Raw genomic sequence first — 487,587 nt, forward strand, 5'->3', positions numbered from 1 at the left:
AAAATCATAGCGATCATCTCCTATTATCCCTACGTGGAATTGGATGTCCAAAGCATTATCACCTGATAAACAGTGCTATAAGACTTCTGCGACAACCAGCACTGCTAGGAATCGCTTTAGATGGAATGATAAATTAGTGCAGCTGAACAATTTGATCCTAGAGAATCAGCTGTCATGCTATAGTACACCTCATACAGCAGCAGCTTTAACATGCTTTGGAGTTGTTGCAGCCCCAGCAGTTCTAAAATCAGGCCCTAACAGGCACTATTTTGATTTAGAAAGAAAAAAGAAAAAAACTGTTCTCAGGCACCTCCAAAAACATATAAGCACACTTCCCAGACACGTAACATCAATTGCCATTAAGCATGCTAAATGCGTATATCGCAATTGGGTGAGCAGTCGTAAGGCCAGATTACACAGCGAGATGGAGAAATCATGCTAACCACACTCTGCCCAGATATGGCATCTCTTGAATAATACAACTCAACCTTCACAATTTAAGACCCAAATCAACGGTCTCAGCGAACTGCAGTGGTGCGCACACTTCACTAAATTGTACAATGATCACTCTTTTGTTCAAACAATGCATTATGTTGATAATCTTCCATCATGGCACTTAAACACCACTGAAGCAGATATAGAAAATCTTATACAGAAAGCAAGTCGATCGAGAGCCCCTGGCCCTGACGGCCTGTGGGTCAAGATATTAAATAACATTTTCAATCAAGTTATTAACACACACACAATCCCTGTATTATGGAATCAGTCAGTGATCGTTCCAATCTTTAAAAAGGGCGATTGTGCCACTCCCCCAATGCCCCTTAGTTGATTCTAGCTCCATCACTATACTCGATGGCTCTCACATATTCAAGACATTTGGTTATGTGACTTCTCAAGATGGATCAGAAAATATGAGTAAGACAAACACTTTTTGTGTCACATCTCATGTGAAGTCATTTCCTTTGCTGCCATCATTCTACTCATTCCTATTTTTGAATCTTGACAAACCCGACCTCTTTTTGGTCACAGGATGTGGGTTTCATATCGCTTCATCTACCTTACAGCCCCAGGCTGCATCCCAGATTTCAACCACCCCACTACCTTGTGTTGTACTTCCCCATATACTTGACCCTCTGTCTTCAAGCCGCCTTTTAACCTCCATTCTGTTTGCCCCGCTGCCCGTGAATCCTTTTTCCCCGCTGCCCCTGAATCCTTTTGCCCAGTGCCCCTGAATCCTTTTGCCCCGCTGCCCCTGAATCCTTCTGCCCCACTGCCCTTGAATCCTTTTGCCCCGCTGCCACTAAATCCTTTTGCCCTGCTATCCCCGAATCCTTTTGCCCCGCTGCCCCTGAATCCTTTTGCCCCGCTGCCCCTGAACCCTTTTGCCCCGCTGCCCCTGAATCCTTTTACCCCATGCCCCTGAAACCCTTTGACCCGCTGCCCCTCAATCCTTATGCCCCACTGCCCCTCAATCCTTTTGCCCCGCTGCCCCTGAATCCTTTTGACCCGCTGCCCCTGAATCCTTTTGCCCCGCTGCCCCTGAATCCTTTTGCCCCGCTGCCCCTGAATCCTTTTTCCCCGCTGCCCCTGAATCTTTTTGACCCCATGCCCCTGAATCCTTTTGCCCCACTGCCCCTGAATCCTTTTGCCCCATGCCCCTGAATCTTTTTGCCCCCAACCCCCTGAATCCTTTTGCCCCACTGCCCCTGAATCCTTTTGCCCCGCTGCCCCCGAATCCTTTTGCCCCGCTGCCCCTGAATCCTTTTGCCACGCTGCCCCTGAATCCTTTTGCCCCACTGCCCCAGAATCTTTTCCCCACTGCCCCTGAATCTTTTTGCCCTCATGCCCCTGAATCCTTTTGCCCCACTGCCCCTGAATCCTTTTGCCCCACTGCCCCTAAATCCTTTTTCCCCGCTGCACCTGAATCTTTCCTTTTGCCCCCATGCCCCTGAATCCTTTTGCCCCGCTGCCCCTGAATCCTTTTGCCCCGCTGCCCCTGAATCCATTTTCCCCGCTGCCCCTGAATCTTTTTGCCCCCATGCCCCTGGATCCTTTTGCCCCACTGTTCCTGAAACCTTTTGCCCCACTGCCCCTGAATCCTTTTTCCCCGCTGCCCCTGAATCATTTTGCCCCGCTGCCCCCGAATCCTTTTGCCCCTGAATCCTTTTGCCCCACTGCCCCTGAATCCTTTTGCCCTGCTGCCCCTGAATCCTTTTGCCCCCATGCCCCTGAATCCTTTTGCCCCAGTGCCCCTGAATCTTTTTGGCCCCATGCCCCTGAATCCTTTTGCCCCACTGCCCCTGAATCCTTTTTCCCCGCTGCCCCTGAATCTTTTTGCCCCCATGCCCCTGAATCTTTTTGCCCCCGTGCCCCTGAATCCCTTTTCTCTGCTGCCCCTGAATCTTTTTGCCCCATGCCCCTGAATCCTTTGCCCCACTGCCCCTGAATCCTTTTGCCCCGCTGCCCCTGAATCCTTTTGCCCCGCTGCCCCTGAATCCTTTTTCCCCGCTGCCCCTGAATCTTTTTGCCTCCATACCCCAGAATCCTTTTGCCCCATGCCCCAGAATCCTTTTGCCACACTGCCCCTGAATCCTTTTGCCCCGCTGCCCCTGAATCCTTTTACCCCGCTGCCCCTGAATCTTTTTGCCTCCATGCCCCTGAATCCTTTTGCCCCACTGCCCCTGAATCCTTTTGCCCCGCTGCCCCTGAATCCTTTTGCCCCGCTGCCCCTGAATCCTTTTGCCCCGCTGCCCCTGAATCCTTTTTCCCTGCTGCGCCTGAATCTTTTTGCCCCCATGCCCCTGAATCCTTTTGCCCCGCTGCCCCTGAATCCTTTTTCCCCGCTGCCCCTGAATCCTTTTGCCCCGCTGCCCCTGAATCCTTTTGCCCCGCTGCCCCTGAATCCCTTTGCCCCATGCCCCTGAATCCCTTTGCCCCGCTGCCCCTGAATCCTTTTGCCCCCATGCCCCTGAATCCTTTTGCCCCACTGCCCCTGAATCCTTTTGCCCCACTGCCCCTGAATCCTTTTGCCCCCAAGCTCCTGAATCCTTTTGCCCCAATGCCCCTGAATCCTTTTGCCCCCATGCCCCTGAATCTTTTTGCCCCCATGCCCCTGAATCCTTTTGACCCCACTGCCCCTGAATCATTTTGCCCCCATGCCCCTGAATCTTTTTGCCCCCATGCCCCTGAATCCTTTTGACCCACTGCCCCTGAATCCTTTTGCTCCCATGCCCCTGAATCCTTTTGCCCCACTGCCCCTGAATCCTTTTGCCCCACTGCCCCTGAATCATTTTGCTCCCATGCCCCTGAATCTTTTTGCCCCATGCCCCTGAATCCTTTTGCCCCACTGCCCCCGAATCCTTCTGCCCAGGTGCCCCTGAATCCTTTTGCCCCCATGCCCCTGAATCTTTTTGCCCCATGCCCCTGAATCCTTTTGCCCCACTGCCCCTGAATCCTTTTGCCCCACTGCCCCTGAATCCTTTTGCCCCCATGCCCCTGAATCCTTTTGCCCCGCTGCCCCTGAATCCTTTTGCCCCCATGCCCCTGAATCCTTTAGCCCTGCTGTCCTGAATCATTTTGCCCCGCTGCCCCTGAATCCTTTTGCCCCCATACCCCTAAATCCTTTTGCCCCAGTGCCCCTGAATCCTTTTGCTTCCATGCCCCTGAATCCTTTTGCCCCCATGCCCCGAATCTTTTTGCCCCATGCCCCTGAATCCTTTTGCCCCACTGCTCCTGAATCCTTTTGCCCCACTCCCCCTGAATCCTTTTGCCCCCATGCCCCTGAATCCTTTTGCCCCCATGCCCCTGAATCTTTTTGCCCCATGCCCCTGAATCCTTTTGCCCCATGCCCCTGAATCCTTTTGCCCCCATGCCCCTGAATCCTTTTGCCCCGCTGCCCCTGAATCCTTTTGCCCCACTGCCCCTGAATCCTTTTGCCCCGCTGCCTTGAATCCTTTTGCCCCCATTCCCCTGAATCCTTTTGCCCCAGTGCCCCTGAATCCTTTTGCCCCGCTGCCCCTGTATCCTTTTGCTCCCATGCCCCTGAATCCTTTTGCCCCACTGCCCCTGAATCCTTTTGCCCCCATGCCCCTGAATCTTTTTGCCCCATGCCCCTGAATTCTTTTGCCCCACTGCCCCTGAATCCTTTTGCCCCCATGCCCCTGAATCCTTTTGCTCCTATGCCCCTGAATCCTTTTGCCCCACTGCCCTTGAATCCCTTTGCCCCACTGCCCCTGAATCCTTTTTCCCCCATGCCCCTGAATCTTTTTGCCCCATGCCCCTGAATCCTTTTGCCCTACTTCCCCTGAATCCTTTTGCCCTGCTGCCCCTGAATCCCTTTGCCCTGCTGCCCCTGAATCCTTTCCCCACTGCCCCTCAATCCTTTTGCCCTGCTGCCCCTCAATCCTTTTGTCCCGCTGCCCCTGAATCCTTTTGCCCCGCTGCCCCTGAATCCCTTTGCCCCGCTGCACCTGAATCCTTTGGCCCCACTGCCCCTGAATCCTTTTGCTCGCTGCCCCTCAATCCTTTTGCCCCACTGCCCCTGAATCCTTTTGCCCCGCTGCCCCTAAATCCTTAAACCCCGCTGTCCTGAATCCTTTTGCCCCCATGCCCCTGAATCCTTTAGCCCTGCTGTACTGAATCATTTTGCCCCGCTGCCCCTGAATCCTTTTGCCCCGCTGCCCCTGAATCCTTTTGCCCCACTGCCCCTGCCCCTGAATCCTTTTGCCCTGCTGCCCCTGAATCCTTTTGCCCCGCTGCCCCTGCCCCCTGAATCATTTTGCCCCAATGCCCCTGAATCCTTCTGCCACGCTGCCCCTGAATCCTTTTGCCCCACTGCCCCTGAATCCTTTTGCCCCCATGCCCCTGAATCTTTTTGCTCCCATGCCCCTGAATCCGTTTGCCCCACTGCCCCTGAATCCTTTTGCCCCACTGCCCCTGAATCGTTTTGCCCCATGCCCCTGAATCCTTTTGCCCCACTGCCCATGAATCCTTTTGCCCCATGCCCCTGAATCCTTTTGCCCCGCTGCCCCTGAATCCTTTTGCCCCCGTGCCCCTGAATCATTTTGCCCCGGTGCCCCTGAATCCTTTTGCCCCCATGCCCCTGAATCCTTTTGCCCCCATGCCCCTGAATCTTTTTGCCCCCATGCCCCTGAATCCTTTTGCCCCACTGCCCCTGAATCCTTTTGCCCCATGCTCCTGAATCCTTTTGCCCCGCTGCCCCTGAATCCTTTTGCCCCCATGCCCCTGAATCCTTTTGCCCCAGTGCCCCTGAATCCTTTTGCTCCCATGCCCCTGAATCCTTTTGCCCCCATGCCCCTGAATCCTTTTGCCCCACTGCCCCTGAATCCTTTTGCCCCACTGCCCCTGAATCCTTTTGCCCCCATGCCCTTGAATCCTTTTGCCACGCTGCCCCTAAATCCTTTTGCCCCCATGCCCCTGAATCCTTTTGCCCCGGTGCCCCTGAATCCTTTTGCCCCATGCCCCTGAATCCTTTTGCGCCACTGCCCCTGAATCCTTTTGCCCCATGCCCCTGAATCCTTTTGCCCCCCTGCCCCTGAATCCTTTTGCCCCGCTGCCCCTGAATCCTTTTGCCCCACTGCCCCTGCCCCCTGAATCCTTTTGCCCCACTGCCCCTGAATCCTTCTGCCACGCTGCCCCTGAATCCTTTTGCCCCACTGCCCCTGAATCCTTTTGCCCCCATGCCCCTGAATCCTTTTGCCCCATGCTCCTGAATCCTTTTGCCCCGCTGCCCCTGAATCCTTTTGCCCCCATGCCCCTGAATCCTTTTGCCCCAGTGCCCCTGAATCCTTTTGCCCCCATGCCCCTGAATCCTTTTGCCCCACTGCCCCTGAATCCTTTTGCCCCACTGCCCCTGAATCCTTTTGCCCCCATGCCCTTGAATCCTTTTGCCACGCTGCCCCTAAATCCTTTTGCCCCCATGCCCCTGAATCCTTTTGCCCCGGTGCCCCTGAATCCTTTTGCCCCATGCCCCTGAATCCTTTTGCGCCACTGCCCCTGAATCCTTTTGCCCCATGCCCCTGAATCCTTTTGCCCCCCTGCCCCTGAATCCTTTTGCCCCGCTGCCCCTGAATCCTTTTGCCCCACTGCCCCTGCCCCCTGAATCCTTTTGCCCCACTGCCCCTGAATCCTTCTGCCACGCTGCCCCTGAATCCTTTTGCCCCACTGCCCCTGAATCCTTTTGCCCCCATGCCCCTGAATCTTTTTGCTCCCATACCCCTGAATCCTTTTGCCCCACTGCCCCTGAATCCTTTTGCCCCCATGCCCCTGAATCCTTTTGCCCCGCTGCCCCTGAATCCTTTTGCCCCGGTGCCCCTGAATCCTTTTGCCCCGGTGCCCCTGAATCCTTTTGCCCCACTGCCCCTGAATCCTTTTGCCCCCATGCTCCTGAATCCTTTTGCCCCGCTGCCCCTGAATCCTTTTGCCCCATGCCCCTAAATCCTTTTGCCCCAGTGCCCCTGAATCCTTTTGCTCCCATGCCCCTGAATCCTTTTGCCCCACTGCCCCTGAATCCTTTTGCCCCGCTGCCCCCGAATCCTTTTGCCCCGGTGCCCCTGAATCCTTTTGCCCCCATGCCCCTGAATCCTTTTGCCCCACTGTCCCGGAATCCTTTTTCCCCATTGCCCCTGAATCTTTTTGCCCCCATGCCCCTGAATCCTTTTGCCCCACTGCCCCTGAATCCTTTTGCCCCACTGCCCATAAATCCTTTTGCCCATATTCCCCTGAATCCTTTAGCCCTGCTGTCCTGAATCATTTTGCCCCGCTGCCCCTGAATCCTTTTGCCCCGCTGCCCCTGAATCCTTTTGCCCCCATGCCCCTAAATCCTTTTGCCCCAGTGCCCCTGAATCCTTTTGCTCCCATGCCCCTGAATCCTTTTGCCCCCATGCCCCTGAATCTTTTTGCCCGATGCCCCTGAATCCTTTTGCCCCACTGCCCCTGAATCCTTTTGCCCCACTCCCCCTGAATCCTTTTGCCCCCATGCCCCTGAATCCTTTTGCCCCCATGCCCCTGAATCTTTTTGCCCCATGCCCCTGAATCCTTTTGCCCCATGCCCCTGAATCCTTTTGCCCCCATGCCCCTGAATCCTTTTGCCCCGCTGCCCCTGAATCCTTTTGCCCCCATGCCCCTGAATCCTTTTGCCCCGGTGCCCCTGAATCCTTTTGCTCCCATGCCCCTAAATCCTTTTGCCCCACTGCCCCTGAATCCTTTTGCCCCGCTGCCCCTGAATCATTTTGCCCCCATTCCCCTGAATCCTTTTGCCCCAGTGCCCCTGAATCCTTTTGCCCCGCTGCCCCTGTATCCTTTTGCTCCCATGCCCCTGAATCCTTTTGCCCCACTGCCCCTGAATCCTTTTGCCCCCATGCCCCTGAATCTTTTTGCCCCATGCCCCTGAATTCTTTTGCCCCACTGCCCCTGAATCCTTTTGCCCCATGCCCCTGAATCCTTTTGCTCCCATGCCCCTGAATCCTTTTGCCCCACTGCCCCTGAATCCCTTTGCCCCACTGCCCCTGAATCCTTTTTCCCCCATGCCCCTGAATCTTTTTGCCCTGCTTCCCCTGAATCCTTTTGCCCCACTGCCCCTGAATCCTTTTGCCCCCATGCTCCTGAATCCTTTTGCTCCGCTGCCCCTGAATCCTTTTGCCCCCATGCCCCTAAATCCTTTTGCCCCAGTGCCCCTGAATCCTTTTGCCCCGCTGCCCCTGAATCCCTTTGCCCCACTGCCCCTGAATCCTTTGGCCCCACTGCCCCTGAATCCTTTTGCTCGCTGCCCCTGAATCCTTTTGCCCCACTGCCCCTGAATCCTTTTGCGCCGCTGCCCCTCAATCCTTAAGCCCCGCTGTCCTGAATCCTTTTGCCCCCATGCCCCTGAATCCTTTAGCGCTGCTGTACTGAATCCTTTTGCCCCGCTGCCCCTGAATCCTTTTGCCCCGCTGCCCCTGAATCCTTTTGCCCCACTGCCCCTGCCCCTGAATCCTTTTGCCCCGCTGCCCCTGAATCCTTTTGCCCCGCTGCCCCTTGAATCCTTTTGCCCCACTGCCCCTGAATCCTTCTGCCACGCTGCCCCTGAATCCTTTTGCCCCACTGCCCCTGAATCCTTTTGCCCCCATGCCCCTGAATCTTTTTGCTCCCATGCCCCTGAATCCTTTTGCCCCACTGCCCCTGAATCCTTTTGCCCCCATGCCCCTGAATCTTTTTGCCCCATGCCCCTGAATCCTTTTGCCCCACTGCCCCTGAATCCTTTTGCCCCCATTCTCCTGAATCCTTTTGCTCTGCTGCCCCTGAATCCTTTTGCCCCCATGCCCCTAAAATCTTTTGCCCCACTGCCCCTGAATCCTTTTGCCCCCATGCTCCTGAATCCTTTTGCTCTGCTGCCCCTGAATCCTTTTGCCCCCATGCCCCTAAAATCTTTTGCCCCAGTGCCCCTGAATCCTTTTGCTCCCATGCCCCTGAATCCTTTTGCCCCCATGCCCCTGAATCCTTTTGCCCCACTGCCCCTGAATCCTTTTGCCCCACTGCCCCTGAATCCTTTTGCCCCCATGCCCCTGAATCCTTTTGCCACGCTGCCCCTGAATCCTTTTGCCACGCTGCCCCTGAATCCTTTTGCCCCGGTGCCCCTGAATCCTTTTGCCCCCATGCCCCTGAATCCTTTTGCTCCACTGCCCCTGAATCCTTTTGCCCCATGCCCCTGAATCCTTTTGCCCCCCTGCCCCTGAATCCTTTTGCCCCGCTGCCCCTGAATCCTTTTGCCCCACTGCCCCTGCCCCCTGAATCCTTTTGCCCCACTGCCCCTGAATCCTTCTGCCACGCTGCCCCTGAATCATTTTGCCCCACTGCCCCTGAATCCTTTTGCCCCCATGCCCCTGAATCTTTTTGCTCCCATGCCCCTGAATCCTTTTGCCCCACTGCCCCTGAATCCTTTTGCCCCATGCCCCTGAATCTTTTTGCCCCATGCCCCTGAATCCTTTTGCCCCACTGCCCCTGAATCCTTTTGCCCCCATGCCCCTGAATCCTTTTGCCCCGCTGCCCCTGAATCCTTTTGCCCCCGTGCCCCTGAATCATTTTGCCCCGGTGCCCCTGAATCCTTTTGCCCCCATGCCCCAGAATCCTTTTGCCCCACTGCCCCTGAATCCTTCTGCCACGCTGCCCCTGAATCCTTTTGCCCCACTGCCCCTGAATCCTTTTGCCCCCATGCCCCTGAATCTTTTTGCTCCCATGCCCCTGAATCCTTTTGCCCCACTGCCACTGAATCCTTTTGCCCCCATGCCCCTGAATCTTTTTGCCCCATGCCCCTGAATCCTTTTGCCCCACTGCCCCTGAATCCTTTTGCCCCCATTCTCCTGAATCCTTTTGCTCTGCTGCCCCTGAATCCTTTTGCCCCCATGCCCCTAAAATCTTTTGCCCCACTGCCCCTGAATCCTTTTGCCCCCATGCTCCTGAATCCTTTTGCTCTGCTGCCCCTGAATCCTTTTGCCCCCATGCCCCTAAAATCTTTTGCCCCAGTGCCCCTGAATCCTTTTGCTCCCATGCCCCTGAATCCTTTTGCCCCCATGCCCCTGAATCCTTTTGCCCCACTGCCCCTGAATCCTTTTGCCCCACTGCCCCTGAATCCTTTTGCCCCCATGCCCCTGAATCCTTTTGCCACGCTGCCCCTGAATCCTTTTGCCACGCTGCCCCTGAATCCTTTTGCCCCGGTGCCCCTGAATCCTTTTGCCCCCATGCCCCTGAATCCTTTTGCTCCACTGCCCCTGAATCCTTTTGCCCCATGCCCCTGAATCCTTTTGCCCCCCTGCCCCTGAATCCTTTTGCCCCGCTGCCCCTGAATCCTTTTGCCCCACTGCCCCTGCCCCCTGAATCCTTTTGCCCCACTGCCCCTGAATCCTTCTGCCACGCTGCCCCTGAATCATTTTGCCCCACTGCCCCTGAATCCTTTTGCCCCCATGCCCCTGAATCTTTTTGCTCCCATGCCCCTGAATCCTTTTGCCCCACTGCCCCTGAATCCTTTTGCCCCATGCCCCTGAATCTTTTTGCCCCATGCCCCTGAATCCTTTTGCCCCACTGCCCCTGAATCCTTTTGCCCCCATGCCCCTGAATCCTTTTGCCCCGCTGCCCCTGAATCCTTTTGCCCCCGTGCCCCTGAATCATTTTGCCCCGGTGCCCCTGAATCCTTTTGCCCCCATGCCCCAGAATCCTTTTGCTCCACTGCCCCTGAATCCTTTTGCCCCCATGCCCCTGAATCCTTTTGCCCCCATGCCCCTGAATCTTTTTGCCCCATGCCCCTGAATCCTTTCGCCCCACTGCCCCTGAATCCTTTTGCCCCACTGCCCCTGAATCCTTTTGCCCCCATGCTCCTGAATCCTTTTGCCCCGCTGCCCCTGAATCCTTTTGCCCCCATGCCCCTAAATCCTTTTGCCCCAGTGCCCCTGAATCCTTTTGCTCCCATGCCCCTGAATCATTTTGCCCCACTGCCCCTGAATCCTTTTGCCCCGCTGCCCCCGAATCCTTTTGCCCCGCTGCCCCTGAATCCTTTTGCCCCCATGCCCCTGAATCCTTTTGCCCCACTGCCCCGGAATCCTTTTTCCCCATTGCCCCTGAATCTTTTTGCCCCCATGCCCCTGAATCCTTTTGCCCCACTGCCCCTGAATCCTTTGCCCCGTGCCCCTAAATCCTTTTTCCCCGCTGCACCTGAATCTTTTTGCCCCATGCCCCTGAATCCTTTTGCCCCCATTCCCCTGAATCCTTTTGCCCCGCTGCCCCTGAATCCTTTTGCCCCGCTGCCTCTGAATCCATTTTCCCCGCTGCCCCTGAATCTTTTTGCCCCCATGCCCCTGGATCCTTTTGCCCCACTGTCCCTGAATCCTTTTGCCCCACTGCCCCTCAATCCTTTTTCCCCGCTGCCCCTGAATCTTTTTGCCCCGCTGCCCCTGAATCCTTTTGCCCCGCTACCCCTGAATCCTTTTGCCCCACTGCCCCTGAATCCTTTTGCCCTGCTGCCCCTGAATCCTTTTGCCCCCATTCCCCTGAATCCTTTTGCCCCAGTGCCCCTGAATCTTTTTGGCCCCATGCCCCTGAATCCTTTTGCCCCACTGCCCCTGAATTATTTTTCCCCGCTGCCCTTGAATCTTTTTGCCCTCATGCCCCTGAATCCTTTTGCCCCACTGCTCCTGAATCCCTTTTCCCTGCTGCCCCTGAATCTTTTTGCCCCCATGCCCCTGAATCCTTTTGCCCCACTGCCCCTGAATCCTTTTGCCCCGCTGCCCCTGAATCATTTTGCCCCGCTGCCCCTGAATCCTTTTTCCCCGCTGCCCCTGAATCTTTTTGCCTCCATACACCAGAATCCTTTTGCCCCCATGCCCCAGAATCCTTTTGCCCCACTGCCCCTGAATCATTTTTCCCCGCTGCCCCTGAATCCTTTTGCCCCGCTGCCCCTGAATCTTTTTGCCTCCATGCCCCTGAATCCTTTTGCCCCATGCCCCTGAATCTTTTTGCCCCATGCCCCTGAATCCTTTTGCCCCACTGCCCCTGAATCCTTTTGCCCCCATGCCCCTGAATCCTTTTGCCCCCGTGCCCCTGAATCATTTTTCCCCGGTGCCCCTGATTCCTTTTGCCCCCATGCCCCTGAATCCTTTTGCTCCACTGCCCCTGAATCCTTTTGCCCCCATACCCCTGAATCCTTTTGCCCCATGCCCCTGAATCTTTTTGCCCCACTGCCCCTGAATCCTTTTGCCCCACTGCCCCTGAATCCTTTGGCCCCCATGCTCCTGAATCCTTTTGCCCTGCTGCCCCTGAATCCTTTTGCCCCGCTGCCCCTGAATCCTTTTGCCCCCATGCCCCTGAATCCTTTTGCTCCCATGCCCCTGAATCCTTTTGCCCCACTGCCCCTGAATCCTTTTGCCCCGCTGCCCCCGAATCCTTTTGCCCCGCTGCCCCTGAATCCTTTTGCCCCATGCCCCTGAATCCTTTTGCCCCACTGCCCCGGAATCCTTTTTCCCCATTGCCCCTGAATCTTTTTGCCCCCATGCCCCTGAATCCTTTCGCCCCACTGCCCCTGAATCCTTCTGCCCCACTACCCCTAAATCCTTTTTCCCCGCAGCACCTGAATCTTTTTGCCCCCATGCCCCTGAATCCTTTTGCCCCCATGCCCCTGAATCCTTTTGCCCCGCTGCCCCTGAATTCTTTTGCCCCGCTGCCCCTGAATCCATTTTCCCCGCTGCCCCTGAATCCTTTTGCCCCGCTGCCCCTGGATCCTTTTGTCCCACTGTCCCTGAATCCCTTTGCCCCATGCCCCTGAATCCCTTTGCCCCGCTGCCCCTGAATCCTTTTGCCCCCATGCCCCTGAATGCTTTTGCCCCGGTGCCCCTGAATGCTTTTGCCCCACTGCCCCTGAATCCTTTTGCCCCCAAGCCCCTGAATCCTTTTGCCCCACTGCTCCTGAATCCTTTTGCCCCCATGCCCCTGAATCCTTTTGCAACACTGACCCTGAATCATTTTGCCCCCATGCCCCTGAATCTTTTTGCCCCCATGCCCCTGAATCCTTTTGCACCACTGCCCCTGAATCCTTTTGCCCCCATGCCCCTGAATCCTTTTGCCCCGGTGCCCCTGAATCCTTTTGCCCCCGTGCCCCTGAATCCTTTTGCTCCCATGCCCCTGAATCCTTTTGCCCCACTGCCCCTGAATCCTTTTGCCCCCATGCCCCTGAATCTTTTTGCCCCATGCCCCTGAATCCTTTTGCCCCACTGCCCCTGAATCCTTTTGCCCTACTTCCCCTGAATCCTTTTGCCCCCATGCCCCTGAATCCTTTTGCCCCACTGCCCCTGAATCCTTTTGCCCCCATGCCCCTGAATCCTTTAGCCCTGCTGTCCTGAATCATTTTGCCCCCATGCCCCTAAATCCTTTTGCCCCAGTGCCCCTGAATCCTTTTGCTCCCATGCCCCTGAATCCTTTTGCCCCCATGCCCCTGAATCTTTTTGCCCCCATGCCCCTGAATCCTTTTGCCCCACTGCCCCTTAATCCTTTTGCCCCACTCCCCCTGAATCCTTTTGCCCCCATGCCCCTGAATCCTTTTGCCCCCATGCCCCTGAATCTTTTTGCCCCATGCCCCTGAATCCTTTTGCCACATGCCCCTGAATCCTTTTGCCCCCATGCCCCTGAATCCTTTTGCCCCCATGCCCCTGAATCCTTTTGCCCCGGTGCCCCTGAATCCTTTTGCCCCGGTGCCCCTGAATCCTTTTGCTCCCATGCCCCTGAATCCTTTTGCCCCACTGCCCCTGAATCCTTTTGCCCCGCTGCCCCTGAATCCTTTTGCCCCCATTCCCCGGAATCCTTTTGCCCCAGTGCCCCTGAATCCTTTTGCCCCGCTGCCCCTGTATCCTTTTGCTCCCATGCCCCTGAATCCTTTTGCCCCACTGCCCCTGAATCCTTTTGCCCCATGCCCCTGAATCTTTTTGCCCCATGCCCCGGAATTCTGTTGCCCCATTGTCCCTGAATCCTTTTGCCCCCATGCCCCTGAATCCTTTTGCTCCCATGCCCCTGAATCCTTTTGCCCCACTGCCCCTGAATCCCTTTGCCCCACTGCCCCTGAATCCTTTTTCCCCCATGCCCCTGAATCTTTTTGCCCCCATGCCCCTGAATCCTTTTGCCCCACTGCCCCTGAATCCCTTTGCCCCACTGCCCCTGAATCATTTTTCCCCCATGCCCCTGAATCTTTTTGCCCCCATGCCCCTGAATCCTTTTGCCCCGCTTCCCCTGAATCCTTTTGCCCTGCTGCCCCTGAATCCTTTGCCCTGCTGCCCCTGAATCCTTTGCCCCACTGCCCCTCAATCCTTTTGCCCTGCTGCCCCTCAATCCTTTTGTCCCGCTGCCCCAGAATCCTTTTGCCCCGCTGCCCCTGAATCCCTTTGCCCCGCTGCCCCTGAATCCTTTGGCCCCACTGCCCCTGAATCCTTTTGCTCGCTGCCCCTGAATCCTTTTGCCCCACTGCCCCTGAATCCTTTTGCCCCACTGCCCCTGAATCCTTTTGCCCCCCTGCCCCTCAATCCTTTAGCCCCGCTGTCCTGAATCCTTTTGCCCCCATGCCCCTGAATCCTTTTGCCCCGCTGCCCCTGCCCCCTGAATCCTTTTGCCCCACTGCCCCTGAATCCTTCTGCCACGCTGCCCCTGAATCCTTTTGCCCCACTGCCCCTGAATCCTTTTGCCCCCATGCCCCTGAATCTTTTTGCTCCCATGCCCCTGAATCCTTTTGCCCCACTGCCCCTGAATCCTTTTGCCCCCATGCCCCTGAATCTTTTTGCCCCATGCCCCTGAATCCTTTTGCCCCACTGCCCCTGAATCCTTTTGCCCCACTGCCCCTAAATCCTTTTGCCCCCATGCCCCTGAATCCTTTTGCCCCGCTGCCCCTGAATCCTTTTGCCCCCGTGCCCCTGAATCATTTTGCCCCGGTGCCCCTGAATCCTTTTGCCCCCATGCCCCTGAATCCTTTTGCTCCACTGCCCCTGAATCCTTTTGCCCCCATGCCCCTGAATCCGTTTGCCCCCATGCCCATGAATCTTTTTGCCCCATGCCCCTGAATCCTTTTTCCCCACTGCCCCTGAATCCTTTTGCCCCACTGCCCCTGAATCCCTTTGCCCCATGCTCGAATCCTTTTGCCCCGCTGCCCCTGAATCCTTTTGCCCCCATGCCCCTAAATCCTATTGCCCCAGTGCCCCTGAATCCTTTTGCTCCACTGCCCCTGAATCCTTTTGCCCCCATGCCCCTGAATCTTTTTGCCCCCATGCCCCTGAATCCTTTTGCCCCACTGCCCCTGAATCCTTTTGCCCCACTGCCCCTGAATCCTTTTGCCCCATGCCCCTGAATCCTTTTGCCACGCTGCCCCTGAATCCTTTTGCCCCCATGCCCCTGAATCCTTTTGCCCCGGTGCCCCTGAATCCTTTCGCCCCCATGCCCCTGAATCCTTTTGCTCCACTGCCCCTGAATCCTTTTGCCCCATGCCCCTGAATCCTTTTGCCCCCCTGCCCCTGAATCCTTTTGCCCCGCTGCCCCTGAATCCTTTTGCCCCGCTGCCCCTGCCCCCTGAATCCTTTTGCCCCACTGCCCCTGAATCCTTCTGCCACGCTGCCCCTGAATCCTTTTGCCCCACTGCCCCTGAATCCTTTTGCCCCCATGCCCCTGAATCTTTTTGCTCCCATGCCCCTGAATCCTTTTGCCCCACTGCCCCTGAATCCTTTTGCCCCCATGCCCCTGAATCTTTTTGCCCCATGCCCCTGAATCCTTTTGCCCCACTGCCCCTGAATCCTTTTGCCCCGCTGCCCCTGAATCCTTTTGCCCTGCTGCCCCTGAATCCTTTTGCCCCCGTGCCCCTGAATCATTTTGCCCCGGTGCCCCTGAATCCTTTTGCCCCATGCCCCTGAATCCTTTTGCCCCATGCCCCTGAATCCTTTTGCCCCCATGCCCCTGAATCCTTTTGCCCTGCTGCCCCTGAATCCTTTTGCCCCCATGCCCCTGAATCCTTTTGCCCCGGTGCCCCTGAATCCTTTTGCTCCCATGCCCCTGAATCCTTTTGCCCCACTGCCCCTGAATCCTTTTGCCCCGCTGCCCCTGAATCCTTTTGCCCCCATTACCCGGAATCCTTTTGCCCCAGTGCCCCTGAATCCTTTTGCCCCGCTCCCCCTGTATCCTTTTGCTCCCATGCCCCTGAATCCTTTTGCCCCACTGCCCCTGAATCCTTTTGCCCCCATGCCCCTGAATCTTTTTGCCCCATGCCCCTGAATTATTTTGCCCCATTGCCCCTGAATCCTTTTGCCCCCATGCCCCTGAATCCTTTTGCTCCCATGCCCCTGAATCCTTTTGCCCCACTGCCCCTGAATCCCTTTGCCCCACTGCCCCTGAATCCTTTTTCCCCCATGCCCCTGAATCTTTTTGCCCCCATGCCCCTGAATCCTTTTGCCCTGCTTCCACTGAATCCTTTTGCCCTGCTGCCCCTCAATCCTTTGCCCTGCTGCCCCTCAATCCTTTTGCCCTGCTGCCCCTCAATCCTTTTGTCCCGCTGCCCCTGAATCCTTTTGCCCCGCTGCCCCTGAATCCCTTTGCCCCGCTGCCCCTGAATCCTTTGGCCCCACTGCCCCTGAATCCTTTTGCTCGCTGCCCCTGAATCCTTTTGCCCCACTGCCCCTGAATCCTTTTGCCCCGCTGCCCCTCAATCCTTTAGCCCCGCTGTCCTGAATCCTTTTGCCCCCATGCCCCTGAATCCTTTAGCCCTGCTGTACTGAATCATTTTGCCCCGCTGCCCCTGAATCCTTTTGCCCCGCTGCCCCTGAATCCTTTTGCCCCATGCCCCTGAATCCTTTTGCCCCCATGCCCCTGAATCTTTTTGCCACATGCCCCTGAATCCTTTTGCCCCATGCCCCTGAATCCTTTTGCCCCATTCCCCTGAATCCTTTTGCCCCGCTGCCACTGAATCCTTTTGCCCCCATGCCCCTGAATCCTTTTGCCCCGGTGCCCCTGAATCCTTTTGCTCCCATGCCCCTGAATCCTTTTGCCCCACTGCCCCTGAATCCTTTTGCCCCGCTGCCCCTGAATCCTTTTGCCCCCATGCCCCTGAATCCTTTTGCCCCAGTGCCCCTGAATCCTTTTGCCCCGCTGCCCCTGTATCCTTTTGCTCCCATGCCCCTGAATCCTTTTGCCCCACTGCCCCTGAATCCTTTTGCCCCATGCCCCTGAATCTTTTTGCCCCATGCCCCTGAATCCTTTGCCCCACTGCCCCTGAATCCTTTTGCCCCCATGCCCCTGAATCCTTTAGCCCTGCTGTCCTGAATCATTTTGCCCCGCTGCCCCTGAATCCTTTTGCCCCGCTGCCCCTGAATCCTTTTGCCCCACTGCCCCTGCCCCTGAATCCTTGTGCCCCGCTGCCCCTGCCCCCTGAATCCTTTTGCCCCACTGCCCCTGAATCCTTTTGCCCCGCTGCCCCTGAATCCTTTTGCTCCCATGCCCCTGAATCCCCACTGCCCATGAATCCTTTTGCCCCACTGCCCCTGAATCCTTTTGCCCCCATGCCCCTCAATCTTTTTGCCCCATGCCCCTGAATCCTTTTGCCCCACTGCCCCTGAATCCTTTTGCCCCACTGCCCCTGAATCATTTTGCCCCCATGCCCCTGAATCTTTTTGCCCCATGCCCCTGAATCCTTTTGCCCCATGCCCCTGAATCCTTTTGCCCCCATGCCCCTGAATCCTTTTGCCCCGCTGCCCCTGAATCCTTTTGCCCCCATGCCCCTGAATCCTTTTGCCCCGGTGCCCCTGAATCCTTTTGCTCCCATGCCCCTAAATCCTTTTGCCCCACTGCCCCTGAATCCTTTTGCCCCGCTGCCCCTGAATCATTTTGCCCCCATTCCCCTGAATCCTTTTGCCCCAGTGCCCCTGAATCCTTTTGCCCCGCTGCCCCTGTATCCTTTTGCTCCCATGCCCCTGAATCCTTTTGCCCCACTGCCCCTGAATCCTTTTGCCCCCATGCCCCTGAATCTTTTTGCCCCATGCCCCTGAATTCTTTTGCCCCACTGCCCCTGAATCCTTTTGCCCCATGCCCCTGAATCCTTTTGCTCCCATGCCCCTGAATCCTTTTGCCCCACTGCCCCTGAATCCCTTTGCCCCACTGCCCCTGAATCCTTTTTCCCCCATGCCCCTGAATCTTTTTGCCCTGCTTCCCCTGAATCCTTTTGCCCCACTGCCCCTGAATCCTTTTGCCCCCATGCTCCTGAATCCTTTTGCTCCGCTGCCCCTGAATCCTTTTGCCCCCATGCCCCTAAATCCTTTTGCCCCAGTGCCCCTGAATCCTTTTGCCCCGCTGCCCCTGAATCCCTTTGCCCCACTGCCCCTGAATCCTTTGGCCCCACTGCCCCTGAATCCTTTTGCTCGCTGCCCCTGAATCCTTTTGCCCCACTGCCCCTGAATCCTTTTGCGCCGCTGCCCCTCAATCCTTAAGCCCCGCTGTCCTGAATCCTTTTGCCCCCATGCCCCTGAATCCTTTAGCGCTGCTGTACTGAATCCTTTTGCCCCGCTGCCCCTGAATCCTTTTGCCCCGCTGCCCCTGAATCCTTTTGCCCCACTGCCCCTGCCCCTGAATCCTTTTGCCCCGCTGCCCCTGAATCCTTTTGCCCCGCTGCCCCTTGAATCCTTTTGCCCCACTGCCCCTGAATCCTTCTGCCACGCTGCCCCTGAATCCTTTTGCCCCACTGCCCCTGAATCCTTTTGCCCCCATGCCCCTGAATCTTTTTGCTCCCATGCCCCTGAATCCTTTTGCCCCACTGCCCCTGAATCCTTTTGCCCCCATGCCCCTGAATCTTTTTGCCCCATGCCCCTGAATCCTTTTGCCCCACTGCCCCTGAATCCTTTTGCCCCCATTCTCCTGAATCCTTTTGCTCTGCTGCCCCTGAATCCTTTTGCCCCCATGCCCCTAAAATCTTTTGCCCCACTGCCCCTGAATCCTTTTGCCCCCATGCTCCTGAATCCTTTTGCTCTGCTGCCCCTGAATCCTTTTGCCCCCATGCCCCTAAAATCTTTTGCCCCAGTGCCCCTGAATCCTTTTGCTCCCATGCCCCTGAATCCTTTTGCCCCCATGCCCCTGAATCCTTTTGCCCCACTGCCCCTGAATCCTTTTGCCCCACTGCCCCTGAATCCTTTTGCCCCCATTCCCCTGAATCCTTTTGCCACGCTGCCCCTGAATCCTTTTGCCACGCTGCCCCTGAATCCTTTTGCCCCGGTGCCCCTGAATCCTTTTGCCCCCATGCCCCTGAATCCTTTTGCTCCACTGCCCCTGAATCCTTTTGCCCCATGCCCCTGAATCCTTTTGCCCCCCTGCCCCTGAATCCTTTTGCCCCGCTGCCCCTGAATCCTTTTGCCCCACTGCCCCTGCCCCCTGAATCCTTTTGCCCCACTGCCCCTGAATCCTTCTGCCACGCTGCCCCTGAATCATTTTGCCCCACTGCCCCTGAATCCTTTTGCCCCCATGCCCCTGAATCTTTTTGCTCCCATGCCCCTGAATCCTTTTGCCCCACTGCCCCTGAATCCTTTTGCCCCATGCCCCTGAATCTTTTTGCCCCATGCCCCTGAATCCTTTTGCCCCACTGCCCCTGAATCCTTTTGCCCCCATGCCCCTGAATCCTTTTGCCCCGCTGCCCCTGAATCCTTTTGCCCCCGTGCCCCTGAATCATTTTGCCCCGGTGCCCCTGAATCCTTTTGCCCCCATGCCCCAGAATCCTTTTGCTCCACTGCCCCTGAATCCTTTTGCCCCCATGCCCCTGAATCCTTTTGCCCCCATGCCCCTGAATCTTTTTGCCCCATGCCCCTGAATCCTTTCGCCCCACTGCCCCTGAATCCTTTTGCCCCACTGCCCCTGAATCCTTTTGCCCCCATGCTCCTGAATCCTTTTGCCCCGCTGCCCCTGAATCCTTTTGCCCCCATGCCCCTAAATCCTTTTGCCCCAGTGCCCCTGAATCCTTTTGCTCCCATGCCCCTGAATCATTTTGCCCCACTGCCCCTGAATCCTTTTGCCCCGCTGCCCCCGAATCCTTTTGCCCCGCTGCCCCTGAATCCTTTTGCCCCCATGCCCCTGAATCCTTTTGCCCCACTGCCCCGGAATCCTTTTTCCCCATTGCCCCTGAATCTTTTTGCCCCCATGCCCCTGAATCCTTTTGCCCCACTGCCCCTGAATCCTTTGCCCCGTGCCCCTAAATCCTTTTTCCCCGCTGCACCTGAATCTTTTTGCCCCATGCCCCTGAATCCTTTTGCCCCCATTCCCCTGAATCCTTTTGCCCCGCTGCCCCTGAATCCTTTTGCCCCGCTGCCTCTGAATCCATTTTCCCCGCTGCCCCTGAATCTTTTTGCCCCCATGCCCCTGGATCCTTTTGCCCCACTGTCCCTGAATCCTTTTGCCCCACTGCCCCTCAATCCTTTTTCCCCGCTGCCCCTGAATCTTTTTGCCCCGCTGCCCCTGAATCCTTTTGCCCCGCTACCCCTGAATCCTTTTGCCCCACTGCCCCTGAATCCTTTTGCCCTGCTGCCCCTGAATCCTTTTGCCCTCATGCCCCTGAATCCTTTTGCCCCACTGCTCCTGAATCCCTTTTCCCTGCTGCCCCTGAATCTTTTTGCCCCCATGCCCCTGAATCCTTTTGCCCCACTGCCCCTGAATCCTTTTGCCCCGCTGCCCCTGAATCATTTTGCCCCGCTGCCCCTGAATCCTTTTTCCCCGCTGCCCCTGAATCTTTTTGCCTCCATACACCAGAATCCTTTTGCCCCCATGCCCCAGAATCCTTTTGCCCCACTGCCCCTGAATCATTTTTCCCCGCTGCCCCTGAATCCTTTTGCCCCGCTGCCCCTGAATCTTTTTGCCTCCATGCCCCTGAATCCTTTTGCCCCATGCCCCTGAATCTTTTTGCCCCATGCCCCTGAATCCTTTTGCCCCACTGCCCCTGAATCCTTTTGCCCCCATGCCCCTGAATCCTTTTGCCCCCGTGCCCCTGAATCATTTTTCCCCGGTGCCCCTGAATCCTTTTGCCCCCATGCCTCTGAATCCTTTTGCTCCACTGCCCCTGAATCCTTTTGCCCCCATACCCCTGAATCCTTTTGCCCCATGCCCCTGAATCTTTTTGCCCCACTGCCCCTGAATCCTTTTGCCCCACTGCCCCTGAATCCTTTGGCCCCCATGCTCCTGAATCCTTTTGCCCTGCTGCCCCTGAATCCTTTTGCCCCGCTGCCCCTGAATCCTTTTGCCCCCATGCCCCTGAATCCTTTTGCTCCCATGCCCCTGAATCCTTTTGCCCCACTGCCCCTGAATCCTTTTGCCCCGCTGCCCCCGAATCCTTTTGCCCCGCTGCCCCTGAATCCTTTTGCCCCATGCCCCTGAATCCTTTTGCCCCACTGCCCCGGAATCCTTTTTCCCCATTGCCCCTGAATCTTTTTGCCCCCATGCCCCTGAATCCTTTCGCCCCACTGCCCCTGAATCCTTCTGCCCCACTACCCCTAAATCCTTTTTCCCCTCAGCACCTGAATCTTTTTGCCCCCATGCCCCTGAATCCTTTTGCCCCCATGCCCCTGAATCCTTTTGCCCCGCTGCCCCTGAATTCTTTTGCCCCGCTGCCCCTGAATCCATTTTCCCCGCTGCCCCTGAATCCTTTTGCCCCGCTGCCCCTGAATCCTTTTGCCCCGCTGCCCCTGAATCCTTTTGCCCCACTGCCCCTGCCCCTGAATCCTTTTGCCCCGCTGCCCCTGAATCCTTTTGCCCCGCTGCCCCTTGAATCCTTTTGCCCCACTGCCCCTGAATCCTTCTGCCACGCTGCCCCTGAATCCTTTTGCCCCACTGCCCCTGAATCCTTTTGCCCCCATGCCCCTGAATCCTTTTGCCCCACTGCCCCTGAATCCTTTTGCCCCGCTGCCCCTGAATCCTTTTGCCCCGCTGCCCCTTGAATCCTTTTGCCCCACTGCCCCTGAATCCTTCTGCCACGCTGCCCCTGAATCCTTTTGCCCCACTGCCCCTGAATCTTTTTGCCCCCATGCCCCTGAATCCTTTTGCCCCACTGCCCCTGAATCCTTTTGCCCCGCTGCCCCTGAATCATTTTGCCCCGCTGCCCCTGAATCCTTTTTCCCCGCTGCCCCTGAATCTTTTTGCCTCCATACACCAGAATCCTTTTGCCCCCATGCCCCAGAATCCTTTTGCCCCACTGCCCCTGAATCATTTTTCCCCGCTGCCCCTGAATCCTTTTGCCCCGCTGCCCCTGAATCTTTTTGCCTCCATGCCCCTGAATCCTTTTGCCCCATGCCCCTGAATCTTTTTGCCCCATGCCCCTGAATCCTTTTGCCCCACTGCCCCTGAATCCTTTTGCCCCCATGCCCCTGAATCCTTTTGCCCCCGTGCCCCTGAATCATTTTTCCCCGGTGCCCCTGAATCCTTTTGCCCCCATGCCCCTGAATCCTTTTGCTCCACTGCCCCTGAATCCTTTTGCCCCCATACCCCTGAATCCTTTTGCCCCATGCCCCTGAATCTTTTTGCCCCACTGCCCCTGAATCCTTTTGCCCCACTGCCCCTGAATCCTTTGGCCCCCATGCTCCTGAATCCTTTTGCCCTGCTGCCCCTGAATCCTTTTGCCCCGCTGCCCCTGAATCCTTTTGCCCCCATGCCCCTGAATCCTTTTGCTCCCATGCCCCTGAATCCTTTTGCCCCACTGCCCCTGAATCCTTTTGCCCCGCTGCCCCCGAATCCTTTTGCCCCGCTGCCCCTGAATCCTTTTGCCCCATGCCCCTGAATCCTTTTGCCCCACTGCCCCGGAATCCTTTTTCCCCATTGCCCCTGAATCTTTTTGCCCCCATGCCCCTGAATCCTTTCGCCCCACTGCCCCTGAATCCTTCTGCCCCACTACCCCTAAATCCTTTTTCCCCTCAGCACCTGAATCTTTTTGCCCCCATGCCCCTGAATCCTTTTGCCCCACTGCCCCTGAATCCTTTTGCCCCGCTGCCCCTGAATCATTTTGCCCCGCTGCCCCTGAATCCTTTTTCCCCGCTGCCCCTGAATCTTTTTGCCTCCATACACCAGAATCCTTTTGCCCCCATGCCCCAGAATCCTTTTGCCCCACTGCCCCTGAATCATTTTTCCCCGCTGCCCCTGAATCCCTTTTCCCTGCTGCCCCTGAATCTTTTTGCCCCCATGCCCCTGAATCCTTTTGCCCCACTGCCCCTGAATCCTTTTGCCCCGCTGCCCCTGAATCATTTTGCCCCGCTGCCCCTGAATCCTTTTTCCCCGCTGCCCCTGAATCTTTTTGCCTCCATACACCAGAATCCTTTTGCCCCCATGCCCCAGAATCCTTTTGCCCCACTGCCCCTGAATCATTTTTCCCCGCTGCCCCTGAATCCTTTTGCCCCGCTGCCCCTGAATCTTTTTGCCTCCATGCCCCTGAATCCTTTTGCCCCATGCCCCTGAATCTTTTTGCCCCATGCCCCTGAATCCTTTTGCCCCACTGCCCCTGAATCCTTTTGCCCCCATGCCCCTGAATCCTTTTGCCCCCGTGCCCCTGAATCATTTTTCCCCGGTGCCCCTGAATCCTTTTGCCCCCATGCCCCTGAATCCTTTTGCTCCACTGCCCCTGAATCCTTTTGCCCCCATACCCCTGAATCCTTTTGCCCCATGCCCCTGAATCTTTTTGCCCCACTGCCCCTGAATCCTTTTGCCCCACTGCCCCTGAATCCTTTGGCCCCCATGCTCCTGAATCCTTTTGCCCTGCTGCCCCTGAATCCTTTTGCCCCGCTGCCCCTGAATCCTTTTGCCCCCATGCCCCTGAATCCTTTTGCTCCCATGCCCCTGAATCCTTTTGCCCCACTGCCCCTGAATCCTTTTGCCCCGCTGCCCCCGAATCCTTTTGCCCCGCTGCCCCTGAATCCTTTTGCCCCATGCCCCTGAATCCTTTTGCCCCACTGCCCCGGAATCCTTTTTCCCCATTGCCCCTGAATCTTTTTGCCCCCATGCCCCTGAATCCTTTCGCCCCACTGCCCCTGAATCCTTCTGCCCCACTACCCCTAAATCCTTTTTCCCCGCAGCACCTGAATCTTTTTGCCCCCATGCCCCTGAATCCTTTTGCCCCCATGCCCCTGAATCCTTTTGCCCCGCTGCCCCTGAATTCTTTTGCCCCGCTGCCCCTGAATCCATTTTCCCCGCTGCCCCTGAATCCTTTTGCCCCGCTGCCCCTGGATCCTTTTGTCCCACTGTCCCTGAATCCCTTTGCCCCATGCCCCTGAATCCCTTTGCCCCGCTGCCCCTGAATCCTTTTGCCCCCATGCCCCTGAATGCTTTTGCCCCGGTGCCCCTGAATGCTTTTGCCCCACTGCCCCTGAATCCTTTTGCCCCCAAGCCCCTGAATCCTTTTGCCCCACTGCTCCTGAATCCTTTTGCCCCCATGCCCCTGAATCCTTTTGCAACACTGACCCTGAATCATTTTGCCCCCATGCCCCTGAATCTTTTTGCCCCCATGCCCCTGAATCCTTTTGCACCACTGCCCCTGAATCCTTTTGCCCCCATGCCCCTGAATCCTTTTGCCCCGGTGCCCCTGAATCCTTTTGCCCCCGTGCCCCTGAATCCTTTTGCTCCCATGCCCCTGAATCCTTTTGCCCCACTGCCCCTGAATCCTTTTGCCCCCATGCCCCTGAATCTTTTTGCCCCATGCCCCTGAATCCTTTTGCCCCACTGCCCCTGAATCCTTTTGCCCTACTTCCCCTGAATCCTTTTGCCCCCATGCCCCTGAATCCTTTTGCCCCACTGCCCCTGAATCCTTTTGCCCCCATGCCCCTGAATCCTTTAGCCCTGCTGTCCTGAATCATTTTGCCCCCATGCCCCTAAATCCTTTTGCCCCAGTGCCCCTGAATCCTTTTGCTCCCATGCCCCTGAATCCTTTTGCCCCCATGCCCCTGAATCTTTTTGCCCCCATGCCCCTGAATCCTTTTGCCCCACTGCCCCTTAATCCTTTTGCCCCACTCCCCCTGAATCCTTTTGCCCCCATGCCCCTGAATCCTTTTGCCCCCATGCCCCTGAATCTTTTTGCCCCATGCCCCTGAATCCTTTTGCCACATGCCCCTGAATCCTTTTGCCCCCATGCCCCTGAATCCTTTTGCCCCCATGCCCCTGAATCCTTTTGCCCCGGTGCCCCTGAATCCTTTTGCCCCGGTGCCCCTGAATCCTTTTGCTCCCATGCCCCTGAATCCTTTTGCCCCACTGCCCCTGAATCCTTTTGCCCCGCTGCCCCTGAATCCTTTTGCCCCCATTCCCCGGAATCCTTTTGCCCCAGTGCCCCTGAATCCTTTTGCCCCGCTGCCCCTGTATCCTTTTGCTCCCATGCCCCTGAATCCTTTTGCCCCACTGCCCCTGAATCCTTTTGCCCCATGCCCCTGAATCTTTTTGCCCCATGCCCCGGAATTCTGTTGCCCCATTGCCCCTGAATCCTTTTGCCCCCATGCCCCTGAATCCTTTTGCTCCCATGCCCCTGAATCCTTTTGCCCCACTGCCCCTGAATCCCTTTGCCCCACTGCCCCTGAATCCTTTTTCCCCCATGCCCCTGAATCTTTTTGCCCCCATGCCCCTGAATCCTTTTGCCCCACTGCCCCTGAATCCCTTTGCCCCACTGCCCCTGAATCATTTTTCCCCCATGCCCCTGAATCTTTTTGCCCCCATGCCCCTGAATCCTTTTGCCCCGCTTCCCCTGAATCCTTTTGCCCTGCTGCCCCTGAATCCTTTGCCCTGCTGCCCCTGAATCCTTTGCCCCACTGCCCCTCAATCCTTTTGCCCTGCTGCCCCTCAATCCTTTTGTCCCGCTGCCCCAGAATCCTTTTGCCCCGCTGCCCCTGAATCCCTTTGCCCCGCTGCCCCTGAATCCTTTGGCCCCACTGCCCCTGAATCCTTTTGCTCGCTGCCCCTGAATCCTTTTGCCCCACTGCCCCTGAATCCTTTTGCCCCACTGCCCCTGAATCCTTTTGCCCCCCTGCCCCTCAATCCTTTAGCCCCGCTGTCCTGAATCCTTTTGCCCCCATGCCCCTGAATCCTTTTGCCCCGCTGCCCCTGCCCCCTGAATCCTTTTGCCCCACTGCCCCTGAATCCTTCTGCCACGCTGCCCCTGAATCCTTTTGCCCCACTGCCCCTGAATCCTTTTGCCCCCATGCCCCTGAATCTTTTTGCTCCCATGCCCCTGAATCCTTTTGCCCCACTGCCCCTGAATCCTTTTGCCCCCATGCCCCTGAATCTTTTTGCCCCATGCCCCTGAATCCTTTTGCCCCACTGCCCCTGAATCCTTTTGCCCCACTGCCCCTAAATCCTTTTGCCCCCATGCCCCTGAATCCTTTTGCCCCGCTGCCCCTGAATCCTTTTGCCCCCGTGCCCCTGAATCATTTTGCCCCGGTGCCCCTGAATCCTTTTGCCCCCATGCCCCTGAATCCTTTTGCTCCACTGCCCCTGAATCCTTTTGCCCCCATGCCCCTGAATCCGTTTGCCCCCATGCCCCTGAATCTTTTTGCCCCATGCCCCTGAATCCTTTTTCCCCACTGCCCCTGAATCCTTTTGCCCCACTGCCCCTGAATCCCTTTGCCCCATGCTCGAATCCTTTTGCCCCGCTGCCCCTGAATCCTTTTGCCCCCATGCCCCTAAATCCTATTGCCCCAGTGCCCCTGAATCCTTTTGCTCCACTGCCCCTGAATCCTTTTGCCCCCATGCCCCTGAATCTTTTTGCCCCCATGCCCCTGAATCCTTTTGCCCCACTGCCCCTGAATCCTTTTGCCCCACTGCCCCTGAATCCTTTTGCCCCATGCCCCTGAATCCTTTTGCCACGCTGCCCCTGAATCCTTTTGCCCCCATGCCCCTGAATCCTTTTGCCCCGGTGCCCCTGAATCCTTTCGCCCCCATGCCCCTGAATCCTTTTGCTCCACTGCCCCTGAATCCTTTTGCCCCATGCCCCTGAATCCTTTTGCCCCCCTGCCCCTGAATCCTTTTGCCCCGCTGCCCCTGAATCCTTTTGCCCCGCTGCCCCTGCCCCCTGAATCCTTTTGCCCCACTGCCCCTGAATCCTTCTGCCACGCTGCCCCTGAATCCTTTTGCCCCACTGCCCCTGAATCCTTTTGCCCCCATGCCCCTGAATCTTTTTGCTCCCATGCCCCTGAATCCTTTTGCCCCACTGCCCCTGAATCCTTTTGCCCCCATGCCCCTGAATCTTTTTGCCCCATGCCCCTGAATCCTTTTGCCCCACTGCCCCTGAATCCTTTTGCCCCGCTGCCCCTGAATCCTTTTGCCCTGCTGCCCCTGAATCCTTTTGCCCCCGTGCCCCTGAATCATTTTGCCCCGGTGCCCCTGAATCCTTTTGCCCCATGCCCCTGAATCCTTTTGCCCCATGCCCCTGAATCCTTTTGCCCCCATGCCCCTGAATCCTTTTGCCCTGCTGCCCCTGAATCCTTTTGCCCCCATGCCCCTGAATCCTTTTGCCCCGGTGCCCCTGAATCCTTTTGCTCCCATGCCCCTGAATCCTTTTGCCCCACTGCCCCTGAATCCTTTTGCCCCGCTGCCCCTGAATCCTTTTGCCCCCATTACCCGGAATCCTTTTGCCCCAGTGCCCCTGAATCCTTTTGCCCCGCTCCCCCTGTATCCTTTTGCTCCCATGCCCCTGAATCCTTTTGCCCCACTGCCCCTGAATCCTTTTGCCCCCATGCCCCTGAATCTTTTTGCCCCATGCCCCTGAATTATTTTGCCCCATTGCCCCTGAATCCTTTTGCCCCCATGCCCCTGAATCCTTTTGCTCCCATGCCCCTGAATCCTTTTGCCCCACTGCCCCTGAATCCCTTTGCCCCACTGCCCCTGAATCCTTTTTCCCCCATGCCCCTGAATCTTTTTGCCCCCATGCCCCTGAATCCTTTTGCCCTGCTTCCACTGAATCCTTTTGCCCTGCTGCCCCTCAATCCTTTGCCCTGCTGCCCCTCAATCCTTTTGCCCTGCTGCCCCTCAATCCTTTTGTCCCGCTGCCCCTGAATCCTTTTGCCCCGCTGCCCCTGAATCCCTTTGCCCCGCTGCCCCTGAATCCTTTGGCCCCACTGCCCCTGAATCCTTTTGCTCGCTGCCCCTGAATCCTTTTGCCCCACTGCCCCTGAATCCTTTTGCCCCGCTGCCCCTCAATCCTTTAGCCCCGCTGTCCTGAATCCTTTTGCCCCCATGCCCCTGAATCCTTTAGCCCTGCTGTACTGAATCATTTTGCCCCGCTGCCCCTGAATCCTTTTGCCCCGCTGCCCCTGAATCCTTTTGCCCCATGCCCCTGAATCCTTTTGCCCCCATGCCCCTGAATCTTTTTGCCACATGCCCCTGAATCCTTTTGCCCCATGCCCCTGAATCCTTTTGCCCCATTCCCCTGAATCCTTTTGCCCCGCTGCCACTGAATCCTTTTGCCCCCATGCCCCTGAATCCTTTTGCCCCGGTGCCCCTGAATCCTTTTGCTCCCATGCCCCTGAATCCTTTTGCCCCACTGCCCCTGAATCCTTTTGCCCCGCTGCCCCTGAATCCTTTTGCCCCCATGCCCCTGAATCCTTTTGCCCCAGTGCCCCTGAATCCTTTTGCCCCGCTGCCCCTGTATCCTTTTGCTCCCATGCCCCTGAATCCTTTTGCCCCACTGCCCCTGAATCCTTTTGCCCCATGCCCCTGAATCTTTTTGCCCCATGCCCCTGAATCCTTTGCCCCACTGCCCCTGAATCCTTTTGCCCCCATGCCCCTGAATCCTTTAGCCCTGCTGTCCTGAATCATTTTGCCCCGCTGCCCCTGAATCCTTTTGCCCCGCTGCCCCTGAATCCTTTTGCCCCACTGCCCCTGCCCCTGAATCCTTGTGCCCCGCTGCCCCTGCCCCCTGAATCCTTTTGCCCCACTGCCCCTGAATCCTTTTGCCCCGCTGCCCCTGAATCCTTTTGCTCCCATGCCCCTGAATCCCCACTGCCCATGAATCCTTTTGCCCCACTGCCCCTGAATCCTTTTGCCCCCATGCCCCTCAATCTTTTTGCCCCATGCCCCTGAATCCTTTTGCCCCACTGCCCCTGAATCCTTTTGCCCCACTGCCCCTGAATCATTTTGCCCCCATGCCCCTGAATCTTTTTGCCCCATGCCCCTGAATCCTTTTGCCCCATGCCCCTGAATCCTTTTGCCCCCATGCCCCTGAATCCTTTTGCCCCGCTGCCCCTGAATCCTTTTGCCCCCATGCCCCTGAATCCTTTTGCCCCGGTGCCCCTGAATCCTTTTGCTCCCATGCCCCTAAATCCTTTTGCCCCACTGCCCCTGAATCCTTTTGCCCCGCTGCCCCTGAATCATTTTGCCCCCATTCCCCTGAATCCTTTTGCCCCAGTGCCCCTGAATCCTTTTGCCCCGCTGCCCCTGTATCCTTTTGCTCCCATGCCCCTGAATCCTTTTGCCCCACTGCCCCTGAATCCTTTTGCCCCCATGCCCCTGAATCTTTTTGCCCCATGCCCCTGAATTCTTTTGCCCCACTGCCCCTGAATCCTTTTGCCCCATGCCCCTGAATCCTTTTGCTCCCATGCCCCTGAATCCTTTTGCCCCACTGCCCCTGAATCCCTTTGCCCCACTGCCCCTGAATCCTTTTTCCCCCATGCCCCTGAATCTTTTTGCCCTGCTTCCCCTGAATCCTTTTGCCCCACTGCCCCTGAATCCTTTTGCCCCCATGCTCCTGAATCCTTTTGCTCCGCTGCCCCTGAATCCTTTTGCCCCCATGCCCCTAAATCCTTTTGCCCCAGTGCCCCTGAATCCTTTTGCCCCGCTGCCCCTGAATCCCTTTGCCCCACTGCCCCTGAATCCTTTGGCCCCACTGCCCCTGAATCCTTTTGCTCGCTGCCCCTGAATCCTTTTGCCCCACTGCCCCTGAATCCTTTTGCGCCGCTGCCCCTCAATCCTTAAGCCCCGCTGTCCTGAATCCTTTTGCCCCCATGCCCCTGAATCCTTTAGCGCTGCTGTACTGAATCCTTTTGCCCCGCTGCCCCTGAATCCTTTTGCCCCGCTGCCCCTGAATCCTTTTGCCCCACTGCCCCTGCCCCTGAATCCTTTTGCCCCGCTGCCCCTGAATCCTTTTGCCCCGCTGCCCCTTGAATCCTTTTGCCCCACTGCCCCTGAATCCTTCTGCCACGCTGCCCCTGAATCCTTTTGCCCCACTGCCCCTGAATCCTTTTGCCCCCATGCCCCTGAATCTTTTTGCTCCCATGCCCCTGAATCCTTTTGCCCCACTGCCCCTGAATCCTTTTGCCCCCATGCCCCTGAATCTTTTTGCCCCATGCCCCTGAATCCTTTTGCCCCACTGCCCCTGAATCCTTTTGCCCCCATTCTCCTGAATCCTTTTGCTCTGCTGCCCCTGAATCCTTTTGCCCCCATGCCCCTAAAATCTTTTGCCCCACTGCCCCTGAATCCTTTTGCCCCCATGCTCCTGAATCCTTTTGCTCTGCTGCCCCTGAATCCTTTTGCCCCCATGCCCCTAAAATCTTTTGCCCCAGTGCCCCTGAATCCTTTTGCTCCCATGCCCCTGAATCCTTTTGCCCCCATGCCCCTGAATCCTTTTGCCCCACTGCCCCTGAATCCTTTTGCCCCACTGCCCCTGAATCCTTTTGCCCCCATGCCCCTGAATCCTTTTGCCACGCTGCCCCTGAATCCTTTTGCCACGCTGCCCCTGAATCCTTTTGCCCCGGTGCCCCTGAATCCTTTTGCCCCCATGCCCCTGAATCCTTTTGCTCCACTGCCCCTGAATCCTTTTGCCCCATGCCCCTGAATCCTTTTGCCCCCCTGCCCCTGAATCCTTTTGCCCCGCTGCCCCTGAATCCTTTTGCCCCACTGCCCCTGCCCCCTGAATCCTTTTGCCCCACTGCCCCTGAATCCTTCTGCCACGCTGCCCCTGAATCATTTTGCCCCACTGCCCCTGAATCCTTTTGCCCCCATGCCCCTGAATCTTTTTGCTCCCATGCCCCTGAATCCTTTTGCCCCACTGCCCCTGAATCCTTTTGCCCCATGCCCCTGAATCTTTTTGCCCCATGCCCCTGAATCCTTTTGCCCCACTGCCCCTGAATCCTTTTGCCCCCATGCCCCTGAATCCTTTTGCCCCGCTGCCCCTGAATCCTTTTGCCCCCGTGCCCCTGAATCATTTTGCCCCGGTGCCCCTGAATCCTTTTGCCCCCATGCCCCAGAATCCTTTTGCTCCACTGCCCCTGAATCCTTTTGCCCCCATGCCCCTGAATCCTTTTGCCCCCATGCCCCTGAATCTTTTTGCCCCATGCCCCTGAATCCTTTCGCCCCACTGCCCCTGAATCCTTTTGCCCCACTGCCCCTGAATCCTTTTGCCCCCATGCTCCTGAATCCTTTTGCCCCGCTGCCCCTGAATCCTTTTGCCCCCATGCCCCTAAATCCTTTTGCCCCAGTGCCCCTGAATCCTTTTGCTCCCATGCCCCTGAATCATTTTGCCCCACTGCCCCTGAATCCTTTTGCCCCGCTGCCCCCGAATCCTTTTGCCCCGCTGCCCCTGAATCCTTTTGCCCCCATGCCCCTGAATCCTTTTGCCCCACTGCCCCGGAATCCTTTTTCCCCATTGCCCCTGAATCTTTTTGCCCCCATGCCCCTGAATCCTTTTGCCCCACTGCCCCTGAATCCTTTGCCCCGTGCCCCTAAATCCTTTTTCCCCGCTGCACCTGAATCTTTTTGCCCCATGCCCCTGAATCCTTTTGCCCCCATTCCCCTGAATCCTTTTGCCCCGCTGCCCCTGAATCCTTTTGCCCCGCTGCCTCTGAATCCATTTTCCCCGCTGCCCCTGAATCTTTTTGCCCCCATGCCCCTGGATCCTTTTGCCCCACTGTCCCTGAATCCTTTTGCCCCACTGCCCCTCAATCCTTTTTCCCCGCTGCCCCTGAATCTTTTTGCCCCGCTGCCCCTGAATCCTTTTGCCCCGCTACCCCTGAATCCTTTTGCCCCACTGCCCCTGAATCCTTTTGCCCTGCTGCCCCTGAATCCTTTTGCCCTCATGCCCCTGAATCCTTTTGCCCCACTGCTCCTGAATCCCTTTTCCCTGCTGCCCCTGAATCTTTTTGCCCCCATGCCCCTGAATCCTTTTGCCCCACTGCCCCTGAATCCTTTTGCCCCGCTGCCCCTGAATCATTTTGCCCCGCTGCCCCTGAATCCTTTTTCCCCGCTGCCCCTGAATCTTTTTGCCTCCATACACCAGAATCCTTTTGCCCCCATGCCCCAGAATCCTTTTGCCCCACTGCCCCTGAATCATTTTTCCCCGCTGCCCCTGAATCCTTTTGCCCCGCTGCCCCTGAATCTTTTTGCCTCCATGCCCCTGAATCCTTTTGCCCCATGCCCCTGAATCTTTTTGCCCCATGCCCCTGAATCCTTTTGCCCCACTGCCCCTGAATCCTTTTGCCCCCATGCCCCTGAATCCTTTTGCCCCCGTGCCCCTGAATCATTTTTCCCCGGTGCCCCTGAATCCTTTTGCCCCCATGCCTCTGAATCCTTTTGCTCCACTGCCCCTGAATCCTTTTGCCCCCATACCCCTGAATCCTTTTGCCCCATGCCCCTGAATCTTTTTGCCCCACTGCCCCTGAATCCTTTTGCCCCACTGCCCCTGAATCCTTTGGCCCCCATGCTCCTGAATCCTTTTGCCCTGCTGCCCCTGAATCCTTTTGCCCCGCTGCCCCTGAATCCTTTTGCCCCCATGCCCCTGAATCCTTTTGCTCCCATGCCCCTGAATCCTTTTGCCCCACTGCCCCTGAATCCTTTTGCCCCGCTGCCCCCGAATCCTTTTGCCCCGCTGCCCCTGAATCCTTTTGCCCCATGCCCCTGAATCCTTTTGCCCCACTGCCCCGGAATCCTTTTTCCCCATTGCCCCTGAATCTTTTTGCCCCCATGCCCCTGAATCCTTTCGCCCCACTGCCCCTGAATCCTTCTGCCCCACTACCCCTAAATCCTTTTTCCCCTCAGCACCTGAATCTTTTTGCCCCCATGCCCCTGAATCCTTTTGCCCCCATGCCCCTGAATCCTTTTGCCCCGCTGCCCCTGAATTCTTTTGCCCCGCTGCCCCTGAATCCATTTTCCCCGCTGCCCCTGAATCCTTTTGCCCCGCTGCCCCTGAATCCTTTTGCCCCGCTGCCCCTGAATCCTTTTGCCCCACTGCCCCTGCCCCTGAATCCTTTTGCCCCGCTGCCCCTGAATCCTTTTGCCCCGCTGCCCCTTGAATCCTTTTGCCCCACTGCCCCTGAATCCTTCTGCCACGCTGCCCCTGAATCCTTTTGCCCCACTGCCCCTGAATCCTTTTGCCCCCATGCCCCTGAATCCTTTTGCCCCACTGCCCCTGAATCCTTTTGCCCCGCTGCCCCTGAATCCTTTTGCCCCGCTGCCCCTTGAATCCTTTTGCCCCACTGCCCCTGAATCCTTCTGCCACGCTGCCCCTGAATCCTTTTGCCCCACTGCCCCTGAATCTTTTTGCCCCCATGCCCCTGAATCCTTTTGCCCCACTGCCCCTGAATCCTTTTGCCCCGCTGCCCCTGAATCATTTTGCCCCGCTGCCCCTGAATCCTTTTTCCCCGCTGCCCCTGAATCTTTTTGCCTCCATACACCAGAATCCTTTTGCCCCCATGCCCCAGAATCCTTTTGCCCCACTGCCCCTGAATCATTTTTCCCCGCTGCCCCTGAATCCTTTTGCCCCGCTGCCCCTGAATCTTTTTGCCTCCATGCCCCTGAATCCTTTTGCCCCATGCCCCTGAATCTTTTTGCCCCATGCCCCTGAATCCTTTTGCCCCACTGCCCCTGAATCCTTTTGCCCCCATGCCCCTGAATCCTTTTGCCCCCGTGCCCCTGAATCATTTTTCCCCGGTGCCCCTGAATCCTTTTGCCCCCATGCCCCTGAATCCTTTTGCTCCACTGCCCCTGAATCCTTTTGCCCCCATACCCCTGAATCCTTTTGCCCCATGCCCCTGAATCTTTTTGCCCCACTGCCCCTGAATCCTTTTGCCCCACTGCCCCTGAATCCTTTGGCCCCCATGCTCCTGAATCCTTTTGCCCTGCTGCCCCTGAATCCTTTTGCCCCGCTGCCCCTGAATCCTTTTGCCCCCATGCCCCTGAATCCTTTTGCTCCCATGCCCCTGAATCCTTTTGCCCCACTGCCCCTGAATCCTTTTGCCCCGCTGCCCCCGAATCCTTTTGCCCCGCTGCCCCTGAATCCTTTTGCCCCATGCCCCTGAATCCTTTTGCCCCACTGCCCCGGAATCCTTTTTCCCCATTGCCCCTGAATCTTTTTGCCCCCATGCCCCTGAATCCTTTCGCCCCACTGCCCCTGAATCCTTCTGCCCCACTACCCCTAAATCCTTTTTCCCCTCAGCACCTGAATCTTTTTGCCCCCATGCCCCTGAATCCTTTTGCCCCCATGCCCCTGAATCCTTTTGCCCCGCTGCCCCTGAATTCTTTTGCCCCGCTGCCCCTGAATCCATTTTCCCCGCTGCCCCTGAATCCTTTTGCCCCGCTGCCCCTGGATCCTTTTGTCCCACTGTCCCTGAATCCCTTTGCCCCATGCCCCTGAATCCCTTTGCCCCGCTGCCCCTGAATCCTTTTGCCCCCATGCCCCTGAATGCTTTTGCCCCGGTGCCCCTGAATGCTTTTGCCCCACTGCCCCTGAATCCTTTTGCCCCCAAGCCCCTGAATCCTTTTGCCCCACTGCTCCTGAATCCTTTTGCCCCCATGCCCCTGAATCCTTTTGCAACACTGACCCTGAATCATTTTGCCCCCATGCCCCTGAATCTTTTTGCCCCCATGCCCCTGAATCCTTTTGCACCACTGCCCCTGAATCCTTTTGCCCCCATGCCCCTGAATCCTTTTGCCCCGGTGCCCCTGAATCCTTTTGCCCCCGTGCCCCTGAATCCTTTTGCTCCCATGCCCCTGAATCCTTTTGCCCCACTGCCCCTGAATCCTTTTGCCCCCATGCCCCTGAATCTTTTTGCCCCATGCCCCTGAATCCTTTTGCCCCACTGCCCCTGAATCCTTTTGCCCTACTTCCCCTGAATCCTTTTGCCCCCATGCCCCTGAATCCTTTTGCCCCACTGCCCCTGAATCCTTTTGCCCCCATGCCCCTGAATCCTTTAGCCCTGCTGTCCTGAATCATTTTGCCCCCATGCCCCTAAATCCTTTTGCCCCAGTGCCCCTGAATCCTTTTGCTCCTATGCCCCTGAATCCTTTTGCCCCCATGCCCCTGAATCTTTTTGCCCCCATGCCCCTGAATCCTTTTGCCCCACTGCCCCTTAATCCTTTTGCCCCACTCCCCCTGAATCCTTTTGCCCCCATGCCCCTGAATCCTTTTGCCCCCATGCCCCTGAATCTTTTTGCCCCATGCCCCTGAATCCTTTTGCCACATGCCCCTGAATCCTTTTGCCCCCATGCCCCTGAATCCTTTTGCCCCCATGCCCCTGAATCCTTTTGCCCCGGTGCCCCTGAATCCTTTTGCCCCGGTGCCCCTGAATCCTTTTGCTCCCATGCCCCTGAATCCTTTTGCCCCACTGCCCCTGAATCCTTTTGCCCCGCTGCCCCTGAATCCTTTTGCCCCCATTCCCCGGAATCCTTTTGCCCCAGTGCCCCTGAATCCTTTTGCCCCGCTGCCCCTGTATCCTTTTGCTCCCATGCCCCTGAATCCTTTTGCCCCACTGCCCCTGAATCCTTTTGCCCCATGCCCCTGAATCTTTTTGCCCCATGCCCCGGAATTCTGTTGCCCCATTGCCCCTGAATCCTTTTGCCCCCATGCCCCTGAATCCTTTTGCTCCCATGCCCCTGAATCCTTTTGCCCCACTGCCCCTGAATCCCTTTGCCCCACTGCCCCTGAATCCTTTTTCCCCCATGCCCCTGAATCTTTTTGCCCCCATGCCCCTGAATCCTTTTGCCCCACTGCCCCTGAATCCCTTTGCCCCACTGCCCCTGAATCATTTTTCCCCCATGCCCCTGAATCTTTTTGCCCCCATGCCCCTGAATCCTTTTGCCCCGCTTCCCCTGAATCCTTTTGCCCTGCTGCCCCTGAATCCTTTGCCCTGCTGCCCCTGAATCCTTTGCCCCACTGCCCCTCAATCCTTTTGCCCTGCTGCCCCTCAATCCTTTTGTCCCGCTGCCCCAGAATCCTTTTGCCCCGCTGCCCCTGAATCCCTTTGCCCCGCTGCCCCTGAATCCTTTGGCCCCACTGCCCCTGAATCCTTTTGCTCGCTGCCCCTGAATCCTTTTGCCCCACTGCCCCTGAATCCTTTTGCCCCACTGCCCCTGAATCCTTTTGCCCCCCTGCCCCTCAATCCTTTAGCCCCGCTGTCCTGAATCCTTTTGCCCCCATGCCCCTGAATCCTTTTGCCCCGCTGCCCCTGCCCCCTGAATCCTTTTGCCCCACTGCCCCTGAATCCTTCTGCCACGCTGCCCCTGAATCCTTTTGCCCCACTGCCCCTGAATCCTTTTGCCCCCATGCCCCTGAATCTTTTTGCTCCCATGCCCCTGAATCCTTTTGCCCCACTGCCCCTGAATCCTTTTGCCCCCATGCCCCTGAATCTTTTTGCCCCATGCCCCTGAATCCTTTTGCCCCACTGCCCCTGAATCCTTTTGCCCCACTGCCCCTAAATCCTTTTGCCCCCATGCCCCTGAATCCTTTTGCCCCGCTGCCCCTGAATCCTTTTGCCCCCGTGCCCCTGAATCATTTTGCCCCGGTGCCCCTGAATCCTTTTGCCCCCATGCCCCTGAATCCTTTTGCTCCACTGCCCCTGAATCCTTTTGCCCCCATGCCCCTGAATCCGTTTGCCCCCATGCCCCTGAATCTTTTTGCCCCATGCCCCTGAATCCTTTTTCCCCACTGCCCCTGAATCCTTTTGCCCCACTGCCCCTGAATCCCTTTGCCCCATGCTCGAATCCTTTTGCCCCGCTGCCCCTGAATCCTTTTGCCCCCATGCCCCTAAATCCTATTGCCCCAGTGCCCCTGAATCCTTTTGCTCCACTGCCCCTGAATCCTTTTGCCCCCATTCCCCTGAATCTTTTTGCCCCCATGCCCCTGAATCCTTTTGCCCCACTGCCCCTGAATCCTTTTGCCCCACTGCCCCTGAATCCTTTTGCCCCATGCCCCTGAATCCTTTTGCCACGCTGCCCCTGAATCCTTTTGCCCCCATGCCCCTGAATCCTTTTGCCCCGGTGCCCCTGAATCCTTTCGCCCCCATGCCCCTGAATCCTTTTGCTCCACTGCCCCTGAATCCTTTTGCCCCATGCCCCTGAATCCTTTTGCCCCCCTGCCCCTGAATCCTTTTGCCCCGCTGCCCCTGAATCCTTTTGCCCCGCTGCCCCTGCCCCCTGAATCCTTTTGCCCCACTGCCCCTGAATCCTTCTGCCACGCTGCCCCTGAATCCTTTTGCCCCACTGCCCCTGAATCCTTTTGCCCCCATGCCCCTGAATCTTTTTGCTCCCATGCCCCTGAATCCTTTTGCCCCACTGCCCCTGAATCCTTTTGCCCCCATGCCCCTGAATCTTTTTGCCCCATGCCCCTGAATCCTTTTGCCCCACTGCCCCTGAATCCTTTTGCCCCGCTGCCCCTGAATCCTTTTGCCCTGCTGCCCCTGAATCCTTTTGCCCCCGTGCCCCTGAATCATTTTGCCCCGGTGCCCCTGAATCCTTTTGCCCCATGCCCCTGAATCCTTTTGCCCCATGCCCCTGAATCCTTTTGCCCCCATGCCCCTGAATCCTTTTGCCCTGCTGCCCCTGAATCCTTTTGCCCCCATGCCCCTGAATCCTTTTGCCCCGGTGCCCCTGAATCCTTTTGCTCCCATGCCCCTGAATCCTTTTGCCCCACTGCCCCTGAATCCTTTTGCCCCGCTGCCCCTGAATCCTTTTGCCCCCATTACCCGGAATCCTTTTGCCCCAGTGCCCCTGAATCCTTTTGCCCCGCTCCCCCTGTATCCTTTTGCTCCCATGCCCCTGAATCCTTTTGCCCCACTGCCCCTGAATCCTTTTGCCCCCATGCCCCTGAATCTTTTTGCCCCATGCCCCTGAATTATTTTGCCCCATTGCCCCTGAATCCTTTTGCCCCCATGCCCCTGAATCCTTTTGCTCCCATGCCCCTGAATCCTTTTGCCCCACTGCCCCTGAATCCCTTTGCCCCACTGCCCCTGAATCCTTTTTCCCCCATGCCCCTGAATCTTTTTGCCCCCATGCCCCTGAATCCTTTTGCCCTGCTTCCACTGAATCCTTTTGCCCTGCTGCCCCTCAATCCTTTGCCCTGCTGCCCCTCAATCCTTTTGCCCTGCTGCCCCTCAATCCTTTTGTCCCGCTGCCCCTGAATCCTTTTGCCCCGCTGCCCCTGAATCCCTTTGCCCCGCTGCCCCTGAATCCTTTGGCCCCACTGCCCCTGAATCCTTTTGCTCGCTGCCCCTGAATCCTTTTGCCCCACTGCCCCTGAATCCTTTTGCCCCGCTGCCCCTCAATCCTTTAGCCCCGCTGTCCTGAATCCTTTTGCCCCCATGCCCCTGAATCCTTTAGCCCTGCTGTACTGAATCATTTTGCCCCGCTGCCCCTGAATCCTTTTGCCCCGCTGCCCCTGAATCCTTTTGCCCCATGCCCCTGAATCCTTTTGCCCCCATGCCCCTGAATCTTTTTGCCACATGCCCCTGAATCCTTTTGCCCCATGCCCCTGAATCCTTTTGCCCCATTCCCCTGAATCCTTTTGCCCCGCTGCCACTGAATCCTTTTGCCCCCATGCCCCTGAATCCTTTTGCCCCGGTGCCCCTGAATCCTTTTGCTCCCATGCCCCTGAATCCTTTTGCCCCACTGCCCCTGAATCCTTTTGCCCCGCTGCCCCTGAATCCTTTTGCCCCCATGCCCCTGAATCCTTTTGCCCCAGTGCCCCTGAATCCTTTTGCCCCGCTGCCCCTGTATCCTTTTGCTCCCATGCCCCTGAATCCTTTTGCCCCACTGCCCCTGAATCCTTTTGCCCCATGCCCCTGAATCTTTTTGCCCCATGCCCCTGAATCCTTTGCCCCACTGCCCCTGAATCCTTTTGCCCCCATGCCCCTGAATCCTTTAGCCCTGCTGTCCTGAATCATTTTGCCCCGCTGCCCCTGAATCCTTTTGCCCCGCTGCCCCTGAATCCTTTTGCCCCACTGCCCCTGCCCCTGAATCCTTGTGCCCCGCTGCCCCTGCCCCCTGAATCCTTTTGCCCCACTGCCCCTGAATCCTTTTGCCCCGCTGCCCCTGAATCCTTTTGCTCCCATGCCCCTGAATCCCCACTGCCCATGAATCCTTTTGCCCCACTGCCCCTGAATCCTTTTGCCCCCATGCCCCTCAATCTTTTTGCCCCATGCCCCTGAATCCTTTTGCCCCACTGCCCCTGAATCCTTTTGCCCCACTGCCCCTGAATCATTTTGCCCCCATGCCCCTGAATCTTTTTGCCCCATGCCCCTGAATCCTTTTGCCCCATGCCCCTGAATCCTTTTGCCCCCATGCCCCTGAATCCTTTTGCCCCGCTGCCCCTGAATCCTTTTGCCCCCATGCCCCTGAATCCTTTTGCCCCGGTGCCCCTGAATCCTTTTGCTCCCATGCCCCTAAATCCTTTTGCCCCACTGCCCCTGAATCCTTTTGCCCCGCTGCCCCTGAATCATTTTGCCCCCATTCCCCTGAATCCTTTTGCCCCAGTGCCCCTGAATCCTTTTGCCCCGCTGCCCCTGTATCCTTTTGCTCCCATGCCCCTGAATCCTTTTGCCCCACTGCCCCTGAATCCTTTTGCCCCCATGCCCCTGAATCTTTTTGCCCCATGCCCCTGAATTCTTTTGCCCCACTGCCCCTGAATCCTTTTGCCCCATGCCCCTGAATCCTTTTGCTCCCATGCCCCTGAATCCTTTTGCCCCACTGCCCCTGAATCCCTTTGCCCCACTGCCCCTGAATCCTTTTTCCCCCATGCCCCTGAATCTTTTTGCCCTGCTTCCCCTGAATCCTTTTGCCCCACTGCCCCTGAATCCTTTTGCCCCCATGCTCCTGAATCCTTTTGCTCCGCTGCCCCTGAATCCTTTTGCCCCCATGCCCCTAAATCCTTTTGCCCCAGTGCCCCTGAATCCTTTTGCCCCGCTGCCCCTGAATCCCTTTGCCCCACTGCCCCTGAATCCTTTGGCCCCACTGCCCCTGAATCCTTTTGCTCGCTGCCCCTGAATCCTTTTGCCCCACTGCCCCTGAATCCTTTTGCGCCGCTGCCCCTCAATCCTTAAGCCCCGCTGTCCTGAATCCTTTTGCCCCCATGCCCCTGAATCCTTTAGCGCTGCTGTACTGAATCCTTTTGCCCCGCTGCCCCTGAATCCTTTTGCCCCGCTGCCCCTGAATCCTTTTGCCCCACTGCCCCTGCCCCTGAATCCTTTTGCCCCGCTGCCCCTGAATCCTTTTGCCCCGCTGCCCCTTGAATCCTTTTGCCCCACTGCCCCTGAATCCTTCTGCCACGCTGCCCCTGAATCCTTTTGCCCCACTGCCCCTGAATCCTTTTGCCCCCATGCCCCTGAATCTTTTTGCTCCCATGCCCCTGAATCCTTTTGCCCCACTGCCCCTGAATCCTTTTGCCCCCATGCCCCTGAATCTTTTTGCCCCATGCCCCTGAATCCTTTTGCCCCACTGCCCCTGAATCCTTTTGCCCCCATTCTCCTGAATCCTTTTGCTCTGCTGCCCCTGAATCCTTTTGCCCCCATGCCCCTAAAATCTTTTGCCCCACTGCCCCTGAATCCTTTTGCCCCCATGCTCCTGAATCCTTTTGCTCTGCTGCCCCTGAATCCTTTTGCCCCCATGCCCCTAAAATCTTTTGCCCCAGTGCCCCTGAATCCTTTTGCTCCCATGCCCCTGAATCCTTTTGCCCCCATGCCCCTGAATCCTTTTGCCCCACTGCCCCTGAATCCTTTTGCCCCACTGCCCCTGAATCCTTTTGCCCCCATGCCCCTGAATCCTTTTGCCACGCTGCCCCTGAATCCTTTTGCCACGCTGCCCCTGAATCCTTTTGCCCCGGTGCCCCTGAATCCTTTTGCCCCCATGCCCCTGAATCCTTTTGCTCCACTGCCCCTGAATCCTTTTGCCCCATGCCCCTGAATCCTTTTGCCCCCCTGCCCCTGAATCCTTTTGCCCCGCTGCCCCTGAATCCTTTTGCCCCACTGCCCCTGCCCCCTGAATCCTTTTGCCCCACTGCCCCTGAATCCTTCTGCCACGCTGCCCCTGAATCATTTTGCCCCACTGCCCCTGAATCCTTTTGCCCCCATGCCCCTGAATCTTTTTGCTCCCATGCCCCTGAATCCTTTTGCCCCACTGCCCCTGAATCCTTTTGCCCCATGCCCCTGAATCTTTTTGCCCCATGCCCCTGAATCCTTTTGCCCCACTGCCCCTGAATCCTTTTGCCCCCATGCCCCTGAATCCTTTTGCCCCGCTGCCCCTGAATCCTTTTGCCCCCGTGCCCCTGAATCATTTTGCCCCGGTGCCCCTGAATCCTTTTGCCCCCATGCCCCAGAATCCTTTTGCTCCACTGCCCCTGAATCCTTTTGCCCCCATGCCCCTGAATCCTTTTGCCCCCATGCCCCTGAATCTTTTTGCCCCATGCCCCTGAATCCTTTCGCCCCACTGCCCCTGAATCCTTTTGCCCCACTGCCCCTGAATCCTTTTGCCCCCATGCTCCTGAATCCTTTTGCCCCGCTGCCCCTGAATCCTTTTGCCCCCATGCCCCTAAATCCTTTTGCCCCAGTGCCCCTGAATCCTTTTGCTCCCATGCCCCTGAATCATTTTGCCCCACTGCCCCTGAATCCTTTTGCCCCGCTGCCCCCGAATCCTTTTGCCCCGCTGCCCCTGAATCCTTTTGCCCCCATGCCCCTGAATCCTTTTGCCCCACTGCCCCGGAATCCTTTTTCCCCATTGCCCCTGAATCTTTTTGCCCCCATGCCCCTGAATCCTTTTGCCCCACTGCCCCTGAATCCTTTGCCCCGTGCCCCTAAATCCTTTTTCCCCGCTGCACCTGAATCTTTTTGCCCCATGCCCCTGAATCCTTTTGCCCCCATTCCCCTGAATCCTTTTGCCCCGCTGCCCCTGAATCCTTTTGCCCCGCTGCCTCTGAATCCATTTTCCCCGCTGCCCCTGAATCTTTTTGCCCCCATGCCCCTGGATCCTTTTGCCCCACTGTCCCTGAATCCTTTTGCCCCACTGCCCCTCAATCCTTTTTCCCCGCTGCCCCTGAATCTTTTTGCCCCGCTGCCCCTGAATCCTTTTGCCCCGCTACCCCTGAATCCTTTTGCCCCACTGCCCCTGAATCCTTTTGCCCTGCTGCCCCTGAATCCTTTTGCCCTCATGCCCCTGAATCCTTTTGCCCCACTGCTCCTGAATCCCTTTTCCCTGCTGCCCCTGAATCTTTTTGCCCCCATGCCCCTGAATCCTTTTGCCCCACTGCCCCTGAATCCTTTTGCCCCGCTGCCCCTGAATCATTTTGCCCCGCTGCCCCTGAATCCTTTTTCCCCGCTGCCCCTGAATCTTTTTGCCTCCATACACCAGAATCCTTTTGCCCCCATGCCCCAGAATCCTTTTGCCCCACTGCCCCTGAATCATTTTTCCCCGCTGCCCCTGAATCCTTTTGCCCCGCTGCCCCTGAATCTTTTTGCCTCCATGCCCCTGAATCCTTTTGCCCCATGCCCCTGAATCTTTTTGCCCCATGCCCCTGAATCCTTTTGCCCCACTGCCCCTGAATCCTTTTGCCCCCATGCCCCTGAATCCTTTTGCCCCCGTGCCCCTGAATCATTTTTCCCCGGTGCCCCTGAATCCTTTTGCCCCCATGCCTCTGAATCCTTTTGCTCCACTGCCCCTGAATCCTTTTGCCCCCATACCCCTGAATCCTTTTGCCCCATGCCCCTGAATCTTTTTGCCCCACTGCCCCTGAATCCTTTTGCCCCACTGCCCCTGAATCCTTTGGCCCCCATGCTCCTGAATCCTTTTGCCCTGCTGCCCCTGAATCCTTTTGCCCCGCTGCCCCTGAATCCTTTTGCCCCCATGCCCCTGAATCCTTTTGCTCCCATGCCCCTGAATCCTTTTGCCCCACTGCCCCTGAATCCTTTTGCCCCGCTGCCCCCGAATCCTTTTGCCCCGCTGCCCCTGAATCCTTTTGCCCCATGCCCCTGAATCCTTTTGCCCCACTGCCCCGGAATCCTTTTTCCCCATTGCCCCTGAATCTTTTTGCCCCCATGCCCCTGAATCCTTTCGCCCCACTGCCCCTGAATCCTTCTGCCCCACTACCCCTAAATCCTTTTTCCCCTCAGCACCTGAATCTTTTTGCCCCCATGCCCCTGAATCCTTTTGCCCCCATGCCCCTGAATCCTTTTGCCCCGCTGCCCCTGAATTCTTTTGCCCCGCTGCCCCTGAATCCATTTTCCCCGCTGCCCCTGAATCCTTTTGCCCCGCTGCCCCTGAATCCTTTTGCCCCGCTGCCCCTGAATCCTTTTGCCCCACTGCCCCTGCCCCTGAATCCTTTTGCCCCGCTGCCCCTGAATCCTTTTGCCCCGCTGCCCCTTGAATCCTTTTGCCCCACTGCCCCTGAATCCTTCTGCCACGCTGCCCCTGAATCCTTTTGCCCCACTGCCCCTGAATCCTTTTGCCCCCATGCCCCTGAATCCTTTTGCCCCACTGCCCCTGAATCCTTTTGCCCCGCTGCCCCTGAATCCTTTTGCCCCGCTGCCCCTTGAATCCTTTTGCCCCACTGCCCCTGAATCCTTCTGCCACGCTGCCCCTGAATCCTTTTGCCCCACTGCCCCTGAATCTTTTTGCCCCCATGCCCCTGAATCCTTTTGCCCCACTGCCCCTGAATCCTTTTGCCCCGCTGCCCCTGAATCATTTTGCCCCGCTGCCCCTGAATCCTTTTTCCCCGCTGCCCCTGAATCTTTTTGCCTCCATACACCAGAATCCTTTTGCCCCCATGCCCCAGAATCCTTTTGCCCCACTGCCCCTGAATCATTTTTCCCCGCTGCCCCTGAATCCTTTTGCCCCGCTGCCCCTGAATCTTTTTGCCTCCATGCCCCTGAATCCTTTTGCCCCATGCCCCTGAATCTTTTTGCCCCATGCCCCTGAATCCTTTTGCCCCACTGCCCCTGAATCCTTTTGCCCCCATGCCCCTGAATCCTTTTGCCCCCGTGCCCCTGAATCATTTTTCCCCGGTGCCCCTGAATCCTTTTGCCCCCATGCCCCTGAATCCTTTTGCTCCACTGCCCCTGAATCCTTTTGCCCCCATACCCCTGAATCCTTTTGCCCCATGCCCCTGAATCTTTTTGCCCCACTGCCCCTGAATCCTTTTGCCCCACTGCCCCTGAATCCTTTGGCCCCCATGCTCCTGAATCCTTTTGCCCTGCTGCCCCTGAATCCTTTTGCCCCGCTGCCCCTGAATCCTTTTGCCCCCATGCCCCTGAATCCTTTTGCTCCCATGCCCCTGAATCCTTTTGCCCCACTGCCCCTGAATCCTTTTGCCCCGCTGCCCCCGAATCCTTTTGCCCCGCTGCCCCTGAATCCTTTTGCCCCATGCCCCTGAATCCTTTTGCCCCACTGCCCCGGAATCCTTTTTCCCCATTGCCCCTGAATCTTTTTGCCCCCATGCCCCTGAATCCTTTCGCCCCACTGCCCCTGAATCCTTCTGCCCCACTACCCCTAAATCCTTTTTCCCCTCAGCACCTGAATCTTTTTGCCCCCATGCCCCTGAATCCTTTTGCCCCCATGCCCCTGAATCCTTTTGCCCCGCTGCCCCTGAATTCTTTTGCCCCGCTGCCCCTGAATCCATTTTCCCCGCTGCCCCTGAATCCTTTTGCCCCGCTGCCCCTGGATCCTTTTGTCCCACTGTCCCTGAATCCCTTTGCCCCATGCCCCTGAATCCCTTTGCCCCGCTGCCCCTGAATCCTTTTGCCCCCATGCCCCTGAATGCTTTTGCCCCGGTGCCCCTGAATGCTTTTGCCCCACTGCCCCTGAATCCTTTTGCCCCCAAGCCCCTGAATCCTTTTGCCCCACTGCTCCTGAATCCTTTTGCCCCCATGCCCCTGAATCCTTTTGCAACACTGACCCTGAATCATTTTGCCCCCATGCCCCTGAATCTTTTTGCCCCCATGCCCCTGAATCCTTTTGCACCACTGCCCCTGAATCCTTTTGCCCCCATGCCCCTGAATCCTTTTGCCCCGGTGCCCCTGAATCCTTTTGCCCCCGTGCCCCTGAATCCTTTTGCTCCCATGCCCCTGAATCCTTTTGCCCCACTGCCCCTGAATCCTTTTGCCCCCATGCCCCTGAATCTTTTTGCCCCATGCCCCTGAATCCTTTTGCCCCACTGCCCCTGAATCCTTTTGCCCTACTTCCCCTGAATCCTTTTGCCCCCATGCCCCTGAATCCTTTTGCCCCACTGCCCCTGAATCCTTTTGCCCCCATGCCCCTGAATCCTTTAGCCCTGCTGTCCTGAATCATTTTGCCCCCATGCCCCTAAATCCTTTTGCCCCAGTGCCCCTGAATCCTTTTGCTCCCATGCCCCTGAATCCTTTTGCCCCCATGCCCCTGAATCTTTTTGCCCCCATGCCCCTGAATCCTTTTGCCCCACTGCCCCTTAATCCTTTTGCCCCACTCCCCCTGAATCCTTTTGCCCCCATGCCCCTGAATCCTTTTGCCCCCATGCCCCTGAATCTTTTTGCCCCATGCCCCTGAATCCTTTTGCCCCATGCCCCTGAATCCTTTTGCCCCCATGCCCCTGAATCCTTTTGCCCCCATGCCCCTGAATCCTTTTGCCCCGGTGCCCCTGAATCCTTTTGCCCCGGTGCCCCTGAATCCTTTTGCTCCCATGCCCCTGAATCCTTTTGCCCCACTGCCCCTGAATCCTTTTGCCCCGCTGCCCCTGAATCCTTTTGCCCCCATTCCCCGGAATCCTTTTGCCCCAGTGCCCCTGAATCCTTTTGCCCCGCTGCCCCTGTATCCTTTTGCTCCCATGCCCCTGAATCCTTTTGCCCCACTGCCCCTGAATCCTTTTGCCCCATGCCCCTGAATCTTTTTGCCCCATGCCCCGGAATTCTGTTGCCCCATTGCCCCTGAATCCTTTTGCCCCCATGCCCCTGAATCCTTTTGCTCCCATGCCCCTGAATCCTTTTGCCCCACTGCCCCTGAATCCCTTTGCCCCACTGCCCCTGAATCCTTTTTCCCCCATGCCCCTGAATCTTTTTGCCCCATGCCCCTGAATCCTTTTGCCCCACTGCCCCTGAATCCCTTTGCCCCACTGCCCCTGAATCATTTTTCCCCCATGCCCCTGAATCTTTTTGCCCCCATGCCCCTGAATCCTTTTGCCCCGCTTCCCCTGAATCCTTTTGCCCTGCTGCCCCTGAATCCTTTGCCCTGCTGCCCCTGAATCCTTTGCCCCACTGCCCCTCAATCCTTTTGCCCTGCTGCCCCTCAATCCTTTTGTCCCGCTGCCCCTGAATCCTTTTGCCCCGCTGCCCCTGAATCCCTTTGCCCCGCTGCCCCTGAATCCTTTGGCCCCACTGCCCCTGAATCCTTTTGCTCGCTGCCCCTGAATCCTTTTGCCCCACTGCCCCTGAATCCTTTTGCCCCACTGCCCCTGAATCCTTTTGCCCCCCTGCCCCTCAATCCTTTAGCCCCGCTGTCCTGAATCCTTTTGCCCCCATGCCCCTGAATCCTTTTGCCCCGCTGCCCCTGCCCCCTGAATCCTTTTGCCCCACTGCCCCTGAATCCTTCTGCCACGCTGCCCCTGAATCCTTTTGCCCCACTGCCCCTGAATCCTTTTGCCCCCATGCCCCTGAATCTTTTTGCTCCCATGCCCCTGAATCCTTTTGCCCCACTGCCCCTGAATCCTTTTGCCCCCATGCCCCTGAATCTTTTTGCCCCATGCCCCTGAATCCTTTTGCCCCACTGCCCCTGAATCCTTTTGCCCCACTGCCCCTAAATCCTTTTGCCACCATGCCCCTGAATCCTTTTGCCCCGCTGCCCCTGAATCCTTTTGCCCCCGTGCCCCTGAATCATTTTGCCCCGGTGCCCCTGAATCCTTTTGCCCCCATGCCCCTGAATCCTTTTGCTCCACTGCCCCTGAATCCTTTTGCCCCCATGCCCCTGAATCCGTTTGCCCCCATGCCCCTGAATCTTTTTGCCCCATGCCCCTGAATCCTTTTTCCCCACTGCCCCTGAATCCTTTTGCCCCACTGCCCCTGAATCCCTTTGCCCCATGCTCGAATCCTTTTGCCCCGCTGCCCCTGAATCCTTTTGCCCCCATGCCCCTAAATCCTATTGCCCCAGTGCCCCTGAATCCTTTTGCTCCACTGCCCCTGAATCCTTTTGCCCCCATGCCCCTGAATCTTTTTGCCCCCATGCCCCTGAATCCTTTTGCCCCACTGCCCCTGAATCCTTTTTCCCCACTGCCCCTGAATCCTTTTGCCCCATGCCCCTGAATCCTTTTGCCACGCTGCCCCTGAATCCTTTTGCCCCCATGCCCCTGAATCCTTTTGCCCCGGTGCCCCTGAATCCTTTCGCCCCCATGCCCCTGAATCCTTTTGCTCCACTGCCCCTGAATCCTTTTGCCCCATGCCCCTGAATCCTTTTGCCCCCCTGCCCCTGAATCCTTTTGCCCCGCTGCCCCTGAATCCTTTTGCCCCGCTGCCCCTGCCCCCTGAATCCTTTTGCCCCACTGCCCCTGAATCCTTCTGCCACGCTGCCCCTGAATCCTTTTGCCCCACTGCCCCTGAATCCTTTTGCCCCCATGCCCCTGAATCTTTTTGCTCCCATGCCCCTGAATCCTTTTGCCCCACTGCCCCTGAATCCTTTTGCCCCCATGCCCCTGAATCTTTTTGCCCCATGCCCCTGAATCCTTTTGCCCCACTGCCCCTGAATCCTTTTGCCCCGCTGCCCCTGAATCCTTTTGCCCTGCTGCCCCTGAATCCTTTTGCCCCCGTGCCCCTGAATCATTTTGCCCCGGTGCCCCTGAATCCTTTTGCCCCATGCCCCTGAATCCTTTTGCCCCATGCCCCTGAATCCTTTTGCCCCCATGCCCCTGAATCCTTTTGCCCTGCTGCCCCTGAATCCTTTTGCCCCCATGCCCCTGAATCCTTTTGCCCCGGTGCCCCTGAATCCTTTTGCTCCCATGCCCCTGAATCCTTTTGCCCCACTGCCCCTGAATCCTTTTGCCCCGCTGCCCCTGAATCCTTTTGCCCCCATTCCCCAGAATCCTTTTGCCCCAGTGCCCCTGAATCCTTTTGCCCCGCTCCCCCTGTATCCTTTTGCTCCCATGCCCCTGAATCCTTTTGCCCCACTGCCCCTGAATCCTTTTGCCCCCATGCCCCTGAATCTTTTTGCCCCATGCCCCTGAATTATTTTGCCCCATTGCCCCTGAATCCTTTTGCCCCCATGCCCCTGAATCCTTTTGCTCCCATGCCCCTGAATCCTTTTGCCCCACTGCCCCTGAATCCCTTTGCCCCACTGCCCCTGAATCCTTTTTCCCCCATGCCCCTGAATCTTTTTGCCCCCATGCCCCTGAATCCTTTTGCCCTGCTTCCACTGAATCCTTTTGCCCTGCTGCCCCTCAATCCTTTGCCCTGCTGCCCCTCAATCCTTTTGCCCTGCTGCCCCTCAATCCTTTTGTCCCGCTGCCCCTGAATCCTTTTGCCCCGCTGCCCCTGAATCCCTTTGCCCCGCTGCCCCTGAATCCTTTGGCCCCACTGCCCCTGAATCCTTTTGCTCGCTGCCCCTGAATCCTTTTGCCCCACTGCCCCTGAATCCTTTTGCCCCGCTGCCCCTCAATCCTTTAGCCCCGCTGTCCTGAATCCTTTTGCCCCCATGCCCCTGAATCCTTTAGCCCTGCTGTACTGAATCATTTTGCCCCGCTGCCCCTGAATCCTTTTGCCCCGCTGCCCCTGAATCCTTTTGCCCCATGCCCCTGAATCCTTTTGCCCCCATGCCCCTGAATCTTTTTGCCACATGCCCCTGAATCCTTTTGCCCCATGCCCCTGAATCCTTTTGCCCCATTCCCCTGAATCCTTTTGCCCCGCTGCCACTGAATCCTTTTGCCCCCATGCCCCTGAATCCTTTTGCCCCGGTGCCCCTGAATCCTTTTGCTCCCATGCCCCTGAATCCTTTTGCCCCACTGCCCCTGAATCCTTTTGCCCCGCTGCCCCTGAATCCTTTTGCCCCCATGCCCCTGAATCCTTTTGCCCCAGTGCCCCTGAATCCTTTTGCCCCGCTGCCCCTGTATCCTTTTGCTCCCATGCCCCTGAATCCTTTTGCCCCACTGCCCCTGAATCCTTTTGCCCCATGCCCCTGAATCTTTTTGCCCCATGCCCCTGAATCCTTTGCCCCACTGCCCCTGAATCCTTTTGCCCCCATGCCCCTGAATCCTTTAGCCCTGCTGTCCTGAATCATTTTGCCCCGCTGCCCCTGAATCCTTTTGCCCCGCTGCCCCTGAATCCTTTTGCCCCACTGCCCCTGCCCCTGAATCCTTGTGCCCCGCTGCCCCTGCCCCCTGAATCCTTTTGCCCCACTGCCCCTGAATCCTTTTGCCCCGCTGCCCCTGAATCCTTTTGCTCCCATGCCCCTGAATCCCCACTGCCCATGAATCCTTTTGCCCCACTGCCCCTGAATCCTTTTGCCCCCATGCCCCTCAATCTTTTTGCCCCATGCCCCTGAATCCTTTTGCCCCACTGCCCCTGAATCCTTTTGCCCCACTGCCCCTGAATCATTTTGCCCCCATGCCCCTGAATCTTTTTGCCCCATGCCCCTGAATCCTTTTGCCCCACTGCCCCTCAATCCTTTTGCCCCACTGCCCCTGAATCTTTTTGCCCCATGCCCCTGAATCCTTTTGCCCCACTGTCCCTGAATCTTTTTGCCCCATGCCCCTGAATCCTTTTTCCCCACTGCCCCTGAATCCTTTTGCCCCCATGCCCCTGAATCTTTTTGCCCCCATGCCCCTGAATCCTTTTGCCCCACTGCCCCTGAATCCTTTTGCCCCCATGCCCCTGAATCTTTTTGCCCCATGCCCCTGAATCCTTTTGCCCCACTGCCCCTGAATCCTTTTGCCCCGCTGCCCCTGAATCCTTTAGCCCTGCTGTCCTGAATCATTTTGCCCCGCTGCCCCTGAATCCTTCTGCCCCGCTGCCCCTGAATCCTTTTGCCCCATGCCCTTGAATCTTTTTGCCCCCATTCCCCTGAATCTTTTTGCCCCCATGCCCCTGAATCCTTTTGCCCCATGCCCCTGAATCCTTTTGCCCCATGCCCCTGAATCTTTTTGCCCCCATGCCCCTGAATCCTTTTGCCCAACTGGCCCTGAATCCTTTTGCCCCGCTGCCCCTGAATCTTTTTGCCCCATGCCCCTGAATCCTTTTGCCCCACTGCCCCTGAATCCTTTTGGCCCATGCCCCTGAATCTTTTTGCCCCATGCCCCTGAATCCTTTTGCCCCATGCCCCTGAATCCTTTTGCCCCACTGCCCCTGAATCCTTTTGCCCCATGTACCTGAATCTTTTTGCCCCACTGCCCCTGAATCCTTTTGCCCCACTGCCCCTGAATCTTTTTGCCCCATGCCCCTGAATCCTTTTTCCCCGCTGCCCCTGAATCCTTTTGCCCCCATGCCCCTAATCCTTTTGCCCCGCTGCCCCTGAATCCTTTTGCCCCGCTGCCCCCGAATCCTTTTGCCCCGCTGCCCCTGAATCTTTTTGCCCCATGCCCCTGAATCCTTTTGCCCCCATGCCCCTGAATCCTTTTGCCCCGCTGCCCCTGAATCCTTTTGCCCCGCTGCCCCCGAATCCTTTTGCCCCGCTGCCCCTGAATCTTTTTGCCCCATGCCCCTGAATCCTTTTGCCCCACTGCCCCTGAATCCTTTTGGCCCATGCCCTTGAATCCTTTTGCCCCGCTGCCCCTGAATCCTTTTGCCCCGCTGCCCCCGAATCCTTTTGCCCCGCTGCCCCTGAATCTTTTTGACCCCATGCCCCTGAATCCTTTTGCCCCACTGCCCCTGAATCCTTTTGCCCCACTGCCCCTGTATCCTTTTGCTCCGATGCCCCTGAATCCTTTTGCCCCACTGCCCCTGAATCCTTTTTCCCTGCTGCCCCTGAATCCATTTTCCCCGCTGCCCCTGAATCTTTTTGCCCCCATGCCCCTGGATCCTTTTGCCCCACTGTCCCTGAATCCCTTTGCCCCACTGCCCCTGAATCCTTTTTCCCCCATGCCCCTGAATCTTTTTGCCCCCATGCCCCTGAATCCTTTTGCCCTGCTTCCACTGAATCCTTTTGCCCTGCTGCCCCTCAATCCTTTGCCCTGCTGCCCCTGAATCCTTTGCCCCACTGCCCCTCAATCCTTTTGCCCTGCTGCCCCTCAATCCTTTTGTCCCGCTGCCCCTGAATCCTTTTGCCCTGCTGCCCCTGAATCCCTTTGCCCCGCTGCCCCTGAATCCTTTGGCCCCACTGCCCCTGAATCCTTTTGCTCGCTGCCCCTGAATCCTTTTGCCCCACTGCCCCTGAATCCTTTTGCCCCGCTGCCCCTCAATCCTTTAGCCCCGCTGTCCTGAATCCTTTTGCCCCCATGCCCCTGAATCCTTTTGCCCCGGTGCCCCTGAATCCTTTTGCCCCGGTGCCCCTGAATCCTTTTGCTCCCATGCCCCTGAATCCTTTTGCCCCACTGCCCCTGAATCCTTTTGCCCCGCTGCCCCTGAATCCTTTTGCCCCCATTCCCCGGAATCCTTTTGCCCCAGTGCCCCTGAATCCTTTTGCCCCGCTGCCCCTGTATCCTTTTGCTCCCATGCCCCTGAATCCTTTTGCCCCACTGCCCCTGAATCCTTTTGCCCCATGCCCCTGAATCTTTTTGCCCCATGCCCCGGAATTCTTTTGCCCCATTGCCCCTGAATCCTTTTGCCCCCATGCCCCTGAATCCTTTTGCTCCCATGCCCCTGAATCCTTTTGCCCCACTGCCCCTGAATCCCTTTGCCCCACTGCCCCTGAATCCTTTTTCCCCCATGCCCCTGAATCTTTTTGCCCCCATGCCCCTGAATCCTTTTGCCCCACTGCCCCTGAATCCCTTTGCCCCACTGCCCCTGAATCATTTTCCCCCATGCCCCTGAATCTTTTTGCCCCCATGCCCCTGAATCCTTTTGCCCCGCTTCCCCTGAATCCTTTTGCCCTGCTGCCCCTGAATCCTTTGCCCTGCTGCCCCTGAATCCTTTGCCCCACTGCCCCTCAATCCTTTTGCCCTGCTGCCCCTCAATCCTTTTGTCCCGCTGCCCCTGAATCCTTTTGCCCCGCTGCCCCTGAATCCCTTTGCCCCGCTGCCCCTGAATCCTTTGGCCCCACTGCCCCTGAATCCTTTTGCTCGCTGCCCCTGAATCCTTTTGCCCCACTGCCCCTGAATCCTTTTGCCCCACTGCCCCTGAATCCTTTTGCCCCGCTGCCCCTCAATCCTTTAGCCCCGCTGTCCTGAATCCTTTTGCCCCCATGCCCCTGAATCCTTTTGCCCCGCTGCCCCTGCCCCCTGAATCCTTTTGCCCCACTGCCCCTGAATCCTTCTGCCACGCTGCCCCTGAATCCTTTTGCCCCACTGCCCCTGAATCCTTTTGCCCCCATGCCCCTGAATCTTTTTGCTCCCATGCCCCTGAATCCTTTTGCCCCACTGCCCCTGAATCCTTTTGCCCCCATGCCCCTGAATCTTTTTGCCCCATGCCCCTGAATCCTTTTGCCCCACTGCCCCTGAATCCTTTTGCCCCACTGCCCCTAAATCCTTTTGCCCCCATGCCCCTGAATCCTTTTGCCCCGCTGCCCCTGAATCCTTTTGCCCCCGTGCCCCTGAATCATTTTGCCCCGGTGCCCCTGAATCCTTTTGCCCCCATGCCCCTGAATCCTTTTGCTCCACTGCCCCTGAATCCTTTTGCCCCCATGCCCCTGAATCCGTTTGCCCCCATGCCCCTGAATCTTTTTGCCCCATGCCCCTGAATCCTTTTTCCCCACTGCCCCTGAATCCTTTTGCCCCACTGCCCCTGAATCCTTTTGCCCCATGCTCGAATCCTTTTGCCCCGCTGCCCCTGAATCCTTTTGCCCCCATGCCCCTAAATCCTATTGCCCCAGTGCCCCTGAATCCTTTTGCTCCACTGCCCCTGAATCCTTTTGCCCCCATGCCCCTGAATCTTTTTGCCCCCATGCCCCTGAATCCTTTTGCCCCACTGCCCCTGAATCCTTTTGCCCCACTGCCCCTGAATCCTTTTGCCCCATGCCCCTGAATCCTTTTGCCACGCTGCCCCTGAATCCTTTTGCCCCCATGCCCCTGAATCCTTTTGCCCCGGTGCCCCTGAATCCTTTCGCCCCCATGCCCCTGAATCCTTTTGCTCCACTGCCCCTGAATCCTTTTGCCCCATGCCCCTGAATCCTTTTGCCCCCCTGCCCCTGAATCCTTTTGCCCCGCTGCCCCTGAATCCTTTTGCCCCGCTGCCCCTGCCCCCTGAATCCTTTTGCCCCACTGCCCCTGAATCCTTCTGCCACGCTGCCCCTGAATCCTTTTGCCCCACTGCCCCTGAATCCTTTTGCCCCCATGCCCCTGAATCTTTTTGCTCCCATGCCCCTGAATCCTTTTGCCCCACTGCCCCTGAATCCTTTTGCCCCCATGCCCCTGAATCTTTTTGCCCCATGCCCCTGAATCCTTTTGCCCCACTGCCCCTGAATCCTTTTGCCCCGCTGCCCCTGAATCCTTTTGCCCTGCTGCCCCTGAATCCTTTTGCCCCCGTGCCCCTGAATCATTTTGCCCCGGTGCCCCTGAATCCTTTTGCCCCATGCCCCTGAATCCTTTTGCCCCATGCCCCTGAATCCTTTTGCCCCCATGCCCCTGAATCCTTTTGCCCTGCTGCCCCTGAATCCTTTTGCCCCCATGCCCCTGAATCCTTTTGCCCCGGTGCCCCTGAATCCTTTTGCTCCCATGCCCCTGAATCCTTTTGCCCCACTGCCCCTGAATCCTTTTGCCCCGCTGCCCCTGAATCCTTTTGCCCCCATTCCCCGGAATCCTTTTGCCCCAGTGCCCCTGAATCCTTTTGCCCCGCTCCCCCTGTATCCTTTTGCTCCCATGCCCCTGAATCCTTTTGCCCCACTGCCCCTGAATCCTTTTGCCCCCATGCCCCTGAATCTTTTTGCCCCATGCCCCTGAATTATTTTGCCCCATTGCCCCTGAATCCTTTTGCCCCCATGCCCCTGAATCCTTTTGCTCCCATGCCCCTGAATCCTTTTGCCCCACTGCCCCTGAATCCCTTTGCCCCACTGCCCCTGAATCCTTTTTCCCCCATGCCCCTGAATCTTTTTGCCCCCATGCCCCTGAATCCTTTTGCCCTGCTTCCACTGAATCCTTTTGCCCTGCTGCCCCTCAATCCTTTGCCCTGCTGCCCCTGAATCCTTTGCCCCACTGCCCCTCAATCCTTTTGCCCTGCTGCCCCTCAATCCTTTTGTCCCGCTGCCCCTGAATCCTTTTGCCCCGCTGCCCCTGAATCCCTTTGCCCCGCTGCCCCTGAATCCTTTGGCCCCACTGCCCCTGAATCCTTTTGCTCGCTGCCCCTGAATCCTTTTGCCCCACTGCCCCTGAATCCTTTTGCCCCGCTGCCCCTCAATCCTTTAGCCCCGCTGTCCTGAATCCTTTTGCCCCCATGCCCCTGAATCCTTTAGCCCTGCTGTACTGAATCATTTTGCCCCGCTGCCCCTGAATCCTTTTGCCCCGCTGCCCCTGAATCCTTTTGCCCCATGCCCCTGAATCCTTTTGCCCCCATGCCCCTGAATCTTTTTACCACATGCCCCTGAATCCTTTTGCCCCATGCCCCTGAATCCTTTTGCCCCATTCCCCTGAATCCTTTTGCCCCGCTGCCACTGAATCCTTTTGCCCCCATGCCCCTGAATCCTTTTGCCCCGGTGCCCCTGAATCCTTTTGCTCCCATGCCCCTGAATCCTTTTGCCCCACTGCCCCTGAATCCTTTTGCCCCGCTGCCCCTGAATCCTTTTGCCCCCATGCCCCTGAATCCTTTTGCCCCACTGCCCCTGAATCCTTTTGCCCCCATGCCCCTGAATCTTTTTGCTCCCATGCCCCTGAATCCTTTTGCCCCACTGCCCCTGAATCCTTTTGCCCCCATGCCCCTGAATCTTTTTGCCCCATGCCCCTGAATCCTTTTGCCCCACTGCCCCTGAATCCTTTTGCCCCACTGCCCCTAAATCCTTTTGCCACCATGCCCCTGAATCCTTTTGCCCCGCTGCCCCTGAATCCTTTTGCCCCCGTGCCCCTGAATCATTTTGCCCCGGTGCCCCTGAATCCTTTTGCCCCCATGCCCCTGAATCCTTTTGCTCCACTGCCCCTGAATCCTTTTGCCCCCATGCCCCTGAATCCGTTTGCCCCCATGCCCCTGAATCTTTTTGCCCCATGCCCCTGAATCCTTTTTCCCCACTGCCCCTGAATCCTTTTGCCCCACTGCCCCTGAATCCCTTTGCCCCATGCTCGAATCCTTTTGCCCCGCTGCCCCTGAATCCTTTTGCCCCCATGCCCCTAAATCCTATTGCCCCAGTGCCCCTGAATCCTTTTGCTCCACTGCCCCTGAATCCTTTTGCCCCCATGCCCCTGAATCTTTTTGCCCCCATGCCCCTGAATCCTTTTGCCCCACTGCCCCTGAATCCTTTTTCCCCACTGCCCCTGAATCCTTTTGCCCCATGCCCCTGAATCCTTTTGCCACGCTGCCCCTGAATCCTTTTGCCCCCATGCCCCTGAATCCTTTTGCCCCGGTGCCCCTGAATCCTTTCGCCCCCATGCCCCTGAATCCTTTTGCTCCACTGCCCCTGAATCCTTTTGCCCCATGCCCCTGAATCCTTTTGCCCCCCTGCCCCTGAATCCTTTTGCCCCGCTGCCCCTGAATCCTTTTGCCCCGCTGCCCCTGCCCCCTGAATCCTTTTGCCCCACTGCCCCTGAATCCTTCTGCCACGCTGCCCCTGAATCCTTTTGCCCCACTGCCCCTGAATCCTTTTGCCCCCATGCCCCTGAATCTTTTTGCTCCCATGCCCCTGAATCCTTTTGCCCCACTGCCCCTGAATCCTTTTGCCCCCATGCCCCTGAATCTTTTTGCCCCATGCCCCTGAATCCTTTTGCCCCACTGCCCCTGAATCCTTTTGCCCCGCTGCCCCTGAATCCTTTTGCCCTGCTGCCCCTGAATCCTTTTGCCCCCGTGCCCCTGAATCATTTTGCCCCGGTGCCCCTGAATCCTTTTGCCCCATGCCCCTGAATCCTTTTGCCCCATGCCCCTGAATCCTTTTGCCCCCATGCCCCTGAATCCTTTTGCCCTGCTGCCCCTGAATCCTTTTGCCCCCATGCCCCTGAATCCTTTTGCCCCGGTGCCCCTGAATCCTTTTGCTCCCATGCCCCTGAATCCTTTTGCCCCACTGCCCCTGAATCCTTTTGCCCCGCTGCCCCTGAATCCTTTTGCCCCCATTCCCCAGAATCCTTTTGCCCCAGTGCCCCTGAATCCTTTTGCCCCGCTCCCCCTGTATCCTTTTGCTCCCATGCCCCTGAATCCTTTTGCCCCACTGCCCCTGAATCCTTTTGCCCCCATGCCCCTGAATCTTTTTGCCCCATGCCCCTGAATTATTTTGCCCCATTGCCCCTGAATCCTTTTGCCCCCATGCCCCTGAATCCTTTTGCTCCCATGCCCCTGAATCCTTTTGCCCCACTGCCCCTGAATCCCTTTGCCCCACTGCCCCTGAATCCTTTTTCCCCCATGCCCCTGAATCTTTTTGCCCCCATGCCCCTGAATCCTTTTGCCCTGCTTCCACTGAATCCTTTTGCCCTGCTGCCCCTCAATCCTTTGCCCTGCTGCCCCTCAATCCTTTTGCCCTGCTGCCCCTCAATCCTTTTGTCCCGCTGCCCCTGAATCCTTTTGCCCCGCTGCCCCTGAATCCCTTTGCCCCGCTGCCCCTGAATCCTTTGGCCCCACTGCCCCTGAATCCTTTTGCTCGCTGCCCCTGAATCCTTTTGCCCCACTGCCCCTGAATCCTTTTGCCCCGCTGCCCCTCAATCCTTTAGCCCCGCTGTCCTGAATCCTTTTGCCCCCATGCCCCTGAATCCTTTAGCCCTGCTGTACTGAATCATTTTGCCCCGCTGCCCCTGAATCCTTTTGCCCCGCTGCCCCTGAATCCTTTTGCCCCATGCCCCTGAATCCTTTTGCCCCCATGCCCCTGAATCTTTTTGCCACATGCCCCTGAATCCTTTTGCCCCATGCCCCTGAATCCTTTTGCCCCATTCCCCTGAATCCTTTTGCCCCGCTGCCACTGAATCCTTTTGCCCCCATGCCCCTGAATCCTTTTGCCCCGGTGCCCCTGAATCCTTTTGCTCCCATGCCCCTGAATCCTTTTGCCCCACTGCCCCTGAATCCTTTTGCCCCGCTGCCCCTGAATCCTTTTGCCCCCATGCCCCTGAATCCTTTTGCCCCAGTGCCCCTGAATCCTTTTGCCCCGCTGCCCCTGTATCCTTTTGCTCCCATGCCCCTGAATCCTTTTGCCCCACTGCCCCTGAATCCTTTTGCCCCATGCCCCTGAATCTTTTTGCCCCATGCCCCTGAATCCTTTGCCCCACTGCCCCTGAATCCTTTTGCCCCCATGCCCCTGAATCCTTTAGCCCTGCTGTCCTGAATCATTTTGCCCCGCTGCCCCTGAATCCTTTTGCCCCGCTGCCCCTGAATCCTTTTGCCCCACTGCCCCTGCCCCTGAATCCTTGTGCCCCGCTGCCCCTGCCCCCTGAATCCTTTTGCCCCACTGCCCCTGAATCCTTTTGCCCCGCTGCCCCTGAATCCTTTTGCTCCCATGCCCCTGAATCCCCACTGCCCATGAATCCTTTTGCCCCACTGCCCCTGAATCCTTTTGCCCCCATGCCCCTCAATCTTTTTGCCCCATGCCCCTGAATCCTTTTGCCCCACTGCCCCTGAATCCTTTTGCCCCACTGCCCCTGAATCATTTTGCCCCCATGCCCCTGAATCTTTTTGCCCCATGCCCCTGAATCCTTTTGCCCCACTGCCCCTCAATCCTTTTGCCCCACTGCCCCTGAATCTTTTTGCCCCATGCCCCTGAATCCTTTTGCCCCACTGTCCCTGAATCTTTTTGCCCCATGCCCCTGAATCCTTTTTCCCCACTGCCCCTGAATCCTTTTGCCCCCATGCCCCTGAATCTTTTTGCCCCCATGCCCCTGAATCCTTTTGCCCCACTGCCCCTGAATCCTTTTGCCCCCATGCCCCTGAATCTTTTTGCCCCATGCCCCTGAATCCTTTTGCCCCACTGCCCCTGAATCCTTTTGCCCCGCTGCCCCTGAATCCTTTAGCCCTGCTGTCCTGAATCATTTTGCCCCGCTGCCCCTGAATCCTTCTGCCCCGCTGCCCCTGAATCCTTTTGCCCCATGCCCTTGAATCTTTTTGCCCCCATTCCCCTGAATCTTTTTGCCCCCATGCCCCTGAATCCTTTTGCCCCATGCCCCTGAATCCTTTTGCCCCATGCCCCTGAATCTTTTTGCCCCCATGCCCCTGAATCCTTTTGCCCAACTGGCCCTGAATCCTTTTGCCCCGCTGCCCCTGAATCTTTTTGCCCCATGCCCCTGAATCCTTTTGCCCCACTGCCCCTGAATCCTTTTGGCCCATGCCCCTGAATCTTTTTGCCCCATGCCCCTGAATCCTTTTGCCCCATGCCCCTGAATCCTTTTGCCCCACTGCCCCTGAATCCTTTTGCCCCATGTACCTGAATCTTTTTGCCCCACTGCCCCTGAATCCTTTTGCCCCACTGCCCCTGAATCTTTTTGCCCCATGCCCCTGAATCCTTTTTCCCCGCTGCCCCTGAATCCTTTTGCCCCCATGCCCCTAATCCTTTTGCCCCGCTGCCCCTGAATCCTTTTGCCCCGCTGCCCCCGAATCCTTTTGCCCCGCTGCCCCTGAATCTTTTTGCCCCATGCCCCTGAATCCTTTTGCCCCCATGCCCCTGAATCCTTTTGCCCCGCTGCCCCTGAATCCTTTTGCCCCGCTGCCCCCGAATCCTTTTGCCCCGCTGCCCCTGAATCTTTTTGCCCCATGCCCCTGAATCCTTTTGCCCCACTGCCCCTGAATCCTTTTGGCCCATGCCCTTGAATCCTTTTGCCCCGCTGCCCCTGAATCCTTTTGCCCCGCTGCCCCCGAATCCTTTTGCCCCGCTGCCCCTGAATCTTTTTGACCCCATGCCCCTGAATCCTTTTGCCCCACTGCCCCTGAATCCTTTTGCCCCACTGCCCCTGTATCCTTTTGCTCCGATGCCCCTGAATCCTTTTGCCCCACTGCCCCTGAATCCTTTTTCCCTGCTGCCCCTGAATCCATTTTCCCCGCTGCCCCTGAATCTTTTTGCCCCCATGCCCCTGGATCCTTTTGCCCCACTGTCCCTGAATCCCTTTGCCCCACTGCCCCTGAATCCTTTTTCCCCCATGCCCCTGAATCTTTTTGCCCCCATGCCCCTGAATCCTTTTGCCCTGCTTCCACTGAATCCTTTTGCCCTGCTGCCCCTCAATCCTTTGCCCTGCTGCCCCTGAATCCTTTGCCCCACTGCCCCTCAATCCTTTTGCCCTGCTGCCCCTCAATCCTTTTGTCCCGCTGCCCCTGAATCCTTTTGCCCTGCTGCCCCTGAATCCCTTTGCCCCGCTGCCCCTGAATCCTTTGGCCCCACTGCCCCTGAATCCTTTTGCTCGCTGCCCCTGAATCCTTTTGCCCCACTGCCCCTGAATCCTTTTGCCCCGCTGCCCCTCAATCCTTTAGCCCCGCTGTCCTGAATCCTTTTGCCCCCATGCCCCTGAATCCTTTTGCCCCGGTGCCCCTGAATCCTTTTGCCCCGGTGCCCCTGAATCCTTTTGCTCCCATGCCCCTGAATCCTTTTGCCCCACTGCCCCTGAATCCTTTTGCCCCGCTGCCCCTGAATCCTTTTGCCCCCATTCCCCGGAATCCTTTTGCCCCAGTGCCCCTGAATCCTTTTGCCCCGCTGCCCCTGTATCCTTTTGCTCCCATGCCCCTGAATCCTTTTGCCCCACTGCCCCTGAATCCTTTTGCCCCATGCCCCTGAATCTTTTTGCCCCATGCCCCGGAATTCTTTTGCCCCATTGCCCCTGAATCCTTTTGCCCCCATGCCCCTGAATCCTTTTGCTCCCATGCCCCTGAATCCTTTTGCCCCACTGCCCCTGAATCCCTTTGCCCCACTGCCCCTGAATCCTTTTTCCCCCATGCCCCTGAATCTTTTTGCCCCCATGCCCCTGAATCCTTTTGCCCCACTGCCCCTGAATCCCTTTGCCCCACTGCCCCTGAATCATTTTCCCCCATGCCCCTGAATCTTTTTGCCCCCATGCCCCTGAATCCTTTTGCCCCGCTTCCCCTGAATCCTTTTGCCCTGCTGCCCCTGAATCCTTTGCCCTGCTGCCCCTGAATCCTTTGCCCCACTGCCCCTCAATCCTTTTGCCCTGCTGCCCCTCAATCCTTTTGTCCCGCTGCCCCTGAATCCTTTTGCCCCGCTGCCCCTGAATCCCTTTGCCCCGCTGCCCCTGAATCCTTTGGCCCCACTGCCCCTGAATCCTTTTGCTCGCTGCCCCTGAATCCTTTTGCCCCACTGCCCCTGAATCCTTTTGCCCCACTGCCCCTGAATCCTTTTGCCCCGCTGCCCCTCAATCCTTTAGCCCCGCTGTCCTGAATCCTTTTGCCCCCATGCCCCTGAATCCTTTTGCCCCGCTGCCCCTGCCCCCTGAATCCTTTTGCCCCACTGCCCCTGAATCCTTCTGCCACGCTGCCCCTGAATCCTTTTGCCCCACTGCCCCTGAATCCTTTTGCCCCCATGCCCCTGAATCTTTTTGCTCCCATGCCCCTGAATCCTTTTGCCCCACTGCCCCTGAATCCTTTTGCCCCCATGCCCCTGAATCTTTTTGCCCCATGCCCCTGAATCCTTTTGCCCCACTGCCCCTGAATCCTTTTGCCCCACTGCCCCTAAATCCTTTTGCCCCCATGCCCCTGAATCCTTTTGCCCCGCTGCCCCTGAATCCTTTTGCCCCCGTGCCCCTGAATCATTTTGCCCCGGTGCCCCTGAATCCTTTTGCCCCCATGCCCCTGAATCCTTTTGCTCCACTGCCCCTGAATCCTTTTGCCCCCATGCCCCTGAATCCGTTTGCCCCCATGCCCCTGAATCTTTTTGCCCCATGCCCCTGAATCCTTTTTCCCCACTGCCCCTGAATCCTTTTGCCCCACTGCCCCTGAATCCTTTTGCCCCATGCTCGAATCCTTTTGCCCCGCTGCCCCTGAATCCTTTTGCCCCCATGCCCCTAAATCCTATTGCCCCAGTGCCCCTGAATCCTTTTGCTCCACTGCCCCTGAATCCTTTTGCCCCCATGCCCCTGAATCTTTTTGCCCCCATGCCCCTGAATCCTTTTGCCCCACTGCCCCTGAATCCTTTTGCCCCACTGCCCCTGAATCCTTTTGCCCCATGCCCCTGAATCCTTTTGCCACGCTGCCCCTGAATCCTTTTGCCCCCATGCCCCTGAATCCTTTTGCCCCGGTGCCCCTGAATCCTTTCGCCCCCATGCCCCTGAATCCTTTTGCTCCACTGCCCCTGAATCCTTTTGCCCCATGCCCCTGAATCCTTTTGCCCCCCTGCCCCTGAATCCTTTTGCCCCGCTGCCCCTGAATCCTTTTGCCCCGCTGCCCCTGCCCCCTGAATCCTTTTGCCCCACTGCCCCTGAATCCTTCTGCCACGCTGCCCCTGAATCCTTTTGCCCCACTGCCCCTGAATCCTTTTGCCCCCATGCCCCTGAATCTTTTTGCTCCCATGCCCCTGAATCCTTTTGCCCCACTGCCCCTGAATCCTTTTGCCCCCATGCCCCTGAATCTTTTTGCCCCATGCCCCTGAATCCTTTTGCCCCACTGCCCCTGAATCCTTTTGCCCCGCTGCCCCTGAATCCTTTTGCCCTGCTGCCCCTGAATCCTTTTGCCCCCGTGCCCCTGAATCATTTTGCCCCGGTGCCCCTGAATCCTTTTGCCCCATGCCCCTGAATCCTTTTGCCCCATGCCCCTGAATCCTTTTGCCCCCATGCCCCTGAATCCTTTTGCCCTGCTGCCCCTGAATCCTTTTGCCCCCATGCCCCTGAATCCTTTTGCCCCGGTGCCCCTGAATCCTTTTGCTCCCATGCCCCTGAATCCTTTTGCCCCACTGCCCCTGAATCCTTTTGCCCCGCTGCCCCTGAATCCTTTTGCCCCCATTCCCCGGAATCCTTTTGCCCCAGTGCCCCTGAATCCTTTTGCCCCGCTCCCCCTGTATCCTTTTGCTCCCATGCCCCTGAATCCTTTTGCCCCACTGCCCCTGAATCCTTTTGCCCCCATGCCCCTGAATCTTTTTGCCCCATGCCCCTGAATTATTTTGCCCCATTGCCCCTGAATCCTTTTGCCCCCATGCCCCTGAATCCTTTTGCTCCCATGCCCCTGAATCCTTTTGCCCCACTGCCCCTGAATCCCTTTGCCCCACTGCCCCTGAATCCTTTTTCCCCCATGCCCCTGAATCTTTTTGCCCCCATGCCCCTGAATCCTTTTGCCCTGCTTCCACTGAATCCTTTTGCCCTGCTGCCCCTCAATCCTTTGCCCTGCTGCCCCTGAATCCTTTGCCCCACTGCCCCTCAATCCTTTTGCCCTGCTGCCCCTCAATCCTTTTGTCCCGCTGCCCCTGAATCCTTTTGCCCCGCTGCCCCTGAATCCCTTTGCCCCGCTGCCCCTGAATCCTTTGGCCCCACTGCCCCTGAATCCTTTTGCTCGCTGCCCCTGAATCCTTTTGCCCCACTGCCCCTGAATCCTTTTGCCCCGCTGCCCCTCAATCCTTTAGCCCCGCTGTCCTGAATCCTTTTGCCCCCATGCCCCTGAATCCTTTAGCCCTGCTGTACTGAATCATTTTGCCCCGCTGCCCCTGAATCCTTTTGCCCCGCTGCCCCTGAATCCTTTTGCCCCATGCCCCTGAATCCTTTTGCCCCCATGCCCCTGAATCTTTTTACCACATGCCCCTGAATCCTTTTGCCCCATGCCCCTGAATCCTTTTGCCCCATTCCCCTGAATCCTTTTGCCCCGCTGCCACTGAATCCTTTTGCCCCCATGCCCCTGAATCCTTTTGCCCCGGTGCCCCTGAATCCTTTTGCTCCCATGCCCCTGAATCCTTTTGCCCCACTGCCCCTGAATCCTTTTGCCCCGCTGCCCCTGAATCCTTTTGCCCCCATGCCCCTGAATCCTTTTGCCCCAGTGCCCCTGAATCCTTTTGCCCCGCTGCCCCTGTATCCTTTTGCTCCCATGCCCCTGAATCCTTTTGCCCCACTGCCCCTGAATCCTTTTGCCCCATGCCCCTGAATCTTTTTGCCCCATGCCCCTGAATCCTTTGCCCCACTGCCCCTGAATCCTTTTGCCCCCATGCCCCTGAATCCTTTAGCCCTGCTGTCCTGAATCATTTTGCCCCGCTGCCCCTGAATCCTTTTGCCCCGCTGCCCCTGAATCCTTTTGCCCCACTGCCCCTGCCCCTGAATCCTTGTGCCCCGCTGCCCCTGCCCCCTGAATCCTTTTGCCCCACTGCCCCTGAATCCTTTTGCCCCGCTGCCCCTGAATCCTTTTGCTCCCATGCCCCTGAATCCCCACTGCCCATGAATCCTTTTGCCCCACTGCCCCTGAATCCTTTTGCCCCCATGCCCCTCAATCTTTTTGCCCCATGCCCCTGAATCCTTTTGCCCCACTGCCCCTGAATCCTTTTGCCCCACTGCCCCTGAATCATTTTGCCCCCATGCCCCTGAATCTTTTTGCCCCATGCCCCTGAATCCTTTTGCCCCACTGCCCCTCAATCCTTTTGCCCCACTGCCCCTGAATCTTTTTGCCCCATGCCCCTGAATCCTTTTGCCCCACTGTCCCTGAATCTTTTTGCCCCATGCCCCTGAATCCTTTTTCCCCACTGCCCCTGAATCCTTTTGCCCCCATGCCCCTGAATCTTTTTGCCCCCATGCCCCTGAATCCTTTTGCCCCACTGCCCCTGAATCCTTTTGCCCCCATGCCCCTGAATCTTTTTGCCCCATGCCCCTGAATCCTTTTGCCCCACTGCCCCTGAATCCTTTTGCCCCGCTGCCCCTGAATCCTTTAGCCCTGCTGTCCTGAATCATTTTGCCCCGCTGCCCCTGAATCCTTCTGCCCCGCTGCCCCTGAATCCTTTTGCCCCATGCCCCTGAATCTTTTTGCCCCCATTCCCCTGAATCTTTTTGCCCCCATGCCCCTGAATCCTTTTGCCCCATGCCCCTGAATTCTTTTGCCCCATGCCCCTGAATCTTTTTGCCCCCATGCCCCTGAATCCTTTTGCCCAACTGGCCCTGAATCCTTTTGCCCCACTGCCCCTGAATCTTTTTGCCCCATGCCCCTGAATCCTTTTGCCCCACTGCCCCTGAATCCTTTTGGCCCATGCCCCTGAATCTTTTTGCCCCATGCCCCTGAATCCTTTTGCCCCATGCCCCTGAATCCTTTTGCCCCACTGCCCCTGAATCCTTTTGCCCCATGTACCTGAATCTTTTTGCCCCACTGCCCCTGAATCCTTTTGCCCCACTGCCCCTGAATCTTTTTGCCCCCATGCCCCTGAATCCTTTTTCCCCGCTGCCCCTGAATCCTTTTGCCCCCATGCCCCTAATCCTTTTGCCCCGCTGCCCCTGAATCCTTTTGCCCCGCTGCCCCCGAATCCTTTTGCCCCGCTGCCCCTGAATCTTTTTGCCCCATGCCCCTGAATCCTTTTGCCCCCATGCCCCTGAATCCTTTTGCCCCGCTGCCCCTGAATCCTTTTGCCCCGCTGCCCCCGAATCCTTTTGCCCCGCTGCCCCTGAATCTTTTTGCCCCATGCCCCTGAATCCTTTTGCCCCACTGCCCCTGAATCCTTTTGGCCCATGCCCTTGAATCCTTTTGCCCCGCTGCCCCTGAATCCTTTTGCCCCGCTGCCCCCGAATCCTTTTGCCCCGCTGCCCCTGAATCTTTTTGACCCCATGCCCCTGAATCCTTTTGCCCCACTGCCCCTGAATCATTTTGCCCCACTGCCCCTGTATCCTTTTGCTCCCATGCCCCTGAATCCTTTTGCCCCACTGCCCCTGAATCCTTTTTTCCCTGCTGCCCCTGAATCCATTTTCCCCGCTGCCCCTGAATCTTTTTGCCCCCATGCCCCTGGATCCTTTTGCCCCACTGTCCCTGAATCCCTTTGCCCCACTGCCCCTGAATCCTTTTTCCCCCATGCCCCTGAATCTTTTTGCCCCCATGCCCCTGAATCCTTTTGCCCTGCTTCCACTGAATCCTTTTGCCCTGCTGCCCCTCAATCCTTTGCCCTGCTGCCCCTGAATCCTTTGCCCCACTGCCCCTCAATCCTTTTGCCCTGCTGCCCCTCAATCCTTTTGTCCCGCTGCCCCTGAATCCTTTTGCCCCGCTGCCCCTGAATCCCTTTGCCCCGCTGCCCCTGAATCCTTTGGCCCCACTGCCCCTGAATCCTTTTGCTCGCTGCCCCTGAATCCTTTTGCCCCACTGCCCCTGAATCCTTTTGCCCCGCTGCCCCTCAATCCTTTAGCCCCGCTGTCCTGAATCCTTTTGCCCCCATGCCCCTGAATCCTTTAGCCCTGCTGTACTGAATCATTTTGCCCCGCTGCCCCTGAATCCTTTTGCCCTGCTGCCCCTGAATCCTTTTGCCCCATGCCCCTGAATCCTTTTGCCCCCATGCCCCTGAATCTTTTTGCCACATGCCCCTGAATCCTTTTGCCCCATGCCCCTGAATCCTTTTGCCCCATTCCCCTGAATCCTTTTGCCCCGCTGCCACTGAATCCTTTTGCCCCCATGCCCCTGAATCCTTTTGCCCCGGTGCCCCTGAATCCTTTTGCTCCCATGCCCCTGAATCCTTTTGCCCCACTGCCCCTGAATCCTTTTGCCCCGCTGCCCCTGAATCCTTTTGCCCCCATGCCCCTGAATCCTTTTGCCCCAGTGCCCCTGAATCCTTTTGCCCCGCTGCCCCTGTATCCTTTTGCTCCCATGCCCCTGAATCCTTTTGCCCCACTGCCCCTGAATCCTTTTGCCCCATGCCCCTGAATCTTTTTGCCCCATGCCCCTGAATCCTTTGCCCCACTGCCCCTGAATCCTTTTGCCCCATACCCCTGAATCCTTTAGCCCTGCTGTCCTGAATCATTTTGCCCCGCTGCCCCTGAATTCTTTTGCCCCGCTGCCCCTGAATCCTTTTGCCCCACTGCCCCTGCCCCTGAATCCTTGTGCCCCGCTGCCCCTGCCCCCTGAATCCTTTTGCCCCACTGCCCCTGAATCCTTTTGCCCCGCTGCCCCTGAATCCTTTTGCTCCCATGCCCCTGAATCCCCACTGCCCATGAATCCTTTTGCCCCACTGCCCCTGAATCCTTTTGCCCCCATGCCCCTGAATCCTTTTGCCCCACTGCCCCTGAATCCTTTTGCCCCACTGCCCCTGAATCATTTTGCCCCCATGCCCCTGAATCTTTTTGCCCCATGCCCCTGAATCCTTTTGCCCCACTGCCCCTCAATCCTTTTGCCCCACTGCCCCTGAATCTTTTTGCCCCATGCCCCTGAATCCTTTTGCCCCTGTCCCTGAATCTTTTTGCCCCATGCCCCTGAATCCTTTTTCCCCACTGCCCCTGAATCCTTTTGCCCCATGCCCCTGAATCTTTTTGCCCCCATGCCCCTGAATCCTTTTGCCCCACTGCCCCTGAATCCTTTTGCCCCCATGCCCCTGAATCTTTTTGCCCCATGCCCCTGAATCCTTTTGCCCCACTGCCCCTGAATCCTTTTGCCCCGCTGCCCCTGAATCCTTTAGCCCTGCTGTCCTGAATCATTTTGCCCCGCTGCCCCTGAATCCTTCTGCCCCGCTGCCCCTGAATCCTTTTGCCCCATGCCCCTGAATCTTTTTGCCCCCATTCCCCTGAATCTTTTTGCCCCCATGCCCCTGAATCCTTTTGCCCCATGCCCCTGAATCCTTTTGCCCCATGCCCCTGAATCTTTTTGCCCCCATGTGTCACGACCATTGGCGCTTGGAGGATTTGGCGAAGGTGGAAGTTCCATCGCCATTAGACGGTTCCGTTACGTTTTCGCTTCAACGTACAGTGCAGTCTAGTGTTTTCCAACATGGCCGCCCGCCGTGTATTTCTCCATCCGAATCTCAGCGGGCTGGCGCGTTGCAACTTGCTTTCCCGTTCGTTGCGTGCGCTCTGTAGCTTTGTCCCCTCTTAGCGATCTTCCAACCCCAATTCCTGCTACGCTCTCTCCCGCTTGCTCTCTCCCCTTTTCCTCGCTTCCTACTCTATCGGAAGTACTCCCTGCTGGTCGTTTCCTCCTGTCAATGTTTTCAGGAGCTCTCTCCTCTGTGAAGCCCATTCACGCTGCTTCGTTTACCTTCTTGTGATTCCACCGCTTCTGCCTGGAGCCGATTTCTCTGGATACTGCGTTTAGTGCTCCACGCTTCAACGGACCTGCTTCAGGAGTCTTCTATCAACTTGTGGGGGTTTTTTGGGCCTCGGAGGCTTTTTCCCCCGATAACAACTGGCTGTCACGGGAGGGGGTCATCGTGAGGTTTCCTCTGTTGAGATTCACGGTGGCTTCTTTTCGAGGCAGACCGTATCTGCTCTCCAAGAAGAAGTCTCAAAGGGAGAAACCACGTCGAAGGAGAACCCACTACTCTTCTACATCAGGTGAGGAGGAGAACGGTATTTCGGGGGAACCTTTCCTATCAAGTGAGGAGGAGGACATTACAGACCTAGTGGGCAAATCTGCAGGCCAGTCACCAATCCTTGATAGCTTGCAACGCCAAAAAGAAGAAGACATGGCCACGCCACAGCAGTTACAGGAGCTGGTGGCCGCAGTTCAGAACCTTAATGTCGAGGTCCAAACACTCAAGGCCGACAACGCAGCACTCCAACAGAGAGTAGCAACTAGAGAACAACAGGCTACTGATCTACCCCCTTTGCCTTTAGTGTCAGGAAAGTTTGATGGCACTGAGAGAAGGGTAAAAGAATTCCTTGATGCCTGCAATATACATTTCACCTTTAGACCCTATGCGTTTTCCACGGATCATGCTAAGGTGGGTTTCATGATCACACACCTAACTGGGAACGCCTTGGCATGGGCAACACCATTGGTATCCCAGTCAGATCCTGTGTTACAGGATTATACTGCCTTTAAGGATCTCCTTAAACAGACCTTTTTGCGGACGGAATGTGCCCACATTGCTAGTGAGGATTTACTGGATGTGCGGCAAGGGACCTCAGATTTACTATCTTACATAGCAACATTCAAGACCTTGGCTGCGGAAGCTGGGTGGCAAGAACAGGCTCAGTACACGATTTTCCGCAGAGGTTTACGGGAAGAACTTAAGGACGAACTTGCCAGGATTTCTCGTCCTGACTCTTTCTCGGATCTATTAGCAGCAGTACTAAGAATAGACTTCCGCCTAACCGAACGGAAAAACGAAAGAAAGAAGAGTCGTGGCCCAAACTTGTTCTCAGACTCTCACACCTCCGCCTCCTCACCTGCTACTCGAAAGACCCGAGACGAACCCATGCAAGTCGGAACCACTAGACCTCCCTTGACCGCCGAAGAGAAGAGGAAGAGACGTGACGAAAATCTTTGTCTGTATTGCGGTTCTGCTGCCCACCTGTTGAGGGACTGCCCTTCTGTGCCCCCCCGAAGGTCGGGAAACGAGCGCCCTCGGTAGTTGGTAGGACGGACTACCGAGGGGTGCTTCCCTGTTCTTACACCACACTTTCCGTGACCTCTGCCAGAACGCCAGAGGACCTCCGCCTGATGGTGATAGGCATCACGCTCCGTTTCAGAGACAAGGAAATCGACACGCAAGCGTTGTTGGATTGCGGAGCCGCAGGAAACTTTTTGGACACCTTGTGGGCGGATAAGGTGGGTCTATTTAGAATTGCAAAAAAGGAGGATCAAAAGGTGGAAGGAGTGGATGGAACACCCCTATGTTCCGGACTCATAACTCATACCACCGAAGTTATACAAGTATCTATTCAGCAACATAAGGAGCGGTTATCATTTGACATAATCCGAGCAGCTCATTTCCCTGTCATCTTGGGTATCGGTTGGCTCCGGAAGCACAACCCAACTGTGGATTGGACAAACAACCTGTTAAGCTTTCATTCCAAGTACTGTTTGAAGGAGTGTTTACCTGAACCCCAACATGAATTGGTCAAGACGGTATGTGCTACGGAACAGAATACCGTAAATTGTATACCCAGTTGCTATTCCAAATTTACTGAAGTATTTGAAGAACAGGTACCCATTGAACTACCTCCGCATAGACCCGAAGACTGTGGTATTGATCTGGTTCCTCAGGCATTGGTTCCTTTCGGCAGGATGTATCCCCTCTCATTGTCAGAAAAGGCAGTTCTCAGGCGCTACCTTGACGACAATCTCGCCAATGGACTGATTCGTTCTTCTAAATCTCCCGCAGGCGCCTCTTTGTTTTTCATTCCTAAACGCGAGAGCAAGGAGTTGAGACCGTGTATAGACTACAGGGGTCTCAACAAAGTGACCATCAAAGACCGTTACCCGATGCCTATCATCCATGAGATCCTGGAAGCCGTTCAGGGCTCTGTAGTATTCACCAAGCTCGACCTACGAAACGCCTACCATCTACTCCGGATAAGAGCGGGTGATGAATGGAAGACGGCTTTTCGCACTCCCTACGGCCTTTACGAATACCAAGTAATGCCGTTTGGCCTAGTAAATGCACCCTCCATATTTCAGAGGTTCATGGACCGCCTATTTTCAGATCTTTTGGGTCAAAACACTGTGATCTACTTGGATGACATTCTGGTGTACTCTCGCAATTTAAAAGACCACATTCTTCATGTTGAAGAGGTCCTAAGTAGGCTTAAACAACATCACCTTCTAGTAAAGCCGGAGAAATGTACCTTTGCCCAGTCTTCTGTATCCTATTTAGGATTCATTCTATCCGAGCAAGGGATTACTATGGACCCCAAAAAGGTTGAATCCATTCTTGGTTGGCCGTCTCCCACCTCTGTCAAAGAGATACAACGGTTTTTGGGACTAGCCAATTTTTACAGAAAGTTTATACCCAACTTCTCACAACTCACTCTACCCATAACCTCGCTGCTAAAGAAATCTTCTGAACCTTTTATCTGGTCAACAGCCGCTGAGGATAGTTTTCTCCACCTGAAACGAAGTTTCTGTTCTGCACCTATACTTAGACAGCCCGATCAGCTGAGTCCTTTCATTCTGGAGACCGACGCTTCAGCGGCAGCCGTAGGAGCTGTTCTTCTGCAATTGGACCAGGGCCAGGAACACCCTGTGGCCTACTTCTCAAAGACACTAACTGCGAGCCAACGGAACTATTCAGTCATCGAGCGGGAGCTCTTGGCCATGAAGCTGGCTTGCCTCGAGTGGAGACATCTACTCCAAGGAAGCTTTCATCCTTTCCAAATACGCACCGATCATAAAAATTTACAGGTCCTCAGACAACAAGAATGTTACAACACTAGACAGGCCAGGTGGGCTCATTTCTTTGCTCAATTTCATTTTACTATTTCCTACATCCCGGGTACTCAAAATCAGATTGCTGATGCTTTGTCCCGCAAAGACGACCTGAACCCTACCTACAGAAAGGAGTTAATGTTCCCACATACCCGAATTGTCTCAACGGTGTCCTCTTTTATGCAGGAGGTAAGGGAAACCTCTTCAGATGTTCCTGCTCTAGACGTCAATAAGCTGCCTGTCTGTAGGAAAGATGGTCTATACTTCATCCAGGGAAGACTGTTCTTGCCCGCGCAGAAACATCGCCAACAGGCTCTTCAGTGGTGTCACGACGCCAGGACCGCCGGACATCGAGGAATTAGAGGAACATTGGAACTGTTAAAACGTTCTTTTCATTGGCCCAACATGAGGACAGATACCAAGACCTATGTACAATCTTGTTTAGTGTGCCAACAGAACAAGTATTCCACTCAAAAACCACTGGGATTGTTACAACAAGAACCTGTTCCGTCGGGTCCTTGGAATTCTATCTCTACTGACTTCATCGTAGAACTACCTAGTTCCCAGGGTTGTACTTGTATCATGGTTACTGTCGACACCTACTCCAAACTCGCTCATTTCTCTCCCTTATCCCAGCTGCCTACAGCCTCATTTATGGCTGAAGTATTCCTCAGGGATATCTTTAGATTACACGGCTTACCCCAGAAGATCGTATCCGATCGTGGTACTCAATACACCTCCAAGTTCTGGACGGCCCTATGTAAGCTCTTGGGCATGGAGAGGGCTCTCTCTTCTGGGTATCACCCTCAAACTAATGGCCAGACTGAAAGACTCAATGGTTCACTGGAACAGTATTTACGGTGTTTCACAAATCAACAACAAGACAACTGGGTCTCTCTACTTCCAACAGCTGAGTTTGCATATAATAATGCTGTGCATTCCGCAACGGGCATCAGCCCTTTTTTTTGCACTTATGGGTTCCATCCTAAATCCATCATACCAACAGCCTGGAATGAGACCAACATCCCGTCTTTAGAGACCACTCTCAATCGCCTGAATGAAGCTCATGACACAGCGGAACGTAGTCTAAGTGAGACTAGCCGACGGTATAAGGAACAATCCGATAGACATCGACGACAAGTGCCTTCTTGGGACAAGGGTACAGAGGTCATGTTGTCCACCAAGTTCCTACCCCGTTGGGTCCGTCCTTCTAAGTTGTCCCCTCGTTTCATTGGACCTTTCAAGATAGAGACAAAGATCAACCCTGTTGCCTACCGTTTAGAGTTGCCAAAGACTCTCCGACGGATACATCCGGTGTTCCATTCCTCCCTCCTTCGACCCTTTGTCCCTGATGCCAGGAAACAAGCTGCTCCCAAGTTAGTGATTCGACCTACTTCTACCTCGGAGGAATATGAGGTCTCCCAGATTCGAGACTCTCGGTACCATCAAGGACGCCTGGAGTACCTCATACATTGGAAAGGCTACCCCTCTTCCGAGGATACTTGGGAACCGGCTGCACAGGTTTTTGCCCCCCGATTGATTCTACGATTCCACCGTCTCCTCCCGGGTAAGCCTGGAGGAAGGGGCCTTCGAAGGGGGCATACTGTCACGACCATTGGCGCTTGGAGGATTTGGCGAAGGTGGAAGTTCCATCGCCATTAGACGGTTCCGTTACGTTTTCGCTTCAACGTACAGTGCAGTCTAGTGTTTTCCAACATGGCCGCCCGCCGTGTATTTCTCCATCCGAATCTCAGCGGGCTGGCGCGTTGCAACTTGCTTTCCCGTTCGTTGCGTGCGCTCTGTAGCTTTGTCCCCTCTTAGCGATCTTCCAACCCCAATTCCTGCTACGCTCTCTCCCGCTTGCTCTCTCCCCTTTTCCTCGCTTCCTACTCTATCGGAAGTACTCCCTGCTGGTCGTTTCCTCCTGTCAATGTTTTCAGGAGCTCTCTCCTCTGTGAAGCCCATTCACGCTGCTTCGTTTACCTTCTTGTGATTCCACCGCTTCTGCCTGGAGCCGATTTCTCTGGATACTGCGTTTAGTGCTCCACGCTTCAACGGACCTGCTTCAGGAGTCTTCTATCAACTTGTGGGGGTTTTTTGGGCCTCGGAGGCTTTTTCCCCCGATAACAACTGGCTGTCACGGGAGGGGGTCATCGTGAGGTTTCCTCTGTTGAGATTCACGGTGGCTTCTTTTCGAGGCAGACCGTATCTGCTCTCCAAGAAGAAGTCTCAAAGGGAGAAACCACGTCGAAGGAGAACCCACTACTCTTCTACATCAGGTGAGGAGGAGAACGGTATTTCGGGGGAACCTTTCCTATCAAGTGAGGAGGAGGACATTACAGACCTAGTGGGCAAATCTGCAGGCCAGTCACCAATCCTTGATACCATGCCCCTGAATCCTTTTGCCCAACTGGCCCTGAATCCTTTTGCCCCGCTGCCCCTGAATCTTTTTGCCCCATGCCCCTGAATCCTTTTGCCCCACTGCCCCTGAATCCTTTTGGCCCATGCCCCTGAATCTTTTTGCCCCATGCCCCTGAATCCTTTTGCCCCATGCCCCTGAATCCTTTTGCCCCACTGCCCCTGAATCCTTTTGCCCCATGTACCTGAATCTTTTTGCCCCACTGCCCCTGAATCCTTTTGCCCCACTGCCCCTGAATCTTTTTGCCCCCATGCCCCTGAATCCTTTTTCCCCGCTGCCCCTGAATCCTTTTGCCCCCATGCCCCTGAATCCTTTTGCCCCGCTGCCCCTGAATCCTTCTGCCCCGCTGCCCTTGAATCCTTTTGCCCCGCTGCCCCTGAATCCTTTTGCCCCGCTGCCCCGAATCCTTTTGCCCCGCTGCCCCTGAATCTTTTTGCCCCCATGCCCCTGAATCCTTTTGCCCCGCTGCCCCTGAATCCTTTTGCCCCACTGCCCCTGAATCCTTTTGCCCCATGCCCCTGAATCCTTTTGCCCCACTGCCCCTGAATCCTTTTGCCCCACTGCCCCTGAATCCTTTTGCCCCACTGCCCCTCTTGAGCCCCGGCTTCTTACCTCCTTTCCCCTCCCACTCGGGACTGCCCTTCACGCCGCGTCACGTGGTCTCTCCCGCGTCCTGTGAATGAACGGGACTGTCACGTGTAAAGAGAGCGCGCGCAGAGCGCGAGAGACTTCCGCGAGGCACGAGGCTACGTGTGCGACGCAGATCCGCCGTTAGCCCACGCGGCGCATGCGCAGTGCAGCACCTGGATAGTGCAGCGCGAGGGTGCGATTCTGTGCAGCGCGGCTGCAATTGGACGAGCGAGCGAGCGAGCCGTGCTATTGGCCCAGGCTAGAGAAGCTTAAAGTTAAACGGACTCGCGGGGGCGGGTCAAGGTGGCGGAAGTGAGGGGCTGGCAGGCGGGAATGTCTGTCCCATGTGAGCCAATGGGTGTTGGAAGAGAAAATGCATTAAAAGCGACGTGTGTGGTTAAGGGGTACCCCTTTCAAACATGTCTTCCCGTCTTGGTGCGTTAATTTCTCTGGTGCAGCACAAATTTGATGCACTAGTGAAATAAACAGGTGGACTCAAACCCAGATTGCGTGCTTCTAAGGGCAAACCCTTCAATTGCAGAATGCTGCCCTGGAGTGGGCTTTATGTCCCAAGAAGGCTACTGAAATAAACAAGAGCATGCTAGCGGCTGCAGGATAGCTCAGTAGCTTAGTGGGCTGTGACACGAGAGGCCAAGGTTCAAATTTCCAGTATGCATACATGCCAACTCTCCTGATTTAGGTGGGAGACTCCCGATTTTTCAGTGAAAAATATTGCTATTTTTCAAGTTCACCCGCCTAAAATAATTCTTTCCCCAATGCGTTCCTATGGGAACATTGATGTCGACTGATTTTTTTGATGAAATCTCCCTGCCAGGCAGTGGCGTCGCTAGGGGAGTGGCTGGGGGGGCCGTGCCCCCCCCTCTGAAACCTGGTGCCCCCCCTTGTGCTACCCTGCCTAAGGCAAACAGTGACCATGTTCTCTGTACGTGATGTTATTTGTGACACTAAGGCAAATGTCTGCATATCACACGGCAGATACTCTCCTTTTGTCTCAAAGCTAGCAGTGATCTTGGTATGCATTATGACATTGGTACGAACATGAGCACGAGCCACTTCTCAGGTGCTCCTGCCCGGCTTCTGCACATAGACCTCCATAGTGTGCAGAGCAGCTTGCAGCCCCCTCCAATCAGAATGTAGTGCACAAAAGTGTTAATGATGGGCCATTAATCACTGAATGGTTTTGTGCCTGCATTTTGATAGAGGGGAGCTACAGTGGGGTGTGGGTAGCTGGTGTGCACAAAAGGCTCACTGCAGGAGTGCTTGTGACGTCACACATTACCTTTGATAGGCGCCCCCCACTTTGTTCTGTGGCCCCCCTACTTTTGTCTTTGGGCCCCTCTGTACCCCTCCTAAATTGGATTCCTGGTGACACCACTGCTCCCAGGTGCATAGGAATGTCGGCATGTATGGTAATGGGGAAGCAAAATACAAACGTTATTCGCTTGCCAGTCCAGGAACGATACGTAGCCATACAAATAGTAAGGGAAGGATGGCTGATTTACCAAAAAGTTGAGTAACGCTGTTCCATTGAGTTTCCGGTCACTTTGACCTCTGCTCGAAAATGAGAATTTCCTTGATAATGTGTGTTTATCACTACTAGTAGCTACTACTAGTAGCAGGTTAGAATCCTATAGTCACTGTACTATTTTTAGAGGATGCCATCAGCTGTCCACAGTAGGCCACCAAAGAGAGACAGTGAGGTGATAGTATCCTAGTTAAGTTTGAGATTGTACATTCTATCACTCTTTGTTTTAAGTCATATCAGCATCACAAAGCTCCAACCCTATTCAGCCCGCAGTTGGTTCCATAATGTTTACCAACATTCAGGACAAACGTGAATACAAACATATGCATTTCAAAGTGTTAGGGAGAATTCTCTGTTAAGGCTAATTTCCCAAACCTAGTGAGTCCCCCAGCAACTTTGCTGGATTTTTGGGGTTTATTTTTTTCTCCTGCTAAGAGTGAGACTCTTTTTCTCCCACTCTTAGACATGATTTGAGGTGTTCCTTTGACTTTGTATGTATTTTATGGGCTATGGGGTCCTTTACCCCATAGGGCTTCATGTGTTTTTGGTATGTGGGTTACACAGCACCCTCCGTGCAGTAACCCAGGGGCGTCGTAGCGACCCCCAAACATAGACTCCATACCCTGGGACTGACTACTGTCTCCCAGGGCATGTAAAGTCACCATTGGCTTTACTAGCCTTAAATTGTGAACAGAACCAGTGCAAACCATCATATTCTGGACGTACTGGTCGGGGCAATTCGATTGCCCCGGGGTCTGTTGTTCGAGGGGGCACTGTCCAGTCCCCCCCGACCGAGTTTTGGCTGGTGGCAGTGGATACTACTTTTTATATTCTACCGCAAATATATTCCTATGGGATTTAACCATTGTTCGAGGCTACCACTTTTTAATATAGCCTGGAACATACCGCCGGTTTATTAAATTAATATAAATTCACCGGTTGGTATTTTTTGCTGAAACTCGGTTCCAAAATGGCGTTTGTGTTCGCTTCTGTGACTCCAACCCAAGTCGAGCCCTTTGTTCCACTTTTTGGCAGGCTTCTCCACAGAAGCCTCCAAAAGTGGTGCCACTCTGTCTGGGTACCACAGAGGGTGCGGGAGGGGGTTTAGGCACCCTGGACTGAGTTGCCTCGGCAACTCAAGTCACACTCTTGTGTGATTGGCCCAGTGGTGAGCCGCCCGGCTCACCACTTAGCATGTTTGAGTGACAGCTAGGACTGATGAATGGGGGTTTTCTGCATAAAAGCAGGGCTTTGGGGACTGGAACTTCAGAAGTCGCCACAGGACCAAAGAATCCGAAGAGGGAGAAGCTGAGCCGACCTGCAACGACGACACCACCGGTGGAGCCCTGCTGAACTGTCTCACCACTTTTCCCGACGACAGAGGAGATCTTCAATCCGAAGAGTCTTCTTCCTTTGACTGGTGGGGATAACCAGTTTGCCCGCCTTTTCGCCTTCCCGGATCATCTCGTGGCCGACTTGCCTGTGCCAAGCACCCCGGCAACCGGGATACCACGTTTTCTCCACTACCGCAAATAAAAGGGTAGTACCTTTTAACCGGAGAACTCCGCGGCTGGTTTCTTCCCTGGCAGTGCAACGACCTTCAGCTTTCCTCCACGTCGAGATCTTCTCTTCCTCTGGACGACGCCTTGACTTGCACCCGCTGCCAGGAACAACTGCCCCAGCTGGAGGATCCTCTCCACTTTAAAGGTACTGTGTCCGCCTGGCCTCCCTCGCAACGGTCTGTGTGGGGTGACTCTTAAAGCCTCAATTTACCACTTGGGTTGGCCCTAGGCTGGCTAACTGAACTTTTCTAAACTGAACTGATTCCTTTCTGAACTCTCTGCAAGACTTTTAAACGTTGTGACCTTGGGCACAGTGGTGTTCTACTCTCTCCAAGAGGGAGCCTGGCCTCAGAACTTTTTGCTCACAAGTAGACTTTGACTTTCCTGCCTTGCTAAGTGCCTCTGAAGGATTGTGTTGTGTGCTGTTCCTAATTTCTGCCTTTTCCCTCCCTTTTTCTTAAACTTATTGGAGTGCCATCTTTAGTTAAGCGCTCACCTCTGTCTGGAAATAAGTGGTGTTAACTAAGACTTGTCTAATAAGGAAATAGGGATGTATATATACTAATAGTGACTGTGTTTTTGAACTTGCTTATAATAATAGTGCTGGAGTGTTTCTAAGTGTGTCTCTAAATAAATAATTATATACTTTGTTACCAAAGCTCTGGTCAGTGTTTGCTTGTGCTACTGAATTTTGGGTACCTGTCTTGTATACTCTATATACTGTGTAACTCTTCTTGAGAGAAGTCTGGCTGCTCAGCCACAGCTACCAGGTAAATCTGGGTGGTACAGACTGCTACCAATTGGGTTTACTGCCAACACCTGTAGTCTTAAGCCTTTTGCAGTGGTCCCTAAGGGAACTGCACAGGTTTCTGCCTAACACTGGTGGCAGCGTTGGGATTTGTATTGAGTATACATTTTAGTGTGCTTATAGATACCTTAGTGCAACTAACCACAAAGCTTAGCACTAAAAAAGTTATTTTCTAGACCTGTCAACTATGGAAAGTTATAGTCAAGAGTCCCTTGCTACAAAAACTGCTGATTTTTTAAGAGTTCTCTGTAAGCATAAGAATCTCCTGACTAAAGGCAAGAAAATTGAGCTAATAGAAAGGTTGTTAGCAAACCAAAGCCTGGATGGTGGTTCAGAGGAACCTACCACTCCAGCAAATGTAGATAACAGTAATGATATTGATATGAATGTTAGTATTGATAACTTTGAGTCAGAAGCAGAAGAGGAGGGTGAAGATGATAGAGTTTTCTCCCCTGGGCCTCTACCTGCCCTGCCAGCTGTACCTACTGGGCCTTTACCAGGTCCCACACTTAATCCCCAATATATGGAACTAGAAAAATGAAGCTTGAATTAGAATTCAAAAGAATTAGTGCTCAAACAGAACAACGGCACCAAGAACTAAGGCTCAGAGAAATGGAGCTCAACCATGAGCTAGAAATGAAAAAAGTGTCTGTGGAAAGTGCTTCTCTCTCCGAATCCTCTAGGAGTTCCAGTCCCAAAAGACCCTGGATGCCTAAGGAGTTGGTGGGTATGTATGAGCCTAAGTTGGATGTGTTGGATTGGTTGAGTTTGTTTGAGTATAATCATGGGCTCCAGAACATTACAGGAAATGAGTTACTTTCCTGGTTGTTCTCTAGGCTGCCCCCTGTTGCAACTGATGTGGTAATGGAGTTGGGGGAAGTGGATAAGAAGGATTATGAATGTGTGAAGCTAGCTTTGATAGCTAGATTTGGGAAGACCCCTTCCCAGTACCTTAAGAGGTTTAGGACCCTCAAAAAGAATGATGGTACCCCTTGGGCTACCTGGGTGAGTGAGTGTTTGAAAAACTTAGAGGGATGGATTAAGAGTTACAAGGTGAACACTTATGAAGGAATGAGAAATCTTGTAATTTTGGAGTCAATTTATGATGCCTGCTCTCCTGAGCTCAGACAGCACTTGGCTGATTCAAAGGAATTAGATCCTAGAAAACTAGCTAAGGCTGCTGATGTGTGGGTTGCCAACAGGGCTACTCACAAGGATTCAGGTGTCACTCAGAAAAAGGATGAGGGAAAGCAGCCACCAAAAGGGAACCAAGAGATTTCTAATACCTCCCAACCCAAAGAGGGCCCCAAACAACAAAATAACCCGGGTAAGTCCCAAAGTAAACCACAGCAGGCTAGTGTACCTTCTGGTCACAAACCAGAAGGAGGGCAGGCCAAGCCACCCTTCCAGAGAGCATTTGGAACATGCTACCTCTGTGGGGAAACTGACCACATCAAAGGAGATCCCAGATGTAAGGGTAAACCTACAGGGATCAGCACAGTCTCCTTAGACTTCACTCCCGAGGAGGAAGTCCAAATGGCTAGTGCTCACTTTGAAGTCTTTGCTGAAGAACCTTTGGGTTTCCAAGCAAGTGTAACAGTAGAGTCCATGGGTCTGGTTAGTGATCAGAATAGGAGTGTGTACAACTCCCTACCAGAAAACTCTAAAGTTTATTATATGGACAGTGTTATTGTCAATGGCCAGGATACTTCTGCCAGGCGAGACTCTGGGGCCAGCAGAACTGTAGTGGATGAAAGCTTTTTCAGTCCTGAGGATGTTGCTAAGGCACCCAAAGGTCCCACTAAGATGTCTGGAGGCCCTGTCCAAATGGTTCCAATTCTACCAGCCCTCATTCAGTGTAATGACATGACAGTGTTGATTCCTGTCAGTGTTCAGACTGAAGTGCCTGGGAGAGTCCTGTTGGGGAATGATCTAAGAACTCTAAGAGTATTATCCAGTACTCCCAGGCCTCCCAGTATGGAGACCCAGAACCAAACCCAATTGGCTAGAGAGGCCACCTTAAGGAACCCCTCTAAGCCTGTGGGAACCTCTACTGAGAACCCCACTACAAGCCCTGGTGTTGGTAAATTGACCTCTGACCCAGGCACATTTCAGGCTAAAATGTTAGGGAAATGGGAGCCCCAACCAAGCTCCATCATTGTTCCCCCAGTTTTAGAGTCTGTGACTCCCCCTGCTTCTGAGGAAGAGGTGGATAGGCCTACTGGAACCCTAACTAGGCCTAAGTGAACTGGTAATTGTCAGTGCTGGTGGAAAACCAGAAAAGAAAAGTCTAAGGCCAAAAACCTTCAGACTGTTGGACCTTCCACAGAAGACTCCAACCCAATTCCTAGTCTTAAGGGGGAAACTCCTAAAGTAGGTAAAGGTAGATCTAAGAGGAAGGAGAAGCATGTACCTTGCTTATCTCCATCCCCTCCAACCAAGAGGCCTAAAACCCAACCTTCTCCCAACAGAGAGGTGGTGAGGACCTCTGGAGGCCCCTCTAGATCTAAGGGAATCCTTTATAAGGAGCCCTTAAAAAAGCCTAACACAGGTTCAGAAGTTGTACCAACTTCTGAGGGACTGGTCAACCAGATCCCCTATAGTTTAAAAAAGAATGACGTTCCTCAAAGGGTTTGTAGGTCCTATAGCTTACAAAGGAAATCCTTTGATTTGACCATAGAACACAGGTCATGGTGTCACCACCAAAATGCTGATGGTCTCTCTAGGGTGTTTATAACCGACTAGAGGTATGAGATTCATCCAGGAGTGGATTAAATCCTCCTGTCCCTTAGTCTGGGGGGGGGGGGGGGTGGAGCAAGTGTTAGGGAGAATTCTCTGTTAAGGCTCATTTCCCAAACCTAGTAAGTCCCCCAGCAGCTTTGCTGGATTTTTGAGGTTTATTTATTTCTCCTGCTAAGAGTGAGACTCTTTTTCTCCCACTCTTAGACATGATTTGAGGTGTTCCTTTGACTTTGTATGTGTTTTATGGGCTATGGGGTCCTTTACCCCATAGGGCTTCATGTGTTTTTGATTTGTGGGTTACACAGCACCCTCTGTGCAGTAACCCAGGGGTGTCGTAGCGACCCCCAAACATAGACTCCATACCCTGGGACTGACTACTGTCTCCCAGGGCATGTAAAGTCACCATTGGCTTTACTAGTCTTAAATTGTGAACAGAACCAGTGCAAACCATCATATTGTGGACGTACTGGTCGGGGCAATTCGATTGCCCCGGGGTCTGTTGTTCGAGGGTGCACTGTCTAGTCCCCCTCGACTGAGTTTTGGCTGGTGGCAGTGGATACTACTTTTTATATTCGACCGCGAATATATTCCTATGGGATTTTCCCATTGTTCGAGGCTACCACTTTTGAATATAGTCTCGAACATACCGCCGGTTTATTAAATTAATATAAATTCACCAGTTGGTATTTTTTGCCGAAACACGGTTCCAAAATGGCGTTTGTGTTCGCTTCTGTGACTCCAACCCAAGTCAAGCCCTTTGTTCCACTTTTTGGTGGGCTTCTCCACAGAAGCCTCCAAAAGTGGTGCCACTCTGTCTGGGTACCACAGGGGATGTGGGAGGGGTTTTAGGCACCCTGGACTGAGTTGCCTCGGCAACTCAAGTCGCACTCTTGTGTGATTGGGCCAGTGGTGAGCCGCCCGGCTCACCACTTAGCATGTTCGAGTGACAGCTAGGTCTGATGAATGGGGGTTTTCTGCATAAAAGCAGGGCTTTGGGGACTGGAACTTCAGAAGTCGCCACAGGACCAAAGAATCTGAAGAGGGAGAAGCTGAGCCAACCTGCAACGACGACACCACCGGTGGAGCCCTGCTGAACCGTCTCACCACTTTTCCCGACGACAGTGGAGATCTTCAATCCGAAGAGTCTTCTTCCTTTGACTGGTGGGGATAACCAGTTTGCCCGCCTTTTCGCCTTCCCGGATCATCTCGTGGCCGCCTTGCCTGTGCCAAGCACCCCGGCAACCGGGATACCACGTTTCCTCCACTACTGCGAATAAAAGGGTAGTACCTTTTAACCGGAGAACTCCGCGGCTGGTTTCTTCCCTGGCAGTGCAACGACCTTCACGTCGAGATCTTCTCTTCCTCTGGACGATGCCGTGACTTGCACCCGCTGCCAGGAACAACTGCCCCCGCTGGAGGATCCTCTCCACTTTAAAGGTACTGTGTCCGCCTGGCCTCCCTCGCAATGGTCTGTGTGGGGTGACTCTTAAAGCCTGAACTTACCACTTGGGTTGGCCCTTGGCTGGCTAATTGAACTTTTCTAAACTGAACTGATTCCTTTCTGAACTCTCTGCAAGACTCTCCAAGCCTTTTAAACTGTGTGACCTTGGGCACAGTGGTGTTCTACTCTCTCCAAGAGGGAGCCTGGCCTCTGAACTTTTTGCTCACAAGTAGACTTTGACTTTCCTGCCTTGCTAAGTGCTTCTGAAGGATTGTGTTGTGTGCTGTTCCTAATTTCTGCATTTTCCCTCCCTTTTTCTTAAACTTATTGGAGTGCCATCTTTAGTTAAGCGCTCACCTCTGTCTGGAAATAAGTGGTGTTAACTAAGACTTGTCTAATAAGGAAATAGGGATATATATACTAATAGTGACTGTGTTTTTGAACTTGCTTATAATAATAGTGCTGGAGTGTTTCTAAGTGTGTCTTTAAATAAATAATTATATACTTTGTTACCAAAGCTCTGATCAGTGTTTGCTTGTGCTACTGAATTTTGGGTACCTATCTTGTATACTTTATATAATGTCTAACTCTTCTTGAGAGAAGTCTGGCTGCTCAGCCACAGCTACCAGGTAAATCTGGGTGGTACAGACTGCTATCAAGTGGGTTTACTGCCAAAACCTGTAGTCTTAAACTTTTTGCAGTGGTCCCTAAGGGAACTGCACAGGTTTCTGCCTAACACAAAGCTTCCTATTTCATTGCTAGGATGACTGTTGTTCAACAGGTACAACAGGGATTTCTTACGTTGAACTACAGATTTGCTCTGATCAAGCATAACAACAACCTACGTGCCAGTGAGTATGCATGACTAAAGCAGGCATGCCTGGCATCCTTTTTGAAAAGTTCATTTCGTAGTGGAGTTTACAGAGGAATTATGCTGCCTCTTGCCAAGGCTTTCAAGCGGAAATCACTTTGATTCCTGGTACTCGTAGTCCATCATGTATGAATGAGCAATAACACTACAAATACATTACATGAATTCTAAATGATACGTGCTAAAATCCTGGCAGTGCCAGATGCTCTTTTGGCATGGTTTTGGATTTCCGCTTTCAAATGGCTCATGTTCCCTAGCTGTTCTTTTCAAAAGAGTTCATTTTGGCTCTTCTTGAGGCCCAGGGTTCCAGCTAATTGCCTCCCTGTAGTGTGAGTATGGTTCTTTTTTTCTTGTTTCTGGGGTTCTTTGACCATTCCTCTCCCTTGGTTGGTGGTTCAGGTTCTTGTTACTGTAGTATCCCTCCATAGATCTCCCTCTCTCTGTGGTCCCCTTAGCTCTTCTCTTTGTTTTATTTTTTTCTCGTCCCTTTTTGGGTCCTTGTTTTCTCAGATTTTCAAACTGTTGCCACTCCTGGATTCTTAACCATGTCTTCCCTTTTGGGGGTTCTCTATATCTGGCCCTTCATATGTGTTCACCTTGGTTTCCCCGACTTTGTAGTTCTTTTCTTCTTGGCCCTATCTTTCTCACTCTCGGAATCTCTACCTTTCTTCTCTCTTTCCATCCCATTCTGGGGCCCATCTCCTCTTTCTGGGGTTTTCTTCTGTAGCCAGCACTAGCCAGTGCACAAAAAAATGTTCTAGCATTGAACCCACGCTCAGAGACAAAGTGCTCACCTGCAAGGGGCAGCATAGTGGTACCCGCACCTAGCTAGCATCTTTACCAGTCAAAAGGCCCTCACGCAAACTGGGACATTAGGTGCTGCAGGCTGCTATTGACTGGTATTGGCGGAACCGTGTATTAGAAAGGAGTGCATCTTAAGACCCCTTTTGAATGTTTCCTTGCTTGTAACACCTCATGGAGGAAAAGGACAGTCAGCGATTGGCCCGGGGATCCAGCTGATGGGGAGAGTCAATGGAGGAGGATAAAATGGAGTATAGAAGGCAGGAAGGTATGGGTTATTTGGGTGAGGTGAAGGGAGAAGGACCAGGTGGAGGAGAGGAGTATGGAGAAGTGGTGAAGGAGTGTGCAAAGTGAGGTGTTGGTTGGTGAAAGAAAGTGGTAAATGGGTTTGAGTGTGCATGTAAGGTTAGAGAGATCAATAGAGAGAGAGTAAGGAGTGAATGAAAAGGTGACTTGGAAAGTGAAAGTAGAGTAACTGGAGGAAGGCGTGGGTGGAGTGAGGGTAGTAGTGAGTGTGGAGAAGGAGTATTGAAGAGAAGGGAGAGCAGTACTTGTGTGGAGAGGGGAGTGTATTAGGGAGTAAGATCAGAGGGTGGGGCGGGTAGTGGAGAGAGGAGCTTCGACTCGATAGAGAAGTGCACTGGAATATTAAAAAGGCACGTGCTTCAAAGGAAGTTCCCTTTTATTGCATTTCGGCCGGGAGGATTTGCTTAACCATGTGGTTAAAACAAATGACTCAATAAACATAGGTTTTAGCATTTAATTTATACACAAAGTGGTAGGCTGGTTAGCAGATCTTTTACACATAGTCACATGTAAGCAGAACTTGGTTTACAATAGTTCTCAACCAGCTCAGGATTAACAGAACAATCATCAGTCAACTTCTCAGTTTGCTTGGCCTCCTCAGGAAGGACCCTCCATGAATTAGTTACTATCTATATGGACAGAAGACATCCATGAGAACTACGGTGCCTAGCTGCAAGTCTGCAATGTCCAGGATTGTTGCACATCCCAGGTTTGTTCGTATGGCAATGTTCTGTTACCCCGGTAACACAACTGGGGCATGAGAAGTTTCTGAGAGAGTGCAGCAGGTGCAGTAGGAGCCATCCACGTAAGTGAAGAAGTGTATTAAGTCTAGTAGCTCAGGTTTCAAAAACAGTACCAGCGATATCATCCACATACGCATTCCTCTGCCAAATATGGGGAACGTTACCTTCACCCAAACTCCTGGTCCTAACCATAAACTTTCATTGGCAACTAAAAAAAGCTCAGAATTGACAGTCTGGAAGGGATGCATTATAATATTTCATCTTTGGACCTCTCATGCGATGAATGAGAACAGTGTTTTTTTTATTCCTTCTGAATTCCATCCAGTGAGATTAACTGAAAGACAAAATACCTGGAAACCCGAAAGCTGCACATGCCAACCCAAAGGACATTGTGCTAAATGTATAAGACATTTGGAATCATCATATGGCATTTCATTTGGGATTAAATGTGGAGATACTGCTGACCTTACAATAAGAACAACATTGCTTCCATTCAAAGGGACACCAACATAGAAACACAACAGAAACAGAATCAAACAGAATACAAAAAATAAGAACAAATAAAGTGAAACATTGCTTATTGGGGAATAATGTCTTTCTCTTCGAGGGCTAAAGCAGCCAGTGTCTTTCTTGGACTTCGCTATCCTGGATCTGACAAGTGGTATTAGGGCTTCCTCTCTTTTATTTTCACTGCAGTAGACATTCTTGGAAGGATCTCAAACAGTCCCTCGTATCTGGGTTGCTTCCATGTCCTCACACATTTTCTTACTATTTATGAAATCCCTTCAAATCATTTGCAGAATTTCTTGTTGGTCGCAAATTTCCCTGGAGACGTAGGGAAGAACTTGTTTGGAGATAAAAATTCACTGCACTGATTAACTCTCTGAAATGTCCACTCATCTCATCTCCCAATACTTTCACTCCTGCTTTTGTATTATAAATATGTCACTGCATGACAAGGGCCTTCCAGTCACTATTTCATGGGGGTGAGATGGAGGTCGGATCCTATGCTTTTTGTCTCTGAATCAAAATGATACAATGGGCAAACAATATCATCTCTGACATGTCTGGGACAACCTAATTATTTTACAATACAGACATCATACTTACTTCATGTTCATAAATTGGAAAATGTAATTATGTAGAAGCAACCAGAAGCAAACTTTATAGCAATCCTACTTCACCTGTTACTTTATGTCTTCATGTTTCATCATGTAACTCCATGCCGCACCCTCGCCGTAGCTACAAGTCCTTTTCCTGTTGTGGAGCCTGGCTTTGTATCTCCATTAAACCTGCTGAAGAGAGCTATGCATACCGAATATCAACATCACAAACAGTACTTACCAGTAACGCCTGCTCGAATAGTGGCCACCTGATCTGCTAATGCATTACCAAATAAAAACAATGTCCTTTCCCTGTGTGTGAGCTGCACATTCAATACCACTACCTAAACAGGTAACTTCTGCGTTTAAATAAGAAGATTAAGCAATGTAACATACATGAGCAGAGAATCATCAGATCATTTTAAAACCTCTCCTTTCACATCTTTGAATACCTGGATATACTGTGAACACAACACAGGCAGAATCTAAACAGCTAGTAACCCGCTGCCCAAATGCATTACATTGCCCTTGACTGCTGCCACAAGTAATCTTGGAGGACTGCCAGGGTTCCATTGTATGCCTCGTCGGATAATCAGAGGAGTTCACGTAATAACAAACAGTCTAGTAAACCCAGGGAAACTAACATTGTAGGGTCCAAAGTGAGAGGGTCTGCAGTGACTCAGAACCGTTCTCCCTTGTTTCTTGCACGTCCTTTTGCAGAACGCTATGGGTTACCGTGGAAACGCTGGCTGCCATGGTATACGCGTAGACGCTCAGGTCTACGGCGCCGTCCCGTGCGCAAGGTCAGGTGACCTGTACTTAAGCTGCGCCTCCGCGCACGGTGACGCTTCTGAATTTGTCTAAATCCAAAGCTCCTTACCTCGTATCTTGCTTTCTTGGCTTCTTGTATCCCCGGCCCTTCTTGTTACCTGTATTACTCCCTCCTTGTCATTGCTACCAAGTCTTATCTGCTGATACTTGACCTGGAACGACAACGCACTGCACTTGTCTGAATCCTCAAGTCTTACCTGCTCTTACCTGACCCGGAACGGCCACGGACAGCACTCGTCTAAATCCTCAAGCCTTACCTGCTCACACCAGACCCGGAACGGCCACGGACTGCACTTGTCTAAATCCTCAAGTCTTACCTGCTCATACCAGACCCGGAACGACCACGGACTGCACTCGTCTAAATCCTCAAGTCTTACTTGCTCATACTAGACCCGGAACGGCCACGGACTGCACTCGTCTAAATCCTCAAGTCTTACCTGCTCATACCTGACCCGGAACGGCCACGAACTGCATTTGTCTAATAAATCCAAGTCTTACCTGCTCTTACCAAAATCGGAACATCCACGGATTACAACCTCTTCATCCCACAAGTCTTACCTGTGTCAAATTTTCTTTCTGGAACTGTCAAAAGACTTTTTTGGACAATCAGGAATACCGCGCATCGGCGCAAGGACCAAGGACATTGGCGCATCAGCGCAGGATTTCAAGAACAGCAGCGCAACAGCGCCAGGATCAATTAACTTTTAGGCGTCCTCGTGCCGGCGGGTATAGGAAAACCAAAGACATTGGTTTCCCGGACTGCCAACTCATTTTACACATTTCTGCAGCAACTATCCAGGACACTCATTTGGTAAGCACAAGACTATTAGTTATTTCTTCCTTGTTATTCCTGCACTCTTGGTAATAGTTCCTTTTTGCTTTCAGGGTACTCATTGATCTTACTTGGAACATTCGGTCCCAGTCTGATCTTCTTGTTTGTGAGTATCAGTTCCGTATCTTGCTTTAGAGTTCCCATTGCATTTAGCCTTATGTTAATGCCTGATTAATCTTCTTGCAGCCAGCTGTTGGAGTACCAGGGTGTACTTTATTTCGGGCAGTACTAACCTCCAACTGTCCTTATGTACGCTTGAGGGTTATATTTTCAGAAAGCCTAAATTGTGTCACGACGTGTCAAGCCACCACTAATATTTGGTGTTTCTGGTTCCTGACAGAGGATACTCTGTAGACCATGTGAGTATTTTTATTTAAAGTCTACTATACTTTGCCCCAACAAATGTTTTCAGAATTGCCGGCATTAATTCAACGACATGTAGGTAGGGATATAGAATATAATGAATATTTTCTGGTACATCTGAAAGAGAGCAGACGTGCATTTGTAAGATGTGTATTCAGTGATGTATCTGCAAATGTAATGAACTCTTCAGCAACGCCACCACATGGCACGTTAGAGGAGCTAATGCACACATTGAAACCATTTTGGAAAGGACCTGCAGAGGAGTGAATAAGACAGACCTTTTCTGGGACTCCAGTGTCGCCCCCTGCAGGCTGGGTAAGCACTGAACAGAATGTGAGGGCTGAATAGAATTCTAAGAGAAGAATTGTCCTTATGTTGTAGTGTCTCCTATTGGCTTTGTCGTTGCAATATTCCATTCTTTCAGTCCGGCCATATAACTAGCACAATTCAATTGGTTTAAAAAAAGAAGCATCCAGATCGAAAATGATGATAGCTATTTGGCTCCTGCAATAGCCCCAAGTCTGTTTAGCTCCAAATCAGGAGTAACCCTTGACGCCTCAATTTGACTGACACCATTATATCAACATACCTATTTGTTATTTACTCTGTTTTGGAAATGTGCAGAGAGGGGCACCAAGACATATCCAAAAGATGTTTTAAGCATATAGAGTCATAGAAAATGGCCAAGAAACCACAGCTTGCCTCCCACCTGAAAGCTAGACTTTGTTGTGTGTGGTTCAGATACATGAAGCTATACATATAGCTATGTGGCCCAGGTAGCAAGCTGTATTTATCAGACATGTTGTCTGTTCATTTAGGCACCTCCGCAAAGAGGTGGACTGAGCTATTCTCGTCGGACGTTGTCATACCTGCATTGCCAGATTTGAAACACAGAACTCCTGCTCCATGCTGAGACCACTGGGTGAGTGTATATACATTACATCGAAAGTATCTAACTACCATAGAGTCTTTCTGTGGCGTTTTGGGGTAGACTTAGACATTACCTTTTTGGTTTTCCCTAGATGTCGGACACACTGTGATCTCTTGGAAGGTGGGTTTTGGTCTACGGTTGAATTGGAAACAGGACCAACATTATTGAGGTCGAATCTGGTGAGTGAATTTACTGAGTGACGGTTGGAATTTGTTTACAGGTCGTGAATGGGGCACATAGTGATGTTTTCTTATGGCAATTTGTTGTGTACCCACATATGGTGTGTATTACGTGATTTCTGAAGTAGCACTAGAGGTTATGTGTGCGAAGGGAATCCTGCCCTGTAAACCCAGAGAGATAATGTGTTATACCACTCTTTGGGGTGACTAAGGGTAGTGAACCCCTTAAGGTAACTTTGTATTGTATTATATTGTAGGAATATTTATAGAGCTTAAACAAATCCCAGAAGAGGCATCAGGGTGCTAGGTTGGGAGGTAGAAGAGAGGGCCATCAGAACTAGAACAGATAGGTTTTTAAAGCCTTTCGAAAAGGGAAGATATTCAGAAATGGTACAAAGATCAGGAGGCAGTGCATTCCAGAGCGTAGGGGCAAGCACTATAAAGGATCTTCCTCCCGCTCTAGCGAGGTGAAACCTAGGAATGCACAACAGAGATTGAATGGCCGAGTGAGAAGTCTGCTGGGGATGTAGGGCACACGTTTAGATCCTAGGAATTCTGCCTCAACGTTGTGAGTAGCCCGATGAATGAGACAGAGAATTCTAACCTTGACTCGGCTCCTGATTGGGAACCAGTTTAGTTGACGAAGTAGGTCCTGAGAATGAGTTAGTCTAGGGGCTCTCAGAGCAAGGCAAGCGGCTGCATTTTGGAGAATTTGCAGGCACTGCAGTAGCACCTCAGGTTTGCCCAAATACATGCCATTACAGTAGTCAAAGGCACTCATAAAAGATGCAGTCGACATTTTGGACCTAGATTCAAACGGCAGAAAGGGCAGGACTTTTTTCAGTACTTTCAGTTTTGCATAGCCTCGTTGGCAAACTGCAGAAATCTGGGCTTCTCTAGAGCCTGTGGCCATTAGTTTAATCCCTAAGCTCTTCACTGCCGGAGTGGGTTCAGGACATAGGCCCAGAGAGAGTGGCCAATAATCACAGGTCCTTGACTGTCTTATGGAACCTGCGCCAACTAGTAGGACCTCGGTTTTTTCTCCATTATGTTTGAGCCAGTTATTTGCCCTCCAGTCCCCGAACACAGACAAGCAGTCTTTCAGTTTTTGAGGGTGATCGGATAATGGTACATTAAGGCGAAAAAGAAATTGAATGTCATCAGCATACGAATAAAAATGCACCCCATGACTAGTGATCAAATTGGTCAAAGCCAGCACGTATAAGTTAAACCGGAGTTGGGATAAAGCGGACCACGGGGGTAAACCACAATTCAAAGCCATGGTGTTCTAACTTGATGGGTCCGACTTGATGGTCGTGCAGTTATAAAATGCCTCCGTCCCCAAGTACCGCTCGAGCAGAATATAAACACTGCCCGAGCAATCTTTGAGGCCACAGGAAGGAGTGTTGTCGTCAGCCTGGTATTGAGAACGCCGGAAGGACCCCTTAGTGCTGTAAGGCAAAAGGTTATAATCAGGAATATACTCTATAATGGCAATGGGCAAGTGATAGAAAGAGTTAAACAAGATGCAGTGACACCAGCTTACCTAATAGAGATGGAATGTAGGTAGAAAACCTACGCAGGGAAATCCACGGCAAGCTGGAATGATGTAATAGGCACTCCTTCCCAGTACCTCGTGGAGTGTGGCAAGATCTGTAGCAAGGCTTGAAGCAATCCGAAGGTTGCAAAACAGAAGGGCAATCCAAGAGCAAGTCCAGAGTATAACAGGGGTCGGATGTCCAGAAAATCAGAGAGCACGCCAAAATCCAATCGTAAACCAATAGCAAATCCGAAAAGAGTTCCAAGGTCGAAGCAAACAAGAGCAAGGGTAATGCGTGACAGTCCTCCGTAGAAGTTGAAGTAGCTGTGAAGCAAAGAGTCTTGTTTGCCGGCTTCTTTTGAAGGGGCGAGTGGTATCACGTGACGTATCACGTGACTGCTCGCGTACGTTGCATGGAGCGCAACGTGGCCAGCGATTGGAGCTGCCGGCACTTCCTGGTATTCTGACGTTGCCGGCTGTGCAAGAGGCGCCATGGCAGACGCCAACGTGGAAAAGGGCGAAACGAGGCAGATCCGCCCAACATGGTATTCCGCCTGCCGTGTTTTCCCTGCTGGTGGTGTGAATGGGAAATACTACGGCGAGAGGCGCCTGAGGAGGAGAGGTGTGAAGAGGGAAAGGTCGTATGAGAGGGCGTGACACATGGGCAGAGAAGTAAAAGGAGGAGGGATACTGTATGAACCTGGTCAGACAAGAAAGAGGCAAACCACGTCAGTGGGATACCTGAAATTCCAATCTTCCGAAGACATTGAAGCAGATTCCCATGGTCGACAGTGTCAAAGGCCGCAGAGAGGTCGAGGAGACTCAAAGCTACAGCCTCTCTTCAGTCCTGGAGCAAAGCAATGTCATCCATGAGAGCAACCATCACGGATTCCGTACCCATGCCGGGGCAGAAGCCGGACTGAAAAGGATGAAGCAAGTCATTAGATTCCAGGAAGTCGGAGACCTGATGGGTCACAATATATTCCATCAATTTCATGAGGACTGGAAGCAGTGAGATTGGTCGATAATTCTCCACTATTACAGGGTCAAGGTGTGCCTTTTTTAATAAAGGAGAGACCACAGCATGTTTAAGGGGCTCAGGGATGTGTCCTGTTGAAAAAAGAATATTGAAGTGTAACAGTAAACACAGAAATAGACCCGCTAAAGTCAGCTTGAGGAATGCAAAGGGGGATCGGGTTAGAGGGGGAGGCAGACATAAGCTTCAGCAGTATGGACGAGACCATACTATCTGTCACTGTGCTAAACTGAAAGGCACTAGATTGTGTTTCTTCGGTATTAGGAATCAAAGCAGGCGCATCCGCAAGCGCTGGTCTATCATGGCACTAATGGATATTTCAATTGGTGTTTTACAGTGTCGATGGGAGGAACGGTTTGAAAGAGAGAAAAATGAACCACAGGGTTTTAAAAAGTGTATCATAATTTAAAAGTGACTACCCATAAAGCTCCTGAGGAATGTTCTCCAAATTAATGGATTAAAGAACAGAAACATGTTTATCAGATTGTAGGCTACTGATTGTACACAGTGGCTTTTTAAATCATTTTTATTTTGCATGTGATTTGTCTCAATTTTTGCACTTAGTATTTAGTCTCTAGGTGTGTACTGCTTTGTCTGTGTATACATAGCTGTTGATATTTGACAATATATCTTTGGATCAGCACTTTATCTAGGTTGCTTCATCTTTTGCACTTTATTTGTGGTATTCACGATGGATGAAATAGTTGCTATTAACTGTGTTTTTTTTTAGAGTATTTTTGAATAAAGGTGTAATTTGATCATTCTGTTATTGCATATTATTTATTTCTGGTAGTTCAGGCTGCTTTGCCCTCCACATTGCAACACTTTTCTTTATTCCTGACCCTATATTTATAGTTTTCAGCCTCTAGGTTCTGGGTCGGGGCTGCAGGTCCTAACGTACTGGTGCCTCCCAGAGTTCCCTTCGTTTGTATTGATAAAGCTAGACTTACGGCATGTTGTTTACTAGCTCTATGTTGCCCAGATGTATTATAGCCTATAAGTGATTACATCTTCATTGCAGCAGCTGACAATTCAAATTGTAGTGCACAATTTACTAATGTTCACAACCCCTAAAATTATTAATAATGAGGATAGGTACACATCAAAATCATGGTGTGACCTCCCATTGGATGGTTGCAGGAATTTGAAGCGTGGCTCCTTTTCACCAAACGCGAGTGAGCTGCTGCTGCTGTCTCCAAAGGAGGCAGTGTGCAAGCAAAAGCCAACGGTAACATTGATATATTAATAGCTGTAAAACCAGGGGAGTTGCTAGGTCTGGAAAAGACCCGGGGCTAAGCCGATGTCGGTACTGTTGAGACTGGGGGCTAGCTAGTCTTTTGGCTGTAGCTCCTGAGATTCTATCCGGGACTACAACCAAAAGATCAGGGGCTATAGCCCCCTTAGCCCCCCCCCCTAGCAATGCCCCTGTGTAAAACCCACTTTAAACTATTGCACTGCTTGCTATAGGGCAGCACTCCTGCAGGCGTTCTGCTGTCTCTGCTCTCATGCACCGTCTAACTTCTAGGAAACGTCACAAATACGCAGCAAGCAGAAAAAACGGCTGTTGTTATGTTTCTAACAGGCAGAAGGCCCTTTCAAAAGTAAACACTGTATATGGCCTTTTAATTAAAACACAGTTTACCTATTGTAGCTCATAGCTTCTATACTTTCTCATTTTTCTTAAAACATTCTTATCCCTCAGCAAGGAGTCATTGATTCTACAGACCGCCACTCTCTAGCCTTTATTGATAGTTTTCTTAAAATAAAAATACTACAAATACAATGGACTTTACAATAAGTATGTATCATTCATATAAATATGAACCCAGCTATTTGGGGCAGTAAATAGTCACGCACACCGCTGCTGCCTTCACAGAAAGAAAGAGGTTACACAAAAAGGTTTAAAAGTTGAAATATAGGGAATTGTGTCACACCCTAAATATTGACAGTTGTGAGTTATGAATAAGGCTTGCAGTTTTCTGTTTTTACTGATTTTTGCACATAAATACAGACAGAAATCAATCTGGTTTCTGTCTGTATTTATGTATAAAAATTGGAAAAAACAGAAACACTTTTTTTCTGTCTGGTTTTCTATGATGTCACTTATACATCACAGGCCAATTACATTGCATTTGGCAGCGTGGAGAGTGTAAAAGTTGTATAAAAATAGCATTACAGTTCTTTAAATTGCTGGCGGCACATGTCCTAATGCAGCAGCAGTCAAACAAGTACCCGATTGTTGTTATGGAAAAATTGGAGCTAGCATTTCTTTCCTATATGGCTGCATGTGTGCTTTAAAAAATGCACTTTTTATTAGACTAAATGCAGAAAAATACTGGTTGAGAATTATCTTTTCATATGACAAAAATAAACATGGCTAAATACAGAAAAAGGAAATAAAATATGGATAAATACAGACGGAAATGGCAGAAAAATGAATACCATAAAACCGGACGCCTTAGTTATGAAATTTCCACACAATATTAGCTAGCTAAGATCTATGGCTGGTCACTGCCACACGTGACCAGAACGTACTCAATCAGGATCTTACATCTTATCCCCATACTCATAACAAACAAAGTAAAACTACAGTTCCAGGATGCAACCCAAACACACAGGCCACACAGAATGGGGAGGAGAAAACACGCAAGAGATGTCCACATGCATCTGTAAAATAACAGCAGGGCTCCTAGAAACACTATGAAGACCAGGACAAATACACTATGAATCCCACAACCGTCTCCATAGAGACACACATTGTTTATATCAATTGAAATGTAAGTGTGACATGACTCCTAAATCGGGGAAACATCCCTCTATTAAATAAGCAACCAGAAAATGGGAATCCATTGCTATACAAATATATAAACTCTCTCCTAACATTTCCTATAGCTGCGTTTCAGTGGCATCGTACATAGAGTCTAAAGATCCACCTTCCCCGATGTCATATGGCGGCAGAGCAGGAGGCTCCACAATAATATGCATTTCAGATTCTTGCGCATGACGTTGTCTCTCAACGCCATGTTTTTTCCATAAATGTAAAATGTGCTACCGTTTTCCCCTTTTCTTTCCTTTCATGGTTGCCTGCAATATAGTGTCCATATGCTCCAAACCCTGGGACAGAGAGGCCCCCCTTCTGTCCAAGACACAGTGTAGTTTCAGTCTCTTGCACCCATTCTGCACAATGTATTCCAATTTTACTTTTATTTGTCACATGAATTCCGCACATCGTTTCTAACGGTACCGTTTTGAATTCCTAGGCCTGTACTTTGCAGGAGAAAAAGTTCCTGCAACTCTCTTAATCTTTGCCTAAAAAAAGGTGCTCGGCGGCTCCCTTATCTGCTCCCTTATCTTCACAGGAGCACAGGGGTGCTCGGCGGCTCCCTTGTCTTCACAGGAGCAGAGGGGTGCTCGGCGGCTCCCTTGTCTTCACATGAGCACAGGGGTGCTCGGCGGCTCCCTTGTCTTCACAGGAGCACAGGGGTGCTGGGCGGCTCCCTTGTCTTCACATAAGCGGAGGGGTGCTGGGTGGGTCCCATATTTCACAATGTCATCACCCACCCAATACTTGCAGAGTGGATCCCTTTCATTTCCTTTGAAACACGTTCTCTGTCCCTCTGACTATATCAAACGGCAGGTTCCAACCTCCTCCTGTGCTCCACATCCCTCTTTTCCCATCCAGGGTCTCTTACCACTCGGAGTTCCTATACTTCTAGAAAAAGCTTGGTGTCTGGTTTACCTTTAGTTTCATACGCACCAGAACTCTGAGTTGCAATACACCCGTGTAGGGTATCCAGGAAGTGAAGGTTGCCACGGGAAGATGCAGGACTCCTGGCCTCCTGCCTGGCTCACCAAATATGTACTGGAATAGCAAAGAAAAACACAATAATATGAGACAGAGGCCAGTACTTCAAAGGAAGTTCCCTTTTATTGCATTTCCGCCAGGAGGATTTACTTAACCGTGTGGTTAACACAGATGACTCAATGAACGTAGGTTTTAGCAGTTAATATATTCACAAAGTTGGCGGCTATTCAGCAGATCTTATACACGTAGGCACACGTAAACAGAACTTGGTTTACAATAGTTAACAGCCAGCTCAAGTTTAACAGAACAATCATTGGTCACCTTCTCAGTTTGCTTGCCTCATCAGGAAGGACCCTCCATGAATTAGCTACTTTACAAAAATACAGCTGTGTTGACGAGGCCTAGATCTTGTGTGGCTGTCAGCCAGTCCACAAACATTACATCACCTGACTCTTCACATAAAATGGATGCCAACACAGAGCAGATGCTAGGCAAATGAAAATGGCACCCAACTACATCACAATATTTAAAAGGTAGTCATCTTTATTGTGAATTTCTCCCTTCAGGAGGAAGTGTCAGAGAGATAGAGGAGAGAAGGAGAGACAGTGGGTAGAGGGAGAGAGAGGAGAGTAGGAGAGAAAAGGGAGAGTGACAGAGAGACACAGGGAAAGGAACATCAGAGTGTGGAACGATAAGACCAAGTGAGGCCTGAGTGTCTGGAATGCACAAACCGTTATGTTACAGTGTATTGGGGAACTTGGAGCAGGGACCACATAGATTGATTCCAAAGGGAGTTTTAGATAGATAAGGTGTTTTCCTCTAGGTCATCAAATCCAGTTTGTAAATAGTAGGGGGGCTACCGATCGATCATTAGTGACAAACCTGGGGTTGAGGGGCACCTGGGTTAGGAAAAGAACGGCCAACACAAGGATAGAGAGGGACGGCCCTTAGCAAGCGCCTTGACTATTCTAAAAATAAAAACCATTGAACTGTCCTTGAGAGTTAGTGTGTTCTTGAGGCCATCAGTGACAATAGATCCTCTTGATTTCTTTTAGACCATGACGTTCCCTCCTTTCTGTATGTTCTGCGCAGAGGCGTTGCTAGGGGGAGCTGACGGGGTTACAACCAAAAAGGTTTTTTGGTTGTAGCCCCGGATAGAAGCTCAGGGGTTACAACCTAAGAGGCTAGCTAGCCCCCAGTCCCGACAGTCCCAAAATTAGCATAGCCCCAGATCTTTTCCAGACCTAGCAACACCCCTGGTTCTGGGGCAAACACCACCAAACCTCACACTAATCCACTGGCATAATGCCCCTTTCCACAAAATCTTTCAGAAGTCTCAGAATTATGATGGGCAGCAATCACAGACTGGATTGAAGAGATGCAAAAAGCAATCAAGGGCAAAAGCGCGGAGTATCCAGTGCCCCATACTTACAGCCATTTGATGCAAAAATTATGTGTACGTGTCGCTATACCGGACGGCAGAAAACCCCTAAACACATAAGAACTGGGGAATAACACAAATAAAACAACGAGGTTGTTCCCGTTGGATTCACACAACACAATAAATGTGTAAAGTATGTGGCAACCAGGAAACGTATCTGATTCAGGAAGATTTTATCATAAATGTTTTCAAACATTTAAATTTATTTTACAAAGTAATTTAAACACATTTAAAGACAAGAGATAAGATAAGGGAGAGCAAACAGCATCTCATGTATGTGCACATTTCATTGGTACATAGAATCCGAAAAGCATGTAAAAAGTAACATCATAAAAGGGACCAGAATAAGGACACTAGCTGAAAGAGAGAAGAAAGACAAAGGCTAAAAATGTAGTTTTACAAGTAGCACCAGCGGTTATGCGAAGAGAAACCTGCCGCGGAAACGCAGAGAGGTAATTTTGTATACCACACTACGAATGTGGAAAATAAATATTATGCACATATCGTACTTAGCCAGACTGAGTGCAAACAGAAAATAGTAGACACACTCTGTCAAAGGCAGCAACGTTAAAATTAGACTTTGTAAAGATTATTAACTTGTAGTTTTAACCTTGACAAAGCCAATTCTTTGGCGAAACATTAATGCATGTGCGCCAAAGGTGATTGCTGGCTACACACAGCGAATGCATGTAACTTATATGTCACAGAAGTCACACAATTGAATGTCTGTTTCCTTGGAATATGATGCAATATTCCAAGTTTAATACAAAATAATACCAGACAGGAAATACACAATTTAAGATGCAAGTAATTTACTAAGACATAACAAGACAACAAGCGCACAGTTGTGGGGGGATTAACTTCCTTGTACAATGTTTCAAACCGACTGGTAAGGTGTCACAGTCATCTCCCCACCTGTTGAAGACATTATGTCCAGACACCAACACACTCAGAAACCACTACCATGGGGCTGGCACAATCACACCTGGCAACACTGATAGACACAACCCAAGCCATTCCACTGTTGGCCATCAGAAAGGAGCCTGCTTGCATAGATGCAACTGTAGTGGAAAGTAGCGGATCAACTCACACTAGAGGGATGTTTAATATTCACTCTACCTGTGAGGTTAAGAAATGACTTGAGAGAAAGAATGCACCAGGGACATCACACTATCCTAAAATAAGACTAAGAGAAATCTATTGGTGTCCGGGCACAGATCCAGAGCGACAAACAACAGCACATCAGAGAAGCTCCTGTTACAAAAATAGACACTTAATCAACTGTGCGACTTAGCTACATCGGCCATCTTGACTGGATGAATAACAATGAGAACTATTGGATAGAACTGGTGCATTACCTCTCCAGACCGATTGAACTAAACCTTGTGGGCCGCATAACCACGTCGACTCTCCCTGAAGCACTGGAGAGTATTCTTCAAAGGCAAGGATGTCCCCAAAACTCATTACTACTTAAAAAGCAAAGGTATATGGCACTTTGGCACTGCTCTCTAGCGTCCAGAAGCCAATGGCCAGGTAGAGAAAGGCAGCAGGTTAATCAAGGAATGTCTACATTTATTTGCAGATTCAGGATTGGAAGCCAATGAAATGCAGCTCAGGGGCTTAGTTGCAAATCGTACGACCCCCCTCTCACCCCAGTCCAATCACAGAACTGGGGTGAGGTGGGCCTTGTTCTTTGGGTCCTCTTCCGGTACCTTCTACGAAGGTAAAAAATCTTGGAGTGATTGTGTCGGCTGATCTCTCCATGACAGCCCAAGAGTCTTCGGTATGTCAGCAGGGGCACTCTCAGCTTAAGATCTTAAGGAAAGTGCTCCATTTGATCCCAGCAATAGTGCGTCCACCTGTAGTAGCAGCTATGATTCTGAGCAGGCTGGATTACTGCAATTCCCTGTACCTGGCACACCCCAAGGGTTTGGTCGGCAGGCTGCAGTGCCTCCCAGATCTTGCAGCTAGGGTGGCAATGGGCACCCCTTATGCATCCCATATATCCCCTGTATTACGCTCCCTCCACTGGCTTCCTGCGTATTCAGTTTAAGGCACTCCGTATGGTGCACCGGGCTCTGCATGGTCAAGGTGCAGAGTACTTGTGTGTAAAATTTGAGCCCTATGTTCCTAACCGCCTACTGCAGTCCGCGTCTGCTGGCTTGCTGTGTGTGCCCTCCTTTTGCCGTTCTCGGCTAGGGGGTTGTGCTTTTTCTATCACTGCGGCACAGCTATGGAACAGTCTTCCATCTGCTATGAAACTATTGTCCATTATGGGTCTGCTGTGCCTTCGTGTTTCAGTGGCTCTTTACCTCCTCAGCGCAAAGATGTCTTCGGGTGACTGTGCGTTATATAAATAGCCATACCATAACATAACATAACACAGAAATGGCTCCTGTAATGAGAGGGATATGATATGATATGATATGGCATTTGTAACGCGCCTATACACAAGTGTTTCAAGGCGCGACGAGGCAGGGGGGGGAACAAGGGGAGACAGACAACGATCTTACTAGGCCAGGTATCATTCAGATCGCGCAAGTGCAAGGGTAGAGGGGAAGGGAAAGTGCAAGGGGGAAGTGGAGAGGGGAGAGTGCAGTACATGGTTAATAGCATACAGGATAGATAACAAGGGCCAGCTAGTGGCAAGTGCGAGATAAGTGCAGACAAGTGCTGGGAAGGGGGGCTGTAGGGATACAGACACAGTCCCGCAGTGCAGGGGGTAGCCAGGGAGGCAGTGCAGGGGGAGTGGCTGGGCCAAGGACCGAGAACGGTGAGTGGCCCAGTTACAGATTCAGTGCAGTTTCAGAAGCTTAGCAGGGGAGAGGGGGAGAGAAAGCGGAGGCAAAGAGGAAGGTTTTGAGGTGCTTCCGGAACCGGAGATGGTTCTCCTCAAGTTTCAGGGAGGCAGGAAGGCTGTTCCAGAGGGAGGCCCCTGCAGCGGAGAGAGATCTGCCCCCAACTCGTTGTTTGGAGAAGCGGCTGACCCTGAGGGAGTTGGAGGCGGATGAGCGAAGAGCTCGAGAAGGAAGATATTTAGGAAGAGAGAGTTGAAGGTATTTTGGCCTAAGGCCCCAGAAGGCCTTGTGGACAATGCAGAGGGTTTTAAACTTGATCCTCGCAGTCACTGGGAGCCAGTGTAGTGATTTCAGTCCTGGAGAGATACGGTCCCTGGGCTTGAGGCCAAGGACAAGTCTCGCAGTCCTGTTCTGGATGAGTTGCAAAGGGCGGAGAGTAGAGGCAGGCAGATTTAGATAGAGGCTGTTACAGTAGTCCAGCTTCGAGAGAACCAGGGCTCTAGAGACAGCGAGCTTCTGGGGGAAGGAGAGGAAAGGAAGGATACCTCGGAGGAGGTGGAGCTGGTAGTGTGACTTCTTAGGGACGTCGGATATGTGAGGAGAGAAGGAGAGTGTGGTGTTGAAGATGACCCCGAGGTTTTTTGCCTTGCAGGTAGGAGCAGGAAGAGGGCCAAGAGAGGCCAGCCAGAGAGCTGCAGGGAAGGAGGGAGTGGGTGTGCCGATGAGTAGAATCTCAGTCTTACTGGCATTAAGGCAGAGGTCGTTGGCGGCACACCATTCCTGGATAGCAGAAAGACAGTCAGAGATGAGGGAAGGAGAAGAGGAGGCCGAGGGTAGCCTGAAAATGAGCTGGGTATCATCCGCATAGCACTGAAAGTTGGGGCAGAGAGCGGCGATGCGGTGAGCAAGAAGCGCCAGATACTGATTGAAAAGCCAGGGGGAGAGGTTAGATCCCTGGGGGGACACCACAGGTAGAGAAAAAGATGTCAGAGAGGAAGGAACCCAGTTGGACCTGGGAGGGTCGATTGGAGAGGAAGGAGGACAGCCACGCCAGAGCTTGACCAGTGATACCCAGGTTATCACGGAGAGGGTTGAGCAGGATGGTGTGGTTAACAGTGTCAAAGGCAGAAGAGAGGTCGAGCAAGATGAGAACACAAGGAGTGTTAGAGTCAAGGTTTGAGAGCAGGTCCTCACGGATGTTCAGGAGAGCAGTTTCCGTGCTTCTGGCAGCTCTGAAGCCAGACTGATGGTCATGAAGACTACCAACAGATTCAGCGTGGAGATTAAGCTGGGAGATGGCCAGTTTCTCCAGGAGCTTGCCCAGGAAGGGAGTGATGGAGATTGGGCGATAGTTAGCAGGGCAGGAGGGGTCGGAAGAGGGTTTCTTAAGAAGGGGGTGCACAAGGGAGTGCTTGAGGGGGGATGGGAAGACTCCAGAGGTGAAGGCGTGATTGCAGAAGTCAGCCAGGGCAGGAGCCAAGGAGTCGATGTGGTCCTTGATAGTTTTGGAGGAACAGGGGTGGACCTGTTTTGACGAGACTTTCATAGATCGGACTTGTCTCGAAACCTCGTCAGCAGAAAACAGGGGAAAGGCAGAGAAGGAGAGAGGAGGGGTGGCTGCAGAAGGGCCAGAGGTAGAGCAGGGAATAGAGGGGGGGGGGGGGGTGATGGGAGGAGAGTGAGGACAGGATGTTCTGAGTTTTTAAGATGAAGTGAGAGGCCAGTGCCGTGCAGAGGGTCTGGGAGGGGACAGGAGAGGTAGAGACTGCAGCAGGGTTGGCCAGCTCCTTGCAGATTTTAAAGAGTTTGGCCGAATTAGTAGATGCCGCAGAGATGCGGGATTGGATAAGGGCTCTCTTCTTGGTGAGAACGGAGAGCCGGTATTGCCTTTGGAGCAGGCGACAGGCCAGTTTGTCAGAGGATGAACATGAAGCACGCCATTTCCTCTCTGCCACCTTGCACTTGCATTTAAGGGTGACGAGATCCGAGTCATACCAGGAGTTCCATTTGGCTTTGGGCTTCAAGCGGATTCTCATGACAGGGGCAAGGATATCACGAGTATCAGATATAGCAGAGTGGAGAGTAGAGAGGGCTGTGTCAGGGTGGGAGTCAGCCGAAGGGGGAGGAGGGGGTGAGAAGGTGGCAGCGAAAGCCTCAACTGACACGCGCTTCATGGGTCGGATGACCAAGAAGGAAGGTGGCAGTGATGAGGGTGGCTTTGCCTGTGGGGTAGGGAGGGTGAGGTGGGAGGAGAGGAGAAAGTGATCACTCCAGGAGAGAGGAGTGGAGAGAGGGACAGAGAAAGGGAAGATCAGAACTGTTCCATCCAGATTTCAAATGTCCATCGACCCCATTGACAATGAGATACAAAAGCTAAGATTGAAAATAAAAGCACAACATCACAGGAAAATAAATTATGATAGAGATAGCACCTGCAATCCTTTTTGGTGATAAAGTCAAAATAAGGATGCCTGCCAAGGAAACACAAGTTATGGTCAAAACAGATGAGAAGATGTCAGATGATGGAACAGGAACATGGTGGCACTGTGTGGAAAGGATAACTACAGCAATACTCCTGTGGAGAGGTAACATACCAACGAAAATGATTCCAGACCTTTCGAAGAATCCATGGACATGTCTTACTGGATTGCTCCAAAGCCAAAGTCATCAAGTCGCACGCACCTTGTGTGAGTTTCATACAAACTGAAGTCGGCTTCAGAGGTTACACTAAGTCTGTTGAAGTTCATACAGCCTGCTGACAGCGGATCCGTCCTCCACAGCTCAGGTTGTATGGAATGCTGAGTTCGACTGGTGAGGATTCTGCAAGAAGGTCTCCATCCACAGGCAGAGGCCTCTGTTGCCTCCTCAGCCTTAGAGCTGCTCTGCATGGAAGCAAGCTTGTGCTGTCACCAGTCATGGAGGGAGTGAAAACAAGCAAGATTGCTTCAGTCAGTCCCAGACAGCTGAGGAAATATCTGTCTGAAGAGTGTAGCATCGCCGGCAGTCACCTGATGTGGGACACAGTGATGCGCACAAAGGGTCAGCTGACCCGTGCTAACGTAAGCGCGCTCATCGTGCTAATAAAGCAGGGGTATCCACGTACTGGACCTTAAGGGTGGTCTAGGACCCAAACCTTCCCTTGGTTGTCATGTTCTCACATTGGGATTTGGGCAATTTTATTTGTAATGGTTTCTTGAAAAACAAAGACTTTATCGTACTTTTGTTGTCTGTCATAAAAGGCTGTCCTCAAGGTGAAGCAATATTAACTTTAATGGGTTTCCCTTGAGGGCAGGTTTTTCTTAAAAGACCCCCACTAATCCCTAGTTGAAATCTTCACTGGGGAGTGGGTATGTTTACTAGGTCTGGGACCATAGGTCCTCGCGTCAGTTTCTTTTTGTTCTTCTTTTATATTTTTCTTTTTCCTCCTTTTTCTTGATGTTAATAATATAGAGAATTTTTCTCCATATCTCTGTGTATTAGGTACACGATAGTGATCCTTGATCAGTCCTTGTCTTCATTAATGTTGACCAGACTGTATTCTAGCATATTGCGTTCAGTTGTGCAGATACAGTATTGCGATGAGCCAACCGGCTTCAGTGGTAAAAGACCACTTTCATCAGGGCTAGGACAGCTGACCAGGAATGACGCTGTGAAAATTGGGAGTGGCTAGATTTAGCTTCTTCAATTGCGGGTGGACCAGTCTGTTGGAATACAGAACAGGAACGGAAGGGGGGGGGAAGGGGAGGGACGAGAGATACAGCTTGGTGGTGAGTGTTACAGTGGCAACACAATGTGTGCTTTTGTCGCCTAATGTGATGATTGGCTTACCCTCAGCTTGTGTATCTTCTCTCCTTGAGAAAGGTCCCAGGTATGAGACTGTAAGACTTCAGTCCCACTGCAGTTGCCAGGCAAAATTCAGACTTCTGCACCAAGTACCTAGGTATAAACCAGAGTATGGTTTGTAACAATCAAGCTACCTGCTTTTAGACATAACTTTCATAGCCTATTAAATTACTTATAATTAGCAATGTTCACAGGGAACATAGATGTACCGACACGTCGCTAGTTGGGTGTTTTTATGGGGTACATGGGTACCAGACCCGGTGAGTCGCAGACACAGGGGTGTGGTACCCAAATGCAAATGTCTACAGGAACCACATGGACATAATGTTATTAGGAATATCCACTCTATGGTTAAGGATATTGTCACTCAAAGTCGTAAATAAAAAGATCACTGATTAACAACACAGCTGGACATACCTGTTGTCCCCTTCGCTGTGTTAGCGGGTGGTTTCAAGACGAGTAAATAATTCGGGCGGAGCGTTACATCAGACACCACACTAAATGAAACAGAATGGGAACACATTTTTTTTACAGTGAAGGGACGCGGGTAACCATCCGTTTTGTTTTTAAAGTGACTGTTTTGGGAGTGAGTAGGGGCATCCAGAAAGTGGAAGGAGATCCCTTGTTTTACCCGAGTCTTGCAGTGTAGTGAGAGCCTGGTGTGCATCCAGAAGTTCGAGCCAATCGTTTCTTTTGGGATGGCGGCTCTGGGAAACAAACGGACTTGCAGAGAGAGAGGAATCGAGTGAGGCTCGCGGTTAGCATCACGTGATATAGTCTAAACACGTTTCACCCTTTGCGTAGATCGCTCTGTGCGTCACGGAGTGGGAGTGACTATGTATATTAGAAGCTGTGTGGGAGTTGTAGTTAGTAATGCCCAGAGATCGGCAGGCGCGCTCGAGGCTACTTGGTGGTTGCCGTCGATGTGAAGAGACCCAAGTATATATCTGAGTCTATAACTGGAAGACAACCAGACATCTGAATGTCGTACCATGGATGTAGGTAGTTTCATGTACTTAAATGAGGCACAACGGGCCTCATTACAACTCAGGCGGTAAGGGGTTTACGGCAGCGTTAACAGCGCCGACCCTTACCGCCTGATTACGAGGTCCCCTAGCGCCATGGTGCTTTTAACACCTGCTTTTAGCAGGTGTTAAAATCCATGGCGCTAAGGGACCATGGAGTTAATTACGCCACCGTAATTTACGGTGACGTAATTAACGCCTTCCCCACTCCCATTATGCCCTATGGGGCAAAAATGGGAATGGGGAAGGGTAAATGGGGATTGGGGACTTACCGCCCCGCCAAACTCGGAATGGGGCGGTAAGTCCGCCAACCACCATGGCGTAAACGTAGTTTACGCCATGGTGGTAAAGTCACGGCCCAGGCGGTAACTTACCGCCTGGGTCGTAATGAGGCCCAACATACATCTGGATGAAATGATCAGTGTCAAACTGTACGCGCGGACCTGACAGTATCTGTGTCAGTCCGCGCGTACGGACCTGACGGTATCTGTGAAGCCAGCAGTATTTATAATACACTGTCAGAGTGGCTTCAAGACTAGAGATGGAATTCAGGACTAGAGATGGAATGAGGCCCTGCCTCTCTGTTCGGCCAGATTGACAAACAGGTGATGAAAATACATTTTAATATAAACAAATAAATAATCAAATAAACAAATTGCTCAATCAACAAAACGACAGCAAAGAACATTTGGAATTGTCAAAAGTGACTGAATGAACCAGATTCCGTCGCGACAATTTGAATGACCAACATCCATGGCAATATACTCTAATAACTAATAGTGAGGGTAAGCAAAATAATGCCCTCTTTTTCAGGTGTTTTTTAGGTCCCGATATTGGGGTACCAACTGATTCACATATTGGTTACAGTATGACACACTGGATCACATTACCCATTGCTCTTCATGATGTTGCAAGAGTTTGCCAGGATGTTGGTCCATTCAAACCCCTGGCATTTGTTTTTAATCTGAATATCCATTGCTGCTCACGGCGGTACAGTAGATCATGGAGATTCCCTCCTCTCGATGGGGTGTTTACTCTCTCGATGATAGACCAGGTAAAATTATCTGGAGCATGATTTTTGCTGGCAAAATGTTCCACCATTGGTGCTGTTAGTTTCTTTGTCCGGATGCATGAACGGTGTTCAGCCAGTATTGAGAAAAGCAGTATTGTGCGTTTCTCAATACTTTTTCTACAACTTGTAAGGTAGCCATTTGAGGGATATTGGTGTACAAAGCCTCAATGTCCAATGTCACCAGAATCGGTTGCCCAGGGTTGAAAGGAAGGTCTTTGAGTACTTTCAGAACGGCTATTGTATCTTTTAGATGTGATTTCATTTTGTTAATCATAGGTCTAAGGAAGAAATCAACGAATTCTGATAGAGGCTCTAAGATCGATTCTATGCCAGAGACTATGGGTCTTCCTGGTATCGGGGTCGTGCTTTTATGCACTTTTGGGAGTACATAAAATGCTGGTTTCCTTGGTGTTTTTGGATTAAGATACTCATATTCTTTCAGGCTGATGTGGCCTTCAACCATGGCTTCCTCTATGATAGGTAGAATGAGTTTGCGTATGTCTTCTGTTGGGTCTTTACCGAGTTGCCTGTAACTAGTGTGATCATTTAAAAGCGTCTGCACCATTTTGTTATAGTCTCAATTTAAATCCCAAGATTTGCAATCAAGAGAGGAAAAAATCTAAAAGAATACCTTATGCACACCTACAAGGAACCTGCAACTCCGATGCAAACAACACTATGGAACCGAGAGAAACCAAGAGGTCACAGTCCCTGTGGGGCATGCAGCTCCTGCACCAGCACCACTAGAACAAAGGAAATTGATATCGGTCTGAGATACCCTTGGACACAAAGGGACTTAACGAACTGAAACACAAATAAAGTTATTTATATTATAACCTGCCCTTGTGACCTCCGCTACATAGGGATGACAACACGCCCTATTAGGCTGGCTGAACACCGTTCATGCATCCGGACAAAGAAACTAACAGCACCAATGGTGGAACATTTTGCCAGCAAAAATCATGCTCCAGATAATTTTACCTGGTCTATCATCGAGAGAGTAAACACCCCATCGAGAGGAGGGAATCTCCATGATCTACTGTACCGCCGCGAGCAGCAATGGATATTCAGATTAAAAACAGATGCCAGGGGTTTGAATGGACCAACATCCTGGCAAACTCTTGCAACATTATGAAGAGCAATGGGTAATCTGATCCAGTGTGTCATACTGTAACCAATATGTGAATCAGTTGGTACCCCAATATCGGGACCTAAAAAACACCTGAAAAAGAGGGCATTATTTTGCTTACCCTCACTATTAGTTATTAGAGTATATTGCCATGGATGTTGGTCATTCAAATTGTCGCGACGGAATCTGGTTCATTCAGTCACTTTTGACAATTCCAAATGTTCTTTGCTGTCGTTTTGTTGATTGAGCAATTTGTTTATTTGATTATTTATTTGTTTATATTAAAATGTATTTTCATCACCTGTTTGTCAATCTGGCCGAACAGAGAGGCAGGGCCTCATTCCATCTCTAGTCCTGAATTCCATCTCTAGTCTTGAAGCCACTCTGACAGTGTATTATAAATACTGCTGGCTTCACAGATACCGTCAGGTCCGTACGCGTGGACTGACACAGATACTGTCAGGTCCGCGCGTACAGTTTGACACTGATCATTTCATCCAGATGTATGTTGTGGCTCATTTAAGTAGATAAAACTACCTACATCCATGGTACGACATTCAGATGTCTGGTTGTCTTCCAGTTATAGACTCAGATATATACTTGGGTCTCTTCACATCGACGGCAACCACCAAGTAGCCTCGAGCGCGCCTGCCGATCTCTGGGCATTACTAACTACAACTCCCACACAGCTTCTAATATACATAGTCACTCCCACTCCGTGACGCACGGAGCGATCTACGCAAAGGGTGAAACGTGTTTAGACTATATCACGTGATGCTAACCGCGAGCCTCACTCGATTCCTCTCTCTCTGGAAGTCCGTTTGTTTCCCAGAGCCGCCATCCCAAAAGAAACGATTTGCTCGAACCTCTGGATGCACACCAGGCTCTCACTACACTGCAAGACTCGGGTAAAACAAGGGATCTCCTTCCACTTTCTGGATGCCCCTACTCACTCCCAAAACAGTCACTTTAAAAACAAAACGGATGGTTACCTGCGTCCCTTCACTGTAAAAAAAATGTCTTCCCATTCTGTTTCATTCAGTGTGGTGTCTGATGTAACGCTCCGCCCAAATTATTTACTCGTCTTGAAACCACCCGCTAACACAGCGAAGGGGACAACAGGTATGTCCAGCTGTGTTGTTAATCAGTGATCTTTTTATTTACGACTTTGAGTGACAATATCCTTAACCATAGAGTGGATATTCCTAATAACATTATGTCCATGGGGTTCCTGTAGACATTTGCATTTTGGTACAACACCCCTGTGTCTGCCACTCACCGGGTCTGGTACCCATGTACCCCATAAACACACCCAACTAGCGACGTGTCGGTACATCTATGTTCCCTGTGAACATTGCTAATTATAAGTAATTTAATAGGCTATGAAAGTTATGTCTAGAAGCAGGTAGCTTGATTGTTACAAACCATACTCTGGTTTATATCTAGGTACTTGGTGCAGAAGTCTGAATTTTGCCTGGCAACTGCAGTGGGACTGAAGTCTTACAGTCTCATACCTAGGACCTTTCTCAAGGAGAGAAGATACACAAGCTGAGGGTAAGCCAATCATCACATTAGGCGACAAAAGCACACATTGTGTTGCCACTGTAACACTCACCACCAAGCTGTATCTCTCGTCCCTCCCCTTTCTTCCCTCCCCTTCCCTTCCCGTTCTGTATTCCAACAGACTGGTCCACCCGCAATTGAAGAAGCTAAATCTAGCCACTCCCAATTTTCACAGCATCATTCCTGGTCAGCTGTCCTACCCCTGATGAAAGTGGTCTTTTACCACTGAAACCAGTAGGCTCATCGCAATACTGGATCTGCACAACTGAACGCAATATGCTAGAATACAGTCTGGTCAACCTTAATGAAGACAAGGACTGATCAAGGATCACTATCGTGTACCTAATACACAGAGATATGGAGAAAAATTCTCTGTATTATTAACATCAAGAAAAAGGAGGAAAAAGAAAAATATAAAAGAAGAACAAAAAGAAACTGACACGAGGACCCATGGTCCCAGACGTAGTAAACATACCCACTCCCCAGTGAAGATTTCAACTAGGGATTAGTGGGGGTCTTTTAAGAAAAACCTGACCTCAAGGGAAACCCATTAAAGTCAATATTGCTTCAACTTGAGGACATCCTTTTATGACAGACAACAAAAGTACGATAAAATCTTTGTTTTTCAAGAAACCATTACAAATAAAATTGCCCAAATCCCAATGTGAGAACATGCTAATAAAGCAGTCATACTATAAACTTGGTTGTGTGTGTATGTGTCTTCTTTGGCGGCTTGCGTCCTACCCCGATTGCCCCCTCCCGAAGTCGGGACACCACAATGGCGACGAGGGAGTGAACCTGAGGGTATCAGGTAATATTATCACCATATATATGGTCACCGTAAATAATATCGCCGGGAAAAGGTTGCAGCGATATTATATGGGTGACCATATATATGGGGACAGGGGCAAAAAAAGAAAATGAAAAAAAAAAATAATAATTTTAAAAAAAAGTTTGGGGATTGCGGGGGTGTCCCCCGCATGTTCCATGCAATAATGTCGCCACAACAAACGGCCATTTTTTGGCGATATTTTTGCATGGCGAGATTTTTGTGCCGACATTATTACATGGAACCAACCTGAGGCGCATGTGCACTGACACACACAGGTTCCCAGATCGGTCAGCCTTGGTCCTCATGCGCACAGAAAGGCGAGGAGATGCTGATGCATGCCCCTGCTGGCCTAGCAGTATCCAGCAGCAAGAGGGGCACGTGGAGCCCACCAAAGCCTGAGGGCACGGGGGAAGTGCAGGAAGCAACACAGGGCAGTCAGATTAGAGTGGCAACAAGAGCACACTGTGAGGAAACCTACCAGCGTCAAACGCCTTGACCTGCCCCAGCACCATGTCGAACCGAGGCCAGGGTCAAGACCAGGTCACAGTAGCTCCCAGGCCCGTCCAGGAGGGGAGAGATGCATTCTCAGTACCGTTAATCTTGCCTTTTGACACCATGGACACCACCAGTCTAGGTCCGAGGTGGACCACGTGTATGAAAGAGTTTGTAGATGCAGTCGGTTTGCAAGAGGACTAGCGCATTATTGGTCTGCTCACTGTCACGGCTGGCCCTGAGGTACATGATATCATTTTCGAATTACCAGAGGATGTGGAATACAAGTACGAAGATCTTAAGTAGATAATGAAAGAACATTTCATGACACACAGGAACGTCGATTACGAAAGGCACGTGTTCCACACCACGACACAGCTTCTGGGCGAAAGCATGGATACATTCGTGAGACGCCTCAGGTCCAGAGTCAAGCACTGTGAATTCAACCTATATAATAATGAAGAGGCCATGAAATCACACGTAATCGCTGATTGCAAGTCCATAATACTGAAGAAGAAATGGGCACAAGTACCACACATGCTAGCTGAGATCCTTGTTTTGGCACGAACATCGTTGCCATTGGACCTCCAAATATCAACACTAAGCAAGACGCACATATCAACGCTAACCATTAAAGAAGAAGGTATCAACACATTCATGAGTCAGCTACACACCCCACAAGAATCCCAACAAGAAAAACAGCAGTGTTTCAGATGTGGGTATGATCTCCCTGAAGATGGGCCGTGCCCGGCCATCAGCCAAATATGCTCCGCATGTGGGGGCGAGGACCATTTTCGCGCTATGTGTCGAAACCCAAAGGTGGCGAGAGCCAGCTCATCGGAACAAGGACTTTGCAGACACGGATCACCACCCGGTACCAGCCGGAAGAGCGAACAAGGATCCCCGAAAGACGAAATTACAAGGAGAGACGCCACACAAGAGAAAAACATTCACCATCACCGGACAAACGACGGAAAAGCAGGAGACGAATTGACCGGCTCCAAATAAACACACCATCTACAAGTGAGTCTGAGTTGCATTCCAGCATGAACAGGAAGCAAAGAGGATAATTATATGCATTGGGAAACCCCACCACATCGGAACACAGTCCCACTCTGCCACTCGCCATTCAGGTTCACGAGTTCGAGCTCCTTGTTGACTCTGGCACCACCATAAACACTATGCCAGAAGCAGAATATCAGAAACTCAAGTGCAAACCCAGGCTGAAGGAAGCATGTGTGCCTACAGGGACAAGCCTCCGCTCCCGTGTTTGGGCGCATTAAAAATTCACTGCCGACACAAGGACAAACAAGATTGAATACTACTACAGTTCCTGGCCACAGAAGCTGCAAGTGGATGCGTGCTAAGTTTCAAGTCAGCAGTCCAGATGGGACTAATCCACATACTCTATCAAATCATGGCAAGTGAATACATCTCACCTGCTGCCAGAGTAGCGTGAAACTTTCCTTGACTATTCAAAGGAATTGGAAAGCTCAAGGGACGACAAATCCGTTTGCACTTTAACCGGAAAGTGAAACCCATTGCACAGCACTTCAGAGGTATCCCCTTCAATATTCCACACCAGGTAGAGAATGAACTGATAGCACTCGTAGAGGCGGACATATTCGAACCAGCTTCAGGACCAACACCATGGGTTTCCCAGTGGTCCCAGTGCCAAAAAGAGGCTTGGAAGGTCAAATAAGATTGTGCGTGGACATGCGGGTGCTCAATCAAGCCATCCTCGGAACATCATCAGTCACCGCGCATCACTGACATGATGCATCTACTCAATGGGGCCACAGTATTCTCCCGCCTAAATCTTAACAAAGGATAGCATCAAATTGAACTCAGCGAAGAGGTGTGATACATCATGACCTTCACCACGCATTTAGGGTTACTCTGCTACAAGCATCTGAGTTTCGGGATTTCAGCAGCAGCGGAAATCTTCCAGGAGGAAATTCGCAGGATCATCTGTCACATTCCACACTGCATAAATTATAGCTACGATATCCTGATATTTGGTCGCTCCCAGGAAGCTCACAATGCCACCCTACTGAAGGTCTGTGAAGCACTCGACAATGCCAATCTGACTCTCAACAAAGATAAATGCAACTTCAACAAAAGCACTCTAAAATTCTTCGGACACATATTTTCTGAGAGCTGGATCCAGCCTGATCTGGAGAAAATTAGGGCGTTAACAGAGGCTCCCCGCCCAACAAATGTGGCACAAGTGAGGTTGTTCTTGGGGTTGGCGAGCTACTGCACCCGATACCTGCGAGACTTTGCCACCGCAAGCGCGCCTCTTCGCTCTCTCATGAAACAGGACAGACTTTTTTGAATGGGGTCTGGCACAGCAAGAGGCATTCGACAGAATCCAGAGGGACATCGCCACAGCTGTGTGCATATCGTACTTTGATCCGAATGTGCAAACTGAAGTAACTGTGGGTGCAAGCCCGGTTGGCCTCAGGGCTGTCCTGGCACAGCACTCGGGGAGTGAACAAGTGCAGCGAAAGGTGGTGTCCTACGCTAGCAAGAGTCTCACTGATGCTGAACAAAGATACTCACAGGTGGAGAAGGAGGCCCTGGTCGTCGTGTGGGCGTGCAAACATTTCCACCTGTTCCTCTATGGAACGCCTTTCACAATAATTACTGACCGTCAGGCTCTTGTTACCATTTGTGGAAAACCGACGGCACAGAAGCCACCCTGGATAGCGAGATGGGGGTTGCGGTTACAGGAATAGAAATACATCATCAGGAACAAACCAGCAAAAGACGAGAATCCAGCAGATATTCTCTCTCATCACCCACTGGCAGGCCCCCAGTGACGCAAAGGGCAATAATCACGTTGAGCTTGCGTGAGGCACATATAACCACAAAGAGCGTTGCAACCATGTGCAACAGAGCTGCACCACCGCAACCCGCGGCCAACAAATCGGGCCCCCAGACCTGAGGATATCCCAAGTAAACAACTGGGCGCCGTGGGCCCTCACCAACACGGCGCCTCTGACGCAGCGACAACCCAGAACAATAGGAAGCACATGCAACGCAAAGAAGGTGAGCAGTGGCACAGCGAAACAATGACAGAGACCCTGAAGCCCGAGATTAGAACCCCCAAAACACAAAGCGCAAGAACACACAATCAACATATTTCATAAACAGGCACCAGATAGATTTAAGTAAACCCGCAACAGTGGGATAGCAGCACGATATGGAAGCGAGCGCAACACCAATACTACAATCCTAATACTACCAGTCAACAGCGAAGTTATGCCCACAACTAAGCACAAGAAAGAAGCCACGATCATGGACTCCTTTCATGCCGCCAAACAGAAAGGCTAACCGCACAGCAACCAAGAAGCACCAACAACGCAGCTGAACAAGGAAACCACCACTAACGATGGCCAAGTGCTGGAAGCAATTGCGGCACTAAGAGCTTTCATAGACACCAAGATAGAGGAGGTTAAATCTGATGTACAGCTGATGCGGCAAGATGTTGGCAACCTCATGGAAAGGGTCACAAATGCTGAAACGGAACTGAAGGAAACAACAGAAACTACCAGAGACCTAGAAAAGCGGCTGACAGAGTCAGAAAGGAAGAACGCGGCATTAGAGGCCCAGGCGGAAGAAGCAGAAGGGCGCGCCCGGCGCAACAACATATGCCTACTGGGGATCCCGGAAGTAATGGAGGGGTCCAACCCGACGGACTTCGTGGAAAACTTGATCCTGCAAGAGGTTGGGGCAGAATCACTGTCACAAGGGTTCGTGGTAGAAATGGCGCCCAGATCCCTGAAGGAGAGACCACCACCGGGATCACATCCACGCCCTATGATAGAAAAGATACTGAACTTTCGCGACAGAGAGACTATACTAAAGTTCTCCAGAGAAAGATGGGAGTACCGTTGAGACAATGCCAGCGTTGCTATATATCCGGACTACACACTGGCAGTGCAAAGGGCAAGGAACTAATTTGTTCCTATTAAGTCTAAACTCAGGAAACTGAATCTCAAATACATGCTTATGTACCCGGCCAGGCTCAAAGTGCTCTACAAAGGACGAGCCGTTTTTCTGGAAACACTGGCGACGGCCACAATGTGGCTAGAACACAACAACCTGGATGATGGTCAAGGGGCAAACACATGAATATTAGCTGGCCCATGAGAAGAACGGGTGCAGGTCGGACTCGCCAACAGCAAATCCGGGGGTGAGCGACACGGAACAATGAGACATTTTTGTATCACCAAACGGCGGGAGCAAGACTCGACTCTCGAACGGAGCGAACAGACACACCCCACGAATTGGTAGGCGTCGGCCAGTTGCTGACGTGCCAAAGCCTGCACGTCGAATCCCGGATAGGCCGAGCAGATGCGGGGGCGCTCAAGCGCCACGGTTGGAAAGTGGCAGCTGAGTGCAGTTTGTTAGTTTTAGTTTGTTTTTTTAAGTTGTGACGGTTGGAATCCTACATGGAGCGAGGTATGTGTCAAAAATTGCATGAATGTGGCTTTACACGGTGGGGCAGAGGCTGGGATCATCTGGGGAATTAAATAACTGGTAGAATCGGGGAGAGCGGCTAGAGACCATGGGGGTGGGAGGGCAGAGGGGGGAACCCACACATTACAATGGCCAACAAACTCAGAGTGATAACGTGGAATGTCCGAGGTTTGGGGACATACATGCGTAGAAATAGGGTGAAATCCTTCCTCAACAGAAAGAGGGTGGCTATCGCACTGCTACAGGAAACCCACCTGACTGAAAAAAACATGGCCGCAATAGCTGAACACTGGGACGGGCTGTGCAATGGTGCCCACTACTCCAAATACGCCAGAGGGGTGCTCATCTGGATAAACCCAGCAATTCTGTTTAAACTAGTGGGCTGGGAGGCAGATCCGAAAGGCAGGTACATAATAGTGAGAGGATGCATTGAGCTGGTGGAGGTCTGCATAATAAACTCATATTTCCCCAACCATGGGATCCCACAGCACCTAGACACGCTGGGGGCCAAATTAGCCCAATGCCGAGAGAGTTTCTTCATATGGGGAGGGGAACTCAACTGTGTCAGGGACTGGGAACTAGACAGGTCGAAACCAGCGGCAACTAAAAATGACGCCGCAACTGGGGCACTAAACACACTAGTAGACGCCCTAGATCTAGTAGATGTGTGGAGAGAGCTGCACCCCACAGACAAAGGTTATTCTTACTACTCATCACCACACTCACTCCACACGAGAATAGATTACATATTTGTGGCCAAGGGGCACCAAACGCAAATTGAATCAGCACAATACTTAGGCAGGTCAATATCAGACCACTCGCCACTGCTGATCAACTAGAGAACACGGGGACCACCCATACCACTAAGGCGCATGGCACCAGACGCCCTAACAGACCCGGCCTTTACGGAAGGGCTGCGCGACAAAATAGAGGAACATGCGGAAAAGAACGTAGGTAGCTTTGAAAGATGGGGCACACTCTGGGAAGCAATGAAGGTAGTGGTGATGGGCAAGGCAATCGCGGGAGCGGGGGAGCATACAGAGAACACTGAGAACTGAACTGGAGAAACTGGAGGAGGAGATAAAACACAGAGTCAGACACAAGGGGGACAAGAGAAGAGGAGGTGGAACTAGCAAAGATACAAGGGGACTGCCATGGCGCATGGGGGAGGCTCGCCAAATTTGACTACGCAGGGAAAACTGCGAAAACACACACTGAGGGAGACAAACCAGGCAGGTTGCTGGCATGGCTGTGTAGGAGAGAACACCCATGATCTCAGACTACGGAGATCAAAGATGCAACACGCAAAACACGCAAAACGCAGCAGAAGATTAATGACACTTTCCGGGAATTCTACTTCCGCCTATACAGTCACGACCACCAGGTGCCGCAAACTGATATATTAGACACACTGGACGAAATTGGCCTTCCCAAAATAGACCCGGCACAAAAGGAATCTCTAGAGGCTGAAATAACAAGGGAAGATATCACGGAGGCAACACGATCACTCGCCTCCAGTTAAACACCGGGAAGCGACAGACTCCCCCCAGAGTTGTATAAAACATACGAGACAGCCCTCACACCGGTGCTGCTTGAGGTTTTCCGGGAAGCATACACCAACGGGGAACTGCCAGAATCCATGAGGGAGACCCTAATCATACCAATACCTAAACCCGGGAAACCAATGAACGAATGCGACTCATATCGCCCACTAGCAATGCTAAATTATGATGTCAAATTCCTAACCACCATATTAGCCAAGCACCTGAATAAAATAATGGGGGGCTTGATACACAGTGATCAAAATGGCTTCATACCAGGGCGTAGCACAGCGCTGAACTTGCGCCGGCTACAACATATACTCGAGCAAACAGCGGCATCCCAAGAACAGTATGCTATACTCTCCCTGGATGCCAAAAAGGCATTCGACTCGATATTTTGGGAATGCCTGGTGGCAACACTGAGGGAATTCGGTTTTGGAAAGGGATTCATCCGATGGGTGAAAATACTATACACGAACCCAAAGGCCAGGGTCAAAATGGGAGGTTGGTGTCAGCTATCTGGGACATCAGGAGAGGGACAAGACGGGTGCCCACTATCCCCGATGCTGTATGTACTGGGTCTTAAGCCCATAGCAGTGTACCTTAGGAAGCAACATCTGGATGCTGGCACGGTCGCTTTATGCAGACGACATGCTGCTGTACGCGAGAGACCCGCACCTGAACATACCAGTGATCCTCAACATACTCGATAACTACGCGAAAGTGTCTGGGATCCACTTCAGCAGGACCAAATCCTGCATATTTCCGCTGGCGGTGCTGAAAGGGAAGAATGTTGAGGAGCTACCTGTGGTGGGACTCAACTGGGAGGTGGACACGTTTAAGTACCTGGGGTTGAACATCTGACACACACCGGAACAAATGCATGAACACAATATGGCGAAGGTAGTGCCGGGTTTGAGGAAGTCCATGAAATTCTGGTCGAAACTGTCACTGTTAGGCAGGGTAGCCTTCATCAAAATGATTATCCTCCCGAGGTTCCTGTACTTCTTCAACAACATGCACTGCTACATACGGGCATCCTTCTTTCGTTCCCTAGAGAGACTGCTCCAAGACTTCTTGTGGGGCACTGCTCGCCACAGACTTTCATTAGCAATTTTGTATTTACCATTCGATAAGGGCGGGGTGAAACTCTCTAAGCTGGAAAGGTACTACCTGGCGGCTCAACTTAGCCATGTAGTTAAATTGCTAGCAGACGAACCCACCTTGGAAACGGACCTACTACAACACCTAGTGGCTCCCAACCAACTGAAAGAAATACTATGGGTTAATCTTGAGGGCCCACAACACACACTGCTACTGATAACACTTGGCAGGAAGATTTGGAAGAGAGCACACGATCTACTAAAACTAGTAAACCCCTACTCACCAGAGGTGCCGATAGCGGCTGACACATGCAGGGACAGCTCAGACATGGCATTAGTGAGAAAATGGGAAGAGATGGGGATATACACATGGGGCGACATATATGAAGACGGGGTCTTTCGGGAATTTGATTCATTACAAGAAAAAGAGGGGCTACCGAGCGGGCAATTCCACTGGTATCGCAGAGTCCGGGAAACAGCCAAATAAAAATGGGAGGGTTGGCCAGATGTAACGCTCACCTGATTCCCGTAGAGGCGCCGGTCTTGACTGGGCGTATACCGTATCTTCAAAGGTGATGTGTAACACACGGCTGGCTCTTTGGGCTGGACCTCTGTGCACTGTATGTCTGGCTCGAAGGGTAAGATGTCTGCAGATAGAAAATGTGGGATTAATGAACTGGGTTATTGAATGTCTCTCTCTTCTTCCCTTTCTCTTCTCCTGTAGAACCCCAAAGGTTAACGCTCTCACCTTAGGTAAGTGAACGCCGTGCTCTCCATCTGCCTCGAGGCAGGGTGCTGTAACCAGTTTCTTCACTGGATAAGGGGAGCAGGCCTCTTGACTTCAGAGGACTGCTGTCCGTCGTTTACTGCACGAACGGTAAGTATTGAGTAATTCTAATGTCTTTAAAGTCTTTAGTAATGATGTCTCTTGTTTTGCAGGGTTCCGGCGATGGCGGATGGCGGGCTGAAGTGAGTTGAAGATGGAGCCCGTGTGATGAATAGAAGCGCCTGGAAGCACGTAAGTAAGCGCTTGTTGCCTGCTTCACGATGCGCTCTAACTGTCTTTTTATTTTGCAGGTACAAGTTCGGGGCGGCTGCAGGGTGCCGGAATACCCACTGGGTTAGATGTGGAAAGGAGTAATGGCACGTGAGTATTAAAGTTCCCCAATGTCTTTAAACGCACCTTGTTTTGTCTTTCAGATGCGGGATGCAGCGCCGAAGGTCTCCGGAGCGTGCGAAGAGTTGGTAAGCTTTTGTCTTTCAGATGCCGGAATGCAGTGTGAAGACTTCCGGAGCGCACGAAGAGTAGGTAAGCCTTTGTCTTTCAGATGCCGGAATGCAGCGCGAGGCGTTGGTGACAGCCGATGGACCAGGTAAGTGAAGAGCTGTCACTGAAGACCGTAATGCTAACCTGTTCTTTCTTGTCTTTATAGGTGTTGCTGAAGACTGGATTCAGAATGGTAAGCCTTTTTCCTTAGGCCCAGGATCAGATGCAGAAGACACGATGAGCGTTCTGCTGCTGAGGATGCAGAATAACGCAAAGCAAGATTCATCCATCGGGTGTGGTTTAAATAGCCTCCTGTAGTGCTTAGGTGTCTCCTTCCACAGCCACGCCTAGGTAAGAAAAGAGTTCCTGCTTTCCAGAAGAGTTCCAGTGTTCTGAATCTAGGGAGTGGCTCCTGCCCCACCAAACAGGAAAGGTAGTTCCAAACAGAAGAGGATCAGAGACTCAACTGGCAGGCAAGTAAGCAGCGTGGTCTGCTGCAGGTAAGTCCACCCAAGCATTATGAGCCCGGCGCTTCCAGCGCTGGGACTGGGCATATTTATGAGCCTGGTGCCACTGGCGCCAGGACTGGGTCCAAAAGGTCCCAATTGGGACTGTTTGGCACTCGGAACCTGGGTTATGGATCTGCTTCCAAGGGAGTTGGGAAAACCCTGACCTTTTGGAAGCAGAGATCATGACACCAGAGGAACCACAAGAGAGCCTGTTACTGACCCTAATGTATAATTTGAATGATGTCTGGAGAACGACATCTAGGCTGTACTGTATACTGATAGACACACCCAACCCTAAAGGCACAGAGGGTCATTCCGAGAGTGGAGGTAGCCATGGTGCTATTAGCACCATGGCTGCCTCCAATACCGGGTCCGGTCTGGCTGAATGGGTAATTACCGGGTCTTTCCGACCCTGGAGGACCCAGTAACTCCCCATTCAGTAAACCATTCCCCATTCCCATTTGAGCCCCCACAGGGCTCAATGGGAATGGGGAAGGTGCTAATAACGGTACCGCAAATTGCGGTACCGTTATTAGCTCCAAGGTCACTGAACGGGACCCGCTAAGGACGTGTGGTCTGACCACACGTCCTTTGCGGTTCCCGCAAAGGGACCTCGGAATTCAGCGGAAAGGGTTTACCGCACCGGCATCCTTACCGGTGCCTGTTAACCCTTACCGCCCAACTCAGAATGACCTCCAGTGCTGAAAAAGCAATGGGAAAAGGACTTAGGTGCAACCATAACAGAGAAAGAATGGGAGAGAATATTGGGCTTTCCCAAGGCTGTATCCAGGAACCAACGCTTCAAACTAATACAATTAAATGTGCTGTACCGCACATACATGACACCACACAGAATAGCCATGTTTAAAAAGGAAGCGGTTTTCCAATGCCCGTGGTGTAAGGGTGAGAATGCTGACATGCTACATATGTTCTGGGAGTGTGTGCGGGTGCGGAATTTCTGGGCACGAATAGAGCGAGCTTGCAGAGAAGCAAGAATACAGAGGTATGAGTGGTCACTCTAGGAATGTCTGCTTGGCGCCTATCCCTGGATCAGCAAACACAAGCATGTGGCATGGACGTGGCATGTATACTAGCCAAAAGAACTATTGCCATGTCCTGGAAAACACCTGCCGGGCCACAATATGGAAAGTGACGCAAAGAATTTGAAAGGTGGGCAGAGGCAGAGACCAAGGTGTGGGTGGAGGGAGCGACCAGATCAGAACCAGATGGCATCGACAAATGTGTGGCATGGAAAGCACTGCTCTGGGACATGTTTCACCCGTCTGACTATAAGCCCCCATGAACACTCCCATTGAAGCAAATAACACCTGAGAAGCATCCACTTAATCATACCCCAGCGATAAGCGGCACCCCCCAATTGTGATAAGGGTTAGGAAGGTGTCGCCCCGAACACTGAAGCGCTTGCCCCAATGACAGTCAAACGGAACACAAGCACGTGTTTGAAGTTGTTGTTAAAGGTTATTTGTTGTTGTTGACAAATGAAGGCATGTGATATGGAAACTGAAATGCATGACTGTAACTATGCAAATGCCAATAAAAACATTTTTTAAAACTTTTTAAAAAACCATACAGAACCTTTCTTAATAGCTACCAAGTATCCTGCAACCCACAGAAGTCTCCAGCAAAACGAGAGAGACTCCTGCTCTGCCGCATTTTTTGCAGAAGTATCTTCCGGGATGTGCAAGGCAGCCTTTGTCCCAGCTACTCCAATCCTGGTGGAGTCAGGTATAACAGCAGAACGTCTGACAGTACCTGCATTTCTGCTTGGTTGCACTGAAGAAAAGGAGCCTTCTGCTCTACAGAGAGCATACGTTGCAGTGTGGGAAACGCAAGGCAATGGTACAATGTTGACACAAAAGCTAGTTCTTACAGTCTCTTTATATAGGTCAAAATATACAGAGGTGAGGGTTGGGGCTTGACAAACGTTGAAAGGTACTCAGGGAAACTCTTCACCTAAAGAAGGTCTTCTAAATAAGACAGTTCTAGGATTGGGTAAACTAATTGCTGTTCACTGCATGGTGATGTCAGTCCCAGAGTGCTTTGTCTGCAAGAAGTGGGGAGTGGGCATAGGATGTTTGAGTGAGCTAAGAGATTGCAAGATGGATGAAATCTGTTTCTGAACTGCGACTCCTCCTCGAGCTCCACTAACTCCGCCCCCTCTCCTGGCTGCTCTGCATCAGAGAGTATCAGAGAGTATCTAGTAAGTCCCAAGACCTTAGTGTCCAAGCAGGGCATTCCTTTGAACTACGGGCCCCCTTCGCACCTCCTGGAGTATTTCCTGTCCTCTGGGGAAGGTGAAATCAGAAAGAACAAATGGGACTTTTATGCTGAGCCAAAAGGGTTTGTTTTGTGTAAAACTTGGTCCCAGACAATGGCTAATAGTCAAAGGCCCTATCAGTGAAATAGGTCACTAGAAACCAAGCTGAGAATAAAATGACATCAGAAGGTTTGGCTAGTTTAATTGTATAATCCCAGGGCCCACCATGTTAAACCACATATGATGGACTTATGTTTATTTACTAATCAAGTTGCCATCAGGCTCTGGGGCGTACACAATTGCATCACATTTTGTTTAAAGGATGTCCTTAATTGTTGAAAATGTTGGGTTCCAACAGGCAATTTGAAGGAATGTTATTCACCTGTTCCTCTGTAACGGAAATGTTGCCAAATGAAAGGGCAGCTGCTATAGGTGTCCGTGTACAGTCCTAATAGAGTTACATGTTTGTGCTACACTTTTAGATATCTAGAATTATGAACTCTCCTGCCAGCTTTTCATTCCTCTTTTCTTAATCCATAATACAGCTGGTGCACAAAACAACTTGGCTGTGAGTTTGTGTCTTGGTAGAACATTGTGATGAATCCTGAGGAGTCATCACTGATCCCCCAGCATGGAGTCTCCTCCCAGGGGGCCAGGGGACGGCAGCCACTATCCGATCCTGACCCTGGGGCTGGTATTCTGAGGGTGGATCACATAGGAGGAGATGGCTGTTCAGGGGAGAGTGGTGACTCCAGCAGGAGGGAAGTGCTATTCTTCCCTTTCTTGCAAGGACGATCCCTTAAGTCCAGAGTTGTTAATGGCCTGCTGTCATTATTCAGAACCATCTAACTTTAAAACTCCAAAAGACACTTTGTTTAAACAAAAACCGTATTCAGTCTTCATGTGCGCATGGTGAACCTAGAACATATCAAACATCTGATGTTTAAGGTGATTGCATTTTAAATGCAACTGTTCAACAATGTGACTTAAAATCAGTTGAAACTTCCTGGGACTCCAAGTCCCAGAAAGCCTCAGGTACTGCGACCAGCAAGAGGAACAAGGAGTTCATGTGGAGGAGATGTGACGCTAAGAGGAATGTGCAGTCTAGTCATGTACCTAATCAGCTGCACAGGTCATCTGAACCCACGCAGCAAGAGGAACGAATATAGAATGAGCAGAAAGGCTGCAGAGTGCACGGTGCGGGAAGTGAGAAGCGGGAAGCGAGACGGGTGGCAGAGGAAATACTACGGAGAAGAGCCATGGGGAGAAGAGGAGGCATCTGCCAGCAGCAGATTGGTGGCATTCGGGACAAGAGAGGAGGATCTCCAGTGATGCTGAGATGAATGTGTGCAGCGGGGCCCAAGGAGACGGGTCCTGCTAAGCTGCATTGGATCTGGCAGCTGTGAGACAAGCCTGGTATCAGGAGATGACATAGACAACAGATTTAGATTCAACAGAGTCTTTATTAAATCTCAAGATGGTGTAATGCCTAACTTTCCCTTAACTATGGTGGGAATGTCCCTACCTAAAGAAAACTAAAGGACGTCTTGGTCCGTAAATCCCATCAAAAAGTATGTCTGTGTCAAAACCTATGCTTGCCTTCACATCTAGAACTAAACATGGTGTGGGGTTTCTCTTAGACAACAACAGAATAGTGTTCTAAAGGAAAGTGTCAGCTATTCTTATTTCCAGGTTCTCCTTGGATTCCCTATCCAAGTTCAACACAGTTCCAATAGCTTCTTGTTTCAACAATGTCCCGACAGGCCTTGAGCTTCCCTTCCCGAAGTGTGATATAGTACCGTTCACACAAAAAGGAGGCCTTGAGGTTCTCTTTACCAGGTTCAATATGACACAGTTCACACCGAAGAAAAGGGTGTCTTGAGGTTCCCTTCCCTTAGACAGAAGCCCTCATTAGAACTCTGGCGGTAGCCATGCTGTTAAAAACGGCACGGCTGCCACCGGAGTTGCTTTTTTTCCGGCACCCGTAAATGGGCAAGAACCGGGTCATGCCGAGTTAGGCGGACCCGGTAATTGCCCATTTTCGGGTGCCGGAATCAAGTGCCTCCTCATCCCCATTCTGCCCCATAAGGCTGAATGGGGATGGTGACATCAGATGCACCGGCACAACTCAGCATGTGCCGGTGCATCCGACGTGCTCTGCTCGTGGGTGCCGTTACACCCGCCAGGAAAAACCTGGCAGGTGAAACGGTTCCTGCGAGCAGAGCCCATAGTATGGCGGTCCGGGAAGTACGGTACCGGCATGCTTACCGGTACCATACTTCCCAGACCGCCATGCTCATAATGAGGGCCAGTGTTTCTCAATTCTTGCAACTCTCAGGGTTCCCTTCCCCAAGATTTCACTGAAGCACTTTTGCTAATTTTATTCATTCAATGTTCAATATCTTGCAATAGGTCCACTTGACCCACCCTCAAGCTTGCTTTATCAATGTTTTCAAAGTTCTTCCTGGTTCAATTTCAATGTCCTTTGCTTGTCAGCATTTAGCACTCTCTGGTCTAGGTGCAGTTGTCAGACCAAACGGTCCACCCATTACAGGTCACGCAAACAGGAAACCTAAGCTTCTCCTTAGCTTCATTTGTGATGTCCCTGATCTTCTGGTCTAGGCGCAGTCGGTTGACCTCACGGGCCACCCATTGGTATACCGTTGTTGACTGCTTTTTTTACGAGTACACAATTAGGAAAAAGGTCATCAAAATGTTGGAGGGGTGGGAAAGGGCAGTTAAGGGGTTGGGGGGTCGGAAATAGTTAAAAATGGCTGGGGGCGGGAGGCTTTGGGGGGAAACCCCCCTAAAAAAATGTACCTTTTTTGGAATTGTGTACTCGTAAAAAAAGCAGTCGTAAAAATGACTGTCAATGAAAGAACATAGAACCCACTCATTAAAGGTCACGCAACCATAAATTCCCTTAGTTTTATTTGGCCCCTTCACAGCCTCTTCTGCCTTGGGCTTTTGACTTTGCACACTTGTATTCTCCTTGGTTAATGTGATACTCTTTTGCATCAGCCTTTGCCGTGCCACAGAATTATGACTCTCTCTCACGTTGATAGTTAGAATGCTCAATTGTTTGCTACATTTTCCATAAGTTTTAACTCTGCTCACAGTGCTGATATTCAATGTGTTCGTTTTACTTTAAATGTTGATTTACTATTCAATAAGTCATGATCTTATTCAGATATCACTTTTCATTCAGTTTGGTATTCAATATAGTACACATTCACTTGGGGCGTCACCTGCCTGCGGCCCCCTTCTCCCAGCTGGCTCTCAAGCTCCAGTTGCCTCTGGATCTCCTCGGCACGGACAGCATCTCTCTCTCTCTCTCTCTCTCTCTCTCTCTCTCATCAGTTTGGCAGCCCCAGCGGCCCACCTTCCAGTTTGAAGGTGCCCGATCCTGCACCCACCAGTTGTAGGTCCTCCGGGATCGATGCGGGTATTCAGACATCTCAGTCTCTTCACAACACATCGGTTCTCCTCTCACGTTATGTTTGGGCCTCCTCCTTTTATACACCTGAGCCCTATTAAGGGGCCGCCTCGGGTGTGAGTCGTGGGCTTCTCTTACCTGGCCATAATTAATCCAATGAATGGCTCATGCCTGACCTTCAGTATTGGATGGCTCTATACTGCTCTTCTTCGTCCCAGTACAAGAGCGGTGTCTGTAGTAGGTAGTGTGCATTACTCCTAGTTGCTACTTCCTCTTCTCAGTACTTGGTGAGTACTCGCTGTGAAAATGAAGGCATGAATGAAAGTAACCCATGAAGACTGGGGGAAGGGAGGGTAAGTGTGTTAGGGAAGGGGAATAGCATGTCTCGCCATCTGGCCCTCTCTCTCCAATCCCCAATGATCCTCCACTCAGGTGATCCTCCCTCGCTTGTCTGCCCACAGGGTCGGGATACAAAAGAGATGGCCCTTCCCTGGCCACCTAAGCAGAGGATCTCTGCTCAGGGAGGAAGGATAGGACAGGGGCAACACGTTACTCTTGGAAGCAGGACAATGCAGCCCAACACAGGTTCAAATCCTGATCCCGCACTTAGAAACCACTTTGTGGTATTAAGCATGTTATGAATGAACAATACATAAATAAATCCAATCCCTGAGGAGTGGTTGTGAAAGTGCCTTTAGGGTTCTCACATAGCAAAGGACTTCTAAACTGACATGTGAACCAAACGAGACTCTGCCAAGAAGGAAAAGCTGGCCCCACGCAAGTGCCTCACAGCAGACGCACAGTGAACCGGTGAGTCCGCCTAAAAGCGCAGGGGGCCATGGGACGTGTGAACACGCTAAAAAGTGTTTTGTAAGCATTTTTTAATACTGACCAAATAGAACTGAAAATAGAAGGCGAGCATGGTACAATTCCCCTGACATGAGAGGTCAATTGGGGGAAACCTGGAACCAAAATTGCCATAAGACAGAAGACACTGTGAGAGAAACAAAGAGACAAGAGTTGTACAATTTTCCTGACATGAGATGTCAGTTGGGGGAAACCTGGAACAAGCTTTGCCAAGAGCCAACATAGATTGTGAGAGAAACAAGGAGGCAAGAGTTATACAATTCAGATGTCAGTTGGGGGAAACTTTGAACAACCATTGCCAAGAGCCAAGAGAGATTGAAAGAAAGGTTGACAGACAGCGCTTGAACAAACCTTCATATATGGGATGTCAGTATGGGGGAAATTGGCACAAGTAACAAATGAAGTCAACAAAGTTGTGCTATTAAAGAAGTACAATTGTGTGATACCTAAGGAGAATGTGAATGTTGCAGAGAGGCCTGATAAGAGTATCCGGTAGAGATCCTTTTTGGAAAGAAACACCTGGCAGGAGAGTAAACCAGGATATCAAGTGTTTTTCAGTTGAGAAGTTTACTGGCATGAGAGTTTTCCTGGGAAACTCACTTTGAACTGGTGTGTTGAAGAGAGACTTGCTCATATTACGTTCTTGGTTCAATCGAACATTTCATGAAGCAGAGACTTTGAAAAGACTGGCCTTTTGACATACTTGAATCACTAATGGAGAAAAGACATTTGCTAAGCCATCCTGAAAAGTAGGTAATACTTTCCTTGGCCACATTCTAACCACTGTTGTGGAAAAGACATTTTGCTTGCCATTCTGAAAGACTACGGGAGACTCTTTGTTATATTCCATCCAGTTTTGTGGATGGAACATGTGTTTTGCCATCCTGAGGAGAGTATTAGGAAAAGAGACATTTGTGTTTCCTTTAAGAGACTGGTCTTGACACAGAACATTGTGAATAGTTTTCCTGAAACAATCCAGGGGAAGGGAATCAACCCTGTACACAAGGAATTATTATGTGTGAGTTTTTGCACATTTCTGTTGTGTTAAACTTTGAAACATTGACTGTGCACCTTCTGCTTGTGTATGTTAGTGGGAGGGTCAGATTTAGTTTGGACACAAGGGCAGGATGCCTTAGTTTTAGTTTCACAGGAAGAGGCATTCACATTAGGGTAAGGAAATATAGGCCTTTATCCAAACCCCTTTCTGTTAATAAAATTGCTAATGTTGAGAATATGGCCACTTTGTATCTGCCTCATTTCTGACCCCTCACAATACCTGGTTGTGATGCTTATGAGCCAAAACAACAAAGCGTCGGTCCGTGGCCATTTTGGACACTCACTTTTAATCTGACTAATAACGCATAGGCCTTTTTGCAGGCTTTGCGACCTCAGCAGAACACGCAGATAACATGGTAGCGAAGACAGAGCAAGGTCACACAAATATTATTATCGAAGGAGCTCACTGTGGGGAATAGTTATGGTATTGTCCACTAAAGGACGAACTGGAAGGGAGTTGGAGCGCATTGCAGGTGCAGTGATAAGGAGCCCTGGAAATTAATGCAAAGAGAAGAGACTGGCTTTTTCCACTCTTTGCATCCTTCACTTAGGATCTGCTCTTCGGCCGAGGGCAGCCATAACGGAGGGAGGAGGGGAAAAGACCCCATAAGAATAAAGAGGCTGGTAAGCAGGAGAGCAGTCAGAACTTGGATACCCAGGTAAAGTAGTCTCGCTGGAAGGGAGGACGCTCCGCTCCAGACCCCGTTATTGTGCATGATCTCTTTCCCTACCTGCTGTGGGTCTAAGCCGTGTTGTAGTGGCCAAGATGAAGGTGTCTTCAGTAACAGCACTGACGGTGACGTACATTCCTATCTATATCCCAATATAACTAACTACATGTTGACTTCTTATTCATGAGTATCTAGGCATACTGAAGTATAGAGATATCTAAACTTGTGTCCAGTATAATAAATGGTCTATAACGAGCCTTTCATAATTATCTTCATTGGTCGTTATGAGTCTTATTTTTTGCCTATCTCAGTCCAACTGTTTATTGTGTGGTAATGGCCGGGAACTGGTAAGTCTGAGGTGTTCCCCAACAAGGGCCATGTAAGAGCACAACATTTTGGCGCTGTGAGTAGGGTTCTTGTTCTGGTTTTGATGCCAAGAAACTCTATTATTATAATTTTCTTTAAAAAATACATTTTTTAAAAAGAGAGTGTTTGGACCTGGAACTACAAAAAATAAAAAATAAATTCTGTTGGTTGTGGTTCATTTAAATGTACTAAAGTACGAATCTGTGTTAAAGGTACTCAGGGGGGACGTGAAATATCCATTTGAGATTATGAGTTCCCTGTTTAGGAAAAAGGGGAGTTCCGCAGGTGGAAATTGCCCCGAGGTAACTATCTCAGAAGTGACTAAAAGCCCATATGATGAGGTTGCTAAAATGTGGGAATGTGGTGCAGGACTGAGTGAAACCTGTGATATTAGCATAGGAGAGGCCAGCCCTGAAGAGGTGGTGAAGTGCCTATTGCAAGTGCCAGTGCAGAGAGAGAAATAGTGCTCAGCCCTAGGAAGAAGGGGTTGGATTTTGCTGCATGCCTTCCGTAAAATGCATCAGCAAAATGTACAGTTGCAAGCGAAAGTGGAGAGATTAGAAAAGGAGGTTGCAGCTGAAAAGCAGATTGCTTTAATGCAACAACTTCAAATGAAATTGTATAATGATAAAGCAGATAAATATCAAGCAGTGGCTGAGCGAGCGGAAGTTAGAGTGGCTCGCTATAAATATAGGAAAAGACGGGGTAGAGTGAATTCAAAGAGGTCGGCAACCGTGCTTGCCTCTGCAGAAATGGATTGGGACCCAGACAAATAGGGCGGAGATGTATTTGATACGACCATTACCGACGATAGTTTGGAACCTTAAGGTAGTCCTATACCAAGTCCTGCTCAGAAGAAGATAACGGTCAAACCTATAGTGCACAGAAAGATGGGTCGTCACCCATTGCTTCCAAGGGGGGGTCGTGGTAAATATGACCGCATTGGAAGATTATTCACAGCAAGAAGTTGGGGAGATTATTACATGGTTAAAACATAAAGCGGGTGAATCTCTATTGACATGGATGGTTCGATTTTTTGACGTTGGGGAGTGTAATGAGGAACCAATAGCGGCCAATACGGAACAATACAAGAGGGAGGGGGATGAGTCTATGATCACACCAGACCATATAATGACAAGTTTAAGGGACACGCGGGAACAAGTAAAAGCCCAGACTACATGTCCCAGAATGCCCCACCAATCAACTATCACACCGGACAATACAAATATAAGAGACACAAGAGAAAAGACACAAACTACATATCCCAGAATGCCCCAAGGCATACATAATCAAAACAAAAGCCAGAAAGTGGGAATAGAAATCAGACAAGGAAGACAAGGAAGACGGAAAACCACCTTTCCATATAGTGGGAGCTCCGGGCAGGCGGGGGTTAAATGCAAAGCTAACTACGTGAAGTTGAAGCTGGGAAGAGGTGAATTAGCCTCAGGTGTAAGGAGCCCAGGGCTGGGAACGCCTAACGCTAATTACTGGGGAGCATCAGAAAACAGCTCAACTTGTCTCTCGTTTTGCAGAAGTGGAAGGAGGCTGACTGAGTGGACTCGGAATGGTACAAGGACAATACCCCATATCGGTGGGCGTATTAGAGAAAAAAGGAAAACTCACCGGAGTGTACCGTACCGGACCTTTAGTCAAATCCGACTGCACAGCAGATGAAGACGCCTGAGTCCCAACGGCGGGAAAAGGAAAGTTTGGTTATTTACTGAAGTCCAGCCAAGGCCAGTGTGGAACGGCTGGCTCCGAGCACCGGCCGCAGAGCTTGAACCGAAAGGCTCAGAACCATTCGGAAGTGTTGAGTAAACGCTCAGGACTGAATATTGCTGCTTTGAACAAAGAAAGACTGCCATTCCTGTGTTATCCGTATTTTGAACTGCATTAATTTGTGAACAAGCAATACTGCAATCCTTGAGTTGTGTCTTTTGAGCACCCTAGAAGACGCTTTAGTTTGGTTTTTTTGATATGAACGTTAAAGTGAAGTTAATTGGATAAAGAGAAATCCGGGTGCACAACCATTTAACCTCTGGTGAGCTGTAAGAAATAAATATTATTGGGTAACTTACCTCCTTGTCTCTGGCTCACTACTTTACAGGGAGGCAGGTATTCTAGTTGATGCGACAGATTCCCCTACATTTTTACCCTTAACTCAGGAAGTACAAATACATGAAGTCCTGCATGAAGGTCCGCCCCGTGATGATAATGGAGATGAGGGACAAACGTTGGCGCCTCATGGGTGCAATCGTAAATACCCAATTACGAAATATTGTCCGACTGAAGAGAGAAACATGATATACATTGAAAGAGACCATTCAGAGGGTAAGGGAACATGCAATGAAAGAGGCCATTCATGTGGGAACTCCCGAATTTATGTGAATGGTGAACCTATCGGTTTCAGCCAGGAACACTCTTATTTGAACTGCCCCTCCAGCATATAAAAACATTATGATGACTTTGATGTTGGTGGGAATGACTGGCAAAGTCACGGATAAAGTGGTGGATGTGATTAGGCAATTATCAGATTTAGGGGAGTGGGAAAGGTTGGAAGAACAGCCAAAGGAGGGTGAGAGGGAGGGGCGGCGCGAAAGGCACACTCCAGGTAAATGATTTGATAGTCGTGACTCTCGCGTATCCAGGAAAGATATGTTTTTTGCCATTTTGAAAGATGGGGTTCCGCAAAGTGAAATTGATGGAATTGAAACGCATGAAATGTATCAATTGTTTAAAAAAAGGTGCTTGGACAGAAGGGAGCGTTTCAAACAGGTAAAGTGGCAGGAAGTAGTGAAACCAAAGAAGGAGGAGGATCCGTTTGGACCCCCTTCTGGAAGGGAAAGTGAGGGGAGTACACTTGAATCCGCAACCTCTCTACCAGCTTATGCATATTTGGGGAAGATGGTCAGTGCGATGGTGAAGAGAGTGTCCAAGTGTATGCACTCCAAGTACGAATAGGATGAGGGCAAAACCCCAGTAATAACAGCCCATATTAAGGTGGATAGACGGCTTCATGTGAAAGTGAAACTATTTTGGCAATCAGGGAATATGCAAGAGGTCCGAGCCTTAATTGATACCGGGGCGGAAGCCTCCTTGATACATGGGAATCCCACTAAATTCAAGGGAAGACACTTTATGAATACAGGACTAGGTGGCAAAGAGACTCCTGCCGTCCAGACTAAAGTTGATATGAAAATAGGTCATTTGAAAAGAGACACTTATCAAGTATTGATTGTTCCCCTTCCCGAATACATTATTAGATTTGATATTTTGGAAGGCTTGACCCTAGGATTAGAAGGTAAATTATACCAGTATGGGGTAAGTGCGTTTACTTGTACACCGGTGATGGTTGAACAGCTACGTATGCCCCCGGTACAGGTGCCAGTTGCGACAAAAACAGTATCTATGATATCAGGTGATGGTCTGTCCAGGCACATGGTGAGTTAGAAAGGATGTTGATGTTGCAATTGAAGTCCGCTAGCCAGTATAAGGTCCTACCTTTGTTGTGAGTGAGTACTTAGATTCGGTGTGGGAAGCCTAGTCCAGAGATTGAACTGGCAAGGGTTAAAGCCTTTGAGTCTTTGGCACCTTGGAACCCAAGGTTGAGGTCTCCAAGTAAAATTATTTGAGAACCAGGCTTTGTATTGTTTGAGAGGGGAAGAGTAATAAGAAGAGTAATATCTTCACATTTGGATACAGGCCCAGGTGGTCTGTAAATGCGGTGTATACTTTTAACCGCCTGCCAATGGGCTATATGCATAGCCCCACGATCTGTCGCCGTCCGGTGGCAGAACATTTAAATACAATTCCTTTTAAAACAGAAAGCGACGGGCATGAGGGCTGGGGAGCCTGGGATTTTTTTGCCCCTGAAATGATGGTGGCCCTCCCACACCAAGTGGAAAGGGGGGCCATCCCTTGTAGCTCTCCCTGGGGGCAGATGTATGCCCCCAGGCAGGAGTACATGAGGTGGCCCCCCATCCAATTGTGAGTGGGGGGGGCACCAGGAATAAGTGTGCAGGCCCCCGAAAAGATGGGGCCTGTCCCACACATTTCCAGTGGCCCTCTCCCCAAATGGAGCGGGTCGTACCTCACGCAGCCGTTTGTAGGAGGCCCAGGGAGGCCTGCATGAGGTGCCTCCGCCACCCATTTGGGGTGAGGGGGGAGAGGGCCCCCAAAAATTGTGGGACAGGCCTCCCAGTTGGTGGGGCGGTAAGTTTTGGGCACACCGGTGCCAGATTGGCACACCAATGTGCCCCTCTGCACCAAGGGGAGTTGGGTTACCAAAGGAAAAAAGGGAAAATGGTGGAACGCATTTTAGGGGGGGCTGTGGGGCACCCCAAAGGGACAGAGAATTTTCTAATGGGATAGGGCGTTGACCTCCCCACCCCCACCCACAATGGAGTGGGTGCCATGTCATGCAGCCCTTCCTGGGACCAGATATCTGCTCCTGGGAAGGGACGCCTGAGCCCAGGGAGGAGTGCAGGACAGCCCCCCCTTATCTGCCCCCGGGGAGGGCTACATTTTGCTGGTGTGACCATAGGTAACACATGTTTTTTGTTTTGTTTACAGCTTTTTCTACGCAAGCAGCTGCAACGTTATGTGGGTACTGTTTTTTATTATTCTATGGTTAGGGCCCACTGTCAGTGGGGTGGGTGAGACTGGGGCTGGATTGTTGGTGGTGTGGATGGGAATGGGCCGTCTGGGCAGATATGTTGGTGGGCTGGGACACAATTGCAGGGGCAGGCCACAAATTGCCCCCCATGCCAACATAACATTGGTGTTTCCCTGGGAGCAAATCTCTCCCATGTGAGTTGTCCGTCTGTAAGCCCAGGCTCCACCTCTGGCTGTGCTATGTTACAGATGTCACCTCCGAGGAGGAATGGGGATCCTGCCGGGGCTCCCTGGAGCTGCTGCTGTGCTTAGGGGGACGGTACACCCACATGGTACATGGATGTCCAAGGCCAGTGACATCACCTCCAACCGTCCTGGAGTTGCGGCTGGGCTGCATTACAGCTTTTCCCTTCAGGGAGGTATTGGCACACCGCCGGGACTCCCTGGTGGGGAGAAGCTGTAACGCAGGGCAGCCAGGGCTCCAGCAAAGTCAGCGGGAATATCCCTGGACTTGGGCACCCTTCCCCCATGTGGGTCTTTGCCGGGGGTTCTGGGTAATACATTCTGGGCCGATTTGTGTAAGTCAGACCTCTGTCGATTCCCACGGGTGTCCTCTTTTGGGAAATGCTTTCCCTGTTCCTTGCTGGCTTCGACACTCTAGGCCCAAATCTGTAGGTTGCCCACATGAACAAATGGGCTGTGCCGAAAGGCTTGGGGTTACCAGTGGGTTACCCTTTCCCTTTTGCGCCCCCGGTAGGTGCACCCACACATGCACTAAGGAACCTCCCGCCCAACCAAAGGCTGTTCTTCAGGCCTGCCAGGATTCTTCATGTTTTTTTGTTTGGGCTGTTAGTTTGCACATGCGCCACCTATAAGATGAAACTATTGCATTAAAATACGGATAGGTAGAAATGGCGTATGAGGAGGGACACACAGCTTGTAGGTGTTGTTTGGTTATGTGCCTGCCCAGTGACTGCCGATGGCCATGCTAATCCCTATGGCCATTCCCACCCACTTCCGGTACCTCCCCGCCCAAAACACCTCCTCACGGGAACTCTCTGAGCTCGCTTTAACCAAGCCTTACCATCAAACTTTGCACTCGAAGTGCCTGCCAGTATTTTTCAAAGCAGTCTTCTGCGAATTAATGACTTAATTAGAGCTGTAAACCTTTACCAAGTCTGTCTTCATTCACTGAATAAGCACTATGTGTGTCCTTCACAGACGTGCTGTTAAAAACAAGCAATGGCAAAGCCAACAGTTTTTGCTTGTGTATACGTATTAGGCATTTGCCAGGCACTGTCAGATGCCCGGGCACACACATCATTTTGCTCTTGTTACCATCAATGACCAGTTAATACACTATTTTAGTCATTTTGGCTTTTTCACTCTAAGTCTGTATGGTGAATTTATTGTGACATTAATTAAAACCCCCCCTGTTTTGGGTTTTTACGAAATTAATGAGTGTTCAGTCTTACTACTAACCTAATTAGAATACCATTGGTTAACTATAACAAATGCATTTAAAAATTGTTGAACCATCATTTGATGGACTTATGATAGAGTGCAGGGGATGGGGGGGTTCCTAGCTTTGGATCCTCGTTTTTTGTTTCTTCTTATACGGTTGTTGTGACCCTGTGCCAGGTTCACGTTTCCTCCCACGCACCTCAAAAGAATATTTACATTTTTACACATCATTGAGCAAATCAATTTCTAACTATATAATATTAGGGAGTGCTTCTACTGATCTACCCCTTTGCATAGTTTGTTATTTCACTGGTCTCTACCAGTGTGGCACATTTTGTAGACAGCACCCAACCTTGTGAAACTATTCATTTATAACATGTCCTTTTCACGAATTAATGAACTTTCTGTCAGATACCGAGGCTTCCTCCCCCAACTGCTCACCTGTTTCTTCCGGAATGGGTTCTGTAAGAATAGCCTCTGAATTCTTCTGATCCCTCCTCCTTGTGGGAGTCTTGTCCTTTGGTGCTCGGGCCTTTTTATCGTACAGATAGGGTCTGTCCCCTCCGGAGGCCACCTTGGCAGAGATATTCCCTGACCGCGGGGATCCCCAGGGGGCCAGTCCTAGATTCAGGGAAAAAGCACTAAGGCAGAAAAAACCCTGTTCCCAATTGGGTTCTGTTGGGCGGCAAATAGATCTCCTCTCTTCCAGTTATGAAAGTTCCATTTGCAGCAGGCAAGGAAGTCCATTAGACTTGAGAACAAACTCCACCGCTGATGAATATGATACAAACTGCTCAGTGTATCCAGGAGATGTGGAATATATAGAACAGGAGATATCTAAGAAAGATACTAGAGCCAGACAGTTCAGACTAAACAGAATAACAGAGAGAAAGTACTAGAAAAGAATGGTAAGTAGGTAAAGAATAAAAGAACCCAATCAGAACAGACCGCAAAGGCGGACAGTTAGGAAGAAAGGAAGAAGTACCGTGAAAGAAACCCACTCACCAGTTAAGAAAAGGCTCCTTAAGGTCGTAGCGCGAGCAAAGGCTCCGCTCGCTAAAACAGAGTGACGGCGCCGGTTGCAATTATACCCCCGGTACCTAAAAGTAAAAGGAATGAAAAGACCAGTAGTGCTCAAAAGAAATACCAACAGAAATAAGCATTAAGAAGGCAAAGAAAAAAGTAAGCACGGCACGGCACAGAGCAAGCCGAGTTCCGCGTGCAGTGCAGTAGAATTCAGGCAAAGGAGAAAGCGAAAAAAAAAACGGGAGTGCAAGGCAAACACAAGAAGGGCTGAAGAGCACAGTAAGGAATCAAAATAGGCGAAAGTAGGCAGCCGGAACGGATGAATTTCACGAGAGAATCTCCACACGAACCGAGCGTTGGTAAACAGATACAACGCGTCGGCTTGTGGGAGGAGCCTGCCTATAAAGGGCCGGCGGCCATCTTGGGTGAGGACTGGAGCGTGATCAAAGCTTCCAGCGCTTCCACAGCCTCCAATTCCTGACAGTATACCCCCTCTTTCTCGGGGCACCCCCGGGTTTGCCCGGATGGAGTTGATGGAACTTCTGCACCAAACGCGGGGCGTGTATATGACCCACAGGTTCCCACGTCCTCTCTGCTACTGGATAGTTCTTCCAATGAACCAGATAGTACAACCGCCCTTTGCGGTAACTAGAATCCACCAGATGAGACACCTCGTATTCTTCAGGTGTTGGTTTCACTCGGGCTCGTGTACGGTTCACAGGTCTCTTGAAAGGATCCTCCTTATGTTCTTTGAGAAGGGAGACATGAAAGACAGGATGTACCCTTCTGAGGTATTCTGGCATCCTGAGTTTATAAGCAACTGGATTGATTTGTTGTATGATGGAAAATGGCCCAAGGAAACGAGAGGAGAACTTCCCCTTATGAACCCACTTGGGTAGGAATCTGGTGGATAACCAGACTAATTGTCCCACCTTCCAGCTGGGATGGGCTCTCCGACCCTTGTCGGCCCATCTCTTTTGTGAAAGCTGACTTGCTTGGTGTGCCTCCTTAGCGAGTTTGTGAGCTTCTTGCAAGTCCTGTAGAATCGTATCCAGAGTCGGAATTTTGGTTGAAGGCGGACTGAGCCCGGGCAGGTGTTGAGGATGGTAGCCATAGGTACAATAGAAAGGACTCATCTGGATCGAGGTGTGAAGAGAGTTGTTGTAGGCGAATTCCGCTTGTGGGAGGAAGCGATACCACTCTTCCTGCTGTGGACTGCAAAAACACCTGAGATATTGCTCCAGATTGGCATTGAGTCTCTCCGTTTGGCCGTTGCTTTGAGGATGATATCCTGAGGAAAGAGCCTTATGAATTCCGAGAACCTGGCAGAGGGAAGACCAAAACTTCGAGGTAAATTGTGGTCCTCTGTCCGAAACTATGGTCTTAGGTAGGCCATGTAGACGGACTATGTCTTGGAGAAAAGTTGCAGCCATTTCTGAGGCCGAAGGCACTTGCTTGAAGGCGGAGAAATGTGCCAGTTTGCTAAAGGAATCGACCGTCACCATGATCGTGGTCATTCCGTATGACGGAGGCAGATCCACAATAAAGTCAGTGGATAAGTGTTCCCATGGGCGATCCGGTAAGGAGTGTTGGTGTAATAACCCCAGAGGTTTTGCTGTTTGGTGTTTGTTGGAAGCACATATTGAACAAGTAGAGACATACTGACCTACGTCCCTTCGTAGGGTAGGCCACCAAAATCCTCTCCGGACCAAATCAAAGGTCTTCCTAATACCAGAATGTCCTGTCAGGGGGGTGTCATGACACCAAGAAAGTATCTGTTCTTGCAGCTTCTTTGTGGGGATATGGAGGGCTCCTTCATGATAAAACAACCCGTCCTTTTCCTGTTTAGTAGATAGCGGAAATTCAGAACACATCTGATATTGAGGGATTAAATCCTGAAGAAACGAAACCGTAGAAGCCAACACAGTGAGATGTGGCAATACCAGTTCATGTCCTATATAGGATCCGGATGGATATCCTAGGCTTCTAGATAAGGTGTCTGCCTTCTTGTTTTCTGTGCCAGGTATGTAAGTTATCATGAAGTCGTATTGTAGGAAAAAATACGCCCATCTGGCGTGTCTGGCGTTGGAACATTCCAATTGTTGTAAGACCCGTAGGTTGCGGTGGTCAGTTCTAATAGTGAAAGGATGTGTGGCTCCCTGCAAGAGGTGTCTCCACTCTTGGCAGGCCAACTTTATGGCCAAAAGTTCCTTTTCGATAACAGAGTAGTTTCGCTCACTACTAGTTAAAGTCTTGGAGTAGTATGCGATCGGATGTTCATAGCTGTCTTCTGTCTCTTGAAGTAATACTGCCCCTACTGCCCCCGTAGAAGCATCTGTTTCCAGAATAAAGGGCTTAGCCTGATCTGGTTGGACCAGGATGGGTGCTGTGGAAAAACATTCCTTTAAAAAGTCGAAAGCTTTTCGAGGTTCTCCGTCAAAAGTGAATCTAACGCCCTTCTTCAACAAGGAGGTCAGAGGGAGTACCTTTTTGGAAAAATTGGGAATAAACCTCCTATAAAAATTTGCCAATCCTAGAAACCCTTGCAGTTCCTTGATGTTGGTAGGATCTTTCCAGTTTCTTATGGCCTTTACCTTATTTGCATCCATTTCAATACCTTCCTTAGACAATACGAAACCCAAGTAGGACACCCTCGTGGATTCGAATGAACACTTCTCTGGCTTTACTAGCAGATAATGGGACTGCAAACGTTGTAAAACCAGTCGGACCAATGATCTGTGCTCAGACAAGGACTTGGAGTAGATCAGGATGTCGTCCAGGTACACCACTACCGACACAAACAGCATGTCAGCGAAAACCTTGTCCATGTACCTCTGGAAGACGGCTGGTGCGTTTACTAGGCCAAAGGGCATCACACGATATTCATAGAGCCCGAATGGGGTGCGGAAAGCCGTCTTCCACTCGTCTCCTTGTCTGATTCTCAAGAGGTGATAGGCGCCTCTCAGGTCAAGCTTTGTGAAGTACTCCGCCCCTTGTACAGCCTCCAAGACGTCCCGGATCAAGGGCATGGGATATCTATCCCGGACAGTGACCTTGTTGAGACCCCTGTAGTCTATACAAGGGCGAAGCTCTGTCGAGTCCTTTTTTGGGATGAAGAATAGGGAGGCACCACATGAAGATTTGGACTCTTGAATGAGTCCGTTCTGCAAATTTGCATCTAGATACTCTCTTAATGCCTTCCTTTCCGGTAGTGACAAAGGGTACATTCTTCCGAACGGTACCACTGCTTCCGGTATCAGATCGATACAGCAATCCTCGGTTCTATGGGGTGGTAGTTGTTTTGGAATTATGTCCATGAATACCTCTGAGAAGTCCTGGTAATGTAAGGGAACCGAGGCCACTGTGACTGGCTTCTGGATACTTCTCCTGCGGTCTATGGTGTGGGGAGCGTTACACAAGGTCATACAGTGATAATCACAGAACTTAGAATTGAAAGAGACCCGATTTGCAGTCCAATCAATGTGAGGGTTGTGTCTTCTTAACCAAGGAATCCCTAATACCAATGGGAAATGAGCAGCTCGGATCTGATCAAACACCAGAAACTCTTCATGTTGACCTAACCTCACCCTTAATGGAACAGTTTCCAAAGTTATGAGTCCGGATGACAAGGGCCTACCATCAACCCCTTCTACCGGAATCGGGGTGACCTTGGGTTTGGCGGGTACCAAGTGCTCTGTAGCCCACTTGGAGTCGATGAAATTTCCCGCTGCTCCACAATCCAACATGGCGAACACCTCTGTGGGAGCTTCTTCGGTTAACCATAGGTCCACTCTGAACACCATTAAACTGTTGTCTTCCGGGGTGTTCACTGCTCTTGTGTAGCTGCAAGGGTGCTTGTTACCTCCCCCGAGACTTCCCTTGCTATAGATCGGGGGCAGAAGTTTCCCTGTCGACGAGGAGGGACTTCAGTGCATTCTCTCAACAAATGTGTCGAGGAGCCACAGTACATGCATAGTCCTGCCTCTCTCCTTCTCCTTCTTTCTTCTAGCATCAGAGGACCACGGGCAGCTCCAATCTGCATAGGCTCATCTGTAGCAGGGTTGGCTCTAGGTGGAGGAGTAGGGGTTGGTTGTGAGAAGCTTCGGTTTCTTCTTCTCTCTGATCTTCTTTCTTGAAGACGGAATTCAATCTGAAGGGACAATGTCACTAGCTCCTGAAAAGATGCAGGACGGGCTACTCTGGCTAGTTCATCTTTGATTTCATCCTGGAGACCTCTTCTGTAGATGGTTTGCTGGGCGGAATCAGGCCAATCTGCCTTGGCTGCTAGCCTCTGGAAGCGAGTTAGATAAGTTTGAACGTCTGTATTTCCTTGTTTGACGTCTAGGATTGCTTCCAAGGATGAATAGAATACTTCTGGCCTATCAAACCTTTCACTGAAAACTTCCGTAAAACGGTCATAATCACTCAGAAGGGGATCGTTTCGGGTAACAAAGGGTGTAGCCCATGAGAGAGCGTTTCCGGTAAGATTGGCTATAATGAACCCAACCTTTGATCTGGCTGTCTCATAAGCGTGAGGTCGGAAGGCGAAATACACCCTGCAAGCGTCAAGGAATTCCTTCAGGCCTCCTGGATGTCCATTGTATTTGCCAAAGGAAAGGGGCATAGTAGGCAGGTCCCCGCGATCATCCCGATGTAACACCACTTGCTGTCGGAGGGCTACGTTCTCTGTTCGCAGGGCCTGCACCTCCATAGCAAGGTTCTGCAGAGCAGCCACCAACTCCTGATACTGCTCGAGTGACGCCATGAAGGATTTCGGGCGTTGTATTCTGTCAGATACCGAGGCTTCCTCCCCCAACTGCTCACCTGTTTCTTCCGGAATGGGTTCTGTAAGAATAGCCTCTGATCTCTTCTGATCCCTCCTCCTTGTGGGAGTCTTGTCCTTTGGTGCTCGGCCCTTTTTATCGTACAGATAGGGTCTGTCCCCTCCGGAGGCCACCTTGGCAGAGATATTCCCTGACCGCGGGGATCTCCAGGGGGCCAGTCCTAGATTCAGGGAAAAAGCACTAAGGCAGAAAAAACCCTGTTCCCAATTGGGTTCTGTTGGGCGGCAAATAGATCTCCTCTCTTCCAGTTATGAAAGTTCCATTTGCAGCAGGCAAGGAAGTCCGTTAGACTTGAGAACAAACTCCACCGCTGATGAATATGATACAAACTGCTCAGTGTATCCAGGAGATGTGGAATATATAGAACAGGAGATATCTAAGAAAGATACTAGAGCCAGACAGTTCAGACTAAACAGAATAACAGAGAGAAAGTACTAGAAAAGAATGGTAAGTAGGTAAAGAATAAAAGAACCCAATCAGAACAGACCGCGAAGGCGGACAGTTAGGAAGAAAGGAAGAAGTACCGTGAAAGAAACCCACTCACCAGTTAAGAAAAGGCTCCTTAAGGTCGTAGCGCGAGCAAAGGCTCCGCTCGCTAAAACAGAGTGACGGCGCCGGTTGCAATTATACCCCCGGTACCTAAAAGTAAAAGGAATGAAAAGACCAGTAGTGCTCAAAAGAAATACCAACAGAAATAAGCATTAAGAAGGCAAAGAAAAAAGTAAGCACGGCACGGCACAGAGCAAGCCGAGTTCCGCGTGCAGTGCAGTAGAATTCAGGCAAAGGAGAAAGCGAAAAAAAAAAACGGGAGTGCCAGGCAAACACAAGAAGGGCTGAAGAGCACAGTAAGGAATCAAAATAGGCGAAAGTAGGCAGCCGGAACGGATGAATTTCACGAGAGAATCTCCACACGAACCGAGCGTTGGTAAACAGATACAACGCGTCGGCTTGTGGGAGGAGCCTGCCTATAAAGGGCCGGCGGCCATCTTGGGTGAGGACTGGAGCGTGATCAAAGCTTCCAGCGCTTCCACAGCCTCCAATTCCTGACACTTATCGACAAACATGCCTCCACTTTAGCCTTTGATGCTGAAGAAGCCAAACGCATTCTGTCACTCATTAAGGACACTGAAAAATCACTACAGAACAAGGTCAGTCCAGACCGCCTTGTATTCCAGCTGGAAAAACTCATTAGGAAGGAGATCTCGCAGAAACTACACGCAAGCACATTAGTAGAATATTTCAAATCCAAAAGGATCCCTAGGGGATTGAGGGTCTACCTCCGACCCACACTGTGCAGTGAAAATAAAGCATTCATTGAAAAGTGGGACCGTATCCTGAATAAATGCTCTCTGGACCTCATTCTACTAACAATAGAGGAAGTATCTAAATCACTAACATCTATAGACACGGATATAGTCAATTTAAAAACACAACTAAGTGAATTTAAATCCTCTGAAGAACTAGCACAATTGTTGGTAGACATTAATGACAAACTATCTTCCTATAAATCAGACATCGAACAAAGGAAACTAAGGAAATTCAAAAGGGATACCTTTGACTATATGAACGACATTGTATACAACTGGCAGGAATACTACCACCATAGGAACCTCAACAGAACAAGACCTAGGAATCCTGATTCATCAAACTCTGGAAATGATAGCAGCTCGGGCAGCATAGGTGAACCAACACAACCACGCACTAAGAGCTCAACAATTGACACAACAAGTAGACCAACACCATCATTTATCGAAGGGTCACAACCTGTGGAATCAGCCACAATAACGCCGGCCATTGTCTCACCAAGATCAGATAACACTGGGGCTTTTTTAGGCCTCCGCGACAAATCAAGAGAAAAACGAGGAGAGGGCAAAGCAAAACAAAAAAAGCAAAACAGATGAGTGAAAATTTGGTAGTTAACATCTCTAAGAAAGTTCTCAATAGTGGTCAACTTGAGATGCTAAACCGAGGACTATCATTTATTCCGACGAACAACACCACCCTATTTGAGGAGAGAATCTGCTTCCATAGGCTACTAAGAAAACTTAGACTCAAAAATGTTTTTGAGTCTGAGGAAAACCTGGAAAACCACCAATCTGAGGGTGAAACATTGGAAATACGTCTGAAAAGCAACTTTGATCCTCAGGTTCAGAATTCCATCCTCAACCTTTTTGAGAAAAAAGTGATCGCGGATTTGAAACGGATTAATTATCAAATATCTACCCCCATCAATGTGAAGAAGTGCCAATTAGATCATGTGGAAGCATTGGCAAAGGATGAATCCCTAACAATAAAACCAGCTGACAAAGGCGGAGCCATTGTTGTCATGGACACTGAGGATTACACAAGAAAGTGTTTGTTATTACTTAATGAAGCTGATACCTACACCAAACTTAGTGGAGACCCAATCATGAGAATAAAATCGCTGATTGAAGACATCATTGAGGAAGCTTTGGAGAATAAATGGATTAGTTGTAAAACAAGTGAATTTTTAATTAACCATCATCCTATCACACCGGTATTCTACGGGTTGCCTAAAATCCATAAAAACCAAAATGACCCTCCACTAAGACCCATTGTGGCTGGTACAGACAGTATCTTTCACCCACTATCCATCTATATTGACCAGTTACTTCAACCACTCATACAGAATATCCCTACATATCTTAAGGATACTACGGATTTCCTGAACTGCATACAAGAAGTCAGAGCACTTAGTCCTGACTGCATACTATTCAGTATGGATGTATGTAGTTTGTACACCTCCATCCCACACGAGGAGGGCATTCAAGCAGTAGAATGGCTGCTATTAAACTCACAGGCTACGAGGGGTGACCCACAGCTGATTGTTAAACTCCTAACCTTAATACTGAACAACAATTATTTCAGATTCCAAGGGAACTTCTACCTTCAAGTCACGGGAACATCGATGGGGTCAGCAATGGCCCCGGTGTATGCAAATACCTTCATGTACAGGTTTGAGCACAGACATGTCCTGGAAAATGACGATTGGTCAAGCAGAATATTAATATGGAAGCGCTATATCGATGATGTATTTGGAATTTGGTGCGGCACCCAGGAGGAATTGACTGCTTTCTTCAACTTCTTAAACTCAGTGCATCAGAACATTAAATTCACGATGGAGGTAGGCACTCCATCCCTGCATTTCTTAGATGTCAGCCTGGAGATCAAGAACAATGCAATCGCCACCAACGTCTACCACAAACCGACGGACGTTAACAACTTATTGCACTTCTCGAGTTTTCACCCGAAGTCAATGCTAAGCAGTTTACCATACAGCCAAATCCTTCGATTGAAGAGAATTGTCTCTGACCCAGCAGGACTGGACGTTGAATGCACCAAGCTATTGGACAAGTTTGAAAAGAGGGGATATCCACAACCTATTTTGGAAGAAGCAAAGGAGAGATCCTCTAACATAAGTAAGGAACAACTTCTCACGCCCAAAATCAAAAACAAGGATACTCCACTACTTTACATGTCTAAACATTCCCGTCAAAGCTTTCAAGTCGGTAGAGCAATTAAAAAACATTGGAGTATTCTCCATAATGATCCACTACTGGAAAGGCTGTTTCCCAAATACCCAATGATGGCCTTTAAAAGAGGCCAGAACCTGAGGGACAAACTTGTGAGAGCTGAAAAACCCCCTAAAGACAGACAAATGCTTCTACAAACAAGAAAGAAAGGCACATTCCCATGCCTGGGGTGTTCCAGTTGTAACAACGTGATTAAAGGTGAAAGCATATCACATCCTCTTACGGGTAAGAAATTCAAACTTAGAGACTTTGCAACCTGCATGTCGATAGGAGTTATCTACACAATCAAATGCCCTTGTGACAAACTGTACGTGGGCCAGACCACAAGAGCGGTTAAGGAAAGAATAACCGAGCATAAATCCAACATCAGGGTTAAGAATACAAAATCCCCATTGGCAAGACATTTTATGGAACATCATCACACGGTGGCCCAGATTAAGTTTCAAGTCCTGGAGGTCGTCAAGAAGCCACATAGAGGGGGAGACTCCCAATCTATCCTCTCTCGCAGGGAGAAGTTTTGGATACACCAACTAGACACACTTAACCCACAAGGGCTCAATGAGGAGTTTTCCTTGAGGTGCTTTATCTGAACTTGACCAGACTCCATGTTCCCTTATAGAACAATGGAGCCAATACACTGTAGCATACTAAAATATCTTTTTTCACTGTCCCCTCAGGTTTATACTGTTTGTGTATGAGGACATTCCATTTAAATTTTATTTTGTCTCTTTAACTGTTTTAACTGTACTTTATGACAATGGAATCCACTCCTTAGACATATTGTGTGTCATTATTGGCTATCCACAGTGGAGCAATTGTTAAAACCTTATCAGTCCGGGACATGTTGACCGGCCCACTGTTCATTGACTCTTGCCCTACAATGTGTTATCACTTTTTTCTTTAATGCAGAGACAGGTAGTGGGAATTCGTGTTGCTCCATTGGGGGTGTTCCCACTGTTACACCAGTGCACTTTACACCTAAGCACATGCATAACATTTCATGTATTTAGGTACAGGTATCATATAATTGAGTTTCAATTTGTGAGGTTCCTCACTGTGGCCACAGTTTCCAGCCCATATACTCATTTAACTTGTATTATTCAGGATTGTTGATCTGGGGTTCGTTTTCAAGTAACATAAATATAAGTGTTTCTGATTTTTCTGAGACTTGTTTTTAGTACATTGTTGAGCCTTTTAATGTGGTATCAATCTTTGTTGACATACTACAGCAGGCACCTTTCTATGGTGCAATGCACTTTCCATAATGGCGCCCGTATAGGCACCAGCGTTACTGCTGTAGTGCACATGTAAGACCCACGTAGTCCTTTGTTTACCTTTCCCACACACATACTGGGTCCTTGATGGGCTGGTTTGTGTATAGTGTTGCCAGGGAGACGCCAAGACCCGTCTGCATGAGCATCACATCTCTTGGATCGGGAGGCGTTCGCACTCGAGCTACATTTAGCAGCAGAAGCGGCTTTCTCTCTACACGCGATCGTGCAGTTGCAATTGAAACCACGTTGTAGAGGTAAACATTAGACGATACCGATAGCTCTCCACCGTTTATATACAAAGATTCATTAGGTCCCCCCTCTCCATTGGGGAACTTTCTGAACTCTTTGTTTCCTCTATTTTTTCCAACATAGCAAACTCGACTCAGGCTCTCGAGGACGCTATGGGACATATGAATATCTCCGGGCTATCAGTGCATCCGCACGTGTAATTCCCGATCGAGTTTACAGCTTTTAAGGTAAGCGAGAGCTTGACATATGACCTTTATTTTTTGCGCCCATTTTACATTTAGGCCCTAATTCATTTCTATTCATATGGGACTGTTGTCCATTTAGCTCTCTGTTTTTAGTGGACACTTTTTAGGAACTGATAATATTATCTTGACCAACTATATTTGTAGCCAATATCAAAACTCTCAGAACCGCTTCATTTATGTTTCATGTATGGGCATCTTGTACGCCTGAGACAAGCATTTCCTCAACCAATTGGTGGGAAGAATTGATAGCCACGAGTTCATCAAACCTTAGGGTTTACTCACTCTCCACCTTGATTACACCTAAGGTATGCCGCCACTCTAGTTTTTGGCACACACTTCATAGAGATGTTTCTCACAGATAGACAATTACTATTTTTCCATTAATTATCTTTTGATGTAAACTATGGATTTTGTTTGGTGCACTGGCCACAGTTGGGACCCCTTACTGTGGAGTAACGTTTATAAATATCTCAGTCAGTTATACTTGAACTGTACCAGTTAAGATATACCTCTACATGGAAATCCGATGTGGGATTAATAAGGACCACTGTGTTTAGCATTTAACGTGTGTATACTATGTTTATTGAAACAATTTTTCTTTGTTTATTTATGTTTTACAGTCCAAATTCAACAGGCTCAAGTGTCATGATCTCTGCTTCCAAAAGGTCAGGGTTTTCCCAACTCCCTTGGAAGCAGATCCATAACCCAGGTTCCGAGTGCCAACCAGTCCCAATTGGGACCTTTTGGACCCAGTCCTGGCGCCAGTGGCACCAGGCTCATAAATATGCCCAGTCCCAGCGCTGGAAGCGCCGGGTTCATAATGCTTGGGTGGACTTACCTTCAGCAGACCATGCTGCTTACTTGCCTGCCAGTTGAGCCTCTGATCCTCTTCTGTTTGGAACTACTTTTCCTGTTGGGTGGGGCTGGAGCCACTCCCTAGATTCAGAACACTGGAACTCTTCTGGAAGGCAGGAACTCTTTTCTTACCAGGAACTCTTTTCTTACTTAGGCGTGGCTGTGGAAGGAGACACCTAAGCACTACAGGAGGCTATTTAAACCACACCCGGTGGATGAATCTTGCTTTGCGTTATTCTGCAACCTCTGCAGCAGAACGCTCATCGTGTCTTCTGCATCCGGTCCTGGGCCTAAGGAAAAAGGCTTACCATCCTGAATCCAGTCTTCAGCAACACCTATAAAGACAAGAAAGAACAGGTTAGCATTCCGGCATCTGAAAGGCAAAGGCTTACCATCCTGAATCCAGTCTTCAGCAACACCTATAAAGACAAGAAAGAACAGGTTAGCATTCCGGCATCTGAAAGGCAAAGGCTTACCTACTCTTCATGCGCTCCGGAGGTCTTCACACTGCATTCCGGCATCTGAAAGACAAAAGTTTACCAACTCTTCGCACGCTCCGGAGGCCTTCGGCGCTGCATCCCGCATCTGAAAGACAAAACAAGGTGCGTTTAAAGACATTGGGGAACTTTAATACTCACGTGCCATTACTCCTTTCCACATCTAATCCAGTGGGTATTCCGGCACCCTGCAGCCGCTCCGAACTCGTACCTGCAAAATAAAAAGACAGTTAGAGCGCATAGTGAAGCAGGCAACAAGCGCTTACTTACGTGCTTCCAGGCGCTTCTATTCATCACACGGGCTCCATCTTCAACTCACTTCAGCCCGTCATCCGCCATCGCCGGAACCCTGCAAAACAAGAGACATCATTACTAAAGACTTTAAAGACATTTGAATGACTCGAAACTTACCGTTCGTGCAGTAAACGACGGACAGCAGTCCTCTGAAGTCAAGAGGCCTGCGCTACCTATTCAGTGAAGAAACTGGTTACAGCACCCTGCCCCGAGGCAGATGGAGAGCTCGGCATTCACTTACCTAAGGTGAGAGCGTTAACCTTTGGGGGTCTACAGGAGAGGAGAAGAGGAAAGAGATAGGGACACCCCAATAACCCCAGTTCATTAACCCCATATTTTCTATCTGCAGACATCTTACTCTACACGTCAGGCATACAGTGCACAGAGGTCCAGCCCAAAGAGCCAACCGGTTGCTACACATCACCTTTGAAGATACGGTAGTCGCCCAGTCAAGACCGGCGCCTCTGTGAGAATCAGGTGAGCGTAACAGAACGCAAAAGCAACCGCAAAACTCTCGCCCAGGCGCTATGGAAACCTCGGATACTGACCCCCTAGCCCGGTTACTTGGGGAACTAAGGGCAGAAGTGCATGCAGCTCGTCAGGAAACGAATGCTCTAAGAAGGGAACTAATTATTTCCAAGGAGAGAACAGACAATCTTGCTAGACAAGTGCTACAGTCACAAGCCGGACAGACCCCGTTACCCGCATCAGGGGCAAATCTTCCTTCAACATCCTCTATGAATCCAGTGCAGATCAACCTACCTGGGAATGTACCTCTGGCTCCGCCCGAACGATTTTCTGGTGACCCAAAGAGGTTTGCAGTATTTATCAATCAGTGCCGGTTGCACTTCTTATGCCGGCCAGCAGCCTTTCCAACTGATCAAGCAAAAGTAGCTTTTGTACTTTCGTACCTTAGCGGCAATGCGGCAGACTGGTCGATCCCTCTAGTTAATCAAGATGATCCGGTTCTCCATGATTTTCAAGCCTTTCAGCTTAGTATGGAAAAACTGTTCGCAAGACATTCACAGGGGCAGGCCTTGGACAATGAGCTTCTTTCGTTGCGACAGGGTAATCAAGACCTTTTGGCTTATATTGGGCCTCATTACAACTCAGGCGGTAAGGGGTTTACGGCAGCGTTAACAGCGCCGACCCTTACCGCCTGAGTACGAGGTCCCCTAGCGCCATGGTGCTTTTAACACCTGCTTTTAGCAGGTGTTAAAATCCATGGCGCTAAGGGACCATGGAGTTAATTACGCCACCGTAATTTACGGTGGTGTAATTAACGCCTTCCCCACTCCCATTATGCCCTATGGGGCAAAAATGGGAATGGGGAAGGGTAAATGGGGATTGGGGACTTACCGCCCCGCCTAGGTCGGAATGGGGCGGTAAGTCCGCCAACCACCATGGCGTAAACGTAGTTTACGCCATGGTGGTAAAGTCACGGCCCAGGCGGTAACTTACCGCCTGGGTCGTAATGAGGCCCATTGCATCTTTCAATAGACTAATAGTGGAAACTCAATGGCCTGAGGACAAAAGGATTACGCTGTTTCATAGAGGTCTACGTGGAGAGCTCAAAGACGTTTTAGCCCAAGTAGTGAATCCCCCACAAGACTGTTCGGATTATATAGACTTGGTCGTTCAAATAGATCACAGGCTGCAGAACAGGAAGGCCGATCGTTCCAAGTTTGATGCTCGAGTATTTTCCAAACCGCCAACTCCTTCCAAAGGAGTAGACTCCGGGGAACCCATGCAAATAGGGGGTCTGAAAGGTCCTCTAACACAAAGGGAGCGGGAAAGGAGGAAACAGTTGCAATTATGCCTATATTGCGGAAACTCAGGGCACTTTCTTCGAGACTGTCCGGTGAAACCTGCCAAGAAGGCAGTAGGAGCTGCAGTTACCAAAGTTACAAACTCTGAGCAGGGAAACGACCTCGCCCGACAAGAATAGAGGTCCTCTTGCCGAGCGTGAAAACCAGTTCCGTGACCTCGCATTTCGTGATACCTATGGTCCTCATTAGCCCTGATAATCCGGATCGATTACATGCAATTGAAGCTTACGTCGACAGCGGTGCCATCGGCAATTATGTGGATCATGATTTGGTTTTGAGGATGAATCTAACTCTTTGTCCCAAGGCTGTAAAGGACGTCATTACTACGGTGGATGGTACGGAGATAGCCTCCGGGCCAGTAACGCATACCACTCAAGAGGTGACGCTAGTAAGTCAAGATGGACACCATGAGAAGATCGTGTTCGATGTGATCAAGGCCCCTCAGTTTCAGATTATTCTAGGAATACCTTGGTTAGAGAAACACAATCCTCTGATCGATTGGCGAGCAAGAACGGTCCAGTTTCCAGAATGTGTCTCTACTTGTCACCCTCCACCTGGTGTTGCACTGGCCGCAATTTCTTCAGAGACTCCCCAATTACCTCCCGAATACCTAGAATACCAAGATGTTTTCCGGAAGGATCAGGCTAACTCTCTACCTCCTCATAGGTCTTATGACTGCCAGATAGACCTGATACCTGGATCTACTCCTCCCGGTAGTAGAATTTATGCCCTCACCGAGCCTGAGAACCTTCACCTTCGACAATACCTGGATCAATACCTGGCAAATGGGTTTATTCGTCCTTCCAAGTCCCCTGCTTCTTCAGCTTTGTTCTTCGTTCCAAAAAAGGAAGGAGACCTTAGAACTTGTATCGATTATCGCTCCCTGAACCAGATCACCGTTAAGAATAGATATCCGTTACCTTTGATCCCTGAACTCCTGGACCAAGTCAGAAAAGCATGCATATATACAAAGCTGGATCTTAGAGGAGCTTACCACTTGGTACGAGTAAAAGAGGGCGATGAATGGAAGACGGCCTTCCGCACCAAGTATGGGCTATTTGAATATCAGGTCATGCCCTTCGGACTTTGCAATGCCCCGGCCGCCTTTCAATATTTTATGAACGATGTCCTCAGAGAGCTCATAGATGTATGTGTTGTTGTTTACATTGACGACATCCTCGTTTATTCTTCATCGGAATCTGAACATCGGAAACACGTGAAAATGGTCCTCGAAAGATTGCGTCAACACAAACTTTTCGCTAAGTTGGAAAAATGTGTTTTCAACGTGACTGAAGTTGAATTCTTGGGATTCATATTATCACCTGGCGGAGTGCGTATGGATTCAAAGAAGGTCGATGCAGTTCTCAAATGGCCATCACCATCCTCCGTAAAAGGTGTGCAAAGCATGTTAGGCTTCGCTAACTTTTACCGCAGGTTTATCCCCGAATTCTCTCGAATAGTCCAGCCCATCACTGCCTTGTTAAAGAAAAACAAACGTTTTGAATGGTCTACCGAGGCGGAACAAGCTTTCCAGGATTTGAAGACTAAATTTATCTCTGCACCAATCTTAAAACACCCTCGCCCCGAACTCCCCTACATCGTGGAAACTGATGCTTCAAGCCTTGCCATGGGGGCAGTTCTATCACAAAAGGACCCGGTAACCAATCAGTTGCATCCCGTGGCATTTTGGTCCCGCAAATTCTCGCCTCCTGAAATCAATTACACGATTACTGACAAGGAACTTCTGGCTATCAAGTCTGCCTTTAAGGCTTGGCGGCATTATCTGCTGGGGGCCCGACACACCGTTACTGTGATTACGGATCACCGAAACCTGCAATATTTGAAGACCGCAAAAGCCCAATCCTCTAGACAACTCTGTTGGGCATTATTCTTTGCCGAGTTTGACTTCATAATTACCTATCGACCTGGTACAAAGAACGGTAAAGCCGATGCCCTTTCTCTGATGGGAGTGGAAGAACACTTGGTCAACCCTAAACCTGTACCAATCATTCCCGAACAAAGAATTCTGGGTGTAATCGCCAAGAATCCATAGAGGAAGTTAAAGATAAAGCCAGGCAACTTGTAACTCCAGCAGACATATAGAATTGGCATCTGCAGGAAAAGGACTTTGCAGTAAAGGACAACTTATTGTATTTCCAAGAACGATTATACCTACCCAGCACAGATTTACAGAAAAAAGTAATCTCTTGTTATCACGACTCTTTAATGGAAGGTCATCCCGGTATAGCCAAGACCTCAGAAAAGATCAAGCGCTACTTCTGGTGGCCGTCTTGGAAAAAAGATATCAGAGACTTTATAATGTCCTGTGGAGTATGCGCCCAAAACAAGAGTCAAAAGGAAAGACCAGCAGGCCTCTTACACCCTATTGACATCCCACCTCGCCCTTGGCATACGCTTTCTATGGACTTCATCACCGATCTACCTCCATGCTCCGGATACAATACGATTCTAGTAATCGTGGACTTATTCTCCAAGATGGCGCATTTCATTCCGCTCAAAGGCTTGCCAACAGCAGCAACTCTGGCCCGAGAATTTCTCGAAAACATCGTCCGACTGCACGGTTTTCCTTCGGTTCTAATTTCGGATCGAGGTAGTCAATTTATTTCTCATTTTTGGCAAAGTTGCTGTCGGTCGGCTCAAATTGATGTGAGACTATCGACCAGTCACCACCCTCAGACCGACGGACAAACCGAGAGGACCAATCAAACTCTGGAACAGTATTTACGCTGCATGCTGCAACAAACTGAAAAAACTTGGAAAGATATCCTTTGGATAGCCGAGTATGCCTACAATAACTCTGTCCATTCGGGAACTGGGAAAACCCCGTTTTTTCTTTTGTACGGCAGTCACCCTCGAACCTCGGAGTTGGATCCCCTCCAAGATCTTGAAACACCAGCAGTAGACTACCTGCATTCTACAATCACCCAAGCCTTTAAGGAAGCTGTTTCTCACCTTCAAAGGGCTAAAGAACAATACAAGAAAGGAGCAGATCAACATCGGAAGGAAGCCCCTCACTATCAAGTAGGGGATCAAGTCTGGTTATCCACCAAATATCTATCTCTAAAAGGGCCACGCACATTCAACCCAAGATACCTTGGTCCCTATTCCATCACTACCATAGTAAACCCAGTAGCGGTCAAGTTGGACTTGCCCCCGCACATGAAGATACATCCGGTCTTCCACGTCTCTCTATTAAAACCCGTGCAACCTCAAACCCGACTAACCAAATCTCCAAAACCTATCCTAGTGGATGGAGAACTTGAGTTTGAAGTCAAAAGCATTCTGGACTCCAAGATCTCCAAATCTAAACTATTCTACCTAATTGACTGGAAAGGCTACGGCCCCCAAGAGAGATCCTGGGAACCTGCTGAATATGTCCACGCTCCTCGCCTAATCAAAAGATTTCACCGAACATTTCCTGACAAGTCAAAACCCCCGGAGAAGCCCGGTTTGGGAGGGGCCTTGAGGGTGGGTACTGTCATGATCTCTGCTTCCAAAAGGTCAGGGTTTTCCCAACTCCCTTGGAAGCAGATCCATAACCCAGGTTCCGAGTGCCAACCAGTCCCAATTGGGACCTTTTGGACCCAGTCCTGGCGCCAGTGGCACCAGGCTCATAAATATGCCCAGTCCCAGCGCTGGAAGCGCCGGGCTCATAATGCTTGGGTGGACTTACCTTCAGCAGACCATGCTGCTTACTTGCCTGCCAGTTGAGCCTCTGATCCTCTTCTGTTTGGAACTACTTTTCCTGTTGGGTGGGGCTGGAGCCACTCCCTAGATTCAGAACACTGGAACTCTTCTGGAAGGCAGGAACTCTTTTCTTACCAGGAACTCTTTTCTTACTTAGGCGTGGCTGTGGAAGGAGACACCTAAGCACTACAGGAGGCTATTTAAACCACACCCGGTGGATGAATCTTGCTTTGCGTTATTCTGCAACCTCTGCAGCAGAACGCTCATCGTGTCTTCTGCATCCGGTCCTGGGCCTAAGGAAAAAGGCTTACCATCCTGAATCCAGTCTTCAGCAACACCTATAAAGACAAGAAAGAACAGGTTAGCATTCCGGCATCTGAAAGGCAAAGGCTTACCATCCTGAATCCAGTCTTCAGCAACACCTATAAAGACAAGAAAGAACAGGTTAGCATTCCGGCATCTGAAAGGCAAAGGCTTACCTACTCTTCGTGCGCTCCGGAGGTCTTCACACTGCATTCCGGCATCTGAAAGACAAAAGTTTACCAACTCTTCGCACGCTCCGGAGGCCTTCGGCGCTGCATCCCGCATCTGAAAGACAAAACAAGGTGCGTTTAAAGACATTGGGGAACTTTAATACTCACGTGCCATTACTCCTTTCCACATCCAATCCAGTGGGTATTCCGGCACCCTGCAGCCGCTCCGAACTCGTACCTGCAAAATAAAAAGACAGTTAGAGCGCATAGTGAAGCAGGCAACAAGCGCTTACTTACGTGCTTCCAGGCGCTTCTATTCATCACACGGGCTCCATCTTCAACTCACTTCAGCCCGTCATCCGCCATCGCCAGAACCCTGCAAAACAAGAGACATCATTACTAAAGACTTTAAAGACATTTGAATGACTCGAAACTTACCGTTCGTGCAGTAAACGACGGACAGCAGTCCTCTGAAGTCAAGAGGCCTGCGCTACCTATCCAGTGAAGAAACTGGTTACAGCACCCTGCCCCGAGGCAGATGGAGAGCTCGGCATTCACTTACCTAAGGTGAGAGCGTTAACCTTTGGGGGTCTACAGGAGAGGAGAAGAGGAAAGAGATAGGGACACCCCAATAACCCCAGTTCATTAACCCCATATTTTCTATCTGCAGACATCTTACTCTACACGTCAGGCATACAGTGCACAGAGGTCCAGCCCAAAGAGCCAACCGGGTGCTACACATCACCTTTGAAGATACGGTAGTCGCCCAGTCAAGACCGGCGCCTCTGCGAGAATCAGGTGAGCGTTACATCAAGAAGAAGGGGTGTATCCCGAAACGTGTCAGCCACAAATTATATAAATGGACTATCACTGTTTACTTTTCTGATGTTTATTTGTAGACAGTCATTTTGGCTTTTTCACTCTAAGTCTGTATGGTGAATTTATTGTGACATTAATTAAAACCCCCCTGTTTTGGCTTTTTACGAAATTACTGAGTGTTCAGTCTTACTACTAACCTAATTAGAATACCATTGGTTAACTATAACAAATGCATTTAAAAATTGTTGAACCATCATTTGATGGACTTATGATAGAGTGCAGGGGACGGGAGGGTTCCTAGCTTTGGATCCTCGTTTTTTGTTTCTTCTTATACAGTTAATACACTACGGCAGTGCTTGGCAAGTGCTGTTCCTATGCCTACACAAAAGCGCTAACTGTTGACATTGCCAATGCTTGTTTTAATAACATGCTGTCCTGCGATCAGATTACCCAAGAGGTTTTATAAAGTTGTGGGGTTTATTTCTCCTTGGTGCGTTACAGGTTTAGTCTCCTGTATTTGGCCAGTTGAATGTAACAGTTATCCAATATCAGAATCAGTAAGAGAGGAGGCAATTCTCTGATGCTACAAATGTCTGGAAAAACATTTTCCAAAGTTTCAGTACCTTGTTCTGGAGATTCGATGGCGATTTCCTATTGTGGGTTAGATACACAAGAGGCAACTGGAGCTGCTCAGTATGTGACTTGTGGGTCTGGTAGCATTCCAGTCCTAATAAGTAACTAGTACAAATTAGGGTTTAAGCCAGGAAATGCTTTTAATTGTATGAGGCATCGTGCTATGGATTAGGCAAGGGCAGAACAAGATATATCAGAGCTTGGAATCCCACTCTGACACCACTTGTGGGGCCCTTGAGGCAATTATACAATGTTGACACAAAAGCTATTTCTAACAATATCTTTTTTAGGTCGGAATGTACAAGTATGAGGGTTCGGGTTTGACAAACACCAAAAGGTACTCTGGTAAACTCTTCAACTAAAGTATGACTTCTAAATGAGACAGCATCAGGGTGGGTTAAACAAATCGTGCTCCTTTTATGCTCCCGATGCTCCCCTCATGATAAAGCATAAATGTCCAAAATCTTTCCTAGTAATTCCTCGACCTTCCGGGGACGCCCTAGAACACAAACCAATTTCCAAACGATATAGCCAACGGAAAACTCTCAATCCTAAACTTAAGCCTTTGGTATCCCGGCTACCCTATGCTAATGACAAACAGGTTCCAAGGAAGACCCCCAATATTTTGTGAAGGTGAAAATGGAGGCAGAAAACTAAGGAAATGCTGCCAGCAGTGCAGAGGGTACGAGAAGTACACTTAGACTGGGCAGCACTCCTGCTTGGTGCAGTTGGCAGCATTGATGCACATAGTTCAACTACTGAGGGATTCAGTGATGACACACTGAGGCAGATGGTGTCATGACGCACACCTTTCATTTGTTTTGGGCTGCCTGGAAAGCCTGACGCCGTATAGCAGCATCCATTTCTACACCCAATATGGCTACCGCCACTAATGGCCCATGTTATTGCAGCTGTCTAGGTTTTTGGGCATTATCGACGTATCATTATATAAGCGGCGACTGCCCATGAGTCAGTGCGTCTCAACGCTCGGTTGCTAGCTTGATTCTTCTGTGCTCAGCGCTTCCCTGTTTTTTTGGTCCCTTCGCTCCTTGTTCCTGCTCCTTCCTCCTGGCTGCGCTGCCTTCCTTGCTTGCGCCGCCACCTCTGAGCTCCCTTCATGGCCGCGCTGCCGTCTGTGTACGCGTTCCTTCTTATTACCTGATTCCTGCTTGCCGTGCAGATTGCATACAGACTTGGATCATCCTGTTCTGCTCTTACCTGGTCTTCCTTATGGAGGAGTTGACTTCCTGCATCCAGTACTACACGGCCGAACATCCTCAGCTGCCTGGATTTGCCTCATCAAGAAAGAACGACCAAGACTTCCATCAGGTTTTTCCCCTTGCGTGTTTTTCCTGGAATTGGGCAGTTCCCCCGGTGGTAGCCAGTCTGGTCACTCAGAACCAGCAGGGTGGTTTCAGGGGAGGCTCGTCCTTTTCTGCACGAAACCCGGGCTTCCAAAAAAAAGGAGAAACCTACAACCAAGAAGAAAACATCCAAGAAAACTCAAGTGAGCCAAGATCCATTACCTGCAAAACTTGACGGTTTGAGATGACTACAGATTATCACGTCGGAAGAGATGGAACCCTCACTCCGGGACCTATTGCGTGGAAGGCAGGAACTATCGACGGAGGTACAGAACCTCAAGGCAGAGAACACAGCCTTGAGACAGCTGGTACTATCCCGGGACTCAGCATTTCAGGATAGTGCCTCTATGTATTCCTGGACTCATGTATGGTGCATTTTACCTTTAAACCCTACTACTTTTCTACCAACAGGATTAAAGTAAGGTTTATAGTGTCGCACCTAGTTGGCAACGCTCTCACTTGGGCTACATCTATGGTAGCTTCAGGAGAACTATGACGGGTTCATTATGGCCTTCAAGGCCATGTTCGATCGACCCGATCTAGTGTTTTCTGCCCAGGAGCAGTTACTCGATCAAGGCAATCAAGACATGCTCACTTATGTCACCCGCTTCCAACTGTTGGCCAAGGAGGCTGACTGGTTGCCTGAGGCATGCCTTACCTTGTTTCGAAAGGGACTCAATGAGAAGGTGAAGGATGAACGGTATGCAGTGAAAGAATCCCAGCAGAAATATCGCCTGTAAAACAATTGCGGCAAAAATGCTGTGGTTTTACCCATTAAAGGTGTAGCCCATTACACCATTTAAGGGGAGCAGGGATTGCGGGGGTGTCCCCCGCTTCCCTTAAATGGTATAATGGGTACGGTGGTTGCAGGGGTGTATCCCGCATCCTTTACATGATTGCAGCGTCAAAACCACAGCATTTTTGCCACAATATTTTGTGTTCACAGCCATTTTTGCTGTGATTTTAACACATGGAACCGGATGAACTTGCCCGGGTTGCTCGCCCTGGTTCCTTCCAGGCACTTTTGGACTTATCCCTACAAATCGACTTCCGTTTATTTACAGGAGAGGAAAGCAGAAAGAAAGAAGAATTGCAGTCCTGTGCAGAGACTAGGGGTGTCACGGTATTAGTTTTATGACAGTACAATAACCTTCTTGCCAAATGACGGTATATCATGGTTATCGCGGTATAGCAGGTGGAGTTAACTAATCTTAACAAATATTTTCTAAAAGGTCATAAATTGTCAGGTTTATCATCACAAACAAAACCAGGCACCCAGGGCCAGAATTGGGCTTTTCAACATACTTTCCACTGAAATGCCACCCCTTGCTTCCACCAAACACAAACACGTGTGGAAAGGGGGGGGCCTGCTGCAACTGGCAAAGCAAACTGAATAGCTTTTCTTAAATGGTCCTTTAGGCTTTTAGCTCCCCCACTGGCTACTGGTGAAGATGAACATGTTTCCATCTTGATAATCTGCATGCCACAGATCAATGGAGTCTGATGGTAGTATACGCTTGTGCGCATACACACACACACACGCACACACACACACTCTCTCTTTATGTTACAGCCTTTAGTTTACTTCCGGGCCACAAGGTGTTCAGTAATCACGGACACGTTACCCTTTGGTATGGCAGCAGGGAATACCCACAGAGATGATTACATTTCACAGTGTGACTTATTATATGTAAATTCAATGAAAGAACCAGGCAAATCCCCCATTGTCATATGTTTAGAAAACATTATCCATTATAAATATATAAACCCCAAAGCCACCAACCCAAAGTCCCGGGAGGATAGCTCAGCGGCAACGTGCGTGCCTTGGACGCAAGACGACACGAAGCAACACAGGTTCGATCCTCTGGGTGCTTAAGTGTGTTATAAATACGCAACGAAGACAAAAGCAATTACGCAACTAAATAAACAAAACCAATTTCTTTAACAGCGCCTCGATGCCCGCAGGCTGTATGAGCGCTTTAAAAAAAATGTACATAAAAAAAAACCCTCTTCCTTCTTGGCACTGTATTTATTCTTCCTATTGCTAACATATTGCTTTTGTGTCAGGCACGTGTGGTTTATGGAATGGCATTAAAAACTGCTCAAACTGAAACTACTTAGCAGACGGCACATCCAACAGTGCAAGACCAAGACTGTGCAGCACTTGCTTACTGCAGCCTTTCTAAATCAGATTGAAAAGCCCACTTAACGGTATGAACGGTATACCGGTATAAACAATGTGACGGTTATTATTGTTCAATTAAGTGGTTCACGGTATCTTTAACGGTATACCGTAATACCGTTACATCCCTAGCAGAGACCCTTGCCTTTGTACCCAAGTCCGAGAGAGGCTCCTCAATCCTCGAAGGAGATCCCGAAACTATGCAGCTGGGCATCCTGCAAGCTCCTTTGACCCGGCAAGAAAGAACATGTAGGATCGACAATGGATTGTGTATGTATTGTGCCTCAGATAAACATTTGGTCCGCCATTGCCCAATTGCTCCGCCAAGGCGTTCGGGAAATGCCAGCTCCCGATCCTGAATGGAGCTCAGTTTCGGGAGATCGATACCTGCGCCTCCTCTTCTGCTTCACTGGGTCCGTCTCACAGTTCTACATTTCAGGGGACGGGGTAGAATGGAGGGGCGGGAAGAAGTAGAAAGAAGAAAAGCATATGGTAAAACCATACGGTCGGTCCAGGGGACAGCGAAACAAGGAAACACTTTAGCCAGAGAGGGTGGGAGAAGAAGATCATTCATAGCAGACAGAAAACTATCCTGTAGATTAAAATCCCCTCATAACAGTAAATCAGAAAAGCAAGGAGAAAGGTCGGCAGCGAATTCCAGAAAAGCAGCACAGAAAAACTGGTCCTGGCCAGGGGGCCGCTATACCACCAAAACGTGAAGAGTGCGGGAGGCTGAGATGGAGATCCGAATACGCTTGGCTTCCATCTGAATATTATGAACACAGGGGGCTAAGGTGGAGGCATATCTGGTAGAAAATGTAAGTCCCAGACCACCCCCGGATGTTAGCAAATCCTAGCAGAATGCAGGATGTGATAACCATCAGGGATTGCGTCAACCAGAGCTGCACCAGAGCAAACCTGGAGCCTTGTTCCTGTAAGGGAGCAGAGTCCTGGGGAGTACTCCTGTAACAAATTAACCTTTGCCAGAACGGGGTCAGCTGTCGCTGGAGGGTGCTTAAAAGTAAGAAGCTTATCCATGTTGACTCCCTCTGTACCTTCCAATTATTCCTTGATGTGTCATCCCCAGTCTCAGCCAAACAGATATCCTTTGTTCCTTGCACAACTCTTCAGCATCTTTCAGCCCTGCAACCTCGGTTTGTCTTCTGAGGTAGTTTTGACACGATCCGACATCCATCTTTCTTTCAATCATGGTCGCTTTCCTCATGTTATAGTTTCTACTGCAGCAAGCTTCTATATGTCTCCTCTACCTTGCGTTTCTGCGTATATACATGTGCTACTTCTCTTTTCACTTATCTTCTTACTGTATAGGATTTCTTCACCTCTGCATGCATGTTCTTCTGGTTACTTCAGTTACATTATCATTCTTAAAGTATTCAGATATCGTTTCAGTATGTCTCAGTATCTTCTCTTTATGACGTCCCTTTGCTCTGGTCTGATTCCACTTACAGCTCTTCTATGTCCAATGGTGGATGCCGACATCTTTCCACCACATCAATGCGAGGGTACATTTGATGGAGTTGTCTGAGTGCATAACGTCTATCGTATCTTCGATGCGGTATTAGGATAATACCTGGTGCCATGCACAGAGTCTTCCTGCTATTCTTCCAGTATGACCGAGGTGAGGGTGCGGTCAGTAGAGATGACATCATCTGCTTTTCTACAAAACACATTCCATAATGCCATCACGTGCACTCAGGAACACATACACAGAGACATGGACAGGGGGAAGCCAGATGCTGCACATCCCCCTCTTCATCAACACAGACACAAACCTGACACGCACCTCATTCACAACCAGGGTCATTCCGTGAAGAAATGGGGCAACCTCCACCACCTGCACACCACAAACCAGAGAATACATCCAAGTGCAACTTCTCATGGCTGAGACTGCAGAGATCCAACAGTCCATACATGCACAGGTCTGAGCAGAGCTAAGCCAAATAAGGCAAGTAGCAGAACAGACAGCAGTTACCAAAGCAGACATCCAGAAGCAAACACAGCCGCAGCAGCCCGGAACCACCACATATGCATCCGGCGATGTTCTACCAGTCTGAAATCCACAGCCATCCTCACAACTAGGCCAGGTGGCTGCAAACCAGAACATACCTATTGACACCAGTGTGAACCGGAACAACAAGAACCTGACCCAACCATGAAACCTAGAAAGAACCAACCAAGAGGGCATGCACCACCTGTGCACCCTCACCTCACTTGCCACACAGATCCGACTGGCGACCTAACTACTATCTGATCAAGGAAGGGCTCACTCACACGCGCGAACATCACGTCAACACGCACAAAATAATGCCACAGAAGCATCCACAAACATTGAGCTCCTGACCCTTCTGTAGCCTGTTACAACTAATTGTACTTGCTCTACAACAGCAGGGCTTTTATCATCTGTTTAACCGCAGCCAGCTTCCATGCATGATCCAACCATGTCTGATCAATAGCTGGTCAGGGGAACTCACACACCACACATACAATCATTTACAACAACAAGCCCATGTGCAATGCTGACACACAGCCTCAATTACAGCATACCAGCATAGGTGCAACACTCACCCCCCTCTCGCTCACACACACAAGCTCAAGTGCCTTTAAAGGCTATGAATATGAACCACATTCACCAATTCAACACTTCCTGTTGGCGGTGAACCTATCATGTTCATCACATCAATGTTCGCCAGTATATTGCGCCACACCAATTGGCCAGACATCACGCAACCTCCTGCTTGCTGGAATAGGCGAACACATCACTCTATCTCATGCAACACTCCCTGCTGTGCTGCCGACATGAACACATACCATACTGCAACACCTTCTTCCATGCTGCACGTTCCATAGTTAGCTGTCTATATGGGAAAGATCTACTGTGCATGATGTCGCACCCCTTATGCACATTCTCTAGCAATTCTGGTGAACACCTCCAAACCCAAGATAGCAGAACAATTTGCGCAAGACATAGGGATCTAGCCGATAGCCTAACCATTCTTCACTATTGCTTTGTTTCACGCTGTCGCTAACTGCTTTGGAAGGTTCGGTATTGACTTAGAATTGGGAAGGGCAAACAGTTATAGGCCCTTCAGCCTAATAAATATAGCTACGGTCCATAGTAGCTATCTTCCCGATCCTGCTATACCCCTCTAATAGGAGGGGAGTTCTGAGCCAGGTCTCTTGCAAGAGTATGATATCTACATCAAGGAAAGGAGGCAGGGGGAGGGGTATTAAAGATTGAAGTACAGGCACTAATTCCAAGATGTTAAATGCAGTAAATTGTCATCACCCTTTTGCATTAAGGCATGAGGAATCCACGGCCAGTCTGTAATGGAATGAAGAGTATGCCTCTTTATTTTAGCGACCTGCCATCTGCCATCCTTGGACATTGTAAGTCATTTTTATATTCTGGTAGGATTGTTGCAGGCCAAGGGTCTTGTCTTCCATCTGCGCCATTTTGAGGAAGGTAGATACATGCAATAATATATATTTCACCACTTTACTAGAGTAACAGTGGACTGTCGTTTTTCTGTGAAGGCTACGTCCACTATTTCCACAGAGTCAATGTCCCTAAATGTGATTACGCATAATCCCAGGAGTCAATGCAATAGCACCAGAAAGTTGTGCCTGTTTGTAGGGCCATGATCCTGTTGTTGAAAGATATCCTGAATCATCACTGAGCAGGTGCTCGTCAGCGGTTCCTCAGCTCGTCAGCGGTTCCTTGTGCAGCTTGAGGTCCTTCCCATCCATGTTGTTCTTTCCTGCCTCTATTTTTGATGTTAATTCCTTGTTGCTTCTCCATCTATCTCCTGCTCTACATCACAATCCTCTTGGGTCTCATCAAGATCATCAGAGATGACAATGGAGGATTGGTTTCCCCTCTTCCACTGGCACCTTTGGTTTACTGCCTAGTGTTTTGAATTAAGCACCCATCCAGCTTATTGTTCTCATTAGGCAGTTTCTTTGGTTGCTTATTCTTCTTCCCCTTATGCTTGCCAGTTGGCTGGTAAGTGGATTCTTGCAGAAGGTCTTCGATTATAGGTATGATTTTGTCCGCAGACTCACTAACTTGAGGTTTTTTCTTCTTACAGTTGAGTGTATCTGTCTGTTGGGAAATAGATTTTTGTTGTATTTCTTTAGGTTCAGATCGGGGGATTTCCAGAGTCACAGCAGCTTGACTTCGACTCTGTTGTCTTCAATAATCTGAGTCTCAGTTTCTTTTGGCACAGTTATTCCTTGTGCCCATCCATGCTATATTTGCCCCTTTTTCACACACTGGTGTAGGTGAAGAGGTGATTAGTGGTATCCTCTAGGATTTGTTGGACCTCTGTCATAGGTATCATCAAATTTGTCGACGTTTCCTGGATATTATTGTCCTGTAAGCTGGCGTATGCATTGATGTGTGGTCCTGGAATTCATGTTGACTCACATTGGGCCAGTATTGCACCTAAGCCTACCGGGCTTGCATCCACTGTGATCTCAGTGTGCCGTTCTGGGTCAAAGTAGGCCAATCTCCGGCTGGTGACAAGTTCGTCCTTGATCTTTTTAAACGCTGCCTTGCACCCTTCACTTCAGTAGAACACAGTGTCTTTTTTAAGCAGCGGAAGGAATGGGTTGGTTAGAGTGGCATAAATAGTCAGGCATTGGGCACAGTACCCCGCCATGCTCAGGAAGGATCTGAGTTCTGAAATATCTGTCGGCGGGCCCATGTGTACGATTGTGCTTATCTTGTCCGATCCGCGGTCATACCGTGTTCAGAAAAGATGTGCCCAAATAATTTGATGCTTTGCTTATTTATGTCGCACTTGGCCCCATTGAGGGTGAGGCCCGCTGATTGTTGTATCTCACATACCTGCAACAGTGCCTTGTTGTGTTGATCCTGGGAGGACCGAACATTAGGATGTCGTTGCTGTAGTTCAGAGTGGCCGGCACAGGTGCAATGAGGCGGTCGATGGTCTCCTGGAATATTTCCGCTGCTGATGAAATTCTGAAGTTCAACCATTTATAACGGTAGATGCCTTCATGAGTGGCAATGGCGTTGATTGGCCTGGTGTCAAGGTGTATTACTAGCTGATGGTACCCCTGGTTGAGGTCAAGCTTTGAGAAGTGTTTCACCTGGTTCAGTCGAATTCTCATGTCTTCTATATTTGGACCAGGATGTCTTTCCTTCGTGATCGCGATGTTTGGCATGCACATGTCGACACATAGAAGCAGATTGGACCACTCACTCTCTCAATTATGTCATTATCGAAGAGCAGTTGCAGTTCAGAGGACACTTGTGCTTGCAGATGAAAACCTACTCAGTGTGGGTGCTGGGGCACTGGGGTCACAGTCGGGTCCACATGAAGGGTGATGACAGAGTCGTTGAGCATTCCTATCCCTTCGAATGGTGTCAGAAACATTGTCTTGATCCTCTGCCTCTCTGCCTGTTGTCTTTGGTGTGGGATGATTTGTCATGTCCTCGTTGGGCCTCCCTGACTCCGGAAGGCGGGCACTGGGGCGTTTGCATGGCTGCTACGCACTCACTTTGCTTAGGGTTTTCTATGGCGGAGGCCTGCACATCCATTCTTTTATACACTCTGGTCAGGTTCAGTATTTCTGGTAATGATAATGGCTTTTTAAATAAGTGCTTACGAAACGTCAATGAGGTGCACCCTTCAATTATCCAGAGGCAGACTGCCCCATCATCTGAGATGTTTGCAAAGTCACAGTGGGTGATTTTTTTTGAAGTCGTAGTACCAACTCACTGATTGCCTCATGGGACATTTGTGCACATAGGTTAAAATAATATCTTTCATGGTCTCTGTTGGGCGCTACTATCAATTCTCTGTTCACTGCAGCAATTAACATTGCATACGTGGTCTTGTCTTGTGGGGTGGAATTGTTTTTATAATACCTTTTATGTCTTTTCCTGCAAGCTTATTGAAAATGTCTGACATATTCGGTGAGTCTTGGTCTCCTACTGCTCTTATGAAGTCATCAAATTCCTCCATCCATTCTTCCCATCGTTAGCCTTGATCCTGCTGTGGTTGGAGGGAGAATGGGCTTGGTTTCCGCGGGAATGTTGCTCTGGACAGCGTGCCAGCGATGCCGCCTGCTTGTGCTCCTGCCCCTGCTTGGGCCCCTGGGGTCGCTGCTACTTGGCCGTTGTTTACCATCCATGCACACAGGTGGGTAAATGTTACAGTTGTGGTAGTCTCCTGTTTGATGGAGGTTGTACTGGTTGTGCAGTTGGTGCACTTCTGACCATCAAGGTATGTCTCTCTGGTTCCTCTTGTGCTGTTTTGGCGAGCAGTGTCTCCAGCACTGACCTGCTGTGTGCACATTCGGTGTCCTGTGTCAGTTGTGATTGGGTGGCAGAGTTTGCCTTTGTCCTGTATGTAGTACTGCCTCTTTGGTCTTCATGCACCAGTTTTATGAGGTAGGCCTGGGGCACGTGTGCACTTGTGGTGAGGTGCCTGGTGGCCTGTTTGCCATGCCACATTATGTTCCCTCTCGTTTATCTCAGCCTGTATCCTGTGCTTGAGCCTTCTTGAGCACATGCCTTCTTATATCAAATTCCTTATTGTCCCCAGATGTATGCACTTTGTTAGCTGTCCCTTTTAACTGTTAGCCGTCCCCTCCTTCTTAACCTCACGTTCCCCCACGCTCACCTTATTGTCATTTCCACCTCATTTAAATTACGGCGGGTTGCTGTTCCTCTCCCGAGCTGCCGTGCTTTTTTCCAGGCTCTGCATCTGATGGATGGGGGACGGGTGTTTTACCGTCAGCACAGCGCCACCAGTTACACGCTGCCTATGCTGCTCCGGGTCAGCGTTTCCCATGGTACTTGGGTCGCTGCAGGGGCGGGCGGTCGGGCTGGGGGTGCCCAAGGACACGTCAGGCTCGGCTGGAGCCTTCGTCGCCAGTTGTTTTAGTCAGACCATGGGGGCCCACTTTACATTACAAAGTGCGCGGAGCCTCATTCAGGTTAAACTTCTTTATTCTTCTCTCCACTACTAACTGCCATTCCTTCCCTTGTCCCTCCCCTTCCGCACCACTCCTGCGTGCCTTCCCAAACCTGTGTCCTTCTCTTAAAGGGGCCCCACACTGTTTCCTTCACAACAACATCCAAAGTCTAACTCTCAAATGCGTACCCCCATGGTGTCCTCCATATAAGATCATACCTTCCAACTAAAAGAATTATACTTAAACGGAAAGTGCGCTCAAAAATGTTATTGTCCCGATCGTTCGGGCATGTGTTTTTCAGCATACTGTGATTGATCGTAAAAAACTTTCCTATGCACCTTACCTTAGTTTTCCTCACTTTTACACATGCAAAAACAACGGGTCTGGCGTGGCCATCTTGTGCTGATCTTATCCGTTGCTGCATTGCTCTAAGTTCAAGTGCCCTCATGGCAGTAAATCATATCATCCGCCACTGAAGCTGACATCGTTAGACGCTTACGCCCCTTTTCACAAAGCCAATGCACGTCTCATGTCAAGGTTCTCTGTGCGCAAGCTATTGACGTGTCTCCATGGAAATGGCTGGATGCCTCTTCCCTCAATAAGTATAAAAAAGACCCCTTCTCATCAGACAACATCAGAGTTGCTTTTTCAATTGTTTCACTGTCTGTTTTTCTTGGATTGCATGTGACTCGTTTCTGCTGTGTTCACCTACTTTCTTAGCACAAAGCCCATCTGAACAGATACTTACACTAGCATTACTATTGATTTCAATCATTACTTCCGTTTTATTCAAAAATGTGTCGTATAATGGCAACAATACAGCCATACCAGTACGAGCCTGAGTATTCTGAGGAGGAAGTAATTGAAAGAGAAATATGCGGAAATGATGGGGAATCGAAACGATAGTTGGGAAGATGAATCACCGGAGCATGAGCGTGAGCCTAGTCGCATGGAAGATGTTTCCACCTGGTGTACCTGCAATCGCTGCAGGGTCATGCCAACCGAGGAAGAAAACTGCTGCTGCCAAGAAAACTCTGGATTCTCAACCTACATATCAGAAAAAAACACACCAACGCTATGCGTTACCGCGCTGCATGACTTCAGGGCAGCCTGCCTCACAAGGTCCGTGTTGAGATTATGATGGTCCTTATGCACGAACTTCGTACAACAGTTCACCCTTGCAATACAAGTAACGAGTAAGTGTACTCTAGGTGTGATGTCATTTTGACCACTGAGGCCACTAACATTTCATGTTTGTCAAACAATACTTCTCTGTGGCCCAAACCTTTTAATGGATTGAATGGGTGTTCACATTTGTAATGTGTCTCGACTTCAAAGCCCAAGTTCATTTATTCATGAAGTAACTTTTGTAAGGGCGACTATGCCATAGAATTCAGGATGCATGTTCAAGTAAGGATGGTACACTTATATGGTTAATTCAATTACAGTATGTATGTTTTTGTTCCACAGTTGGTACAGGCTGGTGACCGCCCATTCGTTTACATGGTGGCTTTATGGGAGGCTTGGATTCTGCGTTCGATGAGTAATACCCGCCTATGTTGTTGGAGCCATTCGCACCAAAGTCCCCAGTGACAGCGGACAGTACAGGGGATTTTCACACACTGTGCTGCAACCTCAAGTATACCATTTGTAGTTTGTTTGTGCCATCAACATCACCAAACTAAATAAAAACCACATGAACACATATGAATAGTTTTTTTTCAGTCAATCAAGAACAAGCTCACTCGTTTATGAGGGACATGAAAGAATAGTTGGTGCCCTTTTGCGTTCACCTCTTCCGCAACAATCCATCCCCCCTCCATTATACCCCCACTCCGATACTGGGTGGGTGGGAACGGCCAACGTGCCAGACACCATGTACACTTCAAAAGGGATCTTCTGCTCAGTGACCATTGTTCTCATGGCCTCCGCAGACCCAGTGTCTCCAGGCTCCCCTCTGCAAGACCCTGCCCCGGCAATCCACATAAGTGTGTCTCCCTTTAGCAGTGTTCCGGCCCTTTTGTGCTCACCTCATGCCCATGTACCAGCATCACTGATGACATTATGAATAGGGGGCACATTCTAGCATTGCATTGGTGAGGGGCCTATTATATGGTGAACAAGATGATAATTGGCCGCCGTCTCTCTGTTGCTCTTGGCACACGTGGGTCAGCTGGGCTCATCTTCACGGTGTGAAGGTCAGGGCAAGGGAGCACACCTCTTTCTAATTAAACTAAACAACAGGATCTGATAATAACAGAAATAATGGAACACATAAAATCTTGCATGAATAGGGGTAATCAGGTCGCTTGAGCCAATTTATTGGCATTCTAACCTTTACTCTTTTGGTTTCTCTTTGATACCGCAAAACCCAGGTGCCGACCTCATAGGTTTGCTCTGCCATCTGGCCCGCTTGGATCCTCATAAAATAGGTAGACGTTTGTTGTTTTTTGGGAAAATATATTGCCACACAGGATTAGGGCTGTGGTGGGGGTCCTAGAGTGATCGGGGCACTGGAGGGTCAGATGGGTATCATCATGAAAGGAACTGGGGGGGTTGGAGCTGGTGGCTCTGGACTGGCGGGGTGGTTGAGAGGGCAGGGGCAGTTTAGTGGAGATGAATGGGCGCTTGGCTTATGACTTCTCACTGTCAAATGCTCTTCACATGAGCACAATTTCAGAAATCATACTACAGGATTGTAACAAGGCATGGCTGGCTAACGTGAGAACAGGGCTCACGCTGAGCCGGCAAGGGGGAGGCGATGGTGTGGGCTAGCTGTGCGAGGCGCTGGGGATGATGGATGAGAGCTGCATTTCTACATAGAGATGGATTTCCGGGCCTGGCAGAAAAGATGGCGTTGGGACTAGTTCAAAATGTTTTCTTGTGGCTGAGCCAGGGGCTATAAAGTATGGGTTATTTTCTATGGGCTGTGGTGCAACAGAATGCTGCCGGGGGTGGCTAGGCTTCCCCCTTGGTTATTACATATGGTATGTTTCTAGAATGTCGCATGGGTGTGGGGCAAGGATCGTCTCCTTACCAACAACGGTGACCATTGTTCTCATGGCCTCCCCAGACCCAGTGTCTCCGAGCTCCCCTCTTCAAGACCTTGCTCCGGCAAGCCACATAAGTGTGTCTGTTCTGCGGTGTCACAGGCCTTTTGCGCTTGCCTCATACCCCTCCATGCCCTCTCCAGTATCAATGGCAGTTCACACCTGTGGCCATGCGTTCGCAAGGGGGCTGGGTGGGTGTGAACGTCCAAGGTGACAAACACCATGTACACTTCAAAAGGGTTCTTCTGCACTGTGACAATTGTTCTCATGGCCTCCGCAGACCCAGTGTCTCCAGGCTCCCCTCTGCAATACCCCGCCCTGGCAATCCACATAAGTGTGTCTCCCTTCAGCACTGTTCCAGGCCTTTTGCGCTTGCCTCATGCCAATCCATCCCCCCTCCAGTATCAATGGCAGTTAGCACCTGTGGCCATGTGCTTGCAAGGGGGCTGGGAGGATGGGAACAGACAAGGTGACAAACAGCATGTACACTTCAAAAGGGTTCTTCAGCACTGTGACCATTGTTCTCATGGCCTCCGCAGACCCAGCTCCCTTCTGCACGACCCCGCAACATACACATCACACATTCACATACACACCCACTTTTCTAATCCTTTATAAACACCTTGACATGTTATAGGAGAACATATCTGTGCTCTGTAAGGTATCTGTTTATCGTGCAACTTGTTCCACGGATACTTGCTCCCCTGTTTGCTGAATCGGCTTGATTGTTCGTCCGGGTAATTTATTTTCGATTTATTTCTCTATATTCATCAATTGCTGATGCCAATTTTCTTTTTTATTTCCACCTATTGTACGAGCATTGTAATGTTAATTTCGCTCAATGACTTCAACATTGGGTAATGTTTCAAGTATTTTGATCTAAAAAAATAGCACATTGCATCAATATTCATTGTAATAGAATGGAATCTTTCAAGGTTCATGTTTGTAAGCATGCTCCCTTTTGATGCCCGAAAGTACATTCAAGAACATTCAAGTACAAGTAGCACGTTACGATTTGCGGTATAACAATCATTTCTGTAAGACAGTTTTTGCCGTGTTCATTCGACAAGGTTACACAGGTTTTCCTTCTTTGACTAAAACAAATATTGCATAGAGAGCTGTAATATAATTACATCAATCACATGCATACAGTATTATTTTTAATTATTGATATATTTGTATACAGATCTTACATACTTTTCAAGAATGCCTGCTTGTATGGTTCTCGGTGGCCCTTCTATGAGCCATGCAATCAGCGCCATGATGCCTCCGGGCCGCTGGGCACTTTATAAATTCAAATAAAATAAAATGCAAAAAGTCTGGGCATGGTCCTGCATACATTCTCTAAGGACATCGATTTAATAAGAAAATGGGTAAAATATTTTGGTTTTCCAGTGGACGAGATTGAAAGTAGAGCCTAGGATGTCTTGAAGGATGTGAGGGCCAATCGATTCCGTATCTGCAGCCGGCACTTTACTGACAATATGTACGAACAATCCAAGTGCACAAAAAAAGTCAGCTCAGAATTCTTCGTAAATTGCTTCCAAATGCAATTCCAACCGAATGTATGCACACGTTGCCTCCGGTGAGTCCTGCATAATGAATTCGCTGCGTTTGTTGTTATGTCAGACGATGGGCTGCATAAATAAGTACTATCTCTGATCTCTCAATCTAAATCTGGTAGGGTACTGAAATGATAACTTCATGAACAGATTTGAGCTTTCGGTCTATATTTACTTCAAAAGTATCTTACTAAGGTTTCCATTGCTACCAGATTGTATTGACTTTTTACTATACTAGATTTCTCTATACTACATCGGTCACCACTTTCTTGAACCTCTAATAAATTAAGCAATTAGGACCATTATAAAACAATGCCATAGTTCCCTTTAAAAGTCGCATAATGTGTTCGTAATCAGTTTCCTGGCATGTCCCCTTTTTTCGTAGAGCACAGAGATGGAAGCACAGACCCTCACAAGTGACGAAACCACCAACACGTCCAGTGTCCCAATGGTGAGTCCTACCGACATGCACAAAGTGATATACTCGAGCGTTGGATCTGCCCTCATATCTAATACAGCTTTAATTTTCCCTTGTAACACTTTATGACAATGCACGGAAAATGAAGGAGCAGGATTCTGCATCAATTTCTTTTCCGGAGTCAACAGCAAGTTCACTCGCCTATCAGGTAATTTTATTGTACTTGTTCTTTACGAGAATGTGTTATGCTCACAATTTGAAATAAAATGAAAATGTTTATGTGTGCTATCGGTAAGTAACACTAAGTGTCATGTATCGGTTTCTCTCTATATGTACCATCGTCTGCATCTGTTTGTCTCCGTTCCATTTCACTGTTTTCATCCGTACTAATACAAGTACTGTGTTACAGGGGGATGCTGGAACTTCGACTACAATCACTTCCTCCATTGCAACCGGTCCAGAGTATGAGGTATGCATACTTACAGTTCACTTGCAAGAATGAAAGTAAATCCTACAAAGGATATTAATTAGAGAGTGAAATCAATGTGACGGTGCACTGTTTCAAACTTTTCTGATTTCGGTTCTAGCGTTACACTTCCTACCTAATGCAGAATACATTTTAATAAACATTTGAGGGCTACATTGCACTCAGTATGTTTTCCATAGTGATCTTTGATAAAGTATATGTGACACCTCAGAAGGTTATCAGGTGAAATCTGAAATGTATATTATGAGTAAATAACATACACTGTATTCGAGGCTATGTGTGTAAGTGCTCTGTGCAAAGAAAGGTTTTAATTTCCAGTATGATAGACTTTACATTTTTTTTTATGAATATTCGATTCAAGGAATGTACACAAGCTTTTGAATTAGAAGAGAAAGGCACATGGACCCCAAGAGAATCCCATGGTTTCAAAGAAAATCAAGAAAACAAGGGTAACAAACAAACAAGTTTGTTTTGTAGATGTTTTTAGAGTGGCGTTTTATTCATATGTTTTTGTGTTGAAAGCGGTATGTGCTGTTTGTGTGCTATACATTGAGCATGTTTTTCAATACATCTCTTAGAGGCCCAGAAGGAAGAGAAGTATAAAGACACAGACAACAAATGAAACCAAAGATGCTGCTTGCCAAACAGATTTCACAATGGAGCAACTAATATTTGAGGCACAGCGTGATCCAGTCAATAAGCAGACTCGTGATGCTTATGCCCAATGGCCGGAAACTGAATGTAATGTGATCGGCGAACCCTGCAAAGTGTCCATGGCCCATTGCTACCATGTGACAACTCGACAAGATGAAACTGAATACAATGAAGAAGCATTGCAATTCCTCGCAGACCCCTTGACACAATCTACACCCGCCAAAAATGTTCCACCCAAGAAACATTCGATTTTAACTGTTTCTACAATTTGCGTGCAAGTATCACAACCTGAACTAACAGAGACTGAAGCTTCAATGCAATTGACTGAGGAAATTGCTTAAGATCTCAACTACAGTTTGCCTCGTTTGGGCGATTTGTCCACCACAGTCGAGTCACAAACCACATTCATGCCGGACGATTGGCTATTAAAGGAGCAAAAATACATTGTATTCGACAGCTGCCTGCTCGAGATTGTACAGATGTGGAAATGTGTCCATAGATTGAGGGGGAACATATGCGGGGAGCCATTGGTGAATGTGTCTCGTGTATTACAAGGCACTAACCTGAAAATACAAGCCAGCTGTGTCCACCTCCATAATACATTTTCATGGTCTGCTCAACCGATGCTGGGCAAAGTGCCAGCTGGAACTCTGCTATGTTCAACAGCTTTACTTTTCAGTGGGTCTACTTTCGGTAAGATTTCCAGTTTCTGTCAATTTGTGGGAGTTGAGTTCCTTGCTAAAACCCAGTACTACAAATATCAAAGGGAATTCTTATTTCCCGCTATTAGTCAAGCCTGGAAAATTGAACAGATCGCAATCGAAAGCACATTCTCTAGCAACCATTTCTGGCTAGCTGGCGACTGACAGTGTGACAGCCCAGGACTTTCAGCAAAGTACTGCACATACCACTTTCAAAACATGGAAAGTAAAAAAAAATGTGATTTCGGAGATCATGCAGGTACCCGAATGTACATCTTCTGTGGCCATGGAGGCACATGGTTTCATCAAATCCGTCTAACATCTTCAATCGAGGGGAATGCAAATATACCAGGTAGCCACTGACAGGGAAGTTTCGATAGCCAAGTCCATGCAAGAGCAGTTTCTCCACTTTCATCATCAATTTTATGTATGGCACGTTGCCAAATCAGTCAATAAAAAAATAACAGCTGCTGGTAGAAAAAAGGGTTCTGAAAATATTTTAAAGTGGTGTCAGTCTATCAGCAACCATCTTTGGTGGAGCTCCAAAAGTTGCGATGGGTCTGTAGAAATTCTACTTGAAAAATGGCGTTCATTAATGCACCATTGTTCCAAAGTACACTCATGGACAGACAACCAAAATGTTCACGATTGTGCACATGGACTTTTATCGAAGGAGCAGGAACACAAGAAGAAGTGGTTGGTGCCCTGTTCACCTGCACACAAAGCTCTTGAGAAGATCATGTACGATAAAACACCTTCAAGAGACCTGAAGGGACTCACAGAATTCTGTCATACTGGAGATTTGGAGGTGTTCCACAATATGTGCCTAAAGTACAGGCCCAAAAGGTTGCATTTCGGCATAGACGGTATGGAGGTCAGGACAAGACTAGCTGTACTTGCATACAATGAGAACATTGAAAGGGAACAAGCGAAACTGCAGGAAACTTCGGGATGCTTCGTTACCTCATGGCCTTTACAAAACGAAGCAAAGAATGGATGGCCAAGTCAATATACGAGGAAATGGAATTTGAATTTGTGAAAGATTTGACATTAAATGTGTTGGCCATGCATACTCATGGAATCAATCCTGATTTTGTTCCTAGGACACATACAATGCCACAAAATATTGCAAACGAGCACTGTCCACCTAAAGCGGATGTTGTAGAAAAGATGACTTCCCGATATAAATAATTAGTAGCTGTCTTCATAATCTGCTCACAATAACATTTTCGATATGTTCCCCACCCCAATGTTTGTACATTGTAAATCAAGAATTGAATGGTATTACACTCAATTTCAATGCTATAAAAAGTATTTAAAATGATTTATTATGCATATTAAATTTGGTGTACGATTAATTAATGTATATATTTTATCTTCCCTTCATTGATATTACTGTTCCTCGATCGATAAGACACATGACTGTGGTTGCTATTGGGGATATATTTGAAAATAGAATTGCCCTAGCACATCGGTGCTGCACTGCCCATTTGGATTGCTGAAATACTGATGGGCAAGTGGATATTTTCCATCAATCAATGGTACACTGAGGCTTGGTGTCTGTCAAAGCCTCTTCTAGACCCAAACCACATATGCAGTGCTTGGCACTGGCATTGAAGGCCTATGGTGAGTAAGATTTTGATAGCAATGATCAATCACCTGACCTGTGTTTACCCCATAACATCCAGAACGTGGGGCTTTAAAGGTATATTATTTTTTCAAACACCTCGGCGAGTGGGCACCTATTTACACACTGAAAGACTATTTCTGTCTTTTGATGTGTGTGTTTTTTTGGGTTCTCCATAGCTCTACATAGCTCACCATAGTGTCCTAAATGTAATTTTCCAATGCTTTTTTGGTAATAAGTGACCGTTGTTGCTAGGTTGACATAGAGTGTGACTCCATGGTTTGCTTTGCATGCACTCCTCCCTGTGTCCTTCCCTTGTGTTTTTCCCAGCCCCCTCCAACACCACTTCTCTTCTTTCCTCTCCCTACCCACTCTATGGTGCTCTCAGTCTCTCCTATCTTTTCTAACTGCTTCTCCATTGACTACCCTGCTTTACCATCCAACTGGCTGCTTCCTGTACTTCCTCTGGACTCATGGAAAACTGCTCCCCTGAACATCCATGAAGACATGCTCTCCAACCTTGATTCCAACACTCCCTGTGTCCTCATCTTACTCAATATCTACTCTGCCTTTGACATGGTCAACCCTGCCATCCTGCTGAAATGTCTCTGTGATAACCAGGGTATCAACGATCAGGCCCTGGCTTGGCTGACTTCTTTCCTCTCCGATCGACCCTCCCAGGTCCAACTTGGGTCCTTCCTCTCCTCTATCTCTATCTGCTTTCAATCCTCCTCTCCCCTGCTTATCTCCTGGCTGAAACTGAAACTGTGCTGGTTACCTGGCTACCCTCTGACCTGGCTATCCTCTTATCTCGGGCCCAGGTCCCCTTCCTGCCAGCTGTACAACTGCACTGCCCCCATAGCAACACTTGCACTCGGGGACTGTTTCGGTATCCCTACAGCCCCCTACCAGCAATTGACACCTGATGTCTGCACTTACCCTTGCACTTTCCACCAGTTGGCTGCACTTTTTATTTATTGTCATTCTTTCCTTATTTTGACTGTATATCCCATGCACTGCCCCCCTCCTCCTTTCCCCCTGCACTTTTACCCTTCCCCCCTCCCTTTGCACTTTTGCAATCTCAATGCCACCTGGCCTAGTATGATCTTCATCTCTGTCTTGCCTCTGTCTCCTCTCAGCCTCCCTTGCCTCGTCGCGCCTTGAAGCACTTCTGCATAGGCGAGTTTTAAATGTCATATCATATCATCATATGATATTGTGCTCTGTTTTGGACAGACACAAAAGGAATTTTAGGTTACACCGGGCTTTCATTGCCTTGTAGTATCGGATTTACTTACCTTGAGTGTAACTGTTGCCCAAAACATATTTGAAGTAATGGCTTCCCCTACTCTGTGAACCGAAAAGCAACTCTCATTGAATATTACACCCCAAGGTCCAACTCTCCTAGAATGACAGTTATCCAGAATACAATTCATAGTTTTATACTGTGCCTATTATAGTCTATGTGATTTCTTGCTGAGATTCAGGGTACAGTGGATAGAGTCTACAAAAGGAATTTTATGTTGGCTGGGTTGTCCTGCGCTCACCAGCTGTTTTCAGATTTGGAAATCTGATCTGTGGCCAAGGGCACACCCTACTGGAATAGTGGGAACCAATTCTTCATCGCCTCTGGCCCCTTCCTGACTTGCTATGGCCTTCCCAAGAAGATACGCTTTTCGCTTGACCATCGCGATTGTGTGCTTTCACGCACTACTGCATTGTTGAGCACAAGGCTACAGACTTCTCAGGGCCGCATTTCAAATTCAGGGAACGACTCCGAAAAATTGTCTAAAGCTCATCCACGCTTACCCAATGCACACTCATGGCCGATTGACACAAGGCCTAGTCGGATCATGAATACAACTAACTTGGTTTGGGCAAGCAATGTAACCTGTCTCGCTTGAGCGTAGACAGGGCTGCCTCAGGCGGGATAGATAGTGTGAACGGCTGTCCCGTTACGCTCACAGCATAATGAATACAAACCTTTCAGGAAAGAAGCCAAGAGAAGGCTTGCAGGGTTTAACAAGGTTAACTTTATTCCGAAATTAAAAAATAATCATGAAAGGTGTCTGCTCTTCGAGAACGTTGAGACTCCATAATTAATGATTTTGCCTAAGAAAGGACACTGCGTCGTGAATGATATCACATATAGATTCATAACCCACACTAGTGATAGGTGAGACAGTATTCATGATCGCGCGGAATTGATGGATGCCAGCCAACAATTTGTTTATGATTTCATGCGTTTTTTGAATGCCACGTGGGTCAGCTGTGCTCAACGCTCCATGGAGCGAAAGAAACTTTGTGGGATGAAACTTATGGAGATAGAAGAAATTAATCAGTTCACACTGACGCGTCTTGTCTGGTATGTATTATTATTCTGGCATTCTTTCACAAAAACTAAACCAACAATGCATACATGCTGAAAACAAGCTTCAATTGTTATGTTACCTTGGAAGAAAGGGAGCAATTGCCAGGCTCGAAGGAAAGAAGCTGTGGAATGCCCACAAAAATGATAACATTTACTGTATTGAAAGTGGACATTGGAACATTTAGTTTCAATTTATGCAAACCGTTGCTCAGAGCGGACACGCCGCGTTACGCCAAGAGAATGGAACTACCGAACATAATGTAAGTTGTACTATACATGATATTTTTGCGATTAAAAACAGAAAATGTTTCTGTTTGCATATGGAAGAATTCACAGACGTTGGAAAATGCCACTTGACGTAAATAGTGGACAGAATATGTTGTTCCGTTGATTACATTTATACCGCGACATATTTAAAAAACAAAGTGCGTTAGTCGTGGTTTCTTTATAAGTCTACTAATAATTGTTATTTGTGTTTAGTTAAGTCGGAATGAGTTAAGGTTTGTTTTTTTGGACGGTATCGGTTACTGACATTGTTATGGGTTGTTAGTTGGAGCATATTGTGACGATTATTCATCGACGACCCGCAACCACAACCTCTATGCAGCCTAGTGATAGCTAAACCACTTCGTCCCATGAAATATCAGGGTGTGCAATCAACGTTGCATTATTGGATGTGCCGGGGGCAGAACATTTTCCAAGGGTACTTGGTTCGCTTTTTGATAGATAATATTACCATTTCCGTTACAATGCCATCTGTTTGTTGTTCCATTTCTGCAGTAGTTTCTCCATACCTTTGGCAGCTATACTGACTTCACAGTGCTAACCTTTCATGCACGTCGTAGTCTAAAATAGTCCCCCATGTTGTCTGTGTGTGTTCATTGTGTGTAGTTTGTGTTCATTATTCGGTTTCATCCGGTGCAGAATTAGAGCATACATTTGAATAAAGAAAGGATGCTAAAATATATATTTTTCTGTTATCTACACAGATATATTGTAACGTTCTGCGAATGCCATAGTTTTCAGCTGCCGTGGGATGACTTCTTCAATCAACAATGCCAGATATGTCTAAATGCCTCGATTTGCATTACCCTAATGTGGGACGATAGACCGGGACCGATATGCCCTTTGGCGCCACCAGCGACAAGGAGCAACCTGTCATCGTTTACGGTGTAGCAAGAAGCTGATGCATCGGTATACACTTCTTCTCCCGAAAGGAACACCATGTGCATTATTTTAAAGTTTTGCCACTGGAGCATAAGGGCACACAACTATTGGTCGTTCATCGCAATCAGTGGATCATGATCATGTGGTTTTTGGAGCGTTCTTTGCTAAATAAAAGCACTTGCGAAATTGCAGATTACTGATGTTTTATTTAACATTATTGATTGCAAATCCGATTTGGGAAGCGCTGTGAGAGGATTTGTGTGTTGGTCTTCCGGGTTCTGCGTTAACTGACGTTATGACGTGGGTGATGACTGGGTGCGTTTGGCTACGCTGCCCACTAACGTCATGAAAATAGGTGGAGCATATCGTTTGGATTAGTGATGTCAGCTTCAGGGACGGGTGATATGATTTACTGCCTTGAGGGCACTCGAACTTAGGGCGATGCAGCAACGGATACGATTAGCACAAGATGGCCTCGCCAGACTCGTTGTTTTTGCATGCGTAAAAGTGAGGAAACCGAATGTAAGGTGCATAGGAACGTTTTTTACGATCAATCACAGTGTGCTGAAAAACACATGCCCAAACGATCGGGACAATAACATTTTTTAGAACACTTTCCCTTTAACGCTGCAAGTCGAAAATTACCAGCTCCTCTTACACCATACCTCTCAACTCACACACTTTTGCGGGTGGCACCCGCCCTGTAAGCAGCTCTCTAACATACATGCCAACCGTCCTGATTTAGGCGGGAGACTCACGACTTTTCCATGAAAAATATTGCAAGTTTTCACATTCTCCCACCTAAAATACTTCTAGCCCCAATGCATTCCTATAGGAACATTTCCAACTCCCCATTTCTATGTTGAAATCTCCCTCCCAGGTGCACCTGAATGTTGGGATGTATGCTCTTACCCGCCAAGCTCTATACCCGTCCATATAAATCAATGGGCTTTCACGCGCCAAAAACAAAATCTGGTGTTTCCACCCGCCCTTGAGCCACAAAATATTGAGATCTATGCTTACAGACTACTGACATTTTCTCACTCTGCTTCATTCCTTTCTTTTCTCTTTCTCTTCCTCTATCTCCTCTTCTTTACTCCTCTGGTATAATTAATCTGTTAAAATTAACAATCCCCCATAATTCCTAATCAGACTAAATCCTAAAGAAGCCAGCTTGTTCATATGTGAGTCGATGGATATTTTTTATGAGGGCCTATAGTTTGTATGTTCATACAATGTAACAAACCATATGGTTGTAGCAACTTCTATTTAATTATTTTCCTGACTACTCCATAGCTCTCAACCATTTATGTCGCAAAGGCGGGTGAAAACACCCAATTTTATTTTGGGCGGGTGAAAGGCCCTTTGAAACGAATGGGTGTGCAGGAGGCTTGGCGGGTGAGTCGGCTGTTTACAAGGCAGGTGACACCCGCCAAAAGCGTGTGAGTTGAGAGCTATGCTACTCATTTGATTACCAATACCGAGCTTTGTTCTATCAACTTGTTTCTTCAACCTTTTTGGTATAACATTCTTGAAACTGTACTTGTACGCATCTCTTTTAATGCCAAAACAAAGAATTTTTAAAATTAAAATAATTCAGAACAGCAAAGACTATAACTATCTTTGTGTGCAAACGAAAGGGATGGGATCCCAGAGTGTTGTCCACTAGCATGAAGCCCTGTGCTGGCATATTTTGTGACATTCTATCTCAACTAGTGGCTAGTAGTTTATTAAATCCCTCTGGTACTTGAAGCTTAACATACATGTTAACCTGAACCATTCCAATCTATAGGTGCATATCCAGTACTGTTTTCGCTTTGCATTCTGGGACTTGTAGTCTGAGTTTTGCAGTCCCGCCCCCCCCCCATTAAAGGCCTCTGATTTGCGGTGTGTAGCCTAAGGTTAGGCTGTAGTCCCTCCACTGTGTCTATGCCGCCCAGCGAGAGTGGAAGTTCTTCTCAGTCTCTCTTTCATGTCGGCGGCCCGCGTGACGTCATGTGTACGCGCGACGCGGCGCGCGCATGTGCGCCGGAAGTGCTGAGCGCATGCAGTAGTGCTGGAAGCCTGGGGACTGGCACCAGACCCGGACCCCCATAGACCGCCCTTCCCTGGACACAGCAGCGCCCTCTGCCATGGCGGCGCCGCTCCCCGCCGCGCTCATACTGGCCCAGAAGCTGGCCGACAATGAGGCGGGCAACCGGCAGCAGGCGGTGCGCAGGCTGCGCAAGTACCTGCGGGCGCGGTGCCGGGGGCCGGCAGGTGGGTGACGCCGGGAGGGAGACAGGCCGCGCCTGTGTCGCGGGATGCTGCTGGCCTTGCGTATTAGAAGGAGAAGTGCTATATTGCTCAGTAGTTCTGGGCTGAAGGGGGGGGGGGGTTCTGGAGGTAAGCCCAGGGAAATGACAGACGTGGCAACTGCAGTAAGATGGCTTGATGGCGATTCGGGGGGGGGGGGGGAGAGTGACAGTTGAGATGCAGTGCCCTGGAGTGGGAGGGGGGAGTGACAGCTGAGATGCAGTGCCCTGGAGTGGGAGGGGGGAGTGACAGCTGAGATGCAGTGCCCTGGAGGGGGGGGGGTGACAGCTGAGATGCAGTGCTCTGGAGTGGGGGGGAGTGACAGCTGAGGGGGAGAGCCCTGGAGTGGGGGGGGGGGTTAAAGCTGAGATGCAGTGCCTTGGAAGGGGGGGGGGTTACAGCTGAGATGCAGTGCCCTGGAGAGGGGGGGTGACAGCTGAGATGCAGTGCCCTGGAGGGGGGGGGAGTGACAGCTGAGGGGGAGAGCCCTGGAGGGGGGGAGTGACAGCTGAGGGGGAGAGCCCTGGAGTGGGGGGGGAGTGACAGCTGAGATGCAGTGCCTTGGAGGGTGGGTTAAAGCTGAGATGCAGTGCCTTGGAGGGGGGGGGGTGACAGCTGAGATGCAGTGCCCTGGAGGGGGGGGGTGACAGCTGAGATGCAGTGCTCTGGAGTGGGGGGGAGTGACAGCTGAGGGGGTGAGCCCTGGAGTGGGGGGGGAGTGACAGCTGAGATGCAGTGCCGGGGGAGAGCCCTGGAGTGGGGGGAGTGACAGCTGAGATGCAGTGCCCTGGAGTGGGGATGTGTCACCTGGGTGGGAATGCTTTGGAGTGAGGGGGTGACAGCTGAGATGCAGTGCCCTGGAGTGGGAGGGGGAGTGACAGCTGAGATGCAGTGCCCTGGAGGGGGGGAGTGACAGCTGAGATGCAGTGCCCTGGAGTGGGGGGGAGTGACAGCTGAGATGCAGTGCCCTGGAGTGGGGGGGAGTGACAGCTGAGATGCAGTGCCCTGGAGGGGAGGAGTGACAGCTGAGATGCAGTGCCCTGGAGTGGGGGGGGGGGTGACAGCTGAGATGCAGTGCCCTGGAGTGGGAGGGGGGAGTTACAGCCGAGATGCAGTGCCCTGGAGGGGGGGGGGGTGACAGCTGAGATGCAGTGCCCTGGAGTGGGGGGGGAGTGACAGTTGAGATGCAGTGCCCTGGAGTGGGAGGGGGGAGTTACAGCTGAAATGCAGTGCCCTGGAGGGGGGAGGAGGGGTGACAGCTGAGATGCAGTGCCCTGGAGTGGGGGGGGGGGGAGTGACTGCTGAGATGCAGTGCCCTGGAGTAGGGGGGGGAGTGACAGCTGAGATGCAGTGCCCTGGAGTGGGGGGGTGACAGCTGAGGGGGAGAGCCCTGGAGTGGGGGGGGTGACAGCTGAGATGCAGTGCCTTGGAGGGGGGGAGTGACAGCTGAGATGCAGTGCCCTGGAGTGGGAGGGGGAGTTACAGCTGAGATGCAGTGCCCTGGAGTGGGAGGGGGAGCTACAGCTGAGATGCAGTGCCCTGGAGTGGGAGGGGGAGCTACAGCTGAGATGCAGTGCCCTGGAGGGGGAGGGGGGAGTGACAGCTGAGATGCAGTGCCCTGGAGGGGGGGGAGTGACAGCTGAGATGCAGTGCCCTGGAGGGGGGGGGAGTGACAGCTGAGATGCAGTGCCCTGGAGAGGGGGGAGTGACAGCTGAGATGCAGTGCCCTGGAGTGGGAGGGGGGATTGACAGCTGAGATGCAGTGCCCTGGAGGGGGGGTGACAGCTGAGATGCAGTGCTCTGGAGTGGGGGGGGGGTGACAGCTGAGATGCAGTGCTCTGGAGTGGGGGGAGTGACAGCTGAGATGCAGTGCTCTGGAGTGGGGGCGGAGTGACAGCTGAGATGCAGTGCTCTGGAGTGGGGGGGAGTGACAGCTGAGATGCAGTGCTCTGGAGTGGGGGGAGTGACAGCTGAGATGCAGTGCTCAGGAGTGGGGGGAGTGACAGCTGAGATGCAGTGCTCTGGAGTGGGGGAGGAGGGGTGACAGCTGAGATGCAGTGCCCTGGAGTGGGGGAGGAGGGGTGACAGCTGAGATGCAGTGCCCTGGAGTGGGGGGGTGACAGCTGAGGGGGAGAGCCTGGAGTGGGGGGGAGTTACAGCTGAGATGCAGTGCTCTGGAGTGGGGGGGGGAGTGACAGCTGAGATGCAGTGCTCTGGAGTGGGGGGGGGGTGACAGCTGAGATGCAGTGCTCTGGAGTGGGGGGGGGTGACAGCTGAGATGCAGTGCTCTGGAGTGGGGGGGAGTGACAGCTGAGATGCAGTGCTCTGGAGTGGGGGGAGTGACAGCTGAGATGCAGTGCTCTGGAGTGGGGGGGAGTGACAGCTGAGGGGGAGAGCCCTGGAGTGGGGGGGGGGGAGTGACAGCTGAGATGCAGTGCCGGGGGAGAGCCCTGGAGTGGGGGGGGGGAGTGACAGCTGAGATGCAGTGCCGGGGGAGAGCCCTGGAGTGGGGGGAGTGACAGCTGAGATGCAGTGCCCTGGAGTGGGGATGTGTCACCTGGGTGGGAATGCTTTGGAGTGAGGGGGTGACAGCTGAGATGCAGTGCCCTGGAGTGGGGGGGGAGTGACATCTGAGGGGGGAGAGCCCTGGAGTGGGGGGGAGTGACATCTGAGGGGGGAGAGCCCTGGAGTGGGGGGGGAGTGACAGCTGAGTTGCGGTGTCCTGGAGTGGGGGGAGTGACAGCTGAGGGGGAGAGTCTTGGAGTGGGGGAATGACAGCTGAGGGGGAGCGCCTTGGGGTGGGGGGTGTGACAGCTGAGGGGGAGAGCCTTGGAGTGGGGGGAGTGACAGCTGAGGGGGAGAGTCCAGTAGTGGGGGGGGGTGACAGCTGAGATGCAGTGCCCTGGAGTGGGGGAGTGAATGAGTGTGAAGATATAAAAGATTTAGTTTTTACCTGTGAACCCATAGGCTCTTTAAGGGAGGTAGCGCTATATGGGATGGATGGGGATGCATATTTTACTCTTACACCAATAATATGACCGACCCAGGAAGTTGGCAAATCTTCAGCTGTTTTATCAACAATTATCTAAAACGGGGAGTACAACGGACGTTCGCTCAAGTCTCCACGATTTTCATGAAAAAATAGTTATATAGTAAAAACTCGTTGTTAGGCAGAATCATATGCAGTACCCTTTGTGAACACCACACACAATTAAGACGAGTGTAAGTACAATTTCACCTTTGGTACACGCCTTTACTACATAGTAAAGGGGTAGCGATGGCTGAGCAGCCAGACTTATCTCAAGAGTAAAGTGAGCATTACAAGAGATTACACAAAGGACAATTACTATGGTTCAAACACTGATTCAAGAATATACATTTATTTGCACCATCATTTATAAAACATTTTTTTTTTTTTGTTAACCTGTTTAAGGTTTTTTACAAATCTGTGCTGTATTACAGTTATTATAAAGCAGCAGAAAATCACAGTCTTAGTATACTACAATAACACCCAATCAATTCTGGACAAGTTAAGCTCAAAATGAAGTGTGAGCAAAATGGCACTCTGGCAATTTAAAAGGGAGAAAAGACAAGGTTATTCAAAATCAATAGCACCAACAAGTTATAGGCAGGGCAATCTAGAAAAGGCTACTACAACTAGGATTCAAGTCAATAGGTCTGGGCCAATGTTCTGGGCCAATGTTAATGGTTCAGAGTCTTTGCAGAGATCACACAGTTCAAAGTAGTTCGCGGTTGAGTCTTTGCCAAGAGTTCAAAACGAGGTTGGTCGAAGGAAAAGTTACTTAAAGGAGAAGAGAAGGACACGCCTTCAGATAGGCGAAAGATTTCCTGCACTTTCACCACGGTCGGACGGAACGAACGACCAAATTTGCACAGTACCTTTTAAAGAAGAAGAATGTTGTAGCTGAGGCAGTTGTTACTGCAGGCTCACGGTTCCTGTAGCTTCAGTCATGGTGACAAGGACAACGGCTGGAGAGTCCTGCACTGCCCAGGGAAGAATCCAGCAGCGGAGCAAAAGGATGAATAAAAGGTGCGCTCCTTAAAACCCAAACTGGTTTTCTTCCCACTGGCTATGTGATCCACTGCAGCGATGCACAGTAAATTCGACCAGGATGAGGACCGGTGTCTGGTGTTTGGAGAGCTGGTTGTTCCCACCAAGCTCAAGGGAAGAAGATTCCTTGCAGATCTCCTCTGTCGTCCGAAGTTTCAGGCAATTCGGACCTGCAGCAGGGCTTCACCCGGCGTCCAGTAGTTGCAGCAGTCGTCTTCCTTTGTTGGTTCTCTCGTTCCAATGACGACTTTGCCTTCCAGTCCCAGAGACTGGCTTTTTATGCACCAAATCCCCCATTCACACAGCCTGGCTGTCCTGGCAGGGCTGCCACCTAGCCAGTCAAACAAGAGTGCGACTTGGGTCTCCAAGGAGACCATGTGCAGGGGGTCTCAAACCCCTCCCTCACATCCTGCACACCCAGACACTCGGGCGCCTAAGGAGAGCTTCTGTGCAGAAGCCCGCCAAAGGACGGCAAACAAAGGAACCAAATCTGGTTTGGCGCGCAGAGTAAAACACTAGAAAGACCTTTACAAAAAGATATGGCAAAAGAACTCGACCAGAACCCAGTTAAATTAAACATGGATTACCGGGTTTGAGTTAGAGGCTACCACCATTGCCGCTAACGGTATCAAAGGCTATTTTCATAGTCTACTGTAGAATATTGACACCAGCCAAATCTTAGAGAAAGGGGAACATAATAATGTTCCATGAGAATCAGACAAAAGGGGATAACTATTAACCCCTCCAGTACTACACGTCAATGGTAACTTTACATGTTCTGGGAGACAGTAGTCAGTCCCAGAAAATGGAGTTTAAAGTCGGAAAAGACAACCCTGTGTCACTGCACTAAAGGTGCTGGGTAACACACAGTAAAAAGATGATGCATATGGGGTGGGTGAGACTCCATAGTCCATCAGCAAAAAAATGTACAACAAAGCAAAACGCCTGTAAGAGTGGGGAAAAAAGGCTCACACTTTTACCAGGTAAAACATTAAACCCCAGAAATCTAGCAAAGCTGCCGAGGGACTCAAAAGGTAAGGGAAAGAAGCCATTCTGGAGAATTCTCCCTAACACTCATCATCATTGACATCGTACTACGTGGCAAAATAAAACCTACGTTAGATGTTGATGGGTCTACGTGGAACATCTAGTTATATTTTCTGTGGGGGGTAGGATTGTGATTGGGTTTCTAAGGTCAGGTGGACAGCTATGCCCACCCCTACTGCAAGTCATCTTCAGTGGCATAAAATACACAACGTGTGGCCCTCTGATTTGCACGCTTCTACCCTTCTGGAATATTACCCTTGCTAGCCGCATGCAAGCTAGTACCCCATGTGCTGGAGGTTTTGGCTTGGTCATACCTCCCCACCCAATTAGCCCAAAATCCACCATCACTCCTGCTGTCTGCCATTCAAATTGTCTTTGTACTCAGCATTGCAAAGTATCACTGTGTCTGAGAATAGAAGGGAGCGTGGGCATGGTCTTCTCAAAGTCTGTGTAGCTTGCCCAAAGTCTATTTTCATCTCGACCATGTGAGAGCAGATCGTGTTTGAGCTCTTTCTTTAGTATTTAACAGTATTAAATTAATGAAATCTGGCATTTCTAGTGTTTTTCCATTACACCTCAACAGGAGCTCGCCTCGCTTCTCACGTTCATTGTATCTTCTCAAATAGATAACTAGTTTCTTGGCTGCCCCAACCCTTGACACCGGGCCAGACAAGCTTTCTCCCTCATAGTCAGCTGTTTTCTTCTACTGAACCACACTTTCAGCCGTTCTGTTCATGGGGTCCTAGTTTGTTTAAAATACGTTATTCACTGGAAGGTTTTGAATGAATCATAACTATGGGCACAGCTCTGGGCAACCCTCCAGACCATTGTTTTTTAGCCTGCCAAGCCATTACAGAAAGGGAAAAACCATATGCAAATCAGGCTTGATCCTACTTGAACTGCTAGACCACATCCCGTTTGCACGAGACCACAAGCATCCACAGACATGTTTCAGCCTTGTTGAGCGTCATCAGTGAGGCGTAGCTTGGGTCTGTAGGCCTGGCCACTTTCCACCCATCGCTTTTGTGCTTAATGTTTGTCTCACTATGCGAGGGAGGGTATGCCCAGGCATGGGTCCCTTGCTCGCTGCACCATAGGGAACCAAGTTGCACCTCACTGAGGATGTCTGGGGTTGCTTGTGTTTCTGTGCAGAGAGGACCTGACCTAGCAGTTCTGGCTGGGCTGCTACCATTGGTGGCAATACCTGACTGATTTGCATATGGTTGGACCCCTTTTGCAATGGCGCAGATGGGCTAAAAAACGGTAGTGTGGAAGGTTGCCCAGAGCAATGCCAGTGGTTCAGATTCATTCAAAATTTTCCACCCATCACTTTTGTTCTTGCAGTCTATCACTACATATAGCTAGCCTTCATGATCCCTTAGTCTACTTGTTTTTCAGCGTCTGTACTATTTTATAAAACACCTCTACACGTGCAATATTCATTCTGCTCATGAAATGTTCCTCAATTCTTCACTTCGCCATCAGATTCTATAAGGTCTATTCACCTTCTTCATTGGCATCTCTTCTGGGTGTATCATTTCTGCTTCATTTGACGTCACCAGTCTTATTTCATTCATCTTCACACTTCTTCCGGAACCTCCTTTTAAGAGACTGCCATTTTTCCATGGGTACATCATATAGGGCTTTCTCAATGGATACCTTGTTTCGAGGATTCTTCGCGGTATAGGGACTATTATTGTCATTGTGCATGTCGCAATTTCAGTCTTCTAATATATAGGCAAAATAGCGGCAGGACTTCCCGTAGAGATACTTGGCTCCTCCTCTACACCCCCCCCTCCCCTGTTGATTCACCGAACAATATCTCAAAAGTTTCCACATCTAGACATCCTCTTCTAAAAATAAAAGGTGCGTCTTCGGAGTCCATATCTTCATTACTCCTTTCAGACATCAGCAGTCCAGGTCATGTGACTACATTGTCCATTCGGGCTGCAGTAGATCCATCTTCCCACATACTTCTTGTGGTTTCTTGGATACAGGAACTTTGTTCCCTCAGGTGCTAGAATACCTGCTTCTATTTCTTCTACTTTCTGATTTCATCTGTCTGCTTTTTGGGTCCGAACCCTGAATCGACATTGATCATGATCTTCATTCCTACTGCTTTCTTCACCGTCTTCTTGCACTGTGTGATTATTATTCTGATCACACAGAATCCAAACGTGATCATCACCAACAATGCTCAGAGGAACTTTGAAGATATTTGCCATCCATTGTGCAACCCATGAGAAGATAGATTTAAACCAGCTTCTACTTTCTTCCATCTTTATGTGCAAGTTCGTTAGCAATGTTAAGGCCTCAGTCAAGGTCCCATTCTCGTCAATGTGAAGAAGGTATGAATGTGCAACATGATTCTCCGACTTTAGCCAAACCCCTCCATCCATTGTGCTAATGTCCAAGACACATCTATTCTGCAGGGTAATCAGTTTTATGGCGCTTTTCTTTGATGGAGTTAAAAACCCTTTATGGTAGTGTTGATCATCTGCTGGAGCTCCTAGCGATTGATTTGCAACCAATTCGCCATCGTCTGAATTCCTAGCATGAAGATTGTCACGAACACTGATGAAGTCTGGCTACATAACCTGTGTTCATATGGAATAGAATCAAAGGCTTCTATCGATTTTAACTGAAAAGTAGTTCTCCCTCTTTGTTAAGATTGAAAAGTGATATGTTCTTCCTTAGATGAGCATCTGCTTTTGGAAACTCTCCAATGTTCAGGTCACATGACCGATCACTATAGAACACAGCCCTCCCCAGTCTTTGGGCAACTTCATATAAGCTCTGGATCCACAGGCCCAGTAGTGGTCCATTATCACTGTTGCATCCTTTTATTCCTGGTACATCGAAAATTCGACTGCACTGCTGATTCATTCCAACCTTTCTTGTGCCATTGTTTCTGAAACACAAGGATGCATTCGCTAGAGGATGCATTCGCTAGAGGTACTATCTGCAACGGTCCTACTTTGTCATCAACCCATGTCAGCAGCTTTGCAATGTTCGGCCAATGATGTTTGCATTAATTCTCTGCATGCCACACAATTGCTTCAGGCCGTCCGGTTAGTGCTGGCGCCTTGTACACAATCAGGCCTTCCTCCATCCATCTGGAGAAAGCCCTGTTCCCTTAATTTGCAGCTGAACTCTCTCCTTACATCTTCGTATTTCTTCAGGGTCCTTTCCTCTCCTTGCATCTTCGTATTTCTTCAGGGTCCTTTCCTTGACAATTGAGCTTTTTATTTATTTCCCATTGTTCCAGGCTGTTTATATCTTATCACATGATCTCTGGTGTGGGATCTCTCCTGCACATAATCATCTTCTGGAGCTGTCTTCTCAGTCACCCATACCAAGTATGATGTTCGACCCTGGAACTGACCTCTCATATGGCAGAGTACAAGGTGCGTCAGTGAGTGAGCTTTCTGGGCTGCTACTTCTATAGCTATGAATATCTTAATTTCCCCATGGCATAAGGTATGAGAGAACAAACATAGCAATTCTCCTTAGAGGTTCTCTCTCCTACCTTTTTTTTCATGTGCTGATACCATGTGTCATTCCCCAAATGTACTGTACTGTCTAGATAATTATTTAATTCATAATCCGCTGATTCTGGGAAGAATCAAAGGGACTTCTACCTTGCTTGTACCAATGAAGTAGACAGTATGGATTAGCAAAATCAGGAGAATAATAAATGCTTAGCACGCATAAAACTCATCAATGCTATCAAACCCTTCCTAGCCGAGCCCAACTGCCACTCTATAGCCATAGCCACTGTAGGCGCAAAGTTAGACTATTGCAACTCACTCCTTGCAGGCACTTCAGGTAAAAACCTGAATAAACTACAGAGCACACAAAACAATGCACTCGGGGCAGCACTAGGTATCCCAAGAAGGGACCACATCACTCAAGCAAGACAAGCAGCGCACTGGCTCCCAGTCAAGGACCGCATTACATTTAAAATTCTCACCACAGCCACAAATGCATAAACCCCACAGCCCCGGCTTACCTCTAAGAAACACTCTCAAAAGCCTCATAAGACCCATCAGAACCCACTATGCCAACCAACTCAACATTCCCCGCATCAATAAAGCGAAGGCTGGAGGGTTAGGCTTCCCTTACCTAAGCTATGGAACGCCATTCCCACCTCTCTCCGAGCTGAAACCCCCTTACTCGCCTTTAGAAAGAATCTGAAAACCACTCTAACTAAACCCCACCTAGAGAGAAACTAAAACCCCGCCTAGAGAGAAACAGATCATCATGGGAGAGGGGGGGCGAAGGCAGAAGCAAAGAGGAGGGTCTTGAGGTGCTTCCGGAATCAGAGCTTGTTTTCCTCAAGTTTCAGGGTGGCAGGGAGGCTGTTCCAAAGGGAGGCCCCAGCCAAAGAGAGATCTACCCCCAGCTCCCGTTTTTTTGAAAAGCGACTGACCCTTGGGGAGTTGGAAGTAGAGGAGCGAAGAGCTCGAGGGGGGGGGGGGGTATTTGCTGAGGAATAGTTGAAGGTATTTTGGACCCAGGCTTCAATACGTTTTAAAGTCCAATTCAAAAGATTCATGTGACTCAAGAACTTAGCTTTGCACTCCTGCTATAATATCTATAAAGAGTGTCCAGGTGGAGCAACAGTCCAAATGGACACTTGCATTTGTTTAGTCAGCAACCGTAACGTCCTTCTGTCATCGATCAAGTGCTCATGCTGAAATTTTGTTTTGCTTCCAAATAAATGGTTTGGGGTTTGTGAATCTCACAGCGTATGGCTTTATGTTGTTCAAATTTATCCATGTGTGTCTCTCTGGACCTCTACTGCTGAGTGAGTGACATTTTCTACAATAAAGGGACCACTAAAATGGGGCTCGTGCCACTTCCTTGTGAAGTTACGCACTAGAACTGAACATCCAACATATAGTCTGGGTACAGGTAGTAGTTCCACAGCTCTTGTTGCTGAATGGTCTTCATCTGTCCTGAGATCGACCCACCCCCTCACCTGCCCTCCTACCCCCGTCCCCTTGTGTCGGAGTTGATCTGAAATGACTGAGATACTAGCAGCGATAGATGTCAAATAAGCACGTAACTGATTGCCTAACATTTCTGCAGTCTTCAGGGAATCACTTCTGCTCCTCGCTGGAGGAGACACGGGCATTCTCATTTGCCTGCCTGTCAATAACTAGTGGGGTGTGAGGTGGTGGCCCAACCCAGGTTGATTCCTTAATGCATACAATGCTAGTTGCACGCAATACAGCCACCCCTTCTTTAATTTCAATTTCGCAATCCTCTCTTTAAGGAGACCGTTCAGTCTCTCACATAGTCCGTTCGCTTGAAGGTGATGAGCAGAAGAATACTTGTGCTTCATACTTAATAATAGGCTGATCTGTTCAAATACTTCATTAACAAAATGGGGACCATTATCGGATCTCAACATCCCGCACAATCCCCATCTGGGAAAGACTTCTGTGACTAAACTTTGCTGCTCAAGTGGCATCAGGGTGTGTACAAGGACTTACTTCGATCCACCTAGAAAAGGGACACGCCACCACTGTCAATATACCTGTATCCACTACATACTTGCAGCATATCAACATTATCAATATGTAAATGCTGAAAAGTACAGTTCGGTCGAGGAATTACTCCTTTGATCGTTCGCAGTGTATGCCCAGCAGTAAACCTTTGACATACGATGCAATTTATTACATAAAATGCAATGCGTTTTAACAGGTTCGGTACGAACCAGTCCTCCGCAATAGCTGCTGCAAGGCTTTCCCTAATGCGCAGGGTAGTGCAGCTGTTAAAGCGCTACCCTTAACGAGGCTGCAGTCATCACTGGCTTGCAGTGCTGTCCTGTCACCATGTTAGGCAGAAACCTGTGCAGTTCCCTTAGGGACCACTGCAAAAGATTTAAGACTACAGGTGTTGGCAGTAAACCCACTTGGTAGCAGTCTGCACCATCCAGATTTACCTGGTAGCTGTGGCTGAGCAGTCAGACTTCCCTCAAGAAGAGTTAGGCAGTATGCAAAGTATACACAATAGGCACCCAGATACAATAATACAAGCAAACACTGACCAGAGCTTTGGTATCAAAGTATATAATTATTTATTTAAAAACACAGTTGAAACACTCCAGCACTCTTATTGTAAAATATTCTAAACACAGTTACTATTGTAATATATACACCCCTTTTTCCTTATCAGATAAGTCACAGTAAAACACCACTTATTTTCATAGAGGTGAGCGCTTAACTAGATTGCACTCCAATAAGTTTGTGAGAAAGGGAGGGAAAAAGACAATATGAAAAGGTACACCACTCTAAGATTCAGGAACACTGTTAGCAAGGCAGAAGAGCAAAAAGTCACTGGTGAGCCAAAGTCCAAAGGCTGGGCCCACTCTTAGAGAGATCAGAGCACAAATGCGCCCAAGATCACAGTTACATTAGGCTTAGAAAGTCTTGCAGAGGGTTCAAAAAGAGTTTAGATAGGCTTTAAGAAAGTTTAGCCAGGGTGTCCCAGACTAACCCAGGTTCGAAAGCCGGGGGCTAAATCTACCCCGTACAGTCGGTAGCAAGGGAAGCTAGGCGGGACACGGTACCTTAAGTGGGAAGGATCCTCCAGCGGTGGCAGTTGTTCCTGCTAGTGGGTGCAAGTTGCGTCGTCGTCCAGGGGAAGAGAAGATCTCGACTTGGAGGAAAGATGAAGGTTGTTGCACTACCAGGGAAGAAACCAGCCGCTGAGTTTTCCGGTTAAAGGTGGTACCTTTGTGTCGTGGTAAAAGGTGGTATCCCGGTTGCCGGGGTGCTTGGCACGGGCAAGGAGGCCACGAGGTACGTCGGGAAAGCGAAAAGACGGTGAAACTGGTTATCCCCACCAGTCAAAGGAAGAAGACTCTCCGGCAGGAGATCTCCTCTGTCGTTGGGAAAAGTGGTGAGGCAGTCCAGAAGGGCTCCACCGGTGGTGGTGTCGTGGCAGGTCGGCTCAGCTTCTCCCTCATCAGATTCTTAGGTCCTGTGGCGACTTCCGAAGTTCCAGTCCCCAAAGACCTGCTTTTATGCAGCAGACCCCCATTCAGTCAGCTGAGCCGTCACTCAAACATGCTGGCTCACCACTTGGGCCAATCAGGATGGAGTGCGACTTGAGTTGCCTAGGCAACTCAGTCCAGGGTGCCTAAATTTCCCTCCACCCCTCCTAAGTACCCCAGACAGAGTGGCACCACTTTGGAGGGCTTCTGTGGAGAAGCCCGCCAAAAAGTGGAACAAAGGGCTCGGCTTGGGTTGGAGTCACAGAAGAGAACACAAACGCCATTTTAGAATCAAGTTTTGGCAAAAAATACCAACCGGAGAATTAATATTAATTAAATTAACCGGCGGTATGTTCGAGGCTACCGTAAATAATTAAATAAAGATAGTAGCCTAAAACAATGGTAAATCCCATAGGAAAATATTTGCGGTTGAATATAAAAAGTAGTATCCACTGCCACCAGCCAAAACTCGATCAGGGGGGACGGAGACGTGCCCCCTCGACTAACAGACCCCGGGGCAATTGAATTGCCCCAGCCAGTACGTCCACAATATGATGGTTTGTACTGGTTCTGTTCTGAATTTAAGACTAGTAAAGTCAATGGTGACTTTACATGCCCTGGGAGACAGTAGTCAGTCCCAGGGTATGGGGTCTCTACTGGGGGGTCACTATGACACCCCTGTGTCACTGCACTGAGGGTGCTGTGTAACACACATCACAAAAACACATGAAGCCCTATGGAGTAAAAGACCCCATAGCCCATTAAGCACATCTAGATTCAAAGAAACACACTCAAATCATGCCCAAGAGTGAGGGTAAAAGATTCTCACTCTTGGCAGGAGAAAAAAATAAACCCAAAAATCCAGCAAAGCTGCTGGGGGACTCACTAGGTTAGGAAATTCAGCCTAAACAGAGAATTCTCCCTAACACACCACAATTGTTCAGAGGGGGATAAAGAACACCCCCTTCGTTTCTAGAAGTCTTCCTGCGCTGCACCGCCTTGAACCTCCATCAACTGTGTTCTTGACGAATGATTTAACCCTTCACTTACAATCATAATCGTGACTACTTTTTCTTTTACATCTGGAGTATCAAAACTTTAAATATCTGGTGAATTTGCAACCCTTTTGGCCTCGTCAGTTTGCTTAGTATGTGCTGCGCATTTAACTATTGCGATGGCTACTGGGAGTTGTAGTGCCTTAATAAACCTGTTCAATAATGCTGCGTGTTGCACTGGAGTGCCATCCGCTCGGAGGTAGCCCCTCCTTTTCCAACGTGCTAGCCCTGCATGCACAGTTGACGTCACATAGGCAGAGTACTGTACACTGTTACTTCCTGCCCTGCATGATTTTCGAGCGCGACAATAAGCGCTACTAATGTTGCTGCTTGCACTAAGAAGTGATTCGGTAGTCTTGCACTTGCTACAACCTCAAATTCCCTGTTTGCTATGTCTCACCACTGCAGCACCTGAACACCTTTCCCCATCGGTTTGATCCATTTTTGAAGACCCATCAAAAAAGAGAACCCCCCCCCCCCCCCCAGCTGACGCATTCTCCTTTACGCGGGGGATGTCATCATAGAATTCCTATTTATTTATTTATTTGATTATTTATTTATTTGGATTTATAAAGCGCCCGGAGGCATCACGGCGCTGTTACAGGATATTAACTTGGTGCGTGTTATACAGGTTATACACGGTATACATTTGGTGTAAGTTATAACATTATTACAGGAGTAGATGTATACAACAGTATATGACATTGTAGAGAAGGTGTTACGGATTAGAGGGAACGCGTTAGAGACAATGCATGACATACGGATGTCTAGTTGAACAGCTTTGTTTTTAGAGCTTTCCTAAAGGTTGTCAGGGATTCTTCTTTTCTTAGACTGAGTGGGAGTGAGTTCCAAGCTTTAGGGGCTAGAACCTCAAAGCTAGAGCCGCCTGCTTTAGCTCTGTTGAATGCAGGGACTGAGAGTTGGTGTGAATATTGGTCACGTTTCAGTCTTTAGGGCTGCTGATTGGTGTATTCTTTCCACTAGGTAAGCTGGGACAGACTGGGCGATGCATCTGTGTGTGATGGTGAGGGCTTTGAATATTATGCGTTCTTTGACCGGGAGCCAATGGGCATCTTTCCGTGCCTGGGAGATGTGCTCTCTTGTGTATACTGAGTGCGGCTCTGCGGGCACTGTTTTGTTCGATTTGTAATCTGTTGATGTTATTATTGGAGCTAGAAGTAGAATGTTGCAGTAGTCAAGATGTGGCCCTTGCAATGTTGAGGCAATTTTTATGAGATGGGTATGGTCTCACAGCGTTTATGATTTTTTGATGTGAGCGCAGCTGCTGATGAGATGGCACTGACTTGCCGATCCATGTTTTGACTGTGTCTGAGGTTTTAATGATGGTGTCCTCGATGCTGAAAGAACTATAGTTGTCGTCTAGTTTTTTTGTTAGCGCAATCATGCACATGCTCGCCCTCTACCACAGGTTCAGCTACAAATGTGGCAGGGTTCACTATTTTACACCTGACCATTTTGATAGCTGGATTCGATATAACCACCTCATATGCAGATGCCCTCTGAGATGTCAATGTACCCTTGGGTTTTTCCAAAATGGCAAACAAAGCGTGCTCAACAATGCCACAGAACACCCCATCACAATACTAATGGACTTCTCTATTCCGAATGTGGGTGCTGCCAGCGACCGCAAGGAATGTGCCCTCTCATAACTGGATCTAAAATCCCACTGTAATATGCCAGGGGTTTGTACCCAATATAGTTCTCTGTGTAAGCACCGCTGTCATAACTGTCCCATTCGAATGTGAAAATAAAAAGAATTCCTTGTCATAGTGGCTGTACAAATTGTTTTCTTCAACTCTTTAAATCCTCCTGCCGTTTCCTCAGTCCATTCTATTTTCTCCTTATTCACTTGTGCTTGCTTCAAAGCCTGCAAAAGGGGTCTTGTGTATGAACTTTAATCAAATACCCACGCTCTAACATAGTTAAATAATCCCAAAAACAGCTGCATTTGCTTCGTGTGCAGTTTTGCCGTTTGAAATCACCTCAGCTCTTTCAGGTGTGACTCTCTTCCCTTCATGTGCAATCAACTGACCTATGTACAACACCTCTTCTTGACAATATTGCAACTTCTCTTTATCCACTTTATATCCCTTGTCTGCACTCATCTTCTGTCATGCTACAAACCAAAATATCATCTACGTACTGTAGCACAACGCTTTTCAAATCAATATTGCTTAAGGGTCCCTATTAAAGATCGATGGAGACTCGCAGTACCCTTGGGGTGATAGAGCGCTTTTCAGTTTAGTTTGGCGAAATGTAAATGACAGTAAGGTCTTGGGAGTCCTTATGCAACGGGATTGAGAAAAATGCATTTTCCATCACCGTGAAATATCGTGCTTCTGCTGGGATAGTACATAGTATCGTCTCTGGATTCAGAACAAAAGGAAACTCTGCCTCTACAATCTGGTTAATCGGTCTCCTATCGTGTATGAATCTCCACAACCCTCCCTTCGATTTCTTCACAGGGTACACCGCGGTATTATACGGTGACTCTGATGTCACTAAGATAACCTGTTCCATTAGAGCTGTAATAGTCTTAAAAATACCCTTCTCTGCCTCTCGAGACATGGGATACTGTCTTGCTCGAGGTAAAATGGCTCCTAGCTTAATCTTAACCTCCCCTATCCCCTTCAGTGGGCCTATGTCATAGGGGCCTGTAGTCCACTAAGAGTTTGGTACCTTTTCCAAGTCTTCATCGAAAAATGCTGGACGCTGCCGCAGTATCACCATTCGCTGTGGGATCTCCCTTTTCTCTATTCTGATCCAGTATGTAACACTCCTCTCGAATATTACTTCATCATCTGATCTCCATGGCCTGCCCTCATCATCGGTTCCTTCGAGCATGGCCATTTCCCCTTGCACTATGGCTACATTTAACTCTAGGGGAATAGTCTGTCCCCCCTCTTCGTCCATAGGTATCTGTGGCCTGAACAAAAACTCGTCTGGTATTCTCATAATCTTTCCCACTAACCCGGTTAGCTGTCGACAGAATGCGTACCCCATAAATATTTGTGCCTTTAGTGGCATTCCTCGCAGAGCCATTTGCCCTGTGTGCGCCAATACAAATTCGCCCACATTCATATAATATATCCCTGGAGTTGAACACACTATACCTTCATCAGTAAATTAAATCGTATTAAGCTTTGTCTTTAATCTCGTCCTAAAATATTGACCAGTGTCTGCCTTGAATACAATAATGGAACAAACATGTCACATTCTCCTATAGAGACTGGTAATTCATCAGTAAAAGGAACTCTGTAGCTCCAGAGAAACCTTGAGCATTTATGGCATTTCACGAGATTGAATATTTTGCCTCTCGTATACATGAACGAGTAGCCCCAGTGTCTACAAAAAAAGATTTGCCTCCTATCGTCACAACAACCCTTGCTTCCTCTTCATGGGGGTGGGTCTAGTGTCACTGATAGTACTGAACACATCAAGTCGCCCTCTGAGCTGTCCTATTGTGGGTACATGCATATCCCTGTACCTGTAAAAGGACTTCCTCCCACCACGGTGTCGCACCCTACTCTAGGTGTCAATAACTGTCCCGTGTTTGCATTCTGCTGTATCTGCATGGGTGCATGCTGTGGCTGCAATGCCTGTTGCATTTGCGGCGCTTGTGCTTCATACACTGTCTGATCTTGGGCAAACCCGTCCCTAGCCTGTGAGCTATATGCTGTAGTATTAGCTACCCCCCCTCTTGAGAATTGCCCATTCTGTACATACCCCTTGGCTTCCACATGTGCGCGCAATGTGCCCTGTCATCCCACATGTCCAACATACAGGAGGAGCTCTTCTGACTAGCCCCCCTTGGTTGAATCCTCCTTGCACTTTCTGATCATCATTCTGAAAACCGCCTTGATTATTCTGAAAACCACCCCTTCCCTCTGTAGCCCCTTCCTGTGTTTCGTGGCATAAATCCATTCCCTCCTTGGCCTATCTGGTGCTGGTTATTCGACTGTGATGTACCCACTGCTTGCTGCATTCCCAATCCCTCTCCACTTGTCAATACTGCCTCTTCTATAGCATATTTTGACAATATCTTTTGAACTAACTTGGCTTCCTCAAGTTTTCTAGCATCTTCCTTCTTATTTTTCTCTTGCAACAGCCGACGGTTATACACTATGGTTAACTTCTGCCTGTGGCGTTGCTTCCATTCCCACTAGTTTCTTGAGCCTTCTGTGTACCTGTTCTGGCAATCCTTGACACAAAATGTGATAGAATACTGCCACTGTCTTCCCCCACGGTTCCTGCATTTCAGGAGTCCACCGTTCCTGAATACCTTGAATGTAAACAAGCAGATCCTCGTCTTCTCTCATTTTACGTACCATAATTGCACTCATATCTGACGCGTCGGGATACTGCACCCTAAGTGCTCTCCAGACATCTGCTCTAAAATTGTTAAATGGTGCTCCATTGTGCGTTGTTCTGTGCCGTGACACTTGAATATCCTGCTTTCGTCCAAATGTCATCAGCCCTTTCCCCAAGAATGGCTGGTATGAGACCCTTAATGTCAGGATTAGTCAGGCGAGTACAAAGGCAGCGAATATGGCAAGGGAAATGTGCACTAAAACACACAGTGAATAGCTTCGAATTAAACTACATGCACACATGAACGACTCATGTATGCTAGAACCCAGGAGTGCAAATAGAGTGTGACAACAAAACCAATATATGAAAAGGGATGTGGGGTAAGCACCTGACCGCGAGGAAAGTCGGCAAGCGCCTTACCCCCAATTGCTGTTACAGGTACTGACAGCGCTAAACCCACGTGGAGGGCAAGCAATGACAGGATCTGTGAACTAACACTCTTGATGGTATTAAATAAGGGAACTAAAGAACTGTACTCACGAGGACGAGATAAACCTCTTGAATGTCAGCTAGCCCACGAATCCTGTTGATGAAACTAGGACCCAGAAAGGCTAGAACAGCAATGGGAGGAAAACTAAATACCTAAGTTGGAATAGTGATTACAAATTAGTGAGGAAAACATAAGCATTCACACAGGAGCTAGCTACAACCGCACACCACACCTAATAATCAAATGGGGAAATAAATGCAGAAGTGCAACGGAAAACATGGAATGGATCCCAATAGAAAGTAAGGATCAGGAGCAGGGAAAAAACGAAATAACCAATGCAAACTTCTCCCTACCCCTCCAAGGAAAAGACAGGAAGCTAATCTAAGAGGAAGGCTAAGGCATACGGGTTTACAGCAGCAAAGGACAGAGTCAAAGAAATATAGAACACAGACAAACTGGGCTGCATCTAAAAGGGGAAAGCACTGAGAAATGCTGCCTGCAAACAGAGGAAGACAAAAAGGGAATCAAGGGAGCAGAAATCAATTAGCGCATGAATCCGAGATTCAGGGCGGAGGAACAAGAAAACAGGAACTAGGTACAAAGGCAAGGAACAAGGGACTAGTCACAACAGGAACACTGCAAACGATGACCAGCGCTGGACTGAAGTAAGACTGAGGCTTTTAAAGCTGCTTAACGAGCACACGCCTCAGGTGTGCTGATTGCTGCACCTGCAGCCACAGGTGTTGCCTATCCTCCACCCAACCTTGTCCTGCAAGGGTGGAGGACGAGCAGTGGGCCAGGCATTCTGGGAAGCATAGTCATTTGGTTAAAGAAGCATGCTGGCTGCCAAAAACCTGGAATGGATCCGGAAGGGAAGTAGCTTGGAAAATAGGGATTTAGCGCTCCCAATTCATCACAGCACTGTAGCATAAGGTTCGGAGGAAAGGTCCAGTAGGGAATAAACCCGAAATCATGCCCCCAAGCGGTGGGAACGGGAGCGAAGGGAGCGAGTCGTGACAGTATACCCCCTCCTACGGCCGTCTTCGGGTGCCCGCCACCCGCACGAGACATCTTCTTTCCATGATGGGAGTGCTTTTTCTTTGGAGGTGGCACTGATGGAAATGGTGGCTTCTGGTGAGGAAGAGACTCATGGTTCGAAGAAAGGCATGAAGGACATGCAGGACCTGAAGCAGAGTTGGAAGGTCCAGGAAGCTCAGTCACTGGGAGTGGACCCTTATAAGTCTTTGAGGAGGGAGGCAGGCTGGTGCAACATGCCTTAGACAATGGTAGAAGCCCTGTTAGCCTTTCTGCCGAGAGTGGACATGCGGGAGGTGAGGAAATTGCTGGCTTCAGGAAAGGTTTATGTTCAGCCATTAGAGAAGGTGGCGGCTGAGGTAGAGGTTCAGATTTTCTTCTGTCATCCATCTGGGAAAAGACTTGTGGTTGAAAGTGACTAAGGTTTGACTGCACATGTTCTACGCCTTGGAGACCTGAAAGTCCAATGGGTTGTACAAGGCTGGTACTCCTGGTGACAGTCGTGTAACCACCTTGTTGCACGTGGGATACAACAGCAGGGACGTTTGGCATACTGATAGGAGTGATAGACGCAGTACTTGGTATTTCAGGCACACTCGCAGAAGGAGCAATAACAGACACATTTTGAACTGCAGCAGTCATTCCCTTCCTTTGGCTACTAGCACCCAACTGGTGCTTCTTGGCGGAATTCTGTTGCACAAGTCCTGTAGGTAATACGCCGGTCTGCACCACCCCCTGTGCACACCCAGGTGAGTGGTTCTGACTCACCACTTGGTCCAGCTTGATGACTCTGAAGCGGGAGTTGGCAAAAGTCTCAAACTCTGATGCTGCATTTTTAGGAGGCTCTGATGCTAAAGTGAAGCAGTTGGGAGAATCGTCTTGTGGAAAAGGCAGGCATTCTGATGCTCCTCCTGAAGCAAAAGAGAGGCAAGCTAGACGTTCATCGACAGTAAATGGTTGGGATTCAGGAGGAATCGCTGGAGCAGAAGAAAATACAGCAGGATCTGATGGTGTAGACAGGTATACCTCTGATATTGGCAGCGAGGCTAAGCAGGATACGGGCGTCTCATGAACTGAAGGCAAATACTCCGTATACTCCGGGACTGAAGACATGCACTTTTGATGGACTACCGGAGGCTCTAAAGCTGAAGGATGATCTGCAGGATGAGTCACTGTAGCTGAAGACAGGCAGGCCAGGGGAAACCTTGAGGCTGAAGGCATGCAAGCTGAAGCAATCTCGGTTGCTGGATACAAACATGTCCAGGTCTTTGGGACTGGCTCTTGAGTAAATGGCAGACATGGCAGCGGTTCATTGGTTGAAGACACGTGTGCCAAAGATGATTGCAGGGCTGTGGATTGGATCATAGAAGAGTCAATGGTTGTAGGAGGACAGACAGAAGTCTCAGAAGTTGACAGACACATTGGGGGCTCAAGAATGGAGGGCACCTTTAGGGCAGTAGACTCCTTGGCACCAGTAACCAAAGACTGAGCTGTACCCTTGCAGTCCCTTTCTTTAGTGGGAGACACAGAGTCTCTTTCTTTGTAGAAGTCAAAATCAACCAGTGGAATCACCATAGTAAAGTCTCTGTTAATCAGGATTTCGTCAATTGTCCATTCCTCTGTTTTAGCTTCTGAAAGAGGCAGATTAACAATCAACAGTTCAGGAATCGCCTGCCGGTTTTTTGGTTCTGTATACTGTGGAATAAGTCCATCAGAACATGAAATCTGTACTGTCTCTGACTGTTCGTATTGATCAGAATTGGCAGAAGGAAGAGTGAACCCAGAGGTAACATCGTTTTCCACATCCGCTTTAACATCTACTTCAGTCTCAGCAGCTGTATCAAGAGCAGGGCCTAAGCCTACTGTAGTGACTGAATCTGTGTATGCCACCATTGTGGATTGTGTTTGGAAATCAGAAGCTTGTATGTGTGCTAGCTCAGAATTATGACAAACTGCTACACAGGAAATTTTAGGTAAAGGAGTGGCTTGTAAATCTTCAGCTAACTGCAATCCCTGACAAACAGCAGAACAATTGTTAGAAACTGTGCCCAGATTAAGCGCTGTGCTAGACGAAAGACCTTCACTCCCAATAGATCTAACATATTGACAAATATCTTTTTTTTTTTTTTTTATATTTTTATTGGTTTATTCAACCTTTAAAAAACAGAAGACAAAAAGGACATCACATATAAAATTCATTTGATTTGCTTCCCTCCCTCTCTCTCTCCCTCCCTCTATCATTTCATCGTAACAGCTCATTTGACACTTCCATTATATCATATAGAGGAATAGTATCATGGCAACTACCAGAGAGTTCAGGACTTTACTTGCACCAGATTTATATATTGATCGTCTAGACGTGCTTTTACTTCCCGAAGAAAATTTGTTAGTGCAAATAAAACTGCTCTATTGGATCCCTCAAATAACACTGCCCACCAATCATCAGCCATCATATATCGATGCTCCTTAATCAGCCCTCCAAAGTGGATTTGCCTTTGATGTTGGAAGAATTGGCAGAACAGCGTTAGATGTTTTAAGGTCTCGTTATCTTTGTTACAGAAGCTACACCTTAGATCGGTGATCGCGCCATTCGCCCATCTGTTCATATGCTCCTTTGTTTTTAGCATGTTTAGCCTAAACTGCATATATAAGGATCTTGCATGGTGATCTGGAAACAGAGTTAGATAAGTGAGCCTCTGATGATATGCTTTGGCTTCTCCTGGGACCTCTTGCATTAGAGTTGAGTTGGCTCTTAGGTCGCAGGTTTTAATCCAATCAGCTCTCCAGATTTTAGTTTTTGCCAGCTCAGGCGTCTCAGATAGCGTTGTAACAGGAATGTCAAACTCCTTTAAGAGTGTTACACAAAGGAGGTTCCATTGAAATAAAATCGTGTGTTCTTTAGCAGTGTCAGGCCTATGTAGTATTTGAAATTGGCTCACTGGGTTTTTTAACATTGTTTTCCTAAAGAGATTCAATAGGTTCCAGCTGACTCTTGCATTTATTGAAATGAGGCCCAATTCATATCGGAGACAAACCGTCGAGGTACCTTTAGGAAGTTGTAGAACTCGCGTCCAGAATATATTTTCAAGTGAGTTCCACAGATCACTAGAACAGCCAAATGCGTTTTCACCTCCATAGATTAAAGCAGGTACCACTTTTTGTTGGTAAAATTCTATTACTGGTTTTAGAGAGAACTTTCCAAATTTTGTATTTATTCGGATTGCTTGACAAGCCATCTGTCGGCATTTGTTCTTAGCCAATTCTGCCCAAGGTGCATCATTTCTACTGGCACTGATCTTCATACCCAAATATGTCGAGTTTTTTACAATCTGAAGCTGTTCATTACCAAGACGCCATCTGTTCTTTATCCGTCGAGTGCTGCGGCCTTGCAGTTTTTCCAGGATTAAAATTTCGCATTTTTGTTTGTTGATTCTAAGGCCGTTATCTGTGGTATAACTGTCGAGACAATTTAATTTCCTTTGCAGACCTATAGGAGTCAGATCGACTAGAATAAGATCGTCAGCATAGACCAAGTAGTTGATCGGCGAGCCGTGTAGTTTCGGAGGAAATGTTGTTACACCAGTGAATGCCTCATTTATATCAGATATAAAGAGGTTGAAAATACTTGCTGCCAAGGGGCAGCCTTGTTTCACACCCTTTTGTGTACTGATGGGAGCAGATAACGTGCCTTTAGTGTCCAAGCGGATCTGTATAGTGGTATCCGTGTGTAATTCTCGAATTGCTTCCACTAGACTTAGGGGGCAGTTCCATCTAGTGAGTTTCTCCCATAACAGCTCTCTGTCTATGCTGTCAAACGCGTGGGACAAATCTATCAGCGCCAAGTAGATCTTTGTGTTAGTTCTGATTGCTTCCATCTTTATGAGGTTCAACATCAGTAGATTCAAGCCGCATCCCACTCCCTTTACAAACCCTGCTTGTCTGGGGTCTACATGGTGGTTATCTTTAGCCCATTTTAACAATTTCTGTTGCAACAGGGTAGCATAAATCTTTCCCAACACGTCAAGCAGAGCTATGGGCCGATAATTTTTTGGATTCAAACGGTCTCCCTTTTTAAAGATTGGGACAACTACTGCACATTTCCAAGACTTTGGAGTTGATCGGCTCGCGATGACTCGGTCAAACAGAGTAACACAGAATTCCGTCCATAGCGCTGGAGTTTTTTTCAGTGTGTAGTTTGTTAGGCCATCAGGGCCGGGCGCTCTAGAGTCGTGTACATTTTTGATTATATTCAAAATGTCACTTCTCTCAAACGTAATGTCCCACTTGTTTGCCATCGTAGGTACCCAAGATGATACGTGTTTGTCACTGCCAAATAGTTTTTTGAAAAAGGTTGACCACTCAACTTCGGTTACTGCTATGGCTTGAAGAGCTTGCTGTGGAGCCATAAAGTTATTTATCAATTTCCAATATGCTGCTGAGTTTTTACTGGTCATTTTTCGCAGCATTTCTTCTGCGTCATTTTGATGCATAATTGCTGCATGTGATTTAATCCAATTTCGGTATTTGGCCTTGATCGCTCTTATACTCTCTTTTGGGTTGTCGATGTGAGCACCTTTAAGTTTTCTTAGATCTTGTCTCATTTCTCTTTTGCGTTGCATAATGGAAATGTCAAATTTGTGTTTTGGGCGAAACTCGGCGTGTTTTTGCTTACGTTTATTTTCCTCAAAATTAGACAGAAGGTTTTGGTATTCCAGAGATTTGACAGTATGTTGAAAGGCATTGGAGATAGCCGCTACTTCAGAATCCAAGAGATGTAGACGAATTCTACTAGACCCAGTACACACCACAAATGGCCAGCAGATCTGCTCGCACGCACCGGGGTGGTACATTGATAATTTTACCATATCGTGGTCGCTGTGTTGCATTTTAGTGACTTCCAATTTCGTTGCTCTCTTGTGGATATTTTCAGTCACAAATATGTAATCAATGACCGATTTTTGATTTTTTCTTCTCCACGTAGGGCATGCTGGAATATCGCCAACCGTTTGCCCATTGAGCATGTGTAAGCCTCTAAGCTCTAGTTCCAAACACCATTGAGCTGCCGCTTGTTCTCGTTTGCAGTCTCCTCTCTTCTTTTCCTCAATTTGTATAATCTCTGGAATACAGACACAATTTAGATCTCCACATACAATTAGGTCTAACGGTGGCTCCTTTGTAAGTAATTCATCGATCAACGTTGTTACAGTATCGATAAAATTACGCCCTTCGTTGCGTTTATGGTTCCAATATACGTTGATAATGTGCAGGCATACTTCTTTGTTTGTTTCTTTCTGGTGAACGCCAATGGCAGAGGTCTGGATAAATGGTGAGGGATTATCTGAGTTGAGAATCCGGAATCCAACACCTTTCCTCACCGCCAGGAGGAGTCCGGCCATCGGCCTTCCCTGTGTTTGTTTTATGGCGGGATTAATAGCAATTTCAAATCCTTCCAACAACGGAGTTTGAGTTAGCCATGTTTCTTGTAGACACAGAATGTCCAATTCTGAGGCCCATGTTGTTTCAAAAAGATGCATAAAGCCTCTGGTGTTCCAAGAGCCTATATTACATATATTGGTACTTCTCGATTCCTGGCGTTATGCCATTGGATCAGCATTTAAAGTTTTGGCCAACCAGGACCAATCATCGTGTTTGTTTGCGGTACTGCCAGGGTTCCTTTCATTATTTCGTGTGATAGATGAATTTGTCGCTCCATTAACTGTAATTCTTATCTGATCGCATCCCTCTTGATGAGTTGCTGGATTCCATGTTCTCGGCGGACTAGACACTTGGCTTGTCTTTGGTTGATTCTCGGAGCTATTCACCAGATCTTGCGTAGGACTTTTATTCGCATTATTCAGTGGTCTACTACGAGACTTTTCTTGAGAGTTTTCGAGCCGCACATTATCGGCGTTGGTTATATCAAATCCTAAGGACATCAGTACAGAACCGGCATCCAGTAGTGCATCTGCTATAATCTTAGACTGTAAGTGTAAGATCACAGCGTCAGTTTTTTTTTCATTCGGAAATTCTACAATTTTTAAGTCTTCAGACGTTATCGCACGAAGGCTAGGAATCAATTGACATAGCCGCAACACGTTATGTCGATTTAGTATTAGGTCATCAGAAGTTTCTATGCGTTCTAGTATTAGACGGTGAGATGCTTGACGCATCTCTGTTTGGTGTGTTTTCTCTGTAATCATCGGTTTTTGAAGTTGTTTTATAGAACGGTTCATCCACATTGCTTGACTTTTATTTTTGACTATGGTCGTAGGTATTTTATACCCAACGTTACTTACCAATTGGTCCCTGATAGGTGCCACCTGTGACGGGCTTGTAGAAATTTGCAACGATTTGGCCGTGATAGGTGGATCAGACCTGACTTTCAGGCCAAGGCACGGGCCTTTTATACGGAATTTAGCGTCAAGCATCCGTCTTTTTTCGTCCAAGGTCACAAAATGGGCGCTCTGCAGATCCTCAACTGTGTTTTGAACCGGAGTTGTTTTGATCAATTTACAGGTTCTAGATCTTCCTTCGCACGCTTTCTCGTTAGTAGGCCCATGTTGACTAGGCTTAGAAAGTGAGGTACAAGCACTCTTGCCCTCTTCATGTTGGCTAAGCTTCATAGGTGAGGTGCAAGAGTTCTTAGCCTCTTCCTGGGATGAAATATCGGGCATATCAGAGGCAATGTAGGAAGGAGCAGCCAAGCCTAATTTGAATCCATCTAGCGACGATGCCATAGGCCTATCACTTGTGGTATGATCTGCCTCATCATACACAGATACGTTCAGTAAGTCGTCGGAGCCATCACTGGCACAGATTGATGTCTCTTTGAGATCTAATTGCATGGATTTTGTTAAGCTTGCAACCTTCTTATTTCTGCTAGTAGTGTCTGTAGTGATGGCTCTATTGACAGTTACATTGACAGTTTTGATGTTGCGTAAAAATCTTCGAGCGTCGGTTCCTCTTCTCGCCTTCCTTATGGACTGGTTTTTGGATTTTTTAAGTGAATTAACTGTAGTTTGTTAAGTGCAGAAAGATTTTGTGCGGCACTTGGTTTCTTGAAGATGTTGTAAATTGCAGACACAGGATTTGCCCTTGAAGGTGAAACCCTCGGTTGCAGTTGTGAACCAAGCGAATCTTGATTGAAGGTCAATTTAGAGGTTGATGCTTCTTGGGAATTTTGTAGTGCCAGGTTCGTAACTGCTTGACTCTCTTTTAGGGCAGTTGCAAATGGAGTTCTAGGCTGGCATTCTCCACCCGCAGTGGTAACAACCTGCAGATTTGTAGCCGTTCTCCTAAGTTTCTCTGTTGTCTCAGGTGACAAAGTGAGATCTATTGAATTTATGGTGGCGATACGAGTCACAGAATGCTCTGGCGATTCCTTATTGCTTACAGTAGGCTCTTTTTGCTTGCTCGTTAGCGGGTCCACATAATATAATGGCAGCAGTATTATTGTCGCATCCATCTTCTATCCTCTCAGGTGGGTTGGATAGTGAATCCCTTTTGTTGCAACATGAGGATCTTAGTGTAACTTGTGACTTATTCTCTTGTGTTACAGCATTGGAGGAGCCTAACCTCTGGTGTCCGTATTCTTTTTTTTGCTGTTGAAAGATACTCAGTGCTTCTTTAGCTACTTCTGCTAGAAGTTTTTTATCTAAATTTGCATTTTTAGCATGATCTAGTAATGTTTCAAGAGCCCAATCTGTTTTTTTGTGTAGCTCTTGTAACACTTCTTTACAGTGGAGGTTTTTGTTTTCCATGCTCCCCAATTTGTGATTCATGCCAGTAACCGTCGTAGAGAGCTCTTTTATATTGTCGTTAAGGTTCTCGTACATTTTAATGAAAGGTGCAATGGAAATAGCCATGGAGGAGATTATAGTTGCTTGTAGGTCCTTGGTATACTGAGCAGAACTGGGGCCTGCTGTATTTCTGGAGTCCGGTGGTGGTATTCTCCTACCACGGTGTATCGATCTTCGAATCTTGGGGTATGATCGTTCCATTATGGATGAATCCGTTGAGCTTTGATCAGGTGAGGAATCCATTGTACAAACGGTATCTTCGTTAACATGCCTTGACGTTAAGACTGTAACTGGCGACCTCGTTGTATTGCTAGGCTCTGTCACACTTCTTTTCAGTTTCTTATTTTGTGAACAGCTCAAACTGGGGGATAAGCTCCCCCCTAGCCTCCTTCGTTTGCTCAGGGAGCTTGACCTCAGAGTTAGCAGTATGGGTTGCGTGGTAGAGGGGCACGTCCCCGAGCCAGAGTAATTTTTTGCAGAGTCCTTTGTCGTCAGATTACCGTTTGTACTGTCACCATTTGTGTTGTTTTTAACAGCTCTTTCTTTGTTTAGGCGAGTAAGATCCAGGAGCAATTTGTTAGCTACCTCAAGTGAGTTTCTTCTTTCCGCTCCTATTGAGAGCTTGGCAGTGGCAGGGCTCAGTGTAGAAAGAGGCAGGGCGCCACTCAAGATAATATTTCGCCCTAGCTCAGAGCCCCTCTCTTCAACTTGTCGTGCTACAGGACACATAGGCTCCTTGGTCTCGCACATGGCTTCGTTCATAAATACTTCTGGTTCTCCAAACGAAAAGGCCTCTTTGTTGAAATGAGCTGCAGAGATGTCAGGATTTCCTGGTGAGTCCAAGGCACTGTAGAACCCTGATCGAGGTGACTCGTGATTTATAATTGACTGTCCATTCGCAGACAGACTGATGGTTCCGGGAGGGTTGTAAAAAAGCCCGGAAGCCAACTGTGAGTCACTCGACACAGTCACGGCATCAGGGGCCTCACCAGATGCGCATCGCTCTCTGCGCAAGCAAGGCTGTTGCGAGACAGGATCCTTCGAGACAGTCGGAGACGGAGACGATCCCTCCGTTCGCCCAGCACGGGCCGCTTTACGCGGAGCAACCGTCCCGACCCCGGACGACTCCAGACACCCCGCAAAGGCAGGGCCCTCCAAATCAGCAACGGAGACTTCGCCGTCTTCACCATTGACGCCATCCACATTGTCAACGGCGCCGCAGTCCGCATCATCGACACACCCGTCGCACCCACAAGCCCGGCCGGTTTCTTCGACCATCAACAAGGTAGCGGGCAGCGATGAATGCGTACAGGAGACGGGGGTTTGAGGTCTCTCAATGCTTTTACTGATACAATTATTATGTGTAGCACAGTATTTATGCTGAGAATCACTCACCTCTATCCCCGATGCAGCTCGTACAAAAGAGCATCGTCTTGATGGTGACAAATATCATGGTTTACCAAAGTCTCTGCACTCAGGGGCTGAACAGTGTTCACTTCCTCAACATCAACAGATAAAGTCTGAGGTGTATTCAGTAAAGAGTGCAAGGTTTTATTCTCCTCTTGTAAAGAAATGAATTCTTGTCTTAACTCCTCAAGCTTAGCTCTTAGCTTGCCCTGCATTAACTGTACATCACTATCAGTAGGCACAGGGGGAGGCATAGTGGCATCAGGGCTGGATCCTGCACTAGCAATCTGGATGTGCACCGATTGTACATTGTCCTCTACTGCTTGCAGGTTCTGTGATTTATAGTTTCTCTTACCAACTAGGTCTGTGTTTCCCTTAAGCAAACTATTGACATTAGACCTCTTGGCATTAGGGACTACAGTATGTACCTGTGCAAAGGAGTATGCTTTAGACTGAGGGTAGAAAACAGAAGTTATGCAAGTAACCCCTCCATTCTTTGTTTGTACCATGAAACTGTTCTATCTGAGGTGAAGCACAACTGGAATCATGGGGTTGAACAACAGAAGTACTCTTGTATAATAAGTCTAACAGTGTGTTGTTTTCTGCGGCTAAGGCTTGCGCTGACATAGAATCGGGATCAAAACAAAAGATAGAACTAGGATCAGGCAATGTAGGATGTGCCATCCTATGGGAAAAATACTTTGCACGTAAATGCCCATTCGTGACAAGGAGTTCATTTAAGTCAGGACTAGTGATTTGATTGTCACAGGTAAATGTAGGGGAAGCTTTCTGTACAAACTTGTTAGAGGCCTTGCTGCCTTTCTTTCTTAAACTTGCCATATTCAATGGGAATTTTGGGCTGGTCATTCTGTCAGGATTAGTCAGGCGAGTACAAAGGCAGTGAATATGGCAAGGGAAATGTGCACTAAAACACACAGTGAATAGCTTCGAATTAAACTACGTGCACACATGAACAACGACTCATGTATGCTAGAACCCAGGAGTGCAAATAGAGTGCGACAACAAAACCAATATATGAAAAGGGATGTGGGGTAAGCACCTGACCGCGAGGAAAGTCGGCAAGCGCCTTACCCCCAATTGCTGTTACAGGTACTGACAGCGTTAAACCCACGTGGAGGGCAAGCAATGACAGGATCTGTGAACTAACACTCTTGATGGTATTAAATAAGGGAACTAAAGAACTGTACTCACGAGGACGAGATAAACCTCTTGAATGTCAGCTAGCCCACGAATCCTGTTGATGAAACTGGGACCCAGAAAGGCTAGAACAGCAATGGGAGGAAAACTAAATACCTAAGTTGGAATAGTGATTACAAATTAGTGAGGAAAACATAAGCATTCACACAGGAGCTAGCTACAACCGCACACCACACCTAATAATCAAACGGGGAAATAAATGCAGAAGTGCAACGGAAAACATGGAATGGATCCCAATAGAAAGTAACTATTAGGAGCAGGGAAAAAACGAAATAACCAATGCAAACTTCTCCCTACCCCTCCAAGGAAAAGACAGGAAGCTAATCTAAGAGGAAGGCTAAGGCATACGGGTTTACAGCAGCAAAGGACAGAGTCAAAGAAATATAAAAGGGGAAAGCACTGAGAAATGCTGCCTGCAAACAGAGGAAGACAAAAAGGGAATCAAGGGAGCAGAAATCAATTAGCGCATGAATCCGAGATTCAGGGCGGAGGAACAAGAAAACAGGAACTAGGTACAAAGGCAAGGAACAAGGAACAAGGGACTAGTCACAACAGGAACACTGCAAACGATGACCAGCGCTGGACTGAAGTAAGACTGAGGCTTTTAAAGCTGCTTAACGAGCACACGCCTCAGGTGTGCTGATTGCTGCACCTGCAGCCACAGGTGTTGCCTATCCTCCACCCAACCTTGTCCTGCAAGGGTGGAGGACGAGCAGTGGGCCAGGCATTCTGGGAAGCATAGTAATTTGGTTAAAGAAGCATGCTGGCTGCCAAAAACCTGGAATGGATCTGGAAGGGAAGTAGCTTGGAAAATAGGGATTTAGCGCTCCCAATTCATCACAGCACTGTAGCATAAGGTTCGGAGGAAAGGTCCAGTAGGGAATAAACCCGAAATCATGCCCCCAAGTGGTGGGAACGGGAGCGAAGGGAGCGAGTCGTGACACTTAATGTCCCCAATTGCTAGTGTATTTTCGCCTGTCATTTTGTCTGGCTCATAATTCCCTTTTCCCGCACCCGCCGTTAAACTGGGAAGTTTACACCTTAAGTTATCCTCAGCCATTTGTGGCCATGGAATATACTGCGGTTTGGCCCCTCCTTTCTCCAATAACAGTAACTGCGTGAACCCAAATCCGCAATCGGCTCCCATTGTCTGCCTATCCATAGTGGGGATAATGGTTCCAGATCGCCTTCTTCTGGTAATAACCTCAGCCTGCTCACATATGGTGGCGACGACTCTCCCTTCTCGCTCTGGATACGTTACATGATCTGGCGTCCTATCCTTAAATTACTCTAAATCGGACCATCTAACTTCCATGTCTGTCTGCAGACATCCCTCGGGACTACATTCACTTTCTCCCTATGGAAGGTTTCTCTCTCTCTTCGTCTGACACATCTATTCCCCAGCTATTAGAACAAGACTGTGTGTTCGAGACTAAACAGGCCTCTTTCCTCGCTTCGTGATTGGAGACCAGGGATTGTTCTCCCTTCCCTCGGCTTCCCAATTTGCTACTTTCTCTTAAGTCTTGATAGGCTTTATCGATCCTCTCCCTGATGCTTCCTATGTCAAAATTCTCCTCTAGGGTAACCCTAGACCGCCCTGACGTTGTTCCCTGTGACAGGAGGAACTCCTCTATATTGCCCCATGATATTACTAGACTTGGTTCCATTGACTCCTTCTGAATGCAATCAATATTGCACTCCCTTTGTCTCCTTTTTCGCTCCCATTTCTTCGTATAATTCTCTTCGCTTTCACGCTACCCATCTAACCCTTTCCTCTTCATGTCTTTTCTCCTCCCTTCTTTCGTTTGGCCTTCGCTCTTCTACTTTCCTTCGTTTCAGCATTCTTTTATCCCTTTGATTTCTGTGCTTCCTCCTCTTCTCTTCCTTTCTTGCCTATTTCGTTCTTTGATCGCTCTGTCTGTTGCGATACTTCCTTTGCTCCTCTGCACTTTCTTCCTTCTTTTGCTGGTCTTCCTGATACATCTGTACTCGTTTTTGTAATTCTTTCTCTTATGCTAATCTTCTTTCAGTCTTTTCTCTCATTTCCTGTTTTTTTTTATCCTGTTTGTCTTGATCTTCCCTTTGCCTAACTTCTTTGATACTTTTCCGATCGAACTTGAGCAATACCTGTCTGCCCATCCATTTGTTCTGTACGAGCGTTAACTTGTCAGCTTTATCCTTTTCCCTTTTCCCCTTTCCATCTCTTAGAACGAGAGATTATGTCTGTGGTCCCATTTGATCGTTCGCTTTTCTTCTTGTCCTGTAAGATCTTAGATATCCTCCTTTCTTCTGGTCTCTTCTGGACTATTGTCACTACTGTAGGCAGGCGGTTCATTTATAAGATTACTGTATCCTGTTGCCGCTTTTAACAATCCTACATCGTCTGTGCTATCGCCGTTTACTTCTGATGAGGTAAGGGGAGCAGAAGGCTGAAAACCTACCTCCCTACACTGATTAAGCATCCAATCTTCAGGCAGCGGATCCTCTCGCTCCTCCTGGTACATCTTCCAGAGTCCTAAAATAGCTAACCTCTTTAATTCCCTGTGTACGCAGCGTGCTAGTATGTGGTCATATGTTGCAAAACTGCTTTTGACAGCAATCCCCCTTGTGGCCATGGCATGAACATTTTGTCTGCTGTGCCCTTTACCCAAACTGCACTATACGGTTTGAGCTTAGGTGCGTGTTTTGGCAACGTTTTACACAGGTGCATCAGTGCAGTAACAACCCCATTTGTGACAAGTCTCAATTGACTGTCAATACTTTACGTTAATTACACAGATACGTTTCAGTAAAACAACAAATACGAGTGCGCTCCAACCTGTGCCGCTCTAAGTCTCTACATCTCAATTATCTCGATCTACCTTTTCAGTCGGCGCAGACAATGACCTAAGTAGACAATAACTTTTTCTCATCTTTAACCTCAGTTTATTCTCATCGTTCTTCGACACCTCTTTTCAATGATAAAATGCAGACTATTCAGCTTTTCACACATACGCCATGGTACTCTTTTTTTCTCCTAGCCCCTGAAATACCCTGATTGGAGTTTGAGTCATTCCCTATCATAAACCTGTTTGTGCCGCCTAGTTACCCCCCTCTGGGTTTTGAAATGACTCCTTCTAGACCTGCCCTGAGGTAGGAAACCGTATAAACAACCCCCTGTTACTTTTCTATTTTACCACAATCCCATCCCCTTATTTTGACAGTCCCCAGTCACCTCAATCTACTCACCATTCGCTCGTCAGCGCAACACCTTCAGTATTGTCTCCCCTCCTCCAATCGACCGTCGGCTTCAGTCCGCTCGGCGCCTGTGGAAACCAGGAGGGATTTCGTCAAAGAGGGACCCGTCCCACCTGTATCAATCTTCTTTCAAGTTTTCTATATCGGCCACTCTCCACAGGAAACCTTGTGATCTTCTGGCTAGATGGTGGAGGGTATCCGATCTTCCGAAGCACTGAAAACCTACTGATTGATGTGTACTCTAACCATCCTCCCTCTGCTACCCCGTGAACCAGTAGGCCCTTTAAGTGAGGTAGCACTATATGGGATAGATATGCAGATCACACCAATAATAACACCGTCTCAGGAAGTTGGCAAATCTTTTGCTGTTTTATTAACAATTATCTAAAACTGGGAGTACAACAGACATTCGCTCAAGTCTCGATTTTCATGAAAAAAGTTATATAGTAAAAACTCGTCATCATTGACTTCATACTATATGGGAAAATAAGAAAACCTATGTTAGATTGTGGTTGGTTTACGGGGAACATCTAGGTATACTTTCTGTGGGTGATAGGATTGTGATTGGGTCTCGAAGGTCAGGTGGACCGCTACGCCCACTCCTAGTGCAAGTCATCTTCCGTGCCATAAAATACACCTTTCATTGGGTCTCGTATAGGGCTCGTCGCTTTGGTGGCCCTCTGATTGGTTGGTACGCGTTTACCCTTCTGGAATATTCCACTCGCTAGCAGCATGCAAACTGGAGGTTTTGGATTGGTCATACTCCCCTGCCCCCATGCACCCACCCATACCCATACCCAAACCCACCCACCCAAACCCTATTAGCCCAACATCCATCGTCACTCCTGTCTGCCGTTCGAATTGTCTTTGAACTCGGCCTTGCAAGTATCACTGCGCCTAAGAATGGAAGGGAGTGTGAAAACCTGGCACCCTACCTCCTTAACCCAGCCCTTCAAACCCTCTCTTCGAACAACCCCGATACCTTAGCTAACACCTTTAAGGATATCATCACATCAGCTGTGGATGCCATTGCCCCCCTAACTCTCAAAAAAGCCAAACATGCCAACTCCTGGTTCTCCAAAGAACTCCTTGATCAACGGGCACAGAAGAGGGTTGCTCTCTCCACATGGAAAGCAAACCCGTCTGAAGCCACTAAACAAAAATTCAAAGCCATTTCCAAACTATATAAGACAAACATCACTCGAGCAAAGGCTGCCTCCTTTAACACCAGGATTGCTGACGCTAAGTCAGGCTCCAAGGAACTTTTCACCATCTTCAGGGAACTCGAAAAACCATCTGCCCCCCCCTCCTCTATCATCAAAGATGACAAATGGTGTAACAACATTCAATCTGCCATGCTTGAGAAGCTCAACACTCTCCAAAGTAAAATTCGTGGCCACCAAAAAGCCCTCTCCGAGATTATAGTGAACATGCATGCTAAACCACCCACCAAGACCACGTCCGCCCCGCTGTTCGAATTTAAAAATATCACAGAGCAAGAGGTCATCACCCTGCTCAACTCCATTAAACCCTCCAACTGTAAAGGGGATGCATGCCCCGCCAGCCTCATCAAGGATTCCGCACCCAGCCTAGCCCCCTTCCTCACAGCCTTTATCAACTCATCCTTCCAATCAGGCCATGTTCCACCAGGACTTAAGGAAGCTTGGGTTCGCCCGCTTCTCAAGAAACCTTCTCTTGACCCAACCATCCCGGGGAACTACAGGCCCATTACGACTGTACCGTTCCTTCTCAAAATCTTGGACAAAGCAGCTTACCTGCAAGTCCAGAAGTTCCTAGAGGACAACCGCCTCCTCGGTCTACGACAATCTGGCTTCCGCCCTCGCCATGGCACTGAAACGGCCCTCCTAGACCTGAAAAACCAAATGGACGATCTCAGAGACGCAGGCAAACCGGCCCTTCTACTGCTCCTTGACCTCTCTGCTGCGTTCGATCTGGTTGACCACAATACCCTGTGTCACCACCTAGCCACACAAGCCAATTTCTCCCCTAAAGCCTGCCAATGGATCACCTCCTTTCTCAAAGAAAGGGCCATGAAAGTCTTTTCTGAAGTTGCTGCTGCCACCCCCAGCCTCCTCACCTGCGGTGTCCCCCAGGGCTCCTGTATCGCTCCTACTCTCTACAACCTCTTCACGAGGCCACTGTTCAGCATCTTGGACTCCCTGGGTATCTCATACACCAATTATGCGGACGATACGCAGGTACTCATCCCACTCACAGGCGACTACCTAGCGGACTCTAACACCCTCTCCTCTATCTACTCTACCATCCAATCCTGGATGGCGGAGAATTGGCTTTGCCTCAATGGTGAAAAAACCGAACTCCTCCTTATTGGCTCACCTTTCACCATCGGCAATCTCGGAGAACAGTACACCTCTTTCACCATTGATAATATTCCAATTAAAGTCTCTAACCATGTTAAGACACTCGGAGTATACCTTGACTCCGACCTGTCGATGGACAGACAGGTCAATGCCATCGCCGCCTCCTCAGCCTACTACACCAAAGTCATCAACGCAACCAGGCCTTTCCTGGCCCGTCAAAGCAGCCTCACGATTGCCAGGGCCATCATCGGATCGACTACTGTAACGCCCTTCTCGTCGGGACTTCCAACAAAAACATCGCCAAACTTCAGCTAGCCCAAAACAATGCCCTAAGGGCAGCCACCGGCACCGCAAGGAGAGACCACATCTCCGAAATCAGAAGGCAAGTGCACTGGCTCCCTGTTAAAGAAAGAATTGTCTTTAAAACTCTTGCCATCACCCACAAATGCATTCACGAGCTTGCCCCCCCCCTACCTGACGAACAGAATCACCAGGCACTCCGCCACAAGACCGCTTAGATCTTTCTACGCCAACACCATTGTCAGGCCTACCTCGCGGAAAGTGCGTGCTGGTGGCTCCAGTTTCCCCACCCTAGCAGCCACGCACTGGAATGCCCTGCCACCTCACCTCAGACTCATCGAGTCACACCTAGCCTTTCGCAAGGCTATCAAAACCAGACTCTTTGTATGACTTCAACCTGTTTCTGCCTATATGCCTGCTAACCTGTAACTAAGAGCCTCCTGCACCCGAATGTAATCTTAAATCTGTGTATCCTCTGTAACAGCGCCTCGATGCCTCATGGGCTGCAAGTGCGCTTAACAAATGCAAATAAATAAAAATAAATAAATGGTGTTATCTTCAAGTCTCGGTGTAGCTTGGCCAAAGTCGATTTTCCTCTCGACCATGTGGCAGGAGACAGGTTTCTGACATGATACCGTGTTTTAACACTATTAAATGAATAAAACCTGGTGCTTCTAGTGTTTTTCCATTACACCTCAACAGGAGCTCGCCTCACTTTTCACGTTCATTGTATCTTCTTGAGTAGATAACCAGTTTCTTGGCTGCCCCAAACCTTGACACCGGGCCAGACTTCCCGAATCTTCCCTCACTGTCGGCGGTTTTCCTCTACTGCGCCACACTTTCAGCCCTTCTGTTCATGGGGTCCTAGTTTGCTTAAAACATGCCGTGGAACATCCATATTCTATGCATATATAGATATATATCTCCACCTGCAGTCTATTCACTACGTATAGCCAACCTTCATGATTACTTAGTCTACTTGTGTTTCAGCATCTGTGTAATTATTCTGCACATGAAATGTTGCTCAGTTCTTCATTTCGCCATCATTTATTTATTTCCATTTATAAAGCGCACACCTGCCCTAGGGCATTGTGGCGCTGTTACAGTATATTCACTTAGGTGCAGGTTACATACTACATACATAGTCATACGTGCAGTAAATGAAGTTACAATACAACATATAGAATACAGTGGTATGCAATAGTGGCAGGGGGGGGAAGTCTATGGTCTTTAGGTTCTTTCGGAAGACCATGAGGGAAGTTTCTTTGCTAGCACTTCAAAACTGGAGCCTCCTCCTTTGGCTCTGTTAAAGACTGGAATCCTGAGTTGGTGTGAGTATAGGTCATGTTTGGGTCTGAGAGTGGGTGCTTGGTGTATTCTTTCATAAAGATAGGTGGGTGCTGACTGTGATATGCATTTGTGTGATTGTGAGTTCCTTGAACAGAATTCGCTCTTTGATAGGGAGCCAGTGGGCGTCTTGTCTTGCCTGAGAGATATGCTCACTTGGGGATGCTGAGGGCGGTTCTAAGAGCATTATTTTGTGTTATTTGAATTCTGTTCGTGTTTTTGGAGGATGTACTTAGGAGGAGGACATTACAATAGTCCAACTTTGCGCCTATTGTAGCTCTTGCAATATTGATGCATTTTTTGGAGGAGAGGTGAGGTTTGACAGCATTGATTATTTTTGTTGTGAGTGCTGCAGATGATGAGATGTAGCTAACTTGTCTATCCATGGAAAGTGTAGAATCCAGGAAGACTCCTAATTTATTTTTACCGCGGTTGAGGCTGAGATTGCAGTGCTTTCGATTTGGAAGTTGAGATATTTGCTGTCTAGTCTTTAGTGTCTCCTTGGGGCCTACCGGTAAGATTTCCGTTTGGTCCCCGTTGAGACATTGGCCATTTGCCGCCATCCAGGCCTGGATGATTGCATAAGTGTGCTGTAAGGTTTTAAGGTCTTCTTCATAATCACCGGATAGTGGTAGAAGTATTTGTATCATCGGCTTAATTGGTGAAGGTTATGCCGAATTCCTCTAGGTCCTTGATTAGAGGAAATGTTGAAGAGGTTGTAGAGGGTGGGGGAGGTGCACAAGCCTTGCAGCACCCCACAACTGATCGGGGAAGGAGCGGCAGAAGCCATGGCTTGGCCCTCCAGAAAGGAAGTTATCCAGATGGTGGCTTCTTGGGAGAAGTTGGCAGAGTCTGTGAGGTGCTTTCCTAGGATCTTGTGGTCGACCAAGTCGAACGCTGTCGACAAGTCGAGAAGCAAGAGAAGTGCAGACTTGCCTTTGTCCATGTTTTCTAGTAGCTGATTTTGTAGGTCAAGCAGTATTGACTATGTGCCATGCCTGGGACGAAGGCCTGATTGTCTTTTTCCCAGGATCTTATGCGTTTCAAGGTAAGACTGGATCTGTAGGTATGCAGCCTTATCTAGAATTTTCAGCAAAAAAGGCACTGTGGTGATTGAACTATAGTTGTTTGGGGAGTCTGGGTCTAGTGTCGGCTTTTTCAGAAGAGGCCGGACCCATGCTTCCTTGAAGGAGGCGGGTACACTCCCGGATGTGAATGAGGCATTAATGAAGGCTGTGATGACGGGAGCTAGTGTTGGCGCGCAATCTTTGATTATGCTTGCTGGGCAGATGTCACCCTTGCACAACGATGGTTTCAGGTGTTTCATGATTAGCCGATCTCAGGTACAGTTACTTCCCTGAAAGTAAATGGTGTTGGTTGTTTTTTAGGTTTGGAAGGGTTGGTTGGTCTGGTAATGGGTCATTGAGTAGTGGAGGAGTGGTTTTGGGCAGGTTATTGAAATGGGCTTTGATTTATTTCCTGTAGCAGGTTGATTTTGTCGAGCAATGCATGCTGAATGTCGTTACACCATTTCTCATCTTTTACGGTTTGTTGTGTGGAAGATGGAGGGATTTTGCTTTGTCATTTCTGATCTTGTGTGCTGCGGCTGGCTTTCGCGTAAGCAATGGATTGTATTGTATTGTTTGGCTGTTGTGAGATGGGAATCGGATTCTAGAAGGTCTATTCACCTTCATTGGCATCTCTTCTGGGGGTTTCATTTCTGCTTCATGTAACGTCACCAGTCTTCTCTGGAACCTCCTTTAAGAGACTCATTTCTCCGCGGGTGCATCATGTAGGGCTTTCTGAATGGATACCTTGTTTCGAGGATTCTTCGCGGTATTGAGACCATTATTGGGGTTGTGCATGTCGCAATTTCCGGCTTCCAACATGTAGGCAAAATAGGGGCGGGACTTCCGGTAGAGGCACTTGGCTCCTCCTCTACATCTGCATGCATAGTGGAAAGGTTTAATTGTAAACCAAATCACATTTATTTTAAAAAAACGGGCCTCTCTATTTGTTTTTTTGTTTCTGTCTGAACTTGAGCTTTCTACTCATGGAAGCTCTTGATCCACAAGTAGTCTCCGGATTACCATTGCATCGTACTTCCTTATAATTTGAGTCCCTAGTAGCATCGACAAGCTTGGGGAAAGTAACTCTCAGTCCGTGGAACGTTGTTACCTTTCAGTCTGTGAATTCATGCTTAGTGCTCCTAAATGTGGGGGTAGCCACTTTCTAGCCTGATGTTTTGGGCTGGGTTGCCCCAAACCCCACTAAATTTCTCCTGCAGGTGGTTTGTGTTGTCTTCTGAAAAATTGCATGAAATTAATCTTTGCTATTTATTTTGCTTTTAGGTGGATTCAGTGAAGACGAATTAACCAAAATTTGGAAAGGACTCTTCTACTGTATGTGGATGCAGGATAAACCTCTTCTGCAAGTAAGTACAATACAATTGTTATCATTGCAGTCAATGAATGCTGTGTATTCATGGCAAATCTATGCTGCGTGCGAGCATGTATGTAAAGGTTTCCTGTGTTTCAGTAATGGAATCTGTCATATTTCAACATGCCCGGTCCATTTGGAAGATACAACTCCAGTCCTGGTTTTAATTTAGCTTTCTGGACTTGTTGTGGATTTAGCAATTATAAACCCTGTTCTAAAACTCCCAAATGCGTGGTTAAAACCATGACTTGAACTGCCATGTCCTGACTGGAATGGGGCATGTTGACATGTATGATCTTTTGCTGTAGACCTGTCTGTTCAGCTGGTCCGTGCATGCAGGCTAGACTCTGGTATCTTCGGGCATGAAGGACTAGTGCATGCTATCTAGCTACATTTGGGGGCTTGTCCGTGGTCCAACCTGGCATGTTTGTGTTCATTTTCTCTGCTGCTGGTTCAGCTGGCACAGACTTGATGTTCCTGCTGCTTGGGGACAAAAACTAGAACTCTAATAATGATGCTTGCAGCTTGTCCTTTACCTGTATTTAGATTGTTTCTGTCTGACCCCTGTAGGAGGAACTGGCCAACACCCTCTCCCAGCTCATTCATGCCTTTCTTAACACAGAAGCACGTGAGTAGTGGTCAATCACACGGCACCGCCTTTACCACTGTCCTAATCTTATTCTTTAGAGATTGTTTTTCTGTGCTAATTGGTTCCTATCTATGCATTTATTTTCCTGCTGATTTTCTGTTACTCTGCATATATTTGCCCAGTCTTGGTGCTTTTTTGTGTCTTATTGTGCTACAACTCAAATGTTGTTGAATTTTTGCCTCAGTCAGCAGGGCTGAGTTGAGAAAAGCCAGCAACCACTCTAAAGGGAGAGATTGATTTATCCCTCTGCGGGTATGGGCCAAAACAGGAAGTAGAATAGTTAAGAAGTCATTATGATTGTATATATATTTATATATAGCACAAACCTACCTGGGAGCAAGAGAGAACTGTACAGTTCACTGAGCAAAACCATACCTGGGAGCAACAGAAATATTCAGGTCACTGAGCAAACCCCTACCTGGGAGCAACAGGGAACTGTACAGGTCACGGAGCACAAACCTACCTGGGAGCAAAAAACTGTACAGGTCACTGAGCAAACCCCTACCTGGGAGCAACAGAGAAATATTCAGGTCACTGAGCAAACACCTGCCTGGGAGCAGTAGAAATATTCAGGTCACTGAGAAAAAAACCTAGCTGGGAGCAGCAGAGAACTGTACAGGTCACTGAGCAAAACCCTACCTGGGAGCAGCAGAGAACTGTACAGGTCACTGAGCAAAACCCTACCTGGGAGCAACAGAGAAATATTCAGGTCACTGAGAAAAAAACCTACCTGGGAGCAACAGGGGACTGTACAGGTCACGGAGCACAAACCTACATGGGAGCAAAAGAGAACTGTAGAGGTCACGGAGCACAAACCTACCTGGGAGCAAAAGAGAACTGTACAGGTCACTGAGCAAACCCCTACCTGGGAGCAACAGAGAACTGTACAGTCACTGAGCAAAACCCCTACCTGGGAGCAGCAGAGAACTGTGCAGGTCACTGAGCAAACCCCTACTTGGGAGCAGCAGAGAACTGTACAGGTCACTGAGCAAACCCCTACCTGGAAGCAAAAGAGAACTGTGCAGGTCACTGAGCAAACCCCTACCTGGGAGCAACAGAGAACTGTACAAGTCACTGAGCAAACCCCTGTACAGGCCACTGAGGAAACCCCTACCTGGAAGCAAAAGAGAACTGTGCAGGTCACTGAGCAAACCCCTACCTGGGAGCAACAGAGAACTGTACAGGTCACTGAGCAAAACCCTACCTGGGAGCAACAGAGTAATATTCTGGTCACTGAGCAAACCCCTACCTGGGAGCAACAGAGAAATATTCAGGTCACTGAGCAAAAACCTAGCTGGGAGCAACCGAGAACTGTACAGGTCACGCAGCACAAACCTGCCTGGGAGCAACAGAGAAATATTCAGGTCACTGAGAAAAACATTGGGAGCGAGAATTTAAAGTAATCAAGAAAACATTGTTGGTTATTCTCACACAATATACGGATGGGGTGTGCACAAGCTAGCTGTAACCCAGGTTACACCCATTTGTTGTTGGCAGCCAGATCCTGTCCTTTACTAAACTGAAGAAGGCTTGAACAGTCCAATTGCTGCGCATATGGAGTTCGAGGACCAGAGAATAGCATGAAAAGTAATATTTACTAGTTTTCTCCCTGCATTTACGTTTAGTCTGGTGATAGTCTACTGCGAGATGGCTACTTGATGTTTTTAGTTTGGCCGACAGGTAGGCCAGCGCACCAGCAGTGGTTTCTTCTAGGTTTGAGACTTTTTAACCATTGCTCAGATCCGAGCCAGAATTGGGCACGAGTGTAGTTTGCGCAAGGTGGGAGTGATGTAGTTGCATTTCCTAGAGCCAGTGATGTGGTGGTCCGGGCATGTTGGGCTGCTTTGAAGAGTGGGCGAAGTGAGCAGCCAGGATCCCTATGGGGAGGGAGTTGCCCCAGTGAAAATCTGAGATCACGAAGGCCTGCACCACCAATCGGAAGTCCATGGCAGGAAGGAGGGCTTGCTCCTGCAGGGTGAAGCAATCTGCTACTAAACAGCTTTGAGCATTTTTTCACAATATGTTGGGAGGTCAGATTTACAATGAAGCCTAGAGAAGTTGCTGAGAGGGCTAGGAGGGTTGAACCAGTCCAAGTGCCTTTCATCTAGCCATGAAGGGGTTATGAATGTGGTCTTGGGGGTGGGGAGGGGGGGTGGCAGGGGTTTAAACAAGTAGGCACTTATCATCCCTGTTTGAATGATTTCCAGGCATGAACAAAGGCAAGCGATATCTTGTTAGCCCTTGTTGTTTGAAGGGATGAGCAAATGGCACTATCTTGTTGCCCGTTGTCTTTTAAAAAAAAAAATATATATATATTTTTAAACATGACCAGGGAACCTGAAATACCCCATCTCTACAGCGTTTGCCTGTGAAAGAAGTGGAGGCTGCCACAACATGCATGAATGGAGGGTTGTGTGTGTGCGCATTTCTGTGGCTAACGCAAGCCGTTCACTAGAACTACTACTTGGATTGCTGAATAGACGTGGCCATCTCTGGGGACTCATTGCTGAAGCTGTGCGTCTCTTTAAGGGTGAAGCTCTGCTTCTCTTCCATCCTGATGAATCCTGCATCAGGCTTTGTCCACAGGCGAAAATCCATCCTAACAGATTCTCAGAGGCCTCCCTGTTCTGGTGAACATGAAAAGACACTCCTGTCGCCATTAGGATAGTGTGATTGAGCAGCCAAGCTTAGTCTTGGGAAATGAGGGTTGCAAAGGGTTTAGTTGCGCACACCTCCTGGGTAAGGTTTGTCTCCTCTTTGTTTCTTGGCATGGATTTGCATTTTACTTGGTTTCCTGAGGTGCGCTGGGCACCCGTGGGCTCAAGCAAGCCTGCCTCTCCCTCCCTCCAGCCACTGCCCGACTGATCTGGGCCGGATTGGGCCGTGCATAAATCACAAGACCAGAAATTCTCCTCGACACAGGCCCTCCCAGGGCAGCCTTGCCTGAGCAAGGCTGCCCAGAGGCTGGGGGCAAAGGGCGTCCCTCATAGGGTAGCTCCTACACGTTTGCCCTAGGCTGCCAAGCTTCTAAGCGGTCTGTAGCAACCTTCAGGTTACAGACGACATTTGCTTCTTTAAAGATATGATATGATCGTTTATTTATATAGCGCCTATACACAGTGTGTTTCAAAGCGCTTCAAGGCAAGGGAGAGAACAAGGGAAAATACAATTGCATTCTTACAGGCCATGAACAGAAAGGATGTGAAATTAACTATCGCACTTGGCCTGACAACATTTCAGATGGTGCAAGAGCTAAGACCTAGATAAGGGAGGGGGCGAGTGGGAAGGAAATGGGAACAGACAGGCGACTACCATACTAGGCCAGATGACATTTCTGGTAGAGCTGGAGAAAAACAAGCGGTGAGGGAGAGGGGTGCATAAAGGGAGGGGAGGAACAAAACAAGCGACTATCGTACTAGGCCTGACGACATTTCAGATAGTGCTGAGGTGGGGGGCAAGACCTAGAATTAGGCAAGACCTTTTTTAGGCGCTTTAAGGGACCAGGGGGGAGCAGGGGCACTGGGAAGGCTCTCTCATGCAGATATGATCAGGACATGGGCATGTACTGAAGAAGGCAGTTATTGGTTAAATATAGGGCACAATTAATTATTGTCTGGATACATGTGTAATGTCAAGAGCCTATGCATTGTAAAATCTTAGTACGGTAGATAAAACTCCTCCTCTCTTGCCGGAAATAATGCAGCTTGTGCTAAAAATGGACTACAGGCTTCCGCTGTGGTTCGTCACTAGAGCCAAGCACTGGCAGTGCACACGTGACTCACCAGCTGTCTGCTGTCCGTCAAGAGTTCATGCATGCTAAAAATGGGATTTGTATGTTCAGTACGACAAAATGCAGAAATAGGACATATTATGAGTATTAAGGGTGGGGGGGAACCTACAGGGCTCAGATAACATTAGTAGAATAGAATATGGATAGAATGAATGAAAATTGTTTATAAATGTTTAGGTTTTCCTAGGCCTCAAGGTTTGTGAAAGTGTGCAGAGCTGCAGTGTTTGTGTAAGATAGCACAATGTAGAACATCATGTTTTGACAGAAACCACTGACAATGAAGAAAGGGAGGCTTTGGAGCATTCCTTGTATGGAAGAAGGATGGATTGGAATGAAGTCATAGCCCATATCCAGTGATGCTACTACAGCAAGACCGAACTATATAAACTCCTTCCTGGGACCACTGTGGCAGGAGAAGCGAACGGATGAGGGACCGGAGAAGTTCGGGCAGCAGAGTCCTTTGCTACCGTTCTCATTTTTGTAAGATTAAACTTGTTATCCTTACAAGATTTCCCTAGAGGGGTGTATTTATTCTGGTGTGAGTGTAATTAGGGACCTCTGGCATGGAGGGGTTTGGGGGGGGGGTGGGGGGGTGGGCGGGCTCACAAACGGATATGATCAACAAGTGAAGAGTATTTCAGGAAAGGTTGGTAAGGTTAAAAGAACCTGAAGAAGTGCCACCAGAAATGAGGGTACCAGTGCAGAAAATAGGGGATTGGAAGTCCGAGTTTTTGGTTAGATTCAACCCTGGGGCAATAAGAAATGTTTGTGTCGAAAAAGATGGGGAGAGGGAATGGACGGTCCGGGGACAGGAAGTATAACAATTGAGGGAAAAGGAATGGGAAGGTCAAGGTGGCAGAAATAATGGCAGGGCAAGAAAGAGATCGAGCAAAGGATGCCACGAGAAACCAGTCACTGCCACAAGAGGCAGTGAGGAGGGACAGACCGAGGAATAGACCAGATTTAATGGTAGTATACGATCAGAAGAGTACTAAAAAAAGGGGTAGAAAACAAAATAGACAGGCAGATGCCTCTTATAAATAAAGGAGTAGGGATAATGCAGTATGTACCATGGCCTCAAATTGACAAAAATAGTTGATTAAAGCTCTCCCCAGCTTACAGCTGGAGCCAGTAAATGGATTAATGAATTTGAAAAACAAACAGGGGTAGCCTTGGCACTGGGAGACCTTAAGAGTTTACTGGTAGCCATAGTTGGGGACTGTTAGGGAGAATTCTAATTTATGTGCTAATTCCCTTCAACCTTGGAGACCCCCAGCTCTTTTGCTGGGCTTTAGAACGTTTCATTTTTATCCTGGTGTGAGACACACCCTTTTCTCACTCCTGTATTTCTGATCTGATTTGGACTGTTTCTTTTGGTTTTGGAGTCTGACAAACTCCATAGGCATCATCTTTTGTGTTGTGACACACAGCACCTTCAGTGCAGTGTCACAGAAAAGTCCTTTGGATTTCTCTTAAGGTTTAAATACCCCCTCTTGGGTAAACTACTGTTCCCAAGAGTAGTAAAGTGAAATTGACTTTACTTACCTGTTTTTCCTATGTAGGTCCAGTACACCTCATCTTATGTGGACATACTGGGGGATTACTTAATAGCTTCTTTTCCTACCTACTCATGTAACCTTTGTTACCCTCTCTACATTTAATGGCTGCTGGCACTGGTTTAATTTTCCTACTATTGTGCGTTTTTTACCGCAGGCTGAGTCCTCAGCTGCAGTATTTCACCCATCGGCACCCATTTTGTCGAAATGGCCCAGTCGTCTTTTTTTTTCCATTTCTTGCTTGTGAGGTCTTTCTTGGGTTTTACTCTGCGCGCATAACCAGGTTGAACCCTTTTGTTTGTTTTGCTTGTGGCAGGCTTCTGTGCTGAAACCCACCTCCTGGCTCCAGTGTGTCTGGCAGGGCAGGAAGCGAGGGAGGTTCCCGAAACTCCCTGTCCTTAGTCTCCTTGGTTACCTGAATGCACCGAGTCGTGATTGGCTGGCTGGCTGGCTGGCTGTCCTCGGAGGTCAGAAGAGTCTGCAGGGAGCCAGGACAGCTGAAGTCAATTGAAAAAATGTCTAGGGGGCTGAGGCACTTCAGATAGCACAAATGTCTTGCACAATGTTATTTAGAGAGTTTGTAGAAGGAAGAAGCTGTTGGGCCACAAGCTGTAAGGCTTGTGAAAAGCAAAGATGCAAGCAACTCTGCAAAAGACAGCTACTGCAAGTCTCCTGTAAGAACAAGCAAGCTACAGCCAAAAGGAGGCAAGTATCCCTTTAGTGAAGACATACCTCAGGTTGGAAGATGATCATCCAGCTGGCTTCTATTCAGGTTGCAGTCCTGCAGTTCCTGGGCCTCAGTCGTGGAGACAATAGGGAGGACTTCTGGAGGAATCCTGCACTGCAGTTTGAAGGTCGGCAGCAGCAATGGGCTCTTTCCAAATCAGCGGCACTTCAGGGTTTCGGCTACCAGCAAATAGCACCACAGCGGTTTTTGCACACCTTGCTTCTTTGAGGGAGTCCTTCGGATCTTCCTGGAGCTCAGACCGGAAGTGCCTCAGCTCTCTAGACATTGCTTCAATTGACTTCGGCTGTCCTGGCTCCCTGCAGACTCTTCTGACCCATTGACTTTGGTTAACTGTCCCTCGTAAGGTGGTGCATACGTTTAACTTTTATTGCTGGGAAAGGTCTAACCTAGACTTCATTGGAAAGATTGCAAAGTATTCACAAGTTCTGAGAACCTTTTACTCTTTTTCCTTCTCTAACCTTTTCCTTTTCCACAACCTCAGTATTGCAGTAATCGTACAAAAGTGATGTGTCAATGTCCACAGTGTCCTAGTAATTGAAGTCACCTCAGGGTGTAGGAAGTGTGTGTGACATCCCCAAAGGGTATCTACTTGTTTAACTTAAATCTGAGGAAGTGTTGCGAAGTGTATTTTTATTGTTGCATATTGCCCTTTCTAAATAAGGCTTTTTAAAACCAACTGTTAAATAATTAATTTACTTAAAAACCTTGAGTATGCTGCGTGGACACAAGGGGCGAAAGCACTATACCGCACTGCCCGAGCCAAAGTATCAATCAATGGAATCTCATCGCGAACCTTCAACCTTACACGAGGTACGAGACAAGGCTGCCCACTCTCCCCTCTCATTTATGCACTGGTCATTGAACCCTTCGCCCAAGCCATTAGGTCCAACCCGAGCATCAGAGGAATCCCGCGAGGTGGCAGGGAATACAAACTGGCAATGTTTGCCGACGACATCCTCTTGTACCTGACCGATCCCTCTATTTCTATCCCCGCTTTCTTCCAAGAGTTGTCGCGATACGGTCCCCTCTCAGGCTTTCGGGTTAATCTACAAAAAACTATAGCTGTCCCCTTAAAAGACAACACCGACCTAGCGCTGCGCTTAGAGGCAGATTGGAATTTCAAAGTCCAAATCGACTCAGTCCGCTACCTAGGGGTTAATATAACAGTCTCCCTGTCCGACCTATTTGAAGCCAACTACACACCACTGTGGGTAACCATTCAAAATGACATCTCCAGATGGCGAACACTCTCCATGTCATGGGCGGCGCGCTTTACGGCCATAAAAATGAATGTTCTCCCACGATTCCTATTTTTATTCCAATCCCTCCCGGTCATTGTTCCCGACTCCTTCTTGGAAGAAGTAAAGCGCACATTGTTAAGGTTCTTATGGGCGGACAAACGAGCAAGGATCCCATACTCCACACTGATCCAACCAAAGGAGGAGGGTGGCATGAGCTTTCCAGACCTGGGAGAATACTACAGAGCGTCACAATTCCGCATTCTCCCGGACCATCTTTGGGAAAACCCAGAGAAACAGTGGGTGGCAATAGAGAACGACATCTTCACTCCGGTCACCTTGGGAGAGTGGTTATGGGTCCCGAGATCAGCCATGACACAAAGGATTAAGCAACACCCCATTCTGAAGGTGTTATGGTCCCTCTGGCATCCATCCCGGGCTATGCAGAACATCACAACATGGCCCTCACCTTTGAGCTGTATCTGGTCCCCACCTATTCAAAACTCACTAAGGGCAATCCAGCAATCCCAGTCATGGTACGAGGCGGGTCTGAGTCGGGCGGGACAGCTGTGGAAAAATGAAGTGTTTACAACCAGGGAAGAATTGCAGGCTGACTTGCAGGGCACGAATGTCTCCCCTTTGTCCTTCCTCCAGTTGCGAAGTGCCATGCACGACCCTAGGTGGGGCAACTCGTTAAAGCGCCCTCTGACACCATTCGAGCAAATCTTGAGTTCCCCCCAAGCATCAAGAGGCCTCATATCAAAGTTGTACAGAGCACTAATCACGAGGGGTCATTGTCCACGTCCAACTTCAGAGGTGAAATGGGAAACTGACCTATCCATAGACACCCAAGGGGAGGTATGGAAGGGAATATATAGAGCGGTATGGTCATCATCGGTCTCCATGCAATACAAAATGCACAATGTGCGATTACTGATGAGATGGCACTACACACCCCTTCGCCTATCTAAAATGTTCCCCGGGACATCTCCCTATTGCTGGAGGGGTTGCGGTGAGCAATGTGACTACTGGCACCAATGGTGGGGATGTGACAGAGTCCAGGTGTACTGGCGGGAAGTGCTGGGCTGGATTCGAGGAATAGATGGGGTCCTCAGAAACCCAACGCCCACACTAGTTTTGTTTGGAGTAGAGTCGGAGGATGATGAAACATATGAATCACTAATGTACTTACCACGCAATCTCCTATTAGCAGCCCGAGTGTGTCTAACCATAAAATGGAAATCGATGGTATTACCCTCAAAGAGAGAATGGTTAATAAAGGCCCACGCAATATACGAGATGGAAAGTCTAACGGCAGCGGTAAATGAATCACGCAGAAATATTGAAATGATTTGGTTACCCTTTCTAGAATATTATAAGGCATACTGGGAGCCCACAGACTAAAGACACTTGTTTACCACCTCAGCCAAACAAAGGGATTAGGGCAGTGCCCCATGCCACTGGTTGATTGCTTACCCCAAGCTCTGTATGGGCTCTTCCCTTTATTTCAGTCGCAATTTGCAGAGCACACGTAATACTGAAATGCCAAAAGTTTTTTTCTTTTTTTTGTATGTTCATTTTGAGTTGTATACCAAGCGAATGTGTTGAGTGGAGGGGGGGGTGGGGGGAGGCTGGGGAGGGGGAGGGATGCGAATTAGAAACACAAGACTAGAGTTTATTACTGCTTTGCACTTCACCCCTTTCTATGTTTTTTATATAAATGTTACATGAAAATAATATGAGGGGACAATGTTGAAGCAACCATTTTTGCAATTGTCTTGTAGTAAAAAATGCAAATAAAAACATATTTAAAAAAAAAAAAACCTTGAGTATAAGCGTTATTTGAATACCTGTAATTTTGAATCTCTGTGTTGCATCTCTACAACTCACATTTACCCCTCTTGAGATGTCTGGCTGCTCAGTCACTCTACCAACTTGTGTAGTACAGACCTATACCAATAGGTGGGTTACCTATTACAAGAGGACAAGGCTGGTGTAGTCTTCCACAGGGTTACTGAATCCTATCATGCCCAACAGGGACCAGGCTGGGGACATATGGACAAGGGCTGGGTACCTTGGGGTAAGTCTTGCAGGTAATGAACATGATGGAGCAGCCTTTAATGACTATTTTGTATTTTATCGATTTATAAAGCGCCTTACGCCAAAGCGCTGTACAAAGAACAACATGATACATAAAACATGAACGATAAACTGTGGAAGCATAACAATATGAATCAATCAAACGACAAAACAATGGAAAGAGCAATTAACTGAAAGGGGAGGGGGAGAAGGGACAGGTTGGGGTGGAGTGAAGGAGGAGGGGGAAAGGGAGGGAGGAAAAGGGGGGGTAGAGGAGGGGAGGGAGAGAGTCAGGGAAAGAGAGAAGAAGGGGGAAGTAGAAGGGGGTAGGGGATTCAAGGAGGATGATGGAGAAGAGATTTCAGGGAAGTGCGGAATGAAGGGAAGGTGGGGGAGGAACGGATGGCAAGAGGAAGGAAGTTCCAGTGTAAAGGAGCTGGAAGGAGCAAAACGGGAGGAGGTGAAGTGAGAAGGAAATGGTCAGCTGATCGGAGGGAACGGGAGGGAGAGTAGGAGGGAAGGGAGGAGAGATAGGGGGGGGGGGCAAGACCATGAAGAGATTTGAAGACAAGACAGAGAAATTGAAATTTAAGCGGAGTGAAAAGGAAGCCAGCCAAGGTAGGAGAGAGAGGGGAAGAGATGGAATCGCGGGAGATAAGGAGACAAAGGGTGTGTACAGCAGAGTGGTAGATAGATTTAAGAGGGGCAAGGTGAGAATTGGGGAGTCCAAAGAGTAAGGAAGAGCAGTAGAAGAGGCGGGAGAAGATAAGGGAGGAGATTAAGAGTTAAGTAGCGTGGAAAGTGAGAGAGGGGCGGATTTTGCGAATATTGAAGAGGTGGAAGCGGCAGGAGCGAGAAGTGAGGGAGATGTGTTGGGAGAAGGAGAGAGAGGAGTCGAAGAGAACGCCTAGGTTGCGAGCCTGAGAAGAGATAGGGAGATTGGAGGGAGGGAAGTAAATGAAAGGGGGAGGAGAAGGAGGGGGAAGAGTTAGAGGGAAAAAATAAGACTTCTGTTTTGTCTGTGTTAAGAGAGAGAAATCTGGAAGACATCCAGTTCTTGATGGCAGTGAGGCAGGAAGAGAGCTGTAGGTGGAGGTCAGTTGAGAAGGAGGAGAAGGAGAGGAAGAGTTGAGTGTCGTCGGCATAGAAGTGGCGAGAGATGCCAAACGAGGAGATAACAGGGGCAATGAGGGAGGTGTATAGAGAGAAGAGAAAAGGGCCAAGAACAGAGCCTTGGGGTACGCCATAATCAAGAGGATAGTTGGGAGAGGACCGACCACCCCATGAGACTGTAAAAGAGCGGTAGGAGAGGTAAGAGGATAACCAGTTGAGCACGGATCCTTTGAAGCCAAAGGTGGAGAGAGAGGCAAGGGTATGGGATGCCCTATGAAAGATGTACACAGATACCACTGACTTACATTCTTTAATGCAGTGCATGATGGTTGATGATGAGGACCCAGTTAGGTTTATTCTTAAGTTACAGGAAATGTGGAGAGTTGAGACAGGGGGGCAATGGGACCACTCATTTCTCTATTTTATGGTAAAGGGAGGATTACCAAAAGAGGTCCATGAGGCTCTAAATATTATTGTGTGAGTTGAAGCCAAAGGGTGGCCAGAGATACAAACTATAATAGTCCACCATTGTAAGGGAATAAAGGAGCGGGATAGGGAGACAGCCCAGAAGCGGCAAACGGACGAGTCAAAACTAGTGGAAAAGAAACGAAAGAAGGTTGTCATCCATACACCAGTGACGGCACTGGCTCAAGGGGAAAGGACAGGAGACACTCAACAAATTGTGAATGCCACAATTGTGGCACTATGGGGCGAAGGACAAGGATAATGGGTTGGGGGGACAGTACCCCAACCACACAGTGACAGTATGAACTAGCACCAAGGGGAAGAGGAGCATTTCAAGGAGCAGGAGACTTTGTGGTGATAGAGCCCCGGGGAGGGGATTGGGAACATCACAGTGCTGGTATTGCGGGAGATGGCGGCATTTTGCAAGGGAATGCAGGAACAGGCCTGGGATGGAATTTAATTATGGCCCATCAACTCCAGGGTGGGGATTCCAAAGGCCTCAAGGAATAGGACACAAACAATTTGGGCGAGGGGGTCAAAATCAGTTCCCTTATGGGGCTGAAGGGCAACGTGGGCAACCACCGCAGCAGGGTGAGGGAACACAGTTTTAACAGGTTGATGGGGGGGGGAACAGACGCCCTGTTCCAAGGAGTTACAATGGCGGGAGGGTGAGGGCAGCAGCCCTTTTTCATTCCCCGGGACAAATGCATATTCTGATTAGGACAGCCCACAGAGAGGGGGCTCGCATGTCCAATCCTATTGACAACTGTACACTCTGAAGAGGAGCCCTTGGTGGAGGCGGAAATGGGGAACAAGCAATTTATATTTATGGTAGATTCAGGTGCAACTAAATCATGCATTATGAAGGGGAACTTTCCATTATCAGGTAAAAATACACGCAGGGATTCTCTGGGGCTATCTCTACGGTTCCATACACTGAGGAGCTGGATATAAAAGTGGGAGGGTAGGTAGTACGAGCCCTCTTGTTATATTCAGAGAGTTCCCCTGTTAACTTGGGGAGGGATCTGCTCAGTAAACTAAATGTAACTATATAATTCACAGATCAAGGAGTAGTGTTCCACTCCAGGGATGTGTGTAGCTCGAGCAATGGTAATAATCAATGCAATGGCAAGGGAGTCAGTAGTCTGTGGAGTTCCTGTGGTCCCGGACACATTTGTCTATGGCATCAAGGTACTAGCAAAAGCAATGCCTCAAATTGCGACAAAATGTTGGCGAATGCCCACAGATTTTATTTTCCGACCCATGGTGCCACCCGAGATGGTGGCCGGGACAATATTGTCATTAGATTTGTAAGGACTTGTAGTTTGACAAGAGTAGTCCTGATTGGAACAGACCAGGGCGGGTGCGAGTGGTGCACGGTATTATGTGTAGACCCGACAGTACAATTGAAGGAAATGACTTATGAGGAGCTTTTTGAGGATAATGAGCAAAATGGGGGAGATTATTTTGGAAATCTGCATCCCCTGTGATAATCATGGTGCAGTATAGGAAGGTACAGTGCCCCCTGATGGCAGTGGTGACCCTGTCTTTATTTTTTGAGGAGGACATGCGATATGTGCCAGCACAATTATGGACTATTAATCCACATGATGTTGGGTTACTTGGAGATGTGACCCCAGTACAGAGTACATTGAAGTCAGGAGCAGTACTCCTGAGGGTGCGCCAGTACCCGTTGTCAAGGGAAGCAGTGGCAGGGATAAAAGGCACTATTCAAGCTCTATTGGAGCAAGGGATCATTGTGCGATCCATGTCCGCGTGTAATACAGCAATATACTGAGTCGAGAAAGCAGCAGGGGGTAGTTGGAGGATGATCTAGGATCTACGTCCTTTTAATGAGGTGGTGCAGAAGGGAGTTTCCGGTCGTTCCAAATCCTGCAACAATCCTATGTAGCATTCCCAAGACAGCGACGTACTTCAGTGGTGGATCTAAAGAATACGTTCTTCTCAATCCCACTTCACCCCGATTCATGGTATCTCACTGCATTTACGCGTGGTCAACGGCGCTTCCAGCACACGCGATTGCCTCACGGGTACTGTGAAAGTCCAAGTATTTTCAATAAGAGTACTGCATGCCGACTTGGGAAATATTCAGGTGCCTAGCAAAATCATCCAGTATGTGGATGATCTGCTGGTATGTAGCGAACATGAACAACCGTGCAGGGGGGATTATGTTGCATTATTGCAATTGCTTGCTTGCTCACAAAGGGTACAAGGCAGATAAAAAGAAGTATGCGCCACCCGCAGACCCAGTACTGTCAAGGAAAGGCAGCAGTTTTTGGGCTTATGTAATTATTGTAGGGCATGGATCCTAGACTACGCAGCCTTCACAAGGTTGCTGTTACAAAGTCTCATGGAAGGACAGAAAATGGTAAATTGGAATGGACTGAAGAAATTAATAGACAATTTGAAGACTTGAAAGAAGCTATTTGCACAGCCCCTGTTTTAGCAACTCCCGATTATGCACAGGAGTTTTTTTATTTTCCCACTCTAATGGACGGCTCATGACAGCAGTATTGACCCAAAAGAGAATTGACGGAAGGACAGATACTATATGTTGATGGGTCATCAACAATTGTCCAGGAGATGGGACGGAGGCACACTGGAGCAGCAGTGGTACACGGTACAGGGAAGGGGGAGCATGAAGTTCTGATCATGAAAAGATTACCTATGCACTATTCAGGTCAGGTAGCGGAACGTTTTGCTCTCATTGAGGCATTGAGAGCATGCAAAGCTCAATTTCTAGATTAAAAACATAATTAATGAAGAAGACTTTAGTATAGGATCCTTGCCAGAGTGGTGTGCAGTGGCACATCCCTGGTTTTTCGTTTATAATTTTTTATTCTTTTATTTTTTTTATCTTTTTTCAAATTTTGAAGGTTCAGAACCTGGTCAGCCTTGGTGGGGAAAAGGGTCTGATTTATATAAGGGGTTGGGTTTTGACGCTATTTCCGATATTCAGTATTTAGAATCATCCAACAGCTGGTACTCCGATATGCGTACTGCAGGAATGAATGTGATCAATGAAAGCTGTTAAGCGTGTGCACTTATGCCACACCCATCAGGTATCCCACACGCATCAGGGGCTCGTAAGATTTAAGTTCCACATCTATTCCCAATTACAGAGGCACAATGCCTGGTACATCTTGCACTATGTAGGATGAAGGACACATTCCAGGCACACAGCGTGCAGTTGAGGAGCATTGGTTTAGACCCAGCAATATGCAATGGTAGTATGAAATATAGCAAGTGTCTACAAGCACCATATTCTTTCTCGGGAGGTCACTCGCATGTGAAAGACAAATGGCAGAGCACCACAGTGACATGCCCGGAAGATGGACTGATCGAGTAGAGCAAAGAAACAATAGCCCAAGTAGAGACTGCGCAAATATAGTCCCAATACATCACAAGGCTGACATGGATTGCAACAATGGAGAGGCCAGTGCGAATACATTCACATGGACTATGAACTTTGTTTTAGCCATGAAGGAACTGTTCTCTTGGCGCAAACACACAGTGCAACCACACTCTTGTGATCTGATATGATGAAAGGTACAGCAGCAGTGATGGATTACTACTGGGTTTGTGGTCGACAAGCCTACTTGCTCCTCCCGCCATCCTGAAGGGGCAATTGTTCACTGGCCACCCTGCACTCTGTGCTACTAGTAATCCCAGAAGAACACCTGAAGGGAGAATAAATGCCTGTCAAGCTGCCGACAGCCACTCCAGCACCTAAAGAAGCAGAAAGAGACTTGCAGATCACACAAGAATTTGGTATGCTGCCAGAAAAAGAACGATGTCAACAGATGGAAAGAAAGAATAGATCAAACTATATCTCGAAAAACTCTTCTGCACTGCTCAGAATATCGACTTTTTAGCTCAGCAGAGCCTTTTTTATTTTTTTTTATTTTTTGCTCCTGGGGTACAAGCAGCTGCTAACGCCAAGTGGGTTCAGATCATCCAATGGGAGCTAGTTCCGCTGGGCAATGACACAGAGAATGGGTTCAACTCCATCCAAGTAGACCTCCGTGCATTCAGACTCCTGACGATGCAAAACCACTGCATGCTGGATTTGCTAACAGCCATAGAAGGAGGAGTGTGTAAAAAGTTGGGAAGCAACTGCTGCACTTTTGTACCCCCAGAGGATGCTGAGAATGGTCACTATTCGGTGCACAATCTAGGTGTTCAAATGAAGAAAGAAGGTGGAGTTCAGAACACGGATTGGCTATCAGTTACTTTTGATTGGGTCCCGTCATGGCTGGAGGCAGCAGTAAAATGACTGGTGCCTGTTATCGTATTCTTCATGGTCCTCTTGGGTCTCCGATGTTGTCAGTATAGCTCCCAGTGCTCTGAGGCCTGTGGGCGGGTCGGCGCTTTACAAAAATTCTATAGAATAGTGCAAAGATGATGTTATCAATTGGGGGGAGCTAAAACACCTTGCCATACAATAAACAGCAAAACTCAAACTAATATTTCTGGGTTTGTAGAGATATCGGTTGGCTAGAAGTTTATTGTCAAAGTAACGAAAGGGGGGAATGTTGGGAAGCAACCAGGGTCCTCCCCCCACCCTCATGTGCTTTAGAATTAGGCAAGACCTCTTTCAGGCACTATAAGTGTAGGGGAGAACTCTCATCTCTTTGTTAATTCCCTCCTACCTTAGAGACCCCCAGCTCTTTTGCTGGACTTTAGGACTTTTTAAATTTTATCCTGGAGTGAGTGAGAGACCTTTTTCTCACTCATGCATTTTGTGTTTCTTTTGGAGTCTGACAAACTCCATAGGCATAATCTTTTTGTATTGTGACGCACATCACCTTCAGTGCAGTTTCACAGAGATCCTTTGGATTTCTGTTAATGTTTAAATACCCCTCTTGGATAAGCTACGGTTTCCAAGAGTTGTGAACTTTACTTATTTTTTCTCTTTGTAGATCTAGCACCCACCATCCTATGCAGAGTGCTGGGGGGTTACTTAGTATCCCTTTTGTCTACATTCTCATGTAACGTGTTACCCTTACTACAATTAATGGCTGGTGGCAGTGGTTTAATTTTCCTACGATTGTGCGTTTTTACCACTGTCTGAATACTCAGCTGCAGTATATTGCACCCATGGGTGCCCATTTTGTCAAAATGGCCCGGTCGTCTTTTTGTGCCATCTCTTGTTTCTTGACCGGGCATTTTGACAAAATGGGCACCCATGGGTGCAATACTGCAGCTGAGGATTCAGCCTTCGGTAAAAACGCACCACGGTAGGAAAATGAAGCAACTGCCACCAGCCATTAATTGTAAGGTCCTTCTTGACATTTAATCTGCGTGCCAAACCAGGTTTGGTCCCTTTGTTCATTTTGTCTTTGTCGGGATTCACTGGTGAAGCCCGCAGCGTGTCTAGCAGGGCAGGAAGCGAGGGAGGTTCCCGAAACTCCCTGTGGTTAGTCTCCTTTGTCACAGGGATGCACCCAAAGATGATTGGCAGGCTGGCTGTCTGTCCTTGGAGGACAGCCACCCTTCTTTGTGAGTAACAGCTAGGCTGCGCATGAATGGGAGAAACTTGCATAAAAGGCGAGGTCTTTTGCAAGGAAGGGAGAGTCGACCACTGGACGAAGGAACCGAAGAAGAAACTGGAAGAGAAGCTTGCTGCACCCTCCTGGGCCGTTGGTTTGCCCGGTGAAGCCCTGCTGAGTGCTGAAGCTCCAAATTTCGAATTGACTAGAGAAGCCCGGATAGGACGACTACTTCCCTTGAGTTGGTGGGACCAACTGACCCCAAGACTAACTTGACTGGAACCCCTCTCCCTGCTGGCTGTATTTTTTGCTGCTGCTGGAACCGAGTGCCAGGCTACAGGAACACCAGAATCGAGTGCATCGTTATTAAGCTGGCTCCAAGAAGATCCCAAGGACTCCTCGAAGCAGGACTATCCAAGCCTGAGCCACCTCAACAGAGTGCTGGACCCCAGAAGCAAGGAGAACCCTTCAAGAAGTGCCTCAGCTCCCTCCTCTAGACTTTGCTCAATTGACATTGGCTGTCCCGGCTCCCTGAAGACTCTTACCTCCTGACTTGGTGTTTATCTGTCCCTCAAAAAGTCATACATAAGTTTATATAGCTGGGAAAGGGTTAACCTATATTTCATTGGGGGGATTGAAAAGTGCTTACCTAGCTTGTTAACCTGTGTTTCCTTCCCTAATCTATTCCCATTTCCACAACCTCAGTATTGCCTTAAGTGTTTGTCATATATCAATGTCCACAGTGATCTGGTAATTGAAGTCACCTCAGAGTGTAGGAAGTGTGTGTGAGACATCCCAAAAGGGTATGTACTTAACTGAAACTGTAGGAGTGTATTTTCGAAGTGTATTTTAATGTTGCATATTGCGCTTTCTAAGGGTGGTTTATTTGTGCTAAAAATGGACTTCAGACTTCCGCAGTGGTTTGTCACTAGAGCGAAGCACTGGCAGTGCACATGTGACTCACCAGCTGTCTACGTCCATCAAGAGTTCATGCATGCTAAAAATGGGATTTGTATGTTTCGTACGATAAATGCAGAAATAGGACATTATGAGTATTAAGGACGAGGGGAACCTACAGGGCTCAGGTAACCTGAGTAGAATGGAATATGGATAGAATGAATGAAAATTGTTAATAAATGTTTAGGTTTTCCTGGGGCTAAGCCTCAAGGTTTGTGAAAGTATGCAGAGCTGCAGTGTGTTTCTATGTAAGATAGCAAAATGTAGAGCAGAATGTTCGGACAGAAACCACTGACCATGAAGAAAGGGAGGCTTTGCAGCAGCCCTTGTATGGAAGAAGGATGGATTGGGATGAATACATAGCCGTTATCCAGTGATGCTACTACAGCAAGACCGAACTATATAAACTCCTGCCTGGGACGACTGTGGCAGGAGAAGGGAACCGATGAGGGGCGGGAGAAGACTGTTCAGGCAGCAGAGTCCTTTGCTACCATCCTCATTTTTGTAAGATTTCACTTGTTATCCTTACAAGATAGACTCTTGGCCTTTTTTCCCTAGAGGGGTGTATTTATTCTGGTGTGAGTGCAATTGGGGACATCCTTACAATTGGGGACACCCTTACACCACCAACCCACTAACAACGCTCCAATATTCTGCTTACTCGCCCTAAAACAAAGAACAAAACTTGCCATACCTCTACGAAACATAGAACAACCACAACATGCACACACCATTCAACACTGAACAAGAAACTAAGCCAGACACACGCAATTCTACACACGCACACTGCACAAAACTACTACCAACTCTAATCAAACCAGCACACAGTGACTGTTTTTTCCAAACTGATGCAACCAACAGCACTTTTCCCTCTCAATCCCACTAATTAATCCTGGCCAACCATCCTTCCTTTTCAGATCTGCCAGTTGACCACAAAACTTGGAATTGGTGCACGGTATAAGTCACAATAACATAACCCGCAGAACACTCTTAATACAAGTTGGGCAGAAAATGTTAAAATATAGTTCTATTTATTTAGTAACTGGTACAAAAACTACTACACATACAATATTCAGATATGTACATTCACTGTGGAATGCTCTGGTTACAGAGCACCAACACTTTACTTTTCACACAGATCTGAACTCTAGAACATTGTAATATAGTAAAGCAAGTGAAGAAAGACCAGGAAAGCAAGATCAGTTGGTAAACAAGTAATGTTAAGTGAGAAAAATGCCAATGTGCCAATGTGTTGCACCGAGAAGAAGGTTGAGGGCAGCCAATGTATCGAACTTAGCTGAACGTGATGTACCTGTTAAAAATCATGACCCTATAATTGGCCCTGTCCTTGCTAAAGGAAATGGGGCATAGTACCCAGAGTCAAATGTAGTTGGGTCTTTAGGCAGGCTGAACAAGTGTTGACAAAGTCAATCTGTAGATGTAAGTGTCTCGTAGTGAAGAACAAAGCAAGGAAAGCTTTTTGGTGGTCCTCTGCCAATCCCACCACCGCAGGGGGTGGTCGGGAGGATTAGCCAGAAATCCACCGATCATGGTCAGGCAAGGGAGTGGTGGGGTTAGGACTTTGCACCCATTAAACCATGTGGCATTTGGGGGCAGGGGGAGCAGGGATGTTCTTACCCCCTGCATTCCTATTGTTTCCTTTTTTTCAGCATCCACTTAGCCCACTCACTTCGTGTTTTGCTTCTGTCGGAGGGGGTCTGTGGGTCACTGGTGCAGGTTCCTTTCAGGATTTGGGTCTGGCTATTCTGTGATTCCGCACTGTTGCGTGATGGTTCCTGCTCTGGACAGCTGGGCTACCATGACGCAAACCAGAATGGACCAGCATGTTACGGACTACCTCGGAGGACTCCCAGGACACGATGCACGCAGGTGACCATGATGATTACTGTGATCGAATGGTGGAAGTCGGCCCTCTTGCATGAAACGCAGAAGCTGTTCCTGCCTGGCCCCTGCAACTGCAGGGGAAGGCTTCTTGTTTTCTAAGTGGAGGGTGTGTGGACCAAGGTAGCCCAGGCGGGAGCTGGTCAGTACAAAGGGTGGTCTCAAGACCCTTGCAAAGGCTTTCTTGAGCAAGGATCAAGAATGGTTGTTCCCACTGGTCATGGGGTTGAAGTACTCATGAAGGCCCTCAGGATATTTCGACAAATGGGCAGGACTTCACTGGGACAGTTGCTGAAGACCGTGCTGGTTGGCGGCAATATCGATCGACGGGTCTTCAGCAGGATGCTGCTATTCCATAGAGTCTTGGCTCCAACAACGATCTGCAGAATGCCTGCAAAGTCCTCCTTTTACCCTGATTTTGAGCTGTGGTCCCCCTAAGCCAACAAATGGTAAAGGTCTGCAACATTCTAACTTGCAGGTGTTGTTCAATCATGAACAGCCTCTGGCCACCACCTCGACCCTGCGATACATATACGTAGGCCAGGATGTGGACTAGGACTAGACATTGCACGCCCCTAAAGTATGCACACACGCTTTGCCTGGGAAAGCCATGGTTTTACCATATATGGCATACTGTTTGGGAGAATTTTCAGTTTCTGTGCTAATTCCCTTTAACCTTAGAGACCCCCAGCCCTTTGCTGGAATCTGGGACCTTATTGAGTGGGCCTTTTTGCCACCCACTCATGCCTTTTCTCTCTAAGATTGTGCGTTCCTTTTGTTTTAATGGAGTCTGGTCAACTCCATAGGCAACTGCTTTTTATATATTGACACAGCACCCTTTGTTCAGCTCCACTGAGTAGTCTCTTGGACTACTCTAATTTAATTTAGCATTTATATATCTGGTATCTGAGCGCTGCTTATTATTACCCACGGTGTGTGGTGCTCGTTTATCGACCTTGGAAGGATGAAAGGCTGAGTTTTGGCCCTGCCGGGATTCGAACCTGTGTTGGCAAGCTCTGCACGGATGTCAAAGCGAGCGCTCTACCCGCTGTGCCACTTGACCGGTTAAAAATGTAAATACATTTTCTTGTGTGAACTACAGTTCCCAAGAATAGTAGGACAACTTTTGTCTGTCTTACCTTTTTAAGGTGGAGGCTACCGTGAACTCGGCAGGTACAGCCGTATACTAAGAGTGGAGTCTTGTACTGTCGCAGTTGAATGGTTTTACTAAGCCCTTGGGCTTGGAAGCTTTTACTTGAATACTTGTATTTACTGATTTCCTTGTACTGCTCTATAGCTCGCAGTACCCCTTCTAAGATAAGCCTGGCTGCTCAGCCACTCTATCGTCTTGTAAAGTCCCATACCAGTTGGACTCTACAAAATCTTATCTAACACATATCCAGCCCTGAGAGGACAGGAGGATGGCCAAAGGACAAGGTGAAATTCTGCGACACAGATATGACTATATATTATTGGACTCTAAAGGCATTCTGCAGTAAAATGCAAAAGTGCACCAAGGAACGTTAAAATATGGTCGAAAAATATACACTGCCGCCAGGTCATCCTTGACGCATCAAACCATAAAGTTGCTAAAAAGAAACTACAAAGGGATACAAATTATCTCTGTTGCACTTCACTGTAAGATGATGTGCCGTGCAAAGCAGACAAGGAATTTCCTAAGGGGGGGGGGGGCAGCGTCCCCCTGTACTGATAGCCAAAGCAAAAAGGCTTTACTTGATTTTAAAAAGTCATGACTGGTTCACATCCACTCAAAAAAGTTTGGAGGGTTCCTTAGATCGCTATGGTGCAGGAAGCATCAAAAAATAACATATATTTTCTGATCGGGAAGGAAAGTTGATCTTCTGTTCCTGAAGCTGTGCTCTTCCCTGGTAGAAGGACACCCTGCTACCTGCTAAGAACCAAATCATGTGTTGCTGTTAAGCAGTGCCTTCTCCAGCATGCAACACTGTGGACAGGCTTTCTTAAACTGTTCTTCCGTTAGCAACCCGCCAACGTCCCATCCAGCAGTCTTTTGTGCTGATGTAGCATCATCTGATCGGTTACTCCTTGTGCTCTCTTGCTGCTGTTGTAAAGACAGTCTTTGTGTTGCTTCTGCTATTTGGTATTCCATCTTCATTCCATCCATCACCACAGACTCTACATGCAGACCCGGATACAGGAACTGGCCATGCAGTCAAACCTAAATCTACTTCTGCATCCATAATTCCTGGGCCATATCCCGTGGTGTCTTCTGGCTTCCATCCTATCACTGGTTCGGATCTCCTGATACTTGGGAATGGAGGGGGAATCTGCATGCGTTGCTTCTTCCCAGGCCCCTAACTCGGACTTGACCAGCATCCAAATTATGCCTTTGTGGCAGCCTTCTTTTTAAGGATCTTCAGTGGTCAAACCTGGGTCTGGATCGACTCTGGTGGGGTCCTCCACCAGCACTAAACTGCTGTGTGCTTTGCTTGCAGCTCCCCCTGGACTCTGGTAATGTTCAGTTAATTTACCTGTAACTTAAAATATCTAAAAGGTTTGTGTTTTTAGTGTCCTTGTGCTAAATACTTGCTTGATCATGGTTTAGAGATTTCTAGGGACCAGTTGCTGCTCGTTACAAACTTTCTGCTCTAATTTTAAACGACTTGCCTGTATTGTGCTTATTTATGGACGCTGAACTATTTACGTTTTAAAAAAAATATGCATATTTTCAGTAATATATTGTCTTCCCTTTATTTCTCCAGCATGGGGTCTGGCATGGATTCACATGCTCATGAATATTCCCCGTCGTCAGGCTGGGAATCCTCGGTAAAGACAAATCAGTATCAGTTTCGTTTCTGATCTGTCTTTCGTAGTAGCAACCAATCGCTGATCTCTGCGTCATACTGACCACAGCCAATGGCTGCCCTCTACCTAAGCCCCGCCTCTGGCAGCCATCTTCAGATTTTTACCGCACGTTCAAGTGTTGGGATCCTTGTGCTATTGCTCTCGAGCGTTAGTGCTATTGTTCACGTTTTTTCTCAGAAAAAATGTCTTTTCGGTCGAAAGAGCCTCAAGCTCCACCGTTTCTTCATCCGATCAACGGACACCCGTGTAGGATTCGTCTACGCCCCTCAAGGGTGAAGATTTCGTCGAGCCATGCTTTTGGAGGACTCCAGAAGTTTCTCAGGCCCATCTCGAACATGGCCCAGGAGAAGGGAAGCTCGACGCCCGGAAAGCTGTTCAGGGTCTGCCCTGGATGCCAGCTTCAGAATGTCTTTAAGGAGGACAAACACTCCCTTTGCCTTTACTGCCTACATGAGGACAAGACGCACGTGGAGAAGGACTGTGCGTTTTGCGGCAATATGTCGGAGCGGACCATGAAGGACCGCCATCAACGTCTCGCCAACTGGCTGGAAGGAAAGAGCCCGTCAGGCGAGAAGAAGTCTGAGTGGTCTTCTAAGACCTTTGAGGGCGCCCCGGCGACGGGGGTCCAACAGAAGGCCAAGCACTGCGAGTCCGCTGGCACCGGGAGCGCCGAACGGTCGGGCTCTACGGGCGCCAGGCAGGGCGCATCCTCCCCGGCGCCATCAACCACGAGCCAACGCTCTGGCTCGGGTAAGAGGAAGGCCGAGCACCCGGCGAAGCTCCTGGAGAGACCCCGGTCGAGCTCGAAGGCCCCATCGGATGGGGAGCGAGGCGGTGACCCTCCCCCCCCCCCCAAGGAGAAGGCAGTGAGCGCACCTAAGCTGGTGAAAGCCTTGATCCATCCGGCCAAGGCCTCTATCGAGACAGTGGCGGCGGCCCTGGCTCATCCTGTGGAGGCTACACCAGTGGTGGCGACCCCGGGGCCCAGAATCTCCCTGCCACCGCGGAGGGAGTCCTCTTTCATGCCCATCGACAGGACCCCCGTGAAACCTCCGGAGAAGAAAAAGGGGGGCAGGAGGTCGTCGTGGACTCGGCCTCAACCTCTGAGGAGGAGCTGATCGAAGTCTTAGGCCACGGCTCTGGCGTGGAAGAAGGCCATCCTGTTGGGGAGGGACCCCGACGTGGAAGACGACGAGGGCGTCGAGGATGCCGACGGGGCTCCTGATCGCCCGTCGGATCTCCCTCAACCAGTGCCGCAAGACAACTCGGCGGCCATTTTGTTGGCTATACAGTCCTTATGCTCGGAGATAAGGACGAGACTGCCGTTACCATCAACGGAGGAACCGCTCCCGACGGGGGACCCGGAGCCAGGCCCTTCTGGGAGCCCTCCCCCTAAGAGAAGGATTCATCCTCCACCTCCTTTTCAGCCATCGCGCCCTGTTCAGCCCTCCTCCCCGTCCACGACACGTGAGGATGATACGGGGACTGACACGGCCGCGACGGGTACAGACGACGAGTTTTACGACAAGGATCTCCCGTCGTCACCTCCCCCCCGGGCTTCCCCGCCCGACGAGATTGGATCGTTTCACTCCATGATCGCCAGGGCATCCGAGCTTTTCCAGCTCTGCCCGGAAGAGAAGAAGGAAGGTTTCCTTTATCAACGGCGCGAGACCAAGAGGAAGACGGTCCTCGCTGTACCTCTACTAGACGATATTTGGGATGAGGGCCTCGCCCTCATCAAGAACCCATCCACGACGCCAGCTAGAAGGGATCGGTACGAGAAGTACCGGGTCCTGGACGTGGCCCCCTTGTGCCTTCGGGCACAGCCGACCCCGGACTAGGTCGTCTCCGCGGCGGCCAGGAAGAAAGCGGGGGGGGGGCGGCCTCTACGTCAACCTCCCTGCCGGACCGCGAGGGAAAGAAATTAGACACGATGGGACGCAGAGTCATCTCGTCGGCAGCGACGACGATTAAGGCGGCCAATGCCTTGGCTATCGTAGCCCACTACGACAGGGAGTTGTGGTACAAACTGGCCCCCCTGCTGGACTTCCTACCAGACAAGAGGGCGGAAGCCCTAGAGATCTTGCAGGAAGGAGAGGTGGCGTCGGACCACGCCATTACGATTGCGACGGACATCGTTGACACTGGATTTCGCCAGTTGGGCAACGGCGTGTGCCTTAGGCGGCGTGGATGGCTCAAGGCTACTGACTTCCGTCAGGACGTGCAGACCAGAGTCTTGGACATGCCGTTCGACGGAAACAACCTGTTTGGGAAAACAGTGGACGATTCCCTTCAAGCCATCAAGGCGGACACGGAGACGGCCCAAGCTCTTGGGGTTCTCCAGCAACGGCGGCCGCCCTTTCGGAGCGGCGGAGGCAAACAGGGTGCCTCCAAAGGTTCCAGCGGCGGATTTTCCACCTACCGTCAAGCGGCCCGTTCGTCGTCACAGGAATCTTACAGGGGACGAGGCAAGTCAGGCGGACCCCGCTGTCGTCGCCAAGGAGGACAAGGCGGCAAAGCCTCATCGAAGCAGGACTGAACCGGCCGTGGGGTCGGGCTCCCACTGAAGCACCCCGGTGGGAGGCCGGCTGGCGAGCTTCGTCAGCGTGTGGGAGTCCATCTCCACCGACCGTTGGGTGCTGGACGCCCTAGCTCAGGGTCACGCGCTCAAGTTTCTAAAGAGGTGCCCGCGCGTCCCCCCTGTGGCCAGGAAAGAACATCACATCCCTCAACTTCTCCTGGAGGTAAAGGAGATGCTCAAGAAGGGCGCCATCGAGCTTGTCCCAAAGAGGCTTCGGGGCTCCGGAGTTTACTCAAGATACTTCCTCGTGAAGAAGAAGACGGGAGGATGGCGTCCCATCCTGGACCTACGACGACTGAACAAATTCATCAAGGCACAGAAGTTCCGGATGGTCACCCTCCAACACTTCCTGGGTCAACTGGAGGATGGCGATTTCCTGGCGTCGTTGGATTTGGAGGATGCCTACTTCCATATTCCCATCCTAAAGGGACACCCAAAGTTTCTCAGGTTCGTGGTCCAAGGGCGTCACTACCAGTTCAGAGCCCTTCCCTTCGGATTGAGGTCGGCACCCAGGGTGTTCACCAAGTGCCTCGCACCGGTGGCGGCGCAGCTGCGCCGAGAGGGGATCCACATCTACCCCTACCTGGACGACTGGCTCATCCGAGCAAAGACGAAGGAGCTCGCCGTGGAGCACACGGCAAGGACCATCCAACTACTCACAGACCTGGGATTCTCCATAAACTACGCCAAGTCCCACCTGGTGCCCGCGCAAGACGCTCTGTTTCTGGGAGCGAAGCTCGACACAGTGTTGCTTCTGGCCTCTCCGTCGGAGGAAAGGACGAGGGCCATCTTGGGCAAGGTGCAGCGGATGCTGGTTGCGAACGCGGCCAGGGTGAGGTCCCTCCTCGGAATGATGTCTTCTTGCATTTATCTCATCCGCCTGTGCAGGCTCCGGATGAGCCCGTTGCAGGAGTTCCTGGACGCGCGCTGGATCCAGAAGACGGGCAGCTTCGAGGAGAGGATCACACTCGACGAGAGTTTCCGACGAGCGATCCGGTGGTGGGGCACCCGCGCACATCTGACGGCGGGCATGGACATCCAGACCCCCGGCCACCAGGAGACAATGACCACGGATGCCTCCCTGGAAGGGTGGGGAGCGCACACCGAAAATCTGCACGCAAGAGGCCTTTGGCTTCCGATGGAGAAGTCCCTCCATATCAACGTCCTGGAGCTCCGTGCAGTGTTTTGGGCCCTTTCTTCCGTCCCTCAAGGGCAAGGTGGTGAGGATCTTCACCGACAAAACCACCACCATGTTCTACATCAGGAAGCAGGGCGGTACCAGATCCCCAGCCCTGTCCAAGGAGGCGCAGGATCTGTGGCATTGGGCCGTCGCCCAAGGGACGTTTCTGGTGCCGTTTCATCTGGCAGGGATAAAAACACCATCGCTGACTCGCTCAGCAGAGAGCTGCGCTCGTGCCACGAGTGGGAACTACGACAGGATCTAGTGGACCGCCTCTTCCGACGGTGGGGCACACCCCAGATCAATATGTTCGCGACAGCAACGATCTCCAAGTGCCTGAGGTTCGCCAGCAGGTTTCCCCAGCCGAGGAGCATGGGCGATGCTTTCTCGTTCCCCTGGGAGGGCCTGATTCTATACGCGTTCCCTCCATTGCCATTGCTGATCCGGCTCATCAACCAGCTCAAGAGGTCACGGTGCAGGATGATCCTCGTCGCACCTGCGTGGCCGAGGCAGATATGGTTCCCGGACCTTCTGGACTTGTCAGCGTCCCCGTCAATCAAGCTGCCAGTGGACGCGGATCTTCTCTCCAGGGAAGGAGGCGCCATCCTCCATCACGACCCGAAGTCGCTGAACTTGCAGGCCTGGCTCCTGCAGCGTTAGAGTTTGGAGGATACGACATACCGGCCGACTGCAGAGAGGTTCTTGCAAAGGCCAGGGCGTCGTCAACTCTTAAATGCTATGGACACAAATGGAAGAGGTTCTCTGTCTGGTGCCACGCACAGAAGATTAACCCTCTACGGATTACGGCTCCCCAGGTACTGCCGTACCTTCTGACGCTGGCCAAGGCTGGACTGGCGCACGCGTCCATCAAGATTCATCTTGCTGCGATCTCCCGATACACCAGAACCACGGGGCGGACGTCTTTGTGGTCTCATCGTCTGGTGAAAGAATTCATGAAGGGACTGTTCAGATCGTTCCCGCCGGTGAAGGCTCCGGCCCCGGCGTCGGAGCTCAACGTGGTGCTGACCAAGCTCATGGGACCTCCGTTCGAGCCTCTGCACTCGGCTCCGTTGAAGTTCTTGTCGTGGAAAACAGTGTTTCTTGTGGCCATCACCTCTGCACGAAGAGTGGGAGAGATCCAGGCCCTTTCCTGCAAGCCCCCGTACTTTTCACGACACAAGGGTAGTGCTCAGGACGCACCCCTCCTTCATGCCCAAGGTGCCGTCGGACTTCCACCTCAACGAACCCTTGGTGTTGCCTGTTTTCTTCCCGTCGCCTTCGTCGCAGGCCGAAAGGACTTTGCACTCGCTGGATGTGGCTAGGGCGCTGAAGTTTTACGTGGACCGCACAGAGTGTTTTTGGAAGACGTCACAACTTTTTGTGAACTTTGGACCTGTCAATCAGGGGAAGGCTCTCTCAAAGGCCTCCATTTCCAGATGGCTCTCCGGCTGTATCATGTACTGTCATCGGTTGGCAAACCGACCGATGCCTGGCCGTCCGAGAGCCCATTCCACCAGAGTGATCGCAGCTACCACGGCGTTCCTATTTGGTGTGCCCTTGCTGGACATCTGCAGGGCTGCTACGTGGAGGTCGACGCACACCTTCACGAAATTCTACTGCGTCGATTGGGATTCCAGGGAGGAGTCCAGGGTCGGCCAAGCAGTGCTGCGCAATCTTTTAGCCTAAGGTGAGCCTGGTGAGGAGGTAAGAATTGCTTAATGTTGAGTTTGATGTAATGCTTAATGTTGAGCCTTTGCCACCTCCCGTGGTTGTGCATGTGTGTACTGCTATTCATGAGCATGTGAATCCATGCCAGACCCCATTCTGGAGAAGGAACAAGTTACTTACCTGGGGCTTAGGTAGAGGGCAGTCATTGGCTGTGGTCAGTATGACGCAGAGATTAGTGATTGGTTACTACTACGAAAGACAGATCAGAAACGAAACTGATACTGGTTTTTCTTTACCGAGGATTCCCAGCCTGACGACGGGGAATATTCATGAGCATGTGAATCCATGCCAGACCCATGCTGGAGAACAACAGTTACAGGTAAGTAACTTGTTCCTTCTATTCTGCTGCACTTGTAAACTGTACTTTATGACCAGCCCTCTCGGCTACTTGGACTGCTCAGTCTCGCTGCGCTTTTTAACACTACTCTTTTGTCTTCTCGAGCTCTTGCAGAAAATATCCCAAACAGTCCCACTGTTTGCAAGAAATAATAGGGTTGAGTGCAAGCGTGTAATACTGTTTTACAAGAAAACTAATGCAAAAATTAAAATAAAATGAAAATGGGTTAGTGGTAAAGCCGTGTGGAATTCCTGGATCTATTGCTTCTGCATGATTCATGTATAACGGAAGTTCTTGAAGGGCAAATGATCTTACCAGTATTTAAAGGGGACGTTGAGGGCTTGGTGAATGGTAAGGCAGCAGCCTGGCATACTCTAGGGGAGGGAGTGCAGGGGAGAATCGGGCCAACTGTAATTGGTCAGTGAATAATCTTCCAAACCCCAAATCTTGGTTAAACGATTATACACGTAATCCTCGAGGAAAGGGGACTCTAGACGGGCCAGATTACCCAAGGGCTTGCACTGTATAGACAATAGAGTGGCAGGAAACTTCTGCAGTCCATAGCCACAGAACAGCTAGGTTTTATTTGAGGGACGGGACTTGGCCCAAATGTATGCACTCGCAACTGCCTTGAACTTGCTCACCTACCCACCCCCCGACGGTCATTGGAGTCAATGGATACGGTGGACACTGCTACAAACCTCACCAGAGGCCGGCAAAAGATTCAATGGCGTGGTTTGGAATAGTTTTTAAAGTCTGTGCTGTGGATAAAAGTGAAGAATATATTCAAGAGGATGGAATAGAAACATTTTCCTTGATTTTTAACCAGGCTTCAGGTTGCACACAGGGATTAGGGCTTTAAAACACTGCTAGCAAATCGTACTTAATCGGCACTCTGCCTTAGATGTTATATTCTTGTATCCCAACATCTGAAGCCGATGGGACTCTCACCCAGCAACATTACTGTTGCTACTCAATATTGATTGTATTCTCATCTGACACCTTTATTGCAATGACATCATTATTGTTGGTATTTAATGCCGATTGGTTGAAAAAGATTGGAGCGATACTCTTGATCAACTAAAACAGCATGCGACCTCTGCGGAATATGCTAAATATTCTCATAAGAGACTGCCTTCCTGTCAGTATACTTCCACTTTTTCATGCATGGTCACAAGAGCATATTACATGCGATTCTAATTGAATTAGATTTGAATTAAGGACCATGTAGTCATTGGGTTGATGGGTCAGCACGCATGCAAAGTATGAATTGTAGATTGCAGATTGTAATGATCCTGCTGACGAGACACCGAGTGTTGGAATGGCCACGCTTTTTTTTATTTTGTATTGTTGGTTTAATCAAACCAACAACCAGATCCACCATCAACCAGAACCTAATGATCCCTAGATACAAGCTCCAAACAGCCGGTGGATCCAGCTTCCCAGTTCTGGCAGCCAAATAATGGAACTCTGTCCCCCTTACTATCAGAAACCTTCCTTCTCTGAATCTCTTCAAATACAAAGCCAAACATTGGCTAGTCACATCTGAGGTCCAAGCTGCACTGTGAATACTTGATTACCTATGTATACATGTACAAAATATCAATGCTGCTGATTACTATGTCAATTTAAATGTTACCTGATATGTCGGAATACTATGTAACCATTGTTGCTAAGATATGCGCCCGGTAGCCTCCGGGCCTGGTTTGCGCTATACAAATAAAACAAATACAAATACAAAATACAAACACTTGATTTTACAACAAAACATAACATTTAAAACAACAATGTTCGCTTTTCCTTTTAAAATCATTATTTTACAAAACATCAGAAATATATTAAAAAGGAAAAGAGAAGAAAGAGAAAGGATTACCAATAACATGGGATTTAAACAAAAAATGATCCAAGGCCCCATAATTCAAGTAAAAAAATACAATCAGCGGAATAACATGAGCATTTGCAACTTATTTCAGGAAGACAAATTCATTTTTACATTTACCAAATTTAATTAATGGCCCAGGAAGGAGAATAACTTTCTTCACTAATTTTTTTAAAAAAAATTAATAGAACTAACATTTGTGATTACATTTCTGCCTATTCAACAGTCCTAAGCCAAAAAGAAAGTTAAGGATCACGTAACTATCCTCTTTCCTACAGGCATAAAATAAGAACTTCCAGGCCAACATCTGGGTTAACTAGTAATAGCCTTCAAAAAGAGGTTTCAGATGTATTCAGTGCACAAGTGTTGTAAAGTTTCTGTCACCAGCTTACAGAAGCGAACTTGTGCTTCACTTGAGGTAATCAATTTACGTCTATACGAGAGTTCTCGTGTGGGCCACAGATTAAAACGAAAGCGTAAATAATCATGCCTCTGCCGTGAATCGGGAAATTTCACAAGATGGCTTTCGAAATTTCCATACCGTTTCAGGGCGAATGGGTTATTTATGAATTTCTGGTATTTGCAACAGGCACGTCGCTTCTTGATCCAATCAAATTCCCAAAGACGAGTCTTCGCTTTATCTGGGTTCTCGGATAATAGCTTTAATGAAAATCTCGTATTTTCAGTTACCTTCTGCACTTGTGTTCGCCATCTGCTAGGAAAGACGTCGATGACTTTAATAGATATTCGGCTATTAACCACGAGAGACCAGATTTAGGTGTGGCCATAACACATTTACGATACAGACCACACAATTTAAATTTATGTGATGCATATAGGGAAAGCAAGCCTAATTCATGCCTTATTAGACAGATGGGTTCAGAGGATGGTAAATTAAGTGCTGATTTCCAATATCTGCCTTCCAATTTTGACCAGAACTTAAAGTTTTCTCTGTAAGGGCTTCGGAACCATATAAGACCACAGGAACCAGTTTTTGTCTATAGTACGTGAGTAAGGGTACAATTGAATATTTACAGTATCTTGCCTTTGATAATTCGGGCTTGCGATAAGGCTGTGTCTAATTTGCCTTTGATGTGCATTTCATATTTACTGGAGCCCGGTTGGTTTTTCACAAGAGTACTAAATAAATGTACAATGAAACCGGGGCCAAAAATACGTGTTGCAATGGCCAATAAAGCTTAGCTACACGTTGCTTTGGATTACCACACTGTATAATTTTACTTTTCGTAACATTTATTGCAATACAGTTTTTCGTAGTATAAATATCCAGAGCATGCAAAAGAACACGAAGGCCTTTAGGCCTTTTGAAAATAAAACCATATCGGCATAGAGGAGAAATTTCACTTGCACTCCATTAATTATTGGCGGATCAGCATTAATTTCCGTGAAATATTCCCCGACATCTGAAATGAGAAAATTGAATATGGCCGAGGCCAACAGACAACCCTGCTTAAGGCCACGGGCAGTCCATATGTGATCTGATAACAGTCCATCATGTCATAGTTTAACCTGGATTGAAGTGTTAGTATGGAGTTCGATTACCCATTTTAAGATGTACCACGGGCAGCCCCTATCCATCAGCTTCTTCTACAATAATTCACGGGATACTGCATCGAACGCCATATGAAAATATATAAAAGCGAGATACAGGGGTTGATGGCGCTGGGTTGCTTGAAATTGAATACTATTTACAGTTATGTTAATGGCCGTGCCAATGCCTGGCAAGAATCCAGTTTGAAAGGGATCACGCAAATTATTAAAGTCCAGCCATTGATTGAATTCCTTCAAGATTAGACAAGCAAACATTTTGCCCGGGCAGTCCAGAAGGGCGATGGGATGATATGATTTGGGATTGCCTCCATCACCCTTTTTGAAAATGGGGAGAATGATAGACTTTCTCCAAAAACTAGGAATGGACCCTGCAATAAAAACATGCCTGAATATCTGATGGAGTATTTTTGACCATTCCTGGGGATTGTCCTTGATCATACCATGGTGCAGACCATCGGCCCGACTGCCCTCGACCTACTCAAGGTAGTAATGCAACAAAGAATGTCATTCACCTCTATGGGAAAGGCATGCAGCGCCTTGTGGACATTGATACTCCACTCAAGATCTATGAATGGAGAGGTATAAAGACTATCAAAGTAGCCCTGCCATATCTCCTTAGAAATTGCATTGATTTGCATGGCGCCTTGAGTTTTGAAAGTGGCCAAGTTCAAACAGGCCCAGATGCCACTCATGGATTTTGAAAGAATTTGGTTGAGCATATGCTCATTATCACGACGGTACTGAACCAATTTGTGATCTTTTAGCCAGATTTTGTAAGCCAATTTCAATTGTTTAGTCATCAGAGTTTTGTCGGTCTTTGAAAGATCGTTTCGATGGCGAAGCATCTGCCTCAAAAGAGTTTTACGCTGTTGTAATTCACGATCGAAGACGTGCCGATGTTTACTTATATAGCTGGCATCAGGGAGTGTGTTTTCCCTGAAGGGCTGCATCAGGTGAACATAACAGTCGGAGCCATCCAAACTAGGGGAGGCACATGTTTGATTAATGCGATCTTTGAATGGGAGCAATTGGTTGGTACTCCATCGAAGGCGAGAGCCTCTATTGTTGACAATTACATTAATTATGTGACTATTTTTTTTGCTTTATTCTGGGACATGGGCAATTTACATCAGAGTTGCAACATGTTATGATCACTTAAATCGGTAACTAACTCCTTTTAGTGAAGCCACATTGGGCAAAAAATTAATTCACGAAAATATCTAAAATCGATTGCTGGATTCCTCTACCCCAAGTGGGGTAGGGGGGGATGTCACCCACTATGGCACCATTAAGCATTACAAAACCCCTTTCTTCATCTGAGACCATCTCGCTCCCTCACCAGCGGGCTCCATGGAATCATTGGTGATCAAGTGTAAGTTTAGGCCGCCCATGATGAAGGCATGGGACAACAAGGTGTCCAGGAGTAATGAGTCCAGGATAACAGCTAGATGTGTTCCGCTGTGATTGCATACTTGCTCCAGTATATATTTAAAATGGCAAAAGTGATGAAACCTCTAGTAACTTTCACAAGTTGAAAACGGGGCGGTGGTGAAACAGGAAACGCACTCCAGGCCAAAGGCTTTTTTGATGGCTATTAAAAGCCCCCCACCCCACCCCCATTGGGCTACCCATTAGACCTTTGGTGGCAGGCGTGGAATGAATTGCATGGTTAGCCCAGACCGGAGTAGATAACAACCAGGTTTCTTGTAACACTAAAATGTCCTGTTCTTAAAGAGTTGATAAAGTGAGAATGACCTCTCGTATTTCACGAGGTCATGTTAAAGGTATTTGTACCGTGCACCGTCACCAACAGAGTTGGTCCCCAGGCGCTCTGGTGGAGCTGCAAACGAGAAGGTGGGATGGGTTAGTAGGTGAAGCGGGAGTAGGATAGTGAGAGGAGTGGTGTTCTGTTGGCAGCTTCAACTCTGTATACACTGGGTCCTGAGCTTTGGTGCGAGTATCGGATCGATGTCGGTCCTAGTGTGCTGTTGGTGCGGCTTATGTGTTGCATTGTTGTGAAGTGCGTGCGGATTGTTGTGTGAGAGATGGTTGTGTGTGATTTTTGAGTGAGATAAGTCTGCAGAAATGGTGAGTTTTTTGTTAGTGGGTTGTATGAAGTTTAACATGCTAACATTCAGAACTGTATCAGAGTGTGGCAAGGGGTTACGCCTGGCAGGGTTTTAGGTTTGTGTCAGGCGCTCCCTGTGCTGTTCTAACGCGTTCTGTAAGTGTTCTAATTCTGATGGAATTAGTGTTGTGGGTTGGGTTTTAGTAGGTGCGATGTGCTCGCCGTTCTGTTCTGGCGCGCTCTGTAGGTGTTCTAGTGCTCATGGGTTGGTTAATGTGGGTTGGGTGTCTAATCTCCTCCTTGGGTGTTGGAGCAGGTGTTGTGGTCTCCTCTTACAAACTTCTATCTAAATGTGTCTGCTGGATGTTTGGATATGGTACGGCCGGGAGGCAGTAGATCAGTCATTTAGGGCTTTCGTCTCGGTCTGAGCATGTAATCAGTCTATGGTGACCTCCTTTTGTGGCCATTTCCCCATAATATCTTATGGTCTGTCGTGTGGTCCGTTCTTTGGGTTCTGTGTGTGTCCGTTTTGGGAGTGACCGAGGTTGGTGTTATTTTCATCGTTGTTTAACTGGGTGGGCATTCTAGTGCGTCGCTGTTGTCTTTATGCTGTGAAGAGCCATGATTTGGGGAGTTTCCTGAATGCCTAGGTGGTTTGTTGTGTTTTGTATATTCTTAGGTAGGTCATTCCAGGTTTTTGGTGCCTGGTGAGAGAAAGAGGGTCCTCCGAGTTTTCTTCTGTTATAGGGTTTTGGTTCTAGGCGGATGTCGGTGCTTGATCTCAGTGTTCTTGTCGGTTGATGTAGGCGTAGTTTATTGCTTAGGAATTCTGCACCTTGTTTGTATATTGCTCTGTGCGTGATGCACATGGACTTGAACTTTATTCGCTGTTTTAATGGTAGCCAGTGTAGTATTTTTAGCACGGGTGTGATGTGTTCTCTTCTGGGTAGCTTGAGGAGGAGTCTGGCTGCCGCATTTTGTATGCGTTGTAGTTCTTTTAAAAGTCGTTCGGGCATGCCCAGGTATAGGCTATTGGCGTAATCTACTTTGGACATGATCAGAGCCATGATGGTAAGTGTTTTGTTGGCGAACGACCGGAACGGTTGGATCCTTTTTGCTGCTCGCAGGAGGAAGAAACATTTCTTGAGTAGTGTGTTTACTTGTGGCTCTAGAGCAGTGGTCTTCAAACGTTTTTGGCTCGGGCCCCCCCTGAGCCAAGTTTAGGCAGGCCGGGCCCCCCTAAAAGTGCTGGATGGACAGAATGTAGAAATCGCTATGAACTTTTGCGTGCTGTCACCCCACCCTACTCCCAGTACAGACCCTGGGCTCTCCCCCACCCTACTCCCACCACTATCCCAGTGCTGCCGCCCATCCTGCTCCCACCACAGTCCCATAACACAAACATACACACATCCATACACATTTAAATAAAAAATAAATCGCCATAAACGTACCTTCTGCAGGGGCCTGCGCGTGGTTGCTATAATGCCCCGCTCCAGGTTGCTCTGCCCGTATGTGCGAGGAGGCGCAGGAGCACCCCCTCGCACATACATACATGCAATGCCCCAGTCAGTATTTCCAATGAGCTATGCAAGGCTGGCGAAGCAAAACACCCCCAACGTTGCATGGCTCAGTGGTCATGTGCGGCTGGGGAAATTAACTGTCAAAGGCAAACAGTGTTTCCCTTTGACAGTTCAGCCAGCGCAGGAGCACTCCCCAGCTGGATTAATCAGCTGAGGGAGTGCTCAGTGTTTCACTGCGCTGGCTCCTCGGCTCCTCCATAATGGGTGAGGTGGCCAGTGGGTGGATGCCTCCTCACCCATTATGGATGAGTCGGGAGGCTTGGACTGGCCTATAGGGCAATAGGGCGATGACTGTACCAAAAATGCTAGTGTAGGCCAATCAAAATGGGCCACTTTTTTGCCCAATGTGGGCCAGTTTGAGGAGTTGCTTCACTATGCAGCTAGTAGTTTTGACCATTGTTGCTGAATAACTATTCTTTAAATATCACAATTTGTTTACATTTGAATAAAAAACAACCCCTTGGGTAATATTCAGTCTGTGACATAAGGACTGAATATCCATTTGCAACTGCTGGCCATGTTTTCATTGGCGCCTAAGACCGTTTTATGGTCCATGTGATCTTCCCCTCCCATTTCCTCCAATCTAAAAAAAAAATTAAAAAAAAAATATATTTTTTTGGTTTTTACACATTTCGTGCTGGGCTCTGGCACCCCCCTGGGGGGGCGCGCCCCACAGTTTGAAGACCTCTGCTCTAGAGTGAGGTTGTTATCCATCAGGATCCCTAGGTTTTTTACAGTTGATGACGGTGCTGGTGTGTTGTCGAGATCTCTTGGCCAGGGGCTATAGCTCATGTCTCCTCCCCTTTTTTGAAACCATCATTCCCTGTTTTGCCTGGGTTGATTTTGAGGTGGTTGAGGTTCATCCAGTTGAATATATCACGAAGGCAATTCTCTAGTGTAGTGTTTTCTTCTCAGGTGTCTTGTATGTTGAAGATTATTTGAGTATCGTTGGTGTAGTTGTAGCATGTGAGGCCGTGTTTTTTGATAAGTTTGATTAATAGATACAAGTAGATGTTGAATAGAAGCAGGGAGAAGGATGATCCTTGTGGTACTCCGCACGTGGAGACTCGGGGTTTGGACTTAAAAGGTTTCATCCATACGTTTCGGTTCTGTTTATTAGGAAGGATTTGATCCATTGTAGGGCGGTGTCTGTTATTCCTAGTCCTTCTAATCTCTTTATGAGGATGTCATGGTTGACCGTGTCGAAAGCTGTGGATAGATCGAGGAGAATCAGGGCGGTACTGATGTCAGAGTCTGCGTTCATTTTTAAGTAGTTCCATATTGAGAGGAGAGCTGATTCTGTTCCCCTCATTGGTCTGAAACCAGCTTGTGTCTGGTCTAGTAGGCAGTGCTCTTCTATGAATTCTTGGGTTATTTTGTAGACGTACGTTTCTAGCAGTTTGGCTATGTAGGGTATGTTGGAAATGGGTCTATAGTTGGATAAGTCCTCTGTTTCCTCTTGTCTTTGAGTAGCGGCCTGATGTAAGCCGATTTGAAGGCCTGTGGTACTTTACCTGTTGAGATTGAGAGGTTGAGGAGATTCCTGTGGTATTCCATGGGGGTTCATTGTTTGAGAATTGTTTTGTATATGTACGGGGGGCAGGGGTCTTCTGGAAAGCCTGATTTGTTGCTTTGGTTTACCAGTTTGACGAAAGTCTCCATTGATATTTCTGGGAAGCTTTGTAGCTTGTTTGGATGTTCCTCGTGGGTGTCGATGGGGTTTGAGGTATGATCACTTGGTCTGTTTTATATGGTGTGTTGGATGGAAGTTATTTTGTTTTTGAAGTGGTCTCCTAGGTCATTGCATAGTTGCATCAATGGAATTGGTGTGTTGCAGCCCGGTGGGTTTTTTATTTCGTTTGATTTTGAAGAGTTCTTTTTGGGCGTTTGGTGCTCTGAAGATTCGGTTGTCGGGATGTTTCCTCTTTGCTTTTTGTATTTCCTTTTTATATGAGCGGATCTGTTGCAGGAATTTCAATTTGTTTGCAGTGGTGTTGTTGGTCCTCCATTCAGATTCTAGTTTTCGTTTTTTTTCTTTTCATGGCGTTGAGTAGTGGGGTGAACCATTTTGCAGTTTTTTTCTTACGTGATGGGGTGAAGGGCTTTTGTTTGGCGATGTCATCTAGAGTTGTAGTGATCCAGGTATGGAGCAGAGCAACTTTTTTTTGTCTAGGTCAGCTTCTTCCATGGTTGTTGCTTGTGGTTTGCTAAATTCCTGGAGCTCAGTTAGGTTGGAGTTTTTTTTATAGTTCTCCAATTTCTTTTCATCATGATCAGTGGTTTTTCTTGTTGCTTCTTTGTTGGAGCGGCCGTTGTGATTATGAATGGAATGATGAGGTGGCCGCTCCAGAGTATTTGAACTGGGGGTGCTGTGGTGATGAGATCCTTGTTGGCGAAGATTGCATCAAGAGTGTGCCCGACTGAGTGTGTTGCTCCTTTGACTAATTGTTGTAGGTTCATGGCTCGAACCAGATGTTGACGTCTCCAAGGATGATCAGATGATTGTACTTGATGGCTAGGGTGGTGATTGCTTCCGTGAAGGCGTCTGTGAAAGTCGCATCGCAGGTTGGTGGTCTGTATATCAGTATGAATATCGCATTTATCGATGTTTAGTGAATCTTACATTTTGATGGCCAGTTGCTCCTTGTGGATGATTGCTAGACCCCCCCCCCCCTCTTTTGGATTTCCTGTTTGCTTGGATGCATTTGAAGTTTTCAGGCAGGCAGTTGTTGAGGGTGATCTTGTAGTTGTCGTCTAGCCATGTTTCGATTTTCGGTTACAAAGAGGATGTCTATGCCTCCTCCTGATAGGTCGTATATTTCGGTTGAATGTTTGGACATTGACCTTGCGTTTATTAAGTTGCAGTGGATTCTCTGGGTGTGATTTTGTTTTGTGGTTATTCGTTGTTAAGGTTTGTAGTTGTCCGGTCATGGTGTTTCCGCATTGATGTTGGTAGGAAAAAGAACGGCGACAACTGCTTCTTCATTGAAGCGGTCCAATAGGTTGATATCGGGGCTGATCAATCGTGGTGCTTCTGCTGTGATGATGCTTGGTTAAAGATCAGCGATGGCTTCTTCTTCTTTGAGTCCGACTGTTAGGTTGGCGGTAGCATTGTTGGTTTGTTTGTTTGTTTATTTATTTATATTGCGCACCAGACCCTTAGGTTACCGGGCGCAGCAACAAGTATATGCGAAGCTTACAATGTTACAATGTTGTATAAATGAATTTACAGTATTACACAATATTACACAAATTACTAGAATGTACAAATAAACAATTGTCGTATTTACATGAATGTACAGTTAACATTCATGGTTGTCGGGGCTTCATCGTATTGTGTGGGATGTTGTGGAAATCGATGATGCCCCTCTGTTCTTGTGATGTAAGGGGTAATGGGGTCGGAGTCATGAGTGATCCTGTCTTTTTTCGGGGTGTTTCGGGAAATTCTTTGCATGTCTTGTGGTTTCCGTGTTGAGATGTCGGTGTTCCGTGGTTGTCGCGAGGTAAGGTGTGAGGTATAAGGATTTTTCTCTTACATAGTTTGTTCCGGTTATGACTGTTAGGCGTGCTTCCTGCCAATAATGCTTCTTCTTCTGGGTTCTGTTGGTGTTGTGTGTTTGCGTCCCTTGTTGCACGATCTTGCTCTCTTTCTCTGCGTTGGGCCATTTTTCAGTTCAAGGTGCAGGCGTAGTAGGGTAGTTGGTCCTCTATGATGTGTTGTGTAGGCACAGTAATCTTGGTTTTCCTTCTCTGGATATGCTAGGGAGCTCTCTGGCTCTGTCATTTCCGTCGGTGGGTAGGGTGTGTTTCTTAAGGGTGCACTGTCGGGGAGGGTTATGAGCGTTAAATGGTCTGGTGGTATAGGACGCAATTAAGCTAGGTAGTTATGGGTTTCCGGGATTGATAGAGTACCAAACTAGTTAGATTATGGGCCACGTATATTGGGAGAAAGGCCTACGCCCAAGAAGGCGACAGAGTACTGGACCAAACACAGCTAGATTTGAGGGTCCGCCGAAACAGTGGAGCACGATAACGAGCACAGCTAGACTCAAGCGTCCTGCACCGTGGGAGAGAGGCCCACGCCTAGGGGAGCAACAGGGTATCAGACTAAACACAGCTAGATTTGAGGGTCAGTTGAAGCAGTGGAGCACGATACTACCAGACACAGCTAGATCTGGGAGTCCTGCACAGTGGACATCTCCTGGAACGCGGTTCACCGCAGTGAGCTAGCCATGTAGTTTCAGGGTGGATATGTACTAGTTGAGTGAGTTTGAGGGGCCCAGCTAGGACTCGCTCTCGATGCAATCCGGCCACAGAAGTGCTGCTAGATTTGAGAAACGGGCCTCTCAATGCATTCTGAGTGTCACACAATGCGATCTGGACACAAAGCCCAATTAGACCCGAGAGACCTGTATAGTGGGAGAGAGGCCTATCAATGCAATCTAAATATCATACAATGCAATTTGGGCACAAGAACCCAACTAGATTTGAGACCTGTGTAGTGGGAGGCAGGTCTATCAATGCAATCTAAATATCCTACAATGCAGTTTGGCGAGAGACCTGTATAGGTCTATACAGAGGAAGGGGGTCTGTGCCTAGCCAGATTGGTAAAGTATTAAATAATGATCACATTTGCGGGTGAGGGAAAGAGACCTGCAGTGAGGAGTAATCACCTTGTTTACTGTGGGTTTGGTAAGTGGCTCGGAGTCTAAGGTCGAGTCGTTGCTCTACTCCTGACACAGGCCACTCCTACCTTACTGGTCCTTGTAGATGATGGTTGACGGCTGGCCACTGCTTCTCCTGCTGACACTTCTTGGAGGCGTCCTTGGCCTTGGTGCCCTCATCCCGACTCAGACGGTTATGATCTATGATCGTATATTTGGCGTGATTGGGAGTTATCGGGGTTTGGGCACTCACAAACGCAGGGTTCTGCTTGGGGTTAAAGATGTTGATAGACATTTTAGTTTGTTGAGGAACCCTCAAGTTAGAGACCTGAATTAAGATAAAACCCATGTCGAACATGGCCATTCTCACTTGCCATAAAATATTGGCAACAAGCCCAGAGCGCACATAGATTCTGGCTTCTGCTAAGTCAGTTATTATAACACTCAACTAAGTTGATTGTCAGAGGTGGTCAGACTCCTCAATGATGGAATCTACGCACATACATTCAAAATGCTTGCTCGTTTAAGAAAATATTGAGTACCAGGAGGCTGTCGACATTTTATTGTTAAACAATGAAACTTGCTTTGGTGATTGACATTACTCGTAGTTTTCACAGGCTTGCGGAGATATTGGTTTAAAGAGATTTCCCAAATTGGAGATGTTTGGCTCTGCGTTTTGCAGTGATTTGCCCGCCTTGGAATAGAGGGACCATGGAGTAACATGCCCACATCAGAATGGGTTGCAGGATGACTATTAACTACGCTGGGCCTTTTATGTTGGGCTTCGGTGATGTAAGCATCAATAGATGACCTTATAATCTCCCTTAGGTCTTGTGATGTGGGCAGGTTTACTTCATTAGAATTTGGTAACGCTTTTTGCGGACAATTGGTATTTTGGTGACCAATTTCGGAAGGGCCGGATGAAGCTGGATTATCCTGCTGCTATGTACTCGACTGCAGGCCAAACCTGACACACTGCTGTTTGTTGGGCCCACTTGTTTGAGTTGCAAGAGATGAATTAAACTGTAATGAGACTGTTCTTGTGGGACTCGCCAATTCTCTGGATGAAGCCAGGGACGGCCTCGAAGTTTTAATCTCTAATGATTTTTGAGAGACATAAGAGTCAATGGATGCTCAAATTTCATCTCTAGGAGAGGCAATGATTGAATCTGCTTTTGATTAAGAAACTGATTTATCTGGGATTGAAGATTCGACAGTGGAATGTACAATGTTAGAAACACAACCGACTGCATCTGATGAAGTAGGATCTTTAATCTTGTGTGTAATATGACAGTTCATTTTTTGAGCTGGCTCATTGGTGAGTGCTACTAGATCATCAAGAGGTTGGTAGATCGGAGGAATAAATGGAGCAACCACTGAATGCTTGGGGGGGCAACTGGTGGGGAAGACAGATTGCCTTGTTTCCTTAGCCGGCTCAGTCTTAACGACTCTCCGGGCTCGCCCCCGCGTGGCCGCTAGCAGTGTTTTCTTTACTGGCTTAAGGTGAAGTTTAGGGTTAATGTCTGATATGGCATGGCTTCACTATGACTAGGTGGTTTCAAAGTGATTGGTGTAAATAAATTAAATATATTAGTTTTCGGGCCAAGCAAAATTCTACTGGTATTGGGATGTCACTATGAGGATGTTTTGAGGACACAACCTCACAAGTATTCGCTTGTTCGTTGATAGGGTTGCGAGTCAAAGTAGAGCCATTAAAAAATTCCTGGGATGGTAAGCAGTTCTCAGGTTCACTTGTACAGGAAATTGAGCTAGATTGACTCAAGGCCGCATCACTCAATAATGAGGGTGGTGGAGGGGGCGCTAAAGATGCCACCATGGGTACTTGTGGAAGACTTTGATGAGGTAATCGATTAGCATTAATTAACGTCCCACTGTTATTTACCTTGCCAATAAATTTCTCCATTAATGAGGTTTGATGACTTACTTTCCCCTCCATAACTTCATACAATCTGGCTATTGCCAGCAAAGCTGTATTCATGACACTCAGGGTATTATTGAGGGCTGGAGCCTCGGGAAAGGAAACACAGGACAAACGTCCTTTGTGGATAAAATATTCTGCATCATGGACATCCTCATTGAATCTGGAACGTCTTGGGGTCGGGGCAATGAAAGATGGCGATTTATCAACAAAATGGATGTGTGATTTATCGGGAATGTTTGGGGTGGCTTTCGTTTAGGCTTGGGTGATTTGGCAGAATATTACTAAGGTTCTCGTGCTCTATTTGAAGAATCGTAATACTATAAGTAGTGTCTTCATGTAGTTGAATAAGATCCCCAGAATTTTAACAGATGTACATGATTTCATGGGAAGATGGACTCGACCTATTTGAGGCATTCATGAAATCAAGTGCATCATCATCCATCTAGCTCGCTAAGGTGAGAGACTCGTGGGATTTGCGAAGCCGTTGCTGCTCATCCACTGAGCAATGCACAGCATCCAGGAGTTTGCGAGAAGTTTATTTGGATGGTGTATACACTATGGCTGTGGACTGGGATTCCTATCAATACAAGCGGAAACAAGAGTGGTGTCAGTAACTTCCCCAATTTTCAATAGCGGGTCCACAGCCATAGGGTTGATTGGAAACAAAACATCGTTGGTAGAGTTTGTAACAATGTCATACTCATCCATATGGGCTGGTATAATGCTAGGTGTTAACATATCAGGAGCTGGTGATCTGGAAAAACTAGGAGGTAATGATTCACGAGAACCATTATTCAATTCAATATTAGAACTTACAATTGGACTAGGGTCTTTGGTACAAAAGGGGTGAATGTCGGAAAGCAATGGCATTACATGCTTACCGTTTTTCCCCCAACACCCGCTCAACCAACGAAGTTTGTTTGCAATCGGCGGAGAGGAGTTTCCCTTGAGCTGTTTTTAAACTATCTTTCAATGAAGGTCGCGTCGGAGGAATGGGCGGCATATAGATCTCTGCACATTATATTGTATACTATGTATAACTGTATTAGGTATATGTTGTGCTAATTTCTACTCTAAAATGTAACTAGTACTGTATTATACTACTGTCAAGATATGCACCCGGTTGCCCTTAGGCCTGGCTGCGCTATATAAATAAATAAAATGCAAATACCTGATTTTAAAGTATACTTGTTTACCACCATAATTGCAAGTTAGGACCAACAGGCAGCCTACACAATAAACACATTAAATTGGAGTACTATACCGCGCAATAAGAGAGCATCGCCTTCGCCCACTCGCCAGCGAGACAGTGCAGCAAATACACTTGCAAATGCACTTTCCGAAAGGGCACGCGCGCGGATGTGCGTGCGTGGTGCTTTTGGTTGTTCTGGGTTAAGTGGCGGGCTCACAACTACAAACGGAAAGAAATTTGTGGTAAGTTTTGAGAATAAAAAAATACAATAGAGCCAGGTGACAATACATATAAGGCAGTCAATATGGCAGTCTAAGTAGCTGTCTCGGTTTCTGGAGCCAGGGAAAATAATGAAAGGTAGCAGCGTACCGATCTCCAATGAACTCGACTCGCAGGTCACGTGTCCAGGAAATGCCGGCAGTATTGTATTTCTCCAATGTTTGTGTTCACAGAAACAAAGCAGCCCAGCGAGACAGTGCAACAAATACACTTGCAAATGCACTTTCCGAATGTCCACACTTTAAATCAGAGCGCACCAAGTTTCTAATGAAATTTGTTAACTCTGATTTTGTAGACTCTTTGGTGTTTTTGTGGGAAAGGCTAATGAACGGGAATCATAACCCATTAATGTTTACCCTAGGTCATCTCTTAAGGATCATAGAAAAAGATCTTGCATTGTATGCATAATCCTGATGAAATTAGAAAGAGGAACTGCGAATTATATAAACTTATAATGTTTTAGAAATTACCGTGATGTTTTAAAGAAATGTTGTACTGTCTTTTATTGGTATAATGCATATATGGAAAAAACATTAATTGGAAATGTATTATGTACTTTTATTTGATGTTTTGTAAAGTTTTTTTTTTTCTAACCAAATACAAATATTTATAAAAAATGCTGATTGTATTATCATCTGACACCTTTTAGCAAGCGCTACTCCTGACGGCAGGCATCGTTTACATTGAATACATCCCAGCCTACATGGTATAACGGATATATGCTATATAGATTTAGTAATTCAAATGAAGGACTACATCCAACGATTGGCATTCCCTATAGCTCGTCGTGATATTACACTTCCTACTGCAATTCCATTTGGCTACAGTATTTACAGCCCACAGCGTTATTACTTAACTACAGTGCAACACTGCGCTGCTGCTGTCATATTATACAGTTTAGTGTAACACTGTCTTACTACAGTGCTGTACTGTGTTACCCTTGACTTTGGAGCAATTGCTAAACCTAGTCTCCTTAGGTCCCCTTCTTACATTAGGCCCATCAACTAGTCTTTCGAAACAATCTACCCCACTACCTCATATTCGCAAAATTACACTTAACATGGCAATGTCCCTTGCTATTCTGCCTATTTTAACCTTGCCTAATGACCATGCCCATGGACAAACCTCAAGCAACTTGAATTCCCCCCCCCCCCCCCCCCTCCGCCCTTCCTCTCCCAGGGACCACCCAACGTCAACAGGCCTTGTAACATTGCCTCCAGAAACATCAGGCTCCATTCTAGACTGCTCAAATTATTTGAACCCCCTGCCAGTTCGATAACTAACCTAGTGTGCCAGAGAAAGAACTCACCTAATGGACACACCACTAGACCCAAAAAAGGCCACTACCACTATCCTATGTCAACCAAAAGGACCACCACTAAGCTCACTCTATCCGCGCCACCCGCATTAATAAGGAACACAAAGAATGTCATGGTCATCCTACCTACTCTCAATTCACTACCGGACAGTATGGAACCAAATTTGTTAGTTGACGAATACAACATGGTGCCATTGCTCCACTGAAATTGAGACCTAGTAAGCCTAAAGTCCACCTAAACTCCTGGTTTACCCCACACTTAAACTCTAAGAAAGGAAGAGAAAATGCAAAGCTTCATGGAGGTTACTTTCATCAGCTGAAAATGGAATCAACCTGATTAATATTTCATCTCAATATAAGAAAGACATACTTTTGGCCAAACAAGAAACCATTAACAATAGAATCTCGCAAGCTAATTCTGGCATGAAGGAATTATTTGTAATTCTAAGAATTAGGAACACCTATCCCAGTACAAGACAATTGTGTTGCTAAAACCCGGTGCTCGAACATTCAGCACGCACGTGTCAACAAAATCTCTACCCTTCAGGACAAAATCGGAAAAAAAAGCTAACTTCCACGACTACACCTAATAATACTCCCAGACCCTCCCACAAACCCTCACCCTGCTTTAGTTTCTCAAAAATTTCTATTCTTCAGGTCGAAAAAGTCAGTTTCCCTCAAACCTTCAAATTGCCAGGGCGATGCATGCCCAGCACAACTAATTAAGGATGCTGCTAGAGACTTTGCACTTTTTATATCGAAGCTTATCAACGCCTCTTTCTCTTCAGATGCCATCCCAAGCAACCTTAAAGAGTCCTGGGTATTCCCGCTCCTTAAAAAAAAGACTCTAGACTCAACTATACCGACTAATTACAGACCTATCAATACAGTGCCATTCCTTCTCAAAATTTTGGACAAGGTGGCATATCTCCAAATTCAGAAATACCTGGAGCTTAACCAACTCTTAGGAAACCGCCAATCAGGTTTTCGGCCACATGGTACGGAAACGGCCCAAATCGATGAGCTCAGGGACAAGGGCAAATCCACTCTGCTTCTCCTTCTCGACCTCTCGGCTGCTTTCGAGCTGGTGGATTATAAGGTTTTATGTAACCACTTGGACGTAGCAGCACATTTTTCTAGGGAGGCCATAATCTGGATCCAATCATTCCTTAGGAATAGGACTATGAGTCTTCTCTCCCTCAGCAGCCGCTGCCTCCCCCTCCCCCCCATCACCTGTGGGGTGCCCCAGGGATCATGTCTCACCTACTCTGTACAACATATTCACCAAGCCCCTCTTTGATGATCTGGACCATCTTGGTATCACCTACACTAACTATGCACCTCACTCCAAGCTGAAGCATCCCTACTCGCCTTCCGAAAGAATCTGAAAACCACTCTTTTCAACTAAACCCCCCACCATTCCTCACACCTTCTACCTGCCTTACCACCCACCCCTTAACTACCTATACTGTCCACTGCTGGCTCTATCAATAATGGTAAACTGCTTATCTACTACCACTGTAACTAAGCAATGCTTTACGCATGTAACGAGCGTTAAAACGTTCTACCATTGATATGTAAATAAGCAAATCTTCGTTGCCTAAGGGCTGTTGTGCGCTCAAAAATGTGAATAAATAAATACTCAGATTCTCCTACCACTTACTGGGGATTATAAGGATTTGGCCTTGGTGAATAGAGTTTTCATCATTCATGGATGGCTGCTCATGGTCTCTGCCTGAATGATGACAAAACCGGGCTCATTATCCTGGGCACGACATCTAACCTCAAGACTTGTCCCTGAATACACCTCCTTTTAACATTGATGGGAAGCGAGGAGTCAGTAATGCGAGGCGGACAGCTGCTTGTAGATTTCTCAAAATATGCCATTTTATTAAAGAAACTGTATACAGAAAGTATTTTGCTTGCCCTACACTACAGAGGACTTCCCTACTTAGTCTAAAGGCTATGGAAACATTCTTTAGCATGGGTAAACTGTCCCTCACACTAAACCACCAATATACAAAGGAAATTACACAATATAAGAAACTGTATTAACACAATGTCTAAGTGGCCTTCTCCTATCCTGATTTAGGCCGTAAAAGTCAATTTCAAAAATGTTCATCAAAGAAAAACGGTTTTGAACCAGTTCTTAAAAGTTCAAAGTAAAAAAAAAAAAGGTTCAACAAAAACAATCCACTGGTAACAACTGTATGGTCCTGGATGGAAAGATTCTCTTCCAATTTCCAGAAAAAAAGAAATGGCACCAATGGTAATCCTGGTTATGATGATGAATTGTCGTCTCTTCACGATAATTTGCCCCAGCAAGAACAATACACAATTCTTTAGGACTTCATTTACAGCTTTACATTTGGTATATTTGTCAGGATGTTTTTTGGGCTGTTTCTTCTGTTGCTCTTTCAATTGATTTACTCCTCTGTTCTTGTGTTTTCCCATCGAATAGAGGGGTGTATCATTGGAAAGAGCACCCTCAGTGAGGAGACCTGGGCCATAATTGGCTCACGTTACGTTATGCTATGCAGCAGTACACAGTTCACCTACCTTCTGCTCTAGCTGTGGTGAGTACTGACAGTAGATTCTGAGATTTGCCGAAAGGAAAGGTTAAGGGAAGGCAAAAGATTAAAACAGGTTCTCAATGTATATGAGCACTTAAATCTTCCAATGAAGTCTAGACAAAAACCTTTCCCAGCAATAGTAGTTAAAACCAAGTTATCAACTCTGAGGGACAGCAAATATGAAATGGACTAGAGTCTGCAGGGAGCCAGGACAGCCAAAGGCAATTTGAGCACAGTATATGGAGCCGAGGCACTTGGATAACAAGGTCTTGCACAAAGTTGGAGTTTGTGTTGAAGAAAAATCACTATAGGGTCACAAGCTGTTACACTTGTGAAGGGTAGAGCTGAAATCCACTCTAGCAAGGTAGCTACTGCAAGTCTCAACTGAGAAGAGCAAAGCTAAAGACACTGGGGTAAGTACCCCAAGTCGGAATAACACCTTTGGTTTGAAGAAGAGTGGTCCAGCTGGCTTCTGTCTGGTTGTAGCGATGCAGATCATGGGTTCCTGGGCCTCCGTCGTGGGGACAAGAGGGAGGACGTCTGGAGGACTCCTGCGGCAGCAATTTGAAAGTCGGCGGCAGGTACGGCTCTTTTCTGATCAGCGGCACTTTGCGGTTTCAGCGCTCGGTAAACCGCACCACCGGGCTTCCTTCACTCCTTGGGTTCTGTACTCTGATGAGGGGAGTCAATCTCTGGTGGTCTTGCTTCTGGAGGATCCTTGGGAAACTCCTGGAGCTTCTGGCTGGATTGGAGACGTTTTATCCGACCAGATTTCTTGACACCTGGCACTCTGTTCCTGCAGCAGCAAAGGAGTACAGCCAGTCTGGGAAGATGGTCCCGTGGAGTTCATCTCTGGGTTAGTTGGTCCCACTAGCCCAAGGGAAGAAGTGTCCCTTCCGGAGCTTCTCTTGTCGACCAGAAAAAGGAGTGCACAGCAGCAGGGCTTCATCAGGCAATTCAAAGGTCCAAGAGGATGCAGCAAGCTTTGTTCACGGTTTCTTTGGGTGTTCTTCCCAGTGGTCGACTCTGGCACTAGTCCCAAAACTTTTGCTTTTTAAGCAGGCTTCTCCCATTCATGTACAGCCTAGCTGTCACTCAAACCGCAAGGTGATTGTCCTAAAAGGACAGCCAGCCAGCCAATCGGGACTGGGTTCATTCAGGCAGTCCTAGAGACCAAGGACAGGGGAGTTTCAGGAACCTCCCTCACTTCCTTCCCTTCCAGACACAATGGTGCCAGGGGCGGGTTTCAGTGCGTAAGCCCGCCAAAGGCGAAACAAAGGGCTCGACCCCGGCTTGGCGGGCAGAGTTAAATCCAATAAAGACCTTGCAAACAGAAAAGGGTGAAAAGACGACCAGGCCATTTTGACAAAATGGTCACCCATGGGTGCTATACTGTAGCTGAGGATTCAGCCTGCAGTAGAAAAGCGCAATGGTAGGAAAATTAAACCATTGCCACCAGCCATTTAAAGTAGAGAGGATAACATAAAAAAATGTTCCATGAGTAAGTAGGAAAAACGGCTACTAAGTAACCCCCCAGCACTCCCCATAAAATGGGGTGTGCTGGACCTACAAAGCGAAAAGGTAACTAAAGTCAATTTCACTTTACTATTCTTGGCAACAGTAGTTCACCCAAGAAAAGGTATTTAAACCTTAGTAGGTATCTTGATTTCTCTGTGACACTGCACTGACGGTGCCGTGTGTTGCCATACAAAAAGTACATGCTTATGGAGTTTGTAGACTCCAAAAACAAAGGAAACGTAATCTAAATCAGGTCAAAACGCATGAGAGAGTGAGAAAGAAGGGCGCTCTCGCTCCAGGGTAAAGATGTCACGCTGTCCTCTCATTCTGTCCCTTTTTCACAAACATCTAGGTCAGACAATAGGACAGGCAACACTCAAAATACACCAGTTACCCCAGTCGGGTTTCCACTCCATGTCCCTCACAGTGGAAGGGTGTCACGTGAGCGGGTTTACCCCAAGGGTCACACATGCAGACTCAAGGGTTCCCCGTTCCTTCATTGGCATCTGCCATGGCGTCTGCAAGAGGGAGCGCGCAGGCGCCGGCTACAGGACGCTGCCCGCAGAAAGTCAATTCCGCGATCATGGAGACCATTGAGATCAAAACAACGCTCACGTGTCGCGTCTGTGGGTCACGTGACGCGTTCATCCATCACACTCGCGGATCAGGTGACGCGGAAGCTTCCGCTATTTAAGCGCTGAACTTCTGCACGTCCGCGCTTCACAGCTGTTCTTTGGAGGACTCTGTACAGTGTTTGGATACCTTGTGTTTCACGGCTCTTGACTTTTGGATTGTTTTTTGGATTTGCTTTTGCTCTGTTTGCTGGATCATCTCGAACTCGGAATGCATTTTGGACTGTCTTGGATTACCCTGAATTGGACTTGGCATTGTTTCCTCTTCACTGCATTACGTTATCAAGTACTTTGGACTTTGGTCCTTTTGTTTCATCAAGTTTCAGGAGGGCAAGTTGGGCCTACAGTTGTTCTCCCTACTGTCATCGGGAAACCAGCTCACGTGCCCCTCCATGGAATTACCAACTATCATAGGTTCTGGGCTTCCTCACCCGTCAGTTTAGGTAAGCCCTGTTCTTTATTCTGCCCGTTTGCTTGTACTCTGCTCAGTTGATTGCTAATAAAGGTTTCCTTTACAGCTGCCTTGGGTTTTCAACATTTTCCGTGGATCCGAGCTGCAAGAACTACCCACCTGTGGCCTCAATGATCGCATAGGGAGTAATCTTGTATTCTCTCTGTGGTACTTGGGGACGGAGGTTTCAATACTCTTCACGACAATCAACCAAACTGACAAAAGATCAAAAAGAGCTAAAGTCCAGCAAAAGAGCTGGGTGTCTCTAAGGTTGAAGGGAATTAGCACAAAAATGTGAAAACACCGAGACCCTTGACTTTCCTTCTGCTTCTGGCCTTAGTATCCTGCCCGTTTATAGCTGTGCAATCACAACACCAAAGCTCACATGGGGGAAAGCCCGGCCTCTAGCATGCCTTCCGCAGTGCTGTTAGGGAGAATTCTCAATGTCATAATTCTTCCCTACCTTGGAGACCCCCAGCTCTTTTGCTGAACTTTAGGACTTGTTTTCTGTGTTTATTTCTTTTGGTCATGGAGTTTTAAAAACTCCATAGGCATCTCTTCATGTGTGTTACACAGCACCCTCAGTGCAGTAACACAGGGATGTCTTTTTAGACTTCCCAAAGGTTTAAAACCTTCTCTGGGATAAACTACTGTTTCCCAGAGAATGTAAGGTTAAATTGACTTTACTAGTCTTTTTAAATTCCTAGACCCAGCACACACTATCTTCCTATAGAGTGTTGGACGGGTTACATAGTATCCTCTGTGTCTAAACACTCATGTAGTAGTCAAATGCTACCCTTTCCTATTGAAAAGGCTGGTGGCAGTGGTTTTACGTGTAATACAATAAAGAGCAAGATGATACGTGTTGTTTACTTGCCTCCAACCCCCTCACACAAAAACTCTATAAGGTTTTCCAGCATCACTAGTCCTGAAAAAATGGACCGTCTGCTATAACTGATTTACACAAATGTATAACAAGTTTATTATTCAAATAATTTAAACTGAATTTAAACAAAAAACACTACCCTCACCTAACACAGTGTACTAAACATTAAAAAACAAATATAAAACAAATGTAAAACATCAAATAACTTATTTATACGACACAAAAGATATCACATAACACACAAAAAAATCTCAATGTGTCACTAAAACAACAAGCATCCCAACATGTTTCTGTTCTTAACTGCCCAGTTCAGGCGAACATTCTTCAGGGGATAAATTTAAAAGCATCCACTAATCTCTTCCACACCGTGTTGAAAGGGTAGATTCAGGCACCCAAGAGGGTAAAAGGAAAACAAACTCCAAGCCTGTAAAAATAAAGGAAAGGAGAGACCTAATGAGTTCCAAAAAGGGAAGGAAGTACTACAAAATGATGGTGGCATGGCACAGGGATTATGCCACACTCACAAGGGTCCCAAAGGGTACCCGCAGATTTACCTTTAAATGGTGAAACTTCAAAGCACGTCACAGAATGACAAATTTGCTGGTTTCCCTCCAAATGAGAAATCAATACTTCAACAAAGCGTCAGTCCGCTAGAGTATCGCCACACCTAAGTAAGACTAAACCAATAAACAGAGACCACATGCTCTGTTATATCCAGAAATCACACTGGCTTCAATACCATTGCACATAAAATCAAGGCTCCAAATAACAAAGTAAATTACCTCCACAAATGTAGGGATCAAGACTGCAATTCACAATTCAGTAATGAACAAGTTGAAATGGAAACATCCATACGATCAAGCAATAAAGTACAGAGTCAATCTGGAAAGCAATGGAAACATAACAGTAAACACCATTTATCTGGCATTACCAAAACCTCAGCTAACAACATGCCGTCAACATGCACTAGAGGGCAAACAGAAGGGGGTGCTTATATTTCACACGGTGTGGAAGAGATTAGTGGATGCTTTTAAATGTATCCCCTGAAGAATGTTCGCCTGAACTGGGCAGTTAAGAACAGAAACATGTTGGGATGCTTGTTGTTTTAGTGACACATTGAGATTTTTTTGTGTGTTATGTGATATCTTTTGTGTCGTATAAATAAGTTATTTGATGTTTTATATTTGTTTTTTAATGTTTAGTACACTGTGTTAGGTGAGGGTAGTGTTTTTTGTTTAAATTCAGTTTAAATTATTTGAATAATAAACTTGTTATACATTTGTGTAAATCAGTTATAGCAGACGGTCCATTTTTTCAGGACTAGTGATGCTGGAAAACCTTATAGAGTTTTTGTGTGAGGGGGTTGGAGGCAAGTAAACAACACGTATCATCTTGCTCTTTATTGTATTACATATATCTATATCCCCGTTGGTGGAGTAGGATGTTTTCATGTTAATAGGGATTCTTTATACCTATTTAAACATATTATAGGCAGTGGTTTTACAACAAACTACTATGATTTTTCCCGACCGCGAACACCGGTAGTTAAAAATCACAGGAGCCATGTTTTTCAAGATGGCGCCTTAAGCCCCTTTGTTTAAATGGGTCCCGGTCTTTTTCTGCCATTTCTTTTTGGAAAGGTCCTACTAGTGTTTGTCTCTGCGCGCCAAACCAGGTTGGGTCCCTTTGTTTCCATGCCTTTGGCAGGCTTCAGGACTGAAGACCGCCTCTGGTGTCTGAGTGTCTGGGGTGGGCAGGAAGTGAGGGAGGTGCCTGACATCCGTGCGTAGTCTCCTAGGAGACCCAAATGCACTCTGGCGTGATTGGCTGACTGACTGTCCGGCAAGGACAGCCACCCTGTTGGGTGAGTGGCAGCTAGGCTGGAATGAATGTGAGAAAACTGTTTAAAAGGTGAGTCTCCTGGACTGGAAAGCAGTCGACCACTGGAACGAAGGAACCGAAGACGAGCTTGAAGAGGACGGCTGCTGCAACTCCCGGACCGTTGGTTTGCCTGGTGAAGCCCTGCTGCAGGTCTGAAGCGCCAAAGCTCCTTTCGACAGAGAAGCCCCTTCAAGTGAGTTGGTGGGACCAATCGACTCGTAAGCCACCTGGATACCATTCTCAGAGCTGGTAAGGATTAACCATGGGGAAGGACACCAGCTTGTGTACTTGACAACAGCTACTCGAACTGAATGGACTCCATTTTGTCAGCGTTTTCCGACGATCCCGTCCAGTGCAGGAGTCCCCCCGACGTCCTCCCTCTTGTCCCCATGACTGAGGCTCAGGAACGGTGAGATCTGCAGGAACTAACGTCTTCAGCTACATCTTTTTGGTTCATACTAAGGTACTGTGCCAGCCCGATTGAGGGAACGCCTCTCTCGCAGTGAAAGTTCGTGGAACTTTCCTAATTTACAGGCCTAATCAGCTTGTGACCCAACATATGAATCTTTTTCGTACAAACTATTTCTGCGAACAGACTTTACCGTTTACTTCAAGAACTGCTCTTTACTATCCAAGACACTAGCCCAGTGACTTTGGCCTAGGACTACTGAACTGAATCGAGTCCTCTAGTAAACTAAAACTATTTGCACTGCCTAAAAAAGTATCTGTGATCTATTCTGCTAACTTTTGCCTTTTTACTCCCATTTAAAGTGACTGAAATGCTATTTTGCTCCTGTTTCAGGGGAGCCTAATTTACTCAAACGTATTGGTTTGGTGTTGTCGTTTATTTGTGTGTAATAATAATTTGCCTCCTTCTAGTGAATGTTTTCTAAATGTTAATGTAATAAATGTTTTACCAAGAAATCTTGAGTGTAAGTGTCTACTTGAACCACTGTGATTGTAAGACCTCTGTGTAATCTCTTAACACTGCTCACATTTCCTCTTGAGATGAGCCTGGCTGCTCCGCCCTGCTCCCACAAAACTGTAGTACAGACTTGTACCAAAGGTTGGTTTTGCTTACACCTGTAGTCCTAATTGTATGTGGTGGTCCCAGAGATTGTACTGCATGTAATTCTGCCTAACAGGTGCAGTCTCTGCTATTATGGTTTTGGGAGAATAGGACTCTCAGAATTTGCAGGTGAAATCTGCTGTCTCCATGTTCCTGGGTCCTTTCTGTGCCTCTACTTCCTTGTGATTTGCCAGCTTTGTGCTTCTCCTCTACTACTGCTACTCCAGCCAGCCTTCCAGTTCTCGTTCCAGCTCCTTCTACTCTTCTCCTAATGGAACCTTTAATGCCTCGCAGGTTCACCAATTGTCTTCAGGTATGGGCCATTAGCCTTAATTGCCTGACTACTGCAATGGCTACTAAGCTTAATTGCCTGACTACTAACATCTACATGCCTCTTGAGCCCTCTTCTTCGTCTCAGTACCTCTAGGATTTGTAGTTTCTTCCACTAAAGTTAGGTTTTTCCACTTCTACATAATTCATAAGGGTAGATCTTATTCCCTTAAGGCTTTTTATTGTGTGAATTGGCGATCATAGAGGAAGATGGTTTAGTGAAGACGGTCCATAATGCTTTACATTGTACCCTTGGTTTTTAGGAAGGCGTTTGGTTTGCAATACGAAAAAGGATCTTTTCTTTCGGAATATAGTTTGTTCAGATTTTATAACCTTGGGGTTCACAACCTTCGGGCAACTATAAGGTTGAGAGACATCAAAATGACAATAAGCCATAACCACCTCAGGTACAAGGGTAAGAATCTTCCTGTCGGAGGAAAAATACGGTCTCATTCCATGGAATCTCTTCACCACCCTGGGCCCTGTCTCCCAGGTGATATTCCTGCATTGGACCACCCCCGGGCTGGGATCAGGAAGCGTCTGCCTTCCCCGGCCACCTGGGAGGTGACTTTATCCAGGGGTTCAGTGAGGGATCCATAGGATTCTTCAGACTCAGCAGTTTGGGAAGGTAAGCCAAATACTGCCAAGTGCTTTGAACGTTGCTTTGACACAGAAGCAAGTTTGAGCCATGAGCCCTGCGGAGCAGCAGTATGAGTCTTCAGCATGGTTTGGATCTGTGAGCATTGTTTTTTTTTAAATTTTTTTTTTTTTTTTTTTTTTAAATTTTGTTATTTATTTTTGAATTTTTTTTTTTTTTAGGTTTCGCTGAACTCCTCCCCCATGTTTTTTACTGCAACGAGCAGGGCCAGTGCCCCACACCCTCCTGCCCCTTCTATATTCCCAACCGAAATACACCACCTATCTCTTTGCGGTATAAAAAAATGCAGCAAAATGTATTTCGGAAAAATGGTAATCGAGCATGATTGTGGAATACCCATTGTTCTCTGCCAAATGGTGTTTGGGAAGAACAATCTGCACCTAGAAATGTTTTCCTGCATTGACCTCAATAGGCTAGTTGCCATAAATGGTTGTTGGTGGGGGGTTGGGGGGGGGCCCACTTGATGCCCACCTTTGTTCATATTTCAAGTAATTCTCGAGTGAAAGGGTCCTTAGTGTGTCCATTGTGTTGGCAGTCCAGGTAACTGTGTCTGTTTTCCGACAGAGATGCTCTTCCTTCGGACATTCTGGCAGACGATGAACCGGGAGTGGAATGGAATAGACCGACTGCGGCTGGACAAGTTTTACATGGTGAGAGGCACATCCCTTCTTGAGAATCCCTTTGCAATCTCGCTAAATTTGGGAAAATGAAGACTGTCTGACTGATGTGGGGGCCACTCTGGGTCATCTGCATGAAAGGGAGATCATTGCGTTAAGTGGGTTGGTCTCAGGGCTGATGGCTTTGCTCTCTCGATGCTAATCCTTTCCATTCTCTCCTGGTAGCTGAGTCGCATGTTACTACGAGAATCCTTCCAAGTGCTGAAAAAGAACAAGTGGGAAGAGCAGTGAGTATGCAAGCTCGGGAAGGCCCCAATGCAACACCAGCTGCACTTACTGTTTTATTTTGGAAATCCATATTGTGACAGTGAGATGGTAACTAAGCACCCACCCAGAATCCTGGCTGCCCCATAAGCTATATTGGAGTCCACTGAAAGCAATACATTTCAGGAGGCGTCCATTCAGGTGGCAAGAGTGTGGTGCTGATGAATACACTTTCCAGAAAGGTTTGCCTCCAGTCAGCAGTTAGACTTCAGATATGCACACACTGCTTCTGTAGGGGAGGCATGGTATCACACGTGAAGACAGACACACATGATTCAGTGTTCAAGGGTGTTTATTAAATGACTATCTGGCCCTATCTCTAAGGATGGGAGCCCACTCGACCATTAAATAATAAATAACGCAGTCCTAGTATTGTCATTCAACAGAAACCTACTGCCTGCCCTTAGGCTATAATGGCAAATGTGTGCTGGGAAAATGTAAATGTAAAGAAAATAGTGTTCAGAAATGATGTTTCAGCATAGCCGAGCAACAAGGGTCCCTTCCCCACGTTTTCAGCACGGGACAAGGTGACTCACTTAGGCTTTAGGACGCATGGTCTTCGGCACGAGGATGCAGTTCAGGATACAATCCAGGCGTTTTCATGATAGTCTTTTCCCAAGACACTCTTTCTCGCAGGGTGCCTTGGATGTATACAAAAACAAAAAGTTCCTTTTAACAGTATTTTCTTCTGGATTCACAATTCACATCACTTTTTTAGGATTCACGGTTCACAAAATTCATAGTTCACCAAAAAGTTCACACCGGTCCACCCTCTTGTCGGGCTCAGACTTCTTCAAACAAAAGTTCACGTTTCTTGCAGGAGCTCCCTTCCACAAGCTTTTTACTCTTCTCTTGACTTCACCACAGGTCTCCCTCTGCTGGGCTCAGGCCATCATTCTTTACAATTTTTCCTATCAGAGACTTTTGACTGTGCGAGGGCTTTGCAAATAACTCTGCAGGACCACTTCGATTTATAGCTCACTCCATCTCCCAGAATGCAATGCTTCCTTTTCTTCGTTCCACTGTAAACCATGTTCAACAGAAAGTTCACGCCGGTCCCCGTTTTTGTAGGCCTCAGACGTTTCACCAACACTGTTCAAATAGGTGCCCCTCTGTCGGGCTCATGCCTCTCAACTTATAATACCCACTTTTCTCTCTGTCCTACTTTAGCCCTTCACATGCTACTGGGTTGCTTTTCCCTTTCATCCACCCAGGTGGCGTGGCACTAACCGGCAACTCCTCCGGATCTGTTGATTGGGGTCCGGGTCGCACCACCTGCCCCTCTGACTCATTGGGGACTGGCATCTGTCCCAGGGGAAGCGGCAGTGGCCAGGATTTGGTCTCCTAGGAGCAGCTGTCCTTTGCTCTGGCTCCCTCGCTGTTGGGTAAGATTTTCACAGAATTTGTAAATCTTCTTGACCTGGGTCAACCTCAGAACCTTTTGCTTTACTAGTGGGATATTTTTCCATAATACCGAGTGGGAACCTTTTTCAACACTCACATAATCTTTAACTCTTTTTATGGGTGTCATTTTTAAGACTCTCCATAGTATCTTTTTACAGTTATCCTCTTTAACAATTGACAATAAGTGCATGTTGTTACTGGGTTGCCCCATGGGCTCCCCTTTTAACTTTCTTGTGCTAACCTTGAGTGAACTACAGTTCCCAAGGGTAAAAGGGATCTTTGGATCCTTTTTTACATTTTAAGTGAAACCAGCACACCCCACCTTATGTGGAGTGCTGCGGAGATACAATGTATCCCCTTTCACACTAAAACTGTAACAATTCTGTTAGTGACAAGCTTACCTTAAATGGCTGGTGGCAGTGATATCTTGTATTAAATTGGTGCACCTTTACAGCGGGCTGTGTTCACAGCTGCCGTAAATGGATCGAAGGGTATCGATTTTTACCAGAATTGGCCCCTGTCGTCTTTTTTTCACCATTTTAGTGTTTCTTGTTCCTTCCCCTGACATCCAAGGCGGGAAATTCCTTTGTGTGATTTTTATTTTCGGCTGGAGTCACCTGGACTCCCCGCCCAGGCTCCAGTCTGTCTGTGAGAGCAGGAAGTCGGGGAGTAGTCCAAAACTCCCCAGCCCTTTGTTTTATGCCTTGCTTGAATGGGGACAGATCCCAGTGGGGGGCTGGCTGTCCTGATTGGACAACCAGACCGCCCCTTCTTGTAAAATATGGGGCGAGAATGCAGAGGTTGTGCTTTAATTCTTGATAAATACTGCGACCTGGAAGCTGAAGACATGTTGACCACTGGAACCGAAACCGAAGAGGAACAGGAAGGAAACACGGCTGAGACCATTTCCAGCAAACGGAGAGCCTGCTGTAGCCCTTCCTTCCAATCGACCTTGGTCCTCCGAAAACGACTACCCGGACCTAGAGCCTGGAAAGACCCGCTAGACTCAATACCTGCATTTTGAGCCATCCCATGCATTGCTTTGACCTTGCGTTGTTGCAATACCCCAATACCCAGGGACCTCAAGCCATTGTGCGGTGCCAGGTCTTCCGAATCTCGCTGTGGGCATCCTGGTGGATCTCCAGAGACACGAATCAAGTCCGTAATTTCCCCTCACCAGAGTTCTGGACCTTTGTAACAACGAGAATTCAACCACGATTTTGTGTCTTCTGTACTCCTTGAAAAGGCGCCAAAACCGCATTCAGCCACAAGGGAAACCTTGCCTAGAGCCTTCTTCATCGATCTCTGCTGCAAAGTCCCTTCAGTCACATGACACGGAATCCACTGACCGGGTATTTGGCTGCAGACCCTGAAGTTCTGCTGCAAAATCTTCAATGCTTAGGTACTGTGTTGGCGTGGGTATGTACTTACCTTAAGCCTGTTAGGATTTCTGTGTAGCTGTGGGCAGTTTTCTGTGATGGGGAGGCCTCTCATCCAGTGCACCCAGTCCCACGGCTAGAATGTCTTCTGCAAAGCCCCTGAACCCTCTTCTCACTCTAAAGTGAAGTACTTACCTGTTTGCCCAGTTGTCCTAAGGAACTCTGACTTTTGCTACTGATATGATATGGCATTTGTAACGCGCCTATACACAAGTGTTTCAAGGCGCGACGAGGCAGGGAGGGGCAACAGAGGGAAGACAGACAACAATCCTACTAGGCCAGGTGTCATTCAGATCGCAAGGGTAGAGGGGAAGGGAAAAGGGAGAGGGGAAAGTGCAGTACAGGGTTAGTAAAATACACGATAAATAATAGGGCCAGCTGGTGGCAAGTGCAAGGTAAGTGCCTGTAGGATACAGAGACAATCCCGTAGTGCAGGGAGGCAGTGCAGGGAAGAGTGGCTGGGCCAAGGACCGAGGTCAATGAGTGGCCCAGTTGCAGATTCAGTGCAGGTTCAGTGATTTTTAGCAGGGGAGTGAGGGAGAGAAAGCAGAGGCAAAGAGGAAGGTTTTTTTATAAATATTTATTTTATTTTAAAACCCACACTAAAATTGTTTCAATACGTAAAAAGCATCATTAGACCATCACATTTCCATTAAAACTCCCCAACTTCCCCCCTCCCCCCTCGAACTAGAGCCAGTTCTTACATGTCGTTTGCAGGAGTATTATCGGATAGCACAATACTTAAGCGGTTATCATCCAAGTCATCTGTTCGTTGTTACCCTAGTGAGGGTTTCCCATAGAGGCCACCAATTGCCGCCAGGCCAGCAGGGGCCCTACTTCCTCCTCGCCCCCCCTAGTGACCGCTTCAAACCAGACCACTGATTCGGCTTCCGCCCATTTTAGGAGGTCCGCCCACCATAGCTCCACCTTAGGCCAGTGGGCCGCCTTCCAGCCCATGGCGATTCTGCGCTTGGCCAAAACGTAAGCCAAGTCCTTCATTTTGCTTATGTTTTGAGTGTCGGGGTCTAGGGAAGAACCCGAGCATGCATGACCAGGCTGATTCCACGTCCAGCCCCACTCCCCCTCCAGCCAGTTTCAGTTTAACCTCCTCCCAGAACCTGTGCACCTCCGGGCAAGCCCAAAACATGTGTAACAGCCCCGCATCCACCTCCCCACACCTGGGGCATTGCTGCGTGGCCGGTCCCCCAAACTTTGCAATTTTCCTGGGAGTCAGGTAAGCCCTGTGGGTAACGTACAATTGAAGTTGTTGGAACCTTGCTTTCCGGGCCACCTTTTTATGGTACCTCTGGGCCCACTCCCATTGACCATCTGTCATGGGTCCCCCCACCACCTCTTCCCAATCTTGTCTCAGTTGGAGCAACTCCTTCCCTGCCCTTGCTCGCAGGAGCTCGTATATCCTCGATATTTCGTGCCCGCCCTCCGATACATCATACATAGTTTCCAAGGAGGCGTCAGGATCCTCCGCTAGCACCGTCTCCGACTATCTTTCTCTAGTCTTTTTCACCAGCCTAGCATAGGTTATATACTGGCCACCATGCACCCCCATCTCTTCTTGCAATCTCTGAAAGTCCAATGCCTCCCCTTCCTGCCATATGTCCCCGAGAGTGGCCAGACCCACCTGTTCCAGTATCTACGGACCGATTCAAGTAGTTGAGTCGCTCCCGCACAGCGCCGCCAAAGGGGCCTGCTGGGAGTACGGCTCTGAGTCCCCCCCAATCTTCCATGTCCTGTGCCAGATCTCCCAGCCCAGCCTCAGTAGCCGCCCCCTGCCCACCAGTTTGTCTCTACGTAGCCACACCACTTCCTTCAGAAAGTACGGGGCCGAGTCTCCACGCAGAAGCCTAGCTTCCACCGAGTCTTCTGCCGAAAGCCACCTGGCCACATAGTTCAAAATTTGGCAGGCCTATACCCCCCTTGTCACATGGGTTCTGGAGCTTCCACAGAGCCACCCTGTTCCTGGAGTTACCCCACACGAAACCCCTACACACGCTATGAAGTTTCACCAATAGGCTCCTACGTATCAAAAACGGGACATTCACGAAAAAGTGCAAGAGTCTAGGCAGGACCATCATCTTGAGCAAGGCCGCTCTCCCCATCATGGTCAGGGGCAATCTAGACCAACATTCCATGCTGTTCTTGATCCCCTCTATCGCTTTTTCCGTGTTATGCTTGTGTTCCGCCTCGACCCTGTGGTAAATATTTTTCTGATGTTTGTTAATCTGCTTAGAATCACATGCTGTGCATAGGTCCGACATCCAGTGGTCACTGCGGAGTATTGCATTTTGTTTTTCGTAGTCGAAAAGGGGACGTCGACAAGGCGTGTCTGTAACACTATCCCTATAGTGACGTGCGTTGTACCCACAATCCCTCACGCGTCGAGGTCCCTCAGATTGTTTTTTTCCGCCCAGTTTCTGGTCGCCTTTCGCAGAGCTCCTAGAGAGACATTGCTATACTTGCCACGGACCTCGGTCCTTTTGTCATAACTTAATATACTGATAACGATCCCTCCCCCTCGACATTAGCTGTGAAGCTGTTTCTCCGCCGAACTGATTTTCGATTGAGAGGAAGAGCGGAGGAGATCCTTCGGCGCTGCCGAACACGTGGCCTGGCCTCGACGGCCAACTTACAGTAGGGAGAGTGGGGGTTAGAACTTTGTCTCTTCTCTTTGAGAATGTCTTTCTTTCTCCCCTTTCTTTCCCTTGGGGTTGTTATCGCCAGCTATTATTGCCTCAGCTATGGAGAGGACACCATTTAAGTTTTGCCCACGCTGCAGGGGCAAATATACTTGGAAAGATAAGCACAAGCTCTGTAATCGTTGCTTACCCCTCGATCACATAGAGAACAGCTGCGCAGCCTGCAAGCTCTTAAAACCCAGGACTCTTAAAGAACGTAGGGTTAAGAGGTGGGCGGACTACGCGATGTCGAAGTCAGTTTCCTCACCCGCTGCCGCTGTTACTGAAAGTGACGAGGAGTGCGATAACTCGACGTCCGTTACGGAAGTCATGAACCCCCAGAAGGAGCGCTCCCGCTCCTCGTCGTCCGTCCCGGCCCCGACGGGCTCGGCTCACGCCCTGCTTATGGGGATGAACACCCCGGCGACAAGGACGCACACAAACCCCATAAGGCTAAACACACTACCCACGGCTCTTCTTCGTCGAGAACGAAGGATCCATCAGCGCCGAAGGGGACGCAGGGCACTCCGGCGTCTACCGCAGACCGTAAAGGTCACAAGCCCCACCCGCAAACGCAGCCGCGACCAGCGATTGGGCTTCCATCTAACACGGGCGCTACCCCAAAAACATCTGACGCAACGCTCCATAGAGCGACCGTCGAGGTACAACGCGCAACGCACACAACGTCGACACCAGAGCCCTCGACGGACAAAATCGAGGTCGAGAGCCTAGCGAGAATTGTCGCCGAAGACAAACGTACGCGGACGACGAAACAAACGCCGAATACCGCGTCGAAAAAACATAAAAGTAGCCAGGAACTCCCCCTTTCTCCAAAGGACGCTTCCGAACTACCTGAAGGCTTTTCAGAAGGAGACGGGAACCTCTCGTCGACGTTGTGGGAGCGTTCGAAACGATTCGAAGGCGAAAACACTAATTTCCCCCCTCTAGACTATTCAGGGGTACCCCATGAGACCCTTGAAAGACTCCATTCTTGCATGGAGAAAATGGAAAGGTTTCTAGGAAACCAAGACCCACCCACTCACAAAAGACAAAGAGAATGGCCACAGGATGACCCTAGAGTCAAGATTCCTAGGCTGGTTGACCTCACTGAGGAGGAGCAATACCTCCAAGAAGATGAGGAGTGTTTGGGTGGAGAAGAAGAGGTAGAACTTGAGGAAGAGGGATTCGAAGAAGATCCTTACACCACTGCTACAGGGTTTGAAGAGGATACAGCTACCTCGCAGCCCTGGCATTCACCGTCAGTGCAGCCTTGGCAATCCCCATCAGTACATTCAGACCCTGATGCCTTTCTCCCTTCTCCTCTCAAGGATTCACATGGGAACTCCTCTCCCATAGATGACCAACCTTCCCTCAATGCACTATTGCGCAAGGCAGCAGCGCATTTTGAGATTGATACAGGGGAAACTCTTCCAGACATTGACTTTGTAGAAAAAGTCATCAAAGAAAAAGCCCCTGTTGGCCAATCTATTCCACTTCTGGCTTCTATTAAAAGAAGAATTTCTCCTTCCCTTACTAACCCAGCTTTAGTAAGAGGGGTCAACCCTAGAACAGAAAAGCTCTTCAGCCCTTCATCCTCTGACCCTTTATACATCAGAGGACACTCTATTCCGGACTCCCTTGTGGTTACCAACACAAGAAAAAGAGCAGGGGTGCCACTATCCACTAATGAAGCACCTCCAGACAAAGAAGGCAAAAAACTACGCAGATGCACAGTGGAACAAGCTGCGCAGCGAAGCAGAGGAAGCACCTGAACCTCTGCGTTCTCGCCTGCTAGCTATAATATCAGAGGGCACACTGGTAAACCAGGGCATCATTAAAAACTCCCTAGATGCCGCTGAGACGGCTGGCCGCTCCCTAGTGCAGGGAATACTTCTCAAGCGCCACGTTTGGCTACGCAATTCAGGTTTTAAGCCCGAAACCCAAGCCTCCCTCATAAATAAACCCATTGAACAGACGCATCTGTTTGGGAAAGCAGTAGATGAGGCCCTAGAACATGCAAAAAAAGAGTTTGATACCATCAAGACTCTTGATCAAATTTCTAGGCCCCCTAACAGGCGAGGCTATGGTAATAAACGCTCCTTTCGTGGCCAAAGACAGCAGCAGAACCAACAACAACAATATTACTCTGGCTCCAACTGGCCCACTAACCAGGGTAACACCCAGTTCAGTCAAAGAGGCCAACGCTGTGGCAAAGGAAGAGGTTGTGGCTCCAGCCCCAGAGGTTCCACGCCCAATACCAGCAAATGACCCGAAAATTCGGGTCCCCTCCCATGCATCACCGGTCGGGGGCCGGCTAACATCGTTCCTTTCAGCATGGGAGGGAATCACGTCAGACTGTTGGGTATTATCCACCATAGCCCACGGATACTGCATCGAGTTCAACGGTTCCCCGAAGTACAAACCCCCACGGAACCGACGCATGACACCGCAACACCTCTCCATTCTTCTTCAAGAGGTGGAAGAACTACTGAAGAAAGAAGCTATAGAGCCCGCCCCCCTATCACAGGTAACAGAAGGTATTTATTCAGTGTACTTCCTTGTACCCAAAAAGGACTTAACCATGCGCCCTGTATTAGATCTGCGCCCAGCGAACATATTTGTCAAACCCCAAAAGTTTCGTATGGTGACCTTACAGGAGGTAATCCCACTGTTATCACAAGGGGATTACATGACAACACTGGACATGAAAGATGCATACTTTCATATTTTAATGTTGCCAGCACACAGAAAATACCTCAGGTTCAAGATAGAGAACAAACACTACCAGTTCAGAGTACTACCCTTCGGGATAGCATCTGCACCAAGGGTATTCACGAAAGTACTGGCAGTGGCAGCGGCCCACCTGCGCAGATTATCCATCCTGGTATACCCTTACCTCGACGACTGGCTCATAACAGGGGATTCTTACGAAACATGCTTCTCCAATACCCAAAAGACCGTAGACCTTTTGTCCCAACTGGGCTTCTCCATCAACGAAAAGTCCAGCTTAGACCCCAGCCAAACCAAACAATTCCTAGGGGCTCTAATTCGAACAAAGGACGGCCTCGTATTCCCCTCCAACGAGAGGGTCCAAAACATGCTGTTTCAAATTCCCCATTATGTAGCAGGCCGAGAGGTGACGGTACGCAAAGCAATGCGCTTGCTAGGGATGATGGCGTCATGTATTTATTTGGTACCTCACGCGCGCCTGCGCATGCGCCCAATGCAAGAGTGGCTCTACAGCCAGTGGTGTCAGGCCAGCGGACAATGGGACGATCTAGTGGTGGTCTCGCAGGCCTTGGTTCTCTCGCTACGGTGGTGGACAAAAGAAAACCTGTTATTAGGGAAAACTTTTGCCACACCCGCAGTGGAAGCCACTCTAACCACAGACGCATCCCTTACAGGATGGGGGGCTCACCTATCCCATCAGACGGCCCACGGAGTTTGGACTCCGAGCTTAGCATCCAAGCATATAAACCTGCTGGAACTACTAGCGGTGTTCAAAGCACTGAAAGCCTTTCAGAAACAGCTACAAGAAAAGACAGTGATGGTCCTCACAGACAGCACCACAGCCATGTACTACCTCAACAAGCAAGGAGGCACTCACTCTCCAGGACTGTCCAAACTGTCCCAGAATATATGGAAGTGGGCTCTCAGACACATGTTCCTACTGTCACAACATGTACCAGGGGAACTCAATCTTCTAGCAGACAAACTCAGCAGAGACTTCCCCCTGCCCGGAGAGTACGAATGGCAATTACACAACGACATCGTCTTAGAAGTCTTCACTCAATGGGGTTTCCCGGAAATAGACCTGTTCGCCACTCTGGAAAACTCACAATGCCAAAGTTACGCCTCCAGGTACCCCCAGAACCAGTCCAAGGGGAACGGTCTGTCGATTCTATGGTCAGGGTTATTTGTTTACGCCTTTCCCCCGACTCCCCTTCTCAACAAAGTGGTGCACAAGATGCATCAGGAGCAGGTTACAATGATACTAGTGGCCCCAATGTGGGCCCGGCAGCCATGGTTCGCTCACTTGATGGAGATGTCCCTATCTCCCCCAGTGAAACTTCCCTGCCCGTACAACATGCTGTCACAAGACAAGGGCAGAACACTGCATCCATGCCCTCAGACCATGAACTTAGCAGCCTGGCTCCTGAGATCATAGAATTTGGACATTTACAACTCCCACAGAGATGTATGGACATCCTCAGGGAAGCCAGAAAACCTAATACTCGACACTGCTATTCTAGCAAATGGAAAAGATTCGTTATCTGGTGTAGAGGTACTAGCATCAACCCAGTTGACTGCTCTCCTACTGACATTATTCTATACTTGACCCATTTACTGGATTCAGGTTTAGTGTTCAATTACATTAAAGTCCACCTAGCGGCACTTTCTGCATACACCACTTCCCAACTTAAAGTGTCGTGGTGGAAGATACCAGTTATCAAAGCCTTCATGGAGGGGGTAAAGAGGATACACCCTCCGATAGCTAACCCAGCTCCCGGATGGGACTTAAATGTGGTACTTTCCAGACTCATGGGCCCTCCCTTCGAACCCATGCACAAGGCAACTCTTAAAGATATCACCCTTAAGGCTGCTTTCCTAATAGCCATCACCTCCATTAGGAGAGTAAGTGAACTACAGGCTCTTTCTGTACTAGACCCCTTCGTAACAGTTCACAAAGATAAGGTGGTTCTACGCACACACCCAAGGTTTGCACCTAAATTCATCTCGAAATTTCATGTAAACCAAACTATAGAACTACCAACGTTGTTTCAAAACCCTTCCAGCTCGGGAGAAAAAAGTCTGCATACACTAGATGTACACAGAGCTGTCATGTTCTACATGGAAAGAACCAGACCACTGAGAAAGACTAATCAGTTCTTTGTCTCGGTGGCAGCAGGAAGAGAAGGAGATGCGGTCTCAAAATCCACTATATCTAGATGGATTGTTCAATGCATCACTCTGTTACACTCTTGCTAAGAGAGAACTACCCTTCAGGCCAAGAGCACATTCCACTCGAGGCACGGGGGCTTCCATAGCATTCATTGCAAATGTTCCCCTTGAGTCCATCTGCAAAGCGGCAACCTGGAGTTCTGTGCACACATTTACAAAACACTACCGTCTAGATGCACACTCTAGATCTGATTCCCAGGTTGGGCAGGCAGTATTAAGACATCTTTTCTCTACTGTTCCTTCTCATAACCCACCGCCAACTCCGGGTACTGCTCGCTAGTCTATGCACAGCATGTGATTCTAAGCAGATTAACAAACATCAGAAGACAATGCATTACTTACCGTAAAAGCATTTCTGATGGTTGTATCTGCTTAGATTCACATGCGCCCACCCTTCCTCCCCGCTCGGATGGAAGGAACATAGACATCCTTTTATATATATTTCTCTCTTTTCTGTACTCACTCACGGCTAAAAGGCTCCCTCAGGGCAGAAAAATACAAACAGAGGGACCTCGACGCGTGAGGGATTGTGGGTACAACGCACGTCACTATAGGGATAGTGTTACAGACACGCCTTGTCGACGTCCCCTTTTCGACTACGAAAAACAAAATGCAATACTCCGCAGTGACCACTGGATGTCGGACCTATACACAGCATGTGAATCTAAGCAGATACAACCATCAGAAATGCTTTTACGGTAAGTAATGCATTGTCATTCCCAAATACCTAAATGTCTCGGTCTGCCATGGTATTGGCAGGACGGGTAGCCTCTGTACTGGGACCTTCCTATATCTGCCCAACGGAAACAGACTAGACTAGACTTTCTAGGGTTCACCGATATGCCCAAAAGGGTGGCGTACCGTTCCATTACCTCCAACACATACTGCAGATTTTGTTCCGGATAACGCAAATAAAGGAGCATGTCATCCGCATATAGTGATATCAGGTGCCCTCCACTTGCAGTGCTTATGCCCGCCTCCCCATATTGTTGTCGCAGGCATATTGCCAACAGCTCTAGTGCCAGTATATATAACATGGGTGACCAGGGGCATCCCTGTCTGGTCCCCCTGCTAAGTTGCCAGGTATCCGAGACTGTGGACCCCGTTTTGACTCTCGCTATCGGGGTGCTGTAAAACAACTGGACCCATCTGAGGTATCCAGGTCCCATTCCGTACCCCTTCAGGACCGCTTTCAGCCCAGGGCCATCGTACCGAGTCGAAGGCTTTGACCGCGTCTAAAGACACTATGGCCAACTCGCCCGTGTCCTCCTCAGTTAGGTCAATGATCTGGTGTAGCCTCCTGTGGTTATTGGTGATGTTCCTGCCTGGAACATATCCCGTCTGATCTGGGTGTATCAGTTTCCCGATCACCTTCTTCAGTCTATTAGCCAGTACTGCCGTAAGTATTTTGCTGTCCTGGTTGAGCATGGACAACGGTCTGTACGACCCACACTCCACGGCCGGCTTGCCTGGTTTCAAGAGTGGGATGATCACAGCCTCGCGGAGGGACAGTGGGAGTTCCCCCTGCTCGTAGGCCTCGTTGAAAGTGGCAAGCAGTGGCTGAAGCAGCTCCTGCTTGTATGTTTTGTAGAACTCACTAGGCATCCCATCTGAACCAGGCGCCTTCCATGTGGGCAGATTCTGAATCGCCACCTCCAGCTCATCCGAGGTGACAGGTGCGTCTAACTCTGCGCGTTCTAGTTCGTCCAGGGTGGGCAACTGTGTCCTCCAATGTGTCCAGTATGTCTTGACACATATCCTCCCCCGTGTCCTCATACAAGTGTCTGTAAAACTTAAGGAACTCCTCATTTACCCCTTCTTGGGTGTTGCATATGCAACCTCTCGCATCCTTGATCTCACTGAGCGGGGGGGTCTCACACTTATACAGCCAGGCCAGCAGTCTGCCCGGCTTGTCGCCCCCCTGCGTGTATCCTCTCCGTGTATTTCCTGTAATTGAGTCTGCACAGCCTGTCCCAGAGTGCACTGCAGGACAACTGTAGCTCTTTTATCTTGGTTCCTTTATCATGAGCAGTATTCTCACAACGTGTGAGATCCTCTAGCCCCATTTCCGCTTCTTGGAGTTCCCTTTCGATGCCCCCCTGGAGCCACTTAGCTTTGGAAATGGCTACCCCACGCACCACCACCTTAAACGCTTCCCACAGTGTGCCCACAGAGGGTACGCTTCCCGTATTTATATCAAAGTATTCTTCGATAGCATCCCTCAGACCCTCCCGGAACCCCTCGTCCTGCAGAGCCTCAGTCCTGAGTCGCCATGTTGGGATCCGCGGTCTTGGGGGCTGGTGTCTCCACTCTACCACCAAGGGCGAGTGGTCAGATAGTACTCGGGCCTTGTATTCCGCCCCCACTATGTCTCGCACTATCTCGGCCATTACAAACATGTAATCTAGCCTTGTGTGCAAATCATGTGGCCTACCCACGTCTGGACCCGTCTCGTATCCGAGGACAAGGACCCCGCCGTGCGTCGCCTATCTAACAGTGACCTAACTAAGTGTACTACTATTGGGTTCTGAGGGTGCTTCCTAGGAGCTCCCAGTCATCTATTTAGGAGAAATGTGTTCAACGGGACCCGCCGGCAGATACCATGACTTCCTCCCCACAAACACCATATTATTCTATGTTCCAGTCCCAATGTCATGACTATGGCACCACGGGTGCCTCAGCAACGTGCTACTTATCTCCCGCCGCTTCCGTCTGGACATCCGGTTCCTGAGGTCGACCCTGCATATCCAGCCAATCCATTGCTTCAGTCGGTGTCTCAAAGAAAAGGGATCTGTTCTTGTAAAACACCTTTAACCTGGCGGGGTAGTGCAACATGTAGCGATGACCTGCTTCTCTAAGCCTCCTTTTCACCGATCCAAAGTTCATTCGACTGCGCTGTACAAGCAGCGTATAGTCCGGATACGCCGTTATTTTCGCTGACCCCCTTTCTATCGTACCTCCTTTTCGGAAAAATTCGAGAATCTTTTAAAGAAGAGGAAGGTTTTGAAGTGCTTCCGGAACTGGAGATGGTTCTCAAGTTTCAGGGGGGCTGGAAGGCTGTTCCAGAGGGAGGCCCCTGCTGCAGAGAGAGATCTACCCCCAACTCGTTGCTTGGAGAAGCGGCGGACCATGAGGGAGTTGTAGGTGGATGAGAGAAGAGCTCGAGAAGGAAGATATTTTGGAAGAGAGAGTTGAAGGTATTTTGGCCCAAGGCCCCAGAAGGCCTTGTGGACAATGCAGTGGGTTATGAACTTAATCCTCGCAGCCACTGGGAGCCAGTGTAGCGATTTCAGTCCTGGAGAGATACGGTCCCTGGGCTTGAGGCCAAGGACAAGTCTCGCAGTCCTGTTCTGGATGAGTTGCAAAGGGTGGAGATTAGAGGAAGGCAGATTTGGATAGAGGCTGATACAGTAGTCCAGCTTCGAGAGAACCAGGGCTCTAGAGACAGTGAGCTTCTGGGGGAAGGAGAGGAAAGGAAGGATACCTCTGAGGAGGTGTAGCTGGTAGTGTGACTTCTTAGAGACGTCAGATATGTGAGGAGAGAAAGAGTGTGGAGTTGAAGATGACCCCGAGGTTTTTTTGCCTTGCAGGAAGAGGGTCAAGGGAGGCCGGCCAGAGAGCTGCAGGGAAGGAGGGAGTGGGAAAGAAACTATTCTGACACTGGCTGTTGGTCACTAGTCCCCCCCCCCCCCCCTTTCTGCCACTGAGAACACCCATGCTTCAAAAATGATAGACTTTCAAGGGATTGGGACTTTTACCTAGAAAAGAAAAGTGTTTAAAAGTTACCTACTTGTAAAGTTTGTTGGTAACTGTAATTCTAAAAGTGAACAGTTACAAACTTTCTTACTGATCTTCAATGTGTGATGCACTATTCTTAAAAGTATGGTTAACATCTTTTCTTCCTTAGCCACTGTTTTGCCAGTCTAATACAAAGTAGATGAGAAGGTATTTTACTCTCCTGTGATTAGGTTGTGCCTCGTCCCAAAATTAAAGTGTTGGTATCACCAGATTAGTCCTTTGAGGATAATTGTATGAGTGTCCCCCGACTGGATCTTGCTTCCCATGACTTGCTGCTAGCCTGTCCTTAATAAGTCTATATTAGGTTGTTGCCTACCTAGAATAACTTTGCGTCATTCAGTAAAGTGTGACACTGGGTTTTACTTTCCCCTTCATTGTGAGGTTAAACAAGTATGTGGGTTTTACTTACCTTGTGTTAGCTGTACAAGAGTTATTGCTTATCTCAATCTGGGGGTCCCTGATTTCAAAAGCCCCTGTAATTGTATATTACATTCTTGGGTTTTACTCACCTAGTATAACTGTCATCACAAAAGTAGTTATAGGTTTTTACTGCACCTAGAATAAGTGTTCCACTATTCACCAAAATATATTGGCCAGTTGACAGATTAAGTCATTTATACTCAGAATCATTATACAACTGGAAGGGTCTACTGCCCTTGCATTACTGAGTGTAATTGTAAAAAGTAACCATTGGTTATTACTCTCCAAAAATAGGCTTGAGCTATACTGAATGTGTATGAAAGGTTTTGACTTCCCTAGAACTCCTCTTAGGTACTTCTAATAAGGTAATAAGGTCAAATAAGGTCTATACTTGGGTCTGTGTTTTTTCAAGTATTTTTTTTTTTGAATATTTTTTTATTTTTTAAGGTCAAACACACACACTACAACCGTTTCAAACATAGAAAGCATCATATTTCAACACATTTTCAAACTCCCCAACTCCCCCCTCCCCCTTTAAACTAGAGCCGGTTCTCACATATCATTTACGGGAACATCACTGGGTGGCACACTACCTAGACTGCCATCAACCGGGTCCTCTATTTCGTTGTCACCCTGGTGAGGGTTTGCCAACGAGGCCACCAATTGCCGCCAGGCCAGCAAGGGCCCTACTTCTTCTTCGCCCCCCCCCCCCCCTGGTGACCGCTTCAAACCAGACTACGGATTCAGCTTCCGCCCATCTTAAGAGCCACAACTCCACCCTGGGTCTATGGGCCGCCTTCCAGCCCATGTCGATCCTACGTTTGGCCAAGACATAGGCCAGATCCTTCATCTTGCTTATGTGTTTCAAATGCCGGGGTCTAGGGAATAGTCCAAGCAAGCATGACCAGGCCGATTCCACATCCAGCACTACCCCCCCCGCCAGCCAGTTTCGTCTTGACCTCATTCCAAAATCTATGCACCTCCGGGCAAGCCCAAAACATGTGTAGCAGTCCCGCGTTCACCTCCCCACACCTGGGGCATTGCTGTATAGCTGATCCCCCAAACTTTGCAATCTTCTCGGGGGTTAAATAAGCCCTGTGGGTAACATACAACTGCAACTGTTGGAATCTCGCGTTACGGGACACCATTTTTTGGTACCTCTGGGCCCGTTCCCACTGCCCATCCGTCATGGGTCCTCCCACCTCCTCCTCCCAATCTTGTCTCAATTGGAGCAACTCCTTCCCTGCCCTTGCCCGCAGGAGCTCATATATCCTCAATATTTCGTGCCTGCCCTCCGATACATCGTACATGGTTTCCAGGGAGGCATCTGGATCCTCCGCGAGCACTGTCTCCGGCCATCTTTCTCTAGTCTTTTTCACCAGCCTAGTGTAGGTTATATATTGGCCACCATGTACTCCCGTCTCTTCCTGCAGCCGCTGAAAGTCCACCGCCTCCCCTTCCTGCCATATGTCCCCGAGGGTGGCTAGGCCTACCTGTTCCCAGTATCTGCGGACCGATTCAAGTAGTTGGGAGTCGCTCCCACACAGAGCCGCCAAAGGGGCCTGCTGGGAGTATGATTCAGAGTCCCCCCCCCCAATCTTCCAATCTTCCATGTCCTGTGCCAGATCTCCCAGCCCAACCTCAGTAACCGCCCCTTGCCCACCAGTTTAACTCTGCCCAACCACACCACTTCCATCAAAGTATGGGGCTGTATCTTCGCGCAGGAGCCTGGCTTCTGCCGAATCTTCAGTCGAGAGCCACCTGGCCATGTACTGCAGCTGCCCCACCAGGTAATGGAGTTCGAAGTTAGGCAGGCCTATCCCCCCCCTGTCGCACGGGTTCTGGAGCTTCCACAGAGCCACCCTATTCCTAGAGCAGCCCCACACGCTGTGAAGTTTCGCGAATAGGCTTCTGGGTATCAGAAAAGGGACGTTTGTAAAAAAGTGCAAGAGTCTAGGCAGGACCACCATCTTGAGCAAGGCAGTCTGGACCAAAATACCATACTGTTCCTAATCCCCTCTATCGCCTTTTCCGTGTTGTGCTTGTGTTCTGTCTCGATCTTGTGGTAAATGTTTATTCCCAGATACCTAAATGTTACGGGCTGCCATGGTATTGGCAGAACAGGTAGCCTCTGCACCGGGACATTCCTATATCTACCCAAAGGGAACAGGCTGGACTTTCCAGGGTTCACCGATATACCGGAGAGGATGGCGTACCGTTCTATCACCTCTAGGACGTACTGTAGGTTTTCTTCTGGATAGCGTAAATAAAGGAGCATATCATCCGCATATAATATCAAATGCTCTCCACTGGCCGTGTTTATGCCCACCTCCCCATATTGTTGACGCAGGCATATTGCCAGCGGCTCCAATGCCAGTATATATAGCATCGGTGACCAGGGACATCCCTGTCTGGTCCCCCTGCCCAGTTGCCAAGAATCTGAGACCGTGGACCCTGTCCTGACCCTCGCCATCGGGGTGCTGTAAAACAACTGTACCCATCTGAGGTATCCGGGTCCCACTCCATACCCCTTCAGGACCGCCTTCAGCCAGGGCCATCGTACCGAGTCGAAGGCCTTGACCGCGTCTAACGACACTATGGCCAGCTCGCCCGTGTCCTCCTCAGTTTGGTCCATGACATGGTGTAGCCTCCGGTGATTGTCGGTGATGTTCCTGCCCGGAACATATCCCGTCTGATCTGGGTGTATCAGTTTTTTAATCACCCTTTTCAGTCTATTAGCCAGCACCGCCGTGAGTATTTTGCAGTCCTGGTTGAGCATGGACAACGGTCTGTAAGACCCGCACTCCACGGCGGCTTGCCTGGTTTCAAGAGTGGGACGATTACGGCCTCACGGAGAGACAACGGGAGTTCTCCCTTCTCATAGGCCTCGTTGAAAGTGGCAAGCAGTGGCTGGAGCAACTCTTGCTGGTATGTTTTATAGAACTCGCTGGGAAGCCCATCCGAACCCGGCGCCTTGCAAGTGGGCAAGTTCCGAATCACTACCTCCAGCTCATCCGAGGTGACGGGTGCGTCCAACTCGGAGCATTCTAGATCATCTAAGGTGGGCAGCTCAATGTCCTCCAATGTGTCTAGTATGTCTTGACCCATATCCGCCCCTGTGTCCTCATACAAATGTCTGTAAATCTTAAGGAATTCCTCATTTACCTCTTTCTGGGTGTTGCATATGCTACCTCCTTCGCCCTGAATCTCACTAATCGCCGAGCGGGGGGGTCTCGCTCTTGTACAGCCCAGCCAGCAATCTGCCCGGCTTATCGCCCCCTGCGTGTATCCGCTCCGTATATTTCCTGTAGCGGAGTCTGCACTGTCTATCGCAGAGTGCACTACAGGACAACTGTAGCTCCTCTACTTTGATTCTGTTATCATGAGCGGTGCTCGCGCAACGCGTGAGCTCCTCTAGCTCTTTCTTTCTCCCGGAGCGCCCTTTCAACCCCCCCTGTAGCCCTTTAACTTGGGAAATAGCTACCCCACGCACCACCACCTTAAACGCTTCTCACAGTGTGGCCACAGAGCTTACGCTTCCCGTGTTTTTATCAAAATATTCTTCAATGGCGTCCCTCAGGCCCTCCCGAAACCCCTCATCCTGCAGAGCCTCGGTCCTAAGTCTCCATGTAGGGATCTGCAGGCGTGGGGGCTGGTGTCTCCAGTCTACCACCAAGGGCGAGTGGTCCGACAGCACTCGGGCCTTGTATTCTGCTCCTTCTATTTCTCTCACTATCCCGGCTGTTACAAACATGTAGTCTAACCTTGTGTACAAATCATGTGGCGCTGTGTAGTGTGAGTACTGTCTATCCGTGGGAAGCAGCCTCCTCCACGCATCCTCTGGGCCTAGGTCTTTCAGTAGGGTACTCAGCGCTTTAGCCGCCGGTGCCATTTTTCCTGCCTTATCCTTGGACCTATCCATACTGGGGTCTACGGTACAGTTAAAGTCCCCCCCCACACTACCGTACCCCCCGCCAGGGGGCCAAGTTTACCGTAGAGGTTCCTAAAGTAAGCCGCTGTATCGTTATTGGGGGCGTACAAATTTATGATGTGTATTTCTCTATTTTCCAAGAGACCCGTTACCACCACCATTCTACCCTCTGGGTCCACCGTAGAATCAAGCACTTGGAACGGCACGTGGGGCGCCACCCAAGTGACGACCCCTCTGGCATACGCTGAGTACGCCGCCCCCACAACGGTGCCCTTCCATTTCCTCCCGACCACCTCCAGCCTTTCCCTAGTGAGGTGGGTCTCTTGCAGCAGGGCTATGTCTACGCGCATCCTCTTTAAATACATCATCACTTTGTTGCGTTTAAGGTAGCTGTTGAGGCCCCGTACATTCCAGGTCACAATTCTGAGAGTACCCAATGACATCTAGTCGGTCTATCTCCGTCCCATCCCTCCCCGTAATGTTCCCCATGTAGGGTCGTTTCCTGGCTCCTTCCCTACTATTAACGAACCATGCCCCCCGCCCCCCTTCTCCAACCTCATACCACTGCACACAACTCCCCCCCCCCCCCCCCTCCCCACCAACCCCCAACAATAGCCCAGCTCCATCCCTGGATCTCAGGCCTACCCACGTCTGGACCCGTCTCGTGACCAAGAACAAGGACCCCGCGGGGTGTCACCAATCTAACAGTGACCTAACTAAGTATACTACTATCGGGTGCAGAGGTTGCTCTCCAGGAGCTCCCAGTCATCTATTTAGGAGAAGTGAATTCAACGTGACCCGCCGACTTCCCCCACACAAGCACAATATCAAACTATATTCTAGTCCCAATGTCATAGCTATGGCCTCACGGGTGCCTCTGCAGCGTGCTACTTATCTCCATCCGCTTCTGTCTGGGCATCCGATTCCTGTGGTCGACCTTGCATATCCAGCCATTCCATTGCGTCGCTCGGCGTCTCAAAGAAGAGGGATCTGTTCTTATGCATCACCTTTAACCTGGCGGGGTAAAGCAACATGTAGCGGTGGCCTGCCTCTCTGAGCCTCCTCTTCACCGTTCCAAAGTTCATTCGACTCTGTTGTACAAGCAGCGTGTAATCCGGATACGCTGTTATATTCGCTGACCCCCTTTCTATCGTGCCCCCTTTCCGGAAAAATTCGAGAATCTTCTTGCGGTCACGATAGTTCAAGATCTTTGCAATCAATAGCCGCGGGGGGGGCGCCTGGGGCCTGTCTCCTGGTCAGGGCCCTATGCGCCCTTTCGACCGCGAACCCCTGGGTCAGCTCTCCGCCTGTAATCTCCTGCAAAAGCATGGTTTCAACGAACTCCGTGGGGTTCGATCCTTCCATTCCCTCCGGTACCCCCACTAGACGAATGTTGTTGCGCCTGGCTTGCCCCTCCGCCTGCTCTGCTCTGTCCTCCAAATTGCCCACTCGCTGCACGAGGGCATGAAGTTCCTTGGCGTGTGTATTAAACGCCTCCACGGTCGGGGCCAACTCCTGCTCCAGTTCCCCAGTGCGCTCTGCGATCGTTCGCACATCCTGGCGCAACAGGTTCACTTCTTCTCGGACCGCTCCTATCTTGAGGTTTAGGCCCTCTTGCAACTCTTTCATGGCCAGGCCCAGCTTCGTCTCCCAGGCCACCTTCAGGTCAGCAATTGCTGCCAGCACCTCCTGGATGGTACCCGGTGGGTCTGTCGCCGCCGCAGGGGTTTCTTTGCTCTTGCCCCCTTCCGCGCCCAAGGGCGACCTAGCATAGGTATCCATCGTAGGCTGCTTGGTCCGGGGTTGCACCACCTTGGAAGACATCCTGTTGCGTCGATTGGGCCCACGCGCCCAGCGGTATCCTCGCGGGTTCACTCTGCTAGTCCGTCACAACCCATGGCCTCTGCAGCCTCTGCAGTAGGGGCTCGCCCTTATGTTCTTGCTTTCAGCCCAAGGCGCATGCGACCCGTCTATCTGGTTGGGCTCGTCCACGTTCCGACCAACCTTGTCTTCCTCAGCTCGTCGGACCTTTTATGGCCCTTTGTCCACAGGCGGCCATCTTGGGTGCTCTCCTTCCTTTGCACGACCGCCAACTTCTTCGGGGTCTAGTTCCGTGAATATGCAGTCTTGCCGTTGGGGAGGGCACGCACTGTTCCCCCCCACTTTCATACGCCTTTAGATGCACCATGGGCTCGAAAGTCCGCCAAAAACCATCACTTTTTTTCCCAGGATCAGGATCGGATCATCGGGAGCTCCTCCAAGGAACGTCCTCTCACGTAGCCATCAAGCCACGCCCCCATGTGTTCAAGTATGTGTTCAAGTATAGTGGTGTTTTTATATTGTGATTTCATATAATGTGTTTGTACTTACCCCCTAGATTTATCTGGGCCTAATTGTATTTAAATACATCATTTATTTTTACATAGTGTTTCAGTGTTTCTTTGGATCATTTGTATTACAATTTCACTTGTGTTGGGTCTACGCTACCCTGAACTCAGGTGGTACAGCCTTATACTAAGAGTGGAGTCTTCTACTGCCTCAGTTGAATGGTTTTACTAATCCCTTAGTTGGACTTCAGGAAAAACTGTCCTAACACTCGCCATGCTATAATTCTGCAGCTACACCGGGTCAGCGTTCCGGCGTCCTGCTCTGCTTTGGCCCAGGAAGCAAGTGGGGCTGGGATTGAGAAGGGATCCCCGCTGGACTCGGCTATGCAGCCTCCCTTCAGTTCTCCAACTGCTGCTCCCTGTTCTGCCTGGAATTCCACCTTTTATACACCTCTGCTCCTTTAACAGGCTGCAGGTGTGAGTTTGTTCTATACTGGCCTGACCCTCGTTAGTGGGTATTGTTTTTTTTTTCTAAAGTCAGTTTCCCTTACTTGTATCATGTTGCTCTTCTGGGAAATCATCCTTCCTAGTCACCGCTTCCTCGTCCCAGTGCTAGATGAAAGCGGGAAGGAGGAGTTGTGTCTTTGATAAGTAGGTGCCGACAAGCGTGTATGTGCCTCCTTCTTGTATGCTCCCTTCCCCCAACCACTTTCTCCATTTAGACCTGATTAGAGCAGGTTGAAGCAGCTGTGCAGGGTTGCCTACGTATTGTGAGCGACTTTTCAAACCTCCACTAGTGTGGGGTTTTGCAAAGCCAATCTAGTGAATTTAGCAATGACTTTCACACTTGGGTCTAGCCAAACTCTCGGGTAGAGTAGGCTGAGCAGTAAGGTTTAGACTTTGGAGGAGTCAAGAGTTTGTGTATTGTACCTTTACATGGAAAGATTGAGTATTGGCATTCTGCTAAAATGTATAAAATATACTGTTTATTTCGAGAAAACACCTGCATTGGTGTAGACGCCCTAGCTTTTCTGACTTTCATTAAATATAAAATTATGTGGTTATTCCATCTCAGAGAGGGCTCTAGGTCAGTACAAAGAAATTGTAGCATACCTATGGTCCAAAGAAACACTGATACACTATGTATTGTAAAAATAATGATTTTATCATAAATACATGTAGGCCAGTATCTTGGGAAAGGTAACTACTGTTCGATATTATATAAAACACAGCAGTTCAAGGTGAGTCAAACCTAAGGTTACACGTTCAGAATGGCAAACATCTGTTCTTGGGGAGTATAACCAAAGTAGTTACATTTAGCTTCATCTTCATTACTCCTAAGGTACTGTGGGACTCGAAGTAATACTTACCTAAAGTTGCTGAGGTTGTAATTTGTGCTCTTGGTAGTTGCCCATACATGTTTGCCCAGGTCGAACGCTGGAACGCATTCAGGGATGGTTATACGAAATCCCTGACCACTTTTCCCCACAGGAACTGTTAACTGCTACAGAAGATTCCCACAGGAACTCTTGAATTATCTACAGCTTGTGTCTGCCTTTTTTTGCAACAGTGTGAAAACAGTGTGCCGTAAAGGTGCACCAAATTAGTAAAAAGGTTCGCTGCCACCAGCCATTTAGGGTAAGCTTGTCCCTGTAAAAGGAATGTTACAGCGGGAATGAGAAAAGGGATACAATGTATCTGAACTCTCGATCTGCTGTCAAACACTCCTCCAACATCTGCCGACTCCTCTAAGAACTGGATCTGGATGTCATCGGCCTCACCAAGACATGGTTCACGGCCAGTTCTGTCACGAGTTTTGACACCCTCCTCCCTGATGGCTACAAGATCTTCTCCGAACCCAGAACCAACCATCCAGGAGGTGGAGTAGGAGTGGATCCCTGCTTCTGTCATTCCTACGCAGGCCTACTCCTCCTTTGAAGGCCTGGTCTGCAGGTGCTCTCTCTCTCCTGGGTTCTTACTGTGGTCACCATTTACAGACCACCTGGCAAGGTTACCCTCTTAGTTTCTGAGTGGGCCGACCACTCCTCTCTCCTTGATTCCACGTCCCAACTTTCCCTCAACATCCACCTGGATGCTTCAAACCCCTCCTATGGGCTCTTTTGCAATCTCTGCGACGCTCTTTCTATTGTACCCTCTAGCCCGTGTAAAGGTGTCCCTAATTACGCTCACACCAGAATAAATACACCCCTTTAGGGAAATAAGGCCAAGAGTCTATCTTGTAAGGGTAACAAGTTTAATCTTACAAAAATGAGGATGGTAGCAAAGTACTGCCTGAACGGTCTATCACTCATTCGTTCCTTTCTCCTGCCACAGTGGTTGTTAGGCAAAGCTTGTATGCAGTACCCTCTGGGACCACTACACACAACTCTGACTACAGGTATAGGAAACCCAACCTTTGGTATAAGCTTTTACTACAAAGTTTTGGTAGCGTGTTGAGCAGCCAGGCTTATCTCAAGAGGGGTCATTGTGAGCTGTAATGGAGATAGAGATTTACAGTTACAGGTATGCAAATAAACTTACACTCAAGGTTTGTTGCATAAACAATTATTAATTTGTCAGTTAGAATAGGCCTTCTTCAAAAGAGCAATATAGTACTAACACAAAATACACATCAATACTGTACACTCTTAGTTTCTAAATCAGTAAAGATTTTTGGGATGGCCCACAGACACAACCTACACCCACAGGTGACTTTCGTTAATTAGGGTGCTGGGGAGATTACTATCTTACTGTTGGCATTTAGAATACTCTTAGGAGTTGGCAAAAGAAAAAGGTTATTGGAACAACAAGAGGCCACAAATATTCTTAAGCCGGCAAATACTTTTGGATCTTTCAAGAAGAGTCATACAATTCAATAGGCTAAGCCAAAGTCAATGGGCAAAAGTCTTGTATAGGATGCAGCACTTCTGGTAAGTAAATGGAAAAGTGTTTGCACAAGTTCTTAGGAGTCTTGGATGAAAAGAAGAATCCAATGTAGGGCCACAAGCTGATTAGACCTGTGAGTTGTAGAAGTTGTAAGCACTCTACTGGAAGAGGAAAGTTGTCTGACTTTTTATAGTACCTTAAAAATGAAGAAAAAGATGCAGACTTATGGTCCTGTGCAGCTCTGCAGATCTCACTGTTCCTGGGCCCCAGTTGTGCGGAAAAGAGGGAGGACGATGGAGAGAGGGGGGGAGGGGGAGGGACTCCTGCAAGGCACTGGGACGGTCAAAACACGCAACCGGCAAACTTCACTTTCAGTGGCTGTTCAGTGTTTCAGCTCCTTGCGTCTACCACAAACAGCAACACTGCGGTTCTTGGCTGTCGAGATGGACTTTCCTTGCTTCACGGGTATTGCACTCTGTTGAGGGGGCTCAGGCTCGGTCAGTCCTGCTTCTTGGGAGTCCGGAGGATCTTCCAAAAGCTCTGGGCCAGCTTAAAAGCAATGCTCTGAAGCCTTCCTTTCTTCACTGTCACCAGATTCTGTCAAACCTTGAGGCCTAGTCCCAGGAACACCTAAACATTTATAAACAATTTTCATTTATTCTATCCATATTCCACTCATTCTATTCATGTTATCTGAACCCTTTGGGTTCCCCCCACCCTTAATACTCATATGTCCCATTTCTGCATTGTCGTACGGAACATACAAATCCCATCTTTAGCCTGCATGGACAGTAGACAGCTGGTGAGTCAATGTGCTCAGCCAGTGCTACCGAACACCACAGATACCTGTAGTTCATTTTTAGCACTAGCCACATTCTTGGGAAGGAGGTCGAGTTTTGTATCTAACGTACTAAGATTTTACAATGCATAGGATCTTGCCATTGCAAATGTATCCAGCTAATAGTTAGTTGTGCTTTATATTTAAACTATAACTGCCTTCTTCAGTGTCTACCCATGTCCTCCTTCAATGCCTGCTCATATCTGTGTATGTGATTATATCTGTATGAGAGAGCCTTCCCAGTGCCCCTCCTTCCCCCTAGTCCCTTATAGCGCCTAAAAGAGGCCTTGTCTAATGTGTTTGGGGGTTCGGGAGGACCCTGGTTCCTCCCCAACACACGACGCACTCCTCCAGCCACACCCTGCATGTTCTCATCTCTTCAGACATGCCCCTTTCCAACCCTCTCACTACCCCTCTCTTGGACTGACCACTTTCTTCTCCTCCCACCCGACGCTCTGTCCGACCCCAGCACGACCACAGCACTGCCACCCACCTTCTCAGTCATCCGGCCCATGAAGCATAAGTCAGTAGAGGCTTTCGCTGCTACTTTCTCTCCTCCTCCTACACCTGCGGCTGACTCAAACTCTGACACAGACAGCCCTCTCCAACCTGCATCACTCTATCTCTAACACTCTTGATGTCCTAGCCCCTGTCATGATGATCCGTTTGAAGCCCACATCCAAGTGCAACTCTTGGCAAGACTCTGACCTCACCACCCTTAAACTCAAGTGTAGGGTGGCTGAGAGGAAGTGGAGGGCATTCGGCTCCTTCTCTGACAAACTGTCCTGCTGCCTGCTCCAAAGGCAAAACAGACTCTGTCCTGTCCAAGAAGATAATTTACATCCAAGCCTGCATCTCTGTACCCTCTAACACGACCAAACTCTTCAAAATCTACAAGGAGCTAGCAAATCCTGCTGCAGTCTCCACCTTTCCTGTTCCCGCCCAGTCTCTCTGCATGGCACTGGCTACTCACGTCACCACTAAAACTCAGGACATCCTATCCTCTCTTCTTCCTCTCCCTCTTGCTCTCTCGGGCCCACTAGGCTCCCTCGCCTCCTTTCTCCTCTTTCCCTGTATTCTCTCCTGATGATGTTTCTAGACCAGTCCGATCTATGAAAGTCTTGTCCAAGCAGGTGCTCCCCTGCAGAACCATCGAGGACCACACTCACACCCTCGCTCCAGCCTTGCCCAATTTCTGCAATCACTCCAAATGTATTGTATCTGTGACCTTGTAAACTATGCATAACATGAAATGATATACCTCACCTATTGCAATGTACTACACCTGTATTTTACCTGTAACCTTATAAACTATGCATCTTTAAGTGTAACCTGTAAACTTGCACCCAGATACCTTTTGGGTGGGTGAGTGCTATATAAATCCAACTATTTTGTCACTGGAACTTCCCCTCCCCCTGAAGCACTCTTTTGCACCCCCTTCTTAAGAAGCCTTCTGCCGATCCTTCCTCTCTGGCAAACTACCGTCGATCTCTATCACTCCTTTTCTGGGTAAACTCCTGGAAAAGCCGGACATTACCCAGCTTACTCTCCATACTGAATCTGTTGGTTGTCTCCAGGAGCACAGTACGGCTTTAGAACAGCCAGAAGCACGGAAGCTGCTCTCCTGAACACCTGTGAAGACTTGCTCTCTAATCTTGACTCTAGCCTTCCTTCTGTCTTCATCCTCCTTGATCGTTTCACTACTGTCAACCACGCCATCTTGATCAATTGTCTCTGTGACAACCTGGGCCCTAGCCTGGTTGACTTCCTTCCTCTCCGATCAACCCTCCGAGTTCCAATTGGGGTCCTTTCTCTCCATCGCCTGTCTCCACATGTGGTGTTCCCAAGGGTTGTAACCTCTCACCCTGGCTCCTCTGGCCCATCTTATCTCTACCTTCTCTCCTAACTTTCAGTGTTATGTGGATGACACTCTGCTCTCCTTCAGGCTCCCCTCCGCCTCCTCTCCTGTCTCGCTCATTCCTGAATGTCTATCCACAATTCAGAAAGTGTGTGCCTCCAACGATCTCAGCCTTAATGCCACTAAGACTGATCCTTCTCGTTGGGACCCCGGCTCCCGCTTTCCCTCTGGCTGCTCTCTTTGCGCCCTGTTAGGGAGAGTTCTCCAAATGTGCAAATTTCCTTTACCTTTTGAGACCCCCAGCAACTTTGCTGCATTTCTAGGATTTTCTTTTTTATTTTACCTGGGAAGTGTGAGCCTTTTTCTCCCACTCTTCCATGTATTTTGTGTGTTTCACTTTTGTGTTCTTTGGTTATGGAGTTTTAAAACCACTCCAGTGGCATCATCTTTTTCTGGCTGTCACAGAGCACCTTCAGTGCAGTGGCACAGGGATGTCTTTCAGACTTCCCAACGTTTAAATACCTTCTCTGGGACTTACTACCGTCTTCCAGAGTATGTAAAGTTAAATTGGCTTTACTAGTCTTTTTAAATTTTCTGACCCAGCACACACTACCTTCCTATAGAGTGCTGGAGGGGTTGCTTCGCTTCCTCTGAGTCAAAACACTCGTGTAACAGTAAAATGTTACCTTTTCCTACTTTAAATGGCTGGTGGCAGTGGTTTAGATCAACTACCGTGATTTTTCCCGACCGCTAACAACGGTAGCTAAAAATCGGGTCAGCCATGTTTTTCAACATGGCGCCCCAGACCTGTCTGTAAAAACAGACTCCGGTCATCCTTTTTCACCATTTCTTTTAGGAAAAGTCCTTCTTGTGTTTGTCTCTGCGGGCCAAACCAGGTTTGGCCCTTTGTTTGTTGGCCTTTGGCGGGCTTCAGTGCTGAAGCCCTCCTCTGGCGCTTGAGTGTCTGGGGTGGACAGGATGTGAGGGAGCTGCCTGAAACTCCCTGTGCTTAGTCTCTTTGGAGACCTGAATGCACCCTGGCGTGATTGGCTGGCTGGCTGGCTGCCAGGCAAGGATAGCCACCCTGCTGTGTGAGTGACAGCCAGGCTGGAATGAATGGGGGAAAACTGTTTAAAAGCAGGTCTCTGGGACTTGGGAAGCAGAGTCGACCACTGGAACGAAAGAACCAAAGACGAGCTGAAGGAAGAGGACTGCTGCATCTCCTGGACGACCTGTGAAGCCCTGCTGCAGGTTCGAATTGCCTGAAACTCCATCGACGGAGAAGCCCTTCAAGGTTAACTTCTTCCCTGGAGTTTGGTGGGAACAACCAACTCGTAAGCCACCTGGACACCGTCCCCATCTGGTCGAATTTTGATCAGAGTGCTGTTGAAAACCGGATAGCCAGAGGGAAGGAAACCAGCTTGTGGACTTTAAGGCACTCGCACCTTAAACCAACGTCTTTCTACAGCTTTTGGCCTCATCCCAGGGCAGTGCAGGAACCTCCCGACATCATCCTCCTTGTCTCCACGACTGAAGCTTTGGAACAGCGAGATCTGCCAGTGCCTCAGCTACAGCTCTTCTTCATTAAAAAGGTACTGTGCAAACACGGTCCGGATCTATTTTCGGCCATCGAGAAAGTGTGTGAAACTTTCCTCAACTTCGAATGCTTGTCCTTTCCTAAACATTACTGAAACTTTTTTCGCCTAGCCAAATTCTTCTAAACTCTGTGGCAAAGACTTAACCGTTATCTACCAGAACCGTGCTATCCTATACAAAGACTCTTAACCATTGACTTTGGCCCAGGCCTATGAGAAGAATTGCTGGTTGCGTTTAACTGAAACCCTTTGCCCTGCCTATGAATGTATTTGGGCTGTCTATTCTTATAACCTTGTCTTTTTATCCCTTGAATAAGTATCTGAAGAGCCATTTTCCTCACACTTCAAAGGAGCTAAACTTGTTCAGTTACTTATCGGTTGGATATTTGTGGTGTATTAGTGTGTGATATTGAGCTGCTTATGCAGGTGTAAGGTTTTCTAACTGAGTAAATAAATGTATATTCTTTTACCAAGAAACCTTGAGTAAGTGTTTACTTGAATCACTGTATTGGTTGGTCCTTTGTGTAACTTGTTCTACTGCTCACTTAAACTCTTGAGATAAGTCTGGCTGCTCAGCCATCGCTACCGCTTTACTGTGTAGTACAGGCTTGTACCAAAGGTGAAATTGTGCTTACACTTGTAGTCTTAATTGCCTGTATGTTCCCAAAGGGTACTGCAGGTGATTCTGCTTAACAGTCCCTGTATCTGCGCCTTCCTGTGAGGCAAAAAACCTTGGTGTCATCTTCGACTCCACCCTCTCCTTCTCTCCCCACATCAGAACTTTCTAAGAAGTCCTACTACTAGCTGCCCCTCCTCAGAGGTGTTCTTTCTTTTCTCACTTTCCTTGGCCTCAAGCCCAGGGATTGTATCTCTCCAGCCCTCAAATCTTTCCACTGGCTCCCGGTGGCTGCAAGGAATCAAGTTCAAGACCATCTGCATCGTCCACAAGGCTTTCTGGGGCCGGGGACCACGCTAAATCCAATTCTCTTCCTAAGCATTTTCCTTCTCGAGCCCTCTGCTCATCCACCACCAACTCTGAGGGTCAGACACTTCTCTGTGCAGAGAGTGGGGGGTAGATCGCTCTCTCCCTCTGGAGCAGCCTCCCTGCCTCTCTGAAACTTGAGCAGGGCCACCTAAGGTTCCGGAAGCAACACAAGACCTTCCTTTTCGCTTCTGCTTTCTCTCCCTCACCCCCCCCCTGCTGATATACCTATCTGCAGCGCTAGCGCTAACTGGTGACCTGGCCACCCTCTGAACCTTAACAGGCACCAGGCTCCTTCTCGACCAATAGCCCTTTGCACTGCCTCCTGGCCTACCATGCACTTGGGAGCTTTATCTGAAACCCTACAGTACCCTGCCTCCTTGCACGCACTTGAGCCGGCCACCCCGGCAGCACTTACTTTCCTATTGCACTCTTACCCCTCCCTCCCACTGGCACTTCTCCTCTCCCTTCCCCCTCGCACATGCACCATCTGAATGACATACAGCCTAGTAAGATTGTTTGTTTTTGTCTCCCCTTCCTTGTCTTGTTGCGCCTAGAAACACTTGTATACAAGCAAGTTATAAATGACTTACCATATCACCAGCACTCCACATAAGGTGGGATGTGCTGGTCTCACCAAAATAAAGTTTAGAGAGGATAAAATATCCTTTCTATCCTTGGGAACTGTAGTTCCTTCGGAACTGCAGTTCTTTTGAGTCAGCCAAGTGCTGTCTCAGCTCAGGAGAGCAGGCATCAAAAATAGATCCCAACAAAAACAGATTTCTCCTTCCTTCAAAGGTAGTTACTCTGTCACTCCATCCATCAAAGATTTTCAAACATTCACACACCCTGTCGATCAGAAAAAGGAGTTTCAGCACAGCAGCAGGGCTTCACCGGTCAGTTCAAGGGTTCAGGAGGATGCAGCAAGTTTTGTTCACTGTTTCGTCTGGTTGTTCTTTCCAGTGGTCGACTCTGTCTTCAGTCCCAAAACTCTTGCCTTTTAAGCAGGTTTCTCCAATTCATGCTCATCCTAGCTGTCACTCACACAGCAGGGTGGCTGACCTGCAAGGACAGCCAGCCAATCTGGACTGGGTGCACTCAGGTTTCCCTGGAGGACCCCCAGCACTCCACATAAGATGGGGGTGTGCTGGACCCACAGAGGGAAAAGGTAAGTAACGCCAATTTCACTTTACTGTTCTTGGGAACTGTTAGTTCAACCAAGAAAAGGTATTTAAACCTTGTGAGAAATCTAAAGGATTTCTCTGTGACACTGCACTGAAGGTGCTGTGTGTCACCATACAAAAAGTAGATGCCTATGGAGTTTGCCAGACTCGAAAACAAAGGAAACGCATAATCCAAAAAATACATGAGTGCGAAAAAGGGCTCGCTCACTCCAGGGTTAAAATAATAATAAAGTCCTAAAGTCCAGCAAAAAGAGCTGGGGGTCTCTAAAGTTGAAGGGAATTAGCAAAGAAATGGAATTCTCCCAACACAATGCACCACAAACGACCCTCTACATCAGAGGCTTACCCTACCCCTGTTCCCACAGTTTTACCGAGCTCCACTCAATAGACGCCCCCCCCCCCCCTGAACGATTTGATAGAGTAATGAGGAGAATGTCTAGCTTTAACTTTTTTGATCAAAACTGATCAACTTCTCAAACTCCAGGGGCCCCCCCTCAAGGTGATAGCCTGATGCCAAAAGACCCGCCTAGGCACGGCACAGCCTAGTACCTCTACCTCTCAAGACATAGCCGACGACCTTCACTATTTTAACAACTCAGGTTCGCAGGAGCCTGGCTCAAAAGCAGAACAAGGAGACCAAAGTATATAGATGATGCAGACCAATATTATGATGATGTATACATCATTCAATCTCCAGAACAGATTTGCCAACCCTTGGCTGCTTATCAAGTGAGGATGGCCAATAAACTGCGCTCCTGGTGAGTTCTAATTGTCACAGGTGGGACGAGATTTCACAACAAATGGACTCTGCTCCAGATCCCCTAAAAACTATAACTGAAGGTAAAGAGATGGCAATCTGCAGCCTGAAAAATAGCCTGGAAGCAGCAGATAATGCTGGCCGGATAGTAGCTGAGGGGTACCCTCATTAAGGCCCATGCATGGCTACGCCAATCCGGTGTCAAGCTGGAAACTCAAGCCATCTGTTGGGGAGAATTCTCATAAATGTGCTAATTCCTCTCTAGCTTAGAGACCCCCAGCAACTGTGCTGGAGTTTGAATTTTTAACCTGGAGAGAGTGAGACCCTTTTTCCCCCTCTCTCGTGTACTTTTCTTTTTAAATCAGTTTTTGTTGGCATTTGGGTTACAACAACGCATAGTAACAATTGTATTATTTTTACTCATCCTGATCATATTTTCTCTCTCCCATCCCCCCTAGTCATGGATCTCTCATGTATTTTTATTTAATTTTGAACTGTTTCTTTTGGTTGTGGAGTCTGACAAACTTCACAGGCATAATCTTTTACATTGTGACACATAGCGCCTTCAGTGCAGTAGCACAGGGAAGTCTTGCAGATTTCCCAAAGGTTTAAATATCTTCTCTTGGATACACTAGTGTTTCCAAGAGCAGTGAAGTGAAATTGACTTTACTTATGTTTGTAACTTTCTAGACCCAGCGCACACACTCTTAATAAGGTGCTGGAGGAGTTACTTAGTATCCCCTTTGTCTAGTTTCTCATGTAACAATTTTATATCACCCTTTCCTCGATGAATGGCTGGTGGCAGTGGTTTACTTCTAACTACCGTGGTGCGCTTTTACAGTGGGCTGCGTTCGCAGCCACAGTAAAGCCCCCCAACGGTGCCATTTTTGTCAAAATGGCACCTGTCTTTTTACGCCATTTCTTTGTGGAAAGGTGGTCCTTGAGATTTACTCTGCACGCCAAACCAGGTTTGGTCCCTTTGTTCGTTTTTGTCTTTGGCGGGATTCACGAGTGCTGCCTGCCTCTAAGCTCCCTATGCTTAGTCTCCTAGGAGACCAGAATGCACTCTTAGGTGATTGGCTGGCTGGCTGTCTGGCAGGCAAGGTGAGCCACCCTGCTAGTTGACTGACGGCTCAGCTGGAATGAATGGGAGAAACATGCACAAAAAGAGAGGCTTTTTGGCTTGGAAGGCAGTCGACCACTGGACGAAGGAATCTGAAGAAGAACTTGAAGAGGACGACTGCTGCAACTCCTGGACCGTTGGTTAGCCGGTGAAGCCCTGCTGCTGTGCTGAAACTCCATTTTCGTTTCGACTAGAGAAGCCCTGCAAGGACGACTTCTCCCTTTGAGTTGGTGGGACTAATCTGCTCCAAAGTAAGCCACCTGGACATCCTCTTGATGCTGGTTGACATTGCACTGCAGTTGCTGCTGGAACCGAATAGCCACGGAGAGGAACACCAGTTCGTGTGCGTTGCTTTTTAAGCTGGCCAAGAGCTCGAGGAAGATCCTCCGGACTCCCAGGAAGCAGGACTGCCTGAGCCACCTCAACAGAGTGCGGGACCCCAGATGCAAGAACGCCTATCTCGACAGACAGGAACCTCGGTGTTGCGATTTGCGGTAGATGCTAGGAGCTGAAACACCGAAGTGCCACTTGTTTGAAGATTTCCGGTTGCGGTCGTTGACCTTCCCTTTGCAGTGCAGCAGTCCCCACAAGTCCTCCCTCTTCTTGTCCCCATGACTGAGGCACAGGAGCACCAGGATCTGCAGAGCTGCACAGGAACAGACTCATCTGCTGCACTTTTCTTCAACCTAAAGGTACTGTACAGCCTAAGAACTTACCTCTTGTTGTGTAACCTCACTTATCCTCGTTGGAGACTTGTCTTGGTTGCATCTGTAGAGTTGCTGTCAGCTTCTTTACCTCACAAGCCTAATCAACTTGTGGCCCTACTTTGATTTCTTCTATATTACAAAGACGTTTTTAAACATTGTGCAAGACTTTCTACTTACCTGCAAGAATTGCTTCAGTTCACCTTGACTTTTGCTAACTTAACATTGGCTGGTCTGGCTCCCTGCATGACTCTTCTCTTCTCTCCTCTGCTTATGTGTTTTGCCTTCCTTCCAGGAAAGGGTTAACTGACTTTGCATTGGGGGGTTATTGAAAGTACTTGCCTGGCTATGAATAATTTTGTGAATACTTGTCTTATTCTGAAACCTCTTCTTTGACACTCCTCTCAAAAATATTCTAAATGCAGGTCGAATGTAGAAAGTGCAGAGAGCGCATGAACGTTGAGACCGGACGAGCGTGGAGAGCAGAAGAGTGTGGAGGGCGTGATTGGACGAGTGGGGAGTACGAATGACTGTGATGAGTATAGATGAGTGTGGAGGATGAATGCTGTCGGCGGGTGAGTGTGGGGGGCAGCTGAGTGTGTAGGTCGGTTGAGTGTAAAGAGCGGACGAAGATGAAGAGCAAATGAATGTGGAAGACGGATGAATGTTGAGAGCTCATGAATGTACAGAGCGGTTGAGTGTAGAGAGCGGAGGAGCGTGGAGAGCGGATGAGCGTGGAGACCCGACAAGCGTGGAGAGCGGCTGACTGTGGAGAGCGGATGAGTGTGGAGGACGTGAGCAGATGAGTGGGGAGAGCGAATGAGTAAGGATGAGTGTGGATAAGCATAGATGAGTTGTAGATGAGTGTAGGAGGATGAATACTATTGGCGGATGAGTGTGGAGAGCGGATGAATTTGAAGAGCAAATCAATGTGGAGGACGGAAGAGTGTGGAGAGCCGTCGAGTGTAGAGAACAGTCGAGTGTGGAGAGCGGCTATGTGCAGAGAGCGGAGGCACGTGGAGAACGGAAGAGCGTGCAGAGTGGAGGAACGCGCAGAGTGAAGGAGCGTAGATAGCGGAGGCGCGTGGAGAGCAGAGAAGCATGAGAGCGACTGAATGGGGGGAGCGACTGAATGGGGGGAGCGGTTGAGTGTGCAGAACGGTGGGGAGAGCGACTGAGTGGGGAGAGCGACTGAGTGGGGAGAGCGACTGAGTGGGGAGAGCGACTGAGTGGGGAGAGCGACTGAGTGGGGAGAGCGACTGAGTGGGGAGAGCGACTGAGTGGGGAGAGCGACTGAGTGGGGAGAGCGACTGAGTGTGCAGAACGGTGGGGGGAGCGGGTGCGTGTGCAGAACGGTGGGGGGAGCGGGTGCGTGTCGAGAGCGGGTGCGTGTCGAGAACAGATAAATGAGCTGAATAGGAGACCGAATGAATATAGATGAGTGTAGATGAGCGGGGAGGAGGAGCGCTGCCGGCGGACGAGTGTGGAGCGCGGATGAGTGTGGAGGTTAGCTGAGAGTAATGAGCGGACGAATATGAAGAGCAAATGAATTGTGGAAGACAGATGAATGTGGAGAGCACATGAGTGAGTGTAGAGAGAGGTTGAGTGTAGAGAGAGGTTGAGTGCAGAGAGGCGAGGAGCGTGGAGAGCTGAAGAGTGTCCAGATCAGAGGACCGTGCAGAGCGGAGGCGCGTGGAGAGCGAATGAGCGTGGAGAGCGAATGAGTGTGGGGAGCGAAGGAGCGTGGAGAGCGAAGGAGCGTGGGAGCGGCCGAATGTGGAGTGCGGCCGAGTGTGGAGAGCGGCCGAGTGTGGAGAGCGGCCCTGAGTGTGGAGAGCGGCCCTGAGTGTGGAGAGCGGCCCTGAGTGTGTGGAGAGCGGCCCTGAGTGTGTGGAGAGCGGGGCTGAATGTGTGGAGAGCGGGGCTGAATGTGTGGAGAGCGGGGCTGAATGTGTGGAGAGCGGGGCTGAATGTGTGGAGAGCGGGGCTGAATGTGTGGAGAGCGGGGCTGAATGTGTGGAGAGCGGGGCTGAATGTGTGGAGAGCGGGGCTGAATGTGTGGAGAGCGGGGCTGAATGTGTGGAGAGCGGGGCTGAATGTGTGGAGAGCGAACGAGGGTGTGGAGAGCGAACGAATGTATGAAATGAGTTATGGGTGAATGGTGCATAGAGCGGATGTGAAGATAGAACGGACCTGACCGCTCAGAACTGCGCGACGTGCTTATTTTGTTTTGGAATGCAAAGAATCTTTGAAAGAGCATACTGCATATCACACCCCACGCTTACTCTCTCCTTACACCACCATTCAACTAGAACACAGAGATACTATGACACCATTCGGTATAACTGTTCTCATATCAACATCTGCCGCTCACCCCCCATCACTCTAAGTAAACATGGCTGGTCTCACACCCCCAGCCAGGCGTATCTCCTCAGGCCTAACGCCGCCACACTCGGTCTGGATAATTCCAGCCAGACCGAACACATATCCCTGATCTCTCAACCACCACACCTACCGCTAAGAAGCGGCTACCACATGAATTCTGCACCAGCTGCACACATACCGGTGCGCACACGCACCTTTGGACACTCTCTTATCTTTCCACTGACCCGAACTTCGGTTCCCAAGGGTGTTCAACCTACCAGCGCCTTCAGACCATACCAATGGTATATAAGGCGCTATACAAATGCAAAATAACAATAACGTCAGTTGGGACATGGCCAGACTGGAAGGAAGCATTAATAAATGCTGTCAAAAAGGGGGCAAGGTTAGGCCACAATCTTTAATGAGCTGAGCAGGATATAGACGTCACCCTTAGAGTTAGAGGGTTTGATGGTTTTTAGGAGAGAGATGACTTCAGATTCACGCATATCCTTGAAGTTGAATAACTGGGAGGAGTTGATTTTAGTCTCCTTGTTCTGGTTACTGTTCTGATTGGCAATTTGGAGGGTCAAGGCCTTTTGGTGAGCTAGGATTTTGGTTTGCAGGGTGTTTAGTTTGTTAAGCATGGCAGATTGGATGTTATTGCACCAGTTTTCATCCTTTAGGAGGGTAGGTGGTGGGGTGGACGGTGTTTCCAGCTCCCTAAAAATGGCGGAAATTTCTTTGGTGCCTGATTTTGCATTAGCTATCCTAGTGTTGAAGGAGTTGGCTTTGGCTTGGATTAGGCCCGATTTATAGTCTTTGGAAATAGCCTTGAAAACTAATTTGGTTGTATCATTGGGTTTGGTTTTCCAGTCTGCGAGGGCAGCTAGTTTTTTTAGCACGTAATTGGAGCAGTACCTTGGAGAACCAGGCATTGGTGTGCTTGGTTTTCTTGGCTTTCCTGAGAGTGAGGGGAGCGATAGTCAACTGCTTGGGTGATGGACAGTTTAAAGGCGCTTCGAGAAAAGGGCCTGGAGGGCAGGCACCTTGAGGAAGGGTGTGATCTTTTCTGCAGTGAGTTGATGTGGGCTTTGGTGAGAGCTGCAGGCAGAGGGATGGTGGGCTTGAAGGGGCCCTTTAGAGGTGTTGAGGTCAAATTGAATGTAGTGGTGGTCAGACCACGGGATGGGTGAGTTCTCAGTAATAAGCACTGGGCAGTTGTGGTAGGTGACCCAATCCAGCGAGCGGCCTTTAGAGTGAGTTGGCTTGCGCGAACCCTAAAGTAGATGAGGCTTTGTTCAAAGTGGCCGCGTGGGCGTCATTAGGATCGTTGAGGCCTTAGATTAAGGTCACCTGTGAGTAAGACTTTTGAGGTCTTTTTCAGATTGCCTGAGAGAGAGTGAATAGGGGAGTCATGGAATTCAGTGATAGGACCTGGGGGTCCATAGACAATGTGAAGAGCCAGGGTGACGTTGGGGGAGAGGTTGATTTTGAGTGGAAGGTAGTCACTGCGGTGGCCAAGGTCACCTTCCATTGTTCTAATAGCAAGGGTTTCTTTGGCGATGAGGGCTACTCCACCACCCCTTGAGAGGGAGCGGTCTTGCCTGTAGATGGTGAGGGCTGGGCCAGAGGTTTCATTCACCCAAGTTTCAGTAATAAGGAGGATGTCAGTATTATTCTTGAGGATGAGGTCATGAATGTCCAAGGCGTGAGCTGGGACAGAACGAGCATTGACCAGACCACATTTCAGGGTGGTGATAGGTACTGTTTTGAGGACAGCCTTGGAGACTTGGGGAGGCACCGTGGCGTCGTAGGCTACAGGCATACCAATGGGGTCAGCAAGCACAGGCATAGTCATGGCAATAAAGGCCACAGGCAAAGTCATGGCAATAAAGGGCACAGGCATAGTCATGGCAACAATGGGGGCGGCAAGCACAGGCATAGTCATTTTAATGGGGGCAGCAGGCATAGTCATGGCAATAGGGGCATCAGGCACAGGCATAGTCATGCCAACAATGGGGGCAGCAAGCACAGGCATAGTCGTGACAATGGGGGCAGCCTAGGTCAGTCTAGTGAAACGTCTGGTGCCAAACCAGAGGGAGGTCAGCAGAAACCCCCCCTTCCAGAAAACATTTGGTAAATGCTATGCTAGTGGGCCTACTGACCATGTGAAAGGGGATCCCAGATGCAAGGGTAAACCTTCAGGGGTCCACACTGCCTCCTTAGCCTTCATCGCTGAGGGAGAAGTTCATATGGCAAGTGGAAACGTTCACCTATTGGCTGAGGACGCCATTGGATTCTCATCCAGTGTTTCTTTAATGGCCCTGGGTCTGTGGGAACAGCAACATGTAGATGTGTATAACTCTATACCAGATAACAGAAACAAATACTACAGGGACAGTGTACTTGTGAATGGTGGGGGGACCCCTGCCATTAGAGACACTGGGGCCAGCATCACAGGGGTGGATGAAACCTTTTTCAAACCTGAGGCTGTTGCCAAGGCACCCAAAGGCCCCACTAAGCTTGCTGGCGGCCCTGTCCAGATGGTTCCAATACTACCAGCTCTCATCCAGTGTAACAATATGACTGAGGTGCCTGGGAGAGTTCTGCTGGGGAATGACTTGAAGACTCTTGGAGTTGTATCAAGCACCCCCAGGCCTCCCAGTAAAAGGAAGCGGGAGCAGACTAAGAAGGCCAGAGAGCTCACCTTGGATGACTCTGTGGGTTGTTACAGAGGAACCTATAACACCCAGTCCACAGGAAGAGCCAACCTCTACTTCCAGAAAAGAGACAAAGGGGAAACCCAAGGAAACAAGAGTAGCACTCCTGTGCACAAAACCAGGACATCCCCGAAAGGACTGTCCCAGGTCCCACCAGTGACCCCTCCACCAGCTGAGGCGGAGTGCGAGATTCAACCAGAGGATGGTGAGTCAGCTACTGATGATACAGAGCCGGAAGAAGACCTTCCCCCTGTTCCAGATTTGGATCCTAAAGACCATCCTGAGCTGCAGACTTTACAGGCAGAAGGTGACCCCTGCAGGGCAGACTTCAGCAGAGGTCAAAGAGTGTCCTACTCTTGAAGGACTTCGCCAACAGGCAGCTTCCCAGCTGGAAGGGCAAGAGCCAGGGAAGCACAGGCTGTACTGGGAGGATGGCCTCTTCTACAGTGAACCTATTGAGTCTACCCCAGGGGACTACAGGAGACTTGTAGTGCCTCAGAAGGTGAGACCCCAGTTTCTACAGTTAGCTCATGAGATCCCTTTAGCTGGTCACTTATGTTTTAAGAAGACCAAGGAAAGGATTTCTCTTTATTTCTACTGACCCCAAGATGGGGTCTGATGTAGATAAATTCTGTAGAAGCTGTCACACTTGTCACACTTCTGGCAAGAGTGGAGCCAAGAACGTGGCACCTTTCGGCTCCTCTTCCAGTGGTGGGAGTCCCTTTTGAGAGTGTAGGAATCGATATTGTTGGTCCCTTAGTCCCTCCCAAATCTTCATGCAACTGATTTATATTGGTTGTGGTAGGCCATGCTACCAGGTATCCTGAAGCCATACCTATGAGGACTGTTACTGCTCAGGCAGTGGCTAAGGCCCTGCTAGGCAAAGTTAGTATGCAGTACCCTCTGGGACCACTACACACAACTCTGACTACAGGTATAGGAAACCCAACCTTTGGTATAAGCTTGTGCTACACAGTTTTGGTAGTGTGTTGAGCAGCCAGGCTTATCTCAAGAGGGGTCAATGTGAGCTGTAGGGGAGTTGCACAGAGATTCACAGTGACAAGTATTTAAATAAACTCTTACACTCAAGGTTTCTTGAATAAACAATTATTAATTTATCAGTCAGTTAGAATAAGCCTTCTTTAGAAGGGAGCAATATAATAGTAATTCACAAATACACTTCAATACTGTACATTTTAGTTTCTAAATCAGTAAAGACGCTTTTGGGATGGCCCACAGACACAACCTACACCCCCAGGTGACTTTAATAGCTAGGGTGCTGGGGACATTAATATCTTGCTGTTGGCATTCAGGATACTGTTATAAGTTGATGAAAGGAAAAGGTTATTGGAACAACAAGAAATCACAGATTCTTAAGCAGACAAATACTTTTGGTTCCCTACACCTGTAATTCAGTATACCAGGCTATGCCAAAGTCAATGGGCAAAAGCCTTGTATAGGATGAAGCACTTCTGGTAGGTAAGTAGAAATGTCTTTGCACAATGTTTTAGAAGTCTTTGAAGAAAAGAAGAATCAAATGTAGGGCCACAAGCCGTTAGAGTAGTAGAAGATGCAAGCAACTCTACAGCAAGAAGTAAGTTCCGTCAGACTTTGTACAGCACCTTTAAAATGAGGAAAAGATGCAGCAGATGACTCCTGTTCCTGGGCCTCAGTCGTGGGGACAAGTGGGAGGACGTTGGGGGACTGCTGCACTGCAATGGGACGGTCACCGCTCGCAACCGGTAATCTTCAAATCCGTGGCTATTTAGTGTTTCAGCTACTTGCGTCTACTGCAAATAGCAACACTGCGGTTCCTGGCTGTCGAGAATGGACTTTCCATGCTTTTGGGGTCCCGCACTGTGTTGAGGGGCCTCAGGCTCGGTCAGTCCTGCTTCCTGGGAGTACGGAGGATCTTACTGAAACTCTAGGCCAGCTTAAAAGCAACACACACAATCTGGTGTTCCTCTCCCTGGTTATGGGGTTTCCAGCGTAAACTCTGTGGAAATTCAACCAGCTCCGAGATGGATGTCCAGGTGGCTTACTTTGGAGATGATTGGTCCCACCAACTCAAGGGGAGAAGCAGTCCTTGCAGGGGCTTCTCTGTCAATACCAATTTGAGTTTCAGCAAAGCAGCAGGGCTTCACCGAGCAAACCAATGGTCCAGGAGTTGCAGCAGGTGTCCTCTTCAAGTTCTTCTTCGGTTCCTTTGTCCAGTGGTCGACTCTGCCTTCCAAGCCAAATGCCTCACCTTTTATCCTGTTCTCTCCCATTCATTCCAGCCTAGCTGTCACTCACCCAGCAGGGTGGCTGTCCTTGCCGGACAGTCAGCCGGCCAATCACTACAGAGTGAATTTGGGTCTCCTAGGAGACTAAGCACAGGGAGTTTCGGGCACCTCCCTCCCTCACTTCCTGCCTACCCCAGACACCCTGGAGCCAGAGGCAGGCTTCACTCATGAATCCCTCCAAAGTCAAAGCTAACAATGGGACCAAACCTGGTTTGGTGTGCAGAGTAAATCTCAAGAAGGACCTTTCCACAAAGAAATGGTGAAAAAAGAAGACCGGGGCCATTTTGACAAAAATGGCACCCTTGGTTGCTTTACTGCAGCTGCAAACGCAACCCGCGGTAAGTGCACACCACGGTAGTTAAAACGAAACCACTGCCACCAGCCATTCAGTGAGAAAAGGGTAACATAAAAATGTTACAAGAGAAGCTAGACAAAGGAGATACTAGGTAACCCCTCCAACACCCTATTGTAAGATGGTGTGTGCTGGGTCTAGTCAATTTCACTTTACTGCTCTGGGAAACAGTAGTTTATCCCAGAGAAGATATTTAAACCTTGGGGAAATCTGAAAGACTTCCCTGTGCCACTGCACTGAAGGTGCTGAGTGACACAATGTAAAAGATGATGCCTATGGAGTTTGTCAGGCTCCATAACCCAGCTCAGAAATCGCAATAAAATACACGAGAGAGTGGGAAAAAGGGTCTGTCTCTCTCCAGGTTAAAAAAATATTTCCTCAAAATCCAGCAAAGTTGCTCTGGGTCTCTAAGGTAGAGGGAATGAGCACATTTCTGAGAATTCTCCCCAACAGGCCCTACTTGCTATTTTTACCAGGTTAGGTTTTCCGAAGGTTATCTCAGACAGGGGGACTAATATGTCCCACTACATCCAAGCTATGTGGAAAAACTGGAGTGACCTACAAGTTCTCAACAGCCTACCATCTCCAAACCTATGGTTTGGTGGAGAGGTTTAATAGAACTATGAAGAGCATGATAGGTGCTTTAGAAGAACCTCTTAGAAGAAAGATGTACCTCCTACTGCCATGCCAGCAAGGCGGATTCTGTGCTGTGGGCCCTCCAAAAACCTGACTGCCTTTTATTCAAGATCTGGATTTTCTTCAAATAGATCTGCATCTCTCTCGTGTGCAGGTGCTGCCTCCCTCTGGAATGGTCTCCCTGCCCCTCTCAAACTTGAGCTGGACCAACTGAAGTTCCAGAAGCAGCTCAAGACTTTCCTGTTCTCCTCTGCCTTCGCTCTCTCCCTCCCCTGCTGACCTGCCTATCTGCCACACCGACTGGTTGCCTGGCTACCATCTGAGCATAATGGATATTAGATTCCCCCATGATCAGTCTCCACTGCACCGCCTCCATGCTACTGCGCTCTTAGGGGCTGGAACTGTAACCTCTACAGTCCCCTGCCTCCTTTCACTTGCCTAGAGCTGCGATGCCCTGGATGCACTTACTTTGAGCATTGCTGCGCTGAACGCATTTCACCCCAAACCCCCCCCCCCCCCACCTTCCCTGCACTTTGGCTCTGTCGCACTTTGCACAATCTGAATGTCACTAGGCCTTGTAAGATTGTTTGTATGGTCTTCCCTCCCTTGTCTTGTCGCGCCTAGAAACACTTGTGTACATGCGCGTTATAAATGACTTGTATCATACCTTCCTACAGCCCCCTCTCCGTCCCATGATGAGCCTGGCTGCTCTGCCATTGCTATACTCCTTAAATGGTGCAGACTTGTACTAAGAGTTGGAGCTCTGTATTGCCAAGTAGATCGTTTTATAAAGTCTTTTGGGTGGACTTTAAAAATACTGTCCTAACAGTGTGCAGTTCCTGGTTGGAAGATCTCTGGCCTCTCGACGTGTAATAAGAGCCATGGGATGGTACACGAGACCCTATCGCAGCCCTTTGTGCCGTTAGTGTCACAAGTCATGAGGCGTAGCTGTACTATATCAAAGCTGGGGGCCGCCTTTCGTGCATTGATGGCCGGAGGGAAATGATGGGTAAATCTGGAGGTGCAGAGTTAGAGAGCTACTTGCTTCTTGTAGCTCAGGATGCTTGCTTTCATGGTTTGTTAATTTGAACCGAAGACAAATCTTGTTTGCATGCAGTTTTAGTCCAATTTAATGAATTCTACCACGGTTCTCTTCCTCAGCCTAGTTGAGCCATTCTTGAGTCTTCTGACAAAGGAGGTACTGCACAGTGAGAGCGACGCCCCTAATGGGGTCAAGTTTCACCTCATCGACATCTACCTGGAGGAGCTTGCCAAAGTCGGATCGGAGGAGGTGAGCTCAGTGTGACTACAACCCTGTTCTGTCTTATGCTTCCTACGCATCCCTTCAAAGGACTGGCTTTTTCTTTTTCAAGTGAAATTGCTTGTTTAAATTGTCACTTGGGAATGTTCTCTTCCCACTACGCAAGTCCAACATCTATTTGCATTGGTTCAGATTAAATGTAAAGGCAACCAGCTGTGCAAGCAGACATGTTTGCACTGGGAGCCATTGCCCCTATTCTATTTTGACCTTCTTATGATATTTTACTTGCATTTGTGTTTGTTTGTGTTACAAAAAGACTGCAGAGTTCAGTTGCTCTTTAGTTGCGGTAGTGAGAACAAGTTGACCCTTTACAACTAAAATGTATAATTTGTGCAGTTCTGCAAGCCCATTTTCTGGAGGTGGCAGAGAGGCAGGACATTTGGGGATGACAAAGGGAGAGACGGGGAATAAAGGAAAGAGAACAGGGGAGATGGGAAGGCGTGGGTTCAGGAAAGAAGGGGAGTTGGGGTGCTGGGAAAGGGGCATTGTGGGAAAGTGGACAGAGAAGGAAAAGAGGTGGAGACGGCGTTGGGTAAGATTTTAACCTTGGTGCTAAATCTACCTCATTTATGAGAAGCCCAGAACTTTTTGCTGCACTGGTAGATTTTTCCCTATACTTCAGTGAGTGGGAATCTTTTGTCCACACTCACAGATCCTTTTACTCATTTTATGGGTGTCATTTTTAAGACTCTCCATAGTGTCCTTTTAATTTTCTACAGCATGGGGTCTGGCATGGATTCACACGCTCATGAATATTCCCCGTCGTCAGGCCGGGAATCCTCCGTAAAAGAAAAAAGGTTCTAGACCCAGCACACACCATCTTACAATGAGGTGCTGGAGGGGCTACTTAGTATCCTCTTTGTCTATCTTCTCATGTAACATTTTTATGTTATACAATTAATGGCTGGTGGCTGTGGTTTACTTTTCCCTACCATTGTGTTTCTACCGCGGGCTGCAATTGCAGCTGCTGAAAAGCACCGATGGGTGCCCATTTCTCAAAATGGCCCAGTCTACTTTTTTCGCCATTTCCTGTTGGAAAGGTCTTTCTTGAGATTTACTCTGCGTGCCCAAACAGGTTTGGCCCCTTTGTTCGTTTTGTCTTTGGCGGGGTTCACTGTTGAAGCCCGCCTCTGGCTCCAGTGTGTCTGGCACGGCAGGAAGTGAGGGAGGTGCCCGAAACTACCTGTGCTTAGTCTCCTTGGTTATAGGAATGCACCCAAAGGTGATTGCCTGGCTGGTTGTCCTCAGAGGACAAGCCACCCTGTTGTGTGAGTGGCAGGCTACAAATGAATGGGAGAAACCTGCATAAAAGGCGAGGTGTTTTAGACAGACGGCAGAGTCGACCACTGAACGAAGGAATAGAGTGCTTGCTGCAACTCCTGGACCGTTGGTTTGCCCGGTGAAGACCTGCTGCAGTGCTGAAGCTCTGAATTCGTCTCGACTAGAGAAGCCCTGCGAAGGAGGACTGCTCCCCTTTGGTGGTTCGGACCAATCGACCCCAAGACTAACTAATCTGGAAATCCTCTCGGAGCTGGCTGTACTTCCATTGCTGCTGCATGAACCGATTACCAGCGAGAGGAACACCAGAATTGAATGCATCATTTTTAAGTCAGACCTGAGCCCCAGGAAGGTCCTCCGGACTCCCTCGAAACAGGACTAACCAAGCCTGAGCGACCTCAATCGAGTGCTGGACCCCAGAAGCAAGGAAAGCCCACAAGGTATCTGAGAAACGCAGTGGTGCTATTTGCGAAAAGCTGAAACCGCGAAGTGCCGCTGTTCTGAAGTTTGCCCATTGCTGCTGCCGACCTTCAAAACCTAGTGCTGGAGTTCCCAGTCATCCTCACTCTTGTCCCCACAACTGAGGCCCAGGAATAACAGGATCTGCCAGACTACAACAGGAACAGAAGCCAGCTTGAACCAATTTCTTAACCTCTTGTTGTGTAGCATTGCTAGCTCTCAGTTGAGGCTTGTCTTTGTTACCTTTTGCAGAGTTGCTTGCAGCTTTGCCCATCACAGGCCTCCCAGCTTGTGGCCCAACAGTGATTTATTTTTCAACAAAAACTCTCTAACATTGTGCAAGACTTTTACTTGCCTCCAAGAAGAACTCCAGCTCCCCTAGACTTTGCTCAATTGATATTGACTTTCCGGGCTCCCTGAAGACTTTTCTAACCTCTGACTTTGTGTTTTGATCTGTCCCTCCAAAAAGTCGCACATTATCTTTTGTGTAGCTGGGAAAGGGTTAATCTACATTGCATTGGGGGGTTTAAAAGTGCTTACCTGTTTGACAAACTTGTTAACCATTGTTTTCTTCCTTAACTGTTTCCTTTTTGACACCAAACTCAGTATTGCTCTAAATGTACCAGTAAAGAAGTCTTATTCAAACTGACTGCTAAATTAATAAATAATTGTTTAATCAAGAAACTTTGAGTGTAAGTGTTATTTGGATACTTTTCACTGTGTGATAACCCTAAAGCTCACATTGTCCCCTCTTAAGATAAGCCTGGCTGCTCAGTCACTCTACCAACTTGTGTAGTACATGCTTACACCAAAGGTTGGGGTTGAACTATTGCCAAGAGGACAGGGCTGGTGCAGTCTCCCAGAGGGTACTGCATACTATCTTGCCTAATAATAGTTAATGGAGAAACAGTTGGAGACGATGGGAGAAACGGAGAGCGCAGTCTATGTGGAGAGGTGGAGAAAGAAGCAGAGGGGGAGGGTCAGGATAGGACCAACGTGGCAGAGTAGCACAATGCAGTCACTGGGCCAAACACAGCTAAATTCAAATTGGAACAGTGGGTGGATCCCGGTCTTCTTTTTTCGTCATTTCCTGTTTGTGAGGTCTTTCTTGGGTTTTACTCTGTGCGCCAAACCTGGTTTAACCCTTTTTGTTTGTTTTTTGCCTTTGGCGGGCTTCAGTACTGAAACCCGCCTTTGGCTCCAGTGTGTCTGGCAGGGCAGGAAGTGAGGGAGGGGGTGTGCCCGAAACTCCCCTGTCCTTAGTCTCCTTGGTTACCTGAATGCACCCAGTCCTGATTGCCTGGCTGTGCTTGAAGGACAGCCACCCTGCTGTGAGTGACAGCTCGGCTGTGCATGAAAGGGAGAAACCTGCATAAAAGGCGAGGCTTCTTAGACTGAAGACAGTCGACCACTGGAAGAAACATCTGACAAACTAATTGTAAAGGGAAGCTTGCTGCTTCCTTCTGGACCATTGAACTGCCTGGTGAAGCCCTGCAGCTGTGCTGAAACTCCTTTTCCAAATAGACAAGAGAAGCTCCGGAGAGGACGACTACTTCCTTTGGGTTAGTTGGACCAACTAACCCCTGAGACTAACTTTCCTGGAAGACCGTCCCCAACTGGCTGTACATTTTGGTGCTGCTAGAACCGAGTGCCAGGGATCGAGAAATCCGCAGTCGAGTGCCATGTCTGTAAGCCGGCCAAAAGCTCCAGGAGTCTCCGGAGGATCCTCCTGAAGCAGGAGTGAAGGAAGCCCAACTGGTGACCAAGATCTGCGGTGGTGCTGTTTACTGCGCACTAAAACCACAAAGTGCTGCTGACTTGAAAAGAGCCTGTAACTGCCTCCAAACTGCTGTGCAAAGTTCTCCAGACGTCCTCCCTCTTGTTCCCACCACTTAGGCTCAGGAACACAGGATCTGCAACCAAGACAGAAGCCAGCGGGATCCTTCAACCTAAGGTACTGTTCTGACTAAGGGGTACTTGTCTGTAGCTTTGCTCTTCTCCTTCGAGACTTGCAGTAGCTTCTTTTCTAGAGTTGATTTCAGCTCCAACTTTCACAAGTGTAACAGTGTGACCCTACAGTGATTTTTCTTCAACAAACTCTCTAACTTTGTGCAAGACCTTTACTACCTAAGAAGTGCCTCAGCTCCTGCTCCCTCCTTTCCTGTCGCTCTCTGGCCGGCCTCTCTTGGCCCTCTTCCTGCTCCCACCTGCGAGGCTAAAAACCTCGGGTTTGACTCCACACACTCCTTCTCTCCTCACATCTGACTTCTCCAAGAAGTCACCCCACCGGCTGCACCTACTCGGAGGTATTCTATCTTTCCTCTCCTTCCCCCAGAAGCTCACCGTCTCCAGAGCTCTGGTTCTCTCTAGGCTTGGCTATTAAAACAGCCGCTTTCTAAATCTGCCTGCTTATACTCTCCACCCTCTGCTACTCATCCAGAACAGGACTGCAAGACATGTCCTTGGCCTCAAGCCCAGGGATCATATCCCTCCAACCCTGAAATCTCTTCATTGGCTCCCAGTGGTTGCAAGGATTAAGTTCAAAACCGTCTGCATTGTCCACCAGTCCTCCTGGGGCTTGAGGCATCTAAACCTTCAACTGTCTCTTCCTAAATATCTTCCTTCTCGAGCTCTGGTCGTCCTGCTTCTGATGGGTCCTGGGGAGACTACTGGAGCTCCTGGCCAGTTTACAGACGTTGCACTAGACTATGCATTTCTCGACTCCTGGCACTTGGTTCCTGCAGGAACAAAGAAGTACAGCCAGTTACGGAAGGTCTTCCAGTAAAGTTCGAGGTTAGTTGGTCCCACTAACCCAAGGGAAGAAGTCGTCCTTTCCAGAGCTTCTCTTGTTGATGCAGAAAAATCAGGGCTTCACCTGGGCGATTTAGAGGTTCACGAGGATGCAACACGCTTGGTTCATGGTTTCTTCGGGTTGTTCTTCCCAGTGGTCGACTGTCTTCAGTCCCAAAACCCTCGCATTTTAAGCGAGTTTCTCCCATTCATGCACAGCCTAGCTGTCTCACAGCAGGGTGGCTGTCCTTGAAGGCCAGCCAGCCAATCAGGACTAGGTGCATTCAGGTTTCCCTGGAGACAATTGACAGGGGAGTTTCATGCACCTTCCTCACTTCCTGCCCCTTCCTCACTTCTTGCCCTTGCAGACACACTGGAGCCAGAGATGGTTTTCAGTACTGAAACCCGCCAAAGGCAAAATGAACAAAGGGCTCAAACGTAGCTTGTCATGCAGAGTAAAACCCAAGAAAGACCTCACAAACAGAAAATGGTGAAAAAAGACGGGCCATTTTGACAAAATGGTCACCCATGGGTGCTATACTGCAGCTGAGGATTCAGCCTGCGGTAGAAAAGCACAATGGTAGCAAATTTAAACCATTGCCACCAGCCATTTAAAGTAGTGAGGGTAACATATACATTTTTACACGAGTACGTAGGATAAGGGGCTACTAAGTAACCCCACAGCAATCCACTTAAGGTGGGGTGTGCTGGACCTACAAAGAGAAAAGATAAGTAAGGTCAATTTCACTTTACTATCCCTGGGAACAGTAGTTCACACAAGGAAAGGTATTAAAACCTTATGAGAAATCTAAAAGATTTCTCTGTGACACTGCACTGAAGGTGCTCTGTGTCACCATGCAAAATGTAGATGCCTATGGAGTTTGTCAGACTCCAAAAAGAAAACCCGATGATCCAAATCGTATCAAAACACATGAGAGAGTGAGAAAAAGGGCTCACTCACTCCAGGGCTAACATTAAAAAGTCGTAAGTCCAGCAAAAGAGCTGGGGATCTCGAAGGCTGAAGGAAATTAGCACAGAAAGGAGAATTCTCCCTAACGGCTGCTTCAACCCGCAGCGCCATATTCTTCCCACCCTCCCGTTCCATTCCTTTCTTTTTTATTTTTTTAGGAAAAACCCAACCCGCCGCCGCAGCATCACTCCATCTCCCATTGCTGGCAGCCATGGAAATGGCCCACCGGCTCCTTATGGAGCCCCGACCTTCCAGATACATGGCGGCCATCTGGCGCTAGTATTTTCTTTCAAGGAACAGGGCTTCCTTGAATGAAAATACATTATTTTGAACACCCCGGGTTTCCGATGCTGTTTCCGGCTCGGAAACTGAGGGTGCTAATATCTGGCGGACCAGATCATGTTTTATCGGCCTGGAAAGACTCTTTAAATAGGGCCTTTAACTTGGACCCCGGGCTGATTACACCCCATCTGGCCCGCTGGATTGGCTGTTAATGCTATATTGTACCATTCTTTTCTTTTATAATTTTATTTTTATTGATACAGCTGATTACAATCAACTTTTCAATATAAGAAAAACATTAAAACAGTAATCAAAATCTTCATCAAATCAGTAAGAGTAATATCTTTGACAAAGTTCATTCTTAAGTACTCTTAGAAAGGAGAAGAAAAAAGAAGAGTGACATTAATCCCCTGATTTGATTGATCTTTAGTCCTTATTTAAGTCTGTTTTTTAGAAAGTTTAACCCACAAGGCATAACCCAGCTTTCTGTTATCCACTTATATCAACCTTCGCCACAAGTCTTCCTTGTTGGAGATGAAAATATCTTTGAATAGATGTTTAAAATAGTACGCCCTAGTTTCTGATAAGGATTCACATTCTCTCATTAAATGTTCCATTAATTCATTTGGAGATTTGCAGTATCGACATACGTTCTCGTACTGTTGAATGATCTTGCGTCTCGCTTTTAGCTCATTGGTGTTACAAAGGTTCAATCGGAATCTCATGATGCCTGTTCTATAAGTTAATCTGGGAGATTTTATCAGATACGATGGAAGTTGGCCGTATTTCTTCATATAAAGATTGGGATCAAAGTCTTTGTATCCAGTACATTGATCGTTGGTTTTTATCCAGTCAGCTCGCTATATCTTTAGCTTAGTTTTATCTGGATTAGCTATTAAAAGTTCAAGTGTAGCATCAGCTTCTTTTATAATCAATTCGACAGATTTTCTCCATGATCTGACAAATATTTGGGATAAAGTACTTAGATAATGTACTGTCTTTATTAGGGAGTTATCTGTGTCTTTAGCTGTAATACATTTGCTATATAGCGCACATTTTCTCCACTTGTACATTGCAGATAAATAGAGAAGTCCCATTTTGTATCGCAGAATTGGCATAGGTTCAGATTTAGGCAGCTGTACAACTGCTCTCCAATATCGGGTTTCAATTTTATGCCAGTAGGTATCTAAGTTCACTGGTTTGGTTTCAGCATCATAAAGAATGAAAGGTATGACTTTTTTTTGTAATATGTCAACACCAGAATAAGCAAGAATTTCCCATATTTTGCATGTATGATTCTTGATTGGGAGATAGCAGTCGTGATTTTACTTTTAATTGTTACTTCATATGGCTCGTCTTTGATTATTGTTGTTTAATCCCAAATAGCTATATACATTGGTTATTGGGAGTTCTCGAAAGCTCTTAAAATCTATATATTGCCTGAACATTTAATGTACTGTACTTGCATTTAATTTATTGTATTTATTACATTTGTAGAGTGTGCGTAAACACAAAGGCGTGAAGGCGGCGTGAGCTTAGAGGCATGGTTACAAATATGTAAAAGTCAGGTTTGAACAGAGGTTCCAAGTCCGATCTGTTCAGTTAAACAGAAATATCTTTAGTGTTTTTCTAAAGATAGTCTGAGTTTTCCTTTCTAAGGTGGGGTGTGAGGGTGTTCCAGAGCACAGTGGCGTGGGCGGGGAAGCTGGATCCTCCTGCTCTGGTTCTTCTGAACTTGGGTGTTTGCAGGAGGTTGGCATAGGCAGTTCTGGTGGGTCTGGAAGAGGTTGGTTTGGTGATGCGCTCTGAGAGGTATTGGGGAGAAGTGTTATTGATGCAGCAGTGGATTAAGGTAAGAATTTTGAAGGAGATACGGTCCTTCCCTGGGGGGAGGAGGGGGTGTATATATATATATATATATATATATATATATATAATTTGTGTGTGTGTGTGTGTGTGTGTATATATATATATATATATATATATATATATATATATATATATATATTTCTGAGGCTTGTGGAATCTGCTTAGATCACATGCTGTGCATAGGCCGACATCTAGTGGAAGCTGCGGAGTATTAGTTTGTTTCTCGAAACTCGAAAATGGGCGTCGACACAGGCGTGCCAGTAATACTATCCCTAGTGTGACGTCCACTGTACCCAAGATCCCTCACGCGTCTAGGATCCTCAGATTGTTTTTTTCCGCCATACTGGTCGGAAGCATCTTGCGGAGTTCCCTGGCCTTAGCCATACTTTTGCTAATTATTGAAGATTAACATTATTATTGACATCCTTCCCCACCCCAACGTCGACCCTCGACGACGGCTGGAGAAGACATCGACCGTCGGCTGCTGCACGACGGATCTGGGCCTCGGAAGGCCGCTGGCCTCGGCCCGGGCCTAGTAGGCCGCTGGCCTCGGCCCTGCAAGTAGGGAGAGTGGGGGGTGGTACATACTCTTCACTCTTGGTATATAGGTACACCTTATATATTTCCTACACTTAAGCCCGCTGCCTCAAGGTGCGTATGGAGGGTACCCCTTTCCAATTCTGCCCCAAGTGCAACCGCAAATACCCTTGGGTCGACAGGCACGCCACGTGCAATCTCTGCTTGCCAAGGGACCACCCCGAAGCCAACTGCAGAGCGTGTAGTAGGTTTGAGCCTAAGACACTTAAGGACCGTTCGACAAAGCGTTGGGCCCACCACGCCAGGCAGGCGGCCATGGCAGCGGAGGGCGCCTTCAGCGATGGCAGCGACGCCGTACTTTCGGACGGCGAGGGCATTACGGCGTCGAAGGACTGCCGAGCGCAGGTCCCCGACCTCGGAAGGTTGTCCGGCAGGGCGGCTATGGGGAAGACCCCCGGCGACGCAAGCGCTACACACCCTACACACACTAAACACACTAAACCCAACCGAACCTCGCTGACGTCGATTTCTCGGAAAGAGGCACAGATAGAACGGTCCGACTCGGTGTCCTCTGGGCGCTCTCGATCGAGATCACCTCATGACGCAAGGCAATCATCCACTCTTGCCAAGAGTGCCTCGCTCCCTAGATTAACGGAAGTTCGATCGTCGGAAGACGAAGACGACTTCCACCCCCAGGCCGCGCTCCAGGAGACCGAGGCCGCAGTTAACACCAGCGAGGCCCCACGCTCGAAACAAGATACCTCTCCCGACCCTCGACGCCAGGCGTCGAAAGTCTCTGGGGCCTCCAAGGGGCAGGGAAAACATTTTTCCATGCACGGGGAGGGGGGGAAACAGCGGAAAGCACAGCCATCCACTCCTGTAAGACCATCCTTCCACCCTAAGCAGACAGACACACATAAATCTACTGGGACATCAACATCCAGCAAGGGTACCCTTGATAAGTCCTCTAAGTTGCCTACTAAAGTCATACCCTGTTCCAAAGAATGGTCCATTGAAGACATAGACAGGGTCATGTCAAGGATGTCTTCCTTAGCTGATTTTTATGACAAAAACCCAGAACATTTCCTTTCGTATGACCCTCAAGGGCCCACACCCTCAGGCTCCTCTGATCCTATCCCCCTAAGTAGGAAAGCCCGGTTCGAAAGACCTGAACCCTTCGAGGTGCAGCCTTACTCTACTCCATACTCTACTCCACACCCCAGATACCAAGGACAGCCTTTCCCTGAAGGGGACCAGGAGTTTACAAGTATGGAGGAACAAACCGGGACTGAATACTATGCGGATGATGAGGACCTGGAGGAGGTAGAAGATGAGCAGGAAATTTACAGAGTAGATTCCCCGGTAGAGAGCGAAGCCCCAGTTACCGACTCGCCAGTTGATAACCAGCCCCTTCTTAATGAAGTTCTCGCTCGCGCAGCAGAACATTTTCACATCGACACCCACGGTGTACAGGAGGAAAGGGACTTCGCAGAAGAGTTGGTGGGAGAGAGGAGGCCGGTCGCTCAGACCATCCCTATCCTTAAATCCATCCAACGTAGAATAGATCCATCCCTGGTGAATCCTAACCTCACCAGAGCCGTCAACCCCAGAGTCGAAAAACTTTTTCGGGCAGCCCAGTCTGACCCTCTTTATATAAGAGGACATCTTAAACCAGACTCCCTAGTGGTTACCAACACTCGGAAGAGGGCTGGGACACCCTTATCGTCGTCAGAAGCTCCTCCCGACAAGGAGAGCAAAAGACTGTACGGGTTTGGCAGGAAGGTAGCCTCAACGTCCGCCTACCAAGCAAGGATCGCAAACTCCACCACCCTGTTGGCAAGCTACAACTGCCATCAATGGGAAGAGGTTGCGGCGCTCATAGCCTCTGCTCCTGAACCGTTAAAGGGCCAGTTGGCTCGGATCTCGGCAGAGGGGAGAGCCGTGTCTGGTTGCATATTAAAAGCAACTTTCGACGCCGCGGACAACGCAGGAAGACTGATAGCAAAAGGTACTGTTATCAAGAGACATGCGTGGTTACGGCAGTCGGGGTTCAAGACAGAAACCCAGGCTTCATTAATAGACAAGCCGGTGGAACCCGATCTATTGTTTGGGAAAGCGGTCGAAGACGCACTTAAGAATGCCAAGGACGAGTACGAAACTCTCAAATCCCTTGGCCAGCTTACCAACAAACCCCCTAACCAGAGGGGGAACAGTAATTTTCGTCGCCCACGCGGCCAAAATTCACAAAAAGGCAACTATGCCCAAGGACAGGTGACAACAACCAGCAGTCTACCCAAAGTTACAGCAGGGGTAACAAGAGAGGTCGTGGAAGAGGCAGAGGCAGCCCCAACAAGGGAGGGGGCACGCCTCCACCAAAGCAGTGACGCTCAGTTCAGGGTCCCTTCTCACGCAACCCCAGTAGGGGGACGCATTTCCAACTTCACCCAGGCTTGGGAAGGGATCACCTCAGACAGATGGGTGCTGTCAACAGTGTCCACAGGATATTGTATAGAATTACTGCAGCGTCACCGGAACCACCCTCCACGACAAAGAATACACTCCTTAGAACATCAGAAGATCCTTCTCGAGGAGATCGCCATTCTGCTAGAAAAGGACGCGATAGAACTCGTCCCAGGACACCAGGTAAACAAGGGTATCTATTCAACTTACTTCCTTGTGCCAAAGAAAGATTTGACAATGCGCCCAGTATTGGACTTGCGGCCTGCCAACAAGTATGTCAAGCCCCAAAAATTCCGTATGACCACGCTACAAGAGGTAATCCCCCCTCCTAAAAAAGGGGAGTACATGGCAACCTTGGATATGAAAGATGCTTATTTTCATATTTCCATGCTCCCAGCCCACAGAAAATACTTGCGCTTCAAGGTAGACAGTCGCCACTACCAATTCAAGGTACTGCCCTTCGGGATAACTTCAGCACCAAGGGTATTCACCAAGGTACTGGCGGTGGCAGCTGCACACCTACGCAGGGAGGCAATCCCAGTGTACCCTTATCTGGACGACTGGCTCATAACGGGGGAAACCCCAGGAATTTGCAGGTCAAACATTCAGAGGACTATCGACCTCCTCCACGAATTAGGCTTCTCTATCAACGAGAAAAAATCCAGTCTGGTGCCAAGCACCTCAAAACAGTTCCTAGGAGCAATCCTAGATACTCAGAAAGGGTTGACCTTCCCTTCGGAAGAGAGAATTCGGAATATACTACTGCAGATTCCACATTATCAGTCAGGTCAACAAATAACGGTACGCAAAGCTATGCGGTTACTGGGCATGATGGCGTCATGCATTTACCTGGTCCCCCACGCGCGTCTGCGCATGCGTCCCATGCAGGAATGGTTGTGGTCTCAGGCAAGTGGTCAGTGGGACGATCTAGTGGTCGTTTCGCCAACACTCGTACAGAGCTTACACTGGTGGACAAGAGAGAATCTCGCAAGGGGAAAACCCTTCTACGATCCCGAAGTACAAGCAGTGGTGACTACAGATGCATGCCTGACTGGGTGGGGAGCTCACCATCTCCACCACACAGCTCAGGGTCTCTGGTCTCACTCAGTAGCCAAGAACCACATCAACCTGCTGGAGCTTCTGGCAGTATTCCGAGCGCTTCGGGCATTCGAGCCCCATCTGCTAAACTTGTCGGTGCAGATTCGGACGGACAGCACGACAGCCATGTTCTATCTGAACAAACAAGGAGGGACTCGTTCGCCAAATCTGTCCAAGCTTGCCCAGAAAATCTGGACATGGGCACTCAGACGGAACATCTTCCTGTCATCTCAACATGTTCCAGGGGAGCTCAATTCCCTAGCGGATGCCCTAAGCAGAGACTCCCTCCCAAAAGAACACGAATGGGTCCTTCACAGAGATATCGTAGAGGATCTCTTCTCTCAGTGGGGTTTCCCCACTATAGACCTATTCGCCACAAGCGAAAACAAACAATGCCCAGGATTTGCATCCAGGTTCCCCCAGCCAGACTCCCAAGGGAATGCCCTGTGGATGAACTGGTCAGGGATGTTTGCGTACGCTTTTCCACCAACTCCTCTCATCAGGAAGGTGGTGTACAAGATGAACAAGGAATCGATGACGCTCATCCTAGTTGCTCCCATGTGGGCGAGACAACCATGGTTTCCACACCTACGCAGGATGGCGGTGTGCGAGCCCATCAAACTCCCAGCCTGGTACAACCTACTGTCCCAGCAACAAGGTCAAACAGTGCACCAGGAACCCAACTCAATGAACCTGGCAGCATGGCTCCTGAAGTCATAGAGTTTGGGCATCTCAATTTACCACAGAGGTGTATGGACATCCTAAAAGAATCCAGGAAACCAAACACAAGGCACTGTTACTTTGACAAGTGGAAAAGATTTGTTATTTGGTGCCAGAATAAACAAATCAACCCGGTTAATTGCACTCCTTCCAACGTTGTAACATACATGCTCCACCTGCTGGACGCAGGTTTGGTTTTTAACTCTCTGAACGTACACCTGGCAGCCCTCTCGGCTTACACCACATCCCATAACAAGGTATCGTGGTGGAAAGTACCAGTAGTTAAAGCCTTCATGGAAGGAGTAAAGAGACTTCACCCTCCTATTTCGAACCCACCGCCAGGATGGGACCTCAATGTGGTGCTAGCTAAGCTCATGGGCCCCCCTTTCGAACCCATGCATAAAAGTAGTCTCAAACACCTGACTTATAAAATGGCCTTCTTAGTAGCCATTACCTCTATAAGAAGGGTCAGTGAAATTCAGGCTCTGTCAGTGCAGGATCCTTTCTTTACTATCCACAAAGACAAACTGGTTTTATGCACACCCCCTAGGTTTTCACCTAAATTTATATCTAAATTCCATGTAAACCAGTCCATCGAGCTTCCGGCTTTCTTCCAGAACCCGCAAAGCTCGGCTGAGGTGAAACTACACACCCTAGATGTGCGTAGGGCGGTCCTCTACTATGTAAACAAAACCAGACCGCTAAGGAAAACAGATCAACTGTTTGTCTCCGTAGCTACAGGCAGAGAGGGAGATCGCGTCTCTAAGGGCGCTATCTCGAAGTGGATTATCAACTGTATACAGCTGTGTTACTCTCTTTCTGAAAAAACTCTGCCTTTTACGCCAAGAGCCCACTCTACTAGAGGCATTGGGGCCACTCTGGCTTTCATTGCAAATGTTCCCCTCGACACCATTTGCAAAGCAGCTACTTGGAGCTCTATTCACACTTTTACTCAGCATTACTGCATTGACACTCATTCCAAGACAGATACGCAAGTGGGACAAGCGGTTCTGAGACACCTGTTTGCTCATGACTCTTCTCACATCCCACCTCCTTCTTCTGGTACTGCTTGCTAATCTATGCACAGCATGTGATCTAAGCAGATTCCACAAGCCTCAGAAGGGATACATTACTCACCGTAATCGTATTTCTGATGCTTGTATCTGCTTAGATTCACATGCGACCCACCCTTCCTCCCCTCCGAGAGAAGGCGCATGATTGCTGGTAGTCTTACCTTTCTGTCTATCTGCTTGGATTATTAGTACTCACGCTACTCTTCATGCTTCCTCATGTCAGAAAAAATACAATCTGAGGATCCTAGACGCGTGAGGGATCTTGGGTACAGTGGACGTCACACTAGGGATAGTATTACTGGCACGCCTGTGTCGACGCCCATTTTCGAGTTTCGAAAAACAAACTGTAATACTCCGCAGCTTCCACTAGATGTCGGCCTATGCACAGCATGTGATCTAAGCAGATACAAGCATCAGAAATACGATTACGGTGAGTAATGTATCATATATATATATATATATATATATATATATATATCTATATATATATATATATATATATATATATATATATATATATATATATATATATATATAAAAAAGGAGAGGGGTGCACTCCAGTTCCCTGCACAGTAAACCTTCTCAGCTACAGGTGTTCTCCTCCGACCGGTTTGTGTGCCAATACACGTCATCAAGGAGGCTGTCTTAACTTGCAGCTCACAGCAAGTGCAGGTGTTAACACTTAGTGATGATTCTGCTGCAAGGACTTCTGGTAGCTGTAGTCATCAGGTTTGCAAGGAACAGACTCACACCCAATCCCATAAATGGGGAAAGGGGGGGAGTAGCCTACAGTGAGGCACTCCAAAGTTGGGCATATATTACCCCGGTGCAGCACCCTATAAGATTTCTGAAGATTCCACCCTTCAGAAAACTTGCAAATGTATTGAAAAAAAAGGAGAGGGGCGCACTCCAGTTCCCTGCACAGTAAACCTTCTCACCGGGGTAATATATGCCCAACTTCTTTGCACCGGGGTAATATATGCCCAACTTTGGAGTGCCTCACTGTAGGCTACTCCCCCCCTTTCCCCATTTATGGGATTGGGTGTGAGTTTGTTCCTTGCAAACCTGATGACTACAGCTACCAGAAGTCCTTGCAGCAGAATCATCACTAAGTGTTAACACCTGCACTTGCTGTGAGCTGCAAGTTAAGACAGCCTCCCTGATGACGTGTATTGGCACTGAAACCGGTCGGAGGAGAACACCTGTAGCTGAGAAGGTTTACTGTGCAGGGAACTGGAGTGCGCCCCTCTCCTCTTTTTTCAATATATATATATATATATATATATATATATATATATATATATATATATAATTTATTTTTTGGCCCATGCGTTGCAGAGGGCGTTATTTTGAACAGTTTGTAGTTTATGCAGGTTATTTTAGGAGGTGCCAGTGAAGAGGGAGTTGCAATAATCCAATTTAGAGCAGATGGTGGCTCGGGCGATGTTGATACAATTGTCATTGTAGAGGTACAGGTGGCAGCGTTGAGGAGTTTGGCGGTATATGCTGATGAGGAGGCGATGGAGTTCGCCAGTTTAGTGAGTGAGAGTGTAGAGGCTTAGTGGACGCCCAATGTTTTGACTACTGGGGAGACAGGTACGGTGTTAATGGTGAAGTGGGAATATTCGGGTTCTAGGTTGGCTAGGTGGGCTGGTTTGCTGACAAGCTCAGTTTTATCATTCAGACTGAGCCCATCGATCACCATCCAGGATTGCACAGATTCATAGATGCAGTTAATTTTGTCGGTGTCTTGGTGATAGATGCAGGAGAGGGGATGAGGATCTGGGTGTCGTCGGCGTAGTTGCTATATTTGATTTGGCAGGGTCAAAAAGGGGCTTGTTAAAGACATTGTGGAGGGGGGGCTGCATGAGCCTTAGGGGCGTGAGGGGGGCTCCATAGGTGATGGCTGTGCGGGTGGAGGAGTGGTTGTCTGCATAGACAGTTGAGGTGCTGTCGGACAAACAAGACAAAATCCACTGGCAGGCTTTGGGGGGGTAGAATAGGGCGGCTGTGGAGAGGTGGTTGCAGAGTATGTTATGGTCAACCAAGTCAAAGGCCACAACTGGGCCTAGTAGCATGAGGAGAGAGAGGTTGCCAGTCATGGCATCATCTAATTGATTTTTTAGGCCCAGGAGGTCTGACTCGGTGCCGTGGCCAGGGCGGAAGTGGGATTGGCAGGGACTGAGGAGGTGGTGTTTTTCTAGGTGATCTTGGAACCTGATAAAGGCGGCAGTCTTTTATTTTTACAATAGGGTCCTAGAGGGGTTACTTAGTATCCCCTTTCTCTAGTTTCTCGTGTAACATTTTTATGTTGCCTTTTCTACAATTAATGGCTGGTGGCAGTAGTTTACGTTTTACTACCATTGTGTGTTTTTACCTCGGACTGCGTTCGTAGCTGAAGTAAGACACCTATGGGTGCCCATTTTGTCAAAATGGACTTTTTTCGCCATTTCTTGTTGGAAAGGCCCTTCTTGAGTTTTGGTCCCTTTTGTTTGTTTTGTCTTTGGCGGGATTGACGCCCGCCTCTGGCTCCAGTATGTCTGGCAGGGCCAGGAAGTGAGGGAGATGCCCGAAACTCCGTGCTTAATCCCGTTGGTTACAGGAATGCACCCAAAGGAGATTGGCTGGCTGGCTGGCTGGCTGCCTGGCAAGAACAGCCACCCTGCTGTGTGTGATTGACAGCTAGGCTGGAATGAATGGCAGAAACCTGCATAAAAGGCGGCGTCTTTTTTGGCTTGGAAGGCAAGAGTCGACCACTGGACGAAGGAATCCGAAGAAGAACTTGGAAGAGACTCCGGCTGCAACTCCTGGACCGTTGGTTTGCCTGGTGAAGCCCTGCTGTTGTGCTGACGCTCCAAATTTGCCTTGACTAGAGAAGCCCTGCAAGGATGACTTCTCCCCTTGAGTTGGTGGGACCAATCAACTCCAAAGTAAGCCTGTCTGGACATCCTCTAAAAGCTAGTTGTATTTCCACTGCTGCTGCTGCAGGAACCGAAGTGCCAGGGAGAGGAACACCAGATTGTGTGCATTGCTTTTAAGTCAGACTTTAGCGCCAAGAAGATCCTCCGGATTTCCCTGATGCAGGACTGACAAAGCCTGAGCCACCTCAGAGTGCCGGACCGCAGAAGCAAGGACAGTCTGAATTGGTATCCGAGAACCACAGTTTTGCTATTTGCTGTCAGACACGAGGAGCTGAAACACTGAAGGACCGCTGAATTGAAGTTAGCCCATTGCTGCCGCTGACAGTCCCATTGCAGAGCAGGAGTCCCTAGACGTCCTCCCTCTTGTCCCCACGACTGAGGCCCAACAGGATCTGCAGAGCTGGTTAGGAACCAAAGCCTGCTGGGACCATTTCTTCTAACCAGAAGTACTGTAAAGTCTAAGAGAACTTTCCTCTTTTTGTGTAGACTTGCTTGCTCTCAGTTGAGACCTGTCTTGGTTACCTTGCTGAGTTGCTAAAGCTTTGCCCTTCAAAAACCTCCCAGCTTGTGGCCCTTCAAGTGTTCTATTTTTCTGCAAACATTTCCAAAAACACTGCAAGACTTTTTACCTAACTGCAAAGATGATCTCCAGTCCCCCTTGATGTGCAATTAACATTGGCTGTCCTGGCTCCCTGAGTGACTCTTCTGACTCTGTGCTTTATCTTTTCCCCAGGAAAGGGTTAATTTACTGAACATTGGAAGGCTTCAAAAGTACTTGCCTGTTTATGAAATATTTGTTAACCTTTGTTTTATTCCTCTATTCTATCTTTTACACCCAATTCAGTATTTCTCTAAATGTACCAGTGATAAATCAATGTCCAGTGTCCTAGCTATTTAAGTCACCTGAGGGTGTAGGAAGTGTCTGTGTGCCATCCCGAATGGGTATCATCTGATTTAGAGAAACTGAGTGTGTTTTGAAGTGGATTTCAATTGTTACATGTATTGCTCCCTTCTGAAGAAAGCTTAGACAACGGATTGTGAAATAAATTAATAATTTTGTCAAGAAACCTTGAGTATAAGTGTCTATTTGAATAACTGTACTGTGAAACTCTGTCACCACCTTGCTGCTCACATTGACCCCTCTAGAGATGAGCCTGGCTGCTCAGCCACACTACCAACCTGTGTAGTACAGACTTTTACCAAAGGTTGGGTCCCTATTGCCAGGAGGTCAGGGTTATTGTAGTGTTCCAAAGGGTACTACATACAATCTTGCCTAACAAAAGTCAATTTCACTTTACTGCTCTTGGAAACAGTAGTTTCACCAAGAGAAGGTATTAAACCTTTGGGAAATCGAAGAGACTTCCCTGCGCCACTGCACTGAAGGTTCTGTGTGTCACATTGTAAAGATGATGCCTTTGGAGTTTGTCAGACTCCAAAGTCAAAAGAAACCTAATCTAAATCACAATAAAATTACATGGGTGAGAAAAAGGGCACTCTCTCCAGGTTCCTGAAGTCCAGCAAAAGAGCTAGGGATCTCGAAGGTAGAAGGGAATTAGCACATTTCTGAGAATTCTCCCGAAAAGCATCCTTATAGGTTTTGGCATTGGAGGCAAATCTGGTCTTGTTCTCAATGGAGGGGCATGTGAGCAAGGCACGTTTGCTGGCCTGCTTTTTGGAGCGGACGGTGTGGGGCTCAGTGGTGTACCAGGTGTTGAATGGAGAGGAGGGCTTGGGGGGGGGGTGCGTTTCTTTAAGGTAGAAGGGTGTCCACTGCCATGGTGTGGATGGTTTTGTACAGTGTGACAAGTTTGTTGATGCTGCTGCTGCTGGGGTGGCGGTAGGATGTGGTCGCTGGAGAGGTTGTGCATGCAATGGGAGTAACTGGGTGGTGTTCAGTTTGTCTGGTGGGATTGGAGAAGACGATGCGGTGATGGTCAGACAGGCACATGGGGTGTTGGAGATGAGAGGGTGGCAGTTATGGTCGAGCACCCAGTCCAGGGTGCGGCTGAGGTGTTGTGTGGGCTTGAGGAGTGCTTAAGAGAAGTGGAGGAGAGGGATGTGGCCTCTTTGTTAAATGTGTCCCCGTAAGCAAGGTTGATGTCACCTAGTGTGAGGGGCTTGGTATAGAGTTTAAGGTTGTGCAGAGGGAGGTGGGAGAGGTCCTCCACAATGGTTGAGGTTTGGGCCTTGGGCGCTCCATCAGAAGGATGTTGATGATGCTGGAGGCAGCCAAGTCGTGCTTGATGGATGGGGATTGGCAGTTCATGAGGGGTGGTGTGACGATGTCGCGGATGTGGAGAGTGTCTCTGAGGATTTGTGCGACGCCACCTTTTTGCAGACACGGTCATTGCGAAGGATGGCAAAACTGGGGGGATGGCTATGGAAAGGGAGGGGCCTGCGGCATCATGGTGCCAGGTTTCCGTGATGGCCAGGAGGTCGAGGTTTTGCGAGATGGTCATGGTTGTCAACGGCGTGTGCAATGGCAGCGTCCACTTTGATGAGAACACAGGAGATGGGGTGGCTGTTGGGGAGAGGAGTGGAGGGTTGGGGTGGGTGATGAGGTGTTGGGGACCAGTGGGGGGGGGGGTCATGCGCATAGGTGGGTGTTGCGGGGGGCTGGCGTAAGTGGGTGCGGTGAGCAGTTTGAGTGGGATGGGTGCGAGAGGGGTTAAGGGGGTGGAGGTGGATGAGGGAAGCACAGTATAGGTGGATGAAGAGTAGCGAGCCAGCGCGTGGGGTTTACCTTGGGCTTTGTGCAGGTAGCAGGCAGGTGCGAGTGTCGGAGGCTGGCCAAGGGCCTGCAGTGGTTAGGGTGGATATGGCAAGCATTGTGGCAGGCTGGAGGGGTGCTGTTGCAAGCATGCATTTACAAATGCCACCAAAGATGCCAACCTGTGTTACAGGTCAGTAACTCCTCCTTGCTTTGGCAGTGGTTTGCACCTAGTATCCTAGGTTCATATTCACGGTTTGTGATTGGCACTCTGTCTTCAGGTTTTACTTCTGTATTCACTCTGCCTATGGTTTGTATGAGTGATAGACTAACTTAATTTTTAGTTTTTTGCACTGTTTGAGGCCCTTATTTTTGTGTTTTCCTTGCAGCTCCAGGCTGAACAGAATCTGAAGTTCATTGATCCGTTCTGCAGAATTGCTGCCAAAACCAGAGAGTAAGTTCATATTTGGGTGGCCCCCTCAAATCCGATCCTCCCCTCCCTTGATAGAGGAGAGTAGGTACCTCCTGAGGTAAGCAGATTCAGGGTGTGTCCATCTTCACTGCTGAGAAGGACATTGAGCTACTTTAGCACTTTGGGCCGTTGGGGACCGACCGCAATGCTTACGTATTTTCTGCTCCAAGGTACTTGGAGGTTTGAGAATTTTTAATAGTAACCTGACAGGATGCGTTTCTTTTGCCTATTTCACTGCTGTGTAGTCCCACAGTGCTCCTTCTGCGTTACACCCATTCCCTTTCTTATGTTTTTTTTATTTTTTTCATGCCTCCTGTTCTAGCGTACCATGAACCTCTGTGGCAAGGGTGTTTTGTACATTAGGATATGATACTCTGTATGGACAAAGACCCCTGTAACATCTTGACTCCCTCGCCAGGCAGCACCTGAATTTTGTGCCATCTTACTCTCTGCTATATGCAGAGTGGTGGGCATAAAATATGCTGTACACCAGTAGCTTTATGAGAAATAGGCATAGGTTGAGTTTCCCTACTGCTCAACTCCCAAGCAGGAGAACACAATTCCTTACTTTTGAATGCTTAGCATGTGCTGCCAGCTTTGAGTCCTGTCGCAAGAGCCTGTTGGGGGTTGTAATGTGTCTGCCAGTCTTGCACAAAGTGTAGTTAACCAACTGTGAGGCTTAGCATGAGTTCCCGTTAGGACAGAATTCTTTTTTTGGGTTCTCTGCTGTTCCATTTTATGGGACCCCTATTGTGTTTTGCTTTTTCATCTTTTCTTGGCTGATTGACCTTATTCTGTGGTCAGAGGGATTTCCACCGACGTCCACCTGTGCCACTGCAACCTTTTTTCTTTTTGAAGTGCTATCCGATGGTAGCGGTTTAGTTTTTCAGAATCCCCATTGGTGTGTGTTTCCGAACAGCCAAGATAAGTGTTAGGGTGGATTTTGGGAGGGCCCCTTATGGAACAGGAAGATGCAGATGTTTCAGTCTAGCCCAACCAAGTTAAGTTAGCAGAGTGGCAAGGCTTGTACTCGGGAGGGGTGTGGGAGAGGGGTGTAGGGCTACTGTGAGTCCACACAGAACACTACCAAGAACTTCAGTGAGACCGTCAAGTAGAAGCATTAACAATGATTTATTGGGCCTTTAAAATGCACATCAAGCAAGTAAAAAGTCTAGACAAACATTGTCACAAGATATGTACATTCACCCTTAGGAGTTGTATGAAAACATGTGATTCAATAACCAGTTCAACACAGGCAGCTTCCCTAACTCTTAGAAAGTCCAACCCTAAAATGATTTGGGGCCTTGTGTCCAAAGGTCACCAGTTTCAAAGTATATCATTCATAGGTAGGTTTCTTTAGGGATTGACAAGTCCAGTTATCATTTAATAAGAGTAAAACAATTAGATCAAGTTCAGGTAAGTAAACTCGCTCAATCCCAGTCCGTGGGATGGTGCTATGAAGGGGGAGATCCTTGACCGGGCCTCGACCGACTAAAGTCTGGAAAGAGTGATTTAGGGACAGGACTTTAGAAGTTGAGTAAATGGGGGTTTCATTGCTTGAAATGTATGGTATTGAAATGCCTAATCATTGTGAACTTGTGTTAAGGAGAATTCTCAGAAATGTGCCAATTCCCTCCACCATAGATACCCGAGCAGCTTTGCTGGATTTTGAGGACTTAATTCTTTTACCTGGAGAGAGTGAGACCCCTTTTTCCTACTCTCTCATGTTTTTTGTCATTTTGGACACTGTTTCTTTTGGTTGTGTAGTCTTGACGAACTCCGTAGGCCTCATCTTGTCCATTGTATCACACAGCACCTTCAGTGCAGTGACACAGGGAAGTCTTTCAGATTTCCCAAGGTTTAAATACCTTCTCTGGGATAAACTACAGTTTCCAAGAGCTGTGAAGTGACATTGACTTTACCTACGTAGCATTCTAGACCCAGCACACACTATCTTACAATAGGGGGCTGGAGGGGTTACTTAGTATCCCCTGTGTCTAGCTTCTCATGTAACAATTTTATGTTACCCTTTCCTCACTGAATGGCTGGTGGCAGTGGTTTACTTCTAACTACCGAGGTGTGCATTTAGCGTGGGATGCGTTCGCAGCTGCAGTAAAGCACCCAAGGGTGCCCGTTTTGTCAAAATGGTACGGTCTTCTTTTTTCGCTATTTCTTTGTGGAAAGGTCCTTTTTGAGATTTACTCTGCATGCCAAACCAGGTTTGGTCCCTTTGTTCGCTTTGCCTTGGGCGGGGTTCCCGAGTGAAGCCCTGGTGTCTGGTGGGGGCAGGAAGTGAGGGAGGTGCCCGAAACTCCCTGTGCTTAGGAGACCCACATGCACTCTGTAGTGATTGGCCAGCTGTCTAGCAAGGACAGCCACCCTACTGGGTGACTGACAGCTAGGCTGGAATGAATGGGAGAGAAATGAATAAAAGGTGAGGTTTTTGGCTTGGGAGGCAGAGGACACGTGCTGCAACTCCTTGACCGTTGGTTTGCCTGGTGAAACCCTGGAGCTGTGCTGAAACTCCAAATTCGTATCGACAGATCAGCCCCTGCAAGGACGACTCCTCCCTTTTTGAGTTGGTGGGACCAATCCACTACAAAGTAAGCCCCCTGAACATCTTCTCGGAGCTGGTTGATTTTCCACTGAGTTGCTGCTGGAAACGTAATAGCCAGGTAGAGGAACACCAGATTGTGTGCATTGCTTTTAAATTGGCCAAGAGCTCCAGGAAGATCATCCGGACTCCCAGAAAGCAAGACTGACCGAGTCTGAGCCCCCTCAACAGAGTGCAGGACCCCAGAAGCAAGGAAAATCCATCTCGACAGCCAGAAACCGCAGTGTTGCTATTTGCGGTAGTCGCGAGTAGCTGAAACACCAAAGCGCCACTTGTTTGAAGATTGCTGGTTGCGAGCGGTGACCGTCCCATTGCAGAGCAGGTGTCCCCCGACGTCCTCCCTCTTGTCCCCACAGCTGAGGCCCAGGAACAGTGAGATCTCCAGAGCTGCCCAGGAACAGGAGTCTTGAGCTGCATCTTTTCTTCATCTTTAAAGGTGCTGTAAAGTCTGACGGAACTTGCCTCTTGTTGTAGAGTTGCTTGCATCTTCTACTAATCACAAGCCTAAACAGCGTGTGGCCCTACATTGATTCTTCTTTTTGTCAAAGACTTATAAAACCTTGTGCAAATACTTTTCTTACTTAACTACCACAAGTGCTTCAGCTCATACAAGACTTTTGCCCATTGACTTTGGCTTAACCTGCTCTACTGAATGCCTGCTTAGGGGATCCAGAAGTATTTGCATACTTAAGAATATTTGTGGTCTCTTGTTTGTTCTAATAACCTTTTCCTTTGACAAGTTCTAAGAGTATTCTAAATGCAACGGTAAGATATTAATGTCCCTTAGCACCCTAATTATTGAAGTCACCTGAGGGTGTAGGTTGTGACTGGGCCATCCCAAAAACGGTCTTTACTGATTTAAAACATAAGAGAGTATAGTTTTGGAGTGTATTTGTGTGTTGCTTTTATATTGCTCCCTTCTGGAGAAGGCTTATTCTAACTGAAAAATTAATAATCGTTTATGCAAGAAACCTTGTGTGTAAGTGTTTATTTGAATACTTGTCACTGTGAATCTCTGTGTAACTCCCCTACAGCTCACATTGACCCCTCTTGAGATAAGCCTGGCTTCTCAACACACTACCAACCTGTGTAGTACAAGCTTATACTAAAGGTTGGGTTCTTTTTGCCAGGAGGCCAGGGTTGTTGTAGTGCACCCAAAGGGTACTGCATACAATCGTGCCTAACAACTTGTTAGGCAAGAATTGATGAAGTAACCCTGTGGGAGACTACACAACCCTTGTCCTCTTGGTATTAAGTAACACATCTTTTGTTATAGGGCTGTACTACACAAGTTGGTAGAGTGACTGAGCAGCCAGACTTATCTCAAGAGGGGTAAATGTGAGCTGTAGAGCTATAGCAATGAAATTCGCAAATACAAGTATCCAAGCAACACTTACGGTCAGTTTTAAATAAGCATTCTTTAAAAAGGGCAATGTTTGCAACACTCAAAATACTTCCTCAGAATCTACACCATGCAAGTAGATACTCTTTAGAGATGTTTCATACACACTTCCTACACGCGGAGGTGACTTCACTAACTAGGACATTATTGGCATTTATATATCACTTTGTACATTCTGAGGTTGGTAGAAGGAAAAGGTTAAGGAAGGAAAAAGGTTAAAAAGGTTTTCGGAGCATGTGAGCACTTTTTCAATCTCCCAATGACGTCTAGATCAAACACTTTCCCAGCAATATTAGTCTAAAACCAATGTATCACCTATGAGCGACAGTAAGAATCAGTGAAATGGAGAGTCTGCAGGGAGCCAGGACAGCCAGATCAGTCTATGGAGCTGAGGCACTTCTTAGATGGTAAGTCTTGCACAAGGTTAGAGAGTTTGTTGCAGAAGAATCACTGTAGGGTCACAAGCTGTTACACTTGTGAAAGTTAGAGCTGAAATCAACTCTGAAAAAGCAGCTACTGCAAGTCTCAACGGAGAAGAGAAGAACTACAGAAAAGAGGTAAGTACCCCGTAGTCAGAACAGTACCTTTTTGTTAGAAGAGTGGTCTGGTTGCAGATCTAGAGGGAGGACGTCTGCACAGCAATTCATAGGTCGGCGGCAGCTGCGGGAGTTCCTTCTTTAGATCAGCAGCACTTTGCGGTCTTAGCGCTCGGTAAACAGCACCACCGCGGATCGTCGATATTGGTTGGGCTTACTTCACTCTTTGAGTCCAGCACTCTGGTGAGATGACTCGAGCTTGGGTTGTTCTGCTTCTGGAGGTTCCTCAGGAGACTCCTGGAGCTTCTGGCCGGCTTACAGAAGTTGCACTCGACTACAGCTTTCTCGACCCCTGGCACACAGTTCCAGCAGCAGCAAAGAAGTACAGCCAGTTGGGGAACGTCTTCCATCAAAGTTCGTCTCAGGGTTAGTTGTTCCCAAGTAACCCAAGGGAAGACGTCCTCTCCGGAGCGTCGCTTGTCAATTAGGAAAAGGAGCTTCAGCACAGCAGCAGGGCTTCACCAGGCAGTTCAACGGTCCAAGAGGATGCAGCAAGCGATTCCTTTGTCTGTTTCGTCCAGTTTTCAACTCTGCATTCAGTCCAAGAAGCCTCGCCTTTTATGCAGGTTTCTCCCATTCATGCACAGCCGAGCTGTCACTCGCACAGCAGGGTGGCACAGCCAGCCACCCAATCAGGACTGGGTGCATTCATGTAACCAAGGAGACTAAGGACATGGGCGTTTTCGGGCACTTCCCTCACTTCCTGCCCTGTCAGACACACTGGAGCCAGAGGCGGGTTTCAGTACTGAGGATTCAGCCTGCAGTAGAGAAGCACAATGGTGGGAAAATTAAACCACTGCCACCAGCCATTTAAGGTATTGAGGGTAACATACATTCTTTTACATGAGGCAGTTGGAAAAGGGGCTACTTAGTAACCCCCCAGCACTCCACATAAGATGGGGGTGTGCTGGACCTAAAGAGAGAAAAGGTAAGTAATGTCAATTTCACTTTACTATTCTTGGGAACTGTAGTTCACCCAATAAAAGGTATTTAAACCTTATGAGAAATCTAAAGGATTTCTCTGTGACACTGCACTGAAGGTGCTGTGTGTCGCCATACAAAAAGTAGATGCCTAGGGAGTTTGTCAGACTCCAAAAACAAAGCAAACTCATGATCCAAATCAGATCAAATTACATGAGAGAGTGAGGAATAAGGGCTCACTCACTCCAGGATAAAAATTAAATGTCTAGAAGTCCAGCAAAAGAGCTGGGGTCACTAGGGTTGAAGGGGATTGGCACAGAAATTAGAATTCTCCCTAGCGCAGCCATCTTGGTCGGGCTCTCTAGCGCCACTCGAGGAATGGGTATCTTCTTAAGTTTTCTAGCATGCTATGGGGATTGAGATTGGAGCTGACGAATGTGATTGGATCGGTGTGGATAATCCTGTGCCGTTTCTCATTTCAGTAACCACCTGATGCAAACTATCGCCCATGGCATCTTTGAAGCCATTGTTGACCAGGCTCCCTTTGCCATTGAGGAGTTGATGAAAGAGCTGAAGCAAAGCAAAGTTACCTCAGACGATGAACAGACGGATGAAGAGAGTGACGAAGGGGAGTTAGGGGGCAACACACGCAAAAAAAGGGCTGGTAAGCAGTGACTCTGCATGTAGACCTCAATGCTTTGCCCACTCGTTATGCACTGCCTAGAATCTGTCTCTGCGCGCACAGCCCACATTGTATTCGCCATTCATATAGCGCCCTTTCCCCATTTGTATGGCCTCAATGCGCTTTGTGGTTCGAACGCCTTTCGGGTAAGAGTTTCATAGCAATGATAGATCTTCCTGACCGGTCTACCCCAGAACATTTTGCTTTACTGGTGGATTATTTTTCTTTGTACCCTCTGCGAGTGGGAACCTTTTTCCACACCCAGTCTCTTACTCTTTTTATGGGTGTCATTTTTTATGACTCGCCATAGTGTCTTTTAAAAGTTATGCTCTTTCACAACTTTTTGGCAATACGTGCCTGTTTTTGCTGGGTTGCCCCAGGGGCTCCCTGTTGAGCAGTTTTTTCTGCAGTCCAACAAAGGGCTTGTTAGGAAAGATTCCTATTTATGTATAGTTTTACCTTCACCAGATTGGATTCTTAGTCGCCAGCTTAAGGACAGAGAGCTCAGATGGTCCACAGTAGAGAAAGAGTGTTATTCTGTTGTGTGGGCCCTACGGAAGCTGAGGCCCTACCTCTATGGGACCCACTTCACTGTGCAAACTAAGGCCCTTAAAGTGGCTAAAGAACATGAAGGGAGAGAATCCAAAGTTGCTCAGGTGGTCCATAAATCTGCAAGGCTTTGACTTCACTAGTGAGCATAGGCCGTGTATCCAACATAGCAATGCTGATGGGATGTCCAGAATGTTTAACCGACCTGAACTCGAGACTCATCCAGGGGTGGATTAATTCCCCCTGTCCTTGGTCTGGGAGGGGCGAGTGTTAGGAAAGATTCCCATTTATGTGAAGTTTTCGTTCCAGTTGTGTAACCCCCAACCTTTTGCTGCTGTTTAAATACCATAGTCTGACTTTGCCGGTGGAGCACAGCCTTGAGCTGCACTCCACTGGGTTTTCGCTCATTTTGTTATGGGGAACTGAAATGCCCTTAAGACAGTCAGTACTGGAAGACTGTGTCCCTTAGTCTTTCCAATGTTGCAACTTTTCTGCAACATGTTAAAAGTGCACAGTGTACCTTACAGTACAGTGCGCTTGTGTCTTCCTTTAATTTCCAATGGCCCTAGACTCCCCCAAAGGATTTTTTAGGATAAGTGCAGATGTGCCTTGACAGGGCTGGTGGCAGCTTACCTTTTTAGTGTGTTTTTAACCCTTTCTTGCCAAGCAAACTGCATTTGCCGCGTTTGGCATAGGAAGGTGGCCTGGCTCCAAAATGGCCATAAATTACAACAGAAGTCTTTGGGATAACAAATTCTGTCTGAACCCATATACTTTTTTCCACAACACAGACAGAACATTTTTGAGTTCATAAGTTACAACTTCTAAATCTAAAGTCACCTATGACTGACTAAATATCCCTTTTCAAAGAAACTAACTATCCCTCAAGTGGGTGCCATCTCCCTAGTAATTGCTGGTGTACCGCCTGTCTAGGTTAGGGGATAGAAAAGAGACTAGCCCTACCCTTGCTCATTACTTTTTCTAACATGTAAAAATAGGTGCACACTTTTGGAAGTCAAATCTGTCTTTTTATTATTGCTCCCTCACCGTGTGATTTATCAATTACAAACAACAATTCTTCTTTTATTACATTTTTTAAATACAATCTAATATGAAGATTGGCGTGTTTTTGTGTTTTTTGTGTGTATATCTATTCACACTCATATATACAGAGTCAATCTGTTCAATTAAAATGATACCATTCAGCCGAGCTTGCCAGTTCACAAGCATGTCTTTGAGTTCAGGCCATCACCCAGAGCTGCTTCTGGTCGACCGGTTTCAACGAGAGTATCACTATCCGCTTTCTTCCGGAAAAGACTGAACACATCAATCTTCATATTAGATTGTATTTTTTAAAAAAAGAATTGTTTGTAATTGATAAGTCACACGGTGAAGAAGCAATAATAAAAAAAAGATTTGACTTTCGAAAGTGTGCACCTATTTTTAGATGTTAGAAAAAAAAATGAGAGCGCGTAGGGCTAGTCGCTTTTCTAGCCCCTAACCTAGACGGGCGGTACACCAATCTATACACCGGACCTATTTGTCCATAGCTGTAGGTGTTCCCTAAATATACGCAATGTTAAGCCTGATCCTTGTAAAGTATCTGATCAGTTCTACCTTCCATGCTCCTCGAATGGCAAATGTCTGTACTGTATTATACATTGTATTCACATGTATGCACCGGCCTGTGACAGGCACTGTAAGCTTCGAGACTTCTTGCACTGCTGCACCCAGCTGCCCAAGGGCTTGGTGCGCATTATCAAATTAATAAACAAACACTCGAGCGCTTACTAGGGAGACAGCACCCACTTGAGGGATAGTTAGTCTCTTTAAAAAGGGATATTTAGTCAGTCATAGGTGACTTTAGATGTAGAAGTTGTAACTTATTAACTCAAAAAATGTTGAATGGGAATGAATGGGAGCAAGCTGCATAAAAGGCGGGGCTTTTTGGCTTCGAAGGCAGAGTCGACCGCTGGAAGAAGGAACCGAAGAAGAACTTGAAGAGGACGCCTGCTGCAACTCCTGCACTGTTGGTTTGCCCGGTGAAGCCCTGCTGCTGTGCTGAAACTCCAAATGTGTATCTACTGAGAAGCCCCTGCCAGGACGACTTCTCCCCTTGAGTTGGTGGGACCAACCAACTCCAAAGTAAGCCACCTGGATATTCTCTCGGAGCTAGGTGAATTTCCAGAGTTGCTGCTGGAAACTGTAACGCCAGGGAGAGGAACACCAGGTTGTGTGCGTTGCTGCTTTAAAGTTGTCCAAGAGCTCCCGGAAGATCCTCCAGACTCTAAGGAAGCAGGACTGACCAAGCCTGTGCCCCCTCAAGAGTGCAGGACCCCAAAAGCAAGGAAAGTCCATTGTCCAGACCCTGAATCCCATAGTTGTATTCAAAAGCACCTAACCAAACCAAAATAAAAATCAAGTTTCACATCCTACATACTCGCTGCTTATTTACGCATGCATGGTCTCTTTGGACTGGAAGACTTAGAAGACTCTGGGATAGAAACGTTTTCAAGAGACAATTACTTCATTTCAAGAGCATGTTGCATTTCCATTTCCCTTAGGTTGATGTCCTGATGTTTGGTTTCAGCTTGGATTTGTAACCTTTTGAACTCTAACTCAAGTCATTTTCTCAAGAGAAAAATTCTGAACTCGGTGATGGACCTTGTGGGGGTCCTGTGGATACAGGTTGAGACAAAAGGGCCTGGGTTAGTAGGTGTGACAGGCCTACTACCCAGACTTTGATTATTCAACAATCTTGCAATTAATCTTTCTTTTCTTTTAACAGGGAGGTTCCTGGCTTTACACATTTCTTTCAGTTTCTCTACTGTTAAAATGATCAGGGCTTCTTGCCTGAAGTTATCCATATCTGGCATGTTACAATTGCTTTTCTAATAATATATAAAAACTTACACACAAGGTTTCTTGAACAATTATTCATTTATCAGTCAGTTAGAATCAGCCTTCTTCCGAAGGGAGCAATATAAAATCAACACACCAATACACTCCAAACTCAGAGGCACAGCTCCACCTCACTGATGATGCCCAACAAGGCTGAAACACGTGTATGGGGTTGCTGTTGGTACTCTTGTTCAGAGGAGAATTGCCTAGCATTTCGGTGCTCGACTGCCCCTGGGCAGGACAAAGACTGATATGCAGAGATATTTCTTCTCTGCGAAAGGGACAGTGAGACTCTCCCAGGAGCCATCCACCCAAGAGCAAGTCAATGGACTGTTTGTGTGCTGGTAGAGAGACTCTCAGAACCCCCTTTGTTTTACACTCCAAAACTATACACTCTTAAGCTTTAAATCAGTAAAGACCCTTTTGGGATGGCCCACAGTCGCAACCTACTGTTAGGAAAGATTTCGTAATTGTAGGTAATTTTCCTTCCATGTGGCAACCCCTAAACTTTTTGCTGTTGTTTTTCACCTTGTTCTTGACTTTGCCAGAGAAGTGCAGCCTTCTGCCACACTCCTCTGGGCTTTCGCTCCTTTCTTACGGGGAAACTGACATGCCCTTAAGACAGTCAGTACCGGGGAACGCTGTTTCCCGTAGTTTCTTTTATCATGTTGCGGCTTTAGTGCAACATGACACAAGAGGGCACTGTAAGCTAAGTTACAGCTCTCTTGGGTCTCTAGCCTTCTACAGGCCCTAGATACTCGTTTAGGATTGTATTTGATCGGTGCAAGTGATTCAGGGACGGGAATGGTGGCAGCGATCGTTTCTTTGTATTTTGAGCTCCTTTTGGCGTTATAAGCGCGTTTCTCGCGCTTAACCCAAAATGGCCAGACCACGAGGCTCTTTTGTCCTGTCCGCTGACCGTCTTGCTCCCTTCACCTTCCCCAGGTCGAGCCGACCCGGGGCCTTCCTTATTTGGGCATGTACTTTCCCGCGAAACACGGATGCTTTTGCGGGCTTCTACATGTCTTGTGTGTGCCTCCAGGATGTGGGCTGGGATGTCTGGTCCCAATACACATCCTGGGTGCCAGAGAGTCTAGGGTGGTGTGAATGCCTGGGACCACCGTGGTCCGTGATTGGTCCACGAATGGTGAGCGTTGATGAGCGGATCTCCCATTGGGTCCCCTCCGTTTTGGAGCGAAGGGAACCGTGGATAAGAGGGGGCTGGAAACACCACTACCATGTCGATCTCCTGAGTTCTCACGAGCGAAGGAATACAGGAGCCAAGTATCCTGCAACCAAGAGGCTGGACCGAGGAATCGCTGGTGACCCGCTGAAGGACTTCTCCTCTGCATTGCTGTCGCCTTGTGAAACCCTTTTCACCTTTGATCGAACCAGAAGGCCTGTACTGGTACTTCGACCCTTTGGAATAGCAGGAACAGCTATTCTCGGCATCTTCACCATCTCCTGCCAGTAAGCCTTCGGAAGCGTCTCTGGGCCATCCAGCTGACTGACTGACCAGCTTACACGGGAGTCTTGCTCTGTAACCGCCGCCAGGTTGTGTAGTATTTCGAGTCCTTGTCACACTCACACGCTTCGTACACTTGGCGTTCCCAGGTCGGAAGTGAGTAGTGTACATTTGGCTCAGATACACATGGCCGCTCCGTTGCCCTGCTGTGGTGACAAAGCTGTGCAGGTTTCTTCGATTGGGACGTCTTTTTACTCAACACGACGACAAGGCGTTCCCTGCTCTTCTGAACCTGCCAGCTGCTGAAACTGACGCGGAGAAGCCTGGGTCTGCTTGCATCGGGGACCGGTGAGTAGTTTAGCTAGGATCTGGTCGCCCTCCTGCAGGAGCCCATTGCTTTTCCCCGCTGTGTAAAACAGCACCCTTTTGCCGTACTCGCGCTCTGCTTCTGCCCACTGTGGAGGCTGCGCTTGAGTCGCAGGAACTTGTTGTTCATTTGTGCACTGAACTGAACTGCCTGAGTTCCATAGAAGAGACTCTCCTTTTGCCCGTTGGCACCAGCGTGTGCAGGTACTTTTGAGCACAAGGCTCCACTCTTCGCAGGGCTCGGACTTCCATCTAGTTAGGTGCCTCTGAAGGCGAACTGAGTCTAAAGCATTGTATCGCACTGCCTGTTTTCCTTCCCTTGCAGGTGGACTACACATTTCGTGCATATAACGCTTGCGACTGTCGTATTTGTTTATATATTGTGTTGATAAGGTATGTGTTGGTTTACTATCGTTATATTGTGATTTTCTCGCTATGGTCATTGTTTTAAAGGCCTTGAAATAAATGTGTATATATTTTTAATCTAACAACTGTTTGGAGTAGTTTGTAAGTGATCTTGCTTTGTGTGCTCATTGCGGGCTTTCAGTCACCCTCACCCCTCTTGAGACCTAGTCTTGACCGCCGCGATCGCTACCTTGATTGGTCTGGCTCGTCCAGAGGTTACCCTGTTCCAAGTAATTAGGTTGGCCTTCTGAACTTCTGCGCCACCAGGACAGAGTTCAGAAATCCGTCTTAACACCTACACCCTCGGGTGACTGCAATAGCTAGGGCGCTGGCGACATTAATATCTTACGGTTGCATTTAGAATACTCTTAGAACTTGGTTTAAGGAAAAGGTTATTCGAACAAACAAGAGACCACAGATATTCTTAAGCAGGCAAATACTTTTGGATCTCGTAAGCAGAGTTATTCAGTATAACAGGTTAAGCCACAGTCCATGGACAAGTCATATCTGGGCTGAAGCACTTCTGGTAGGGAAGTAAAAAAAGTCTTTGCACATTGTTTTAGAAGTCTTTGCAGAAAAGAAGAATCCATGTAGGGCCACAAGCTGTTTAGGCTTGCGAGTAATAGAAGATGCAAGCAACTCTATAACAAGAGGTAAGTTCTCAGACTTAACAGTACCTTTGTATTGAATATAAAGTGTAGCAGATGACTCTTGTTCTTGTGCAGCTATTCAGACCTCACGGTTCCTGGGCCTCAGTCGTGGGGACAAGAGGGAGGACGCCGGGGGACTCCTGCACTGGGATGGTCAAAACTTGCAACCGGCAAACTTCACTTCAGTGGCTGTTCAGTGTTTCAGCTCCTCACGTCCTCCGCAAATAGCAACACTGTGGTTCCTGGCTGTCGAGGTGGACTTGCCTTGCTCTGGGGTCCCGCACTCTGTTGAGGGGGCTCGGGCTCGGTTAGTCCTGCTTCCTGGGAGTCCGGAGAATCTTCCTGGAGCTCTTGGCCAACTTAAAAGCAGCGCACACAATCTGTTGTTCCTCTCCCTGGTGTTTCGATTTCCTTCGTCCAGTGGTCGACTCTGCCTTCCAAGCCAAAAGACTCGCCTTTTAATCCATTCTCTCGCTTTCATTCCAGCCTAGCTGTTACTCCCCCAGCAGGGTGGCTGTCATTGCCGGACAGTCAGCCAGCCAATCGTCGGAGAATGCATTTGGGTCTCCTAGGAGACTAAGCACTGGGAGTTTCGGGCACCTCCCTCACTTCCTCCCTACCCCAGATACCCTGGAGCCAGAGGAGGGCTGGCTTCACTCGTGAATCCCACCAAAGGCAAAATGAACAAAGGGCCCAAACCTGGTTTGGCACGCAGAGTAAAACTCGAGAAGGACCTTTCCACAAAGAAATGGCGAAAAAAGAAGACCAAGGCCGTAAGACCCTGCACGGCACAATGGCTGAAGGCCTCGGGGTATTAGGGTATTGCAGCCCGCAAGGTCTCAGCACAGCGTGGGATGGCTCAAAATGCAGGCCGTCTTGTTTCTAGTGGGTCTCAACAGGCTCTGTGTCGTGGTCGTCCATTTCGGGAAGCCCAGGTTGATTGGAAGGAAGGGCTACAGCGGGCTCGGTTACACAGCAGGTTCTCTGGTCGCTGGAAATCGTCTTTCGTCTCAGCCGCTTTTCCTTCATCCTCTTCGGTTTTGGTTCAGTGGTCGACTTGTCTTCAGCTTCCAGGTTCGGAGTATTTATCAGGAACTACAGCACATATTCTGCATCTTACAACAAGGGGTGGTCTGGTTGTCCAGTCGGGACAGCCAGCCCCCCACTGGGATTTGTCCCCATTCAGGAAAGGAGGAAGACAAAGGGCTGTGGCAGGGTCGGACTGGGACAAGAAATGGGCCCAGTCACCCAAAAAAAGTGGCCCACTCCTCACGACCCTTGACCTCTGATGACATCACCAGAAGAGATGTCCTTTGACCCCACAGTGACCTCCTGGGAAGCGATGAAACACAACCTTTCACCCCTTGACAAAACAGGAAGTGGCATCAAATAGCATTGTCCCTAAGTACACTAAATTACTGTGAATCCAAGCAGACGTCCAAGGCGAAATGATAGTGTTATTGTATAGCACTTACGCTTAAGCTCTTTTTTTTTTAATAGAAGAAATATGCTTACAATATCACCCAACCTGTGGTGGTACTCATTTATCGACCTAAGAAGGATGAAAGGCTTTTTGGAAAGAAAAAAAAGGAAAAAAAAAATTCTATTTTTATTTTCTTCCAGCCCAGGCATGGCCAGAAACCGGCCCCCACTCCCCAGGGACGATTTCGCCCCGGCCACGGGCCGAAAGGCAGAGGGGGCCAATCCGACCCTGGGATATGGAGTTTTGGACTCCTTCCTGCCTTCACACAGACAGACTGGAGCCTGGGCGGGGAGTCCAGGGGACTGCCGCCAAAGATGAAAATCACACAAAGGAATTTCCTGCCCTGGATGTCAGGAGAAGGAAGGACAAGAAACACTAAAATGGGCTATTTTGCTAAAATGAGCACCTGTGGAAACTGCCCCGGTAAAGGTGCACCGAATTTATAAAATGTATATCTGCCACCAGCCATTAAAGGTGTCTGGAAGGACCGGATGTGAGGGAGGGTCCCGAAAATCCCCTTTCCTGTGTCTTTAGGAGTACCTGAATGAAACTAGTCCCGATTGTCCGGCTGGCTTTCTTGTTGCTGCTGTTTGATTAACAGTATAGGCTGTGCATGACTGGGAAAAATTGCTTAAAAGGCTAGGTTCTTGGGACTACAGGCAGAGTAGACCACTGGAAGAAACATACGAAGAAGAAAATGTGATGAGAAGCCTGCTGCAACCTCCTGGACCTTCCAGTGCACGGTGAAGCCCTGCTGCTGTGCGGACCTCCTTTTTTTACCTCGACAGAGAAGCTCTGACGGAACAACCTCTCCCCTTGGGTTAGTGGGACCAACTTATCCCGAGACGAACTCCAATTTGCACAATCCCCGACTTGCTGTGCCTCTCCGTTGCTGCAGAAGCCCAATGCCAGGGTCGAGTGGCCATAGTCCATTGCAACGTCTGCCGCGAACCGAATCCGGATGTTTTCTCTCTCCACTACCCCTGGCCCCTCTGCAGCCGCCTCTCCTCCCTCTTTCTCTTCCTTTGCTCTGTTTTCGTCTGACGAGATTTCTAGATCTATGAAACCTTCACCAAAACAGGTTCTTCCATGTTTGTCCAAAACCATTAAGAACCATATTAAGACCCTGGCTCCTCTACTGGAGCCTTCCCCTTCCCCCTCACCCTGAAGCACTCCCTTGTGCACCCCCTTCTCCAGAAACCCACTGCCGACCCCTCCTGCCTGGCTAACTATTGCCCGATCTCTATCACTCCTTTCCTGGGCAAACTCCTGGAAAAGCTTGCAAGCTCTCAGTTTACACTCCACACTGAATCTGTTTGTTGTCTCCATGACCATCAGTCTGGCTTCAGAGATGCCAGAAGCATGGAAACTGCTCTCCTGAACTTCCGTGAAGACCTGCTCTCCAACCTTGATTCTTTTTTTTTTTTAAGAATATATTTTACGTCCTGTCCCCTTTCCTCCATACTGCATGGGCGTCCCTTCCAATGGATGGGAGACAGAGCCCTTTTCACCTGAAAAAACCTTCTTCCCCCTTTTAAATTTAGAGGCGCTTGGGGGTGCAGCCCTGGGAGCATGTGCTACCCTGAGTCTGCCCTTCAGCGCCACACCTCCGTCCCCTCTTCCGCATCGACAGGAACTGGCTGAATTCACCAGTGCTCCTGGGGTTGGCTTCGGCCATGTAATTCCACGCACGGATACTTCTCTTCTGTCTTTTTTGTCTTATCATTCAGGTACTCGGTCCTCGGGTGTCACTCTCCTCCCCGGAGCATGTCGACTTCCATAGGGTTCAGCAGGATCCATCCTGCAGCAGGCTCTTCCCAACTTCAGACCCCCACGCCCTCTGCCTACGTTGCCTTGGCCCAGACCACGGTTGGCAAGCTTGTACAGCGTGCAACGCCCTGTCATTGAAATCGCTGAAGAACAGACTCTTCCAGAAGTCGCCTCCAGAGGACTGCAAGAACTTTGTGAAACATCGAGCCAGGCCCAAGGTAGGGCCTCTATTTTCCATCGCACCTCACAAGGGGAGACTCCTTCACAAGTACTCGCCCGAGCAGGAGGGACCGCTCAGCTCCTTGTACCAGCACGCGCACTGAGGCTGCTCCAGCTACCGGCCTACTGGCCGAGTGATTCTCGGATCCTCCCGGTAACAGTGCTGAGGGACTGGTAGGCCTATGACCGGGTCTCCACCCAAGGGGCTCTGCCCTTTTACCGCCATTGTCTGGGGGGCAACAACCTAGTACCGGCAATACCGCAGAGGGGATGCCTAATTGCAGCTCTACGGGCCGAGGGTGTCTCACCTACCAGGCCTAGGCCCGAGGAGCAGGTTGGACCTCGCGATCCACGCTCTAGAGTCTTGGAGGAGGCAGGGCCAGCGAGTAGAGCAACACGACGCAGGCACGTGGCTGGCAGTTCGACAAAATGGTCGCCGCGCCAAACACCTGCACCCGTCCGACGCCATTCCAGGAGTTCGGCGAAGAATGAGTGTCAAGGTGGGACTGGCCTCAACCAGGTACGTGGCCTACAGCCTAGCCTTCATTTGCGCAGAGCAGGTTCCCACTGCGTCCTTACGGGCAGGGTTTGCAGCTGCTCCAGCAGCCTCCCGCTACCCCGTTGGTATCCCCTACCACCTCTCCGGCCTGTGAAAAAGGGTTCTTCGAGAGGTTCATTGGGCTCATGAAGTCACCTTCGATAGGGGTTATCCTCAGGGATGCCATCAGGGACGTGCTCCCTACGATGCTACCGGCGCCACAGGCGGCTCCTCCGGCGTCCCAGGCCCCGGCGCAGCCTCTGCCTCCTGCTCCCCAGCCGATTCCTCGGGGGTCCCCATACCCCAGCCTCTGGCTCCCGCTACTCCTCCACCTACGCAGGATCCTCCTGACCCACAGGATACAGATGAGGAGGAGGCTCCTGACACGCCATCCTCAGCCAGGACCTTCCACAAACGTCTTGCAGATCTGGCAGAGTACCTGGGCCTACCCCAACCCGAGGTTGAGCAGCCGGGGTTCTGGCTGAAGTCCTCGCACGACGCTCCTCTGCCAAAACGGGAATTCCACTGCAGATCTCCCTGGCCAAAAAGGGTTGGTTCAAGCCCCCCCACTGTCCAGCCAGTCAATAGACGCCTGGACGCCAGGTACAGCCAGATTGGGGGGGGGACTCTTGCTATCGGCCCATCCTCAGCCACACTCCTCGGTGATCGTTGCGGCACCACTATACTCCAAACCTCAGTCGGCTTCAGCCTCCTCCACAGTGACGCTACTAGGCAAGGAGGAGAAGTTCTTGCAGAGGTGTACGGGAAGAAGCTGTATTCCAACGCATCCTTACATCTTCGTCCGGCCAACGCTGATGCCATGCTGGCGGCCGCTAACCAAAGATTATGGCGGGAAATTGCAGACTTCCTCCCGGAACTCCATACGCAGAGCCAATCACTTTTCAAGGCGGGACTGCCTGAGGCAAAGCTGGTGGCACAGGACCTCATGGAATCCACTGTGGCCCATATTGACATCTCTGGCCGTGCCATCTGTATTGCCACAGACATGAGGACAGCCTGGCTCCAGGCAACCAAATTCAACCCGGACGTCCAGGAATGCATAGTAGATCTGCAGTTCGAGGTGGAGGGGGGGCCCTCTTCCACTCAACCATGGACAAGGAGCTGGACAAAAAGAAAAACAGCTCAAGCGGCCAAGTCTTTATCCATCTTGACAAAGACAACGCTCAAGTAGCACACCAAATCACTGCAGTGCTCTGACGGGGGGGGCATACATACGGAGGGTTCTGCGGCTTCCAGGAACGGAGATCCAGGCAGCCTGACCGCTCGCCGTCTCAAAACCGGCGCAAGCACGCAACAAAAAGGGGTGGGGGTGGCAGAGTAAGGGCTTTTTCCAGTCCCCCTCCTCCGCGACAGCCTCCGAGGGAAAGAAGGCATGACACGCTCCTCCGGGTCCACATGTCTCCAGTGGGGGGCAGGCTTGCTCTCCATGCCCATTTCTGGCGCCAGAATTTCGCAGACCCCTGGATCCCCTCCATAGTTTCCGTGGGATACCACCTACCCATCCCAGCCTCTCCTCCCTCCTCCCCTTCACTCCCTCACAGCAACTCTTCTGGCGGAGATCCGGTCGCTCGTGGAGAGCCAGGCAGTGGAGGAAGTCCCAGCCTCCCAGCGAGGCTTGGGCTTTTACTCCAGGATTTTCGCCATTCAGAACAACCAAGCGGGCCCGAGAGTTTGCTGGACCTTTCCACCCTCAACCTCTCCTTACCTCTACAAAAATTCAAGATAGTTACGCCAGCTTTTATAGCGGAGACATCGTGCAAGGGAGACTGGATGTGCTCCCTGGATCTGAAGGACGCGTACCTTCACGTCCCGATGTGGCAGCCCCATCGTTCTTTCCTACGGTTCAGTAGCCTGGGCTACCATTTCCAATACAAGGTCCTCCCTTTTGGCCTCAACTTTGCCCCCGGGGTCTTTACCAGACTCATGAATACTGTTGCTACCCTCCTCGGAGAGCAGGGCCTCCACATCTGCCCATACCTCGACGACTGGCTCGTCAGGGCTACATCTCCAGAAGCGCTACGCCACTCTTCCAACACACTGCACGATCTGGGCTTCTCAATAAGTTGCAGCTGCAGCCCACGCAGACTCATGACATTCTTGGGACTCATCTGGGACATGTGCTCCGAGAAGGTATTTCCGTCGGAGGACAAGATCTCGGCCATCAAGAGGGCCACCACCCACTTCATCAGCAGAGGTGTGACTTCGGCATGGTGGTACCTGCATCTCCTGGGTCTCTTGACGGCGGTCCTATTAGCCGTCCCAAACACGAGATTGAGGATGAGGGGGGGATTCAGTTGCACTTCGTGGCCTCATGGAACCAGGAGCTGGGCTCTCAATCCGAGATGATCAACGTTCCGCCATCCCTCCACCCGGACCTAACATGGTGGTCCAGGGACTGCAACCTACGGACGGGCAAGCCCTTTCGGCTTCCCTCCCTGCAGGCCACCATCACCACAGACTCCTCGCTCAAGGGCTGGGGAGCCACCCTGGACGATCTCTCGGTCCACAGCACCTGGACTCGACTGGAGCAGGAATACCACATCAATTGGTTAGAGCTGAACGCCATCTGGCAAGCGCTCAGAGCATTCCCACCACTTCTCAGGGGCAAGGTGGTCCTCATCCAGACAGGCAAATCTACCAGCATGTACTACGTAACAAGCAAGGAGAAACCAGATCCACTCCTCTGTGTAGACTGGCAATCGGAATGTGGAAGTGGGCCCTGGAAAACGACATCTACATGGCAGTCCACCTCCCGGGGGAATCCAACTTGGAGGCGACCCTGCTCAGCAGGTTGGGAGCAGACAATTACGAGTGGCAGCTAAACGACCTCGTTATTCAGGAGATCTTCAACACGTGGGGTCATCCCCATGTGGATCTCTTTGCCACCTGGCACGTCAAGAAGTGCCCTCAGTTCACCTCCTGGCAGAGACCGGGCCCCGGCTCCCTGGGCGATGCGTTTCTGCTTCAGTGGAACGGCATGAAGGCTTACGCCTTCCCGCCCACTCCGCTGATTCACAGAGTGATTTGCAAGATCAAGAAGTCTCGCCAGCTCAACATCATTCTAATAGTCGGGCCATGGTTTTCGGAGCTGCTCAGCCTCTGAGATGCCTCCCATTCACCTCCCGACGGGCCCAGCACATCTTCTGGCGCAGCAGGAGGGGCAGGATTATCCACCCGCGCCTCAGAAACTAGCCCTCAAAGCGTGGTGCCCGAGCAGGTAATGCTGTGGCACCTCAGCCTCTCCCAGGCTAATCTGGAAATCATAGAGTGTGCAAGGAGCAAGGCTACCAGGGCCCAGTATAAAAGTAAATGGACCAGGCTCTGCCACTGGGCAGACTCCAAGGAAATAGACCCCCTGGCATGTACTTTGGATGACGTGCTCTCCTTCTCTGCGCACCTTGCCCACTCTGGTGTGCAGATGGACACCTGCCATACATACCTCGCAGCCATCTGGGCTTACAGGAACTCGGAGGAGGGGATCTTCTCCAATTCTATCAATCATTTGACGGGGCTCGCAAGGCTCTACCCGCTCCTCAAGAGGCCGCACCCGGTGTGGAACCTTAACATAGTCTTGGCCGCCCTCGCACACAAATAGTTTGAGCCAATGGGGTCCACGGACACCAGGCTGGTCACCATCAAGACAGCCTTACTAGTAGACCTCGGTTCGTAGAGTCGGCAAAATCCAGGCGCTGTTCTCCTCGGAATCATATACTACCTTTCGCAGGGACAAAGTAGTCCTGCGGACACACCCAGCATTTCTGCCCAAAGTGCTGTCTGCTTTCCACTTGAACAAGGAAATGGTCCTTCCTAGGTTTGTTTGTTTGATAATGCCCTCCAAGCCCTTGGGCAGCTGGGCGCAACAATACAATTAGACTCGAAACTTAGTTACAGTGCCTGACACAGGCTATTACAAAACAGAGTTAACTTACAACAAATGTTCTTTGCTGATCCCAAGGACGAAGCAAAGGGGGTGCTGCACTGCATGGATGTCAGGCGTGCCCTAAAATTCTACTTGGGACAGGACCAAGAGCTTCCGCAAATCGGACGCCCCGTTTGTCACTTTTGGAGGCTCAACACCATGCTATCAGGCCTCCATATCCCGATGGATGGTCTCTGCCATCAAAGAAGCATATGAGGACCAGCACAAGCCACATCTGGCCAACATGCACGCCCACGCAGTCGGGGCCAAGGCAACGACCATCGCATTCCAGCACCATGTCCCTTGGCAAGTCATAAGCAGGGCGGCCACTTGGGCCACTCCCTCGGCTCTCTGCAAGCATTACTATATGGATGCCGGCTCTAGATCTGATGCCGCTTTCGGACAGGCGGTTCTCAGGAGCCTATTTGCTTAAGGAGGGTCTCCTCTCCACCCTGGCGCTACATTTAGTTGTAATCTCGCATCCGATTGGCCATTGAGCCACCTTAAGCAGCCTATCGCCAGCCGGTAGGCGAAGCCGGCCCACTCCCAGCAAGGCCCAGGATAACAAGGCCAATACCTGTCTTCACCTGTCCCAGCCGTGGAGCAGACCCCCTCCTTCACCAGAGGAGCAGGAGCTCCCCCGGACCCTGCAGGAGCAGTGGTCTCCCTTTCCTGGATCCATCCTGAATTGCCCTCGAATTCGGGTAAGAATCATTATTCCGTGCGAGATTCGTTTTTTCTTGCTGCTAATTGCACCAGTGATCCGCCGACCTGCAAGAATATCTACTCAGCCTGCATGTTTTAAACTTGATGCCTACAGCTGCTGTGTTTGCCCCTGCCACCATTAGCCACCACGAGGTTTTTACACTTCCAAGATGGCCGCCCGCCATGTCTCAAGGAACCCCAGTGCCTAACTGAGCACATCCGACTGTCCTCGCATCCGATTGGCCATTGAGCCACCTTAAGCAGCCTATCGCCAGCCGGTAGGCGAAGCCGGCCCACTCCCAGCAAGGCCCAGGATAACAAGGCCAATACCTGTCTTCACCTGTCCTCAGCCTTCCTCGCCGTTTGCCCAGACCCCCTGCCGGATTCCAGACAAACCTGAACGGTAAACACCACTTCGCTTTTAAATTGAACTGCCTAGACTCTGGAAAAGGCTTTGTTACCACAAGCTACTTATTGCCACTCTCGTGCACTCAGGCCTTATTGCATGCTGTATCTGTGCCCAAAGTTGCTGCCATTTCCAGTACATAGGTGCTCATTCGTATTTAGACTACTGTGTCGCTAATCATCCCTGTCACATATAACTGCACTGTGCCTCACTACTGCTCGGCTACCCTATGCAATTCTAGCTGCCATTTTTAGCCACATTGTGACCATCTGCCCTGTTCTGCTGATCTGCTCACCAACTGCCTCTAGATCTGTTGACCTGCAGCCCAATGTGCCCCCGCTCAACATACTTTTATAGCCACTAAACTCAATGTTGTGCTTAATCTGCTCTATGTGCTATTCTGAAGTTAGGGGTTATTCTGATTCTAGGTGTTATCTTGAACTAAGTGTTACTCTGAACCTAGGTGCTATTCCCATTCCAGCCGCTATTCTGAATACATGATACTCTGATCCAAGATGTTAATTGGTACACTGGCACAATTCTAAACCTAATGCTGTGCTAATTGACAAACGCTTACTATGACCACTTTGCTTACCGGTACCTGAGTCAGATGCCAATCTGCAACCTTGCACTACATGGATTAGGTAGTATTCGGCTATTCCAAGCAGGCCGCACTGTCCACTGCTAGATTTCGACCCTAGACAGGACACACACTGCACCTTACCCCCCTCACACAATGTTCCTCCCGGGCCTTTACTCTATACTACTGAGAACCATTCTCCACATCACCAATTCCGCATGCCTGCCCAGCTCACCCCTTAACTTGACCAGCCTAGGCACCGCATCACCCACCCTCACAGAGCCCAGCACCACAATCATGCTTAGCCTACTCGCTCCCCCATGCCTTTCGGACAGGCTGACCAGATTACGATCCAGACTTCCAAAAATACACGAGCCTAGAGCCAGGGACTCCTCACAATCCATACTCACACACCGAACCTCCATCAGCTCCTGCGCTAACCTTACGCTAAAAAAACCCGAACCTAAACCCGTCAACTCCACTACAACCAACAATAGAGCGCTCATCACAGCTACCATCCCCACCCCTGCCAAAGCCAAAACCCTACCTATAAAAGGTGCCCTCATCAACGCACGCTCCATGATTGCCCATGCCACGGACATCGCTGATCTCATTTTAGCTGAAGATCTAGACTTCCTAGCCATAACAGAGTCCTGGCTTCATGCAGCCGCAGGCCCAGCCCTTTCGCTAGCCATCCCCACTGACTACACCATCATCCGAGCGGACAGAACTGAAGCTAAAGGCGGTGGTTTGGCCATCATTGCCAAGACCCACCTTAACATCAGACTCAACTCCGCCACACACCACCCATCATGTGAATCACTTACAGCCAAACTACCCATCGCTAACTCCCAAACAATATCCATTCACTTACTATACAGACCTCCCGGACCCCCGGGATCTTTCGAGGAAGACCTCAATGCCATCCTTACCGACAACCTAAAAAACTCCTCACAATGCCTTCTCTTAGGAGACTTCAATTTAGGCTACAAAGACCCCAAAGACAATCAAGCCACTCTCATCAGCAACACCCTGTCTGAACTAGGCTTCACACAAAAAGTAACCAGCCCCACCCATAACAAAGGGAGAACCCTTGATTGGATAGCAGACTATAACTGTGCCGTATCAATCACTAACAACACTCCCCAATCCTGGACCGACCACCACCTCCTCTCCTTCTCACTTGAGGCCTCAAGCCCTACAACCAACATGGCACTAGCCCCAGCCATCCACACGAGAAGCAAAAAAAATATCACAGTAGAAAAACTGATCCCACTCATTCTTCCTACACTAAGCCAACTCCAAGACTCTAATCCCTATGACCTCGTAGAAGGCTATAACAACACCATGCGCATAGCCTTAGACGCCATTGCACCATTGAAACTTAGAAAATCCAAACCAAAAAAGCACCTCAACCAATGGTTCTCCAGCCATCTTAAAACCCTTAGATTGGAAAAGATTAAACTTCAACAAGTCAGGAGGCACCAGTGTCCAAAATGCACTAAACAACAAAGTCACTGGCCTTCAAACAAAAATTAAAAATAAGAAAGACTCCCTTACCAATCTTACCAACCCCATCAACGCCCACTCGAGCCCTCCACCCTCACACCACACACCTAACTCTGCTCGCTTCAGCTTTTCCAAAGTCTCTTCCCTCGAAGTAGAAAAAATAATTCTTGGCCTTAAACCCTCCAACTGCAAAGGTGACCTCTGCCCCCCACAAATCATTAAAGACGCGGCACGAGACCTCTCGCCATTCATCACCAGACTCATCAATGCCTCCTTTTCCTCAGGAACAGTCCCCAGTAACCTTAAAGAGTCCTGGGTCCTCCCTCTCCTCAAAAAACCCTCCCTTGACCCGTCCATCCCAACCAACTACAGACCGATTACCACCGTCCCATTCCTGCTCAAGATACTAGACAAGACAGCATACCTACAAATTCAAAAGTATCTTGAAACAAACCACCTTCTAGGAATAAGACAATCCGGCTTCAGACCCCAACATGGAACTGAAACAGCCCTGATAGATCTGAAAGCCCAAATAGACGACCTTAGAGATAACGGGAAAACTGCATTACTACTCCTGCTAGACCTCTCTGCGGCGTTTGACCTAGTTGACCATAAAATCCTATGTAATCATTTAGACTCAGCTGCCCACTTTTCACAAGAAGCCATCAGTTGGATTGAGTCATTCCTCAACAACAGATCCATGCGAGTCTTCTCCTCCTCTGCCGCCGCCGAACCCATCCCCATTACATGTGGAGTCCCACAGGGCTCGTGCGTCTCCCCCACTCTGTACAACGTGTTCACAAAGCCCCTGTTTGATGATCTAGACGGCCTGGGTATCACCTACACTAACTACGCCGATGATACACAGATCCTCATCCCGTTGACGGGAGATTACAACCAGGATTTGGCCTTGGTGAACAGGGTGTATCTCATCATCCAGGCATGGATGGCTTCGCACAGTCTATGCCTGAATGATGACAAAACTGAACTCATCATCCTTGGTTCTACGTCCAACCTAACCAAACTCGACCACAATTATGCCAACTTCATCATAGATGGGAACCTAATCAAGGTTTCGAAAGAAGTAAAAACCCTAGGAATATACCTCGACTCCTCCCTAACCTTCCACAAACAGGTTAGCTCGATGGCATCCTCTACGGCCTACACATGTAAGCTCATAAGAGCAGCCAAACCCTTCCTCTCCACCCACAGCTGCACTACACTTGCCAGAGCATTGGTATTATCCAAACTGGACTATTGTAACGCCCTCTACATAGGAGCCACCAAACAAATCACCAACAAAATTCAGACGCTACAAAACAACGCCCTTAGGGCAGCACTCAATATTCCCAGGAGGGAACACATTTCCAATATCAGGAAATCCCATAACTGGCTCAGCACAACAGACAAAATCTTGCTTAAAGTAGCATCGCTCACCCACAAATGCCTGAATAATGCTGCCCCACGCTATCTGGCAGACAGAATATGCAAACACAGCCCCATCAGACCCACCAGAACCTCCAATGCTAATCTGCTCACCGTCCCCAGGTTTAAACGCACTAAAATGGGTGGCAACAGCTTCCAGGTGAAAGCACCCCAACACTGGAACTCCCTACCACCATCGCTCAGAACTCCCCAACCTTACTCACTTTTTAGACGCAACTACATCCATTGGTTAAAGATCACGAACCACTAACACCTCTAACACCACACGGCTGCTCTCCGCGTTGCATGCTTTAAGAGAATCTGTAAATTTGTAATACTAAACTTGTATATATTTGTAATTCTTTAAATACATCTACTGCATTCTCTCCTGCCTAACTGTACACATGTTCCTTCATCGTCACACTGTAATTATGTAATGTAATGTATAATTATGTAATGTAAAGTATAAGCATCCTGTAACCAAGCTTTGAATCACCTTGCTGCTCATGCGCCCTCATACCCTCGGGTCTGGTGCGCAATACAAATGAATAAACTAAACTAAACTAATCTACCATACATTATGGAGGAAATCATAGAGTGTGCAAGGAGCAAGGCTACCAGGGCCTAGTATAAAAGTAAATGGACCAGGCTCTGCCACTGGGCAGACTCCAAGGAAATAGACCCCCTGGCATGTACTTTGGATGACGTGCTCTCCTTCTCTGCGCACCTTGCCCACTCTGGTGTGCAGATGGACACCTGCCATACATACCTCGCAGCCATCTGGGCTTACAGGAACTCGGAGGAGGGGATCTTCTCCAATTCTATCAATCATTTGACAGGGCATCCATATAGTAATGCTTGCAGAGACCCCCCCCTTCCCCCTGGCCCCTTAATCATACTGGTGTCAGTCGGGCAGTGTTAAATCTATTGTCAACGCATCAATGGGGACTTGGGTGTGGCGCCAGAGGGCGGAGTCGGTGCAGCGCATGCTCCCAGGATGGCACCCCTGCGCGCCTCTAAATTTAAAGAGGAAGGGACGCCCATGTAGTATGGAGGAAAGGGGACTAAGGTTGTCACTATGGGGAGTAATTTATCATTTATTAGGTTTAGCATCAAAATAGATTTCCAACATACATGGGTTATACTAACATAACTAGACTGTGACTTATCAAAATATCAATCTATATCACTATAACATGAACATTATACTGTAACTATACATTAACCACTAACTGTACAGCAATAATTCACCTCAAATCCTATGTAAGAGGAAGAAATGAGATGCAGTAATTCACACACATACACGACATACAGCACTACACAATGGACAAAAAAAATAAATGAACCCCTCACCTTACCATATTCACTCATACAAGGCATTGAAAGGACACCACAATGAAAGGTATGTATTCTCATCAATTAGAGACACCTTCTCGTATTTTGACAGTATTTGCATTTCTACCAACCAATCTTCCACTATATATTTCTTCCTAGTCTTCCAGACTCACTGATACTACCATAGCCTTATCAATCCAAGTATTGTATTCTCTTGTGGTTAAGCATCTCTCTATGCAGTAGTAGAATCACATTAGCAGCCGACCTATGCATAGTTATGTTAAAAATCATGTGTATCCTGTCTAAAACCTCTTTCCAAAAACCCTGTACTCTAAATGTAGTAGGGTCCCTTTATCCTTACCACAACTCCAGCACTCCTCATCAGTCCTCAATTTAAACTTCCACATTTTCACTGGGGTCCAATAAATCCATCCAACAACCTTTTGTCTTATTAGGCGTAAACCCTGTATCCGTCCCTGCGTTGGCTCCCACCCTAAGGAGATCATTCATTCATCCTCATATGTCGTCATGTGGATGTCATTCGACCAGATATCCTACATAATCTAACCCCATGGTCCTAAAGCGCATAGAAGTAGATACTGTTCTTGCCCGTCAAACAGTTTAGAAATCTCCGGCCTTACTGATAATTCTTTCACACATTTAATCTGTGACTTTATCAACAAATTTAATTCTGCAGATCGACTCATCTCTTCTGTCAAGACTAAATGTATCTTGTACATCTTCAAAACTCAGTATCCCATTTCCTTCTAATACATCCTTTTAGTCTTAATATACCCTTTTTAATCCAGCTCTGTCAGTGCAAACATCTATTATGCAACTGTAACGCCTGATTATGCCATATTGACCCATCATATTAAAATCCAAATTACTAACAATTTTCTTTAAACCATACTGTCAAAGCCTTCCTAGTTGCCACTATCGGTTGTAGTTTCATACTTTCCCCTGACACCTTTTCCATCGTATAGAGGCTATCCCTGGTATAAGGTTCACAAACCTCTATCTGTAACCAGATTGGACCCTTCACATCCTCATTATCAAAATAATGTGAACCTTTCTTGATTAAAAATACTCTATAGTATTTTAAAAGATCCAGATATCCCCCTTCTTTAATCTCTCCTCTGTCCTCATCCTACTCGATCTCTCCTCTGCCTTTGACATGGTCAACCATGCCATCCTGCTCAACCGCTTCCGTCATAGCCTGGGTATCACTGATCGGGCCTTGGCCTGGCTGACCTTTTTTCCTCTCCAACCAACCCTTCCAGGTCCAACATTGCTCCTTGAAACACTTGTGTATAGGCGCGTTATAAATGCTATGCCAAATATACCATATGAACTTGGGTTCTTCCTTTCCTCCATCTCACTCTCCAACTGTGGTGTTCATCAGGGGTCTAACATCTCTCCCTGGCTTTTCTACCAATACCTGGCCCCCCTTGCCCACAGCATTGCTGCTCTCTGCTCCAACTTTCAGTGCTATTCTGATGACCCTCGGCTCGTTTTCAGGCTCCCCTCTGCCACCTCCTCTCCGATCTGTCTGCAATCCAGGAGTGGTGTGCCGTCAATGACCTCTGCCTTAATGCCAGTAAGACAGAGATCCTCCTCATATGCACTCCTTCACCTTCCTTTCCTGTCACTCTCTGGCTGGCCTCCCTTGTGCCTCTTCCTGCTCCCACCTGTGAGGCTAAGAACCTCAGGGTCATCTTCGACTCCACACTCTTTTTTTTCCACACATCTCTGACGTCTCTAAAAAGTCAAACTACCAACTGCACCTCGGAGGTATTCTTCCTTTCCTGTCCATCCCCCAGAAGCTCACCGTCTCCCGAGCTCTGGTTCTCTCTAGGCTGACTACTGCAACACCTTTCTAAATTTGCCTGCTGCTGCTCTCTGCCCTCTGCAGCTCATCCAGAACAGGACTGAGAATTGTCCTTGGCCTCAAGCCCAGGGATCCTATCTTTCCACCCCTGAAATCTCTGCATTGGCTCCCAGTGGCTGCAAGGATTAAGTTCAAGACCCTCTGCATTGTCCACAAGGCCTCCTGGGGCCTGGGTCGGCAATACCTTCAACTCTCCCTTCGGAAATACCTTCCTACTCAAGCTCTTTGCTCCTCCAACTCCCTCAGGGTCAGTCTCTTCTCCAAGCAACGAGTTGGTGGTAGATCTCTTTCCTCGGCTGGGGCCTTGTTAGGCAAGATTTGGAGCCGTGCCTTTTGGGTGCACTACAACAACCTTGTCCTCCTGGCAATAAGAACCCAACCTTTGGTATAAGTCTGTACTACACAGGTTGGTCGTGTGGCTGAGCAGCCAGGCTTATCTCAAGAGGGGTCAACGTGAGCAGCAGGGGAGTTGCAGAGATTCACAGTGACCAGTATCCAATTAACAATTTATTTAAGTCTGTTTGAATAAGCCTTCTTCTGAAGGGGCAGTATAACCGTAACACCCAAATACACTCAAATATACACTCTTAGTATGTCCACGAAAAGGTTATAGAATAGAATAAGAAATCGCGCAATTATTCTGCAGCAGGTAAGTACTTTTGAACCCTCCCCAATACAAAGTAAGTTAACCCCTTCCTGGAAAGAAAGGTAAAACACAATGTCGGAGGAAAGAAGAGTTATTCAGGCAGCCAGGCCAGCCAATGCCAATTGAGCAAAAGATTAGGTGAGCTGAAGCACTTTTTGTAGGTGTATAAAAGTCTTGCACAATGTTTTAGAAGGCTTTGTAGAAAAGGTAGAATCAATGTAGGACCACAAGCTGGGAGGCTTGTGAGAAGTAACCAAGACAAGTCTCAACTGAGATCAAGTAAGGCTACAAAAAGAAGAGGTAAGTTCTCTTAGACTGGACAGTACCTTTGGTTAGAAGAAATGGTTCCAGCCTGCTTCTGTTCCTGTGTGGCTCTGCAGATCCTGTTGTTCCTGTGCCTCAATCGTGGGGACAAGAGAGAAGACTTCTGGGGACTCCTGCAATGCAACAGGACGGTCGGCTACAGAAAAGGACAAACTTCTATTCAGCGGCACTTCACGGTTTCAGCTCCTCGCGTCTCAGCAAATAGCACCACCTCGGTCTCACAGATACCACTCTGGACTTTCCTCGCATCTGGGGTCCAGCACACTGTTGAGGTGGCTCAGGCTTGGTCCGTCCTAACTGGTAGTCCGGGGGATTTTCCAGCAGCTCGGGTCCGTCTTAAAAGTGATGCACTCCATTTGGTGTTTCTCTACCTGGCACTTCGGGTCCAGCAGCAGCAGTAGTGGAAGTACAGCCAGCTCTGAGAGGATTTTCAAACGAGTTCACTGTGGAGTTGATTGGTCCCACCAACTCAGGGGGAGAAGTCATCCTTGCAGGGCTTCTCTAGTCAAGGCGATGGAGTTTCAGCACAACAGCAGGGCTTCCAACGGTGCAGGAGTTGCAGCAGGCATCTGTTCCAAGTTCTTCTTCGGATTCCTTGTCCAGTGGTCGACTCTGCCTTTCAAGCCAAAAAGCCTTGCCTTTTATTCATGTTTCTCCCATTCATTCCAGCCTAGCTGTCAATCACACAGCACGGTGGCTGTCCTTGCCCGACAACCAGCCGGCCAATCACCTTTTGGTGCAGTCCTGTAAACAAAAGGGGATTGAGCACAGGTATTTTCAGGCATCTCCCTCACTTCCTGCCCTGCCAGAAACACTGGAGCCAGAGGCGGGCTTCAGCAGTGAAACCCGCCAAAAACTAAACAAACCAAGGGCGCCATCTAGATTGTATCTAGACACGGGATGCTAGGTAACCCCTCCAGCCCTCTATAGTAAGATAAGGGTGTGCTGGGTCTAGGAATTTGAAAAGACTAGTAAAGTCAATTTGACTTTACTATCTCTGGAAAACAGTAGTTTATCCCAGAGAAGGTATTTAAACCTTGGGGAAAGCCTGGAAGGCTTCCCTGTGCCACTGCACTGAGGGTGCTGTGAGACACATGAAAAGATGATGCCTATGGAGTTGTCTAAAACACCATAACCAAAGGAAACCCACAGAAAACACATTGAATAGAAAAAGTTCAAAGTCCCAAAGTTTAGCAAAAAGAGCTAGTGGGGGGAATTGGGAGGCATTGGCACATTTTGAGAATTCTCCCTAACAGCCACTGACGTGGTCCCCACCTAGAATGGCGGGGGAAGACCTGTGAAACGGCAAGCACACAAGAAATGGCGAAAAAAGGAGCCCACTATTTTAGAAAAATGGTGGTTCTTCTGTGCATTACAGAGGCTGTATTAACAGCCTGTGAGGAATAAAGACCGAAGTCGTAAAGGTAAAACCACTGCCACCAAAACTCGCAATTGTAACAATGTTACCAGGTAAGTAAGAATGTGGGTACATTGTATCCCCCAGCACTCCACATAAGGTGGGGTGTGCTGGCTCACTATATGCCCTGGTGCCCACGGGCTTCGGCGCTATATAAACATATAACCGTAAACAAACATATATAAATTGTAAAGGAGATGAAAATCCCTCTTTACCACTTGGGAACTGTAGTTCACCCAAGTACATGAACAGTGGAGCCCAAAGGGGCAACCTAGCCTCAGCCCAAAACTATAAGTTAAACCATACACTATGGAGAGACATAAGGGGGGGGGATTCCCCTTCACATGGGGACAAGGTAAAATAGTTATCTAGTCAAAGCAAAACTTTCTGGGGTGCCACGTGTCAGGAAGATGTATTACCTGGCACCTCTCGCCCACCGCCTTTCTGCTCTCTGCTCCAATGTCAGTGCTATTCGGACAACACTCCGCTTGCTTTCAGGCTCCCCTCTGCCGCTTCTTCTCCCTCTCTCATTCCAGACGGTTTGTCTGTAATCCAGGAGTGGTGTGCCGCCAATGATCTCTGCCTTAATGCCAGTAAGATGGAGAGCCTCGTCATCTGCACACCTGCACCTTCCTTTCTTGTCCCTCTCTGGCCTGTGAGGCTAAGAGCCCCGGGTCATCTTCGACTCGACGCTGTTCTTCTCTCCTCGCATCTCCGACATGTCTAAAGTCACACTACCAGCTGCACCTCCTCAGATGTATTCTTCCTTTGCTCACTGTTTCCAGAGCTCTGGTTCTCTCTAGGCTGGACTAAAGCAACAGCCTCTTTTTGAATCTACCTGCCTCTACTCTGTCCGCCACAACTCACCCAGAACAGGACTGCAAGACTTGTCCTTGTTAGGTAAGATTTTCATAGAAATGGTAAAACTTCTTGACCTGGGTCAACCCCAGAACTTTTTCCTTTTTATACCTCTGGGAGTGGAAAGCTTTTTCCACACTCAGAATAATTCTGTTTTTATGGGTGTCATTTTTGTAGACTCTGTAGTGTCTTTTTAAAGTTATCCTGTTTAACAACTTCTTGGCAAGAAGTGCCTGTTGTTGCTGGGTTGCCCTAGGGGTTCCCCATTTAACTTTCTTGTGCTAACCTTCAGAGAACTACAGTTCCCAGGGGTAGAAAGGATCTTTGGATCCCTTTTATACTTTATTAGGTGAATCCAGCCCACCCCACCTTATGTGGAGTGCTGGGGAGATGCAGTGTGTATCCCCTTTCACACTAAATGGATGAGGCCAAAGATAAAGGCCATCCATCCCGCCTCTTACTCCTTAATCTCTCGGTGGCCTTCGATTTGGTCGACCATAACATTTTAACCGCACACCTAACCACCTCAGCCTCCTTCTCACCAAATGCAGCCAAATGGATCCAGTCCTTCCTTTCTGAAGGATCCACGAGGGTTTTCTCAAAGTGCCTCAGCAGACCCATCAAGTGCGGAGTTCCCCAAGCCTCCTCCGTCTCCCCCACCCTTTATAACATATTTACTAAGATGTTATTCGGCCTCCTGGATGACATGAACGTCCTATGCACTAACTACGCAGATGATACGCAGATCATCATCATGCTCTCAGGCTTATATGAAAAGGATTCCACCCACCTTAACGAAATGTATAGCAAGATTCAAGACTGGGCTTTGTCTAAATGATGACAAAACCAAGCTCCTACTCATTGGCTCCAAACAACGCCTCAACAAACTCAACCCAAAATACAACTCATTTGATATCATCGGAAACATCAATGTCTCCCAAAATGCCAAAACACTAGGTGTCTACCTCGACTCCACCCTGACACTTTCAAGACAGGGTAAAGCCACTGCCTCCGCTTCGGCCTTCACTACTAAACTAATAACGGCCTGTAGACCCTTCCTATTTACTCAAAGCTGTATCATTTTAGCAAGAGCATTGATGCTATCCAAACTGGATTACTGCAACTCCCTATCTAGGGACTAGTAAGCAAAACATCCACAAACTCTAAATTGCACAAAATAATGCCCTTCGAGCAGCCCTCAACCTCCCACGCACTGACCACATATCCCATGCAAGACAGACTGCCAACTGGCTCCCAATAAAAGACAATCACCTTCAGAACCCTAATGATCACCCACAAATGCCTCAACAACACCGCTCCAAAATACCTTGTCGACAAATTCTGCACCAGGACATCTTCTAGACCCACCAGATCCAATTACGCTCATTGCCTCAACATCCCCAAATACAGACTCCAAAAATCAGGCGGTACTAGTTTCCCAGTCCTAGCGGCAAAAACATGGAATTCTTTGCCCCCAGCACTAAGAGATGAACACTTTCCTCACCTTCCGTTTCAAAGTAAAAGCATGACTCTTCTCCACAATCCCTCCCAATTAATTAACACTTACTAGTCAACAAGTTCCACTACAAAGTCGGCATCATTGCCTAACCCAGTCCTTCAATCTGTAAATACCTGTATAATCTTGTAAATGTTTTATTTTGTATCCTTTTTACTCTCTCTACTGGTTAATATTGTAAATGATTTTATCATCGTACTAAATTCATGTGTAACTATGCCCACTAAACATGCCTGTAAATTCCTGTATTTATTGTAACTTTACGTGTATGTAACCTTCCGCAAGACTAAGCGCCTAGCTACCTCAGGGTTCAGCGTGCTATATAAGCAAATAAAACAAACAAAAACTTGACAATTCTGTTACAGTGACAAGCTTACCTTCAATGGCTGGTGGCAGCAATACCTTGTATTAATTTAGTGCACCTTTACCGCAGGCTGTGTTCACAGCTGCATCAAAGGCTACTAAGCGTGCTCATTTTACCAAAAAGGCCCCCCGTCTTATTTTTTCGCCATTTTAGTGTTTTTGTTGTCTTTTCTTGTTCCTTCCCCTGGCATCCAGGATGTTAAATTAATTTGTGTGATTTTATTTTTTATGTTAGGCAGGAGTCCCCTGGACTCCTCTCCCAGGCTCCAGTCTGGGAAGGCAGGAAGCGAATGGAGGAGTCCAAAACTCTTGCGTCCTTGGGGTTCCTCCTTGCCTAAATAGGGACAAATCCCAATGGGGGCTGGCTGCCCTGATTGGACAACCAGACCGCCCCTTTCTTGTAAAATGCAGGGAGAGAATGCAGAGGTTGTGCCGTAATTCATGATAAATACTGCAAACCTGGAATCTGAAGACCAGTCCACCACTGAAACCGAAGAGGATGATAAAAGAATGCGGCTGAGACGATTTCCAGCGACCAGAGAGCCTGCTGTGTAACCAGAGCCTGATGTAGCCCTTCCTTCCAATCGACCTAGTCACTCCAAAAACGACGACTTTGACCCAGAACCTGGTGAGACCCACAAGACCTGCATTTCGATCCATCCCACATATTGCTGCAACCTTGCGGGGCTGCAATACCCCAATACCTTGGGACCTCGAGCCATTGTGTGGTGCACGTTCTTCTGAATCTCGCTGAAACTTCGTGGCCATGCTGGTGTATCTTCAGAGACACAAATCAAGTTCGAAAAGTCCCCTCAACAGATTGCTGGACTTTTTAAACGACAAGAACTCAACCGCAATTATCTGTCTTCTGTGCTCCTTGAAAAGGCACCAAGTTCACAGAACCACATCCAGCTGCGAGGAAAACCTTGTCTAGAGCCTTATCCATTGATCCCTGCTGCAAAGTTCCTTCTGAGTTCTTGTTTTCAGTCACCATAACAAAGAATCCACTAACCGGGTATTTGGCTGCAGATCCTGAAGTCTTCCTGCTGCAAAATCTTCTTCAATGCTGAGGTACTGTGTTGGCTTGGGTATGTACTTACCTTAAGTCTCTTATGATTTCTATGTAGTTGTCGGTTGTTTGATGCGATTGGGAGGCCTCTCGTCCAGTGCACTCAGTCCCACTGCTAGAATTCTGCTAGGGTGCCTTCTGAGAAGCCCCTGGACCCTCTTCTAACTCTAGAAGTAAAATGCTCACCTTTTTGCCCAGTCTTCTCAAGGAACTCTGACGTTCGCTACTTAAGAACTTATTGGTGAGGAATAACCCACTGCAGTGCGTTTGTCTTGGAAGCAAGACAACGCAGTGCCACAGAGGTTCGAGTCCCGATCCCGCGCTTAGAAACCACGACGCTGGTATTAAGCACAATATAAATTAACAATTATTACATATTCTGACACTGCCTGTTGGACACTAGATCCTAGAGACCCCCCTTCTGCCACTGAGAACAATCATGCTCCAAGAATAAGGAAAAGACTAGGGATTGGGCCTTTTGCCTAGAAAAGAAAGCGTTAGTTGGTAACTGTAACTCTAAGAGTGAACAGTTGCAAAAGTTCTTACTTACCTTGGATGTGTGATGCACTATTCTCAAAAGTATGTTTAACATCTTTCTTTCCTTGGAAACCGTTCTGCCATACTAAAAGAAAGTAGATGTGAAGGTATATTACTCTAATTTGATTTGGTTGTACCTCTTCCCCAAAGTAATGTGTTGGTTTCACCAGATTATTCATGTTAGGATAATTGTATGTGTTCTCCAACTGGGTCTTGCTTCCCCTGACTTGCTGTAAGCCTGTCCAGAATAAGTCTGCCTTAGGTCCTACCTACCTAACTTTGTCATTTATTAAAGTGTAACATTAAGTTTTGCTTTCCCCTTGCTGTGTTAGACACAAGAAGTCTTTTCCAACAATGCCTCATAAGGCATACATAAGTTACTTGTATTGCTGGGAAAGATCAAACCTGGACTTCATTGTGAGATTTTAAAAAAGTACATGGATTTTACTTTCCTTAGATGTGTGCCATCCCAAAAATAAGTTACAAGAGTTACTGCTCATCTCAATCTCTTTCACTGATCTCAAAAGCACCTGTAATTGGATATTACATCCTGAGGTTTTACTCACCTACTATAACAGTGTTATCACAAAAGTAGTTATTGGTTTTTACTGTACCTGGAATAAGTGCTCCACTATTCACAAAAGTATATTGTCCAGGTGACTTATGTGATTTATACTGAGAATCACGGTACAACTAGTAGGGTCTACTACCCTTGAATACTCCTTTGAAATCTGAAAGTAACCATTGGTTTTTACTCCCCAATAATAGGTGTGACCTATGCTGAATGTGTATGAAAATGTTTTGACTACTCTAGAAATACTGTTAGGTGTTCCAAATAAGGTTTATGCTTTGGTCTGTGCACCTTCAAGCATAGTGTTGCGTTTTGATAATTGTGATTACCTATAATGTGTGATAGTACTTATTTACCCCTAGATTTATTTGGGCCTACGTGTATTTAAATAAATCCTTTAGTTTGACAATACATATTGTTTCACTGTTTCTTTGGACCATTTGTATTATAAGTTTCTTTGTACTGATTCTACAGCCGTCTCCCTCCCAAGAGAAGCTTGGCTGCTCTGTCTACGCTACCATATACTCAGGTGGTACACCCTTATACTAAGAGTGGAGTTGTGTACTGCCTCAGTTGAATGGTTTTAGTAAGCCCTTAGTTGGACTTCAGAAAAACTGTCCTAACAGTCCTTGGCCTCAAGCCCAGGGATCATATCTCTGCAGGCCTGAAATCGCTCCATTGGCTCTCACTGGCAGCAAGGATCAAGTTCAAGACCCTTTGCATTGTCCACAAGACCTTCTGGTGCCTGGGACCGAAATTCCTCCAACTCTCTCTTTGGAAATGTCTTCCTACTTGAGCTCTTCGCTCCTCCTACTCCTTGAGGGTCAGTCGCCTCTCCAAGCAACAAGTCTAATTTGGCGTGCGCCTCCCTCTGGAACAGCCTCCCTGCCTCTCCAACACTTGAGCAGAACCATCTCCTGTTCTGGAAGCACCTCAAGACCTTCCTCTTTGCTTCTGCCTTCTCTCTTCCTCTCTCCTGCTGATCTCCTGTCTGATACTGCACTGCCTCCTGGAATCCCCTGCACTTGTGGTCTAGATCTGTAACCCTACAGTCCCATTTCCTGCACTTATTAGACATCTGTTGTCTGCACTATCATCTTATTGATTCCATGACCTGCGCTTCCCATCCAAACTCCCCATCCCCCTCACCCCCCACAGCACTTCTACGCTCCCCTCTCCTCTGCACTGGCGCGATTTCAATGTCACTAGGCCTAGTAAGATTGTTTTTGTCATCCCTCTGTTTCCCCTCCTTTACCTTGTCGCGCCTTGGAACACTTGTGTATAGGCGGGTTATAAATGCCATATCATATCATTGATATAAAAATCTTACCCAGCATGTTTATATAGTAAATTCTCGGCAAGGAGGACTCTGCATTGAACTCAGTGGTCAGGAGATTGTCAGAGCCCTTACTGGGGTGTGCAAAGTTTGACAATCTCTTGAACTGACGCTTGGGCAAGCCATGCCCAATTTACTATGGCTTTGTTAGACTTTTTGTATTGTCTGGTTAACGGGCAGACTTTACTCGCGAACCTGTACAGGGCTGCTGTTTCCTGTGATCGACCTGGTTTCTTAGACAATTATTATAACCTGTTCTCTTTCCACAATAGATAATGAAGAACAATTGTTTGAAGAGCATGATGAAAACGAGGATGAAGACAATCCTATTGACAGCATCGGGCCGGTTCTGCAGGTGTGTAACTATAGCACTTGAATTGCCCATCTGTGTTTTTAATAACGGAGCACAGCAACGATCCCGGTTACTGTAGCTAGCATCCTGCTGTGATGCACAGTGAAACTTGGTGCACCGATCAGGGCTGGTTTTGTTTGGAATTCAGCTCCAGAGGATGTTTGATGTTGGTGGCTTTGCATAAAGCTTGTGATTTGGCGCTGTTGGAGCTTTTTGCTAGTTGCTCCTGTAATGTTGAAGGGTTGTGGCCTACTGCACAGGTTTTATGAGCTCTGTTTTTAGGACTGGTTGGGGGTTTTTGGGAAGCAGGAGAAGAAGGTCCCAGAGCCTGCAGCGATTCAGGACAAGGCGATTGTAGGAGATGTACCAGGAGAGTTAGGCGATTGGGCACTCGTAGAAGTAGGTTGTAGTGGAAACATAGTCCATTGTAACCTTAGAACCACTTCTGTAGCGAATCCCCATTTTCTTAAGGTAGACGCCGTTTTGAAATTGAGTCCAGTTGAGAGTCCAGTCTCTACCATTCCCCCTACAAGCAGGTCACAGTTGGAGGAAAACGCTGTGGTGTTAAGTTTTTCTGCTTTAAAATACTCTAGGAAAAAAACTGCAATGTGCCACCAGGGGGCGCGTAGCGCCAGCGCGTGAGACTGGTGATCCCAGTCACTCCTGAGTCACGACCAGATCCCTGTGTTGTGTGGTGTTGGCTGCCCTTCCTGCCTCATTGAGCTGTGTGCAAGCGCAACCTAACACCGGACAGAATCAACGGCTGCCCGAAGGAATGGGTGTCCATTCCACTGAGGAATGGTCCATTGCACCTACAACTAGCATGTTCAATAAACACAATGACGTTCTAAGTTGCCAGCCACGAGCGGTTACAAAAAATCCAAATTTAGACTTAACTGATGCAGAACTGCTTGAGGCGGAGCTCGCCTACGGAAAGTCGACTTCTGAATCAGAAGCCGCTGATACAGACTGCATGTTAACTTTGCAGTGCATCTCGAGTGCAGGGAACAACGCAATTAGAGTCTGCATCAACGGCCGTTCAGGTCCCTGGTGGAATGTCTGATCCATACTTGGTAACAACGCCTGTTAGGCAAGATTGTATGTGGTACCCTGTGCGAGACTGCACCAGCCTTGTCCTCTTGGCAAGCTTTGGTATAAGCATGTACTACACAAGTTGGTAGAGTGACTGAGCAGCCAGGCTTATCTCAAGAGGGGTCAATCTGAGCTGTAGGGTTGTAACAGTTTCACTGTGGCAGTTATTCAAATAAACACTTATACACATACACAAGGTTTCTTGATTAAACAATTATTAATTTGACAGTCAGTTTAATAAGCCTTTTTCAGAAGGGAGCAATCATTTAACACGAAATATACTTCAATAAATACACACTCTGTTTCACTATACCCATTGTGAATGGCACACAGACACTTCATACACCCTGAGGTCACTTAAATAACTAGGACACTGTGGACATTGATTTATCACTGGCACATTTAGAACAATACTGATATTGGTGTCAAAAGGAAAAGATGAGGGAATAAAACAAAGGTTAATAAATATTCTTAAGCGGGTAAGTACTTTTTGAACCCTCCAATGCAAAGTAATTTTAACCCTTTCCTGGGGGGGGAAGGGCAAAGCACAAAGTCAGAGGTAAGAGTCTTTCAGGGAGCCAATACAGCAAATGTTAGTTGAGCAAAGTCTAGGGGAGCTGAAGGTCTTCTTGCAGGTAAGTAAAAAGGTCTTGCACAATGTTTTAGAAAAGTTTGTAGAAATTAAATTACTGAAGGGCCACAAGCTGGTAGGCTTGTGAGGGGCAAAGCTGCAAGCAACTCTGCAAGGGTAACCAAGACAAGTCTAATCTGAGAGCTAGCAAGGCTACATAACAAGAGGTAAGTCCCCTTAGTTTTACAGTACCTTTGGTTTGAAGAAAACTGGATCCAGCTGGCTTCTGTTCCTGTGTAGGTCTGCAGATCCTGTGTTCCTAGGCCTCAGTCATGGGGACAAAGGGGAGGTCGCCTGGGGACTTCTGCACTACGATGGAAAGTCGGCGGCAGCAATGGGCAAACTTCAGATCAGCAGCAATTCGTGGTTTCAGCTCCTCGCGGCTCTTGCAAACAGCACCACTGCTGTTCTCGGATACCTTAATGGACTTTCCTTGCATCTGGGGTCCAGCACTCTGTTGAGGGGACTCAGGCTTGGTCTGTCCTGCTTCATGGAAAGCCGGAGGATCTTCCTGTAGCTCGGGTCCAACTTAAAAACGATGCACTCAATCTGGTGTTCCTCTCCTTGGCAATCAGTTCCTGCAGCAGCAATGGAAGTAAAGCCAGTTCTGAGAGGATGTCCAGACGAGTTCACTTTGGGATTGATTGGTCCCACCAACCCAAGGGGAGAAGTCTTCCGTTGCAGGGCTTCTCTAGTCGAGTTGAATTCGGAGCTTCAGCACAGCAGCAGGGTTTCCCCGGGCAAACCAACGGTCCAGGAGTAGCAGAAAGGGCCTCTTCCAAGTTCTTCTTCAGATTCCTTCGTCCAGTGGTCGACTCTGCCTTCCAAGCAAAAAGCCTTGCATTTTATGCATGTTTCTCCCATTCATTCCACTTTAGCTGTCGATCACACAGCAGGGTGGCTCTCCTGCAACGACAGCCAGCCAATCACCTTTTGGGTGCATTCCTGTAACCAAGGGTATTAAGCACAGGGAGTTTCGGGCACCTCCCTCACTTCCAGCCCCTGCCAGACATACTGGAGCCAGAGGCAGGCTTCACTTGTGAATCCTGCTAAAGACAAAACAAACAAAGGGGCCCAACCTGGTTTGGCGCGCAGAGTAAATATCAAGAAGGACCTTTCCAACAGAAAATGGCGAAAAAAGAAGACTGGGGCCATTTTGACAAAATGGGCCCCCATGGGTGTTTTACTGCAGCTGCAATTGCAGCCCGCGGTAAAAACACACAATGGTAGTAAATGGTAAACCACTGCCACCAGCCATTAATTGTAGAAAGGGTAACACAAACATTTTTACATGAGAAACTAGACAAAGGGGATACTAAGTAACCCCTCCAGCACCCTACGTAAAATGGTGTGTGCTGGGTCTAGAAAGTTTACACATTGTAAGTAAAGTCAATTTCACTTCACTTCACTGCTCTTGGAAAGAGTAGTTTATCCAAGAGAAGGTATTTAAACCTTTGAGAAATCCTAAGAGACTTCCCTGTGCCACTGCACTGAAGGTGCTGTGTCACAATGCAAAGATGATGCCTATGGAGTTTGTCACACTCCAAAGTCGAAAAAACACCAAATCACAGAAAAATACACGATAGAGTGGGAAAAAGGTCTCTCTCTCTCCAGGTTGGAAATTAAAAAGTCCTAAAGTCCAGCAAAAGAGCTGGGGGCCTCTAAGGTAGACAGGAATTAGCACATTTCTGAGAATGTTCCCTAACAAGTGGCTACTAAGCAACCCCCCCCCCCCCCACCGGCCCCCCCAGCACTCTGCTGTGCGTTTGTTCACACTGCAAACAGGTTGACTGGGTGTTTTCTAGCATATTATGGAATGTTTGCGCTGTCTGACAATATTTTGTGCATGTAAATGTCCGTTCAATGTTGTCTTCTGCACAGTTTTTCCAGTCTCTATTTTGGATATCCTTTAGTGAGCAGGGTTTAATCAATTGTGGGTGGTTGCAGCGGGGGGGGGAAATGTATGCCTGTCACATTAATCATTGCTCATAAGTCAGTCCTCTTTACGTATTCTGACATTTCCTGTCTTTAGTTTGATTACAGTGCGGTAGCAGACCGACTCTTTCAACTTTCATGCAAAAAGTTTACCCCACCTCAAAACCGGAAGCGGCTCTACAGGCTTGTGAAAAGGTGAATTAAGGAAATGTTGACTGTTCTCTGCCAGACTAGATATCCTGCAGCTGCGTAGAGTAATTGGACCAATGTACGGTCGTATGGATGCAGTGGCTACAGGAGTGGACACCCTGCCGTCCATCATGCATTGTGAAGTGCATCCTTTCTTTAAGGTCAATTGAAGTGTGGGTGACTCCACTCGCCCCACCACACACATTATCCTATTTATGCTTTTGGAATTAAGGATAAACCTCCGACCTACCACATGTTTAATGCTAATGTTCAGTGTATTTCTGCACCTGATCCTGTGTGTGGTAAAAAGGCGATCTTCAAAGGAAATGGTTAGGGGGAATTCTCTTAAATGTGCTAATTCCCTTCACCTTAGAGACCCCCAGCAACTTTGCTGGATTTTGAGGGCTTGATTTTTTTAACCTGGAGAGAATGTGAACCTTTCTTCCCACTCTTATGTATTTTGATGTGTTTTTTTGATTATGGAGTCTAAATAACTCCATAGGCATCATTTTTTCATGTGCCACACAGCACCCTCGGTGCAGTGACACAGGGGTAGGGAGAATTCACATATATGTGCTAATCCCCTTCACCTTAGAGAACCCCAGCAACTTTGCTGGATTTTGAGGACTTAATTTTTTTTTACCTGTAAAGAGTGTGAGCCTTTTTTCCCACTCATGTATTTTGATGTGTGTTTTACATTTGTGTTCTTTGACTTTGGAGTTTTAAGATAACTCCATAGGCATCTTTTCATGTGTGTTACACAGCACCCTCATAAATACCTTCTCTGGGATAAACTACCGTTTCCCAGAGCACAGCACACTCCATTTTACAATGGAGTGCTGTAGGGGTTACATAGTATCCCCTATGTCTAAACACTCATGTAGCAGTCAAATGCTACCCTTTCCTATTGAAAAGGCTGGTGGCAGTGGTTTTACAACAAACTACCATGATTTTTCCCGACCGCGAACACGGTAGCTAAAAATCACGGGGAGCCATGTTTTTCAAGACGGCGCCTTAAGCCCCTTTGTTTAAATAGGTCCCGGTCTTCTTTTTTATCGCCATTTCTTTTTGGAAAGGTCCTTCTAGTGTTTGTCTCTGCGCGCCAAACCAGGTTTGGTCCCTTTGTTCGTGCGCCTTTGGCGTGCTTTAGGACTGAAGTCCGCCCTTGGCGTCTGAGTGTCTGGGGTGGGCAGAAAGTGAGGGAGGTGCCCGATAATCCCTGTGCGTAGTCTCCTAGGGACCCAAATGCACTCTGGCGTGATTGGCTGCCCTGCTGCAGGTCCGAATTGCCAACCTACATTCGACAGAGAAGCTCCTTCAAGGACGTCGTCTTCCTTTCAGTTCTTGGGACCAATCAGCTCAGAAGACACCTGGATACCATTCTCAATGCTGGTTAAGGTTTAGCCAGGGAGAGGGAAACCAGTATGTGTCTTGAGTAACGGCTACTTGAACCGAAGTGACTCCATTTTGTTTGCTCCGATGACGATCCCGTGCAGTGCAGGAGTCCCCCGACGTCCTCCCTCTTGTCCCCATGACTGAGGCTCCAGAACAGCAAGATCTGCAGGACCTGCCAGGAACCAACGTCTTCAGCTGCATCTTTTTGCTTCACATTAAGGTACTGTGCCGTACGGTTGAGAGATCCTAACTCTTGAGGTGGAAGTTCGTGAAACTTTCCCAACTCTCAGGCCTAATGATCCTTTTTCCCCTTTACTTCTGAGAACTTTCACAAAGACTTAACCGTTTGATACCAGAACTGCTCCTTCCTATCCAGAGCAGTAGCCCATTGACTTTGGCCTGGCCTATTGACTTGAATTGAGCTAGTCTGGTGAACTAGACTGTTTGCACTGCAGTACGTATAATCTATTCTACTTAGTTTTTTCCTTTTTGCTCACTGCTAAGTAATTGAACTGCCATTTTGCTCCTACTTCAGGGGAGCTCAAACTGTCTCAAAGGCTTAGTTTCGTATTGAAGTGTATTTGTTTATAAGTGGCTTTCTTCTAGTGAAATGTTTTACAAATGATTGTGTAAATACATTTTTTTAATTTAATTTAAAAACTTTATTTTTGAAATGTTTCCAGACTTACAATCAATCACACCCACATTAGAGTGTATTAACCATGCGCCATCCAACATCCCTCCTATCCCCCCTCTGTTCATTCCCTCCTCCAGTTCGTCGAAATCGTTGGCAAGCCGTTTCCTCTTCCGTGCATATCATTAGGTGTGTAGGTTCCTGTGTTTGGGCATGTTACGTTTCAGCGTCTTGGGTACTTTGTCTTCCCGATGAGGATGAAGTGTCATCGTCTGCCTCGTTGATTAAGTATGTCACGAGTGAACCCCAAATATCCAGAGGGCGTGCGTATTGGTGCAGCGTCTTGATGAAGTCTGACTCCACGTCTTGGCAGTAGAGAATGTCTTTACGCCAGTTTGTGTCATGATCTCTGCTTCCAAAAGATCAGGACTTGCCCGACTCCCTTGGAAGCAGACCCATAACCCCGGTTCCGAGTGCCAGCCAGTCCCAATTGGGACCTTTTGGACCCTGTCCTGGCGCCAGTGGCACCAGGCTCATAAAGATGCCCAGTCCCAGCGCTGGAAGCGCCGGGCTCATAATGCTTGGGTGGACTTACCTGCAGCAGACCATGCTGCTTACTTACCTGCCAGTTGAACCCCCGATCCTCTTCTGTTTGGGACTACTTTTCCTGTTGGGTGGGGCAGGAGCCACTCCCTAGGTTCAGAACACTGGAACTCTTCTGGAAAGCAGGAACTCTTTTCTTACCTAGGCGTGGCTGTGGAAGGAGACACCTAAGCACTACAGGAGGCTATTTAAACCACACCCGATGGATGAATCTTGCTTTGCGTTATTCTGCATTCTCTGCAGCAGAACGCTCATCGTGTCTTCTGCTTCTGATCCTGGGCCTAAGGGAACAAAGGCTTACCATCCTGGAATCCAGTCTTCAGCAGCACCTGTAAAGACAAAGAAAGAACAGGTTAGCACTACGGTCTTCAGTGGCAGCGCATCTCTTACCTGGTCCATCAGCTGTCACCAACGCCTCGCGCTGCATTCCGGCATCTGAAAGACAAAGGCTTACCTACTCTTCGCATGCTCCGGAGGTCTTCGCACTGCATTCCGGCATCTGAAAGACAAAAGCTTACCAGCTGTTCGCACGCTCCGGAGGCCTTCGGCGCTGCATCCCGCATCTGAAAGACAAAAGAAGGTGCGTTTAAAGACATTGGGCAACTTTATGACTCACGTGCCATTACTCCTTCCCACGCCGAATCCAGTGGGTATTCCAGCACCCAAGACATTTGAAGTACCCAGAACTTGCCGTTCGTGCAGTTAACGACGGACAGCTGTCCTCTGAGGTCAAGAGGCCTGCACCCTTATCCAGTGAAGAAACTGGTTACGGCACCCTGCCCCGAGGCAGATGGAGAGCTCGGCGTTCACTTACCTAAGGTGAGGGTGTTAACCTTTGGGGTTCTACAGGAGAAGAGAAAGGGAAGAGGAGAGAGGCACCCAATAACCCCAGTTCATTAATCCCATATTTTCTATCTGCAGACATCTTACTCTTCGAGTCAGACATACAGTGCACAGAGGTCCAGCACAAAGAGCCAACCGTGTGTTACGTATCACCTTTGAAGATACGGCATTCACCCAGTCAAGACCGGCGCCTCTGCGGGAATCAGGTGAGCGTTACAGTTTGCTACTGTCGGGGCTGGTCCCTGACCACAAGACATGGCGACTCTCCTACGAGCTAGAGTCAGCAACACACCTACCAGTTTCCTTATTGCTGGTGAGAGTTGTTTAGTCATCCCCAGCAATGCCACCGTCGGGACGGGTTGTATCTCCTCGCCTACTATTGCTGTTGTAATCTGCAGTACCTGCGTCCAGAATGGGGTCAGCTTCGGGCCATCCTATGCGAGGTGGACAAAGTCTGCTTTTGAGTTTCCGCACCTTTCACACTTTGCTGGTGATTCCGGGTTTTGTTTACTCTTTTTGACGGGGTGAAGTACGTCTGGTGTAGAAAGCTAAAGTGGATTTGCTTGAGATGTGAGTTGAGGGCTATTTTTTGTTGGTTTTAGGATGTATGGCCATTCCTCATCTGGGATTACTACCTGGAGGGACCTCTCCCATCTTGTTTTCGTGTGTGTGTTATCAGGTGCTGTGTTGGTTAAAATGGATTTGTAGATGGGTGAGACTAGTCTGCCTTCGCCTTGTGCCTGGATCACATTGTGTAGTAGTTGCCATATTGGAGGTTGTTGCGGGAAAGTGCTTGAATGGTATATCTGGTTCTAAAGTAAAGGAACGTGTCAAGGGAGCTGCTGCCCCCCCTCTCTCGGTTGCCTGCTGGGGAGTTGAAAAGGTTCCTTTGTTGAATAGATCACCCAATGTGCTTATCTGCAGTTTCTCCACCCAATGATGAAAGACTCTTTCCGAGATCAGAGGAATCACCGGTATGAATTTGACCAGGAGGAGGGGCGAGAACCGCCCCTGAAATTTATATTTTTGCGCGATTCTCTTCCAGATCCCATAGGTCGCAAGGACCACGTTCATAGTGTTGTTGGGTACTGGGAGCTGACTAATGATAACCGCCCTCGGTAATTTGGGAGTCGCTAGGGCACGCTCTATTTGCACATGTGGTCTGACAAAATGTGTGGTATACCAAAAGCTGAGTAACTGTGCCTGAGCCGCCCAGAAATCTCTCCAAATCTGGGAGAGCTAAGCCCCCACTGGACACTAGAAGTATTAGCGTTGAATGAGACACTGTGGCTGGTTTGCCTGCCCACAGTAGTTCAAGGACTAGACTTTTTATTCTCTTCAAAAAGTATTGTGGTATTGAAATAGGGATGTTGGAAAATAGATATAGTAGTTTCGGGAGGATCGCCATTTTAACTAGTGAGGCTCTTCCCCACAGGGTTAGCGGGAGTGTCTTCCATCGGTTCACTTTCTCCTGCAATGTTTTTTCTACTCCCTCTTAGTTATCCCGGAATACGTCATGGTAATTTAGTAACATCGGTATCCCCAGATAGCATACTCGTGAGGTCTTCCTTGCAAAGTGGTAGTCGTCTGCGAATGCCCTGGTGGCTGGGGTCAATGGGAATATGATCGATTTAGTGTGATCGATTTTTAAGCCAGATATTGCCCCAAATTTAATTACTTCCCTCATGACTGGGTTCAGATTTTCAATGGGGTCGCGTATGTATAATGCTACATTGTCCGCATGAAGGGATATGATCAGCCTGTGTGAACCGATGTTGAGCCCTCTGTGGAGTTGCTGGGATCGAAGGTTCGACGCCAGAGGTTCCATTATCAATGCGAATATTAACGCAGAGAGCGGGCACCCCTGTCTGGTGCCGTGTTGAAGTTTGATAGGGGAGGACCTTGCTGAGCCAACGATAATGATAGCTTGGGGGTTGGTGTTTAGTAAGGAGATTAGTTTGATGAATCGGGAGCCTAGGCCCATCTGGGTGAGCACTGCAAATAGGAAGGGCCATTCTACTGAATCGAAGGGCTTTTCGGCGTCGAGCAGGACTGCGACTGCCTGGTGAGTGGGGTCAAGAGCCTCGATAATTCCAAACAGCCTTCTGATGCCGAATGTCATGCTGCGTCCAGGCACAAATCCTGCCTGATCTGCGAGCACGAGACTGGGCATCAGCGGCAGTAACCTATTGGTAAGTATTTTCGCCAGTATCTTGTTAGCAAGGTTGAGTAGGGATATGGGTCTGTACGATGCACATTCTTCGGGGGGTTTGCCAGTTTTGTGTTATAGGATTATATTGGCCTCACAAGTAGACTGCGGGAGGGACCCTTTTTCTATCGCCTCATCGTACACTTCTGCAAGAAGGGGAGCCAGGGTGCCTGCAAAAGCCTTCTAAAATTCTCCTGCTAGGCCATCAGGCCCCGGGGCTTTGGTGCTTGGAAGGGTTTTGATGGCTTCTATTATCTCCTCTGATGTGATGGGTTCGTTGAGGGGTTTGTGCAGTTGCCTCTTTACCCAGTAGAGTTCAGTGTCTTTGAGGTACTTGCATAGGGCGTCTGAGTAGTTGTATTTTGAGGTATACAGGTCTTGGTAAAAGGTTTTAAATTCTTCTACAATTTCCTCGTCGGTGTGCTCAATTGTGCCTTGTTTAGAGTGTATAATTTCGACCGTTGTCGGTTTCTTGTCTGCGTTTAACAGTTTTGTACAGAGGGCTCCTGGTTTTTGGCCTTCGCCGTATTGACGGACCCGTCAACTACGGCCCAGGAATTTTATGTCATGTTCTTCCGTGGCTCTGAACGTCTGCAGCGCCTCTTTTAGTGCAGCTTGGGAGCGTAGATCTTTTGTGGTGGAGCACTTGCGTTCGAGGTGCTTTAACCGTTCCTCACTGGTGGTTAATTCCCGTCGGATCAATTTGTGGATGCCATTCTCCTTAGCCACGCAGCCACACCTTATGAAACACTTTAGCGTTTCCCAAATCGTGCTCCTCGTGGATACTGTGCCCAGGTTTGTTTCTAGAAATGCAGAGATTTCGTCACGTAGTTCGGATGCAAACACTTGGTCCTGCAGGGATCCTGGCTTGAAGCGCCAGCGCATCAAGTGAGGTTTGGTGACGGATGGAATGCAGATGAGGGTTACCGGAGAGTGGTCTGAGAAAGTTTTAGGTAAAATTTGACAGGGCCCCCAGTGCAGACGACCTCTTGCGGATATGAACAGATAGTCTATTGTAGAGCTGGTGTTGTGCACTGCAGAGTTGAAAGTGCAGTCGCGCTGCTCCCACTTACTGTGTCGCCACGCATCTATAAGATCTTAGGCTCTGCATATTTCCTGTACCTGAAGGCTGGTTTTGGATATAGGCAGTGTCTATGGCAGTGTTCAGATCGCCCCCCCACACAATCGTTGCAGAGTCTTGTACTGAAAGGTGTGTGAGCACCCAGTCGAAGTTTTGCCCCGTCTACATTGGGGCCGTAGGAGTTGACAAAAATGATTTTTTTGCCTGCCACAATTCCTCTTACCAAAAGTGATCTGCCTTAGGAATCTCCTAATCAGCCGAAAGCCGGTCCTCTGGCTAATTGGGATCATCGCCCCTCTGGCGTACAACGAGTATGAGGAGAAATACCTATGAGAGCCCCAGTTTCGGGCCCAGTGGTGGTCTTTTCCGGGGAGCAGATGTGTTCCTTGAATCATGGCCACATCTACCTCGTGTCTCTTCAAATATTGTAGGATCTTCTTTGTTTCAGAGGGGAGGTTGCCCCCTCTGATGATCCATGTGGCGACTTTGAATTGCATGTTTAACTAGCTTGTTTGAGTTGATATTGTTGGATCTGACCTGTGGGGTCGTAGAGTGCTGCGGACGATTCCTACGGCTGACTGCTGGTGGTCTCCTTAACATTCGGAAGAGGGGGTACGGCATTGGATAGTAGCTTGGAGGATCGGCGGGGGGTGGTGAATTGGAGTCGCATTTCCCTCCGCATTCTCTACTACCTTCCTTACACGGGCAACCCCCAACTCGCCCGTTTGTTTACTTGATCGGGGTACCGGACTGCAACGTTGCGTGTCCGTCGCCCGGTTTCCCACCCATTAACAATGAACTCTAGAAATAACTTTGCTGTGCAAGGGGTGCTAGGGGCTTCCCAAGCTGCACGACTACGGAGTGCTTAACTCCAGTGTTTGTTTCGGTACGGTTGCTGTGCTTTGTAAGTGGGTTTCACGCCGTTGACCTTATTTGGTTATGGTGGGTTCCTCTGATTTCTTTCTCTCTGCGCTCGAGCCTGGCTGGGTTTCAGCCTGGGACATCCTGCTCGGTCTAGGAATGCGTTTGTTTCCTCCGGCGTCTGGAAGAAGTGGACTTTCCCACCATGTTGTACTCTGAGCCGTGCTGGAAAGAGCATTGAGTAGGCGATTTGGTTGTCTTTGAGCCTCTGCCTGATGGTAGCAAAGGATCTCCTTTGTGTCTGGACTGCTGGGGAGAAGTCTGGATAAAAGTGTATCTTGTCTCCGTCGTGGTGTAGTTCTCCTTTTTCCCTGGCCAATCGGAGAATGGTGTCTCGGTCTCTATAATTAAGCAATTTTGCAATTATTGGCCTGGGGCGAGCACCCGAAATGGGTTTAGAGGATGGGATTCTGTGTGCTCTTTCCACAATAAACAAGTGAGAGGGGGCTTCACGGCTGAAAAGGGTGGTGCACAGCGCTTCGACAAAGTCCATTTTCACTTGTGACTGGTGTTCCCTCACTCCGATAATTGTATTTCTTCTTGAGCGACCCACCAAATCTTCGCACCTGGCATTGGCTGCTTTCATTTGGGTCTCAAGTTGAGACACTTTGGCTGTTAGGGTTGCTGCGCCGTCGTCCAAATTGGGCACCCGTTCTACCTCGTTTAAGCGTTCAGTATGAGTGTCCATGGGATGTTGTAGGAGATCGACTTTCGAGGAGAGTCCATCCATTTTATTGTTTAGACTTCCTGTGCCTGCTTTCAGGTCTAACAGGAGTCCCTTGATGTCAGTAGGGCAGGTTCCCTCTTCCATTTGGTGTGAGCCACCTGACGGGGGCTCTAGTTCCTCCTGCAGCATGGGAGTTTTGGGGGCTGCATCTGTCTGGAAGGTCAGCTTCCTCTGTGATCTGTCTGTTTTTCCCATTGGACTGGCGCTGGTGGGGGTGTCTCTGCGTTGAATTTGGAGCCCGTAAGTGGTTATTGGGCTTCAGCAGTCTCCCAGAGGAGGAGGAGCAGCACGCGCAGTGCAGTGATAGTTGGTGGAAGAAGTGTAGCACAAAGGAGCCCCAATGATGAATGTGGTGCTTAGCTTTGGTTTAGTTTGCTGTTGAATTTCAGGTGTTAAGCTGCCGCTCTGGGGGGGGGGGCTGTCGCTCAAGGCCTCCGGGACTCGCCTCCAGGCCCAGATTTCCCCACTCAGCCCGGCAAGGAAGAGGCGCCGCTTGCCGCAATGGCTCTGGTGGTGAAGGAGGGGGGAGCCGGGAGAAGGTGCCCTCCTGCGCCTGGTCAGTCGCCCCTCCCTCTCTTCGCCTCGAGTGAAGCCCGCCAGTGTGTGTTGCTGCCTCCCAGCGTTTGCGACAGTCGCGGTTGTAGGGACTGTGCTGTGGGTGCGGCACTGCGTGGGGGGGGGCCTCCTGCACAAGCCCCTCCGACGTTAGTCTTGGCCCCGTCTCCCTAGAGCTGGATGAGGGCAGGCTGCTTTCATCCGCCTGGACTCCGCTCAGGGGCTACCTCCTGTTATCTGGCGACCTGCTGGGCCCTCTCAATCGTCTCAGGCGCTGGGCTCGCTCACCTGCGTATGAAGTTGCCGGATCGCCGATTTCACCCCAAGTTTCGCAGGGCAGTGGGCTATCGAGTAGACAGCAGGGAAAGTATATGGTCAGGGCGGCAAAATACCGAAATGGGCAGGATGTAGGATTAATTCTGGGCAGTGCTGGAGCTCACTGAGATGCAGCCATCTTGGTTGGCCCTCTAGCGCCCTCTCGTGTAAATACATTAAGTGTTTTATCAAGAAACCTTGAGTATTAGTGTCTACTTGTTCTGCTCACATTCACTCTTGAGATAAGCCTGGCTGCTCAGCTTGCTACCAACAAACTGTGTGGTACAGACTTATACCAGAGATTGGTCTTGCTTACACCTGTAGTCCTGATTGTGTGTAGTGGTCCCTGCATGCAATTCTGCCTAACACACAGAGAAGCCTTTTAGGCTTCCCCAAGGTTTAAATAACTTCTCTGGAATAAACTACTGTTTCCCAGAGAAAGTAAAGTGAAATTGACTTTACTAGTCTTTCCAAATTCCTAGACCCAGCACACACTAACGTACAATAGAGTGCTGTAGAAGTTGCCTAGTATCCCCTATGTCTAGAAACTCATGTAGCAGTCAAATGCTACCCTTTCCTCTCGAAATGGCTGGTGGCAGTGGTTTTACAACGAACTACTATGATTTTAACTGACCGCAAACACTGGTAGTGTTAAATAATGGGAGCCATCGTTTTCAAGATGGCGCCTGAGCCTCCTTTGTTTAAACGGGTCCCTGTCTTCTTTTTTCGCCATTACTTTTTTGAAAGGTCCTTCTAGAGTTTGTCTCTGTGTGCCAAACCAGGTTTGCCCCCTTTGTTCCTATGCCTTTGGCAGGCTTCAGGACTGAAGACCGCCTCTGGCGCCCAAGTGTCTGGGGTGGGCATGAAGTGAGGGAGGTGCCTGAAACTCCCTGTGCTTAGTCTCCTAGGAGACCCAAATGCATTCTGGTGTGATTGGCTGGCTGACTGTCTGGCAAGGACAGCCACCCTGCTGGGTGAGTGGCAGCTAGGCTGGAATGAATGGGAGGAAACTGGATTAAAGGCGAGTCGCTTGGCTTGGAAGTGTAACGCTCACCTGATTCTCGCAGAGGCGCCGGTCTTGACTGGGCGACTACCGTATCTTCAAAGGTGATGTGTAGCACCCGGTTGGCTCTTTGGGCTGGACCTCTGTGCACTGTATGCCTGACGTGTAGAGTAAGATGTCTGCAGATAGAAAATATGGGGTTAATGAACTGGGGTTATTGGGGTGTCCCTATCTCTTTCCTCTTCTCCTCTCCTGTAGACCCCCAAAGGTTAACGCCCTCACCTTAGGTAAGTGAATGCCGAGCTCTCCATCTGCCTCGGGGCAGGGTGCTGTAACCAGTTTCTTCACTGGATAGATAGCGCAGGCCTCTTGACTTCAGAGGACTGCTGTCTGTCGTTTACTGCACGAACGGTAAGTTTCGAGTCATTCAAATGTCTTTAAAGTCTTTAGTAATGATGTCTCTTGTTTTGCAGGGTTCCGGCGATGGCGGATGACGGGCTGAAGTGAGTTGAAGATGGAGCCCGTGTGATGAATAGAAGCGCCTGGAAGCACGTAAGCGCTCTAACTGTCTTTTTATTTTGCAGGTACGAGTTCGGAGCGGCTGCAGGGTGCCGGAATACCCACTGGATTAGATGTGGAAAGGAGTAATGGCACGTGAGTATTAAAGTTCCCCAATGTCTTTAAACGCACCTTGTTTTGTCTTTCAGATGCGGGATGCAGCGCCGAAGGCCTCCGGAGCGTGCGAAGAGTTGGTAAACTTTTGTCTTTCAGATGCCGGAATGCAGTGTGAAGACCTCCGGAGCGCACGAAGAGTAGGTAAGCCTTTGCCTTTAAGATGCCGGAATGCTAAACTGTTCTTTCTTGTCTTTATAGGTGTTGCTGAAGACTGGATTCAGGGTGGTAAGCCTTTTTCCTTAGGCCCAGGACCGGATGCAGAAGACACGATGAGCGTTCTGCTGCAGAGGTTGCAGAATAACGCAGAGCAAGATTCATCCACCGGGTGTGGTTTAAATAGCCTCCTGTAGTGCTTAGGTGTCTCCTTCCACAGCCACGCCTAAGTAAGAAAAGAGTTCCTGGTAAGAAAAGAGTTCCTGCCTTCCAGAAGAGTTCCAGTGTTCTGAATCTAGGGAGTGGCTCCAGCCCCACCCAACAGGAAAAGTAGTTCCAAACAGAAGAGGATCAGAGGCTCAACTGGCAGGCAAGTAAGCAGCATGGTCTGCTGAAGGTAAGTCCACCCAAGCATTATGAGCCCGGCGCTTCCAGCGCTGGGACTGGGCATATTTATGAGCCTGGTGCCACTGGCGCCAGGACTGGGTCCAAAAGGTCCCAATTGGGACTGGTTGGCACTCGGAACCTGGGTTATGGATCTGCTTCCAAGGGAGTTGGGAAAACCCTGACCTTTTGGAAGCAGAGATCATGACAGGAAGGCAGTCGACCACTGGAATGAAAGAACCGAAGATGAGCTGGAAGTGGACGGCTGCTGCAACTCCTGGACCGTTGGTTTGCCCGGTGAAGCCCTGCTGCAGGTCCGAATTGCCAAGTTCATCTCGACAGAGAAGCCCTGGATACCATTCTCAGAGCTGGTTGTGTTTTCCTCAGAGTGCTGCAGGAAACAGAATAGCCAGGGAGAAGCACACCAGTTTGTGTGCTTGACTACAGCTAACGGAATTGAAGATTTGCCTGTGCCAGCTTTTTGAGCAGTCCCAGTGCATTGCAGGAGTCCCCCGGTGTCCTCCCTCTTGTCCCCATGACTGAGGCTCAGGAACAGCGAGATCTGCAGGAACTGCCAGGAACAGACATCTTCAGCTGCATCTTTTTCTTCATTGTAAGGTACTGTGAAAACCCGACCGAGAGAACTTACATCTCACTGCGAAAGTGAATGAAACTTTGGCAACTTGGAGGGCTAGTCAGCTTGTGACCCGACATATGAATCTTTCTTTTACAAACTACTTCTGAGAACTTTGGCAAATACTTTTCTGTTTAACTTAGCCCATTGACTTTAGCCTAACCTATTGCATTGAATCAACTCCTCTGGTGAACTCAAAACTATTTGCACTATTTTAGAGTAACTGTAATATTTGTTTTATTAAGTTATGCCTTTTTGCTCCTACTCCAAATGCTCAATGCCATTTTGCTCCTCCTTCACAGTAGTTTAAATGGCTCAGAACCTGATTTTGTGAAGTACTGAAGTATATTTTTGTGTGATATAGATTAGCTCCTTCTAGTGAATGTTTTATAAATGACTGTGAAATAAATTAATACGTTCTTTACCAAGTAACCTTGAGTAGAAGTCTATTTGGATACCTGTAATTATAGACCTCTGTGTAACACCCTTACAGCTCACATTCCCTCTTGAGATAAGCCTGACTGCTCAGCCGCGCTACCACAAAACTGCGTAGTACAGACTTATACCAAAGGTTGGATTTGCTTACACCTGTAGTCCCAGTTGTGTGTAGTGGTCCCAAAGGGTACTGCACGCAAACTTTGCCTAACGGGGTTACTTAGTAGCCCCTTTTCCTACTTAATCATGTAACATGTTTTATGTTACCCTCATGACTTTAAATGGTTGGTGGCAGTGGTTTAATTTTCCTACCATTGTGCTTTTTTACTGCAGGCTGAATCCTCAGCTGCAGTATAGCACCTGTGGGTGACCATTGTGTCAAAATGGCCTCAGTCTTTTTTCACCATTTCTTGTTTGTGAGGTCTTCCTTAGGTTTTACTCTGTGCGTCAAACCAGGTTTAACCCCTTTGTTCATTTTGCCTTTGGCAGGCTTCAGTACTGAAACATCAGTGTGTCTGCAAGGGCAGGAAGTGAGAAAGGTGCCCGAAACTCTCCTGTCCTTAGTCTCCATGGCAACCTGAATGCACCCAGCCCTGATTGGCTGGCTGTCGTTGAATGACAGCCACCCTGCTGTGAGTGTCAGCTAAGCTGTGCATGAATGGGTGAAATCTGCTTAAAAGGTGAAGATTCTTGGACTGAAGACCGTCGACCACTGGGAAGAACTCCAGACGAAGCTTGCTGCATCCTCAACGAGCGTTGCACTGCCCTGTGAAGCCCTGCTGCAGTGCTGAAACTCCTTTTTCTGCTCAACAAGAGAAGTAGGAAGGATGACTTCTTCCCTTGGGTTAGTGGGAACTACCCTCGAGACAAACTTTGCTGGAAGACCTTCCTCAACTGGCATGGGGTTGAGAAATCCATAGTAGAGTGTAACATCTGTAAGCCGGTCAAAGCTCCAGGATCCTCCAGAAGCAGGACGACCAGAGCTCTAGTCACCTCACAAGAGTGCAGGACTCCAGGAGTGAAGGAAGCCCAACCAGTGTCAAAGATCTACGGTGGTGCTGTTTACCGAGTCCAGAAACTGCTGATCTGAAAAGAGCCCGTAGCTGCTGCCGACCTTCGAATTGCTGTGCAGGAATCCTCCAGACGTCCTCCCTCTTGTCCCCACGACTGAGGCCCAGGAACACAGGATCTGCAACACTGCAACCAGATAGGAGCCAGCTGAACCATGCTTCTTCCAACCAAAGGTACTGTTTGAATGGATTGTGTCCTCCAACGTATTCCTCAACTTTGATATGTAGTGTTCACAGCTCGGCTGCTTTGGAAATTTTTCGGCACGTGCCATGCTTCGATGGCGTCTGGTCAATGTGCCTCGAGGCCTCCGTCGAGGATGACTTCATCAGATGTTTATAAGTGAACGCATGGCGCCCGTTGCCTCTATTACGTTTGCGGAAAAAACGGGTTTGCTTCATGAAACTCGGCACGCCTTGTACTACTTTGCGATGTCTTCGTCTTCCACTACGACGATGCCTCGGTCCGGGTTCAAGAAATGCCGGGACTGTGGCTACAAGATGTCCATCACGGATCTGCATCGTGTCTGCCTGTTGTGGTGCCTCAGCAGGGGCCATGACATGGATACGTGCTCCAAGTGCCAGTCGATGACTGGAAAGGCCTTGCTGTAACGAAAGGGGAAGCTCAAGGTAGGCACGGTGTCCAAGCCCCATAAGTCCCGACCTGCTTGGCCTTTGACCAGTGCGTCGAGAGGTAACTCCCCTCAGAGGAAGAAGACCAAGCGTTCATGGTCCAGGAGTGGGGCCTGCCACTCCTCCTCATTGATGCGCTCGAGGAGAAGGCGCCGCCGGTCGCCTTCTTAGTCTTCTTCTGGGGGCACCCTTGAGAGGCTGAGTTGGCCGTCCAAAAAATAGACGCCAGCTGAGTGGGAAGCTTTCTGCGTGGAAATGCTTAAAAGTTTCAAAAAGCAGGGAAAGGCCCTGTCCGCGCCTTCTGTTGAAGCCGGCAGTGAACCATCTCGACCAGATACTTGCACGCCTTCGAGCACTGGTAAACGGCACAATCCTCATCGGGAGCTGTCAAGGCCTCGTACAGAGAAGGTATCTAAGGATCGTTCGATTCGTCTCCATCGAAACTGTCCAAACCGTAGATGCCATCGAGCCACAGCAGTCGATAGTGCCTGTCAGTTCCTCCACTCCAGTGAGACCCTCAATGCCTTCAGAGCCGTTGTCGATGCTGTCAGTGCCACTTGCTGGCGCAACCCCTGGTAACAGTGGAACATCTGAAAAAGGTGGTGTTGAAGTCAACGACTTTGAAGCTTCTGGCTGTTATACCTGAGAAAAGGTGGACTCCTCTGCCAAAGAAAGATTGTAAGTCCCTCACCTCCATTTTTGAGGAGGGACATTCTGAGGAGGAGGAGGAGGCTCCTTTTGGGCTCCAGCTTGGAACCCCTAATGTGCCAGAATGCTTCATCTCAGAGGAGAGTAGGATGCAGGATCTCTGTGATACCTTGCATAATGCAAGCGGTATAGACCTTTCTCCTGAGCTGGAGTTCGGTAGACCAGACCCGGGGCAGCATGCCGACGGCTCTTGCAGCCGCCTTATGTCGAGAGTTGTGGACTATTTGGGCTGATCCAGACCTACTGCTCATTATGATCTGGATGATCTTACGGACATTTTGGATCAGGGTTCCCCAACAGATCCCATTTTGCCATTTCATGTGGCTCTGTAGAACAGGGTGGCCAGAAATTGGGAAACCCCGGAGACTAATCCGGCGGTGAACAAGTCTCTGACAAGAAAATACTGCCCCTCCAGTAGCGACCCCGGCTACCTGTCATCTCACCCCACTTCTGAGAGTCTGGTGGTATAGGCAGCCACGGCTATCTCGAAACAGGCTGCGTACCCTACCATCCCTCCAGATAGGGACGATAAGCGCGTGGATGGATGGGATGGACGTGCAAGGTATTTTCAGCTTGGGAGTATGGCGTCTAAGGCAGCCAACTCCTGTTGTGCCTTGGCAAGATTTTCATACACTGTGTGGGAGTGCATATCTATGGTGGCTGAGCATATTCCCGAAGGGGAAGAAAGGGGGGGGCTTTGTAGCTCTTAAGGTCAGCAGGGAAGGCATATGTGAATCCCTTCAGTCCGGGTTGGATGTTGCAGACCGTGTCAGAAGGTCCATGGCTACGAGCACTGTAATACGTAGATTTGCGCGGTTGCGGAATTTGGGTTTTGCACCAGATGTGCAGGTTAGACTTCTGAACTTGCGGGAAACGCCCCAGAATGTTTTGCCCACAATCCCTGCGAAAGTCTGAAATGTGGTGAAAAAAACTAAATTTTCCGACATTTCACTCTGCCCGCCTACCAAAACCCACTGCCAACAACACATGTCCTACCTTTCTGCGTTCCCACAGGTGTCCCGACATAAACGGTACCTCACGTGTGGGTGCACTTATCTGGGCGCCAAGGCAAAAGGCTAAACCACTGGTAACCCCAAGTCTTTCGGTAGAGCAAATTTTGCATGATTTTGCTCATGTGGACAACCTACAGATATGGGCCTCGGGTGTCGAAGCAACCAAAGAAAACAGGGAACCCCATGCATTTCCGAAGAGAAGACACCCGTGGGAATAAAGAGGTCTGACATGCGTGAATCGCCCCAGAATTTATTACCCACAATCCCCGGCAAAGTCCTAAATCTGGAGAAAAACACAATTTTCAGACATATCCCTCTGCCCACCCACTGAAACACGCCGTCAACAACACCATGTCCTACCTTCCTGCGTTCCCACAGGTGTCCCACAAAAACGGTACCTCACATGTGTCGGTGCACCTACCTGGATGGAAAAGAAAGTGTCGACCGTCCACAAGTTCTACGGCAGTCCCAGGGAGCACCGGCAGGGTTCCCAACCTTTCCTGGAGGGAGAAGCTGCAACGAAGGCCAGCTAGAGCGCCAGGATAGTCAGAGGTAATGTCCCTGGCCTTGGGCGGCTGTCGCCCATGTGGTTTGATCATCCCCACGCCCAGCAGTAGTTCCAGGGAGCCCTGCAGGGTCCCCAACGTTTCCCAGAGGGAAGTTCTGTAATGCTGTCTAGCCAGAGCTCCAGGATGGATGGGGGTGATGTCCCTGGCTTTGGGTGTTTGTCCCTCACGTGGGTTGACCGTCAACGTCCTGCAGCGGTTTCAGTGAGCCTTGGCGGGCTCCCCGTCCTTTGCCAGAGGAAGAAAGTATAATGTAACCCGGCCAGACCTCGAGGATGGTTGGGGTGATGTCTCAGGCCTTGGCCACCCGTCACCCATGTGGGTTGACAATCCCCAAGCCCAGCCTGGAGCTGTGGCTGGGGTGCATTACAACTTCTCCCTCTAGGAAAGGACAGGGAATGTCCTGGGCCTCCCCGGAACCAACTTGGGCTTGGGAACATTCAACCCATATGGGAGTAAGCCACCCAAGGCCAGGGATATGACCCCCTACAACCCTGGAGCTCTTCCTGGGTTGCGTTACAGCTTCTCCCTCCGGGAAAGGTTGGGGACCCTGCCGGGGCTCCCTGAAACAACTGCTGGGCTTGAGGATGGTCAAATCACATGAGACAACCCACCAAGGCCAGGAACATTGCCCCTGCCCATCCTGGAGCGATGACTGGGCTGTGTTACATAATTTTCCCCTGGAGAGACTCCCTGGCGCTGCCGCTGTGTTTGGGGACGGTACACCCACATGGCAAAGGGATGCTCACGGCCGGGGATATCGCCTCCAACCGTCCTGGAGTTCTTGCTGCCCTGTTACAGATTTTCCCCACCAGGGAGTCCCGGCAGTGTCCCAATACCTCCCTGAAGGAGGAGGGGTTTATGTCCCCGGACTTTGTTCCATGTGTTAAAGTCGTGGCAAAAATGGCAGTGGATGCAAAATATTGCTGCAAAAAGGCTGTGGTTTTACCGCCGCAATCATGTAAAGGATGTGGGTGACGCCCCCCCCCCCCTGTAACCTTGGACACATTATACCATTTAAGGGAAGCGGGGTGCCACCCCTGCTCCCCTTAAAGGGTATAATGGGGTACACCTTTACCTTTTATTTTTTGCACAGGCGACATTTTTGACGTGATTTTTATCACTGCATACCCTGAACTTGGGCGGCTGTCTTCCATGTGGGTTGACCATCCCCAAGTGCAGCAACACTTCCAGGGAGTGCTGGCAGGGTCCCTGTCCTTTCCCAGAGGGAAAAGCTGTAACACAGGCCAGCCAGAACACCAGCATGGTCAGAGGTGATGCCTCCGGCCTTGGGCGCCTTGTCTCCCATGTGGGTCGACTGTCTCCAAGTCCAGCGGCAGTTCTAGGGAAATGACATATATCATATCATATAAGCAGGATCCTCATTCCTCCCCAGAGGTGACATCTGTAACGCAGCACAGCCAGAGGTGCAGTCTAAGCTTGCAGATGGTCAACCCACATGGGAAACAGCCACTCCCAGGAAAACACCAATGTTATGCTGGCATGGCGGGGGGGGGGGCAATTTGTGGCCTGACCCTACAGTTCTGTCCCAGCCCGCCAAAATATCTCTCCAGTAGAACCACTCCCGCCCACACCAACAATCCAGCCCCAGTCCCACCCACCCCACTGACAATGGGCCCTAATGGTAGAATATTAAACAGTACTCTCATAACGTTTCAGCTGCTCGCGTAGAAAAAGCTGTAAACTAAGCAGAATTTGTTACCTATGGCAAAAACAAATCAGAACTACTACTCTCTGATCACGGCCCCCTTTTCAAGCCATCCCTGGTGGTCTTCTGACCCTCACCAAAAACGCATTTGCCCCTTCCTAGGGGCAGATTGCACAAGCAATCTGCCCCCATGAAGGGCTACACGAGGGCCCCCCATTCATTTGGGGTGGGGGAGAGGGCCACCCCCCTTTCATTGTAGCAAAATTCCTGGTCATCTAGTGCCCACCCAAATCTTTTTTTTTTTTGCCTCCTTCCCTGGGGGCAGATGATCACCCATCTGTCCCCAGGGTGTACAATACGTGCGGCCCCATGCTTGCGGGGGGGGGGGGGGTTGGTGTTTTCCTGCACTAAGATTTAGGGTTTGGGGAGAGGGCCACCTCCCCTTTCAATATAGAGTACCCTAGTGGTCTAGAGCCTCCCCTTCCGCCCCCAAAACCCCCGGCCACCCTTACCCCCACACAAATGTAATTTCTTCTTTCTGTTATTTTTTCTTTGCCTCCCACCACCATCTGGTCCCCCTGGGGGGTGGGGCAGTAAGTGCAGCCCCATGCTTGAGGGGGGGGGCTGCACCAAGACTTCTGGTGGCCCTCTCCTCCCCACCCCAAATGGATGGGGGGCATCTCCTGTAGCCCTCTCGGGGCAGATAGGGGCCGGGGGGAGGAGAGAGAGGGCCGCTTACATTGCCTCAGGGTCAGCCGCTTCTCCAAGCAACGAGTTGGGGGTAGATCTCTCTCCGCAGCAGAGGCCTCCCTCTGGAACAGCCTTCCTGCCTCCCTGAAACTTGTGGAGAACCAGCTCCGGTTCCGGAAGCACCTCAAAACCTTCCTCTTTGCCTCAGCTTTCTCTCCCCCTCTCTCCTGCTAAATTACTGAACCTGCACTGAATCAGCAACTGGGCCACTCGCCAATCTCTGCCCTTGGCCCAGCCACTCTCCCCTGCACTGCCTCCCTGGCAACCCCTGCACTGCGTGACTGTCTCTGTATCCCTACAGCCCCCCTTCCCAGCACTTCTCTGCACTTACCTTGCACTTGCTACCAACTGGCCCTTATTAATTAGCTTGTTATTCTACTAACCCTGTACTGCACTTTCCCCTTGCATTTTTCCCTTCCCCTCTACCCTTGCAGTTGCGCGATCTGAATGACACCTGGTCTAGTAGGATAGTTGTCTGTCTCCCCTTTGTTCCCCCACCCCCCTGCATCGTCGTGCCTTGAAACACTTGTGTATAGGCGCGTTATAAATGACATATATCATATCATATAAGCAGCCCCCGACACCCGCCCCCCACGTCACAAACAGATCTCTGGTGGTCTAGTGGCATTGCTGGGTGCGGATCGAGCGCTCTGCACCCGATCCGCACCCAGCAATGATTCAAAAAAGTCTCTCCTTTCCAACGACACCTCCCTCGATCTGAACGGCACAATGGTGCCGCAGATCGAGGGGGAGAAAGGATTTTCACTGCAGCAGCTGAAAATGGCTGCCGCGGTGGAAAGGACTTTGTTTTATGTTTGCGTGCATTACGCATGCCGACGTGAAAATGAAAGAAATCCAACCCCCGGGCCGTGAGGAGGAACCTCCCCCTCACATAGCCCGGGGGTTGGATTTCAGTTTTGTGCCAAAAAGGACGAGCTATCTCATCCTTGGTACTACATGCGTAATGTCAAGGATGAGATAGCTCGCCCTTGGCACTTAAGAGGTTAAAACTTAATGTTAAATAATTATTTTACTAGAAAACCTTGTGTAAGTGTTGTTTGGCTACTGGATTGGTGAATTTCAATGCTACAGCTCACATGTACGCCACTTGACACAAGACTGGCTGCTCAGTCACACTACCAACGTGTGCAGTGCAGGCCTATACCAAAAGGTTTGTTACCTAATACGAAGAGGACAAGGGTTGTGTAGTCCGTCCCCTCCACCCCCCAGGGTTACTACATCAATTCTTGCCTAACATGCATATAGTTGGGGTTCAGACTTTAGTTTGCCAAGAAAGTGTCTCTAGAACATTAAGCTGTGCTACTGTATGATTTACCAACCTTTATCCTTCCTAACAGACTTTCTTTTGTGGTTTTGCGGTAGAACTGTCATTGGTGTCAAACTGTAACAATTGTCCTGCGAGCAACTTCCACTGAAGCAATGGCCTTTGAAAAGTATTTATAAGTATTCCTAAGTGTGTTGGTTAATTGAACAAAGTATGTTTCGGACTTCCTTGTGTAAATATAATAAATGATATATATTAACTTTATTGGTGTTTTTCTTTGGACTATTGTACTTACTAGGTTCAGTGTTCTTACCCACAGCTCATATCTTCCTCCTATGATAAGCCTGACTGCTCTGCTACTCTACCAAGGTACCTTGAGTAGTACAGACGGTATACAAAGAGTTCGGTTGATCTGTATGCAAAGGGATAGTTTTGTGAAGTCTTGGCTCAAGTGGACTTTAGGAAAACTCCCATAACAAGCTGTCCTTTGCCTCCCTTATTGTGGCCGAATGTAGGTTGAGAGGCTCTTGGGTAATTTTGTCCTCGAAATAACAAACAAAGGTGCACCTAGCAGAGGGCATTACTCGATTCCAAGACCAGTCCTCCACCAAGGTCAAAGGATCCCCTGAAGCCACCTCTTCTCTTGCTCCCCAATCTGTGTGCGAGCCGTGCCAATTAGCCCAGCTGACCCAGCAGGAGGAGGACTAAAGCAAATGAGCCCAGCTGACCCAGCAGGAGGAGGACTGGAATTTCCATCAGACTGAAGCAAATGAGCCCAGCTGACCCATCAGGAGGACTGAAGCAAATGAGCCCAACTGACCCAGCAGGAGGATTGGAAATTCCATCAGACTGAAGCAAATGACCCCAACTGACCCAGCAGGAGGAGGATTGGAATTTCCATCAGACTGAAGCAAATGAGCCCAACTGACCCAGCAGGAGGAGGACTGGAATCTCCATCACACTGAAGCAAATGAGCCCAACTGACCCAGCAGGAGGAGGACTGGAATCTCCATCAGACTGAAGCAAATGAGCCCAGCTGACCCAGCAGGAGGACTGAAGCAAATGAGCCCAGCTGACCCACCAGGAGGAGGACTGGAATCTCCATCAGACTGAAGCAAATGAGCCCAACTGACCCAGCAGGAGGAGGACTGGAATCTCCATCAGACTGGAGCACATGAGCCCAGCTGACCCAACAGGAGGAGGACTGGAATCTCCATCAGACTGGAGCACATGAGCCCAGCTGACCCAACAGGAGAGGACTGGAATCTCCGCCAGACTGAAGCAAATGAGCCCAGCTGACCCAGCAGGACGACGACTGGAATCTCCATCCAACTGGAGCAAATGAGCCCAGCTGACCCAGCAGGAGGAGGACTGGAGCAAAGGAGCCCAGCTGACCCAGCAGGAGGAGGACTGGAATCTCCATCAGACTGGAGCAAATGAGCCCAGCTGGAGGAGGACTGGAATCTCCATTAGACTGAAGCAAATGAGCCCAGCTGACCCAGCAGGAAGAGGACTGGAATCTCCATCAGACTGAAGCAAATGAGCCCAACTGACCCAGCAGGAGGAGGACTGGAATTTCCATCAGACTAAAGCAAATGAGCCCAGCTGACCCAGCAGGGGGAGGACTGGAATCTCCATCAGACTGGGGCAAATGAGCCCAGCTGACCCAGCAGGCGGAGGACTGAAGCAAATGAGCCCAGCTGACCCAGCAGGAGGAGGACTGGAATCTCCATCAGACTGAAGCAAATGAGCCCAGCTGACCCAGCAGGAGGACTGGAATCTCCATCAGACTGAAGCAAATGAGCCCAACTGACCCAGCAGGAGGAGGACTGGAAATTCCATCAGACTGAAGCAAATGAGCCCAGCTGACCCAGCAGGAGGAGGACTGGAATTTCCATCAGACTGAAGCAAATGAGCCCAGCTGACCCAGCAGGAGGAGGACTGGAGCAAATGAGCCCAGCTGACCCAGCAGGAGGAGGACTGGAATCTCCATCAGACTGGGGCAAATGAGCCCAGCTGACCCAGCAGGCGGAGGACTGAAGCAAATGAGCCCAGCTGACCCAGCAGGAGGAGGACTGGAATCTCCGTCAGACTGAAGCAAATGAGCCCAGCTGACCCAGCAGGAGGAGGACTGGAATCTCCGTCAGACTGAAGCAAATGAGCCCAGCTGACCCAGCAGGAGGAGGACTGGAATTTCCATCAGACTGGAGCACAGGAGCCCAGCTGACCCAGCAGGAGGAGGACTGGAATCTCCATCAGACTGAAGCAAATGAGCCCAGCTGACCCAGCAGGAGGAGGACTGGAATTTCGAGTGGAAGAAATTGAAGTTCAGCCACTTGACGCTCTCGTCTCTTCTCCTTCTGCCTGCTGTATACCTTCACTCTCTCCGCTCGCTGTTCTTCTGATTCTCCACTATTGCTCGGTCCACCTTCCTCTCCCTCATCCCTTTCGCCTCCTCTTGCATTTCTTCTTCCTCCTACACCATCAAGTCTTTCAGCAGCTTCACCTCTTGCACCACTTTCGGCTTCTGTACTTCCAACTCTCTGCTCATTCAAACTGCCCAACGATACAATGCTCCAACACCCCAAACTAGCCTATTGGAACTGCCTGCGCTTTTATTTTTTTGTTCGTCCCTCCACCATATTCTGGTCAACTGCAAGGGTCTGCAGCTGGCAATTTTAATTGTTACTGCTAGGGGTTTGGTGTGTAATAGATGATTTCCCCCATAGGAGCCCCTGCTGCTCGTGCACTCCTTCACTCGCACCCTTGCTCTTGTTGACGGAGCCTTCATGAGCCAGTCGAGCATCTTTGATATGGGTCTGTGAGGTGAGATACAGCCACTGGTCCCACAGTGGTTTCCTGTGGCTCTCTGGCCCTTGCACGCCGCGTACACCTACGTTATTAAGCACGTGTCAGTATACTCTGCAGTAAGCTTTCCTTTCCAAGCACCCTTGTTAAATGTTGCCTCACAACAGTTTGTCTCTGCACAGTGCAATGCATGTTCTACAGGGTTTAACTACTGTGCGGATGCATATTAGGACATTTCCTTGGGTACTGCAGGTAGTGGCTACAGTGTGGTGATTCTGCCTGTGCAGAGGGTGGCCCTGCCCTCCTTGCCCCACACCACTTAGCCCCCACAGATATCTGAAAGGGCATTATTACTATATTAAAAGACCAGTTGTATGTGAAATGAAAGGTGATATACAGCTGCAGTGTATGGAAGGATATCTTACCTCATCCTCCCAACAGGGGAGTTCAAAATTGGTGTAGTACAATCATGAATGTAGCTTTAATGCAATGTTCTGTGCCATTCCATAGACTGGTGAAGAGTGCAATACACAGTTTAGCACTGTGACTATGCGTTTCACTGTCTTTCTTTTCTTCACCCGGCACATTCTGTGCTGCTTCCTGTTTTGTGACTGCCCCCTTCATCTTGCTTTTTCTTTTTTCTTTTCCAGGTTCCGGGATCTAGCAGAAGGTAAGAAACTTAAACGTGTCTTTGTGGTTGGTTACTTTCATGTCTCTGGGAAGAATTCGCTGTTTACAGGCTACAGGAATGGGAGTTTAATGGGGTTGGGGAGGGGCTTTATTGGGTGATGGCAGGGAGTCTGCCTCTTCTGTGGCCCAAATGCTGCCCCTATAGTTCAGAGCCTGGGATTATTTATGCCAAGGTTTTCTTTACAGTCGCCTCCTTGGTTGGTGCCATTATTGCTGGAGAAGGTTGTGACTTGTCCCACGATTTTCTGAAATAAGTCCACCGTTTTTATTATTGGAAAAACCTTAAATGGACTTAAATTGTGCTGTTAGGCAAGATTGTATTCAGTTCCCTGTGGGAGACTGCACCAGCCTTGTCTGTCCTCTTGGCAATAGTGAACCCAACCTTTGTTATAAGCATGTAGTGACTGAGCAGCCACTACGTCCTTTCATCGCAGGATGTTTTTACGTAGTGTTTTTTACCGCATATTTTTTTTTTTTTTTTTAAAATCACATTTTTTAGAAACTGGGGGGTTTGCGGGTGTAGCCCCCCCCCCCCATCCCCAATTGAAAAAACCCAGTGAAAAAACGCGATGAAATGACATGGAACCATCTCAAGAGGGGTCAGTGTGAGCTGTAAGGTTGTAACAGACAGTTATTCAAATACACTTACACACAAGGTTTCTTGATTAATCAATTATTAATTTAAGTCACTTGAATAAGCCTTCTTTAGAAGGGAGCAATCATATAACACAAAATATACTTCAATAAATACACACTCTGTTTCACTAAATCAGTTGATACCCATTGGGGATGGCACGCAGACACTTCCTACACCCTGAGGTGACTTAAATAACTAGGACACTGTGGACATTGATATATCACTTGCACTTTAAGAGCAATTCTGAGTGATGTTAAAGGAAAAGTTTTAGAGCGATAAAACAATGGTTAACTGTTATTCCTAAGCAGGTAAGTACTTTGGAAACCCCCCCCCTCAATCCCCAAAGCAAAGTAAATTAACCCTTTCCAGGGGAATAGTTAAAGCACAAAGTCCGAGGTAGGTAGAGTCTTTCAGGGAGTCAGCCAGGTCTAGGGGAGCTAAAGGTCTTCTTGCAGGTAAGTAAATGTCTTGCACAATGTTTTAGAAAGGTTTGTAAAAATGAGATCACCGAAGGACCACAAGCTGGGAGGCTTGTGAGGGACAAAGCTTCAAGCAACACTGCAAGGGCAACCAAGGCAAGTCTCTACTGAGAGCTAGCAAGGCTACACAACAAGAGGTAAGTCCCCTTAGTTTTACAGTACCTTTGGTTTGAAGAAAACTGGTTCCAGCTGGCTTCTGTTCCTGTGTAGGTCTGCAGATCCTGTGTTCCTGGGCCTCAGTCGTGGGGACAAGAGGGAGGATTCTGGGGTCTCCTGCACTAGTGGTGGAAGGTCAACGGCAGCAATGGGCAAACTTCAGATCAGCGGCACTTCAGTTTCAGCTCCTTGCGTCTCTCGCAAACAGCACCACCGCAGGTCTCGGATCCCTTAATGGACTTTCCTCGCATCTGAGCTCCAGCACTTTGTTGAGGTGGCTCAGGCTTGGTCAGGCCTGCTTCATTGGAGTCCAGAGGATCTTCCTGGAGCTCTGGTCTGACTTAAAAATGATGCACTCGATCTAGTGTTCCTCTCCCTTGCAATCAGTTCCAGCTGCAGCAAGGGAAGTACAGCCAGCTCCAAGCGGATGTCCAGATGAGTTTGCTTTGGGGTTGATTAGTCCCACCAACCCAAGTCCTTGCAGGTCTTCTCTAGACGAACTCTGAGCTTCAGCACAGCAGCAGGGCTTCACCGGGCAAACCAACAGTCCAGGAGTTGCAGCAGGCGTCTCTTCCAAGTTCTTCTTCGGATTCCTTCGTCCAGTGGTCGACTGCCTTCCAAGCAAAAGACCTTGCCTTTTATGCAAGTTTCTCCCATTCATCCGCAGCCTAGCTGTCACACAGCAGGGTGGCTGTCCTCCAAGGACAGCCAGCCAATCACCTAAGAGTGCGTTCCTGTCACGTAGGAGATAAAGCACAGGGAGTTTTGGGCACCTCCCTCACTTACTGCCCTGCCAGACAAGCTAGAGCCAGAGAAACCCGCCAAAGACAAAACGATCAAAGGGACCAAACCTGGTTTGACGCGCAGTCAGTCTCAAGGACCTTTCCAACAAGAAATGGTGAAAAAAGACCGGAGCCATTTTGACAAAATGGGCACCCATGGGTGCTTTACTGGGGCAGCAATTGCAGCATGCAGTAAAAACGCACAATGGTAGGAAAAAGTAAACCACTGCCACTGTTGGGGAGAATTCTCAAAAATGTGCTAATTCCCTTCACCTTGGAGACCCCCAGCAACTTTGCTGGATTTTGAGGAGTTTATTTGTTTTACCTGGAGAGTGTGAACCTTTTCCCCACTTGTGTGTTTTACCTCTGTTTTATTTGGTTATGGGGTCTAACCAACTCCATGGGCATCTTTTACAATTGTCACAAAGCACCTTCAGAGCAGTGACACAGGGAAGCCTTTTAGGCTTTCCCAAGGTTTAATTACCTTCTCTGGGATAAACTACTGTTTCCCAGAGTAAAGTGAAATTTACTTTACTAGTCTTTTAAATTACTAGACCCAGCACACCCGATCTTACAATAGAGTGCTGGAGGGGTTACTGAGTATCCGCTGTGTCTAGATACTCATGTAGCAGTCAAATGCTACCCTTTCCTCTCAGAATGGCTGGTGGCAGTGGTTTTACAACGAACTACCATGATTTTTCCTGCCCGCTAACTATTCGTAGCTCCGGTAATGTTAAATCACGGGAGCCATGTTTTTCAAGATGGCGTCTGAGCCGGCTTTGTTAAAACATGCCCCGGTCTTCTTTTTTTCGCCATTTTTGTGGAAGGGTCCTTCTAGAGTTTTTCTCTGCGTGCCAAACAAGGTTTGATCATTTGCCTTTGGTGGGCTTCAGGAGTCTAGACCGCCTTTGGCGCCTGAGTGTTCGGTTGTGGGCAGGAAGTAAAGGAGGAGCCCGAAACGCCCTGTGCTTAGTCTCCTAGGAGACACAAATGCACTCTGTGGTTATTGGCTGACTGACTGTCTGGCCACCCTGCTGGGTGAGTGACAGCTAGGCTGGAATGAATGGGAGAGAACTGAATAAAAGGCGAGTCTCTTGGCTTGGAAGGCAGAGTCGACCACTGGATGACGGAACTGAAGAACTTGAAGACAACTGCTGCAACTCCTGGACCGTTGGTTTGCCCAGTGAAGCCCTGCTGCAGGTCCGAATCGCCAAGTTTGCATCGACGCGACAGAGGCCCTGCAACCGACGACTTCTCCCTTTGAGTCAGAGGGACCAATCAACTCCAAAGTAAGCCACCTGGAGACCCATCTCAGAGCTGGTTGAATTTCCTCTGTGTTGCTGCAGGAAACCGTAGGACCAGGGAGAGGGACACCAGCTTGTGTTTGTTACTTGCAGCCACGGGAATTGAAGTTTGCCAGTTGCGAGCTTTTTGACCAGTCCGAATGCAGTGCAGGACTCCCTCCCTCTTATCCCCATGACTGAGGCACAGGAACAGCGAGATCTACAGGAACTGCCAGGAACAGAAGTCATCAGCTGCATCTTTTTCTTCATTGTCAGGTACTTTGAAACAAAACTGAGAGTACTTACCTCTCGCAGTGAAAGTGCTTGTAACTTTTGCAACTTGCAGGCCTAATCAGCTTGTGACCCAACAAATGTTATGTTACTTGGTATTTATATAGCGCCTTATGTATCATTGGTATTACCTCAAAGCGCTGGTAGGTTGAATACCCTCTTCTTTTCAGAAACTACTTCTGAGAACTTGTGCAGAGACTTTACCGTTTACTTACCAGAACCGCTTTATCCTATCCAAGACTTTAGCCCATTGACTTTGGCCTGGCCTATTGAATTGAATTGACTCTACTCTTCTGGTGAACTCCAAGTATTTGCATTGTCTAAGAATAATTGTAACCTTTCATGTTGTAATAATCTTTGCCTTTTACTCCTCTTGAAAAGTATTCTGAAATAGTATTGAAGTATATTTGTGTGTTATGTAATTGCCTCCATCTAATGTATGTTTTACAAAGAAACCTTTAGTGTAAGACTTTATTTGAACACCTGTGAATGTAGACCTCTGTGTAACATCATTACTGCTCACATTCGCCTCTTGAGATGAGCCTGGCTGCTCAGCCCGCTACCAAAACTGTGTAGTACAGACTTATACCAAAGGTTGGTTTGCTTACACCTGTAGTCATAATTGTGTGTAGTGTTCCCAGAGGGTACGGCATACAAACCAAGAAAAATACATGAGGGTGGCGAAAAAGGTCTCACTCTGCAGCTTAGAAAAGTCCTAAAGTCCAGCAAAAGAGCCGGGGGCCTCTAAGGTAGCAGGGAATTGGCACATGTCTGAGAATTCTTCCTAACATGCTGTTATAATCGGTTTCTAATACGTGGAGTCTTCTGTTCAGCCAGAAGCTGCTTGGAGAACCTTGTTAGGGAGAATTATCATTGCTGTGCTAATTCCCCTCAGCCTTCGAGAACCCCAGCTCTTTTTCTGGACTTTTTAATTTTAATCCTGGAGTGAGTGAGCCTTTGGTCTCATTCGTTTTGCCCTGATTTGGATGATGCGTTGCCTTTGCATCTTCTTTTTGTATGATGACACACAGCACCTTCAGTGCAGTGTCACAGAGAAATCCTCTAGATTTCTCATACGGTTTAAATACCTTTTCTTGTGAGAACTACAGTTCCTAAAAGTAGAAAAGTGAAATTGACTTTGCTTACCTTTTCTCTTTGTAGGTCCAGCACACCCCCATCTTATGTGGAGTTCTGGGGGGTTACTTAGTAGCCCCGTTTCCTACTTACTGCTGTAACATTGTTACCTTCTCTACTTTAAATGGCTGGTGGCAGTGGTTTAATTTTCCTACCATTGTGCTTTTCTACTGCAGGCTGAATCCTCAGCTGCAGCATAGCACCCATGCGTGACCATTGTCAAAATGGCCCTTGTCTTTTTTTTGCCATTTTCTGTTTGTGAGGTCTTTCTTGGGTTTTATTCTGCACGCCAAGCCAAGTTTGAGCCCTTTGGCGGTTTTGCCTTTGGCGGGCTTCAGTTCTGAAACCTGCCTATGGCTTCATTGTGTCTGCAAAGGCAGGAAGTGAGGAAGGAGCCTGAAACTCCCCTGTTCTTCGTCTCCAGGGAAACCTGAATGCACCCAGTCCTGAATGGCTGCCTGGCTGTACTTGCTGGGCCAGCCAACCTGCTGTTTGAGTGACAGTTAAGCTTTGCATGAATGGGGGAAACCTGCTTAAAAGATGAGGGTTTTCGGACTGAAGATTGAGTCGACCACTGGGAAGAACAACCTGACAAAGAAACCATGAACAAAACTTGCTGCATCCTTCTGGACCGCACTGCCTGGCGAAGCCCTGCTGCTGTGCTGAAACTCCTTTTTCTAATCGACAAGAGAAGCTCCGGAAAGGACGACTTCTTTCCTTGGGTTAGTGGGACCAACGAACCCTGAGACCAACTCTGCTCGGACACCTTCCCCAACTGGCTGTACTTCTTTGCTGCTGCAGGAACCGAGTGCCAGGGGTCGAGGATTCCATAGTCTAGTGCAACGTCTGTGATCAGGCCAGAAGCTCCAGGAGTCTCCCCAGGACCCTCCAAAAGCAGGAGGACCAGAGCTTGAGTCTCCTCATCAGGGTGTAGGACTCGAGGAGTGAAGGAAACCCAACTGGTGTCAAATATCTGCGGTGGTGCCGTTTACAGAGCGCAAAGTGCCGCTGTTCCAAAATGAGTCCATAGCTGCCGCTGACCTTCAAATCGCTGTGCTGGAGTCCTCGGCTCCAGGCGTCCTCCCTCTTGTCCCCACAACTGGGGCCCAGGAACACAGTATCTGCAACACTGCAACCAGACGGAAGCCAGCCGGGCAACTCTTCTACCTTTTTACTGTTCTGACGTGGGGTACTTACCTCATTGTCTGTAGTTCTGCTCTTCTCGGTTGAGACTTGCACTAGCTGCTTTTCCAGAGTTTTTAGCTCTAACTTTCACAAGTGTGATTTTTTTTTTTTTAACTTTGTGAAAACTCTTTACTATCTAAGTGCCTCAGCTCCATAGACTTTACTCCAGTTGACTTTGGCTGTCCTGGCTCCCTGCAGACTCTTCGAGTCAATTTGACTTTGATTCTTACTGTCCCTCATAGGTGATACATTGGTTTTAAACTAATATTTGCTGGGAAAGGTTTTTATCTAGACTTCATTGGGAGAGTTTAAAGTGACCTTTCCTTCAACCTCAGAATGTACAAAGTATACAAGTGATATATAAATGCCAGTACTGTCCTAGTTGAAGTCACCTCAGGGTGTAGGAAGTGTGTATGAAGCATCTCTAAAGAGTATCTACTTGCTCTGTGTTGATTCTGGGAAGGTATTTTAAAGTATATTTGAGTGTTACAAACCTTGCCCTTTTTAAAGAATGCTTATTTAAAACTGACGGTTAAATAATTATTTTAACTAGAAACCTTGAGTGCAAGTGTTATTTGGATACTTTTTGGTGGATTTCATTGCTACAGGTCTACAGCTCACATTTACCCCTCTTGAGATGAGCCTGGCTGCTCAGTCACACTATCAACATGTGTAGTACAGGCCTATACCAAAAGGTGGGTTACCAAATACCAAGAGTACAAGTGTTCTGTAGTCTCCCACAGGGTTACTACATCAATTCTTGCCTAACTGAGAAAAAGGTCCCACTCACTCAGGGATTAAAATGAAAACGTCTTAAGTCCAGCAAAAGAGCTGGGGGTCTCTTAAGTTTAAAGGGAATTGGCACAGAAATTAAAATTCTCCCCAACGGTGTTCAAAAGAGAAATCACAGTAATTCAAGGGGAGTTACCTTTAGAAAGCACAAGCTGTAAGGCCGCCAATGCAGGTAAGTTGAGGTCAACTTGGTGTTGGGTTAAATTGCACTCCCAAAGATAGGAAGCACCCCAAATGGCAAAAGGATCAAATACCCCAAGCCCCACAGTACCTTGAAAATGAAGAAAGTATTCCAGCTGATTGCCTTCACGATGCAATGCAGTAGACCCTTTTTCCTGGTCCATGGTCGTGGTGACGAAAGGGAGGACGTCTGGCGGGCTCCTGCGGCAGCACTCGAGAGAGGGACTTGGCAGCAATCGATTTCTGTTGATTCAGCACTCTTTGTGATCTTGACACCTTTTTCTCAGCGCCAACGAAGAACGAAAAGTTCAGGTTAGGATTTCCTTAATCCCTCGGTCCTGGACTCTGGTGAGGGGGACTTTGGACGCAGATTTCTTGCTTCTGTAGGGTCCTCTGGATGCCTACAAAGATCTGGCCTGATTCGACTTTGGAAGACAATGCACTCGCAAGTGGTCGAGCTACGCCGGGTATTGGGCTTCTGCAACCTTGGAAAGTCACAGCAAGTCGGAGGTTGCGCCAAAATAGTTTGTCTCTTGGCTACTTGGTCCCACCAGGCTACGGGACAAAGTCATCCTTTTACGGGGTCTTCCCTGTCGATTCGAAAACAGGGTCAGCACAGCTGCAGGGCTTCGCTGGGTACTTTGCGGTCCAGAAGACCCAGCCAGCCAATTGGAACTGGTTTCACTGAGGATCACCTAGAGACAAAGGACAGGGTAGTTTCAGGACCTTCCCTCACTTCCTGCCTTTCCTGGCACACTGGAGCCTGGGCGGGCCTCAGGCAAAGTGCTCAAGGCAATTCACACACAGGTCTAAAGCTAAGGCAAACAGAGTAAAAGCCCAGAAGAAATGTACTAATAAGAAATGGCGAAAACATATTTGGGGTGGGGAGGGGCAGGTCTGGGGGTCAAATGGTATTGGCACAGTAATGAAAATTCTCCCTAACGAGGACAAAATTACCTTTTAATGGCTGGTGGCAGTGAACCTTTTTTTTCATTCGGTGCACCTTTACTGCGGGTTATTCGCACAGGCCCGGTAAAGGCACCCATGGGTGCTCATTTTTGCAAAATGGCCCCCTGTGTTCTCATTTTAGCATTTCTTGTCCTTTCTTGTTCCTTCCCCTGACATCCAGGGCGGGAAATTCCTTTGTGGGATTTTTATCTTCGGCGGGAGTCCTGGCGACTCACCGCCCAGGAGTGTCTGTTAAGGCAGGAAGTGAGGGAGGAGTCCAAAACTCTGCAGTCCTTAGTCTTCTAGCCTGCCTGTGAGAATCGGGTTCAAAATGGGCGGCTGGCTGTCCTAAAAGGATTACACCCCAAGGTCCAACTCCCCTATTAACACTGTGCTATCCTGTATCAGTTATACTTTTCTGAACATATTCTATCTATAAACAGTAAAAACCTATATTATCCATTTGACTTGCTGAGTGATTTCTTGATGAACATTGTGGTATAACTCAGTCTACTACCCTTGTATTACACAAAGTAATCTGAAAGTAACTTATGGTTTTACTCACCAAGAATAGGTGTGACCTATACGGAATGGGCCTCATTACAAGTTTGCTGGTCCGCTTTGTTACCGGACCGACAAACTAAGAGTTCTGATCGCGGGTGCCTTCCGGCCTGCCAGTTCTGACCTGGCGGGTGTACCGGCACCCGCAAGCAGACACAGACGGTCGCACCGGCACCATTCTGAATGGTGTCGGTGCTAACGTCCTCCCCATTCCCATTGAGTCCTATGGCACTCAAATAGGGATGGGGAGTAAATAATTTTGGCACCTAGCAATGGGGAAATAGAGGGTCAGCGAGGGCTGTAATGCCACTGTATTTCCCCATTGCCAGGCGCCAGAAAAATTCACACGTTAGGCAGCAGCCTGCTAGTTTTACTGGCAAGGCTACCGCCAAACTTGTAATGAGGCCCAATGTGAATGCAAAGGTCTGACTTCCCTAGAACTAGATGTTCCAAATTAGGTTATGTGCTTTGGTCTGTGCACCTTCAAGCATAGTGTTGTGTTTTTACAATTGTGGTTATATATAATGTGATAGTACTTATTCCCCCCTAGATTTGTCTGGGCCTAATTGTATTTAAATAAACCATTTACTTTTTACAATACATAGTGTTTCAGTACTTCTTTGGACCATTTGTATTACTGTTTGTACTGAATCTACTGCCCTCGCTCCCTCCTCAAATAAGCCTGGCTGCTCTGTCTGCGCTACCATGAACTCTGGTGGTACAACCGTATAGTAAGAGTGTAGCCTTGTGCTGCCTCAGTTGAATAGTTTTACTAAGACCTTGGACTTGAGAAAAACAGTCCTAACGGGTATTGGAAAGCACGAGATTCTAAGCAGCATCTCGGCTACGATACTTCCTGCCACACAGTCCTCAAGCAAGATGCTCAGTGAGTTGCCATATGGGACTGACACCTATGTAATGTCAGGGGTGTGTGCAAAGACCATCCATATGACATCTTGGATTGTCTATTACGTCGCATTGTACCATTTCTGATAACTCATTGTTTCACGCTGTTCCTTCTGTCTACTTAGGCACATTCCCTCAGGATGACTTTCCCGAGGACGTTTCTACAGATGAAGACGATGATGAATTTAGCCAAAGGTGGTCCAGGAAGAAGCATTTCAAGGCTCTTAAGATCAAAGCAGAGGAAAAGAAAGGTAATAGCACCTCCCTTTTACAGTGTCGCAATGCTACAAGAGGGCAAGCTCTCTGTAATGTCAAGGTCAATTAATGCGTCTATTGCAATACGCTTTTATTGCTTTGGTTAACTGGGTTGTAAGGCAGGCCCAAGGACCGGAGAATACAATGGTTCCGGGGCGCATGCTTTGTAGGTGTTTTGGCAATTGGTATAATGCAGCTGGACTTTTAGTTGCAAGGCCAAACGTTTTCGCGGGTATGAAGCACTGCCACTTTTTAAACTAGAGGTACTGGAAGCTTTCCTCAACTCCTTTACTTAGCTTTTAATGAGGTATAAAGTCTTATTTCAGCATCTGGGTTGATATTCTTTTATCAGAGTAATACTATGTTACCCTGTATTCTAATCTTCCATACTCCCTTCATATGAATTGACCCCTGACTATAGCCACTGGGTGAACCAAGTAAAGGTAATTCTACGAAATCAACATAGGACTGGGGTATATTCCTCCTAACCAAGTAGCCACTTGGTAGAACCATACCTTTTGCGGTTGGTTAATAATCTGTCGCTAGTATAGTGCCTCTTAAACTCCTAGGCTTTTTATTGGTTGGTGCTAGGAGACTAGTTTACTACATCACACCCTCTTAGGTTGCAAGTGCTTGATGAGTGTATACTTACCTCATCTACCAACCAGGCCTTGTATTAAGTGTTCAATAATTGTGTCCTCCCCTCTCGCCACCCTTTGAGGTATGTGAGTGTTTTGTGACTGAAGGCAGTTAGTATTATCTAATTTTAGTTCCTCGCGTACTAGTCTGTTAGTCTGGTCTGTCTCTTTTACTGGTTCTCTTCTTTTAGTCTGAAATCTGTTCTGATTTCTGTTGCAGCTAAAGAAAAAGATATGGCAAAGAGGAGTGCTGAAGACGGCCCTCCTCTGGTGCCGCCAAAAAAGAAAAGGAAGAAGCGAAAGGCCAATGTCGTAGATACCATCATGGCATCTGGTGAGCAGAGCGCCACTGCTTCTGTTGAATGCGAGCGCGCCTGTACCAGCAGCGATCCTGAAACACTTCAGGAAGAAACAACCTTCACTGGTGCTGATCTAGGGGTCCCTGAGGAAGACCTGGCCACTAATGAAAATAACAATTGCAACGCACTTGTCAAACTTCAGACTGACTCTCAGGGCAAGAAGGCTAGAGTCAAGAAAAAGACTGCTGTAACTCTGCAAGACCCCACGGAGGTGCAGCCACCAAGTGGACAAGAAACGGCACTGACTTGTACAAGCATGAGAACAAAGAAGGAAATGAAAAGCTCACAGGTCAGCCAGAACAGACTCCTTGAAGGGACAGATGAGCACCTTGTGCAAGGACTGGAAGAGAATGGTCCTGCTAGACCAAAGAAGAAAGTAAAGCCCACAAAGTCCAATGAGAATCTCTCCCTGGCACTCACTGATGGTTGTGCAGCACAGACTGCTGGTGAGGGAAATGTAAAAAGTTCACCTCGTAGACCCAAGAGGAAAGCAAAATTCTCTGATACCAATGGGAACCCTCATCTCCCAGTAGCAGGAAAAACCTCTTCTGTGCAGACTAACAGTGATGAGGTCACATCAGGCCTGGTGCTGCAAAAAAAACTCAAACTGAAAGCCAAAAAAAGAAAGCTGTTGCTGCTCCCAGAGCCTGCAATGGTAGGATTCCCTACGAAAAAGAAAAGGAAAGCACAGCAGGAGGCACAGAGCATGTCGGCAGAGATCGGAAGCCCAGTCGCCATCATCAAGAAAAGCAAACGCACTGTAAGCAATTGTGTATAATTATAGTGCAAACTGGGTTTGGTCTTTGGACTTTTATCCCGTGTGGGTTTTTGTAATGGGACAGAACTTGGAGAGTTTTATTTTATTCTCGAGCAGAGTCCACCTACATACATAGTATGAGCCTTTTCTGTCTGCTGTGGCAGAGTGAGGGATGTGTCTACATATGCTGTCCCTCTGCCACTTTTTGAGCTCCTGCAATACATTCTCAGTTGCTTGTTACGTTGCATCACTGTTGACTATGTCTGCCATTTCCTAATCTCCACTCTGTTCCTGGGTAACACACTTTGCATTCCCAGGCCTGAAGTGTTGTTTTTCACACATGTTGGATGTTGCTGGCGACCTTTTTTCTTCTCTAGTTGATTGATATTGTAGATCCTTCCTAGATTAAACTTCTTTTCAGATCCTATGTGACCCTTCTTTTGATCTTGTATTTATAAATAAGGTGTGCCAATGGAGGTGTACAAAAAGCGGACAGCTTGGTAAACTCATGTCTGAGGTGCTGTAGCGTGGCACACATATAGTATATTGCCCAATGGCAGTGTCTGCATATGCACTTTTTTGATTTTGCACCTAAATATCTTTTCCTGCCAGATCTTCTAAAATTACGTGTTTTAAGACTGACATTGTTAGCCTTTTGCAAATCCCTTTTTCTGCTGTTCATTGTGTTAGGAAAGGGGGGCTCCTCCTCTGAGGCCTATGTTGGGGAGAATGTTCATGTTAGTGCTTAATTCCTCCCACCGTAGAGACCCCCAGCTCTTTTGCTGGACTTTAGGACTTTTTTTTTACTTTTCACCCTGGAGTGAGTGAACGCTTTTTCTCACTCGAGTTTTGACCTGATTTGGATTATGTGTTTTCTTTGTTTTTGGGGTCTGACAAACTTCACATGCATCTGTTTTTTGTATGGTCACACACAGCACCTTCAGTGCAGTGTCACAGATAAATCCTTTAGATTTCTCATAAGGTTTAAATACATTTTCTTGTGTGAACTACTCTTCCCAAGAATAGTAAAATTAAATTAACTTTCCTTCTCTTTTCTCTTTGTAAGTCCAGCACACACCATCTTATGTGGAGTGCTGGGGGGGTTACTTAGTAGCCCCTTATCCTACTTAGTCATGTAACATTTGTTATGTTACCCTGCCTACTTTAAATGGCTGGTGGCAGTGGTTTAATTTTCCTACCATTGTGCTTTTCTACCGCAGGGTGAACTCAGCTGCAGTACAGCACATATGGGTGACCTTTCGTCAAAATAGCCCCGGTCTTCCTTTTTCCGCCATTTTACGTTTGTGAGGTCTTTCTTGGGTTTTACTCTGTGTTGAGCCCTTTGTTTATTTTGCCTTTAGGTTGCTTGAGCCCTGAAGCCCGTGTCTGGGAGGACAGGATTTGAGGAAGGTTCCCAACACTCCCCTGTCCTTTATCTCTAGGAATGCCTGAATGCAACCAGTCCTGATTGGCTGACTTGCTCCTTTCGGGACAGCCACCCTGCTGTGTGGTTGATGTTTTATTTGTATCACGCTCGCACACAAGTGTTTAGAGCGCAACGAGGCAAGGGAGGGGAACACGTAAGAACAAAACCACAATCTTACTAGGCCCAGTGACATTGAGAACGGGCAAGTGCATGGGAAAGGGGAAAGTGCATGGGAGGTGGGGAGAAGTGGAAAGTGATGAGCAAAGGAATAGAAATAAATACATTAGTAAATAAATAATAAAAGCAACAAACAATAGTAGTGCAGCCAGCAAGTGGCAAGTGCTGGGTTTAAGGCAACAGAGTGGATGTGTCTGATAAGTGCAGAAAAAGGGATGGGGGACTGTAGGGTTACAGATACAGACCCCAGTGCAAGGCATTGCCAGGAGGCAGTGCGGGTGGGTGGCAGGGTGTGCAGGTACCAGGGTCCAAAAGTCGGAGGGTCAGAGGGTAACCAGGTGCATGATGACAGGACAGATCAGCAGGGAAGAGCGAAGGCAGAAGCAAAGAGGAAGGTCTTGAGGTGCTTCCGGAACCAGACATGGTTCTCCTCGTTTCTTGGTGGCAGGGAGGCTGTTCCAGAAGGAGGCCCCAGCTGAAGACGGAGATCTACCCCCAGCTTGTTTCTTAAAAAAAGACTGACCCTGAGGGAGTTAGAGGTGGAGGAACGAAGAGCTAGGGAGGGAAGGTATTTACGGAGGGACAGCTGAAGGTATTCTGGACCCAGAAAACCATATGGACAATGCAAAGGGTTTTGAATTTAATCCTTGCAGCCACTGGGAGCCAGTGGAGAGATTTCGGGGCTGGAGAGATACGGTCCCAAGGCTTGAGGCCAAGGACAAGTCTTGCAGTCCTGTTCTGGATAAGTTGCAAAGGGCAGAGAGTACAGAGGAGTAGATTTTGAAAGGGGCTGTTGCAATAATCCAATTCAGAGAGAAACTGGGCTCGAGAGACAGTGAGCTTGTGGGGGGAAAGGCGAGGAAAGGCAGAATACCTCTGAGGCGGTGCAGTAGGAAGTTTGACTTTTTAGAGACTTCACGCTTTCCTTTTCTTCCCACATCTTTGAAGTCATAGATAACACAGAGGTTCTTAGCCTCGCAGGTGGGGGTAGGAGGGCGGCCAAGGGAGGCCGGCCAGAGAGTAAATCCAGAAGCTACAAATCCCACATGACTGCATAACTGTATTATGTTAGAATCTGTGTTTACATTACCTGTGCCTTAATTGTATGAATGTATAACTTGTAAATGCCTATCCAACTTGTATTTCCCCTTGTAACTAAGCTCCCCACAAGTAACAGCGCTGTGATGCCCAAGGACTGCTCGTGTGCTACACAAATGTTAATTTGTAAAAAAAAAAATTGTGACAGGAAAGGAGGATCTCCTTCTTGCTGGTGTTCACACCCTTTTTAAAAGCAAAGTTACATTCTTAATGATCCAGCACAGGCCGATTTCAGGAAATTAAAGGTGCAGGGGGGTGGGGGGGGCTTAGAGGCCTTGGCACAAAGCCCTACTAGACAAAGGGGGGGGTCCAAATTAGGAGTCCACCTGTCCCCTGCACACTATCTACATACGCCTGGGAGGTGGTAAATGATTCAATGGTTGAAAAGTAAAGTACACTTGACGACCATATTCAATTTAACAAGCAATATACATGGGCAGTAGTTTTTTGTAAAACAAGGTTATTTAATCAACCAAAACATATTATTTTATTAAAGAGCCTAATTGGACTGTTGATGGAAGTCCTACATAGAGGAAAGAGAACAAATTGGTTTGTTATAACCCATCCATAGCTATCATGAAAAGTATCAGACAAGTAGGAGTTGAGCAATCATGCCGGGGTATGTGTCAAAAGCTATACAAGGGAGTATCTCTTTCCTCTATGTATGTATGTATGACTTCAATTAACAGTCCAATTAGGCTCTTTTTGAAGAAGAGGGACCACCTTGAAACACGTCAGCCACTGACATTCGACTCCCTGATGTGCTTTGCCTAAAATATTATTTTGTGGTTGATTAAATAACCTTGTTTTACAAGAGATCGTTGGCAGCACACCTATCCTGAATGGCAGATAGGCAATCAGAAATGAGAGAAGGAGACGAGGTGGCCGAGGGAAGCCTGAAAATGAGTTGCATCAGCATAGCACTGAAAATTGGAGCAGAAATGTCAATGCGGTGGGCGAGAGTTGCCGGGTATTTGTTGAAAAGCCTTAGTGAGAGGTTAGACCCCTGTGGAACACCGCAGGTAGAAAGGGAGGTGGATGAAAGGAAGGACCCAAGTTAGACCTGGGAGGGTCGATCAGAGAGGTCAGCCAGGCCAGAGCCTGATCAGTGGTACCCATGTTGTCACAAACTGTTGATCAGGATGGTATGGTTGATCGTGTCGAAGGCAGAAGAGATCGAGTAGGATGAGGACAGAGGGAATGTTAGAGTCCAGGGTGGTGAGTAAATCTTCACGGATGTTAAGGAGAGCAGTTTCCGTGCTTCTGGCAGCTCTAAAGCCAGACTGATGTTCGTGTAGACAACCGACAGAATCGCAGTGAAGGTTAAGCTGTGAGATGGCCAGCTTTTCCTGGAGTTTGCCCAGAAAAGGAGTGATGGAGATTGGGCGATAGTTAGCCGGGTAAGAAGGGTCAGCTGTGGGTTTCTTCAGAAGGGGGTGCACAAGAGAGTGCTTCAGAGGGGAGGGGTAAGGCTCCTGAGGCAAAGGAGAGCTTGCAGAAATCAGCCAGGGCAGGAGCGAGGGTGTCAATGTGGTCCTTGAAGGTTTTGGAAGAACCGGGATGAACCTATGTTGACTTTTATTAATCGGACTTGTCTTGCGACCCCAACAGGGGAGAAAAGAGGAAAGGACGAGAAAGAGGATGGGGGGTGGTTGAAGGAGGGCTATAGTTTGCAGAAGGAGAAGGGAGAGGATTGACAGCCTAGGCTTTGCATGAATGGGAGAAACCTGCTTAAAAGGCGAGGGTATTGGGACTTGTCAGTCGACCACTGGGAGAAACGCCTGACGAAGAAATCGTGAACAAAGCTTGCTGCATCCTCCTGGACCTTTTGAATTACCCGGTGAAGCTTTGTTGCTGTGCTGATACTCCTTTTGTAATTCGACAGATGCGCCGGGCAGGACGACTTCTGCCCTTGGGTTAGTGGGACCAACTAACCCCGAGACGAACTCCACTGGACCATCTTCCCCGACTGGCTGTACTTCTTCGCTGCTGCAAGAACCGAGTGCCAGGGGTCGAGAAATCCGTAGTCTAGTGCAACGTCTGAAATCCGGCTAGAAGCTACAGGCGTCTCCTAAGGACCTTCCAGAAGCAGGGCAACTAGAGTTAGTCCCCTCACCAGAGTGCAGGACCCAAGGAGTGAAGGAAGCCCAAACTGTATCCGCGATCCGCAACAGTTCTGTTAAAGTGCTGAAACCGCGACGTGCCGGTGAACCAAAAAGAGCCCGTAGCTGCTGACGACCTCCCTAGTACAGCTGCAGGAGCCCTCCATACTTCCTCCCTCTTGTCCCCACGACTGAGACTCAGGAACACTGGGTCTGCACAGCTGTAGCAGGACAGAATCCAGCTGGACACCTCTTCAAACCAGAGGTAGGTTAGGCTTGGGGTACTAGCCTTCTCCAGCATGGGGTCTGGCATGGATTCACATGCTCATGAATATTCCCCGTCGTCAGGCTGGGAATCCTCGGTAAAGAAAAAACCAGTATCAGTTTCGTTTCTGATCTGTCTTTCGTAGTAGTAACCAATCACTGGTCTCTGCGTCATACTGACCACAGCCAATGACTGCCCTCTACCTAAGCACCGCCTCTGGCAGCCATCTTCAGATTTTTACCGCACGTTCATGTGTTGGGATCCTCGTGCTATTGCTCTCGAGCGTTAGTGCTATTTTTTCACGTTTTTTTGCTCAAAAACTTCGTTTGTTCGGTCAAAAGAGCCTCATTCTCCACCGACTCTCCATCCGATCAACGGGGACCCGTGTCGGATTCGTCTGCGCCCCTCAAGGGTGAAGATTTCGTCGAGCTACGCTTTGGAGGACTCCAGAAGCTTCTCAGGCCCGGACATGGCCCAGGAGAAGGGAAGCTCGACGCCCGGAAAGCTCTTCAGGGTCTGCCCTGGATGCTAGCTGCAGAACGTCTTTAAGGAGGACGAACACTCCTTTTGTCTCTACTGCTTACATGAGGACAAGACGCACGTGGAGGAGGACTGTGCGTTTTGCGGCAATATGTCGGAGCGGACCATGAAGGACCGCCATCAACGTCTCGCCAACTGGCTGGAAGGGAAGAGCCCGTCAGGCGAGAAGAAGAGGAAGAAATCCGAGCGGTCTTCTAAGACCTTTGAGGACGCCCCGGCGACGGGGGTCCAACACAAGGCCAAGCACGGCGAGTCCGCTGGCACCGGGAGCGCCGAACGGTCGGGCTCTACGGACGCCAGGCAGGGCGCACCCTCCCCGGCACCTTCAACCACGAGCCAACGCTCTGGGTCGGGTAAGAGGAAGGGCGAGCACCCGGCAAAGCTCCTGGAGAGGCCCCGGTCGAGCTCGAAGGCCCCATCGGAGGGGGAGCGAGGCAGTGTCCCCCCCATCAAGGATAAGGCGGTGAGCGCACCTAAGGTGGTGAAGGCCTTAATCCATCCGGCCAAGCCCTCTATCGATACTGTCGCGGCGACCCTGGCTCAGCCTGTGGAGGCTACACCAGTGGTGGCGACCTCGGGGCTCAGAGTCTCCCTGCCACCTCGGAGGGAGTCCTCTTTTGTGCCCATCGATAGGACCCCCATGAAATCCCCGGCGGGGAAGAAAAAGGGGGGGCAGGGCGTCGTCGTAGATTCGGCTTCAACCTCGGAGGAAGAGCTGATCGAGGTCTTAAGCCACGGCCTTGGCGTGGAAGAAGACCGGCCCGTCGGGATGGATCGCGACGCAGGTGACGACGACATCGCCGAGGGTGCCGACGGGGCCCCTGATCGCCCGTCGGATTCCCCTCTGCCAGCGCCGCAAGACAACTCGGCGGCCATTTTGTTGGCTATACAGTCCTTATGCTCAGAGATAAGGACGAGACTACCGTTGCCGACGGAGGAACCTCTCCCGTCGGGGGATCCTGAACCGGGACCTTCTGGCGTTCCCCCGCCCAAGAAAAGGAGGATTCACCCTCCACCTCCTTTTCAGCCGTCGCGCACCGTCCAGCCCTCTTCCCCGTCCACCCGAGGGGATGATACAGGGACTGACACGGCAGCGACGGGTACGGACGACGAGGTATACGACGAGGATCTACCGTCGTCACCTCCCACCAGGGCTTCTCCGCCCGACGAGATTGGTTCGTTCCACTCCATGATCGCCAGGGCATCCGAGCTTTTCCAACTCTGCCCTGAAGAGAAGAAAAAGGAAGGATTCCTTTATCAACGGCGCGAGGCCAAGAGGAAGACGGTCCTCGCGGTGCCTCTACTGGACGACATTTGGGATGAGGGCCTCGCCCTCCTCAAGAACCCGTCCACTACGCCAGCTAGAAGAGACCGGTACGAGAAGAAGTACCGGGTCCCGGACGCGGCCCCCCTGTGCCTCCGGGCGCAGCCTACCCCGGACTCCGTCGTCTCCGCGGCGGCCAGGAAGAAAGCGGGGGGGGTGCGGCCTCCACATCGACTTCCCCACCGGACGGCGAGGGAAAGAAATTGGACACTATGGGACGCAGGGTCATCTCGTCTGCAGCGACGACGATTAAAGCGGCCAACGCCTTGGCTATCGTGGCCCGCTACGACAGGGAGCTATGGTACAAACTGGCTCCCCTGCTGGACTTCCTACCGGACGACAAGAGGGCGGATGCCCTGGAGATCCTACAGGAAGGTGAGGTGGCGTCAGACCACGCCATCACTATTGCGACGGACATCGCCGACACTGGGTTTCGCCAGTTGGGCAACGGCGTGTGCCTTAGGCGGCGTGGATGGCTCAAGGCTACGGACTTCCGTCAAGACGTACAGACCAGAGTCCTGGACATGCCGTTCGATGGGAACAACCTGTTTGGGAAAACAGTGGACGATTCCCTTCAGGCCATTAAAGCGGACACTGAGACGGCCCGGGCCCTTGGGGTTCTGCAGCAACGACGGACGCCCTTTCGGAGCAGCGGAGGCAAGGGCGCCTCCAAAGGTTCCGGCGGCGGTTTCTCCACCTACCGTCAAGCGGCCCGCTCGTCGTCTCAGGAGGCCTACAGAGGACAAGGCAAGTCTGGCGGACCCCGCCGTCGTCGCCAAGGAGGTCAAGGCGGCAAAGCCTCGTCGAAACAGGATTGAACCGACCGTGGGGTCGGGCCCCCACCGATGCACCCCGGTGGGAGGCCGGCTGGCGAGCTTCGTCAGTGTGTGGGAGTCCATCTCCACCGACCGTTGGGTGCTGGACGCCTTAGCCCGGGGCCACGCGCTCGAGTTTCAAAGAAGGTGCCCGCGCATCCCCCCCGTGGCCAGGAAAGAGCTTCACGTCCCTCAGCTTCTCCTGGAGGTAAGGGCGATGCTCAGGAAGGGCGCCATCAAACTCGTCCCAAAGAGGCTTCGGGGCTCCGGAGTTTACTCGAGATACTTCCTCGTGAAGAAGACGGGAGGATGGCGCCCCATCCTAGACCTGCGACGTCTGAACAAATTCATCAAGGCGCAGAAGTTCCGGATGGTCACCCTCCAGCACGTCCTGGGTCAGCTGGAGGAAGGAGACTTCCTGTCGTCGTTGGATTTGGAGGATGCCTACTTCCATATTCCCATCCTAAAGGGGCACCGAAAATTCCTCAGGTTTGTGGTCCAAGGGCGTCACTACCAGTTCAAAGCCCTCCCCTTCGGACTACGGTCAGCACCCAGGGTATTCACCAAGTGCCTTGCACCGGTGGCGGCGCAGCTGCGCCGCGAGGGGATCCACGTCTACCCCTACCTGGACGACTGGCTCATCCGAGCCAAGACGAGGGAGCTCGCCGTGGAGCACACGGCAAGGACCGTCCAACTTCTCACGGACCTGGGATTCTCCGTGAACTACGCCAAGTCCCACCTGGTACCCGCGCAAAACGCACTGTTTCTGGGAGCGAAGCTCGACAGTGTCCCTTCTGGCCTCCCCGTCGGAGGAAAGGACCAGGTCCATCCTGGGCAAGGTACAGCGGATGTTGGCTTCCGACGCGGCCAAGGTGAGGTCCATCAAGTCCCTCCTCGGAATGATGTCTTCTTGCATCTACCTCATTCCCATGTGCGGGCTCCGGATGCGCCCGTTGCAGGAGTTCCTAGACGCGCGCTGGATCCAAACGGGCGGCTTCGAGGAGAGGATCACACTCGACGAGAGTTTCCGCCGAGCGGTCCGGTGGTGGGGGACCCGCGCGCATCTGACGGCGGGCATGGACTTCCAGACCCCAGACCACCAGGAGACAGTGACCACGGATGCCTCCCTGGAAGGGTGGGAAGTGCACACCGAAAATCTGCACGCGAGAGGCCTTTGGCTCCCGAACGAGAAGTCCCTCCATATCAACGTCCTGGAGCTCCGTGCAGTGTTCTGGGCCCTCAGGTCCTTCCTTCCGTCCCTCAAGGGCAAGGTGGTGAGGATCTTCACCGACAACACCACCACCATGTTTTACATCAGGAAACAGGGCGGAACCAGGTCCCCAGCACTGTCCAAGGAGGCGCAGGACCTGTGGCATTGGGCCGTCGCCCAAAGGATGTTTCTGGTGCCGTTTCATCTGGCAGGGATAAACACCATCGCCGACTCACTCAGCAGGGAGCTGCGCTCGTGCCACGAGTGGGAACTACGGCAGGATCTAGTGGATCGCCTCTTCCGACGGTGGGGCACACCCCAGATCGACCTGTTCGCGACGGCGACGAACTCCAAGTGCCGGAGGTTCGCCAGCAGGTTTCCCCAGGCGAGGAGCATGGGCGATGCTTTCTCGTTCCCCTGGGAGGGCCTGTTACTCTACGCGTTCCCTCTTTTGCCACTGCTAATCCGGCTCGTCAACCAGCTCAAGAGGTCACGGTGCAGGATGATCCTCGTCGCACCTGCGTGGCCGAGGCAGATATGGTTCCCGGACCTTCTGGACTTGTCAGCGTCCCCGCCGATCAAGCTGCCGGTGGACGCGGATCTACTCTCCAGGGAAGGAAGCGCCATCCTCCACCACGACCCAAAATCGCTGAACTTGCAGGCCTGGCTCCTGCAGCGCTAGAGTTTGGAGGATACGACATACCGGCCGACTGCAGAGAGGTTCTTGCAAAGGCCAGGGCGTCCTCGACTCTTAAATGCTACGGACACAAATGGAAGAGGTTCTCTGTCTGGTGCCACGCACAGAAGATTAACCCTCTACGGATTACGGCTCCCCAGGTACTGCCGTACCTGCTGACGCTGGCCAAAGCTGGACTGGCACACGCGTCCATCAAGATTCATCTTGCTGCGATCTCCCGATACACCAGAACCATGGGGCGGACGTCCTTGTGGTCTCATAGTCTGGTGAAAGAGTTCATGAAGGGACTGTTCAGATCGTTCCCGCCGGTGAAGGCTCCGGCCCCGGCGTGGGAGCTCAACGTGGTGCTGACCAAGCTCATGGGACCTCCGTTCGAGCCTCTGCACTCGGCCCCGTTGAAATTTCTGTCGTGGAAAACAGCGTTTCTTGTGGCCATCACCTCCGCACGACGGGTGGGAGAGATCCAGGCCCTTTCCTGCAAGGCCCCGTACTTGACTTTTCACGACACGAGGGTAGTGCTTAGGACGCACCCCTCCTTCATGCTCAAGGTACCGTCGGACTTCCATCTCAACGAACCCTTGGTGTTGCCTGTGTTCTTCCCGTCGCCTTCGTCGCCGGCTGAGAGGACTTTGCACTCGCTGGATGTGGCTAGAGCGCTGAAGTTCTACGTGGACCGCACGAAGTGTTTTCGGAAGACGTCGCAACTCTTTGTGAACTTTGGACCTGTCAATCAGGGGAAGGCTCTCTCGAAGGCTTCCATTTCCAGATGGCTCTCCGGCTGTATCATGTACTGTCATCGGTTGGCAAACCGACCGCTGCCTGGCCGTCCGAGAGCCCATACCACCAGAGCGATCGCAGCTACCACGGCGTTCCTTTCTGGTGTGCCCCTGCTGGACATATGTAGGGCTGCTACGTGGAGGTCGACGCACACCTTCACGAAATTCTACTGCGTCGATCGGGATTCCAGGGAGGAGTCCAGGGTCGGCCAAGCAGTGCTGCGCAACCTGTTCGCCTGAGGTGAGCCTGGTGAGGAGGTAAGATGCTTAATGTTGAGTTTGATGTGATGCTTAATGTTGAGCCTTTGCCACCTCCCGTGGTTGTGCATGTGGGTACTGCTATGTATTCTTTATTCATGAGCATGTGAATCCATGCCAGACCCCATGCTGGAGAAGGAACAAGTTACTTACCTGTAACTGTTGTTCTCCAGCATGGGTCTGGCATGGATTCACATGCGAACCCTCCCGCCTACCCCTCGGCGGCTCTTCACTTGGTCATACTGCCACTTCACGTGCTTCCAAATCTGAAGATGGCTGCCAGAGGCGGTGCTTAGGTAGAGGGCAGTCATTGGCTGTGGTCAGTATGACGCAGAGACCAGTGATTGGTTACTACTACGAAAGACAGATCAGAAACGAAACTGATACTGGTTTTTTCTTTACCGAGGATTCCCAGCCTGACGACGGGGAATATTCATGAGCATGTGAATCCATGCCAGACCCATGCTGGAGAACAACAGTTACAGGTAAGTAACTTGTTCCTTCTTGCCTCTATAGTTGTGCTTTACTCAGTTGCAGTGGCTTACTTTTCAGAGTTGATCTCAACTCTCTGCCCAGTCTTAACAGCTTGTGACCCTACATGTGATTTTCTACAAACACTCTAACTTTGTGCAAGACTGTTTCTGATCAGAGTGCCTCTGCTCCATAGACTGTTTTCTGTTAAGCAAAATTTGTATGCAGTACCCTCTGGGAACACTACAAACAACTCTGACTACAGGTATAGGAAACACAACATTTGGTATAAGCTTGTACTACACAGTTTTGGTAGCGTGTTGAGCAGCCAGGCTTATCTCAAGAGGGGTCAATGTGAGCTGTAGGGGAGTTACACAGAGCTTCACAGTGACAAGTATTCAAATAAACTCTTACACTCAAGGTTTCTTGCATAAACGATTATTAATTTATCAGTCAGAATAAGCCTTCTTCAGAAGGGAGCAGTATAATAGTAACACACACATACACTTCAATACTGTGCACGCTTAGTTTCTAAATCATTAAAGACCCTTTTGGGATGGCCCACAGACACAACCTACACCCACAGGTGACTTCAATAACTAGGGTGCTGGGGACATTAATATCTTGCTGTTGGCATTTAGAATACTCTTAGAAATTGGCAAAAGGTAGTTTATTAGAACAACAAGAGACTACAAATATTCTTAAGCAGGCAAATAATTTTGGATCCCCCTAGAAGGGTCATTCAGTTCAATAGGCTAAGCCAAACTCAACGCGCAAAAGTCTTGTGTAGGATGAAGCACTTCTGGTAGGTAAATGGAAAATTCTTTTCACAAGTTCTTAGGAGTCTTTGATGAAAAGAAGAATCAAATGTAGGGTCACAAGCTGATTAGACTTGTGAGTTGTAGAAGATGCAAGCAACTCTACAGCAAGAGGTAAGTTCTCTTCGACTTTGTACAGTACCTTTGAAATGAAGAAAAGATGCAGCTGATGACTCCTGTTCCTGTGCAGCTCTGCAGATCTCACTGTTCCTGGACCTCAGTCGTGGGGACAAGAGGGAGGATGTCGGGACTCCTGCAATGCACTGGGGCGGTGAAAACTCGCAACCAGCAAACTTCACTTTCAGTAGCTGTTCAGTGTTTCAGCTCCTCGCGTCTACCGCAAATAGCAACACTGCGGTTCCTGGCTGTCGAGATGGACTTTCCTTGCTTCTGGGGTCCCGCACTCTGTTGAGGGGGCTCAGGATTGGTCAGTCCTGCTTCCTGGGAGTCCCTAGGATCTTCCTGAAGCGCTAGGCCAGCTTAAAAGCAACACACACAATCTGGCGTTCCTCTCCCTGGCTATACGGTTTCTAGCAGCAACTCTGTGGAAATTCAACCAGCTCCGAGATGGATGTCCAGGTGGCTTACTTTGGAGTTGGATTAGTCCCATCAACTCAAGGGGAGAAGTCGTCCTTGCAGGGGCTTCTCTGTCAATGCGAACTTGGCGTTTCGGCACTGCAGCAGGGCATAACCGGTCCATCCAACGGTCCAGGAGTTGCAGCAGGCGTCCTCTTAAAGTTCTTCTTTGGTTCCTTCGTCCAGTGGTTGACTCTGCCTTCCAAGCCAAGAAGCCTCGCCTTTTATGCAGGTTTCTCCCATTCATTCCAGCCCAGCTGTCAGTCACTTAGCAGGGTGGCTGTCCTTGCCGGGGAACCAGCTGGCCAATCGCCTAAAAGTGCATTCCGGTCTCCTAGGAGACTAAGCACAGGGGGTATATGTTAGATATACCGGTTGAAATGTGTTCCACCTGATGGATTTTGATGTCATTGGATAAAATGACTCTTAGCATTCTTCATTCTATTGCTGCCCTAAGTACTGCAGATCTATTACGGGGAGGAAGAAGTTCTTCAGTAGACACTGGCCTACGATGTAAAGCTTTAATTTGTATGCATGTAGCAACAGTTGGGGTGTCAATTACTGCATTGGTATTCTGTTGGGAGGATCTAGCCCAAATGTCGTTTATGTAGCTTGTCCAAAGTGATTAGAAGTGCCGGGATGGCGCACAGGGTTTGAGGTTCTTCTATCGGACACAGCCCATGTGGTGTGTCCCGAAGACTCATCACTCCCAGGATACGAGGGCAAATTTCCGACTACAGTAGTTCCAGCTAATGCACCAGGTTTGGCTACTGGCATTTCATTAGACACTACATCAAGAGGCATAGTATTGTTACATAACGCGGAGTCAATCCATTGTATTACATTCCTATGCAAATTTTTCTCAAACACGTACATTCTTTTGAGTTGTATGTCTTTTGGCGTACATGAATGCCTGACGTGTGCCTTTTTAGTTTTACGTTTAGTTGTTTCACCCTTGGATGGTATCGCGATCTTTGCGAGGTCATCAAGGGAAATGGTACCAACATGAGTGGATCCGTTTAACACAGCTGTGACCAACTCCTTTTATGTAGATTTTACATTAGACACTATTGACCTGCCCAGATTGCTCAGTATCAGGTCCCTGATCTCTTACAGTCTTCCAAGCGCGATTAATGCTCTTATGGAGAAGAAGAGATTGGACATCAAGTTTTTCCAACCTCCCACACTTCTCTACCAATGTAGTCGGCAGACATTCAAATGCCATTAGCATGTCATTCAAGGTCATACTCATCCCGCTAACATCATCAGAGTCAATCATCTCACTAGTCAGAGGATCGACACTTTAAATCCCTGATGTCAACTGGGGATTCTTTCAAGGCTTCATGATTAGTTTGATCAACAGATAGTATCTCCACAGCACTATTGGGGGTAGGTCTACTGTCAAAAAAGGTTTGGGGTCGATCGTCGTGGAACAAGGAGTAGATGTTATATCCATTACATCACCCAGAAAGTCTACCTCTGGAACATCGGTAATAATATCTAAATCAGTGCCAAGATCAGAGGGACTAGTAAACTCATCATTGGACACTTCATTAATAACACTCTCAGCCTTAAACTCTTTGTTGCTAAATCTGTGGGTCATAGCAATAATAGTAGCTTTTACAGGTGGGTTAGGCAAGATTGTATGCAGTAACCCTGTGGGAGACTACACCAGCCTTGTCCTCTTGGCAATAGATAACACCACCATTGGTATAGGCCTGTACTACACAAGTTGGTAGAATGACTGAGTAGTCAGACGTATCTTGAGAGGGGTAAATGTGAGCTTCTTTAGAAAGGGCAATATGCAACCATAAAATACACTTCAAATAAACTTCCTCATATTTAAGTTAAGTAGATACTCCTTTGGGATGTCACACATACACATCCTGCACCCTGAGGTGACTTCAATTGCTAAGGCACTGTGGACATTGATATATCACTGTTTTTACACTTAGTGCAATACTGAGGTTGTGGAAAAGGTTAGGGAAGGAAGGAACGAGGTTAACAAGTTCTCTGAACAGGTGAGTACTTTACAATCCCTCAATGAAGTATTGGTTAACCCTTCCCAGCAATACAAGTAACTTATGTACCACCTAATGAAGGACAGTTAAATAAAAGTCAATAGGTAATAAGAGTCTGCAGGGAGCCAGGACAGCCAATGTCAATTAAAACAATTTCTAGGGAGCTGAGGCACTTCTTGTATATAGCACAAAAGTCTTGCACAATGTTATATAGAGAGTTTGTAGAAAAGAATCACTGTTGGGCCACAAACTGTAAGGCTTGTGAAGGCAAAGCTGCAAGCAACTCTGCTGAAAAAGCAGCTACTGCGTGTCTCCAGTGAGACAGACAAGCTACAGACCAAAAAAGCTAATTACTCCTTTAGTCAAGACAGTACCTTAGGTTGGAAGAAGAGGATTCAGCTGGCTTATGTTCAGATTGCAGTCCTGCAGTTCCTGGGTTCGTGGGCCTCCGCCATGGAGACAAGAGGGATGACGTCTGGAGGACTCCTGCACTGCAGTTTAAAGGGCTCTTTCCAATTCAGCGGCACTTCGCGGTTTCAGCTGCCGGCAAATAGCACTACAGCGGTTCTTGGACACCTTGTGGGCTGCACTTGCTTCTGGGGTCCAGCCCTCTGAGGTGGCTCAGGCTTGGATCGTCCTGCTTCGGGAGGGTCCTCAGGATCTTCCTGGAGCTTGGGTCCGGCTTAAAGACGATGCACTCGTTTCTGGTGTTCCTGTCACCTGGCACTCGGTTCCAGCAGCAGCAAGGAAGTACAGCCAGCAGGGAGAGGGGTGCCAGCAAAGTTCATCTTGGGGTCAGTTGATCCCACCAACCCAAGGGAAGATGTCGTCCGTTCTGGGCTTCTCTAGTGGATACGAAATTCAGAGCTTCAGCACTGCAGCAGGGCTTCACCGGGCAAACCAACGGTCCAGGAGGGTGTAGCAAGCTTCTCTTCCAGTTTTTTCTTCGGATCCTTCGTCCAACGGTCGACTCTGCCTTCTGTTTAAGAGACCTTTATGCAGGTTTTCTCCCATTCAGGCACAGCGTAGCTGTCACTCACACAGCAGGGTGGCTGTCCTAAAACGCCAGCCAGCCAGCCAATCGCCTTTTTGAGTGCATTCAGGTAACCTATGAGACTAAGGAAAGGGAGTTTTGGGCACCTCCCTCGCTTCCTGCCCTGCCAGACAAACTGGAGCCGGAGGCGGGCTTCAGCAGTGAAGCCTGCCAAAAGCAAACCGAACAAAGGGGTTAAACCTGGTTTAGCGTGCTGAGTAAAACCCAAGAAAGACCTCACAAGCAAGAAATGGCAAAAAAAGACTGGGGCCATATTGACAAAACTGGCACCCATATGTGTAATACTGCATCTGAGGCTTCAGCCTGCTGTAAAAATGCACAATGGTAGGAAAATTAAACCTCTGCCACCAGCCATTAAATGTAGGGAGGGTAACATAATTTTTTTTACATGATGTGATGCTGGAAATGCATCGGAGGGACAGGGCCTCTGTATCCTTTACTGCTTTTTATCGTGTGGTCGGTCATGTTTTCCACGCAGGAGTTCATGTGGGACTCCTGGCAGTGCAGCTCTTTTTGGTTTGGTGAACAGACCCGTGGGATACCCTTATGGCACCCATGGGTAGGGGTACATCCCTGTGCCCCTAGGGTATGTTTTTGGGCACCTGTTTGTGATCCACAGAGCAGGGTACAGGCTGGTGGCAGCTCTGTGCTGAAATGACTGGTGCCCTGAGTGTCCTCCATTTTGGGATGCCCAGGCCCTGTCATTGGGAATCGGTAAATTCCGGAAGGAGACAAAATGGCCCCCATGGGCTCTTGCCTTCCATCACCTGTTACCTTGATCTTCCCAAAGTCCCGGGAAGCCCTGCCTCTGTCCCTTCCCCCTGACTGGCTGTTGGGTGGAAATTCCGTATATGGTAGTGTGGGGAAGTGCCGACCAGACTGGCTGGAGCCTTCTCAACGACCGTATGTTGTGGTTACGCCTGTGGGTGGGACCTGGGTGAATGGAGTGTGTGACGAATATACATTCTATGTTGCGGCTGTCTAGTATCTGGTGTTTGAGACAATGGTTGAGACAGCCCTGCCCGAAACCGGTATGAATGTAGCTTGGAGTGTTGAATGTCCCAATACACATAACTTGTTGTGAGTGTCTGGAGAGAAGTGAATGACCTGAATACCTCGTGTGCCTGATTGGCTGCCTGCCTGAATGCCCGTAGTCATGATTGGATGCTTGAGTGTGACCCAGCGGAATGAATGGGAGATCAACAGTATATCTCTGCTAGGAATCGTGTTCAGAAGCTGAAGTCCACTACGAGTAACTGAAGCTTGATCCTGAAGCCCTGCTGGACGAGAAGAATTGCTGTTGCTCTCCTTCGCAATCTGAAAGCTGCTGTGCTTCAAGAACTGATCCAGAGAGGACCTGGTAAGGCACCCTCTTCCCGAGCTACGAGGGACTATCGTGCACAGCTGATCTTTGCCTAAGCTCCCTGGTAGACAGACCTTCGACAGTCTGCCAACCCGATACGTGGACTGCTGCAGAACTCCGAGAAGCGCCCGAACTGTTGTTCGCCACTGTCGCCGACCGCCGTCGCCGATTGGAGCCGCCATGCTCCCGTTGCCTAAGAACTTCGTGTTCCAAGGACGCTCTCGTCCACATCGTCGCCGCTGTATCCTGCTGGAGAAGGCCCGTCTGTCGACGCGCCGAGGAGCATCCACTGGTGGGTTTCCCACCACCCAAAGACTACAGAGACGCCGACGACTCGACGCCCTTGCTGGGCCACAGTTCTTCAACTCTTTGTGGTCCAGAACTATCGAGACCAAGGTGCCCCGCTCAACGAGCATCGCTAGGAACGACGCGGCCACTTCACTGTTGTAGCTCGACCTGTTCTCCGTCGGACGTTCGACCCATGACTTCTGCCTGAAAGGGAGAACACTCAAGAAGGGTTGTCGATTTCCCTGACGAGGAACGCTACAACGCCAGGTACTTTGGGGTTTCAGAACTATTGGAAGGTCTAGTGTGAACAATATATGGAGTGGGCTTGTATCTTTCTTCTACAGGTTGCCCAGGTGGGGGAGCGATCTCCACACAGAACTGTCTAGTGGTACGGGGCCAGTATTCTGACAAATGCTCAACCATCTTGCTTTCCTTCCTCTCTCTATTGCGGGGTTTCCTCTTTATTTTGATCTGTGTGTCATTCTGAACGTATGCACTTGAATAAGATCTAATAACGTTAGTGCTACCACTTTAGAATTGTACATATTTACCATTGTTGAGTTTCGGAGTACAAAGGGAGTTATCGTGATTGTGTATATGACCTTGAATATTAATTATATAAAGACTGTGTTTCAACCGATAGTGTGTGGACATTCCTTCGTGGGTGCTCGGGGACTACACTGTACTCAAGAACCAGCTCGCATCACCTCCCGGGAAGCTAGACATTGATTGCTCGACCACAACTACCAATACTAGAGAATCTTGGCTGGGGTCTCTGTGCCTCCCCTCTACCATATAGAGAGCGGAAGTGCAGATCCCTCCCCCCCCTCCACCGGTCTTTACACATGAGTAAGTAGTACTTAAGATGGGCTGTACTGGATCTAGAAAGGAAAAACAGGTAAGTAAAGTCAATTTCACTTTACTACTCTTGGGAACAGTAGTTTACCCAAGAAAGGGGTATTTAAAACTTAAGAGAAATCCAGAGGACTTGGGCTTGTGAGCCATTTAGAAGGATGTGCTTCCACTGAGGCTCCTGCTGATCCGATCGTAATCTGAAATAAACCTGCATAAAATGGGCCCTAAAGCCACTATTGTTGAAGAAACTTGTGTATGATGCTCTAAGGCACAGGCAGATACATTGTTGCACTGGGTGAATGGCATGCGGCGCGGCTCACACATGCAGAACCGAAGAAGACTGGAGGATCTAGTGCAGGGGGAAAAAATGGTGGCCGCCTGAAGAGAGATCGGACCCATAACAGCGGAATCTGAATCCAGCGGATCGCGTGCCTGACAACATTAAGATCGCAATATACACCACGACAGCGGCACCCTTGGTGGGGAACCATGTCGGGGACAAAGCACGAGGCGTATGGCTGGAAGGGACCGCAGATGGGCATGCAGTGCGCAGAACAAAATGTTTGCAGACTGTGAAGGGGATCGCCTGTAAGCCCTGCGGAACGTGCATTTGCTGAGCCCAGAGGATAAGCTGAAATAGAAGCACAGCCGGCACATCAATGAGGCTGGGCCCGGACAGAAAGACATTGCAACAGTAGCAGGGTGAGTCAAAGCGGACAGACTAAATAGGTAACGCTCCGGACCCTGAGGAACGAACAAAGCGATTGAAACAGAGGCGATGCACACTTAGACCGGGCTGGGCCGCAACGTTGGAAGAGGCCCGGCAGGCAGCGGAGTGTAATTGTTATCAAGCCACAGCGAAATGAGGTATGGATGTGAGGCGCAGCATGGTAGTTCAAAGTATGTTGTGAAGGGCGCCCGCACTGGATATTAGCGGCCCGAGCCTGGATGGCGGATGGAGCAGCATTACAGAAGCAGAATACTCAAGATGCACCCACTGTAAGGTGGACACCACCCAGTCCAGGTAGACAGCCTGAGAAAGTACCCAATGCAGCACAAATAAATAAGCCAGCAATAAACAACGAAAATACGCGGAGGCACAACAAAGCCCAGTTCATGTGGATTGACAATGTAAGCATGGTGACAATCGGAGGCTGTGACGCTGGGACCCACAGATACTGCAATACATTGGCTCCTGCAATTCGAGGTGGCTAGCAACTGCAGGTTAAGGCCAAGGGGCCCCACAAGGAGGTGCTGGTGCCATATTGCCTATAAGATCCCATATACAACTTTGCAACCCCTAGCACAGCCTATTGCCCCACAAACATGGGAAGATAATAATGGACGCAAGTGAAACAGGATGAAAGGAGGCTCGGAAACGGTGCTACATTGAGACAAGAGGCGGCACCAGATCACAAGAGTGGCAATGGCACGAAGGGTCGGAACGAATAGACAACAGAAGCACGGTGGGCAAGCTGGGGATTACAAGCATGCTCAGTGAGGCTGGGGCGGGCCGAAGCAGTGCTGCATTCGCCTCACGGGGGGAAGGCGCACCCATAAGATGGCCCTAGTGCCGAAGCAAGCAGAAGGGAACACCTATCGGCAAAGATCTGAGTGCGACAGAAGAAGACATGGCGTCCAAGATGGGCAAAGCCAAAGGCAAACAGTCAACACTAGAGGACTTCACTAAGGCCTCCCCTACACTGGAAGGAGCGAAATCGAAGAAACAAGACATGCAAGTGGAGGGGCCCTCAGCACGAGATGGCCACCGGATCCTGGATGCTATAGCTGAGCTGAAGACATCGTGGGCGAGCAGGATGGAAGTGTGCACCAGGACCCCCAGCCGGCCCATAGAGCTTGGGTTTTCCCAATAGCACTTTAAGATGGAATAGCAGCACCCTGAGATGGATGTGGATGCAGATTAATATTCGCATCAAATCAATACTGACAACTCAACAGTTTGGCAAAGGGAGTCCATTTAATGACAAGTACAAAAAACGGGGAGTCATAAATATATCAGCGGATGCGTGATCTTCTCTCGCTTCACAACTCCAACAAACTTCATAAAAACCATAACATACTTAAAACTTGACATTGACATTTAACGCTTAAAAGTTGGCATGCAATTCTATTGGTTCTAGGGAAGTAACTTATATACTATATCTGTATATGGTAAGGGGATTGGGTACACACTGTCAGGTGCGGCATCTAAGCCCTTCCTTCAAATTGGCTACTGTAGACGTCACTAAAAGTATGACGTCCCATTGGTTCTACTAACTGTAGGACCCTAGATTACTTGGTCCATTATGATTGTGTTGGCACCAGCCCCACTCATACTTTTCCACTTTGCTTAGCAGCACGCAGAATGGTCAACCAGGTACAGGGTGCCCACCAGCTCCCCCCGGCCTTCATCCAATTATTGTTACAATCAATCATCGCTTTAGTAGCTATGTGTACACTATTTCACTGTGGTTGGTCTCGAGACTGCATCTCCTGTCTGGAAAAGTTCAGATATCTTCGCCTGGCCCACCGCCATGTCTAGGTGTGAAAGTCCCACCACTTTTTGCTCGGCTGGTCATGTGATTCAGACACCGTGAATTTGCCTCTTCTTCATGTAATTCGTGTATTTGATTTTCACTTTACCCACCACCTGCCTTCAGTTTCTTATCTTGACCTCTGAGCAGGATATTCTGTTCTAAGCTTCATTAATTGTAGCTACTGTTAGTCTATTTTAGCTGATATGACCTTGGCTTTTCTGGCACAATTTGCCTCTGCTGAGTCTCGCTTCTGCAGTTTATTCTCGATTTGCTAAATATGAAACTCCCTTGCGTGACTGATAGTAACCTTGGTTGATTCTGCTTCTTGTGCAAATATACTTATATAACTTGCTTCTATTGAGGTAGATATGTATAGGTGGCGCTTGCCGCAATCTATCTTTCTACTAAGCATAGCAAGCCGCATGATTTTCTTAGCTTTCTTGCGGTTCCAAGCATATGTACATGTGTAAACTGATTGAACATCTTTGCCATGCTCGCAGCATAAACTTCTTGCATTTGACATCGTCCTTTCACTTTAGGTTCACGATGTCCCTTGTCCATGGCGTTTCGTCTCTTTAAGTTATTCTCTGGTCATATTTTCTATATGCGAGTCAGTCTGGGTTCTTGTGACGTCACCATTCGTCTTTCATTAAGACCTCTTTGGCTTCTTCGGGGACTGTACTCGGACGCTCTTCATTTCGTTTCATTTGTTGATATGGTTTTCTCAATGGGTACCTTACAGTCCATGGTTTCTTAGGTATAGGTACTTCAATGGGTGCTGTTCTTCTGATGGGTACTGGACAGAGCCCCACTGCAGCTCTTTGCTGGTTTATTTGCTCATCATACGTCGCATATTTTGGCGTGAACGTTCCTGGTACTTCAAAATGGACGGTTAGAGTCCGGGCTGTACTTGGGACCTCCTCTACAGACGTAGCCATCGCGGAACTGAAAACATCACTGGAGCAAAAAATAGACACTGTCTGCGTGGACGTAAATCTCCTGCGGCAGGATGTCAGGAAGCTGACAGAATGCACCTGGGCGCTAGAAAAGGATGCCAAAGCGAACACGCACACCAGTGCGGGCAATGCTACGGAAGTTGCAGCACTCCAACAGGTGCACAACCTGGAAAACAGGGCAGATGAAGCAGGACGACGGGCACGCAGAAACAACGTCCGCATCATAGGCCTGCTGGAAGGAATGGAGGGCTCGGACCCGACAAACTATGTAGAGACCATGCTGCTGCAGGAAATTGAGGGGGGGGGGCGCACTCACTCAGGGATTCGCAGTAGAGAGGGCGCACAGGGCCCTGACCAGATGACCGAAACCGAGCCCCCCTCGATCCCCCCAGGCCATTTATCGCCAAGATACTGAATTATAAAGATCAGGAGAAGATAATGGAACACTTCCGTAAAGGTGGGACGATTAGTAGAGGATCTGTGACCATCAAGGCCTACCCGGACTACAACTTTTTGGTATAGAGGCAATGGCTAAATTATGCATAAGTGAAAAGACTACGCGATGCGGAATACAAATACATGCTACTGTACCCGGCGAAGCTGAAAGTGATACATAACGGCAAGGCGCATTTCTTTGAAACCCCTGAGGAGGCAACATCGTGGTTGGATGCACTGAATTGCCCAGCAGATGCAGATGACCAGACGGAGAGCAGACCGGATAAATGAACTATGGGGGTCCCCAAGATACACTGTAAATAGAGTATGGGTAGATTTGCCGTTTTCTTAAATAGTCATTTATTATGGACTAGTATTTTGACGTTGCATGAGAAACGCATAACGGCTCATACATGACTGATCCTTTAGAGGGGAAGCAATGTGGTAAATTGGGAATTAATGCAGGCAACGCAGTTGGAACATGTCGATACCCCTTGTAGCTTAGACTAGTAATTAGGATATTAGTTTAATATCCCCTGCTGAGTTCTGAGTATCGGTGGGATGTGTAGAAAAGAACTAGATGCGGGGTAGCCTGAGGTTCAGGGATGGAGCTGGGCATTTGTTTATTGGGTTGGGAGGGATTGGGGTGGGGGTAGTTTGGGTAGGTAGGGGGAAGGTGGGAACAACGGGGAAAAGTAGAGCCTGCGATCACAAGTCAGTTAATAAGAAAAGAACAGGAGTGGTGTTGGGGGAGTGGGATATGGTTGGGGCCGGGGTAAGGGGAGGATTGAGGGGGAGTTGGGGAGTCTGGATGGGTGTTAAATGTTGGAGAGCGAGCTTACACCTATACATTACTGCGGAGGGGGATGGGGTGAAGGGCGGAACAGGATATGGATGGGATGGGGGATCTCAAGATAGTGACATGGAATGTCAGAGGGCTCAGTTACTTAAAAAGGAATAAGATCATGATGTAATTGAAGAGACAGAGAATTGACATTTTCTCCAGCATGGGGTCTGGCATGGATTCACATGCTCATGAATATTCCCCGTCGTCAGGCTGGGAATCCTCGGTAAAGAAAAAATCAGTATCGGTTTCATGTCTGATCTGTCTTTCTTAGTAGTAACCAATCACTGAACTCTGGGTCATACTGCCCCCAGCCAATGACTGCCCTTTCCCTAAGCCCCGCCTCTGGTAGCCATCCTCAGATTTTTACCGCACGCTCAAGTGTTGGGAGTCCTCGTGTTTAGCTCTAGAGTTTTTTGTTTTTTTTACTGCGTTTTCACGCTTTTTCAGGAGATTTTCTCATTTTTTCGTTTTAATCGAGCCTCAAGCTCCACTGTTTCTACTTCCGATAACAGGGACCCGTTTCGGAATTCTCTAAGCCCCTCAAGGGTGAAGTTTTTGTCGAGTTTATACTTCTTGGAGGATTCCGGAAGATCTGCGGCCTACCTCAACGGACATGGCCCAGGACAAGGTAAGCTCGACGCCCGGATCCAAGCTGTTCAGGTGCTGCCCTGGATGCGGATTACAGAAAGTTTTCAAGGAGGACGAGCATTTGCAATGTCTCTACTGCCTCCATGAGGACAAGACGCACGTGGAGAAAGACTGTGCGTTCTGCAAGAACCTTTCGGTACGAACCAAAGAAGATCGTCGTTCCCGCCTCGCCGGAGAAGGGCACAGCAGGTGAGAAGGCGAAGAAGTCGTCTGAGTGGGCTTCTAAGTCCTGTGAGGGCGCCCCGGCGACGGGGGCCCAACAGAAGGCCAAGCACTGCGAGTCCGTGGGCACCGGGAATGCCGAAAGGTCGGGCTCTTCGGTTGCCAAGCAGGGCGCTACTTCCCCGGCACGTTCGACCACGAGCCAGCGCTCTGGTTCGGGGAAGAGGAAGTCGGAGAACCCAGGTAGGCCGCTGGAGTGGACCTGGTCGATCTCGAAGGGGGAACGAGGCGCTGACCCTCCCCCCAAGGCGAAGGCCCAGGATGCACCTGAGGTGGTGAGGGCTTTGATCCACCCGGCAAAGGCCTCTACCGAAGTGGTTGTTGCGACCCTGGCGAAGCCGGCTGAGACTCCGCCTGTGGAAACGCCCGCCAGGCCTAGAGTATCCCTGCCACCGCGGAGGGATTCCTCTTTCCAGCCCATCGCTAAGACCCCTGTGAAGCCCCTGGCTGAAAAAGAGGGGGGTGGCGCGGTGGACATTAGACTCGGAATCAGCCTCTGAGGAGGAACTGGTGGAAACAGAGAAGGGCCTCAACGAAAGGTCCATAGGCCTCAACGCGAGGTTCGAGAAGGTTCGATCCCAGGGGGCGGTCCGTGCTGACGTGATCGAAGATAGCGATGACGACGAACAGGGCCCAGTGGAACGGCCATCCCGTCCATCGCAGCCATTGGCCGAGCTCCAGGATAGCTCGGTGGCCATTTTGTTGGCAATCCAATCCTTATGCACTGAGATAAGGACGAGATTACCATGGACCCCAATGGAGGATCCAGAACCAGGCCCGTCGGGAAGCCCTCCGAACAAGCGGAGGAGAGTCCACCCCGCTCCGCCCTTCGTGCCTGCGAGACCGGTGGACCCCCATCCCCCTCGCTGGACCCTAGAGAGGATACAGCGACAGATACAGCGACGGACGATGACAGCGGCGATGACACAGCAGACATCCCATCGTCAACCCCCTACAGTTCCCCCCACCCACCCTGCCGTGGGGGTCTCCAGCCGACGAAATTGGCTCTTTCCGAGGCATGATAACCAGGGCATCCGAGCTCTTCCAGCTCTGCCCGGAACAGAAAAATGAGGTGAGAGGCCAAGAGGAAGACGGTCCTCGCGGTGCCTTTACTCGACGACATCTGGGAGGAGGGGCTTGCTGTCCTTACCTCAAGAACCCTTCCACGACACCAGCCAAGAGGGACAGGTACGAGAAGAAGTACTGAGTCCCTGATGCCGCCCCCTTGTGCCTCAGGGCCCAGCCCACGCCGGACTCTTGTCGTCTCGGCAGCGGCTAAGAAGAAGGCAGCGGCTTCAACTTCCACCTCCCCGCCGGACAGCGAGGGCAAGAAGTTGGACTCTATGGGACGACGAGTCATCTCGTCGGCGGCGACGACGATTAAGGCGGCCAATGCCTTGGCGATCGTGGCCCGCTACGACAGGGAGCTCTGGTTCAAGATAGCTTCCCTGCTAGACTTCCTTCCTGATGACAAAAGGGTGGAGGCCCTAGAAATTCTGCAGGAAGGCGAGGTGGCGTCAGATCATGCCATAATGGTGGCAATGGACATTAGTGATACCGGATTTCGCCAACTGGGCAACAGAGTTTGCCTCCGACGACTAGGATGGCTCAAGGCGACGGACTTTCGCCAGGACGTCCAGACCAGGGTGTTGGACATGCCGAACAACCTTTTTGGTAAGGCGGTGGATGAGTCCCTACAGGCCATCAAGACCGACTCGGAGACGGCCCGGGCCTCGGGGGTGCTTCAACAGCGGCAGCCCTTTCGGAGCTCCGGAGGCAGACAGGGTGCCTCCAAAGGATCCAGCGGTGGCTCCTCCACTTACCGCCAGGCGGCCTGCTCCTCTTCCCAGGAGGCCTACAGAGGTCGCAGCAAGCAAGGGGGATCCCGCCGTCGTCGCCAAGGAGGCCAAGGCGGCATGGCCACCTCCAAGAAAGACTGACCAGGCCGTGTTGTCTGGCCCCCACCGAAGCACCCCGGTGGGAGGCCTGCTGAAGAAGTTCGTCAGCGCGTGGGAGTCCATCTCCACCGACCGTTGGGTGTTGGACACCCTGGCCAACGGACACTCGCTGGAATTCCTAAAGAAGTGCCCTCGCATTCCTCCCGTGGCCAGGAAGGAGAATCTCGTCCCTCAACTACTGTTGGAGGTAAAGGCGATGCTCAAGAAAGGTGCCATTGAGCTTGTCCCCAGAGGGCTCCGGAGTGTACTCGAGGTACTTCCTGGTCAAGAAGAAGACAGGCGGTTGGCGGCCCATCCTGGACCTGCGTCGCTTAAACAAGTACATCAAGGTGCAGAAATTCAGGATGGTCACCCTCCAGCACGTGCTGGGACAGCTGGAGGAAGGCGACTTCCTATAGTCGTTGGACCTAGAGGATGCTTACTTCCCCCATCCCTACCAATTCAGGGCCCTACCGTTCGGATAAAAGTCGGCACCCAGGGTTTTCACCAAGTGCCTGGCACCAGTGGCGGCGCGGCTGCGTCTGCAGGGGATCCACGTTTACCCCTACCTGGACGACTGGCTAATCTGGGCAAGGACAAGGGAACTCACCGTCGAACACACGGCGAGGACTGTCCGGTTGCTCACGGAGCTGGGGTTCGCCATCAACTACCCCAAATCCTACCTGGTTCCATCGCAGATAGCACTGTTTCTGGGAGCGAAGCTCGATACAGTGGGGCAATTGGCCTCCCCTTCAGAGGAGAGGACCAAGACCATCCTGGGCAAGGTGCGGTGCCTGTTAGCCACGGACGTGTCCAGGGAGAGGTCCATCAAGTCACCCCTCGGGATGATGTCCTCATGCATCTACCTTGTACCCCTTTGCAGACTTCGGATGCGTCCGCTACAGGAGTTTCTCAACGCCCGATGGCTCCAAGTGAGGGGCTGTTTCGAGGACAGGATCCCTCTTGACGAGGAGTTCTGTCGGGCGATCTTATGGTGGGGCATCCGTGCTCACCTCACGACAGGCACGGAATTTCAAATCCCGGCGTTTCAGGAGACTGTGACAACGGACGCCTCTCTGGAGGGTTGGGGGGGTGCCCACACCGGAGACCTCCACGCAAGAGGCCTTTGGCTCCCGGAGGAGAGGTCTCTCCACATCAACATTCTGGAGCTCCGAGCAGTGTTCTGGGCTCTCAAGTCGTTCCTTCCGTCCCTCAAGGGCAAAGTGGTGAGGATCTTCACCGACAACACCACCACAATGTTCTATATACGGACGCAAGGAGGCACCAGATCCCCAGCCCTATCCAAGGAGGCCCAGGATCTGTGGCACTGGGCGGTCGCCCAGGGGATGTTTCTGGTTCCCTTCCACCTGGCAGGAATAAAAAACACCATCGCGGACTCACTCAGCAGGGAGCTGCGCTCGTGCCATGAGTGGGAACTGTGCCAGGACCAAGTGGATCGACTCTTCCAACGATGTGGCAAACCCCAGATCGATCTGTTCGAGACGGCGACGAACTCCAAGTGCCAGAGGTTCGCCAGCAGGTTCAGCCGAGGAGCATGGGCGATGCTTTCTCGTTCCCTTGGGACGGCCTTTTTCTATACGTGTTCCCTCCGTTGCTGCTCCGCCTCATCAACCAGCTCAAGAGGTCCAGGTGCAGGATGATCCTCGTTGCACCGGCGAGGCCGAGGCAGATCTGGTTCCTGGACCTTCTGGATTTGTCAACGTCCCCACCAGTCAAGCTGCTGGCGGACGCGGATCTTCTCTCCAGAGAAGGAGGTGCCATTCTCCATCACGACCCACAGTCGCTGAACTTGCAGGCCTGGCTCCTGCAGCACTAGAGTTTGGAGGATACGATATCCCGGCTAATTGCAGAGAGGTTCTTGCAAAAGCCAGGGCGTCCTCGACCCTCGTGTTACGGTCATAAGTGGAAGAGATTCTCTGTCTGGTGCCGTGCACAGAAGATTAACCCTCTGCGGATTACGGCCCCTCAAGTGCTGCCGTACCTACTGTCGCTGGCCAAAGCTGGACTGGCTCACGCCTCCATTAAAATACATCTGGCTGCCATCTCCCGATACACCAGGACTACGGGACGGGCGTCCTTGTGGTCTCATCGCCTGGTAAAGGAATTCATGAAGGGACTATTCTGATCATTCCCGCCGGTGAAGGCCCCTGCCCCGGCGTGGGAACTTAATGTGGTGCTGACCAGGCTCATGGGAGCCCCATTCGAGCCTATGCATTCGGCGCCTTTGAAGTTCCTGTCATGGAAGACCGCTTTCCTCGTGGCCATCACCTCTGCACGACGAGTGGTAGAGATTCAGGCCCTATCTTGCAAGCCTCCATACTTGACTTTTCATGACACGAGGGTAGTGCTGAGGACGCACCCCTCCTTCATGCCCAAGGTGCCTTCGGACTTCCACCTCAACGAGCCCTTGGTTTTACCAGTTTTCTTCCCGTCGCCTTCGACGCTGGCCGAGAGGACTTTGCACTCGCTGGATGTAGCTAGAGCGCTGAAGTTCTACGTGGACCGCACAAAGAGTTTTCGGAAGACGTCACAACTGTTTGTGAACTTTGGGTCTGTGAATCAATGGAAGGCTGTCTCGAATACTTCCATTTCCTGATGGCTCTCCGGCTGCATCATGCATTGTCACCGATTGGCAAACCGACCGCTGCCCGGCCGTCCGAGAGCCCATTCGACCAGAGCGATCGCTGCTACCACGGCGTTCCTGTCTGGTGTGCCCCTGCTGGACATCTGCAGGGCTGCTACGTGGAGGTCGACGCACACCTTCACAAGATTCTACTGCGTCGATCGGGACTCCAGGGAGGAGTCCAGGGTCGGCCAAGCAGTGCTGCGCAACCTGTTCGCTTAAGGTGAGCCTGGTGAGGAGGTAAGAGATGCTTAATGTTAAGTTATTGTATTGCTTAATGTTGAGCCTGTTGCCACCTCCCGTGGTTGTGCATGTGTATACTGCTATGTATTCTTTTATTCATGAGCATGTGAATCCATGCCAGACCCCATGCTGGAGAAGGAACAAGTTACTTACCTGTAACTGTTGTTCTCCAGCATGGGTCTGGCATGGATTCACATGCGAACCCTCCCACCTACCCCTATGCGGCTCTTCACTTGGTCATACTGCCACTTGGCGTGCTACCAAATCTGAGGATGGCGCCAGAGGCGGGGCTCAGGGAGAGGGCAGTCATTGGCTGGGGGCAGTATGACCCAGAGTTCAGTGATTGGTTACTACTAAGAAAGACAGATCAGAAACGAAACCAATACTGATTTTTGTTTTTCTTTACCGAGGATTCCCAGCGACGGGGAATATTCAGGAGCATGTGAATCCATGCCAGACCCATGCTGGAGAACAACAGTTACAGGTAAGTAACTTGTTCTGTCTTGCTGCAGGAGACTCACCTAACGAAAGAGAAACAAGTGGGTAGGAAGTGGAGAGGGACCCCCAAAGGGTCGACCTATTCTGCGTACGCTAGAGGTTATTACGTGTGTTGCACCGCTTGTCCCCTTTAAACTGTTGCAGGCCACCATAGAGCCGGATGGTACTAATAAGAGGATTGGTGGAAAATGGGGAGCTGAGAATAATTAACACGTAAACCCCGAACCAAGATGCCACGGGCTACTTCAGGACCTTACACAATAAAATCAGTCCATACTTTGGGGGGGGGGGGGATGCGCAGTTATATGCGAGAAGACTTCAATTGTACATTGGACCCCATGGTAGGTAGATCAGACATGAAGATGGACAAACCTACCCCGGCAGCTTAAGCTAAAGACCCTATTGATTTTAATCTGGTGGACGTGTGGAGGATGCACCACCCGCAGGACAGGCACTACTCCGCCCCACACAACCTGTATACGAGACTAGACTACATATTTGCCACACCAGAGTTGACTGGGGAACTGGTGAGGTCGGAATACAAAGTGAGGGTCCTTTCTGACCACTCTCCTCTAGTGGTAACATGGCAATACTCTCCACTGAGGGCACGGAGCCCTACATGGAAACTCGGGGTCGAAGCTCTGAAAGACACAATATTTAGGGAAGATATAAGGAAGGAAATAGTGGAATATTTTGAACATAACACGAAAAGTGTAGGCTCAGCTGGCACAGTATGGGAGGCATTTAAGGTGGTGGTGAGGGGAGCAGCAATATCCAAATCTAAAGACCTGCAAGGGGGAGAACACACAAGCTGCAAGAAACCGAGAAGAAAATGGAGGCAATTAGGCAAAAGGGTGAGCATTCCCCTGAGAAAGCGGGAATGATAAGACGGTTACAACAAGATTGTGAAGAGCACTGGGGGAGATTATATAAAAAATATGTGGAAAGACAACACGCGGGGGGAGACAAGCCAGGCAGGCTACTAGCCTGGCTATACAAGAGTGAGACACCCAAGCAAACAATCAGAGCAGTACAGGGAATGAAAGGACAATTACTGGATACCCAAGAAGGGGTCAACAGAGGCTTTGTAGATTTTTACCAGCAACTGTATGGAGATGTTGAGGAGAGTGAAGGGGAGGAGGTGTCTGAAACGTTGGCGGATATTGGCCTTCCCAAGTTAGGGGCGGCAGAGAGAGAGAGGCAGGCCCTGGAGGTTCCAATCACAGGGGAGGAACTAGAAGCAGTGATCAAGCTTTTACCTACTAGCAAGGCCCCAGGGGCAGATGGACTCCCTAGCGAGTTCTACAAGACATACAGGGCAAAGTGGTCCCTCACTATTAGCAGTGCTAAATGAGGCTTTGGATAAAAGGATACTGCCGAGTCCCTAAGGGAAGCGATCATCCAACTTCTTAAGCCTGACAAACCAAGCATGGATTGCGAGTCATATCGACCGCTATCCATGCTTAATCAAGATAGTAAGCTACTCACGGCAGTGTTGGTGAATAGTCTGTGACCGGTCATCAACAAACGTATCCATCCCGTTCAGACTGTGTATGTACCGCGTAGAAGTATATCTGATAATCTTAGGCTACACCACGTCATAGAACAAATGGAAGATGACCCACAGGAGGTTGCTATAATCTCATTGGACGCAGTGAAGGTCTTCGACTCGGTCAAATGGCCTTGGTTGATGGCAGCCTTAAAGGAGTATGGGGTGGGGCCCACGTACTTGAGATGGGCACAGCTGCTATACAGTATGCCCCTGGCCCGTGTTAGGACGGGAGCGATAGTCTCAGATCGATGGCAGCTTAGTAGGGGCACCAGACAAGGACGCCTGTGGTCCCCAATGCTGTTTATTTTAGCATTAGAACTCCTGGCGATATACCTGAGGCAACAATATGGAGAGGTGGGAATCGGCACGAAGGGGGGGGGGCAACACTTGATATCTATGTAGGCTGATATGCTGTTGTATCTAAGAGATCCTGGGGAGAAGCTACAGTATATTCTGGAAGTGATGGAGATACACTCAGTGTTATCGGGCATAATGGTAAATCCCAAGAAATCATGTTTCTGATGTTTGTTAATCTTCTTAGAATCACATGCTGTGCATAGGTCCGACGTCCAGTGGTCACTGCAGAGTATTGAATTTTGTTTTTCGTAGTCGAAAAGGGGACGTCGACAAGGCGTGTCTGTAACACTATCCCTATAGTGACGTGCGTTGTATCCACAATCCCTCACGCGTCGAGGTCCCTCAGATTGTTTTTTTTCCGCCCAGCTACTGGTCGCCTTTATGCGGAGCTCCTCGAGAGACATTGCCAAATAGTTTCTTCGACCTTTGGTCATTTGTTATTAATATCAATAACGTAGATCCCTCCCTCGACGCAGAGCTGTTTCTCTGCCGAGCAAGATCTTCGACGGAAGGGATCCTTCGGCGCTGCTGAACACGTGGCCTGGCCTCGCCGGCCATAAACAGTAAGGAGAGTGGGGTTGTGCGGTCTTTCTTCCTCTTTAAGAATGCCTTTCTCTTTCCCCTCCCTCTTTCGAGGTTGTAGTCGCACTTCTTGCCCTCAGCTATGGAGTGGGCGCCATTTAGGTTTTGCCCGCTTTGCAAGGGTAAATATACCCGGAAGGATAAGCACAAACGGTGCAACCGTTGCTTACCCCTCGATCACTAGGAGGACGGCTGTGCGGCCTGTAAATTACTAAAGCCCAAAACTCTAAAAGACCACAGGGTCAAAAGGTGGGCGGCCTACGCCATGTCTAGGCCTGACTCCTCGCCCGCTGCCGCCGAATGTGACGAGGACAGTGACTACACGGCCCCCGTAACAGAGGTTGTAGACCTCTCAAAGGAGCGTTCACGCTCCTTGTCGTCCGGCCCCGACAAGCCCGGCTCATGCCCAGCTTATGGGGATAAACACCCCGGCGACAAGGACGCACACGGAAAAACACCAAAGCACATACCCCCCCGGCACGATTTCGTCAAAGACGAAGGCAGCCATAGCGCCAACGGGGACGCCGGGCCCACCGGCGTCTTCCGCCGACCGTAACGGTCGTCAGCCCTCCCCGCCTCCGCGACAGGCGACTGGGCATTCTAAAGATAAGGGCGCTAACACCAAAACCTCCGGTGACGCGCATCGTAAGAGCGCTCACGTTGCCAGCAAGGCTCGACGAGCAAGGACTCAACGTTACATAGCGCAACGGCCAACGATCCCTCGGAAGAGAGAATGATCACCGAAAGCCTTGCGCGCATATCATCTAAGGACGGCCAGAGACGTACGGCGAGTGAGACGCCGAAAACCGCACACAAGGCCAAAGGTACGCCGAAAGCACCGGAAAACAGATCAGGCCAGCTCCCGCCGCCGCCGACGGAAGGTCATAGCCAGCGAGAAGGCTTCTCAGAAGGCAAAGGCACACTTTCTTCGACTTTATGGGACAGAACCAGACAACTACAGAAGGAAGAAACTCCTTTTTCATTCCCAGTCCGTCCTGGCTGACTTCAGTGGACCTTTGAAAGGTTCCAGACCTGTATGGATAAACTAGACAGGTTCATGTCCATCCCAGAAGACAGGGCACCCAAGAGACCAAGGGAGGCACCCCTGGAGAGTCCAAGGGCTAAATACCAGAAGTTTTATAACCCAATACAGGAGGACATATACTCTTACGACCTCACTGAGGAAGACCCCCTCTTCCAGGAGGAAGATGAGTTCACCTATGTTGAAGACCAACAAGAAGAGGAAGGTTTTCACGAGGACACTAACTTAGGTGAGGAGGGATTCCAGGAGGACACAGGCGAGGGCGACCCAAATCCCTGGCAGTCACCAGCTAGGTCTACAGACACAGGCAGTAGCAGTATAGTCATCAGGTCTACTGAAACTACACCAGTCAGGAACCCTTCGCCTGTTGATGATCAACCCACCTTCAATGCACTGCTGAAGAAGGCAGCAGCACATTTTGAACTTGAAACTGGGGAGGTCACCCCAGACACCGATTTTGTGGAGAGGATTATCAAAGAAAAAACCCCCACTAGCCAAACTATACCCATCCTCGCCTCAGTTAAGAGACGTATTACCCCTTCTCTGTCCACTCCTGCACTGGTGAGAGGGGTCAATCCGAGGATTGAGAAACTGTTCTCTCCCTCTCAATCAGACCCATTATATATTAATTGGTCGTGACCAACACCAGGAAAAGGGCCGGAGTCCCACTATCTACCAGCGAGGCACCCCCAGATAAAGAGGGGAAGAAGCTTTATGCCCTAGCCAAGAGAATCGCCACCTCTGCAGCATTCTCTACCAGAATTGCCAATAATAACACACTATTGGCAAGCTACGCTGATGCTCAATGGGAAAAGCTTTAACAGGACATTGAAGAAGCTCCCGAACCCCTAAGAACTCGTTTGCTGGCTACAGTTAATGAGGGCTCTATGGTCAACCAAAGCATCGTCAAGAATACCCTCGATGCAGCAGAGACGGCTGGCCGCACTTTGGTACAAGGAATTTTGCTGAAGCCTCACGTCTGGCTTCGCAATTCCAGGTTTAAGGCAGAAACACAAGCGTCCCTTATTAATAACCCCATAGAGGAGTCCTACCTCTTTGGGAAAGCAGTTGATGACGCGCTGGAGAACGCAAAGAAAGCATTTGACACAATAAAGACCTTAGACCAAATTTCAAAACCCCCTAACAGGCGGGGATTTGGTAATAAGTGCTTTTTTGTGGCCAACGCCAGCAACAAAACCAACAGTATTCTGCCAGCAACTACCAAGGAAATAGTGGCCAGTACAATCAGAGGGGTCAACGCCGTGGCAAAGGGAGAGGCCGGGGTTCCACCCCCAGAGGCTCCCAAGCCACCAACACCACCAAGTGACGCGAAGATTCACGTCCCCTCCCATGCAACGCCAGTTGGGGGCCGGTTAACATCCTTTCTTCCAGCATGGGAGGGAATAACATCAGACCGCTGGGTGCTTTCCACCGTAGCCCGCGGCTACTGTATAGAGTTCAACAGTTCCCCAACATACAGACCCCCGAGGGGACGCCGCATGGCACCAGAACACCTCGCCATCCTTCTCCAAGAAGTGGACCAACTGCTGGAAAAAGGAGCCATAGAGGTCGTGCCTCTATCTCAGGTAACAGAAGGTATTTATTCAGTGTACTTCCTTGTACCCAAAAAGGATTTAACCATGCGCCCTGTATTAGATCTGCACCCAGCGAACAAGTTTGTCAAACCCCAAAGGTTTTGTATGGTGACCTTACAGGAGGTGATCCCACTGCTATCACAGGGAGATTACATGGCGACACTGGACATGAAAGATGCATACGTTCATATTTTAATGTTGCCAGCGCACAGAAAATACCTCAGGTTCATGATAGAGGGCAAACACTACCAGTTCAGTGTGCTACCCTTCGGCATAGCATCTGCTCCAAGGGTATTCACGAAGGTACTGGCAGTGGCAGCGGCCCACCTGCGCAGGTTATCCATCCCCGTATACCCTTACCTCGACGACTGGCTCATAACAGGGGACTCTTACGAGACATGCTTCTCAAACGCCCAAAAGACTGTAGACCTTTTGTTCCAGCTGGGCTTCTCCATCAACGAGAAGAAGTCCAGCTTAGACCCCACCCAAGTCAAACAATTCCTAGGGGCTCTAATTCGAACAAAGGACGGGCTCGTCTTCCCCTCCAACGAGAGGTTCCAAAACCTGCTGTTTCAGATCCCCCAATATGTGGCAGGTCGAGAGGTGACGGTGCGCAAAGCGATGCGCTTGCTAGGAATGATGGCGTCGTGTATTTATTTGGTACCTCACGCGCGCCTGCGCCCAATGCAAGAGTGGATCAACAGCCAGTGGTGTCAGGCCAGCGGACAATGGGACGATCTAGTGGTGGTCTCGCAGGCCTTGGTTCTCTCGCTACGGTGCTGGACAAAGGAAAACCTGATGATAGGGAAACCTTTTGCCACACCCGCGGTGGAGGCCACTCTAACCACGGACGCATCCCTCACAGGATGGGGGGCTCACCTATCCCATCAGACTGCTCACGGAGTGTGGACTCTGAGCGTAGCATCCAAGCACATAAACCTACTGGAGCGGTGTTCAAAGCACTAAAAGCCTTCCAAGAACACCTACAAGGGAAGACAGTGATGGTCCTTACAGACAGCACCACAACCATGTACTACATCAACAAGCAGGGGGGCACCAACTCTCCAGGACTGTCCAAGCTGTCCCAGAATATATGGAAGTGGGCTCTCAGACACAACCTGTTCCTACTGTCACAACACGTACCAGGGGAACTCAATCTGTTAGCAGACAAACTCAGCAGAGACTTCCCCCTGCCCGAAGAATTGCCGAAGACATCGTCTTAGACGTCTTCACGTAATGGGGATTCCCCGAAATAGACCTGTTCGCAACTCTGGAGAACTCACAATGCCAAAGTTACGCCTCCAGGTACCCCCAGAACCAGTCCAAGGGGAACGGTCTGTCGATTCAATGGTCAGGGAAATTTGTTTACGCTTTTCCCCCCCGACTCCCCTTCTCAACAAAGTTGTGCACAAGATGCACCAGGAACAAGTTATCATGATACTAGTGGCCCCGATGTGGGCCCGGCAGCCATGGTTCGCTCACTTGATGGAGATGTCTCTATCTCCCCCAGTGAAACTTCCCTGCCCACACAACATGCTGTCACAAGACAAGGGCAGGACACTGCATCCATGCCCTCAGAACATGAACTTAGCAGCCTGGCTCCTGAGATCATAGAATTTGGACATCTACAACTCCCGCAGAGATGTATGGACATCCTCAGGGAAGCCAGAAAACCTAATACTCGCCACTGCTATTCTAGCAAGTGGAGAAGATTTGTCATCTGGTGTGGAGGAAAGCGCATCAACCCGGTTGACTGCTCTCCCACACATATTGTTCTGTACCTGACCCATTTATTGGATTCAGGTCTAGTGTTCAATTCCATTAAAGTCCACCTGGCGGCACTTTCTGCATACACCACTTCCCAACTTAGTGTCGTGGTGGAAGATCCCAGTTATCAAGGCCTTCATGGAGGTTGTAAAGAGAATACACCCTCGGATAGCTAACCCTCGGATGGGACTTAAATGTGGTACTTACCAGACTCATGGGCTCGCCATTTGAACCCATGCACAAGGCAACTCTTAAGGACCTCACTCTTAAGACTGCTTTTCTAATAGCTATCACCTCCATTAGGAGAGTAAGTGAACTACAGGCTCTTTCTGTTCTAGACCCCTAACAGTTCACAAAGATAAGGTGGTTCTACGCACACATCCAAGGTTTGCACCGAAATTCATGTACAAGTTCCATGTAAACCAGTCTATAGAACTACCAACATTCTTTCAAAACCCTTCCAACTTGGGAGAAAAAAGTCTGCATACACTGGATGTACACAGAGCTGTCATGTTCTACATGGAAAGAACCAGGCAACTGAGAAAGACTAATCAGTTCTTTGTCTCAGTGGCAGCAGGAAGAGGCGGAGATGCAGTCTCAAAGTCCACTATATCTAGATGGATTGTTCAATGCATCACTCTGTTACACTCTTGCTAAGAGAGAACTACCCTTCAAGCCAAGAGCACACTCTACTCGAGGCACTGGGGCATCCATAGCATTCATTGCAAATGTTCCCCTTGAGTCCATCTGCAAAGCAGCTACCTGGAGTTCTGTGCACACCTTTACAAAACACTACTGTCTAGATGCACTCTCTAGATCTGACTCCCAGGTGGGACAGGCAGTATTAAGACATCTTTTCTCCACTGTTCCTTCTCATAACCCACCGCCAACTCCGGGTACTGCTCGCTAGTCCATGCACAGCATGTGATTCTAAGCAGATTAACAAACATCAGAAGACCATGCATTACTTACCGTAAAAGCATTTCGAGGGGATTGGGTCCTCCGACGTATTCCATATCTGACATGTAATCACCACAGCTGTGCTGCTTCGGAAACTTTTTTCTGCGTCCTGCGTCGATGCGCCGTCGTCGAGGACCTCGTCCGACGTCATCCGATGTGATAAGTAGGACGCACGACGCCCGTAGCCTCAGTTCCGTTTTTTCCGCGAACGTGTTGCTTCGTGAACCTCGGTTAACGCCTCGACTCTTTGGAGTTCTGTTCTTCTCGGTTCTTCGAACCTGTTCGTTTTTGTGAAAATCCTTTGTGTGAAGATGATTTCTACTTCGTCTACGACCCCGCATCCGGGATTCAAGAAGTGCGGGGAGTGTGGGTCCAAGATATCGGTGACGGACTCGCACGACGCCTGCCTCTGGTGCCTCGACACGGATGACTGTATCGACTGCCAGTCGCTCACGTCCAAAGCCTTACGCCAACGTAAGAAGTTGTCGGTAGGTCGGGTGTCCAAGCCCCGGAAGTCGAAGTCTGCGGGGCTTTCGACAGATGATTCGAGGGGTGACTCTCTGCGTCATCGTCGGAAGTCTCGTGGGTCTCTTTCTAGGAGTCGGTCTCGCCACTCCTCAGCCTCTTCGAGGCATTCTCGGAAGCGCCGACAACGGTCGTCTTCCAGGTCCTCTTCAGAGGACTCTGCCTGGCATGTCGCTTACCCCACCAGCCGTGCGACGCCGGAGGAATGGGCTTCCTTCGGAAAGAAAATGCTGGCGATTCTCGAGTCGCAGGGTTCTAAGCCGTCCGCGCCCCCGAGTGGGGTCGGTCGTGAGAGGTCGAGAGACACCGCTCTCAAGAGTGGTCGGCACGAGTCACGGGAGAGGTCCCGTTCGGACAAGGAGACTCGTTCACGACGTACCCGTTCCAGGTCCCGGTCCTCGATGCGTTCGAGACCGTGTGCACCTGTGAGGTCTTCGAGGAAGACATCGACGTCTGAGGCGTCGACAGGCTTTCTCGAGGCTCCGGCTTCGAGGAAGTCGTCGAAGCCGTCGACGATCAGGTCGTCGAAGGACACTCTCGGAGCTCCGGCTTCGAGGGCTGTGCCGATGCTGGCGGCACTGCATCTGACGTCGACGCCGATTTCCTCGGCGCCGCTGCCTGTTCTCTCGACGCCGGCGCCGATTCGCTCGACGCCTTTTGTGTTGGAGATACCCCGTGGCACGGGGGAACCCCCTAGGAAGGCTCTGGTTAAGAGCAAGCACTCTCGGGTGCCTTCTTTTCGCCACCTGGAATATATTTCAGAGGCGGATGAGGATTCTGATGGCCTGGTTCCTAGTCAGGTTCCAGATGAAATTGTCTCGGGCCATAGTCAGTTTGACGATTTGAGGCAGTCACTGCATGATGCCAGTGGACTGGACACCTCTCCGGAGGTGGAATTTTGTAGGCCTGAGCCTGGCTCTCATGCCGATTCCTCGTACCAGCGCCTTATGGCTAGGGTTTATGAGTACTTGGGATGGTCTGCTCCCCCAGGGGAGTTTGTGCAGGATGTTCTGACGGACATCCTTGATGTTGGTCCCCCAACTGACCCGGTACTGCCGTTCCATATGGCTTTACAGAGAAGGGCGGCGGCGGCGGCTTGGACTTCTCCGGAGAGTCTCCCGGCGGTGGGCAGATGTGATGCTGGAAATGCATCAGAGGGACAGGGCCTCTGAATCCTTGTCCTTTACTGCTTTTTATCGTGTGTTCTGTCATGTTCTCTGCCCAGGAGTCCATGTGGGACTCCTGGCAGTGCAGCTCTCTTTTGGTTTGGTGAACAGACCCATGGGATACCCTTATGGCACCCATGGGTAGGGGTACAACCCTGTGCCCCTAGTGTATGTTTTTGGGCACCTGTGGGTGGCCCCAGAGCAGGGTATGGGCTGGTGGCAGCTCCATGCTGAATTTGACAGGTGCTCTGGGTGTCCTCCATTTTGGGATACCCAGGCCCTGCCATTGGGATCAGTTGATTCCTGATAGAAAACAAGATGGCCCCTGTGGCCTCTTGCTTTCTATTGCCTGTTATCTTGTTTTCCCAAAGTCCTGGGAAGCCCTGACTCTGTCCCTTCCCCCTGACTGGCTGTTGGGTGGAAGTTCCATATATGGTGTTGTTGTGAAGGCCCAGCTAGACTGACTGGAGCCTTCCCAGTGACTGCATGTTGTGGGTACCTCCTGTGGGTGGGACCTGGGTGAATGGAGTGTGTGACCAATATACACTCCTTGTTGTGGTTGTCTGGTTTCTGGCATGAGAGACAAAGACTGAGACAGCCCTGCCCGAAACTGGCCTGAATGCAGTGTGTAGTGTTGAATGGCTGGGTACTTATCCCAATCCACATTCCTTGTTGTGAGTGTCTGAAAGGGGGGGAGTGTGGCCTGAATGCACTGTGTGCCTGATTGGCTGACTGACTGCATGAATGCCATTCTGTATGATTGGCTGCTGAGTGTGTGCCAGCAGTGTGGATGAGAGGCAGAATAGTATATCTGGGGACCTCTCACCACTGGTACTGGGTTCAGAAGCAGCCAGAGGTTCAGGAACGTTCAGAAGCAGCCAGAGGTTCAGGAACGTTCAGGAATGTTCAGAAGCATCCTGGAGCTGAGTCTCCACTCTAAGAGTAACTGGAACTGCTGATCCTCGACGTCCAGCTGGAAGAAGAAGACTTGCTGTGGCATTTGCTTCGACCGATCCGAAGGCTGTCGAAATCGTCGAAGGCTGACCCGAGAGAGGACCTGGTAAGGCGCCCTCTTCCCGTGCTCCGAGGGACCATCGAGCACCGCTCCATCTTCGCCGAAGCGCCCTGGAAGACACCCTCGAAAGGCTGTCGACCCGAGACGGGACCGCCGAGGAGATCGAAGTGAAGCACCTGGACATCGCCGCCGTGGAAGTCCATTGCCGTCGACCAGGGTTCGCAGGTTTGTGTAACCGCTGGAGGCCCGTCGAAGTTGTGTTGCCCAGCCGTGGGAACCACTTGACGCCGTGCCGCCGACGACCGGAGCCGTCCGCTCCTTTGCCTAAGAATATTCGAATCGAAGGACTCCCTCGTCCGCACCGTCGACCGCTTTATCCTGCCGGAGAAAGTCGAGGACGACCAACGCGCCGAGGAGAAACATGCCGGTGGGTTTCCCGCCACCCGAAGATCACAAAGACTCGAACGACTCGACGCCCTTGCTGGGCCTCCGTCTCCACAATCTTTGCGGTCCAGAACTATTGTCACCGAGGTGCCCCGCACACCTCTGCCTTGCAGGACGCCGACGCCCCGACGCCGACGAGCACCGCTCGGACGAAGCTGCCGCCTCATCGACGCCGTTCTACCCTGTTTGTCGACGGACGTTCGACGCCCCGTGCCTCCCGCTTGAAAGGGAAGGCATTCAAGAAGGGCCGTCGATTCCCCGTCGCCGAACGCCGAGTTTCTCGACGTCTCTCGACGATCCGTGACTCCCGCTTGAAAGGGGGTCGCTCAAGAAGGATCTGTCGACGCCTCTTCGAGGAACTCGACTCCACCAGGTACATTGGGGGGGTAAAAACATTATAGGAGGGAATAAGACTTGCAGAGCAATATATGGACTGGGCTTGTGCTATATCTTTATTTAACAGGTTGCCCAGGTGGGGGGGGGGGGATCTCCACACAGAACTGTGTCTAGTGGTAGGGGCCAGTATTCTGCCTATTGCTCAACCATCTTATTTTCTCTCCTCTCTCTATTGCTGGTTTCACTCTATTGATCTGTGTGACATTGTTACAGTATTGTTCATGCACTTTTAATGAGATCTAATACAAAGGGTGGTACCACTTTAGAATTGTATATATTTGCTATTGTTGATTTTCCTGAGTACAAAGTGAGTTATCATGATAAGTGTACATAACCTTGAATATTGATTATATAAAGACTGTGTTCTAACCAATACAGTGTGTGGACATTCCTTTGTGGGGGCTTGGGGACTACACTGTACTTAAGAACCAGCCTGCATCACCTCCTGAGAAGCTAGGCCTTGATTGCTCGACCATTGCTACCGTAATAGAGAATCTTGGCTGGGGTCTTCTGTGCCTCTCCTCTACCATATAGAGAGCAGAAGTACAGACACCCCCCACGGTCGGGTTTTCCCCTCTCTACACTGGTGGCAGCGGTGGGATGCTTATGGTTTTAAGAATCAGTGTATAACCGTGCCACTTACAAAGGATATCTGCCCTTTATTAAATTAAGGTTTAGTTGTGTACAAGATAACTGCATTACAAACAATGGAGTCTATTGCAAATGGCACATTGACTCGGATGAGCTTGGAGGCTCTCCAGAGTGCTTGTGAAGCCAGGGAGTTAGACTTTGTGGATAAGTCTAGGGCTGAGCTGATAGCTGCCCTGGTGGACTACCAGACTGATAGTGAAACTCTTGATGAGGGGGGGAATGCAACCAATGAGGACTCTGCCCCTGGGGTTTCTGCTGAATCTGTTTCTGGGAATGCAGCCATTCCTGCTGCCTCTGTTCCAAACCCCAGCAATTCCTTGGAGCTTGAGTTATTAAGGATGAAATTGGCCTTTGAATACCGCAAGTTGGAAATAGATGCTGAACTTAAGAGGAGTTGGCTCAACAAGTGGAGCTCAAAAATAAGGACCTTGAACTCAAGAGCCAGGACACTGAATGCCAGAGAATCCAGCTAGAGAAAGCTAGAGTGGAGACTTCAGCTAAAACCAGTGAGAGTGTCAGGTCCCCAGCCACCAACTTTATGAAAGATTTGGTTGGTGTATTTGTGGAGGGTTCAGATATCCTCCAATGGATCGAAGCGTTTGAAATGGCTTGTGTGATTCATGATGTTGATAAAAGAGATTGGGCTAAGTGTTTGTTAAGCAGAGTGCCTCAAACAGGATATGACTGTATTCTGAAGCTGAGTGTGGAAGAAAGGGGTCAGTATGAGTGTATGAAGTCTGCTTTGATTGCCAAGTTTGGCAAGACACCTACCCAATACCTTAGAAGGTTCAGGGATTTTAAGAAAAGAGAGAATGTGTCTTGGGTTGACTGGGTGAGTGCTGCGCACATGAACATGATGGGGTGGATCGATGGATACAAGGTTAAGACTTTTGTTGAATTGTCCCACCTCTTGTTTTTTGAGCATTTTTCTGAAGCCTGTTCACCAGAGCTGCGTCAGTATGTGGCTGACCAGAACATTTTGGACCCCTTTAAGCTGGCTAGGTTGGCTGACAAGTGGGTCTCCCACCGGGTGTCCCCTAAGGACTCCAGTGGGAAGGACAAGGACAAAGAAAAGGGGGCCTCTCGGAAAGCTGAGGAGTTCCCCAAGCAGTCACAGTCGGGTAAACCAAAACCTTCCTCTCCTAAAACCCAAAAATCTAGTGGGGATAAGTCATCTGGGGGTGGGAATAAGAGTAGTGGTCCACCTGCTGCAAAGCAGGCTCCCAGTGGTTCCAATACCGTACCCCGCACTCCTGGCGCTTGTTGGGACTGTGGGGCTCTGGATCACAAAAGGGGTGACCCCAAGTGTAAAGGTAAGGCACTTGGAGTACAGGCTGCCAGCCTGACCTACCCTTACCCCGTGTCTGAGGTGGAGGCTACTGTCCTCCCCTCCTCTGCCGGGATCACATTTGGTGCTCCGGTAGAGATTTCCTTAGTGTCCCTTGGGGCCTGGGACCAATATGCAGAAGTACTGGCGACTATCCCACAGAACACCCGTAGGTTTTTGAGAAGTGTCCTCTTGAATGGCCAGCCTTCTACTGGTTTGAGAGACACTGGGGCAAGCATGACAGTGGTGGACAGGACCCTGCTCAAGCCAGAGGACTATGAAGGTGCTCCTCTGCAAACCACCAGGTTAGCTGGTGGGCCTCCCAAATTATCACCTGTAGCCTTAGTCAGACTCATGATTGGAGACAAGACAGCAAAGCTTCCTGTCCTGGTTCAGGACAATGTCCCTGCTAACATTTTGTTAGGAAATGATCTAGTAGAGTTGGGGTTGATCTCGGATGGTCTTCCCATGACTGCTGCTGCAGTCACTAGGTCACAGGTGACACCGGGTCTGGCTGTGGGTCAGGTACCCGAGCCAAAGGCGAGGCCTAAGGCAAGAAGAAGGAAGACCAAGAAGGCCACCTCTGTGGAGGGAACACCTTCTCTTCCTGCTGTTCCGACAGCACCCATTGGGATCCATGCTCCGGACGGGCTGGGTCCAGTGGAAAACCCAAACTCAACTCCTGTGGGAGAAGAGACAGAAGACTCTCCTGTGGGAGAGGTTCTCAACCCGGAGGATCATCCTGACCTTCAATGCTTGTTAGCTGAAGGGGGACCCTCCCGGGCAGACTTCTGTAAGGGACAGAGAGAGTGCCACTCTCTCGAGGGACTGAGGAAACAGGCCCTGGCCTAGGCAGAAGGAGAAGTGCCTAGGACATTCCGGATTTATTGGGAGGGTGAGCTCCTTGTTAGTGAGCCCACTAAGCCTGAACCTGGTGCCCTCAAGCGGTTGGTGGTACCCCAGGTTTACAGGCCCTTCCTACTGCAGTTGGCGCATGAGGTGCCCTTGGCTGGTCATCTTGGGACCAAGAAGACTAAGCAGAGGCTCTCTGCCCATTTCTACTGGCCACGGATGGGAGTAGAGGTGGAGTCCCACTGCAGGACCTGCCCAACTTGTCAGTTGTCTGGCAAGACTGGAGGCAGTGTCATTGCCCCACTGCAGCCCATTGCCAGTGGTTGGCACACCATTTGAGAGGGTGGGCATCGACATCGTCGGTCCCCTTGACCCTCCCACTTCAGGTGGACATCGGTTCATCCTGGTCTTGGTAGATCATGCCACCAGGTACCCTGAGGCGATACCACTTCGGACTGTTACTGCCAAGGTGGTTGCCAGGGCTCTCCTGGGCATTTTCACCCGTGTTGGATTCCCCAAGGAGGTTGTCTCTGACAGAGGATCCAACTTCATGTCTAGTTACATGAAAACCATGTGGAAAGAGTGCGGGGTAACCTACAAGTTCTCCACCTCTTACCACCCCCAGACCAATGGTCTGGTTGAGAGATTTAATAAAACTCTCAAGGGCATGCTAGGGGCTTTGGAAGAACCCCTAAGGAGGAAATGGGATCTCCTCCTGCCATGCCTGCTGTTTGCTTACAGGGAGGTACCTCAAGAGGGTGTTGGTTTCAGCCCCTTTGAGTTACTCTTTGGACATCCCGTGAGGGGGCCTCTCGCCTTGATCAGAGAAGGCTTGGAAGCCACCTCTCCAGGTCCCGCCAAGCAAGTGGGGGACTATGTGTTAGGCCTCAGACGGAGGATGACACAGATGATGGGTCAGGCAACAGCAAATCTCAAGGCCAGCCAGGAATTGAATAAGTACTGGCATGACCTTAAAGCCTCGCAAGTGGATTGGACTCCGGGACATGAAATCCTTGTGATGGAGCCTACCAAGCCTAGAGCTTTGGCAGACAAGTGGACTGGACCCTTCAGGATCATCTCCAAGATGGGCGAAGTCAATTATCTGGTTGACATGGGAACCTCTGGGGTAGCCCCTCAGATATTCCATGTCAACAGGCTCAAGCCTTTCCACCGGCGAGCAGAAGTCTCATGTCTCTTGCTAGCTTCCGGGCAAGAGGAGGATGAGAATGAGCCCCTTCCTGATTTGCTGCATAGCAACCCTCAGGATGGCTCAGTGGAGGGAGTACATCTCTCTCCAGATTTGACAACAGAGCAACAGAGGGCCTGCAGGGCTTTGCTCCAACAGTATGCCTCTCTGTTTCCACTGACGCCAGGCCTTACACCGTGGTGTAGGCATGAAATTGACACTGGTGACAGTGTGCCTGTCGAAAGCAGGTGCTACCGAATGTCAGATACGGTTAAGAACCACATCCAGGCTGAGGTCACCAAAATGTTGGATCTGGGTGTTATTGAACCCTCAACCAGTCATGGAGTGGCTATTACTGAAACCAGACACGGTTTGTGAAGCTGATAAGCTGTTCACTTTAAAACTACTCAAAATAGTGTTACAAAATAACTTTGTTCGAGGACAAATACTATATACAAATATCTGGAACTTCTATGGAGGCCGCAATGGCTCCCAGTTATGCGAATACATATATGGCTTACTTGGAGGAAACCAATATCTTTAATGAAGAAAGATGGACGAACAAACTGAAATGTATGTTCCTCTTTATAGATATATTCGGGATTTGGAATGGTTCAAATGATGAATTGTTGACATTCTTTCAGCATCTCAACAGCATGGCACCAATGATTGGATTAACATCTAAAACGAGCAAAGAATCCATTGAATTCCTTGATGTGCAAGTATACAAGAAAGGAGGCAAATTGGAAACAACAATATTTACGAAACTAACAGACAGGAACAGCATACTGCATGCGAATAGTTTCCATCCGCGGAGGACAATAGAAAGCATACCTTTCAGTCAATTTTTAAGATACAGACGGATTATCTCAGAAGAAGTGGAATACACCAGAAGAACAGCAGAACTAAAAGAAAAATTTGAGAAAAGAGGTTATCCATTATCACAACAGGTGCCGAAAAAGCCAACAGAATCCGCAGAGAAGGAGCGTTACAACTAAAAGAAAAGGAGGAACAGGAGAAACTTGTATATGTTACTACTTTCTCCCAACAGAGTCCGAAAATCAAAAAAATTATCAAAAAGAATTGGTCAATCTTGACCTTAGACCCAATGATGAAAAGACTCTTCCCAGAACCTCCACTCTTTGCCTATTCCAAGAGCAAATCAATGAGGGAACATCTCATAAAAGCAGATTTGTCGGCAGAAAAACGAACCCAGGAAACCTACAAAGGTACAACCCCATGCCACAATTGCAACAACTGCAATAACTTAACGGGCAATACCATCTCCCACCCTCATAAAGGTTACAAAATCAATCTGTATCATTCTTCGACCTGTGATTCAAAAAATGTAATTTATGGCATAAGATGTCCATGTGGAATTTATTACGTAGGCATGACAATGAGGAAGGCGAAAATAAGGTGGTCCGAACACAAGTCAAACATCAGGACAGGAGCAATAAAATCACCAGTTACTCAGCATTTCAAAAAAGAAAGACAATATCTCTCAGATAAGATTCATTATTCTGGAACAGATAAAAATATCAAGAAGGGGAGGAAATTTAAACAAAATTCTTCTGCAAAGAGAAACCTACTGGATCGACAAATTGAACTCCATGCAATCCAATGGGATGAACGCAGATTGGGATTTAAGTTGCTTTCTATAAAAGTGCTCAAAAACACCAGCTGGACAGCAAGAATCTAAACCGCACCCCGCGTATAGAATTGTATTTGTAAATGCTCGGGCTGGTACAAAGCAAGTGCATATGAAACAAATAATTATTTGATTGTTTCTTAATGAGCCATGTAATATTTAAAACAATAAACATCATGTTTAGTAACATCCCAAGACTTCTGTAGCGACAACCTAGAAGCAACCACCACACGACAGGGAGTCAAACCACAGTTATTGAAACTATTCCAAGATGGTGGCCATGCAATCACGGGAAACTAGCCATTTGACAGCTTGGTAGAAAGCAAGAAGGGACTACACCTAGGGAGTCCAAAGGAACACAATCAAGGCAACCGTGGAGCTACCGTAAGGAGATACACATGCTGTGAATTGGACAGGAGAGTGAGGACAAAGGGAAGGAGAAAACCAGGATACCGAGCGGCACGAGATAGCAACACGAGTGGCTCGCGGCAGTGCTGAGCTGATGACGAGCTTGCACGCACGGCAAGCCAAAAGAAAGTAGCCGGCAGCAGTCCGCACAGTCTGGTGAGACAACTGGGACACGGTATGAAAGGAAAGCATGGAAAAACGCTGAATTAGGGTTGGGTGACTGGGGCACAGCGCTATGATGTAGCGACTGTTCCCAGCACCAAACCCACTTACAAACACTCAAAATCCATGTAGAAAAACAGTCATATTCATTTTTTACAGATTGGGCGTAATACTCAAGACAAACATAAGAGGATGAATAAACAATACTGGAATGAAATTCACAAGTATTAGAGACTGACAGATGGGAGAGATCCACAGTATTACAGGTACATTGGTCAATCTAGTCAAAAGGAATTGTGAAGGTATATGTTACATGAACTGAGGGTCTAAATAGAAATATATATTTCATTTTCAGATACATCAGATTGAAGTATAGAATTTGGTCGCACCTGATGAAGGGCTAAGAGGGAGCCCGAAACGCATTGTGCATCAACGGACAGATAAGAGACTATTTGATCAATAGCCCCTTGATTTCATTTGAGAATTTTGGACTTTAAACTGTAAAGAACAGCAAGAAAGAGTGTTGAAGAGACATTAGAAACATTTTCGGATTGAAAAAGCTGTGAAAACACGTATATATTGTTTGGTTTATTGAATTTTTAAACACGAGACTGCATGTAACACTTGTTGTAAAATGGGTATTTTTTTTAAATACTAACATAATGGAATAGAGACATTACCCAAGAATAAAATGTGAAAGTAAAAATTGCACTAAGATAATGTGTTTTGCATGTTCATGCCTTAAAGTGTGCACAGAGTATGATCATTTTTGCTGAAGTGATCTTTCAAACCATTCTTTATCCGATTCTGTAGCCCAGAATCAAACTCTGTTTAGCACCTAAGTTTGTATTTAATTTTAACAAGTAAGCATTTGAATTTACGTTAAGGTTCATGGTATTAAGGAGTGCTCCTCTACACCCAAATTGATCTTTTTTAAAGAATGCTCATTTAAAAACTGATGTTAAATAACCGTTTATAACTAAAACCTTGGGTGTAAGTGTTACTTGGCTACTTGTATTAGTGGATGTCATTGCTACAGCTCACATGTACCCCACTTGAGATGGGCCTGGCTGCTCAGTCACACCACCAACTTGTGTAGTACAGGCCTATACCAAAAGGGGGGTTACCTAATACCAAGAGGACAAGGGTTGTGTAGTCTCACAGTGTGACTGCACCAATTCCTACCTAACCGTTCTCAATAGTAAAATTCTCTGAAAGCTATAGGGACTGATCCGTGCCGCCAAACCAGATGAGCCTAGCAAGGTAAGTGAAGCAGAAAGCCTTCACCTACCTCCAAGAGTCAGGAAAGGTTCAATACATGAGCAACGAGAAGTGTTTCCAATGGATGTCTATGGAGGGAAAGGCCGTCTACCCAAGCTCCATGTGAATTTGGGCTCGTCCACGCCGGTTCCTGAATCTGTATTTGTCCCTGGGTGTACCTGTTTGGCGTCTGTGCCCGGGCTAGCTCTGAATGGGGCTAGTGATGCAGAGTTGGATACACAGTCACATGTACGAGCCCCAAAGATCAGCTGCTGACTCGAGAAGCGCTTCGTTTTCATGGGGCATCTCCTAGCGGTTTCAGTGTATGCAAGAAAGTGTGCCCAAGTAAGCCAAGCTTGAGCAAAGCCTTGGTGCCCTGCTTTCTCCCCATCAACTAAATACACCCTCTATATGGCAAATCAAGGATTTTAAACCTATGACATTTATCACCGGGCACTTTGAAAATGAGCAAAGCCTAATCGTCTTGCACCCGGGCCAATATGCCACAGTACCCTAATCTATATTTTGATTGGTGCACTGCGTACCAGTAAGGTAGTACATGGGCTTGCCCGGGTAGGGCCCTTTAGCCCATCCCCAAACCCATCCCACATCATTATACCTTTGATCAGCTCTGGAAAGTCCTGGGCCCAACCTTTAAAACGGTAACTTTGTGTTTGTGTGCAGGCCTGGTTGCGGTCCAGGTGATACCCCCCTCTTTTGACTATACACTGGGGTGTGTTTTGGCAAGTTCCAGTTGGTGTATGTGGAGTCTGCTGTGGTGAGGCCCAGCTGGTGTCTGTGCACCTCACCACTTGTATGATTCCTTAGTGTCTGCTAATCTGAGGCCCGTGCACACCTGTGGAGTCTGCTCTGGTGCAGTCTAGTTGAGTTATGCGCTTTCTTTGCATGTAAGATGAAACTCCAGCGTCTGTTGGGAGGGCCCAGTTTGGGCCATTTAAGCTGAGATACTGAACTGAGATCCTGTTTCCTTTTAGGTGCTCGAGGAGGACACCTTTGTGCCTGTAGTGCGGAAGGAAGTAAAGAAGATCCCAAAAGCAGAGAATGACTTTGTAAAATTTGGAAAAGTCATCCTACCGAAGCCAGTGTTTGTCAGGAAAAATAAAAAAACAGTGTCTGGTGTTCTTGGGCACAAACAGGTAAAGGTTAATTCTATATAGTGTGTAGCAAATCCCGCGCCTACTACACACAAGTAACCTTGCCAGAGTTTAGAAGTTGGTGTAGAAGCACTTGACTTCTGTTTAATTACTGCTTGACTCATGGTTGCACCCATCACATCTCCCAGTTTGCCTATCACATGCCTGGTGAGCCAGCAGTCTTGCTGCTCATCCAGTGAGTGGAGAATACCGCCTCCCATACCAGAGTGTACAACTCTGCTGTAACTCTGCTGTTTTGCAGCTATTCCTTAAATACTGGTGGGGTGCTCCTGCTACGAAGCCCAGCTCATACCATACATGTGAGGGCAGCATACGTGCTGCACCCAGCCCAACCGAGGCCTGTTGTAATTGGCATAACTTTGTGTACAATGCTGCAGCTGCCCGGCCCTTTCTGGTGGTCTGTGTGCTCCTGCTGCCCAGCCAGACCCATATCAGTGTTCCCAGCCCTTCTGCCAATACTATGCCAGTATGTTCCCCCCCCCCCTCCCCCTGTAGCCATGCGTGGCCTGTGGCCCCTTCAGGTTCCGGCCTGTGCAGGCCCTGCTGCCTATCCCATGCCTTTTGCTAAGAGCTGCTACTACCCGTCCCATGTCTGTGTAGAGCAATCCTGCTGTCCATCTTATCCCATTCCTGTGGTCAGCTTTCCCACACCTTGCTTATGTGTTCAGAGCTACTGTGTGTGTGGTTTTGGGGTATTGTGTACTTGGCCCATGCCACTGTATGCAGATGCCTGAATGCTGCTGTCCATTTCATGCTCTTATGTGCGGATCTGCCAACCCCTTGCCAGTCTGTACAGACACTGTTTGTTGCAATTGCATGGCCATATATGCAGAGGCCTAGTTAAGTGTCGGCCCATGCTGGCATGCCTGCAAAGTTCCTGCTTGCTATCCCAGGTGTTTTGTCTATCCCACTATTGCATGGGGCACAAATTAAAGTTGCAAGCTACTGGCCACCATAAAGTCACTCGCCACCTCAATTCTATGCATACACACAGCACACTCTTACTCGCCATAAGTCAAATATCACTAGCCAATGGCTAGTGGCAAATGCACATTTTGCACCCTGCACTAGATTATATTCAGAGTTCCTATAATTCTTTTTGTTTTCCTTTTACTGCAGTTCAACAGAATATTGGGCAGCGGAAGTAAAAAGGTCACCTTTGGGCTCAGCAAGAACATGACTGCAGGTGTGTCCTTCAAAGAGATTTTGTGTGAGAGCATGGGTAGCGCCAGTGCTAGGATGGCAGTCATGTGGGTGTAATGTTCGGCCATGAGCACATTGGACTGAAAGACTGAACGTTTTTGTCAACACCTGTAAGAAAATGTGCTAGCAATTATGAACTCTCTTGCTTTGCCACCTGCTGTCAACATTTACTGTTGGCTGGAGAGACTAGAGTCTGTGGTGTATACAGGGCATGGCACAGCCTGTTCTGAAGGATTAGTGGCCTTTGGAAATTCTCAGTGGTCTTATTATGGATGGTGCCCTCTATTTTTTATGTTAACATTTGTGTAACACCCAGACCCACAGGTATCACAGCGTTTGTACAGGGTAATAACAGAGTAAAAGTTTACAAGTTATTGCGTTAGTGGGAAGAAGTACGGGCAAAGTAGGAGTCAGTTTATGCTTGGGGTCAGTCAAACTTATTGAACAGCCACGTTTTCAGCAGCCGCTTGAATGCTGGATAGGAGGGCTCATTTCTTAGGTGTGGAGGTAAGGAGTTCCACAGGGCGGGGGCTGTGGTGCTGAAACTAACCCTTCCTGCTCTAGCTAGTTAAAAACGTGGAACAGCTAGTGTGAGCTGGTCAGAGGAGCGGAGTCGGGAATTGTCGGCTTAATCAGGAGGTTGAGAATGCCAGAGAATTTACATGCCTTGTCATGGTTAATTCTGCATTGAGGTAAACTATCAGGAATTTGGCATGCAGGGATGCTAGACTGAATTGAAGGGTTTTAGCAGGAGGCTCGGAGGAGGTGGGCCTGATAGTGGGTCTGTGGGCATAGCTCATACACCAGTAAAGGTGTTCAGAGCTGTAGGGGGGTACAGAGATAGAGTTCCCAGAGGAGATGAGCAAGGCAGGTGGGCCAGAAGTAGAGGCTAACAGGTTGCTCCATCTGGCTAATTCCACACCTCTGCTGCTGACTTCTGTTTGTCTTTGGATTGATTGTGTTTACAGGTGTATTGGTTATCTCGCTCATGAATGCTCTTGGTGGAACTCAACAGGTGCTTGTGTTGGTTCAGCCGATGATGGCATGTCTAGGTTCCATCACCTATTTTGTTTTGCTGAAGTCACCCCAAGTGGGAAGGGTATGCCCAGATGTGGGTCCCGTGCCTGCTGAGCCTAGAGACGCAAGCTACTCCTCACTGAGGCCCAACAAGACAAACATGTCTGGGGGTTTTTGTGGTCTCGTGCAGAAGGATGTGACATAGCAGTTCGGGCTGGACTGCCCCTTTGGGGGTGGGACCAAGCCTGATTTGCATATGGCCTTTCCCCTTTATGTAATAGCTTGGTAGGCGAAGAACCATGTTCTGGAAGGTTGCCCAGAGCAATGCCAGATGTTAAGATTAGTTCTAAACCTTCCAGCCATCACCTCTTTGTTTTGCTCCAGCACTCTCATCACCCAGTTTGGTCTCAGGAACTGGTGGGGATTTGGAAGGTGGTGATTCCTCAGTGAATTGTGCCGTTTGCACAGGTTGGCAAGACTTCAAAGATATTTGTTACTTCATAGCTGCTCGCCATCACATGTGCACTGCCAGGACATCATCTAGAAACCTGCATGGGCATACAAGAGACTAGTACTGAATATGCGCAGGTTGCCTCAAGGTTCAGTATGTAGAGGCAGGTTGAAGGAGCGGACTGGTACCCCTGTGCAGGACCTAGAGTGCCCTGACGCTGAAGAAGCTAGATTCACCCTCCAGTCTTCTATAGCCTCCAACAAAAAGCATTAAAGGAGGAGGCTGCAGTAATACTGCTTGGTTTCATCCTTGGTGGAGCTCTGATATTGATAGCTTGCCTTCCCCATCTGACTTTGTTGTCCTGACCGAAGGAATGAAGGGATTATGTAGATCAGTTTTATTAAGCTGTTCTCTTACATTCGTACTCCCTTCACACTCCCCGAAATTAATGATCTCTCATTTAGAGAGAATGGAAGTATGTTTCAGTCAAATAAAACGGGAGGTTTGCAGCCCCACAATCTAAACCATTTTTTTGGATCTTGCTATATTTTTAGTCTGCCATCTTGATACTGGGAACCTGTGGTCGCCGAAATACCTAAATTGCCAGTCTGAGGCTGTGTTGCAGAACTTCTTCACGTATGTCCTACTGGTCTAACCTTTTCCCTGTGTTCTGTCAGGTTGATAAAAAAATAAAAGGAAAATATAAACTGTTCACTTGTTTTGATAAATTGCTTGAGGTCCTTTGGCATAGAATAGTGTGATAAAATGATCCGTAAAAGCAGAAAAACCTACAAGGGGGATTGGGGCGGGTGGGGGCGCCAGCAGACAGGTGGGAAAATGAGGATTCTAGGGTGAGTGGGGGAAGCAGTCACTAATGAGAACTTGGACATTGACCTGCATCCTGGTATACATACGGCTGACCTATGGTGCAACATTCGTCGACAACTTCATAGAAGCCATCACCAATTTAGCCATCAACCACGAACACCTAATCATCCTGGGGGACTTCAACATTTGGTTTGAAGAGAACCACACCAACTCTCAAAACTCACTGATTGAACAACTCGGCACCATGAAACTAGACAACTAGTCAAAGGAGCAACGCACTCGGCAGGACACACCCTAGATGCAATTTTCGCCAAAAAACTCATCACCACGGCACCACCAATACAAATACTGTGGAGCGACCATCTCATCATCCCATTCGTGATCACTCTGCCTACTCAAGCCTACATCCAACATCCGAAACTCGCAACCACCACGAAAAGAAACTGGAAACACGTCAAAGAAAGCAACCTACTTGAACTGGAATTAACCAAACCCTCAACTACTGAACTAAAGCTAGCTGACCTAGACAGGGAAGCAGAGATACTACACAAATGGATTGCAGATACAATAGACAAGATTGCCCAAGAAAAACCGTTCACCCCATCAAAAAAAAAGCAATGGCAAAATGGTTCACCCCACTTTTAAATGCCATGAAAAAGGAAAACCAGAAAATGGAATTGGAATGGAGGAAAGAATACAACCCAGGGAAAAAACACTGTACCAGAAACAAATCCGCGCATACAAGAAGGAAATTCAAAAGGCAAATAGAAGACATTACGATGACAGAATCAACAATGCCACCAACACACAAAAAGAAATGTTAGTATTATTGAAGAAATGAAAAACCCACCAGGCTGCGATAACACCCCAACCCCCTCAGAAAAACTATGCAAGGACCTGGCAGACCACTTAAAAAAAAAAAAAATCAATGATATCCGATAAAGCATACAAAAGGGACCATACAACCCAACAAACCTAACACAGAACCACAGCACAAACTCCAAAGCTTTCCTGAAATAACAGCAGAGGCGTTAGCAATGCTGGTAAAAAGAAGAAAGCGGGATCACCCATGGGCCCCTGTCCCTCAGACATCTACAAATCAATCTTTGCGCAAGGATCGCCAGCAGAACACTACAGAAACCTCCTAAATCTATCACTAGCAACATGGACTGTATCGAGGTACTTCAAATCAGCATACATGAAGCCACTCTTGAAAAACACAAATGGGGACGTAGATGACCTTTCCAACTACAGGCCGATATCTAACATCCCCTACCCAGCGAAACTTCTAGAAACCTATGTATAAACTAACCCAAGAACACGTAGGAAAACGCCACCTGCTAGACCAGGCTCAAGTCTGTTTCAGACCAGCAAGAGGAACGGAAACAGCACTACTATCCATCTGGGACGACCTCAAAAGTAACGCAGACTCAAACACTACCTCAGCCCTTATTCTGCTCGACCTCTCCGCAGGCTTTCACACAGTTAGCCACGACACCCTGACCAAAAGACTAGGAGACATAGGCATAACAGACACAGCACTACGCTGGACCAAATCATTCCTAGCAGACCGAACAGAAACCGTATGGATTAAACCCTTCAAATCCCACTCCACAAGTTGGCTGTGGAGTGCCACAAGGATCCTCGCTATCTCCACTCTATTTCAACATCTATCAGACTCTGGTCATAAGAATCTTCAAAAAATACAACATTACATGTTACAACTACGCAGATGACGCTCAAATCATATACAAAATCAAAGACACTGATGCCGACCATTCAAACCTAATCGACTGTCTAAAAGAAGTCTTCAACTGGATGGATACAAACAACCTGAAAATCGACCCAGGAAAGACCGAAATAATTATCGTATCCAAAGACCAAGAGAACGAAACCACCATCCCGTGGCCTAGGGGAATGGGAAACTCACCAACACCATCGAAGGTAGTAAAAAAATCTGGAGTCCTTATGGACAACACCCTAACCCTAGAACCACAAATAAATGCAACAGTGAAGAAATGCTTTGTCCTCCTCCACACGGCAAGAAGAATTCTACCTTTCTCCAGCATGGGGTCTGGCATGGATTCACATGCTCATGAATATTCCTCGTCGTCAGGCTGGGAATCCTCAGTAAAGAAAAAATCAGTAACGGTTTCGTTTCTGATCTGTCTTTCTTAGTAGTAACCAATCACTGGTCTCTGGGTCATACTGCCCCCAGCCAATGACTGCCCTCTCCCTAAGCCCCGCCCCTGGCAGCCATCCTCAGATTTTTACCGCAAGCTCAAGTGTTGGGAGTCCTCGTGCTATAGCTCATGAGCTTTTACTGCGTTATGCGCTTTTTCAAAGAGATTTATCTCATTTTTCTGTTTAATCGCGCCTCAAGCTCCACCGTTTCTGCTTCCGATCAACTGGGAACCGTTTCGGATTGATCTACGCCCCTCAAGGGTGAAGTTTTCGTCAAGTTACGCTTCTTGGAGGATTCCAGAAGTTTCTGAGGCCTACCTCGTGGACGAGAAGAACATGGCCCAGGAGAAGGGAAGTCCGACTCCCGGCAAACTGTTCAGGATCTGCCCTGGATGCAACCTACAGAATGTGATAAACGAGGACGAGCATTCGAAATGCCTTTACTGCCTCCACGAGAGCGAGGGTGGCAATGACAACTAGGTTCCCGTGGAGGAACAACCGTCGCTCCCGGCACGCCCGTCGCAACCTGAGCCTCAGAACAACTCAGCGGCCATTTTGAGGGCAATCCAGGCCTTATGCACGGAGATAAAGACGAGACTATCCCTACCCCCGACAGACGACCCAGCTCTCCCGGGTCCGTTGGGAAGCCCTCCGAACAAGAGGAGAATTCATCCAGTGCCCCTTCAGGGACGACACGGGAGCGGACACGGCCACGACGGGGACGGATGACGACGGCGGTGACGACGGGACTGACCTCCCATCTCAGATTCTTCGGGCGTCCCCGCCCGACGAGATTGTCTCCTTCCATGCTATGATTGCCAGGGCATCCAAGCTTTTTCAGCTCTGCCCTGAGAAGGAGGAAGGCTTCCTCTACCAACGGCGCAAGGCCAAGAGGAAGAAGGTCCTCGCGGTGCCGTTGCTGGATGACATCTGGGACGAGGGACTTGCCCTCAAGAACCCGTCCACGACACCTGCCAAGAGGGACCGGTACGAGAAGTAGTACCGGGTCCCCAACGCCGCCCCGTTGTGCCTTAGGGTGCAGCCGACCCCAGATTCGGTCGTCTCAGCAGCGGCCAAGAAGAAAGCGGGGGGGGGCATCGGCTTCATCCTCAACTGCCCCACCGGACGGCGAGAGAAAGAAGCTGGACGCCGTGGGACGTCAAGTCATCTCGTCTGCTACGACGACGATTAAGGTGGTCAACGCCCTAGCGATTGTGGCCCGCTACGACAGGGAATTGTGGTACAAGATCGCCCCCCTGTTGGTCTTCCCGGACGACAAGAGGGCAGAGGCCCTGGCGATCCTACAGGAGGGTGAGGTGGCGTCGGACCACGCCATAACTGTGGCCACAGACATTACGACACAGGTTTCCGCCAGTTGGGCAACAGCGTTTGCCTTCGACGGCGGGCGTGGCTCAAGGTGACGGATTTCCGCCAGGACGTGCAAGCCAAGGTTTTGGACATGCACTTCGACGGGAACAATCTGTTTGGAAAGACTGTGGATGAGTCGCTGCAGGCTATCAAGACCGACACTGAGACGGCTCGGGCCTTGGGATTTCTGCAGCAAATGCGGCTGCCCTTTCGGAACTCCAGAGGCAAGCAAGGTGCCTCCAAAGGATTCCGCGGCGGCTCCTCGACCTACCGTCAGGCGGCCCGCTCCTCGTCGCAAGAAGCCTACAGGGGACGAGGCAAGTCAGGTGGATCTCGCCGTCGTTGCCAGGGAGGCCAAGGTGGCAAGGCCGCTTCCGAGCAGGACTGAACCGGCCGTCATGTCGGTGGGAGGCCGGCTGACAGTCAGCGTGTGGGAGTCCGTTGGGTGCCATGGCACACGGGCACACTCTGGGATTTCTAAAAAAAAAAGTGCCTCCGAATTCTGCACGTGGCCTGGAAGGAAAACCACGTCCCTCAACTGCTGTTAGAGGTACAGGCGATGCTCAAGAAAGGAGCCATCGAGCTCATCCCACAGAGGCTCCGGAGTATACTCAAGATACTTCCTCGTCAGAAAGAAGACAGGAGGTTGGCGTCCCATCCTGGACTTGCGTCGACTAAACAAATACATCAAGGCACAGAAGTTCCGGGTGGTCACCCTCCAGAACGTGCTGGGCCAGCTGGAGGAAGGCGACTTCCTATCGTCGGATCTGGAGGATGCGTACTTTCACATCCCCATCCCCATCCTCAAAGGACACCGAAAGTTTCTCAGGTTCGTGGTCCAAGGGCGGCGCTACCAGTTCAAGGCCCTCCCATTCGGATTGAAGTCGGCACCCAGGGAGTTCACCAAGTGCACCTGCAGGGGATCCACGTCTACCCCTACCTGGACGACTGGCTCATCTGAGCAGGGACAAGGGAGCTCGCCGTCGAAAACTCACGGACCTGGGATTCTCCATCAACTTCCCCAAATCCCACCTGGTTCCGTCGTAGGTCGCACTGTTTCTGGGAGCTAAGCTCGATACAGTAGAGAAGTTGGCCTCGCCGTCGGAGGAAAGAACACAGGCCATCCTGGGCAAGGTACAGCGTCTGCTGGCCACGGACGTGGCCAGAGTGAGGTCCATTAAGTCCCTTCTCTGGATGATGTCCTCTTGCATCTATCTGGTGCGCTTGTGCAGGCTTCGGATGCGTCCTCTGGAGGAGTTCCTAGACGCCCGTTGGACGCAAGCGCGACGGGCGGCTTCGAGGACAAGATCTCGCTCAACGAAGTATTCCACCAAGCAATTCGATGGTGGGGCACCCGCGTGCACCTCGCCGCGGGCATGGACTTTCAGACCCCAGCATACCAGGTGACGACAGATGCCTCCCTGGAGGGGTGAGGAGCCCACACCGGAGATCTTCACGGAAGAGGCCTGTGGCTCCCGGAGGAGAGGCCGCTCCACATCAACATACTGGAGCTCCGGGCAGTGTTCTGGGCCCTCAAGTCATTCCTTCCGTCCCTCAAGGGCAAGGTGGTGAGGATCTTCACCGACAACACCACCACGATGTTCTACATCCGGAAGCAGGGAGTAACCAGATCCCCAGCCCTGTCCAAGGAAGCCCAGGATCTGTGGCACTGGGCCGTTGCCCAGGGGATGTTTCTGGTGCCTTTTTTATCTAGCAGGGATAAACACCATAGCCGACTCACTCAGCAGGGAGCTGTGCTCGTGCCACGAGTGGGAACTACGCTAGGATCAAGTGGATCAACTCTTCCGGCGATGGGGCAAACCCCAAATCGACCTGTTTGCGACGGCGACGAACTCCAAGTGCCAGAGGTTCGCCAGCAGGTTCCCCAGCCGGGGCGATGCTTTCTCGTTCCTCTGGGATGGCCTGTTCTTGTATGCATTCCCGCCGTTGCTGCTCAGGCGCATCAACCAACTCAAGAGGTCCAGGTGCAGGATGATCCTCGTCGCACTGAGGTGGCCGAGACAGATATGGTTCCCGGACCTTCTGGACTAGTCAGCGTCCCCACCCGTCAAACTGTCGACGGCGCCATTCTTCATCACGACCCAGAGTCTCTGAACTTGCAGGCCTGGCACCTGCAGCACTAGAGTTTGGAGGGTACGATATCCCGGCTGACTGCAGAGAGGTTCTTGCAAAGGCCAGGGCGTCCTCAACTCTCAAGTGCTACGGACACAAGTGGAAGAGGTTCTCTGTCTGGTGCTGTGCACAGATTAACCCTCTACGGAGTACAGCCCCTCAAGTGCTGCCGTACTTACTGTTGCTGGCCAAAGCTGGACTAGCTCACGCTTCCATCAAGATACATCTGGCAGCGATTTCCCGATACACCAGAACTGCAGGACGGTCATCCCTGTGGTCTCATCGCCTGGTGAAGGAGTTTATGAAAGGACTGTTCTGATCGTTCCTGCCGGTGAAGGCTCCAGTCCCGGCGTGGGAGCTCAACGTGGTGCTGACCAGGCTCATGGGCCTGCCATTCGAGCCCTTGCATTCGGCTCCGCTGAAGTTCCTGTCGTGGAAGACAGCGTTCCTTGTGGCCATCACCTCTGCATGACGCGTGGGAGAGATTCAGGCCCTTTCCTGCAAGCCTCCATACTTGACTTTCCACGAGACGAGGGTGGTGCTGAGGACGCAACCCTCCTTCATGCCCAAGATGCCGTCAGACTTCCATCTCAACGAGCCCTTGGTGTTACCAGTCTTTTTCCCGTCGCCTTCATCGCCGGCCGAGAGGACTTTGCACTCGCTGGATGTAGCTAGAGCGCTGAAGTTCTACGTGGACCGAACAAAAAGTTTTCGGAAGACATCACAGCTGTTTGTGAACTTTGGACCTGTGAAACAAGGGAAGGCTCTCTCGAAGGCTTCCATTTTCAGATGGCTCTCCGGCTGCATCATGCACTGTCTGTTGGCAAACCGACGGTTGCCTGGCCGTCCGAGAGCCCATTCGACCAGAGCGATCGCTGCTACCACAGTGTTCTTGTCTGGTGTGACCCTGCTGGACATCTGCAGGGCTATGTGGAGGTCGATTCACACCTTCACGAGTTTCTACTGTTTCGACCGGGATTCCAGGGAGGAGTCCAGAGTCGGCCAGGCAGTGCTGCGCAACCTGTTTGCTTAAGGTGAGCCTGGTGAGGTAAGAGATGCTTAATGTTGAGTTTTATGTAATGCTTAATGTTGAGCCTTGCCACCTCCCGTGGTTGTGCATGTGTGTACTGCTATGTATTCTTATATTCATGAGCATGTGAATCCATTCTATGGATTCACATGCAAACCCTCCCTCCTTCCCCTCTGCGGCTCTTCACTTGGTCATACTGCCACTTTACGTGCTACCAAATCTGAGGATGGCTGCCAGGGTTGGGGCTTAGGGAGAGGGCAGTCATTGGCTGGGGGGCAGTATTACCCAGAGACCATTGATTCGTTACTACTAAGAAAGACAGATCAGAAACGAAACTGATACTGATTTTTTTCTTTACCGAGGATTCCCAGCCTGACGACTGGGAATATTCATGAGCATGTGAATCCATGCTGGAGAAAAACAGTTACAGGTAAGTAACTTGTTCCTTCCTCTCCTTCACACACAAAACACTCACTATCGTTGCCCTAATCGTGTCAAAAATCGACTATGCATACAGCCTCTACCTCGGAATACCTACTGAAGAAACTGCAACGGATCCAAAATGCAGCAGCAAGACTAGTCCTCAAACTATCTAGAAGAGACCACATCACTACAGCCCTAAAAACACTACACTGGCTCCCAGTAAAACATTGCATCACCTTCAAAACAATATTTATTACGCACAGGGCAGTCAGCGGACAAGAGCAGAATTCCTATAAAAGAAAATAAGTCTACAAACCAACGAGAACCCTCCGATCAAGCAACGAAATCCGCCTGGAACTAAAACCGTACCATAAGAAAAAACTTGGAGGCACCTCCTTCTACCACTTAGCCGCAAAAACCTAGAACAACATCCCAAAAGAAATAAAACACTGAAGATCACCTGAAATTCAGGCCATCACTAAAAATCTGGCTCTTCAACACCATTTATTAAAAGACTGAAAACCGAAACAGGAAAAAGGATGACTAAACTGGAAAGGACACGGACAACCCCGAATCGACAGGGAAGCTCCCACGGCACCTGGACGGGTGACACCAGATAGACTGGAACACATGCGACACGCACGGAGACTGAGTCAACTACCCCAGCCAACCCCACTAACACTTTCGCCCGCCCCTTAGTTACCGCCAGGTACCACAGTGTTGTGGCATTGTCGAGATATTGGCAATCACCACACTACCTGAGATGTTGACTTTGGCAGGTGAACTGGCCACAGGAGTATGAAGGGAGGACAGGGGGGGAGCTATGAGAGAGCATGATAGAGGTGGGGGCCAGAGGAGCAAGCAACCTTGTATGCCAGACGGACCCAGATCAGGACAGAGGTGCATCATGTTAGACTAGGCAAGCCGAGCGCCTCCATTCAGGACAGAGATGCAAACTAACCAACACCACTAACAATGTCCCCTTCCGCATACACCTCTCAAACTCCAAACCAAACACAACCAAAACCTACAGCACAACAAACCGCACAAACTTCACTACATTGCAACAAAACAACAAAAACACACATAGACTCGCACAACAGTACACGAAGACTACCGGCCGCAAAAACCCCAGGCCCAGCCAACGGACCCACCGGGCTGAGGCCGCCAACAGCACATCACTGCTCTCTTGCACTTTTCCTGCTTCCTCCCACTAACTCAACCTCCCCTCCTCTTTCAGAGCCGCCAGGGGACTACTCCTGTGATAATAGTGCGCGGTACAAATGTCCTTTAACATTAACATCCTCCTTCCCTGCTGAGCTCTGGGTGCTTTCAGGGAGGGTTCTACAGACCGCGGAGGAGAGATGGAGAGATGCAAATCCGAGCCCAGACTCTCTAAGGTGGCAGCTATGGCCATGCAGTCAGGCTCCATTCAAGGGTGGTAGTGCAGTGGTGGTGTTCCCATTAACTACCCTAGCGAATAAACCACACTGGTGTATTGACAATGTACACTTTTGTTTTAAATAAAGTTAAATGAGTAGTAACTCTAAGGCCATATAGGTACTGTAAGGAACCAAGAGTAAGATATTTGCACAAGGACATTGAGGTGGTTGGCAAAGACTTTAATAAAAGTAACAAGAGGGTTGGAGAAAGTCCTATCTCGCCCTAACTCCAAGAGGGGTTTCCCTACCACAACTAAACTAAGTCTGTGTCCGAATATCCAAAGTAAAGTTCTCCGTCCTGTGTCCAAATCTTAACCTGGCCCTTGCACGCTAAACTCAAGATAACGTGAAAAGGGAACTAGTCTTTCGGCTGATCGTCATCTGCAGCAGGTTTCCAAAACTCCAAAAAGGTGCAAAAAGAAATAAACAAGTCTCAGCGGTTGATGCCCTTCCCCCCAGAGTTTCACAGTTCAGTACCAAAGGGGTCTGGTTCTTCCCGTGAGCTCCTTTCTCACTTTCACTATGCCAAGATGTTATTGCTCTTTCTTGGCTCCTCAGGGTTTTCCCACAATACCCGAGGGAATGACTCCCTTCCCCTCGTTGCAATGTTCACAGTAGACCATTTCTAATCACTGGGGGAATGCCTCTCTTCCCCCTAGTCGCAATGTCCACGCTCCTCTCCAGGGGAATGGCTCCCTTGCCCTGGTTGCAATGTTCACAGTAGACCATTTCTAATCACTGGGGGAATGCCTCTCTTCCCCCTAGTCGCAATGTCCACGCTCCTCTCCAGAGGGAAAGACTCCCTTCCCCTGGTTGCAATGTTCACAGTAGACCATTTCTAATCACTGGGGGAATGCCTCTCTTCCCCCTAGTCACAATGTCCAAGCTCCGTCTCCATGGGGAATGACTCCCTTCCTCTGGATTTCACACGTTCGAGGATGACTCCCTCCTCTTGATCTTCTCAAGCTTGAGTGAGTCCCAGACCCTCCTTTGTCAGTCTGGTACACTCTCCTCCTTCACTTCCAAACAAATGTCTTAACACGATTGGGTGCAGGCCTCAGACTAGCAATCAGTTTGCCTTGGGTACTCTCCTATCAGGACTTTCTTAATGTGTAACAGTTTCACGCTTTTATATTTTCTTCAGTCACCCATTGGGTATTCAACCTGCTTTTATTTGCTTCATTCAACAATTAACTTGGCGTCCCAGCTTCCCTGTTCGGGTTCACCCAGTTCATGCAATTTTCCTTCAATGGTGTCCAGTGTATGCCACGAGGCGCCCCTGTGTCCCAACTCCCCCTCTATGGGCTAACCGGTTTCTCCTGTCTGCTTCGGCGTTCGCTGTGGTCTTCAATTCTCCCAGCGGCTCACTTCCTCCTCTTGCAGGCATCTTGTCAGCTCTCCAGTACCCACGATGACTCGGCCTTGGTTCTTCGGCTTCATCTGCCTCTACTCAACAAACCTCCTGGCTTCTGAGCCTCATATGATAGCGCCTCCCGGCGATTCCTTGCTCTCCGATGCAGCTTGCTTCTTCTTGGTTTCCCGACCCGCATCGGGAATAGTGATTCTCCATGTTTCTTGACTCTTAATATTTTTAAACATCCCGGCACCTATCGGATCCTTCCAACAACTAGAGCGTGTCTCTGGCTTCCTGGCATCAGCGCTCTACATTGCTCTAGTGCTCTTTTTTGTCTGTCATTCTACTACAAGGGTATGAAAGAGCCTCATTGTTAGTCCAGACTGGATGGTCGGGTTTTATATTCCAGTATGCCATACAGGATTGAGAGGTTGCCCCCTGCCCCCCCCCCAACGATATGGTGCTTCCTCAGACCGCCACCCCCAGGGTCAGGATCAGGTAGCGGCCGCCTTTCCCTGGCCACATGGTGCGAGCGTTTCCCGAGTGAGGCAGTGATGACATTGCTAGATTCATCACATTACTTTTAAGTAAGAGATGCACACAGTGAAAGTGGTAGGTTTAAAAACATGAAATCGCCAAAGGTAGACACTACCCACCCCCAAGATAAACGTATGAGTACCACCTGGTGGCAGGCACAATACCTATAAGGCCACCTCTAAAATATAGCACCAAAAGGAAGAAAAGGGGGGTTAAGACAGGACAGACAGTGGAATAATGGCCAGGAGATAGTCCCAGGACCGGGCATCCAGTTAGGCAGGCGAGGAATGGCCAGTGTTGGCGAGAATTCTCAGAAATGTGCTAATTCCCTCCACCTTAGAGACCCCCAGCAACTTTACTGGATTTTGAGGACTTGATTTATTTTAACCTGGAGAGTGTGACCCTTTTTCCAACTCTCATGTATTTTATTGTGATTTTTCATACACTGTTTCTTTTGGTTATGGAGTCTGATAAACTCCATAGGCATCGTCGTTTACATGTTGTCATACAGCACCGTCGGTGCAGTGGCACAGGGAAATCTTTTCAGATTTCCCAAAGGTTTAACTACCTTCTCTGGGATAAACTGTTGCCCAGAGCAGTGAAGTGAAATTGACTTTACTTACCATTGGAACTTGCTAGACCCAGCACACCCTATCTTACAATAGAGTGCTGGAGGGGTTACTTAGTATCCCCTTTGTCTAGCTGCTCATGTAACATTTTTGTGTTACCCTTTCCTCACTGAATGGCTGGTGGCAGTGGTTTCAATCGAACTACCATGGTTTGCATTTACCGCAGGCTGCGTTTGCCGCTACAGTAAAGCAACCGCGGGAGCCATCTTTGTCAAAATAGCGCCCAGTCGTATTTTTTCGCCAGTTCTTTGTGGAAAGGTCCTTCTAGAGATTTTCTCTGCACGCCAAACCAGGTTTGGTCTCTTTGTTCATATTCACCTTTGGTGGGATTCAGGAGTGAAGCCCACCTCTGGCTCCAGAGTGTCTGGGGTAGGCAGGAAGTGAGGAAGGTGCCTGAAACTACCTATGCTTAGTCTCCTAGGAGACCCAAATGCACTCTGTGGTGATTGGCTGGCTGACTGGCCGGCAAGGACAGCCACCCAGCTGGGTGACTGACGGCTAGGCTGGAATGAATGGGAGAGAACTGAATAAAAGGGGAGTCCTTTGGCTTGGAAGGCAGTGTCAACCACTGGACGAAGGAACCGAAGACGAGCTGGAAGAGGACGCCTGCTGCAACTCCTGGACCGTTGGTTTACCCGATGAAGCCCTGCTGCAGTGCTGAAGCGCCAAGTTCGCATTGACCGAGAAGCCCCTGCAAGGACAACCTCTCCCCTTGAGTTGGTGAGACCAATCAACTCCAAAGTAAGCCACCTGGACATCCATCTCGCAGCTGGTTGAATTTCCACAGAGTTGCTGCTGGAAACCGTATAGCAAGGGAGAGGAACACCAGATTGTGTGCGTTGCTTTTAAGCTGGCCTAGAGCTTTTGGAAGATCCTCTGGACTCCCAGGAAGCAGGACTGCCCGAGCCCCCTCAAGAGTGTGGGACCCCAGAAGCAAGGAAAGTCTATCTCGATAGCCAGGAACCGCTGTATTGCTATTTGCTGTAGACGCGAGGAGCTGAAACACTGAACAGCCACTGAAAGTGAAGTTTGCGGGTTGCAATGTCTGACCGTCCCAGTGCATTGCAGGAGTTCCCCAACGTCCTCCCTCTTGTCCCCATGACTGAGGCCCAGGAACAGTGAGATCTGCAGAGCTGCACAGGAACAGAAGTCATCAGCTGCATCTGTTCTTCATCTTCTGTAAAAAGTCTAAGAGAACTTACCTATTACTGTGGAAGTGCTTGTAACTTCTGCAACTCACAAGTCTAATCAGCTTGTGGCCCTACATTTGATTTTGTGGCAAGACTTTTCCATTTACTTACCAGAAGTGTTTCATCCTACACAAGACTTTTGCCTATTGAATTGTATGACTCTTCTTGGAGAATCTAAAAGTACTTACCTGCTTAGGAATGTTTGTAGTCTCTTGTGTTCTACTAACCTTTGCCTTTTACCAATTTGTAAAAGTATTCTAAATGCCAACAGTAAGATATTAATGTCCCCAGCATCCTTGTTTCTGAAGTCACCTGTGGGCCATCCCAAAAGGGTCTGAGTGTACAGTATTGAAGTGTATTTGTGTGTTAATATTCTATTGCTCCCTTCTAAAGAAGGCTTTATAACTGACTCATAAATAAATTAATAATTGTGTATGCAAGAAACCTTGAGTGTAAGTTTATTTGAATACATGTAACTGTGAATCTTTGTGTAACTCCACTACAGCTCACATTTCCCCTCTTGAGATAAGCCTGGCTGCTCATCCCGCTACCAAAACGGTGTAGTACAAGTTTATACCAAAGGTTTGGTTACCTATACCTGTAGTCAGTTGTTTGTAGTGTTCCCAGAGGGTACTGCATACAAACGTTGCCTAACAGCCAGCATCCAAAGGAGAAACCAGAGATGGGGGTACAGCATACAGGGGCCAGCAAGGTGGCCAAACCTGATCCTAAAATTCAGCTATCTGTTAAAATTCTCCTGCAATGCTGATGAATACATCTGCAGAATCCCAGCCAATGTGAGAAATGCCCAGTGTCTCTCGTAGACATTCATATTCACTCATGGACACACAAAAGGCCAGCATACAAAGGTTTTGGCAACCAGCCAATTGGGCTTGCACTAAAAACAGTCGGATCCACCAACGCGCTTTGTGTGTTGGCATGTCTAGGGCATGGGACCAGTGTAAGCAAGTCCAAACCAGTACAGCGAGTGCAGAGCTGGCCACTGAGTGAGTCCATGTTTACACAACAGCTGTTTGAAGCCGGCCTCATTGTTTCCCCCAAACAAAGGAAGGCCCAAAACAAAATGGCCAAGAGTAGGACTTAATGAACTACAGTAGTAGCCCAAGAGCTATCATAAGGCTACACTGGGCTACTGCCAACTAAAATATTCCTTTTGCAGCTTTCGTCCAATTGTTTTGAACCCTGTCCTGATGTTATAGAGGTCGGTACAGCCTTCTGCTTTATTTTCCCTTGCCTGCTTTCCTTGTTCTTATGGGGAAATTGATCAGTTCCTTACAGTGAAGTACAGTTAAGATACCTTGTATCCTTGCATATTTTGTATATTGTCTTGGTTACTTCTACCGTTTGCCTAAAACAAGCTGGTAGCAGTTATAATTGTACTGTTTGTGTAACATTTTAGCTCTGCGAATGGCTACTAAAGGTGGCTAGCCACCCTAAGATGGCTGCTCCGCAAGGTTTTTTTGGTTTGCAGTATTTTTCTTTGGCCTTCTTCATGCCTTTGCAGGCCAGGAAATGCCTTGTTTGTTTATTTGTAATGCGCAGGCATACCCTCAGGTATCGGGGCGCAGCATTTACATGAATTTGCGAAGCTTAGTTACAGCAACAATAATATATACATAAACTCAATAAACGTAAACAGCAGGATTAAATCCATATATACAAAAAGGCACAAGTGGTTACATTGCGTGCCTGTGTCAAGTGAAGGACAGGCTAGACATCGGATATGATTTGGCCTATATTTTCAGCCATAAAACTACCTTGGATTGGAAGTTTTGGTAGGGCAAGTCCATTCTGAGAGTTGGCGGTAAAGAGTTCCATAATTTGGCAGCTTTCACTGGGAAACTGTTGCCCCCTATTGAAGAACGTTTGAAGTTTGGGATGGAGGCAGTCTTTGTAGGCTGTTCTTATAGGTCTTAGTGAAGACTGTCTATGAAATCTGTCGATCAAATAGATTGGGGCAGCGTTATTAAGGGGTTTGTGAGTGAGTGAAGCCGCTTTTAGGAGGATCTTGTCTTTAATGGAAAGCCAATTTTTTCTGTTGTCTATGTTCTGTGATATGCTCTCTTCTAGAGATGCCCAAGGCCGCTCGAAGAGCGTTGTTCTGAGGGGTTTGTAGTTTACTGGTGGTGACTTTAGAGGATCCTAGATAGTTACAATAGTCCAGGCGGGACAGTATTAGGGCTCTGGCAAGGGTGAGGCAACTGATGTCAGACTGGAATGGTTTGGCTGCACAAATCAGTTTGCATGTGTATGCAGTGGAGGATGCCAGGGAGTTCACCTGTCTGTTAAAGGAGAAGCTAAAGTCCAGGTAGAAACCTAACGTTTTAACCTCCTGTCCTACTTTGATACTGTTGACATCAATCGAGAAAGAGCAGTAAGCAGGGCCCAGTTTCTTTAGACTGGAGGTAGTACCTAGGATGATAAGTTCATTTTTATCATCATTCAGGCATAGCCCATGTGTGGCCATCCATGCCTGGATGATGTGCACTCTATTCTCCAAGGCCAAATCCTTCTCATAATCTCCAGAAAGCGGAAAGAGGATCTGGGTATCGTCTGCATAGTTAGTGTAGGTGATACCAAGATGATCCAAATCATCGAAAAGGGGTTTGGTAAATATATTGTACAATGTAGGGGAGACGCAGGAGCCCAGTGGCACACCACAGGTGATAGGTATAGGGTCTGCTGCAGCTGTGGGTGAGAAGACCCTCATAGTCCTACCGCCAAAGAATGATCTGATCCAAATGATGGACTCAGCGGAGAAGTGGGCTGATGTGTGGAGATGTGTGCATAAGACTGAATGATCGACCAAGTTGAAGGCTGCAGAGGGGTCAAGGAGGAGGAGATGGGCACCTTGGCCATTGTCTCTGAGCTCATCGATCTGTGCTTTCAGGTCAATGAGAGCAGTCTCAGTCCCATGTTGGGGGCGGAAGATGTTCTTCCAGGTATTTCTGTATTTGTACGTATGCGACCTTGTCCAGGATTTTTAGAAGGAATGGTACAGTTGTTATGGGTCTGTAGTTTGTAGGCGTGGCTGGGTCGAGTGTTGTTTTTTTTTTTTTCTTTTTTTTTTTAGTTATGGGAGTAGTAACCAGGATTGTTTTAAGTTGGAGGGGATAGAACCAGTGTAAAAAGAGGCGTTAATTAGTTTCGTGATGAACGGGGAGAGGTCACGGGCGGAATCTTTGATGATCTGAGCAGGGCACAGATCTCCCTGACAGTTGGATGTTTTCAGAGACAAGATAATTTTTTCAACTTCAAGTGTGGTGACTTTGGAAAAATTGAAGCCATTGGTTTCTCGTGGAGCAGGCTTCTCAGGTGGTTTGGATTGGAGAGGATCGTTTAAGGACGCTTTTTTGTGGGAGATTTTATTTTGTAAGGTAACAATCTTATTAGCTAGGGCGTTTTGGATTTCTTGGCACCATTTTTGTCTTTGGTACAAGTGTCTAGTGGTACTATGGGGGTTTCTACTTCTTTAAGGATGGAGAATAATTCCTTCATATTTGATTTTGCTAGGGAAATGCGGGAGTCAAATGAGGTTCGTTTAGCCAGGTTGATTTCTTTTGTAGAGGGCAGCTAGTTTGGAAAGTTTGAGTTTATTGGCTGCTGAAGGGGATTTTTTCCAGGTGGCCTCACAATTTCTTTTTTGTTGTCTTAAGTTTTTGAGGAATGGTGTATACCATTTATTTAGATGAGTTTTGGGCTTGCTTAGTCTGAGTTTGCCGGGTGCCAATTAGGTCTAGCGAGGTGGCCATGATGATGTTGTATTCTTCGACCAGGGTCTCTGGATCTGAATTATCGGGGAGTGTGTTAAGTGTGGGGAGTAGGTTTGGGATGAGTCTCTAAGCTGTAATGCTCTTCTTGTTTCTCGTGAGTGTAGGGGGGCCCGGACTATTGGCAGGGGTGGGGGTCGGATGGTAGAGAGCATGAACGATACCAGGTGGTGGTCAGTCCAGGCTAATGGTGAGATGGTGGTGATGTTGGCCAGACAATTGTAATCAGCTACTCAATCAAGTGTTCTACCTTTATCATGTGTAGGTTTCATGCTTCTTTGGGTAAAACCTAATTCAGAAAGGGTATTGACTATAGTAATGGCTGATTGGTCTTCAGGGTCATTATAGCCCATATTGAAGTCCCCAAGGGTGAGTACTTGAGTGGAACTTTTAAGGTTGCTAGATAGGATGGTGTTAATATCCTCCTCAAAGGTACCTAAAGGGCCTGGAGTGCGATAGATCAAGTGGATATTGAGATTTTGGGCATTGGTGAGAGGGACTTTTACTGGGAGTGTTTCGCAAGAGAGGACGTTGATAGTTGTTGCTATTTTCAAGGATAGGCTACATTTGTGGATGATAGCAACACCTCCTCCTCTGGAGTTGGGTCGGTCTTGTCTCAGGATGGAATAATTATCTGGGACTGCCAGCATGAGCATAGGTCCTGCTGCTGGATGTAGCCAGGTCTCTGTGATAGCAAGGAAGTCGAGGACTTCTTTGAGGATCAAGTCAGCAATTTCTGTTGCATGGGCTACTAGCGATCTGGCGTTGATCAGGGCTCCCTTAATGTGTGGGCTTGCAGTGGTTTTAGAGGGGGTAGTATGGGAATAGTTCTGTGTTGAGACAGGAGTATCCTGATTAGAGGGACTAGGTAGAGGTGTGGGGTTAGAGTTCTGGGGTAAGTTGGATTTTCTTGTGGATAAGCTAGGTCGGACCGGCATGGTGTTAAGTTTGTGTGGTCGGCAATGAGCGGATAGGAGGCTCATACATTTTAGCTAATCTGGCTCTGAGTCCTAGGTTCCTATCAGTAGTAGAGCGAGGGAGGCTGGTAGGTAGCAATGGCTGTGGGTCATTTATATCTAGGTGTGAGATAGTAAGAGCCTTGCATGGAATGTCCTTTCCCTGGTAAAGCTGTGGCTTTCACAGGCTAGGGAGGCAGTTTGTCTATGTGGCCAGATGAGCACGCTGCCAATTCTCATCCCTGGTACATGAAGGTCTGTTGCTGGGCAGATGTGGTAACCAGTGGCTATCCATGATTGGATAGCCGCTCCCTGTTTGAATGGTGCAGATCCTTCCATAGGTGGACTTGTAATTTGAAATTGTTTATTTGTAAAGCGCTTATACACAACTGAAGTGGTTCAAAGCACTTCAAGGCAGGAAGGGAACAAGGGAATACAATCATCATTCTTAGGCCTTGAAGATGCCAAATGATTTAACAATAGCTAGCATAATAGCCCAGAGGCATATATACTAGATAAGTGCTTGACAAAGAGTGAGGGGGAAGGCTAGGGAAGAGGAGCATATACAGATCAGTAAACTACAGTACTGGCCTGGCGACATTTCAGGCTGCTTGGTAGTTGGTCATCCAGTGCGCTTATGCTAGAGTATTTCAAGCACGACCAGCTAGGGAGGGGAGACGGAGGGAGGACCGGACAGACTTACTTGCAAGGCCTAGAACATTCAAGGTCAAGGACATGCAAGTGCGCAAACAGGAAGGAAGAGGGACAAGTGTGCCCAGTCCAATGGGGGCCTGGGTTAAGTGCAGAGTGGGTGCCCCTCTCATGGAGCATATTGCAGTAGTGCCAGGCAAAGTGTAGCAGCCTGGAGGCAAGTGCAGGACTGGTGGGGAGCCTGGGACCTGTGCGGCACTGGAGATTCACCAGGCGGCCAGTCAGCTAACTGAGCAGGTAGGGGAAGATAGGAGGGAAAGAAGCAAGTTGAAGGAGGTTAACAGGGGAGAGGGAGAGAGAAGGAAGAGAAGAGGTAGGTCTTCAGGAGTTTCCGGAACTTAAGGAGGTCTGGCTCAAGACGGAGAGAGGGTAGGTAGGCTGTTCCAGAGGTAGGCACCTGCAGAGGTTAAGGATCTACCTCCAAATTTCTGTGTGGTGAAATGGCTTACCCGCAGCCGAGCGGAGGGATCTAGAAGGAGAGTATTTGGGAAGAGAGTGTTGTAGATGGTCATGGCCCTGGCACCAGAAAGCCTAGTCGACTATGCAGAGGGACTTGAACTTGATCCTTGCAGCCACGGGGAGCCAGTGGAGTGATTTCAATGCCAGAGAGATGCAGTCCCTGGGCTTGAGGCCAAGGATAAGTCTTGCAGTTCTTTCCTGGATAAGTTGCAGAGGTCGGAGAGTAGAATTGGGAAGATTGGACTACTGCAACAGTCTCTTTCTCAGTCTGAAGAGAACCAGGGCACTGGAGAGAGTGAGCCTCTGGGGTAAGGTGAGAAAAGGTAGAATACCTCTGAGGTGCAGCTGGTAGTGAGACTTTTTGGACATGTCCAAGATGTGCGAAGAGAAGGAGAGATGCTCCCTGCCCAAATTTTGAATAAAAGTCGAGTGCCTGTAGCTACTCGACAGGTCATTGTTGGCGGCAAGAGAAGGGCAGCCCGCTGAAGACCCCTGAAGCTGACAAGCATAGACTCCAGTGCTTTCCCAGTGAAGCCCTGCTCCTCTGTCCTGATCTCAAGAAGGCCCTTGTTTGTGCTTCAACCCTTGGACCAGTGGAAACAACCAGTCTTGGACCCAGCTCCCTGGAACAACCGGTGGACTGACCATCTCTCTACTGAGTTAACTTGGTGCAGCCGTCGCCCTTCCAATTGCATCCTTGGAACTTGGAGACTCTTCAACCTGTGTAACAAGTCACCTGCTCTTGCATTTTGAGCCTTCCTGCCTGAATGGATGCTGTGCTGAGCTTGCTCCTTTTTCCGGTCTTTAAAGGTTGCCTGTCGCTGCCTCTGTGGGGACTCCAGGGATCGAAATTAAGATTGTCAGCAGGAGCTAAAAGCAGCTCCTGGGTATCCGGCATTAACCAGTGGCCATGAGCCACCACTGGGGAACAAGGAGCTAGTACATAGCGTTCCCTAACTCTAACTTCCACATAAGATGCAAACTTCTAAATGTGTCCATTCATTATAATAAGTTATGATTTAAATGTATACACGTGTCCTAATGTTTATAGATTAACCCATGGTGTATGTATAGATTGTCCCCGTTAGGCAAGATTCTATGCAGTACCCTTTGGTAGGCTACACCAACCTTGTCCTCCTGACAATAGGTAACCCAACCCTTGGTATAAGTCTGTACTACACAGGTTGTTAGAGTGACTGAGCAGCCAGGCTCATCTCAAGAGGGGTCAATGTGAGCAATATGGTTTTCACACAGATTCAGTGACCAGTATCCAAATAAACACTTCCACTTAAGATTTCTTGATTAAACAAGTATTTATTAATTTAAGTCGGTTGAATAAACCTTCAGAAGAGAGCAATATATATGTAACACTATAATATAGTTCAAAATACTCTGTTTCAATAAATCAGTAGATACCCATTGGGGATGGCACACAGACACTTCATACACCCTGAGGTGACTTAAATAACTAGGACACTGTGGACATTGATATATCACTGGCACATTTAGAGCAATGCTGAGATTAGTGTCAAAAGGAAAAGATGAGGGAATAAAACAATGGTTAACAAATATTCTTAAGCAGGTAAGCACGTTTGAAACACCCCAAAGCAATGTAAATTAACCCTTACCCAGCCTGACAAGTTATCTAATGTGTGACCTTTGTTGAGGGATAGTTAAAGCACAACTTCAGAGGTAAGAACAATCTCTCAGGGAGTCAGGACAGCCAGTGTTAATTGAGCAAAAAGTCTAGGAAAACTGAAGCACTTCTGGTAGGTAAGTAAGTCTTGCACAATGTTTTAGAAGTCTTTGAAGAAAATGAAATCACTGTAGGGCCACAAGATGGGAGGCTTGTGAGTGGCAAAGCTGCAAGCAACTCTGCAAAAGCAACCAAGACCAGTCTCAACTGAGAGCTAGTCAGGCTACACAAGAGGTAATTCCCCTTAATTTTACAGTACCCTTGGTTAGAAGAAATTGGTTCCAGCTGGCTCCTGTTCCTGTTGTAGGTCTGCAGTTCCTTTGTTCCTGGGCCTCGGTAGTGGGGACAAGAGGGAGGACGTCTGGGCACTCCTGCACTACGAATGGAAGGTCGGTGGCAGCAATGGGCAGACTTCCGATCAGCAGCACTTTACGGTTTCAGCTTCTCGCGACCCTCGCAAATGGCACCACTGCAGTTCTCAGATACCTTGATGGACTTTCCTCGCATCTGGGGTCCAGCACTCTGTTGAGGTGGCTCAGGCTTGGTCAGTCCTGCTTCCTGGGAGTCCGGAGGCTCTTCCAAAAGCTCGGGTCTTACTTAGACACTCACTCGATTCTGGTGTTCCTCTCCCTGGCACTCGGTTCCTGCAGCAGCAATTGGAGTACAGCCAGCTCCGAGAGAATTTCCAGATGAGCTTTTCTTGGGGTCTATTGGTCCCACCAACCCAAGGGGAGAAGTCGTCCTTTGCAGGGCTTCTCTAGTGGAGGCGAATCCGGAGCTTCAGCACTGCAGCAGGGCTTCCCCGGGCAAACCAACGATCCAGGAGTTGCAGCAGGCGTCTCTTCCAAGTTCTTCTTCGGATTCCTTCGTCCAGTGGTCGACTCTGCCTTCCAAGCAAAAAGCCTTGCCTTTTATGCAGGTTTCTCCCATTAATTTGTAGCCTACCTGTCAATCACACAGGAGGGTGGCTGTCCTGCAAGGACAGCCGGCCGGCCATCACCTTTTGGTGCATTCCATCACCTTTTGGTGCATTCCTGTAACCAAGGGGATTAAGCACACCTCCCTCACTTCCTGCCCCTGCCAGACACGCTGGAGCCAGAGGTGGGCTTCACTAGTGAATCCCGCCTAAGGCAAAACTAACAAAGGGACGAAACCTGGTTTGGTGCGCAGAGTAAATCTCAAGAAGGACCTTTCCAACAAGAAATGGTGAAAAAATAAGACCGGGGCCATTTTGACGAATGCAGCCCGTAGTAAAAACACACAATGGTAGGAAAAAGTAAACCACTGCCACCAGCCATTAATTGTAGGATGGGTAACATATAAAAAGGTTACATGAGAAATTAGACCAAGGGGATACTAAGTAACCCCTCCAGCCCCATATTGTAAGATAGTGTGTGTTGGGTCTAGAAAGTTACAAATGTAGGTAAAGTCCATTTCACTTCACTGCTCTTGGAAAACAGTCTATCCAAGAGAAGGTATTTAAACCTTTGGGAAATCTGGAAGACTTCCCTGTGGTGTTTCACTGAGGGTGGTGTGTGCCACAGTGTGAAAAGATCATGCCTATGGAGTTTGTCATGCTCCAGTCAAAAGAAACGCAGCGTCCAAATCACAGAACAATACGTGTGGGAAAAAGGTCTTGCTCTCGCCAGGTTAGAAATTAAAAGTCCAGCAAAAAGAGCTGGGGGTCTCTAAGGTAGAAGGGGAAATCTCCCTAACAGTCCCAAACGCAGAGAGTTAAATTCATATAGGCGTTTGTTCGGTTTCAGTTGGCTTATGTGGCCAGAAGTAGCTCATGGTAGCTGTTGTAAAGCTAACCAGGCTTATAGACTACAAGCAGGAGCTAAATAAGCTCTCAGCTCCCTCAATTTTGAACTCTGGAATTTTACACGCTAACCAAGTTAGACTAATACAGACTAAGTGTCAAACCTGTTTTTCAATGCCCCTCCACCCACACCCAATGTTTTGGCTCCAGATAAAATTAACTGGGAAAGAATTTCTGCAAATTTCATATCACGAGTTCTGGAAAAATCATTTTGGTAGATTCTCCATTTGAGAGTATGAAAGAGTTGTTTCAATGCACAAGTGAATTATCTGTGTTGAAGAGTTGGATGAGGCGCACTATCCATCGGCTCCTTTCACTTACCTGTAAACTAATGCCGTCCCATTTTTTCCTGCAGAATTTAAGAAGACTGACAAGAGTATTCTGGTGAGCCCGGGTGGGGCACCCCGCATCGCTTTCAATCCTGAGCATAAGCCTCTGCATGGAGTGTTAAAAACCCCACCTCTGACAACGCCCTTGGGGAGTTGGGGCAACTACAAAATAAAAAAGAAGGCCACATTTGTGTGTTCGCCTACCCAGAAGCAAGGCACTGCCTTTTCCACACCCACCCGCAAGCAAGGTGCCGCCTTGTCCACACCCACAAAGAAGCGAGGACCTGCCTCGTCCACACCAGCCCGGAAGAAAGGTGCTTTTTTCTCCACTCCAACTCAGAGGAAAGATGCCTCTCCCACTCTGAAGCAAACCACCCCCTTCTCAACTCCCACCCAGAAGCAATCCAAGACTTTTTCCTCTCCCCCGGCTAAGCCAATGACTGCCTTTTCTGTACTGACCCAGAAGAATCTAACTGCTATGTCAACGCCCACCCAAAAGCGAGCAACCGCCTCGGATTTCTTTTAGAACTAAGATTTCACTGGCTATTTTTGTACAGAACTTCTGGAACTTGATTCCCCATGGCGATATCTGATACTGCGGTGCCTGCAAAGTCATCTTTATGAATTGTACAATGATGCTTCTGGCATGACTACGGGAGTTTGTGTTTTCACAATGAAATTTTATACAAAATGAAATTGTCATGCCACTATCATCAATCAAATGCAAATAAAATGGTCTCCAAGCTGCCATATTTGTGCCTCAGCAAAGTCATGCTCTCAGGGCTCAATGGTATTTTCACGTTAAAGGCTAGAGATTGATCTGTTCTACGGACTGTTCAACCTGTAGTCTCATTCCCTGTGTTGGCAAAGGTGCCCTTCTCCTTTGGGTGCTGGCACCCTTGCTGCACGCAGTGCCCAGCTTGCCTTTTCTGTGTGCGGACAGTAGAAGCATAAGCAATGCTGTGCTTTATAAATGCAGCTTTTGGTGTAGTTTGTTCCTGATGTGCAGACGGTAGTAACAGATTGCGCTCTACTGCTGAGACTGATGCGTGTAAATAACCTGACTTGGTGTTGTAACATTGCCATTCTCATTGGGTTACTTTGGAAAGTCAGTTTTGTGGATTCATGCAATTTTTCTGTGATCTATTCTTGTAAGAAAAATGAATTGTCAACAAAACTGCTCGTCTTTGTTTTCCTTAATTTAATGTATGGTAGTTTGTGTGAAAGAATTCAAATGTGCAATGAGACTGGTTCCTTTACTTTGGCAAAGTACCTGGCTGTTAGCATTGTACATGTGCAATCTATAGCCTATCGTCATCTATGACATTCGAGGGGATTGTGTCCTCCGACGTATTTCACATCTGACAGTAATGACCACAGCTGTGCTGCTCCGGAAAGTTTTTCGGCGTAGGCGTCCTGCGTCGATGACCTTGATATGCTGTCCCTCGAGGGTCGACGTCACCGGATGTTATATATAGGACGCACGACGCCCGTAGCCTCAGTTCTG

General features: G+C 49.1%; 1 protein-coding gene across 1 annotated transcript; it reads left to right on the top strand.

Annotated features, from left to right (window-relative positions):
* The first annotated feature begins 177,233 nt into the window (after positions 1-177,233).
* Positions 177,234-487,257, top strand: LOC138525621 (ribosomal RNA processing protein 1 homolog B-like). Its single transcript, XM_069635673.1, has 16 exons — positions 177,234-177,567; positions 216,642-216,724; positions 217,300-217,357; positions 272,472-272,557; positions 272,750-272,811; positions 315,268-315,397; positions 334,984-335,048; positions 341,082-341,263; positions 372,328-372,410; positions 376,163-376,260; positions 399,971-399,990; positions 409,470-409,595; positions 410,458-411,356; positions 460,348-460,509; positions 461,647-461,713; positions 486,107-487,257. The coding sequence occupies exons 1-16, from the start codon at positions 177,441-177,443 to the stop codon at positions 486,604-486,606; spliced, it is 2,748 nt and encodes a 915-aa protein (XP_069491774.1). The 5' UTR covers positions 177,234-177,440; the 3' UTR covers positions 486,607-487,257.
* The last annotated feature ends 330 nt before the right edge of the window (positions 487,258-487,587 follow it).

Source organism: Ambystoma mexicanum, chromosome 7p (genome assembly GCF_040938575.1).
Source record: "Ambystoma mexicanum isolate Mex_15411 chromosome 7p, UKY_AmexF1_1, whole genome shotgun sequence".
Taxonomy (NCBI): Eukaryota; Metazoa; Chordata; class Amphibia; order Caudata; family Ambystomatidae; genus Ambystoma; species Ambystoma mexicanum.

Excerpts from the sequence above, each read along its gene's own strand:
- LOC138525621 (XM_069635673.1), top strand. The coding sequence starts at position 177,441 with ATGGCGGCGCCGCTCCCCGCCGCGCTCATACTGGCCCAGAAGCTGGCC. Across the intron at positions 216,725-217,299 it reads AGGATAAACCTCTTCTGCAA|GAGGAACTGGCCAACACCCT; the intron begins GTAAGTACAATA and ends TGACCCCTGTAG. Across the intron at positions 411,357-460,347 it reads TCAAGAAAAGCAAACGCACT|GTGCTCGAGGAGGACACCTT; the intron begins GTAAGCAATTGT and ends GTTTCCTTTTAG.